General features: G+C 42.0%; 3 protein-coding genes and 1 long non-coding RNA gene across 34 annotated transcripts; 3 read left to right on the plus strand and 1 right to left on the minus strand.

Annotated features, from left to right (window-relative positions):
• Positions 1 to 20,500: 20,500 nt before the first annotated feature.
• Positions 20,501 to 304,175, minus strand: SPECC1 (sperm antigen with calponin homology and coiled-coil domains 1). Of its 25 annotated transcripts, none has more exons than XR_011423520.1 (16): positions 303,766 to 304,067; positions 214,726 to 214,892; positions 205,302 to 205,437; positions 120,372 to 121,951; positions 106,906 to 107,113; positions 103,109 to 103,182; positions 102,531 to 102,709; positions 88,929 to 89,074; positions 88,721 to 88,845; positions 87,684 to 87,784; positions 83,432 to 83,513; positions 80,117 to 80,273; positions 75,879 to 75,981; positions 39,811 to 39,927; positions 31,237 to 31,296; positions 23,454 to 23,992 (listed from the first exon to the last, which is right to left on the minus strand). XR_011423520.1 is itself a non-coding variant. In XM_070228265.1 (15 exons), the coding sequence occupies exons 1-15, from the start codon at positions 303,800 to 303,802 to the stop codon at positions 23,903 to 23,905; spliced, it is 3,237 nt and encodes a 1,078-aa protein (XP_070084366.1). In that variant the 5' UTR covers positions 303,803 to 304,067; the 3' UTR covers positions 20,501 to 23,902. The 25 variants fall into 25 exon arrangements, 18 of the variants coding, with proteins under 18 accessions (XP_070084366.1, XP_023509357.1, XP_005597866.1 ...); XR_011423521.1 differs by lacking the exon at positions 303,766 to 304,067 and adding an exon at positions 282,210 to 282,342; XM_070228265.1 differs by lacking the exon at positions 88,721 to 88,845 and having other exon boundaries at positions 20,501 to 23,992.
• Positions 304,176 to 310,472: 6,297 nt separating this feature from the next.
• AKAP10 (A-kinase anchoring protein 10) lies at positions 310,473 to 376,988 on the plus strand. 3 transcript variants are annotated; one of them, XR_011423526.1, is made up of 16 exons: positions 310,473 to 310,769; positions 321,823 to 321,870; positions 326,431 to 326,613; positions 329,992 to 330,549; positions 344,674 to 344,772; positions 348,896 to 348,980; positions 349,811 to 349,934; positions 350,987 to 351,123; positions 353,702 to 353,846; positions 356,548 to 356,721; positions 361,399 to 361,508; positions 363,940 to 364,022; positions 369,325 to 369,377; positions 369,993 to 370,088; positions 375,243 to 375,483; positions 376,726 to 376,988. XR_011423526.1 is itself a non-coding variant. In XM_023653599.2 (15 exons), exons 1-15 carry the CDS (start codon positions 310,682 to 310,684, stop codon positions 375,246 to 375,248), a joined length of 1,989 nt encoding a protein of 662 aa, XP_023509367.2. In that variant the 5' UTR covers positions 310,473 to 310,681; the 3' UTR covers positions 375,249 to 376,695. The 3 variants fall into 3 exon arrangements, 1 of the variants encoding a protein (XP_023509367.2); XR_011423527.1 differs by lacking the exon at positions 376,726 to 376,988 and having other exon boundaries at positions 363,699 to 364,022; positions 375,243 to 376,055; XM_023653599.2 differs by lacking the exon at positions 376,726 to 376,988 and having other exon boundaries at positions 375,243 to 376,695.
• A 20,758-nt stretch (positions 376,989 to 397,746) lies between these two features.
• Positions 397,747 to 482,376, plus strand: ULK2 (unc-51 like autophagy activating kinase 2). 5 transcript variants are annotated; one of them, XR_002811719.2, is made up of 28 exons: positions 397,747 to 398,351; positions 399,451 to 399,543; positions 400,672 to 400,713; positions 410,972 to 411,004; positions 411,307 to 411,343; positions 416,195 to 416,368; positions 417,235 to 417,308; positions 418,917 to 419,018; positions 420,115 to 420,173; positions 421,854 to 421,936; positions 425,315 to 425,362; positions 425,722 to 425,810; positions 431,685 to 431,856; positions 442,861 to 442,921; positions 452,225 to 452,362; positions 455,447 to 455,592; positions 457,475 to 457,555; positions 459,228 to 459,514; positions 460,566 to 460,753; positions 461,161 to 461,264; positions 469,032 to 469,181; positions 470,514 to 470,722; positions 472,965 to 473,143; positions 473,595 to 473,713; positions 474,078 to 474,235; positions 476,696 to 476,831; positions 477,696 to 481,829; positions 481,942 to 482,376. XR_002811719.2 is itself a non-coding variant. In XM_023653604.2 (27 exons), exons 1-27 carry the CDS (start codon positions 398,262 to 398,264, stop codon positions 477,752 to 477,754), a joined length of 3,111 nt encoding a protein of 1,036 aa, XP_023509372.1. In that variant the 5' UTR covers positions 397,747 to 398,261; the 3' UTR covers positions 477,755 to 482,376. The 5 variants fall into 5 exon arrangements, 4 of the variants coding, with proteins under 4 accessions (XP_023509372.1, XP_023509377.1, XP_070084378.1 ...); XM_023653604.2 differs by having other exon boundaries at positions 477,696 to 482,376; XM_023653608.2 differs by lacking the exon at positions 397,747 to 398,351 and adding an exon at positions 398,380 to 398,830 and having other exon boundaries at positions 477,696 to 482,376.
• An 8,549-nt stretch (positions 482,377 to 490,925) lies between these two features.
• Positions 490,926 to 493,486, plus strand: LOC138916359 (uncharacterized). The gene is made up of 2 exons (XR_011423565.1): positions 490,926 to 491,183; positions 492,948 to 493,486. It is a non-coding gene; the product is annotated as an uncharacterized lncRNA (long non-coding RNA).
• Positions 493,487 to 518,955: the final 25,469 nt, after the last annotated feature.

Genomic DNA, 518,955 nt, shown 5'->3' on the forward strand with positions numbered 1-518,955 from the left:
TATGTAATATACCTTATTAATAGAATAAAGGACAAAAATCACATGATAATATCAATAGACACAGAAGAAGCATTTAATAAAAATCTAATATCCTTTCATGATAAAAAACAATCAACAAAATAAGAATGGAAAGAAACTTCTTCAATCTGATAAAAGCCATGTATGAAAAACTCACAGTTAATGGCCTACTTACTGGTAACAGACTGACAGCTTTCCCTCTAAGATGAGGAACAAGACAACGATGTTTGCTCTCACCACTTCTTTTTTTTCTACTTTTTCTCCCCAAAGCCCCCCAGTACATAGTTGTATATTTCAGTTGTAGGTCCTTCTAGTTGTGGCATGTGGGACGCCGCCTCAGCATGGCCTGACGAGCAGTGCCACATCCACACCCAGGATCTGAACCGGCGAAACACTGGGCAGCCGAAGAGGAGCGCACAACTTAACCGCTCGGCCACGGGGCCGGCCCCTGCTCTCACCACTTCTATTCAGCGTTGTACAGGAGGTTCTAGCCAGGACAATGAAGCAAAAAGAAAAATAAGAAAGAAATGAGGCATCCAGATTGGAACGAAAGAAGTAAAACTCTCTCTATTCACAAATGCTGTTATCTTGCATATAGAAAACTCTAAGGGAGCCACAAAAAAACAAAAACTAACCAAACAGAAACCTATTAGCACTAATAAATGATTTCAGCAAAGTTGCAGGATACAAGATCAATATCTTGTACAAAATATAAAGTCAATTTTTTTTTTAAGATTTTATTTTTCCTTTTTTTTCCCAAAACCCCCTGGTACAGAGTTGTGTACTTTTAGTTGTGGGTCGTTCTAGCTGTGGCATGTGGGATGCCGCCTCAGCATGTCCTGATGAGCGGTACCATGTCTGCACCCAGGATTTGAACAGGCGAAACCCTGGGCCACCAAAGCAGAGCGTGCGAACTCAACCACTCGGCCACGGGGCCGGCCCCAGTCAATTGTATTTTTATTCAATAGCAATGAACAATCCCAAAATGAAATTAAGAAAATATTTCCATTTACAACAGTATTGAAAAGAATAAAATGCTTAGGAGTAAATTTAAAGAAGTGTAAGACTTGTACAATGAAAACTGGAAAACTTCACTGAAAGAAATTAAAGAACACCTAAATAAATGAAAAGACATTCCATGTTCATGGATTAGAAAGCTTAATATTGTTAAGATGGCAATACTACCCAAATTGATCTATAGATTCAAAAAATCTCTTTCAAAATCTTTGCTAACTTCTTTGGAAAAATTGGCAATCTAATCCCAACATTTATATGACGATGCAAGAGACCCAGAATAGCCAAAAAAATCTTGGGGGAAAAAAATTGGAGAAGTAATACTTCCCAATTTCAAAACTTACTACAAATCTACAGTAATCAAGACAATGTGGTACTGTCATAAGGATAGACATACTGATCAATGGAATAGAACTGAGAGCCCAGAAACAAACCCTTACATTTATGGTAAATTGATGTTCAACAAAGGTCCTGTGACAATTCGATGGGGGAAGAATAGCCTTTTCAACAAGTGGTGCTGGGACAACTGATATCCACATGCAAAAGAATGAAGTTGGACCCCTACTTCATACTAAATACAAAAATTAACTCAAAATGGGTCAAAAACCGAAATACAAGAGCTAAAACGATGAAACTCTCAGGAAAAAACATAGCATAAATCTTGTGACCTTGGATTAGGCAACAGTTTCTTAGATGTGATACCCAAAGCCCAAGCAACGAAATAAAAAACAGCTAAATTGGACTTCATCAAAATTTAAAACTTTTGTACATCAAAGGGCACTATCAAGAGAGTGAAAAGACAATCCACAAAATGGGAGAAAATATTTGTAAACCATATATCTGAGAAGAGTCTAGTATCCAGAATATATAAAGAACTTGTATAATGCAATGATGAAAAGACAAATAATCCAGTTCTTTTAACGGGCAGAAGATTTGCATGGACATTTCTCCAAAGAAGATAGGCAAAACAAATCACATAGCTTGAAACTTGATGCCGTGTAGAGGGGGAAGCAGCCGAGGTGGAGAAACTGGATGGCTTCCCCAGACTCACCTCACACAGCTCCTACGCGGCAGTGCTGTCTTACACCAGGCCTGTCTGCGCCCCACTTGCCCCTCCTGGCAATGCCCACAGCAGGGACCGATCTGCCTGTGAATCCTCAGTAAGGAAAAGGGCACTGAGTTTTTCTTAGATACGCTGTTTCTATCTACCCAGGGTCGATGGCCTCCAAGGGTACCAGCTCTAAGGTTATGCAGGAAAGGTGCTGGGAGGACTTCTGAGACAGGATGCAGGGTGGCCCTGGGGGTGACTTCGGACTCAGGCCCTTAGGGAAGGTAGGTGGTAGAAGCTCTAGGCTCCAGGGGGAAAGTGCCTGGTGAGATGACGTGAAAATTCAATCTGGACCGCTGACTTCCCTCCTCTTCTCTTTCCTGTCTGTGTGGCCCCAAGACTGTGCAGAATTCTGCTCATTCTGCCCTGGGTTTGGCCCAGGGTATATCTCCAACCTAGCTGCCTTTCCTTCAATGGAGGCAGGAACGGGAATGAGGCTGAGGGTCACCAGCCAGACCCCAGGCAGGCCGACCGCTTCTCTCTCCTGCCTCTGTGAGCCTCTGGTCCCCGTCTCTTCTCTGAGAAGCTTGTTCTATTTTCCACCAGATGTTTAAGCTGCAAGCCCATGTCACTGTGCCCTGGATCTGGGGACTTCTGCAGTTCATGTGAAATGAGGCACTTTCTTCTGCAGCTGATTTCAGAAACCTCAGGTGGAAAACGTCATTTTTCACCAGTGTGGTTTGCAAACACATCATCTGAGGAGACTGAAGGAGCCATCAGGAAATTAGAATCCATTTATTGGCTCTTCCCCACATATTTGAATAATTTGTTCTACACTTATAACCATCACTTTACTGCTCCCATGAGGAGTATGGGACCTTACCTCAGGCTGAGCGCTCACTATGGTCACTACCAAGAATCAGGAGCTTGTGGCAAGGTTGCTCTTCGGTTCCCCAACAGTAATCCCCTTTCTGGGTTGCTAACAGGACCTGAGTGTGGTAGTAATATGCACACCCCAGACATCAGTCATGACTGGTCTAAGCCAATCAAAGAATCCTTTTCCCCTTCGCCAGTGATTGGTCTAAGGGATGGGCATGTGACTAATTCTGGCCAATAGGATGTAAGGGGAGTTATGCAGTGAGGTTTGGACCTCCTCCTCCTTCCTTTCCTTCTTTGGACACTGCTATGTGAAAACACAACATCTAGAGATAAGGCAGCCACCTTGCAACCATGAGATGACAAATCCAATGTGAAAAACAACACATTGGAGTTGATGGGGGAAAGATAGAGGAAAGAGCTTGTGTCCCTGGTCGCATCTTCAAACATCCCAACCAGTGTCAAGAACAGCTCTGCTTAGACTCTTGTTCAGTAACACTATAGATGTCCCTAAGGTGTAAGCCACTGTTGCGATTGTTTTCTGGGACTTGCAGCAAAGTGTCCTACAGAATTCAGAGCTACACAATTATTTAGGTCAAGAAAATCTTAGTTTTTGGCTCATCCATTTGATGGGATCTCATGGAAGAGGACGGCTGGGACCCCATAGCCTAGCGTCCAGGGCAGAGCCAGCTCTCCCTGCAGGGCTGGGACGATCATGTCACCTCTTTGAACCTTCCTTCCTCAATCATGAAGTGAGAAAGTTGAATCCAGTCATCTCTGAGGTCTCTTCCTTCTCCAGTCTCCTGTTTGTTTTTTTTTTAAAGATTTTATTTTTCCTTTTTCTCCTCAAAGCCCCCAGTACATAGTTGTGAATTTTTAGTTGTGGGTCCTTCTAGTTCTGCTATGTGGGACGCCACCTCAGCATGGCCTGATGAGTGGTGCCATGTCCGCACCCAGGATCTGAACCACTGAAACCCTGGGCGGCTGAAGCAGAGCGCATGAACTTAACCACTTGGCCACGGGGCCGGCCCCTCCAGTCTCCTGCTAATTAGAGTCCAGGACAGAAGTCCTAACTGTTGCACTGGCCACAGGAAACATGAGAGAACACAGTGAGCAGCTCCTGCCTCCAGATGTGATCAGGCCGGGAAAAAAACAGCCTCCACTCAGCTCCTGCTCTGTTCTTCCTGGTATCTGGGGCGACAGTTCACATCGTGGGGAAGATGAAAAACGCTGAAAGGAGAATTGCCGCTCCCTTCAGAATAAAGGTTGTCCAGGGTGGGAAAGTAAAACTTGCCCCCCGGCGGCTCAGGATGAGATCTGGCGGTGCTAGTCGTGGCCGAGTTGGGTCTGTCTATTGTTCCTGTTTTATTTTTATGCATTGCAAAAATGACGTGCTCATAGTACAAATTTAAACTTAGGGAAATGTTTAAGACAGTAAAAGTGCCCCTCGTCAACCTCCCTGATCTTACCCTCCCATGGTTCAGTTTGGAGTATCGTTGCAGATATTTTTCTGTGCTTATACAAACATAATACCATACATTACAGAATCAAAGATGCTAATGATGACATAGCGTGTTAAAACATGAGAAGGGTATGCAACCTGGAGTTAGTGAAATGGGGCATATATAGTCATACATGTATAGATTTTTAAAAACAAAAGTAGACTTACCCTACCCACACTGTCAAGAAACCTGTTTTTAACTACTATATCTTACAGACATCTTTCTAAGAACACATTTGCCTGGGTCTTCCTTGTAGATGCCTACTAGTCCATATTATTGGACACATGCAATTTACTTTACCACTCTTCTAGTCACAGAAATTCCTAGTTTATTCCCATTTTCGCTATTCCTCTTATCCATGTCTCTTCCTGAACATCCATGAGTACTTCTGTGGGGTAAATTTCCAGTAGGAATGTCGTATCAAAAGGTTTATGTATTTAACATTTTTATGTTAACCTTTAACATAGTACCATCTCCAAATCACTCTCCAGAAAGATACTACTCATTTATCCTTCACCAGCAGTGTATGAGCGCATCCATTTCTGCATAACTTGCCAAAACTGAACATTATCAACATGTTTTATTTCTTTCAATCTGATAAATAAACAGACATATCAGCATTGCTTTATTTTATATTTCTTTGCTCTTTAGTGAAATCAAGCTTCTCTTCACTTTTACTAATACTTTGCATTTTTTTCTAAGAAATGCCTGTGAATCCATGTTTTGACTGGATTGTCATCCATTTTTAGGAGCTCTTGGTACATCAGTTATTAGGTAGTGAATATTGTGTATTGCTTGTCATATATTGCAAATATTTCCTCGAAGTCTGTTTTCAATCTTTTAATTTTGTTTATGGTGTCTTTTGTCATACAGAAGTTTTTCATCTTATGGGTTAAGTGCACCGGTCTATCTCTTCTGTTTATGGTTTCTGGGTATTGTTGTGTCTTGCTTAGAGAGCATGAACCTAAGCCGCCCTTTCTGTCGGCACCCCGGCACAGGTGTCCACCCACGTGGTGACCGCCCACCTCGCCCTACCTGGGGCGAGGTGGGGAACAACACCCTCCTTGCTCAGATCCTGAGTCCTCGTCCTAAGAACTTATGAATTCCTGGACTCTGTTCTGATTCACGAATCTCTTTTTTCCTCTCTTCCCTTGCTGGTACTACACTTTTGGAAAGCGCTACATCTTTATGGCATGTTTTAAATCTTGCAGGGAGCATCCCCCTTCATTATTCTTTTTTTTTTTTGTGAGGAAGATCAGCTCTGAGCTAACATCTGTTGCCAATCCTCTTCTTTTTCCTTGAGGAAGATTGTCACTGAGCTGACATCTGTGCCAGTCTTCCTCTATTTTGTATGTGGGTCGCCACCATAGCATGACTTGAGCAGTGTATAGGCCCGTACCTGGGATCTGAACCCATGGACCCCAGACCGCTGAAGCGGAGCACACAAACTTAACCACTATGCCACCAGGCCGGCCCCTATTCTTTTTCCTTCTTTTTGTTTTTCCTTCATTATTCTTCTTCAGAGTTTTCTGGGTCTATTATTCTCTGTGAGCTCAGACTCCCTTGTAGGTTGCCAACAAGCGCTACCAGGCCGGCCGTGCTGAACACACACTCAGGGGAATATTATGGTGTTCAGCAGACACTATTTTCTCTAAATGAAGAAATCTGGACATTTTAATGATAGTTTTGAGATTTTGCACTTGAGATTGAGGTTGGGAAGATAACCATAGAGCCGGTCCTGCTGTGTGCGAGCCTTCTGGCTGGCTGCTGAGCCCCCGCTCCAGCCTGTGCAAATCACCACCCTTGAGAATTCGGAGTCTCAGGATGAGGTTGGAGTGCAGCACAGGAGTAAGCAAAAGTCCTTCCCGAGAGGCACTCAAGCACAGGCCCCCACACACAGGGTCACCCCTGCGGGCGCTCATCACCTCAAGTCACCACCCACCCTGGCTCTTTCTCCCAGGCCAGAGCCCCTTGCACAGAGTGGGCTCAGGAGAGAGTTTCTGGTCCAATGTGTGACCTGAGGCCATAGGGTGGCCTTAGTTTCTCCACAATGACTTTTTAAAAAACCATTTTAGGGGCTGACCCGGTGGCGCAGCGGTTAAGTTCGCATGTTCTGCTTCACAGTGGCCCGGGGTTCACCGGTTCGGATCCCAGGTGCAGACATGGCACCGCTTGGCAAAAGCCATGCTGTGGTAGGCGTCCCACATATAAAGCAGAGGAAGATGGGCATGGATGTTAGCTCAGGGCCAGTCTTCCTCAGCAAAAAGAGGAGGACTGGCAGTAGTTAGCTCAGGGCTAATCTTCCTCAAAAAAAAAAAAAAACAACAAACCATTTTACCCATTTCTAAGTGTACAGTTTGGTGTCATTAAGCACATTCACATTGTTGTGCGGCTGTCACCACCATCCATCTCCAGAACTTCTTCATCTTCCCAAACTGAAACTTTGTCTCCATTGAACACTAACTCCCATCCTCCTATCCCCTGCCCCACAACCAGCTTCTACTTTCTGTCTCTCTGAGGTTGACGACTCTGGCTATCTCATATTAGCGGAATCATACAGTATCTGTCCTTTTGTGTCTGGCTTATTTCATCAAGCTTCATCCACGTTGAAGCACATGTCAGAATCTCCCTCCTTTTTCAGGCTGTACAATAGTCCACTGGGGCTGGACCGTGCTTCCGCCTTCCAGCTATAGTGAATCCTGCTGCCGGACCGGGCGGGCACCATGGTGGCTTTTGAAGCAGGGTAGAAGGAGGTTAGCACAATGCTTCTCGGTCACCTCCACAGGGGAGGCCCGCAAGCAGGCCGGCCCCACAAGCAGCCGGGCAGAGAAGTGCACGTCGAGTACCTGCCCTGCTGCTGTGTGCTACAGCCCAGTTCATCTGGGGATCCGCTCCAGGGCTCCTGGGCTCGCCTGGGGCTTCCATTCCTCGGACTCCTCTAGAAAGAGCTCCTGACTCTCTGGGTTTTGGCTGGATTCCACCTCATACTCCACATGTTACAGTGGCCATACGGCTCAAAACATTCCCTCATCTGATCCAAATGTCCACGTCCTCCTGACCTCCAAATTTCTCCTGGGCCACCAGGAACTCATGATGTCACCGGAGAATGCTCCTAATCCTCCTTCTATTCAGCTCTGAGAGAAACTGGTCCCGCCTTCCCGCAGCTGCTTCCCCCACAGCTCTCTCCAGAGGGGGCAGGTCTTGTCTCACACGTCCTGCATCCCAGAGGACCCGGAGCTGACAGTGTTCCCCTCCTCACTCTCCTGGAATGTGTCTCCCCTCTCCTGCCATATGAAGGAAGCATTTTCTCTCCGAAAAGCACGCATTTAAGACCACACCACCGTCTACTCTTTCTTACCGCCGCAGTCCGCTTCCCCTCTGGCCACTTCGCCCACTTCCAGGAAGGTTTTTAGCACCACCCTCCCCTCAAAGTTCTCTTGTCTGTGTTTCCCAACTTCCTGGTCCACGCGCTTTCCCTCTAACCCACCTGGACCACCTTTGCCCTGGGCATCCTGCTTGGGGTCACCACCAGTAACTGCTGGTCTCCAGAACTGCTGCTTCAGGCGTCCCCTCTCCCACCCCTGCCTCCGCGCTTGCAGCCCATTTCCTCTGCGAGACCCCCACCCCACCCACCTGATGTTCAGCCCCTTGGACCCTTGTATAGCTGCACCAGCTGCGAAAATAAAGACATATGTCCATCCAGGTTGACAAACAGCTACTGCCCCAGGGGCCCTGAGCGATCTCACTGCCAGGGCCTCCTGCCTCCCCACATCAGCCTCAGAGATCCTGGTGTGGGATTTCGCAGCCTGCCCTGCTCCCATGTGCAGCCTTGCTGACCCTTAGGGCCCTTTCTGCCCAAGAATCTGCTCCTTCCATTGTTCCCTGTCCCCCAGCATCCACACACTCTCCCTTACTCCAGGATTGTCCCCACAAGCAGTATCCTTCCATCCTTTAAAAAAAAAAAGAAAGAATGAAAATGAAAACCCTCCTTAACACCACATCCCTTCCAGCCATCTCTCTTTTTCTCTGTTCTCCTTTATAGCAAAACTCCTCCAAAGTGAGGTCTTCCCTGGCCTCCACTTCCTCTCCTCCATGGGCCTGCGTCAGCCTTGGGTCCCCGCCTCGTCCCTGAAACCATCTTGTGAAGTCACTGACAGCACCCATCTTGCCACACCGGGTGGGCAATTCTCAGTGCTCATCTTACTCAGCAGCATTTATCACAGTCCGTCACTTCCTTTTTCTTGAATCACTGGCTTCCGAGATGCCACAGCTGGCAGTGCCCTGGCCCTCCTCCAGCCTCCCCGCCAGTCCTCAGCAGCTCCCAGCCGAATTCTCTGGCTCTTCCAGCTGCTACGTGTTGGAGGATCCCAGAACCATCTTCCCACAGTTCTCTTTTTTCTCCTGAACTCCAGGCTCTTTTGTTTTCCTGTCTGCTCACTTCTCCACTTGGACGTCGAAGGTGTCTCAGACCTGCTCCTGACTCCGAGCAGTGCCCTCCAGCTCCGAAGGCTGCCCCAGGCCCATCTGATGCTCAGGTCACACGCCCGAGGGGCAGCTCGGTGCCTCTCCTCTCGCTGCCCGCGTCCAATTCCAGTCCGTCGGCTCTGTGCGACGTCTCTTCTGAACTGCCTGCTTCTCCTGTCTTCCCTGCTATCATCCCATCTAAGCTCCCTCTTCTCTCCTGAACTACCCCAGGGACCTCCTCAACAGGCTTTAGTTAATTAATTAATTAATTAATTATTTTGAGGAAGATCAGCCCTGAGCTACCATCTGCCGCCAATCCTCCTCTTCTGCTGAGGAAGACTGGCCCTGAGCTCACATCCATGCCCATCTTCCTCTACTTTATATGTGGGATGCCTACCACAGCATGGCATGCCAAGCGGTGCCATGTCCACACCCGAGATCCAAACCGGTGAACCCTGGGCTGCCGAAGTGGTACGTGCACACTTAACCGCTGTGCCACCAGGCCGATCCCAACGGGCTTTATTTTATTTTTACACTTTTATCCCTCTACAATCACTTCTCTGCTTGACTTCCAAAGAGAATGTTTAGGAATGCAAATTAGGCCACGTTCAGAACCCTCTAATTACTTCTGATAAGGCCTGGGAGGTTCTTACCTACCTACCTCATCTAGCCAGCTGCCCCACCCATTCTGCTGCTCACGTTGGCCTTCCTGCTACACCCCCAACACACACAGCCTCCTGCACCCCCCCCCCCACTCCAACTAGCACATTCCTGCTGCAGGGCTTTTGCACATGTTGTACCCCAACTCATCAAGTTCTCACCACCTTTCCATATGGCTCCCTCTCACATCATGAGGTATCTGTTCATATTTTGTCACCTACTCAAAGAGGCTTTCTCTGACCATCCTTCCTAGAATAGCACCTGCCCACACTGGCACACTCAATTTTCTGCCCTGCTCTGCTTCCTAGTGCTTAGCACTGCCTGCCATCTCTGTTTCTCATCTGCCTCCCCTCCCTGAATGTGAGCTCCAGAAGGGCCTGGGCCAAGTCTGTCTTATTCACAGTGGTATCCCCGGCACCTGGCGGGCTGCCTGGCCAGAGGAGCCATGGGGAATGTTTGCAGATGAATCTCAGGGTTGCTCAGAAATGCTAGGCTGAAAGCACCGGAAGTAAAGAGAACAAATATCAAGTTATTGCTTATTCAGAGGCAACTGCAACCAGCTAGTCGAATGAGATTATTTGAGTAGTTGGAAAAAAATGCTTTAGGGGCCGGCCCAATGGCGCAGTGCTTAAGTTCGCATGCTCTGCTTTGGTGGCCCAGGGTTTGTGGGTTGGGATCCTGGGTGCAGACCTACACCACTCATGAGCCATGCTGTGACAGTGACCCACATACAAAAAAATAGAGGAAGACGGGCACAGATGTTAGCTCAGGGCCACTCTTTCTCAACCAAAGAAAGGAAGATTGGCAACAGGTGTTAGCTCAGGGACAATCTTCCTCACACACACACACACACACAAAAGCTTTGGAGAAAAAAAATAAGGAGTTTCCACCTCCCATGTCTTGTACCCAAATCTGACTGGTTTTTATACTTTTGAAAAGGGAGTCACAATTACTAAATCAGGTCACTTACTGAAAAATAAAAAGTTAAAGCATTTTTAAAGAGAGAGAAATAGAACATGGTCAAATTCTGGTACCAGCTGCCCAGTGAACTGTCATGTCAATACCAACAGATTCCAGGGGCATTTGTGTACCAGGGATGTGGAGGCAGAGGTGTAGGACTTGAAATCTCATGTGACAACAATAGAGCATGCTTAAAATCGACAAAGTGAATATGGAGCAGTGGAAGTGACTATTTATAAATGTGAAGGTAAATATCAAAAGAAACTTTGGAAAGACTGGAAAATGGCTGGCAAGATCCATGGGGATGGCTGGAACAGGAGACTGCTAATATGATTTGACTTTTTAACTATGAGCTTGTATACTATGGAAAAAAGTAAATATACTTATTAAAAACACATATAAATCCATACCTCACATGTATGCCACGATAAATCCCAAACACATCAAGGACTTAAAATACAACAGTGAAAGTTCTGGAAGAAAACATTGGAGTACTCCTCTACAACCTTGGAACAGGGAAGGGCGTTCAAGCTTGACTTAAAACCTAAAGGCATAAAGGAAAGATAAAAATAAAAACCTACTGCATGGCAAAAACAAATCATCATAAGCAAAGACAAACAACCAGCTGGGGGAAACTATTTGCATCTCAAATCACAGACATCATCTCTCTAACCTACACAAAGCTCCAGGATAAGAGTTCTAAGGACTCAGTAAGAAATATGGGCAAAGGATATGAAAAGACAATTCACAGAAAAAGGAACATAAATAGGATATTAGCGCATAAGAGCATATTCAGCTTCATTCATAACAAAATGCAAATTAAAACTAAATTCTAGGGGCCGGCCCTGTGGCCGAGTGGTTAAGTTTGTGCACTCTGCTTTGAAAGCCCAGGGTTTCGCCAGTTCGAATCCTGGGCGCGGACATGGCACTGCTCATCAAGCCATGCTGAGGCAGCGTCCCACATCCCAACTAATGGGTCCAACTAGAAGGACCCACAACTAAAAATACACAACTATGTACCGGAGGGCTTTGGGAGAAAAAGGAAAAATTTAAAAAAAAAATCTTTAATTAAAAAAAACACCTAAATTCTGATACCACTTTTCACCCATCAGATCTGCAAAATCCAAAAGTCTGATAACATGCTCTGTAGGCCAAGCTGTGGGAAAGAGACACCCTCACACGTTGCTGATGAGAGAACAAGCTAGTCCAATTCCTACAGTGGCAATTTGGCAGTCTCTATCCAAAGAACAAACGCACACACCCTTTCACCCAGCAATTATACGTTTGAAACATATGCAGATGAACTTGTCTATACGTGTGCACATTAATAATTACAGCACTGTTGCAATTCCAAAAGACTGGAAACAACCCTGATAGGCATCCTCCATGGGGTGAATCTATTTCCCGGTTTGCTTGGGACAGTTTCCTCCCTTGCTCTGGTATTATTCATAATAGAGACCTCCACTTTCACTCTTGGAAGGGTCCCAGTTTGGATGACAGATCCCTTCTCCACAGGGGACTAGCTAAGTGATTTACACTGCCCCCACACAGTGGAATGGCAGGCAGCAGAGACAAAGAGTGAGGCTGCTCTCTGTGTATTGCCAGGGAAGTGTCTCCAAGGGACACTGCTGAGGGAAAAGAAAACAGACAAAACAGAACAAAAAGCAAGTTGCAGAACGAAGTACATAGCATGCCACCTTTTGGCTTAAAAAGAGGAGGAGGGTATAAGAATATTCACATTTGCTCGTGTATGCAATAAGACACTCTGGAAGGATATACAAAATAACCAATAACACAGTTAGCGGTGTGCACACGTGTGGGGAGGAGGGGGGAGACTGAGTGCATGGGGGACTTTCCCTGAATATCTTGTCATAATTTTTTATTTTTGAGCCAAGTAAAAATAAGTTTTTGAACCTATTTGAAGAATTAAACTTTAAGATGAAAAGGAATATACATTGTCACAGAGGCTTCTAGGTGCCTACACAGTGTTGATTTTTCCCTTCCTTTTAGTAACGGAACCCCAATTTTTAGCCAGCCTCACTGCTGTTCACCTAAAAGACTACATTTCCCAGCCTCCTTTGCAGCTAGGTATAACCCTAGGACTAAAACCTGCCCGATGAAATACAAGCAAAAGTGTGCTGTGGGTCTTCTAGGAAGACTTAAAAGGGACCAGGCGCTCTTCTTCTATCATGTCATCTGGAACACAGCTGTGACAACTGGGAACTCTGGTAGCCATATTAGGTCATGAGGACAAATGCCACTGCCTCAGGGATATCAGAGCTGAAAGGGGCCTGGGTTGCTGCTGATTTTATGACTCCAACATACTAGCCTTGGACTTTCCACCTCCAGATTTCTTTTTTGGGAAGAAATAAGTAAGTTTCTTATCTTGTCTAAGACAGTATTTTTCAGGTCTCTATTCCTTCCAGCTTAACCTAATCCTAACCGATACGTAAGTGCACCAAAAGGATGTGAATTTTGGAAATTCATTTTTGATGTGATGTCAAGAGATTTTTATTTTCTTTGCACATTTTGGTATTTTCTGTACTGAACACATATTTTAATAACTGTCACTTTAAAATAATGACATTTACACAATTAAAACGAAATGGATCTTCTAGGTTCCATTTTTGTGGTAGGAGAATTTCAGTTTCAAAGGAGATGATGGTGATGAGAGGTAACATCCCTCAAAGCCACTAACAGTGGCCCTTTTCCAGCAGCAGAGACCCCATCGCGTCTCTGCTGTTTTGCAGGACAGGCTGAGAGCCTGCAAATTGAGGAAAAGCCGCCTGTTGCTTTAAATTGTAAATAGGACTAGGAGATGCTTGGGGCCAGGTCTGATCCAATCTGCCAAATCCCCAGGCTCCACTTGTCTGCTCCACGCTGGCCAACAGATTTCCTGTGTCTACAGACTGGCTGAAGCAGGGGAGACATCCTCCGTGGCCTGAGGACATGGACAATGACCTTCATGTGGGTTCCTGGCTGACTCAACCTGGGAAGGCCAGCAAATGTTCTTGGAATCCAACGTTGGTTTCCCATATCGCAGTGTGCAAACAATCCGGAGAGAGGACTTTTCCAGAAACATGTTGACAGGGACTCTGAGGAGGCCACTTACCACCGTGCTGCCTGGCTTTCTAACCCCAGACACCTGCAGGCACACAAGTTGTCACTCACCCTGTGGGCCTGTTGCGGGGCTTCTCCAGCTGGTCTCACATCCCCTGAGGGGCCAGGCCCGCCTGTGGGTTCTCAACAGCACAGGACACATCAAAATGATGTGGTAAACCTTCCTGGCATGTTGATTTTTTTGAGGAAAAGTCACCATTTTTACATTAAACTATCACTGGTATCTTATGAAGGGAATGTGGAATTCTTAACATTTTTAAGACTTCAAGTAAAAATTTTAAGGCTTCAAAATAATAAGAACTGAAACACTCTTGTAGAGCACAGCTGCAGACGATGCTCTGGAACCTCTGAGGGGCCGTTTGGGTGCGCTGGTCTGAAGCCCTGGCTTAAAGGATTTCAGGCTCAGACTCAGTGAAGGTATCCCAGGCACTGTAATAGGTCCGCCCTGTCTAGACAAGTTCACCCAATGCCTTCCTGAAGAAAGAGGTTCACAAAAGGCAGCTGGAGAAAGCGGGTTTTTCCCTTCCTGTACATCCAAGTAGCTGCCGTGTAGCCCCCTCTGGGTCCCTGACCCCGACGCCGCACAGGCCTCCCTTCCCTTCCCAGCCCGCATCTCCACTGCAGTACCTGCTGGCCACGTACTGACCCCCCGACTCTCAGCCCCTCCGATGTGCCTGCCATTGGACTCCCAGACCCCCATTTCACGCTGAAAAGGTGGTGCCAAGACATAGCAGCCGGCCAAAGAGACAGGTCCCTGCCCTGGGACAGCTTGTAGGGGGGAGGGGGAGCAGACATTGACCCAAACTGACACCCATGGCTGGAGAGTTATCCATCTGACAATGGCCCTAGAGGAAAAGGGAAGGCTGCATGGACGGGTTATTTCAGGGGGCCATGGTTTGATTAGAGTGGGGAGAATTGAGGGAAAGCTTCTCGAAGGCAGTCTTATTCAAAGTAACCCTGAAGGTGAGCAGGAGTCAGGCAGGTGGAGGCACGGATGACTCGATGGACTGCGGTGGGATTGGAAGGTGCACCTTTTTAGGCTTTGGCTGGACAATTCAGGTCAAACAACCCAAACTGGCCCTGAATGTGGCCTGGATCTGGCCGCTGGGCATTTAACACAGGACACCTCCAGGGCCCCACTGTGGTTGGGTGATGGGGAAGTCCTCCTCAGGAGGAGGAGGAGGCCGTGGGAAAGCCAGGCTGCAATGAAATGCATGTGTTCCCAGCTGCTCTAGCTCAGCCCTGCGTTAGCCGCCCAGGGAACAGAGAAGAAAATCATCTCCCCCTGAAGACCGACAGGGACACCACCCGGCCGCCAGCTGTGGACTGGGCCCGTCTGGTCTGGCTCACTCAGGGTTTAAGATTCACTTCAGTGGAGCCCTGCAGGCAGTGGGGGCCCTGCCTCCCAAGAGCCCAGCATGGCTGGGGCTCAGGCTGCCCATGCCCACCTGGGCAGAAGCCCGCCCGTTGGAGCAAATAAAAATGGAAGACACCCAGCGAAATTTGAATTTCAGACAAACAACAAATACTTAAAAAACATATGTCTTAAATATTGCAGCAGATGTACTTATGCTAAAAAACTATCCTCTGTTGATCTGAAATTCGAACCTACCAGGGCTTCCTGTATTATCCGGTGACCCTCCCACCCTCATCAGGGCAGGAGAAATTCTTCCGAAAGCCTGGCCCCCAGATGCCCCGCCTCGCAGCCCTCTTGGAGGACGGACAGAATGGGCACTGCGAGGAGGTGGGAGCCCAGAGTTCAGGGCCCGTGTGGCCGCATGTGGCGGCCCACAGAGGCTGAGCAGGGGGACCCGAGGAGGGGGAGGCCGGGCGCGGGGAGCGTCTCGCCAGCGTGGGGGCTGCCGGCCGGAGGCAGAGCTGGGTCAGGGCTGGGGACCGACTCGGCCTGTGCGCTGGGGGCCGGCAGGGGCGGTGGCAGCGCTCCTTTCACATCCGCGAGGACGAGCGGTGAGTGCCGGAGACCTGGAGAGAAAGGATGCGGGGCGGCGCTTGGGGAGGACAGAGGCGGGACAGCAGCCGGGGCCCACAGCCCTGCGGGGAGGAGCGGAGGCATCCCCAGCGGGCCCGCCCCGTCGGCACCGGCCCCGAGCAGACTGCCCCCGGCCCCTCCGGCTGTCACTCAGCCCAGGCATGCCCGGTCGGGGGGCCATTTCCCAAAGGCCCGGCACCCGAGCCCCACTACCCGGGTGTGCCCCTCCCGCCTCTGTGAGCAGCCCGCCCGGGGGGCGCAGGGCCCGAGCGCGCCCACAGGCCTCGGGCAGAGCGGGCGGCAACGCTGCAGCCCGGCCAGGTGCGGTCTGCGGGCAGCAGGTCGCCTGGCCCCTCTGAAAGTGGCCCCCACCTCCTGGGCGGTCGTGGGGAAAGAGGGGACTTCCCTGTGCAGGGTCAGCCCGCGCAGGCAGGGGAGCCCCGGACCCGGCCGCTGCTCCTGTTCCTCGCACTTCCCTCCTCCCAGGCCGGCTGACACGTCCCTTGGGGATCTGAAGATGTTGACAGGTGTCACGGTCCCCAGAGAGAAAGCCTTCTTCTCGGGGGAAAATACGGGCAGTGACTTTGGCACAGTGTGGCAGACACCACTGGTCACCCACTCAGTGCCCCCAATATTCCAGGCTAACAACTCGTTTTGTTCAGGTGTGGGGTGCCCCGTGTCAAGGACGGTGGGCCCCTCCCCCATCCTAGAACAAGTCACAGATCGCGTCATTCCCTTTGCCGGTGATTGGTTGGGCGGGGGCACGTGACACCGCTTTGGCCAATGGGATGGAAACTGAGGGGGTTCGAGGCGGGTTCTGGGAAAGGCTTTTGACCTGTCTTTGAGTACAGATGTTCTGAACTTAAGTGTCTGACCCTTGCTTATTTAGTCTGCCTTTAGAAAAAGAAATATACGCACAAACTCCCTTTTGGCTAAGATGCATCTGACGTCTCAGTGCAGGAACTCACTTCTAACCTTCACCAGACATGTATTTGGTTGTATTTCAAACACAAAATCACAGCAAGTGCATTAAGTAACGTTACCCCGAAGAGAAGCAATGCTCTCCAGTAGCTCTTCCTTCTCCATGACAGGTGGCCCGTGGTGGAGTGTCATGGCTTTGGTGCCAGACTGCTTGGGTTCATTAAATCCTTGCTTTGCCCTTTCCAAACTGAGTTATTTTGGACAAATTTATTTTACCTTTCTGTGCCTCAGAATCCGCATCTGTAAAATAGCCTAGTATCTACCTCATTCAGTGGCGTCCCCAGCCCTAAGAATCAGGGACCTGCTCAGCCGCTCCCTGGCACCGGGTTTCCAGCTACAGCAGCACAAGGCTCTATCACTCACAACTGCGCTTGAGTAGAAGCCTTGTTCCCATCCCCTGGAACGCGCCAGCACAGGGCACGCCCGTCACCACCGCCTTTGGAGGGAGACAGCCCTAGTCTGCAGGAGGCTTGGCTTCTTTTTGCGGGGTGTGGCTGTATTCAGTACCACATGACACCCCACCCTCGGTCCACCCTGGGCCCCACTGGTGCACAGCCAGCTCCCCCTTAACTAAGTGCACTGGATGCTTCTGCTGTTCCTATGTCGCCTGTCACTCAGCTCCCTGAAGACAGAGCCACATATTTATTTGCTTACGATGCCTCAACCTTCTGCATAATCATTGCTGGATAAATCATTTTTGATTAATTGGTGGAAACATCCAGCTACCACGAACTCCTGCTCCCACATGGAGTTCCTCATTGAGCTCTGAGGACCAGACGCCTCAGCATCCAGCCTGGTTCCAGTGCTATGGTCGGTCTCGTGAACAGTCATTTCCAGCATTTTCCAGCTTGAGGACAAAAATACCAGAACTGCACATGGGAAAGACCCTCAGGGAGAACCTCGAAATCTGATGGTCCGAAGATCTTCGTCATTTTTCCTTCTTTGTTTGCTAACATTAATTTTATTATCATGAATAAAATGATACATTTCCAAGCAGAATCTCAGCCTCCCAACTCTTTAAATGAATGCAATCTAATTTAACTCACCTGCCCTACCAAAAACTCAGTGAGATTTTTCTAGATTATAAAAAATGAGCTATAAATAGATTGGGCCTGGACATCTTGCAGGGTTGGCCAAAGAGCCGTCACCCCTCCCACTTGTCCATCTGGGTCACTATTTCTAGCACTCTTTAAACCATATCATTACCCTCCTATCAGAAAAATGAAGCAGAATAGAAAATGGAATGGGGGGAAGTTAGCTGCAGCTTTCTTTTACTGAAAATGCACGTGATCTCAGACAGCTTGGCCACCTTTTGAAAAGTCATGTCCTAGAAGACACATCTGGCTGGAGAAGAAACCTCGCCCTGACAGGACAAAGTTGAGGGCAGGACCGAGGCAAAGTCTCGCACCTTCTCGGGCTGGGAGGACCTCCTGGGGCCCTTCCAGTTGCCGGGAACAGACCCAGGTAGGTCGTCACAGGCATCGGGATGCTCGTGGCAGAGGAAGAGCCATACTCAGTCCTGGAGAGGCGTTTCGAACTCACATTTAACTCCCACAAAGGTGACCTCCTATGTTTGGGGGAAAAATGATTAAAAAGAAAAAGTGAATGCTGCCACCTGCCATGCCAGTTGATGACCACGTGCCCTAGAACAAGCCTGAGGTGTGGGACGTGTCTGGCTCCCTTCAACCATCTTGCTTCCTGTGGGTCCCTCATTGTGTGTGTGTCTCACCACAGAGCACGATTTCAGTGTTTAAAGCTATGTTTGTTTGTTGTTGGGGTACAGTGTGGCCCCTAACCACAAGCCAACTACTTCAGCTGATGCTCAGCCATCACTGGAGGAAAACTCGACCGTGTTGGGTTCGTTTGAGAGAGAATTTGTAGGTGTTTAAGATGGTATCTTCTTAAGGGGTTTGCAAGGATAACTTTGGCAAAAAGATTTCCAGCTTCCATGCTGACTTCAGATCCTAACTCCTTAAAAAGAGGCAGTCCTCAAAGTTCAGATATGTCGGGGTCCCAGGAAGCACTATTTTGTGTGTCCTCGTAAGGCTGGGGTCAAGGGTCCCCACTAGTGCTGCACTCCTGACATGCCTTTGCTAGTGTCGTGTTAGTCTTCTATGGCCACTGGAGCAAACGACCACAAATTTATCATCCTACAGCTCAGGAGGTCAGAAGGCGGACACTCACCTTCTGGAGGCTCTGGGGAGAATCCGTTGCCTTGCCCTTTCCAGCTTCTTAAGGTCACCCACATTCCTTGGCTTGTGGCCCCCTCCTCCATCCTCAAAGCTGGTAACGCTGCATCTCTGACCATCCTTCTCAGTCACACCTCCCTCTGATTCTCTGCAGCTGGGAGAGCTCTCTGATTTAGGGAGCTATGTGATTAGTTTGGGCCTATCTGGGTAGTCAGGCTCTTCTCTTCATCTCAAGGCCCACAACCCTTAGTCCCATCCGTACAGCCCCTTTGGCCATGTAAAGCACATACACACAGGTTCCAGGGATGGGGGTGTGGACATCTTTGGGAGATTATTCTACCCACCTCAGTCATCTTTTGTGTCCTCCCATTAACGATCAGTATAATCTTTCTGTATTTCCTGGTTATAATTACCAAGCTAAAGAATCAAATTGACCTACCACCGGGCCTCCCCACCCTGCCTTTTCGGGCATGTTTTTCCTACCGAATCATTTCACAGGTCACTAACCAGCCAATGGTTAGCTCCCCTTGGGTCAGGTGCCTCTCCCTGACTAGTCAGCAGGCCTGGAGTTCCCAGTCCTCCGTGGCAGCAGGGAGCCACTGATCACAGATGGCATGACAACAGACACCACGGCGAACATTCACTGTGTGTCAGGCACCATCGGGAGACTCCTGCCTGATCCTGATTCAGTACTTACTGGCTATGACAATACCTAGGGCACCAATGTCCAGGGATGTGCTTCATTCATAGAGGGGTTCAGGCACACAGAACAGGAACCTTCCTGATGGGCCCCAAACTATGGAAGGGATCTATTTGCAAGTGATGAGACACTGGCCATCCATCAAGTGCCCGTGTGCATGTGTGTGTGTGTGTGTGTGTGTGTGCAGGCTGAATAGCTGGAGATGGCTGTGGGTGATCAGATGTTGAACCTGGCATCTCCTGGGTACAGCCTCTCCCGTCACCTGACAGCCACAGAGGAAAGTGAGCAGTGGCCGCCGTCCTGGCTCGGGGCATGTTAAGCCCTGATCAGAGACTGTGCTATTCTGAGAAGATGGAGAATCCTTCAGGAGAAAAAGGCCAGTGACAGTGGAGCCTCCCAGGGAGGAGCGGGGCGAAGTGAAGACTCTAGGACGGGCAGCCTCCTTTCCACTCCTGTAGGCAGGGCTGGTGGCCTAGGACACCAGTGAATGGCGGCTTTGGAGTGATGTCTAAAGAACCACGCCTCACCTGATGAATTGGCACACACAGCGTAGCGGTGTCAGAGCATTTGCTCAGCCTCCTTGATCTTGGCATAATCCATCCCCTCCCACTTAGCACCCCCGAGCGTGCGGTTTCCAGGACCTCGGTGAGCACAGCCGACACACGGCGTGGGCCAGCCTGTGGTGCGGGTGCCTGTCGTGCGCACATCTGCACAGCTCTGCAGCAGCCTGCGCCCTGAAGGGGGATTTTCACAGGAGACTGTCTTCACAGCAAGAGGTGTGCGAAGGGGAGGAGGCAGAGGAGCCATGAGGACCCCAGTCCTTTCCGGTAACTTCCGGTAATGCCAGCAAAGCAGCTGCAGTGGAGACAACAGCCCAACAAGGAAGAGGGACATGAAGATGCTGGTTTGAAAACAGACTGAATGCAAGTTTGACATTTTGAGAAAATATTAACAATAAATGGCATGGGGAAAAACAGGTAAATCAGACAGAAACAAAATATATTTATTAGAAATATTACAGAGTCATATACACAGTACACGTTCATGTTAATAGTTAAATACATCTTTGTTGGCACATCATGTCCTGACAACACTGGGACAATCTGGGGTGCTCTTTGTAGATACGAGGCCACAGATGTATCAACTGCTTTCAACTAATGTAGTTAAACAGTGAGCTACTCAGATGTTACAGATTTAGCCAAACTCCAACCTGGGTCAGAGAAGTGAAAGACCCAGTGAACTTGGGCAAAGGAGACATTAAAAAGACTTTTTAAAAAGGTTGCTAGGCTACGTCCTTTCCTGCATATCAGGGGTAGTTCATCGCAAAATGGCACTCAAGCTTTGGAAGGAAGAGCTGCTGCTGGACTGGCACAGGGGGTGGTGCCCGGCCTGCCCTCCCTGGGGAGGCGGGAGGGGGAGACTGGGAGGGCCCGGCCAGTGTTTCTGAGAGGAAGAGAACACTGCAGACACTCGTCCTAGCTGCCTGCGTGTCACCACACGGTTCATCACTTTGGGACACTCTGGATGGTCTCAACAGAACCTATAACATAACAACTGAATGAAGAACAAAAACCAAAGACTAACTTGGCTTCCGAGGAAGTGCAAATTCGCCCACTTCCTCACAGTGCTCACGCCAGGGGGCCCGGCCCCGGCCCGTCAGCCGTCAGCTGGAATTCAAGTCCATGAAACAACTCACAGTGCAGACAGCCACGGTCTTCTCTTTAAAGACTCCTCCACTCTGCTGGGCCTTGCATTTTGCATCTGTCTTTTACATAAAAATTAATACATTTTTTAAAAAAAGGATCTGCAGAACCACCAAATAATTTTAAAGGACTAGGTATTGGCTGAAGAAAGATGGGAAGAAACATGGATACTGCAGCCTCAGGACAGGAAACTGGGGATGACACAATGGCTGGCACCATCCTGTCTTCTCAATTTATCAATTTCCCACATTTGCCTTGTGCTCTGAGCTTTCCAATTCAAAATGGGTCTAAAAACTCCAGTCTGTGGCCCAGCCCCGGCCTGCAGTGCTGGAAGGCCTGACCCCGCAGCCCGTCTGCCTTCAGCCCCTAAACCAAGGTCCCGCAGCGTCACACCTGCCCCCAAACACCACCTGTGTTTCCGTGAGCAGGACACACTTCCTCTGCTGTAATCACGCCCACTGGCCAAGATGATGGTGGTCAAGGAACTTCTGTGACTTATAAAAGTAAATTGCACGTGGCCTTTCTTTCACATGCCATTTCTTTCCTTTTTTTAACCTAAAGGGAGCAGGCTCCAGCGTGGAGGGAGGGGCAACAGCAACACCACCCCTGCAGAGAGAGCTCTGCTGGGGCTCATTCTCAAGCATTTGCGGTAATCACAGAAGAGGCACCTGGAACACCAGATACCTCTCCGGGGATCCCAGGACCTCCACTGCATCTCCCCACGAAGCCCTGTAGGACCCCCAGATTAAACAACAATCCACAGCTCAGCCCAACTACGGGGATATGACTCTTCCCCACTGTGCTGGTGAGCAGCGAAGCATGGGGATGATGAAAATGTACCAGTTACGTCAACAAGACGGATGCATGAAGCAACACAAGGAGGAACCTCCCTGTGGGTGTGTTCACAGGAAGGAGTCAGTTACGTGTGTTCAGACTGCGCCTCCAACTTCCGTCTGAAAACAGAGGGGCCAGTTCCGCGGTTTCAGCACCAAACCCTGCTCTGGAGCGACCTGTGCTCACTGCCCCGCGTGGGGCTGAGATGCACGGGGCACTTTCCTCTCAGGGGCTCTCAGGGAACTTGGCAAACACAGAGAACACATCCTTGGTCCCCTTCCAGAGGTTCTGATTCAACTGACAGGCCAGGCAGGAGTGTGTGTTTTCAACAAGCTCCCCGGAAGGTTCGGATCTAGAGCACAGAGGAGAACCACAGCAGGGCAGCGCGCGGCCTGGGCACGAGGGCAGGTCCCTCCGCCACGCCCGCAGAGGCGGCCTGAGGGGGGCCGAGCTGCCGTCCCAGCACAGGGACCGCAGCCTCCAGGCGTCCACTGTGAACAAGGCTCGAGCAGCCATGCAGACTGGCTTTAAGTATTGACGGCAGTATCGTGACTGGTGACTCGTGGTGAGCAGTCCCACAGAGCGACGGGCACTGACGAAGCCACCTCAACCGCCAGTGTGAACCACACCCTCATCCGCTATGCAACGGGCACCTGTTTTCCCAAGACGAACATCAGAGAGCCACCAGGTGGTTCCTGCGCCGAGCGCTTCCGAGGTGACCATGGCCGCTCCGAGAGCTCTGCCGCCACTCAGGGTGCTGGCAGGTCAGCCGAAACCGCATTTTCTTTTGTTCAATTATAAACGGAGCCATCGCTACCTCCCCCTAAGGGCTTCCTTTCCCACACAGACGTAAAAGGCCTGCCCAAGTACCGAAAACTAAGTCTTGGGTTGAAATGTTTAAATTTGCTGTCTGTCCAAGAAATACACATCTTCAGCCTGTTTGTGCAAATGCACGAAGGCCCCGGCAGGCACACGCAATTTCACACGAGTGACTTTCTGTTAAGTTCTGCACATGGGACAAATGTGTGTGGGTGTGAACGAGAGTGTGGATAAATGGGGGACGAACAGAGCAGGCGCATCAGCACAGAGGCGGTCGGCCGAGAGGGAGGTCTGCGTGTGACCGCGGCCAAGCACACAGCCATGGGGCAGCACCGCTTCCAGCTGTAGGACTCCCCACGGGACACTGCGGCACGCCACCCAGGGGCTCCTCTGCATTCTCAAATGTTTTTTCTTCCATCCAAGGAATCAAATAAGTAAGTGACGGTGAGATCTAAAAAATGTAATCAAGTTCTAGGTGTTAAAAGTGTTACCCAGAACAGGAGTATACTTCCCACAGACACAGGGCTGCTTGTTTCCAGGCTGCTTGAGAGCTAACGTTTCTTTGACTTTTTGCATTTTGTTGTTTTTTTTTTTTTGAGGGGGTGGGGAGTGGCAAGGGCAAGGTTTTTATAAAGGAAAAAGTCAGGATTTTTAGTAAAAAGATGACAGATTTGGAAGTGCCATTTGTCATGAACTCAGTGCAGCTCACGTGTGTAGACACGCAGTGTGACTGGAGATGTCGTCCTGGGGTCGTGGGAATGAGCCGGGAGTAGACTCGGGTCTGGAAGGAGGAAGGCCGTGGCAGAGCGAAGCTTCCTCGACGTACACTCCCAGTGCCTCTGGATGCATGGCGGGTGCACGGCGCAAGCCAGCTCTGCTTCTTCTTTGTGTTGGTCCCCCTGGGTTGAGCCTTCCTCTGAAATCCAGACAGTCGGGTGGCAGATGGAGCAGGGCCTGTGGAAAGTGACCAGGTGCTTCCAGGACAAACTGCAGGTGGTAGCGGCTGCTCTTGGGCCCTCTGGGTTTACGTCTCAAAGTACTTGTAGATTTGGGCCACGTACTGCATCACGCTCTGCCAGTCGGGCCGGTCTGTGTACAGCATCTCACTGAGCTCCTGCAGGAGAAGGGCAGAGGTCACAGGGGACATCACAGACCCCCTTCCCACAAAGGGGCTCATATCCAGGTCAGGGCTTGAGCTGCCTAGAGACCCTCCACCTACATGCACAGAGGGTAGAGGCAACACCAACATGGTGTTAAATGTGACTAGTTAAAAGAAAAGCTTTTTCTTTCCTTTTATTCAGGAGATATCATCCTTTTTAAAAAACATTAGTCATGACCTCCCACCCCTCTCATCTTTTATTAATGTGACAGCATGAAAAAGTTTTGAAAAGAGGAAAGTCACTCATAATTCCATTATTGTAAAACAATTTCCACTTTTCTAAGTTACATTCAAAGATACGCTTGTACCCTGGCTTCCATCACAGTAGACATTCTATCGTGTGCTCTGTGCTTTTTACTTAACGCCTTTTATACACAATTTCCAATGTGGCAGCGCTGCGTCGGCTGCCATTTTAGGGGATGCGCACCGCCCATCGTCGACATGTCATCTCCTAGCACCTGATGCAGTCTGCGTTCACTTCTTCACGTTACAGACTTTGCAATAAGCATCTTTGTGCAGTATTGTTTCCTTCTGTTGAATTAGTGCCTTAAAAATGCAACCACTGTTTTATCAGAATTAACTGTTACCATTTAATGTTCTCTCCCTTAATTTAGCAGGCAACAAGCAAGCAGAAGGTAGAGGCCAGAAAGTGCTAGACAGGAGGGCAAGGTCCTCTGCTGAGCCCCTAGTCAAGCTTTCCTGGAATTTGCGCCACTGAACATATTTAATAATTCACTTTGGGGCTGAATTTGGAGTCTTTTGTGGTCACAAGAGAACGGAGACCCGTTCTGCTGTGGAAAAGGACCCTGAAGAGGAAAGGACCCTGAAGTAAAGCCAGAAGCAGAGATACATGGAAAAATAAGGCTGAATTTAGTACATCTGTTCCTGGGCGGTGACACAACTGGCTGGGCCTGTAACTAGCCACTTATCTTCTGTTTCAACATCTGAACATATTTTATCAGTTCTGCTCCCTGGTTATGCCATAAAACTATCCGCATATCACTGGTCGTGGAAAAGGAGCAAGTGGAACACTCCACACAGATATGCCTAGAACAATTTAAAGAGAAAAACAAAGTTTTCACAGACTATAACAATAAAAACTCTCCTTCTAGCCCAAATACTGTGGTCAGGCCTGTGCACACAGACTCATGCATGAAAAGCTAAAATTCTTACAATAGGAGGGTAGTTACTATGACGATACAGCAGTGATCCAGCATTGAGTATGCTGTTTAGGAGACAGACGAGCTCTAAGAAAGGAAGGAATGCCTACAGATGCAAGAGAGATGGCAAACTTTCCCCTGTATCATAGGAAGGATGTGTCTTCCATCTCCAAGAGGATTCCCAAGTCTGATCAATATTCAGTTTTACTCAGACTATCTTACATGCCTGAACCTAATAATAATTAAATTAAAAAATATTTTGGTACATTGTCAAGATAGTTGAACACATTTGAAGAACTAATTCAGCACATATCAGGAAAGAGTATGCTGCATAAAAATCTGATAATGCATGACATTTACTTGAATTTTTAGCTAAAAACCATCCGAAAAAGAAAACACCAGGCCCAGATGGTTTCACTGGTTAATGCTACCAAATATTTAAGGAAGAAATAATCCCAATTTTACACAATCTCCTCCAGAAAATAGAAGAGGAGGGAACACTTCCTCACTCATTCTATGAAGCCAGTATTACCCTAATACCAAAACCAGACAAAGGTATTAAGGAAAACTACCAATTTCTCACATGAACACAGACACAAAAACCCTTAACAAATATTAGCAAATGGAATCATGATCAAGTGGGGTTCATCTCAGGAATGCAAGGCTAGTTCAACATCCACAAATCAATGTTATTCAGATTAACAGACTAAATAAGAAAAACTGTATGATCATATCAACAGATGCAGAAAAAGTAGTACAAAAAATTCAACCACTATTCATGATAAAAACTCTCAAAAAACTAGAAATAGAATGGATTTTTTTTTTTTTTTTTTTAAAGATTGGCACCGGAGCTAACAACTGTGGCCAATCTTCTTTTTTTTTTTGCTTTATCTCCCCAAATCCCCCCCCGTACACAGTTGTATATCTTAGTTGCAGGTCCTTCTAGTTGTGGCATGTGGGACGCCGCCTCAATGTGGCCTGATGAGCGGTGCCATGTCTGCGCCCAGGATCTGAACCAGGGAACCCAGGGCCGCCGCAGTGGAGCATGTGAACTTAACCACTCGGCCAAGGGGCCGGCCCCAGAATGGAATTTCTTTTACCTAATAAAGAAAACATACAGGGGCCAGCTTGGTGGTGCAGCAGTTAAGTGCACATGTTCCACTTTGGCAGCCCAGAGTTCGCTGGTTCGGATCCCGGGTGTGGACATGGTGCTACATGACAAACCATGCTGTGGCAGGAGTTACACATATAAAGTAGAGGAAGATGGGAATGGGTATTAGCTCAGGGCCAGCCTTCCTCAGCAAAAAAGAAGAGGATTGGTGGCAGATGTTAGCTTAGGGCCAATCATCCTCAGGTGGGGAAAAAAAAATACAAAACCCAAAAGCTGACATCATACTTAAGGGTGACAGAGCGAACACTTTCCCCCTAAGATCAGGAAAAAAGAATAAGGCAAGGATGTTTTCTCTCACCTCTCCTATTCAACACTGTACTGAAAGTTCTAGCTAGTGCAATAAGGCAAGAAAAAGAAACAAACGGCATACAGATTGGAAAGCCAGAACTAAAACTATCTTTATTTACAGATGATATCATTGTCTATGTAGAAAACCCCAAAGAGTCTACCAAAAAATTTCCTGAACTAACATGCAAGTTTAGCAAGGTCTCAGGATACAAGTCAATAGCTTTCCTATATACCAGCAGTGAGCAAGCGGAATTTGAAAAAATAAAAACAAAAATAACCCTTTTAAATGATGCCAAGGAAAAAAAGAGGATCTATATGCAGAAAACTGCAAAACACTATAGACAAAAAACTATGAAACACTGATGAAAGAAATCAAGAAGCTCTAATTAAATGGAGAGATACTCCCTGTTCATGGATTAGAAGACTGCGTATTGCTAAAATGTCAATTCTTCCCAATCTGATCTATAGAATACAAGACAATCACAACCAAAATTCCGGCAAGTTTTTGGTAGATATTGACAAACTGATTCTGAAATTTATAAAGGCAAAGGTACTAGAACAACCAAAACAATTCTAAAAAGAAGAATAAAGTTGGAAGACTTGATTTCATGATTTGTAAAGCAAAATTAATCAAGACAGTGTAATACTGGTCAAGGGACAGAACTGAGATCATGTTATGTGTATTTTACCAGAATAAAAATAATTGAAAAAAAAAAAAAAGGGTAAGGCTTCTCACCCTCGGGAGCTCAGGGTGTTGGGGGGGGATGTAAATAAGCTCTATAAATCAGATAAATCACAACGTAGCACACATACTGTATAGTACTATGAGTAAATTGTGCTTTAAGAGCCCAGAAGGTGGGCACAGCTGTCCTGGTGCGGGGTCACGGGCTGGGTAAGGTGTAGGCTCTGGAGCCAGCCTGCTGGTCTTGACTCTTGTCTACTTCTCACTAGCTGTGTGATTTTGTGTGGAACTACAGGTGCCTCAGTGTCCCACCTGCATGGAGCTTGATCTCGGAGGACTTCTGAGGGGCCCAATGACTCAACACATGTGCTTGGCACGCAGTAAACATGAAAAACACGTTTTTCATGTGATTAAGTTTGAATTAACTCCTTAAGTATCCTTTATAAAGTTTATCTACAGAGCAGGCTCAGTTATGGCTAAGGAACCATTCTGACATCCTCGTAAAATCCTGTGTGGCAATGACCTCCCTCCGTAGGTGACCTGAAGAACTTAATCTGTGTGTGTAGCGACTGTGCGGGTGGACACACTGGCTTACTGAGGAAGCAACACCCTCACAGAGGACATGACCCCGTGTGGGACTGGCCCCTCACGAGGATACAAACACATCACCCCTCAGAGGACACACTTTCTGGATGTTTTTATGGAAATGGTGATGAGGCCCCATGCCCTCTCTCACCTATTCCTGCTGTGAGGAGTTGCTCGCCCCTGTGACATGGTTGCTAAACCTCTGTGTGACGCTGGCTGAGAAGGAACGCTTTCCACAATTGTAGGAATGCTGTAGAGCTTTCACTTATTAAAATCTCATCCTTGCTAATATGCCACACCCAAAAACCTGTATTTACTTGAATATACACATATAAGTGAATTTTTTCCCTAACAATAGAACTTGATCAAAAACTTGGGATTATCACTGCTGCCAATTCTGAGTATTTTAAAAGTGTCGTGTAGTTAAATGTATTATTTTTCAACCCACATCAAGTTACTGAAAAACAAATTTAATAATGTAGGAAGTTTGTATTTTGTTGACAGCATAAACTGGTTAAATTGCTCTCAAACATTCCTAAATGCTTTTGAGATTATTACGTTTGTCAGTAGCTCCTCACAGACATCTGGACAAAGGAAATTGCTGGCTCTGATAATTAGTTCAACAAGATGATCTCATTCACTTCCAAGCTTTCACTGTAGTACATTAGATGAAAAACAGGAAAAAAGGTTAAATTGAAAAAGAAGCAAATATTAACTGTAACACTACAAAGAAAAACGTCTTCTGTGTATAACATCATCTTCAAACAAGCTCTCATTGTCTCTTTGATTCCTTACATAAACTATCTGTTGCTACTTGTTAGCCGTTTAGTGTGCCAGAAGGGAAGATAAATAAGGTTCCTGTTACCCATCTTAGCCAGATGTGCAAGTCCCCTCACTCCTTTTTAAATTCTCTAGATAGAGACATCTGTTTCTTAAAGGTCTGGTAGAATGTGGGTTTACTGGGATTCTTCTGTGTGTGTTTGACTACATTTTCAACAATGAATTCCACTCCTTTAATGGTTAAAGTTCTACTTCTTCTTGAGTGAGTTTTGGAGAAATATTTACATTTAATATTTGAAGAAATATTTTTATTTTTTTAGAAAACTGTCCATTCTGTTTCAAACATATTGGCATAACGTTGTTCACAGTACTAAAATTCCTGTGATAGCTGTACTTTCACTTTTTCATTTCATTCCCTACGTCCTCTGTGGGTTATGGAAGTGTGTCTCACTGTTATTTCAACTTAGATTTTCCTGATTGATAATGAGATTCAACACCTTTTCTAATGTTTATTGGCCATTCGTGAGTTGCCTATTCTAGCCTTTGATAATTTTCTACTAGATTGTTTTTTATTATTGGTTAATAGATACTATTTGTAGATTATCTGTCTTGTCTTTGCTTTTTCTGGAGTTTCATTATGATGTATGTGGAGGGATATTTTTCTATTATTCATCCTGTTCGAGATTCATTAAGAATCTGTGGTCTTTCATCATTCAGGAAAAATTTCAGGCACCATTTCTTCAAATATTTGTCTCTCTCCCATTCTTTCTTTCCTCTTTGTCTGGAATTCCCATTGTACGTGGGATTTAGACATTATCTGATTTTATCTTCCATGTCTCTGAAGCTCTGTGACCGACACTATCATTTGGTTAACCCAACAGTCATTCCCAACCTCTCTCTCCCTTGCAGGCTTCCTGCTAAAGAGGATAAAAAATGTTATATGCTCACTTTCTCAAATTCCCTTGCAGCCGGGGTGGCCATGTAACAGAGTACTGCCAATGAGCTGGAAGGGTTCTAGGAAGCCTTTTGACATCCTTATCAAAGGGGGAAGATGTGAGGCACTTACTCTATCCCTTCTGCCTCCTCCCTGCCCTGCAGATGGGAGTGAATATCTGGAGCCTGGCAGCTGTGTTGAAACATGGAGGAACAAGTAAGGGAATAAAGAGCCAGTGGATTAAAGACGGTAGAGTATAGAGAAGAGACATTCTGGAGCCCTTGATTATAACAGTGAGCAATGAATCAATCTTGAAACTACTTCTAGACCTGTTCAAAAAAAATTAACATCTTTATGGTTTAAGCAACTGTTAGTTGGGTTTTCCACTTCTTGAAGTTGAATACATACTATTAAAAACCCTCTATTATATTTCCCATTTTTTAATGTCTCTGTTTTATGTTCTAATTTCCCAAAATCTGTTTTCCAGTTCAGTAGTTCTCTCTTCTGCTGTATCTCATCAGTTTTTCAACTCAGCTGTTTTTAATTCCACATTTTTATTTCTACAAGTTTTATTTGATTTTTTTCCAAATCTTTTTATAGTACCATGTTCCTTCTCTGTGATTTTTATTCCTTCCTTTATCTCTTTAATACGTTTAAATGTAGTCTTCTGTAGTCTCTTTCTTACTGTTTTATTATCTCAGGTTCTGGTAGATGATCCTCTTGTTTGTTGTGTCTGCTGACTAGCTCAAGTAGATCATTTGCTTGAATGTTTTGTAATTTTGGATTGTGAGCACATCTTCAGCAGCCATTACACTACCAGCCCAGGAGACTCCTGCACCCGAGATAATAAACAACCAGTGGCTTCTTGCAGCACAGATATTATAAATTTGAACTCCAAACATCATCTGGCCCAGTTTTCTTTTCTTACAGGAGATTTCTTTTTGGCCACAAAAAAATCTGAGGTGGAGACCAAGCTTCTTTATCACCTCCCTGAACTAGCAGGTGTTTTTTATTTCCTCCTTCACTAAGAAGAGCAACATTTTGTGAGCCTTGGTTTTGTGCAGGGGTCTCAGAACTAATGCTCTCTTTATGAGTGCTCAGGGCCTTGTCTCTTGTTCCCATGTGGGCATTAAATAAAGCCTATACTCATTAGGTACCCATATATTATGAGCCCTCTACCACCAACTCCAGCCCCACCCCTGCCTCAGCTCATGCCTCATGGCTCTGTTTTTCACTTCTCTTTTAACTGCTGTCATCTGGTTATTTCCCCTTCTTTCTTCGGAGCTCAGCTACGTATTGATGTTTTTTAAATTACATTTTATTCAGATTGCGAGGTGACCTGAACAGGAGGGCTTCAATGATAATTCAGTCCACTGTGCTTCCAGAATGAAAAATTATCCACAATGAAATCTTCACTGAAAAAACTCCAAGTCATATGTGGTCACACCAAGTGAATAATTTTATATTAAGGATCATGAGTAACAAATTTTCAGCAAATGGATTTCAATGTTCTGTAAGAAATTATTTAGTAGATGGCATAAAGTTCTTTCTCACGTAATGAGAATTAAGTATCACAAGGATACAAAATAAGATACTTACCAGGCTGGGTTTGATGCCTACACTTTCAGCTGCTTCAAATGCCAACAAGAGATTCCTTTTCTAGGTTAAAAAGACAAAGAGACTGGAATTATCAACTAAAAATACATAGCTTTTGCTAGGAAAGAACACCAACTGACACTCCCATATAGATGATCTCCATTATAAAACATCTAAATTTTTAAGTCAAATATGCAAACAGTGGTCTCAATTTAAGGGAAAAAAAGATTAACAGGTTACAGTTGTCACTAAAAATGACATTACTGATTTGATCTCCTGACTATCAAAGATAAGTTTTTGTTTGGTTATTTTCTTTGTCAAGATTTATGCCATACACATTCTGGTGTGTATCAACGGTTGTTTAACCATGGTGCCATATTAAAAAATTATCACAGTAATATGTGCACATAGATAAATATAATCATATGAAAAACTGTTCCTTCCCCCAATCCTAGTCCTTCGGAGAACCACTTTTAATTTTTCTAATTATTCTGGTGATTACCTCCCTATCTCTGTAACATGCTGTTATCTCTTGATTCCTCAAACAGAGGCATTACCTGCTAACTTCCTCCCAAGATAAATAAGGACTTAGGTATCACATACCTCTCTCCACCCTTTACTATACATACGGCCAATTTTAGTTCATTAGTTATGTTTGTGATTTTAAATAACACCCTTAAACCTCCATTTCTTATTCCATCAATTGTGTATGGCAATTTCTGACTCCACTTTGTATGACAGAAAAGTTCCCCTTGCCTATCCTACTCTTTGTCAAGTTTTACTTTTAAACTGTGAAAACTTACAACAATTTCTTCCTTATAACCACATTTGCATCTTCTGCACTCTCTTACTAGGATGATTCTGAAAACAACACACAGCATTCACACAGCAGTGTGCTGCGATTACACTTCCTTCTCTGTAGCTCCAGTCATGATGCTGTGCCACTCCAAACATTTTTTTAAAAGGATTTTCCTCTTTGTGACTCAAACAAGTGCTTGAAATCATACCACAATTTAATGTGCTCCAGATCTGGACCTTGCCTTTCTTCAAAAGTTTGTATGCTCTCAACAGTTCTGCGTGTCTTGGATTTTTCTTATTGGGAGAAGATCTGTATGCCTCTTTTCATCTTCTGGCTTCTTACTCATCACTGTTACTTATAATTCATAATATTCTCCTAGCAAACTGACTTTCTGTTCTAACACAGAGAGACTGCCCCATATTTGGGCCATAATTTCCTTGCACAGCTTCTCACTTTTTCCTTTATCATACCCTCGAGCTCTTAAACATATCATTATTCTATGAAAACCTTCAGCTCCAGAGTCCTCCAGAACCTCACGTCAATTTTTGGATAATAATTCTGTTCTAGTACATTCTTAGGTTTTCTTCTTAAGAGAGGACGTGGCAGAGATATATTTTCTAGATGCATTCATATATGAAAATTTCTCTTTTCTATCATCACACTTGGTTAATAATTTGGCTGGATGTAGAATTCTAGGTTGAAAATAACTTTCCGTAGAATTTTAAAGGTGCTGCTCCACAATTATTTAGCCCTAATTTGCAGCTTCTTTTTGAGACTTCTTCTGGCTGTTCTCTAATGCGTCTTCATGTGTATGAACTTAACAATCATTTGCCCAAGGCTCCCCACCTCCATAATTTGTTTGAAAGTCATTATATTAAAATTGTATATATTAAATTTTAATTTAGTATATTAAAGATTATATTAAAATTTAATTAAACTGGTTAAGTAAGTATAATTGAGAGACAAGTGTTTCTGTCCATATTCATGTTTTATGTTCCTCAGTAGAATTTGGTTATTTTATGCATTTAGATTTTACACAGTTTTCCATTTCCCCGTGTCTCCCACCTTCTGTCCTTGCCTGCACATCTGGTGCCTGATGACGAAGGGGTCTGCCCTGACACAGAAGCAAACTCTCTGCTCTGGGTACCAGGTCACGGAAAAACCCTAAGACATGGCTATGCACATTTTCTTCTAGTCTGTGGTTGAGGCCCTGGGAAGCAGTAGATCTGTGGTCACCTTGCCTAAGCCGCCAGCCCTCTTCCTCCAAATTAAGGGAATTAATGGGGATGGGCTGGAAACCTTACACTTATTTCTCTAACACTATGTTGAGAGGGGAGCTGTAAATTGGCTCCTGGCTTCCTTCTACTTAGCCCAAACGATTGGCAGCAATCTCCTCTTTTGGTGCTAATGAGGCCTTTGTTGTCCTTACTTTAAAGTCCTTTTGGTTAGTTTTGGGGAGATGGGGTTTCTAAGCCAATTTTTAGGCTACCATTATACCAGAAGTCAAGATACAAATATTTGTATTGCTTATGATATATAATGCCAAATTGCTCTCTAAAACGCTACACCAATTTTCAATTCCAGGAATGGTATGTAAGTGTCCATTTTCTCGCACCCTTACCTGCATAATTACGATTTTTCAAGAGTCTCTGCCAAATGCGGCAGGCTAAAAATAATATTTTATTGTTTTAATTTGTATCCTTTGATTCCTAGTAAGGTCTAAGGAAAAGGCATTTCTAAACCTAAGGTTTTATACAGAATTCTCCCAAGACCCCCTAGCCTGATTCTAATGAAAAAGCTAATGTTTTCTAAACAGATATTGAACAAAGAAGAAAGAGTCTATGTTGAAAAATTTTCTCAAAATATTCTGAAATAGTGTACAGTAGGACATGGAACATTATATAGAGAGAGGTGGTTTTTGGTTCACAAAAATAACTTTTATTGGGTTTGGCAGCAGCAGGAATCAGTGACCAAGCATCGCTCCTCTAATTCTCTTTCGTCAGAACACTGTCGCGGCCGCTGCAGGACGGCTGCCGGCGGACGCCACTCCTGGGATCAGAGAGTGTGCCCAGGCAGGGCTCAGAAGGGCCTCGCCTGGCCTGTGGTGCAGCTCTGTGCTCACAGTGGTGCAGGGTGAGAAGCCAGCAACAGCTGTGGTCTCGGCCCTGGCTGGGGACAAGGGGACCTTCCAGTTCCAGGAGAGTGAAGGGCCCAGCCCGGCGGAACTCTGCTGCTGGCCGGGCTAGCAGGGATCTCACCCGAAACTGATGGGAAAAAGGGTCCCAAGCTCAGAACTTCTCCTCTCACACCAATATTTTGTTTCAGACGCTGAAATAAACACACTCCATTCTATCACCTGAATTCGTGTAGCCTAAGTGGAAGTGAATACACTTTTTATTGAAAAAATGCTCAGACCTGCCATTGCCTGTGACTCACACGCTGTGCCTGTGTATCCCTTTAATGTCTCAGAAGACATTCCTATTTAGAAGAAATTCCTATTTAATACCAATGTCAAACTATAAACATTACAGACTCTCTCGGTGCCCTTCTCATGTATGTGTACATCAAAGACACCCCCATCCACCGAAGGCCGAGCACTGCCGTAACCAGGCTCTGGGCCAGGGCTGACCTCCCTCAGCCTGCGGACTTTGACGTGTGCATTTTCTTCAAATTGGCCGGCTCTCTCTGAAACCCAACTCCAAACACGCCTCCTTCAGGAAGCTTCCCTGCTCCCTCCCTCTCCTCATGCAGGAGCGCCGAACCAGGTCTCACACGTGCTCAGTCGGCTTCACACCGTTTTGGTTTGATTTGCCTGTGCTGACACATTATTTTGAAAACCCTCCTCAGTAACTTTAATACATTTGAGTTTCTCTCACCAAACTGAACGTAAGCATCCCCCGGGGCAGGCTTGTCACACGCGGCACAGGCGAAAACCGTCACTCCACCCACAGTGCATCCACACGGGGCATTCAGGAAGCGGGAAGCCAGACGTTCCTTGGTAACTGGCAGAGTCCTGGGCCCTGGGACACACATCCAACTCTAGCCGACAGGGAGGCTGTGCAGCCGCAGAGATCTTAAAAGGAACATCCCGGCCTTCTGGAGCTGACTCGTTCGTCCCCTCCCAGACCTGAGGTCCCTCACAACCTGGCCTGCGTGCTCCCAATGGCAGCACTGCAGATTAGGGAGAAGAGAGCCCAGCCTACGGGCAGAACACACGGGCCCCTGCACCAGGACAAGAGACGGGGGTGCAGTGACATCTGCTGTCCTCCTGCACTCTCTCTCTGTGGCGGTCCCTGTCCCCGGGCAGCAAGCCGTGCGCGGCAAGCCGTGCGCAGCGTATGGGCCTCAGCCGTGTGGGCCTCAGCCGGCAGGGGCAGTGGAGCGCGACAACGGCGTCTCAGCCACTGGGAAGTGACGCCCGCCAGTTAAAAGGTGAAAGCTAACACTTTTAGGCTCGTTATTTTCCAACAGATCTACTGATTCAAGGACAAGGAGCCCAGGCGTGCTCGTGTGACTGTGACAAACGGTTCTCCCTCCCAGGAAGATCCCTGTTTGACAGCGTGGCCTGAGGGCTCGCCTCGCCTGTGCTGCTGACAGCCTTACCAGCTCCAGCCAGGTCTCCTGTTATTTTGAATTGCTCTGTGCCCACCACGTACTCGCCTATATTCGTAACCTCACGTGGAGGCGGCAGGCTGAGAACTGAAGCAGGCGGGAAGCGGGGGACAGGGAGGACATGGACGCGGCTCTGCCTGTGAGGGGCACGATGCACAGGCTGCGTGGACCCCGGAAGCCACACCCTCCCAACCTGTCTGCCCCTCTGCTGGGTCCTCCTCCTCCACCTAAACAACAAGCACTGGAGTCCTCAGGTTGCCCGTGGGCTTCTCTTTGTGCCTCTGTGATTTGTGATTTATAATAAGCACATATCTGGTCTTTATCCATTGTTCCTGGCACAGAGCTCCTAAAATCCTTGTCATTTCCTCTTTAAGAACCATAGGGGCATCTTTTGTTATACTATTTGGGTTTTGTCCTTGGTTCCAGAAATGGCTTCAGAGCAATAAAGGTGAAATAGATGTTTTTTGTTATTCATAACAAACTCCTTTCAACCACACCTGAGTTTCTGTTAATAAGGTGATTTTCCCAAAGCCCCTAGCAAACCTAAGGATGGGGGCTGGCTGCCAGGGAACCTTCCAATGATTCGAGGTCCCACTCCCTCAACCCTGGGGAGGGGAGAGGGGCTGCAGGTTGAACCCATCACCAGTGTTCAATGATTTAATCAATCGTGCCCACGTAATGAAGCCTCCACAAAACCCCAAAAGGGTGGGGTTCAGAGTTCTGGGTTGGTGAACACATTCAGGTGCCATGAGGGTGGGGCACCCTAAACACCAAGGGGACAGAAGTTCCTGTGCTCGGGACCCTTCTGGACCTCACCCTATGTATCTTCTGTTCATTGGTACCCTTTAATATCCTTTCTAATAAACTGGTAATCTAGTAAGTAAACTGTTTTCCTGAGTTCTGTGAGCCGCTCTAACAAATTCACAAAACCTGAGGAGGGGTCGTGGGAGCCTCTGATTTATAGCTGGTCAGTCAGACGCACAGGTGACAGTCTGGATTGGACTGGCATCTGAAGTGGGGGCAGCCTCATGGAACTGAGCCCTAAACCTATAGGACCTAATGCTATCGCCAGGGAGACAGTGTCAGAACTGAGTTAAATTATAGGACCCCAGCTGGCGCTGAGGAATTGCCTAGTGTGGGAACCCCCAACTGTTCAGAAAACTGTCAGTGCAATAGTGACAGCGAGGGGACACACTGACTGTGGCTTCCTTAGAGCCTCAGTAGGAGCCAGGGACTGGGTGAGCCCCACTCCCACGGCTTTAAATACCATCTACACCTGCCCTGTTCAACACAGTACCCCTCATGACATGTGGCTATTTAAATTATAAGTAATTAAAATTAAAAATTCCATTTTCCAGTCACACTAGCCACATTCCATCAGTAGCCCATGTGGTAGTGGCCACCATACTGGACAGCACAGATGCAGAGCATTTCCATCCTTTTGGTTCAGCTCAACGGCACTGATCTATTCACCAACGATGCCCACCCTGGCTTTCTAGCTCTCATCTCCCCGCTGAACTCCAGAGCTGCTATCCTACTGCCTGCCTGACACTGCCACCTGCACACTTCACGATGTCTCAGACTTAACATGATTCACAAGTGAACGCTTTTTTGGTCGGTTTTTTTGTCTTCCAAATGTTTAACAATCCTGTTCAGGCCACTTCACAGATTACACAGCACCACACATAAAAGTGCTCAGAAAGGTGAATACACTGTGATTGTTAGTTTATGTGTCAACTTGGCTGGGCTACAGTAACCAGATATTTTGCCAAACATTATTCTAGATGTTTCTGTGAAGGTATTTTTAAGATGAGATTGGCATTTAAGTAAGCTGACCCTGGGTAGAGCAAATGACTCTCTATAATGTGGGTGGGGCTCACCCAGTCAGTTGAAGGCCTTAATACGAAAAGACTGATCACTCCCCAAGAAGAGGGAATTCTGCCAGCAGACTGCCTTCAGACTCAAACTGCAGCACCAACTCTTTCCTCTGTCTTAAGACTTCCAGCCTGCCCTGCAAATTTTGGATTTGTCAGCCTCCACAATTGTGTGAGCTGATTCCTTAATATAAGTCTCTCTGTTCTGTTTCTCTGGAGAATTTTAATACACAGTGTAAAAAATTACATCATTTTGTTCAGTTATTCTCACCATCAGTGCCATGACCATCCTTTGGACTGTATTTAAATCCCAGTGTGGGATCATCAAAACAGAACTTTTAAACATTTCTATTCCTGCCTCATCTCAGAAAATGATCTGGACAAGCTAGACAGCTGGGGTTGTCTCTGACTCTTTCCTTTTCTTCTCCTCTACAACCAACGAGTCACTAAGTCCAGCTGCGTCTAGATCTAAGACTTACTTTGAATTTGTCTATGTCTTTCCATCTGTGATGGTATCAGCCTAGAGCCAGCTAACGGGCGAAGCCAGGCAAATGCTCTCACATCGACGACTGCAATGGCCTCTCAACTGGCAGCCCCTCTTTCACTCTTGTTCCCTCCCATTCCAATTCACTTTTTTCACATATCAGCCAGAGAGATTTTTTAAAAACATGTATCGTGTCTCTCCATGGTGAGAATCCTTCAGTGACTTCCCACTGTGCTTGGAGCAAAATCAAACTTCTTAGGGCTGGCCCAGTGGCGCAGCGGTTAAGTGCGCACGTTCCACTTTGGCGGCCCGGGGTTTGCCGGTTCGGATCACAGGTGCAGACATGGCACCGCTTGGCACGCCATGCTGTGGCAGGCGTCCCACATATAAAGCAGAGGAAGATGGGTACGGATGTTAGCTCAGGGCCAGTCTTCCTCAGCAAAAAGAGGAGGATTGGCAGCAGTTAGCTCAGGGCTAATCTTCCTCAAAAAACAAACAAACAAACAAAACCCCACACACAACAAAACTTCTTAGCAGCATCCTCTGTGGAAGCCATCCAGGGTCTGGACCCTGGGGATCGTCACAGGCCACTCTTCCCTATGCACTGCACTCCAGCCAGCTGGCCTTCGTCACGTCCTCGGCTGCTCCGCTGCCCCCTCTCCCTGGAAAGCTCCCCTTAGCTCTTTGCATCGCTGGCTCCTTCGTGCTGGTTCTTCAGACACCAGCTTCACCCTCATCTCCTCAGAAAGACCTCCTCAGTCTTCCTGATCTAAATGAGATCCCCTTTTCACTCTCACAGTTCTGTGTTTCTCTCATAGCTCCTCTACAGTTCACAATTATTTACTTATAACATTACTTGTTATAGGTTTACTCACTTGTTTACTGTCTATTTCATGAGGGCAAAGAACACGCCTATATCACTCACTGTTGTCTTTATTACCGTGCGTGACGCTTGGCAAGAAATACTTGCTGAGTGAATGAGAGCAAGGCCTGGCACAGCATTTTCCAAAGTACACTCTGCGGAATACGATTTTGTAGAATGGTCTGGGTCATGGTTTGGCAAACGACAGTCTGGAGGCCACATCTGGCCTACAGCCTATTTTTTAAATAAATTTCATTGGAATGCAGCATGCCCATTGGTTTGCATCATATGGCCACTTTAGTGCTGCGATGGAAGAGCTGAGTAGTGAGACAGACACACAAAGTCTACCATTTGGCTCTTAACAGGAGAAGTTGGCCAACTCTTATTATAGGTGATTATATCTGGAAAAAAAAGGTTCTTTGGATCTGATACATGTTGTGTTAAACTGTCACACAGGTTTCTCTAACAAAGGACTTCTTGAGGTCTTACTGTGCTAATGAGCCTTCATTACTGCAAATCTTTAACCATGTGATATGATGTACAGTCTCCAAGCTTATTTGAGAGGGAATTATTTTGGTGATGCTTGCTGGTTCTTTGGAAAAGACTTTGAAAAACACTGACCAAGGTCTCAACACCATGAAGGTGATAACCCCTGAGGCCTTTCTCTGGAAAATGAGCGACAGGAACTTCTCAGCAGCAATCTGGCCTTCGCTGGGCTTTTCTAGGTAACAAGGGGTACACACTGAGGAGGGGAACTGAAACGTGTTCACCCTGAGTGGGATTCCACAGCGCAGTCACACACTCAGTAGTCATCTGTGGCTGGTATCGATGTCCTCATTTCCTCCTCAAGTCTCTAAACCCCATCCCCAGTGGGATGTATCAATATCATTAGGAATTCCCCTCTGTCTTCTAGAGAACAACCAGGGTGACCAGGCAAGTGACTTACTTTCTCCTGACTGTTCAGCTCCTGGTATGGGATGTGGGCAGGCAGGTAGGTATGGAGCAGAGCACAGAACGCCAAGCCATCACTCCAGCTGCTGCTGAAATTGGTGATATCAATGTTCTGTAGGAGGGAAAAGCAGCATTAATCACCAAACTCTGCAAAGTCACAGAATAATGAGACTGTGTTACAATGGGTATCCATCTCAGGGTTTGCAGTAAGGTAAGATAAGAAACTACACAAGTCTGCTGGGAGTACATTTAATTTTGGTGCCAGGAATGGCCTGGTGTTACCCAAATCCATTCACAGAATAGCATGAAAAAAAGGCCTCTGTGCTTCAAACAGCAGGGAATTTCGGCCTGCTCTCTGGTACTGTAAAGGCTCTGAGACGTCTTATTCTCAAATGAACCCACCTGGTTAGCTTTGCATCTCCCAACACTCCCAGCCTGACTGGACCAAGGAAGAATCAGCATCATCATATGACATCCTCACACACAACCCAATTAACACGAGTAGGCCGAGACAAGATGGGGTCGCAGAGACCTACAAGGCTGGTCTCATGGCTTGCTCCTGCTGCTACACTCTTCTCCCCTCAACTTGAGGGGCTTCTGAGGGGAGAAAACCCTTCATGCTCCATAGTGTCCTTGCTAGCACACCCAACACGGGCATTATGAGGCTTCATGGGGAAAAAGGAGCTCCTCCTTCAGGGCAGACAGGGACCCAGGCAGCTGCCTGGTAAATAGTGATAAGGAAACCAAAAGCCAACTTTATACGGCAGCCCATGGAGATGACAGCTTCCGACAGCTCAGGCAGGGCCCTGGGGCCCCAGTAGCTCCAGGATACCTCCACCTCTTAGATCCTTTCACCTGTCACCCACCTGGCCTCTTTCTCCCTGACCCTGCTCATCCTAACAGGGTTTTCTTCCCTGGTTCACAAAGCTCATCCCACATGAAATGTCAGGTTCCAAAGCTCACTAATTCCTGAACGCTTAGGTCGTTTTACAGACAGGCTGCCTAAACATACTGAAATAGTCTGTGAGCGGGACCGTGTGAGGGACACACCAGTGTACACCTCCAGGGTTTGCTGAGTTTTCCATCTGTGTTCTGAGCACTTCTGGTGCGATGAGAGGACTCGGGCAAGTCTGGGGCTCCTTCCTGCAATCTCTCCACAGCCACTGAGGGAGGGGGAAGCAGGGAGGTCCTCCTTCTCCTCAGAGCACCCCATCCTGGGAAGCAGGACGCCGGCGAAGGTGAGGAGGCGCGGTGGAGAACCAGCCCTGTCTGAAGGAGCGGATGCTGACTACCTTGCCCTCCCTCCGCCGGGCCGAATGCAAGACTACCGCCGGTTACTCTGAGGCCCCGGAAAGCGGACTCAGGGCACTTCCATCAGAAGCAATGGCAGTTTGAAAGGAGAGGAAGGGTGAAGAGGAACACGGCATGGAGTTAAACTGGAGTGGAGGAGGGAGACTTTACAGACTTCTCAAAGTGTACGTAAAGAAGTTGGAATAGGTGGAAACGTGTAGTAAAATATGGTTTCCTGTGAGGTTTCCTGAGGGTTTGGGAAGCCAATTACCTGTAATCTCTTGAGCTTTTTATCTACTTTCCTCAGTGTTAGTTCGAGCTAGCTTGGCCCTTAGTGATGAGGTAGGTCAAATGCCTCATTTTATAGCAAAGAAACTGAGGCCGGAGGAAGTGTTGTCACACATCACACATGTGGTTCACCTGAACAATGGACACACCAGGAACCCAGGTCCCCACCTTGCGGCTGTTTCTACCGAATCTCTTCCTGCTTTCAGCAGGAGGCCAGGACGAGCCTATAACTCCCCCTGTAAGGCCCCAGCTTTCAGGAATACGTCGTGGTCTCCAGACTGCTTTGCAATTACATTCCCCAGGGAAGGATACCAGCTGAGAGCAACAGGCAGCCGTAACAAGGCCTCTTCATTCTGGTTTTCATGACTCAGCACAACCACCTGTTAAGAGTTGCTCAGCATCAGTGTTACACGTAAGTCTGGGAACGCCCTTGCTGGAAGGCGCCCCATCTGAGTTTTCAGGTTGAATGTGCAACAGCTGGGACTCCTGGTAAGCTGATGGTTTGGAGTTTTGGTTTCAAACAGTCTCTCAGGGGCTACTGATGAGGCCGGGACGCTGTTTTAGAAATGGGAAGCACTTTTATTTTTTGAGGAAGATTAGCCGTGAGCTAACACCTGCCACCAATCCTCCTCTTTCTGCTGAGGAAGACTGGCCCTGAGTTCACATCCATGCCCATCTTCCTCTACTTTATGTGGGACGCCTGCCACAGCATGGCTTGATAAGCGGTGTACAGGTCCGCACCTGGGATCCGAACCGCTGAACCCCGGGCCGCTGAAGCAAAACGTGCACACTTAACCGCTGCGCCACTGGGCCGGCCCCAGAAACACTCTGATTTTATATTTTCTAAAGAGGTTTGTATGTTAGAGAAGCAGAAGAAAGAAACAAGCGGGGCCATGACCTATCCAGTTCACGCAAAGTCTCAAGCATTCAAACCAGATGTTGTAGACATCAGGCCCTGGGAAGGCAAGGCAAGGAGCAGGCCGCGCCAGCCTCAGGGAAAACCAGAAACTGCAGCTCTTATCAAGATGGAGTGCCCGCCCTTTCTTTGCCATGCAGAGGTCATCTGAGACCCCATCTCCAAACCCAACTCTCACAGTGCCGGTGACCCGGCTGAAGGAAAGCCAGACTTTATTTCCAGAGATGCTTTACGGTTACTGTTCATGGTGAGCACTACGGCATCCGGTAAACATCTAGGGTGTTCTTCCCGAAAGGCAACACTGACATGTGCCTCATTTCTTGGTAAAGACACTGAAGCCGCAGGAGGTGGCATTTCCACTAGAAAGGCCATGTTTGAAACAAAGCAAAATGCTCAATGATGGAGATGCAAGCCCTTTAAATATGAGTCCCCTTGAATATAGAGCTCCCAGAAGCGGGGTGATAAGGGAGAAACATCGGCTGAGTATCTACAATGTGCCTGTCACTGTGTATTTTCTCACTCAATTCTCAGAACAACCACACCCAGTAAGTAGCTTTGTACCCATTTTACAGAAAGCTGAAGCACAAGAAATATTGCTGGTACAGAGTCAGGGTCGACTCCAGTTCTGTGTGACTGCAGAGCACAGGTCCCAGTTGCCGTGCTTTCCCTCCTTTTTTCTCCCTCCCTCCCTGCCATCCTTCACAAATTTACTTTACACCTAAAGTTTTACTACTTGATAAATCTTTCTCTTCCTAAAACAGGAGAACATTTTACACACTTACCTCTTGCACCATTCGATACAAAATATCATTTTTCTCCCTCTCCACAATCTTCAGAAGCATTTTGAGAGGCCAGATGGACCCAAATGAGTGATGATGCTATTCATCTCACAAAACCAAGGCAGTGCCAGGTATTTTGGTTAACTGAATGACATTTAAGAACAAGCATAAATAACAGGTTGAGACGAAAATCTGGCGAGATCAGAGCCAGGGTTGAAAATCAATCAAAATGACTTGCAAGCTCAGGAGGGCTGGGAGATCCCGGACGCTCCAGGACAGACTGCAGCCCACAGGCCACCTCAGGGCCCGAGACGCACTGTAACGCAGACCCTTGCACTTCAGCAGCACGACCACACAAAAACCACACAAGAAAAAGGAGGCAGTGTCCTGTCTCTAAAAAAAGGAATTATGGAGGGGCTGGTCCAGTGGCAGCGTGGTTAAGTTCGCACGCTCTGCTTCGGTGGCCTGGGCCTCGTGGATTCGGATCCTGGGCACGGACCTACACACCGGTGACTCATCAGCCATGCTGTGGTGGGCGCCCCAAAAACAAAATAGAGGAAGACTGCTACAGATGTTAGCTCGGGGCAACTGTCCTCACAAACACAACAAAAAAAGGAATTAAGGAAATTTCAAATCTAGTCAGGTCATCAAATCCACTCTAGGTCAGGAAACGCTTCTCTCTCATGTAACCTATATTTGCAAGGCCAAGACTTTGAATTGTTCTGAAATGGGCAGAGATGGAGGGCAACCAGCTGTAATTTCTAATATTACATTCATTCCAAGAACATTACACCATGAAATAAAAACTTTACCCTTCTTATCTCTGAGTGGAACAGCCTTAGTTCTAGTGCCCTGAATGTCATTTGAAATTGTCTGTAATTTGTCTGTTTGTCTGACAGTTATTGTCAAATAATTCTATTTGTCTGTAATTCTATTCTACAAGAGTACCAAAAATTTCCAACTTAAGACAGCAGGCTGAAAAATTACAAATTTGTGTATACATCTATGATACGTCAAAGAAGATGATGAAGATCAATCTGTAAAGAACTATACAAATCTCCATGGTTGCTTTTGTTACTGTCATTACTACAGAAGTGGCTCATCTCTGCTCACCGACGCGTATCTGTGAGCCAGAAGGTATGTTTTAGTGAATGAGGAGTTAGCTGATGGGGTGTGGTACAGTTTGATAATGCTCGTGTTTTTCGCATGACTCATGGAGAGAGATGAGTTGATTTATGCTTTCCCGGATCTCCCCCTCCCTTCATTTTGGAAAAGCCACGTCACTTGAATTACTGTTCACCTGCGGACCCGTCTACAGACTGCTGCAGCCTGAGTGGCAGGCTGGACTCTCAGAGCAGACCCGAGGGGGCGCAGGGGAAGCTAAGAATGGTAGTAGGGTGGCCTCGCTGAGCAGGGAGAAGGGGCAATATTAAGGGGTCCCTGGGCTTCATGGGGGCCAGCACAGCCTTCCCAGGAGGTCCCGTGGACTGGGCTGTGCAGACAGCTCAGGAATGTGGGCAGCATGTTGTCCACCTGGTCTCTGGGTAGCTGGTTTCCCTGGACTAGAAAAGCATCCAGGGGTCAGTGAGGCAGTATATGTGGGTCCCAGTGAAGTGGGCTAAGATCTAGTCCCACTGTAGTGACCAGAGAGGTCCAGGAAACCACGGCGGGAAGGCACTTATATGGACTGAACCAATGTACTGGGAAACAGGCAGAAAGACAGCAATTTCTGGGGTATGGGTGGCTGGGCCAATTGTGAGCAGCCCAGGAATCGAGGTGAGTACTCGCTCCAGATGGTGCCCCTGGATGTGGATGCTCAGCCTTATTTTTGGTTAGGGATGATCAGGATTGGCTTGGCCCTAGAGCAGCGGTGGGGAGGGGCGAATCTTGCTGAGCTTGTGGGCAACAGATCTCAACGTCACAGATGCAACCTCTGACTTAGGACACAGAGTGAGGATAAAAACACAAATACCCCAAGGGGTGTTAATATGATAGCCTCCTTTTCCCAATTATCGTTCAGCTGAATCTTAGAGGTTCATCAAAAGAATAACCTAGAGGAAAATGGAAAATGATCAACAAGGCTTTCTATAGGATGTATCTTCAATTATTTTCCTTGTTATTTATTTCTGAATAAAACTGACGAGGATAATTGTTATCCTTGACTGAAAGTTAGTAACCTGAAAGGGGCACGAAGAGGATTCTGGGATGCTGGCAATGCTGTGTTTCTAGACCTGGATGCAAAATACATGGGTATACTCACTTGGTGAAAAGTCATCGAGCTGTACATTTACATGTTACACATCAATAAAATAGAAAGAAAGGGAGGAGAGGATGGATGGAGGGAGGGCAAGGGGGAGAGAGGAAGGAAAAAAGGGAGGAAGAAAAGCAGAAAAGACAGACAGACCCTGATCATCTTAAGAGATTCAACTGTGGTTGTTAAAAAGAATGCTAACATTTTGGAATTTATGTGCGATAAGATTTAGTCGGGGGAAAAGCAGAGCGACAACCAAAAAACACTTGCTGATTATTTTCCAAAGGAAATAAATGGTAATTACTCATTGCAAATTATCTTTTAACTTCCTCTAGGATGTAAATATCTTAGAGATATTTCTGAGGGAGAGAAAATTCTGGGGAAAGGAAGTCTCAGAAATAAAAAAGGGAACAGTCCAAGCATCTCCGAAATGGGTTAAGTTTCTAGGAGCACTTAGAAGAACATTTTTTTTTTCAATTTATTATTTGTTTTATCGAGGTAACACTGGTTTATAACATTACCTAAGTTTCAAGTATATGTCATTATATTTTGATTTCTGTGTAGATTACGTCATATTCGCCACCCAAAAACTAATTACCATCCATCACCACACGCATGTGCCTATTCACCCCTTCTGCCCTCCTCCCTCCCTCCCGGTAACCACCAGTTCAACCTCCGTCTCTATGTGTTCATTGTTGTTTTTTATTAGGAGAACCTTTTTTAAGATATAGAATCTTGTCCTCAGTGCAGCAACAGTGAATACACCAAAGAGTACATGGGAAGCTAAACCAACTTTAGCAACTATCCAAGAATATTCTCTCAGAATGGTTGAGATTGTAGACAAAGTTCTAGAAGAGTGAATGTGGAGGCAGCACTCTTAAATAAACACAGCGGGACAGAGCAAAGCAAACCCTACCATCCACAGCATTTGCTGCTTTCCATTTGCCTTTTGTTGCCTGGAAACGCCAACATTTGGTGAAAACATTAACCACTGGGGAGAGAAGCTGCAGAGCACGTACTGAAACGGGAGCTGTGCGAAGTTCCACTGAGCACACAGCTGGATCCCGCAGCTGTTTGACCTCATTCCCACCACTTCACCTTCTCTGAAGATCTCTAGGTTCCTCCATTAGATTTCTATGAATGGGTTGACTCCATGTGCGCTACATGCAAAGTTTTCTTAAAAAGTTAAAAACAAAAAAAAATCATAGCTTGGGAAGAAGACAGGAGACTGTTTAGAAAATGCAATGTCTTCCCTGCTGCGGGAACTGGCTGTCCTGGGCCCACCGTGACTTAAACATCCCCTCTCCTGGGACTTCTCTGGGCTTTTTTTGATAGGTCTTTATTGTCCCAGCTGTAGAATCAGACTAAGTTGTTTTTTTGGTGGGGGAGGAGGGAATATAACAATTTATAGATCGTACAAGATAAAGGACGCTTATTCCACTAAGGTTCAGTATGTACAGGAAGAGCCCTGGGGGACCAAGCATACTTTGAAGATTTGGTGAGAAAAAATACAGAGCATATGCATATATATAAGTGGGTTCCCGTGAACTCTCAATGAATGCAGCCTACACTCCCTTCCCGGCACACAGATTCTGGGTTCATCCCTTGCCTTGGGCAGATGTTGACAGACATCCAATTCTAGTACCTCTGTTCCAATCTCAGCTTATCTGGTAAACCTCAAGTAGTCCAGCCCTCAGCCATGGACTCAGGGAGACCCGCACATGGACCGCTGGGGCCCCTCCTCTGCACTGCTTTTTCCTTTCTGATGCTGCATCCCATAGAATGTGGCTGCTTCGGCTGCCCATTCTGATCACTGCCTCCTCAGCTCAGAGGACCGCTGTGCTTCGATCACGCCCCAGCTCTCTGACTGTGATATGGAAACTGTTCCCAAGCAGGGAGCTCGTGATCATGGGGATCGCCTCCTGGGTTTCCCTTCTCTCGGAGATTAGCTGTCTGGAGATAAGTTCCAGACGGCTAAATTTAAAAACCAAAATTAAACATTATTAGAATACCGATGAATAGGTTTACAATCTTGGGGAAAGAAAGCTATCTAGGGCACAAAATGAAAAAAAGCATAAAAGAAAGGACTTAGAAAATGGACTATATAAAATTAAGTTTCTGTATGACAAAAATTAAAAACAATATATATACATATATAGCAAATTACTCATATCCAAAATATATTCCCTTTTTTGTTTAAAGATTTTATTTTTCCTTTTTCTCCCAAAGCCCCCCGGTACATAGCTATATCTTTTTAGTTGTGAGTCCTTCCGATTGTGGCATGTGGGAGGCCGCCTCAGCACAGCCTGATGAGTGGTGCCATGTCTCTGCCCAGGATTTGAACTGGCAAAACCCTGGGCCGCCAAAGTGGTGGAGTGCACAAACTTAACCACTCCGCCACGGGACTGGCCCCCAAAATATATTCCTATAATTAATAAGAAAGAGATAAATAACTCAAGTTAACACTGGCAGAGGAATGAACCAGTAATGCACTGAAGAGGAAATACAAATAATCGGACACATATAAAAACGTGTTTAGTCTCACTAGAAAATAAAAATAGTGAAATATTTTCACTCATCAAATTGGCAAAAATTAAAAAGATTGTTAATTCAGGGGGGCCAGCTTAGGGCACAGTGGTTAAGTGTGGTGTGCTCTGCTTTGGTGGCTTGGGGTCATAGGTTCGGATCCCAGGTGCAGACCGACACCATTTGTCAAGCCGTGCTGTGGCAGTGACCCACATATAGAATAGAGGAAGATTGGCACAGATGTTAGCTCAGGGCTAATCCTTCTCAAGCAGGAAAAAAAAAAAAAAGATTGTTAATCGACAAAGTTAATGAAGATGTAGGGAAACGGGTATTTTTATATTGCCTGACAAGAATATAAATTGGTCAAGGCTTTTAGGAAGGCAATTAGAAGCATTGTTTCAGAAAATGAGAATATGATTTTACAAAGTAATTTCATATCTAGTATCTATTTTAGAGGAAACAGTACAGCATGTGCCCAAAGACACACCTACAAGAATATTTACTGCAGCATTACTGTTCAGAATGAGGAACTGGAAATTTCCTAGTTGTCTATCTTAAGCTGAGTAAACTTTAAAAATTTTTTTATTAAAAAAGTCTTTATTCTTGGAGTGGTTGAGATTGTACAGAAAGTTCTAGAAGGATGAATGTAGTTTTATGATCGGTAGTCATTCCTGTGAACCTCATGGGAAAACTCTGATGTTCTGGTTTTCGATGCGTTTGCTATATGCAATAAGTTCTAGATAGTTGATGTTTTTCACTAATTATTGGATAAATGTCAACCCAGAGGGCTGGTCCTGTACTTTTCTACACTGTCAGCAACTTAGTTGAGGAAACCTGGGAGGGACAGAAAATAACAAATGGACAGATTCAGAATCCAAAAATTCGATAGGCCAGAAACAGGAACCAAGTGAAGTGAGATGACATTTAACTTAATTCTTTTTCTTCTTTTTTTGTGTGTTTTCTGATGTTTGTACAATGACCATGTATTTACTTTTATAATTAAGAAAAATAACATGTTACTAAAAATATTAAGGACATCACATATGGACAAAATAGGCCAATGCAGACTCCCAGGAAATGAACGAGCAAGAATCCTAATAATTGTATGTTTCTATGTTGAACAGATTCTGGGGTGATGACCTCTTTTTTTTCAAAAATTCTGAGGAAGAAAAGTAAAGACCTGGCTGTAGATGAAAGAAGGAAGAAGCAAGTAAGAACTTGCTAGAAAGGCAGGAAACAGACCACATTTTTTTTCCTTATGTGGTAGATTAAAGGCAGCTACAGATTCTCGGACATCTTGCAACTGAGAAGTGGAGTCCAATTCTCCTCTTGAATCTGAGCTGGCCTTAATAATCTGCTGGAACAAGGAGGAAGTGACATTTAGGGCTCCCAAGCCTAGGTCCTAAGAATCCTTAAGCTTCCACCCAGGGTTCTTGGAACACTCTCCCTGGGAGCCCTGAAGCTCCTAAGGTGTGCAGAAGCCCACGTCAGTCCAGTGCAGAGGCTGTCTTGAGAAAGACTAGCCAGCCCCGAGCTGTGCCGGCCTCCAGCCATTTAAGGCCCCAGACATCAGGGAGCAGAGAGGAGTCAGGCCTAGTTTGCAGACTTGTGAACAAAATAATTGTCATTATTCTAATCCACTAAGTTCTGGGGTAGTTTGTTATACAGCTATAGATAACTCAGAACACTTTCCTTCTTTTACATATGCTGCAAAGGGCAGAATGGAAACCAACCTTTTGTTCCTCAAGCAAGTAATTTTGGGGTTTCCTTGAAATTCCTTTCCTTTTCAGATCCTATTTCTATTATTGCTTTAGTCATTATTTTTCTGCTTAAGATTTTATATGGTTAATTATCTCTCAAATCAAGAACGAAAACTTTTGCTTATTTTTTAACATTTTTAAAACATGTGGCCCTACTCAATCTAATCAATACTCTTAAACATGAGCCAAAGGAACCACATTCAGGTCTGTTTCCACTGTTTGTGTTATCCCTTCTGGAACACCTAAGGGGGGTGAGGAGGGGTGATGAAGGAGGGGCCTTGTCTACGACGGCTCCGTAGTGTATTTCTAACAGGTAGGGCAAACACACCTTCACTATTATTCTTTCTCAAAACTTTCTTGGCTGTCTTATTTGTTCTTCCAGGTGAACTTTTAATTATTTTAAGTTCAAAAATAAGGTAATCCTGTTGGGATTTTAATTGGAATTGAGTTAAATTTAGAGATTAATTTGGAATAATTTACTTTTTAATGATTCTTCCCACTCTTTATCCCTGTGGAAAAAATGGAGGGTTTGAGACCTGGAAAAATAGACTGGAGTACCAAGTCTAGGAAGGAGCGCCCTTTGCTTTACATGGTGAAGACCAAAGGGTTAAGTTACAAGAGACAATAGAGCAGGAATATCCTCCTTCCAAAGACAAAGGGCTGCTGTGTCTCCAGAGACTGTAGGCAGATACTGCACAACCTCTCCCTGGAGACAGACTCAAAGGACACTGACAGCAGAAGAGTGGCTGGAGCTCTATCTTTCTTGCTTCCTCCTTCACTTCCTCCTTTGTAATTTAACGATCGGTCGGGAGTACCCACCCATTATGTTTCCTTCTTGGTGTTCTCTGGCCTCGACATTGTGACACTTGGTCCAGTTTCACTGCAAGTGTCCTGCTGCCTGACGCCTCCTGAACCATCCAGCTGGGTCTACCCCCGCCAACACTGCCCTCCCATCCCCTTCCAGCAGCTCAACTAGCAAGGCTGGCCTCACACAGCCAATGCTGTTGAAAGAAGCTGCAAGGCCGTGGCTCAGGGCAGAAACTCCGACTCTCTTGCAGCTACCTGTGAAAGGTGTCCCCTCTCCCCTCAGCCTGCCTCTCAGATGGTTCTCCGCCATGTTCTATCCCCAGGCCCAGACCATGTGCAAGTCTCCAGAGAAACACTTTTCTGGAATTTTCCTCCCCTCCTTTCCTCTATTGCTATTGTGTTGAGTTGATTACCTCTTTTTCACTAATTGTACTCATCCTCTTGGCTTACTTTTTCTAAAAAAAAAACAAACCCATAGTTATTTGCAGCTCTGCTGGTTCCATTCATTCTAGAATCACTCAATCACCTACATTCCAGGCTCAGTAATCTGTTAGCACCACTGAACGCCAGCCTTCTCCTAGCTGAGAGCTTATCTATATCCATCAGTCACCCAAGGAAATGTTAAAGAAACCTTCTTATGAACCATCTGAACTAATGGGTCAACTCTCTAGGCTGGAAGGAGAGCCCAATCCGTGGCTCTTAAATTTCTAATTATGGCCAGGAAATGTTCACTGAGCCCCTCTAAGTGTGCAGGGCTGAGGGACAGACAAACACAATGAAGAGTGGCCCCTGGCCTGAATGGTCCACCACATAGAGTAGAGCAGGGAGGGAGAGACAAGTGTGAGCCTGGCATGTGGAGGAGGCGTGATGCAGTCTGGGCTGCAGAGAACGAGCAAGTCACAGAGAGGATTCCCCATGTGGTTCTGGGAACACTGGAGACAAAAATCTGGTTTTTGTTTTCTATTTCTGAGCTGATAATCAGACTGAATGAGCCTTGGCAAACCAAAATATAAATGACTCTAAGGAGGAAAAAACAAACCCAAATTGTGACCAGCTCCTGGTTCTGGATCTTCCTCTGTCACTAAAGCAGCTGTGTGACTGACTTTGGGCAAATGACTCAACTTTTCTGTCTTTCAGTTTCCCCACCTCTCAGATGAAGCAGTTGGATGACATTAGTGATTCTGACGCCATCAGCTATGGAACCTGTCCTTCCAACTAAAGTTTCTGCAGAAGCTTTTTCTAAACCAGAGTTTGAAAACCACAAGATTAAATGATCTCTTGCCGGCTTCTTTACATCCTTCCATGTATATTCTATCCTGCATTGTCCAATACAATAGCCACATGTAGCTATTTAAATTAGTTAAAATTAAGCAAAATTTAAAATAGTTTCTCCATCACATTAGCCACCTTTTACGTGCTCAAGAGCCACAAGTGGCTAGTGGCCACCATACTGGACAGTGCTGCTCTGCACTTACACAAACATGTATATTATATTTCCCCTCTTTTTATGCAAATGGTATAGCACGTATGTACACTGTTCTGCATCCTGATTTTTTCCCACTTACTAAGATCTATAGAGATAGGTCCTTTCACTATCTATGGAGAAACAGTTATAGCAGACACGAAGAGATTGGATTCTGAAGCCAGAAGCCCTGTCACTTACTGGTTGCATGACTGTGAGCAATTACTTAACTTCTTTGTGCCCTAGTTTCCATATCCTTAAAATGGATATGGAATAGATATAGGATTGAAGTCAAGATTAAAAGCACAAATAACATGTAAAGCACTTGGAACAACGTCTGCCATATGGTAAATATTCAATAAATACTAGCTCCCTCCTCACCACCATCAGCTACTCCATTCTCTTCTAACGGCTACGTACGGGTCCATCCTATGCACGAATACAACAGTCTGTTGGGTTGTTTCCAGTCTTTTGTTACGACTCGGCACACACGTGGAATAAATTACTATGGATTCTGCCACCTTATACTGCCCCCGCGCCTCAACATATGACTACTGCCCTACACATTCATAAGAGAATCCACGACGTTTCAGAAAGCAACAGGATTTTGTCCACACTATGATGCTCTAGCACTCCAAATAGGATATTTTTAGTAAAGGAAAACATTTTTTTAAGGGAAACAGCCCTTCTATATTTTTGGACGTGCCTACTAAAAAAATAATACGTAATAACTAAACAATGTGTTCTAAGGAATTCTGTTTCAAGACCAAGTTTAATTTATACTACACAATCTTCAACCCAATCTTAACCTCCCACCCCCAGAAAGGCTGAATTCAGCCTCTGAAATCATAAGCTTCTTGTGGCTAGACTACTTATTTTTCCCAGATGAGCATTTCATGAATAAGGAAATGGAAAAAATACTCAGTGCGGATTCACCTGGGACTGCTATTATCTAAAGAGACTTACACGGTGTCCTGGGGGACGGAGAGGGAACAGTGGCAAGTATCGAGGCCTCATCTCCCTTAATGATGGCAGGATAATGGGTTTGGTGTTGGGTGGTGCTGCGCTGCAGGACCAGCTGCCAGCATATTTGATCTGCAGAGGCCCTTGCGCAGGACACGTGATCCACGGGGAGGAGGGGGGATGAAGGCGCTTTCAATCCACTTCGGTCCACAGCATGAGAAAACATTCTCACAGCCTTTTATTTTGAAAACCCTGTTTTTACTTCTTGAGGCTGGCAGGACATCTAACGTTTCTATATATACAAAAGAATGTGTGCACTGGCACGGTCTGGATGCAGCTGGTTCCTCCACATGATCCTGTAAAGCCAGAAGACTCAGCCAACTCCCGCCCAGAGCCCTCACCTGGAGTCTAGCGCAGCCTCTCAGAGCCCACCTCACTTCGCCCCTCATTTCTCCTGCAGTCCGTAGGAGTCTGGCAGGTTGGAACAGGCAGGGTGTGGGCCCCTCAGCCTCCAGTGTTGCCCAGCTGAGTCCTGTCTTGGGTTTCTGGTCTTCCCAGGTGCACTTTGCAGCTGGGCCTCAAAGCAGCGGCTAGCCCTCCAGGGCACGCGGGTCCCTGCTCTCCCTCCAACCCTCTCCTTGTCTGTTACCCTCTCATCTCTAAGTTCTCAACAAAGACCTTCATGACTGACAGAACTCTAGAACCAAAATCTTTGGTGACCAAAACAGTCTTTCCTTTTCCTTAAGGACATGGAGAATTGAATCTCCCAGTCTTTCTAGTAGGTGGTGGTGATTGTGGGGGGACCTGGGGGGGCAGACTACTTCCACACCTCTGAGAAAAGGGAGGAAAAACCAAACAGCCAAATATCCATGTTAGAAAAGGCTGATCCTCCCCACAGTCCACAGATATGGGTCTAATCTGGTCGGCTACAGAGTCATTAAGGGTTTTAAAGCCACAGTGGCAAGGGGTCTCCCAGAGCTGTGGTTCTGGGAGACTGAAGTGTCCCAGCTGGAGTTCACCCTCGAGGGAGACAATGGCTGCAAAAGCAGAAGGTATGACACGCTGCAACACGGACGAACGTCCAGGGTATCACACGGAATGAAATGAGCCGGTCACAGAAGGACAGTACTGCGTACTCCATGGACACGAGGTGCCTGGAATAAGCAAACTCACAGAGACAGAAAGGAAGACAGAAGTTCCCGGGGCTGAGGGCGGAGGGACCGCTGTTCAATGGTAGACACTCGGTTCGGGAAGACGAACAAGTTCTGCAGACGGACGGTGCGGATGGTTGCACAGCAGTGTGGATGTACTTAATGCCACAGAACTGTACACTTAAGAATGGCTAAAATGGTAAATTTTATGTTATGGACATTTCATCAGAAAAAAAAAGGTCAAGAATGACAACAGAGCAGGAGGGGTAGGATCGCCACACCATCTTCCCACGAACCCCACACAAGCAGCTAAGGGGATTTCACTTGACAACAATGAGTCCTCCCTGTGTAATTCAAAGGAGTACTTTCAAGAATATCCTGCCCTCCTTAGCAGGCTGCTAAGTAATCTTGTCCAGTCTGAAAGGAAAGTCCCCGATTATCCCTTTAAATGGCTGCCACTGGTCCCGCTTGGCTGTGGTGTTCTGTCCAGGGGACCCCGTGCTGAGAGCTCCGCCCAGTCCTGCAGAAGCGACGCAGCGCCCGCGCACCCCCACAGGATGGGACTCTGACACCACGAGACAGGCTCCCAGTCTGGCTACGCCTGCTCCTTCTCTCCTGGCCCCAGCTTTCTCAACACCTGAACCGTTCCAGGTTGCTGTCTGACCCCATCTCCACCGGCTCACGATGCTCCAGATTTGTTCTCAGGTCTCCTGAGTGCCTCTTACTCCGGAGCCTAACTCTGGCTGTGGACTGCTCCCCTGGAAGTGCCCTGTCTGCTTGGGGGGCGCATGGAGCCCGCCCACGTGATCCGCCCCAGACACTGCACCTGCCGAGGGCAGCTGAGGCCCTGCCGTGATGCCAGCTCTGACTTCTGACCCCAGGGGGCTTCGCTGAACCACTTTTCATTCACTCAACTGGCTTTTTTAGCTCTACATTTTAAAACTTTGATTTTGATGGGAAAAGTTCTATCTATTCTACTCAAATTTGATAAGAACTGACGAGCTCTAAACTTCACATGATTACCCATTATGCTACTCAGAGTCTCAGGCAGGGATGCCTGTGTTTTTCCACCTCTTCAACCCCCAGGCCTTACCATGAGCATGCTTAGGTGACTAGAAATCAGGGGAAAGAAAATCAGATAAAATAGCGTACTAAAAGCCTAAAATAAGATACCAGGAATGAGACTAAATCTACACTAAAAAGATATGAGAAATGTGAATGGGCTAAATTTCCCCATTAGACAAATTTTCAGATTAGATATGAGGCTAAACTACTTATAAGAAATCCACCTAAGGCAAGTAACTAAGAAAGACTGAAAACAAAGGCATACAAAGATACATCCTACAAATAAAAGCCAAACAGAAACGGGAACAGAAACAGTAGTATCATAACATGTAAACTTTTAGATCAAAAAGTTTAACGGAAATAAAAGGTAAACCTATTGAGAAGATGTAAGAGCTACATACCCTGAAGTCTGGTTGCAAAATATCTAAAGAAAAACTCTTAGAAATCAATGATCTTGACAAAAACCACAGTCAGAGTAAGAGACTTGAACACACGTCACTCAGAATCCAGCAGGTCAGCAGCACCCAGTGAGGCCGCCCTCCAGCGCCCGCAGCAGGCACGCAGGTCGCCGGGGTAGCTCTGGGCCACGCACGCTGTTCCCTTCAGAACAAGCAGGGACCTGCTTCAGGTTTGTGCAACTACAAGGTCCTTGCAGAGGGCTTTCATGAAAAGAAAAGAACATCCAGTCCCAAGAAAAATTTAAGCCTTAACTGCTACAGAACAGGAAAATTGAAATTTTTAAATGTGAGATCTCCCAACTTCTACCCAACAAAAATCAGAAAACTTCATGGGGCCAAGCCCAGCAGTGCAGCGGTTAAGTTCACACGTTCTGCTTCGGTGGCCCAGGGTTCGCAGGTCAGGATCCCGGGTGTGGACTTGGCACCGCTGCTCAAGCCATGCTGCAGCAGGCGCTCCACATAAAATGTAGGAAGATGGGCACGGATGTTAGCTAAGGACCAGTCTTCCTCAGCAAAAAGAGGAGGATTGGCGGCAGATGTTAACTCAGGGCTAATCTTCCTCAAAACAAAACAAAACAAAAATCAGAAAACGTTGGGTTTTCATTTGTCAGACGGAGTGTCACAGTCTTGTGCGGATCTGTCTTGAATCCCAGAGTATAAAATGTTCCTTCTGGCTAAGAATTAATTGTCACCAACCCTCCTGGAAAAGGTAGTAAAATACCTACTGCATTTTTTGAGCATGTACACATGATAAGAGTGTTTTCATGCCCACTGACATCATAACAAAAAACCAGGTCTTACTAACACAAAACTTCATTTATACCTGAACCAAGCAACAATAAGCCAAATGTCCCTTTATTACTAATAGAGTATAAAAACTAATATACTTTGTATTAAAGAATAACATACAATCAAGCAGGGATTTCCCCCCAGGAATAATATGCCATATTATATATCATATACCATGACCAAGTTGGAATTTTGCCCCCAGGTATATAAGAATATGTCCCCTACTAGGAAATTAACATATAATGTAATACGTTAATTACATAAATGGGTTAAAAGAGAAAACACTTTATGGATTGCTCAACAAATGTCAAAAAAGGATGCTATAAAAAATGTTGAATTCAGGGTCCAAAAAAGAACTCCTAGAACTTAAAAATATGATAGCAGATATATACAATAGAATATTATTCACTGTTAAAAAGGAAGGGAATTCTGACACGTGCTATGACATGGATGAACCTTGAGGACATTATGCTGAGTGAAATAATCCAGTCACAAAAGGATAAATATGCATGATTCCACTTACATGAGGTTCCTAGAATAGTCAACTTCATAAAGACAGAAAGTAGAACGGTGGTTGCCAGCGGCCGGGGGATGGGAGCTGTTGTGTAATGAGCAGACTTTCAGTTTTGCAACATAAAAACATTATGGAGATTGGTTGCACAATACTGTGAATATACTTAACACTAGTGAACTCACACTTAAAAACGGTTAAGACGGTACATTTAATGTTGTATATTTTATCACAGTTAAAGACTTAAGAGATTGGGGCCGGCTCCGTGGCCGAGTGGTTAAGTTCGCGCGTTCCGCTGTGGCGGCCCAGGGTTTGGATCCTGAGCGCGGACATGGCACCACTCCTCAGGCCACGTTGAGGTGGTGTCCCACATCCCACAACTAGAAGGATGTGCAACTAAGATATACAACTGTGTACGGGGGGGTTTGGGGAGATAAAGCAGAAAAAAACAAAAAGAAGATTGGCAACAGTTGTTAGCCCAGGTGCCAATCTAGGAAAAAAGAAAGACTTAAAAGATTGAAATGATGCAAAAAATATATAGCAGAAATGAAACATTTAATAGATTTTGGAGGAGTAAGTTAAGGAAGTCTCTTAGAAAACAAAATTGTAAAACAAAGAGATGGAAGAATATGAAAAAAGATATAATTAGGGGATCAGGCCAAGAGGAGGTCCAGAAAAACAGAGAAGAAATTACCAAAGAAATAACTTAAGAAGTATGTCATGAGTTACTTAAAGAAAAGGTGCAGTGAGTGCCCAGCACGATAGAAAAAAAAAATTAAAAGATACACACTAAGGCACATGATCCTGAGATTTTAAAATGCTAGGACAACCAGAAGCTCCTACAAGCTTCTGGAGTGAAAAAACATGACATACAAAGGGAAATATTTCATGGCCTCAAATTCTACACCCAATGAAATCATCAAGTGTCAGGGGAAAACAATGACGCAAGGTCATAAAGTTCTACCTTCCATGAACCCTTCCCCAGGAAGATACCGGAGGAACCAAAACGAAAACAGGACAAAAAAAGAAAAAGGACACAGCACAGAGATCACAAACAGCGAGAGGCAAAGATGGCAGTCAAGGGCGACTCCAGCTTGACAGCAGCACAGCAGGTGCAGAGGACGAGCCGTGCGCGAAGGGGTCAGAGGCTCCAGGAGAGATCTCCTCAGGGGAAAACGTGGGGTTCCTGACATGTACGATGGACAGAGACATTTCATAAGAGTTCGGACTGAATTAGTGATAACTGCATAGAAAACTAACGTAAACAAAGAAATAGAAAGATAATTATAAACAAGGAAAACAAAATGTGCAGAAAAGTAACAATGTTATACATACTACTACATGGCTTACCTAAGAATAACATTTACATCATCTTAATGTAAACTCCAAATACATACAACTATATTGGGAGAACGGGAAGACAGGAAGTACGGGCAGCGTGAAAACACAAACCCTCATCTGTCACAGTAAGAGATCAGATATAACACGTAAAATAAAAAACAAGAAAGGGAAGTATAAGTACGCTACTTAGAAATGTGGAGATCAATTCCAAAAGAACCAGCTACGTGAGGCAGAAGTGCTTGACTTGGGAGAGGAAAATAGAGCTCTAATGGTCTCATAAAGATCTTTCTAGACTGCTACGGGTTGAATTGTGTGTTTCGTGTGTCATGCACCCTCCCCCCACCCCCAAAAGGTCGTATGTTGAAGCCCCAACCTCCAATGTGATGGTATGTGGAGGCAGTGGAGACAGGGCCTTTGGGAAGTGATTCGATTTAGAGAGGACGTGAGAGTGGGGTCCTCCTGATGAGTGTCTGTCTGTCTGTCTGTCTCTCGCCATGCGAGGAGACAGCAAAAAGGCAGCTGTCTGAAGCCAGGAAGAGAGACCTCATCAGGAACCAAATCGGCTGGCACTTTGATTTTGGACTTCCAGTGAAACAGATTTCCACTGTGTAAGCCCCCAGTCTGCGGCATTCTGTTACAGCAGCCAGGCTGACGAAGACGCAGAGATTTTATTATGGGCATGTATAACTTTGATAAAAATAAAAAAAACAAAAACAAAGAGAGCTCTCATATATTTTCAGGAAAAAAGAGGAACACACGACTAGAAGAGGCAAAGCAACTCTACTAGTATTTCAAAGAAGAAAGATAAATGACTAGCAAACTGACGAAAGGTGTCAGCTTGCTCCAGTAGTGAAAAATGAAAAGGAATGCCATTTTTTCCTCTGAGACTGGAAAAGACGAACAGAGTACCTATCTCCAGTCCTGGAGAAGGCGGGAGGAAACAGGCACGCTCGTGCACTCTGTACAGGAGGGCAAACTGGAATAAGCCCACAGGAGAGCAGTCTGATAACGTCTATCAAAAGTGAGAGTGTAACATACCCTTTCACAAGCAATTTTACTTCTAGGAATTTATTTTACAAAAATTTAGCACAAGTATAAACGCACATGGTAAATCATGTTCGTCATCATGGCACTATTTTTTGGGGGGAGTAAAATTCACATAACACAAAACTCACCACTTAAACCATTTTAAAGTGTACAATTCAGTGGCTTTTAGTACATTCACAACGTTGTTCAACCATCACCACTGTCGAGTTCCAGAACGTTTTCACCACCCCAGTAGGAAGCCCTGTACCCGTTAAGCAGTCACTTCCTAGTGCCCCTGGCAACAATTTTTCTGTTTCTGTGGACTTTCCTATTCTGGGTATTTCATATAAATAGAATCATACAATATGTGGCATTTTGCCTCTGGCTTCTTTCACATAGCGTAATGCTTTTAAGGCACATGCAGGTTGCAGCATGTGTCAGTATTTCATCCCATTTTTTGGCTGAATAATAGTCAACTGTAAGGATATACCACATTTCCTTTATCCATTCATCAGCGGGTGGGCATTCCAGTTGTTTCCACCTTCTGGCTATTGTGATGATGATGCTCTGAACATTTGTGTACAATATCTGTTTGAACTCCTGTTTTCAATCCTTTGGGGTATATATCTAAGAGTGGAATTGCTGGATCATAGGGTAAATCTATGTTTAACTTATTGAGGAGTGGTGAAACTTTTCCATAGTGGCTGCATCATTTTACATGCACACCAGCAACGTATGAGGGCTGCGATTTCTTCACATTTGTTAATAATTGTCAAAATTTTAATTCCAGTTATAGTACTTTTGAGCTCCAGAATTTGGTCTCTTTTTATACTTTTATCTCTTTGTTGATAATCTTTTTTTTTTTTGAGGAAGATTAACCCTGAGTCAACATTTGCCAGCCACCAATCCTCCTCTTTTTGCTGAGGAAGATTGGCCCTGAGCTAACATCTGTGCCCTTCTTCTATTTTATATGTGGGATGCCTGCTACAGCATGGCTTGATAAGCAGTGTGTAGGTCTGTGCCTGAGATCTGAACCAGAGAACCCTGGGCCGCCAAAGTGGAGCACATGAACTTAACCACTATGCCACCAGGCTGGCCCCGTTGGTAATCCTCATTTTGTTCATAAATCCTTTTTCTGATTTCCTTTAGTTCTTTGTCTGTGGTTTCCTTGAGCTCTCTGAGCATATTTAAGACAGTTGGTTTAAAGTCTTTGTCTTGTAAGTCCAGTGTCTGGGCCTATTGTGAATGGGCCAAACTTTCTTGCTTCTCTACATACCTGTAATTTTTTGTTTAAAACTGGACGTTCTGATTATTATAACGTGACAGCTCTGGACAGCAGCTCTCCCCCCTCCCCAGGGCTTGTTGTTACTGTTTGTGGTGCTTGCTTGTTTGTTCAGAGACTTATCTGAACTAACTGTAAAGTCTGTATTCTTTGTCGAGAGTGGCCACTGAAGCCTCTGTTCAGGTAGTTTCGCGGTTAGCTAGTGACTTGACAGATTTCCTTAAAGGCCTGGAAAAGAACCTGTGCCAGTCTTTGCAGGTTGGCTCTCTGATGAGGTGCTCCTTCAGAGCTTACACCGCGGCCTCAGCCTTCACTTCCTGCTCTGAGGGGCCTGAAGGTCAGCAGAGGTCGGAGCTTAGGGTCTTGTCCGGTCTTCTGAGCATGTGTAATTCTACACTCTATGGACTACATGGGAACTTTTCACAGCCCGTAATCCCCTACATACCTCCTTCCTCAGACTCTGCTCAGGCTTTTCAGTCCCTCTTTGCTTGCCCCAATTGTTACTCGACTCAGGAGGCAGCGGTTTATACCTCTGCCTTTCAGCGCTTTTGACAAATGCTGCCTGGGAAGCCACCTCTGCCCTGGGGAAGTTCCTATGCAGGCAAAACAAAGGCAAGCTCTTGAACCAATCCTTTAGGTAACCACCAGAGAGGTCAAAATGCACCACCACAACTCTTGGAGAACAAGGTCTGTATGGTTCCCTCTGGCGCTAGCAAGCTGCAGCCGGAATGCTGGCCGCCATCTTGAAGGCTATGGCTGAGCTGGGGCGTGGAGGATGGTAACAATCACCTATACCTTTCTAGGAGCCGGAAAGTTGAAAAGTACGTTTCCGAGACACTCTTGCAGCTGGGGTTCAGGATGTGTCAATCACAGGCATTTGCATGAGATGGATTGAGAACTGGCACGTGGGGAAAGAGGTAAGTTTGGTGCGTCCACTAGTCCATATACAGCAGAGGCTTCTGATTCTGGAGCCAATAACTCCAGTGGCAGGTTCCCGATTTTGCATCTTCCTGATCATGGATATAGCTCCCCTGGCAGGTCTCTTCTAATATGTAGAATTTGGGAGTTATGCCTAGAATTTCAGCCTAGAGTATGTTTCTTTAATACTTCCAACAATTCTGTGAGGTATGTATACCCTTACTTAATAAATTCCTTTCTGCTTAAAACAGCTGGAGTGGATTCAAGGGTCTACAGCAAAGAACTCTGTGAAATTCAGGTTGCAAGCAACTTTAAGGTCCACCAATAGGAGACTGAAGTATGGCTTATGCATACAATGAAAATCTATGCAGGGGCTAAAAACAATAAAGTAGCCCCACAGGTACTACCTGAAAGATGGCCAGAGTATATCAACTGAAAACATTCATCACAGATCGATATATGATTCCCTTTTTGTGAGGCGAATGTGATGACCACTACACTATGGAAATCTCACTCTATTTTTGTAAAATAAGTGTACATATTTAAAGTAGTGGTTCTCAACCAGGGGCAATCTTGTCCCCACTCTCTCCTGTTTGGAGACATTTGTCAATGTCTGGAGACATTTTTAGTTGTCACAACTGGGAGAGTGCTGTGACATCTAGTGGGTAGAGGTCAGGGATGCTGTTAAAATCCTACAATGGGGGCCGGCCTGGTAGCATAGTGGTTGAGTTCACGTGCTCCGCTTTGGCAGCCCACGGGTTCAGATCCCAGGCATGGACCTATACATCGGTCATTAAGCCATGCTGTGGCAGAGTCCCACATATGAAATAGATGAAGACTGGTACAGATGTTAGCTCAGGGACAATCTTTCTCAAGCAAAGAGAAGAAGACTGGCAATAGATGTTGGCTCAGGGCCAATCTTCCTCACCCCCTGCTCCCCCCAAAAAAATCCTACAATGCACAGGACAGCCCCCACAACAAAGAATTTTTTGTTCCAAAATATCAATAGTGCCAAGACTGAGAAACCTTGATTTAAAGAAAAAATATCAAATTGTTATCAAAAAATACTTTTAGAGGGTAGAACTAAGCAATGGGGTAGGAGTTATGTCACTGTTTAGACACAAACATAATATTTTTGCTTTTTTTTTTTTTTACAAGAATTATGATTCATTTTTTAAATTGGAAAAATACAAATAAGGAATAAATCAAATACCATTTATTTCTAATAACAAAAGGAACAAATGCTTAGTGCCAAATATTTAGAAAATGCGGAAGCAAAGAGATCAATTACGATCCTTCTATATGAGCCAGAACTCTTAAGCAACAAAACCCAAATGGAGCTAATTTAAGAAAAGGTGAAGTCTGTTTAAGGATTTTAATGTTTCACAGAAACTAAGGATTTCCACAGGGATGCTGCCGAGCCTGGAGAGGCATCTGGAACGGGGAGACTGGAAGGAGTCACATCGCTCTGTTTTATTATCTGGTCTTCCACCCGTGTATTCATTTAATTTTCTGTCTCTAGAAAGGTTTCTTCCACTTCTTCCCTGGTCACTGCGGACATGTCGGGGGTCTCAAAGACCACCTCCACCTCAAGCTCAGTGATCGCCAGGAGGACTCACGGCACCCAGCACACAGTCCCATTCACAGCTGTGCCCAGATCTATCACAATGAAGGGACACAAAGCAACACCAGCAAAGGGGAAAGCCACGAGGCAAAGTCTGGAGAGACCAGACACAAGCTTCAAGAGTCCTCTCCCCGTGGAGTCACGTGTTTACTTCCTCCAGCAATGAGCTGTGACAACAGACGTGAAATGGCGTCTACAGGGAAGCTCGCTGGAGACTCGGCACCCAGGGTTTTTATACCAGGGGCTGGTCACGTGGGTGCGCTCTGCCTAGCACGTACCAAAACTCCAGACTCCCAGAAGGAAAGCTGGTGTTCAGCATAAACCAGTGTTTGTACCAACTGTGTAGGCACAGTGAGCCTCTCTTATCTCTTATTGGGTTCCTCTGGGAACTGTGGGAACCCTTCTGGAACCCAAGTTACCAGACCCCAGTCAAGGCCACCCTTGCAAGCAGCCTTTGTAACCACAGCCATCTCAGGCCTGTTACCTTCACTCTTCTGCACAGTGGCAAAAACATAGCTGCCAACAGCATCTGAGTCCTGTATTATAACGTTTCTCTCAATTCCAGTCCCAAAACTCCTGGGAAGAGGCTGACTGGCCTGGCTTGGATTGGGTGCCCTCTCTTGGACCCAGCAGCAGGGATGAGGGTGGTCACGGCTGCTTCTGTACTCTCGTAGAGGAAGGTGGGAGAAGTCCCCCAACCTGCCATGCAATCCCACAGGTTTCTTTACACTCTTTCATTTGATTTGATATTTTTGTTCAGAAATCATTTTTATTACTCAAAATCTCAAACACCTGGCATGCACACACAACTGAGAGGAAGAAAGGGAGTTCCTAAGCATGCTGGCTCATGAGATAAAACCAACTGGAAATAGGGTTGCCAAGAGCTGGACTGAGTGTCTACCACAACTTGGGAAATAAAGCCTTTCCTCTATCTCCCAAACAAATTCTACTGTTGCCTCAGGTTGTAGGACAACGCCTCGTGCCATTTAAAATGTCTTCACAATCACCATGTTCCACACACAGCTGCAGAAGCAGAGACACTGGGTGAAAAGGGGCCTCAACAGAGGAGAAGCCAATCATGACATTCACTTTCTGAGACTCTATCTTTATAATGAAGTCAGGAAAAGAACCACTCTAATGACAATAAATAAATCAAAGCATTTTACGTTCTTTGAGTTGTGCACGAGGCCCTCAAGAGACCTGTCTCAAAAAAGAAAACAACAAATAGAGCCCCAAATGGCCTGATACAGCACAGGCTGCTTGCCATTGGATAAGCATACGTCAGTGCTTATCTGTGGGAACTCAGAGACAGAAAAACAGAAGTTGCCGATAAATGCGGGTGGTTCTCTCCAGATGCAAAATAAGATTTGTTTTGGACAGCACGAAGGTTGCTTTTTTCTCTAACAGAGAAGATTATGTACCTACTAGCTAATAGGTTAAAAACAGGTTCAAAGATGTCTATTTGTGCCTTCATGAGAGCACAGCTATGAGCTACTTCCTTGCTAGCTGAACTCTTGCAAAACAAATTTGGAAACTGAACAGATTCAGATAAATTTTCAAGTCAGTCTCTTGCCATCTGACTACTTGCTTCCTGCTATCTGAACTGCAAGAACCAAATATGAATCGAACAACAGGAGACACTTGTGTGCATCTTTATCCCAAGGAGGGGTCGGCTAACTTCTTCTGTAAAGGGCCAGATAGGAAATAATTTCAATTTGTACATCATACAGCCAAAAGGGCTCTGTTGCAACTACTCAACTCTGCCACTGTAGCACCAAAGCCACTATGGGCGATATGTAAATGAAGGGTATGCTGCGTTCCCATAAAACTTGATAAAAAACGTGGTGGGCTGGATTTGACCCCTGGGCTGAAGCTGGCTGATCACAGATCTGAGTAGAAACTTAAATTTAGCGTAACAAGATCAGACCTACATTATTACTACTTCAAATGGCAAAAGCTTTGATGATATAAAATGTCCAGTTTTACTATCTTTAAAAAAATAAGACGGGGTCAGGCCAAAATGAGAAAACTCAGAGTTATACTACATGCAATTCAGGGTAAGGAAATTTTAGGTACACCATTTGGAAAAGCACCATTTTTATGAAAAACGTTTTATCAGTTTTTTATGTTTATATTTTAATTTAAAAAGACAATTTTTAAAAAAAGATTTTATTTTTTCCTTTTTCTCCCCAAAGCCCCCCAGTAAACAGTTGTATATATTTTAGTTGTGGGTACTTCTAGATATGCTATGTGGGACGCCGCCCCAGCGTGGCCTCATGAGCAGTGCCATGTCTGCGCCCAGGATCTGAACCGGTGGAACCCTGGGCCACCGAAGCTTGAGCGCTGGAACTTAACCTCTCAGCCACGCGGCCGGCCCTGACAATTTTTTTTAAAAGATTTTATTTTTCCTTTTTCTCCCAAAGTCCTCCAGTACGTAGTTGTATATTTTTAGTTGTGGGTCCTTGTAGTTGTGGCATGTGGGACGCTGCCTCAGTGTGGCCTGATGAGAGGTGCCATGTCCGCACCCAGGATTCAAACCAGCGAAACCCTTGGCTGCTGAAGTGGAGCGGGGGACCCAATCACTTGGTCATGGGGCCCGGCCCCAAAAGACAATTTTTTTAAATTGACTTGTTAACTGTCACACGGCTTTGGAGTGGCACAGGGAGGGCATGGAACCTTACTCTGCAGGCTCCTTGAGCCCCTTCCTTAGACAGTCATTCCTTAGGTGTTCTCTTCTTTCGCTTTAAAATTTTTCTCAGGAAGGATCTGGTTTAATTATTGACTGTAATACATCTTTATGGTCTTTCCCCTCAGACTTTCACCCTGAAATTATATGTCATAACGTAACGTTCAATACAAAGAATATAGTTGGGTTATGAATCGTAATCATAAAGTAAATACCTGTGAACCTTACCTCCCAAATACAAACTAGAATACCAACATCTTGCATGTTTTACTTTATTGTTTTATTTCAATTACTTTTTAGTATATGATGTAATACATGAATATGTTTTTTAAAGTTATAGTTTGATAAGATTTATAACTTAAACACCAGTTTTCTAGCCCATTCCTACCCACCCCTTATTCACCATCTCCTTCATCCCCCTACTTCAGCTCTTCTAACTGCCCTTTTTAAAAATAAATGATAGCTTTATTGACATATAATTCACATACCATAAAGTTGACCCTTTTAAAATGTATAATTCAGTAGCTTTTAGTATACTGACAAGGTTGTGCAACCACCACCACTATCTAATTCCAGAACACTTTTTTTCTTTTTTTTTCCTTTCTGCTTTTTCTCCCCAATCCCCCCAGTATATAGTTGTATATTTTAGTTGTGGGTCCTTCTAGTTGTGGCATGTGGGACGCCGCCTCAACATGGCCCGATGAGCGGTGCCATATCTGCGCCCAGGATCGGAACCAGAGAAACCCTGGGCCGCCGTAGCAGAGTGCATGAACTTAACCACTCGGCCACGGGGCCGCCCCTCTCCAGAACATTTTCATCACCCCGAGAGAAAGCCTGTGCCCAGTCACGGCCTAGCCTCCCTCCCCCCAACCACTGGCAACCACTCATCTACTCTCTGGCTGTGAAACTGCCTACACCAGATATGTCATATAAATGGAATCAGATAATAGGTGGTCTCTTGCATCTGGCTTTTTTTCCTTTAAAAGGACGAAATTTTTTAAATGAATTTTTTCTGTTAAAAATTTACATGTTAATTGTAGAAAATGAAAATACTACAGCAAAGTAGGAATAAATTTTAAATATTTACCCAGAGATAACCATTGTTACTATTTGTATAAATTTCTTTTTACAGAATTGGAATCATACTTAACAGACTGTTTTGGAATCTGATTTTTATTTTTAAGGAAGATTAGCGTTGAGCTAACATCTGCTGCCAATCCTTCTCTTTTTGCTGAGGAAGACTGGCCCTGAGCTAACATTCGTGCCCACCTTCCTCTACTTTATATGTGGGACGCCTACCACAGCATGGTGTGCCAAGCGGTACCATGTCCGCACCCAGGATCTGAACCAGTGAACCCCAGGCTGCCGAAGAGGAAGGTGTGAGCTTAACTGCTGTACCACCCCGCCGGCCCCTGAAATCTGATTTCTGACTTAATGTACAATGCACATTTTTTCCAGTGCTTTTAAATATCTTTGCCCAAAGCATGACTTTTAAGGGCTTTATAATATTCCATTGTACACATCTACCATAATTTGGTTTCCTATTGTTAGAAACTTGTATCACTTCCAGTTCTTTTAAAATAATTTTACATAAATAAAACTATAATAAAGTTGCTTGAAATTATATCTTCATAGGCATCCATGTTATTTCCTTGAAATAAATACCTAGAAACACAATTTCTACGTTAAAGGGATACTCACTTGCCCTTTAATTTAGCAATGTATTGCTAAATTTCCCTTCCAAAAGGCAGTATTCATCTATACTCCCACCAAGGGAGTATAGAACAGAATTCTCATTTTGACCATTTCATCATTTAAAAAAATCTTCCAGTAGGGTAAGCAAAGAAATGGTATCTCATTTGTATTTCTTTGCATACAAGTGAGATGGAACAATTTTAACACTTAGTTTCAAAAACAATTTTAATATTTTTGGCTATTTATAACTATTTACAATGCTTGTTAGAGATTAAAAGAACATTTTAATTACATGGAGTTTAGTATATTGAGCTCAAGGATCTAAAGCCACAGATGGTCGCCAGAGCCTGTGGTACAGAGATTTTCATGACTCTGGGAAAGCAGGATGATCACTTTAATTCCCTCAGAGACAAGCGAGGAATCCAGGGGCCGCCGTGCAACGGTGTGAGGGCTTCAAGCGTAACCACTCTCCAGCTGGGACTCAGCAAGGACGTTACCATCGCTCTTTCTGCGCCTCAACTCCCACCCACAAGCCTGGAGCCCCATTCCCACTCAAATGAACCACGATCCGGATGTTCCACTCTCCAGGCTCAGCCCCAGACACCCAGCACCTCGCCCTCCGCCACCAGCCATGCAGGCCTGCGCTCTGTTCCTCCAGCACAGCAGGCTCCTTCTTGCCCAACCCCATGCGCTCACTGTTCCCTCCAGCTGGGATTCCTTCCACCCCGCCTCCACAGGGCTGCTCTTCCCGTCATTCTGGTCAGAGCACACACATCACTTCCTCAGACAGGCCTTCCGGATCCAGAGCGCCCCCAGTCACCCTGCACCGGGAGTCCTGCTTCATTCTCTGCCCAGCCCTTGGGCCTATTCCTCTGCTCCTTCTCCTCTCTTTCTTTGTTGCCTGTGCCACTTTGTCGACTGTCTAGAACTGGTTGCTGAGCACAGTATCCAGCAGGTGTTCAGCATATATTTGTTGAGTGTATGTATGAATAAAATTAGTTCAGTGACCCCACCCAACCTTGGACTAAAACTAGTCTGGTCATTCCGTGATCAGCACTCACCCGCCTGTGTGTCTCAGCTCAGGGCTGGAAGTATGCCTACGATGTCCCCCAGAAACTGCCCTAAACCGAAGCTGCGGGGGCCCGCCCTGACGCTGCTGGCCTCAGCCTGAGGCAACACTGCTCCTAAGACACAGCAGCGTCAGTTCTTCACCACCGCTGTCTCTACAGCCTCAACCAGGGGCCCGTGAGGGCTCGGCACCTCTCTCCTCTGGCCAGGGCTTGCGAAGTAAAATGATAAGCCCCTCACACTTTGACGCAGCCGTCAAAATTAAAAGATAACGTGAATCATACTGCAATGCGACGGGATGATTCGGGAAGAAACAATCTTGTTGACAATTAAATTTTCTCACTAAATTACCTTACTGAAATTATCTTAGTAAAGGTAAGATGAAAAAGAGACAGTTAGACGATACTCATGCGCCAGTGACCACAGAGCGCCAGGAAGAGGAGCACTGGTCAGGAAGGGCAGAGGTCTCACTTGAGTTCAGACCCATGGAGGTTCCAGTCTTCGTCCGAACTCAGTTACTCTGTTCAGCTTCCCCAGAAGGAGGAAGACGCTCCCTGGGCTATTCAACTATTCACCACAATTTTCTGGTTTAATTTCTCTGGAATTAAGCCTTAACCATGAAGTATACTATGACAACAAAGCTTGTTAAAGGAAATAGCATTTACATCTAATATGTAGAATATGTGATAAGAAAATGAATATCTGGGGCCGGCCCTGTGGCCAAGTGGTTAAGTTCGCCCTCTCCGCTTCCGCGGCCCAGGGCTTTGCTGGTTTGGATCCTGGGCACGGACATGGCACCGCTCATCAAGCCCTGCTGAGGTGACGTCCCACATGCCACAACTAGAAGGACTCACAACTAAAATATACAACTATGTACTAGGGGGCTTTGGGGAGAAAAAGGAAATAAATTTAAAAAAAAAAAAGAAAATGAATGTCCACTTAAGCAGTTAACGTACACTCAAGGCAAGAGCCTTGAGATAAATAACCCACCGCTCGCTCCCCATGTGTGCGGGGTAGGTTTTTGTTGTTTGTCAGAAGGCTCTAAAATCATCAGGCCCAGCCTTGTAGAAGGTTTGAAAGAAGCAGTACTTCCACCAAATCCAAATCCAACTATGGAACCTCATTCCCCACGGTGTCTGTGAACCAAATGGGAATTTCTAGCATTAAAGCTTTAGCGTGCTGAGGCCTGCGGACACCCAGGAAACGCCACGGGGGGCGCCCTGCAGTTTTGGAGTCCACGGTGATGAGTTTGGTGCTGCAGGGTCCTTTGCTGTTTCTCTCCCTGTCCAGATGATGCCCTCAGACCTCAGCTAGGCCCAGGACGGTCAGTTTGCTGCACCTTCTGCTTTCCCTTGGCTGAGGGACCATGGCCTGTACCACACTCTGATGAACGTGTGGAATTCGGCCCCAAATCTCTGCAAAGTCCTCATACTTCCCAAGAAGCATGACTAGGCGCAGCCACCCCACACTCTCACAGGCGGCACCTTGGCTGGGTTCCTATGGCCCTGCTGTGCCCTGGACTATGTGGCTGACACTGGTGATGCGGTCAAGGTCATAGTGCAAATTTATAAGGGTGATTTCTGCCAATACCCTGGGTGACCCTGGAAACGGATTCTGTCCCAGGGAAGAGCCAGCCCAGCTGACACCCTAAAATCTGAAACAGAGAATCCAGCCGAGCTCGCCAGGACTCTGACCTACCAAACAGTGAGCTGATCATAAGTGGATGTTGTTTAAGCTGCTAAATTTGTAGTTAATTTGCAGCAACAGAACTAATAGAGTGGAGTTCCTGGGGTCATAAGTTAACAGAGAGAATCCCATAGTTTCTTCCTTAGGGTCAGGTTATTTACTTTTCCTGGATGATAAACCAGTGCTGGTCTTTTCTTCTTCAGGCCATTAGTGTTTCCATTGTTCATGTCCATTGTGTTTCTAATTTTTTATAGCACGCAGGCTCTTGGCAACTTGAGATACAGAACCATAAAGGTTCTCTCAGGCACAGGTGTGACTGTTAGATCCAAGGCTCTCAATGCTGCCTGCACAGTAGAATCCCCTGGTGCCTGGGCCCCTGGGTGGGCGGTTTTGAGTCCCTGAGATCTAGAGTGGGGCCCAGGCACAGGTATTTTACAAAAGCTCCCTAGGTGATTGAACGTGCAGTCAGCACTGAGAACCGTGGCTGGGCGGAGAATTCTAAGACACCCCCATGATGTGGCCCCTGGTGTTTCTCCCATGATCGTGCTATGTTACATGGCAAAAGGGATTTGGCAGACGTAATTAAGCTTGCTAATGAATTGGTGCTAAGACAAGAAGAGTATCTGGGCGGGCCTAACCTCATCACCTGAGGTGTTTAAAGCAGAATTTTTACAGGCTGGAGGCAGAGGAGAAAGTCAGATTCAAAGTGCGAATTGGAGGGGGATGCGTCGCCGGGTTTGAAGTTGAAGGGGGCCAAGCTGAAAGGACCTGAGAGCTGCCTTCAGGTGCTGAGTGGGACCCCTGGCTCACACCCAGCAAGAAAATGGGAGCCTCAGTCTTACAAACACAAGGAACCCACCTCCAACCGGAATGACCCTGGAGGCGGACTCTTCCTCGGAGCCTCGGGCAAGAACGCTGCCCAGCTGAGACCTGGATTTCAGCGTGTGGGACCCTGAGCTGGGAACCCAGCATGTGCTGCTGGACTTCTGACCTACAGGAACTCCATGCTCATAAACAGGTGGTGTTTCAAGTCACTGAGTCTGCGGTTACTTGTTACACAGCATAGAAAACTAATACAGTGACTTTGAAAGCAATAAAAATACTTGGTCATTTCTAGCCAAACTATTTTCAAATCCTGTTTCCCGTAAGGTGAACCTTGGGTATCACTTTACCTACTTCTTTCTTCCTACTACAATACTGCTCTAATGTTTTAATTTGACACTTGAAATCTGAGGCCTTTAAAACTTGCTAAAAGTTATGGATTCTAGCTTTTGAGAGGTAGATGAGATGCCGGTAATCCCCACCTATGCCCTCAACCAAATAAACCACTAGTGTCAGGTGATTCCTGTCCCAGGCACAGCAGGGCCCTAGGAACACAGCCAAGGTGCCACCTGCGGAGGCGTGGTATGGCCGCACTTAGTCATACTTCTTGGGAAGTACAAGGTCTTTGCAGAGATTTAGGGCCGAATGCCACACGTTTGAGGCTAGGGTCCCTCAGCCAAGGAAAGGAAGAAGGCGAAGCAAACGGACCTTCCTTGGCCTAGCTGAGGTCTGAGGGCGTCAGGACAGGGAGAGAAATGACAGAGGATCCTGTAGCACCAACCTTGTCACTGTCCACCCCAAAACTGCAGGGCGCCCCCCATGGCGTTTTCTGGGTAGGACCTCAGCACACTAAAGCTAGAAAGTCCTGGTTTCCTCGCTGGCTATCAGCTCCTTCTCATGTGCCCCCTCCACCTTCAAAACCACCAACAAACAGTGCATCAAGTCCTTCTTAGGCTTCACAGAAAACCTGCGCCTTTTAAATGGCTCAGGCTTTTAAAATTGCCTGTGTTCAGTCTACCTGAATAATCCCCCTTTTGCCATACATAGGAAGGAAACTATACAAGGACGAGGGTCACTGGAGGTCATTTTCAGAATTCAGCCCATCATGTCCACCACCTTGGCTTTCTGCCCCTTTAGAACCCGTACTGGTAACCACATTAGAGATGCAAACCTCTGTCATAACCCCAAAGAAGGAACTAAAAGCAGATTAAGAAAGGGAGTTGTGTTGGTTCCATGGGTCAGGTCCACCCCTGGCTTGGGATATAGCTAGCAGGCGTAACAAGCACCAAGCCTGGGGACTGAGAGTAATTTGCAGGGCCTTCCTGAAAGTCTGACTTTTTCCAAAAAAGATCCAAGGAAATCTGAGTTGAGCAGAACGTCTGGAAGAGTCTCCTCTGATGAGAGCCGTTTCAAGCTCCACAACGAGTGCTTGCTCACGTTCTTCCACTCGATCTCAATTCCACAGCTTCCTCAAGACACCAAAAAGCTGGACCTGGGCTCAGGAGTGGGCCCGGCCTGCTAGGTTAACTTTTCAGTGCTGCAACACTGGAGTGGCCACCTCATATTACTTACACTGCTACTGATGTAGTCACTAAAGTGATCAGCTCCTCTCTCTCACCTTCCCAAGCCTAGTACTTGGTATGAGATAAACCCTGGTGAAAACACAAACGTTCTCACCTTCTTCAGGTGAGGTGAGCCATGGCTCAAATGTCACCTCCCCAACCTTTGCATTGAAATCCACATATCCAACAGCCTCAGTCCTCCCTCCCTGCTTTATTTCTCCCATAGTACAGACCACCTTCTAATATAGTACACATTCTACTTTTTCATTGCAATTATTGCCACTCCCTTGAGAATATAAGTTCCATGAGAGCAGATATTTTGCCTGTTTCATTCACTGCTGATTTCCCAGCACCTGAAACATTACCTGGCACTAAATAGGCCCCTTGATAAAAATTCATTGAATTATCACGTGAAGAGTTTTGACTATCACACTATACTTTGATGGGGTAAAAAGAAAGTTATTTTAAGTCAAAATACACAAAGCTATTGCTTTTCAAAAGACCATGAGCCATCTGAGTTTTCTACAATTTACTTTTGGCTTCCTAGGTTGGAGAGAACAAGCTTTAGAGGCTTAAGAGGCGTCTCAGACAAGCAGGTCTAGACAGAGGGTATTTGTGGAAAGTCAATACATCAGACATATGATTTATATTTATCTCTCTCTAAATTTACAGGGATTTAACAATGAATGAAAAGTACTCTTTAGGCAAAATGAGTTTTTGGTTTCATCAATTGTAAGATGCTTTGAAAACTAGTTCAAGATCGTCACAAAACAAAACAAAATCACTACAGCAGGAAATATTCTTGCTCTTCGGACTGGAAATATCTTACTGTATAATTCTTCCTGCAATCTAATCACAACAACATTAATCTAAAAGGGCCAACTTCTTCAATTACAATTTTAATTGTCTTTTCACATCCATTCTAGCACTTCCCTCTCTCCATTTCCATCAGGTGGGGAAATGACAGTGCGGTCAACCATCAGTGACCACATGTGGCTCAGCCATTGTCAAGACTTCATTCCTGGCCGACTCCTCCTTTTAATCTTCAATTTTCTGTTACCATTCCTATTTCCTTTACCCTAAAACCTCCTGTAATCAGCCTTCTCTCCTTGACTTCTTGTTCTTTTCCATTTCCTCAGCAGTATGGCTGACATGCTGAGTATGTAGTTACTGAGATGGCCTTCCCTTTACGGGATGGTTTCAACTTTTAGAGTGGGATGAAGCAGAGGGTGGACAGAACAGCTAAAAGAAAACCCAATGGGTCAGAAGCAAGTCTGTACTGTGGGATCCTCTATTATTGGTCATTAACCTGACTAATTTTTCTTTTTCCTTTTTTAACAGAATATAAAAAGAAGGTAATATCAAAGATACAAGACACTAATATCCTTGGGTCATTCTGATTTTAGAACACCTGACTGCGTTATTACAAAGAGAACCCCAGCTCTGCTTCTTAACTATCTGGGCTGGCTCTTGGCTGCGGCCCTGTTCCCCTACTTGTTTCTTTCTTTCTCTGTCTCCGCCACCCTCAAAAGTTTGAGGTTGGGAAAGGAGCATTGTGGTGCCAGCAGCTTCAGAACTTTCAGCAAAATGGGGTAAAGGTATGGGAAAGCTGGGCCTGAGTAAGGAGACTGGAGCGGGAGTTGGCAATTTTAGAGAGGGTGTCTATTTCATGGGAAAGGTAAAAAAAATCAAACTTCTAGAAGGAAACAGGAAAACATTGTCATGACCTTGGAATAGACAAAGATTCTTAAACAAGAACAAAATGCACTAACCATTAGAGAAAAGACTGATAGATTAGACTTAATTGAGTTTGTTCCACAAAAGCATAAAAACTGAAGCCACACTGGGAGAAGGTGTTTTTAATACATCTCTTTGACAGAGGACCTGTATCCAGAATATATAAGAACTCCTGAAAGCAGCAAGGAAAAGAAAGACAATCTGATTTTAAAAACAGTTGAAAAACCTGAGCAGGCGCCTCCCCAGAGAGACCATCCAGATGTTCCATTAGCACGTGAAGAGGCGTCAACCTCGTGAGCCAGCAGGGAAATGCAAATCACGCCTCAGTGAGCTACCGACACACTAAAACACACTTATCCACACGACCAGGAGTAAAAAGTCTGACAATACCGAGTGCCGATGAGAACACAGAGAACCAGGTCTCTGGTAAAGTGCTGGTGGGAGTAAACTGCAGGACTGCTTCAGGAACCTGGTGCTATCTGCTACACTGAACACAGGCTTACCCTACGCCCAGTAACTCCATTTCTAGGTGTAGATCCAGCAGGAACGTGTACATCCGTGTTCCAAGAGACATGTGCAAGAACATTCCAGCACTATGTATAAGAGCCCCAAACTGGAAATAACTCAAGTGTCCATCAACAATAGAATGGATACATAAATAATGGTGTGGTCATACAACAGATTACTAAATGGTAAAGAAAATGAACAAACTATAGCTACATGCAACATGGACAAATCTTACAAATACTGTGTGACAAAAGCCAGATGCAAATATTACAGGTTTTTATTCCATTGCTATAAAGCTCAAATGCAAGCAAAACTACCACGGCACATGGGGATGCACACTTTTATAGATACTGTAAGGAAAAGAAGTGAGGACGAGAGTTCTCTCTGGGAGTAGTGCGGGGCTATGATTCAAAGTCATATGAAAGGTCTGGGGGGACTGGTGACACTCTACAGAAGTGAGTAGTGACTGCATAGGTTTTCACTTCACGATACTTCATGAAACTATCATTTTTATATGTGGTGCACTTTTATCTTTGTGCATGATATTTCATAACAAAAAAGCTTAAACTTATATCAGGTATTACTTCCTCATCTAATCTTTACAGAAAACAAATACTGTCCAGGTAAACCGAAACTCTTAAACTAAACGCAAACAACTCTTAAAGTAACAGAAAGAAAAATTCTGAAGGCCCATCTACGTGGGGGCTTTATGCAAATTAGAAGAAGGCCCCTCTTTAGGAGGATGATTTAGCAAAAGCTGACTCCTTGGGTTGAAGCAGCCTGTTGGGCACACTGCTTAGGGGGTTTATGTCTCTTCTGAGCAGAGAAAAGGCACCCCTTCCAGGAGGAGATGCAGGCCTGCATTCAGGTACACGCTTTGCTGGATGAGTGCAAACTGGCTTCCCACTGGCCTCTTTGTCTGGGTGCCTTTGTGCTGTGCACAGATTGCAAACCCTACCTGGCAGCCCTGCCTAGGAGAACGGAAAGATGACAATTATACGCACGGGCCCACCTAAGCACTTGCACACACGCACACGTACAGGCACAGGACTACCACACACAGCTGGGTGGAAGGTGGCTGTCTGTCACTTACCGCATAACCTTCTGTCTTCTTCTGGCACCACTTCAGCAGAGCATTGCGCTTGGAGCCTCCATATTCCCGGGCCAAGGCAGCCAGAGGATCTCTTCTTTCCACACTAGTCAGAAAGAAGAGCACAGAGTAAAGAGCAGATGCTAAGTTTCAGAGCCCTCGAATAAACAAGAAATAAATAACTAGACTAGAAAAGCAAAAGTCTAGGTTTATTCAGTGAGATTCTGCAGAAACAACCAAATTAGTCACATTAACAATATATTTTTATTATGTCTTGTGGTATGAAAGAAATATTAAATTGTGCTACTTGGCTATCAGAAGTCCGGGGAGAGGTTTATTTATTTGTTTTTTTAATATCTGTTGCTCCATCCATCTAGCCTTTTATTTATTTACTTAAGTACAGTGTCATTTGAAATAAGAAATCTACAGAAAAAACACTCTACACGGTTCAATGCTACACCTGTATCTAAAAAACATATAAAAGGTAGATTGGAAGAGTGTATTATACCAGGCTGGCTGCTTACAGGGGTGATGGGAGCAGTGATGAGGGCAAAAATCAGTAAAAATAACTCAAAAGAGGGGCTTTGCACATTCCAAAAGTGATACCTATACTCTTCAGTTTGCGGTACATTAACCCAATTCTGAACACCTGATTAGCCAAAGTTGAAGTGATTTTACCAATTAATACCTTGGCATTCCAAGAGCAAGAGTTTACGTGCTCCATCCTCAATTTTCCATAGACGTCTCTGTGAATTTTTATGCTAGCTAAAATCAGCCAAACACTAAAACAGGAGTGAAGATCACACAGGTCCTTCCATGGTGAATTGTACCCCTGCGGCATATGGAGCAGCCCTCGGCTTCCCGACACCTCCCACAGGAGCGCAGGCACAGAGCGAGCGAAGGGCGGTGCAGCTTTGAGGCATCAGCTGCAGCAGGCGGCAGCCGAAGAGTAATAGGGTTCACTCCTACACGTGTGTCATCAGGGCACAGACATGAGGCTGTTCATGCAGCACTTTTTACAAGAGCAAAAATTAGAAACAACCAAATGTACATCATCAGGAAAACGGATAAACTGTGGCATATCCATACAATGGAATGCTATTATATAGCAAGAAAAACTAACAAATTATAGATGGATGCGATAATTTGAAAGAAGAGCAGGAACAATTTTGCACTTTAAAAAAAGAAAACAAAAGAACAAATATATAATATAATATGTTTCCATGAACAGGCACGCACAGCCTAACGACAAGTCAGTCAACAACGGACTGCACACATGGCTGTGGTCCCATAATCTCAGTGCCATCTAGCCCAGGTGCGTAGAAGGCTGTAGCACCTGGGTTTGAGTAAGTGCACTCTGTGATGTTCGCACAACAAAACTGCAGAACGACATTTCATAGAACGTATCCTCGTTGTTAAGCAACGTACGACTGTATACAAAATTTTAAATATGATGATTATATTTTTGGGGCTGCAAATGTATGTGATGAAACTGTAAAGAAAAGCAAAGAAAGGCATACATAAAATTCAGCACAGTGGTGACCCTGGAGGAGGACGGGGGTAATGCAAACGGAGGGGCTGGTAGGAAACTTCAAAGGTAATGATTTTCTTTTCCTTAAACTGGAAGGTGGGTATCCAGGCGAATCTTCATCGTGTTGTTACTCTTTATACCCTATACATATTTTATGATGATGATTATTTTGTCTCTATATAATATTTAATAAAAATATTTTTAAATGATTTTTAAAAGAGGAATAGGATGATTTAGACTTAAGCAATATGAATTAAGGTAGAGAGATTTTAAGAAAGAGTTCATACTTGAATTAACATTTTTCTTCCATAATTTGAAGATTGTGTTTCCTGTGTCTGGCAGACTTGTAAACTCAAGTCCATGATTCTCTGTGGTCAGAGCTGCTGTTAACTATGAAGCCACATTGACTTTGCCTGTGTTTACTATGTCTGCTCTTATTTCATCCCTCAGAGCCAAATTTCTAAGCCGGACGAATTATAGAATACTGAAATGAAGGCTTGGAAAAGAATTTCTATACAAATGGATGACTAAAACATTTACCAAATAGTTTTATTTAAGAAATAAAGTTGGGGGTCGGCCCAGTGGTGCAGTGGTTAAGTGCGCACGTTCATTTCTCTGCAGCCTGGGGTTTGCCAGTTCGGATCCCCGGCGCGGACATGGCACCACTTGGCACACCATGCTGTGGTAGGCGTCCCACATATAAAGTAGAGGAACATGGGCACGGATGTGAGCTCAGGGCCAGCCAGTCTTCCTCAGCAAAAAGAGGAGGACTGGCAGTAGTTAGCTCAGGGCTAATCTTCCTCAAAAAAAAAAAAAAAGAAAAAAGAAATAAAGTTAACTAGATATGATGACCAAAAAGAAAAAAATTAAGAAGAGGATGAGAACTTCCAAAGTAGGTAATTTCTATCCTGTCTTGGTTTATCTCAATTACATGAATATAAAAATCAAATAAATTAATTACATGAATTTAAGCTTTCACTATGAAAGGCACACTATAAATAGCATATAAACATACACATGGCCTTTTTGTATGCATTTCTGGCAAAAAGAAATGAGCAATTTCATAATAGCACTAACCCTGGTCCTTAAAACTTGTTTTGATTATTTAAATCTCTGGCATATAAACAAGACTGATACGTATTATCTGGGGCCTTAAATTAAACCTCTGAAAAGATATGACTTCATCTATTTGGGTCCAAATATAGGCTACACCCAAAGATATTACAAGAGCTAACTTATTCAGACTTTTATAAAATACTTTTATAATAATACTCATAATGTAGTTATAATATTTCTTAAAAAGTCATTATTCCTAAAGCAGCTAATTCAGTACATTCATCCATCTACCTATACCTAAGTACTGAGTGAAATGCTATGTGTGTAGCACAACATAAGGGCTGAGAAAGACACCAAAGTGTAAGGTGAAGTATTTACTCTCCACTAAATTACACCCTGACCAGGGACAAAGGCATGCAAACCGTGCAACAGTGACTTAAATACCCAAACGAGTGTCAGAAACCAAAGGCAGAGAAAGGGGGTGTCGCTGTTACCAGGGTGGTTAGCTACAACCTCACAGAAGGTTTGACCCTGAAGGAGAAGTAGTATTTAGGAGTGTGAAAGGACAAAAGGAAGACAATTCAGGCCAGAACCTTGTAAGCAGTTAGAAATGCTTGCCTTATTTTGCAAAGGCAGGGAGTAAAATGGGCTTGGATGGAGTGAAGGGCTGGGACATCCTAGCAGGTGAGCTGTGGAAGGGCGAGGCTGTGGAGAAGCTAGAAGACCAGGATAGGGAGTACGGACCGAAGTGGGGACACAAGAGTCATGAGAGGTTTCTGAGAGGGTCTGCACAGGATGCACTCAGTGTTTTAGAAGACCGACCCAACATGGAGAAGCAGGGAAGTGAATGGACAGTGAGGAAGGAGTTGAAACAGGTTTGCTGTGGCTGGGTGACCAGGAGCACTGAAAAGGGAGGAGGTGGCAGAGGTATGAGAACGAAGGCAGGCCCTTACTGACCACCCCTGACAGTCTCTGTCCTCTCCCTCCCCTCTCCCACTCCATCAGTCCTCTTTAACCACTAATTTAGAAATGTCCCTCCAATCCTTTTTATACGCCACTGTTTACTGTACCACTACTCAAAATCAAAAACAAAAATCCCACAAATTTAGTGGTTCCCACTGCTTTACCAAAGTAAGTACAAACCTCTTACCACGTTGTGAATGAAGACCCCTCGCAATGTGGCTCAACCTGCCTTTCCAGCGGTGATATCCTAACCATCTCCCCACATCCCCAGCCAGTATGGATTGAGCGCTTGGTGAACGTAGGCCAGATCCCTGTCCTCATAAAGCCCACGGCCTCGTCTATCCACACGAAACCTCCCACTGGTCCCTGAACACTCTGCCACAGCTCCTCACCATGGCACCCTCAGGCTCCCCGCAGAAACACTTCCCCCCTCCCTCGACTTCCGGATCCAACTCAAGACCCAAGTAAGTACTCTGCTTCTACTTCTTTCCTCACAGCCCTTTTTCTCATTTGCTCAGTACTACTGTCCAGTGCCCTCTTCTCTGACTGGTGGAGGCAGGTCCTGTGTCTTTATCATTTTCATGCAGGAAATATCTGTAGGAGTAAATCGACCAGAGGGGATAACACAAAAGGAAGAGTACGACGCTCCAGCCAGTGCCGCTCTGCTTTCTCACCGCCGAAAATGCGATACCTGAGTTTGCTTTGTGGTTTCAAGCCCCCAGTGGAAGCGCTCAGCAGTCTGGTGCTCGCGAAGCCCAGAGAAGGGGGTCTGCTCAGTGACTCGAGCGAGGGACTCTTACGGAGATAAGGGTCCGGTTTCAGGTCCTCAGCCCTTCCCTTTAGAAGATCTGTGTGAACAACAACATAATCACCTATTCCTGAAGAAGAGAATCTGGTCATCACACTTTGTTCTCAAGTACAATACAATTCTCGTTTTATTCTCAAGTACAAATATATAATAGATACAGATATATAGATATAGTTTCTGGATCAAGTAATAAAAAGGCAAAGAACGACATGGTATTTTCAAGAAAGGATTCTGCAGGCAGGACCGACTATATAATTCACAGGGACTAATGTCAAATTAGCCCCTTGTCCAAAAATTATTATGAATTTCAAGATGGCACCAGTACAGCATTGAACCATGGCCTGTCTGAGAGCCTTGTGCAGTTGCACAGGTCGCATGCCCACAAGCCAGCCCTGTTCCCAAGTAAAGCACTTCGTTTTAATGGATAAGCATCTGACAGAGAGAGCTGGGAAGAAGATGCCTAATGTGATGATCAGGTCACAAGTGGCAGCAGACAAAAAGCTGGGAACCAAGAATGATAACTATTTTACAAGAAAAAAAGCCACTCCAATCACAGGGCCTGGCTCACTAACAATAAGTAAAAATAATTCTTTTAAGGCTCCTCTCTGCTGTCATAGTAGTCTGAGCCGAAACAGGCTAAATCCTCCAGATGATATTTCTTAAAGGATTACCAAAATAAATAATGGGAGAAAATTTCCGAGATTGTCCAGTTTGTATTTACAGGAAATGGGAGCTCAGAGAATTAAGCGACTTGCTCAGTGCCACACAACAGGCCAGTCTCCAGGCCGAGGCCAGGGTCCCTTCCTATGACACCATAAACAGTCATGGAAGAAAACAATATTTGTACAGCTAATAGCCACCAATTATGGGTAGCAAAGCTGGGAGTGAGGCCAATTAGCTCGGAAGAGCGGAGAAAAACAGTGTTTACATCACTACAGAGAACAACAAAAACAGTGCATAAATCCCGTTTCTGCAGCTTCTGATGACCTCAATGTTGGCAAAGCTTGCCTGAAAGCAAGCCATTTTCACAGGGCAATCCTTTTTTGAGTAGTAAGTAGAATCATCTTGGTAGACACGTGCCAGGTGGGAGCACAGAGCGGGCGCTCACAACAAACTAGTTCCTTCAGGGGAACAGCTGCTGTGGGCTCAGCATCGGTATCTATCTTGTCAATTATAGGAATGGTTTCTCTACACGAAAGGAGATTTTAAAGCTGGAGGAACAGACACGAATACTATGACCAAAAGCCCACTTAGTACACTCAAAAACGGTTAAGATGGTAAATTTTATGTTACAGGTATTTTACCATAGTTTTGAAAAAAAAGCCTCGCCCAGGCACACAGCACTATGCATATCAAGCTATTCCCTATTTTACATGACAGAGCAAGTGTGGAGAAGTCAAATCAGGCAGGTTCTCAATACTCTGCTGTGACCTCCCCTCCGTTTCCTGTAAAGGGGCATGTGGTGTGCACAGGGCTAACGACCTGCTCTGCTGGACTCACTCACCCCGTTTCTTATTCTCCTGGCCTTAGACTATCCTCTGGTCTTTGGTCACCATTTCCTTCCTCCCGGAAGTCATTATTATGACTGGAAGCCCTATATAAACCTTTATCGCTTCTTTATGAAGCTGCTAATCAGAGCAATCACCAGCCTCATTACCAAAAGGCAACAAGGTGGAAAGAATCAGGAAAAATCCTATGCTGATCCCAGAGCTACTCAAAATCAGCGTGGCCACTGTAAGTCACTTCACAATTCTGGGGCCCGAATCTCTCACATGTAATCTTTAAATCCTTAATGTCCATGTTTACCTAAGTCTAAAACCCTTATTAACTCCATGAAAAAGAAAACTAAATTCAGAATGGAAAAAAATAAGGTGGTAAAGTGAAAGAATTTACAATCCAAGGGTGAAACTTATCTCACAGAAACAACTATTTTAGGAATAAACCTGACCATGTTTGACCATGATCTAAAAGAAGCACAGTGGGAATTCTTTTTATTCACACTGTTAGAGAAATGTTGTTTCATACAGTCAGGCATCGCTTAACAATGGGCGCACGTTCTGAGAAGTGTGTCGTCTGGCAATTTTGTTGTTGTGTGAAATCACAGAGTGGACTTACACTAAACCCGATGGAATAGCCTACCACGCACCTAGGCTACTTGGTACTAATCTTAGGGGACCACCATTGTATGTGCCGTCCATCGTTCACCAAAACATCACTGACTGAAATGTCATCATGCAGCCACGACTGAACTTAAAAACAAAGGATTTCTATCTATGTGATCCGGACTTTTGGCTTTCTCTCTTCCTACAGATATCAGTAAATCATTCATTTAGTGTTCTCTTTATCTTTTTTGTCTCCTCATGACAGTGGACACATATATATAAATTTCTACGGTATATATCCTGGACAACTTTAACATTCTGCTCACGGCTCTCTGTTCTGGCACGTGAACTGATCTGGAAGAAGACAGCAGGTAAGGTGACAACAGTCGACACTCCTACAGCGCTCACCCCACACGGGGCCGTGTCCACTCAGCCCCTGATGCAATCCTATGAGGTAGACAGCATTATTTCCGTTTTACAGACGAGGGCAACAGGGCAGAGAGGTGCAATAACTGGGCCAAAGCGGGACTGCAGGTGGCAGCGCCAAGACTCAGACTCGAGCAGTCCCGCTCCTCAGACTCCCCCCTAACTGCCACTTCACATCGGCCATCAGCGTGGGAGCGCAGCAGGAGTGAAAACGTGACCCTGTGAGGACTGCGGACTACAACCACCGCTTCGCCATCAGGATGTGAATTTAAAAAAATATACAGTGTAATAACAGGAAGATGATCACACTCAAAGACCAAGACATCTCAAAGGAGGCATGTTTTGAGAATTCTGGAAGCAAGAGATTTTCAGAATCAGATAAGATTTTTTCTTAAAATAGTTACTTTGAAAGATTATACAATATTCTCTTGAGATTCAGTAAAAAACAAAGAAAAAAGCCCCAAAGTTCAACATTTCTCTGGAACGTGAGCACACTGAGAAGTGCAGCTTGCAGGAAGTTAGGGTCTGATATCCACAACACATACACTTAGAGCCTGAAATTGTTTGGAATAAACGCCAATGATTGTTTTTCTAACCTCAGTTTCATGCAAAGAAAAGTTAACCCCACAAAGAAATAAGTCAAAAGTACTTCATGTTGAAGGTAATTTACCTGAGAGGGGAAGGTCTGGAAGATCCAGGCGTTGCGTCCCTCCTTTGCTGGCTGGCCGGACACTGCTGTACGCTGAATGCCTCTAAGAAACCAAAGGGCAAAGTGGTGCAGGTGAACTTGTGACACCAGGAGGAGCATGAGGAAGGTGCGTGCCTGCCTGTCTGTACAACGCTTCTCAAGCTCATGAGAATCACCAGGGGGACTTTTTTTTCTTTTTTTAAGATTTTCTTTTTTCCTTTTTATCCCCAAAGCCCCCCCGGGACATAGTTGTATATTCTTAGTTGTGGGTCCTTCCAGTTGTGGCATGTGGGACACTGCCTCAGCGTGGCTTGATGAGCGGTACCATGTCTGTGGCCAGGATTTGAACCAATGAAACACTGGGCCGCCTGCAGTGGAGCGCGCAAACTTAACCACTTGGCCACAGGGCCGGCCCCCAGGGGGACTTTTTAAAACAACTTTTTTTTCCTGCTTTTTCTCCTCAAATCCCCCCAGTACACAGTTGCATATTTTAGTTGCGGGTCCTTCGAGTTGTGGCATGTGGGACACTGCCTCAGCGTGACCTGACGATCAGTGCCATGTCCACGCCCAGGATCAGAACTGGTGAAACCCTGGGCTGCTGAAGCAGAGCGTGTGAATTTAACCACTCAACCATGGGGCTGGCCCCTAAAACAATTTATTTATTTGAATAGGTAATAAATGCAATTGACATGATCTTCAAAAGGAATAGAGAGGATACATAGTGAAAAGAAAGTCTCCCTTTCACTTCCATCACCCAGTACTTTTCCCTGGGGGTAATCATCATTAATCAGCTTTGTGAATATCTTCCTGGAATATTCTATGTATGTTCAAGGATGTGTGTAAAAACTACTGCTTTTTAATGGCCAAGAGGCATGTGAAAAGATGCTCAACATCACTAATTATCATGGAAATGCAAATCAAAACTACAAAACGAGCTATCACCTCGCATCTGTTAGGATGATCACTATTAAAAAAAAACAACAGACAATAACAAGTGTTGACAAGGATGTGGAAAAACTGGAACCCTTGTGCACTGTGGGCGGGAATGTAAAATGATACAGCTGCTATGAAAAATAATAGGGAGGCTCCTCAAAAAATTAAAAATAGATCTACCATACGATCCAGCAGTCCTACTTCTGGGTATTTATTCAAAAGAACTGAAATCAGGATCTTAAGGAGATATTTGCACACCCACATTCATTGTAGCATTATTCACAACAGCCAAGAGGTGGAAACAAACTAAATGTCCCCCAACAGATGCCTGGATAAAGAAAATGTATATTTACACACAAAGCAATATTATTCAGCCCTAAAAGAGAAGGCAGTCCTGTCACATGCTACAACACGGGTGAACCTGGAGGACAGTACTGTCGTGCGGGCAGTGATCGCACCTGTGGCGGGCTGGTTCTAAAGCTCATCCTAGGTCCTGACAGAAGTGCTCGTCCTAGGCAAGCACTTAGAGAAAGACTTCCTGATTCTGGCAGAAATAGAAGTTCCTTTAACAGGCCAACTTTGAGGTGTTCTGGGAACCTTTCTTGGAAGCTCAGTACAGACTAGAACCTTCGCCTCGAGCCTTCCCTGTGTTAAATTTCTTTCTGCTTAACTAGCTAGAATGATTTCTGACATCTGCAAATTAATCATGACACACTCTCATACAGAAACAGTCCCTTAAGTGGACAAAAATTTGTAGAAGGAATTTGACTGCATTGTTTTTATAATAAGTTTAATCCAAAACCACCTAAATTCCCATCAATAAAGGACTGATTCAGTAAGTCACGGCATCCTACGCAGCCTTTCAAATGAATGAACTACTTCTCCAAATACTGACATTTAAAGATGCCTCTGATATACTCCTCCACTCATTCAACAAATATGCACTGAGCTTCTACTATGATATGACTATGTGCTGGCCACTGTTCTGGACGAGATAAAACAGCAAGCAAAATAGATAAAAACCCCACCCTCAGGGGCTGGCCCCGTGGCCGAGTGGTTAAGTTCGTGCGCTCTGCTGCAGGCGGCCCAGTGTTTCGTTGGTTCGAATCCTGGGCGCGGACATGGCACTGCTCATCAGACCACGCTGAGGCAGCGTCCCACATACCACAACTAGAAGGACCCACAACAAAGAATATACAACTATGTACCCGGGGGGCATTGGGGAGAAAAAGGAAAAAAATAAAATCTTTAAAAAAAAAAAAAACCCCACCCTCAGGGATTACATTCCAAAGACAAAGCAAAACGAGCCAGTGTCTGAATAATGTGTAGTACAATCCAATTTATAAAACTTTCTCACCCTCCCTAAACACACATTATGCTAAAGAGAAACTTCTAGAAGGATACACAACAAGCCATAGAGAGACGTTACTTCTGGGACTAGGAAGCAAGGGAGATTTTCAACTTTTTTCCCTTTACACTGAAATTTTTGGGAAAACATAGTTTTTATTTTTTATTTATTTTTTTTTGAGGAAGATTAGCCCTGAGCTAACATCTGCTGCCAATCCTCCTCTTTTTGCTGAGGAAGACTGGCCCTGAGCTAACATCCGTGCCCATTTTCCTCTACTTTCTATGTGGGACGCGTGCCACAGCATGGCTTGACAGGCAGTGTGTAGGTCCGCACCCAGGATCTGAACTGGTAAACCCCAGGCCACCAAAGTGGAACGTGTGAACTTAACTGCTGCACCATTGGGCCGGCCCCCAGATACTTTTAAAATAAGCACAAGAGTAAAAAATTGGAAATAATCTAAAAGTCAACCATCAGTAGAATAGATAACCTGTGGTATATTTACACAAAGGAACACTGTACAGCAATGAAAAAGAACAAACTCCTGCAACAACATGAGTGACTCTCACAGATCTAATGTTGAGAAAAACAATCTAGTCACAAAAGAAAAGATATTATATGATTCTACTTACATGAAGTCCAAGACTACACAAAACTAATCTCTGCTGACAGGTCAGAATCCTGGTTACTTCTAAGGGGCTACTGACTGGTGGTGGCATGAGGGGGCCTTCTGAGGTGATGGAGATGCTTATTTTGGGGTTTGTTACATGGGTGCATCCATATGGAAACATTTAAGCTGCATTATATATTAAAGAGTTGTGCACTTTACACGAATGACAGCCAGCGGTGTGCTGTAGCTGGTGCCTACCTGCTCATAAGGGCCAGCTGGTAAATGATCAGGAATTTTACAAGCTAGCTGTTAAACACAGCTGTTAGTAAAATTAAACTCAATTAAAAGCAAAAGCAACAAATACTCAAAACTCATTGCTTCTTACTCATTTTACTATTGAGGTTATCTACGCCTCCTGTGTCTGTATTGTAGAAATACTACACAGTGCACAGCTCTTCTCCACTCCACGTCCACTGACGTCACACAGACGGCTGGATACTGGCAATGATGGGAATATTTACAGCACAGAAATTGGCAAACACCACCAAATGGGGTTACCAGAGCCAGTTGTTAAACATTTACCAGCAAACTAGTGTTTATAGCTCAACAAAGATAAGTAAAAATGAAGCATGACCTATTTCAGTTTTATTAAACTTGATGATTATCATAAAATAAATAGTAGTTTTATTTGCTTTTTCATATAAGGTGGTGGAAGACCCCTTCAAGGACAAAAAAGCGAAAAAAAACCTTAAAAGATCCCAAACAATATACATAGCTACTAAGGATACCAAAAAACGGTACTTGTTAATAACAACATCAATCTCAGCTTGGCAAGCAGCATGCTGAATGCTATCAATCACATCAAAAGCCCTGGTCTTAGAAAATGCCAAGAAGCTTTGGTCTAAAATCTTCAGAAGATATCACAGGTGACATAGGTTGCATTCAGTGAACTCTAAGAACTTATAAATTGTTAACATTCTCTCTCTCCGGGGCATTTTTCAAAAACAATTCTTTGAGAAAAAGATCTAGTTTAATGTCCATTTCTAGTAAAGATTACAGCCTTTAACTGAAAATTTCAAGTGTCATCTTGTAGAAAACAAAGAGCGAGCTATTAACCAATTTTATGAAGTTTACAGTGTCTCTCTCAGACCTTTATCAGGCACCCAAAGTGTAATTTTAATGAAAATTTCATTATTATTATTTTAGGCTTATTAAAAACGATGTTCAATGTGCCTCAAAAGATAAATCAATTGGTTTCCACTCCTCTTTTGTTGCTTAGGTATAAGACACCATCATGATAGCACGCGGCACTGACCACCCCCACACATGCAAGGCTCTTCCCATACCTGCATTGGAGAGACGGCAGCGGCTGGCGCAGTCCTCACCGGTATTCCACTTAGGGGACTTCTAGGGGTCTTATGGACAGAAATATTCTGCCCAGCTCCACCTGCCGAGAAAAGAGATGGGAACATCTATATGTTGTTCCTGTTCAAAATAGCAAATCATAGTTCCTGATTTGTTACTATTTTGGTCACTAAAGAGACATCTCATGACACTTGTAAGGTAGCACATTTCCTCTTTTAGCCTGTACTCCTCTGGACTAGTGCTGAACTGGGGAATGAGAGGGAAGGAGCTAACTAAATGGGGGTTGGTCTTAAACGTAAGACACACGAGGAAAAAGAAAATGTATATGTAATGAGGCACCGAAGGCAAGAAGGAACAGGAAAATTCTTGCACAAACCATTATTGTTAACTGACGTCCCATCTTTATAGCCTAAATGTAGTCACTGGGCTTTCATATCTTTCCGTATTTGTAGTCTAATCTTAAGCTAATTTAGTTGCAAACTATTTTAGCAGGCAACCAGCTACATTTTAGCTAGGACTCCAGTCTTCCAAAACAACAGGCATATTTGTTGCAGTCAAGGGAAGAAATATATTGTTATTTTGGACAGGCGTAAATTTGGTTTCTTCTGTTTATTTATATATGTAGAGTACAGATATGCATTTTTCTCATATATATAAGTAACAGTGAATAGAGGCGACTTGTGAGTCAGCCAGACATTTCCAGAAAAAGACAGGAATGTACCAAGATCAAGAATGGCAGATTAGCACAGTTGGTCACACACAAGACCAGGCGGAGAAAGTCTAAGAGCATGCTGCGAGATGTGGAAGGCCAGAGGTACCAACCAGAGAGCTGGATGCAGAGTCATTGCCTCGTTTCCTAGGAGATGAAGCCTCTGGTTGACCCTACTACTTCTCATGAGAACGTAAGAAGGCAGACAGCAGTGACTTGAATTTAATGGACATAGAGGCAGAAAAGGAAGATGGCAAAGCGGGAATTGAAAGTGAGGAACAGGTGGAGAGACAGAGGAGACTGACTCACACACGAGCCAGACTCCCCAGCGTCGTCTCGTTGGAGCTTGAACCAGGCTGCAGCAAGTCTTCTCTATGCGGTGGCTGCATGTGGAACGATCTACAAAGAGCCCTCCTGGTTGCTGCAACTTGGGGCTAGTGTGGAGTAGAGACAGGTTTGATATATGGGGACACGGTTTAAAATTGAGTTTTGCTTATGAAACAAAATGATTCAATACCTGGGCGTCCCAAGTCAAACGACTTGATAAGGGACTTCACAGTGGTAGCAGACTCCGAAGGTGTTGGAGGTGTTCTGTCCACGCAGACACCACGCCAGCGGCCAGGAGCATCGACCTCGCAGGGCTCTGACTCTTCATTCACAGGTCTGCACGGTAAAGAGCACACCACGTTGAAAAGGTGGAGGATGCTTCCATGGGGAAAAGACATAGATGGAAACAACCGCCGTGCAGAAAATAAACAAATCTGGAAGGAGAATCCCAAATTTAAAATCCTGTTTTCTGCATCAGCTTCGCATCTTTAGGAAATAAGGTAGTAACTGTTCTTGATTTTTATCAGAGATGTTTTCTTGGAAATGGCCAGAAATAGTATTTTTATATGTAGAGTGATTTGACGTTAGCGCTAAATAAAATGGACATGAGTCTACTCTGCAAACTGTAAAAAAACAATACAAATGTCACTTATGAATATTTGGCTTACTGTCAATGGTGGATACAGTGCACTGGCTTGTCAATGTGTATTCCACCCCTACATGGCACACAGAGGGTGGAAGGATGACATCTCAGGACTTCCTTGCACCTAAGATTTCAGATGTGATTTGGGTTCCATCAATCAGGACGTGGGCAAGACTTGGCGTGAGACCAACTAGGGGAGAGAGGCAGGGCACAGGGTGTCCACTGTGTTGAGACAGACTGTAGCAGAGGCAGGATGCTTCCGCTGTTGGTAACTGTGGTGGTAGCTTTCCAACTGGGCAGGCAGCCTCCTGACTTTAGGGCTCCCGTTCACGGCAGAGGCAGCAGCTCCCCTGGTAGCCCAGCTCTGTGTTGGGACTTTGGGAGTTGTTCCTGGAAGCTCAGCCTGGAGTCTGTTTCTTCACCCTCTCAACAATCCTGCAAGCCATTTAATACCTTTCTGCTAAACCAGCTAGACTGCAATCCATTATGTACAACAGAATCCTGCTTCATTCACTGCTTACCCTCCAAGAGTGAGAATAGTTGAGAGTACTCTAGAATAACACTGCAATTCTGCATGAGGCGAAGCTCCTACTCTCACCCAAACTTCCCTGGTTAAGTTCTTACTGTGGTTTCTAAATTCCAGCACAGACTCATAGAAGCGTCTTTTAAAGACAGATCATCTGATTCAATTCTCTCAAGCATGGCTTCCTCATCTGGGGGACTTTAGCATGTCATTTAATCTCCCTGTGAATGAGCCAAGACAAGATCTCTCAATCTTCTGATTTCTAAATTACTGCTCTTTTTATTATATCAAATTGCCACAGCTGTTTTGCAAGAAGATGACTAACTTATGAGAATGGCTTAAACAGAATAGTTCTGGCATATGTTTTAATAAGGTCAGCGGAAGTTTAAAATATTTATTTACTGATCTTTTTGAAATCAATCTAGCTACTTATAAGCTTCTGCAGTTGAATTTACTTGTCCTTAATTCTCAAAGCTTTCTTCTGTTGCTCTGTAATCAACGTGAATAGAACAAATTTAAGTGAACCAGAACTTAAAACACTGAAATCACATTGCACTACACTATTGTCTCCACAGGCCCTTCTTTCGAGTGAAAAAAAAAAAAAATCAGTAAACTGATGACTTCTTTGGAAGACAGTATCAGGCATTTCAGAAACTGGTAGGGGGATGGGTTTAAAAATTGTTTTTTAATTGAATGGGGTTGATTTTTGTATTTTCCCCATTGTGTTACACAGTCTAAAATCAGGTGGTAAATAAGCAGAAAAAGAATAAAGTCAGGGTAGGTACAAGCAGAGAAAGAAAATCTACTTCTGTCCCAGCCATTCTCAGGAGGTCAGAAACAAAGTGAAGCACCTTCTTACCAGTCCATTTAAATGACTTGCTACCAAAGGGCCTTGTAGAGACTCAGGGCACCCCTGAAAGGAAGATCATTTTTAAAAATTCATTTCCATTTCATTCCTTGATGATTTAATAAGAATAAAACGGAGAATCCTACATTCCGCTAAGGTATTCCCTTCAGTTGTCTAAGTTTCTCTGTGATTCAACATGTCAAATGATAATTAGGAAGACTCATTTAGACTCCACAAGGAAAGAGCAGGGGTTCAAGGACCCATTCCCGGCACTCCTGCCTTCAGATGTCCACAGACCGTATTTCAAACGATCAGTCTGGCTGGCTAGAACAATAAGAGTCAGTACGAGAAAACCCTGCAAGTTGTTTGAGTGGGGAAGCTGTTGCACTAAACACTCACCGTGTTATACAACTCTGTGTGTGTGTGTGTGTGTGTGTGTGTGTGCGTGCGCACGCGCGCACACACGCACGTGCAGGGATTCACAAAATAAAGTCTGAACTGAAGAACCAAAGAAAACAGTTACTAAGAACAGTACTGGTTTTATTAGTACTTTAATCGTAAATAGGCTTGAAATTCCTTATACTAGCCTGTCTTAGAATTCTTTGGGATTAACCAGGAACAACCCTAGCAAAAAAGGAAGTATTACATTTCCCCTGTTCCAAGGAAGAATAAGAACTCTGTATTCTATAAAGCATATTAAGACTATTAAAGCATATAGCCAGGTGTACTGCAGCAAATTCACTAAATGAAGGGAAAACTGCATGGTACCACTCTTGGGTTAAACATCTGTTCAAGGCCAGCTACTGTCTCCCAAGACAGATATTAGATTCTAAGGTCAATTTGTAAAATAAAAATCATACATATAGTCAAATGAGCCTTGAAAATCCCTCAAATAACCCAAAAACACAGCATGGTTTGTAAATACAACTCTATACAAACATACCACCTTCCAATAAGCCTAATGCATTCGGTTTCTCTACAGCATTTACCAGTTTGCTCTCTCTCGAGGGGCATCTCAGATGAAATAGCTGCCTCATGTTTAGGGGCCATGTTTAAAACAACCACAAAAACAAGGCATGTTTTCCATCCACTCCCAGCCATGTAAAACTATGATACTAATAAGTATGTGGATGATGTAACTCCACTGTCTACGCCTGCCACTGTATCGTGTTTCTCATAAACATCATCTAACTGAATTTTCCAGAAAAACTCTGTAAGTTATTATCCTTTATTTTAGATGAAAAGTTTGACAATGACATGGCTTGTGAACGGTGAATTTGGGATGCAAATCCAGCTCTGTATGGCCATGCCTTTCTCAAATTTTCCATAATACATGGTTGTCCTGTGACAGGTATACAAGGGTCCTAAAAAAATAATGCTGATGGTATTTCTTCTTAAAATTTATTCAACATACATTTAAGGAAAAATAATACCAATATTTATTGCATTGCTCCTATTTTTATGCAATCATCTGCTCCTAGCAAGTGGGAACCCATACCTGAGAATGACAGTTGTAGGTGAGGTCACTTGACGCATGAACACAGGGCAGGAGATGTATTTCCTAAGGACCACGTCATCTACTGACTGCCTGCTAGTCTACCTTATATAGCTTTCGTTATAATTTAAACACACATATACATATATATCTATAATTAGCTTTTATTTTTAAAATGTTACCTCCACCTCTCTAATTCACGGATTTCCTTCTTTGGTTACAGAACAGTCTTCAAATGTTGTTGGTTTTCTATAGCACTTACCTCATCATATGGGACACGACTTTGTGTTGCTGTCTATTTTGATCCAGGCATGTGCGAGCTCTTGTACATGAGGATTTTTAAGGTACTCAAAGGTTAACTACATTTGGGAAATGTCACCTTACACCACTGCTACCTTCACAATTGGCAGACTAATATTTGTAAAGAACACCAGTCATGTCAATCACGTACTTACAACTGCCAGGGGCTCTTTCCTGAACAAGTGAGTGAAGGCCAGCTCCAGGCCTTTCCTGGTCCTATACAGACTTATTTCCTATGACTCCCCTCCACCCACCTAGCTTTCAGACTATTAGCCTGGCCACCTGAAGTTCTGTTCCTTTTATGTCCTGCCTCTGTGCCTTTGCTCATTCTATGTCCTTACCTGGAATGTAATTTTCTCAAAATACTTCTTATTATTATGCATGAAACAAATCTAAAAGAAGTTTGTTGCTCTAGAGTGAGATAAATTAGTAAGTATCCTGTCTCTGAGGTGTCAAACAGTGTCTTCTGCATTTTACCTTTGACTTTCAATATAAGTATATCGACAACAATAAAAACAAACAGGGTAAGATGGCAATTTTGAACACAAGCATCTTTATCTCCAAATCCCAACAGTAAAAAGCAAAGAAATATATCATGAAAATCCTGCATCAGCAGTGAAAACTACAGAAAGGTATCATCTACATGCCTCAGACTCTGAAGAATTTCTGCTACATAGAGAATAAGGGGGTGGGAAAAATGGAAAGAGAATACTAAGAGTTTATCCTCAATTCCCTTTCAAAGAAAATGAAGACATGGGAAAATTCCACTAATGTTCTTGATCCTAGAGGGCTAGGGCTGGGAGGAGCAAGCAGAGCACTCTTCTTGAGAAGCAGCAGTGACATGAAGATCTGATGGTTAGAGGGGAGGGATGGTTTATCCCAGGCACAAAGGAAGCAGCAGAATGGGGCAGATTAGGAAGAGCCACAGTATAGACCTAAAATGGACAATGGGCCACACAAAATTAGACCCAGAAAGCTGGCTCTGAATTCTGGTTTCACCAAACAGAGAAGAAACTGGATACTGATAAATTTCCCCCACTAGGCACCGATTCCTCTGTACTTTATCTAAGCTTATGTGACTCCAATATGTGACATAAATTTACCTTAAAAAATCTTCCTTCTAGTTTAAGATATGAGAAGAAGATTTTAAAAGCAGTCAGGCAAGGTGAGTATAGATCTAAGCAGAATCTCTGGACACTGATCTTGGGCCAATGTCAGGCCCTGAGACACTTTTAGGGTCAAGCAAAAATAAGTGACGGGCAAAAACATGCCCTGATCCACGAGTATATCTCATAACGTAAAACGCAGAGAATGACTGCACTGAGAGGAGAACAGACATTTGTAAATTTATGACAAGCAACAGAATTAGACACGTGCTAGCATCTGCCTTGAGAAAACAAGAAAATACATGAAAGATGACAATTTAAAACGAAAAGCCAAGCTTAAAAAATGCTAAGAGTAAGCTAATGTTCCCATTAAAATATTTTAAAGCAAAACCAGCTCAAGATAAAAAGAAATGAGGGTATACTGGGAAAGTCCCTATGCATATAGATGAAACAAGTAACGTAAAGGTAGCATTTCAATTCAGTGGGCAAAGGATGGTTTTGGTAATAAAAGGTGCTGACATGGCTGGTTATCCATCTGGAAGAAAGAGACCCACATCTCACATCAGACTAAGTAAAGAAAAGTGGATCCAATATCTGAGAGTCAGCGTGAGAGTGTGTAAGTGTGAGAGTGTGTGTGTGTATGTAAAATAAGCAAAGAAAATGTAACAGCTTATTTGTATAAGATTAAGGTAGGGGAAATCAAACAAAAACAAAAACCCAGAAGCATTAAAGGAAAACACTAGATTATATTACATAACAATATAAAATTTTCCATGACAAAGACGGTAACATCAAAAGACACATAATACACTGAGATAAACAAACATCCCTAATACAATACTGACTTTTAAACTGATAAGAGAAAAACAATCAGCTCAGTGAAAAAAAAGCAAAAGTGCTAGACTAGCAATTCTCAAAAGAGAAAATGCAAATGGCTAATAAACATACAAAAATACACTCACGGAAATGCAAATTAAAGTACTAAAGGGGGCCAGCCCTGATGGCCTAATGGTTAGGTTCAACACGCTCCTCTTTGGTGGCCCAGGTTTGGTTCCCGGGCGCAGACCTACACCACTCGTCTGTTAGAGGCCACGCTGTGCTGGTGGCCCACATACTAAAAAATAGAGGAAGACTGGCACGGATGTTCACTCAGGGCAAAAACAAATAAATAAACATAATTTTTTTTAAAGGGTACTAAAGAGATAGCATTTTGTGCTTATCATACTGGCAAAAATTAAGATTAACACTAATCACAGCTGCTAAGGCTGTGTATAAATGAGGACTCTCATCCAGAGTAAAATGTCACAAGTCTTAGGTAAGTAATCTGGCATTATCTACTAAAAATTAAAACGTGCATATTTTTTAATGCAAGAATTGTATTTTTAGGAACTCATCCTATAAAAATAAAAACACAAGTATACAAGCCTATATGAATAAGGACTGTTATTATGGCATTATTTGGAAAGAAAAAAATACCCTAGAAAATATAACCTTGATGTTCACCAGTATGACAATACTGGAATAGTCTAGGGCAAATCCATCCTCTGGGATACTTTGTAGCTATGACAATGAGTTAAGTTTATATATATTACCCTGGAAGGATGCCCATGATACACTGTTAAGTGAAACAAAGTACAGAGTACATAATCCCATTTTTATAAAAATGAACACTATATGTATCTACATAAGCAAAGGGGAGGTAAAGAAAAATACACACACTGATTACCTGACAGGGTGGGACTGGAGGGGGAGAAAGACTAATATTTTTCTTCATACATCTCCATTTTGTTATCAGTATACCTAAATATTACTTCACAACTAAGAAACCCAATACATTAAATCACCAAAAAAATCTGTTTTTAAATTTCAGTAAGACAAACCTAGACTTCAAATTCCACGCACTGGGATCTCGTCAAGATGGTGGCAGAGGCGGACTCTGGACTCATCTCCTCCTACAAACACAGCCAGGTTACAACTATCCTTGGAAAAACTACCCTGGAGAGAAAACTGAAAACTGGATAAAAAGAACCCCCACAACAAGGGACAGTCCTGACTGAGGCAGAAGAAGCAGAAATTCCTTCTGGAGAGAAAAAAGCCACCTTCTCGAGTGGTGGAGCTTCACAGCCGGCCAGGCGGGAGCCACCCTAAGCTAAGGTGCGCAGGCGTCCCTGGAGGAGTGAGGTCCTGAGCAGGGGAGATACTGCTATAAGCATCGTCCAGACTCAGCACAACTGAGACGACTGTCCTCCTATCTGGCTTCGCTGGCTATTAACTGCAGCAGGGATAGCCCCAGAAAAGCTGTCAAATTCCATGGACTATATTTCCCAATACTCCAGAGTTTTGCTTTAAAAATTAATTTACGCAAAATTGGTATTTTGCTCCTTGCCCTTCTTGCTTTAATAATAGTCATTAAAAAATTACATTCATATTTAAAATCAACCTCCTATTTACAGCCTGTATTGAAAGTCCAGCTTGCTTCCACCTCAAATTCTAGTTATTTGATGTGGCTTTCAAGTTCTAAAACTATATGCACTAGAAAATTGAAAACAAAACGACATAAAGGCCCTGCAGAAACGTGGCCCATGATTAAAAATCAGGCAAGAGACTCTTCTAAATAATAACATATTTATTTAGCACTTCATAAACGCTTACATATAAAAATGTTCAACAGTACCCAGAGTAAAGACAGATCAAAACATGGGGTACAAACACAGCCATGCATTTTAAGTTGGGGTTGCATTCTTCTTCTTGTTTATATTTGAAAACACCTGGTAAATGAATTTTAAATCATTCTAAGGCTTCTCGATCCCAGGTAAAGGTCTCCCGGTATCAATTTCTATCCTATTAGGACAAATCCAGCGAGTGTCTAAACATCTTACAGAAAAGACGTCAACATCTCTTCTTTTGATCACCAAGTTAAATTTTTCTAGTGACTCTGTGCTCTCAAAACATCCTCCTGGGCTAAACAGCATTCCTGTTCCTAACCTTCCTCGTACTCGGCGGTAACTCTCGTCTCATCCCTTGGATAACGCAGCTGACGGTCCGACGTGCCCGGACTGTACGTCAGCTCCTCATGTGAGAAGTGCAGTAGGTCTTGCCTGGTGGAGGTTGCTGGACTGAATACAGATCTCCACAAACAGACGTACTTCCAAAAGCTTAAAATCACATTTTGGATTTGGATCACTTTGAATTATACGTTTCTGGATTTAAGTCTTTAAGCTTCCAGGGTAAGTTTTATTCATGAGGCTTTTGTTGTAGTTGTTGACTAGTTTTCAGTGAGATTCCAACTAGCACGGTCATTGCGTAAACTTATCTGGTTTAACTACATCCTTTATTATCAACCAAATATCTATTTATGTTGAGCCCAAGAGAGACTTTGGAAATCAAACCAAAACTTAGTTGCAGCTTGTTTCAGATGAGGTAATGAAGTCAGACCCCAGAGTGAACAGGCTCGATCAAGACTTGATGTAAACCAAGCACAACTTCCCGACTTCTTCAGGATGAGATGTCACACAGACGGCTTCCCATCTTGCCTTCAGTAGTGTTAATTCCAAGATTATCAGACACCGTATTCATAGGGAAGCATAAAAATAAACTCCAAAAAGTAAAACACAAGCACAGGTTGCATGCCAGCACTCTGAATTTGCTATGCCACTGCCTTCTCTGAACACTCTAGTTGCATGTAAAAATTTTTTTCACGACAGACTTGTACTTTGTTCTTTTTCAGAACAACTTCATCTTATGCTCCAAATAAATGACTGCTGAATCTTCTGAGAGAAAGAAAGAAAAACAGAGGGAGGACTCATCTTTGATTGTGCAATGAGTTGATTCCAACATGTAGAAAAAAGGTACAGAGACTTGATTGCAACGACTCTGTGCAACAGTGGATGCTACCAGGAGGCAGTGCGGCTCTCTGTAAGAGGCCACTGCTCCTCCACGTTACTCCCCCTTTCATACAGAAATGGCTGCAGTTTCCCATCATGGCAAGGGCTGGGCTGTCTTTCTTCCACCAAACGCTCTGCTAGCTGACAGGGACCATGGAGCTGTGAAAATAGAAATGGGAGGGGAAAGGCTGGTAAAGGAGTTACTTACTGCAATGTGGTCCTAGTCTACAAATAGAAGAATTAACAGCTCACACTGTCCCACAGGGAAAAGCTAATATGCAGAAAAGGGCCAATAAGTTTTAATTCCTACTTTTCCAATTATTATGGAAGTCAAAGATCTTCAGACAGAGAAAAACGCCAGACTTCCAAATCTCATCACCAGGCTCCTTCCACTAGATCTTCACCAACAGACAGCTGTGTTGGTGAAGCAGCCATGTCCAGGGTGAACAGATAGGCCCCTCTGTAGTTGACAGAGGAGCTTGTGCTTCCTTCTACGGTCCTACAGTCAAGGCCAAAAAAAAGGTTTCTTTTATTATTATGGCACAAAAATCCTAAAGGCCTATAGGCAGCTCATGTCCATACTTTTCAAAGCAAATCTGTGAAGATGGGGGTTGGGGAGAGGGGAAGCAGATACAGCTCTTGAGAATTACAGGCTATGTATCTAACGACAAAAATGCAAATTTAAACTCTGAAAAAATAAGTAGTATGAGAGCGAAAGGATTATGTTTGTTGGGATACCAGAGGATCAGTTTGCACATCAAGGGCCAAATAAAACGCCAGAGGTCACGGACAGCCATAGGTGCTACTGTGTGGTCTGCTCAGAAACTGCTTAGGAATCCCAACGAGAACTGGTCCCTCCAGCACGCCAAGGGCACTGTATCAAAGCCTCTGCAGCAAGAGAGCTGGAAAGGATACCTTAGTGCCCCGGGGAGCTACGCCTCCACCTTCCACTGTCCTTTCCACGACAGCTACAGAACATTCGGTGAGCGGCTGTGCAACATTAGAGCTGTAAGAACAACATACAGGGCGGCACAGGCACACGACGGACGTTAGGGCAAGAATACATTTGTGCACACGCAGAGTTAAAAGCCAATTCCAGAAAGTCTGGCAGTGATATGCCGCCATGCTGCTCATTTCAGAGGTGACAACGCAAGATCCAGTGGTACAAGCTAAACACGTTTTCAATCTTAGACATTCTATTTCAGAAACTAATACAGTTAACAAGGCCGAGACATTTAGTGTTTTTAATGACCTCTTTTTTTTTTGGTGAGGAAGATTCGCTCTGAGCTAACATCCGTTGCCAATCTTCCTCTCTTTTTGCTTGAGGAAGATTCGGCCCCAAGCTAACATCTGTGCCAGTCTTCCTCTACTTTGAATGTGGGTCACTGCCACGACATGGCTTGAGGAATGGTGCTGGTCCATGCCCGGGATCGGAACACGTGAACCGGTGAACTTAGCCTGCAGAAGTAGAGCGCGCCAGACTTAACTGCTATGCCATGGGGCTGGCCCCTAATGATCTCTTTTTTTAAAGGTGTTTTCCATGGATGCTTATTGGCATCATATGACCGACACAGTAAAAATCAAGTAAGTCACCCTAAAAACAATGGTCTTTACTGTTTGAGACTAAGAGAAAAACCACATAAGGCCGTCCTAGCTACTGTTTGAGAAGCCTGTGTTGTGGACTGCTCGTCAACAATGTCTTTCAGGTGAAAGGCTATGTGTGGCCCATCAAGTCATTAAATCCAGCTGCATGTATGTTCTCTGTATCTGCCAGACCCCAGGACTCAACTTTTCAGGAAAAAGATGTGCTGTTTTAATTTTGATGAAAGTTTTAATTTCAATGTCTTTCTCGTAATTGTTTCAAACTGGAAGAAGCCAGAGTTGAAAAAGTTACTCATTATCCTTCCATACATTAATTTATACATGTTCAGGAAAACAGATCACTTTCAGGTCCATAAAAACTACACTGGTTCAAAAAAGAAAATTTACCACAAAGTTCCAGCAAAAAAAACCCATCTACATTGGCTTGTTCAAATTTCTAGAAGAGAAAGATGAGGTCCACAGCTCAGTTCAACAGGGAGAGGCCACTGTGTGAAGGAGGTTCAGAGGGTTGCACTGGGAGGGCGCCACGGCTGGCACTTGAGTCCCTGATGGGAGCACCAGGGACAGGCCAGCCGACCTTGTCTCAGAGAACTGCAGAGCTTACAGGGGCCTTAAAACAACCTACTCCTTCTTATCTTCTGACAGAGGTAGGAGCTAGGTCACAGAAGGACACCTTGCCAGTTGGTGGCAAAGATGAGACTAGAGCCTCATTTTCCCATGTTTCTTTTTTCTTTCTTAATTTTTTTTTTGAGGAAGATGAGCCCTGAGCTAACATCTGCTGCCAATCCTCCTCTTTTTGCTGAGGAAGACTGGCCCTGACCTAACATCCGTGCCCATCTTCCTCTACTTTATATGTGGGACGCCTGCCACTGCATGGCCTGCCAAGCGGTGCCATGTCCACACCCAGGATCCGAACCGGTGAATCCTGGGCTGCTGAAGCAGAACGTGCGCACTTAACCGCTGCGCCACAGGGCCGGCCCTCCCATGTTTCTTAACATCAGTTATTCTGACTCCAAAATAAAAATATCTTTGAAAACATAACAGGACTGAAGATCACTAATGAGCTGTTTTAGGATTACCTAAAACACTAAGTTAGATAATACTCCAGTTTGTTTTAGTGATTGAGTTTTTGGTAATAAGTGCTAACTTGTATTCACACCCAGGCACTTCATTTGCCCGCCTGCTCGCCTGACTATATTCCCTCAAATGCACATAGATGCAAAATGAGAACACGACTCAGTTCATCCCACTTCACCATCAAGGTGCTTTTCAGAGGCTCTTACCTTCTCTCAGTTGCATTTGGAGGACCTCATCAGAGAATTTTCTGCAAGTTCTTTGGCTGTGGCTGAACCAAGAAAGGCTTTTGAGTTCTCATTATATGACTGTCAAAGTCAAATTGAGTTTCAGTCAAGAACCCATTTAGCCAAGATGGAAACACTATGTTGCTTCAAGAGCTGTGAGGGTGTGAGCTGGTTTCAAGTCTTGCTTATGTGGTACCTTCAGGAAGTGGTTGAGCCATCAGTGAGTAACTTTCAAACAGTCAACACTGTAGCAGGGGCAGCTTGCCAGAGAAGCACAGAATCAGACAAGAAGCCAGCACCGGCAGTTGTCTGAAGTCCTGCCCCGTGCAATGACAGGCAAGAACCACACTGACGCCTACAGGGTTTCAGTAACGTGCCATGTTCTGGATTGGTGTCAGTTCTAGAATTTTGAAATGTTTTGTGATAAGGGATTAAGCTGGATTTGGGAGGTAGGTTTTCAAATCACTGGAAAAACCAAAAGAGAAACATATTGTGTTAAGAAAAAAAAAGTGACCCTAAGTTTGAAGATGTAGGATACAACATGTGGAGCCCTAAACTGTCAAGACACATGCAGAGATTTCCTGTGCTACCAGGGTTCAAGCTGTATCATCTGGCCTGTATCTTAGAATCTACGTAAGAAACGCAGCGTCTCATACAGTCACTTATTTAGGGCCACCACACAGACTCAACTTGTCTTTTACAATTTATCTTTAACATAATGTATATATGAAGCAATGCAAGTTACGATTTGGTTCCTCTTCCAAAAACACACCATATAAAGGCAAGACAAGTGAACAAATACACAAAAGCAGACACAAAAGCAAATGAGAATGACCTTGCAATCATTTCAACAGGGAACACTATGAAACCTACTTTTCCTATTCTTCTCCTTTAACTTAAAATCCACATACTTAGATGGCCAGAGCGCACAGGTGTGACTGCAGAATAATGATCTTGATTTTCAAGAGTAATCGTGGAACTAGCTACACGTCGTATTTTAATCCTTCCCTGGAGGCTGTTTTATATGAAAGTCATAAACAAGGGAATGAGGGCTTGATTGGAGAAAGTTTGGTAAGAGAATCGAAAGAGTTCTGGGAAGAAATCTACTCTTTCCAACGTCATGAAATTCATGATAACGCAACAGACCCAAAGGCTCAGAAGCTAGCCAATGACACCCCCTGATCCTGGAAAACATGTAATAAGGGCAAACTATACAAATCAGCATTCAGAACCCACTAAGTCCGATTTAAAAATACTACATTTTATATTTGAGAGATATCTGAAAATTAAAAACAGTTTCCTAATATCCAAAAATCTCAAAGTTCAGGACATTTTTTGGGAAAGGCAACACTGCATTAGTTAAAGCCTAAACTACTGTTTATAATCTTTTTTGTAAACCACTTAAATTTTAAATAATAATTAACTTTGAGCTCACCTTAGGAACACCTTCCTCTGAAACGTGTCTGTTAAGAAGAGCTTTCTGGGGCAAAACATCGTGTGATTTTCCTCCCTCGAGAGCAGAAGGGAAAGTCACACATCAGCTAGATGTAGGTTTTCCATGTTCACCCTTTTTAACAAAGTGGGTTATTTCAACGACAGTTTGAAGTAGCCCACAGATGCTGCCAATAAAGAAGCATGTCCCTGAGCCAGGAGGAAGGAATCTGGGAGCGAGCCCAGCTTTCCCACTGCCTGACAGTGACCTATGAAGGTGTGGCTGCTGCCTGCTGAAGTGTGTGCCTCCCTGCACTAATAAGCTCTAAAGGTTAAGGAGCTTCCTAGACATTACTTCTACTCTTTAAGTCTAGGAGGGACTTGGCCAGAACTTTTGTACATATGAAAGTGAAGAGTTTTCCCATCACCATAGGCCAGACAATGGCAGTGACTGGGCACTAGATGGAAGGTTCCTAGTCACGTAGTGGTGGCAGCAGAGATAGAGTAAGCATAGAAAAGACATGAAGAATCTGGCACAGAGAGACACAAAAGCATCGTATCTCTAGACAATAAAGGCCCATGCACGGTAATTAAGTGAGAAGCCAAGCACTGTGCAGGCGCCCATCAGATCACGGACGAGCAGCTCCACTTGTGACCAACCTGCTGTGGCCCTGCATGTCCCCCAGCTCCTTCTGCAGCCTGGCATTCTTCTCCTCTTCCTCCAGCAACTTCCTCTTCACAGTGCGCAGCTCCTGCTGGGCCTCACACTTGATGTCATTGGCCACCACCACTGCAGTCTGCAGGTCCGCCTGGAACCGCCTCCACTCCTCGGTCTCCTCCTGAAAATGCCAGAGTCCACACCCAGGTCAGACGCCAGCCAGGGCTGGCACCTGGGCAGGGTCTCCAGGGTCCCCCGTGTAGGTCATCAAGAAGACCGGCCGGGTGTACTTAGTGAAGCACTGCTCTAATGGTATCTCGCTACCGGCAAAAGGCACAGGTGGGAATTACACCTTCGTGTTATCAGAGTTCTCCATCCTGAAACTGAATGGCTGCTTTAATTTTACTTCCTGCCAACACTAATTTGTGGTTCCAGGGCCCATGCCACGGAAATGTACTATGAGAAAGCAGACTAGAGAGAGAAATCATGGTATTTTTCAAAGGTTTCCAAACCTAAGACGGGTATGCTTCAGTAAAACGATGGAGAAGGTTGCCTGTCCCTTGCTGTAGCCACATCTCACCTTTATCTGCTTAGTCAGAGTCTTGAGCTGCCTTTCCAGGTCTGACTTCTGTTCTTCCAGCTTCATCACATTGCCTAGAAATAAACAAGTCAGATGGGAGTTGGAAAAGTTGCAAGACTCTTGGGAGAAGGTAAGCCAGGGAGCAACGAGTAGCTCCAGATTCTGCAACAGGCTTTTTTTTTTTTTTGAGGAAGATTAGCCCTGAGCTAACATCTGCCGCCAATTCTCCTCTTTTTGCTGAGAAAGGCTGACCCTGAGCTAACATCCGTGCGCATCTTCCTCTACTTCATATGTGGGATGCCTGCCACAGCACAGCTTGTCAAGCGGTCCATGTCTGCACCCAGGATCTGAACCTGCGAACCCCGGGCCACCAAAGCGGAACGTGCAAACTTAACTACTGGGCCGTCCCCTATAACGGGCTTTAAAATCCATCCATTCTACTATAAATTCCATTCTTAGCACCCTAAAAATGGGGAGCTAGAAGCAGAAGGTTCTGCCAAGATAGAAAATGGGATGATTTGGAAAATAAGTGTTATTTAGTTAGATTACACCCTCAGATGACGGGTTGTACAACCATGTAGCACCATGGGAAGAGATCTAAACAGCCACTCACCCTTACTACATTTACTCTTGGCTTCCCTGAAATTCACACACAATCGTCCTGAAGGGCCTCTACCATTGTGAGGTAGAGAGCTTTTGTATAACAGATGATATGACTGGTTACTACTATTGTGCCTTTAGCCCAGTTTCTAGAGTTGTGGTTCTTAATCGCAGTTAAACCTCAGAACCACTTGCGAAGCTTTTTGAAAGAGCAGATGTTCAAGCCCTAGACTCTGACCCATGGAATCTGAATCTCCAAGGGTAGCCAGGATCTGGGGGATGTGAATCTTAACAGCTCCACAGACGACTTGACTACCTCTCCCCAATTAGAAACGTCTTCAGTCTCTCACTCTCTCTGCCTCCAATTCTCTCCAAGCTGCTAACAGTCATTTCCATTTAAATCTGATTACATCCATTACCTAGTTAAAATTCTTCAGTGGTTCTCCATGATCCATTCCAGACCAGTAGTTGTCTATTAAGCATATGAATCAGAATTACCAGAGAAGCTTTAAAAACAACAACACATGGTCAGGTCCTTCCCCAGAGGTTCTAATTCAGCACGTGGGGCCTGAGAATTTGTGTGTGAGGTCAATGCTGCAGAAGAAGAAAACACTCCTTTTCATTTTTCTGTCCCCTTCTCTCAAAGATCTTATGGGGAAGAGTGACTGGTCTCGGGCTGGATTTGTGTGTCCCTGGATCTCCTAGTGAAAAGACATCTTAATAATACCTTAACATCCCTGACAGAAGTTAAAAAGCTTCTCCAAAGACGCACGGTCTGTGTTATTTTCAATCTTGGATATATTATGCTATAACCACAGGGAGTGGGCCTGACATTGGCTCTGGACATTAATTACATGTTGGCTTCCTTGGTGTGTCTGTGCTGACCTTTAAGGATTTGGGGACAACACAGCCAAATTCTCAACAGCAATATATCACAAAAACAAAAACAAAACTCTTCTCTATGGCACTGTGTCTGGAAATATACATGACAATGGCAGCTGGGTTTTTCTGTTGTATTCTAAAGCATGACTATCGAGAACAGTCTGAATGACACTGACACTGAATGCCCACGTTCTACACTTCCACTGCATGTCACGTCTAACGAACAATGGAACTCTGACACTAACCCATCAATCAAAGTGTAGAACACACAGTCAGTTGTCATTATTTGTAGTAGTTACATAAAGTTGACATGCACACCGAATTAGCAAATACTGAACTGTAGCTCCTACAGGAAATAACAGGGTTAGGTTCCCGCGAGCCTCTGGTCACAACATTTTCATCAAACAAAATGCTGTGTGCATTACAAAGGTTCGTTTGCAAAGGTCCTTGTAAAAAAAGCCCGTCCAATTAGTGCCGGAAACCTGCTCGCCCACGTAACTTTTCCTGCGTGACACTCAGAAGAAACTCTTCCCTGGCCTCCTCATCTGCAGAACCTGCCTCACTTGCAAGTTTTAAACTTTTCTCAGCTGTGTGGCCTTTTGAACCATGCCAGCCAGTCAGCACTAGCTGAGAAGGGTTTAACACTTTCCTGACCCTGGGAAATGTGACCGTAAATTTCTCTGGTTTTTGGCTTCACAACAATGCTGTCCACTACATTTTTTTTCAATCGGCCGTCATCTAATGAATCCACAAATTGAGCTGCTTTTCCATGTTTTCTACAGCTTCATCATGCACCCTGGACTTTATGTCAGCACCTTCTGGAGCAGTCTCATATACAGATCGGTGAAGTTCCTCTTCTTTTCTCAGAAGTTTCAACACTGAACGATTCAATGAACACTGCTGATTCACTAACCGTGAACTCACGGCCAACAGCACCGTAACTCGTGCTTGAACAGAGCTTATCTAACACGTGTATTTTCTCCATAAGGCAGATCACAGCTTTCCTGCGGCTAGGGACACAAGACAGCGTTTCAGGACTACACTTGGGGGCCATTTTAAACAATGAAACCATCAACAAAAAGCTCAAAAATGCAAAATATGTGGCACTAAATAAACTGTGGAGAAACTTGTTTACAGCATGAGAGCTGAAACAAGAAGGTGGAAGGGGCCGGCCAGGGGGTGCAGAGGTTAAGTGCGCATGTTCCACTTCAGCGGCCCAGGGTTCGCCAGTTCGGATCCTGGGTGCAGACATGGCACTGCTTGGCAAGCCATGCTGAGGCAGCATCCCACATGCCACAACTAGAAGGACCCACAACTAAGAATATACAACTATGTACCAGGGAGCTTTGGGGAGAAAAAAGGAAAAACAATAAAATCTTTAGAAAACGAAAAAAAGAAAAAAAAAAAAGGTGGCGGAGCATCACCTTGTTTGGCCCGAGCGGGGCATGAGCTCTGGAGACCCGAATTTTTCTTCGCCTGCACATGTCTGTGAATGACTGCGGAAGTGTTGCGAGTACTGATTTGGGGGTTACAAATAAATTTTGGCAAGTGAATTTGCAAATATGGATTCCACGAATAATCAGGAAGGGCTGTACATGTTGTGTAACTTTTCAGGCAACTAACTGACTATGCTGTTTTTAGCAATGGCTAGTGTCACTAAAAGCTCTGTGCATTCATTCTTTTGTGACAAAAGCCAAAAACATTAGCTGTGATAATTTGATAAGGCTTATTTGGACAAAGCAGGCAATGTTTAACCTCTTTTAAAAATGTCTTTCCCTATTCAAAGCAAACAATGAGTTCATAAATTAGCCATATACTGATGCCTCTTCAGTAATGAAGTGGCCAAAATCTCTAAGTTATTTGATATTCTCCCATCAATGGGACACATGCTGGAATCGTTTTCTCCCTGAGACCATGAGCACACACTGTTCGAATCAGTCCGACCATCTGTCAACCGTCTTTCCATCCATCAGATCCAAAAGACAACACATTGTCAATACCTGATGTATGTGGTCAGCAGTGTGGCTCACACACAGTACACCTAACACTCCAAAATGTTTGCTTTTTCACAATCACCCCATACTGTTGATTCTCATTCAACAGTCTTTTCTTCTACCTCACCCAGTTTTCCACTTAGCTTAAGAGATTAATTATTCTGTCGTTCTTAATTGCCATTCTTCCTAGGACATTACAGAACCCTCAGAAGGAAGACTTTTCATAAACATTCTCACATGCCCTCCCAGCCACCCACCGCTGTGGTTTCCTTTGTGTCCCACTCGCTCCTGATCCACGTTTCAGGCTCTGACTGCACTTACTTTCTAGCTCGCTGATGAGCTGATTATTATGTAACTTGACAGCTCGATGCTGTTCCACCTGATCTTCCAATTCAAATATGGTCTCCTTCATGTCTTTAATCTCTGCATCACTCTCGGATGCTTTCTCTTGCAGTTTTAGGCTGGTTCGGCTCAGCTGTTCTGCTTGATGATCACATAGCTCCTTCAAGTAAGAATAATCCTTTTCCACCTAGAATAAAAGGAAGGTTCCCTGGTCAATTTAACAGGAAAAAGTTCCCCACACATCAGCATTGGGCCCATCATCGCAGCAGCAAAGGAAGCTCTCGGAACGTGCCGTACATGGTGTCATTTCTCTATTCTTAGCCTCAGAAATAGCCAAGGCGACAAATATTCAGAGAAATATGATGTATGTAACAGGCCAAATGGATGGATTCTGTGCCCCTTCCTACGTCATAAAGAAAGCTGCGTGTGCTTATATACCTTTCTCTCCTGCACCAGGGTGGAACAGCGCTTGGCTGGAAGGCTCCGACACTGCACCATGAGAGCCGGCCCGGCTGCCTGAGTGAGGATGCCCGCTGCACATCTGCTAGGGAGCAGCGCCCTCTGCTGGACATCCAGGAACAAGGCCCCTGAGACCTGACAGATCCCCTGCAAACCCCAAATCTCTAGCCATAAAGTACTTGTGGTTACAGTGTATCTTTAGAGGAACACAACATTAATGCAACAGAGAACGCAGGCTGAAGGCACAGAACATAGAAATGGGCATGCACCAGACACGGAAAAGTGGCAGAGCAGTCACTCATTCCACCTTTTCAATTTTTAATCATTAAGCATCTTAGATACTATACAGAAAAACACCAGAAGTGACGAGATAACCACGTACCCTAACAGACAGTGGTCAAATTTTTGCCACATTTGCTCAGTCTTTTTACTTTAACAGGATTTGTTAAAGTCTGAAATCTTCGCTCTGACCCCAGAGAGTAACATACATCCTCCCAAAGCTGGCGGGTGGTCGATCCTTGAACTGGTTTTCACTTTTACAATATATGTATGTGCCCATGACAATACACAGTACTGTTCTGGATTTTTAAAAATTTTTACACAAATGATATTATACTGTATATGCTTGTGTAATGTAACATATTATATACTGCACTGTATTATATGGTAATATGCTTTTGTTTCGTATATACTATGCTTACTATACATTTGTAACTTGTTTTTAACTGTTTTTGAGACGTATCCATATTGATACACTTGGTTCCAGGTCATTACTTTAAATGCTGCATAGTGTTCTATTGTCTGAATATCCTAAATATTATTATGAACTATGCCCCTTTTCTATAGTCCTTTAATTCATGTTACTAAACAGCTGTATATTTACCGGTAATGTAAGCTTGATAGTTAACAGATTTCTGCCTAGATTTTGAGGGGAAGGATCTCCATATACAATAGGAATTTTGGGGTCCGGCTCTGTGGCTGAGTGGGTAAGTTCGCGTGCTCCACTGCGGCGGCCCAGGGTTTCACCGGATCGGATCCTGGGCGCGGACACAGCACTGCTCATCAGGTGACACTGAGGTGGCGTCCCACATGCCACAACTTGCCGGACCCACGACTAAAAAGAAATATACAAGTATATACTGGAGGGATTTGGGGAGAAAAAGCAGGAAAAAAAAGGATTGGCAACAGTTGTTAGCTCAGGTGCCAATCTTTAAAAAATAAATTTTTTTTCCAACTGCATTTAATGTGCAAAACCTTCCAGTTGTAAAGCTCTATGGGGACAGGGAGCCTGTCTGCTTTCTTCGCCACTGTATCCCTGGTCCCAACACAGTCAGACACATAAGAGGCACCTAATAAATATCTGATGAATGAATAAGGAAATATTAGAAGGCAGTATTGCACTGTTTTTCAATAAGGAAGGAAGGGAAGGAGGGAGGGAATACAAAGACAGAGAACAGCACGGGAAAGGACCAGAGCACACGGCCTAGGTTAAGGGTGAGCACTGTTCAGTGAAGCTTGTGTTTCAACTATAAAGGTATATGGCTCTATACTGCAATATAAAATACATCATTGTAGGCTGCGCTCAAAGTCTGAAGGCTGCTGTGGTACATCAAAATGGCTAAGGGTGCGGACCTGGAGCCGGACTGCCAGAGTTTAAATAAACATCACTTCTAACAAACCAAGCCCTGTGTTCCTTAATCTCTCTGCCTCGGTTTCGTCATCTGAACAATTAAATGAAATAAGGCATTTTGAGTTTATCACAGTGCTTGGCACATGGTAAAAACTCAATAAAAGTTATTATTTCTCTCCTAATTGCCTTAGGTCTTAGAGCATACAGTATTAGATAATAATACAGGTCCAAGAAAATTACAACATGTGGGAAAGACCAAAAGTCTTATATCTTATAATAGGTCCTTTAATAAACAGAAGATCACTCTTAAGGAGAAAAGAGGCTGCATTTTAGATGCTAGAAAGTTGACGTCTGACAGCCCTTGAAAAGCAGCAACAGAAGGTCGCTTGTGAGTCTTGCATCCAGAATCAGACCGTGGCTTTCTGCAGAGCTGGCTGGAACCCTCAGGCTGAGGGCTGCTCACCTGGACGTTACTTGGCTGGGCCTAGTGTGGGTCAGGAGTAAAACCGGGGACGTAACCAGGTAACAGAAAGGTTGAGCGCCCTGAGGAAGGTCTCTGTGTGCAGCTAAGGCTGCTGGCTTCTTGGAGGCTCTGACCCCCTTTACTTCGTATGTGTTGGCTCATCATGATCACAAGCACCAAATGGTAAGCGCAGGGGTTGGGGGCCACTGCAGCGTGGGCTGCGGGCTGGTGGGGTAGGTAAACCAAATCAACATACTGTTTCAAATTACAGATTTCATTCTTCTTTCTTGATTTTGGAATCATTCTCTCAAGTTTAGCAGTATATTCCAGAAAGCTCTTTTATTTAAAAAAACAAACAAACCCTTAAGTAACTTCACAACTTCTTCCCCTGTGGGCTTGCTAAGTAATAACATGCAGGTATTTTTATATTCATTTTACAGATCAACAAACGGAGAAAGGGAGAAATTAAACCATTTGCAAAGAACAATCCAATTTGTCAAGTGGCTAAGACGAACCCCCTGTACTCTGACGGGTCTTAGTTCTAGGTCGTCTTCCACATCACTGGCCTGCTGCTGGCCTGTTCTTTTGAGTCTAGTGTCTCTCAGTTCAAGAACTGCGCTATCAGACACCCAGCAGTGTGCTTTCCAATGTTTCCCTTTAAGAAATCACTTTCATGCATTCCAAGCACCTCTCATCTTCAAAAACCAACCTTGTCCAGAAATGGGGTGTGTGGGATTGCGCTACAGATAGATTCAAATGAATTTCCCCGGAGCACCAGTCCTCCCTAGAGAGGGAGCAGTGAAGCTGTCCTCGAAGCTCTGACAGCCACCAAAGGCAGATGGCAGCAAAGACCATTCAGGACTCTCCTGCAGGCACTGCTCCTCCAGTGCCTTGTCACGTACCTGCTGGGAGCAGGATGCAGGGAATGGCAGGCAGCTCTGAGACAGACCAGGCTAGAATCTGGGCAAGTGTCACCACCTTTCCTCTGGCCCGCCAGACACTGAAAGTGAGGAAAAGGTATTGTCTCACATCTGGTTCCCAGGGAAACAGACTGTGAGATGGGGATGTGCATGCAGGAAGTGTACTGAGGAGCGTTCTGGGGATCCACACTCGTAGGAGAGTGAAGGGAGCAAGACTAGGCAGGAAAAGAGGAGCTGCAAGGCAGGCACAGCAAAGGCCTCAGCCAATCCCACAGGCACCCCTGCACCTAGGATGCCCATCAGAGTTGTCCCAAACTGAAGCAAGAGCCTGGGCCTGTATCCCTCCCCACCACAATGGACTAGCCACTGGGTGCAGCTACCCTTGGGAAGGTGGACCCTTTGGCAAGGCAGCTCTCCTTGCAGAGGGCAAGTCCTGGAGGGGGACTCAAGCTGGGCAGCCAGCAGCCATCACTCCCCTGCAGCTGGGGGAAGGAGTGTTTCAGTCCTCGGCGGGGCCCTGCAAGTGTACCCCCACCCACTGCAGGTATTAGAGAGCATTCTGTGCTGGGTGAAGTGGTGCCACAGACACACCCAGATTCTCTTCCACGGGAAATGAACAAATGGCCGTGAGGTTTTACCACTAGACAATCTGACTACAATGAATAAAGATCATCTACAAGGGCAGAGAACGGTAAAAAGAAGTTAAGAATCCTACCTACCCATCTTCAATAACATGTTCTCCCCTGACGTTGTTGAGACTCTTTGCAAACCTCGGCAAGTGTAAAATGCATGAGTAGGAGAACATCCTGGTTATCCACATTTTTACTGCTTCTAAAGATACCAGAGGAGCAAAGGGAGACAGAATGTAGGCAAAAGAAGAGAGGTGGCACCCAGCCTTGGAGGCACTTTGACCTGAGGATTTGTGTGTGGCTGGATCAGCAGGTTCTGAGGGCAGCCTGGCTTGCAGGACTGGACGTTTCTGGCTCCACTATTCGCACATCCACTTGGCAACTGTCCTTCCTCAAACCCTCTCCATGTCCTATGGTCCCTCTCAGTAAACAGCGCAACCACACATCCAGCCACACAAGCTAGAGATCTGTGAATGAACGGAACCCCCTCTTTCCTGCACAGCCCCAATGTGAGGTCGCCAAACCCTACTGAGCCTACTTCCTAAGCGTCTTTCCAGCCCATGTCCTCCCTCCTACCCGACCCCGTTCAGTCCTTCATTCTTTCTCGCTTAACTGTGGCCAAAGTAATCTTTCTAAACGGCAAATGTGATCCTGTAAATCCCACTTCAATTTCTTCAGACCAAAAGCACAAGTAACAAAAAAGAAAAGAAGGTAAATTGGATTTCATCAAAATTAAAAACTTTCAGGCCTCACAGGAAACTATCAATACAGTAAAAAGATAATCCAAAGAATGGGAGAAAATATTTGCAAATCATGTATCTGATAAGAATATATAAAGAACTCCTACAACTCAAAACAACAAGACAAATACTGCAATTTAAAAAACGGGTAAAGGATCTAAACAGACGTTTCTCCAGAGACATACAGATGCCCGATAAGCAGATGAAAAAATTCTCAACGTGATTAGTCGCTGGGAAACGCAAAACAGAACCACAATGAGATCCTACATCACACCCACTAGGATGACTATAGTAAAAATTTTTTAAAAATGGAAAACAACAAGTGTTGGCAAGCATGTGGAGATATTCTGGGACCCTCACACATTGCTGGTGGGAACGTAAAATGGAGCAGCCACTTTGGAAAACAGTTTGGCAGTTTTTCGAAAAGTTAAATATAATTACCATAAGACCCAGCAACTCAAATCCTCGGCATATAACCAAGAGACAGGAAAACACATATTTACACAAAAATCTATACACAAATGTTCAGGGCAACAGTACTCACAATAGCCAAAAGGTAGAAACAACTCAAATGTCCATCACCTGCTGAATGGGTAAACAAAACGTGGTCCATCCACTCAATGGAAAATTATTCAGCTACAGGTAGTAATGAAACACTGGTTCATGCTGCAACATGGATGAACCCTGAAAACACTATGAAGTAAAAGAATCCAGACACAAAAGGCCCACACAGCATATGATTCTATTTAGATGACATGTCCAGAATAGGCCAATCCATAGGGAGAGGACGTAGCTTAGTGCTTGCCAGGGGCTGAGGGGGGAGTTTTGGGGAGTGACTGCTAATGGGTATGGGGTTTCTTTATGGGGTGATAAAAATGTTCTAAAATTGATTGTGGTGATGGCAGCACAACTCTGTGAATATAACAAAACCACTGACTTGTACACTTTATGTGAATTGTATCTCAATAAAGCTGTTATTAAAAAAAAATCTTCTCCAGAGACTCCCACTGCCTTGAGGATAAAATTCAAGCCGCTTGACGGGCGGTCTCCTCCCCGCTCCGGGTCACCACCTGTGACTCCAGCCATCATAAACCATCTGCAGCACTTCCTTGATCGGCCCAGCTTTCTGGCCAGAGAACTTGCTGTTCTCTTCCTGCAACATTCCCACTGTCCCCGCCCCTACTAACTCACCTGGTGAACTCCCACTCCCCTCAAGAATCAGGTTGTAAAGCAAACAAAAGGACGTGTCCCGATGACTCAGGTTTTCACTGTGAATTTCTCTATGTGTTATAATCAAGCAAAATTCTCCTAGTTCATCAAGACTTGAAAGATTGCTTTCTTCAAACCAAAAGGCTCTGGCCTTTTGATCAGTGTCCTTAGGTCTGCTTTAAAGGTTTTTCTCTTTCTTCTTTATTTTCACGTAACCAAAAAGCAGTACAAATAAGTAATTAAGAATAAGAGTTCTGGGGTCAGACCCAACTTTCAATCCTGGCATTGGATTACTTAACTAGCCAAGTAACCATTCTCTGCAGCAGTTTCCTCAACTGAAAAAAATTAGATGACAGTATCAACAGCATAAAATTATGATGATTGAATGAGATTAAATGATCTAAAGGCAGTAAGAGTGCCTAAACATAAAAAGCACTAAAATACTAGATGTCATTAAAATACAATGATAAACTGTGTTTTCTAACATATTGATATGATTACAGCAGCTTCTCTTCTAATTCTGTTGCAAGTTTCTTTGACACTCATTCATTCAACAAGTATTTACTGGATACCTAACATGTGGAAGAAGTCACAGTGTTAATATTACATATAGTACGAAAGTAAATACATTTGGAATGACTGCTTGGGTAACTCTACCACCAGTAAAAATTTGTGTTATTTCTGTTCCGTTTGCTTTTACATCCGACTTGGCTGCTCCAAAACTCCTCCTACTTAATGCCCGGCTGTTCTGAAGACACCTGCTGATGGAGAGGCATGTTTCATTCATACTGGCCTAAATCTGAACTGTTTTTTTTTGCGATGCTGCCCTCCCAAGGGAGAGGAGAATATGCTAGTTTAGTTTACACTGTTGCTATGGAAAACTTAAAAGAAGAGGGTGAAAAATCTGTATTTCACTTTGGGGACTCTCTAGGACCCTCCAAAGCCGGGGCGGTGAGTGCTCACAAAGTGCTTCCCAAGATCTCACCCAGAAGCGACCAGCGCTGGGGCGACACTAGGCTTCAGAGGAAGCCCTAAGGTCAAGTTAAAGAAAGAGAATGGTGCTCAGTCCAAACCTCACGAACGGTATTAACACATGTAAAGAGGAAAATGGGTCTCTCAGGAGGGAAAGGGGGTCAGCAGAGAAACCCCCAAAGGCAGAGGTGACACCAGGGTCACAGAAGCAGCGGCCCCCCCTCTTGTGAACTACAGGGAAAGGAGGGAGCTGAGCACAGATTCAGCTGTTCTGGTCCCAGTGGCAAGACCACCCTTACTGAAACATCAGTTCAGCTCTTTGCCAGACCCTCAGGTTCAGGTCTCCCCCCCCGCCCCTTCACACACCTTGAAGCGCAGAGCTCTACCAGGCGGGAGGCGGGGAGTCATGCCAACATGTGACTGCTGGGTGTGTGGGCCACGCGACTGCGATATCTAACCAAATAAAGGAGGACGGGCATTCTGGCTTTATAGTTGAATCTTCCTAAGCTCCAGCTCCTGGCACACAGTAGGCTTCAAGCTCTGCAAAACAGGGCTGGGGTCTGTGGCAAAGCTCCGGAGGCAACTGGCCTGCCTTAAAGGCTTCCAGGTGAAGAGCCCGCAGGCCCTTCCCGAGCTGCCTGACGCCCCCTCCTGACTTCCACGGGAGAGCTGGGAAACAGGCTCTGTGTACACAAGTTTCTCACAGGCCTTCTTCCCAGCCTGAAGTCACAGGACTCTGTTTCACCAAGAGAGCTGATACACTGTCGTCAGCCAAAGGTACTGGAGAGAATGGGGGAAAGTGTCCTACCTGAAGATCACTGAAATTTTCATGTTTTCAGTCTAAAAACTCGGTCTTCACCAACTCTGCCAACAGTATTCAGTCCATGATTCACGCAGGGGAAGTGGTCCCTAAGTCCCTCAACTCTACTGACAGATTCACCAGCACTTCTGAGCCCCTCGAGGGGCCGGGACGGACAAGGAGGTTTCCCACAAGTGATCCTAGCTGATCTGCGACGGTACAGCCTGTTGAGTCCATGAGACAATGACCCCACAGAGCCGAAGGCTTCTCTGAAGGAGTGACACCCTGGTTGAGACCTAAAGCAGAGCTCTCCCCTCCAAGAACAAACAACAAACACCTGGCAAGAACTGGACCTGGCTGGTCTGGGCGGGGAGGGTGACGGGACTAAGGCTGGAGGTGTAGCAGAAGGCAAACTGTGCATCACATGAAGTGTTCGGTGCAATGGGAAACTGCTGAAGGCTTCACACGTTTAGGAGAAAGGATGGGAGTGGGGAGACGCGAATGTGTGCAGTCCTGGGAGAGGCTATGGCAAAGGGTCTTCTTACCTACCCAAAAGCCATTCCCCTTTTTTTTCTTACTAAGAATTCCAACTTTGTTCAAGAATCAGGCTGTGATCTTGTGATTTCGAGGAAGGTGGGCTGGGAGATGGTGTGTGGCCCAGTTCTGACCAGAAATAAAGGGAAAGCTGCTAAGGGTGCTCTGGGGGAAAATGTTTTCCCCAATAGGACTGAGGTATCTGGGGAGAGGCCAAGCCTCCTGCCTGTCAGGACTGTGGGGATAAGATGCTGAAGACACGGTGCTCACCTGCACCTGTGGCAGGAGGGTGGAGGGAATAATAGAGCTGCCAGTGCAGAGCCTTGACATTATGCAGCCCCTGGACCACGGCTGCTAACTGCCTACCTCCCGACTTCTGATTATGGAGCACGGTGAACAGACGTCTGTCAGCTTGGGCCACTGACAGTAGGGGTTTCTGTTTCTTACAGACCAAAGCATCACCTGGGCATCCGCATGGGCCACCAGGTTCCAAGATCTCGCCAGTCCTTCATGGAGTCCTATTCTGCAGTCGTGGCTACAGGATCATGTACCAGCCACGTCTTTCTCTCAAATCCTGGTCTTGCCATTTGTGGCCAGCAGCTACCCTAATTAGTTTGGCCTGGTGACCAAGCTGGTCACACAATGATTCTTTCACCTCGAGTTTTCCCCAACCACTCACAGCAAGTGTTTCTTTACAATCTCCTTACTCCTCTGGAAGAGATGCTCGTGTTTCTGCAGAAAAAACTAAAAATCTAAGGATACCTAAAGCTGAGTTATAGGCTAAGCTTCCCGATAAGCTTTCAACCTCAGGAAGAAAAAAACCAGTATTTTCTTCTAGGTTTCAAGCCTTATAAAAATTCTCTAACTTGAAATCAAGATACCAAATGACAGAAAACTTCAAAGTCAAAAAACGTAAACCTAGATTGCATCATAGTCTGGAAAACAATGACCCCATGAACTACAGTGCTTGCCAGCTGGGGCGGCACACGTGCGGCTGACAGGAGGAGACTGCAGGACGCTGGAGATCAGACCCCTCCTCAGAGCAGTGCAGCGCTGTGTTCTAGAATCACACATTCAGCTGCCAGCAAAATGTACACGGTGGATATCGGAGAAGCTGAAAAGAATGGAGATATCAGCCAACAGCTGAAGACAAAGAAACGAGAGGAAGAAAAAGCCTACAAAACAGTCACACAATTACTGTAAATGTCCTACCAATTTTCCACTTACTGTATGAGGAACAGATCCACCCTGGACCAAAAAAAGTACATTTTAAGGCTTTTCAGGCTCGTCAAACAGCATCTGAGTCACTTAAGCAACTTATCTAAACCGGAAACTTATATAGATTTACTAAACCTATTAGATCATAGGAGAGTTTGGCACTGCCTCTTTGTACTAAATAGGTTATTTTGCTCTTTTCTCATAACATCCGTCTCCTGCTAAGAATCAGAGAGGATGAATGGAGAGCTCAAACGTGCTGTATGAGACCTATACTGTATCTTGTACATCTGCTGTGATCTTACAGTTTTTATGTCATCATAACGGTTTTTCTCCTCTAATTTGTTAATGAGATGAATTACAATAACAGATTTTCTCATGCAGTGCAGAGGTTACAAATGTGTAAGATCTACCGTAGACGTAGAAAAATTGGATCTCCATCCCTTTTTTTAAGATTGGCACCTGAGCTAACTGTTGGCAATCTTTTGTTTGTTTGTTTTCGCTTTTTCTCCCCAAATCCACCCAGTACCTAGCTGTATGTTCTAGTCGTGGGTCCTTCTAGTTGTGGCATGTGGGATGCCACCTCAGCGTGGCCTGATAAGCGGTGCTATGTCCGCACCCAGGATTCAAACCGGAGAAACCGAGGGCCGCCAAAGCAGAGCGCGTGAACTTAACTCGGCCACAGGGCCGGCCCCTCCATCCTTTTTTTAAAAACAAGCAAATAAAGCAAAATGCTTCTTAGCAAAATACTTGCATAACTTAATAAAAGGTACACAGCAAATGCTACAACAGACATCCTTAATGACGAAATGTTGAAAGCACTCCCTTCAAACAAGGATCCGTCCACCACTGCGCTTCTATTCCACACCGTACAATGGAAAGGGGCCGCCCAAGGCCACAAAATTAACCACTAGCCACGTGAGGAGGTCCCAGGCTTTCCAGGTGTCAGCCCTGCCCTCTACATCCTTCATTACAGTTCTGTGCTAAAAGTGCTCCTGTTTCCTGTGGGCATGAGTCCCTACATCTGATCGTTGGAATTCACGGTTGCTGGTGGATTAGCCGACATTCTGCAGTGGGGCTACAATAAGCTAGCAGTCAGCCTACGAGATGTGGGCTTTACTTTTTCTACAGTAATAGAAACGGGCAGGATGATTAGTACAAGTTACAACTTTGCTGCAATGACAGACACATAAGACAGCACAAAATCACAGACCTAGGATCTCGATACATATGAAACTCTAGGTGATGTCCTGCCTCACACATTTTACCTAAGACTCTTACCTCAAAAGACTAGCTAGGACCTTTTTCGACCTACTGTCAAGTATTTGGTAATTCTAATCAGTAAGCAATACACAAAGATATGGAATATATGAATAATATAATTAACAGCTTGATTTAAAACATGTATCGTACCTTGGACTCTACAGAGAATGAAACACTTTTTCTTTTTCTCCAAATTAGACTTAGTTTATCCCAGAAAATTCTAGATTTTACTGTCCTCATTTAGACAAAACTATAATAAAGGGCAAATTCATACCTTTAAATGCTTTCATTGTCAATCAAGAAAGGACAAATGATCAAAAAATTTTACTCAAGAAACTCGGAAGAAACCAAGGAAATGTACAAAAAGCAGGATAAAAGAATAAAGATGAAAGTAGAAACAAATTAGACAGAAATAGATTAACAGTATAAGTGATAAGCTAATCCAACTGGGTCTCTGTATTCATGGAATGTGGAGTGACATACTCTATTCTTCTGAATAGGAAGATTAAATATTGTAATCATGTCAATACAAGTTTGCATGCATGCCCAAACGTGCATAAACTGGGAAAACATCTGAAAAAACATATAGAAAAACGTTAGCAGTGTTTTTCTCCAAGTGGTGAGATTAAAAGTAATATTTATTTTCTTTATACTTATCTGTATTTTCTAAACCTTCTGTAATGAATATATAATTTTACAATCAGAAAAAAATAAGCTATCGTTTTAAGATGCCAAATTATTTCTCAATGACACATATATTTAATGCAAGGCCAACAGAAATACCAAAGAGACAGATGAGGGACTGAGGGAGGACCTCAAGAAGGTTGCCGGGGAGATTAAACATTTCACAAGAGTAACGGAGGGGGACTTATTCCAGACATTAACACTTAATGTAAAGAAATAAGCCAGACAGAGAAAGACGAACTCTGTATGACTCCACTCATAGGTGGAAGTTAACACATAGACAAGGAGAACTGATAGGTGGTTACCAGGGGAAAGGGGGGGTGGGGGGAGGGCACAAAGGGTGAAGTGGTGTACCCACAACACGACTAACAATAATGTACAAGTGAAATTTCACAAGGTTGTAAACTATCAAAATCTTAATTAAAAAAAAAACAAAACTTAATGTAAAGCTACAACTCCCAACCTACAGTTTAAATAGGCGCCTGGCTAGTACCTTATAATGGAATTGTGTCCATACCTTCAATAAAATGCTGTGAATTTAGAACACAATGATAAAAACTCAGACCACTACCCACCATTCAGATCATCAGACAGCCCAATGTCAGATTAGGTTGCAACTGACAACAGTAGAGAAAAATCCCCCTGGGAGCTCATGGCATAATTAGTTTCTTAAAACACTGAAAACTGTGAAATAAGGTAGGAAGATGTTTTCAACCTCTCTTACCAAGGAACCCCTAAATCACAGACCCAGAGCTTAGAGGAAACGGAAAATAGGAAGCCACCTGTCTACACACTTCCAGCACTGCTCTGTGAGTGGGCAGAATGTTATACAATTACTAGCAATCTTCATCATATAACAAAGATCCAGAGATGGACTGAAGGACTCTTTCAAAGATGAAAGAAGTGATCATTTATTTGATCTTGGGTTGGGGAAGATCTTTGCAAGTGAAAAAGGGGAGGAGAAAAGAGGAGATGAAGACCAGATTTGGGTGACCCAACAACTTGACACCGAGTGTTGGCAAGGGCTCAGGGAAGCAAGCCTGATCTGCTGGGGGAACAAACTGGTATAGTATTTCTGGAGAGCGATCTGGCTAAACATACTGAAAGTCTTTAAAATGGTCATACTCTGACACTGTAAGTCAATGTCTCGGAATTCTTCCTAAGGAAATAATCAGAGAAACATAAAAAATGTATTTACAATATCAAAAGACTAGAAAAGAACATAAATGTTCAACAAGAGGCGACCAGCAAAGCATATATGAAATATTTATATAACAGAATACAATCTGGCCTTTAAAATCATGTTTCAAAGAATAATCATGAGAATATGCTCAGAAAATATTAAATTAAAAAAAGTTAATATGTACAGGATGATTCTAAAAATTTTTTTTAACTTGTGAGATACATGTACACACATACACACATAGATCTGGAAGAAAACACCAAAACAGTGGCTATATTATTACTTGGTGGGAAAACTCAAGGTGATTTTAATTTTCTGTTACTAGCAGCCCAAAGCATGCTAACTGATAGGCCTGCATTACTCACTCATTCTTCAGGACTCGGCTTACAGCATCTCTTTCAAGAAGTTCTCCTGCCCTGCCCTCCTTTATCCCATATAATTCTAGGTGATCCTCCTTGGCACTGGTCTCTAGCCTGTCCTCTATGACATTCTTCATCCCTGCATCATACTCACTGATTTGACTCACCATATCCCCACTACACTTTGAACTGCCTGTAGTTGGAAACTGGGGTATTTCATTTTTGTATCCCCAGTCTGTCTGGAATCTAACATCTTCAAGCCAGAATGCTGGATTCATGAAAGAAACTGACGGAACGATTCTCTGTGCTCTGTGAATTTAAAGGTCAAGGAGGGAAATGTTAATTAACAAGGATGAGCAGATACTGGTAAAGAGGTATCACCTTACCTTGGCTAGTAGGCTTGAAACATGTTTAACTTCGCCATGTGCCTTTAGTAACTCTTGTTTGAGCTCGGTGCAAGACCGTTCCAGCTGATCTTTCTCAGCTCGAGCTACTTTCAACATTTCTTGAACTTCACAGCCCTCTGCTGTTTGCCCCACAAGACTGGTCTCTGCAGCTTTTTGCTTCTCATTCTCCAAATGAGCCTTCAAAGACCCATTTTCCATCTTCAGCCCTTCGAAGGTAACTTTATATTCTTCCAGAGTTTTGGCCATCACACTATTATTACGCCGTTCCAGTTCCAGAAGCCCATTCAGTTTTTCATTTTCTTCCTTTAGGTGTTTAATCATTTCTAAAGCTCCTTGGTTTTCTTCCTCAGCCTTCCGTAAGCTACAGGTCAGCTGCTGCTGAATGTTGAGCAGCTTCTCTCTTTCAAAGCGGCCCTGTTCAAGAATTTCTGCACACTTCTGTTCCAGTTCAAGGATCTTTCCTTCCTGAGCACTGGGCTCTTCATTCTTCACTCGCTCTTGTAAGAGATTCATCAGCTTCTCGTTTTCTTGACTTAGCTGCTCTGCCCTCTCTCGATGCTGATGAAAGGAAGTTTCCAAAACAGTCTTCTCGTCCACCAGTTTCTCATTTTCAGCTGTCAATTCCTGCACCATTTGCTGCTGGTCTGACAATTCTTGTAAAGTTGCCTGCAGCTCTTCGGCTGTGCTATGGTGATTTTCTTCCATCTTTTGTATCTTTTCGGTAAGGGAAGCCAGGGACAACTCACTCACGTTGTTAGGGGAACTCCCAGTGGTGGAACACTTGGAGCTCTTAAATGGGTTGCTGGTGGAAGACAGGGGCCTAGAGGGGGTGTCTGCTGTGATGTGCTCAAAATCGGAGGCATCTGGTGACAAAGAAGCTTTGGTAACATCGCTACTGGAAGATCCTGACGTCCGTAATGCATTTTCGTGTATGTTTTTTTTATATTCATCGATTTCACCTGACAACTGATCTCCAGTTGGGCTTCCGAAGCTTGAGTCTTGAGTTACAGATGTTGGGCAGCTGCTATCACCAGTCTGACTTGCCCCCGCTTCTGAATTTGGAGAATGCTCAAAATAAGTCAGTTTTTCCTTCAAGGCCCGGTTTTCTTCCTCTAGGTCAGCAAGTTCTTTCTGAAAATTTTTGTTCTTCTCCTCAAGAGCTCTTATCAAAGGTTCAGAGTCACCTGGTGAAACTGATGTTCCATCTACATTTGGGTCCAAAGCATTAGTTCCTTCAGCGTTCAGAGTCCTTTTCTCTTTGAATTTCTTTAGTTCACTTCGAAGCCTGTTAATTTCACTATCTTTTGCTTTGGCTTCTGCCAAAAGTTCCCGAACCTGGGACTCGAGCACGGCTTTTTCTCCACTTTCATTCTCTTGCTTGGGTCTTGTGGAAGTGGTCCTCAGGTGCTTGGTAGGGGTAGGTGTGCTGGAAGAAGTTGGGCTGGACACTGACTTCTTTGGGTTGGAGGGACCACGTGGCACAGTTCTCTCTCTTGAGACAGTTACCGAAAGTTCTCGAGGAGCTGGAATGCCTGTCCTTTTGGTTGTTGTAACAGCCCCTAAAGACAGAAGTAGAAACCAGTGAAACAAAGTAAGACCTTTTACAAATGAAACCTAATGACTTCAGCTTACATGGCATAGTGAACAGGGTGGCTGTCGCCCTTCATCCATTTCCTCCTCCTCTAGACAACTACCCAGTTCTGATGGGGTTTCTGTACTGCCTCCCACAACTCTATGCTTTGAGGAAAGCTGACTCCAAGCCTGAGCTACTCAGTATAACCCCATCTCCAGCCATAGTTGCTGGTTCAAGGCATGGGCACCATTCAATTAAGGTCAATGAAACACAAGGAAAGGTTTTCTGGGTGAGCCTCTGAAACATTACTGGACATGAGCGAGGGATCACATAAATCTGGGAACAGCTCGTAACCACCATGTCACCACAAGAAGAAAGTGAGAATGCAGAGAGTAGAAAGAAGGAAAGCAAATTCTTAGCAGATTGATTCATTCTCAATCAATCAACCCTGAGGCTGGACCTACTGCTGGCCTTCCAAATACACAAGCCAACTAATACCCTTCATATAAATCACCTTGAATTAGGTTTTCCTTAACTTGCAACTTAATACAGCTTAACTGACAACCCTGGCAACTAAAAAACTGCTTTTTGACAAAATACAAAAATTCATTGTGAATTTCTCAATAAACACTTAAAAAAATTCACCACTAACATATCTTGACTGAGCACAAATTAGATTAAGAAATCAGAAGATACAAATAATACTAAGGAGAGACTGATCTGATCCAATGACCTACTGCTTTCAACATTAAGTGGAAATGGTGTGCTCATACGTATTCAGACAGAAACAAGAACAAATGGCCTCAGGGCTTATTACATCTATCCAGGGTACAGTTTAAATCTAAAACGGATTTATAGAATATGGAAATGATACAGAATTAAGAACACACAATGAGAAATGTAAGGTAAGGAATTATTTTTAATTTTCATCTATACTACTATAATTATTTTTTAACTTTCATCTGTAATATATTTTTTATTTCCATTTATACTATTTACTACAGAAAATGTTAAAAAAAAATTCTAGGGATGAAAACCCAGACATCCATCTCCTACAGGCTCTAGAAATGAAACCTACTGCAGAGCTTGGAGGGTAAATGAAAAATCTGGACCTATTTTACAAACTCAAAGACTGAGGAACCAAGGCTGACTGCTATCACTTACACAACTATGCACCTAGACCGACCTCGAGGCCTCTGCAGTGTGGGGAGGGTTGGGGGAAACAGATGCATGCAGACTGGCAGCAGCCCCATCTGCTGAGGCCGAAGCAGACCAGGAGGGCACAGCGGCTCTAAACCAACTGCAAAGACTGCTTCTGGGACAGGAGTAAGTGCACACCCAAACATCCTGAAATCTGAGGTGACGACAGGAAGGCTGAGAGCATGCGTTGCTAAGTGTCTAACAGCCGAGTGCTCTTAAAACTTTGACATAATAAAGGCTAAACACTGTCATGTTAATATACAGAAAAACTATGGTTTTTAAATTGACTTTTTCAAATTAAGTTACTGGAAAGCTAAGAGGACTATATAAAACACATTTAATGCTTTCAGATGTCCAGATGCCTCACTTACATCATACTAAATACTCGATGAAGAAAGGATTTATTTAATTATTCACGTAAAATGAAGACTAAAATCACTAACACGTGTTAGTGACACGAGTTCTGTAGAGTGAAGTAATGTTGGCAAGGACCATAATGAAAACTGGAAGATAACTAAAGTTTCACTGTAACTATAGTCAGAACACGCAAAACAGGGTCCAGGACTGAATACAGGGAGCCGTTTGCCGTTCCTAATACTGACACTAAAATTAAGGCTCCTTTTCAGTTGTTTGTTGGTTTTGAAGATGGGAAGGACTACGACAGATCAGTAGATCAACTCCGTCATCATTTCCAGCTACAGTTTAACTCATTCCTTGTGCTGCCAAACCTCAAGTTTGTTCTCCGCTTAGGTATTATTTATGCCTTATCTTTATATCAAACCAAAGCACATTTATGTAATATATCCAGTTGTGGGTTATGAAATACACAATCCACTTGTATTTTTTCCTATATTGGTTCTTTTTCCCATTCTCTTCACCTCATCATTACTTGAAGACAGTCACCAGTATAACTGTTTTCTATTTTCTAAAAGGTTCTTCCCATCTCTGTACACATCATTTCAGAAACTGTAATCAGCAGAGGTTAAGTTTACAGAGTTGTTAAAATCCATCATCAGACCAAACTAAGGTTGGCTCTTGGCTGCTCACTCCCCATCTGTGCTTAAGTCCGCTGCAGACCCACCCTGTCATGGGCACTGATGGGCAGGAGTCAAGTGGCGGGACCCTATAGCTTATGATGTAACCAATCAGAAGGGTACCACTCAGAGTCTCCTTCAAGGACTGTCAGAAAAGAAGCCACACTGCTGAACAGTACATCCTGGAACCCTGAAAGTGGGCATGCTACCTAACACAATACAACACGGCAAGGGTGACAGCAGGGCTGGGGGGAGGTCTGGCCGATGGAACCGGGACTGGGCTCAGCTGGCACCCTTACTTCTCTGTCTCTTTCCCATCCTCACACCAGAGCATCACTGATTCCTACTGAGGCTGGTTCTCCAACTGCACGTAGTTAAAATAAAAGCAAGCTATACCTAACAGGATAAATTTTTTAAAAAACATGTTTGATATATTACATTTAAAAATGCCAAATGAAAAATTATATTAAATTGTGGTTGATCACAGGTGCATCAAACTGTGTATTCACAGAGACATGCACTAGAAAGGAGTGTAGAATATTGAGAAGCAGGTGAGTATTAAGCTGGTTGGACCATGAGTAGTTTTCCTGTTTCTTTTTTACAGTTACATTTATGCAATAAATCAAAAGAACAGGAGGGAAAAATCCTATCATGACAATATGCAGAGACATAAGAGGTGGGAAAAATAAGTCATTTCCGAGGAAAAGAAAAGAATATATTTAAAATAACAATAGTGCAAGCGTTTAAATCATGGATCAGGTGACTGTGATTAAATAGTGATTGTCAAGAGCTGAAAATAAAATATTTTCAGTCCCTTTTTAATTTCCTCATGTTACCCAAAGAACATGCTACCGGGGTGGTTCTTTGGTAGGTCTTCTGTCTACCATGCAGGAAATGGTGACATTCTGAAATAAACTATTGATCTTTCATTTATTCAACAAGAAATCAGAGAGTGCCAGCTCTGTGGGAGAGACAGGTGGGAGACACGAATGAAAATCGCCATCTTCACAGACCACACCACTGCTGCCTTCCCTCCTCACACAGGAGAACTCGCCCGTTCTGTATTTAAGACTCTAAACTATCATGTTTTTTACTACCACTCTTCATAAATTTGTCTCAAAAAGTTCTAATAATTTCTTTATTGTCAAATCTAATATTTCCCCTTAATCTTGATCCTTTTCAACTCTTCAGTGGCGGCTAACTTTATTAAGTATCTGTTCCTTCTTTCTTGCATTCTTTTTACTCATGTCAACAGCGGCACCAATCATTTTTCAGGTTCCCCTATTCAAGGAACCTTAAAAACATATTTCAAACTTCTTTCTCCCTTTCTTTTTGCAACCAATCAATCGGTCACTAAAACCTGTTCACTGTTTTTGGAAACGTTTCCATATTTTTCCTTTCCTTTCAGCATGAATCTAGTCCAGGTCCTCAGAACGTTCCATCTAAATTTCTGAACCATTCTCATAGGTCTTCCTGATGCCAGGCCCTCCCACCTTTGAGACATTCTGGATCAATATCCCTTAATTAACTCCTTCATTTTGCTGTTCCAGAATCTTAACTAATTCTTCATCTGCTGCACTGACGCCAAACTTCTTCCCTTGGCTTTCAAGGTCACACAAAATCTCTAATCAACATATCCAATTTTATTCACCTTTTGGGGGTTTTTTGCTCTCCAACACACCCACTGAACTCTAGTCAGTATCCTCAGTGTCCGCAACGTACTTGCGGCTTGTTGAAGTATCATTCCCTTTCCACTGGATCCTTCCAACGGTCATTTAAACATGCTCAGTTTTCTTTAGTTTAAAAAAACCTAGAGGGGCCGGCCTGGTGGCGCAGCGGTTAAGTGTGCATGTTCTGCTTCTCAGCGGCCCGGGCTTCGCCGGTTTGGATCCAGGGTGCGGACACGGCACCGCTTGGCATGCCATGCTGTGGTAGGAGTACCACATATAAAGTAGAGGAAGATGGGCACGGATGTTAGCTCAGGGCCAGGCTTCCTCAGCAAAAAGAGGAGGACTGGCAGTAGTTAGCTCAGGGCTAACCTTCCTCAAAATAAATAAATAAATAAATAAAAATCTGGAATACACATCCTCCTCCAGCTAAAATCTTGATTTCTCTTCCATCTCACAGCAGCACCCTTCAAAGACTTGTTTCCTGGTTGTCTTCATTTCTTTCCCTCTCGTTCACTCCTCTACCTACTCCCATTACTCAACCGGAACCCTGTCTGCTGACGTCGCCAATGACTTCCATGTGGTCCAACGCAATGGATAGTCTCAATCCTCTCAGCAGGGTTGGAACAATGCCTTCCTTTTCAAAACATGTCTCTGATGTCACACTGCCCTAGTTGTTCTCTTACCTCAGAAGCCACCCTCTGTCTGTCTCCTTTGCTGGTTCCCCCTCCTCTCTCCGCTCTCTCTGTGTGAGAATTCTTCATAGCTAGATCCTGGGTCTTTTTTCTTCTCTTATTACAAATATTTTCCTGGTGATTCTACTTAATCCCATGATCTTAAATACCACCTATATACTGACGGCTCCTCAATTAACTCTCTTATGTGGAGCTCTCCTTTGAGCAACAACTGAATATCAAACTACTTACTGGATAAGCAAAAAGGAATTAGCAGAAAGGCCCTGGAGTGCACAGAGCCAGGGCAGGGAGGGGACTAGTGAGGAAAAAGGCTAATTTATATATGACAGAACACCTGACTGAATGAGCACTATGAAAAAAAATGAGAATATAATAAAAATAGTGGGAAAAAACCCAGAAACCTCATAAAGACAATAAAGCTTTAGCATAAAAAAGGTAACAAAACCCTAACACATGACTTTACTCTGCAGGGAAGAATAGCTTTGTAGTCACAATAACAATAACACTATTTAAATTGACCTATACACAAAGTATGCAAGACTATTTTATACAACATTTGACTATTATCATCCCTACTGGTAAAAAAAGTTAAAGTACAGATAAAAAATTGGAAGGTAGAAGACAAGGTGGAGAGAGCTGGTAGAAAAGGTAGTGATGATAATATCCATCCTCACCTTACAAATGGAGAATCAAAAATACTATACACAGTTGACAAAACAAGAAATCAAGATGAAATACATTATTAAAATAAATGAGGGAACCAAGAAAGGAACTAAAAACAGCGATATTATGACCCTGGGAAGGGGTGAAAGGTTCTGAGTTAAATCCTCATCTATTATAGCAGGAGTCAACAAAACATCTAAATTTGAAAAATCAAAAAACAGCGATGTCAAAAGAATGAGAAGACAAGCCACAGACTGAGAGAAAATATTTGCAAAAGACATATCTGATAAAGGACTGTTATCCAAAATATGCAAAGAACTCAACAATAAGAAAATGAACCACCGGATTAAAAATGGACAAAATGTCTGAACAGACACCTAACCAAAGATATACACATGGCAAATAAGCATACGAAAAGATGCTTCACATCATATCATATGTCATTAGGGAACTCAAATTAAAACAATGATGAGGGGCCAGCCCTGTGGCCGAGCGCTCACGAGCTCTGCTGCGGCAGCCCAGGGTTTCACCAGTTCAGATCCTGGGCGCGGACACGGCACCACTTATCAGGCCATGCTGAGGTGGCACCCCACATGCCACAAGTAGAAGGACCCACAACTAAAAATACACAATTATACCCGGGGGGCTTTGGGGAGAAAAAGGAAAAACAAAATAAAACAAAATAATGATGAGCTACCACTGCACACCTATTAAAATGGCTAAACCCACAACACTGACAACATCACACGCTGACGAGGATGTGGAACAGGAACTCTCATACTCTGCCAGTGAGAATGCCAAATGCTACAGCCACTTGGGAAGACAGGTTGGCAGTGTCTTACAAAACTAACCATACTCTTGCCATACAATCCAGCAATTGCACTCCTTGATCCTTACCCAAATGAGCTGAAAACTTATGTCTACACAAAAACCTGCACGTGGATATTTATAGCAGCTTTATTCATGATTGCCAAAATCTGGAAGCAACCAAGATAGCCTCCAGTAGGTGAATGGATAAACTGTGCTACATCCAGACAATGGAGTATCATTCAGCACTAAAAAGAAATGAGCTTTTCAAGCCATGAAAAGATAGAGGGAGCTTCAATGCATATAACTAAGTGAAAGAAGCCAGTTTTTTCCTACATACTGTATGATTCCAACTATATGACATTCAGGAAAAGGCAAAACTACAGAGACAGTAAAAAGATCAGTTATTGCCAAGGCTTTAAGGGGAGGGAGGGATAAATAGGCAAGCATGGAGACTTTTTACGACAGTGAAACTATTCTGTATAATACTTAAATGATGGATACATGTTATTATACATCTGTCCAAACCCACAGACTACACACCAAGAGTGAACCCCAGGTAAACTACGGACTCTAGGTGATCAGGATGCATCAATGCAGGTTCACCAGCTGTAACAAGTACCACTGTGGTGAGGGATGCTGATGGTGGGGGAGGCTGGGCGTGTGTGGGGGCAGGGGGTATACAGGAACTCTCTGTACTTCCTGCTCAATCTTGCCGTACTAAAACTGCTCTGTCTATTTAATAAAATGAGCGGTATGAGCATAATGGTTCCCTGTGAGAAGTGGGATGAGAAACGGGAAGGTGCAGGGCAGCAGTAGTCTTCCCTGTCATAAGAAGGGCCTTGTCCTATTTCATTTTTATAACTTGTGCATATACTACTTTGATAAGAAGAATTAAGAAAAAGAAATGTAAATGTTTGCAAACACAGTGCGGAAGCAGGACATCAGCAATCCGTTGGTTTTATAGGCAGCACTGATCCTTTGGACTTAGAACAAATGAGATTAAAAAAAAAGCCTGAGGCAACTCAGCAGGCAGCAGCACTGCCCTAAGGAACTAAGTCTGTTATCAGATCCCGGCTCCGCCTTGCCTGCAGCAGAAAGGAACTTTTTCCACACTGGACTGCCTTTCGGGGAGTCTCAATGGAGTATTTTCTAGAGATTCACACATACCTCATATTAAAGTTAATGGAAACTCTTTGTAAACCAAACAGAGGGAAAAACACAGAAGAATCCAAATATGCAAGTGAACCAAAATTACTTGCTCACTTTGCTTCCTTTGTTAAAAGCAAACAGTAGAGGCCACGTTCAGAGACGGCTTTTCTAACAGGATAAATGCTTTCTGTCTCATCTTCATTTTACGTCTTTTTTTTTTACTAGAACACAAAACAAATTTTGCTCACACTCCACTTGCTCAGCAACTTGGGTCAGAGTTTAAAACACCTGTAAATCTACATCCTTCTCTTTCCCAAATACTCACACTGGACCACAGCCACTATGAACAGCACTCCAGAATGGCGGGGCTTTTGAACAAAAGACCCCTAACACTCAGAAGGGGCTCTGGCCCATGGAGGGCACGGTGACCGCTCTGTTGCGGGGATAAAGGCAAGATAAGGCAGCAGACAGAGCAGCAGTGTTAGGAGAAGACAGAACGGTATGGTCATCTGACCAGCTTCTTGCAGGCGCCCACACAGCCGGCTGCAGTTAGCTGTCTCCAGAAGCCAAAACGCAAAACAGTGCTGGAGGGGCAGCTTTCAACGTGCCACTTGAAAAGTGCAAAGCAGGCAGGGACACCTGATTTCCACTGAAACTGAAGCGGCCAGAGGAATGGTGGGTCCCAGAATTCACTCTCCACGCTGCATTAGCCTCCTCATCCACAGTGGGTCAAATGAAATCCTTATTCCCTCACTCAAGAGCTTGGCACCTTTGCACAGGAATCCCCCAGAACTCCCATGGTCTCTAGGCAGCCAGCACTAAGAATGAGGGGCAGCTGAGGGCAGTGAGGTGACAGTGAATTAAAAGATCTGCCTCTCCACGTGCAGCCTTCCTTTCAGTAGCGACGGGAAAAGATCAACTTCCCAATTTGTGAGGCCTGATGCAACTTGCAATGACCTGTCCTAGATCACAATTTAGCTCTGGCTCCCTAAAATTACGCACTGGGCTCAGTTAGCTCTCTTAGTGACCACCAACCAACTTCCAGGTTCCATCATTAAAAGACATCAAGTTCATCTGAATTTTCGATTAGAGCAATTAGAGAATCAGGTGCACTGGGCAGGCTGAATCCCATTTATTTGGATTAACATCACTTTTTTCCATGTTTTTTAAACAACCCATAGGTCAAAACATAAAAAGAAGTGTAAGAAATTGTCCACGTTCTTTAAACTGGAGTTCACAACGTAGGAAATTATGACAGCACTTTACGTTTGTGTGGTGCTTTGGTTTTCAAAGCATTTTCATACACATTAATCTGAGGCTCACAAAATCAGTCAGCAAAGCGTTATTATCTTCATTACAGACAAGGAAACTGAGAGTCTAAGAGGCTTCACAATTTGCCCAAGGGTCACGTGATAAGTACTAACTTCTGATACCTAAGGAAGCGAAACATCCTATTATTTCAGAACTAGAGGAAACAGAGAAATCATGCAGCCTAATCTTTTCCACATGTAGTACGACAGCCTCCAACTCCTGTTGCTATTTACTAAACTCTCATGTCGCAGTTACCATTGAATCTTTCCACTGAAAGAGAACCCGGCATTAGTGCCCTCCAGCGCCGAGCAGCTCAAACAGCTGGACAATCCTTCTTTACATCTGGCTGAATTCTCTCTTGGTTAACATGGCACACGCTGGTTCCAGTTCTGAAACAATCTGGAACCACAAAGAACAAACGTACTGCTTTTTCCACAGGATATCTGAATATCTGAAGCAGCTTTGTTTCCCCTTGGTCTTCTATTCTTTAGCAAAACACTCCTAAGCCTTCCCACGAGGCCTCACAGGTCTGACCCGGGGTCATTCACTGGATGAACCCCCTGGAGATCCTTTGATTTAGCAAGGTTCCCGTGAAACATTACCCAGAATCTCGAAAATGCTGCAGATGTGGTCACTGCGAGTTAGGAATCTTTTGGCTCCAACAGAAGACCCAACACAAGCTTGCAAAAATAAAAAGTTTTTGGCTCACATAAGTTAAAGTCTAGGAGTGGGTCCAATTTCAGGTCCAGCTCAATTGAAAGATGTTCTCGGTCCATCTCTCTTCACCTCTTGCTCCTGCCTTCCTCAAGAGGTCACCTTCATCAGCAAGCTGTCTTGCTCACGGCAGTGTGATGGCTCTGGCAGCGCCAGGCCGCACACCTGCTCGCCATCAAATCCAGTGAAGAGAGCTAAGTCTCTCTCTCCCAGGCATCCCAACAAATGTCTCCTCACTTCTCACTGCGCCTGAGTCTGTACCATCCTTGACTCCCTGAGGTCAAGGTGATATGCTGATCCACTGAAAGTGGGAAAATGGTAAATTATCCAAGGAGAATTCTTGAAAGAAGAGGGAAGTTGATTCTGGGAAAAAGACATCAAACAAAAAGCATTCATAATGTGGTCTGACCAACGCCGAGTTAGTTCCCTGGTAGAGTAATACGGCATATAGAAAATGGTATAGCACACCAGCTTAAAACAAAGAAAAAAGGCTTCAGACCCCAGCAGAGGATATTAGGCAACAATTAAAAGAAAATTATGTATACTGTTTAGCATACATCTAGTATATATAATGCACATACATAATACTTAAAACGTTAAATGAAAAAAAGACGAAAATACCAAATTTTAAGATAATTGTGATCCTAACTGGGCAAACATTTCTTATTTATGAGATCGTTTTTCTTCATGCAATAAGCAGCTGGGATTGGCTCTGTAAAGGCTCTTCCAACGTGACTGAGCGAACGTCATCACAGTTAAGTTGCTATTTCCTAAACACTCATGCTCCAGTTACCGTTGTTTCAGGACAAGTTTCACCATCACTTCATGGCTTAAAACAACCAATTTTATTTTGCTCATAATTTTGGGGTCAGGAATTCGGGAAGGGCTGGGACAGGCAGCTCTCACTTAGCTGCTCTCAGGAGGTTGCCGTCCAACGGTGGCTAGGGCTGCAGTCCCCGGAGGACATAGCTGGGCCGGCCATCCCAGCTGGCTCATGTACATGGCTGACAGTCAGCACCGTCAGAGGGGAGCTTATCGGGGCTGTGGATGGGAGCACTATGGGGCCGCCTCCCCAGCAGGGTGGTCTCCTGGTGGCTGGACTTGTCGTGGAACGGCTCAGGGCTCCAAGTGTGAGTGTTTCTGCAGACAGGGGAGTACTCCGCCTCCTATAACCCAGCCTTGGCAGTCACACAGCGCGCTTGTGCCATATCCTGCTGGTTGAAGCAGTCCTAGTGCTGCCCAGATTCAAGGTTCAGACACCTGGATGGAGGAAGTGGCAAAGTCACGGTGTGGAAGAGCACGTGGGGTAGAAGACAGAGTCACAGCTGTCTCTGGAAAACAATTCATCATGCCTCAGTAGGATGACAAGACATTATCTCATAAAGCCATGAACTGTGTGCCTCTACTTCCCAAACTGACGTTTTCATCGTTGAAATGTTGAGACATGAAAGCCAATGTTAATTCTACTGACAATTTGCCAGTTCCAAAGATACAGTGAAGACAGCTGTAAAGTCCACTCTGCAAACACAAGACTCTCGATGTTTTGCACTTTCTTGGGCAAGCTGGTGCCATTTCTTCAGTACCGTGCAAAGGAGTAAAGACATCATTGAGAAATATGTTGTTGTTTCACCCCGTTCTTCAAAATCAAGCTCTAAGACTGATGAAATATGTTCAGGGCTTTACCACAAAAAGAATAAAATGAACTCTTCTTTATCCTTGACTGACTTTATTAATATTTTTAAGTTTAAAAAGAATAAAAACAGCCCTCTCTTATGTACAACTTATTCTACACCCAATAATTTACATATATTACGTCATTTAAACCCCACGTAGCAGGTGTTTTTATACATATTTTAGCTCGCAGGAAATGGAGGCAGAGATGGGACCAGATAACTTGTCTAAGGTTATACAGCTTGACTTGGGATTCAAACTCAGGAAACGTGAGCTCCAAAGTCGTACTCTTAATCACTAAACTCTCCCCTCTGCATATAGAAACAATAATGCTCTAAAACTGAAATAATCAAAATGCCCCACTTCCCTGAGATATCAACAAGATAAGGAAAGAATGTGTTCTTCCATGTTGATACAAACAGGCTTAGTCTTTTGTTTGGGATCCTAACGTACGCATAAATGACACAAAGCTGTAAACATTCCTTTGTGAATTCTATTTTATTACTTTAGAATACATCGTATTTACAGCCTTCCAGGACAGTGGAAACAGAGCCAACTTGTTCTCTTTAATACAGTCATGTGTTGCTAACAATGGGGACATATTCTGAGAAGTGCACCATTAGGCACTCTCGTCACTGTGCGAACATCATAGTGTGTACTTACACAAACCTAGACGGTGTAGGCTACTCCACACCCAGACCGCTGTCATACATGAGTTCCGCCATTGACCAAAACATCGTTATTCAGCCCATGACTGTAATACAATATTTCATAAGAATGATTTACTACAATTTACTCAACCAGTTCCTACTGAGGAACAGTCTGATTGTTCCTAGATTTGGGCCACTATAAAAAAAAGGACTGCAGTTAGCAAACTTTTTTTTTAATTTATTTTTTCGTGTGAGGAAGATTGGCCCTGAGCTATCATCTGTTGCCAATCTCCCTCTTTTTGCTTGAGGAAGCTGTTGCTGAGGTAACATCCGTGCCCATCTTCCTCTATTTCATGTGGGATGCCACCACAGTGTGGCTTGACGAGCAGCGCTAGGTCCACGCCTGGGATCTGAACCTGTGAACCCCAAGCTGCAGAAGCCTAGCGCACGAACTTAACCACTACATCACTGGGCGTCCCCTAACAAACTTTTACATTCAATACATACTTAAGTATTGACGGTTTAATTTCTGGAGGATAGAATCCCCCAAATGGGGTCACTTTGTCAAAAAGAACATATATTTTCAATCTCAATAGTGATTGCCAGATTGCTTCCCAAAAAGACTGCAATCATTCACGCAGCCACAGCAACATATGGGAGTGACTGTTTCTCTACATCCTGACCAGCACTGGAAATTATTCTTCTTTTTGATGGGTGAAAAACGGTTTCTTTTGACTTCCAGTTCTCTGATTACAACTGATGTTCAATATCTTTGTTTTTGTTTTTGTTTTTGCCACTGAATTGCTTATCATACTATTGCCAATTGAGTGTACCACCACCTCTTTGGCACAGTTTTTCCTTATTCGTTTATAGGTGTACCCCATACAATCAGGATAGTTTGCAGTATTTTCCCCAGATTATTCCATATGATTAAGCAGAGATTGGTTGTACCCCAGTGTTTCTTCTTTCCTTTCCTCAGTAATGTGACTTTTCATTGGACCATCGTTTCAGGATAAGGACATTCTCCAGCCTCTTCTGCAGGTGAGTGTGGCTGGGTGACTAGGTTCTGGCCAACTAGATGAAGCCTTATCCGGAAATTCTCCTTATAGGCAGTGCTCACCCCTCTCCTCCAGCCTGCTGTCTGAAATGCAAATGTCACTTTGGACCACGAGGTCAGGGTCTCACATAGTGGAGCTGGAAGTCACCAGGAGCCAAGGCCCAGGCACCACTGAGCCCCACGCCGGCCTGGACCACCCACCCAGACTTCTACACGAGAAATAAACTGGGGTCTTGTTTAAGCCACTATTATTTAGGGGGTTTTGTCATTTGAAGCCAAATTTAACCCTAACACAGAGAGTGACCCTGAATAGATAAGGTGATACCCATTTCCCAAAATGGCAAAAAATAAAAACAAAATACAAGCTTCTTGACCCACCTGAGTAAATTTTTATTGCTGCAAATAGTCAAATCCCTATTTTTAATTTATATTTTATATATGCAAAAAATTTAGTACGTAGTATCATATATTTACATATAAAACATATACTTTAATTACATATTATGTTAGTATATAATTATATATAATGCCTTACTGCATTATGTAATGTATACTAATACATTTATATTTCTATGTACATATTTAAACTCACATTACATAAAATATATTCATTTAGAAATACTGATCCTATACTCATATTTCAAGAAAAGTTTTACCAAATCCGTCACAGGTACACTCTACAGCACTGTCTCCATCATTACTAGAGCTGCTCCTAGTCCATGCATTCCAACGTGACAGAGAACTAGCTAAGCTCTTTGAGACTCGGCACTTTTTTGAATCCAGCAACAGTATCACACTGTCACTGAAAATTTCATACCAAGTCACAAATATATATTTACATGATATTGGGTCAATTAAAAAAATCGTTCCTGGGGCCGGCCCGGTGGCGCAGCAGTTAAGTGCACACGTTTTGTTTCTCAGCAGCCCGGGGTTCGCTGGTTCAGATCCCGGGTGTGGGCATGGCACCGCTTGGCACACCATGCTGCGGTAGGCATCTCACATATAAAGCAGAGGAAGATGGGCGTGGATGTTAGCTCAGGGCTAGTCCTCCTCAGCAAAAAGAGGAGGACTGGCAGTAGTTAGCTCAGGGCTAATCTTCCTCAAAAAAAAAAAAAACCTCCTGTGGGTATACATTTGTGATCTCTACAACCTAATCACTGACTGTACTGTTGTATAATCTTTCAAAGCCTCAATTCAACATGCAACATTTGTAACTATGTAATCATACCCCACAGAACAAATACTACATTTGTTTTAAATTTGTCCCCTTTTTCTAAACCAACTCTACCAGATGGCCTCTATAAAACTTTAAAACAGATAGAGGTTATTTTAGTCTGTCTTCCCCAAATATTACTTTCTTATTCAGAAACAGTAATTAAGCATATGCCCAGTTAAAAATGACATTTTGTGAGGCTTCAATGTAAGGCGCTTCCCTTTTTCCTAAGAAATAATTCTGTGGAGAAATTAGTCTCATATCCAGGTGTATTAATCTGGGAAGGATTAACAACTTTACAATGTTAAATCTGCCATCCTGCAACGCAACGCAGTTTCTCCATTATTTCAAGTCTTGTTTTATGAACAACAATGAGATTTAATACTTTTCACCTTGTGTCTTATAATATTCTAGTTAAAATTATTCCTAGATATTTTATGGCACTTATGAATTGAATTTTTTTTAAATTTCCAATGTTAACCAGTTAGTAGTAGTATAGAAAAAAGCTACTGTTCGTTTTACGTTTAGCTTATATACAATCACTTACCAATTTCCTTATTCTTGGGTTTGTTTTTTCTTTTCAATATTTAAACCAAAAGACATTTCTGCCTTATTGCATTAACACCAAAACAAGGTTAAATAACAGTGATAATACTTCAAGTTTTATTTTTTTCTGGACTAATTTTGTCAATTTACATTTAGAGGGAAATTCTCCCATTTCCTCATTTTTCAAATGTATTGTTATAGACTGAATTCTTCATTTCTTTCATACTTGTAACAATAGAACTTTACTCATTTTTAATATTTCTTCCTCTTTTTTCCCTTTAATCAGAGATAATTTCCATTATTTGCCTTTTCAAAGAACTAGTATTTGGTCTTAATTATCTTCTCTGCCATTTTATGTTTTCTACTTCAATCATTTCAGCTTTTATTATTAATTTATTTCTCTCTTTTATTTTGTTTTTCCTCCCTAGTTTTGTAAGTTGAATATTTCACTCACATATTTTAGTCTTTCTTATACCAATAAAAGCACCTATGTTTATACATTTTCCTTTGAGTATAGCTTTACTTCTATTCCACAGATTTTGCTACAAAACTCTTCTCCCTCCATTTATTTCTAGATGATTTATAATTTCTGTTTTGACTTTCTTTTGGTGCAGAGATTATTTAAAAACAATGTCTCTGAGGGGCTGGCCCTGTGGAGTGGTTAAATTCGCGCGCTCTGCTTCGGCGGCCCAGGGTTTCTCCGTTTCGGATCCTGGGCACGGACATGGCACCGCTCATCAGGCCATGATGAGGTGGCATCCCACATAGCAGAACTAAAAGGACCTACAACCACAGTATACAACTATGTACTGGGGAGCTTTAAAGAGAAGAAGAAAAAAAGAAAAAGACCGGCAACAGATGTTAGCTCAGGTGCCAATCAAAAAATTAAAAAGTAAAAAAAATAGTCTCTGAATTCCAAAGTAGTTTTTTGTCATAATCATCTTTTTTACCACTAATTTCACTGGATTAAGATTTTATTGCATATAAAATCATAATTTTTTATTTTACTTTTTGTTTTCCGTGACAAAGTACATGATCAACTTTTGTTTTTTAAAGATTTTATTTTTCCTTTTTCTCCCCAAAGCCCCCCGGTACATAGCTGTATATTTTTAGTTGTAGGTCCTTCTAGTTGTGGCATGTGGGATGCCACTTCACCATGGACTGATGAGCAGTGCCATGTCCGTGCCCAGGATCTGAACCGGCAAAACCCTGGGCCGCCACAGCAGAGTGTACAAACTTAACCACTCGGCCACGGGGCCGGCCCCCATGATCAACTTTTGTAAACAATTCCTGGATCCAGAGGAAGAATGCGTAGTCCCTGTTCTATAAATTTATTGTTATTTATAACCTCTATATTTTTGCTTTTTTTATCTGTTTCAGAGGTTGAAAAACGGCAGCCTGCAAGCTACAGATACATTTTGTTTGGCTGGCAAAGAGCTTTAAAATGGATGAATCTCAATGCCTCAGGCAAGGCGCGCATTCTCCAGTTCACTGTGCAATTCCCATCATCCCCGCTGTCCGTCACCCAATAATTCACATACTCCTGCTGCCTAACTGGTCCCTGTGGGCATCCAAGTTGACAATCTACTCTGCCTGGCTTGTCAAATTAGAAAAGACACATAATTAACATCTCCTAGTATAATGTGGGTTTTTTAAAAAATCAAATTATTTTATTCCCGGTTTTTGTTCTATGTATTTTGTTGCTTAAAGATTAATGACAGTTACATATTTCTGGTTTTTATCAGGATATAATATCCTTCTTTGTCCTGTTCAATGCTTTTATTCTTGCATTCTGCTTTGTCTGACACTAACACTGCTGATCTTTGTTTTTTAATAGGTGAATTTACTCAAGAACATTTATTGTGGGGCTGTTTATTTGGCTTCATTGTTTCCACTTCATTTTGTTTACTGTTTGTTAACTCTTGTTCCACCTTTTTTCCTCTCCTCACTTTTGCTGATTTGACACGGCTTCTCTTTATTCCTTTCCGGCCTGCTTATCCCTCATTATCATCCTCAATCCTTGTTATTTTGGGAATATGATGCTTTTCTATTCTGTTTGCGGTTACCGGCCATTCCTAACAATCTTAACCAAACTTGCATCAAAATTAAGTAACTATGCCCCCCAATCCCTTGCCAACAAAGAAGAGATTAATTTTAGAATAATTTTACACGTAATGCCTTGAATGCCCCCACCTGCAATCCTGGGTTTCGCTGAGATAGTCTAGAATTTTTAGTTCTGGGCTATTTCCTAGATTTTCCCTGAAAGTATGATCCTTCTTTTCAAGAATCCTACTTTACAGTTACACTATGAAATTTGAGCACATTAGCGTCCTCATTTATGCATACAATGCTTCATGATGCAAGAGTCACTGCTCACACTGTTTCTTATATTCTCCACCTTCTCAGTTTGATATTTCTACTAATTCAATTACCAATGATATCTTGGCAGGAGTATTTCTACCTGGCATTCTTCCTGACTACCTAGCTTTTCAACCTCTCTTTCCTATGCTTGGGGACTTCCTCACTCTATTAGTCTCAGTTGAAAGCAGGGTCCACCTCCCATTAAATAAGCTGAAAACATCAGCTGTTTGCTCTCTCAGCATCCCCTTGCGGTTAGGGCTGCCCCTTGACCCTGCCATTATTTACACTTGCCCCAGACTTTGACTCAGGAACCAATGCTGCAGAGCAAGGACTATGGTAGGAAATGCTTGCCGGCAGCTATGGTGATTGCAGCAAGATCAAGATCCTGGCAAGCAGTGGCCCGGGTGCTCGCTGCAGGCTCCAGTGCCAGTGTGTCTGGTGCAAGATGCCCCGTCTCTGCTCATGCACAGGGAAGCAGTGTCCAGCACGAGCCAATTCTGTGTGAGGTTTTAGGCAGTGTTCCTGGCTGCACAGTCTCCAAGCCTCACTCTCTAGCCTTTATGACAATTCTACAGTAACTCATATCTTTTTTTTTTTTTTTTAAAGAGTTTATTTTTTTTATTTTTTCCGTTTTCTCCCCAAAGCCCCCCGGTACATAGTTGTATATTCTTAGTTGTGGGTTCCTCTAGTTGTGGCATGTGGGACGCTGCCTCAGCGTGGTTTGATGAGCAGTGCCATGTCCGCGCCCAGGATTCGAACCAACGAAACACTGGGCCGCCTGCAGCGGAGCACTCGAACTTAACCACTCGGCCACGGGGCCAGCCCCAGTAACTCATATCTTTTAAAAATTGATTCTTCTTTCTAGATCAACTCAACCAGCTTCTGTGGCCTGAAAGTAAGAACCCGGGCCAATATGGCTGGGTATAGCAGACTTACTTAGTTCTTTAGAGTCAGCAGCCCCTACAGACACTACCCCAGCTGCCAGTACAAGGGCATTTCAACGCCATCCTGATTCTCTTCAAGACTAGAAGTCGGCAGTATTTTTATCTTTACTGCTGCAGTCTAGCAATTATGTCTTTTTCCAGAATTCCAGGAGTCCTTTTAATCTGAAGTCTAAAATTTTCTTCAGCTCAAAAGGTTTTCCCCTTTGATTTGTTTATTAGGTCTTGTCCTCTGTTCCTTTTTCCCTTCTAGGAATCCCAGTGTTCAATTATTAGATCTCCTGCACTGGTCCCTCAAGCATCTTACCTTTCCGCCTCATGATGTCGAGATCCTTGTGTTTTACGAGATGCTCCTTTCAGAAAACAAATTCAGTGCTCAACAGGGGCTGTGAGCCTTTGCATTTCATCTAGTAGAAGTCTGACATCAGGAATAAAAACTCTCTGAGAGCTATTACTTGTTTCTGGTGAATACTTTCTTCTGTGTCTCTGATTTAGTTCCGCTTGTTCTGGATGTTCAGCTTGAGCTCTCTATCTCAAGTTATTAAACCCCCTTAAAGTGGATCTCACTTTTTCTTTGCTAAATATGGGTTTGGCCTTTGACACCCAAACCCATCAGTGCTTCTCGGGCAGTGGCAAATTATGACGCAGAGGAGGACGTGGAAGCCTTCATTCTGGGACCCAGCAGTGAATGGACTGGCACACTGGGACCTCCACCACCTAGCCATGGGGAACATTTCTGTCTGATCTCAGGTCTCTGAGCAGACACAGAGTTTGAGAAGCACTCCTTCCCAACTACCAGCTCCTCCCCACTCCAGGCTCCTTGGATACGCAGGAACTGGGACCCCTTCAAGGACTGAATGGAGGAAGGGAAAGGGAGCTGTTATACCTGACACGCTGTGGCTTTTACTGTGTTGAAAATCAATTCTGTCGTAAGCAGAGGCCTAAAGACGGGAGCAGGCCTGCGCTACACCATCCATATACCCAGACTTCCAACCTAAGGTACACCAGAGGAGGGCAGGGTACGGGGGTACTGACTCCTCTTCTCTTTCAGTATCCTTTTCCATAATACGATTCTAAAGCTTCAAACCGCCACACCATGTGAACAATTCTTAAATATTAATCTCTAGCTATAAAGTTTCCAACCAGCTGCTGAATCTCCCCATCTCTACGTCCTGGTGTGAACATAGTTCAGATTATTTTCATTTGACAAACCTTTCCTAAATATTGTGTATGTGTCAAACACTGCGGTATGAGGCATTGATGTAGGAAAGTATGTAACAGACACACAAGGAGATGGTTTCAATACAGGGCAGTAATCAGAGTGAAAACAGTAAACGTGGCGGCTTGGGAGTACAGAAGAACACCGCGTCCAGCCCAGAGTGTCAGGAAAGGCGGTCAAGGAAGGGATCACAACTAAGCCGGGTCTTAAGGGTAGACCAGTAAGAGCAGTGAGGACAGGTCATTACAACAGAGCTAACGGACCTGTGGACAAAGAAAGTGGAGCAGACAGGTGAAGCCACAAACCCAATAAAATAAACAACATGTAATAAAATAACAAATACACCAGCACGGCTAAAATTAGGGGGGAGACAATCTCACCCCATAACCTTGAAAAGCGTCATCCTGAGAGAGAACAGTTAAGAGGATAAAACTCAGAGAAGACTCCAGAGAGACCTGAGGGCAGGGCAGCAGAGATAACAGCAAATGAGTAGAATTGTAAATATATACATTATAGCTATCCCCTCCTCCTAGACAGGAAGGGAAGCATGGTGGGGGGTCCGGGGGGGAGGAATTGGTATTTAGCCTAAGGAAAATAATACAGACCATCTCCATTGACCAGCCACTCTTCCCCACTACAAACCAACAGCAGCTTAACAGAAGAGAGTAGAACCATTCAGATGTGCCTCTGGGCTAAAACTCAACATTTCTAAAAGTGAATTCATTATGTTGCCTCTCAAATTCTCCTCCTGACTTTCCTGATTTTTGTCTCTCTCTCTCTCAGTGATACTACCATTTTTCCAATCATCCAATCTTAGTATATCAACTTTAATTCATTTCTCCCTTTATAGAAAGTAAGTTAAAAATTTTACTAGAGAGTATAAAAGATTGCGAAGGAAGACATTTATCACATTCCTAGAAGGAAAGGCTCAATACCGAAAAACATGCTGATTCTCTCCTGAAGTAACACAATTTCACCAAAATTCACACTGGAAGTTTTGGAAACCAGATAAAGTGACTCAACTACTCATTTGAAAGAATAAACAACGAAAAAAGAGTAAAAAAAAAATTTACAATGAAGAAAACTTGATTTACCAGATACTAAAATATTACATAGCTACAACAATTAAAATCCCGTAATTAATGGAGAATATGAAGAGCAGCAAATATATCCAAGACTATGTAAGCATCTAACACAGGAGAAAACAGCAAATCCCAATCAGTGAGGAAAAGAAACCTTGTGCAGTAAATGCTGCTGAAATAACTGCCAAAGGTTTTAAATACATTTTATTAGGTTATATACCAAAGTACATTCCAAATGGATTAAAGACATAAATACTAAAAAATGGAATATAAAACCCAAAACCATGACCTTTGGGTGGGAAAAATCTTTCTAATAAGCCTAGAAACAATGTAAGAAATCACAATGGAAAAAAATAAATCTCCATCATAACAGTTTTAGATTTCTTTTTTCCAAAAAAAATATCAATCAATATATTACCAAAAAAAACCCTGCAGAAATTATCTGCAACAATATAACAGAAATGGATTGGTAGTATTAATATACCAAAAAATAAGAAAGAATAACATTTAAACCCCAATGGAACATTGAGAAAAGACAGGAATAGACAAATTACAGGAAAAAATGACCAATATATATACGAAATTCAGCAGACATGCAAATTAAAACAATGAAATACTTTTTTTGCCTATCAAATTAGGGGGAGTTATTTAGGATCATAATAACGCTGGCAAGGCTGCAGTGAGACCAACATTCTCCTACACAGCTACACGTATTTTATAACACTTTTAGAAAAAAATACAGAAATACGTATCAAGAGGTTTATAAACAATTTTATATTTTGGTGAGAAGAAACTGGCCCTGAGCTAACATCTGGGCCAATCTTTTTTTTTCTTCCCAAAACCCCAGTACATAGTTGTGTATCCTAGTTGTAAGTCATTCTAGTTCTTCTATGTAGGATGTCACCTCAGCATGGCTTGACGAGCGGTGTGTTGGCCTGCACTCAGAATCCAAATCGGTGAACCCCGGGCTGCCAAGGCAGCCCACTCTGCCACGGGGCTGGCCCCAAAACAATCTTATATTTTGGCCAAGTAAATATCTATCTAAGAATTTAGCCTAAGGAGACACTCAGAAACTTAAACACAGATTTATGTACTGGAGTTATTTAAAATACAGAAAAATATTGGATCTAACAATAGGAGGATTAAGTAAATTATGGTAATACATACGAGAGAATATTATGGAGCTGTTAAGAATATTGGGGAATATTTAATGACACGAAATCTCATAAGACACTGCTAAATAAATAAGTCAAGATATGAATTTGAGAGGCTAGCCCTGCGGCCTAGTGGTTAAAGTTCCACACAACCCGCTTGGTGGCCCGGGGTTCATGGGTTTGGATCTTGGGTGCAGATCTACTTCACCGTCAGCCACGCTGTGGAGGCGTCCCACAGACAAGGAGAGGAAGACTGGCACAGATGTCAGCTCAGGGACAATCTTCCTCAAGCAAAAAGAGAGGAGGATGGCAACGGATGTTAGCTCAGGGTGAATCTTCCTCAGATATGAATTTGAATACATGACATGGTTTTAACTCTGTGAAAGTACATATGTGCGTGTATGTGTGTGTGCATCTATACCTATATATATACACATATACACACACATATACATACATACACACACACAAAGGCTCAATAACCACACCACATAGAAATGTCAAGAGTTATTATCTGTGAGTGGAAGGATTATGAGTGATTTTTATTTTCTGAATACATTTCTTTAGTTTCTTCATTTTCTATAAAATGAGCATGTATTACTTATATAATCAGACAAAACATTTATATTAAAAAAACAGCCCACTGGTTCCTCTCTCTTGACAGGATACATTCCAAACCCATTATCACCAGCACACTCTAGTTTTAACCCACACATTTCTTTGCCTACCATCACTCCCTAATGTTCTGGCAACATCAAAGATCTATCTAGTCCTCAAAACTGCTGGATCCTTTCACAATTCCATTTCTTGTCAAGTGCTGTTTCCGCCGCTGAAAAGCTCTTCCAACCCTAGCAAAGACCTCTTTATACTTTAAGACTCAGCTCGAATGTCCCCCTCTTTTGTGACTCTCCCAGCGTCCCCAGGAAGAAACACTGCTTCCTCGTCTGAGTTCCACACTGCTTCGCTTAGGGCAGCACGGTGGAGTGAACGCGCTATAACAAGATTTATTACACGTCTCCTGCCTGTGGGAGACAGAATAAGGCCCCTAAAGTCGTCCACATGCCAGTCCCTGGAGCCTGTGAGTATGTTACACGGCAAAGCGACTGTGCAGGTGTGACTAAGTTAAGGATCTTGACTTGAGGAGATTATCTGGGATTATCTGGTAGGCTCAATGTAATCACAAGGGTCTTAAAAGAGGGAGGCAGGAGGGTCAAAGACAAAAAAAGGAGACGCGCTGAAAGAACCAGAGGCTGGAGTGATGAGCTCTGAAGCTGGACGAAGAATGCAGGTGCTCTTTAGAAGGTGGAAAAGACAAGGCAACAGATTCACCCTGAACTCTCCAGAAGGAATGCCAACAGACCTGCCAACACCCTGATTTTAGACTTCTAACCTCTAGAACTATAAGAAAACAAATATCTGTTGTTTTAAGCCAGCAACTGTGGGAATTTGTTACAGCAGCAATGGGAAACTAATACACTCCCTGATTACACCAAAAGCACCCTGGGGGGGGCGGGGCACAGTGGGACGCGGAGGCAGGGGAAGAACTCTGTCAACCTTTGGTGAGAAATGAAATGCTGCCTACCTCAAGGAAAATGACTGGAAAGAAGTAGGAAAATGATCAGCAGGAGGAGGAAAAAAAAGAGGAGGGGTTAACATTTATTGAGACATTAACATTTATTGTTAATTTAATTGTTAACATTTATTAACATTTTTGGGGAACTTACTCCCTCCTTCCAGGCATTGTTCCAAGGACATTACATTGTTCTGACTACTCCTTTAAGGAAACGATATTACCCTCATTTTACAGAGGAGAGAAACAAAGCAAAAAATTAAGAAACTAGCCCACAATCCCACAGCTAGTAAACAGAGAAGCCAGGATAAGAAGGCAGGGATTCTGGCTCCAGAGCCCATCCTGTTAAATATTAAGAAGAAAAAGCTTATACACTGAGGGATTTGCAGGAGTTTGCACATTTACATAAGCCAAGGGCACTGAACACAGTTTAAATCAGACGAAGTTGTTAAAGGAACATTCTCTATTCGATGTTCTGTGTGGTTGTTTCCTGTGTGGTCTACTTCACACCTGGATTCAAATCCCTTGGCATGCCACAAAGGGGGAAGTACAAAGTCTGTGGGAATGCTGCCCTAGAGCCTATCCCTCACCCACCCTCCCACCCCACCCTGCAGAGGCCCAGAGGACGTGCTCTGCACCAGGACCTAGCTAGCCAGGCTGAGAGAAGCCCCAGCACCTGCAGACAGCGTCAGTGGTGTTCTTTTTGGTCAGGTGTGCTGGTGGGAGCGAGGTGGGTGACCAACGGCCAGCAGCAGCACTAAAACCCAGGAGCAAATCAGTGACAGTTCCCAGATTACGCTGCAAGGCCAGTGTGGTAAACAGATCTTTACAAAGTCTCCCATCCATATTTCCAATAAGATTTGAAAGAAAAACACCTTCATTAAAAGGGAAAACTTGGCATCAGGAAAGATTGCTTTCATGTGCAAAATACTCAACACTATAGAAAATCCAGTCAATGAATCAGAAGACCAACTAAGAAAATTCATTCAGAATTCTGAGAAAAAGGATAATGAGATGAATACAATTTTTTTTTAATTAAGAGACATAGAGGAATATCAGAAAGATCCAATATAAGCACTAACAGAAAAGCCAGATGGCAAAAAGAAAGTGATGGGAGAAAATTAATCTGAGGTAAAGAAAAAGGTTAAAAGACTTACAGGGTTCGCCAATTACCAGGTAAAATTAATAAGGAGGGATTTGCACCTAGACGTATTACCAAACGTCTGAATTCCAAGCTGACCCGGAGCAGATGTTCTCCAACCAGAGACTGGAGGTGAGGGGTTCTGACAGTTTGATGACGTTGTTAGAGGCAGGAGCCTAGGAATGACTAGATCCTGTCCGGGGGCTCAACCCTCCTCTCCATGGGGCTCCAGACTGGAGGTGCTGGGCCCACAGTGAACAAGTCACAGCAGAAACCCCACACCTGAAAGAGCACTTCACTGACAGCTGGCCAGGGCTCTCCTGCCAAAGACAAGCTTAAGAATGCAGGGGAGGCTCAAGGCTTCAAGAGGCCTAAAAGAACAAATTCTGTTTCTCTATTGTACTCACACCAGCTTCTGACACCAAATGTGGGGGTTTTCCCCACACTGATCAATTCTCCAACTCTCCAGACACAACTGGGTGTCCTACAACTCAACTCTGACACTAACTACCTGGAGTTAACACAGACCCCACAGGTTAAGGGCTCAGTCCCAGACTGTCACCTGTACTTCTGACCAACCAGCTGTAAATTAGAAGTTCCTACAACCCCTGCCTCAGGTTTGATAATTCGGATAACAGTTTACAGAACTCAGGAAACAGTTTACTTACTAGATTACCAGCTTATTATAAAGGATACAACTGAGGAACAGCCAGATGGAAGAGATGCATAGGGCAAGCTATGGGAGGGCGCATGCAGCTTCCACGCCCTCTCCAGGTGCACCACCCAACCAGCACCTTGATGTGTTCAGCAACCTAGAAGCTCTCCAAATCCCACTGTTTAGGACTTTTCTGGAGCTTCCATTATGCAGGCATGATTGATTAGATCACTGGCCACTGATGGTTAAACTCAATCTCCAAACCATTCTCCCCTCCCCAGAGGTCTGGGGGTGGGGCTGAAGGTTCCAACCCTCTTATCGCAGGGCTGGTTCCTCTGGCAACCAGGCTCCATCCTCCAAGAGTCACCGCATTAGCATAAACTCTAGTAGGGTTGAAGGGGGCTTATTATGAATAACAAAAGATGTTCTTCTTACCCATATCACTCAGAAATTCCAAGGGACTGGGCACCAAATATATATTTCTTATTATATCATTAGTATCACAAGCCCTCTAACCCTCACTCTCTACTCTGCTGAGCAAGCAGTGACCTGCTTCCCCCTGAGGCACAAAGGTGGTTACAGGCCCTGGTCAGACGTCCTGGGGAAGCAGGCCCTGACGAGGGTGGCGGCGAGAAGCAGAGGAGTGTGAGTCAGGCCCGGATGCTGACCTCCTGAGTCAGCCAGTCCGTGTGCAGGCAAAACCTGCGGTCAGTCATGGAGCCAACTCCTTCAGAGAGAACTTTTTAAGGAAGAAAAAACTAAGTGAATGTTTATTTGCTTTTAGGATATCAGAATACCCTCTTCAGGGCAGAATTCATAAAGGAAAAGAAAGACTGCTGGAAAAAGCAAGCCTTCCCAGGGCTGATGGGGGAAGGTACAAAGGTCTGACCACCTGGCCTCAATTTGGGACAGCTGTGGAGACCATCCTAGCCCGAGCTCCCCGTGACACTGACTGAGACAGGTGCTGCGATTACACCCCATTTCAGCTTCTCCCTCTGCTTGGTCCCCTTCCCTGTACCCCCTCACAGGTACTGTTCCCACACACACCCCCCATAAACTGCACACAAGTTTCTGGCCTATTTCCCCTGGATGCAACCAAGACCATCCATTATAATTATAACCTCATTATATATGTGTAGTACATAAATTTAATTATTTTACCACATCTTAAAATAATCTTTATTTTAATTTAGTCTTATTTTTTAATTAGTCTTATCATTATTATTTTTTCACCAGAGGTCAAAGATTCAACTGCCTGTGGAGCCACACAGGTAAATAACTGTCTGTGAAAGGCAAATAAAGAACCAAAGGGAGGTCCGACACGTGTAGAGCTCAGGTCCTGACAAAGTATTCTTACTCCAAAAACTTCACGACGCTCCGTAAGGCAAATGAGGTTGGCCAATTTGTGTCCTCTGGACCATACTTTTACAAAAATCGAACTGGTATATACACAATTTTGCACTCAGCTTTTTCATCCATCTCTCTATCAAACATTTCTCATCCTTGGGAATAATCCTGACAATTACAGTTTGAACGGGTCTGCGTACCATCCGATGAATGAAATCACCAAATTACTGAACCGTTCCTCTATGTTCAGATGGCTAAACTGTTGGGAGGCGACCTAGCAACGTGTGTGCTGGTATTAAATAGGAGTGTTTATTCAATGTCTACCATAATCATTTGGGGGCCTAGATTAATTTTTCTAAATTTAGTTTTCAAGCACTGCTCCTGGTACATATACAATTAAGCATGGTAGTTTTATAGTAAAAGCAACCACAGCGCTCTCAAGGATAATATAATCATCTCAACATTATGCAAATATCTTAAAAGTCTGAAGAGAAACTTCTTTGGGCATAAGGGTCAAAGCTGACCATTTCACCTAAATATGAAATAAAACAGAAACCTTTAGGTCAGTTAACGGTCTGCATTCTTTTCATGCCAGGGCAAAGGCTAGACTTGTGTTTTAGTTATTGTTTCCCTTTGTTTCCCAGAGTAGCTGGTGCATCCTTATTTGGTAGTTTCCCTTTCTGGCCCGCAACTGGAAAGAAAAATAGTACTCTGTAGAAATTCAGAATGCTTTCTAGTCTGGCCTCTCCAAAGCATACAAAGGAATCCTGTTCTTCTAAAAGGTGGAAGGGACGTCACAGATGTGGCTCAAGCCCTCATTTCATCAACATGAGAACCCATCAAGGTCAAAAAAGGAGAAATGAGCCTCGAACATCTGTCTCTGAACCCAAGGTTCTTCTAACATCATAACCTAGAGAAAATGGAGTTTGTTTATTTAATGTAATCCGTTTATAATCAAGCCTCACCAGAAGTCTCCCCCTGCATCCGCCCCCTCAAGGCTAATCACAACCCTGGCTCGTTTCTAAAACACTCAGATCTGCCTCTCACAGCCTCGAGGGGCAGGGCAGATTAAAATTTCTCCTGAGGGATGATGTACACAGTCACATCAGGATGCCTTCCTATAAAGCCAAGTCCTCAGCACTCTCCCACACTTCGTCCTCACTTTGTCCCCCCTTTCTCCTCACTTCATCTCACCTTCCCCTCGCACATCCCTCCCCTGCACACCTCTGCACACAGAGCCTCTCCTCTCACCTCCTCCAGCCTGGCCCTGCACAGGTCCTCTTGAGGAAAGAAGCCTAAATTTCTCTACCTCTCACAAACCCTGGCTCAGCCCAAGCAAGCCGTGGGGGCTATTCAGCAGCCACAACGAACAACCAATGGCTCTTAACCCCTGGGGAGAAGCCTAACTGGGCTGGTGGAGAAAGGTCCACCTGGGGAGGTGACGTCTAAGCTAAGGAGGCCTGAAAGGATGAGAGTAGGATGAAGGGATAATTTATCTTCCAAATGGCGGCACTTCTGAGGGTAAAAATAATAGGTGTAAACTGACCTGCAATGGGAGTTAACTGAGACTATCCTGGACAAAATGGGACTTACGGCCAAGCTACTGAGAAGTCAGCTGTAAAGTTCTGAGAAGGGAGCAGCAGGTAAAGGCGAGGAGTGTGGTGTGGTTCGTGGGACACGGAGGAGGCCTGCGCATCTCAGGAGAGGCTAAGGCAGGAGGATGGTGCGCGTCCGCACAAGCGTGCAGGAACAGTCTATCTAACCAAGAGCAAGGCCACGCAGCTACCTGAGAGAACAGGAAGAGGTCTCCAGAGAAGCTAAAAATGTGTGCCCTAAACTCCATACCTTTTCATTAGAAGCATCTCTGTTTTAGACACAGTTCTGGCAGCTTTAGTTACTGGTTTCTAGGTAAGCAGGAACAGGTTAGAGACAGGAGATGACAAGTGAGGCAAGTCCAAAATGCTGACAAGCATATGATCCTGGGGGGGATTGACCACAGCCATCAAAAAGCCCCAAGGGAACCCCAAGAATCAAGGCTAGTAACAGAGCTGACACTGATAGTTGCGACCTGAGTAATGGGAAAACAGTGAATGAAAAGGGGGTGTTTGTAACACTTTAAGGACTATTTTGTATCAGAAATGGGTAGCATAAGGCTTGGATACCAGAATTTATTATAAAGAAGAGGTCATTTTAACAATCGCAACAAAAAGAATAAAATACTTTGGGATAAATTTAACCTAGAAAGTGAAAGATCTATACGACGAAAACTACAAGACTTTCCTGAAAGACACTGATGACGACATAAAGAGATGGAAAGACATTCCATGCATATGGATTGGAAGAATAAACATGGTTAAAATGTCCATACTATCTAAAGCAATCTACAGATTCAACACTATCCCAATCAGAATCCCAATGACACTCTTAACAGAAATAGAACAAAGAATCCTAAAATTCATATGGGGCAACAAAAGACCCCGAATTGCTAAAGCAATCCTGAGAAAACAGAACACAGCTGGAGGCATCACAATCCCTGACTTCAAAGCATACTATAGAGCTACAGTAATCAAAACAGCATGGTACTAGTACAAAACAGGTGCATGGATCAATGGAACAGAATTGAAAGCCCAGAAATAAAACCACACATCTATGGACAGATAATCTTCGACAAAGGAGCTGAGGGCATACAATGGAGGAAAGAAAGTCTCTTCACCAAATGGTGCTGGGAAAACTGGACAGCCACATGTAAAAGAATGAAAATCAACCATTCTTTTCCACCATTCACCAAAATAAACTCAAAATGGATCAAAGACCTAAAGATTAGGCCTGAAACAATAAGTCTTCTAGAAGAGAATATAGGCAGTACACTCCTTGACATCAGTTTCAAAAGAATCTTTTCGGACACCATAACTCCTCAGACGAGGGAAACAAGAGAAAGAATAAACAAATGGGACTTCATCAGACTAAAGAGCTTCTTCAAGGCAAGGGAAAACAGGATTGAAACAAAAAAACAACCCACTAATTGGGAAAAAATATTTACAAGTTATTTATCTGACAAAGGCTTAATATCCATAATATATAAAGAACTCACACAGCTCAACAATAAAAAATCAAACAACCCGATCAAAAAATGGGCAGGGGACATGAACAGACATTTCTCCAAAGAAGATATACGGATGGCCAATAGACACATGAAAAGATGCTCATCATCACTAATCATCAGGGAAATGCAAATCAAAACCACACTAAGAATCACCTTACACCTGTTAGAATGGCAAAAATATCCAAAACAAAAAGTGACAAATGTTGGAGAGGTTGTGGAGAAAAAGGAACCCTCATATACTGTTGGTGGGAATGCAAACTGGTACAGCCACTATGGAAAACAATATGGAGATTTCTCAAAAAATTAAAAATAGAAATACCTTATGACCCAGCCATCCCACTACTGGTATCTATCCAAAGAACCTGAAATCAGCAATTCCAAAAGTCCCATGCACCCCTATGTTCATCGCAGCATTATTCACAATAGCCAAGATGTGGAAGCAACCTAAATGCCCATCACCTGATGACTGGATAAAGAAGATATGGTATATATATACAACGGAATACTACTCAGCCATAAAAAAGGATAAAATCGTCCCATTCACAATGACATGGATGGACCTTGAGGGTATTATGTTAAGTGAAATAAGCCAGACAGAGAAAGACGAACTCTGTACGACCCCAATCATAGGTGGAAGTTAAACATAGAGACAAGGAGAACTTATGGTGGTTACCAGGGGAAAGGGAGCGTTGGGGGAGGGCACAAAGGGTGAAGTGGTGTACCTACAACATGACTAGCAATAATGTACAATTGAAATTTCACAAGGTTGTAAACTATCATAATCTTAATAAAAAGAAAAACAACAACAAAATGTTAGCGATATATTCTTTAACAATTATTCTGCTATGGGGAAGATTTAAAAGTATTTAGAAACTAATGTACGCATGGAGTTTTAATTAAAAACAACGCAAAACAAAAATTAAAGATACAATTTAAAGCATTGGAAAAAAAGAGGTCATTTTAATGTACAGTTTACATTAAAATGCAATCACAGCTTCAACTACTGTTATCTCTTGATTTTCATTTTTTCTTCTTTCTTAATCACTTACAATTACTGACTGAAAATCCCTACCAAGCATACAGCACAAAAGTAGAATGCCACAGAAGGTCAGGATGTCAGGGAAGTTGTGAGGGACACACACATGGAAACACAAACACACAGGCAAACAACACACACACACACACACACATTGTTAACCTGCAAAAAGAGACCGTTTAGTTTGCAAGCATATAATTCCATGTAACTTTGGCACACTGTAATGAAGTCAGATTGAAGGGAGAGCAGAAGAGACCAAAATATAACTGTAAACAGATAATTTTCATAATAGTTCTACGACCACTATGAATGGGCTCTTTGTTTATCTGTTTATAAATCAGAAGGTTAGACTGCTGATAATTTAACCTTCCAAGGTTTTTTTTTTAATTTGGCTGCTGGTGCTGGAGAAAAATGCAGGACCAATTAGAGCAAGGAGATAAATTCTCTGGCAGATAAAACAAAGGGGATTTTCAAGAGCTTTGGAGGTTGTTGGCACTAGTTCTTTATTGCATATAGTTTCAGGTCAAAATTTATGACTTTATTTTTCCAGGCTTATCATAACCCCTAATCTTAACACTTACTCACAATTAGCTTCAATTTGGAATAAGTAGCTAATGAGAAGAAGATAAAGAGTGAAGAACAAAAGATATTTTTCTGAAGTAACAGAGCAAGGGTTAAAAAAATGAGTAAAGGCAGAGGATACGAGTAAGAGAATACTCACTAATAGATATGAGTTGTGAAAGACCAGAGGGAAGTGGGGATGGTGGCCTGTGTTCCATCTCTCTGACAAGGATGAAAGGAGACAGCACGTGGGCAAGTTCCATGTGCCAGCCCCCCAGGGAGTCGTTGGCCCAGGATATCTGGGTTATCTTTGTAGTGGTGGAATGCAGAAAAACTTCCCATGAAACAAGCTTTTCTGAAGATCATAACGTTAAATGATTTTTTTAAATCTCAATTTAAAATATTTGGCCAACCACATTAATTTTGAAATATCCAATCTATTTTTCCTCCTAGGAATTCAAAAATTTCCTGAAAACACAAGGGACAGCTGCCATCAATTCACTAAAACTCTCCTTTCTGCTAGGGCCTACTGTGGAGTGTTGGGGGCCATGGAGATGAATAAAACAAGTAAGTGTCTCAAGTGGTTCTTATTCAGCTGGAGAAGAACCAGCTATCATACAACATCCACCTGAAGGAGGATGCCAGTGGGCCTTGAAGGCTGAGTGGGAAGGCAGTGGACAAACTGGGGAGACGGTGTCTCATAAAGCAGAGCAGCAAGGGTGAAGACCCACCAATATGGTCGGTCTGTTGAGTAGACAGTCCCAGGGGGAAGTGCTTTGTCATGGGTTGGCAAAGTCTTCAGAAGGATACACTGAAACCTCCAAAATGCTCAATGTTTTCATACTGCCCCTATGAAACTACTACAGAGGCTGGTCTGATCTGATTGGAGCCATCTAACAATTTTAAGAAAGTAAAACAGAATTCAACAGACTAGAAACCTTATACCTAAAGTACATTTCGACAACACACTCAACAGAGGAAATCCCAGTCTCCTCCAAAACACTTCTCTGAGTTAAAAAGTTTAAAAGTCAAAAAACATAAAATTATAGTGAAAGTTAGAAACGTTAGAGTTAACCTTGCACACACCCCCTTTTTTACATATAAAACAAGGAACCAATAAAAACTTTTGCTAAGTTAAAAAAAATCCATATTAAAAAAAATTCTAAAAGAGGGATTTAGAAAAACCTGACAAAATTTCATTATAAGGTGAAAACTTTCAAATCTTTATGTCTAAAAAGAAAAAAAGGCACTTGACAAAATGTAGCAACTATTTCTGATTTTAAAACCCATAAAATAGGAAGGACAATTCCTCCATATGGACAAAGGACATCTACTTTATCATCACTAAGTCTGCTCCCTGAGTAGAGAGTTTAAAATCATAGAGGCCTTTGATTCCTTATTTCTCCCCCAGGTTTTAGACACTTCCCTCACACTGTGAATGTCACCTTTTAATAAACCAGTGTTTCTGATTATTACTAACAAGAAGAAAGCTACATGCTCTCATATATGCACACACATGCATATTCCTACATATACGAATATATATATATTTTCATTTCCAAACTGATTCCCTTTCTGAATTCTCGTTAGTTTTAATAGCTTTCCTGTTGATCTTCTTGGCTATTCTAACAAGAGAATTATGCTATCTACAAATAACACTAATTTTGTCTCATTTCTAACAAACACTTTTTTAAAATCTTACTGCTTTAGCTGGTCTATCTGAAAACAATGTCCTGCATGGGCACCACTGTTTTTTCCTGACCTTTATAGGAATGTTTTAAATTTCCTGTTAAGCATGGTGTGTGTGGCTTTCAGACCATTTTATTTATTATCTTAAGAAAGGATCCATTCATTCCTATTAAATGTTTATGAAGTGGATGTTAAATTTTATCAAATGTATTATTGACATATATATAGTAAGACAAAAATTCTTTAAACTTACTGATGTCTAACACATTTTAAATCAATTATATAATAATATTATTGCATTCTTGGAATGAACCAGTTTTTTTACCAGTGGTATAATATTTTAAAAATACACGGTTGAATTAAATTTGGCTTCCATGTCAGTTAGGACTCACACACCTACACCAGGAAGAAGCAACTCTGGCTTTCTTCGTCAGCTCTATCTCTGACAGGCTTTGGTATCAGGAGCGGCCTTAATAGCACTGGTAGTACTTTTGGTAAAATAAATTGGAATGCTTTCCACCTTTTCTGCACTTCTTTTTTTAAAGATTGGCACCTGAGCTAACATCTGTTGCTGAGCTTTTTTTTTCCCCCTCCTTCTTCTCCCCAAAGCCCCCCAGTACATAGCTGTATATTCTAGATGTAGGTCCTTCTAGTTGTGGCATGTGGGACGCCGCCTCAGCATGGCCTGATGAGCAGTGCCAGGTCCTCGCCCAGGATCCGAGCCAGTGAAACCCTGAGCCGCTGAAGCAGAGCACGTGAACTTAACCACTCCGCCACGGGGCCGGCCCCATTTTTCAAGTTTCTATTGAGTATCACCTTCACAGTTTTGGCTATATTTATATTTACCTGTCCCATCATATATTTAATATTTTTCTGCATAACCTTCATATTGATTGACTTCCTTTTTTTTAATCTAACCTTATCCTAAGCAACAGACATAGATTCAATGTACCACGTAAAATTTTTCTAACACATTTGAAATTAATATAAGAAACAGTCATCTGTACCCTCTTTAAATCATTATCTTTAAATCATTTATCTGTACCCTCTGTAATATAGTACTCTTTGGGAAACAATGCACTAGACAACTTTAAATAGCATAGAAATGATATTTTTCTTCTATCTGAAAAACTTACTTACAAAACCATCTGGGCTCAGAATTATTTTTGGAGCTATTTTCTTAGTCACTTTGTGATGTCTTCCAAGATTACTTTTCTCTCCAAGTGTTTCACTTCTTCATGAATTGATTTTAGTAGTTTCATCTTCCTAGAAAATTTCAATTTCATCAAAAATTTTTTTTTTTTTAATCTCTATATCTCTAACTATACACATTCTTACATCGCTACTCTGGGGTTTTTTTGCTCTTTGTTTTCCTTAAGTAGCCTAACTACAGCTTTATCTACTTCATTGTTTTAACAAAGAACCTACTCTTATTCTTCAATTCCAGTGTCTTTTTCTTTTTCGTTTATTCATATATTCATTTATTCAACAAATATTTGCTAAGTGCCAACCATATGTCAGGCAATGAGCTGGGTGATGAGGGCAAGAGCAGAGAGAAACACAGCTGTAACTTACTTCACTAATCTGCCCTTTTAAACACTTCCTCCTGTTTTCCCAGGTTCCTTTTATTGTTCATTTTCTAATTTTCTGTGTACAGTAATTACATCTTATATTTTCATTCTTTCTTTTTTGATAACAAAAGCTTTCAGTGGAATGAACTTGCTTATTATTTGGAACTTTATTAAGTACGTCATAATTATTTTTCCATAATTGTAGTTTCTAGTTCCTATATGGGTCAAAATTTCTAAATGGATTAAGTTTTTAAAATGTCAACTTTTATTATCTACAGTTTTATTGCATTATCATCACAGAGTCACCAGTAAAATCTCCCCTGAGATTATAATGAGGTTTTCTTTCTGGTCTAGAATAGATCAGTGTTTCAACCATTCCATGAACAATCTAGAAAAACTGTTTGTATAAGACACACTGTTGAATTCTCTCATTTTACTTGTGAGTTTTTCCATGCATTTCTAATAGGTTTTGCTTTAGTCACTTCCAGTGTTTTGCCAGTAGTGTACTGGATTTTGTAACTGCTACTTTTTCTCCTTGAATTGTACTTTTGTCAATATGGAAGGCCCTGTCCGACATAAGGGACTTTGTGGTGTGTGTGTGCATGTGTGTGTGGGGGGGGGTGGGTATCTTTAATTGACAACACTATTTCAGTAAAATTACACTGCAAGTCAAACAAAGCATGAGAGATATCCACAATTAAATCAGGCTTTGTTTTACTATCAAAAAAGATACCACCTCAAGAGACAGAAAACATTAAAACAGCAGGTAGTGTTCTATCAAGCCAAAGGTCTTTGGAGTTAGATGGGAAAATATTTACATACTTTAAGTGCCAAAGAAGTGCAAACTCTAATCAAGCGATAGGTCCTAACAAAGAAGTGAAAGGCTTCTATCATGAGCCATAAGTAAGAGTTACATAAAATATAATTTGAATCTAAGGTGCGTGAGCATTATGACCACCTCCTTCTTCAAGTTTTGAGGTCAGTTTTATAGAGAGGTTACAAAGATTTTGAACCTAGAATTCTATATCCAGGCAAACTATCAATAAGGATGAGGGCAAAATACAGATATCCTCAGATAAAGGCTGAGAAAATTTATCATGCATGATTATCTTTGCATATGCTCCAATCACAGCAAATGGGGTTCAAGCCGATATCTGGAGTCCGGGGTAGGAATCCGGTTCTTCCTGCCAGAGATCTCTGTTGGTTAAAAAAACCTCAGCAAACTGAGAAGGCAATCCCCAAAACTATATGGGACGAAATCCCAATATTATTTATTATTTGGAATAAAACACTCATGTAAAAATCTTCTAATCCCAGAAGGATTTAGAATCAAGTAAAGAAATATTTAAAAGAACTCAACAAGTATTAATAGTATTACATATTAAGAAATACCAGCATTTGGAATTATATGTGCCATGTTTAAGAGAACTGGACCCATTAAGAGTTACAGATCAGCCTTGTAATTCCAATTTAAAATGTGCAATTGAGTAATTAATTTGTAATTTTAATTTGAAAGTGTGCATCTATATATACACACACATATAAAGAGAGATTGTCTGAGTGTTTTGGAATACATAAGAGAATCACTATGTTTATAAGAATAATTACTAAATTTATAAGACTTTAAAAAACCGGACTGTTTGTCAGACTTTAACAGGAATCTAAATATTTTAAACTAATAAACACAATTTAAAATATTTCAAGCTTATTAACCAAGTTTGTAAATAGGATTGAATATTAATCAAAGATCCCCTTAATTAGTGATAATTAAATTTTACTGAACTTATAAATAGAATAAAAAGATACTGAACTTGAAAGCTTAAAGAACTAGTTTATTATTCACAACATCAAATGACAATTTTAAAAATCAAAGTATCATCTGAATATGCTTTTCTGCAGCACATATATTTTGTTTTCTGTCTTAATCTAAAGGAGGAGCCTCTTTTTTTAATGGAGTTTAACTCATTCACATTTATTACCATAACAGATATATTTGATATTACCTATCTTTTGTTTACAATGTATGATCGATGATCTTTTAGATATACACACATATATATACACACACATATATATGACGCACATATACATACATACACATATATATACACACATCTTTTTTAATCCTAAAAGGGTGCATTTTCCAAAATATCTCTCAGAACACTAATTCCACTCTGAAATTCTTCTAAGAAACAAAATACATGAGAGAAAAATGCATACTTTATTCTCCTCTTAGTGGATATTGTAAAAATTCTGTTGAATACCTGAAATCTAAAACTAACGATTAACAAAAGCAACATTAACTCATCTGCTCAAGCCCTCCAACCAACTCCACTTCCCTCCCCCTAAACTCAACCCCAAACCCTAAACAGAGTAAGATAAAACAGAGGACAAAAAATATTTTGGAAACAGAAAATATAGTTGACGAAATTTAAAAAGTCAAAAGGAAAACTGGAAGAAAAAGGTGAGTATAGAGATGATAGAATATATAAAAGTTTGGCAACATAGAGCATCATAGGAAATACTCCAGCCAAGGCAAAGGGAACACCAAAAAGGGGGAAAGGACCCAAGAAGTGGTGGGCTAACCTGAGAGCGAGACAGGACCAGAAGCCAACACGTCCAAACCAGAGCGTTAAGTCAGAAGGCCAGTGACATAACAGCCACAGCTAACCGGGCACTTTCTCTGTGCCAGCCTGTTCTAGCCTATTAATCATCACAACAACCCTATGAGGCAGGTTATGTTACCACCCGCTTTTCTCATTAAAGAAACCGAGGCTCAAAGCGCTTAAACCACCTGCCCAAAGTCTCAGAGCTGCGAAGCGACAAAACTTGAACAAGGTGGTCTGGCTCTGACCACCGTGCTTTCTGTCTGCAAGAAGAAAGGGAATTCTCCACAACAATCAGTAAAACTAAGAAGCTGGACAACAGGACAAAAGTTAAGATAATTTTAAAAGTCAACAATTATAATACTTGTACCAACTCCTTTGCAATCTCCTTACTCCTCCCATTTCCCTCTTAAAGTAAAATGGTCTGTCACTGATCACAAGCTGAGCACCGTAAAGATTACATTTCCTCCTCTCTAAACCTAAACGCACTACCTGGTTCTCCAGGAAATACTACACATGGGTTCCTAATATTTTAAATGCTGATTTGCTTTCAATTTTTACAATCTACATATAAACAATGCACAGAAGATTCAACAGTGCTAACTACAAAACAGAATGCTCTCACCGTGTAAAACACAGAGGCAGGCGGGGAAAACAGGGCACAGAGGATGCTGGGGAAAAGGCAGAAGAAATTTAGGGATATTATATCCTCGTTTACCAAGCCAAGGACACTGTTTAAAGTTTGCTAGTCAAGAAATACAAGTGATAAACAATAGAAGATTTCCTTAGAACTTTTAAATTTTTTAAATGAAATTTTCATATAGCAAAGTTGAAAGAAGTGTACAGTCAAAACTGTATACTCACCACCTGTATTCCACCATTAGCATTTTACTATACTAACGAGATTTAGAAAATTTAAGTATGGGGCCGGCCCAGTGGTGCAGCGGTTAGGTTTGCACGTTCCGCTTCGGGGGCCCTGGGTTCACAGGTTCGGATGCCGGGTGCAGACGTGGCACCATTTGGCAAGCCATGCTGTGGTAGGCATCCCACATATAGAGTGGAGGAAGATGGCCACGGATGTTAGCTCAGGGCCAGTATTCCTCAGCAAAAAAGAGGAGGATTGGCAGCAGATGTTAGCTCAGGGCTAATCTTCCTCAAAAAAGAAAAGAAAAGAAAAGAAAATTTAAGTATGACTTGCAGGAATGGAGGAGGAGAGAAATATAGTAGTAAAAATGCACTTAATTCCTCAGCTTTCAGACTGAGGGTTAGTAGACAGCCTCGAAAGCTAAGAAATCAAGAAATACTATAGTTATAGCATATTATGTAGATTATAGAGATAACCACCATTTCTCTGAAATGTACAAAAAAAAAAGATGGAGAGAGGATGAACAGATGGGCAGATATACAAATAAAGCAAATGGAGCAAAAAGTTGATTGTAGAAACTAGGTAGTGGATATATAAGGGTTTCCTATATATGTCTTTCCATTTTTCTGATTAAAATTTTCTTAATAAAATATTGACACAAATGTGGTTGAGAGTGGAAATCATGCCTGGAAAGAGCCTGCAGTATTCACCACCATCTGTACTGTCCTCTGCTTGGCACTCCGCAGGGACATTCCCCCCCCCAGGCATCCGGGTGGGGCTGTGTGCCTGGGGCCGGCCAGTAGAGGTGGGTGGAGACGACGGGCACCACACATCTCCGCAGGATCCTCCAGGTGGTCTCCCGACCGCTGGTAGATCCTGTGCCACTTGGGAGCCAGACACGGAAGATGAACACTCACCAGCCTGAGTCTCTAACAACCATCTAACTCCCGGGACAGCCCCCAACTCACACCAGACTGTGACGTGAGGGACAAATCAGCTTTTACTGTCTAAAGTGGCTGTTTTGGGATTCATCTTTAACCGGTTAGCATTAACTGTAACTAATAAAGAGTGGGACCTGAAGGAGTATGGGTAGAAGCTTTTAGTTTGGTTTCAAATCATTCGTATTCATTGCTTAAACACACACGTGCAAGTTTAAAGTAAACAGTAAGCAATATCAGCTAGTAGTGAGACTGAGGAAAGCCTTCCAAGCTCCCCTTCTACTAAGGCCTCCCTGAGCATGCTAGGCACCTTTGTGTGATCATAAAAAGGTAAAATTGCAAAATGGCACCCTGTCCTCTGGATTGATACAACCCTACCTGGGCCCACTCATTTCTTTATACCCAGATACCTTTGAACAGTGCACAACTATACCCAGCAGCCCTCTTTGACAATTCAGGCACTGATAACCTTGGTTGGAAATTGAAGGACTATTAACTGGAACCTTCTAGAAAGTAAGAGATGTGGTCATCAACATGTTCAGATTCTAGCTGCCCTCATTCAGGCAAATTTTCCTGTCTTTTACTTGATCCATTTCTCTTGTCCACCCTGCAATGCCACAATAAGTCACAATGACCCAACTCAAGAGGATCAGAGACACCACAAAAGAGGAAACTTGCTGCCATCGTGGCGAATTCAAGAGCTAGAAGAGAAGCAGCAGCTGAGAACCTGCCTTCTGCCTCAGGTGTGCCGCAGAGACGACAAGGCGCTTCCACCTGGAAGAGACAGGGGTAACCCCTGCCCTTTTAAGGCAGGGCTGGGGCGGGAAGCAGGATCTGAGACGGGGATTTTACCTCATTTACCCTTTAAATAGACCCTCCCTGTCCAAACAACTGAGGTCCTGTGGAAGCCAGCCGCAAGGTGTGCCCCCTTGGATCTCTATTTGAGAAAGAACCTGGCATTCAGCTGCAGGGCCTGCAGTCAGCTGACACCTACAGGTGTTAGTGCCACCGGGATCCCAGGACTCAGTCTGGCTTTTGAGCTGAAGGTACACTCTTCCCAGGCAGCCTCCAGCAGTGACTAACCACAGCAAGAGGACAAGGCACTGGCCATTTCTGCCCAACCTGCAGCTCCTCTAACGGGTGGTCTAATGGGGCTCCCCAAGCAGTGGGCCAAGACTTCGCCAGATGTGCACGGCTTTCTGAGGCGCGCTCTGCCCCAACCTGCTGCCTCTCCCTTTTCCTGTCATAAGTGCTGGGTCTGTACCATGGTCTAAAGCCTTCCCAGCCCAATTCTGCTTCCCACCCCTTTTATCTTTCTCGGGTGGTACTCTCTAATAAACTTCTTTCATTCCTAATTCTGTTTAAGGTTCTGTGTCTCAAAGGACAGAACCGACACAATAACAGGAACCGTGTAAAAATGAGACATGGGTGTTGCTCTCGCCTCGTCCAGCCTCCCTGTTTCCTTCCTTACCTCTGCAACTCATCTTTGGGCCCCTTGCTCTGAGGACCCACTGAAGCCTTACTGTTCTGGTTCTAGTCCTACGCACCACACTGCCAGTGGGAGGCCCCCACCTCACCCCAGCCCTCGGGGTAAAGCAGACTGAAGATACATTCATCTTTAACAAAACTCCGATTTCCAGGATCTCACTGATGCGTTCTCTAGCATTTCATCACAGCATTAAGAGACCAGTTAAAATTAAACTCACACTTTCAGGAACAATAGCCCAGCATTTAAAGTCTTTCCTAAGATTTTCTAATCGGGTATCTTTACTTGCAGCAAATCAGACTGTGTTCCCATTCTGAAATTATATGCACTCTTTGAAAAATGCAACAAAATAAGTCACTCCTATAAAAGTGTCCTTCTCATCTCCTATCCATTAGAGGGCTTTAAAAAGCATGGTCACTTGGAAACTGGAACACAAGCACCCAAATAACTCTTAATGGCTCTAATGAGGGGGACAGTCTCCTCACAATTTTGACAAAAAGAGAATAATACACAGGAGTTTTCACAATACCTGGGCAGTTGTATACTAATGAGAGGTGTTTTTAAAATGTTACATATCCTTTATCACAGGGCTGTTCATGACAACAGCATTACTTTGCAAATATTGGTTATCCTGCCCAAAGAGGTCTGGGTAAGTGCCATGTAATTTAGAGAGTTACCCCTATGTAATCGATGCAGTAACCCCATCTCTAAAATTTTTTCTGACAGTGTTCCCGTGTGGCAAAGTTTTCTATCCTGCTTCTTGTACCAGGTCAATGTACCAAAACTGCCAGGGAAGGACCCAGCTCAGCCCAGCCCCAAGGACACGGCCGGTCTGCTGGGCCTCCCTGCCAGGACAGGCAGCTGAGGCACTGGGAGGTGAGCGGCGAACAATGACTGAGGCTAAGACCAAAGTTTTAATTACGCCATTCAAGGGATAAGTCACTTACACAGGTCACTTCACCTCTCAAAGCCTCAATTTCCTCATTCAAATTCAAATTAAAAAATTACTCCCTTGAAAAATTCTTTAGAGTTCTGACTCTGTCACAGAAACACATACTCCATCACCTGCCACTCCAGGATTCCAGCATTAGGTCGACCATCTCTCCTCAGTCAGCCAAGACGCAATTCTCGAGGCTAAATTAAACTCCATTTGCTTCCTGCGACAGTACAGAAATGTTCTGTTTTGCTTTCAAATGCAACCCCGTGGTTCTCAGCATCTAAATCTGCGCTGGAGACCAAGATGACCAACCAGAAGATGAAAACTACAGCCCACTGGACTCTCCACCAAGCTCGCTTAAATTCTGAGGAAATCAAAATCTGATAAACCGGAGACATTTTTGGTATCCTAAAATAAGCAGAGACTATTTTGGGTAAGAAACAGTCACAATCAAGCCTTTGGTCTGAGTATGAGTAACAGATCTGCTGACGGGTTGTCACCTTCCACGGGACTCCAGAAAGTGTGTGACATGCAAACGATGCACTGCAAAATGGACAATGAACCAGAAAATGACTGCCAAGTCACACTTTTTGTCGCAAATGCCTAGAAACTCTGCAAGAAGTGCCTAGACACGGTATATGAGACCCGGTCTAGGCGGCAGACAGGAGGGGCAAGTCAGATTCCACCGTAAAATCTGTACAGACGACCCCCCGCGCCCAGGACCCCTCTCCACGGAGCCAGGCTCCTTCCCGCCCCCCTCGCCGCGTCCGGGCGGACCCAGGGCTTCCAGGTGCGTGTTTACGGTGAGCGGCGTTTCCTTGTCGCGGAGCAGGCACAGGTAATTCCACAACCCCATTAGCGCATTCCAAAGGCAGGAATCACACCCTGGGACTCCACCTTCCCGCTCGCCCCCTCGGCGCCCGCGGGCAGCGCGGCGGCCAGGGCCCGGGAGGCGGGTGGGGGAAGGGCGCCCGGCCGGGGAGGGGGCGCGGCGCGACCCCCGCCAACCGCACAGACCTGCTTCGGGATCCTCGGGCCGCCCCGAGTGGTTGCCCATGCTCGGCCGGCTCGGGCGGCGGCCGGCTGGCCGGCCTCGGACGGGGTGTCCGCCGCGCTGCAGCTCGCGCCGGCTCCGGCTGGCGAGGCAGCTGCGTCCGGCGGGTCCGCTCCAGTCAAAGAAAGGGCCGGGCGCCTTCCAGTTCCCGGCGGCCGCCGGCGGAGCCGCTCTGCGCCCGCGGGGCCGGGCCCGCCCCTTCATCTGCATGCCGCCCGCCCGCTCATTTGCATACCACCCACCCACCTCATCTGCATGCGCCCGCTCGCAGGCCCACCCACCTCAACTCGAGGCTGCCAGGCCGGCGGGGCCCACCCACCTCATCTGCATGCCGCCCGCCCACCTTATCTGCATACCGCCCGCCCAACTTATCTGCATACCGCTCTAGAGCACCAAAAAGGGTGCCTCCCAGGGGTGGGAGGGACGCACCGTCTGACCGACTGAAGGCCTCTAGGGGCCGACGCTGAGAACGGCTGCGGGACTAGGGAGGCTGGAAAACCCCCTGCGGGGAGGCTGCAGCCAAGTGCCGCCGGGAAGGCAAAATCTGCGCGTGAGAAATTAGATCTTTTATCAGGACAAAAAAACCCTAGGGTTGGCATAGGACAGGAGCTTACTAAGTACTTTTGGGGTGAGGGAATGAATGGACGAACAAACAACTCTTGAGACGAAGGCGATGAAGAAAAATAATGCATTAACAAAGACTTGCCCATTACTCAAGATGAATACTACCGCTAATAATAAAAATGCATATCAATCTTAAGTGGAAACTTTTGCTGCTATCAGAAATGACTAACTTATGGAAATTACCCTGAACGACTTTGATTGTTAATCTTACAGTGAAAACACTTGGAACTAACTAAACCTTGCAGTGAAAATATTTAGGACTCATAAAATCATGAGTGGAATGGTAGGCTCTGTCTCCTGCATCTCCTGACCACTATGGTACATTCTCAGTTCTCATCTTACCTTCAACCTCTTAGGATACCACTGATCACTCTCAGGTCTTCAAAAGAGTTTATTCACTTGGCTTCCAAGACACCACACTCTCCTAGTTTTCTGCCCACCTTCCTGGTAGCCTCTTCTCAGTCCCCTTTGTTGGTTTCTCCTCATCTCCTTGACCTCTAGACCCTGGACTGCCCTAAAGCTCAGCCATCTCTATCCAACGTGGTCATCTCTTCTCTAACTTGGCCATCGCGACCAACTTGTGGCGTTTAAATGCCATCTATATATCTTCAGCCCAGTCCTCTCTTCTGAACTCCAGACTCATTTATCCAAGTACTTTCCTGACACCTCTACTTGGACGTCTTAATAGGGATCTCCAATTTAACTGGAACAAAACCAAATTCTTGATTTTCTTCCATAGATGCTTCATATAGTCTTCTCCATTTCTGTAAATGGAATATGTCGGTGTATATGTGTGTGTGTGTATATATATATATATATATATCATAAATGCCACCGCATCTCACTACTTCTCACCACTTCCACTGCTACCACCTCGTCCAAGGAGATAGTCATCTCCTACCAGGACTATTACAACTGCCTCCTAACCCGTCTCCCTTCTTCTGCCCCTGCCTCTTTATAGTTTAACCTTCACATAACGGTCAGAGTGATGCTTCTAAAACCTAGGTCAAATCCTGTCATGCCTCCACTTACAATGCTCCAATTGCTTTCTGTCTCACTCAGAGGAAAAGCCAAAGCCCTTACAATAGCCTCCAAGGCCCTGAAAGATCTTTTTCACCCTCCATCAGTGGACTCACCTTCCCCCCTCACATTGCTCTTGCTACAGTTGCCCCCTTACTGTTCCTCAAATAAGCCAAATATGCCCCCATCCAGGGGCCTTTGTCCTCGCCGTTCCTTCTCCCTGGAATGATCTTCCCCCACATTCCTACATTACATGCACCACATGGATCACTCTCACTTCCTAGGTCTCTGGTCAAATATCATTCTATTAAGAGGAGCTTCTCTCATCACGCCACATTAAATAGTAAAGCTGACTCCACACACACACTTCCCTGCTTTGCTGACCTCCGTGACACTTATCACCATTTAGTATACTATATACTTATTTGTTTAATGGTTTATTGTCTCTCCACTAGAGTGCAAGCTTAATGAGAGTATGGACTGACTGACTGAACAAAGGAAGGAACAAATGAACAAAAGAATGAATTTATTGGCTGTACCATAAACAAGTCAGCTCTTATACATTACTTCCTTTTAGTAGTAGTGCCATGAGTTAGTTTCTCCCACAAAACTGGTTTGTCAAAGGCAGGAGTCATAAGTCTGTTTGTATAATCTACAAAACCTAGCAGAACCCTGACACATAGAAGCAAATATACCAAGGACAATAAATTGCATGGGATGATTTTAGAGCAGAAATTCACATGAGATCAAGTTTACCCCCCTTTTGCAGAAAAGATGGTTGACTTTCCAAAATATTTATGGAATGGTAGAAAAGGGCTGAGTTTGTCAACACTGTAACAGTGCCAGAACTTCAATTTACATAACAGTTACATACTTACCTAGAGAGTTTTGGAAACTAAAGAGTCATCTTATTAATCCCATAAAATGCTGAGCAATTAATGTGTATCTCTTAATGAAAGCTGGGCAAGTAAGACACCAACCCAAGATACGTCCTGGACTCCTGTGGTTCTCTTTTATAGTCTATAATATCGAGTCAAGTCCTGTGTGTATTTTATCTCCTTAACATTTTCAAGTCTTGCCTTTCTCTTGTCTTTGAGGCACTTGTTTAATTCAGGCCTTTAATTCATACAGGGATGAATTAGCATTAGCTTCCAATTCACTCGATGCTTCAAGTTCTACTACTGCTCAACTCACTCTCCACTCTACTTATCAAAACTGCAAATCTGACTATATCACATCTCTGCTTAAAAGCTCCCCATAGCTCCCCTCTACCTTTACGATAAAGTCCCCAGTTCTTCCGTATGGTACACAAAGACCCTTCCCCACGTCCAGCCCTGTCATTCTAGCCTTATCTTTCAAAAGGACACCCAGCAACATGAAGCCAGTTGTGGTGCCCTGAACTTACCCTATTGTTTCAGGCCTCTATGCTTTTATAGCTACTATATTCCCTTTGACTTGATACTCTTCTATAACCTAGCTGCCTGGAAAATGTCTATTCATCTTTTAAATTCTTGGTTGGGCATCACTTCCTCTGATGAGCTTGCCCATCCCCACCAGAATTAAATACTCTCTCCCTCATGGTACTTCTGTACCTTGTAAATACTTGTATTTTCCCAAAGAACCACATTATTCTAACCATTCTTCCTTATAAGATTGTGAATTCTTTGAGTGACAGTGATGCTGTCTTAATCATTTTTGCATCCTTAATATCTAATATATAGCAAGTGAACTAAATAACATATTTATTAACTCTATAATACAATTAAAATGCTAACTTCTCAGACAAACTAGCTCTGGGATGTTTACTTGAACTTCCAGAAGATTCCTTACTATCCAGAGAAATCCTATGTTATTGAATGAGAAGACTAAGTATTATAAAAACATCAAGCCTGCCCAAATTAATCTATAATTTTAACAAAATTCAAATTAATCATGAACTTGATGTGTTTACTCCAAAATTTACTTGGAAGAATAAAGACACTGGAAAATCTAAGAAAATTTGGAAAAGGAAGAATAAAGAGGAGAGAGTCACCTTATTAGAATTAAAAACATGCCATAAAATTACTTAAGCAAAACAGTGTGGTTACAACAAAATGGAAATTTCCAAAAAAAATAGATTTAAACGAATATAATGTATTACTTCAAATTAAGTGAGATCCATATCCTCTTTATGCCAAAATTAAATTCCAATTCAAAATAAATTTAATCATAAAAAATGAAAATATAAGTCCTAGACATAAACATGGATGAATATTTTTATAATATTGAAGGAGAAGAAAGTCTTTCTTTACTGTCTGACTTTTCATTTTGAACATTTTCAAATTCTTCGGCAAGTGTGGCGAGAACACTCCAAGGAACACCGTATCTACCCATCACCTGTCTTTACCTACTGCAAACACTTCACCAGTGTGCTTTCTCTCTCTTGCCCTCTCCATTCTTCTTCCTGTTGAATCGTTTGAAACTATGTTGCAGACATCATCACGTCATCCCGCTGCGCCCCTAAATACATCCCCCATGCTCTCCTAAGGCACTCTCCTACAATACCCTTATCACCTAGGAAGATTTTCAAAATATCATATAGGATACAGTCCACATTAAAATTTCCCCAATTGTCTCCAATTTTGTGTGTGTGTGAGGAAGACTGGCCCTGAGCTAACATGTGTTGCCAATCTTCCTCTATTTTATGTGGGATGCTGCCACAGCACTGTTTGAGGAGCAATGCTAGGTCTGCACCTGGGATCCGAACCTGCAAACTCTGGGCCACTGAAGTGAAGTGCACGAACTTAACCACTCCACCACCAGGCCAGCCCCCCAAATATTTTTTGTAAAAAAACACCAGGATCCGGGGCTGGCCCCGTGGCCGAGTGGCTAAGTTCTCGCGCTCCGCTGCAGGCGGCCCAGTGTTTCGTTGGTTGGAATCCTGGGTGCGGACATGGCACTGCTCATCAAACCACGCTGAGGCAGCATCCCACATGCCACAACTAGAAGGACCCACAACGAAGAATATACAACTACGTACCGGGGGCTTTGGGGAGAAAAAGGAAAAAATAAAAAAATCTTTAAAAAAAAAAACAAAAAAACACCAGGATCCAATCAATGTTAAATACTGTTTAAGGAAGACACATCCTGAAACAACCTTGATCAATGACAGTTTTAGATGCTGATAGAGGTTACCTAATAAAACCATTTTAAAAGGAGGTAGAGAATTTAATACACTCATAATACTTAGTCCTGAGGGCATGACCTCACAATTTTAAGTATTAGACATCACTGTACACAAATCTTTTAAAGATAACTTTAAAAGCAGTGTAGTAAGAAGTCAGGCTGTGGCAATCACACATACAGGGCAAATGAAAACCAGCTGCCTGAATGTTAGGTGAATGGGATAAAATTTCCAGTGGAATCAGAGTGCTTATCTTGAGCAACAGGAGGAAGTGGAGCTGATGTGCTCCAGAACCACTGTGAACTAACCTCAAAATGCCTCTAGTGATGATGGCTGATGGTCACGTCAAAGACGCCTGTGATGCTTGTTTAAAAAAAGCAACAACGTAATTCGAAATTACTACATTTTACATAATGTGTGATTTCAAATGTAAAGGTATATCTAAGTTGATAAATTAGACATTAAAATTATATATTTTCTATTTCATCTGTATTTGAAGTGTTTATTTAAAGAGGACAAAAAAAGGTCTTTAGGAATCCTTATTGTATATAAGGAGTCCTTTATATTCAGGCATATACAATAAAATAATATGTACATGGTCCCATTTTTATTAAAAAATACTATATTGTATTGTACATATTAGTATATGTAGAAATAAATTTGGACATGTATATAGCAAATTACTACAAACACCTGTATCTGAAAAATAGAGTTAGAAAGGACTTTTTCCATAGCAAGTATCTCTAATGCCTTAACAATAAACATATTTCACTTTTATGATCAGAACACACAAAAAGAAAAAAAATGTGCATATCCATAAACCCAGCAATTCTTCTACAAATTCATTCAAAAGAAATAATTACAAATATACATAAACATCTAGTTTCCAAGATAATAATTCTTAACATTTATTGAGAAATAATTACATGCCAGGGACTATTCTAAGAACTTTATCTATTTTAACTTATTTACTTCCTCATAAAAATCCAACAAGATAAAACTACGTTTTAACTCAAAGTTTAGGAAATGACTGAGAGGGTAAGTAACTTGCCCAAGGTTACCCAGCTGTAAAGTGGCAGAGCCAGGACTGGAACGTGTGTCAGGGGTGCCCCAGCCCACCCCCCCGGCTTGGAGAGTCACTAGGAGGACTCTTGGGGCTCAGCAGGTAGTTGTGCTCATGGCTATGATTTACTACAGTGAAAGGATTCAAGAAATGAGAAGGGCCCCTGGGATGAAGGCCAACGGAGACCAGGTGCAGGCTTCCAGGAATCCTCTCCCAGTGCAGTCAAAGAGAGTGTCCTAATTCCTCCAGCAACAACTTGTGACAACACAAGTATAATGTTGTATATGAAGGAAGCTCACTAGAGACTCAGTGCTCAGGTTTTTATTGAGGACTGGTCACAAAGGCACCCTCTGCCTAGCACCTAACAAAATTCCCGACTTCCAGAGGAATGCAGGTGTTCAGCATAAACCTCAGTGTTTGCGCACACAGTTTAGGCACAGTGAGCCTCTCTTATCAGTTGGGGTGGAGGAAACCATCCTGAAATCCAAGTTCCCAGACATGAGCCAAGCGCCAACCTTGCAAGCAGACTTTCTAAGGATAATGTCCCAGGCCTGCTATGTTCACGTTTTTCTGCATAGTATCCATGCCATTTAACTCCAGAGTTTGTACTCTTAACAATGCTGCACTGATTCCCCTGTGTCTATAACAGCAAAAAGCTGGGGGAAAACCTTCAATGTTTAACACAAGGCCTAGTTAAATAAATTATGATGCAGCCATACAATGGGGTCCTATGCAGCCCCTAAAACAGTGTGTCAGATGTACTAACTTATAATGCAGAATGGTACATATATTAAGAATGTAATTCTTACTTTTTGCATATAAACAAACAAAAAATATCTGAATACAAATACCCAGATATGGAGGAAAGGGTTTGGAAATCCTCAAGGCTCTGATTAAGAGTGGCTCTATTTGAGTGGGTAAGATTTTTACGTCCTTTATGTTCTTTTTTTGCCTGTCCATATATATTTTTTATTTTGCTTTGGTGGGCATGTACTGCTTTTTGCGTTTGTAATTTAAAAAATTCATTTTAGGGGCCGGCCCAGTGGTGCAGGGGTTAAGTTTGCACAGTCCGCTTCGGTGGCCTGGGGCTCGCTGGTTTGGATCCTGGGTGTGGACCTATGCACCGCTTGTCAAGCCATGCTGTGGTAGGCGTCCCATATATAAAGTAGGGAAAAATGGGCACGGATGTTAGCTCAGGGCCAGGCTTCCTCAGCAAAAAGAGGAGGATTGGCAGTAGATGTTAGCTCAGGACTAATCTTCCTCAAAAAATAAATAAATACATAAAAAATAACATTAATAATAAAAAAATTCACTTTGAAAAAATCACATATATTCTTAAAATAATTTCAGGTAAAATTGCTTATATTACCAAAAGATTCTTCAGTTTCTAGGAGGATTCTTTAAATAATTATTAATTCAGTACATATACAATTATTTAACAGATAGTCATTTCTTCCCCGTAATACTATTAAGGACTGAGCTTAATCTGAAGGTGGTACTAGAAGATAGAAGACAGTTTATAATTTTACTAAACACTGAAGTGTCCACTATTTTTTAATAACATGACATCAAATTTTACTTTTAAACATTTATTATAAAAAACTTCAAACATATACAAAAGTAGAAAGAGATATTATAATGATCCTCTATGTACCTATCAACCCCGTTTCAGCAATTATCAACTCATGGTCAAACTGGTTTCATCTACCATTATCCACTCTCTCTTCCCTAGCCTCAATTATTTTGAAGGAAATCCCAAACATCCTATTTCACTGGTAAATACTGCAGTATGTATTTCTAAAGATAAAGACTCTTTTAAAAAGACAAAACCACGATTCCATTATTCCAACTGAAAAACTTACCAATAATTTCTCACCAAATTGCTAATCAGAGTTCAAATTTTCTCTTGTCCAAGATTTTTAAAAAATCGTTATCCATGCCACTAATACCTATTAGAAAGGTGAAAATCCAAAACAGTGACAACACTAAATGCTGGTGAGGATGTGGAGCAACAGGAACTCTCATTGCTTGTGGGAATGCAGAATGGTGCAGCCACTTGGAAAAACAGTTTGACAGTTTCTTATAAAACTAAACATGTCCTTACTACACAATCTGTCAGTCATGCCACTTAGTATTTATCCAAATGAGTTGGTAAGTTATGTCCACACAAAAACCTGCATACAAATGTTTACAGCAGCTTTACTCATAATTGCCAAAACTTGGAAGCAACCAAGGTGGTGAATAGATGAATGGATAAACAAACTGTGGTGCATACAGTGGAATATCATTCAGCACTAAAAAAGAAATGAACTCACAAGCCACAAAAAAAACCATGAAGAAACCTTAAATGCATATTGCAAAGTGAAAGAAGCCAGTCTGAAAAGGCTACATGCTGTACCATTCCAACTATATGACATTCTGGAAAAGGCGAAACTATGGAGGCAGTAAAAAGATCAGTGTTCACCAGATGTTTGGAGAGAGAGAGGAAGGGATGACCAGGTGGAGCACAGGGTACTTTTAAGGCAGTGAAACTACTCCATATGATACTCCAGCGGTGGATACATGTCATTATACATTTGTCAAAACCCACAGAATGTATAACACAGAGAGTGAACTCTAATATAAACTGTGGACTCTAGTTAATAATAGTGGATTGATATTAGCCCATCAACTGTAACAAATGTACCACACTAATGCAAGATGTTAATTACTGGGGAATCTAGGGGAATTGGTTAGGGGATATATGGGAACTTTCTATACTTTCCATTCATTTTTCTGTAAACCTAAAACTGTTTTAAAAAATAAAGTCTACTCCTTTGAAAAGAATCATGATCCAAATAACTATCTCAAACTTAAAGTAACACCACAAAACAGGAATAACAGTCACTGGGGATCGCCCGTCTATCACCCATTTCCTACTTCTTTCTTGCTAAAGAACTCCATGGACATGATGCTGATGGAAGGTCACACTGTTCTTAGCTCAGGAGGGAATCTTAATTACATAGTCTAAGTCAGTCACAGCGACTCCATCTTGCTCGCTATGACTGGGTTAGGGATGCTTTGTGACCCAATTCTGGCCAACACCACATGAGGGGAGGTCTGGTGGTGGGAAGATTGGGGAAAGTTCTCTTGCCCATAAAGGAACATACTGGAAGAGATGCCCTCTTCTTCCACTGGACTTTGTCCTCTCTACTCGAGATGGCCAGAACCACAGCAGTCATCTCAAGATGGTGAGGGCAGCTAGCCAGAGCGCCAAGTCAACATGGTCATGATGGTAGACCAGAAAGATGGAAAGAACCTGAACCTCAATGACATTACTGAGCCCACAAATTAAACAGCCTTTGATTCACCTACCTTTTGTTTTGTTATACAACACAGTATACTTCCTCAGTGTTGAAGTCCAGCTAAATCAGATATGATCTGACTGTGTAGCCATTCTTTTTCTCCTCTTACAAGTAAGGGACTCAGGCTCAAAGAGATTAAGTGATCTTGCCCAAAGTTCATATAGACTGAAAGTAAGGAGCTGGAATTTAATTCAGGTCTATTGCCTCCAAAGCACTTGTTCTTTCCTTCTATACCACTTTGCCTCCAGTAGAAGCTGGGCACAGAATCTTGAAAGAGAAGACAACATTTCAAGATTCAGAAAAGCAGGAGCTGGCCCCATGGCTGAGTTGTTGAGTTCACACACTCCGCTTCGGTGGCCCAGGGTTTTGCCGGTTCAGATCCTGGGCGTGGACGTGACACCGCTCATCAGGCCATGTTGAGGCGGCATTCCACATGCCACAACTAGAAGGACCCACAACTAAAAAATATACGACTATGTACTGGGGGGCTTTGGGGAGAAAAAGGAAAAATAAAATCTTTAAAAGAAAAAAAAGAAAAGCAAATTGTTTCTTGCAATAAGTAACTATAAACTGCGGAAAAATCTTGAAAATCCTTGAATTACAGACAGCACATTTTTATCTTTAACAGGGCTTAACTTAAATACAAATAACATCTCTACAATCTAAATGAAAGAAGATTGAGATATGATAATTAGCACTATAAATGCAAAAATTCCCTTGTCTATACTTGTCTCAGCCACTGACTCATTAAGTGACCATGTTCAGGCCACCCCTGAGCCTATAGGAGCTCTATTATCTACCCACCACCCTCCCTTGGAGCTTGGTATAAAATCATCATTGGCCTTCAAGATTCTGGAATTCACATTATATGTGAAAGAAGGGTCTAGACTGAATACCTACCTATATATTTGCATAACCTATGATTCCCTAGGTTGCACAAGCCTAGGAGTAGAAATGGGGTCACGTTAATAGAATTACACGGTATTTTTCTGGTTCTAGTCATTTACTACTGTAACTTGACCTTCATCCCCACTGCAAAGCTCCCTCCAACTATTTCTGGGAGTCCTAGGAGTATGGCGGCCTCCAAGGTCTCAAAGCAAGAGCTCAGTGAACTTGGAGCACGTGCTCTTTATGTTCTCTCTCCTACAGAACTCCCTCAGGAAGTCCAGCTGCAGCAGCCTCCACCTCCAGCCTCCACTCAAGTGCACAAGGAGGCCCCCCATTGCCACTGCTCCCCACTCTTCCTGTCTCAGTCAATGGAACTGCTCCACAGGCCAAGCCTGCCATCCACCCAGTGCTGCTGGTGTCCACAGCTTCCATGCCTCATGTGGTCAGATGTTGCTCCTGCTGCAGGCCTACCCCTCAAGGATGCCTATGTCTGGCGGATTCCCACTGCATCCAAAGCTGCCTACCCCAGCTAGCAACTCTATCAGTATTCTCTTTATGGCTGTGTCACTCCTGAGAGAGATGTTTCGAAAGATAATCACCATAGTTAACGCTGGTTGCTTCTGAGAGTTGGTGTTCTAGAGCATGCTCTAACTTTCTCTGTACTTTTCTACATTACATAAACTTTTTAAGCTATCAAGCATTAATCATTTAATAAAAACAATATCATTTTTCTTACCAAAAAATAATAATTAATGTGGCTTTATGTGCAGTGCACTGCACTGAATATAACAGGAGATAAAATTTTCCATGCCTTAGAGAGGTTTAGATTGCTTTATTCCATAAATAGATATCAGTATCTGTTTTGTACATGACACTAATCAAGTTTTCCATATTCTAAAGGAGAGGGGAAAACCTCAACTTTCTTAATAAGCCAAAGGCCAACTTGCTAAACAGAGTAGGCTCACATAAGAAAGAAAAGAAGGAGAAACTTGAACATGGAGAGACAGTAAAAGAGAGGGTCACAAAGCGTAGTGAAAGAATCAGAGGAAAAGTTCCTCAGGCAGATTGCATGTACACTAGTCTAAAAAACACTCCAATGATGAAAGATGGCAGGAAAAGTCAAGGGAGGATGTGCAGGATAGAAAGCAGTGTTGCTGGGGCTGGGGGTGAAATGGATTGACTGGAAACAGCACAGGGGATCTTTTTGGGGTCACAGAAATTTTCTAAAACAGTTGTGGTGAATGGTTGAAACTCAGTAAATTTACTAAAAATCGTATTGCATATTTTAAATGGGTGAAATTTTATGATATGTAAATTGTACTTCAATAAAGCTGCTTTTTTAAAGTCAAAGGAGATAAATGAGTAACCCTTCAAGATTTTATGCATTACTTCCCATCTAAAAAGGGCCCAGTCCCCACTCTGAATCAGTTGGCATGACTGAAGCCTGGGGGTGCCTCCCTGCCGGGAATAAAAGCTAGAAAGAGAGGCTTTGGAGAAGATGAGATAAAGGGAAACGAGAGGCCTCACCCATACTGGGCATGTGCCTGCTTACTGAATATGCTGCCAGCAGGTCCAACAAACTGGCTTCCACTCAAAGCAACCCAGAATTATTAGGCAGGAAAGAGAAACAGTACAAGGAGGGATATGGTGAGCGTCTTAGCACTGCAAATGCAGTGCTACAGAGGGCCTTTAAAAGGGAAAAGCACATCCTGTTGTGAGAGCAAGAAAGGCTTTATGAAGGAGGTGCTGCTTATGAGCTGGTCCTTTCACTCCATCAACGTCCAGAGCAGCAGGAGCGGGCAGGGGGGCAGTGGGAGGAGGTGTCTGGCATGGACATGCGCATCCCAGACAAGCAGGGCCCAGCAGCCGGGCCGGGCCGTGTCTTTGTTCCTCTGAGTGAACAAAGGCTTGATTGTGGGAAAGTCCTGAGTGTGTTCAGAGAACAAGCCACCCTTGGCCCAGGACTGGAGCTCAAGGCACGAAAGGGGACCGAGATAAGGCAGCAATGGGATCACGCTGAATCAAGGCGAGAGGTTTGCCCTTGGTTCCTTACCTGGTGAGGAGTGCCTGAACTGTCTGAGCAGAGAAGTGGTCTGATGAAAGGTGTGGTTTAGGAAGATTACTCTGGTAATACAAAACTTGCTCTCTTATACACCCTCTACCTAACAGTTTACAGATAACCAATTCACCAAAATAACCAACGTACCCCATTTTTAATAAGATATACTGATTAACGCCCTGGGCCAGATGAATACTGTTGGTTGGTCGGCTGCTCTCCCCAACAACTGTGCACTTCTGCTCCACCATTTGGGTGTCTGTGTGTACTAGGAGTCAGGTGTGTCTGTTCCAAACCTGTTTATGCTAGCTCTACCAGTGCTTTTATTTACATAACTTAATTATTATGTAAACCAGTGAAACATGAGCACAAAGAGAGAGAGAGACACTGTTTCCTCTGAAACAATGCTGAATGCTTTAAAAAGACTCAATGAAGCTGAGTCGTTAAAAAATGGCTGAAGCAACTGTAAAAGATTAGGGGAAGATTTGTAAACATGGAAACCATGGAAAATGTACTACAAGTGTGGACAGATGTTAAAATCCAATCAACAGGGCTGCTCTAAGAAAATGCCTTGACCCTATAATTGGAGATCAGCGAATGAATAGACACTTGTATGTTTTAGGTGAAAAAAACCATTTTAAAGTATCTATGCTTCGTTTTAAGATTCCCTGATTTAACCAACTTTTTCAGTTAATTAACCCAAACCGGTCCCAATGGCATAGGACAAGAGAGTATGGAGCAAGCATTAACAACAGCGCAGCTCCAACTGGGAAGCCTCTGTGCTTTAGATAGAGAGCTATGCTGGGCAAGGTCAGAGGAACCCAGAGGAAATGAAAATAAGTGGACAGATGCAGCAAAGACAATACACGTAGAAGGAAAGGAAGTTAACAATGATAACACAAGAATTTACCTGGGTGACAGGGAAACCGGCACTGCAGTCAGGATGAGTCCAGATGCTAGACTAGGAAGCAGTTAAACAAATCTGCAACGAGGGTGAGTTTCAATGAGAATGCAACGTAAAATCCAGGAGAGCAGAGGCTTCCTTTGTTTTGTTAATTGCTGCATCCCCAGCACCTAGAAAGATGCCTGGAATATAGCAGATACTCTAAATATTTGTTGAAGGAATGAATGGATGGACACACATGCAGAATATCCACGAGATATTTTCAGCAAACAATTGGAGGAGTGTTTCCAGAATGTAGGTCACGAGTTGGAGCAGAGATGCAGGTTTGGGAGTCTTCAAGGACCTCGTCTATCTTATAACCCTAGGGCCTGGAATGGTATCTCCCACGCGGAAGGAAACAAGAGAAGATATCTAAGAAAATGTCTTTGACCTTAATAGCAACCCCTTCAGGGCTGGAAAGGTCTTTCATGAAGCTTCTAATCCTATCACCCAACAACATCTCCACTAGCTGTTCAGTGCAGAATGAACACCTCTCTAGCAATAACAGGGAATTCTTTATTTCTGGGCCAACACACTTCTCTGAACTTCTGTGGCTATTAGAACATTCTTCCATATATTAAGTCAAAACCTGGCCCTAATTTCACTGCTTGGAACCAAAAAGGAAAAGTTTAATTTTGACGAAAAAAGGAATTGGTTGACAAAGCACAAGTGATGGTAACTTTGGAAGAAAACAACATGTCACCTTGGGAAAGCAAAGCGGAAAGAGTCTGGGCAAGATGCCCCAGAGTCTAAGGCAGGTGGATTTGTTTTTCTTGCCATAATTCCTAAGTAGGAGATTCTGTTAAGGAAGATGGTTTGAGAGGAAAATCACATTTTATAAGAATATCTACATTTCAGGTTCTGCTCTTGGGTTCCTCGCATATGCCATTTCATTTCCTCATCGCAGCTTCCTGAGATGGGTGTGATTAACCTCAGCTTACAGATAAGGGCACATGCTCAGAGAGGCAGAGCAGCTTGTCCAAAGTCACACATGATGCTTCTCCAAGGGGGAGATTCTGACCCCCAATGAGTAACAGACACCAACCGAAGAAAGAAAGGGGGGAGGCTCCTAAAGCAACCAGCGTGACTGTACAGGTCGTTGTCAACGTGCTCCGGCAAACATGAGAGCACGTACGAAAACCGAAAAACAGGACACAGAGCCTTGGATGAAGACAAGGCTGGCAGAAACCTTTATGACAATTGTCTGGAAAGCTAATCCAGAAAAGGAGCTGAGGTTTGTTGAAAATGGTAGGGCAAAAGCCCCCCGGCTGCTCTCGCAGTTCTGCCCATACTTCTGTCTTCCCTCTTACATAGACACCCCAAAATGGTCTTTGCCCTGCAAAGGGTAGACCAAACGTTAGTGAGAGGAAACTGAAATCCAAGAAAACCACCTAATCAGCTTAAATGTCCTGGCCCAGGGAAATTACAACCCAACATGCTGAGAGAATGAGGTCCTGAACTGCTATCGACAAACACTGAGAAATGAGGAAACAATGCCACAGAGATGGAAACGAGAACAAGGAGCCTCTCTATGACCTCCAGAATAAACTGTTCAGAGAAAAAGCACACCACGTGCAGATGTTGTGTCCATTTATGCCCTCACCTGTGCACAGAAAGGGACGAGGATATGCATTTGCTTCCACACACACGGGGTATCTCTAGAAGGATACCAGACTGTCAGACAGTGATAAAGGGAGTGGGCAGAGGGATAGGAGCAACAGTTTTCTCCATACCCTCTACATCTGGAACCATGTGAATTGTATCACCTATTCAAAAAATAAAGAAAATGAAAAAATCTTTACCTGAAGAAAGACTAGATAGAACAATTTTTTAAAGGAATGGTTTGTAAGGACCTAAAAGTAGACACAGAGATCACTGGGAGCCAGTCTGATTAATTAAGAAAAACCACTGAGAACGAGCCAAACTGCTCTAGGAGCATTTCCACTTGCTTTCATTTCAAAATCCACAGGCTTGGGCACTCCCAAGAGCAGAAGTGGTAGTGGTGCTGGATTAATTTGCTTACGGCCACACAGCTAGGATGTGGCAGGAAGGGCAGAACAAAGCTGTGTCTGTGCTCCTCTGTCTGGGCTCCCCTCCGTGACTTTTCTTAGCGTCTTCTTGTTGCTCCATGGACTGTGTACAAGTCTTATTTTCCGCTTCTCTGGCATCAACTCCACATACAGTTCCTAATGTCATACCCTGTACATAGATTATTAAATATATGTTGATTTTATTATAAATCTCTTGGCTTAATGTTCCAAAATTAGTTCCCATAGCATAAAACCACCACAATGGGCTGTCTTTTGGGACTGATCAAATAAGGAGAAGTACGCCATCCAAACAGCACTACGAAAATCTGATAATGATTCATTTGCAGGCGAGGGGAGGTAGCAACAGTGCACACTTCTGCTCTGACTATCTGTACTGTAATTTGCTTAGGAAAAAAATACTTTCCACAGTATTAAACTAATTTTGTACGTGGAAACCAGTATGCAAACAAAGACAATTCAATGGCAAGCTCAGTCATCCAAGCAAACTTGCAGGAAGAGAGAATACAACACTGAAAATCTACTGTGTGTCAGCAGCCAGGAAAAGCAGCATAAGAGAGCAGATCTAATCATGTTTTCCATTGAGGGACTTGAACATTTCAGAAGGTCATAGCGAAGTTCAAGGACTGGAACTTTAATATTCCATGAATTCAGTGGAAAGACCTTCAGTTTCCCTTCCATCCAACACGATGATTACACAGAACCAGAAAAGCAGAACTTTCTTCTGGAACATGAAACTTGTTCGATGATGGGACACTATTTCTTTCCCTTTTCTCCTCTTCCATAGTGAAGCCTAGGGTGCTGGTACCAGGTCACATTGTGCTGACCATGAACCAGCTCAAACTAAAGGAGCAACACCCATGATCATTCTCTTAGAAAAACCAGTAAATTAACGCATACATTTAGAAGAAGAAGCTGACTCTATCAAAGGACTTTAGTCCCAGTGTTTTAACAGGAAGGACAGTTGCAGTGGAAAATAGCCTCATCCTCCATCTTCTGTGCTACAGTCATATAGTGCCTGAGTTTTTACAGTGACCCCTGCCATATTTATTCACAGTGCATCTTCCACATGTCTGTTAGTAGACACCAATTAGTTATTAACATAAACATCCATCACTGATAAACGTACTATCTCCATCCCTGGCGTTTATTGATGTCTTATTACTCTAACACATAACCCAGTCCTTACCATAGTATTACTGACACATAACCCAATCCTTACTGTAGTATTACTAACACATATCCCAAGCCTTAACGTAGTATTACTAACACATAACCCAATCCTTAATACAGTATTACTTTAACACGTAATCTAATCCTCTTTCCTGGCACAGGCATCGCTTGGTTTACTACACTAAAATCTAACAGTAATGCTGTGTTCTTAATTAAATAGTGTAGAGAAAAGAGTAAATGTATGAATTATTTTGAGAGTAACAAAGGAGAAAACATTAACCAACTAGGCGCTAGTGGGTGTTCAGCCATGTTATATTTACTTTATATAGTGACTTTGTTGACTTTATAATATCGAATTCCTTGATCCCTTCAGATTCCCAAAGGAGACTTTTTTTAATGTTTCAGTCCCAGGAAGAGTTGTGTGTTTCATTAGTTACTGGCTTATTTTCATCTCATCACCATAAATCAGCTTTCCCTCCTTCCCCTGGCTTCTAAGAAACTCAGCACCAAACTAGTAGCCTACCACAGTGCTCTTTACATCTATATGCACTTTACTTTTTACTTCTATCTTTTGATTTTTTTGTTTTTCCATTTCCTCATTTATTTTTATATTCTTGCATTTATCTCTGTAGGACTTCTCATACAAGAAAGGGTATAAATAAAAAAAAATTTAAATTCACTCTTCATTTTCCTTAGCAAGTATTTCACAAAATGCTCTCTCAGCCATCCATGTTTTTATAAAGTAAAACTAGCTGATAAAAATGTTGGATGTTTGCTGGTCCACTTTCTGCATGATAGCTTGCAACGTAAAATTCACAGGGATAGCTCGCAGGAAGCTAGTAAGGATGGGCACTCACCAGGCAGCATTCCCCACGCTCTCTTCGGTGCTAACCCCTCCCAGCTGATTGGGCGCTGGCCACAAGAGGAGCACCTGCAGCAGAAGCAGTGGGTCCACCCAGTCTTTCCGTGTTACCCCAGAGAGAGCATCTCACACACCTTCCCTTGATTGTTCAATATTTCAGTTTAGGCAACAAGAAGTAACTCTTTCTCACCAAAAAAGGCTAGAGTTCCTGCTTTTCAATAATGAAACAACTAGAAGTAATAAATTCATTTAATTGGCTTTATAATATACTATATTAAGAAAGCTCCTGGGCTCATCTTTCCTTCCCTTCCCAGAGTGGAGGGGTCAGCGTGGTAGCTGAGATATGGGGCAGTGAAAGGAGGTTAGGGAGCCAGACAGTGGTATGAGTTGGTGGGCCTAGGGAGTTGGGTGGAGATGGCAGGTGCGAGAATGAGTTCAGAGACTGGCTACATCGAGCAAATAACTAAACACCTTGAGGATAATGAGAGCCATGTTTTTCACTACCGGAGATGATAGTTACAAACAGAAAGGGAGAAGGCTAGAAAGAACTCTGAGATGTTGGGCTGAAATAGGTGTGTGTTATATATTATTATATATATAAGAAATATATATGTAATATGTGCATTCTATACAAGTATATATAATGTATACATATATGTATGTAATGTGTTGTATATGTATGTGTATACACAGTGAGACTTGTAACTCTAACCATCTACTGGTATGAATGACACCACTTGGGCCCCAAGGAAACACTTCCCACATCTCTTTTCCATGTCCTTGAAGCAAAAGGGACTTTGTCTGAATGCTGTGAAGGTTGGCAGGTTGCACTGCAGCCCACACTGGAAACAGAGCCTGATCTGGAATGCAGAGTACAAAGCTGGGGAAGGGCTTTGATAAGAGATAACACATATGGTTAACTTGTCAAATTGGTTGTTTCACATGGTATGAATTCAATAGATTCTTACACTTGGCCAGAGGTGCCAAGTGGCCATTTTCCATTTTCTTTCTTTTCTTCACATCCCAACAGGTGGTTCTGGAGTACTCATCAATTCCTGCAGTATTTGTAATAGCTGCCATGGTGGCTAAGGAACATTTTGCAATACTAAACAATTCTTATTACTCTTAAATTTGTATATATTGTAAATCTAAACATAACATGGGTCAAGTGTAATTCTGAGAAAAAAACCCATACCTTAAGAAATGAAAGCTTGAAATTCTGGGCAGGTATTCTAGACACTAGCATAGGTATATTCCCCCCTTTTTTTTTTAACTGTCATAATTCCTAAGTAGGAGATTCCATTAAGGAACATAGTTTGAGGGTGGAAAAAAATCACATTTTACAAAAATGTAGACATTTCAGGTTCTGCTTTAAGTTCTTCTATACGCCATTTCATTTAATTCTCACAACTCTATGAGATGAGTAAGATTAACTTCATTTTACAGATAAGGAAATAATAAGAGAAAAAATTGATGAAATTGAAAACAAAAACAATAGAGAAAAATTAATGAAACAAAGAGATGGTTCTTGAAAAGATCAATAAAATTGACCAATCTCTAGGAAGACTGACAAAGAGAAAAAGAGAAGATACAGATTACCAATATGGAACAAAATGAGACATCACTACAGACCCTAGAACTAATAAGTGAGTTCATCAAATTCACAAAATATAAGAGAAATATATGAAAGTCAATAGTATTTCAATATTCTAGCAATGAACACCCAAGATTAAAAACACAATACCATTTACAATTACCCCCCAAAAAAGAGAGAGAAATACTTAGGTGTAAATCTAACAAACTAGGTACAGGATTTGTATGCTGAAAACTAAAAAATGCTGATGAAAAAAATTTAAGATCTAAATGAATGAAGAGACATACCATGTTTGTGTATTGAAAGATTCAACAGTAAAGAAGCCAATTCCCAAAATATTTTAAAAAATACACAGATGAGATTTTTCTAAAACTTACAGAGAAAGTCAAAGGAACTAGACTAGATAAAACAAACTTTGGAAAAGAAGAAATAATGTCAGAAGAATCAGTCTACCCAACTTCAAGACTTATTGTATAGCTACAATAATGAAAACTATGAAGCACTGGCAGAAAGATAGACACATAGATCAATGGTACAAAATAGTGAACCCAGATATAAACCCACACAAATACGCCCACCTAATTGTTGACAAAGGTGCAAAAGTAATTCAATGGAGGAAGTATATCCTTTTCAACAAATGATGCTGGTGTAACTGGACATCCATAGCAAAAGGGTGAACCTTGACTAAGTCTCACAACTTACAGAAAAATTAACTAAAATGGATCACATGCTTAAACATAAAATGTAAAACTATAATAGTTTTAGAAAAAACACAGGAGAAAATCTTCAAGATCGAGGGCTAGGCAAGGAGTTTTTAAACTTGACATGAAAAGCATGATCTATAAAAGGAAAAATTGATAAGTTGTACTTCATCAATATTAAAAATTTTGCTCTGTGAAAGACTCTGATACAAGGATAAAAAGACAAAGTAGAGACTGGGAGAAGATATTTGCAAACTACATATCCAACAAAGAACTAGTATCTAAAATAGACAAAGAACTCTTGGAACTCAACAGTAAAGAAAAAAAAAAAATCAAACAATCCAATTAGAAAATGAGTGAAAAACATGAACAAACATTTCACTGAAGAGGATATACAGATGACAAATAAGCACATGAAAAGATGTTGAACGTCATCAGCCATTGGGGAAAAGCAAATTAAAACTACATACCTATCCCAGTGTGTAAAATTAAAAAGTGACTACACCTCATGCTAGCAAGGATGTGGAGAAACTAGATTACTTGCTCATGTACTGCTGGTGTGACTAGAAAATGATCTACCACTCTGGAAACACAGTTTGGCAGTTTCTTGAAAAATCAAATATGCAATTACCATACAACCCAGCAACTGCACTCCTGGGCATTTTTCCTAGTGAAATGCTCCCACAAAATGTTCATGCAAAAACCTGTAAGCAAATATTTTTAACAGCTTTATTCATAATAGCAAAAAACTGGGAACAACCCAGATTCAGTGGGTGAATAGTTTAACTGTGGTATAGCCATATCATGAAATACTATAAAAAAAGTAAGAAGGAACAAAATTTTCATACACAGAAAAACCTGGATTGATGTCCAGAGAATTAGGCTGAGTGAAAAAAGCCAATCCCCAAAGCTTACATACTATATTATTCCATTTATATAACATTCTTGAAATAACAAAATTATAGAAATGGAAAACACATTAGTGGTTGCCAGAGATTAAGGAGCGGGTGCGGATGGAGGGAAGTGAGCATGGCCACAAAAGGGCCACAGGAGAGTCCTTGTGGTGATGGAAATGTTCTATAACCTGACTGCATCAACGTCAATACCCTGGTTGTGATATTGCACTATAATTTTGCAAGATGTACTACTGAGAGAAAATGGGTAAAGGGTATGAGAGAATCTTTCTGTAGTTTTTTTTAAAACTGCACGTGAATCTACAATTGTTGCAAAATTAAAAGTCTAATTAACAAACATTTGAAATACATTCTCTACCTTATATTGACTTTAATTTACATTTTGATGAAAAATTTTTTGGTGAGGAGATTGGCCCTGAGCTAACATCTGTTGCCAACCTTAATCCTTTGTGTTCCCTCCCCAAACCCCCAGTACATAGTTGTGTATCCCAGTTGTAGGTCATTCTAGTTCCTCTATGTGGGATGCCACCACACCATGGCTTGATGAGCAGTGTGTAGGTCTGAGCCCAGGATCTGAACTGGCAAACCCTAGGCCACCAAAGCAGAGCACGCAAACTTAACCACTCATCCATGGGGCTGGCCCCCTCATGAAAATTTTTTTAAAAATCATACACTTTGAGTACCATTACTTTTTTTTTTAAGATTGGCATCTGAGCTAACATCTGTTGCCAATCTTTTTTCTTCTTCTTCTTCTTCTTCTCCCAAAGTCCCCAGTACATAGCTGTATATCCCAGTTGTAGGCCCCTCTGGCTATGCTATGTGGGACATCGCCTCAGCTTGGCCTGATGAGCGGTGCTATGTCTGTGACCAGGATCTGAACCGGCGAAACCCTGGGCCACCAAAGCGGAGCACACAAACTTAACCACTCAGCCACGGGGCCAGCCCCTCTGCCAGTACATTTTTTAGATCTTTGATACTTATTACGAATCATGAAGTAGTAGAAACTAGAAAATATTAACATAGAACTCATCATAAAAAGCTGAGAAGAAAAAGAATAAAATTTGCCAGGGGATTCTGGGAAGATGTGGTATAGGAGGATTCCAAACTCACTTCCTCCCATGGACACGACAAATCCACAACTACCTGTGGAACAATCACCTCTGAGAGAGATCTGGAAACTGGATAAAAAGAACCCCCCTACAACAAAGGACGACATGGATGGGGCGGAAGAGGCAGAAATAGACCTCTGCTGAGGAAAAGCCACATCCTACTGCAGCGCTTCACAGCCAGGAGCAATCTGAAAGGTGCAAAGCTTTTCCTGGAGGAGCAGGGTGGATCTGAGCTGGGGATCTATGCCACAATAGGCATCCAGCCTTTGGATTCAGCACAACCAAGACAAGATCCCATCATATGTGGCTTTGCTTGCTTTAAAAACCAATGGGGAATACCATTGGGGAACTCCAGAGAAAGAAAAGTCTGATCTTAAAGGGCCCCCCAACAGATTCACCCATTCTGGAAACCAACACAAAAACACAAGAAATAAAGGTGCATAGTCCATTGGTAAAAGAGACTTGCTTGCTAAGCTCTGAGTGCATCTCAGAGAGGCAGGAAGCTGCTGGGCCCACCTCCCCAGGGACTAAGACACTGGCAGCAGCCATCATTGTGACCTAGTACAGTCGCACTGACATGGACGCTGGCAGACACTGTTGGATTTCTTCCTCTGGTGAGTTAGTGCAAAGTTTGTACCACCCACTAGAGCACCTATTTAATCCAGCACAGACAGGGCAGGTAGCCTGCCCCAAGGACTGGCCCTGCCCACCAGCAAGCTCACAGTGAACATGTGTGTCCATGTAGGTAGGGTGTGTGGGAACCTCCATAGCAGGGTGAGTGGGTGGACCTCAGCAGGCTGTGCATGTGAGTGGGCCTGCTTTGGTGGGGTGTGTGGACCCATGAGTGGTGGGGCATGTCAGCCATAGCAGACTTGTGCCCTTGGCTATCTAAAATAGCCACAAAGGGGATCTGCCCCTCATTCCAATGCCTGAAATGACTGTGCACTGTCATGCTTGGGGCTGGCCCCATCCATCTTTGCTCCTGAGAGAACCAACAATAGCTGCATGCTGTAGAGAGCCACACTGGAGGCCTGCAGCAAATGTGAGCCCCTGAGCCTAGCAACCAGCCACACTGGAGGCCTGACTCACTTAACAGCAAAACAGCAATAGTTGTGCAATATCAGACCTTGCAGCCAGCATTGCTGGGGCTTGCCCCACCCAATAAAGCAACCATAGCAGCTGCATACAGCTGAGGCTTACAATCACTCAGCCCAGAGGCCTGCCTAGCCTACTCATGCATCTGGAGCAAGAGAAACCCCATCACAACAGAAGGGCACACAAAGCCCACACAAGGACACTCCTGGAACATCTGGAATGGGTGACAAGAGGGAAGCACATTGCTGGGCCCCATAAGGCACCTCTGACATAAGGCTGCATTTCCAAGATAGGGAGACATAGCTGATCTACCTAATACTAGACATAAACACAGAGAAGTAGACAAAATGAGGAGACAAAGGAATACATTCCAAATAAGGGAACAGGATAAATCCTCAGAGAAAGAACTAAATGAAACATAGATAAATAACCCACCTGATAAAGAGTACAACCTACTAGTCATAAGGAGGCTCACTGATCTTGGGAGAAAAACAGATGAACACAGTGAGAATTTCAACAAAGAATAGGAAAATATTTAAAAAAACCTAATCAGAACTGAAGAATACAATAATGGAAATGAAAAATTCACTAGAGGGAATCTAGAGCAAAGTAGATGACACAGGAGGATGGATCAGTGATCTGGATAAAAGAGTAGAGGAAATCACCCAAGCAAAAGAGAAAAAAGAATTAAAAAGAAGGAGCACAGTTTAAGGGGCCTCTGGGACAACATCAAGCATACTAACATCCGTTTATAGGTGTCCCAGAAGGAGACGAGAGAGACAAAGGGGCAGAGAACCTATTTGAAGAAATAATAGTTGAAAACTTCCCTAACTTGAGGAAGAAAACAGACATCCAGGAACAGGAAGCAAAGAGAACACCAAATAAGATGATCCCAAAGAGGCCCACACCAAGACACATTATAATTAAAATGTCAAGAATGAAAGATAAAGAGAGAATCCTTAAAGTTGCAAGAGAAATGCCACAAGTTACATATAAAGACAACCCCTAAAGGCTATCAGCTGACTTCTCAGCTGAAATCTTACAGGCTAGAAGGGAGTGGCACACATAATATATTCAAAGTGCTGAAAGGAAAAAAACCTACAGGCAAGAATATTCTAGCCAGCAAGGTTATCATTCAGAATGGAAGGAAAGATAAAGAGTTTCCCAGATAAGCAAAAACTACAGGAGTTTATCACCACTAAGCCAGCCTTACAAAAAATGTTAAAGGGATTCATTTAAGTTGAAAAGAAAAGGCCGCAAATAGGAATAAAAAAATTATCAAAGAAAAAAATCACTGGTAAAGGCAAATATACAGTAAAAGTAGCAGTTCAACCACCTATAAAGCTAGTATGAAGGTCAAAAGACAAAAGAACTAAAAATATCTATCTCCATGATAAGAGGATAAGGCATACACACACACACACACACACACACACAAAAGAGGTAAAATATGATATAAAATCCTAAAACGTGGGAGAGGCAGTAAAAGTGTATGGTTTTTAATAAGAGGTCAAACTTAGGAGACCATCAACTTAATACAGATCACTATTTGCATAGGTTATTATATATGAACCTCATGGTAATCACAAACCAGAAACCTATAATAAATACACAAAAATAAAGTGAAAAGAATCCAAACATAAAGAAAGTGATCAAATCACAAGGGAGCGGAGCAAGAGAAGAAAAAAGGAAGAGAGAAGAGCTACTGAAACACCAGAAAAAAACTAATAAAATGGCAATAAGTATATACTCATCAATAGCTAGTTTAAATATCAATGGATTAAATGCTCCAATCAAAAGACATAGGGTGGCTGAATGGATAAATAAAAATAAGACCCATATATATGCTCCATACAAGAAACACACCTCAGACCCAAAGACACCAACAAACTGAAAGTGAAGGGATGGAAAAAGATACTCCGTGCAAATGGAAATGAAAAGAAAGCTGGAGTAGCAATACTCATATCAGAAAAAATAGACTTTAAAACAAAAACTGTAACAAGAGACAAAGAAGAGCACTACATAATGATAAAAGGAACAATCCAACAAAAGGACATAACACTTATAAATATCTATGCACCTAACACAGGGGCACCTAAATATATAAAGCAATTATTAACAGACATAAAAGTAGAAATTGACAGTAACACAATAACACTCCACTTACATCAATGAATAGATCATCCAAACAGAAGATCAATAAGGAAACACTGGCCTTAAATGGTGCATTAGACCAGATGGACTTAGTAGATACATACAGAACATTCTATCCAAAAACTGCAGAATACACATTCTTTTTGAATGCACATGCAACATTCTCCAGGATAGATCACATATTAGGCCAGAAAACAAGTCTCAATAAATTTAAGAAGATTGAAATAATGATCACAATGGTATGAAACTAGAAATCAACTACAAGAAGAAAACTGGAAAAGCCACAAATATATGGAGGTTAAACAAAATGCTACTGAGCAACTATTGAGTCGATGAAGAAATAAAGGGAAAAATCAAAAAACACCTGGAAACAAATGAAAATGAAAATATGACATACCAAAATTTATGAGATACAGCAAAATCAGTACTAAGAGGGAAGTTTAAAGCAATACAGGCCTACCTCAAGAAACAAGAAAATTCTCAAATAAATAATCTCACAATATATCTAAAGGAACTAGAAAAAAAGAAAAAAAAACCCAAAATCAGTAGAAGGAAGGAAATAATAAAAATCAGAGAGAAAATAAATGAAACTGAGGGTTAAAAAAAAGGAGAAAAAGATCAATGAAACTAAGAGCTTTGAAAAGGTAAACAAAATTGACAAACCTTTATTTAGCTAGACTCACCAAGAAAAGAAGAGAGAAGGCTCAAATAAATAAAACCAGAAATGAAAGAGGAGAAATTACAACAGACACCACAGAAATACAAAAGATTATAAGAGAATACTATGAAAAACAATATGCCAACCAATTGGATAATCTAGAAGAAATGGATAAATTCTTGGAATCATATAACCTTTCAAAACTGAATCAATAAGAAATAGAGAATCTGAATAGACCAATCACCAGTAAGGAGACTGAAGCAGTAATCAAAAACCACCCAAAAAACAAAAGTCCAGGATCAGACAGCTTCCTCAGTGAATTCTACCAAACATTCAAAGGAGACTTAATGCCTACCCTTTTCAAACTTCCAAAAATTGAAGAGGAGGGGACCCTTCCTAATTCATTCTATGATGCCAACATTACCTTGATACCAAAACCAGACAAGGATGACACAAAAAAAGGAAATTACAGGCCAAGATTACTGATGAACATAGATGCAAAAATCCTCAACAAAATACCAGCAAATCAAATACAACACCACATTAAAAAGATTGTACACCATGATCAAGTGGGATTTATTCCAGGGATGCAAAGATGGTTCAACATTGGCAAATCAATCAACATGATACATGGGGTCCGGCCCTGTGGTGGAGTGGTTAGGTTCACACGCTCCGCTTCGGGGGCCCAGGGTTTCGCTGGTTTGGATCCTGGGCGTGGACATGGCACTGCTCATCAAGCCATGCTGAGGCAGCATCCCACATGCCACAACTTGAAGGACCCACAACTAAAAATATACAACTATGTACCAGGGGGCTTTGGGGAGAAAAAGGAAAAGCAAAATATTTTTAAAACAAAAAAACATGATACACTACATTAACAAAACAAAGAATAAAAATCACATGATCATCTCAATAGATACAGAGAAAGCATTCAACAAGATACAGCATCCATTTATGATAAAAACTCTGAATAAAATGGGTATGGAAGAACAGCGCCTCAGCATAACAAAGGCCATATATGACAAACCCACAGCTAATATCAAACTCCACAATGAAAAACTGAAAGCTATCCCTTTAAGAATAGGAACAAGACAAGGATGCCCACCTTCACCATTCTTATTTAACATAGTATTAGAAATCCCAGCCAGGGCAATCAGGCAAGAAAAAAAAAAATAAAAGGGATCCAAATTGGAAAGGAAGAAGTAAAACTACCACTATTTTCAGATAATATGATTTTATATAGAAAACCCTAAAGAATATACCAAAAACTAATAAAAATTATAGAACAGTAAAGTTGCAGGGTACAAAATCAACATACAAAAATCAGTTGCATTTCTATACACTAACAAGGAACTAGCAGAAAGAGAAATTGAGAACACAATCCCGTTTACAATCAGAACAAAAAGAATAAAATACCTAGCAATAAATTTAACCAAAGAGATGAAAGATCTGTACACTGAAAACTATAAAACATCGTTGAAAGAAATGGAAGAAGACACAAATAATGGAAAGATAATCTGTGTTCATAGATTGGAAGAATTAACATAGTTAAAATGTCCATACTTCCTAAAGCAATCTACAGATTCAACACAATCCTTATCAAACTGTGAATATTTTTCATGTAAAGAGAAAAAAGAATCCTAAAATTTATGTGGAACAACAAAAGATCCCCGATAGCAAAAGCAATCCTGAGAAAAATGAACAAAGCTGGGGGTATCACACTCCCTGATTTCAAAACATACTATAAAGCTATAGTAATAAAGACAGCACAGTACTGGCACTAACCAGACACCTGGATCAATGTTACAGAATCCAGAGCCCAGAAATAAACCCACACATCTCTGGATAGCCAATTTTTGACAAGAGAGCCAAGAACATACAATGGAGAAAGGAAAGTCTCTTCAATAAACGGTGTTGGGAAAACTGGACAGCCACATGCAAAAGAATGAAAGTAGACCATTTTCTTATACCATACACAAAAGTTAACTCAAAATGGATCAAAGACTTGAATGTAAGACCTGAAACCATGAAACTTCTAGAAGAAAACGTACACATACGCTCTTCGACATTAGCAGCATCTTTTTGAATACCATGTCTCAGCAGGCAAGGGAAACAAAAGAAAAAATAACCAAATGGGACTACATCAAACTAAAAAGCTTCTGCACAGCAAAGGAAACCATCGACAAAATGAAAAGACAACCTAATAACTGGAAGAAGATATTTACAAATTATATATTGGATAAGGGGTTAATATCTAAAATACATAAAGAACTTATACAATTCAACAACAAAAAAAGAATCACTCAATTAAAAAATGGGCAAAGGATCTGAACAGATATTTTTCCAAAGAAGATATACAGATGGCCAACAAGGACATGAAAAGGTGTTCAACATCACTAATTATTAGGGAAATGCAAATCAAAACTACAATGAGATATCACCTCATGCCTGTCAGAAAGGCTATAATTAACAATACAAGAAATAACAAGTGTTGGAGAGGATGTGGAGAAATGGGAGCCATCATACACTGCTGGTGGGAATGTAAATTGGTGCATCCGCTATGGAAAACAGTATGGAGATTCCTTAAAAAATTAAGAAGAGAACTACCATATGATCCAGTAATTCCACTTAGGGGCATTTATCCAAAGGACACAAAAACACTATGTCAAAAAGATATTTGTACCCCTATGTTCACTGCAGCATTATTCACAATAGCCAAGACTTGGAAACAACCTAAGGGCCCATCAATGGATGAATGGATAAAGAAGATGCGGTATATACTTACAATGGAATACTACTCAGCCATAAAAGATGATGATACCTTGCCAGCTGTGACAACATGGATGGACCTTGAGAGTACCATGCTAAGCAAAATAAGTCTGATGGAGAAAGTCAAATATTGTATGATTTCATAAGTGGAAGATCAAACAACAACAATAAATAAACACAGAGACACAAAGATTAGATTGGTAGTTACCAGAGGGGAGCGGAGAGGGAGGAGGGCAAAAGGATTGACAGGGTACATGTGTATGGTGACAGATGGTAATTAGTCTCTGGGTGGTGAACATGATGTAGTCTACACAAATCAAAATATAATGTGCACCTGAAATTTATATAATGTTATAAACCAGTGTTACCTCAGTAAAAAAATAAAAATAAAAAAAGAATAAAATTTTCCACACAAAATTCACCCATTACTGACAAAAACAATGAAAATGAGCAAGAAAATTATTTTCATCAAATCCATAACCTAATAGGTCACCCCAAATCCTGAAACTTCATATTCTTTACTAGCATATTTAATCACTGATCAGAACATTGCAAATAAACAATGGGCCCCATTTGTATTCTTGCCCCAGGCCCTGAAAATATCAGGAGTAGCCTGCTTCCCAAAGCATTTCTTAGCATATCTCATTTCAGGATATGCCAGCTTTCATGAAGCTGATTATCTGTAACTATCTGAATTAACCTAACTCTATTTACACAGAAACACAAAAACAGTTTTTACACAATGTTATCATACACTGAATTTTCTGGGAATGCAAGTAACATATGAATCAAGGGAAGACAGCACTTTGTATCGTTCAGAAGATTACCCTGAGTTGTCACTGGTGCAGAAAATCACTGGTGTCACACTGCCCCGGTATCTGAGCCCTGACACATGCGTCAGCTGGGTCTGCAGTGTTCATCCGGACAGTGATGTCCACTGACACATGAGCATTTGCATAGTGAAACAACGTGCTATCTTATTAGAACTTATTTTCCTTTTATTTCTCCTCTACAATATAATCAGGGCATTATATTGGTTTCTTTTCAGTAACATATACGGGTAGATTATACTGTCAGTTAATTTCACTTCCAGACATTCAAGGGCGCATTGCAAAATATTCATTATAAAAAAGGGTAACTGGCACCCCTAGATTGAGAACTTCCGCAGGGAGCAGCTTCAGAAAGAAGCTGGCGCTCCTTTCTCCCTGGCTGCATTTCACTCTGAAAGCCATGCAAGGGAAAGAACTCTGGCCAGCTAATAGCAAGGGCCTTCAGGCAACCACCAAAACAACAACACAACATAACGAAACAAAGAAAAGAAAGGCAAAACTTATCAGGCTTTAGTGCCCTTCCCACTCTCACCACGGCTAATGCAAACGCTTTTCCTTCTGTCTTCAACAGGCACAACAGACGTGACCTGAAATCCTCACATTCTACAACGGAATCCCCCCGATTTCCAGTTCTGGACAAACACAGACTTCCCTCTGTGGAGATGGACGATGCTAGAAAAATCACTAGATCTATCTGGAAAGGGTCGGCAGTCCACAAAGGGGAAGTATCTGAGGAATCCAGGTGAACGTGCACTAGGGAACAAGGTACCGGAAGAAGCAGGACATTCCAGAACACCTTTCATTTTCATTCTCACTGAAATTTAAGGAGCGTTTATAGCCTCGAAGCTAGTGCAGAAGTCATGAAGAAGAAACAATCTGAGATCAGAGGAATTAGACTAAAGATTAAAAACACAACGGACGAAGTAAAGAAACATACAAAGCAAAGCATATTAGACGATAAACTTTAAAAAATCAGAAGACGAATGAAAGTAATTGCAAGAATCAAAGGAAACATATGACATGGAAAACACACTCAGGAGACCAAACATACACATATTTGAATTTCCTGAAGGGGACTCTAGGGTGAAAGAGAAGTAATAGTCAAGTAACAACAGAATGCCTAGAGGTCAGGTAACAAACCCGTCACCCAGTCCTAATAACGACTCCGAGCAAAACAGGAAGGAAGAAGTCAACATGCAAAGCAGCATCTCAGCTTTCTGCAGCCTGTGTAATGGGGAGACACCAAAAGCACTCACAGTAAAAGGGGAACAAGGACGTCACTAGCATTTAACACAACTCGGGTCACCCACACGACACAGCAGAACTCAGAAATAAAAGGCATGACAACAGCACTGGAATGGAGGACACAAAAAGCATTGTTTCTGCAGCTGATATAATCATCTGCTTGGAAAACACTGAGAATCAGCTGGAAACCATTAGTACCAGGCAAACGATCAGGACCAGTAAGGGAGTAAGTCAGCTACAAATTAAATATTTTAAAAATATCTAATTAAAAAAGACAATGAGCGTTCATTTCAGCAGTACCTTATTCTAAAATTGGAATGACATGGAGATTAGCACGGAGGATGACATGCAAATTCATGAAGAATTCCACATTTTTTTAGAAAAAGAAGAAAAAAATACAACTAAAGAATCCCATCCACGATAGCAATAAAAGTATAGAATCTAGGCATAAACTCAACAGAGAAGGAGGAGGAGGGGAAGCGGGGGGAGAAGGAGGAGTGGGAGGAGAATAGCAAGCTTTAGGGAAAGACAAAAAGGAAGAGACTCAAATAAGTCTTGGTGAGGATGTGGAGAAACGGGGGCCCTCGTGCACCCTTGCTGCAGTCACTGTGGAAAACAGTATGGAGATTCCTCAAAAAATTACAAATAGAACTACCATATGACCCAGCAATTCCACTTCAGGGTATTTATCAAAAGGAATTGAAATCACTATTTTAGGGGGCCAGCCATGTGGCCAAGTGGTTAAGTTCACGCGCTCCGCTTTGGCGGCCGAGGGTTTCGCCAGTTTGGATCCTGGGCTAGGACAAGGCACTGCTCATCAAGCCATGCTGAGGTGGCGTCTCACATAACACAACCAGAGACCCTCACAACTAGAATCTACAACTATGTACTGGGGGACTTTGGGGAGAAGAAGAAGAAGAAAAAAAGATTGGCAACAGATGGTAGCTCAGGTGCCAATCTTTAAAAAAAAAAGAAAGAAATCATTATTTTAAAGAGATACCTGTATCTCATGTTCACTGCAGCATTATTCACAATAGTCAAGACATGGAAACAACCTAAGTGTCCATCAATGAATGAATGGACACAGACACGGACACGGACACGGACACGGACACGGACATGGACACACACACACACACACACAGTGGAATATTATTCACCCTTAAAAAGGAAGGAAATCTTGTCACGTGTTACAATATGGATGAACCTTGAGGACATTATGCTAAGTGAAGTTCGCCAGTCACAGATGGTCAAATACTGCATGATTCCACTTACATGAGGTCTCTAAAATAGTCAAACTCAAAGCAGCAGAGAGCAGAATGGTGGCTGCCAGGGGCTGGGGGGTGGGAGGCGTCGAGGGGGTGGGAAATAGGGAGTTGCTTTCAGTGGGTATAGAGTTTCCAGTTCTGCAAGCTCTAGAGATCTGCATAACATTGTGCCTATAGTTAACAATACTTAAAATTGTATGCTTAAAAATTTGTTGAGAGTAAATCTCATGTTAAGTGTTCTTACCATGATAAAAAAAAAAGAATTAAATGTATAAAAAAATAGAAGAAAAATGAAAACACTGAATCTGAACTGTTATTTTTTTTTTACCACAAAAAATTTTCATCAATAAATGATTCCTGTACAAGCATGAAAAACAAAAGCTCTCATTCCTGGCATTCTGTGATTTTACAAGCTGTCACCTCCAAACAGACTCAGTCCCCTAGCTCTGCCCTCCACAACCTCAGGGCCCTCGAGAGCTCACGACTGAAATCACCACGACTCTATATTCTGAGCCTTGTCTCTGAGTGTCCCCACACTTTCACCTGCCTGCATGACTCCACAGCTGCCTTTTCGAGCCAGTCTGGCCCTCTTGTCATATCTTCAGAGCCTGCAGGCCAGTAGCTGGTATAGCTCCCCTCCGACTGTCACCTCCCACTGTCTCTCCTCCGGCCTGCTAAACGAACCCCTCCCACTCTGAAGTCTGTGCTGCAGAACCTGGCGTGCTCTTCCCTCCCCGTGGTGGTCATCCACTGACCCCACCTCAATACCCCTTCCCTCACCTCCCTGCTCATGAAGCTCCTCCCCCTGCCGGAACCCCGCCACATACCCAGGCAACCCTCTGGCCTCTCCACTCCAAACCTCCAACATTCTTTTCCTCCACAGTCACGCCAGCAAGCCGACCCACACCACCATCTTCTCTCAGCCTTAGTTTCCTAATTGGCAAGTCCTCATCCCAATATTTACTAAGTGTGGATTTGGACAGTCTGCTTAATCTCGATAAGCCTCAGTCTTCTAACCTATGAAATCGGAAGATAATAATGATCCTATGTCATAGGGTTATTGCAAAGGCTAAAGGAGATAATACTCATCAAGTACTTAGAACGATGGTTAGCACACAGCTAGCGTGCAAAGAATGTTAGTTATTGGTAGTAGGAATTCCATTAATAGGCAAAGATGACAGGGAAGAAAAGGAGTCTCCCTACCCCAGCAAACAGTGTGGTGGAGGAAAGAATTCTGGAGTCAGACTGGGATTGACGCTGGGAACACTGCCGAACCCACTTGAGCCTGATTCTTCATATGTAAAATGGCAATAAGAATGTCTACCATCTGAGTTAAAGGAGTGAGCGCCTTCCCGGGTCAAAGACGACAAGCATCTTAGGTTGAAGCCTAAGGTACAGCCAGGTCTACTGCATGTAGCTGGAGAATGGTGGGCACGTGGGCCTGTGAGGACATGGACACCTTCCTGGAGGAAGCCTGCTTCATCCTCTGAGATGTCTGAGGTTCTGCAAGCATTAACCCAGAGTATGGCCAATGTGCATCCGGCATCGAACAGTTGATCTATTTAACTTGTAGAAAACAGTGATAACAGTTTAAAATAGTGACATTCTTTTAAATCCCACATGTGCTATATACAGAAGCATCTAAATGAGGACTTTTCTGTATTGCCAGTTTTTATAACATACATCTGTGACTACAGAAACCTCTTTCTGGCCAAGTGCTGTCTCCAGAAGGCACTGGCGCTCAATCCTCCTCCCTTGGGTACCCATCAGATCTCACTGCTCTGGCCCCACTGCATCTACCTCAAACCCACTGGGAGGATGTGCCATTCTCACTCTGAGGCACATAAGCAAAGGGATCCAGGGCGGGGCCCTCACAGCTGTCTGTACTCTCGTGTTCATAGCAACATTATTCACAGTGGCCAAGAGGTGGAAACAACCCAAATGTGCATTGATGGATGAATGGATAAACAAAATATGATGTACGCGTACAATGGAATATTATTCAGCCTTAAAAAAAGGAAGAGAATTCTGACACATGCTACAACATGGATGAGCCTTGAAGACATTATGCAGAGTGAAATGAGCCAGTCACAAAAGAAACACTGTATGATTCACTTATATGAGGTACCTAGAAGAGGTAAATTCATAGAAACAGAAAGTAGAATGGTGGCTGCCAGGGGCTAGGGGGAGGGAGGAATGGGGAGTTATTGTTTAATGGGTCAGAGTTTTAGGTTGGCAAGATGAAAAAAGTTCTGGAGATGGACAGTGGTGATGGTTGCACAATAATGTGAATGTACTTAATGCAACTGAACTGTTCACTTAGAAACGGTTAAGATGTCTTTTTCAGACACCATGTCTTCTCAGACAAGGGAAACAATAGAAAGAATAAACAAATGGGACTTCATCAGACTAAAGAGCTTCTTCAAGGCAAAGGAAAACAGGATTGAAACAAAAAAACAACCCACTAACTGGGAAAAAATATTTGCAAGTAATACATCCGGACAAAGGCTTAATATCCATAATATATAAAGAACTCACACAACTCAACAACAAAAAAATCAAACAACCCGATCAAAGAATGAGGAGACATGAACAGACATTTCTCCAAAGAAGATATACAGATGGCCAATAGGCACATGAAAAGATGTTCATCACTGCTGTGCATCATGGAAATGCAAATCAAAACTACACTAAGATATCACCTTACACCCATTAGAAGGACAAAAATAACTAAAACAAACAGTAACAAATGTTGGAGAGGTTGTGGAGAAAAAGGAACCCTCATACACTGCTGGTGGGAATGCAAACTGGTGCAGCCACTATGGAAAACAGTATGGAGAATTCCTCAAAAAATTAAAAATAGAACTACCATACGAACCAGCTATTCCACTACTGGGTATCTATCCAAAGAACTTGAAATCAGCAATTCCAAAAGTCCCATGCACCCCAGAGTTCATGGCAGCATTATTTACAATAGCCAAGATGTGGAAGCAACCTAAGTGCCCATCAACAGATGATTGGATAAAAAAGATGTGGTATATGTATACAATGGAATACTACTCAGCCGTAAAACAGAACAAAATCGTCCCATTTGCAACACCATGGATGGACCTTGAGGGAATTATGTTAAGTGAAATAAGCCAGATAGAGAAGGACGATCTCTGCATGACTCCACTCATATGAGGAATTTAAAAATGTGGACAAAGAGAACAGATTAGTGGCTACCAGGAGAAAGGGGGGATGGGGGGTGGGCACAAAGGGTGAAGGGGTGCACCTACAACACGACTGACAGACAATAATGTACAACTGAAATTTCACAAGATTGTAACCTATCATTAACTCAATAAAAAAATCATAATAATAAAAAAAGAAAAAAGAGAAAAAAAAGAAATGATTAAGATGGTAATTTTTGTCAGGTGTATTTTACCACAATTTGAAAAAAGTCCCTCAGGAGAGTTTAGGGCCATTGACTCTACCCTTCAGATTATACCCAGAAGCCGACTACTGCTCCCAGCTCCACCGCTACAGCGCACCCCAGGCCACTTCCTTCCTCCTGCCCAGCAACAGCCTCCCATCTGGTCTCCCTACTCCACACGTCCACTCTCAACAAGTAGCCAAGTACCACTTTCAAAATACAGTCAGATCACATCACTCCTCTGTTCCCTCAGTGCCCCCCTCCCAGCCTTTCTGCCCTGCTCTCCCACTGCCACCTTCCTTCTTGCTCAGTCGGCAGCAGCTTCTTACTGTTGACTGGCTTCTTACTGCCCTTGGACAGGTCACCCATGTCGTCTACCTGGCTGATTTCTTACCTCTTCCACGTTGTATTCATGTAGCTCCATGAACTCAGGGGTCTTTGTCTTGTTCACTGATGATCCCTTTCGCCTGAAACAGTGCCAGGCACATAGTAGGCACTCAAAAATATTTGATGAATTAACGAATGAATAAAAGGAGAATTGTTCCTCAAGTTGTAATTAAACCATTCTTCAGAACCGGGACTCAGAGCACAAGGGCACGTCAGTGCTCTTGACGAGGCTGCCCTCTAGTGGCTGGACTCCTTCGTAGCTTTGTGGGGGCTCCCACAACTATTCCCGTGACCCTGAGATGGGCAACAAACGGGGGAAGCAAGGAGGACAACTGCTTACACACAAGGGACCACCCCGTTCTCTAAAATCTACACCTATCGGATAAGATGAGATGACCACAAAGGGCACCTTAGGGAGAAAAGGAAGAAGAAGAATGTATCTGGGCCACATGGCAGATACGTTAATAACACTGATTCAGAAAATCAGTTAGAAAGAGTGGATGTTGAGCGTGGAAACATGAGGTGGGGAAGGGAGATACAAACTCATTTGAACTTTCTGAAGCCAGGTTTCCTGATGTGTATAAAACACCACGTTCTTCTTAAGGCTATCGTGAGAAGGAAGCAAGGTAACAGACAAGAGGCCAGCAGAGCGGCGGGCATGACAGAAGGCTGAGAAATGGCAGCAGCTACTCCTTTCCAGACCTTGGCTGCTGCTGTGTTCCTGTTATTGCTGACGCAAACTTTGGCTGAGCACCAGGGGACAGCATAAGGCCTGGATACCAGAATCAGGAAATAGTCTAGAAAAGGCTTCCAAAATCTTCACGCACCCCCGCTCAAGCAGTTCCCACACCACTGGTTAGATGGCGAGTTAGCACTGTACGCAAGTGTGAGCAACCATATAATTGTTATTACCAAGAGAGTGAGCATTTTCTCCTGGTACCAGGTTTGCGGGATTCTCTATAAGGACAGATCAGTTTCCAGGAAAGGGTGCAATACAGGCTGATGGTAGGTTTAACTATTGAGAGTTTAAAACCACAATATTATATTATAATTTCATGACAAGATCCTTTTCAAAATTAACACAGTTGAAAGAAAACACAGATAATACCACACTATGCATTACAGAAAATTTGTCCCAAAGCTAAAAGTTCAAAAACTAAGACTTGAGGGCCATAAAATGAATTCGGTCCCCTAAGAATCTATATATAGTTTATAATTACATCTTTCTTTTGAGAGGAGATCAACTACATATTGCTAGCATTTTCCTTCTTCTATTTCTTTTCTTTACAGCTGAGTCTAACTGATGTAAGTCCAGAGCATCGGGGGGTGGGGACGACGACGCGCTTCTAACACACTATATCTATTTCCATCTTTGTCTCAACAGTATTGAGATTTAAAAACCCACACTTACTGGGGCTGGCCCCGTGGCCAAGTGGTTAAGTTCGCGCGCTCCGCTGCAGGCGGCCCAGTGTTTCGTCGGTTCGAATCCTGGGCGCGGACATGGCACTGCTCGTCAGACCACGCTGAGGCAGCGTCCCACATGCCACAACTAGAGGAACCCACAACGGAGAATACACAACTATGTACCGGGGGGCTTTGGGGAGAAAAAGGAAAAAATAAAATCTTTAAAAAAAATTTAAAAAAAACCCACACTTACTACTAGTACCGGCACTTTCATTTCCCTGTTTTACGTGCATGTAAAATAAAGACAAAAAGTGACCCAATCCTCAATGACCATCCAACGCTACTGCACGACATGGAGGAGGCAGCACTTATGACAGAGAAAGAACGGCTGATGCGCAGCATCGCCACGCAGGCCACTGCTTCTAAAAGTGGGTTCCTCAGCGGATGCACGGGTCCACACTCGCAATGAACGAGGCAGTTTGGGGATATATAACAATGTACAAAAGTGCCAGCTGTCCAAAAGCTGAGAGAAAAATGTTGAGAACTACCTGCATTTAAAAATAAAAGTTCCAAAGACAAAGGTAATTTTGTAATTCAACTCTACTAAGTCAAAGGATATAATTCCATTACACTAAAGTAGGCGGCGAGCTGAACTTGAATGATGACTATGGGAATGATCACTGCACCTTACATTCCCACAGTCCGTCACAGGTCACGAATATTCACGGATCTGTCTCATCAACATCACTGTGTGGCAGACACTTAGGGATGTCCTCGATTTGACAAATAAGGACACTAACGGGCAGGGGGTGTGGGAATGTGCCCACTGTGGGAGCCAGCATTAAACCAAAGGGAGCGTATGCTGTGATCAAACAATTAAATAATTCACCAACAAATGGTTAAGAAACAGCACAAAAGGCAAGCAGAAGAGGATGGATTTGGTTAAGGCAGGAAAAAAAAGTTTCTGTTATGACTTGTATTTATCCTGTTTTTAATTTTCAAAGCATTGCACGTATATGTTTAAAAATTTCAAACAGTTAAGAAAGACTTAAAATGAAAAGTCTCCTTTCCCCACCACTTTCAATTCTGGTAACTCCTCAAAGATAATCATTTTTATATCCTTCCAGAAAAAAGTTATGATTTCAAAAATTAAATTAATGTATACTTTTTATAATTAAAACAAATGAGATCATACTATATGCACCATGTTATTTTCCCCACTTGGTAATGTACTTGGATCTTTCCCTATGGGGACACACAAATCTATTGTGTCCATTTTCATGGCTGCATTCTATTCCACTGTACCAAAACCTCATTACGCAACCAGCTCTGTACTGACACACACAGGTGTTTCCAGTATTTCACTATTAAAATAATGCTACAACCAAACATCTTGTCCATATATACAGGGATCCTCTCTCAAGTAAACAGTAATGTTAATCAGTATAGCTAAATGCTAAGCAGTAGAAATCCCTGGTGAAAGAGCATATGTATTTCAAATACATATTTCAAACACAGACAGATATTGTCTTTGTACATCAACTATATGTGGTGTGCTACTCCCTAAACCCTTAATAACACCAGAAATTATGAACAGTTTTACTTTTGGCTAATCCATTAGGGAGACTAGTTCTCTAATTACTGTTTTGATTTACATTGACCTATACATGAGACTTAGCATCTTTCTACTGGCTAGCTTTATTTTTTTATGTGAATTACCCATTTTTCTATTGTACTATTTTTCTTTTTATTATCGATTTATATAAACTCTTTGTAAATAAGCCCTTTGTTTCAAGTACTGCAAATAATTTCCTCTTTTTATAAAGAAGCTTTTTATATTTGTGTGATTTTTCATCTTTTCCTATATGACTTCTGTGTTTGTTCCTATTTAAAAAGGCCCTTCCAGGCCAACCCAGTGGCTGAGCAGTTAAATTTCTGTGCTCTTTACTTCAGCGGCCCGGGGTTCGCAGGTTCGGATCCCCAGCACAGACCTGCTCCACTCATCAGCCATGCTGCGGAGGCATCCCACACACAAAAGATAGAGGAAGATTGGCACAGGTGTTAGTGCAGGGCCAATCTTCCTCATGGAAAAAAAGGCCCTTCCAAGGCCAAGACTACAAATTGTTTTCTCTTTATATTTTCACGGCTTCACTTTTTAATATTTAAATCTTTTTTTTTTTTTTTTTGGAAGATTAGCCCTGAGCTAACTACTGCCAATCCTCCTCTTTTTGCTGAGGAAGACTGGCCCTGAGCTAACATTCGTGCCCATCTTCCTCTGCTTTATACGTGGGACACCTACCACAGCATGGCTTTTGCCAAGTTGTGCCAGGTCTGCGCCCGGGATCTGAACCGGCGAACCCTGGGCCGCCTGAGAAGCGGAACGTGTGAACTTAACCCCTGAGCCACCTGGCCAGCCCCAATATTTAAATCTTTAATCCACTTGGAATTTATTCTGATGAGAGGAATGAGATAGTGATCCAGCTTTATTTTTTCCTACAGATTCAATCAGTCGTTATTTTTGAGTGCATTATCCATCTTCATATAAAATACCACCTTTATTCTATACTAAATCCTCTGGTGTATTCTGGACTTTCTCCATTGTCCCACTGAACTGCATTTCTTCTCGAGTTCTGAGATGCTTAAGGTTACTGCTTTGATTACTACTTTTCAGAAATTTCCTGGTTATTCTCGAATATTTATTCTTCTAGATCAGGGTTTACCAACAGTGGCACTATTGACGATTGGGCTGGATAATTCTTTATTGTGGGGGCTGTCCTATGCATTGCAGGATGTTTAGCAGCATCCCTGACCTCTACCCACTAGATGTCAGTAGCACTCCCCTAGTTATGACAACTAAAAATGTCTGCAGATATGCCAGCTGTTCTCTGGGTTGGGGTGGAAGGCAAAATCACCCCGATTGAGAGGCACTGTCTCAGATAAACCCAGTATCATTTTATCAGTGTCTCCACTCCCAGATTCCCACTGATATTTTAATAGGGATGGAAATGAATTTGTAGAATAATTTAGACATCTTTATTATATTTAATATATTATGCTTATTAATCTTTATTATACTTAATCTTCCTATCCAAGAACCATGTATGTCCTTCTACTTATTTATGTCTTCTTTTATGTCCTTCAGAAGAGTCTTAAGATGTTTTTTGTAAATATAGGCTTTTGTAATATTAAGTTTATTCCTGGGTATTTTACCTTTCTCATTCCTTTATAAATGGGATCATTTCTTATGTTATTATCTTTTCTAACTAGTTACTGATAAGCAAACTACTCACATTTTATATTCTACAACCAGCCACACACTGAACTCTTATTGTATCTAATAGATTTTCAGGACATTCTAAGTTTTTTCTAATGCTACAATTTTCAGGAAATTCTAAGCATTGTTCTAAGCATACAATGTTATTATCTACATAAAATCATCATTCTGCTTCCTCATTTCCAATACTTATACAGCTATAACTCTTCTGTCTCACTGCCTTGGTTACTACTTGCAGAAAAATTTGGATGACAGTGGTGATGGTAGGCAATCTTGATTTTAACGGGAATACTTCAAGGATTTCACCATTGAGTAGGATGCTGGCTTTGGTTTGAGATACATATATTTCATATCACTAAAGAAGTATCTATGCATTTATAGTCTACCAAGTTTGTTTTTAAATCAGAAAGATTGCTACTTCTGTCAAATGCACCCTCCATTTCTATGGAGATGACCAATGGTTTTTCTTTGGTCTATTACTACTGTAAGATAGACTATATTCCTACACTTCCCAACATTAAGCCATTCTTGGATGGCATAAAGCCACTTGGTTGTGATGTGCAGTAGTATTCTTTTAATTTCTTGTTGAATTCTATTTGCTAACATTTTGATCTCACATTTTGCACCAATATTTGAAAGTGAGATCATTCTGCCATTTTTTTAGTGGAGCTTTGTTAACTTTTGGAATTACTGTTAGGCTGGCTTAATAAAAATAAGCTGTACTTTCATTTCTTTTATTTTTTAAACCAAATGTGTGTATTTAGTACGAAACAAGTCTTTAAAATAGTAAAACCTCTGTGTAGAAGTACAAGGCCATTACCCCTACATCCAAAAAAAGCCACTCTTCATAGATTCAGCTTTTTGAAAGCTGAATAAATTAAAATACACCTTTGGAAAGCTAATATGGACTGTGATATTTTATGTAGAGTACAAAAATCTAAGTATACCACCATGCAACCTCTATTATAAATTAATAGTGACATATTCAGCTATTTTCCCATTAGACAATTTAGCAATACACGGAGAGCTGCATTATAAGAGTTAGACATGGAAAGCTTAGCTTTCTCATTTATGTGGCTCCATAAGAAACTTAAATACATTCTTTGATGTTTTATGCTTCTCATGCTCTGAACTCAAATATAATGGTTAAAAAACCCTTTTCTGATTCTCAAAAAACTAGTAACAGTGAGAAAGTTCACAGGTCCCAGCAGCCACTGCCATCTAAGTGACTCAGCGCAGCCTTGATGTGAGGCCCTCCCCGTGTCCCACAGGATCCAGGAAGAAGGCTGTACTCCTGCCTCTGCCAGAGACCTACAGACTTCATCCGCTCATCCAATGTACACTGCAGCAAGACAAGCCCAGAAGACACACCGCCCCGCCTGGATCTCAAAAGGATTTCAGAACACACGGTGACAGATGGACAACTAGAGTGACAGAAGGGGCCACAGCACTTCCCATCACCTTTTTGTTTCTCATCTACCTCCCCACCAGATATAAACTCCCTGAGGGCAGGGACGCTGTCGCCGAAAACACTGCCTGGCGCAAAGTGCTCAGTACATGTCTGATGAGGGAGGGATGCATGACTCACTGAAGTGCTTTCCTATGGCCAAGACGAACGGCCCGCCTGGCTCCCTCCTACCTGAGTTGCTCCTCAGGCGGCCCTCTGCGAGCTCGGAGATGGCTCCAGCTGTTGAAGTCTTTTTCAGGCGAACGACTCCAGAAGCGGCAGTACTTCCCGGTTTGCTGAGCATGTCCTCACTACTGGCCCTCTTGAGCTAAGAGAGAGAGAGAGGGAAAGAAAGAGGATGAAGAGGTACATTTTCAGTAAGGAGTGCTATGAACCAAGAAAACACCTGAGCAGTACCACCTGCCCAGAAGTTAAGATGCAGTAACGGCACTTCGAGGAGCACAACATCTGAAGTGGAAAAATGCAAGGCTAGACAAACTCGCGTCTGTCGTCCATAGGTCAGAGCATGATTTTCCATCACCGTTTCAAAGAATATTATAAGATTATGGGTGAATATTACCCACCATGTCACACTTCAAATAATGAGTTGAGAAAAAAATATGCTTTCCTGGTTAAAAAAAAACACTTTTTTTAAAGAACAAGAGCTGATGAGAAAAGAACTGTGCGATAGATGCACAAAGGCAGGATAGGGCAATGCAAAAAACTTCAAGGACAACAAAAATGGCTTAAAATATATGTCTGGAGGAAGTAGAGGGAAGAGAGACACACAGCCTCAATAGCCACCATGTGCTCTACACGGAGCTCTGTGTTTGATCTCATACAGACAACGTGGTCAAAGGGAAGGAAGGGAGTTTTCTGGAGGCCAGAAGAATGCTGTTAACGGATGACAGAAAGAAAGCACGAGTCCCCCACTGCTTTTCTGCTTTCCTCCCTGTCATGAAAGAGGAGACTAAACATTTGCTGAAAGGTACTGAAGTGTAAGAGGGGGACCCCTGAATGAGCTCACACTCCTGGCCCAGGTAAACTACATTCAAGATTAATGAGAAAAACTGCAAATAAACTCTCTCAACCACTGTCAATCTCTTTAAAATATATTGCTGAAGAGGATAGAGACTGGAAGAAGACTGGAGACAGGCAGGTGCCCAGAGCCATCAAGAATATATCTGGGGCTGGCCCCGTGGCCGAGTGGTTAAGTTCGCGCGCTCCGCTGCAGGCGGCCCAGTGTTTCGTTGGTTTGCATCCTGGGCGCAGACATGGCACTGCTCATCAAACCACGCTGAGGCAGCGTCCCACATGCCACAAGTAGAAGGACCCACAACGAAGAATATACAACTATGTACTGGGGGGCTTTGGGGAGAAAAAGGAAAAAAAATAAAACTTTTAAATAAAAAAAAAAAAGAATATATCTGACATCTGGAGAAAACAGGATGAAAAAGCCCCCAAATCAACAGAGACACGGAGCGGGCAGCCCCTGCCCACCGCACAGCTCCGACCTCCTCCACTGGTTTCAGGGTCATTTACTGAAGGTAAGAGGTTTAAATATTTGCACAATTGCAAAAAACATTTTCCACGTTCGCATTGTTTAAATTTCACAGTATTATTACACACACCCCAGAATGGCCTGAAAGAGAAAAAAATACCAATACAAAGTATCGGTGAGGTTGTGGAGCAAGCAGGACTCTCACGCTCTGCTGGCAGGGGGTAAGGTGGTAAACACTTTGGAACACTGGCAGTATCTGCTAGAGCTAAATATCTGCACCCTATGATTTAGCAATCTCATTCCTAGTTCTATACTCAAGGGAAGTGAGTACACAGGTTCATCAAAAGAACGTTCATAGCAGCTTTATTTATAAAGGCCCAAAACTAGCACAACCCAAATGTTCTTCAGCAGGAAAAGGGGTAAATTGAATAGTGGTGCAGTACACAATGGAAACTACACAGCAATAAAAAAAAAGAATTGTGATATACTAATAAATGGTTGCATCTCACAGATATTATACTAAGTGGAAGAAACCATATATACTGCCTGATTCCATTTATATGAAGTTAAGAATCAGCAAAAACAAATGATAGTGATAGAAGTCAAAATAGTAGTTACCTGTCGGGGAGTTACTGACTGGGAAGGAAACTTCTGGGCTGCCAGACTGTTCTACATCTTGACCAGGTGGTGGTTATACAGATAGAAACGCACGTAAAAATCCAATGAGCTGTACAGCTAAGACTGAGATTTTTACATACTTTGACTTACTTCATTGTTTATAAGCTATATCTCAACAACAACAAAAAAGAAAATAGGAGGAGTTATAATTTGGGCAAAACTCTGGTTCCACCCCTGCAAATGCTAGCCGACATTTTTTTTCTTCATTTTTCCTCATTGTTATTTTAAAAAATTTTTTATTGTCGTAAAATACACAAAACATAAAATGGTAACAATTTACCATTTTAAGTGAAGAGTTCAGTAGCATTAAATACATTCACAATATTGTGCAACCATCATCACCATCCATCTCCAAAACTTTTCCATCGTCCCAAACTGAAATCTTCTTTTTAAACAATAACTCCTCATAGCCTACTTTCTAAAAAACGGAAGACGGGGAAAGTCTTAATATTAGCCAAGCAATCCTGGTCAGGATCTTTAAACAAATTATTAATTTTAAAAACAAATAGCAAATATTGAAAGGATGATTTGTGTGTACTTCCAGTTACTAGATGTGAACAGAACCAAATTTTCTGGCCAACAGCATTGACTCCTAGTTTAACAACAGGACTGAATATGACACATGCGTTGATGCAGAAGTCACCTGACTGCCCTTCTCACAGGGACTCCTGCCTCAGAGTAACAAAGGGTCCTACACCCAAGGTCTCAGCCTCTCAATTACCCACCAGGTCACCAGTGTAACACGTGTTTTAGTACTACATGAGAAGAGTTCACAATGTCAGCAACTTTTTCTCAATAGAAAAAACCATTATTTGCTCCTCCTAAAAGCATGTCCAGGTGTCTCCCTGGGTCCCCAGAGGAAAATCAGTTCTGATTTTAGACTTTGAAAATTCCCCAGACAACACCTCAAAGGAAAAGAGAAATTGTTGTAGTTAAGGGAATTCCTAACACAGTAATGCAAATGATATGTACTCCGTGCTGCTTTCCTCTCTCTGATTCTCTGACATTACTAAAGTCAGTAAGTCTGATGCAAAGAACCGTGGAATAACCAAACTACAGCAAAAGGCTCAGAGAGCAAAGGCTCGGTATGCAAACCAGAATGGGGAATCCAACAAATGAGAGGACCCCTACCTGGGCCAGAAGTGAAACTGCCTCCTGCAACCCCACCACAGCCTCCACCCACCCCCGGGGTGCCCCCATTCCCACTTTCCAAAAGAGCTTGGTTCTTGGTGAGATAACAGCCACAGGCAACAGAGGATGACAGTTGGCAAGCAGTGGGAAGACTTCCTCCTTCGTGGTCCCGCTCTGTACTATAAATAGATCTGATGCTGCCCTTTCCAGGCAACAGGATGAGTAAGACGCGCTCCAGGCCAGAAGCATGCCATTTCCTTACCACGCAGCATGGGGAGTTCGGGCGGCAGCAAAGCCTGTACAGGGAGCACTTCATTTCCCAGCACTTTCCACATGGAATTCCATTTGAGAAAGATTTATTGCTTAGAAGCTTTCCCAGGAGGCAGGACATAAAGGCTAAAAACTGATCCCCCCGTTCTCTGAAGCAAGCAGCTGAAGTTATTCTCCCTCTGTCACTATTTTTTGGATGCAAAATCAGATACGGAAAACTACTAGTCTCAGTTACTAATTCTTGTTCTTTCTCTGTTCACGGCTGCATTTTCGGCTTTGTTTCCTGGGATCAAATGCCGCTTCAGCACTACCTGAGATTTCTGGTTTGTTACAGATCACAATGAAGGTATGCGCTTCAGTGTTGCTTTGATACGTTTAATAAGTATTTTCACTAACGGTTTCACTGATATTTAAGCTGCTGAGCACCTGCACGTGAAAGCTTACAAAGGGAACAAGTTTAAATAGCTCACAGATTAACGTAACTAAGAAATTCCCCTCAATTCCACAAAGATGGGGGGGTACCCAAAGCTCTAAAATCAATACACACAAGAGAACCTCGTCTTTAAAAGTAGAAAACATGTTATGGTTGGAGCAGTGGTTCTCAAACTTGAGTTGCATCAGAATCCTTGGAGGGTTCATTAAAGTGCCAGCTGCTGCCCACACCCCAACCCCCAATCTGCCCACCACCGTCACCAAGTCTGATTCCCTAGGTCTGGGGCGAGGCCTGAGAATCTCCATTTCTAACAAGTTCCCAGGAGATGCTGGTGCTGCTGGTCTGGGGACCACACTTCGAGAAGCAATGGTTTAGAGCAGCCCTGTCAATGGAAATATAATACGAGCCACATATGTAGTTTTATATTGTTTAGTAGCCACATTAAATATGTAAAATAGGTAAAGTTAATTTTAAGAATATATTTTCTTAATCCAATAAATTCAAAATACTATCAATTGATGTAAAACACATTAATGAGGCATTTTACATTTTTTGGTACTAACTCTTCAAAGTCTGGTGTGTATTTTACACTAACAGCACATTTCAGTTTTGACAAGCCACACTTCAAGGGCTCAATTGCCACATGCGGCTCGTGGCTATGGCACTGGGCAGCGCAGGTGTGGAGCACTCGCTAAGAATGATAATCCAAGACTGACTGGGTCTCCAAGACTCATATGGAACACGCCTAAACGATAAGACTCTGTTTTCTGGGGGTAGAGGGCCCTGAGCACACCTCCCCCTCTCCCAGCTACAGGAGACCGGGCAGGGACAATGCACAACTCACACCTAGCCAAGCAGAGACTTTTCCCAATTTTTTGTACTTTTGTTTTTTTTAAACAAATCAGATAGGGCTGGCCCTGTGGTCAAGTAGTTAAGTTCACACCCTCTGCTTTGGCCGCCCAGGGTTTCGCCGCTTCGGATCCTGGGCACGGACATGGCACTGCTCATCAGGCCATGCTGAGGTAGCATGCCACACGGCACAACTAGAAGGACCCAAAACTAAAATATACAACTATGTACTGGGGGGCTTTGGGGAGAAAAAGCAGAGAAAAAAAAAAAACCCCAAAACAAATCAGAGGTAAGCAAAGAAGCAGCCAGGTCTTTCACAGGATGTGGGAGACTTGGGCATGCGGGCAGCCATGCTTCATAACACAAGATGAAGGAGGCTAGACATCAGCAGGCGACAGAGAAGCAGAGGGGCAGAGGCAAGTGGGGATGAGCATTCCACTCCCTGGTCCCGGCCTCTCTGGGCCCCAGTCTTGCACCTCCATCCTGCCTAGTGCGTGGGAACCTTACGATCTGTTTGGCATATTTCTTTTCTGCTGAAGCAATCTCATGCCAATGCTTTGTCATTGGCAACCAAGAGAGTCCTGACTAACAGACCTGGGCCTTATAAACGGCCAGAATGAAGCGGCCTGTCTTCATTGGAGCGCTCCAGGTACTGTCCTTTCCTGGGCTGGGCTCAAAGAGCACAAGGAAGACTTACAGGAGCATCCCCTGTCCCATCTGGGCTCCTGGTCCCTCACCGGGTTCCGTCACTGCTCCTGCAAGCTTGGACCAGTATTTGAAGTAGGGTATTTCATTCTATTTTGGTGGACATGCTTCAGTTTTCCTATTTTTGACCAGTCAAAACATATCTATCCACCCCATATGTATCCATTTACTATAAAGCAAATATAGTAAGATGTTAACTGTAGCATCTTAGCGGCGGAATGCGGGTGCTCACTGTATAATTCAACTTCTCTGGATGCTTGCAATTTTCATAGTAAAATACTGAGGGCAACAAATTTACTTGCCTTTCTGTCCATCACCATTTCCTCTTTCTCTTCTGTTCTCTGGATTTTTAGTCTTCCTCCTCCTCCCACAACCATAGGAGGAAGGGATAGATGGTCAAAGCAGAGACACATGACAAAAGCCAGAAAGGTGTGGGCATGGCACAGCTCTTTCTGCTACCCTTCCCTCAAACCCCATCATTCTCCTCTACAGAATTAGGCCTGGAGATCCCAAGAAAGAGAAATGACAGCAAAGTCGCTAACACGAATATCTGCTTTTCCCCTGTGGAACAAGTTTCCAGAACACACACCTATCATCAGCAAGAGCGGCCAACATTTCATTGTCCTTAGGAAACACTCCTAAGCTTTAGACTTTTTTTATTAACACTGCTTTTAAAAATATTTCAATATATTCTGTAAGCGCTAATGATCTGTGATTGGAGAAATGTATGTATTAATTTAAAATGTAAATTAAAGATGTCTCCCAAATGTACCATAGGTCAAAGATTATAAAAATAAAAATCACAGAAATAATGGTCAAGTCCAGGATAATAGGATAATAAACAAAATTATGTGTAGGATACTTTATCCACACTTACTCCTCATGGCAGGTAAGATATTGCCTTCATCTCAGAGTTCAGGACAGTTACATAGCTTGCCTGAGGTTTCACAGCAGAGCCTGGATCTCAACCCAGCCTAGTCTGACCCACTCCAAGACTGTGCTCTCCAGTACCAACATTCCATCACACTACCACTCCCAGAAGAACCGGTGTCCTTGGGCATTCAATAAATACTGAGTGCCAGCCAAGCGGCAAGTGCTCTTCTAAGCGTGAGGCACAGAGCTGTGCAACAACCAAGAAAGCAGACAGCCCCTGCCCTCACGGGGCCTACATTCCAGCTGCTGGGAGTCAGACACTAACCAAGCAGGTGTGTGCCATGGTCCTAAGAGCCAAGAGGGAAAATAAGGCAGGGCAAGGAGGCCACCGGGCACTTTACCTAGAGCCATCAGGAACGATCTCTGATAAGGTGACATTCGAGCACAGACTTAAAGGAGGAGAAGGGGCAGACACGCAGGGATGGGGGGAGGAATGTTTCAGGCAGGAGAGCAGCAAACACGCTGCTGCAGAGAGACACGCTGCTCGCCTGAGTGACAGCACCACTCAGCTAAAGAACACAGTGTGACCAGAGCTCAGGGAGCCAGGGCAGAGGGGAAGGCGATGACATCCAAGGGGGCATGGGGCCCATCTCCAGGGCATCACTGGCCATTTCAAGGACTTCACTTTTCACTCTGAGTGAATGGAGAGAGCCCCTAGAGGGTTTTAAGCAGAGAAATGATGTGATTTATGTGTTAAAAGGACCATCCTGGCTTCTGCTGAAAATGAAATATAGGGTGCAAAGACAAAAGAAGGGCAATCATTTGGGAAGCCCATATAAGGAAGGTGATGGCATGACCCAAGTGGTCCCAAAGGAGGCAGTGGGAGGTGGTTGAGTTGACATCTATTTTTAAGGTAGAAGCAATGGCATTTTGCTGATGCACTGTGGGACGTGAGAAAAGGAGGGTCCACGGGCTCTGGCCTGAGCGACTGAAAGGACAGAGATGCTATCTACTCAAATGGGGAGAGTCACTAGAAGCAGGTTTAGGGGGCAGGAAAGATGGAGAGGAAGGGATCAAGATTCATTTTGGGGGCTGGCCCCGTGGCCGAGTGGTTAAGTTCGCGCGCTCCGCTGCAGGCGGCCCAGTGTTTCGTCGGTTCGAATCCTGGGTGCGGACATGGCACTGCTCGTCAGACCACGCTGAGGCAGCGTCCCACATGCCACAACTAGAGGAACCCACAACGAAGAATACACAACTATGTACCGGGGGGCTTTGGGGAGAAAAAGGAAAAAATAAAATCTTTAAAAAAAAAAAAAAAAAAAAGATTCATTTTGGATGTTATACTCAAGGTGCCTTTTAGACATCCAAGAGGTGATGTCACAAAGGCAACTGGAGGGGTCCTGGCTAGAGACAGAAATTTGTATGTCATTCATATCTTGTATTAAAATTCATGAGAATGGACACTATCACCTAGAACAACTGTTCTCAATAGGGACAGTGCTGTCCCTCAGGGAGTGTGTTGGAAATTTTTGGGGGCATTTTTAGTTGTCACCATGACTGGAGGTGCTACTTATATTTAATGGGTGAGAGGATGGGGAATCCAGATGTCCTACAATGAATGCGACAATGTTGCACAAAGCACTGTCCCGCAGGGGCCAGCCTGGTGGCGTAGTGGTTAAGTTCGCGGGCTCTGCTTCAGCGGCCCAGGGTTTGCAGGTTTAGATCCTGGGCACAGACCTAATACCATTCACCAGGCCACACTGTGGGGGCGTCCCACATAAAACAGAGGAAGATTGGCACAGGTGTTAGCTCAGTGACAGTATTCCTCAAGCAAAAAGAGGAGGATGGGCACAGATGTGAGCTCAGGGCCAATCTTCCTCACACACAAAAAAAGAACTGTCCCACACTCCTCACAATTTTCACATATTGCACAGACATTCACAAAGGTGGTGCACCTTTTTATCATTATCTGGGGCTAGAGCATCCCTTTGTTTTACATATAAAAACAATGTACTTCTTGCACAACTTTAAGATACACTGAAGTTTCTAAGCACAAGTCAAGACTGCCCTTGGGTTCAGAGGTTTACCAAGAGTGTTCACCATTTCAAAACAATCAAGTCACTCCCTCAGTATCCTTCATGGTATCTGAGTCATGGACACGACAACCCTGAATCGGTCTGCATCACAGCTGTCACATCCACGGTGCTGTAAGGAGCACCTTAGGTCCTTCAGCACAGTCATGCTCAGGCATATGCAGATGGAAATAGGGATTATTTGATTATGAACTACTTTCCTTTTATAGTTAGGATATTATATTGACTTCTCAAACGTATGTGTGTAGGTAGGTTATGCTATCTCTGAATCTCATCTCAGGGTAGTAAAAGAGGCATTGGGTGTGACATAGTAGTTAGACAAGAGATGAAGCCCAAGGACTGTGCCTCAGTCCCACCTGACGTCAGAGACCCAGGTGATGAGGAGGAGCCAACAACAGAGACTCTCAGGTGCTGCCCGGGAGGGAGGGAAAACCGAGAGAAGCAGCACTCCTAGATGGGGCACAATCAACTGTGTTAATGCTGCGACCACCAAGCAAGATGAGCATGGAGAACTGACAACTGGATTATTGGGATTGTGGAGATCGTTGGTGATCTTTTTTTTTTTTTTAAAGATTTTATTTTTTCCTTTTCTTCCCCAAAGCCCCCAGGTACATAGTTGTACATTCTTCGTTGTGGGTCCTTCTAGTTGTGGCATGTGGGACGCTGCCTCAGCGTGGTTTGATGAGCAGTGCCATGTCCGCGCCCAGGATTCGAACCAACGAAACACTGGGCCGCCTGCAGCGGAGCGTGCGAACTTAACCACTCGGCCACGGGGCCAGCCCCTCGTTGGTGATCTTGACCCCCATCTGTGGGGTGCTGGGGGCAAAACTCTGGCTGGAAAGTCCACGTAATCCAGGGTAGGGGATCTTAGTCTCTCTGATAAATGTTCTGCAGATTTCCTTTCTCGACCCCAGGGCACCCAGCTACCCGCTCTTTGCTCTGTTCCTTTAGGTCAAGATATGCTGGTTCTCCCGGGACCCTGCTCAGAGCCTCTTTTCCTGCCTTGCTTAACGCCCTCTTCAGTCTCCCAACCCAGGGCTACTGGGGCGCGAGCAGCCCTGCCCTGTGGGTTTCAGTCGGTACCTTGCTGAGTCGGGACTCAAAAGCCAAAGAAGTTGAAGATTTAGAACTCTTCATGCCGGAAGAGGCTGCGGGGAGGGGCCGTGCACGCTCCGTCCCATGGCTCCCAGCTTTGATGACTGGACTCCAGGGCTTGGCTGCACTCCTCATCTTTGTGCTACTGGGTCTTTCTGTAGAAGAGCAGAAAAGAAAAACGTGTGTCCACAACTGAACCTGGTGAGAGACATCCTGGAGCTTCACCCCCATATTCCATGTTCACCATCGTTCTCGAAGAGAACAGGCACTTATGATTGGGCTGCACATCGAGCATTCTCTCCCTAAGATGGTACCTGTGCACTAGGCTAATTTTACAACTTTGCAACAGCTTTTACCAAACTATTAAAAACATGTGTGCAATATTACTGATGTTCTACAGAAGGCAGAATCTTTCAGCAGAATGATGGCTTCTTCTTGGTCAGGGACGCCTAACACAGTATAATACACCCATACACTATTTCTGTATATCCCCACACAAAATAGGTCAGCTTGAGTCAAGACCTACTATGTCCATAAGCCTTGTAGCTTAAGGGTTGACAATGGCGCAATCTACCTAATTTTTAAATAGACGGAAATGAATTACTTGAAAATTAGACTTCACAGAAGCACAGATTTTTTTCTTCTTTTGGACAAAAATGGATATCATTTAAAAATTAATAGGGCACATTTTAATTGGTCAGACCTGACATTATAGGGTAGACTTACTCCCCTTAATTAAAATATTTTATGAGAGAAAAATTGTGCAAAGTAGCAGGATGCAGTTAAAGACCTAAGGGGAGAATCCGCATACAAAGATATGAAAGGCAGCCTGAGTTTTTTGATCATTCCTGAGCAAGGTGCAGCACCATATCTTAACCTGAACCTGCTTCTTCCATCAGTAGCGCAATGGGACAGGTTCTCACCCAGCTCCAACCCTGACGCAGCCTGTCCCCATGGACTCTAATGACCAAGGGAGTGAGATGGAATACCAAATTCACAGGTAATGCTCCATCCTTTCAAAAAACAAACCAGAGGGGAATGGGGGAGGGGGGAAGGCATAAAGGGGTGATTAGGCACATGCGTGTAGTGATGGATTGAAATTAGTCTTTGGGTGGTAAACAGGATATAATATACTAATAATATACTAATAATATAAGAAATCGAAATAAACTGATGTACATCTGAAATTTATGTTATAAATCAATGTTGTCGCAATAAGAAATAATTAATTTAACTAATAAATAAATGAAATAGAAAAATTAAAAAATAAAAAACCAAAAATGCACTTTAAAAAAACACTAATAGGTGAGAGCTAATTCCAGTGGCCACACTCAAGGACCTAGGGGTCTGAAACTGACTGCCCCCCCTGAGGGGCTGCAGCTGGCGCTAAGCAGCCCTGGGCCTCCTCTCCCCTCACCCACATCCCAGTCCACCCCATTAGACACCTAGGAGAAAAACAACAGGTCACCTCCTCAGCCTTGCTCATAGAGGAGGCTGTGACCTTCTCCTATTCTGGTCTCCTTTTCCCGGCTGGAGGAGACCATTTCAAGCGACAGTGCCTCTCAGCCAGACCAACCAGTTTCTGCTCCTGCTGAAAATTGTTAGTAGTGTGTCTGAGAGCCTACCAGGAGCTCACTCGCAGCACTACTGAGCTGGCAGCTATGTGAGTGTGGCAACAGGTGAAAATAGATATTCAAAGACTTTGCAATTTGTTTTCTATAGTGTTTTTCAGAAAAGTTATCCATGATTTCAGTTATATGATTAGTTCAGAAACTTACTAGTCTCAGCTTGCTTCCAGGTATCATGATTATTTCTTTTATTCTGTATTAAAAAAAAAAAAACTTACCCTTCACGTATTTTACTGACATTTAGCACCAATTATTTTTCTCTCTTGACCCACAATTTTTAATAAGCTGGTTTCCACAGCAACAATGATAGAATTCCTAGGTTAAGAACTACACAGTAACTAATTTTATTAGGACTCCCAGCATAAAATGAACCAACATAGCCTGAGTGATTCTTGGAGGGAATTACTGATGAATTTTACCAATTACTACAGAATCAAGCAGTAACACATCAGTCTGACTCATGGAGACAACCTGAATAAAATATCTGTCTAATCAAGGCACCCCTTTACGTGATGGCGACAAGTACTTAGAAATGACTATTCCAGGGCTTACTTTATGAAAACATTCGGTGATTCTGCAGTGCATCTACATTTTCCAGAATCTTCCCAGGTTACCCCTGAAATTAAATGCCTGTTGTTTACTCCAAAAAAAAAAAAAAGATAAGAATATGAAGATGAAAAGCAAGCAGGAAGAGGGTGGAAATTTTTCTTGCCGTCTTTTCCCTAATGTTTCTGGAGTCAAACTCCTTGGAGAAAAAAAAAAAAGCCACCTGAGTCAAAACTCAAGATCTTAACTCCTCTCTCCATCTCTGGCAACAAATCGGACAACCTTCTGGACAGTGCACCCGAAAAGTGTTCAACCATTTTCCAAAGACTGACGAGTTACTTGCTTTGAGGCAAAATTCTCAGGGTTACTTCCTTTGTACCATCACTTTTCTTTATTCTTCTAGAACCTTCTGAACCCAATCAAATTATTCCCAAATGAACATATCTAGAGAACTTTTCTCATCTGGAGCCCTCTTGTTTGCCATGCTACCTTTTCTTGGCTCCCTTCACTCTTTTTTCTCGTTATTTTTCCCAGAGTTAGCCTTTTATTTTCTACCCATCCACCAGCCAGATTCTTCCCTTCAAATTCTACCTTCTTTCAGAATTCAATGTATGTGGAAATGAAATAATTGATGTCCCACTCATGTGAACCAGGAAGAGAACCCTGTAGGTAGGGCAAGTGCCCAGGATGGGATGCCCAGAACAGAAATGGGCTCCGCGGGATCAACGCAGCTTTCCAGGACGGATGAGAGGATGAGAGCCAGCGCGTGAGGCAAGCACTCCGCCACAGCGAACACTGGCTTTGTGCCCTGCTCCCCAGTCCCCAAGGTTTAGGACATTATTAAACATGGGCCCCTCACGCCCCAGCTTGGACCAGCGTCTTCGTAGTGTTCTCCAAATCTTCCAGAGGCTGCCTCTTTCCCCTCGCTCTGCTCCCACCCAGCCTACACTCTTCTGGAACAGACCTCGACAGGTTTGTCCTCAGAGCTGTCCACCCACTGTACTTGGTGGGCTTTGGCCCTGCTCTCTGCCCGCTTCCAGGAAGGCCTCCTGCCAGAAGGAGAGCAGGTGCCCCCTAGGCCCGCTCCTGGCTTTTGGCAGAGTTTCACCCAATCTGCTTCCTCCACAACCCTCCTCTCAGCCCTCACCCCTGGCCTGGCTGTCTGACAGGGAACCAGTTAATTACGTGAATACTGCAGTGACATGAGAGCGACTATTCCACTCGGAGCCTGGCAAGGCACTGCTGAGTACTCTCCGTGGGTGTCTCTAAACCCTTACTGTAACCTGATGAGTTAAGTGTCACCCCCATTTTACAAATGGGGAAACTTTGGCTCAGGGAGGTTAAGCAATTTGCCCAAATCACAGAGTTTATGATAGAGCTGGGATTCAAATACAGTTTTAACTGGCTCTTAAACACCAGGGACGGATAAGGCCTTTCTGAACAACCTTTGCTCCCATGGGGAAGCAGGAAGGCTTTCGGATCCAATGCTCCTGGTCCAAACGCAGCTCCACTGTTTACTGCATGAGCTCAGGCACGCTTTTTGAATACACTGTGATTCTCAACATCTTCACCGAATAAAATGGAGTTACTAGTGCCTATTTCACAAAACGGGGAAGATGGAAGAAGAACATGCATGTTGAGGGCTGGGCACTCAGAAGGCACTCAACAAATATTAGCTGCTTTCCCAACAAACACTGTTAACTGTGTTCAGTGGAGGGCTGCTCTGTTTTATTAACTCAATAATACACAGTGATGGACCAAGTAAACCAAGGTTCAGTGGCAGGAACTACACAGACACACCAGATTTAAGGAAAGCGCTCTTCTTGTACACGGAGTGGCCTGTTTTCATTTGGAAACGTGAAGAGAGAAAATAAACTCAAGGGTTGCTTAACAACAGGATACATTCTGAGAAACGTGTCGCTAGGCGATTTCCTCGTTGTGTGAACATCACAGAGTGCACTTACACAAACCTAGATAGTATAGCCTACCACACACCTGGGCTGTGTGGTACTAATCTATGGGACCACCATCGTATACACAGCGTGTCACTGATGGAAACGTCGTTATACGGTACACGACTACAGAGAGGAAAATAAACACAGACAGCAGGCACCCTACCGTCATTAGAATCGATCCCAGCCTTAATACATCCTAGCTGCTGAAAGCTAAACACAGGTGTGAATGCTAGTAAATAATACTTTCCTCATGGACGTAGATTAGTAACAGAAGACTAATAGATGGGCTCCGGCCAAGTACAAGGAATGAAAAAAAAAAAGCTCTCTCTTATTAATTTCCGGATTTCTGAAAATCCTCCTAAACCATCTCAAAGGATCAAACTGATCAAGGAATTACAGTTAAATCCAGGAACCCACTCCCAGGGGCGTTAGGGAGAGGGTCTTCTCAAGGGTGTTTTCTTCAAATTTTTCAAACATTTTCTTACCAAGCTTTTTCCATCTCCAGGATAGTGTAAGACATGTGTTTACCCGGTAACTCATAAATTGCACGGCATAAAGTGAAGAGGAAGAAGGGAGGAAGGGAGGAAGGGAAGAAGGGAAGAACCATTTGAGGAAGACAGGTGTTGGGCACCAGGGAGTCAGAACCCATGCCTATGTCTCCTGCTCCCCCAAAACGTGTTCCTCTGCTACTTAATCGCTGCCTTCAGAATCTGCGTCGGAGGGGTTATCTCGGGCCTCAGATTTATTACCCTTTCAAGGTAAGAAAACAGGCGACTAGGAAACCATTCTGGACTATCACAAAATAATGAGTCTCTGGGAGTGGGAGAGGGCATTGAGGTCTCAACTACAAGTTACAATAAGCCCCAGGAAGCGGGAAGCTAAAGCATTCAAGTCTGAGAACTAACAAAATAAGAATGTTCACATAGCTCAATCACCAGGGGACTCGGCAGGAAACAGAATGTAAGTGAACAACATGTTGCAAACAGCTAGCTAGAGCTCTTTAGAACACGGCTGAGTTTGCTCTTGACCTCCTCAACAGGAGTGGCTATAAACTGGGGTGGGTGTGGGTGGGTGGATCACTCTGCCCCTGGGAGATATTTGGCAATGTGTGGAGCCATTTTCGATTGTCACAACTTTGGGGGTGCTACTGGGTGGAGCCAGAGATTGCTGCTAGACATTCTACAATTCAAAGGGCAGCCCCTACAACAAAGGAGCATCTGGCCTAAAATGTCAGTAGTTGAGGTTGAGAAACTCAGCTCCAGAGCAAGAACGAGAGTCGTTAAACACTAGTTCTTGGACCGGCACCTGGTCTGTTTCCCATCTACTGCTGAAATGTTAACGCTGAAAATCTGGTTTGGGAGCAGCCGAGGGAATCCCAGACTTCAGCTAGAGGCCACAGGAAACTCTTCAAAGCTTATTATTTCCTGTGGTCCTGAGATGAAAAATCATCCCATTAGTCTTAGATTCCTTCCCAGTAAATAAAGAAAAGAACAGATCTCCACACAGCATGAGAAGAAAAACAGCAAACTAAAATTCATTTATCCCATCAGCAGAAGCGACAAAGAAAATCTAAATGGAAAAGAACATTCGTACATCACTAACCACACCATCTCAATCCTGAAAACATACTTTGAAAATGGAATAAGAACTTGCAGAAACTATGAAACACTGCCACAAGGCAGAGATCGATAAGAGAGTGTAATCTGGAATAAGAAACAGAAGAGGAGTTAAGAAACTAAATATGAAACACGGACCCTAGAGAGAGGCTGTAACCTGGGAGCTATATTGCGACCACAGGCTCAGAATCACAATGGGGCCATCCTTCTGTCACCAAAGCTGAAGCAAGAAGCCAGCATCCCAAAGAGCTGGATGGCCACTAATCAGCAGTTATCTCCTTACCTATAATGTGGCCTCACATCAAAGAACTAAAAGTGAATGAGCCAAGGCAGGAGAAGAGGAGACAGAAATAAAATACTTCAAGAGCTCTTTCTACAGAAATAGTTTTAAAAGATCTATTGAAGAGTAACTAAGAATAAAAACTACAGTGCAGTGCCAAGACTATTCAATGGGGAAGGACAGTCTTTTCAACAAATGGTGCTGGGAAAACTGGACATCCACATTCAAAAGATTGAAGTTGGACCCTTACCTTACACCATCAACAAAATTTAACTCAAAATGGATCAAAGACCTAAATTAAGAGCTAAAACTGTTAAACTCTTAGAAGAAAACACAGGGAAAAGCTTCCTGGCATTGGATTTGGCAATGAATTCTTAGATATGACACCAAAAGCACAGGCAACAAAAGAAAAAATAGATAATTTGGACATCAAAATTAAAAACTTTTGCACATCGAAAGTCACAACGAACAAAGTGAAAAGGCAACTCATGAAATGGGAGAAAATATTTGCAAATCATTTATCTGATACGCAGTTTTCTATGGACCGAATTGTGTCCCCTCCCAAATTCCTCTGCTGAAGCCCCAGTCCCCAGTGCGACTGCATTTGGAGACAGGGCTTTTAGGAGGTAAATGAAGATGAAATGAGGTCACAAGGGTGGGGTCCCAATTCAATAGGATTGGTGGTCTTACTAGAAGAGGAAAAGAGGGAAACCTCACCCATGTGCACGCACCAAAGAAAGCCCACTTGAGACACAGGAGGAAGGCAGCCCTCTGCAGGCCAGGCCAGAGCCCTCACAGGGAAGCAAATCAGCCCAGCACCCCGACCTGGGACCCCAGCCTCCAGAACAGTGAGAAATAAGTTTCTGTTGTTTAAGCCACTCAGTCTGCGATATTTTGTTGTGGCAGCTCGAGCACACTAAGATAGGGTTAATGTCCAGAATATTGAAAGAACTCCCACAATTCAACAACAAAAGCAACCCTGATTTAAAAACAAAGGACTTGAACAGACATTTCTCCAAAGAGGATATATAAATGGCCAGTAAGTACATGAAAAGATGTTCGACATCACTAATCATTAGGGAAATGCAAATCAAAACCACAATGAGATACCACATCATACCCATTAGGATGGTTACTATTTAAAAAAGACAGGAAATAACAAATGTTGGTGAGGATGTGGAGAAACTGGGACCCTTGTGTACTGTTACAGGGAATGTAAAATGGTGTAGCTGCTATGGAAAACGACATGGCCATTTCTCAAAAAATCAAAAATAGAGGCCCAGTCCTGGCGGCCTACTGGTTAAGTTCAGCATGCTCTGCGTCAGCAGCCCAGGTTCAGTTCCTGGGCGTAGACCTACCCCACTTGTCTGTCAGTGGCCATGCTGTGGGCAGCAGCTCACATACAAAAAGAGGAAGAGTAGCAACAGATATTAGCTTAGGGTAAATCTGCCTCAGCAAAAAAACCAAAATCAAAACTAGAATTATCATATGATCCAGCAAGTCTTCTTCTACATATATGCCCAAATAATTGAAAACAGGGTCTCAAAGAGATACTTGTATACCCATGCTCATAGCAGCATTATTTACAATAGCCAAAAGGTAGAAGTAACCCAAGCATCCATTGATAGATGAATGGATAAACAAAACACATGGAATGCATGGATGTGGTATATATATCCAGCGGAATATTATTAAGCCTTAAAAAGGAAGGAAATTTGATACATGCTACAACCTTGAGGACATTATACTAAGTGAAATAAAGTAGTCAGAAAAAGACAAATCCTGTATGATTCCACTTACATGACGTACCTAAAGTAGTCAAGTTCAGAGAGACAGAAAGTAGAATGGTGGGTGCCAGGGGCCGGGGAGAGAGGGGATGGGAGTTATTGTTCATGGGGAGAGTTTAAGGTTTGTAAGATGAAAACAGTTCTGTGAACGCATGGTGGTGACGGTTGCACAACAAAGTGAATGTACTCAATGTCACTGAACTGAACACTCAAAAACAGTTAAGACGACAAACTTCATAGTATGTATATTTTACCACAATTTTTAAAAATGTGATAAGAAAAACAAAACAAAAACTGTAGTGTAGGAGGGAGCTGGAGACTTGCATATCTACTGAGGCGGAAGTATCTTGAGGCATATTATTTATTCAGCCCCAGGTCTGGGCCCTTGCACACGCCCTGCCTCTGCCTGGGACATCAGCTGGGCAACAGGGCAGCTCAGAAAGGAACCCTTTACAAGGGTGTGGGCAGGGTTTGGAGGAGCAACAAGGGAAGGTGCAGAACCCTCAGGCCAGGACCATTATCACCCCTCAGCCTGCAGGAGTCAGGGGAGGAAGCAGCTGGATCCCAGAGAGAGCTGGACTGAGAGACAGAAGCCGTGGCCTTCAGTAGTGAAATGCAACCAACCCATGGAGAGTCAGTTGGGAGGGAGCTGGGGCAAGAAATGCCTCGAACTCATTCTCCCCCTCCCTCCAATCTGCTGCTCACTGGCTCACTGGGGAGGCAGGGAGCCCACTGACAGTGTCCAGGAGCCGGTGGAGAGAGATGAGAGGAGACGTGGAGAAGCAAACAGAGGAGGCTCGGGACAGCCGCCCTGCCCTCTTGGCCTGGCTAAGTTCAATGCCACCTCTGAAGTGAGCTCAAGTGTCTCCCCCTAGACACTTCCCCGAGTCGAGGGGCCCACAGGACTCTGAGACTTGTCTGCTGACTTCCCTGCTCGCAGCTGGCCTTTGAGCCTTTCGCAGGGGGCGGCCTCCCGGCATATGCCCACCTCCGCCAGCCCTAGCACAGCGCACGGCACAGACCCTGCAGGAGCACCGCCTCCCCCGACTTCCCCATTTCTATTATCAGCACCACCTTTCTTGCGCTCTCCCAGACTCGAAACCGCAGAAGCACCGAGGACTCCTCCCTGGGGCCCCCATGTCTCAAAGCCACAGGGCCCAGACTGGGGGATCAGACTCCGGCCGTTTCCTGGAGAGCCCTCCCAAAAGGGCCCACGCAGACCTGGGCGGAAGCTCTCCCCAATTCCTGATGACTCCCGAAGGCTCATCTGGGATTGTCACTCTGTGCTCAAACCCCTTCATTTTAACTTATTGTTAAGCTAACATTTGTGAACACCAACTAAGTGCCAGCAGGACATCCAGCGATTTCCAGAGGTTACTTTCTCTAGTGCTCCCGACTGCCCACGAGGTGGCTGTTGTCACCCACACTTTACAGTCAATGTCAACTGAGACCAAGGAGTTTGCTAACTTCCCTGATGAGGACCAAGCAGCACCATTTCAGGCCGTGCACCCCAGCCTGGGCCCACTGCTCCTCCTTGCTCCAAAATAAAGGACTGCCCAGCTGAGCTCAGCCAAGCCACACTCGCCACTTACGCTGCTGTGTAGTCAAACCTGATTCTTCCCCACGTGGCCAGCGAGCTCATGGTTCTCATCTTGGGGCATTCACTCCAAGACCTTCCTCCGGGCCCTCCCTCTGTGAGTGCTCTATCCCCTTTCTGATGCTCCCACCTCTTAGGCTCCAGAAAATTCTGTGGCTCTCTTCCCTCCTCCGGAACTTCTCTGTCCAGATCTGCAGCCTGCTCCCATCCGAGCCACTCCCATCTCCCACCTGGATACTGCAGGCTGGGACAGTCTCTTTGAGTCTAGCCCCACCCACCTCACTGGCAGGAGCTCCCCCGCTCACTGTGCTTTGTCACTGGAGCTGCTTCCAGCTCCCTGAACACGCCGGTTCCCAACCAAGGGCTTTGCACTCACTGCTCCCTCTGCCTGGAATTTGCTCCGGCTCTTCACACAGTGGGCTCCTTTCCCCTCAGCTGGTCTCTGCTCAAGAGCACTTCTTCCGAGAGGTCTTCTCCTTCCACTGTGTAGAGCAGCTCTCCCAGCCCACCCCGCAGCCCCGTTCATTTCTTCAGAACCTTTATTACCAAACTAAGACTATCTGTCATTGATTATCCATCATTGACTATCTGCCTCCCTCACCACCATGGAAGCTCCGTGCTGGGCATGCAGTCGGTGTTCATAAATGTTAGCTTAAAAATAAGTTAAAATGAAGGGATTTGAGCACGGAGTGACAACCCCAGATGAGCTTTCGAAAGTCTGTTCACCATGATGTACCCAGTATTTACACTGGGCCTGGCACATAGCAGGTGCTCAAGAAATTTTAGCTAGTAAATATTTAGATTCTGCCTTCCACTGAAGAAATGCCTGCAGGTATCTGCCTGCCCCTCCCTCATCAGGCAAGCACACAGGCCCCAGCACAGGGCCCTGCAAACGGGCATCATTCACTAAGTAGATGCTGAACTAATGGGCAAATATAACACAGAACTATAAAACAATGACAATCCTTTTCCTGTAGGACTTATAAATGTCTCCAAACAATCGGGAAAAAAATCCAACCCCAAAATTGCTTTCAGGATGAGAACCCCATTGATATCATAGAGCCTTCCAGCCTTATTACCTTGAAAATAATACACATGTTATGTATAAACGTGAGTACAACAAAAATTAATCTCATTAACTTATAACTTGAGAAACAGTTCCTAGAATTATTCAACACCAAATCTCTAAAATCATCTACTGCTTCACCTCATTTCCTGAATTTATTCCTGAAGGATGTCGTTTTAAATTTTTGGTATACATCCTAGTTTCACAGTAATAGTAAATAATACTTTACATTTTTATGGTTTAACATTTCAGATGTCTTAACTGAAACAATAATAAATGGATTTATGTTAGACGCTTTGTTATAAGTGGTAGCTGATGGTAACCACAGACTTAGGGACCCAATAATTTAAAGTATCAAGTCTAAGTACCTTGTCTTTTATCTAACCTTTTCTGTTTCTTTGTTCCTAACTGAGGCCCCTAAGTCAGGTGGCACCAAGGGCAAAACTCTATGATGTCAGTGGCTCTGATTCCAAGCCAACAGGCAGACCAGTTCTGACTCATTCTGTTCTATTTCCTCTAGAAACAATGCAAGAACTGCCCCACCCACCCAGCAGAACCCCTGTGCCCTCCACCGACACCCTGCAGTGCACTTGCATTACGGAGACCCAGGAGGGAGGGCACAAATTCTCTTCCCCAGCACTGCTGAGCATGGGTGCAAAAAGAGACCCTCCATGACGAGAGCCACTGACCACGGGGGGAGAGGTAGATCCCTTCACCACATCCACTGCCCCCCTTTGCTCAACGTACTTCACTACGCTGGCCTTCTGCCCAAGGAAAACACAAGCAAGGAAGAAGCCAGCACCAGCTCTGCACCCTCGGGAGAGGCAGCCTCCATGTGCCACACTATCTATACTGCAAATGCGACTCAAGAGAAACCACAGAGGGTCATCTCAAGGCCCCTTGCTGAGAAAGTGGCTTTAACAACTCAAGAACGGTGGTGGAAGAACCCCCCACACCCCCTCTTCTGATTCAGAGAGCGGTGGTGTTAACGCTTCCACGCCATCACAGTCCTTTATCACAGTAACGAGCTCTCCAGCCAGCAACGTCCACGAGTTACGTGACGGGACTTCCTCAATGGCTCCTTTCCCCTTTAATACTTTATCCCGATTTCTGACTTTCTCTTCCCTCTGAAAGATATGTACTCCTCTCTACTGGTTCCTCATCACTTACCTGCATCTCACGTCAGAGACAGGCGCCTTCAGGATGCCAAGGGAGGGGTTCACCTGACAAATGCCCAAGTTGTCTCGACTAGTTTCTGTCAGCGTGTATGGATGTCGGGGTGGGGAGTCAGGGAACAACCAATTTAAAAAGCAAAGTAAATTTTGAGCTTGGCAAAATAAAGAATATATATAGGGAAAAAAACAAGACTGGACTCCGGTTTCTCTCTTGCTTCTTGCTCAAAGATGGCGGTCTTCTCCTCTGATATGGTACCATCAGAGTCCTGTGGTTTCTGACAGACTAACGAAGGACAGCCATCAGGTAGAAGAGAATTTTCTATAATGATGACATTATTCTGAAAAGGCAGCCCTAAGTCATGAGAGCTTGAAGAGTTCAGAATAGCAGGGTCTCAACTGGATCCCAACCACATTGAGTGTGCGGCCCAGACATGTCAGGAGGCCAGCTGGGGAGGGCCCCTGGCAGTCCATCTGTCTGAGGAACTAAAGAGCCTCCTGGGAGAACTCTCATCCCCTAAGGGACCAGGGAGGCAGGCAGGAATAGGGCCATCAAAACAACACTGAAATTCTGAGCAAATTCAAGAAATTCTGAGGTCTCCCCACATATCCACCACGTCTCTGGGGATGTACTGAATACTTGGCTCTCTGGCAGTTCCCAGCTACAAAGAAACCCTGGCGGTTTCGGGGCCCAGTGGGGTGGAGAAGGTAGCAGTGTGCAAGGGCCAGGCTCCCATCTGTGGCCCCAGGAGCTGTGGAGAGGTGTCTGCAGGAGAGTGAGCGGTGAGGCCTTGGGTGCACAAGGCACGACAACAGAAGCCATCCCAGAAAGGGCCCAGGGGATGGAGAGAGGGGAGCAGGGGAGCGAGAAGGGAGAGGTTGCATAGGAGCTGAGCCGTCAGCAGTCTGCGTTCACTCCTGGGACCACCAGAAAGAAAAGAGGGGAAGAGAGAACTTTCCTGGAGCTTCTACAGATGCAGAGGGTGCAGGGACCTAACTCCTGCCTGCACTGTCACCCTGGTTGCCCCAGAGTCATGGTGGACACCCCCTCTGAGTAACGAGCAAAGTCTGTCCCCTCGCACAGGCTGAGTCTGCCATTGCTCTGGATTTCCTTATTGTTACCGGATTAAGTAAATCACTGAATACAGCTGATTTCTTTTTTCACATTCCTGAAATACTCCTTTCTAATTCACAGGCTTCAGCTATTTTCCTGTGGTGCCAGCTGGCCCATGAAAGCAGTTGCTGTGCTTTGCAGGGTTAATTTATTCAGTGCCTGGAATATGCCCTACCTCTCCGCAGCATAAAATGGGTCTAGCATTATTGTTTTAAATATATACAATAGCCGCAGATATGAGGGATAATATTGCAGGCCCCTCCTGGGATTACCTTGTCATTACATGTGCCTTGCATGGTCCTCAGGAGTAAATCCACAAGGAACAGCACTACAGCAACGGCTCTGTGACCTGTCCCTAGGGTGGGAGCTGGAGACAACTATGGAACAGCACCTTGCTGCCCCCTAAGGATGGGCTCTTTGTGATACAGACGCCTCTGACTTTCAGTGACGAAAGACGGTCCCCAGTTCCTCAAAGAACACGGCATAAACCATGGCCTAAAGCCACCCCTACCGTCTCTGCTCTGGGGTAAGGCACACTGCGTGCTCTGCCCACTTGTGCCCAGCGCCTTGCACTCAGATGCCAGTGCAGCAAATGAGGGGCAGCTGCTCTACCAGTTAGCTTCCAGGCCTCCCCAAAGCCGCTCCACGCCCAGAACAAAGGGCCTCCCACCCCCATTCCCACTTTCAACCTCACTTCTACAGTCCTGTGATACTCTTTCCTGCCCCTTTCCAGGGAACAGTCCTGCTTCCTCACCACGATGAGCGCCCACAGCACCTCTTACACCAGCCTAACATTCTGTTGACTGGTTTGTCTCCCGCCCCCCAACTCCTTGAGCAAAGGACTCTTTCTCATTCTTCTGTGGTTCCACAGCTCTGGGCCCAGTGTCTGATCCATAATAAACATTAGGTAAAGATGGGTCATCGACCTAAATGTAAACTGAAACAAAACTAGAAAACTGCTAGGAGAAAGTCTTTGTGACCTTGAGTTAGGCAAAGCCTTCTTAGATACAATACTAAAAGTAGGATCCATAAAACAAAAAAAAATTTTAACTGATAAGTTGGACTTTTTCAAAATTTAAAACTTCTGCTCTTCAAAAGACATTGTCAAAACAGTGAAAAGACAAGCCACAGATTGGAAATTGAAGCATCTATAAAATGCAAAACTGAAAAAGGACTTGATTCTTGAATTTATAAAGAACTTCCATACTTCAATAATAACAAAACACACAACTCAATAAAAAATGGTCAAAGATTTAAATGAAGACTGTACCCAAGAAGGTATTCTCAGATGGCAAATAAGCACGTGAAAAGATGCTCAACATCATTAGTCATCAAGCAAATGAGAATGAAACCAAAAGGAGATATTACTACATACCTACTGGAATGGACCTGGACCAACTGGAACTCTCATTCTTTGCTGGTGGAAATGCAAAATAATACATCTGCTTTGCAAAACAGTGTAGCCCTTCCTCACAAAATTAAACATGCACTTCTACAACCCAGTAATCCTATTCCTCAGTATTTACCCAAGAGAAACGAAAACTCGTGTTCACACCAACGTTTGTAATGTGAATGTTCATAACAGCTTGATTTGCAGGCTTGGTTCATAACAGCAAAAACTGGAAACAGCCTGACTGCCCTTCAGCGGTGAGCGGATAAACTGTGGAGTGTCCACATAATGAAAGACTACGCATCAGTAAAAAAAGAATGAACTAATGATAGACGCAAAACGGTGGATGAATTTTAAATGCATTATGCTAAGTGAAAGAAGCCAAACTCAAAAGCTACCTACTAGATGATTCCATTTATTCTGGAAAAGGCAACACTATAGGGACAGAAGAGAGCTCAGTGGTTACCAGGGCTTGGAAGCTCACCCTAAGTACCTCTTCACCTGGCTGCTCATCTGTATCCTTTGTAATATCTTTTATAATAAATGGGGGAAAGCATGTAAATGCTTTTCTGAGTTCTGTGAGCCACTCTAGAGAATTAATCCAACCTGAGGAGGGGGTCATGGGAACCTCCGATTTACAGCAAGTTGGTCAGAATCACAGCTGGAACCTGGACTTGAGATTAGCGTTTGAAGCGGGGGGGGGGGGGGGGGCGGGGTGTAGGGAGGGGGCAGGCTTGAAGGACTGAGCCCTTAACCTGTGGGGTCTCTGGGAACTCCAGGTAGACAGTGTCAGAACTGACTTAACTTCTTGGTGTGTTGGCAAGCACACATCAGAGGGGCTGTCTATTAAGAGGCAGGAGGGAATTCTGGGGGTGACAGAACTGTTGTAAATCTTGACTATGTTGGTGGTTACACACATGACACATTAGTCAAAGCTCAAGTGGACTGAACGAATGCAATCTAAGGCTCCCGGCATCGGCCAGGCCCACCTGGCCAACCTCATTTCCCTTCCCCCTACACTTTCCACGCTCCAGTCAAGCTGGCCTTCCATGCCCCCAGCAGCAAGGGACTTGCCCAGCTCCATGCCTTTATTCTCATTTTCCTCATGTTCCCTCTGCCTGGTCTGCCCTTTCCCACCCTCACTTCCCTTATGCACAAATCTGATCTGCCCTTCAAGCCCCAGATCAAATGTTACTTCTTCTGTAACCTCATCTGACTACCACTTCCCCACACCCACAAAAAGTTGGAAATTATTTGATGTACCTCTAAATTCCAAGCATTTTATCTATGTGTCTCTTACATTTATCACCTTCTTCTGTCTGACTGTGTATGTCGATATCATCACATCTCTCCAACTAACTAACGTACCAACTCTGATTCACTTTCTCGTTTATGCACAGCATCTAGATCAAGGCCTTACATGTGGTAGATGCTCAGAAATTTTCTGTTTGGTGAATTAATGAAACAATAAATGGCCAGGGTGACCTGTAGCTGGTAAAGTTGGTCCGGTCAGTACTCAGAAAGGAGAATACCACCCAGGAGTTCAGACTGGATAGTCTCTTAGTGAAAAGCAAACAGGGCAGGCAGGTTGTAACCCCACAGCCACTGTTCCCGGGGTAGTCACCTGGAGCAGCAGTTCCCCGACCTGGCTGACCAAAGTCACCTGCAAGGCTGATGAAAAACACACATGCCTGGCGTTCACTCCCTAGGATCCTGATTCAGTCCATCAAGGCTGAGTCCTGCTTCTAAATTTTTAATAAGCTCCCAGGATGACTCTGATCAGCTAAGCTTAGGACTTATCTTCTTAAATGGCCAGAGGATTTGTATAGAAGCACCACATACACACACGCACATGCACACACACACACATGGACAGGTGTGAATGGACCATCTAATTGTAATACATCCTTATCTGTCAATAAAAAAGAATGAACTATCAATATATAGAACAAGACGGACGAATCTCAAAAGCAGAGAAAGCTGAGTGAAAGAAACCAGACACAAAATCCTACATAATATACGGTTCCATTGATATGAAATTCTAGAAGAGACAACAATAATGTAGAGTGTCAGAAAGCTGATCAGTGTTTGCTAGCGGCAAGCAGGCAGGGTGGGTGGGCTGGGACCCGGACTTTCTGTAAAGGGACACAAAGGGAACTTTTTGAGGTGATGCAAATGTGCAATATCCTGATCATAGTGGTGGTTCTGTGAGTATATACATTTAGCAAAAGTCATCGAATTGCACATTCAAAATGGGGGCATTCCCCAACACTCAGAATCTAGGAACCTAATGATGATCTTGTTGCTGTCCCTCACCCCCTATATATCTAGCCCGTCAACAAGTCTTGTCACTCTGATTCCAAAAATCTCTCCCGGATCTTCCTTTGCTTTTTATTTCCAGTGCTTCACGTCATCATTGGGATCAGAATTACCATTAGTTTCCCTACCTAGAGTCAGGGCCACAGCCACGGTCTGCCACCACGCTGCTAGCAGGCTTTCTAAAGCACATAACCCACTCATGTCCCTACCCTGCTTAGTACCTTTCACCACCCCTCTCTGGATAAAGACCAAACTCCCTATGCTTCTCTTGACCTCGCACCCACCCCCCAGCCCCATTCTCCAGCTGCAGCTCTTACCATTCTCTTTACACACCCACTGCAGAGACCTGCTCCACAGTGGACAGTCAGTGGACCATCGCAGCTCCTTGAAAGCACAATGATCCCTTGCAACTCCAGGCCTCACACACGCCATCCCTTCTGGCTGCAACACTCCCCCCACTCTCTCAGCCCGTTAACTCCTATTCACCATTCAAGGCTAAGCTGAAGCATCCCCTGACGCAGGAAGCTTTCTACTCACTCTGACCAGCACTGGTTGACGCCCCTCCTCTGAAGATGGGCATCTGTCACACTGCATTGCAGTTGCTATAATTATTTTGTCTGTTTCTTACCTAAGAATCCAGGGTGGGCACCATATTTTTCGCCTCTGGATGCCCAGCATCAAGAGGACCCCTGGCACACAAAAGGTGCTCAGTAAGTGTTTCTGGGTATTTCAAACAAATGAATGAATATCAAAGAACATAGTGTTAGAAAGAAGTCCACTAAAGGGCTATGACACATGAGAACAGGGAGACGCTGGAGGAAAAAGTGGTATTTGAGCTGGACTCTCATTATGAACTGAACTGTGTCCCTTCAGAATTCATATGTTGAAGTCCTAACCCCCCGGACCTCAGAATGTGACTGTGCAGTATTTGGAGACAGAGCCTTTAAAGAGGTAATTAAGGTAAAATGAGGTCATCGGGGTGAGCCCTAATCCAATGACTGGTGTCCTTATGAGAAGAGGACATTAGGACATGACACGCACAGAGAAAAGACCATGTGAGGACACAGGGAGATGACGGCCATCTTCAAGCCAAGGAGGGAGGCCTCAGAAGGCTCCAACCCTGCCAGCACCTTGATCTTGGACTTCGAGCTCCAGAACTGTGAGAAAACTAATTTCTGTGTTTAAGCCCCTCAGTCTGTGGTACTTCATTATGGCGGCCCCAGAAAACTAACACAGCTCCGAAGGATGGGAGGAGTCGATACGCCGACACTGGAAGAGAGGGCATTCCAGGTGAGAAGCACACCCCAGGGCAGGGAAGGCGCAATTACAGGGCGTGTGCACTGGAGCGGTTTGGTTTGGCAGCAGTGCACGAGCGTTGTGGGAAGCAGAGCAAAAACAGCCCTGGAGAAAGGGTCGGCAGCAGACTATAAAGGTCCTGAAAGCCAGGATAAGGAGCCTAGACTTTACTCCGCAGGCCACAAGCTTCTTCCTTCTGTGACTGGTGGTAACTCAGTATTGTCTGGGACTGAAGGCAGCAGGGGGCTGGCAGGGCCAGGCGATCCTCGGGCAGGCCCGGCGGGGAAGGGCTGGAAGCCGCGGCCACTGCTTGTCCCAAGCCGGGCACACAAGCCACGGGGCGCCTGCAGTGGCTTTCAGGGACAGCAAACATCTGTTAATTTAGAAGTTCTGTACGAATTTTAATGTGAGAAACTCAGGACGACACCGTGGCTCTTTTAGCAAAAGTCAGAGCATTCATCAGGGCAACAAATAATGGGATCCTGATGACCAGAATGGCCATATGCCATTGGCTCTGTGGTCAGGATATACCCCAAGTCTACCTGGATCCTCTTCTGACCTTCGCTTGCCCCTGTCCACAGTGCTCCTTTTAAAACACAGGTCAGATCTTGTCACTCCTTTGCTCAAAATCTTCCAGTGGGCCCCATACACCTTGGAATAAAATCCAAGCCCCTACCACAGTTCACATGCACGTCCCCATGACCCAGCCTCCTCTCCAGCTGCTCCCCTTCATTCTCTGCCCTTCGCCTCACTGGGAATAGGAAAGTCAGGCCCCAAAGGAATCGTGGGAATTCACTCGTTCATACAATCAAACACCGGGGGACTGTTCCATTCATTTGTTCCCCAACAAACCCTCTGGAGCACCAGCTGTGTCTCAGGCGCTGCGGGAGGCACCACAAACAGGGGTGAGCAAACACGAATACCATCCCCGCTCACCTGGGGTTCAGGGTCTAGAGCAGGGGCCTATCACATGGTCCTGAAAATACAAGGTTCCAACTGCACAGAACTACTAACGAGAGGAACACGGTGTGTAGGAGTTTATCCTCCAGGGAATGTGTGACCAAGTCAGGGAGGAAAGCCCAAGAAGGTTCCCTGAGGAAAAGACATTCCCAGGATAACAGGCATTAACTAGGTGAACAGGGGGAGAGAACATCACCAGGCAGTGGGAAGGCAAGGTAAGGGAGGGATACCACGGCGGAGCGGGAAAGCAAGTATGGGGAACTCGAGGACACTGCAGCTGAAGGGTGAGGCAATGGGGAGCCTCATGACACAGGCTGGAGAGCAGGAGCACAAGGAGGGCTCCTGCCAGCCACTCCTCTCTGCCCTGATCCCGTCAGCTGGGCCCCGCCCTCCGTGGTGATGTCCAAGGAAATGCCCAATGCTCAGCAGCCCAAGCCGATCCACAGAAGCTGCTGTCGGGCTCCTCCCGTGTAGCAAAGGTTCCCAGGTAGCACAGGTGAAGCCAGGACTCTGGAAACCCTTATGCTCAGATCTCGTCAATGAGAACAACAGGTCCCCAGAGGCAGAGGGTGCCAGAGAGGTTCTCAAGGCCCCAGGCTCAGTAAAGACTTTTATTTAAGACCCAGATCGTCCCCTAGGATCTGTTCTTTATCTATTGCAGAAACTCTCTCCAACTCCTCTGCTGGCTTTCCCCAAGGGGCTACTAGTTAAATCACTTCCTTCAAGCACTCGCAGCTTTCCTCATTATCAGAAGGGCCAGTACTGTGGCACCAGGTGTGTCTCCCGTAGTCTGTCTCAGAGGGACCCCCTGTTCCCCTAGGTTGTCATGTGTTCCCAGCTTACCTCACTCTTACGATTGCACCGAATAAATAAATGCTCTCCAGTCTCCTTTGTCTCATCTCTTTCCTGCAGCGTCCTCCCTGAATTCACTGACAATAGAGTCACTTTCTGTTGGCTAAACATCCAAACCTAATACATTTCCTTCTATAAATAGCATCCTTCTGTGAGCAAAGCAACCCCATAGGCCTTTAGAGACCATGTTGAAGAGTTCTGTCTTCATTACTGATAGCTTTTTATTTTAATTTGAAAATTCAGCATTATTTTCGTTGTTTCTCATTTAAAGTAAGTCACAAAATTTCCTTTTTAAAATATGTTAATAATGTAGGTCAGTTTTAGGATATTCAATGAGTAAGTGATGGTGGTTGACTATGGCAAAAACTGTGAAAAGAGAATTAAATGACTAAAATCTTGGAAACAGTGGTCCCAGTGAAAGGAATGAAGAAATGGCAGTAGATGTGGAGAGAAAGGGATGGAATGCAAGAGACCGGAGTGATGGAATTAGCAAGAGGTTCCACCTGGTTGGATGTGGCCAAGGGGGAGGGGGCCTCAAAGAGGATGCCACGTCCCACCCATCCTCTTCTTAGAATAGCTGCAGTCCGGTTGCCCCCTCCTGAACACCCATCTAAAGGAGCTCTCTTCTGTCACTCTCCATCAAGCAATGCTCACAGTCAGTGAGGACTAATTCATTAACACGTTTGCTGCTCCCACAGGCCGGCACATTTTCTCTCCTGCTCACCCTTGTCTCTGCAGGGCCTAGCATACTGCCTGGCTGACTCCAGGTGCTAGATATCTGCTGGACGAATAACTGGACAAATGGCTATTTTGAATATTGGATGACGGCTTTTTAAAATGGAGATAAGGAGCACCAGATGAGAAGGAAGGTGAGGGGCACAGTGAGTAGGGGTGGGGTTTAAGAGCCACGCCGGGGGCGGGGGCAGCCTGCACACCACGTGAGAACAGGGGCAGGAGCTAGGAAGAGGTCAGTGTTCGTCAATGAAGCAACCTCTTCTCTGTGCCTCTTGGGTTGATTTTTCTCAACAAGTTCCTTGCTTTTTTCCCTAAAACATAAGTTAAAATCTGTACGGAATGTTCAAACACTGCCCCCCAAAAGTTCTCTCATCCTAACGTTTGTCGTGTACTTCCCCAACGCCAAGCCTCTACACCCCAGGGTCCTGCTCCCTAGAAGTTTATTGCCTGTGGGGCTGGAAACACATCTATTTATTTATTTATTTTACATAAATTTTTTTGTGACTGTAGACTCAGAAAAAATTCAAGCACAGAAGAACATCTGGCAAAAGATGAGAAACCCTACTCTAATTCTGGTTCCCTCCCCAGAGAACACAGTAAACAGCTTGATACTACATATCCAGTACTTCTTTAAAATGAATTTTTATGTACATACAGATAAAAACATATAGTTTAGGTTTCTTAACATAATGAAATTTTAACGTAAATATGATTATGCTTACTTGAAAATATGTACAGTATTTTTCTAAGACACATTACAGGTACAGATATTTTACATTTTGGTAGATTTTGTAAAATCGCCATACAGACAAGCTTTACTAATTGCTGCTCCTATCGGTGGTGACTGCCAGTGCCATCGCCGTATGTTCTCTTTGATGCTGGATGTTATTTATGTTTTCAATTTTTTTTTTTTAAAGATTTTATTTTTTTCCTTTTTCTCCCCAAAGCCCCCCGGTACATAGCTGTATATTCTTCGTTGTGGGTCCTTCTAGTTGTGGCATGTGGGACGCTGCCTCAGCGTGGTTTGATGAGCAGTGCCATGTCCGCACCCAGGATTCGAACCAACGAAACACTGGGCCACCTGCAGCGGAGCGAGCGAACTTAACCACTCAGCCACGGGGCCAGCCCCTATGTTTTCAATTTTTGCCAATCTGTTTCAGGGGAAAGGATATTTCCTTATCTGCACCTGCATTTCCATGACTCTTACTGAGCTTGAACCCTACATGTTTACTGGCCATCTGTATTTCTTCTTCTGTGAACTGCCTGTTTATAAAAATAAATATAAGTTGCTGTTTGTAAATTGCTTTTGCCCAGTTTTCCTTTGTGTGTCTGTCTTTTTCTAATTGATTTCTGGGGATTCTTCATCTATAATGGATAGTAATCCTCTGAGGTATGTGTGCTGCACATATCTCTCTCTGTCACTTGCCTGTCTTTCAAGGTACCAAGTTTCCTAACGTATACAGAGTCAAATATGTCATTCTTTCTGTCTCCCAAGAATGAAACCCAACATGAAAAGTTGTCTTAAGCCATAAAAAGAAAAATGACACACTTGACTCTATATAAGAAATATATATAATGCACATTTATGTATATAAAATACACATATGTGTACATCAAATATTCTCTATACATATCTATATCCATCAAATACTTTTTCAGTGTTTTTTTTTAATTTAGGGTTTTTTTTTCTGCTTTATCTCCCCAAAACCCCCCGTACACAGTTGTATATCTTAGTTGCAGGTCCTTCTAGTTGTGGGATGTGGGACGCCGCCTCAACATGGCCTGACAAGCGGTGCCATGTCCACACCCAGGATCCGAACCCTGGGCCGCCGCAGCAGAGCACGCAAACTTGACCACTCGGCCACGGAGCCGGCCCCTAAATTTAGGTTTTATTTCCTCACCCCAACAACCCATGGAGTGGACACTATTACCATCCCCGTTTTACAAATTAGAGGAAGGGACAGAGAAGTTAAGACTGAGCAATCTGCCTCCAAGGCCCATGCTCCTTTTTTTTTTTTAAAAAAAGATTGGCCTTGAGCTAACATCTGTTGCCAATCTTCTTCTTCTTTTTTTTTTCTTCTTCTCCCCAGCACATAGTCATATATTCCAGTTGTAGGTCCTTCTGGTAGTGGCATGTGGGATGCCACCTCAGCATGGCCTGATGAACCATGCCATGTCGGTGCCCAGGATCTGAACTGGCGAAAGAAACCCTGAGCTGCCGAAGCGGAGTGTGAGAACTTAACCACTCAGCCACAGGGCCGGCCCCCATGCTCTTAACAATACTTTATTTTGACTCAGTATTACTCCACACAACTCATTCTCTCTATATAGTATACAACAACAAAAATTAACACACTGTGATAATGGCACAGAAATAGTTAGCTCCTATAAATAGAACAGATATCCAGAAAAATCTTTTAACAAAGAAAAGCTGAAGGTGTAAAAAGATAAAATTATAAAATATTAGAGAACATAAAGATTGCTCATAAATGATATTGGGAAAACTGTTTATCTGTTTTTTGTTTGTTTGTTTGTTTTGACGAAGATTAGCCCTGAGCTAACATCTGCTGCCAATGCTCCTCTTTTTTGCTGAGGAAGACTGGCCCTGAGCTAACATCCGTGCCCATCTTCCTCTACTTTATATGTGGGATGCCTGCCACAGCATGGCTTGATAAGTAGTGTGTAGGTCCGCACCCAGGATCTGCACCGGTGAACCCTGGGCCACTGAATTGGAACACACAAACTTAACTGCTGTGCCACCAGGCCAGCCCACAGTGTTTTTTCTTTAAGTTACTTTAAATCCACTTTTCATATCAACCACCAAAGTGAAAACTAGAAGGAAAAAATCTTTTAAAGAGGATAATTTAGAACTCCAAGAAGAATTAGAAAAAAATTGACAGATTTTATCACGTGAAAATGTTAAATGGCTGCATATTTTTAAAAAATTCACTTAAAAAGGGTAAACAATAGGCTGGGAAAAATAACTGACAAAAATATGGTGAATAAATCTTATTAAAAACCCATTCAAATTAGCAAAAAAAAAGCATTAAGATCCTATCAGATAAATGAGCAAAAGAGAAAGTACAACTTATAAACAAACATGAAAAAAGTTCAGCTTAACTATATTAAAAGAAAAGGAAAATTGCAAAAAAGGGGTTCTGTTTGGCCTATTCTTTCTTTTATGATACTGTCAATGGTGGAATGGATGAAATTTAACTGGTGCTCTCATACAGAGTGTTGATAGAAAGTAATTTAGCAACATACACCAAGCACCATTAAAATGTTCACACCCCCTTTCACCCAGTAAATCCAGTCTGAGAATCTATTCTACAGATATAATCCAAAAACATCTGAAAAATTATATGGACAAGATAGTTACTGAGGTATTATTTATAATAGCAAAAACCAAACAAAAGAAAAGCAACCCAGTTTTCAGGAACAGGGAGTAGTTAAGTAATTTATGGTAACATCCCTTACTAGAACATTATACACCATTAAAATAATTGTGAAATGAATAATATAAAAAAAAACCTTATGCCATAATATCTAGCCATACAGGTAGAAAGAAATATAGAAATTTTAAGTTGTTTTAGGGCACAGGATTGAGTCAGTATTTTTTCTAATTTCTAACCTTACTCTGGATTTAGAAAGACCCCAGTTCCAATCCCGGCTGGACCACTCCACCCACTGGTCAGTCTGACCTTGGCCAAGTCACATAACCTTTCTATGCCTCAGCTTCCGCACCTATAAAGCGAAGACCATAAATATAGCCCCCTCATGGGAGAGATCCTCACTGTACTGTGAGAATCAAAGGAGATAACACCTGTGAAGAACTCGACTGCTGTACAGGTCACACAGCCAGCACTCACAAATGTTGTTTTCATCCTTTAAAAATACGTTGAAGTGTTTGAAAAATAAAATTGAAATGAGGAAGATACTTCACACGTAGTGGTCTTTTTCAGATGAAAGTGTGGTGGTGTTAATTTTGTACTCCCTCTACTTTTGTGAGTTTCTCCCGCTGAGACAACACTTACACGTAAACTCACTTGGCAAGGGGAAGATTAAAGGAAGTGAAACGGCTATGCTAAACCAGAACCGTGTAAAAATACAGAGTCTTTGGAAGTGAGCTGTAAAGGAACAAAATGGAGCCGTATTAGTGGGCACTACAGTAGAAACAATAAATGCATGTCTTTACCTCTGCATTCTAATCAAAGGGGGAAAAATTTTATTTCTGGACTAAACTTAAAGTATGGACTTCTGGCATCGCTGAGCTAAATATTTTATTCTAATAAGAAATTAGACTCTGTAGAAAAAGGAAATAAAAACCAAAACCTTAATGTCTAGAAAAGAGAGCAGTGAAGAGATATTTCAGTAGCTTGAGCCCTTTGCCAGGGGGGTTGGGCCAAACACTGTCTAAACAGAAACCATATAATAAGTAACTTCCTAGAAAAGCCTTTATCTTTGTCACATCTTTGAAGTTCTGCCACCCAGGCCTCATGAGCACAATGTTTGGCCCAGATATTAAGCACTGAGACATTATCAGGCTCTCTGCAAGATGGGAGGGCACACTCCACAGTGCTGATCTTCAAGGGGAGAAGGCTCTAGAATCTTCGGGGGGCTAAGAACCAGTCGAGTGGGCAGTTCTCTCGACAGGCTTTTAGACTTCCCACACTTGGTGAAAAGAATGCACAGAAGCAGCCCTATTCATCTTGGTTGTGAAAATAGATCTCCACACTACTAGTAATTAGTACCCGCAGAGAGGGTTTCTTTTCCAAAGAACTTCATACATTTAACTTGAAGTTGGCATTAATTATCCTTACTTTTCAAGTTGAAAAAAATGACAGGCAGTGAGAAAAGACTATTTTTTCAGGATGTCAGAAGATGAGTTTCAAATCTATTTTTAACCCAAAAAAGAATGCATGTAGCACTAACTTATCTAGTCCACAAACCACAGAAGAATGTATTAATAATGCCTTAGTCGCATCAGGAGCCCCTGGGTACGCAGGACATTACACCTAAAGCAGAAAAACTCTTGCCCAGATAGAGCTGCTCTTCTAAGATTTTCCATCCCCATCTTAAAGAACAACCAATATGTACTTACTGCAAAACTTTCTGCTCCTTCTGCTTCTCGGGAGCTGCTGGCCTCAATCAGCCAGGCAGCCGCGCTATTCTGGGGTTTGGTGCTGGCCAGGCAGGAAAACCACACTCCAGCGGCCGGGGCAGCGAGCACTTGAGCAACACTTCCCTCACGAAGCAGGCGGGCTCTCTCTCCAGGGCTCCTGACCGCCTCTCACTCTCACTCCGTGTCTCCCCCTCACAAACACACACACACAAAGTGTAAAATCATTTCTACCCTACTCGTTCCTGAATACTTAATTTGTACCTCTCTAAAACATAAGGATTTAAAGATATGGGCTGACTAGTTTCTTGCTTATTGCTCCCTGAGATATCAAACAGAAGGAAAAAAAGCCAGTCTGCTCGTTAGAGGTGAGTCCTCCCTGAAACCTCAGGGCTCCTTGCTCGGCATGGCCTGTGAGTTGTAGAAAGTTCTGGGTGGGATGGGCAAGTCAGGTTACAATCAGGAAGCATTTCAAAGCAGGAGGTTCTGATAAGCTGACTCAAGTGATCTTGGAGGGGAGGCATCTGGATCGGCAAGGCTCCAGTAATTTGTTGCAATTTCTTTTGCATTCTGAATAAATATTTTCATACCTGATTTTGAATTCAGAGAGCTCCAAAACCACATGAGCACTCTCATAAAACCTGGGGTCCACGTCCCCTGCTACAACAGGTGGCCTACAAGCCCCAATAACAATGAGATCTGCTGCAACACGGAACAAATACATCGGCCAGCAAAGAAATATGGAAGAAATCTGTGAAGGTAAACAAGCTACATGTGTTATAGCCACATTCGCCAAGAACTGGAGTCATCAGGGCTAGGCTGAGCTTAGTCATGGACACGAGCTGGATTGTAATTACTATTTTACTTGCTAATAGGTGTGAAAAGCAGCCAAGCAGCTCTTACACGGCAGAGAGCTCTTACTGAGCAGGTGGGACGAGCCTGCGGAGCTGCAGTGACACTGACTCCCCCGGGGTCACTATAATTCCATCCCCCACATACGCAGACTCTGCCTTTCTAATGACAGACCACAGCAACAAGCTGTGGTCAGGCAGCTTAGAGCTGGCTTCCCCTGCCAGGGGTGTTATTACACTGTGGCCCCATGTCCCCCTGGCAAACGCTGCCACCTTTGGTGGCCCTTCCTCTTTGCCTTGAAGAAAGCCAGAGGCACAATGCATGAGATCTGTTCTCATTGAGGAACAGCCACCCTCCCGGGGGGTCGGGAGCACGCAGGACCTAACTCATCTGGGTTCCTCCAGCACATGGCACGGCGGCACAGGCACAGGAGGCGGTAGTGGTCGGGACTCTGCAAGTGACAGAACTCCAACCCAACCCGCTTAAGCAGATTAGCAGATTTATGGGCTTGACTAACTGGAAATTCAAGGGATGAATTCAAGCTGGCTTTAAGCCAGCGAGACCTAGAGGTTCAAATGTCATCAGGAATCTGTTTTGCATCACCTCCAGGCTCTGCTTCCCTAAATTCTCTTCATTCAAACACAAGCGCTCTTGGGATGGGAAAGCCTTTCCCAGGAGCATTCCAGGTTAGCACACAAGATCTCAGAAGAAGAGAGGCACTCCTCAGAAAAGAACCCCAGAGTGACACACTGTCCAACGCAGTGGCTGGGGAGAGGGGCCTGGGTGACTGGCAGCCCCACTAGCTGTCAGAAGAGCAGTTCCCAAAAGCAAAGCAACGCCAGGCAGACAAGGAAGCACAAGCCGGCCACCCACTAATGCCTTGTATTACTAAGGCTTCCCAATTAGACTGTAAATTTATTAATAGAGGATATACACAAAATGTTAACAGTGGTTGATCTCTGGGATTGTGGGTAATTTATCTTTTAAATTCACATTGTATCATCAAAATTTTCTAAAACAAGTAAGTATTAAATTGTGTAATAAAATAATACAATTAAATAAGTTATTGCTTGCTAAACAAATGCTACTCACAAAGCAAAAACATGTATAAAATATCTATGAATGAACCTGCTAAGAAAATTGTAGTCACCTCCCCAAAAATCGATAACATTTTACCGAAGGACAAAAAAGAGGACTAGAGGCTGGCCCCGTGGACAAGCAGTTAAGTTCATGCACTCTGCTTGGGCGGCCCAGGGTTTTGGCAGTTCGGATCCTGGGCGCAGATATGGCACCACTCATGAAGGCACACTGAGGCAGTGTCCCACATGCCACAACTAGAAGGACCTACAACTAAAAACATACAACTATGTACCAGGGGGCTTTCGGGAGAAGAAGGAAAAATAAAATCTGTAAAAATATATATATTAAAAAAAAAAAAGAGGACTGGATGAAAAACATACCATCATCTTCCAATTAGATATTCCTTCTCCACAAAATAATTTTATAAATGTATTGTAATTCCAATAAAAATTCTAATAGGATTAGAAGTGTGAAGAAAATCTTTGTAAAATTATTCTGAAATTCATCTGGCAAAATAATTCATTCTTCTCTATAGAAGAAAAAAATTTTTTTTTTTTTTTTTTTTGGTGAGGAAGATTGTCACTGAACTAACATCTGTGCCAGACTTCCCCTGTTTTGTATGTGGGTCATCGCCACAGCATGACTTGATGAGTTGCATGTATGTCTGTGCCTGGGATCCGAACCTGTGAACCCCAGGCCACTGAAGCAAAGAGCATGTGAACTTAACCACTACACCACCAGGCCAGCCCCGAGAAGAAAATTCTTGAAAAAAATAATGAAAGGGGATTTGTACCGCAAGATATTAAAATAGGCCAGAAAAGTAAAATAATTACAATGGTATGGTTCAGGAATAGAAAGATTATCAATGAATCATAATAAAGCCCAAACATAAGAATTTGGATAATGATAAAAATGGCATTACTAATCTGAGGACAAATAGATTATTTTTTTTAAATGGCATTGGGAAAACTGGCTATTTGGAAAAGAAAAAGAAGACATAGACTCCCACCTCACAACATGTTCCAAAATGAATTTTGATGGAATAAAGCTTTAAGTGGAGGGAAAAAAAGAAGCATTATAAAACTAGAAGACAACAGAGGAGATTATATCTCCAAACAAGACGAGAAAGGCCCCTTGAGCCCAGACGCACACGCAGAATGCATCAAGGAAAACAGATTTGACTACTTGAAAGATCAAAGAACTCTGCAAATAAAAAAACCACTATAACCAAAATGTAAACGCCAGTGATAAGATCAGACAAGCATCTGTGCATAACCATTGGTTCAGTTATTCCATTTGTAGGAACATATCCTATGAAAATAATCATGAATGAATATGAAGCAGTAAGTGCAAGAGTTATGAGTTTATCCTTGATAATAACGATGATGACTACAAAGGAAATAATTAAAAGTCTAATTGGCTAGGTTATGGTACATCCACATAATTAAACATTATGCAGCCATTATAAGTGATACTAGGGGCCAGCCTAGTGGCGTAGTGGTTAAGTTCGTGCACTCCACTTTGGCAGCCCCAGGTTCATGAGTTCGGTTCCCGGGCATACACCTAGACACCACTCATCAAGTCATGTTGTGGCAGCATCCTACATATAAAATAGAGGAAGATTGCCACAGATGTTAGCTCAGGGCCAATCTTCCTCACCAAAAAAAAGTGATACTATACCACTATTCCCTATGATATAGATGCAAAAATCCTCAACAAAATACTACAAACCAAATCTAGCTACATATGGAAAGGATTGTACACCATGACCAAGTGGGATTTATCCCAGGAATTCAAGGTTGGTCCAACATATGACAATCAGTCAATTTAATACACCATATTCACCAACAAAGGACAAACTCAAATGATTGAATAGATGCAGAAAAGCATTTGACAAAATCCAATGCACTTTCATGACAAAAACACTCAACAAACTAGGACTAAAACAGAAATTCCTCAACCTGACAAAGGACCACACAAAACACCCAACCAGCAACTTCATACCTAATGGTGAAAAGCTGAAAGCTCTCCCCTGCGATCAGAAACAAGATAAGGGTGTCTCTGCTCCCACCACTTCTAGTCAACATTGTGCTGAAGTCTTTAGCCAGGGAAATCAGGCAAGAAAAAGAAAAGAAAAGGCATCCAGATTGGTAAGAAAGCAAAACTACCTCTATTAGCAGAGGACATGATCTTGAATGTAGAAAATCCTAAGGAATGCATAACAACAAAACAGAGCTAATAAACTTGTTCAGCAAGGTTGTTGGGTACAAGATCAATATAGAAAAATCAATTTTATTTCTATACACTTGCAATGAACAATCCAAATACTGTACTGTAAGACATTATTATTTTTTTTTTTGAGGAAGATTCGCCCTGAGTTAACTGCTGCCAATCCTCTTTTTGCTGAGGAAGACTGGCCCTGAGCTCACATCCATGCCCATCTTCCTCTACTTTAATACGTGGGACGCCTACCACAGCATGGCTTTTGCCAAGCAGTGCCATGTCCGCACCCGGGATCCGAACCAGTGAACCCCGGGCCGCCGAGAAGCAGACTGTGCAAACCTAACCGCTGCACCACGGGGCCGGCCCCTATAAGACATTTTTAAGAGTGAGTAGTTAGGGGCCCACCCGGTGGCACAGTGGTTAGTTAGGTTCACACATTCCGTAGAATTTCTCCTCTTCCTCAGATTTCCCCTTAGAACTCAGACTTGAAAGCTACCCCTCAAGACACTACATTACATCATTCAAGGCTGTCCCTGTGTCTCTGGCATATAACCCACCTGATGTTAAACATATTACCAATAAATTCAATAATTACAATTTTTAGTAATCAAACAATTCTCATGTAAATGTATTGTATGAATTCAAGTATTACTTACTACTTACTACCAAGATAAAATCTGCCCTGGGCTAATCTTCCTCAAGAAAAAAAAAAAAAAAAAGGTAAGTGTTGGTGAGGATGTGAAGATACTGGAACCCTTGTACACCGTTGGTGAAAATGCAAAATGGTGCAGCCACTACATAAAAGAGTAGGGAAGTTCCTCAAAACATTAAAAATAGAACTATCATACGATCTAGCAATCCTACTTCTGGGTATTTATCCAAAAGAATTGAAATCAGGATCTCTAAGAGATATTAGCATTCCTATGTTCATTGCAGCACTATTCACAATATCCAAGATGTGGAATCAACCTAAATGTCAATTGACAGATGAATGGATAAATAAGATGTGGTATATAGGGGTCGGCCCAGTGGCACAGTGGTTAAGTGCACACATTTCGCTTTGCCTGCCCGGGTTCGCTGGTTCAGATCCTGGGTGCAGACACGGCACCACCTGGCAAGCCACGCTGTGGTAGGCATCCCATGTATAAAGTAGAGGAAGATGGGCACAGGTGTTAGCTCAGGGCCAGTTGTCCTCAGAAAAGAGAGGCGGATTGGCAGTGGATGTTAGGTCAGGGTTAATCTTCCTTAAAAAAAAGAAAAAAAGATGTGGTATATACATACAATGAAATACTATTCAGCCTTAAAAAAAATGAAGGAAATTCTGAAATATGGATGAACCCTGAGGACATTATGCTGAGTGAAATAAGGCAGTCACAGAAAAACAAACACTGCATGATTCCACTTATATGAAGTATCTAAAATAGTCAAGTTCATAGAATCAAAGAATGGAATGATGGTTGCCAGGGGCTAAGGGAGAGAGAAATCAGGAGTTACTAATCAATAGGCATAAAGTTTGAGTCAAGCAACACCAACAGGCTCCAGGGATCTGCTGTGCAACATTGTAGCTATAATCAACAATAACGTATCCCATGCTTAAAAATTTGAGAAAGTAGATATCATGTTAAGTGCTTACCACAATAAAACAAAATTTTAAAAAATAAAATAAATCACAAAAAAAGGGATGGTTATCTCTGGGTGGTGGGATAATGGGAAGTTCTAATTTTCTTTATGCTTTTAAGATTTTCTACACCAGTTGCAATGCACATGTAACAATTTTATAACTTTTTTTAAAGATTTTATTTTTTCCTTTTTCTCCCCAAAGCTCCTCCAGTACATAGTTGTATATTCTTCGTTGTGGGTCCTTCTAGTTGTGGCATGTGGGATGCTGCCTCAGCGTGGTTTGATGAGCAGTGCCATGTCCGTGCCCAGGACTCGAACCAACAAAACACTGGGCTGCCTGCAGTGGAACGTGAGAACTTAACCATTCGGCAACGGGGCCAGCTCCTGCACAATTTTATAATTTTAAAAACACTATTTAAGCATAACAAAATTATGTATTCTGATAGCATCAGACACTATGACTTGATGGCTTGTACTGCAGACCCAAGAAAGGCTTTCTTAATCATAGAAATAATTAAACCCTGGAAGAAACTTCCTTTGCAGGGACTATGAAATCTTTTACTCATGAATTCTCTCAGAACAGAGTAAGGTGCTGGACTACAATGGCACGTTGAGGGGTTCATTTGCATGGAGGCTGCACAGGATCGGGTGGTCTGGCTCCAGGAGCTGAATCGACGACTCCAGACCAGCGCTGAAGGCAACCACTGTGCTGGCTAAGCTCACAAGGGCCTCAGTGGGAAACCTGCCAGTTCTCCACTGAACAGAATTTCCTAAATCTTAGCCAAAAATCAAAGCCTAAAAATGCTCTGTTTTGTTCTTGGAAAATAAATTTATCAACCCTAAAAATAACTAGGACAAAGCCAAAAGATGAAAGTGATTCTGAATAGGTTTCAAACAGATGTTTGACTAATTTTTGCAAAGACTGTCAGAGTGAGAGTCCTTAGGACTCCTATATTACAGCAGAGAGATACCCAAGAGAATGTTGCCATGCAGATGAAAGGGCACATGCCCAGAGGCAAAAAAGGTGAAAAATCTTCATGGGTTTCTAAGTTTCATCTAGCCAGCAAGATTCAGTGTTTATTACCAGAAAACAAATATAAACAGAAATTGTTTTATCTGCTGGGTTAGCAGGTCATAACGAATATGCGAATATACTAAATAAAATTTGACATAAGCATGTAGTATAGAAATATATTGTTCTTCTTTGTAAATATCTGTAAAGCCTCACAATAAACACTCATTCCTACTAAGAGGAACTTGACTTTTCTATGTTAACCAAACCATCTCTTTAGATGACTTTTTAATTTAGTTCTAAAGCATAAAATTTCACTGTAGGAGATTACACAGAGAGAAGTAATTACAGAGGGAGGCACACCACACTGGAGAGGGGTGGTTAGTGAAGTTGCCCTTCCTACCAGCTGTGAGACACGGTTCATCACATCCTCCCTAAGAAAAGGTAAAGCCAGGCTCTCCCTGTAAATGCATGGCTAGGAACAAGACGTTTGGTCAGCTTACCAGTTACAACACACTGATATCTTTTCATTTTAAAAAGCATTACTATAGTGCCAGCTGAATACACACACCTAAAGGAACCCTGAGAAGTCACATAGCCACGAGGTGTGTCTAGCTCAAGGGATGGACCCTCCCTGCTGTCCTCCCACCCCAACACTGGCCACCCTCTGCTTCTAATGCCATCCATCCAGCTGTCACTCACATTGGCTTCCCTCTTGGCTGTGTGAGGATGCTGAGTGAGGCTATGCATATGTTTGAATCTGGCTAATTAGCCAGGAATAGGAAGCAGTGACTCTTTTGGTTTCAAAGCAGATGTTAAACTAATTTTGGGAAAGAACAAGAGCCCCAGAGAGTCTGAGGAATGACTCAGCCTCAGTCCCCCACAAGTTCCATCATACTTGGGGACGTGCCCATCGGTCCAACTCTCCTGCTATCAAGATTCGAATGTGAAAGAGCCCGTCTGGCCTCCAGCTGCCCCTCTTTCAGCTGCCCCACTGCCACGCTCGCTCCCAGCCTGCCTTGCTCCTTCACCTTAAGTGGAAGCCCCTCAAGCTTCCCCAGTGTCAGATTCCTTCCTCCCCTGTTGGTCTCACACGCCTCCCTGCCCAGTCTGAACCCCAAGATCACCTCCTTCCACCATGCTCCCCACCAGCTCCCTGGATGCCCTTACTCTGGCCCTGCTCAGTCAGCTGCCAATCAGGGACTGCCACATCACACATTATTCTTTGTTCCCGATCTGAGTCTCCAAATGGAACTATGCAGACTTAACTTCGCTGAGGCCATGTGGCCATCAGTTTCTGAGCAATTGATTTATTTAACCCTAACTGGCTTCTTGTTGAATCTTCCAAAAAGCATTTATTCTAAGAATTTCTTGGTCAAGTTTAACTCAGAGAGGGAGAGTCATTAGGCCGACTGTGACCACAGGTTAAGCATTATTCTCCAATTCAGCCTGACTATTAGCAAAGCTGACATCCCATCTCCATCATTCTCATTCCTGACTCTTGTTCTTCACCGATTCTGAATTGTCTGTATCTGCGATGGTGGGTGGGGGCAGAATGATGTTAACAAATATTTTCCCAAGCCCCAACAACAACCTTTGAACCTCTGCTCCCACCTTCCTCGTATGCAGGAAGAGTCTTCCCTAAATCCACAGAACAGAGAAGGAAGAAGTGAATAAAGACTAAAGCAGCAATTAATGAAACAGAAAACATTTAAAAAATGGTCCTGAAGATTAATAAAACTAAAACTTGGTATTTTTGTTTTTATTTTTATAAAGATTTTATTTTTCCTTTTTCTCCCCAAAGCCTCCCAGTACATAGCTCTATATTTTAGTTGTGGGTCCTTCTAGTTCTGCTATGTGGGACGCTGCCTCAACATGGCCTAATGAGTGGTGCCATGTCCGCAACCAGGATCCAAACCAGTGAAACCCTCGGCCGCTGCAGCAGAATGCGCAAACTTAACCACTTGGCCACGGGGCCAGCCCCTAAAAGTTGGTGTTTTGAAAGGACTAACAAGACAGAACCTCTGGAAAATCTAATCAAGGAAGAAAAAAAAGAAGCTATCCAATTTAGAATCAAGAAAGAGGACCTAATTACATATATGGATTTGTAAACTAGGCAAAACACGTAATTTTCTAGGAAAACACAGATTACCAAAATTAACTCAAGAAGAAACAAACAGTCCCAGAGAAAAAAAGGCAAAGGACAGGAAAAGGCAATTTGAAGAAGGAAAAATACTAAAGACTAATAAACATACGAAAAGATGCTTAGCCAACCCAGTATCCAACCAACATGAACTAAAGCAGGAAGATCTTTTGAAACCCATCATATAGACTAATATTTTGTAAAGGGATAATAGCACTGGCAAAAATGTAGGAAACAGCCTTTCCTACACTTGTGTGTATGGCTCTTGGGAGGCAGCTGGAGTGGGGATTGTAAAGGGGGACTTTTCCTATTTTACTGTCTATATTTCTAAATTTGAATTTTTATAGGAATGTGCTTTTCTTATTATATTTGAAATTTTTAAAATGGAACTTCTAAGTCTGTATGCACAAGGATTAATAGCACAATTGTTACTGTATGTTTAGATTGGAGAACAAAGTATTTTGAAATGAGGACACAGACTTAAAATAGTTTATGGATCTGAAACATAATAGGTAAGAAAAAGGAGAAATAGAACAAATAAGCAGCAAAGTACAGACTGGATATGATACAGAAGAAAAGCACACACGCAAAAACCTTAGCTCCATGAGGGCAATAATCCTGTCCTATTCACTGCACACCCAAGGCTCCCGGTGGGGAGGAGCCCAGGGACATGCGCTGATGGAGGACCAGCTCTGCGGGCGCCGGGGGGAGGGGAGCTGCTGCACGGGGTAGAGGACACTGCCCTTCGTGCCAATCTGCACCACTGCTGTTCTCAGAGAAGAGCTGACAATTGAAATAAATAAGCTGATCTTCACTCAGTACTGATAAAGGGATAAACATTTCTAATCAAACTAGAGTCATGGACAATCTGTCTTTTCAATGTGCAGAATGGACAGTGAGTGCCACGGTTTGCTTTTCACACTGAAATACACTGGCTGTTAAGGCAAAAGGCATTCACACAGATGTTTAAAATGAGGAACGATATAAAACTATTTCTTCATGACACTGACAATGCCAATAAAGACCGTTTCTATGATCTCAGGTGACTTGCTTACGTAGTATATCTCAGCAGTCAATATCTGGAGCAGCCTGAACCTTAGGCAAAGTATCATGATTTTTAATACTAAGAGGTTAGGATACCTTGATATGACCAAACTGCAAGGGAGGCTGCTTAGTCTCCACAAGTTTGACTTCTCCAGTAGTTGAAAGTTTTCTTTACAAATTCAGATATATTTTTCATATATGATTGTCATTTTTAAAAACCACACTGAAATGCTGCAAAACAATATAAAGAAGCATTTTTGTGATGGCAGACCTCTCTCCTGCATGAGAGGCAGGAGATGAAGCTGTCAGATAGGAGGAAGGCAAGTCAGGGATCAAACCTCAAACAGCTTTACCTGCACTGCTGAGGTGTTTGGACGTGATAACCTCTAGTCAATGAGGACAAAACAAGCAAAGAAGCAAGAGGGTCAAATCCACGTTTTAGAACAACGGCTCTGATGGCAGTGCGGAGGACAGATTATAAGGGAGTAAAGCTGGAAGAAAGAAACATGTTAAGAGGCAATTTAAACAGTTTAGATGAGAAATATTAAACTAAGAGTGACAACAAAATTCAGAAGAGGCCAAATCAACAGACACCTAAATGGAAATAACAGGACTTGATCACCAGTTGGATTTTGGGGAGGAAGGAAGAGTTGCCTGGTTTGGGTATAATTCGCCAAGAATGGGAAAACAGGTGTGCTGTGTATATTGGCTACCTATTGCTGTGTAACAAATTACCCACAACATTTAGCAGCTTAAAACAAGGAACATTTATTAAATCATAGGTTCTGTGGGTCAGGAATCATGGAGAGGGTTAGCTGGATTGTTCTGGTTCAGGGCCTCTCCTGAGGGTGTAGTCAAGGCGTCAGCTGGGGCTGCATCATCTGAAGGGTCATCTGGGGCCAGAGTTCCAAGGAGTTCACTCACACGCCTGGCAAGTAAGCGCTGGCTGTTGGCAGGAGATATCAATTCCTTGCCAAGTGAACCTCTCTATAGGCTGCTTGAATATCCTTCTATTATGGCCCTTGGCTTCCCCCAGACCAAGTGATTCAAGAAAGAGAAAGCAAAGAGAGGGCCACAAGTCTTTAACGACCCTGAAGGCTTGCACCATCACTTCTGCCTTATTTCATGTGTTAGAAGGGAGTCACTAAGCACAGCCCACATTCAAGGAGAGGGGAATTCAGCTCTACCTCTTGAAAGGAAAAGTATAAAGAATTTGTGGATATATATGAAAATCATCACACCACAGAAGTAGATAAAGAGCTCAATGCATGCTGAATTTGAAATGCTTGAGACATTCAGCTGGAAGTGTCCAGTGGGCAGGTGAACATAGCCCTGGATAGTCATTGCTGAATTTAGCAAGAACAAAGTGTACAGAATGACAGAGTCAGAAACAAGGTCACAGAATTAAGGATGAAATGAAAGATAAAGGAAGTGGAGTCAGGCTACTCCTGAAAACTTAGCCATGAAAGAAAGTTGAGAGTTAGAGGTCAGAGTACAGGATTTGGGTGGAGTTTTTAAGACAGGAGGCATATGAGCATGTTTATAGGCAGAGGGAGAAGAAATCAGGTGACAGGGAAGTCAAAAATACAAACGAGTAACGGATACTGACAAAAGTCTTGGTAGAATCCCTTCCCCATTGACTTGGGAGAGAGGAAGGACCCCCTTACTTGAGAGAGAAGGAAAAGAAAAAAGAATGGGTGCTATTTAGTGCGGCCCTGTCTCTAGCGCAAATAAACATGCAACAGATTGTGTGTGTTAGGAATACACATGTGACCCTACATTAAGAAACACACCTCACATCCATTTAGTTGTTACCCGAGCCTTCCTACCTTCTCTCATTGTTGTATGAAGACTCCTGCTACATCTCTCTGGCCTGTTGTAGCTTCACCATTCTGACTTACCTGCTTCCCTGTTCCCTAACCTCATATAAGCCCCACTCCTCCCTGGGATAGTATTTGATTGGGCTGCCTTTCGAAGAAGTGGTAACTTCAGCTTGGCCTCAGAATCTCCTCTATGCAAAGTCCCCATCAGCAGCCTGACAGACTTGGTATCTTGGGGCTCTACCCTGCTCGCAGTCTGCAGCCTATTAGGATCTCAGCCCACTAGGATCCATCCTAGTAGTATGGATGAGGTATTAAAATACCTTTGAAGCACAGTCTGTCATATTCTTCAGGGTGCAAGAGATAAAACTGTGCTGGTGCTGATGTTTCTGTTCTAGAATTCCATTTTGGTATCGAGATTTTTTGGATGTATTACATTTTAGCTCTACTAAAATTTGTTTTAATACAATGTTAAATGCAAATGTTTCTGTTACTTATGATTGCAAGAAAATATGACCAACAGTAGATGAGCATTAAAATATGACAATTCATCGAAATGAATAAGCTGGTGCCAGCAGTCCCCATTTCAGGAGTTACCATGGTGAAAATGGGCAGGAGTGACTATTTAAAGGTGCTTTCTTTGAAACATCTTATTAGGCACAAGATATTAAAACTAACGAAATCATGGGGAAATTTCTTACTTTAAAAATTTTAATGAAGAGGGGCTGGCCCCGTGGCCGAGTGGTTAAGTTCGCGCGCTCCGCTGCAAGCGGCCCAGAGTTTCGTTGGTTCGAATCCTGGGCGCGGACATGTCACTGCTCATCGAACCACGTTGAGGCAGCGTCCCACATGCCACAACTAGAAGGACCCACAACGAAGAATATACAACTATGTACCAGGAGGCTTTGGGGAGAAAAAGGAAAAAAATAAAAATAAAATAAAATCTTAAAAAATATATATATATAAAAAAAAAATTTAATGAAGAATGCAATTAAGCTAGTAATACTTTATCTACTATTTATAAAGCAACTATTACAGATCAAACACTTTCCTAGAGTTTTTTGCTTAAAGTTGTCACATTTAATCCTCAAAAAGCCCCTATTAGCTAGGTATTATTTTTCACCCTCAGGGCAGGTAAGGAAACTGGGGATCAGAGAGGTTATGTAATTTGCTGAAGTTCACACAACTTGTGTGTAGACCTGAGATTTGCACAGGATTTTATCTAACTCTAAAGCCCACGCTTTCTCCACTTTCCCACATTGCCTCTCTAACGAATTGTGACTAATGTTGTTTAACTACACCAACCTCTCACCAGATGTTCTCTCCAAGGTCACTCACTATCACATCACCGGCTTTATTTTCTCCATAATAACTGATCATAGTCTGAAATTTTCTTATTTATTGCCTATCTGCCCACTAGGTTATAAACTCAATGAGAGCAGGGTTCTCGTCTGTTTCATTCCCCACTGATGGTCAGTACCTAGAACAGTATCTAACATAGAGCAGGTAATCAACAAATATTTGTTGAGTTAACGAATGAAAAAATGCCAAGGAAGAAACAGCATTAAAACAAATGCTTATATAAACATACATTTTCAAAGAAAGCATTTTACAAGTTCATAACAGAATTTAAATTACAACTTTTTAAAAGAAATACCCAAGTGCTTATTTGGGACATACTATGCTATACATTTTCATGTATTATTTTCAGTAAAGCAGTTAGCAAACTTGCAAGAGCATAATTAGAAAGATGTGCTTCTATAACTCTGAAACTGTGCCTAAAGAACTTCCTCTACATCGGCTCGTCATGCACGCGTCTAAAGACTGGAGAATATCCACGGCCAGTTTAACCAAAGGAGAATGCTTACTAAGGCGAAGCTATCAAGTATGAGCCTAAGTTGAGCCTAAAATAGTGTCAATATATTCCAGAGCCAAAAAAACCCCTAATTTCCTTTGCCAACCCCGCAAATTCATTTCCTATATCACTGGGGAGCCAGGGTAAGAGAAGGTAGAATGGCCAACCAAAAGTCCTTATTTCTATCAGCAAAATCAACCCAAAGCACATACGTATGTAAATGTACGTCCTAACAATGAACAGCAGCTTATGCCTAGAAGGATCACCTAAAAATATCTTATTGTGAAGGTACTACTAAAATCTTCCAACATGACTTCTCTCCAAAATAATTTTATTGTACCAGTATTTTTAAAAAATATTATGTCTAAATTTTAAAAAGTTTGATACTGGTAAATGTATAGACAAACAGATCAACAGAATTGACAAACCATGAATTAGGTCCAAACACATACAGGAATTTAATAGGTGATAAAGCTGGTATTCCAATGGAAAGGACGGATGTAGTCAATAAATGATGTGAGACAGCTGGTCAGGCATCTGGAAAAAATATAGTTGGGTGCCCTACTTTACTCTTTACACCAAAAATTACTCCAGCAGTACTAGATATTTAATAGAAAAAACTAAAATAATATAATTAGCAGAAGAAAACTTAGAAGAATCTTGAGAGTGAGAATGGGGAAGGTCTTTCTATTAATTTTTTTATTGAAATATATTTGACATGCATTGTATAAATTTAAGGTGTACAACACATTAATTTGATACACATATATTGTTAATATGACTGCTATTGTAGCAATAATTGGCAACTCTATCACATTACATAATTATTTCTTTTTAGTGGTTGGAATAATTAAGTCTGTTAGTAAGTTTGATGATTATAATACAATATTGTCGTCTAGGGTCTCTCTATTTATAAAGCTATTAAAGAAAAAAAATCAACTATATGCAAAAAAATCAAGTCCATGCAAACCAAATCTTTCTTCATATATAAAACTCAGCCCAAACACAGTTAAAAAACATTACTGAATAAAGTAAGAAAAAAAATTCATATCCAGACAAAAAGTTAATTTTCCTATACATAAAGGGTACCTACAAACCCAAGGAAAATAACCACCATTAACCCAAAATAAAAATGTGCAAAAGCAAAGGACAGTTCACAAAAATTACAAATAGCTCTTCAACATGTAAGATGCTTAACCTCACTTTTAATAAAGAAAATGCAAAGTAAACTAAATCTATTGTACCTATCAGCACTGCAAAAATTTGAAAAGAGTGGTACATCACATTAGTGACAATGTGAGGAAATCGGCTAGCAGGCTCTCATTTTTTGCTAGTACAATATATACTGATAACATCTATGGAGGGCAATTTGGCAATATCTATTAAATTTACAAATGCACATATTCTTGGACAAAGCAATTCCACACTGGGAATGTATTCTATAGATTTATTCTTTCCAGGGTTGGGAACTAGCACTAGGGAAGAAAGGTGGAAAGGAAATTTCTTTTTCCCCTATATCTCCTTTTGAACATGTTGAATTATGTACATTGTTATTTATTATTTTTTCACAAAATGCAATTTTTAAGCTATATGTCTTGGAATTCTTATAAAAGAAGACACATTTATTTACTCTCCTCCTCTATTTTAAAGTCAAAGTAGAGAAAGAAATTCAGCTTACAAAGAAAGTAGAGAATGGTCTCAAACCTGGGCAAGAGAGACATTCTTCCAGAGGCAGGAATTCACTGAACAAGACTGAGGGAGGATTACAAGAATTGATACACACTTCTCTAGATCTTGAGCAAGTTCTAGACTTCTCTAAAGTAAGCAAGAGGCAGAAGCAAAGAATATCCTACCAAGGGCCCTGTTCTCCACCAAAGAAAGATATGGGAGAAATATGAGTCATCATGGAAGAGCTAATAAGACAGCAAGTAGAAGACGGAAAGGACACAAATGGAGGAAATAGTAACACCATTACATGATAAACGTTACATGAGGAATAGCCAGAAGTCAAACTGAAATGCTAAAAAAGTCGTGATTAGAAGACTTGTTTGAGAAAATAGAAGAGAGGAAAACAAGGATGCAAGTGATTAGAAAGATGTCAACATATAGAAAATAAAGATGTGATATACACATAACTGCTAATTCCGAAGACCTGAGCAAAACTAACGGTAGAGGAAAACTCTCCTGAAATTAAATAACTCAATCCATAGACTGAAAAGTTTCACCGTATACTAAGAAAAATCAGTGGAGTGCAATCAAGACAGGATAAATCCTGGCAGTTACCTGGTGTTCAAGGACAAAGAAATAACCTGCCCAAAACGAAGCAGAAGCAGATTACCCATAACATGGAAGCAAGTTAGACTCTCCACAATCTTCTTGAGTTTTCTCCACAAGATCAGATGTCAGAAGACAAAAGGGCAATGCCAATGGAGTGCGGAGGGAAAGAAGGGACCCAAGAATTCTTTACCAAGCTAGAATGTCACTCGTACTTAAAGGAAATAAAACATGAAAGAACTCGAAGATTATAGCACTCGAGAATCCTTCAGAAAAATGCAGTCATAATCCAGCTGATTAAAAGTTAAATGTAAGTGACGCGCTCATTAACGGAAAGCTCACAGCATGAAACCACCCTGATCCCTTCTGCCAACATGGCCTGCACGGTTTCCTGCAATGAGCCAACTCATCTCTCCTTCCACTCAACACCCTACAGTCCACTCTCCACAGTGACCATGTGAACATCTACGGCAGAGCCCTCCAGCGGCTTCCCCACCTCACTCAGGGTGAAAGAGCAGTCTGTGCACTGGTCTACTAGGCATCCCCATAGGCTCTCCTCACCCCTGCAAGCGTGTCTCCCACCCTGCCCTGGAGCCCCCCGACCTCTGCGCTGCCCTTCCACTCACCGGGCCTTCTCCTCCTCTGGGTCTTCACTCCTGCTGCTTCCTCCACCTGGAATGATTTAACTCCCTTCCCTATTCTAGGGCTTTGCTCAAATGTCCCCTTCTCAGTGAGCCTCTCCCTCACCACCATAAACTCTAACCCATCCCTCCCAGCCCCCTGGATCTCACTTCCTCTATTCTATTTTTATCTTTATGGTTCAGCCTTGTTCCATTCTAACATAGGATTTGATTTACTCATTTACTAGGTTCATTGTTTGCTGCCTCCAATCGCACATACTCTCCAGGGGACAGAGACTTCTGTCTGTTTTCCTCACTTGCACGTCCAGAGCACCTGGTCAGGACACTCAGTACAAACAATGATTGAGCTATCAGTAGCACTGAAGCCAGGCAAGCACAGAATTAAACATAAATAGAGTTAAGTCTAAATAACCTATGTTAACTCTGGCTACAAAACTGAGTGCAATTTTAAGAAGTTTAGAAAAATAAGATAACAATGTAAAAATACTACTAATTCAACAATAATAACAAAAAAATCCCAAAGGGTCACAAAAATTGGAGATTAAGGGGTATAGGGAGTGCCAATTATTTTATTTTTTTCAGAAAGGTATATCAAAGATTTCTTCCTCGTGTTGAAAAATTGAGAAACATGTTTGAAGTATATTGTTTAAGGGGATAAAGATAACAAACAAGGGAATTAAAAACATAACAAGCACATCTTCCAGCTAAGAGAGGGGAGGAAAAGAAAAACCAGACCATGAAGCATAAGATGTAAGTCAGTTTCTAATCGAATACAAGTGAGTCGGAGTTACTTTGCTTCACCCTCACCTGCGACCTCCAACCTGAACGATAATACTAACAACAAGGAAGAAAAGCATCTCAGATAAAGTAGGAAAATTGCCACAGGGCTAAACCACAGACTGTGAGCACACCCGCCCAATTCTGCCAAACCTGGATGGGGCTGGAGTAACAGCCTAAGAGTTGGGATGTGCCAACTTAGTCACCCTGCAGGATACAGCTGTCCCCAGAAGGCAGGGTCACCATCTTGAAGGGCACCTCTAGTGCCCACTGTAATACCCATCATATCTGAGGAGTGGACCACAGTTGGAGGCGGGCAGGAGGCAGCCCGAAGGAGACCTGGGCCACCCAGCACAACCATGGGGAAGGAGAAGAGGACTAAGGGAGAAACCATGGCAACCAGACATTATTTTGTCTGCGACCCTATGAGCTCTCAAATCTAACCATTTCTCTTCCAGGACAAAGGCCCAGAATGAGGAAAACTGCTGGGGGTGCACTTCAAATTGAGCAGGAGAGGGACATTAGGGACAAAGGAAAGAGAAGACCCAGATAAAAACAGGGGAGGAAAACGGAGCCTGTACATCTCACTAGGCCCAAGGCTGCAGATATGAACACCTTGTGAAAACAACAGGAGAGAGAACTCAGAAGGCTCAGAGGTTATTCCGGCTCACCATTTCCACCCGGCTTAAATGAGAGCAACAGAAAGGAAGTACAGTCAAATCTCACACAAAGGTATGAGAAGAAAAAAGAGAATATTGGACAGACTAATCTCCCCACGATAAAACCACATCAGAGAGTGAGGCTCACAAAACAGATGACAACTAGAACCTAGTATTCCTAAGCAGGTTAAAAGACATGACACCACATGTTGAAAAGGTTCACTGCACCCAGAAAAGTCAATTCAGAAACACTGCTAGTAAAACGACTAGATTTTGAAGATAAAGAAAAAAAAAATCCTTTGAGCACCTAGGCAAAATAACCCAGTTGCTTAGAAGGGGAAAAAAATCAAATTGTCATCAGACTTTGACAGCCGGCAGTAGAGTAACATATTGAAGATATTCAAAGAAGAAAACATAAACCAAGGATTTTGTAACCAACCAACCAGACCATCAAGTATAAAGGTCATAGGTTGACTGTTATGAACATGGAATAACTCGGGAAAAACTATTCCTCTGGATCCTTCCTGAGGAATCTCCCAGAGAACAAGCACCGGCCAAGCAAAATGTCCACAGAGACTTCACCATGAGGACTAGCAGAAAGCAAATATATACTCACCCAGAAAACTAAGGCAAATGATTATTATAAGGGAAACTGTGGAGGAAGAAACGGTTATGTATTTTGACAATGTAGATTCAGCATAACTATCAAAAAGTACTAGATGAAATTCTAAAGACACAGAGTAGGAAACACCCTTCAATACATGGCATGAAATCCAGAGCCATAAATAAGAGATTCATAATTTTACTATATAAAACTTTAAAACTTTTACACGGCCCAAAACACCATAAACAAATTCAAAAGACAAGTGACAAACTAGATAAAAATACGTGCAACTCTGCCAGCATCACGTTAAAATATAAAGAGCTCTTTGAGTCAATTATAAGACAACCCAGTTGGAAAAAGAGAAAAAAACACACAAGAAATATAAATGGTTAAAAAATATATGTGAAAGGTTACTCACATGGATTAATAACTTTCAAATACATAGTAAAATAACGATCTATGATAAATTTGTCAGACTGGCAAACACTGATAATATAAAGGGTTGGCGAGAGTGTGGGGAAATATTTATTATTTACTGAGTACACATTATGTGTAAGGAATCATGCTGGATGCTAGAGATACAAATATGAATAATGTAGAAACAATGTTTCCGTCCACACAGAACTTATACATTTAAGTGGTGAATAAAGGGGGGTAGAGGAATTTTTTAAATGAGTACATAATTATTTAACTGCAATTCTGACTTGTGCTACAGAGGAGAAATACAGGGTACTTTCAGAGTGTAGAAAAGGGAGCACCTGACGTAATTTTCAGAGGGAAGCATTCTCAGCCACTGCAAACTGATCAACGCTTTAGCAGAACAATTGGCAAAATCTTAAACATCCACAACTTTTGTCTCAGTAATCCTACTCCTAGATATCAATTCTATCAAAATACACATAAGTGGGCAAATAGGATATAACACACGATGAGGTTTACTGAAGCATTGCTTTTAACAGGAAAAAATGAGAAATAATCCAAATGCCCATCAACAGGATATTGGCTAAATGAGGGTGCATCCACAGAATTCGACCATGAAAAAGAATGATACAGATGTCCACACACTGACATACAGAGATGTGTGTTATGTGAAAACAAAACCATGCAGCAGCACAGTGTGATTATGGAAGTATGAGCAGATTTCTGAGAACAAATATGTACTATATATTCCTGTGTATGCACAGAAAACTTCTGGAAGAATAGAAACAAAACACTTGGGAAAATATTGGGAATTTTCACTAAGTCATACATCTATATTGTTTGCAATTTTTACATCAAGCAAGAACTACTTTTTGAAAAGAGAAATTAAATTCAGGAAACAAAAAATTTCTTTAAACTTATGGGTCTAAAAGATCCACAACTTTTCTCGTATTTTGATATCTAAGACACACAGAGAATACCTCTAACTCTGCCAAGATGATGGAATAAAATTTTTCTTCCTAATCACAAAAAAAATCCACATACACACACCCTTTACTCGATAAATATAGTGTTTAATATTTCAGTCTTCCCTTTTAGGTTCTGTTCCTCCACTCAAAATGCAGGTTATAAATAAATCCACTTTATGTGTGCCCTTCTGCCAAAACCCACTTAAACTGAAAAAACTATAACCTTACAGTCCCCTTATCATTATAGTCTCAAAGCTAGACTCAGCCCGCAAGTACCCTTTCATTTGGAACTCTTGTTAAAATGCCATACTACAACTCCTTTAAATAAAAACAAACCCAAGGATATGACGTCAGGCTTCCTTTGTTGCCACTTGTAATGACTAAGTTCTGTGCTTATAATACAGCTTTTATTTAATTACTACGTATTAAAAGGTTTTAGTGTTTTTCTCATTACATCTTAATTCAATTTGTTTAGGATACTGTCACATTCTTCTCCAGATGAAAATGAGGAAAAGAAATTGAGCAATTGACTTAAAAGTCATAAAACAATACAGTAGCAGTGTCAGTCAGCAAAAGAAAAACTGTAGGTCTCCTATGTAGAGGCTGAATTATCAGTTGTACACTATTCACTTCCAGTGTGAGCTTAAAGCTTTGAAAGTCACCTTCAGCAATCACTCAAAGTGAGTCATGTCCACTGCCTTACTATATTACCTGGTAAGAACAGCCTCAGAGCTTATTACAGCATTTTAGTACGCTGAAGCCAATAAAATGCTTGCCATCCAGCAAGAGAAACAAGTTCCGAAACATTTAATGATTTGCCCGCAGTCGATGAACATTTCCACTGCACCTTCTTTCCAGATCCCTTACTATTCTCTACAGAGTCAGAAAATTGGAAAAATACTTGAATTATAAAATGAATAGTTTATAAGTTTAGTTAGCACAATTTAAGTCCAAATATTTATTAAATGCCTCTTCTGTTCCAGAAACCGTGCTAAACACTGCGAATATAAAAATGGAAAAGGTACTGGACTGACCCCCAAGAAATCCATTCTTTTGGGGGAGACAGAGCTCACAAATACTATCACACTGAAACTCTACCTCCCTAATTTTGAACAAGAACCTAAGTCACCAAGAAAACAGGAGCAGTTATGACTATGAATTACTACTTTAATTCAGTACATTATCTTCCCACTATTCCCCCTTAGAAACGTATCTACATTTCTAAATACCATTCCCTACTAAAAGGAATCAGAGATCCTTGGAAAAATAGCCAATTCCCAGGTGTGGAGTATGAAACAAACAAGATGAGTCTAGGACATCATGTGGTGCCCAGAAATCAAGGAAATGCCCAAAGATTAATGGGGCCATGTCAAATGGACAATAGGAGTGAACCTGAAGGAACTCAATTTGGCCTATTTGGGACAATTTCAACAAAAAAATATAACAACAGTAGCAAATTATAAAAAACTAATTAACACACATTGATACTAAAAGAAGAATAAAAGGATAAGGAAGATAAAGTTCTTCTTTATAGAATAATACACATATAATAAATGTACAGAATTATAAATGTAAAGGATATGACAGAATTAGAAAAAAACCAACATTTTGTAAACCTTAATATATTCACCAAAACAAGCTAAAACCATTGACTAAAAGTGCTGGGGAAGAAGATGTTCACATGATCTCAAAGTTTCACCCCACAGACAATTTACCAGTTACAAAAAGGAAGACAAAAGTGACCAAGCTTACCACGACCACAGCTGACACTGCATGCTTCCTCAGGTGATGCGATAAGGGACACACAGCATCACCTGTGTAGCCCTCTCACTGAAATTGTTTGAAACTAATCATGAGAAAGAATTAGACAAATTCAGAATATGGGATACTCTATTGGACAGCTTGCTTCTTAAAAGAAAATTCACTTTCATAAAAAGCAAACATAATTCAAAAAAACACAAAGCAAGGACTTGGGCTTCTGAGAAGATGGAACAGACGTTGTCCCTATTCTTCCCACTAAGTACAACTAAAATCCCTGGACATTAGACATAAAATAAACACAAGAAGGTTCTAAAAGATGGAGAGAAGAAGGTAGACTGTTTAGGAAACTCAGGGCCAGAGTAATAACACAGTGGCAAGTTCCCTGGGTTTTCTTTTGCCTCACATATACCAGACTTGGAGCTGAAGAAACAGGCAAGCTGGAAATACCACAGGGCACAGACACAAGAGCCCCAAGAAAAGTCTGCTCTCTTGTCAAAGGATCAGGAAAGGGGTAGTCTAATAAAACAAACTATTTAGACAACAAATGTTCTATTCTAGCCAGAAAAAATAACCAAAGAACATAAAACAATAGAAATTAAAAGAACAGAGCCTCAAAGACCTGTGGGACTATAATAAAAGACTATGTCATCAGGGTCCAGGGAAGAGACAAAGAGAGTGGAAGTTGAAAAAGTAAAAAATAAAAGCTGAAAACTTTCCAAACTTGGAGAAAGATATAAACCTACAGATTCGAAAAGTGGAACCTCAAAGAAATCCACATCAAGACACATCATAGTCAAACTTCTGAAAGACTAAAAGACAGAGGAAAAATCTTGAAAGCAGCGAGAGAAATGACAGTTACCTTCAGAGGAAAAACAATTCAAATAACAGCAGATTCTTCATCAGAAACCATGGCGGCCAGAAGGAAGTAACACACTTCTCAAGTCATGAACAAAAAGAACTCTCAACCCAGAACCCTATATCCAAAGAAAGTATCCCTTAGGAATCAAGGGAAATCCAGACATTCTCAGATAAAGGAAAATAAAAGAATTTGTTCCTAGCCCACTCATCCCAAAAGAATGGCTAAAGGAAGTTCTCTCAACAGAACGGAAATGATAAAAGAAGGAATCTAGGAACATCAGGAAGAAATAACAAACGTGTAATTACAGTAAAATTTCTGTCTCCTCTTAAGACTTCTAAATTATGTTTGATAGTTGAAGCAAAAATTATAACCCTGTCTGATGAAGTCCTAAATGTAGGTAGAAAATTATAAGTGGGAGAGTAAAAAGAGGTAAGGTTTCTACACTTCACTCAAAGTGGTAAAATGATCATGCCAGTAGACTGCGATAAGTTATGTATACATAATGTAATACTTAGAGCAACCACTAATAACAATATGCAAAAAGCCACAATCAAAACACTTCATATAAATCAAAATGGAATTCTAAAAAATGTTCAAATATTCCACAGGAACACAGGAAAATAAAACAGAAAAATGGAACAAAATTTAATTAATTAATTAAATGGCAGACTGAAGCTGTAACATATTAATAATCACATGAATGTAAATAATCTAATTATACCAATTAAAACAGAAATCAGTAGAATGAATCTACAAGAAATTCACTTCAAATATAACAATATAGGTTAGTTGAAATTAAAAGAATTGTAAAATATATATCATGCAAATATTAATCAAAAGGAAGCAGGGATGGCTATATTAATAATAGATAAAGTAGACTTCAGAGCAAAGAAACTTTCTAGAGACAGAGAGGAATAAAAGGATTAATCTGCCATAAGACACAGGAGCCCTCCTGAGATCAGAACAAATATCAAATATTAATGTCAGAAACTATTCAAAGGAGCCAGAATTTTATTAGATTAGTTTTTAGAGCAATTTATGCCCCAGGACATTGTTGAAAACAAGAGAGCAATCAGCCAACAATTAATGGTGTTCAACAGCCAGGTGTGGACAGGGAAAGAGAGGAGGAGAGCCCTACCAACACCACTGTCATCCAAGGGTGACAGTGGTCATACCCAAAGCTGTGCCTTCCTGAGGAGCAACACCAGAGATTTACCATTGTTGGGGGAAACAGGCTTCACTAAAACAATCCACACAGTCACTAAAGTAACAAGTAAGTAAAAATAAGAAGTTCCAGAGGGAGAGGTCAGTACCCAGAGTTGCTACAATATAGTATACATGATCTTGTATTTAGAAAATCCTAAAGAACCTACTAAAAACCTATTAGAACTAATAAACAAGTTCAGTAAGGTTGCAGGATATAAGATAAATACGCAAAAATCTATTGTATTGCTATACACTTGCAATGAACAATCCAAAAATGAAATTAAGTAAACAATTCCACTTACAATAACATCAAAAAGAATAAAATACTTAGGAATAAATTTAACCAAAGAATTGCAAAACTTATACTCTGAAAATTACAAAACATTGTTGAAAGAAATTAAAGAAAAGAAAGAAATTAAATAAATGGAAAGACATCCTATGTTCATAGAGTGGAGGACCAACATTGTTAAGATGGCAATAGTCTCCAAATTGATCTACAGAGTCAACACAATCCCTATCAAAAATCTCAGCTGACTTCCTTGTAGAAACTGACAAGCTGATTCTAAAATTCATATGGAATTGTAAGGGCCCAGAATTGCCAAAACAATCTTGAAAAATAAGAACAAAGATTCACACTTACCGATTTCAAAACTTACCACACAACAATATTAATCAAGACAGTGTGGTACCGGCACAAAGATAAACATATAGACCAAAGGAATAGAATTGAGAGTCCAGAAATAAATCCAAACATCAATAGTGAGTTTATTTTCAAAATGGGTGCCAAGATCATTCAACAGGAAAAGAATAGTCTTTTCAACAAATGGTGCTGGGACAACCAGATAGACACATGCAAAAGATAAAGTTGGACACTTACCTCACACTATACACAAAAATATAATTCAGGGGCCAGCCCCATAGCCAAGTGGTTAACTTCATGTGCTCTGCTTCAGCGGCCCGGGGTTCGCTGGTTCAGATCCTGGGAGCTGACCTACGCACTGCTCATCAAGCCACACTATGGCAGCATCCCATGTAGCAGAGCTGGAATGACCTATAACTAGGATATACAACTACGTACGGGGGCCTTGGGGAGAAGAAAAAAAAAGAGGAAGATTGGCAACAGATGTTAGCTCAGAGCCAATCTTCCTCAACAAAAAAAAAAAGAACTTCTTAAAAAAAATCAATTCAAAGTAGATGAAAGATTAAAATGTAAGAGCTAAAATTATAAAACTCTTCTAAGAAAATATATGGATAAATTCTAAAGACTTAGATTTGGTTAAAAATTCTAACCAAAAGCACAACAAAAATAAAAATAGATAAATTGGACTACATCAAAATTAAAAACTCTTCTGCTTAAAAGAACACCATCAAGAGAGTGAAAAGACAACCTTCAGAATGAGAGAAGCAACTTGCAAATCATGTATCTGATAAGGGTTTAATATCCAGATTATATAAACAACTCCTACAACAAAAAAATAAACAATTCAATATAAAAATGGGTAAAAGACTTAATATATCTTTCTCTAAATATATATATATATATTTATATCTATACATATAAATGGCCAAGAAGGATATGAATGCTCAACAACACTTGTCATCAGGAAAACGTAAATCAAAACCAAAGTGAGACTCCACTTCACACCCACAAGAATGAGTAGAATAAACAAGTCAGATAATAACAAGTGTTAGCAAGGATGTGAGAAAATCAGAACCCTCATTCACTGCTCGTGGGAATGTAAAATGGTACAGCCCTTTAGAAAACAGTCTGGCAGTTCTTCAAATGATTAAACATGAAGTTACCATATGACTCAGCAATTCCACTCCCAGGCATATACCCAAGAGAGATGAAAACATGTCCACATAAAAACTTGCACATAGGTATGTACAGCAGCATTATTCATAACAGCAAAGGCGGTAACAACCCAAATGCACATAAACTGATGAATGGATAAATAATATGTGATATATCCATAAACTAGAATATTATTTGTCCATAAAAAGGCATGATGTACTATTACATCCTACAACATGGAAGAACCTTGACAACATTATGCAAAGTGAGAGAAGTCAGTCACAAAAGACCATATGTTGTATGATTCCATTCCTATGACATGTCCAGAATAGGGAAATCTAGGGGGAGAGAAAGTAGATTAGCAGTTGCCGAGGGCTGGGCAGTGAAAGGACTGAGAGTATATATAAGGCTGCCATAACAAAGTTTCACAAACTAGGTGGCTTAGACAATCGAAATTTATTTCCTCATAGTTCTGAGGACCAGAAGTCCGAGATCAAGGTGCGTGCAGGGCTGGTTCCTTCTGAGGGCCGTGAGGGACGGATCTATTCCAGGCCCCTCTCCCTGGCTTCTGGATGGCAATATTCTCTGTGTCTTCACACCTGTGCGTGTGTCCAGGTTTCCTCCTCTTATAAGGACACTAGTCAAATTGGATTAGGGCTCTCTCTAATGACCTCATTTTAACTTAACCACCTCTGTAAGGACCCTATCGCCAAATATGGTCATATTCTGAGGTTAAGATTTCAACATGAATTTCGGGGGGTAGGACTTCAACATGAATTTGGGGGGGAACACAATTCAGTCCATAATAAGAAGATACGGAGGTGACTGCTAAAGGATACAAGGTTTCCTTTAGAGGTGATTAAAAACTGTTTTTAAGTTAACTGTGGTGATGGTTTTACATATCTGTGAATACACTAAAAACCACTGAACTGCACTCTTTCCATACATGAAGGGGATCGGATGTGAATTATATCTCAATAAAGCTGGGTGGCGTTGTCTTTGCGGGGACACGCAAGTACAGCGAGGGATCCTTGTTCATCACAGGGCGGAAACCAGAGAGAATGGGAGACAGTCCACACAGGCGTTGATGGGAGCCTGGGTTTGGCCTCCCCTGTGGGACACAGAACACCACAGTTGCTAGTCTTCAGGCAGGGAATGTTGCTTCTTATGAAAGTTGGGGTCGGGAGGGGAGCCCCCAAAGAGAAAAGAATTTGAGGGTTACCAAACAGAAACTGCTCTCATCACAAATTGTGCCTGTAGTTACTCCTGAGAGTAGCTAAGGATGCACCCACCACTAAGGGAAAGCAAAACAAAATAACCTTCGTTTCCCATCCTTGCTCCTTGCCCTCTACTCTGAGAGGACAGAGCTTCTGGTTCAAGGCCAACCCTGCTCCTACCTTCCCTGCTCCACTTTCTTTCCTCTCCTTTCTACTGGTTTCTTTCCATTTCGGCTAACCCATTCCAGTCCTTCAGACTCTTCTTCTTGTTCCTACCTTAATGGTCAGGGTTCCCCAAGAGTCCAGCCTCAGTTCTCCTCTCCATCCTACCTCTTCCCAGTCAATCTCACCCACTCTCATGGTTGTAACTTCTAAGAACAGATTTGTATTCCCAAGTCCATATCTCCCTTAATCCAGAGACCTAGATTTCCAACTGCGTAACAAACACGTCCACATTGATGTCACACCTAAAATGGATCATTTTCTCCAGATCCTGTCTTAGTTTGGGTTTCCCAAAACCTATCCCTTTAAGGTAAAGATCTGAGAGCAAACTGTTTATTTCGGAGGTGTGAAAAACAGGCAGGGGGGGCCGGCCCCATGGCCAAGTGGTTAAGTTCGTGCACTCCCCTTCGGCGGCCCAGGGTTTCACTGATTCAGATCCCGTGCGGGGACTTAGCACCGCTCGTCAGGCATGCTGAGGCAGCGTCCCACATAGCAGAACCAGAGGGACCTACAACTGGAATATACAACTACGTACTGGGGGGCTTTGGGCAGAAGAAAAAAAAAGGACTGGCAACAGATGTTAGCTCAGGTGCCAATCTAAAAAAAAAAAAAAACGGGCAGGGGAGTGAGAAGGTGAGACAGGGAGTGAAGGGCAGCCAATAAAGTGTGCTTCAGCAAGCAAGTGACCACTGTGGGAACCTGAAGCTAATAATCCCAGTGGGCAACTCTGGGAACCAACATTTAATTACGAGCCTCAGCGTCATCCCACTGGAGGAGCAAGGAGCTGGGGGAGTTACACACGACTCCATTATCCTTGGTTGAGAGCTTCTGGGGAGCAGGGAGGGTGTTAATTTCCTGGCACTTCCACTCTGCTGTTCTGAGTTGCAAAGTGGGCACCTGTGGGCACCAGAAAGTCCTCAGGCAATGAAATGCAGGTGCTAACAGCTGGAAGTCAGGCCAGCTACTTACTACTTACACAGAAGCAGTAAGTGGAAGGGCACATGGGGCAGAGTACCCACACTTCTGCTACCCATCCAAACCTGGAGCTCTTCTTGGATTCCCTATCACGCTGGGTATTAGCCAAGTCAGAGAAAAATAGCATCAAAACTGGCTCTTCCCTCTCTTTCATGCTACATCCAGGACCCTGAGGATTCTATACTCTGAGTGGTATATCCTTTCCTTTCTTGTCATCCCCGCTGCCAAAGTGGCCCTCATGCATCATCTAGGTTCCTAACTGGCTTTCCTAAACTCAGCCTCCTTCTCCTCTTATCCATCCTCTAAAAAGTTGCAAATATGAATATTCCAAAATGCAGATCCGTTTACACCCCATGTTAAAAATACTTCAGTGGTTCATATGAGGTACCTGAAATAGTCAAATTTACAGACAGAAAGTAGAAGGGTGGTTGCAGGGCTGCGAGGAAGAGAACAGGGAGTTCTTGTTGAACGGACAGAGTTCAGACTGGGAAGCTGAAATAGTTCTAGAGATGGATGGTGGCAATGGTTGGACAACAATGTGAACGTACTTAATGTCACTGAACTGTGCACTGAAAATGATTAGATGGTAAATTTTATGTTATGTATATTTTACCACAATAAAATTGAACACTTCAGTGGTTCCCACCGCCTACAGAATAAGGTCCAAGCATCCTAACATGACACATTAGCCCCAGTGCTCTAGCCCTTGCCCATCCCTCCAGCCTCATCTCCTACCATCTCAGCTTTGAACTTCACCTCCCAGCATTTCCAGCTACACGTAGTTTCCAGAACACATCTTGCTTTTCCATGCCTGCCTGCCTTTGCAATTCCTGGTTTCTCTTCCTGGAGTGCCATTCTCATCCCTGTTGATGAGTAATTTATCTTCCTTCCTCAAAACCCATTCATTCATTTGTTCAACAATTATTTATTGGGTCTGTGATTCCTGCCTTAGGAAACAGAGAATGGTGAGAAAGACAGAGTGGGGACAAACAACCTGAAGCATGAGTGTGCACAGAGTCCTTGGAAGCATCTAAGAGGAGGGTCTCGCCTTGCCTGGGAAAGCCAAGGGAGCCGAAGCTTAAACACTTCCTCCTGCGGGGAACCCTCTGAAAGAGTCAGTCTCTCTCTCCTTGATGCTACTTCTGAGCCTTGTATATACTTTAATTTCTGCACATACCACATAGTTTATAATCATTTTATAAGCTTCTGTATTACTCATGATTCCCTAGGTTGCAAGTGCCATTAGACTAATCTGAACTAGTTTTACAAAAAAAGAAGGGAAGGATCACCAGCTTTCATAAATAAACCATGGAAAGCACAGGGGTCGATGTGGCCTAAGGAGTAACTGGATCTGGGAATACCCACTCTCTATGTCTTTCTGTGTATTGCCTTCATTCTCTCAGCGGGAGTTATGGGTTCAGGCAGCATCAAGTTCACTAGATTAATTAACAGCACAAATACCACAGTTCACCAATTCTAAGACACACATTTCAATATCCCTGAAATCAGCATACCTCTTACAGTTGCTGCTGGCAGGTCAATGTCTGCACGTGTGCAAACTCAGTCAGTTAAAGAATAAGCTCGCCAAAAAGCATAGTGACTTGGTTTTCATTCCAGGTAGCCTCACAAGTAGCTGCAACCCTGTAATATTTCAGCCTACAAACCAAGTAAGGACAATCAAAGAAGGAATGTGAGTCCTGGCTGTTTTATCCACTCCTTCTGTTAGAACCTTCCATTAAGATCAAGGAAGTGCCAGCATCAAATTTGCAAAATAGATGTCATAACTTCAAAAGGAAATCCTGGAGACAACTGAGGAATGCTTTTACAACCAGCACATTACCAATGCTTTTTTACAGCAGAGAGCATGTCATCTGTGAAAAATCACAGACATAAATGACTTGGAGCCAAAAAGTGATTCAAAAGGGAAACTTCAAATGTGAGGAAGTTTTAGAAATACCTTAACCAATTTACCTCACTTATATTTTCCTTTTTATATAGGTACAAGAATGGAATATGATATAAATTGATGTCTAAATAAGCTTAAAAGATCTTTTAATAAGTCTAAAATAACAAGTATGCATAATAAAATGCATTGTGTCATAGTTTAATTGACAGCATTTTTTTCTCTTTTAGTGGAAAACCAAATTAATTGTTTTAAAATTAATGGCATCTTAGATTTTATGAAGTTTTATTTACTGGGCACTCACTATGCACTGGAGACATACACTGTACAAAACAAAGACCCAGCTCCCGTGGAGCCTGAACATCCTTAGCACTCCAGGGAACAGGGGGGCCTCTCGTTCTACTGGTTCCATTTTGAAAAAATCTGAAGGAAAGTGATTAGCCTGGTTCTGATGACATGATTACTCTTGGACAAACCTTTGTGAACAGGGAGAGTGAAGTTCTGTGATGGTCTCACTCTAGGTCATGGCCAATCCCTGAGTCCAAAGTGACGTCTACTTCCAGAAGAAGAGAGGAAGGAGTGTTGAACAGACAGAAATTACAGTCGTTTTAACGTCTGTTTGTCCTATAAGGTGGTGAGCACACAGAAGTAGGGTTCTTATCTACATCCAGCAGGGGCCAGTGAAGAAAACAGAATTCAAGACAGGTGGCTCAATAGAAGGAATTTAATATGGGAACTAGTTACAAGGTTTTGTGAAGGGCTAAAAAGCCAAATAGGATGGTGAGACAACCCAGAGATTAGCAACCATGGGACACCTCCTGCACACTTAAGGCTGGAGGAAAGAGGAAGGAGGTGATATCACCAGTGACCAGAGGCCAGTGTCACTCAGCTGGAGCTGGAAACACCCCAGAGACACTGACCTCAACAGAAAACGGGGGAGAAGTCCTCTGGCTTCTCCATTCCATTCACCTTCCAATCTCCCACTAGTGACTCCCACTAGCCACTGTAGACCAGAGGGAGCCTGCAAAATCAAGTTGGCAGGAATTGGATCCCTCCAATACAGAGACAAGCAAAAGAAGGGTAGGGAATGAGTCCGAGGGTGAGGAGGAAATAACCCGCACATTGTCTAATTCATCTTTGTATCTCCAGTGCCTAACACACTACCTGGCTCCTATAGGAGGAAAACAACTAAGTACTGAAAGAAACTGAAAATTACACTTGAAATGCAAGATTAGAGATATGAATAGAGCATCACTGGACTAGAGAGAAGAGACTAACTTATTCCACATAGAGTACACAAGAAAGGATTCACAAAGGACATGACAAATGAAAAGTTTAAGAAATAATGAGCAAGGATTTTCCAGAGAAATAAAAAGGTAAGAAAATTAGCCAGGCAGGGGAGACTGCCCCAGTTGAAGGCGAGGCACAGGAAAGCTTTTCAAGGAGTGACAAGATTCAAAGTTAAATTCTGTTAAGTGCTTTTTCAGTATCTCTCAAGGTGATTCTATGGCTTTCCCCTTTTTATTATTTACATAATGTATTAAACTATCATATGTCCTAATATCAAAGTATTCTTGAATTCCAGAATAAAACCTACTTGGTCAAAGTTTACTACTCTTTGAATTCTGCTGAATTCATTTTCCTATTTTATTTAGGATGTTTGCATATTTACCATATGTCAGCTTGGTCTATAGTTTACTTTTGTGGGCTTCTACTGTCCTCTATCAGGGTTATTTTAACTTCATGAAATTACTTGGGAAGCTTTCTGTTTTCTTATTTTCTGACATATTTTAACGGCATGGGAGTTGTCACCATCCACCTTTGATTATTTAAGCATTCGTGATTCTGTGTGTGGATTTTTTATTCCATCTCATTCTTGTCACTCCTGCTGCCCACTTTTGGGCTGCTTACCACCCCTCCTACCTCTGCCCCAACTCCCCTGTTCCTCGACCGAACTCTGATCATTCCTTTCTAGCTTGCTCACCTCTTGGATTTTGCAGATGAAGTACAAAAAGACCCTCGGCCCTTGTCCCGCCTAAGTCCTCCTCCTCCTTCATTTTAGATACCTCCTTCTTATAGGGAGTCTTACCTGATACACTCCACTCTAAACCCCGATGTCCAATTCTGTGCTCACTTCGTCCTGGCCGATTACCCGCACTCACCTGTCTCCCCACCCAGACATTCAGCTTAAAGACTGTGTCTCACCCGTCACTATAATCTCAGCCCTGGCACACGGTAGGTACTTGCTACCTAGTAATTATGTGAATGTTATAACCTCGCACCTTAGAAACCAGAGAAGGAAGAAGAAATTAAGTTGGCAAACTACGGTCTGTGGGCCAAATAAAGATCAAATAAACAGACCACATTCATTAACATAGTGTCTACAGCTGCTTTCGAGCTAGAAGGGCAGAGTTGAGTTGTTGTGAGGGAGACCGTATGACCCTGAGAAGCCTAAAATACTTACTATCTGGCTCTTTACAGAAAAAGCTTTTAGACCCCTGGTTTAGAGCTCCCATTCATATGCAGACTCCACTAAGCCATGCACTTTTTGTGCATCAAAACAAGAAACAATCCAAAAAAGGTTGAAAAGAATGAGTTATTACTGCTGAAAGAGGGTAAGCACATTCAGTCTTTCTATTACTCTCAGTTGACATCATGACATACAGCAACCAGGGCTGCGCTCTCAACTCCAAGTACACTTTGCCCCATAATCAAGTTTAACATCTTCGTGAACACTGTCACCAAGCCTGTTTATTTTCAAGGTGTTGCTTCACATACAACAGGGGCTGGTCTGAAATCCTGTGCACTACTGGGAGAATTCAGGATGGTGCAGCCACTCTGAAGAGCAATCTGGTGATTACTTGGTTCTATTAAGCAAAGGCACATTCTATGACCAGGCAATCCTGCTCCTGGGCCTAAATCCCAAAGAGATTCTTGAAGAAGTCCATATGGGACATGAACAGGAGTTTTAATCAGCATTGTTTGCAGTGTCTGGGCATAGGAATCGATGTGGGTGTCCATCACCAGGAAAGAGAGAGGCAAGATATGGTGGATATAGAGACAAGATAGTCACATAGCAACAGGGATGAGTCATAAAAACATGGTAGTGAGTGACTAAGAAACAGAATAAGAACTATAACATGACACATTTATGTAAATTAAAAACACATGCACACAAAGCAATACACATTTCTAAGTACTCATAAAACAAAAGCATAGGTATTAAACACACTAGAATAGTTGGCTATGGGGTGAAGAGAATGAGAGTGGGGTACACAGAAGAATAAAGCAATGAATGAATGGGTCAATAAACCAAGGAACGCATGAACAAGTAAACCAAACACGAGAGGGGCTTGCAGAGACCAATGATGATAAGGTGCTAGGAATGAGAAGATGATTAATTCAGTTCCTCACACCTGAGGTCTAAAAACATGGGGACAGGAAGGAAATAGGTCTACAACTAGATACACCCATAGAGTTAGACAGAAAAGATGGTTTGACAATCTAAGCCCACATGCAGATTCAATGACCTCACAAAGCCTTTCAAACTAAACCACTTAATTCTACCATCTGCTGCTTGGGAAGACAGAACACAGACAGACAACCCAAGCAGTTAACGTCAGCTTGACGCTTCACGTCACCATCCTCAGCACACAACAAAAATCAGCTACATGTCAAGCAGGGGACAGAATGAAGAAGAGACTGCCTCCCACTTCCTGTAGCTGATCTTTCAACAAGCATTAATAGGCACCAACTATAAGCATGTCACCCTACTAGGGAGGCACAGAGTATATACGTAAGTATGATTTGCTATTCAGTCCTCAGGGAATTCTCAATCTTGTGAGAGATAAAACTCTGACAGACACAAAGAGAAGCGACAAAAACCATCTAATACAGCCACGGAAGAGCAGTGATGAAATGCTCCATGAGCAGCCCCAAGGCCAGAGTCTGGGGAATAGCAACTGCCATGGAATAGGGTGATGGACTGGTTCTGTGGAAAAGGTGTATGTTAAGCTGCAGATTGCTGTGTTTGATGACGAGCCACCTATCATCTTGAAGTGACCAAAGGCGAATTCGAGAAAGAGTAATGTAAAACGGTTGAGTGGTTCCCCACGCCCTGCCACTGACATCCCTTCAAGGCTACTTGGCATGCGCCATACTTTGGCTTCTTCGAAAGTCAGGAAACATCTTTTGAGTGTGTGTGTGTGTCTGTGTGTGTGAGGAAGATTGCCCCTGAGCTAACATCTGTGACAATCTCCCTCTATTTTGTATGTGGGAGAAGTCATTTCCAGGTATAGTATCCATCTTTATCTGTGGAAAATAGGAGGGAAACATTGCAGAAAAAAGTTAACATAGCAGGCTTGAGACTGCTCTTCTTAAAAAGGCTTGCTTGCCAGGTTGGCCCTTGGCTGGCATCTGGGGAACTTAGATTCCGGGAGGGTTCCTAACATTTGCAGAACTGATAAGAGAGGCTCACTGTGCCTATTGTGTGTTTGTACAAATTGCTGTACAAACACTGTGGTTTATGCTGAACACCTGCTTTCCTTCAGGGAGTCTGGAGTTTCGGTACGTGCCAGGCAGAGGGCAGCTGGGTAAAAACCCTGGGTGCTGAGTTTCAAGTGAGCTTCCTTGGGGACATTTCACATGTGTTGTCATGACTCCTTGTCAGGGGAATTAGCACATCCTGTGTGACTCCGTTGGGAGAGGACTCTTGGAAACTTGCACCTTATTTTCTCCAGACGTTGCCCCATGCTCCTCTTCCTTGTCCTGATTTTGCTTTGTATCCTTTTACTGTACTAAAGCTCAGCCATGAGTATGGTGGGATGCTGAGTCCTATAAGACCTCCCAGTGAATCACCCAATCTGGGGGTGGTCTTGGGGACCCCTGATACAGAAATAAATTCAAGATAAAAGATAATATTGGAGATTGGACCAAGATAATGGACTAAACACATACTTGTACCTTCTGGGTGTCCTAAAATTCTATGGAGTGGCAGAAATATTACTTTCAAAACACTGAATCGATAAGAGACCTAGAAGACAAGAAACAGTGCTACCAGCCAATTAAGACATCTAAGAAATTTCTGAACGGTAGAGAATACTCAGAATCAGATTGCCTGAGCAAACCACAGCCAATACAGGCTTGAGAGGAGGCTGTCAGGCAGTGGAAAATGGTAAAAGGTTTCAGGTTCCAAATCAGCAGAGACAAAGAGGGGCAGGGATGGAATGTGACCAAGTGATGAACTGGAACGCAGTGAGATGGCCAGGGCCATGGGACCCTTGCCCACATACAGTGAGAAGCCCACAACAAATGCCCCTCACCTGGAATATCCACTCTACTCAGCAGCATGTCACAATTCTTCAACAATTACCAGAGGCAGCCTATGGCAAATAGGACAGGCAGGAAAACAGGAATTCTCAAACTCAAAGATGAGCAGACAAAGGAAGGATCACTGAGCTTTTATTCAACGTCATGAAATGGGGACACCCAATCAACAGGAGAACACATATCTAACGAAAGAGAGTTAATAGAGCACATAGAAAAAATCATTACATATCCTAGGAAATATCTGAGGGAAACTCTACCTATGAAAAGCAAGCAGCTAACTAATAGCTAAACATCTCTCTAACACATTGTGAAATTTAAAAGCAGGGTGAAGGGCAGGATATGGAATAATGCTACTATTTGGGGGAAAAAAGGAGGAATTAAGAACCTAATTCATATTTGCATAAAGAGACTCTGGAGGGATACATAAGAAATCAATAACAATGGTTACATACTTGTAGGCTGAGGGAGATGTGGGTAGATGGGGGAAGGGGTGGTGGCGAGACCTTTCACTTATGTCTTTTTAATACAGTATGATTTTTGAACACTGAACATCTTAGCTATACCAAAAATTAAATTTAAAAAGGTATAGACCTTGAAAACTAAATATATGATAAACATTTAAGAACACTCAACAGATGGGATAAGAGATGACTGGAAAAAGCTAAACACTAGACTGGCGAACTGGAAAGTCAAGCCACGGGATCTCCCAGAATGCAGCCCATAAAGATAGAAAGAACATTTGGAAGTCAAGAAATATGAAAGATAAATTGAGAAATTTTAATCCTCATTTAACAGTAATTCCAGAAGCAGAAAATAAAGAGAATTGAGGCAAGGAAATACTCAAAGAGAAACTTCTCCAGTGCCAGAGAAATATATTAATCTTTAGAATGAAAGAGACTACCAAGCACTGAGAAGGAAGAACAAAAACGATTCATCCTGAGACAAATAATGGTGAAATTTTAGAACACTAAGGGAAGAAAATTGTAAAGCTTCAGAGAAATAAACAGGTTAACGACAAAGAAATGGAAATCAGACTGCACAGACTTCTCATCAACCACACTAGACGCCAGCAGATAACGGAGAATTACCTTCAAAATTCACAAGTTTTTAACCTAGAATCCTATACTCAGTCAAGAGAATTCACGTGGAAAAGCAAAATAAAAATATATTTTTAAACATGCAAGGGCTCAGAAAGATTACCACCCACAAAATCCCTGGAGGAAAAAACACAATTTCTTAAAGATTTGTTTGAGCAAGACAAATAATGAATCCAAAAAGGAGAAAAGAGATGAAACAACCAATGATGAGCAAATAATTGGTAAAACTTATAACTGACCAGCAAATAATCGGTAAAACATCATTATTTGTGCATAATGTACAAAAACTCAAAGATCAGCAGATCTTAATATGAGGTAGAATTAAAACATGTTAAGGTTCTTTCTTGCTTTACTCATGAAGAGTTCATATATACAGATTATCTTTAAACATCAAGAGAAAAAAATGTTTAAATATGTGTAAAACTTACGGGTACCAAAGGAGCTTAATTTCACTTATCATACAGGAAAACCAAATTAAAACTACAACGTGATATCCACCAGAATGACTAAAATGGAAAAGACAGAAATTACCAAGAGTTGGCAAGGATGTGCAGCAACCACAAATTCTCCCATAGGACTTAAGTTGGTACAACGACTGCTGAAAACTGGCAGGATCTACCAAAACTGAGCATAAGCACATCCTATGAGCAAGCAATTCCACTCCTAGGTGTATCATCAACAGAAATGCACACACTCCTTCAAAGAAAGACATATGCCAGAATGTTCACAGCAGCACTGTTCATGATAGCCTAAAACTGCAAACAACCCAAATGCCAATCAAGGTAGAATGGATATCTACATTGCAGTTATAGAAACAATGGAATATATACACGAATGAGAATGGATGAACCACAACTAAACTCAAGAATATGTACAAATCTCACAAATGTAATGTTGATGGAAAGAAGCTCTATATAAAAGAGTACATACTGTATGATTCTATTGCTATAAAGTACCCAAACAGGCAAAACTAATCTATTGTCTTAGAAATGATAGTGGTTATCTTTGGTAGTGAGCTGCAGAAGGACAAATTCTGGAGTGTTGGAGAGGTGGTTTCTTGTTCTGAGTGCTGGTTATATGTGTATTCAGTTGGTCAAAATTCATCAAGCTATACACTTAAGATGTGTGTACCTCTACACATTTACGTTACACCTAAATAAAAGGTTGCCCCCAAATTTACAGGTACCTACCACAGGCAGAGTAGGAATAATATCTGTAACTTCCATGTCTTGAGAGAGATAAAAGGAACAAGAAAAACTCAGTCAATCCAAGAAAAGGTAGGAAAGGAGCAGAGGCTGGAAGGTAATAAGCATAAAAGATAGCAAACACAAAATAAGATGACGAGAGGGGCTGGCCCTGTGGCCAAGTGGTTAAGTTCGCATGCTCCGCTTCGGCAGCCCAGGGTTTCGCCAGTTTGGATCCTGGGCAGGGACGTGGCACCGTTCATCAAGCCATGCTGAGGTGGCGTCCCACATGCCACAACTAGAAGGACACACAACTAAAAATACACAACTATGTAACTATGTACTGGGGGGGGGGGGGGGAGGTTGGAGAGAAAAAGGAAAAATAAAATCTTTAAAAAAAACAAATAAATACGATGACAAAAACAGCCCCAAAAATATCAGTAATCAAAATCAACATAAATGGGTTAAAGCCTCCTATTGAAAGACTAAGATTTCATACACATTATGATTGCTACTATCAGAAAAAATCCAGAAAATATCAAGTGTTGGAGAGGATAAGGAGAAACTGGAACCTTGTACACCATTTTGGGAATGTAAAATGTTACAGTTGTGGGAAACAATATGGCAGTTCCTCAAAAAATTAAAAATAGAATTACCATATCATCTAGAAATTCCACTTCTGGGTATATACCCAAAAACATTGAAAGCAAGGTCTCAAAGAGATATTTGTATACCCATATTCAAAAAAGCATTATTCACAATAGCTAAAATATGGAAGCAACCAAGAGATGAAAGGATTAGCAAAATGTGGTAAACACATACAATGGAATACCATTCAGCCTCAAATAAACAAGAAAATTCTGACACATGCTACAAATGGAATGACCTTGAGGACATTATTCTAAGTGAAATAAGCCAGTCACAAAAAGACAAATACTATATGAGATACCTAGAAGAGGCAATTTCATAGAGACATAGAGTGGTAGTTACCAGATACGCGGGGGGGGGGGGGGGGGGGGGGGGGGGGGGGGTGGAGGATGGGTAGTTGTTGTTTAATGGGTATAGAGTTTCCGTTTTGCAAGATGAAAAAGTTCTGGAGATTGGTGGCACAACAATGTGAATACACTTAATACTAGTGAATTATTAATATAGTAAATTTTATGTTATGTGTATTTTACCACAATTGTTTAAGACAAACACTAAGTAGTAAAACAAAATCTAGCTATAAGCTAATCACAAGAGCAGAAACTAAAACAAAACACCAAAAATGGAAAATAAATGAATGGAAAAAGATATGCCAGATAAATGCTAACAAAAATAAAGCAGATGTAGCAATATTAATATCAGGCAAAATAGAATTAAAAGCAAAAATAATTAAATAAGATAGGATGACTATTTTATTCCAAAGGTACAATTTACCAAGAAAATAAAAATAATTGTGAAGCTTTAAGCATCTAAAAACATAGTTTTAAAAATACAACACAAATATATACACGTTGCTTTGGGTGGCCCTATAAGCAATATATACGTTGCAAAAACTAATAGAAATAGAACAAAAGAAACCGACTAGGAATCATAGTGGAAGTCTTGAACACAACTCTCAGAATCAATAAGTCATATTAGAATAGAAAAAATAAGTTAAGGATACAGAGAATATAAATTATAATTGACAAATGTGAGATAAATATATAACTTTGTACAGGGAAAAGTCACTAAAACTGCCAGTTCATTAGACTACAAATTAATTTTCATTTTTAATCTTCATCTTTCTTTCAGCAATATGGCAGAATAGAGATCTCAACAAAATATCTTCAAAAAATGCTAGAAAAAAATATTAAAATAACTTTGAAATCAATGGAATAGAGAAAGCTGGTGAAGCCAAAATTCAAGAATGGGCAAAATAAAGACATTTTCAGATGGTATAAAAACAGAATATGTATCATCATTGAAGAAACTTCTAAGAATGTACTTCAGGGAGAAGGGAAATGATCCAAAGAAGAGTATCTGTGATCAAGAAGGAATGAAGAGTGAAGAAAATGGTAAACACGTAGATAAATATAACAAACATTGATCTACAAAATAATAATAACACGACAATAATGTCTAATTCGAAGGACTAAAGTAAAAATAGAGCTAAGGCCAAATGGGAGAGACTGGAATGGAAGAATGAGAAGTCCTTGCCTTGTTCAGGAGGAAGGCTGACTGATTATATAAATGATCTAAGCTCTCAATTCAAGAGGCTAGAACCTGAATAAAATAAACTCAAGTTATGCGAAAAGAAACATAAAAACCAGAAATTAATGACATAGAAAAATAAAAATCAATAGGATTAATCAATAAATCCAAAAGCTGGTTCTTTGAAAAGTCTAATAAAATAAGCAAGTCTGACCAATTAAAAAAGAGAAAAGGCACAAGCCAAAGTATGAACAAGAAAGAGAACAAGCCACACATACGGAAGAGTTTATTTTCTTACAACAGAATACTATATACATTATGCTAACATATATTAAATTTCAACAATCTTAATGATTTTCCAGGAAGATATAAAGTATTAGATTGACTTTGAAGAAACAGAAAATCTGAGAAAAACCAATGATCACGGAAAAAACTGAAAAGGTAGTCAAATACTGATAGCAACTTCTTAAAAAACACACCACCAGCAGCCAGGCGCTCTCTAGTCAGTCTGCCAAACTTCAAGGCACAGACAATTCTTCTGCTCCAGAGCACAGAAAACGATGGAAAGTTTCCCAACTTAATCAGTGAGGACAACATAACCTTAATTACAAGCTCAGTCAAAAACGGGGAGGGGGGGAGGAAATACTTATAAGTATAGATACCACACTTATAAATATGGATACCAAACACTTATAAATATAGATACCAAAACCCTAAATAAAATGTTAGCTAATTGAATCTATCAAACAACCCAAAAGTGCATTTCAAATTATCCCAGGATTTTAGAGACAGAAAATTTAGCAGCCTAATCACTTATGTTAACAATTTGAAGAAGAAAACTACATGGTCATATCAATACAAGCTGTATTTTCCCCCCAAAGCATTTTGGGGAAAAAAATCAACAAGATGGAAACTAACAATATGATAGAGAATGAACTTAGTGAAAGATACACTGGGAGCATTCCCCTAAAACCTAGACAAAAATGTCCTATTTAACCTTAATAGTCAACGCTGTAGAGAGGGTGATCATTGGAAGACAAAGAAATAATTAGTACAAACATTAGAAAGAGACCTCTGTTGTTTCTTAACAGTAGATAAGACTGTCTACCTAGAACAGCCAAACAAATCAACTGAAAAACTATTAAAACTAACAGAGTTTAGTATGGAGGCTGTGCTTTAGATCTTGTTTTGGCGACCAAATTAAATCTGCTTGCCTTGCGAGTTAATTATGCAAAGCTATTTTCTGTAGAGTAAGGTATTAGGATTGACAAGCTTTTGCTCCCTCCCTCCTCCCCCATCTTAAACGTTGCAACATCTTGTTTGAAACTGAATAACAAAAATCTTCTAAAACCAAATTTGTTCCGAAGGGTTGAGTTGTGACTCCACTCCAAAACACTTTATCTCCTGCCTCCAGCTCCCGCAGTTACTGATGGATAAGCACGTCAACCAGGCCAACATAATTCTTCCGATAGAGGGCAAAGAAGAGCACCTTCACTGTGATATTTTTTTCAAACCGTATACTGCTTATTACATAAACTTACGTGAGGGCAAATGGAGCTCCCACAAAATAAAAATAAGCTATTCAGGGTCAAACTTCCTTTAAGAAAAGATAAGCACATCAAACTAATTTTATTTCGAAGGTATTTGGAAAGGAGGCTGTTCCCGTTGCACTCCTGACGGGCTCCGCATCCCCGGGCCACCCCTAAGCGTCCAAACGGTCCCCAGGGCTCACCAGGTGCACTGCGCTGTGGCACCGCCAGCCGACCCGGGAGACGCACAGCCCGCGCCCTTCCCCGGTCACCCCAGGGCAAGAGGGGAACGAGGGCTCTGTGGACGCCGAGGACGGCCAAGGGCTACGCGGTCTCCGACACCACACAGCACCCCCAGGACAGCACCAGGGAGGGCGCGGGAGGCACACAGGGGCCAGAGAGTCTCGGCCCGGCGCGCCCATGCACCTGCCCCACCACGGCGAGGGCTGGGGGCGCCTCCCAGGGCCGCAGTCGTCGGGAGTCACCCGGCCCTCCCTCCCGGAGCCCGGCGGGGAGGGGGCGGCCACCTGCCGCTGCCACCTGCGGCACCCGTCCCGCCGCTCCTGGCTGGGTGGGCAGGACAGGACAGGACCTCGGTCCGGGCCAGGGGCGGGACCCTCTGGGCGGAGGGGGACCCGGGCCACCAAGGCGACGACGGCAGCGCGTCCTCCCTCTCAGAGGGGCAGTCCTGCGCCCCTGCGCTCGGACCCCTGAACCCCCATGCTGGCTCGCCGGACCCGAGAAGACGACGCAACGGAGACGGAGAGGACCAGGCGGCCAGCGCGGCGCCTACTCACCCGCTCCACTCAGGTCCCGCGGCGCCGCCGCAGCCGCAGCAGCCGCGCTCCCGGCGCTCCCAGATGCTGAGCGAAAGGTCCCCGGGAACCGACCGGCGCCTCCCCGAACCGCCTGCAGGGGGCGGGCGCGAGCCGGCGCAGGGCTCCCTGGGAGATGTAGTCCAGAGGCCTCTGCATCTTCACCCTCGGCCGCTCTCCATCCGCCGGCCGCTGATGGTCTTTCCTCTCCCCGAGCTTCTCTTGCTTCTGTCAACAGCTTACCTCCGCCTCCGACTAATAAATGTTAGAGCGCCCCACCCGAGCCGTGCGCCCCCTCTCCTCCCTCTAGATCAGTGGTTCTCAAGATGTGGTACCCAGACCAGCAGCTTCAGCATCATCTGGGAACCTGGTAGAAATTCTCCATCCTAGCAATACTATTCAGTTTTTACTGTATTAAAAACTCTGGGTGTGGGGCCCAGAAATCTGCATTTTGCAAGCCCCTCCGGTGATTCTGAAGTACTGTACCTTCAAGTTTGAGAACAGCTGTATTACAACCCCTCTCTCCCTTGCCAAGAGACCTCATCTCGCCTATGGCATTAGCTAGACACATACCCGTGGGACTCTAGGCATACTGCTAGAGACCTAGATATATTCTGTCCCAGCCCTGACCTCCCCTCTTACTCCAACCCACATTGTCTCAATGTCCTCCAACTTCTCCTCTAGAATGCCTCTGAGACACCTGAAATTCAACAGGATCAGGATCAAACTCAGCATCTTTCCTTCCCTCAGTCTGGTTCTCCTCCATTGTGCCTTATGTCCACGGGCTGAAAAATGTCAACTGCATTTATGGACATGGAAGTCACTTAAGACCTTACTGAAAGCTGCAGGGGCAGAATGACAGGGCCTTGAGTCATCTTTGAGGGAGTGAGGATCAAATGAGAAGGAATGGAGGTGGGGAAAATACCAACTCTTGCAAGATGTGATGGGAGAGGGAAGGAGAGGTACTGGTGACCGGAGGTAGAAGTGTTGTTGAAGGGGGATTTTTTTAAAGATGTTCAAATATTTATGAAAAGAATCCAGTTGAGAGGGAGCTGCTGACTATACAGGAGAGAAAAAGCTATTTCATACTGTATGATGCCTGAAAAGACTGCATATGTGTGAAGGAGGAGGCAGAGGCCCCAGCACAAACGGAGGGCTGAGCTCAGACTAGCGGTTCTCAATCAAGCATGACTTGCTCCTTTCCCCCACCCAGGAGAGTTTGGCAAAGTCTGGAGACATTTTTGGCTGTCACAACTGGGGATGTTACTGGCATGCAGTGGGTAGAGGCCAGGTACACTGCTAAACATCCTGCAACACACACAACAGCCCCCACAGCAAAGAATCGTCCAGCCCAAAATGTCAATAGTGCTGAAGTTGAGAAACCTCGGCCTAAACAGCAACAACCTCTCTTTTTCTTCTGAAGAAAGAAAGAAAGAAGAGGGGCAAAGGTTTGGTTTGGTAGAGAAAAGTTGGAATTTTCTCTAGAAAGGAAGAGAGGAAGTTGCCTGTGAAGATGGGCAGGTGGGGGGTGTGTGTAGGTATATCAAACGCTGAACGGCGGACGGTGGGATCTAAGCTGAGTAAAAAGAGAAGTAAAGGAGGGAGAGAGCTGAACGGTTGGGAGAAAGTAGTGGGTTCAACAGACTGGGAGTCTTGATGAGGATCAGAGATTTATTGATCTTACTGGAGTAATTGAAAAACTAAGCTGGAGAGGAGCTTCTGGTAAGAGAACAGAGATGGTCACTGAGGACCAGGTCGGGATGTGAGGATGGATGGCTAATGTGGAGTAGGCCACCTAGTACCCTTATGTTGATTGTGCAGTGCCCAGGGCAGCCCTGGTGGAGAAGTGGAGTGAATGGAGAGGCCAAAGTCACACACACGGATGTGGAGACCACCCATACACGTGGCAGGACACTTTTTGCGTCACTGTGAGTGATGTCTTCAGTGAATAAGAAAGTAGAGAGACATCAGGAAGGGGAGAGGGTGGTAAAGTTAAATGATTGAAACCTTAAAGAAGCAGGACTTTGGACAAGAGTGGAGGGGAGGTGTGGTCTGGCCCTTTAGAGAACAGGACGCTCAGGTCTCCTCAGGGAGGTCTGTGTTTCAGTCAAGGCAGAAGTAGAGAAGTGGAACCACTCCGAGTGCTTGAGGATGGAGGGGACTTTGCAGGTTGTGGGGCAGAAGTTACAGAGGATTCTAGGTCAGGACAGGAAGGGTTGGGAGGTGGGCTGCGGAGGGGTGAGGGAGGAGGGGGAGGGGTGCAGAGAGGGGAGCTGTGGAGAGCTAGATCAGGAGCAAGAAACACAGAGCACAGGGGCCGTGGGGGTGGGGGAGTGTTCTATGTTTCAGAAGTTGACTGATGAAAACTGCAGTGAAAATGAGGACTGAGCCTCAAGATCAGAGAATTTGCCTCACTGCACAGGGAGGGGGCCGAGGAGACATCCATCCTGGGCCCTGCAGCCTCAGCAGCCCTGAGAGAGCAGATTTCCTAACACTGGAATAGTGAGTCTTAGTTGTAATAAATGCCTAATAAAAAAATCTAATTGATTCCTGGAATAAACTTACATGTCATGTTTTCTTTTTTTTAACACGCAGCTTGATTCTGTTTGTTAATACATTATTTCTTTAGGATTTTTATGTTGATATTCAAAAGTGAGAATGGGCCATAGTTTTCTTTTTGAATGTCTACCATTGTTTCGTTTTCAGAATCAATGTTATGCTCAGATCATAAAAAATTTGGAAGCTTTTGAGCCAGCCCTGATGGCCTAGTGGTTAAAGTTTTGCTCATTCCCCTTCAGCAACCCAGCCCTGGTTGCTGGGTGCAGAACCACACCACCTGTCTGTCAGTAGCTGTGCTGTGGTGGTGGCTCCTATAAAAGAACTAGAAGGACTTACAACTAGAATATACAACTAGGTACTAGAACTTTAGGGAAGAAAAAAAACCCAGCTTCCTTGTTTAAAGGAATGTGTCTTTGTTGGGCTCTTGGAGGGGGGAAATTTGGAAGCCTTTATTCTTTCCTTTTACTCTGGAACATGTAGCATGAAAATTTTCTGTTCTTTGAGGTCTGATCGTTATCCAGTTGAAAATGTCTGGGCCTGATGCTTTCTGTGGGGAGAGTAACTCTTTGACAACCTTCTTTATTTCTTCTGTGGTAATTTCACCACTTAGATTTTTTTAACTTTTAGAATTAATTTTGATAAATTATATTTTCCTTAAAATAAATTATCTAGTTCATCCAGGTTTTCAAGTGTATTTGCATAAAGTTGAGAAAAGCAGTCTTTTGTGAACTTTTTAATTTCCCCCTAATTTCTTATTTTGTCTATTTTTTGCTTTATTGATTGTTACTGTTTTAAATTGTATTTTTCTTTTCAAAGAACCAGCTGTCAGATTTATTTTTCAGTTCTACCATGTTTGTTGTTGTTTCCTAATTAATTAATTTCTGCTTTTATCTTTTTTTCTTTTTTTAGATTTTATTTTTTTCCTTTTTCTCCCCAAAGCCCCCCGGTACATAGCTGTATATTCTTCGTTGTGGGTCCTTCTAGTTGTGGCATGTGGGACACTGCCTCAGCGTGGTTTGATGAGCAGTGCCATGTCCGCACCCAGGATTCGAACCAACAAAACACTGGGCTGCCTGCAGCGGAGCGCGTGAACTTAACCACTCGGCCACGGGGCCAGCCCCAATTTCTGCTTTTATCTTTATTAATTCCTTTTTCCTGCATTCTTTTGGGTTATTTTTGTACTTTTTTTCTAACTTCTTGAGTTGGATGCTTAGCTTTTCAATTCTTTTTGTAAATGTGAGTATTTAAGGTTAAGACTCGGCCTTTAGATATAGATATGTACTACTTTAGCTATAGCCCATAATTTCTGATAGATAGTATCTCCATTACTGTTATTTTGTAGCTATTCTAAAATTTTGGTTCTGACTTGTCTCTGATGTCGTGTTTCTAGATTTGAAGAGAGAGTGTGAGAGTTTTAAAACTTCCAAGCGTTAGGGTCTTTTGTTTCTGATTTTCTTATAAATGTTTAGTTTTATCTCATTGTGATCAGAGATCAATGTTGTCTGAACTACTTTGTATTTTTGAAATATTTGAGTTTGTCTTTTTCTTTGTGGCCCAAAATAGGGTCAATTTTTGTGACTTTTGTAGGCTCTCGAGGGGAATGCATATTCTGTGTTTAGCCTACAGATTCGGAAATGTGTCAATGAGCTATAGCTTATTTATTACGCCATGTAGGTCTTCTGTGTCCTTACATGTATTTTGACCTGATGTGGTCCAAGAGAAGTAAATTGAATTTATTACTGTTGTGTTTTTATTTCTCTGGAGTCCTGCATTATAAATGATGATGCTATATTATTTGTTCCCAAATATCCCTCTTATATTCCTGTACATTGTCCCTCTTCATTATAAAATGACCTTTCTTGTCTCATTTAATGTTTCTGCCCTTTGCCTGAATTCACAGCTGTCTGACACTGTGACAAGCCTGCTGAGCTGTTTGCGTTGGTCCAATATGCCTTTGCCCGTCTATTGTCATCTTTTCTGAGCCTTTGTTTTAGGTAAATCCCTTGAATGGAGCACCAGCTTTTGCTTTGTGATTCAGTCTGCAGGTCTTTTTTTCTTGGAGTAGAGGAGTTTAGCCCTATTCGTGTGACAGTTATGTTATTTCATGCTATGTTTTCATAGCCTTTTTAGTTCTTTTTTTACTCTTGCCTTACGTGCTTTGTGTTTGCTTTGCTGTGTTTTAGGCGTGTTTCTCCTGGCCATTTGGAAGGTTTGTATTTTCCTTCAAGCAGTTGCCTTTATATTCATAATCTGTACAATACTCTCAGTCCTCTATTTCTTCAGACTCTTTTGCTGACTCCCTGTTCTGAACGATGATAATATAGTGCTTTTCCTCTTTTTTCTTGACATCTTCTCCTTCTCTGTACCCAATGTCAAACAATTTTATCTTTCTTTAGTTTCCTTCTTTTCTATTAAATATTTTTATACATACTTCTATACTTGATTTTTTAGCAGCTTTCCATGTGGTATTTCGACCCCTGGCTGTAAAACGAAATCAGTGTTCCTAAACATCCCTTTTTTTCTCTCCCTTCTCACCCCAGTTTTTGTTAATCAGACCACTTCCACGTAACTGGGTTTGTAAAATCAGACATTCTGCTCTGTAACCGTAATCCCCACATTCGTTTTTGTCCTAGTCCTACAGTTAAACAGATTCAGAATTCCTACTAGCTGTTTCACCCAGTGTTTCCCCCAGCCCTTTTGTGGTAGATCACATCTTGTGATCTTATCCTGTGAAGATCTTGAATCAGTAGTTTCTTCAAGAAGAATTTATGGAAGTGATATTCTCCGAGTTTTTCGTGTTCAAAAATACTTGTTGCCTTTATCCTGAAAAACAGAGTGTAAAATTCTAGGGTAGTACTTTATCTCTGGAGGAATGTGTGGCGATCGCTTCATTGTCTTCTAGGCTTGAATGTTGCTGGAGTGAAGTCTGAAACCAGCCTGATTTCTTCTTCCTTATAAGTGACTTAACTATTTTGTCGCCCCAAGAATTATTTCTTTGTCTATGAAATTTGTAAACTTCCCTGTTGCACATTTTTGAATGATCACTCTGGACTGATGTTTCCTGGGACACGATGGATTGGCTCTATGGATTCAAATCTTCTTTTTATCTGATCATTTTCTTAAGTTAAATCTTCAAAGATTTGTTCTAATATGTAATTTCAGTCTACTTCTGGGGTGCATAAGCACCCTATTCCCACTGTTCCTAGAGAGGGCTTTGCACATTAAGGTCTGCCCTCACGTTGGGAGTAAATTTGGCTGGCTCTTCCTGAGACATCCAGCTTCTCCTGTTTGATTGCGAGTGCTTCTGTCAACCCTCCACCTGTCTTATGGTTTGGCATTTCACCTGTCTCCCAGCTTTAATAAAAATAGTGCTTATGTTTGTGTCTCACCCTCCTTGTTACTCTTGGGTAATTTCTGAGAGAAGAGTGGGAAATTCCAACTTTATTTCACCATATCTAAGCCAGACCCATTTTCAATCCTTTGTCCAGGCTGTTCTATTATTTTCATTTCTCCTATGTTAGGTGACCATATCATCAACATCTAAACAGGATACTATGAGAGTGAAAGAGGGTGATACTAACATGATGCTGGGACTAGCATTGTAAAGTGGGATTATCTCTGGGGAAGCAGGTGGTATGGTCATCCTACCTGTGCCGTGCTTATCTTTTTTTTGTCTTGGCGAGGAGGATTGTGGCTGAGCTAACATCTGTGCCAATCTTCCTCTATTTTGTGGGATGCCACCACAGTACCGCTCAGTGAGTGGTATGCAGGTCCACGCCCAGGGTTCAGAACCACGAACCCGGGGCCGTGTGGAAGCAGAACATCAAATTTAACCACTACCCCACAGGGCCAGCCCCCAAAGGTGCTTATCTTTTGATTGTTGAGTTTGGAGTTCCTAATTGTTTACTAAACGAGAGTTGTCTTAGCTCAGTTCCCGTGTCCTCTCACCTCCCTGAATGGGCCGCTTCAGGGAAACTGTAAGTGACCCTTAGCCAGGGATCGGCGGCAGCTTTTCTTAGCATCCTTTCAGGAGCCAGGAATCCCACCTCAGGCTCTACTGCTGCATTTCTTTTGAGGCAGTTTTTTTTCCTAGTACCCACAGAGACACCCCCCCACCCCCGCCTTCTCTGCCTGATTCCAGACATGGTGTCCAGCCGTCCAAAGGCTTCAGGCTTACGCCTCACTCTGTGTTTCTGCCCCTCCTCTAGTCTGTGGAGATACATTCCATGTCTTTGAGTCTGGTTGTATCTTTAACATTTGTTCTTTTTACATTTCTCTGCTATATTTAGGGGATGAGTTTACAGTACTATATTAAATAGAAACATCTGTATGATTTCTACTTTGGGAGATATTCCATTCATAAATATTAAGCCACAAAAACAAAATCTCAAAAAGATTCCAAAAAACAACAATCACACAGACCATACTCACTTAATCTCAATACAATAAAATTAGAAATTAACCACAACACGCTGTTATAAATTACTCAAGTCAGGGAGGAAAGAGGAAATCAACACCAAAAGTACAAACTCTCTAGAAATAAATTTCAACATGAGAATTATAAAGCAGACCCTGTGGGAGGTTGACAAAAGACGATTCAGAAGAAAATGCGTCAGCTTATGTGGATTTATTTGAAAATAAGTTTGAAAACACCCTAAAAATAAAGGAATCAAGTTTTCAACTCTAGAAACTAGAAGAATGTAAGTGGAAGGAAATGATTAATGAAAGTAAAGGCAGAAGGTAAAGGGGGGGCCCCACAATGTTTGACCTGGTCAATTAGAATTTTGGTTCTGTGAAAAGACCAATTAAGAGAGCAAATGTTGGCAAGCTCAGGCATGCACCCAGTCAGAGGAGCATTCCTGAGAAAGACACCTCACCCAGCTGACCCTCTCACTTCCAAATCCATGGCCAGGCAGCCCTCAGCACTTCCTAGGAATCCTTCTGTATTTCTGTTCACCTCTCTCTCTCCAGAAAAGCTGTTTCTTACTTTGTCCTCTTTCCTCAAACCTCCAACACTTCCTTCCCCATCCTCATCCTCAGCTGTGACCTTGACAAGAAACCAGAAGCATTTTAGGGTGAACCTCCACTATCCTGCACAACCACACTGCCCATCTCCATACACCTGTGACCACACACAGCATCCCCTCCTGGCAGGATGGATGAACGGTCCTGTCTTCTAGCCAAAGCCTGTCCTCTGAGCGCTCCAGACCCCACCACCTGTTGATGTCTCGAAGACAGCTCCCTAGCACTTCTTCCTCGCTCTGCTGTCTGCACTGAATGATTCCCAGCAACGTATAAACTTAATGATATATCTCCCATCTGATAGTCTCTTAATCTCATTCCTGCCCTTGGCTACCGATCTATTTGTTTCTTTCTATTCCCAGAAAAATTCCTGAAGAGAGTTGTCTACGTGTGCTGACACTGTGTCTCTCCTCCCACTCTCTTGTGAACGCTCTCCACTCAGACTTTTGTCCCAGTCACTCCATGAAACCACTCCTGTCAAGGTCACCAAAGACCTCTCCACGACTACCTCCAGTACTCAGTTTTCAGTTCGGAATTCTGCTGGAACTTTCAGCGGCATCTGACCCAGCCGATCACTCCCTCCTCTTAGAAAAACTTTTCTCAGCACGTACTTTTGATTTTCCTGCTACTTCTGGCTGCACTTTCTCAATCTCTTTTGCTGGTTCTTCCTCATCTTCCTGACTGCTTTGACCTTGGAGTGCCCCAGAGAGAAGTCCTTAGACGGTCTCCCTATCTACACTCACTCCCTGCGTGAGCTCATTTCATCTCAGGGCTTAAGTGCCATCGATATACTGAGGACTCCCACATTTTTATCTCTTGCTGGGAGTTCTTTGAACTCCATACTCATATATCCAAGTGCAATGATTAGCATCTCAAATGCAATATGCTCCAAAGTAAACTCCTATTTTTCTCATCAAACTTGCTTCCCCTGAAGTCTTTCACATCTTAGTTAATGTCAAATCTATCCTTCAGGCAAAAATCTTTGAGGTCATTCTTGACTCTTCTTTTGCATACCTTATCCTCTTAGATACATGCCATTACATGCCAAACCCTGTGAGCCGAGTTTTTAAATCTATTCCAAATCCGATGAACTCTTAGCATCTGCCCTGTCACCACCTGGTCCAAGCCATCTTCCTCTCTCACCTGGATCATGGCAGCCACCCCTTCACTGGTCTTCTTGATTCAGTTCTTGCTCCACTCCAGAATGGTCTTTACAGAGTAGTCAGAGGGATCCTGTTACAGCATAACTCAGAGAAAGTTACTGCTCTGCTCAGAGCCCTGCAGTGATTCTGCATTTCAATCTCCTTCAGATGAAAAGCCCGAGTCTTTCCAGTGGCTTCTGTGAGCTAACCGCCTATTGTCACCTCCAAGTTCATTGCCTTTGCTCCCTCCACTCCAGTCCTACAGCTGTCCTTTCTGTCCCTTAACACCACAGACTTTGCTTCCATTTTGGAGCCTTTGCACATGCTGTCCGCTCTGCCTGGAATGCTCTTCCAGTCACATGGCACTCTACTTCCTTCAGGCCTTTTCTAAAATGTCACTCCCTGCCCACCATGTTTAAAATCACATACACACACACCCCTCTTCCTGTGCCTTTCCAAGTTTTATTTTCCTCCACAGCACTTATCACTCTGTGACATACTTTACATTTCACATTAAAAAAAAAACCTCTGTCTCCCTCCAGCTAGAGTGTATGCCCCCTGCAGGTAGGCAGTTGTTTCTGCTTTGTTTATTCTCTTCATCCCCAGGACTGAGAACACTGGTTTTCCATAGTAGGCATTCAATAACTATTTGTCAAATGAATGTGTTAATCTCACAAATGCAAGACTGGTTCAACATTAGTAGATATGTTAAGGTCGTTGTCTGTAGAAACACATTAAAGGAGGAAAACTTTGTGCCCATAAATCATTTGATAAAATACAATAGTGATTTCTGTTTTCAAAAACACTTAGTAAGCTGGGAATACAAGAAAAGTCAAGCCAAGAATGTCCGCAGTCTTCATAATGATGCCAAAAAGTTAAGAAGAAGAAATGAGCAGTGATAAAAATATTGTGATGGGGCAGAGTCTGGCAAAGGCTCCTGATGGACTCTGGTGAGGCCTGCCCAGCAGGCGGGGGCCACTGCTGCATCCTGCATGGTGCGGTAGGAAGCAGGCCCTACCACCCCCACCCCCAGGGAAGCCGCATCAGGGCAATCCTCCCTCTCTTCACCCTTTGGGAGCCGGGGCTCTGGAATGTGGCTTGGGCTCTGTGGAAGGATCCATCCACCCAGAAGTCTGGGAGGCATGGTGCAAAGTGAGGGAACAGTCCAAATTTTCAACCCTTCCTCATGATTCTTCAACCTACTCTCATATCATCCCAATAAATTCCTTTTCTGCTCAAGACAGCCAGAGTGGATTTCTGTTGCTTGAAGTTAGGAAGCTAGGACACTGGGGTTTCCATGTTTTTGTTCTTTGTTTTTTTGAGGAAGATTAGCCCTGAGCTGACATCTGCTGCCAATTCTCCTCTTTTTGCTGAGGAAGACTGGCCCTGAGCTCACATCTGTGCTCATCTTTCTCTACTTTATATGTGGGATGCCTACCACAGCATGGCTTGCCAAACAGTGCCATGTCCGCACCCGGGATCTGAACCAGCGAACCCCAGGTCCCCAAAGTGGAATGTGGGAACTTAACTGCTGAGCCATCGGCCGGCCCCTGGGCTTTCCATATATATGGCAATTTAAAGCCTTTCTCCAAGCCAGGCAACGTGCAGCATTGCATATTTCTTGTGGTAATCCACACATTCATTGTTCACCCAACTCTGCTCCAGGGACTGAGAATACAAAATGCTAGAGGTAAAGTCAGTGTGCTTCTAGTTTAGTTGGGGGAAATCTGTGCTTCCAATTTTCAAATCTGTGCTCTCTGAGCCCTTACTGAAATCAATCCAGCGGTCAAAACCTGGGACCAAGAATCACAGCATTAGCACTTGAGTATATTTGGCTCATGCTGCTATAAATCATGAAAAGAGCTGAAAGAAGTCTGGGCTCTGGGGTCCACCTTTGGCACAAAAAAAAGGGGACAGGAAAATTCAAAAACCAGAGGAAATGCTTATTTGAGGGTTTGCTGCCACCTAGAGGACTGATCTAGTACTGAACTATGCGTGCTGAAATTCACAGCCACAAACTGATGGTTGCTTTTAACCGAACAAGGCTAAAATAAAGATATAAAAAAAATTTTTTTCAAAGAATTATTTGTAGATTTGACCAAGAACTTTTCGATGTTTCACGGAAGGAAGTAAGAACACTTTGGGTCATGGACCTGTTTTAAGATGTGGTGAAACAATGGACACTGGAAAAATGCACACACCACCCAACCGATTTCTAGGGATCCTGAGACCACAGAAGACTATACCCAGGTTGAGTCCTCAGCTAAGAACCCGTTTTATATGGAAATTAACTAAAATATCAGCATTCAAATCAATTTCAAATACAAATACAATTCAAAGACAGACTCAAAATTCAACTGTTTACAAATACTCCTGAACGACTTGTTTCACTTCCCAGTGAGGTGTTGGCCCGCTCAGAGACACACACGGCGTGAGAAAGTGGAGAGGAATCTGGAGCAGAGCATCAGTCAGGCCAAGCCAACTCTCCTTGATCTCCAGTACAACTCTGGACCCTCTGCTTATTCCAGAGCAGTGGGCAGTGGCCAGGAGTGGGCAGGCCCTGTGGGAACACTGGCTGGATCATTTACCGTGTGTCTAGCTTTAGATCTCAGCCTCAGTTTCCCCAGCTACAAAACGGGTATAATAATGGTATTGACCTCATGGGATTGGGGGGAGGGTTAGGTAGGATAATGAATGTAGGGCCGGCCCAGTGGCACAGTGGTTAAGTTCACGTGTTCTGCTTCTCTGCAGCCCAGGGTTCACCGGTTCAGATGGCAGGTGCAGACATGGCACCGCTTGGCAAAAGCCATGCTGTGGTAGGCGTCCCACATATAAAGTAGAGGAAGATGAGCACAGATGTTAGCTCAGGGCCAGTCTTCCTCAGCAAAAAGAGGAGGATTGGCAGTAGTTAGCTCAGGGCTAATGTTCCTCAAAAAAAAAAAAAAAAGATAATGAATGTAAAAGATATGTCCAGTGCCTAATATGAAATAAACATTTAATGAGCATTAACTGTTCATTACCTATAAACGGTTTTCCTGGTCAGGGCTTGATAAGACATGACACAAAGCTCTTGCCTTTGCCATGTGTCTTTAAAATTTGTGTAAGAGAATTAAGATAATGATGGCCCGCTGAAGCTCCAGAATCTCCCTCATCTGAAATGTAATAAAATTAACACTATATTAGGGAAAACAGTCAACAATTCACAGTGGAAACTAAAGAAAGGGGATATAATCTTACACAATAAACTTCAAAGAGAGGCAGCCAGGGAAGAAACCACAGATTTTGGTGATTAACTTGGTTCTGCCTGGGGCCAGGTTCCCAATTCCAACCCAGATGAGGCTGGAGAAAGAGTGGCCTGAGGGAGTATGTGGGCAGAGGTGGTGGTCATCAGAGCTGTTCACAAATGTACCATTTCCTCTTTTTCCTGGCTCATGGTAGTGTAACAGTTCCCTGCTTCATTTAAAGCTCACGTTTGGAGTTAGGAAAAACCGTGTGACTTGTTCTGGTAAATGGAATGTGAGCAGAAGCTCTGAGACCTAGCACATGCTTTAACATGTCCCCTTCACACGGATGTGGTAACAGTGGAATCATGTATGGCAATGAAGTCACTGTCAACTTGTGTCCCTGACCACCACAGGTCACTGTAGACCTGTGTTGGACATGTAAGATGAGTGAGACGTAAACTTTGTTGTTTTCAGTGACTGGGATTTTAGGGTTGGTTGTTACTGCAGCATAACCCAGACTATACTGACGGATACAGCTGGCCTGGAGAAAGTATAGAATCAGCCCTTACGACTAACAGCCTCTGGGAAGGACTTAAACAGAAATTTCTCCAAAGAAGATATACAAATAGCCAATTAGCATGTGAAAAGATGCTCAGCATTACTAGCCAGGAGAAAAAGGCACATCAAAACCACAATGAGATACCACTTTCAATAGGCACTAGGATGGCTATTGTTCATAAAAACAACAAAAACAGAAGATAGCAAGCATTGGTGACAAATTGGAACCCTTACACATTGCTGGTGCAAAGGTAAATTGGTGCAGCCACTTTGGAAAACAGTTTGGCAGTTCCTCAAAAAGTTAAACATAGAATTACCATACGATCCAGCAACTCCACTCCTAGGTATATATCCAAAAGAATTGAAAGTAGGGACTTAAACAGTACTTGTACACCAATGTTCATAGCAGCATTATTCACAATAGCCAACAGGTAGAAACAACCCAAATATCTATCAACAGATGAATGGATGAACAAAATATGGTATATGCTTACAGTGCAATATTATTCAGCTTTAAAAAGGAATGAAACTGACATGCTACAACATGGATGAACCTTGAAAGCACTATTCTAAGTGAAATAAGCCAGACACAAAAGGACAAATTGTATAATTCCACTTACATCAGATACCTAGAGTAGTCAAATTCACAGAAACAGAAAGAAGAAAGGTGCTTGCCAGGGGCTGGGGGAGGGAAGCGGAGATTAAATAACAGGGGAGTTGTTATTTAATGGTATCAACGCAAAATAACCAATAACTATTCTATAGATAAGAGAGACAAGGTGACCTTTACTTGAACCAAGCTGAGGATTATGACCCAGGAAGGCAGTCTCCACAAAGGAAGAAACCGTTCCCCAGAAGCATGGTTTTCAGTGTAGTTTTATACCTTTTTAAAACAAAGAATATCCATTAAACACACACCCAGGACACACATTCATCAAAGTTTCAAAGAGGTATTCAGTTGCAAATTAGCAGGTCAACATGACCCTGATGTCCAGGAAAGGAGACTTATCTTCAAGAGTAGTGATGTGGGTGTTACCAACACTGGAATCGCAGGAGGGGAAGTATGCTTTCCTATCTTTAAAAAGTGCACTCTTTTACTTTGAGATAATGTGTAATGTGTTCATTACTTTAACGGTTAAAGCAGATGTACAATGTATGTTTGATAGGCCGTTAAGTCAGGCTTCTTTAGTTCAAGCTGAATTAGATTCAAACCAGAATAGCTACCCCATATACCACAATATGTGAAAATTTCTTGCCATCGGGTATAGTTTCAGTTTGGGAAGATGAAAAAGTTCTGGAGATGGATGGTGGTGATGGTTGTACAATAATGTGAATGTATTTAATGCCACTGAATTGTACACTTTAAAATGGTTAAAATGGGGGCCAGCCCCATGGCCGAGTGGTTAAGTTTGCACGCTCTGCTTCGGTGGCCCAGGGTTCACCAGTTCGGATCTTGGGCACTGGCATGGCACCGCTCCTCAGGCCATGTTGAGGCGGCGTCCCACATGCCACAACTAGAAGGATCCACAACTAAAGATACACGACTATGTACTGGGGGAATAAAAAAAGAAGAAGAAAAAGAAGATTGACAATAGTTGTTAGCTCAGGTGCCAATCTTAAAAAAAAAAAAGGGGGGTTAAAATGGTAAATTTTGTTATGTCTATTTTATCACAATTTGAAAAAAAGAATAACAGCCTGTGTCTCCACATATTATGATATGTCCACAGATTGGCAACGGCCAGCAGAGTTTTTCAACACTGGGACTCTATGTTGAGTTGGAAGAAGCAACCTACGCCCACAGGAGTGAGATCTGCATTTTGATGAACTAAACAGAGATTCTTAACCATGAGAGAAACAAACTTTAGAAGGGGTGAGGTAGGTGGTAGGAACGCACTCTCAGACTTGAGATTTCAAAGGAAATCTACAGACCAAAAGGGATGGGAGGGCCCTCAGAAGTCAGTTAACTCAGCCTTCTTGGGTTATAGAAGCAAAAATGAGATGTAGAGAGGGGAAAGGACCTTGGTCGGAGTCCTGTGGCGATTTAGTAACTGAGCTGGAACTGGCTTCCAGGCCACCAGACACACAAATATATCTATTTTTACTTCTTGGCTTTTGAACACTGACTATAAACAAGAAAAGAAGTGAGGTTTTCCTATTTAAAATTTTTCTCCCAAGTTTTCCCTTAAACTTATGTAATTGTTAGCTCCTGACAAAACTGAGGAACAAATGGGAAGAACATGTTAATAGAAACCTGACAAGCAGCCCCCAGGTCCAAGTGGACCACTTTGTTTTTCGGTTTTGTCATGTGGAGGCATATTTGTGTATGTGACTCTAGATGCATAAATGCCATAGAGCCATTGCAGGAATGAAAACATTTCTGGGTCTATGGATGGAATTAAATGAATGGCCCAAACTGAGAGCACTGGTTTTGGGGTCAGACAGATGCATTCCAAGTCTGGGCTCTGCTACTGCGGCAGAAACAGCTGATTCTCCCTCATATCCATCCTTATCTTCTAATATGGAACAGAAACCCCAATTGCATTAAATTTATTGTTTCCAAAGAAAGAAGACTCTGGGTCCACGGTGCGGTCCAGACCTGGTGTTGACGCTCAACACATTGCTTTGTTCTGAACCTGTCAAAACTGGCTTGATCTAAATGTCACCACAACTCCACCCTCCCCTCAAACCTAGAATAACTCTGTTCTAGCCTTTGTTTGCTTCGTCATCCTGTGGGTGCTGATGGCAGTGGCCTGACTTTGTGAGACTGTAGGTTTGACCGTGGCAACTTAGGCTGCCTGGGCCATGACAGTGTGCTCGGACACTCTGCCTGTAGGCTTTGCCCTCAGGAAACTCTATGCAATATGCATATTATGTGGCGCTAGGAGTGTGGTGGTTTGTGCTCCCTTCTCATGACAGTCCCCTCAAACTCTTGCCCAGGGATTTCTTCCTCTATTCCCTCAAATGTCACTGTTCTGCTGGGACTGAAAGCTGCAGGGTCCCAGCTTCCTCCCTCACACCCCATGACCACAGGCTCCTCTCTCAGAACCCTGAGAAGAGTCTCCTACTGCAGACCCCAAGAGAAGCCATGCCCCTCTCTCCCACGCTCTCCAGATTCAGACCGAGGTGATCATACCACCCAGGGGTAACATGTGTAAATGAACGCCCTGGAGCACGCCAATGGCACCCTCTGGACTTGTGCAATAGCACCACTGCTGGCCCCTGCGGAGAACAGGGTGACATTCCAGGAGCCAGAGTGCGAACCTCAGGGAGGAAGGGATGATGGTCAAACAGGCCGCCAAGGGTTGATAGAGTGAAGCCACTGGTGTGCTGATGGTCCCTGGGCTGACTGACCCCTCCCTTCCTGGCGGCTATAGTCTCTGCCTCCAATTGCCCTGAATTCCTGCGGGTTTCCTGCTGAGGTCCTTCACTTCTGCATGCAGACCCATGCGTCACCTTTGCTTTCTGACTCTCCTAAATCAGGGCAAAGAGAAGGAGTTTAAGTCAAAAAACTGGGAACTGAAAACCTCTCAGTCACTTACAGACTCAAAAAGACACCCAGGTGAAACTCAGTTATTATTTTCAAATAAAATGAACAGTTAGATTTGCTGAACCAAATCTTTTTGCAGCACAGTACAGAGAAAGGGGCTTTAGAGGCAGACAGAACTACGTTCCAATCCTTGTCTCTGACTTTTACTAGCTGGAAGATCTTAGGCAGTTCAACCTCCCTGAAGACTCGTTTTCTCATTTGCAAAATGAGGCAAATAATAACACCTAACATTCCAGGCTGTTGTAAGAATTAAATGAACATTACTTTAATCAATTGAAAAGGCCCTTGGACAATATCCGGTATCCAGTATGCACTCAACAAACGTCAGTCTCTTGCCTCTATCCTCTTTTCTAGATACTGAGCATCTAAGAATAGATCCTCATAATAACAGAATATGGGAGAAACGCCATCCAGATTCATTTAAAAGGATTGAAGGTAGATAGGCAATTAAAGGAGAGGGACAAGAGGGTTGATTTAAAGGTTCAGGCTCACCAGTCTTTTGGGGGAGAGGGAGACAAAACAATTTTAAGTTAAACGTCAGTGCCTACATTCTAGTCATTAGAATCACCCAGACTGATTAAATCAGAGCCTATCTGAGACCCTTTTTCACCTGCAAAATGAGAGCTCTTATGGGCTTTAAGTTTTTTAAAAAGTATGTCTAGTAGGTACTCAAAAATGATAGCTGAAATGATCACTGTGGTGGTAATTATTGCTGTTATTATTACACCATGAGCTTCAGTTTTTCTGATCCGTGGAATGTGGGACTCGGGTGAGGCCATTGCTAAGATCTGTTCTAGCTTTGACAATCACTGGTCATAGGGTTCTCTGTGACATATATTTGAGACACCCTGGCTGAAGGACCATGCAAGGAGGATAAACGTGGTGGCATAATTGACCCCAGAGGCTCAGCCACTCCTGAAGGGTTAGACCTGCTTCAAATGCTCCTGTTGTGAACAAAATAACAACCAAAACAGGTTCTTCTCAAATTCCATTTATTCAGTTTCTTTACAGCCCTCACTCCCAGCAGCACATTAAAGGTATGGGCAGTCAAACCTTTGGGCCCCTCAGGTAGAACCCACGCGACTCTACATTCCCTTGGCTTCATTCCTGGTCCCTCTGAACCTGGTGGTCTGGAGTCAGGGTGGAGCACGTGGTGTTCACTCACTGCTTCCGCTCCCTCTCTTGGGCCACTCCAGACCCTCTTGGTCTCATCTGGCTCTGGTTTCAGCTCTGCAGGGGCTTTGGACAGCTCCATGCAGGGGTAACCTGACAGTATGTCACTTCCTGCCCATACCGTGCTTCTCTGCCCTGCTCTGTTGACAATGCCTTGGGGTCTGTATGCACAGCCCTGAAGTGCAGGAGAGTTAATGCCCTCTGGGGTGAATCTTTGCTCAGTGGGAGGTGGGGGATGGTAGGTGCAGTTTAAAGAATGTCCTTGGGGCACAATCCACAGATCCAGCAATTCTTCCCATTTAGTGGCAGCCCACTCAATAACACCTTCCGGCACTGGCTCTCCCTCCTTCCCTGCTTCACTCTCCTTGTCCCTAGGAATATGCTCCTTAACACATCTCTGCCATGAGCCCTCAGCTGCAGGCTTTGTTTCTGGGGAACCCAGGCTAAGCCTAACAGGGTGGTTGAGATTTGGCAGTTAGATTATTCACCAGTATGACAGCAATAAAAACACTACTGCTGGTGCTAAGTGGAGACGCAAATAACTCCACGCAAGCAGGAGAGGATCCCCACGCATCAAAACTACTCAGGCTTTCACCTATGATTGATTGAGACGAAGTTTGGCGATAGGTGGTAGCTGTGGCACTTAAATTGTTTGGAAGCAATGACGCTTTTAATAACTGTGGAGTAGTCTGGCTTCTGGTTGAAAAACAGAGACGGTAGGCTCAGGGTAGCCAATTGCCAATTCCAGTCACACTGTGAAATGAAAGCCACAGGGCCCCTTTGGCAGCTTTTAAGAAGCAGTTGCTAAAGAGCAGGCCCAGGATCTGCTTGTAAGAGTGGCAGAGTCGAAAAAGAGCATACGCAGTCTTAACAGGTCTCCAGTCAAGGAGACCTGTCATCTTAGCCTTATGGATAAGAGTGGAACCTGAGCCCTGAAACTGGGACATTTGAGTGGATAAGCCCGAGAAGCTTGAACCTGCTTCTCCTTGAGCCTCCCTGAGCCCCCTTCTTTTCAGCAGAGGAGACTAGACCATGACCCCAGCTGAGGCAGGTACCCTGCAAGATGCCACTCCTTTTACTGGAGAGCCACCCCTCCACTCTTGATTGTTTCAAAGCAAATAACCAAAATCAGGTCTCCACATAGCCTGAGCAAGGAAGTCAGTCCCTGCTCTAAGAGAAAATAGCACACAAGCCAAAGCACTTGTGGGTCCTGGCTACTGTGTAAAGGAAGAACCGGGGGTTGTGTGGGAGAGTGGATTTGGAAGCTGTTGGACTGAGGAAGGAGTGGAATATAAGCCTGGGAAAGGGGAGATTTTCCTACTCGGGGGCCTTCATCCACAAGTCAGGATCCAGTGCCATGGCAAGAGGACCCAGAGTTGGTCCTAACAGACTGCTGGGATGGAGCTTAGCCTAGAGAAATGAGGAGGATATTACCAGAACTTCCTTGACACAGTATTGAAAAAAGCTCAGAAGGGTTAAGGAGGTAGGAATGTTGGGATTGATTTACTATGTAAGACCTGAGAATCCAACAGAGGACACTCGTTTTTTTAAGGCAGCCAGCATCTCTGAGACACCTGATAGTGGCAGTCCTCTGTCGGCTGGTGTCAACAGTGAAAGGTGCTACTATCAATGGAGATGATGAGATTCTGGAGTGACTGCATTTAAATGTCAAAGGAAAGTGAATGTAATTATTGTGTTGGAGAGCAAGTTTGGACCAGCCATCAGGGTTCCTTGAACCACAAGGATCTGGAGAGATGGCTAACGGATCATAGTGCTTCTAGTGGGGAGAAAGATGGACAACTGACTAGGGCATGCTTATTTACATAATTTAAAAAAAAATCAAGAGCTCATGAGCAGAAGGCTGCTGTCAGCTGTCATAATGGAAAACCACATTCCCTCTTAAGCTCCCAGGTGTAAGTCAGTTCTCAGGCCCAGAGCTCATCGTTTGAAAGAGACGTCAGGTCCCCTTAAGGGAGGAACTTGCAACACATCACATGTATACAGAGTAAATATTTTCCCAATCATTCTCCCAGAGAGACTTGAGATCCCTTTCCAGGGTAACTGTGCACCAGGGAAAGGACAATACCCAGAATTCCCAAGGACAATGTGATATGGGATCTGAGATAAGATTGATTGAAACCAGAAGACTCAAAACATCACAAGCTCCTGTACTTAGAATGAAGGCCTGTGGAGGCCAGATGATAATTGAGTCCCGACTCAAGTCTAGCTGACAGCGGGCCCAGTGAATCTTCAGACCCACCCTGTGGTTATTTCCTCAGCCCTAAAGGAAGGAGGAACTGGGATAATGCAGCATACACTGTCGGTACCTGTTCCACACCTCCTGGGCACTTACTATTTTTGTGCACTATAACCTGACAGCTTCCTACCGCAAACACCAGTGACTCTTTGTCTATGGTCTTTGTTTAGCAGCTGGCCTGTGCATGGAGCAGGCTGGACTTGCCAGAGAGCTAACAATCTCAGGTAAGAGAGGTAGGAATTTCAGAATGTCTTATGTCATGCCAGAGGATCCGTCAGCTGCTATGTTTCCTGGGAGGTCCCAGAAGTCACTCTCTTCTCTAAAATAATAAGGAATGAATTGGTGAGAAGGCTATTGAATCACTGCAAACCTGAATGGCACCCAGGCTTCTAGTAGGACATGCTGTTATGGAACCAGACTCCCTAGTGTCAATGGTCATAGCAGGATTCCAGAATAGCACAAACTATGTGACAGCTCTAAACTGTCAGAAACATGGTAGATATCACAACCACATAGGTGGGAAAGGTACCAAGATCAGCATGACCCACAGGGATATGTGGGAATGGCTAATGATGATTACGTTCCTAGGATGAGGTACATGGGCAGTTACAGACTGATTGTTTGTGTCTGCCCAAAATTCATATGTTCAAATCCTAACCCCTAGTGTGATGCTATTAGGAGGTGGGGTCTTTGGGAGGTGATTAAGTCATCAGGAAGCCCTCAGGAGTAGTGCCCTTATAAAAGAGACCCCAGAGAGCTCTCTTGCCCCTTCTGTCTTGTGAGGACATAGAGAGAAGACAGCCATCTATGAACCAGCAATCAGGCCCTCACCAGACACTCAATCTGGCAGCACCTTGATTTTGGACTCCCCAGCCTCCAGAACCGTGAGAAGTGAATGTTTGTTCTTTAGGTTCCCCAGTCTATGGTATTTTTGTTATACTAGCCCAAACAGACTAAGACAGGCAGCAAACAAGGGTATTGTTGGACTTACATAATCAAAAGAAGATCAAGATCAGACACCATAAGACTGACGTCACTACCAGGATAGAAAAGTCATGATCTTTTGTCAGTTTCCAAACTTGAGATAGTTCTAAGATCTAAGCATAACAATTGAAAGGCAGGCGGAGTCTCCTTAAGGAAAAACCCTGAAATGCCATAATGAATAGATATAGTAGCTATTCTCCCAATCCTTTTTCCCAAGAGGCCTTCAGTCATCAACCAGAGTAACTGTCAACTGGGAAAAAGAGAATACTCAGATTCTTTGAGGGGTATTGGATTTAGGATCTGAGCTGACACCAGGGGCCGAAAACACTATCATGGCTTCTTGTTAAAGTGCGGGGCATTTGAAGGTCCGGTGATTAAATGGAGTCCTGGCCCCAAATCCATTTCACCATGGTCCAAAAGGTTTGCAGACCCACCTGTGGTCATTTCCCCATGACTCCATGACCATAATCCATGCCCAGTTAGGAGTCATAATCAGGATGGATTTTCCTAGCATTTAGCAGAATCCTCACATTGGCTCCCTGATCTGTTGAGTAAGAGTCATTTAACTTAAAAAAAGGAAAATGAAAAAGAAAGGCCAACTGGAAGCCCCTGAAACTACTCCCAACTCCTGGCCACATAATAAATCAAGAGATATTGCATCCTGGGTCGAATGACAGATTAGTGCCTCCCTCAAAGACCTAAAGAATGGGTGGTGGTTTCCATTCTATTTTCCGTTTCATTCACTGGCATATGACCCCTGCAAAACCCAGATGGATCATGCTGGATAATGATGGACTACTATAAATTTAACAAAGATGCAGCCCTAATTTTAGTTGCCATTCCAGATTAACACAGCCTGACAACTGGTACGTGGCTATTGATTTGGCAAATGCATTATTTCAAACTCCATTAAGGAGGGGGATCAAAAGCAGTTTGCTTTCACCCGGGATGGAGAACAGCACAAATTCAGTCTTGTCCAGTCCATGTTAACTCTACTGCTCTCAGTGAATTAGTCATAGTTCTCCATAGAAACAGAACAGAGAGGTGGATTTATTGTAAGGGAGTGGCTCACGTGATTTTGGAGGTTGAGAAGTCCTACAGTCTTCCATCTGCAAGCTGAAGATCCAGGAAAACCAATGGCAAATTCAGTCCGCGTCTGAAAGCCTAAGAACCAGGAGAGCTGATGGTGTAGATCTCAGTGCAAGGGCAGGAGATGATGACATCAGATATCCAAGCTCAAACAGCGGGGCAGAAAAAAGGGGTAAATTCCTCCTTCCTCCCCCTTTTGTTCTACTAAGGCCCTCAATGATTGTACGATACCCACTGACACAGGGAAGGGCAACCTACTTTGCTGAGTCCACCAGTTCAAATACTAATCTCATGCGGAAAAACTCTCGCAGACACACCCAGAAATAATGTTTAACCTGGGCATCTCGTGGCCAGTCAAGCTGACACATAAAATTAACCATTATACTCAGTACCAAAATAGTCTAAGCAGTGCTGTCCAGTAGAAATATAATATGAGTCACACGTGTAATTTTAGTAACCACGCTAAAAAAAAGTCAAAAAGCAACAAGCGAAATTAATAATATATATATTTAGTTAGCCCAACTTGTCTAAAATATTATCATTTCAGTAATATATATATTTACTTAGCCCAAGTTGTATAAAAATATTAATGAGATATTTTACATAATTTTTTCATACCAAGTCTTCAAAATCTCATGTATATTTTACACTTACAGCACCTCTTAATTCAATTAGCCACATTTCAAGTGCTGAATAGCTACACATTGCTAGTGGCTACCATATTGAACAATGCAGGTCTGAAGAATCTTTCACTGTCTAGACATTCTGCAGAACATCACATTGGAGCACTATACTGATGACATCATGCCAGCTAGACCCAGTGAGCAACAAATGGCAGGTATTCCAGATGCCCTGGTAAGACAGATACATGCCAGAAGATGGGATATAAGCCCTATAAAGATCCAGGGGACTGCCACATTGGTGAAAATTTTAAACTTATTAGATGCTTGTGTAGAAAAATAATTTAACTTGCCCAAAAAGAGGTCTGACCTCAGCCCTTCACCAGTGGACAGTCATCTCTAGGTCCTTGAAATGTCATGCCTCATAGGAGTGTTTTTGTTTTAACTGGGGACCTTGGGCCAGCCATATAGTAACAATGTGATTTGGGGTGGGGGCTTTGGGTCACTCAGTAACAGTGTGACCTCTTGAGAGACTGGACACTGAGATCAGCCACAAGGGTGGTCAACCACGCTTACATCATGGAAACTCAAGAAAAACTTTGGATATTGAGGGGGCTGGCCCGGTGGCACAGCGGTTAAGTTTGCACGTTCTGCTTCTTGGCGTACCAGGGTATACCGGTTCGGATCCTGGGTGCAGACATGACATTGCTTGGCAAAAGCCATGCTGTGGTAGGCATCCCACATATAAAGTAGAGGAAGATGGGCATGGATGTTAGCTCAGGGCCAGTCTTCCTCAGCAAAAAGAGGAGGATTGGCAGTAGAGAGCTCAGGGCTAATCTTCCTCAAAAAAAAAAAAACTTTGGATATCAAGGCTTGGGTAAGCTTCCCTGGTTGGCAATACACAATGCATATTGTCATATATCAATGCCAGGAAAGTAAAGGTATACTGACTCCATGGAGAGAGGACAACTGGAAGCTCTGCTTTTGGTACTTCCCTGGTTCTGCCCTATGCATTTCTTCCCTTGGCTGATTCTAATCTCTATCCTTTGCAGTAATAAACTATAACTGTGGGTATAACAGCTTTCTGTGAGTTTTACAAGTCCCTCCAGCAAATTATCAAACGTAAGGGTGGTCTGGGGGATCTCCAAACTTACAATTGGTGTCAGAAGTGAGGGTGCTCTTATGTGGACTGTGCCCCCTAACTTCATAGTTGGTTGCTTTCATACCATTATTAAATTTTTATTTACATTTGTCCACATATTTACCACTGTCTTTGCTCTTTATAATATCTTGCATCTCAGACATCCCATTTGACATCACTTACCTTCTGCCTGAAGTAAATTCTTTAGAGTATCCTTTTGTGAGGTCTGCTGGTGACATTTTTTTTGTTGTGTTTTTCCTGAAAATATCTTATTTTGTGCTATCTTTGAAATATATTTTTGGTGGGTATAGGATTCCAGATTGGTAGTTACTTTTTCTAGCACATTGGAGACTGAATTCCACAGTCTTCTAGCTTCCACTGTAGCTGTTGAAAAAATCAGCTGCCTGAGTGTCATTTCTTTGAAGACAATGTTTTCCCCACCCCCATATATTTTTAGTAAGTTTTCTCTCTTTTTTATTTTCTGAAGTTTTATTACTAATAATCTAGGTGTGGATTTCTTTTTATTTATTTTGTTTGTAGCTCATAATGATTCTTGAATTGGTAGGTTGTTTTCTGTCATCACTTCAGGAAAATTGTCAAATACTTCCTCTGCTACATTCTTTCTCTTCTCTCCTTCTGGGACTTTGATGAAACATATGGTAAACCTCACTGTATTCTCTATGTCTCTTACCCTCACTACATGCTTCATTCTGGATATTATCTTCTGACCTGTTTTCCATTTCACAAATTCTCTTTAGTTGTAATTCTGTTTACAGATCCATCTATTTAGTTCTTAGTTTCAGTTATTTTGTTTTTCAGTTCTAGAATTTCTAGTTGCTTTTTTTATATATACTGTCACTTTTTATAGTTTCCAGTTCTTTGCCCAAATTTCCAATCTTGTTTTTTATATTCTTGATCATAGTAAGCATAGTTATATTAAAATTGATGCCCAATAATTCCACTATCTGGGGTTCCCATGTGACTATTTCTATTGCTTGTCATTTCTCTTGGCACTTATTCCTAACATCTTGTCTCCTCGTGTGCCTGATGTCTGTGATTGTGTGCCAGACATTATATTTGAAAAATTGTCTGTGGAAGCAATTTGAGATCTTGGGTGATGCTATCTTTTTCTAAGAGGAATTCATTTGCTTCTATCAATTTACTGTTAAGGAGTAAGATTTCCTGGACCACACAGATGACTTGAAGCTGGGTTGCAACCCCAGCGAGGGCTGGTTTACTTCAGGTGTAGCTTTTTCAGAATCTCAATCCAAAGCAGGGCCTGGGCTCCAACTTTTGTCCTCTAGTGTGTGACGCCAGCAAAAGCATTACTCTCTTTTCCGTGAACAGTGAATGCTTCCAGAGCAAGAGGTCCCAAACGCAGGACTTAACTCACTGGATTTTGTTTTTCTTCTCTAACTTCACCTGGTAATTCTTCATACCTTCTTATTGCCTCAATATTTTTAAATATTTTCTTCACCCTTTTTAGTTTTCCTCAGCAGGTGGCTAGTCCAAATTACCCGCTCCACTGTTATTAGAAGTGGAAGTCTCTGCTGTGCAAACTTAAGAGATTATTATTGCTATAGTCTCTTGACTACTTGTTTTGGGTTCCTTTGATGGGAAAAATGTGCACTAAATTCCCATTTATCTGCAATGATTAGAGACTATAGAAGAAATAAATTATGTTAAGTCCAAATTGTTTTGATTCAGCTTTGATTAAAACTAAAATCAGAGGCTGCAATATTTTTAGAGATAATTTTACAAAGCTATTGATGACTTCCACTTCTGATAACAGTAGAGCGGGTAATTTGGACTAGCCACCTGCTGAGGAAAACTAAAAGAGGTGAAGAAAATATTTAAAAATATTGAGGCAATAAGAAGGTAATGAAGAATTACCAGGTGAAGTTAGAGAAGAATGCTTCTGAGAATGTAAAATGCTGGGTTAAGAATTAGCTTTTGTTTAGACAGTTGAGGAGAATTTTAAGTTATATAAATACATATTCTGAATCATATATCTGAGTTTGTCTTTATCTGTTTACTAAAAAGGTACAAGAAGCTTTTTTTTCCTATAATATAAAAAGATTTGTTTGAATAGTTTCCCTGAGGTTACGAATGTTTGATATAGAAAGCTGCATTTGTTAGAAACTTTGTCGTAGAACACTGTTCATTAGATTCGTAAACTGCGTTTGTCAGAGGAAATTAATTTTATTCACTGGCTTTGTGATAATTAATTTGCTGATTTTACCTCACTGATTTGTTGTAATTGATACAACTGATATAAAAAGACCGTGAAGATTCCCTTCAAATTAGGAACACAAAGGAATACCTTCTGGTAAAAATTTGTTTTGTTTTACGTGTAAATTAAAGTGGCGCCAACAAATTAACTTAGACATGCAATGCCAGCTTGCCACAACTGGTTATTCAGACTAATGGAATATTCTTGTTTATTTTTATATTCTTGTTTTATTTTAACTTTGTTCATATGTGGATCATCAAATTCCAAAAGATTAAATGATAATACTCTTAAAGCTCCCCTAAGCATATAAACACTTTAATGGGTGATGATTCGGAAGGCATCTGCACTGCTAGATATCACTCATCCCCTTACATTTGCCCAATAAATAGACATCCCAAGCTGGGACACTGGATAAATGGATATTAGCTGTAAGTGGAGGAAAAGACTGGAGGAAGTGATATAAGCAAATGGCTGAGGACTGTGACAGTGGTTGAAATCTAGTCTCTACCCCTTACTAGCCTTGTGATCCTGGGTAAATTACTCTGAGCCTCAGGGTCATCATCTGTAAATTGGGGGTAATGATGGTTGTCATCTCACAGAATCTTTTTGGGGGAAGAAGGTAAAGGATTGAGATTGTGATTATAAAGCACTTAGTACATTGAGAGCACATAATAAGTACTTAATAAATAAGGACGGCTATTATTACCTGACTGGGATGTATTCAGCTGCCTGGGGGAATAAAGGCAGCTCCAGAATTTCTGCCAGGAGGGACTCAAGGGCAGTAATCACATTGGAAGGCAGGGGAGGACACCGTTTTTACACTGATTCTATGCTAAATTGGAGAGAATGAGGAAGGATTTGAGATTTAGAGAGACTAGAGCATTCCCCCCATACTCCTCAGCATTGCTCCTATTCTGGTGATATTCAGGGGATTTCTTGCATTCCCTCCTCTGGCCCCAACCAACTAACCAGTCAACAAATACAACAGGCCGCTGCCAAGGGATTGGGCTCCCAAAGAGAAGGAGCGAGAAAGACACTGCGCTTTCCCACTGAGTGTAGACTCCCTATTCTTGCACCTCTGCTAGATATCACTTACCCTCTTACACTGATCCAGCAGAGAAATCTCACTCAGATTGCACCCCAGCCCCGCTCCTCCTTGACTATAGCCAACCACCCCTTCCTGGGAGAGGCTGGCGTGATCTGTAGTTTTATTGGCCATAGGCAGTTGACAGTCTCCCCACCCACCCCTCCTCCCCACTCCCGCCAGTGCACGCTGGTTTCCAAGGCACCTCTGATCCCCGGGGGACACCGCTCAGACTCCCCTGCAGCCTCTGCTGAGGCCGGGAGGACACAGTCAGACAGACGTCCATTCTCAGCTCCAGCTCAAGTGGAGGGTACACTGGGACATCCAGAGCCTCGGCCAGTCTCTCCTGCTCTTGCCGCTGTACGCTCTCCTTACTCAGGGAGAGGCGTGACCTTGGGCTCTGGAGGCCGACTCTCTAGGTTGGAAACCCAGGCTTCAACTCTAGTTAACTTGTGACCTTGGGCAAGCTATTTCTCTATGCCTAGTTTTCCCCACACCAAGACCGACTCCAAGGACTATTATTAATCTGGAGGCTTTAGCACAGTACCCGTGCATAGTAAACTTTCAATAAGTATCAGCTGTGATCCTTACATGCCCGAAACAAAACAGACAAACCTATTAAGTTGCTCTAACTATATGTTGAAAAGACCCCGGCTTCCAGATATAGTCTCAACACTGACACACTGAATAATCTTGGACAAGCTGCCTCTTCTTTCTGGACCTGTTTCCCCATCCGTCACATGATGGACTTAATTGATTAAAAAAACCCAGTGATCATTTATTGAGAGCTACTGTCTTCCAGGCTCCTTTCCCGCGCGAGCGCACGGCTGCCACAATTATCACCCGGCCGCTGAGCGCACTCACGGAGTCGTGGGGACACTGAAGGTGGGGAGGCTTGTTTCACTGTGCTTTAGGGGCAGATGGAGCGCCAGAGATTCACTGGAAAACCGCATTTGAACAAGGCTTAAAGGATGAATCACTGGAGTTTGCTTGGTAAATACTGGCGAGGCTTTTATGTTGCTGTCCCCTCCAAATTTGAGCACTCGCAGGGATCCGGTTCTGAAAATAAGTCCACTTCTCCTGGCTCAGGTCACTGTGACCGACGGAGCCAATGGAGCCACATAAAGCAGGTTATGCCTCGTATTCCCCATTCGGGAACCCTGATCGCCTGGAACCAGCGCGACCAGGGGTCGGACACGCCGGGAGAGCAGGGGCTGGCGGCGCTGGGAGAGGCTGTCTCGTGGGCTGGGGCCCTTCAGCCTAACTCCAGCCGAGAAGTGGAGGGGGACTAAGCTGGAGCGCCGCAGTGTTGGCCCTGCCCTTTACAAGGGCACGCTCTGAACGGAGTCCACCGCCGGGCGCCCGACCCCGAGGAGGGGCCGCGCCATCCCAGCTCCAGGGGGCGCTCCAGCTCCAGGGTGGTTAGTTTTGCAGGAAGTGGGTCTCCGCCGCTCCCCCGAGGGCCCGCGCCAGTCACCAGAAAGCGGCGGCGAGGAACCGCCACGAAAACCAGGAAGCCGGCTCGAGGGAACAGGGCGCAGACCCCGCGTGCGCACGGTCACGTGGGCGGCGCGGGCGCGGGGCCCCACACCCACGAGAGGGGAGGGGGGGCGGGGCGGGGGCGGGGCCGGCGGCGCGGCCTCCCGTGAAGCCTCGCGCGGGGAAGGACCGGAACTCCGGGCGGGCGGCTTGTTGATAATATGGCGGCAGGAGCTGCCAGGGCATCTCGAGGAGGCGGTGGGGCCCAAACCCGGAAGAAGGGTCTCTTTTCGTGCTAGCGCGGCGGCCGCTGCGGACCCGGAAGTCCGGGCCGGTTACTGAATGAGGGGAGCCGGGCCCTCCCCGCGACAGTCCCCCCGCGCCCTCCGCCCGGACCCGGGCCCCGCCATGTCCTTCTTCCGGCGGAAAGGTAGCAGAGGGGGCGGCGGCGGGGAGCCAGGCCGGGCCTCAGGGGCGGCGGTGGGGCAGATGGGCCTGCCAGGGCTTCCTCCCGGGCGGCGGCGAGACCCCGGCCGCCGCACAGACGCCCCCCGTCTCCGCGCAGACGCGCCCCGCGTGCGTCGCTCTGCGCCGGGACTCTGCAAGGAGGGGGACGGCGGCCTCCTCGCGCGAAGTCGGAGGGGGACCGTCTCGCTGGTCCAAAAGCGTGTGCCGAACCCACGCGAGTTAATGCCTCTTCGCATGCAAACAGCTTTCCAGGGTTTGTGTGTGTGAACTGTGGATCAGGAAAAAGGAAATTCCTTTAGTAGCTTGTTACGGAAGTCTGACTTTTCAGAATATTGAGGGGTTTATGTCTAAAAGCAACACGTGAAAAAATTTTCTGCAACTAGTACTATATTCCAGTTTCCCTCTTTTGGGGGCGGGAGGAGGAGGGTTCTTCTGTTTGTGAAGTAACATAACTTATTGCGAAAAGTTCTCTAATGAAGAATAGTTCTTTTGATGACTTGGGAAGTTTACTAACTACTGGAACTCCATAAACTGCTGATATTTCTGATTTTCACTTGTAGTAGGTGCCCAGTTTTTAGGTAGAGGCATAATTTTGATCCTGCATAAGGTTGTTGCATTTCATTAAAAATATATATCCAAAGTGAACAAGTGTGGGTCTTTTTGGATGATAGTGGTTCTTCTTTCAGTTCTTGTTGCTTCAGAGAAAATGTACCAGACAAAAACGGGTTTTGGAAAAAGCCCTCCACTAAATCAGGGTCTTGGGTTCTCATGACAGCTTTGCTGCTAACTAACTGGGGACAGAAAATTGTTAACCTGCTTTTCTCTCCTCCTCCAACTGAGAATTAGAGGATTCCTAAAGGCCCCATTCCACTCTGAGTTAAAGGATTCCTTTTAAGAACCTACAGAGTTTTAGTAACTGATGTCAGGTGATCAGTGAATGAAACCAGTGCTGAATGAATGAAACCAGTGAAGTGATACAAGCAAGCTTTATTGGTGAAGTACTTTGGTAGAGTTAATAGCTGGCTAATTTGTTTAACAGTGTGCGAGTTGTTAGTTGTTTTTTAGTTTTTTTTTTAAGGAGAAAAAAGCATTCTATATGTAAGGCAAATTGCATGTTGCTTAGTACACTGTTGTCTCTATTTAGCAAATACTTTTGAATGTCTACTGTTTGCCAGCCACTGTGCTAGGCCCTCAGTATTGAGCACTGAACAAGACAGAGTCCCTGCACACATGGAGCTTATTGTCTGCTGGGGTAGACAGACAATTAGGCAGTCTTTTTTCCCTTTCTCTGTATGTATGTGTATACTTACAAATTGAGTAGAGTGTTATGAAAGCGATAACTTCAGTGAAGAAGCATATTTCAGTTGGATGTTGGAGAAAGATCTCAGCAGGTGACCTTGAAACTTAGAGCCAAAGGATCAGTAGCAGCTAACATTTAGAGGCCAGGGAAGGGCATTCTAGGCACAGGGAATAGCATGCTCAAAGGACGTGAGGCAAGAAAGAGTTTGGTGCCCTTCAAGAAAGGAATGAAGGTCGCGTGACTTGGGCTTAGGTAGACAAGGATCAGATGATTCAGAGCTTTATAGGCCATAATTAGGTTTTATTCCAAGTGCAGAGACAATATTATTCAAACATTTTTAAAGAGGAGTAACTTGATCTTGTTTTAGTTTTAAAAAGATCATTCTAGATGCTTTTTGGAGACTAGATGTGGCAAGAATAGAAGCTAGAGATGGTCCCGTTTAGGGATCCCGTACAGTCTTTAAATACCACCTTTATGCTGATTACTCTGAAATTTACATCTCCGGCTTGGATTCTCTCCCCTGAATCCAGACTGGTATATCCAACTGTCGGTCCACTTCATACCTCTACCTAGTAGATTCCAATAGATAGTAATATCTTTTTTTTTTTTTGAGGAAGATTAGCCCTGAACTAACATCTGCTGCCAATCCTCCTCTTTTTGCTGCGGAAGACTGGCCCTGAGCTCACATCTGTGCTCATCTTCCTCTACTTTGTATGTGGGACGCCTACCACAGCATGGCTTGCCAAGTCGTGCCATGTCCACACCCGGGATCTGAACCCGAGAACCCTGGGCTGCTGAAGTGGAATGTTTGCACTTAACCACTGCACCACTGGGCCCACCCCAGTAATATCTATTAATAGATATAATAGACTATCTAATAGATAAATTTTAACTTACTACTATATCTAAAATTTAACTCCAGATTTAGGCCTCCTAAACCTGTTTGTCCGCTTTTCTCATCTCAATAAATTGCATTTCTGGCCTTTTAATTGGTCAGGCTAAAACTTTAGTACATTCTTAAACCTCTCTTTCTCTCCTTCTCTATATTTGGTCCATCAGCAAATCTGTTAGGTCTACCCTAGAACATAGCCAACCACTTCTCACCGTCTCTGACGATTAAGGGATCTAGATCCCTGGTCTAGGAAGTAGTCTCTATGTAGATTTAAGGAAGTCCTGTGAGAGGATGTCATTCAAATCTCAGCTTAAATATCAAGAGGAAGCCAGTTTTATGAAAATTGAGGAAGCAGCATTATTTTGTTATAGCCTTCAGTTTGGTCTCCTTTCTTTCATCCTTGTTGCCTGTGGTATATTTTCAAAACCCATTATACCAAACCTCTTTTCAGACCTCCTCAAGTGGCTTCCTATACATGGCCCTCCGTAATCTCCTGCTCTCCTTCGTCACTCTTCCATTTATATTGGCCCCCTTGTCAAGTACCTTCCCACCTTAGGGCCTTTGCATATGTTCTCTCTGTCTGGAAACATCTTCGCACAGATACCCACCTATTTTGCTCCCTCATCTCCTTCAGGTTTCTGATCAATTGGCATTTAGTGACGCTTTCTTTGTCTATCCTACTTAAGATTGCAGTCCCTGGCCCCTGCATTCCACCCCTCGCCCTGCTCTCTCTACAGCATTTATCACCATCTGCTTTGGGTTCATTAGGATGGAAGCTGATTTTTGTTCATGGCTGTATCCCCGTGTCTAGTTTAGCACCTGGCATATAGCTAGGAATTTAGTAAATATTTGTTGAATAAGTGAATAAAAATAAGAAAAATATCAGCTAATAAGTGCTGTGTAGGAAATTTAAACAGTGATGTGGGAACAGATCCCTGGATGACAATTTATGTTCAGATAATAAGGGAAGGCTTGTTTGAGAAAATGGCATTTAACCTGAGACATGAATGAGGACAGAGTCAGCCTTGCAAAGATAAAAGGAACTGCATTCTATCCTGAGAGAACTGGTGATAGAAATATCCTGAGACAAGAATGAGCTAAGAGTGTTCAAAGAACAGAAAGAAGGCTAGAACTTCCTGGGAGAGGAGGGGAATGGGATATGTTTTAGAGATAGCATGACTTGAATAAGTGATTGGAGTCAAGAAAAACTGGGAAAGCTTTGGGCTTAGAGCTTGGGGTAGGAGGAATCAAGAATTCTCGTTTGGCAGGGGTGGCCTGGTGGCACAGCGGTTAAGTTCGCACGTTCCGCTTCAGCGGCCTGGGCTTCGCAGGTTTGGATCCCAGGTGCGGACATGGCACCATTTGGCAAGCCGTGGCAGGCGTCCCACATATAAAGTAGAGGAAGATGGGCACGGATGTTAGCTCAGGGCCAGTTGTCCTCAGAAAAGAGAGGAGGATTGGCAGCGGATGTTAGCTCAGGGCTAATCTTCCTCAAAAAAGAAAAAAAAAAACCAACAAAACCCCACCTCATTTGGCAATTGTGAGTTTGTGATAACTCTTGGACATCCACGTGGACATGTTGAAGAGGCATTTGGATGTACAAGTTCTGGAAAGAGCTGTAGTTCTGGATAATTCTGTAGTTCTGCAAAGAGGTCAGAACTTGATCTGAATTAGGAGTATTTTGCGTAAATGATGATTAAAGACATGGGAACGGATGAGATCACCTAGGGGGTACATATAGTACATGAATTAGTTATGTTGAAAGGCTAAGCTACCATAACAAAGAGACGCTAAAGTGTAAATGACTCAAACAAGATAGACCTTTATTTCTCTCTCATGTAACAGTTCAAGTTCCTGGTCATCAGGTGGCTTTGCTTCATGATCATTATCCCCCCTCCCCCATCTTGTTATTGCTCTTTTGCTTAGGGTATGGCCTCTTTTATCAAAGCCAGGTCATAGCCCCTTCTGTTGTGCTCAGTCTTCTGACCCGTGGTAAGGGGAAGGAGTATGCAGGAAAGAGAAACTGGCCAGAAAGTGGTACATACCATTTCTATTCACATTCTGTTGGTGGGAACCTAGTCATGTGGTCATAGCTAACTGCAGGGTCTCCTGGGGAATATGGAGTAGCTAGCCAGTTATATGTTAGGCCACAGCCCTCTTGCTAGGGGAGAGAAGGAGTTTAGTGGCCAGATCCTGCCATACTGTAGACAACAAGGGAGCCTAGGAGAGAGCTATTAGGTTAATCCAGCTTTTAGAAGTTAAATTAAGGAATATGAGCGATTGGCAAAGGAGAATCGAAAATAAAATGCCAGTGATACAGGAGTGCAGTGTCCTTAAAGCTAAGAGAAGATACTGTGTCAAAAAGGTGGGAGTATTGTGTTGAATATCACCTGCAAGGTCAAGATAAATAGAAATAGCTACTCAATTTGATCATGTGGAAGTAGTTGATGACTTTTATAGGAATAGTGTCAGTGGAATGTGTCGAGGGGAGACTGTGAAGTGAGGAAAGTAGAGTAACTAAAAGCACCTTTTTCAAGAAACTTTGCAGTGAAAAGGCACTAAGTGGCAGTAGCTGGAAGAGGCCATTGGGTTAGGGGAATTTTTTTTTTTTAAGATAAAAGATGCTAGAGCATGTTTCTATGCTGATAGGAATGATCCAGTAGGGAGGGAGAAAATGATACAGAAGAAAGAGGTGTTACAAGAATGAAGTTCTTGAGAAGACCTGAGGGATTAAGATTAAAGCCTAACTATACCAGGATTTGTTAGGATATACCGCTGCTGGAAATGGTAATTGGTACAACCACTTTACTTGTATAAAGTTTAAAAGCCTTCAAACAATGCTCTATATTGTTGATGGATACATAAATATATTAAAGAGTAAAAATATGGATGGAAAGAGTAAATATTCAATTTATGAAATTGTTTCCCTAGGGAGAGGGGGAATTAGATCAGGGAGAGACTTCAGTTGCACCTGCAATGTTTCATTTCTTTTAAAAATTTTTCTGAAGCAAATACGGCATAATGTTAAGATTTGATAAACCTGAGTATTCTTCATATTAAGGTCTAGTCTTTATGTTTTAAATGTTTTGTAATAAAAAGAAATATACAAGCAAGAAAAAGCATAGTAGTGCAAAATAAGATGGCAGAAATAAACCTAGATAGATCAGTAAGCACAATAAATGTAAATAGACTGAAATCTATATGGCTAAAAATCTAGCAAAAGTCCATATAGCTGAAAGATTAAAGGCTCAGGTTAGAGATTAACTAAAATCCAGCCATAAGCTATTTACCAGGGACACAACCAAAACATCAGGACATAGAGAAATTAGAAAAAAATGGATGTAAAGATATACCAGACAAATGTTAGCCAGAAGAAAGCTTGCGTAGCAGATGAAATAGTTTAGAGTATAAAACATTATTAGGCCTAAAAAGGTCACTACGTTATGATAAAATGAACAAGGTACTGGGAAGATAAACTTCTAAACTGATTTGCACCTAACATTAGTCACAACATATATAAAACAAATATACAGAACTACCAGGAGATATCAGCAAATTCATAATCAGACTTTTTAAGAATGTTCTTTTTTAGGAATAAAGTGCAGTAATCACAATAAACAAAAATGGGCTAATCTAGACAGTAAAAAGATGGTGATCTTGAGATTGGATTCCTGCTATGTACTGTTTAAATATAAAAAGGATCATAAGAAGGTTAAAAGTAAAAGAATTGGAAAATATATCAGGGTTGTACAAACAAAAAGAAAGCCAATGTATTCTTCACAATAACACATACACTAAAAAAAGAAGGAAAAGTTAAGTTTTGGGAGGGAAAGGGAACAAAAGAGTCATCATTCCCGTATAACATGATTGTGTACATAGAAAATTCAAGAAAATATATCTACACATATAGATAGCATTAGAACTCATAAAAGAATTTGGCTTTTAAAAATATATGCTTTTATATGCAAGTACTTAAAACTCATCCCTGTATGCCAGTTCAAACAAAAGACTTTGAAATCTTTGTGGAGTTTACAAAATATAATTGGACATAAAAGAAGACCCAAATAAATGGAGAGGTATACTATGTTCATGGATAGAGTCAATAAGAAAGATATGAACTCTCTCCCAAATTAATCATTAAGTCAATGCTCTTTAAAAAGAAATTCCCATGGGGGGTTTTAGGATCAGGACACATTGATCCTATAATTAATATGGAAAATAGTTTTGAAAAATAATAAGGTAGAGAATGTGGCCTTGCTGGAGGCTTATTATATAGTTAAGTAATTAAGGCAGTAGAAGTGAATGCCCAGAAACAGACTCAGGTATGTATGGGAACTTGGTAGATAAAGAGTTTCTATTCAGTTGGGGAAAGTTGGACTAATCAGTAAGTGATGCTTGTTATCCCTCTGGCAAAAAAAAATAGTAAGTAAAAAAAGAGTAAGTGATTTCTTATCTCCTGTCATATACATTAGGGGTCAGTGAACTTTCTGTAAAAGGCCAGATAGTAAATATTTTGGGCTTTGCTGGCCATATGGGCTCTGTCTTACTCTTTATCTCTTATAGCCATAGATAGTACATAAACAAATGGAAATGGCTGTGCTAAAATAAAACTTTAGGGGCCGGCCCAGTGGTGCAATGGTTAAGTGCGCATGTTCCACTTCAGCGGCCTGGGTTCGCCAGTTCAGATCCCAGGTGCGGACATGGGACTGCTTGGCAAGCCATGCTGAGGTAGGCGTCCCACATATAAAGTAGAGGAAGATGGGCATGGACATTAGCTCAGGGCCAGTCTTCCTCAGCAAAAAGAGGAGGATTGCTAGCAGATGTTAGCTCAGGGCTAATCTTCCTCAAAAAACAACAACAACAAAAAACAATAAAATAAAACTTTATTTACAGGAAACTGATGGTGGGCTGGATTTGGCGCATGGGCTGTGGTTTGCCAATCCCTGATATACAGAAATAAATTCCAGGTAGATAACAGCCCCAAATTTGAAAAAGCAAAACTTGAAATCATAGATGAAAATATAGGGGGAAAAAATGTGATCTTGGGATAGGAAAGGATATTTTTAAAAATAAGACTTAGGGGCTGGTCCGGTGGCGCAGGGGTTAAGTGTGCATGTTTTGCTTTGGCGACCCGGGGTTTCCCAGTTTGGATCCCTCATGTGGGCATGGCACCACTTGGCAGGCCATGCTGCGGTGGGCTACCCACATACGGGGTGGAGGAGGATGGGCATGGATGTTAGCTCAGGGCCGGTCTTCCTCAGTAAAAAGAGGAGGATTGCTAGCAGATGTTGGCTCAGGGCTAATCTTCCTCAAAAAAAAAAAAAAAAGTAAAATAAGACTTAGGCAAATACAATCCACATAGTATAAATTTGACTAAATTAAAATTTAAAACTTCCGTACAATAAAATATATCTAAGGTATTTGCAATACAAACAAGAAAGGATTAGTATTCAGAATATGTTTGAAGTTTCTACAAATAATAAGTAAAAAATAAAGGACACAAATAGGCAGTCCATAAAAGAAGAAACCTAAATAGCCTCTAAACATGAAAGGATGTCACCTCAAAAGAAATGAAGGAAATGAATTAAAAACACCATCAAATGCCATTTGAAAACTGTTAGTTTGGCAAAAATTAAAAATACCAAGAATGAGAATATGAAGCATGATGATAGGAGTGTAATCTTGTATAGCCACTTTCATTAAAAATGCACGTAATTTGTTACCTAGCAGTTCCATTTCTAGGGATTTATCCTAGAGAAATTTTTGCATATATACATAAGAAGATATGTACTAGAATGTTCTTCACACCAATGTTTGTGATAGTGAAAACTAGAAAATAAAACCTAAATGTTCATTAACAGGAAAATGGATAAATAAAGGTATATTTATTTAAAAGAATTCAGCAGCTACAATGAATGAACTAGAGCTACATGAATGTAGAACTGCGTCAATATAGACAAATGTCTAGTTATTGAATATATACAAGTGTCTGATATGTGTAGAAGAATACCATTTATGTAATTTTTAAAGATGTGCCGAATTATGCCATGTTTCTTTTTTTATATATATTCATATGTGGATAGTCTAAAAACTTGGAAGGCAGTGAAGACATTTAATTTAGAATAGTGCTTGTCTCTGGTAAGGGAAGAAGAGCAGCAACATCAAGTAGTGATTCATAGGAACCTTTAAGTATATGGTAATATTTAGGGGAAAGAAAGAAATAAGGCAGAACCAAATAATATTTGGTAAAGTTAGGTGTGTTTGTACTTTTCATTTTGAAATATTGATGAGGAGACCTGATTGTTAAAATGAGAATCATTGCAGGTGGCAAAAGTGGAACTGTGGAGATGTATTTTGGTGGTAGAATCAGTTGGTCTTAGAAGTAGTTTGGGTGTGTGAGATAAGGGAACGATTATGTTAAGGATGACTTCCAGATTTTTGGCCTGAGAAACTGGTGGGTGATAGTGTCATTCACGAGAGAAGATGAAGACTGAGGTAGGAACAGGTTTGGGAAAAGATGGTACGTTCCACTTTGATCAAATGTAACTATGGAAGATGGCAAGTAAGTGGTTAACATGAATTTAGGATCAAAAAGGATTTAGACTAGAAATAGAAACTTAGGAGTCATAGCATATCTGTGGTATTTAAAGCCTTAAGAATGGATAAGTTCAGCCAGGAAATACGTAAGTATATGTAGTGAAAAGAAAAGAGAACCAAACTCTTTCCCTGAGAAACTCCCAGTGGGACAAAGGAAGAAGAATTGGCAAGCAGATAAACTGAGGAGTAGCTAGAAAACCAGGAGAGTAGAGCATCACGGAAGCCAAGACAGTTCATGTTTCAAATGGGAGCTGTAGTTGGTTGGCAACTGCTGCTGGGAGTGTTACTGAACTAGGTCCATTTTGCCCCTGCACACTGTGCCAGTCATCGAGATGACAAGTTTTGCAGCAGAGAAAGGGTTTATTCACAAGGCAGCCAAGTGAAGAGACAGGAGAACGAGTCTCACATCCGCCTCCCCGAAAATGGGGATTAGGGATATTTATGGAATAAAGGGGCAGGGTGGTCTGAAGTGTGGGGATAGATGGTTGGAGGTAAGGAAAAGTGAAATAATCGAGGATCTGTGCAAGTGTGGTCAAGCTTCATGGCTCTTCATAGGACACGTTCACAAAATGGTGGTGTTAGCATCATCTGAGGGTAGAGTTTTTGGCCCCCCTGATGTCACAGGGTCACCTATTGGACATTTGTGCAGGCCCAGTTGATGGGTTGGTAGTCTCAACTGGCCTGAACTGGACAAGGAGTGACTCTCACTTCCTGAAGAACAACTTAAGCAACTGTTACCATGGCGACCCCAGCGTCAGAGACGTTATCTGTAAGGAACCTAGTGGGAATCTGATAGTACATTGTTTATCTACATGACTTTTAAGAATGCTCATTAATGGTTATCTGGTCCCTGGTTTCAGGAGGGCTGCAAAAATCAGTCACCCTACCGTATTTCCTTACTTTATCTTCCTAACAGCAGTGTTCAGTACCTGGAATCATCTTACTTATTTTTGTCCTTGTTTGTCTCCATGTACTTGCATGTAGATGTCTTGAAGGCAGGACTGCTATCTTGAGCCAGGAGAGTGTCTGGCACATACAAGCCACTCAAATATTTGTAGATGATTGACTTACGAGATACTCTGAGAGCTAGTTATTTCCTGCTACTAACCTTTCGACATTTAATGTTTAAGAGCACAAGTAGAGAGATGGTCACATTTTGGGATTTCTTGCTTTGATAGGCTTTTTATGGTGAGGTTAAAGAAAATTTAGTGTTGAAAATACGCAAGAGGGCTTGGCCCCGTGGCCGAGTGGTTAAGTTTGCCCGCTCCGCTGCAGGCGGCCCAGTGTTTCGTTGGTTGGAATCCTGGGCGCGGACATGGCACTGCTCATCAAGCCACGCTGAGGCAGTGTCCCACATACCACAACTAGAAGGACCCACAACGAAGAATATACAACTATGTACCGGAGGGGCTTTGGGGAGAAAAAGGAAAAAATAAAATCTTTAAAAAAAAAAAAAAAGAAAATACACGAGAAAAGAAAGGAGGGTTAAAAATAGTCTTATATCAGATCCTATGAGAGTTCACGCCTTGCGTAAGCTGCCGTACGCATTCCTTTCTTGGATATTGTGTTATTAGTGTATCTGCAATAGAATTTCCACTGTTTTGTGTAATAGGGTAGAGATTGTATAATTTTTTAAGAGGGTTAGAATGTTGGTAAATTTAGAATGTTTGTGTTTGATGCTTTGGGGGAAATATACAAGAAGTAAGACATGATACGTAACCAAAGAATTCTGTCTTTTTCTTTACGGTGTGTCTGGTAGTGGGTGGTACATGGTGATGATATTAACATCCTAAATTTATTACATGCTAGTTACTTTTCTAAGCCCTTTACAAGTATTTATTTTTTTCATTCAAAACCCGTTTAGGTAGGTGTTAGTTTTATTGACCTAGTTTTATAAACCAAGAAAATTGAGACCTGGAGAAGTAAAGTAACCTGTCCAGGATCACGTGGCTAATAAGTGGCAGAACCAGAATTTGAACCCAGGTATTCTGATATTGTCTCTCCATAAGCACTGTCACTGTTCTCCACTGAATGCTGTTCACATCACTTCCTTGGAGAAAGATTCCTTGACAACTGCCCTGCCCTGCCCCCCTCCAAGGCAGTTAGTCCATAGTTGTAGAACTTTGAGTACTCATCTAATAGAATAAAGCTTGTCTGATTTTTACAGTGTGTAAAATGGATCCTTTTGACTGTAAAAGCTGATCATGATGCTTTTTTATCTTCTAGTGAAAGGCAAAGAACAAGAGAAGACCTCAGATGTCAAGTCAGTTAAAGGTGAGTTCAGTGGCATTTCATTGTATTAAAAAGCAATATGCTTTGCATTTATTAGCTCTTTAATCCTGTTATCTTCTCACTTCTTTTGCCATTAATCATTTCTACCATCTTTTATGATTATTTATGATTGTGACTTATTTCCCTGTTTAACCTATATACGCTTCCACACCTAGCAACTAAGCATTTGTTGGCTATCCTAGTGATTGCAGTAAACCAGTATCCTCCTTGTTAATCATACATTTGATTGTTTCCTAAAAGCGATTAGTTGACTTTAAAAAAAACAGAAACAATACTCTGAACCGAGCAGTCTGATAACTGAGTGAACGCCCTGCCACTTGTAAGGCTTGGTTTTCTGTTGTTTATCCACAAGTGTGGATGATTACAGTTTTCATTTCTCTCTTACTTTGGATGAATGGCCTTAGCTTAACATTTATTTAGAGTACTTTAGTGGAATCAATATATTGTCCTTATTTATAGATTAGAGCATAGAGTGTGCTTTTTAGATTGTATTCTCTGCTGTAGTTTTAATTGACTTCATTATGTCAGTGTACAAAGATTGGAGTGGGAAAATTATAATGGAAATTATTTCCATAGTACTTTGAGATATTCATTTACATATGTTGTCTTATCTACACAATAATTTTAGTCTGAGTTTTTAACCAAAGGTAAAAGAGAGATCTTCTAGAGTCTAGCAGACCGTTGTTGAAATCCTGCTCATTGAAATGACTCTTTACTAACTCAGTGACTTAGGGCAAAGTATTTAACTTTTTTCTGTTTGTGTCCTCATTGCTAAAATGAGGAAAATATTAGTTTTGCAAGATTGTTGTGAGAGAGAAATGAAATAATGTACCCCAAAAATGTACATTGAGAAACCAGTACAGTACATAGTAGGTAGTACTTTGGTAGCTATTATTTAATTTTAACGAGTGGGACCTCAATGTAGTTGACTTTGTTAAATCAAGTGAAAGTATTGCAGGGAGCTCAGAGGAATTTGGAGCCAGCAAATGATTTCTGAAGTGTACGGAAGACTTCATAGAAAAAAGTTGAATAATAATAAGGATTTGAATGAAAAAGGTGATTCTTTTTCTTTTTCCCCTACCAGCCCAGCCTCTTACTTTGAGTGCATATTGGGGAAAGTGGCCTTCAGACAGGTAAAGGGGAACTTTTACAGATGGATTGAGATCAGATTGTAGAGGGCCTTAAAGACCAGAAAAGACAATTGAAACAGAGAAAACAGGGAGCCACTGTAGGCTTTTGAACAAGATATTGGTGCTTTACAAATGGTATTTACGAAAGGTTAGTCTGGAAGAGTTATACAGGATGGAGACACTAGAAGTTCTTTTGCTATTAAACAGAAAGACCTGTACTAAGCATGTGGTGTTGAAAATAAACAGATAAGTAGATGTTTAAACATTTTAATGGTGAAGTCAACTGATCTTGGCGAGTAAACAGATATAGTAAAAAAGAATGGATGCAAGATTTTGAGCTTTGGAGACTGATAGATTGAACAGAGACTGGGAAATTGAGAAGGAGAATTAGTTTGGAAGAAGATGTTGTAAGTTTGATATTTGGCCAAATTGGTCTTGAGATGATAAAGTCAAAGTGAGAATGGCTAGTAGTGAATAATTAGGGATATAGTACTGAGGCTCAGATGAAAGGATAGTTCTGAGCTATCAGCGGTTTTCCACCTGGGTTCCAGTTCCACAGAGGTGTATGCTAGGAACTGGTGCAGAGAGGGTCCACCTCAAGGGCATCCGTGAGACTTTCCCCTTGCATCAACTAGAGTTACTGTTAACTTTGTTTTATCTATTTTAGATTCCGATTATAGATTTTAGATAGCTATTTTATAGACATATGAGGCTCCCACTTAAGCTCATGTTTTGGGGAAAAGAGGGAGCTTATAGCTAAAAAAAAAAACTTTGAAAAGATTGCTCTAGTATTAATTGAAGGTTTGAGAATAAATGTGCTTTCTAGCAGAAAGAATAAAAGAACAGAAAACCTTAGGAGGAAGAGGAGTCATGTCCGAAAACCATATCTCATTTATTATTTATTTATTTAATAAATGTGTACTAAGAATGAGAGGGAGGAACAGATGAAGAGGAAATTGAGCAGAGTGTACTACCATGGACCAAAGGAAGATAGAACATCAGGAAGGAGCATGTAAAATCAGTTACTGGTTCTAAGAAAGAAATTAGGGGGCCGGCCTGCTGGCGCAATGGTTAAGTGCTCGCATTCTGCTTCGGCGGCCCGGGGTTCGCCGGTTCGGATCCTTGGTGCAGACATGGCACCGCCTGGCAAGCCATGCTGTGGCAGGTGTCCCACATATAAAGTAGAGGAAGATGGGCACGGATGTTAGCTCAGGGCCAGTCTTCCTCAGCAAAAAGAGGAGGATTGGCAGCAGCTGTTAGCTCAGGGTTCATCTTCCTCAAAAAAAAAAAGTTAAAGAGAAAAGCCTTGCACAAATAAATTAATAGCATTTTACATCATCATACATGTCTAATTAGGAAAGAATTAGAAAGTCTCATTGTTCTTAGACAGTGTTCGTTGTAGTTTGTTGTCCATACAACAAAACTAGCTATTATTGTTTATAAACTTGCTAAAATGATTTTGCTCCCTTCAATTTATCATGAAAATAAAAACAAAAACAAAACAAGACTTCCTTCTAAAATTGAAAAAATTGTTTGAAGACAACTCCAATTGCATAATTCTCCCAACTCTTGTTTAATGACTAATAAGTATAGATGCCTGGAAAACAGGTATGGACATTCATGTTCTTATCTGCTTTATCCTATAACTACATCTTGAAGAGTAATAGATTGAATTACACTACTGTGTTTTCTTCATAAGCAATATTACCTAGTGTTACTCAGATTCCGTGTCTGGGAACTGTGGCTAAGATTGAGAGTTTGTATCTGTTGACCTCTCAATAAAGTAAATGGTACTAGTAGGTACAAGGTTAGTTATCTGAGGGTATTTACATGGAGTGTGGAATGCTGAGTGCCGTGCCTCTTGCTATAGCAGTGTACTAACCAAAACTTCTTAAAAATCTTTAATAAGAGTCTTTGTTTTGTTTTGTTTTTTTGAGGAAGATTAGCCCTGAGCTAACTGCTGCCAATCCTCCTCTTTTTGCTGAGAAAGACTGGCCCTGAGCTAACATCCATGCCCATCTTCCTCTACTTTATACATGGGACGCCTACCACAGCATGGTATGCAAAGTGGTGCTCTGTCCGCACTTGGGATCCGAATGGGCAAACCCCAGGCCACCAAAACAGAACGTTCGCACTTCACTGCTGCGCCACCGGGCCAGCCCCAAGAGTCTTTGATATTTGTGTGGCATAAATATGATAGATGGAATTTTTTTTTTGAGGTCACATTGGTTTATAACATTATATAAATTTCAGGTGTACAGCCCTATGTTTTGACTTCTGTATAGACTGCATTGTATTCACCATCAGAAGTCTACTTGCCATCTACCATTGTACACGCATGTTATTTACTCCTTTCGCCCTCCCCCCCGCCCCCTTCCCCTCTGGTAACCACCAGTCTGTTCTCCATGTCTCTGTGTTTATCTTCCATATATGAGTGAAGTCATACTGTATTTGTCTTTCTCCATCTGGCTTATTTCGCTTAGCATAATACCCTCAAGGATGGGTGGAATTTTAATTCAGTTGTAGCAACAAGTTCATGGGGTTACTTTGACAGTATTGTAATATCGAGGTGATTATTTCCTATTAACACATTGATAACTAACCTTTTTATTCTGAAGTCAAAGGGATGATATTAATATTTCTTCAGAGTACTAAGGAAAATGTATTTTGTGAATTTTAAGTGTGCTTTATCTTTAAGTAGCTTGAACTTTGGTCGTAAATGTTTATTAGATAGTGAAATTTTGTTACTCAATTAAAAAGTAAAATAAGAATTCTGAAGAATATTTTTCTAATTTTTTCCCCTCAAGCTTTTCTTCTGTAATTTTAGTTTTGTTTCTTAGGCAAGCAAGGATTAAGGAATTGAAAAGAGTCCACATTTCAGAATGTTTCCTGGCTTTGGTACTTTCTCCTCAGTAGAAGCTCTCAAAGAAAAATCTCTCTCTCTGTTTTATTTTTGCTGAGGAAGATTTGCCCTGAGCTAACATCAGTTGCCAGTCTTCCTCTTTTTGCTTGAGGAAGATTTGCCCGGAGCTAACATCTGTGCCGATCTTCCTCTATTTCATATGTGGGTTGCTACCACAGCATGGCCACTGACGAGTGGTGTAGGTCTGCTCCTGGGTGCCAAACCCAGGCCGCCGAAGCAGAGTACACCAAACTTACCCACGTGGCTCTGAAAGATCTCTTTTTTAAGTTCCATTTTTGGCACAGTATTTTGAGAGTTGTAAATAATAATAGAGCGTGTCTTTCTAGTTTTCTACTGCTTAGTTAATTTACCTTTCCCCTAAGTATTTTTCGTTTAGTGTACTTACTTAAGAGAGGTATGACAAAATATAATTTTTAAGGTTCTCTTAAAGCCCTCTTATGGGACAGTTTTAGACTATCAAATTGTGTTTAATTTTTTGAAAAATTACAGCTTCAATATCTGTACATTCCCCGCAAAAAAGCACTAAAAACCATGCCTTGCTGGAGGCTGCAGGACCAAGTCATGTTGCAATCAATGCCATTTCTGCCAACATGGACTCCTTTTCAAGTAGCAGGACAGCAACACTTAAGAAGCAGCCAAGTCACATGGAGGCCGCTCATTTTGGTGACCTGGGTAAGTGACTGTCACTTTTTGTTAACTTCCAGTAGGAGGAAGGATATGAGTATTATGTGTGAAGTTCCTGCCAGAGGATACTGAGCTGTATAATTGGAAGGGGTTTTGGAAACAATGTATTTAAACTAAAATAATAGCTGTAAGTATAATGGGTGGCACCATGTTGTGTTCCTATAAATATAAAATAGAAAGCACACCCAATAGAAAATGGGCCATTTCCGGAAGAAGAAATGCATTTGGCCAATAAATATATGAAAGAGTTGCTTTTTTCACTAATACTCAGTGAAAAGCAAATTAAAATAATGAGTTAATGTTCTAACACATTAGCAAATATTTAAAGTTTGATAATTTGAATCTTAATGGAGATGTAGAGAAGTAGCCACTCCTATTTAGGGGAAGTGTGAATTTGTGAAGATGTTTTTTGGAAGGCAATTTGGAAGTATTTATCAAAAAATAAAATATAAGGAGGCTGGCCCCGTGGTGTAGGGGTTAAGTTGTGCACTCCACTTTGGTGGCCTGAGTTTTGCTGGTTTGGATCCTGGGCTCAGACCTATGCACTGCTTATCATGCCATGCTATGGCAGGCATCCCACATATAAAATGGAGGAAGATGGGCACAGATGTTAGCTCAGGGCCAATCTTCCTCAGCAAAAAGAGAACTGGCAGTGGATGTTAGCTCAGGGCTAATCTTCCTCAAAAAAAAAAAAAATAAGATCTAGCCCTCAGATGTGTTCATATATATGCACAAAGATGTATATACAAATATGTATAAGACTATTCACTGCAGTATTGGTTGTGATAGCAAGAAATTAGGAAGAACATATAAATATCCATTAATAGAGCAGTAGTCAAATTGTGGTATGCCCATACGCATACTCTGGAATACTGTGTAGCCATTTAAAAGTCTGAAGAAGATGTGTGGAAATGTCTACGTTATGTCTATGTTAAAGTGAAAATAGCAGGTCACATAGCGATATATGTAGTAGGATCCCTGTTATGTTAAAATACTCCTCCTTCTCCCTCCAAAAAGAAAAGATATGCAAAAAAAAGAAAAGATATGCAAGAGATCCTTGTTTTCTGAATATTTCTTACCCGAATTTCTGCTCTTATAAAAATTGCATGTCATGTTATAAATTGAAAAAAATCTATGAATGAATTGACATCTAATAAAATTGCTCCCTCTTTTGACATCTCTCTGCTTAACATTTGTGTATATTCAAAGCCAGAGTGTCAGTCTTTGTGTGGCACACTCAGCAATACACTGCCAGCAACATTCATATTGGTCACAGAGTAAAATTGTAAGTTTTACTGGAATACTCATACATTGCTGGTAGGAATATAAAATAGTACAACCACTCTGGAAAATAGTTTGGCAGTTTCTTGTAAAGCTAAACATGCAATTACCGTGTGACCCAGCAATTGCACTATTAGGCATTTATACCTGCGAAATGGAAACTTATGTTCACACAAACTCCTACACACTAATGTTCATAGCAGCTTAAAAGCCAAACACTGGATTTCTTTCACTAGGTTAATGGTTAAACAAACTGGTACATCCATACCACAAAATACTGCTCAGCAATTAGGAAGAGCAAACTATTGATACACATAACAACTTGCATGAATCTAAAGTGAATTATGCTGATAGACAAAAGCCAGTCCCAGAAGGTTGCATACAGTATGGTTCCATTTGTATAACATTCTTGAAATGATAAAATTATAGAAATAAAGAATAGATTAGTGTTTGCCAGAGGTTAGAGACAGGGAGGTGGTTATATAAGGCCACATGAGGGAGCCTTGTGGCATTGGAACTGTTTTGTATCTTGGTGGTAGTTACACAAATCTGCATGTGTAATAAAATTGCGTAGAGCTAAATGCACACACAAATGAGTACAAGTAAAGCTGGAGAAATCTGAATAAGATTGGTGGATTTTATCAGTGTCACTGTCTTGGTATGACATTGTACTATAGTTTTGCAAGATGCTACCATAGGGGGACACTAAGTAAAGAGATCTCTCTGTATTATTTCTTACAACTCATGTGAATCTACCGTTATCTCAAAATTAAAGTTGAATTAAAAAAATTCTAAGACTTGCAAGTGATCAGGATTTCCTTTCTGAAGTTCGTGAAAGTGATATGTTGACAAAGATAGACTAGTTAACATTGACAGTAAGACTGTCAGCAAAGATGGTGACACATGAAGTGCTTCAAAAGAAAATGATTCGAACATCAGTTAATTTTATGAAAATAAACCTCTGTATGTCGTGCTGTGAAAGTAAAAAAATTGATTTTTTGTTTATTTTAATTATTAGCTTGTGGTTATAATCATAACCTAAATTTAATTAAATGTAAAATAACTTCTTTTTATTAAGTTTTACTAAATTTAGTTTTATTTTTCAAAATAAAATCCCGGAGCTACTCCTTATTCCTGTTGTAAATAATGCTGAGAATTCATAACATCTTTGTAGCTATATCCACACATCCACAATTTTTCCTCAGGATAAATTGCTAGAAGTGGAGTTACTGGATTGAAAATCATGCAGCTTACTAAGGCTTTACTGTCTGTTAGTCAGTGCTCCTCCAGAACGGCTTTACCAGTTTACATTCTCATCAGCGGGTGAGAGTGGTGCCTGTTTCACTGTGCACTTGATAGTGCTTGTTATTGTTTTTTGAAAAAAATCTTCCAATTCAACAGGCAAAAATGTTATCTTGTATTAATTTGCTTTTCTGGGGTTTTTAATGAAGTTGAATGCTTTTTCATATTTTTATTGGCCTTTTTTCTTTCTTTAGGACCAGTATCCTAAGATTTTTTTTTTTTTCCTTAAGAATTTGCGTAGTCTGAATTGCCATTAAAAGAGATATGAGGAATGAGGCTGGCCCCGTAGTGCAGCAGTTAAGTTCACACGTTCTGCTTTGGCGGCCTGGGGTTTGCCAGTTTGGGTCCCGGGTGCGGACATGGCACTGCTTGGCACGCCATGCTGTGTTAGGCGTCTCGCACATAAAGCAGAGGAAGATGGGCATGGATGTTAGCTCAGGGCCAATCTTCCTCAGCAAAAAAGAGGAGGATTGGCAGATGTTAGCTCAGGGCTAATCTTCCTCAAAATAATAATAATAATATAATAAATTCATACAAACAAAAAAGAGATATGAGGATTAATTGAGTAACAAACAGCTGTTTAATAATTTGAGTAAGTTTTGGACAGTTGTTTCTTTGCTTGTTTAGAAACCAAAACTATAGTATTTCTAGTTCTTTATTCATTTAAATTGCTGGGGAATTATACTTGATTCAAGAACTCTGGTACCACTCATGCTAAAGGTAACTAATCTGTCAATCTTAAATTATTTATTACTGAACTGCTAATTCTTTTGGTTCTTTTAGGCAGATCTTGTCTGGACTACCAGACTCAAGAGACCAAATCAAGTCTTTCAAAGACACTTGAACAAGTCTTGCATGACACTGTTGTCCTCCCTTATTTCATTCAATTCATGGAACTTCGGAGAATGGAGCATTTGGTTAAATTTTGGTTAGAGGCTGAAAGTTTTCACTCTACAACTTGGTCCCGAATAAGAGCACACAGTCTGAACACAGTGAAGCAGAGCTCATTGGCTGAGCCTGTCTCTCCATCTAAAAAGCACGAAACTACAGCATCTTTTGTAACCGACTCTCTTGAAAACAGATTGGAGGATTCTAGCTCAGTCCAGTTGCTTATGATGCAATCAGAAGGAATTGACCTGAATAACAGAACTAGCAACATTCAGAATCACTTGCTGCTTTCCCAGGAATGTGACAGCGCCCATTCTCTCCATCTTGAAGTGGCCAGAACAGGAACTCATCAAGTTTCCATGGAAACCCAGGAGTCCTCCTCCAGACTTACAGCAGCCGGTAGAAATAGTCCCTCTTCTCCCCTAAAGGAATTATCTGGAAAGTTAATGAAAAGTAAGTATGTGATTTTCTTCTCTATCCTGTTTTTTTTTTTTTTAATCAATTTACGAAGTGGAACTTGAGATAGGGAATAAAAGGATTGGAATAGTTTTCTTTTCCACTTGCACTTGCAAATTTGAGAGGATTTGAAGAGTGCCCTGGAATAGGATTGATATATGAAAAAGGAACAGAAGGGATATCTACAGTGATCGGATCCTCTAAGAAGGATGTTAGCAGAGTTAACAAATGAAGGGCCGAGGATCATCCTACTTTTCCCTTCTATAGATTTTGAAACCAAGGCATAATCCAGATAGGCTTATTTCATCCATATCTCCGTCTTCAGTTTATTACTATTTTACTGTACTTTGCAGATAAAATGATTTTGTAATTGCCAACAGGTGATGTTTATTGAGTTCTGTGCTAAGTGCTATGCTTAGATTTTATTTAACAGTCACAACACCTCTGTGAGGTAGGCATTATCCCAGTTACACAGGAGAAAATCATGGCTCAGAAAGATTAAGTAACTTGCTGTAGGTTATACAGTAAGTAGGGAACTAGAATTAAAGCCCAGCCATTTCCAAAACTTAGCCCCTCTTTTTTTCTTCTCTATTAATTTGGAAATTACACACTCTTTTAATTTTTCAGTTATCACCTTCTGGAATTCTAATTAGACAGTCTCCATATTTTTCCTCTTCTCTTTCATCTTATCTATGTTTCTGAAAGGGCTAGGTAATTTATTTTTTTGGTTTTTCCTTGTTTACTTTTTTCTTTTGTTTTCCTATCAAGACTTTAATTTTTTAGCGCAGTTTAAGGTTCACGGCAAAATTGAGGGGAAAGTACAGAGATTTCCTGTATACCATTTGCCCTCACACATGCACAGCCTCCCTCGTTTATCAACATCCCCCACCAGAGTGGGACGTTTCTTTTTTTTTTAATTTTTTATTGAGTTAATGATAGGTTACAATCTTGTGAAATTTCGGTTGTATATTATTGTCTGTCAGTCATGTTGTAGGTGCACCCCTTCACCCTTTGTGCCCAACCCCCAACCCCCCTTTCTCCTGGTAGCCACTAATCTGTTCTCTTTGCACAGGTTTAAATTCCTCATATGAGTGGAGTCATACAGAGATTGTCCTTTTCTATCTGGCTTATTTCACTTAACATAATTCCCTCAAGGTCCATCCATGTTGTTTCAAATGGGACGATTTTGTTCTTTCTTACGGCTGAGTAGTAGTCCATTGTATATATATACCACATCTTCTTTATCCAGTCATCTGTTGATGGGCACTTAGGTTGCTTCCACATCTTGGCGATTGTAAATAATGCTGCAGTGAACATTGGGGTGCATAGGACTTTTGGGATTGCTGACTTCAAGCTCTTTGGATGAATACCCAGTAGTGGAATAGCTGGTTCGTATGGTAGTTCTATTTTTAATTTTTTGAGGAATCTCCATACTGTTTTCCATAGTGGCTGCACCAGTTTGCATTCCCGCCAGCAGTGTATGAGGGTTCCTTTTTCTCCACAACCTCTCCAACATTTGTTACTATTAGTTTTAGCTATTTTTGTCATTCTAATGGGTGTAAGATGATATCTTAGTGTAGTTTTGATTTGCATTTCCCTGATGATCAGCAATGATGAACATCTTTTCATGTGCCTATTGGCCATCCGTGTATCTTCTTTGGAGAAATGTCTGTTCATGTCTCCTGCCCATTTTTTGATCAGGTTGTTTGATTTTTTTGTTGTTGAGTTGTGTGAGCTCTTTATATATTATGGATATTAAGCCTTTCTCAGATGTATTACTTGCAAATATTTTTTCCCAGTTAGTGGGTTGTTTTTTTGTTTCAATCCTGTTTTCCCTTGCCTTGAAGAAGCTCTTTAGTCTGATGAAGTCCCATTTGTTTATTCTTTCTATCGTTTCCCTTGTCTGAGAAGAAATGGTGTCCGAAAAGATCCTTTTAATACTGATGTCAAAGAGTGTACTGCCTACATTTTCTTCTAGAAGCCTTATAGTTTCAGGGCTCAGCTTTAGGTCTTTGATCCATTTTGAGTTTATTTTGGTGAATGGTGAAAAAGAATGGTCAATTTTCATTCTTTTACATGTGGCTGTCCAGTTTTCCCTGCACCATTTGTTGAAAAGACTTTCTTTTCTCCATTGTAGGCCCTCAACTCCTTGGTCGAAGATTAGCTGTCCATAGATGTGTGGTTTTATTCCTGTGCTTTCAATTCTGTTCCATTGATCTGTGCACTGGTTTTTGTGTCAGTACCATGCTGTTTTGATTACTGTAGCTTTGTAGTGTGTTTTGAAGTCAGGGATTGTGATGCCTCCAGCTGTGTTCTGTTTTCTCAGGATTGCTTTAGCAATTCGGGGTCTTTTGTTGCCCCATATGAATTTTAGGATTCTTTGTTCTATTTCTGTAAAGAATGTCATTGGGATTCTGATTGGGATGGCGTTGAATCTGCAGATTGCATTAGGTAGAATGGACATTTTAACTATGTTTATTCTTCCAATCTGTGTGCATGGAATGTCTTCAGAGTGGGACATTTCTTACAGTTGATGAACCTACCTGCACATGTCATCATTGCCCAAAGTCCACAGTTGACATTAGGGTTCACTCTTGGTATGTACGTTCTGTGGGTTTGGACAAATGTGTAATGACATGTGTCTGTCATTATGGTATCATACTAAGTATTTTCACTGCCCTAAAAATCCTCTGTGCTCTGCCTATTCCTCTCTTCCCTACTCGCTAATCCCTGGCAGCCACTAATCTTTGACTGTTTCCCTAGTTCCCCTTTCTCCAGAATGTCATATAGTTGAAATCATACAGTATGTAGCCTTTTCAGATTGATTTCTTCAGATCTATCTTTTAGTTCATTGATCCTCTCTTAAAATGGATCTAATCTGCTATCAAATCAATTTTTTACATTTTTTTAATCTAACAGTTATTGGAAAAAATAAAAGCTATTGAATTTTTCATTTCTAGAAATTCTTTTATTTTTTATTCACATTTGCCTGGTCACTTTTTAGTTTCTTGTTCCTTTATCCCTTCATCCCACTTCTGAGCTCATTTTTTTATTTCTTTAAATTTATTGAACGTATGTTCATTATCTGATAATTCCAGTATCTACAGGTTTTGTCAATCTGGTTCAGCATTTGTTTCTTCAGATTCCCAGTCTTGGTAGCTTGTAATTTAGTGGTTTTTTTTTGCTTTGAACATGTTTTTGGATTTTTATCTGTGGGAATCCTTTGAGGATTCTGTTTAAATTGGGTTATTCCAGAGCGTACTTGCATTTGCTTTTGCCATGCATCTGGGGCCAGCTTCACTACTGTTCTGGTACCACTTAAAACTAAACTTTTGTCTTGGGTTTTTCAGGCCCTAAACTCTTAGGGCCTTCGGCGTGGTTTTGAGCTAATCTTTTACCCTGTTTGGACCCAGGGAACTGCCCTTGAAAGTGCAAGCTTCAAGTCTCTTGGGGTTGGTGGCTTTTCTCAGGTGAATGTCCTCCTTGTCTTGTACTTTTGCCCACCTTGATTTGCACTGGCTCTTACAGGTCCACAATTCCTTATCTGCAATTCAGAAATCCAGACAACTTTGACTATCACAATTTATTTTTAAAATAAACAAAACTTGACCTAAGCTGGTACGAACTTACTGCAGAAATATGAATGTGTTTGATTATGGGGTATTGTCCCACATGCTGCTGGGGTATTAATATGGTATGTATAAACACGGTACGTTACCTCTGTAAAAACTCCCAAAATTCTGAGGTCTAAAATAGTGTCCCAAAGGTTTCAGATAAGGGAACTGCCTGTACTTATTTCTGCCTCTCACTGTTTCCCTTACTTTACCACAAGCTCTGATATTTTAAAAAGCACTTTGGGAGAATTCAGTATTGGGAGTTCATCCATGTTGTTTCTATCAGTAGTTCATTACCTTTTATTGCTAAGTAGTATTCCATTGTACGGATGTATTATCCATTCACTTGTTGAAGGACATTTGGATTGTTTCCAGCTGTTGATGATTTTGAATAAAGCTGCTGTAAACATTTGTGTACGGATTTTTGCATGGAAAAAGTTTTTATTTCTCTAGGACAGATACCTAGTAGTGGGTTTGCTGGATTGTGTGGTGTGTGTTTAATTATATAAAAAACTGCCATGGGGCCAGCCCTGTGGCTGAGTGGTTAAGTTCACACTCTCCACTTGGGTGGCCCAGGGTTTCACTGGTTTGGATCCTGGGCATGGTCATGGCACTGCTCGTCAGGCCATTTTGAGATGGCATCCCACATGCCACAGCTAGGACCAATGACTGAAAATACACAACTATGTGCTGGGGGGATTTGGGGAGAAAAAAGCAGGAAAAAAAAAAAAAACCTGCTAGACTGTTTTGTAGAGTGATTGTACCATTTTGTGTCCCCACCAGCAATATGTGAGAGTTCTGCTTGCTTCATTTCCTTGCCAGCATTTTGATTATTTGAGGTTTTTTAAGCCCTTTTTTTTAGCTGAGGAAGTTTTGCCCTGTGCAAACATCTGTTGCCAATCTTCCTCTTTTTGTATGTGAGCCACCACCACAGCATGGCCACTGCCAGACGAATGGCATAGGTCTGCACCCAGGAACTGAACCTGGGCCATCAAAGCAGTGAGTCCCACACTTAACTGTTAGGCCACTGGGGCTGGCCCTAAGCCATTCTAATAGATGTGTAGTAGTATCTCATTGTGGTTTTACTTTGCATTTCCCTAATGACTAATGATATTGAATGGTTTTTCATGTGCATATTTGCCGTCTGTATATCTTCTTTAGTGAATTGTTTGGATCTTGCTCCACATTTTATTGGATTGTCTGTTTTATTGTTGAATTTTGAGAGTTCTTCATATGTTCTGGATATAAGACTTTTGTAGGCTATGTGATTTGCAAATGTTTTCTCTTGATTTATAGCTTGATTTTTTATCCCCTTAACAGAGCAAAAGGACTTTTTTAAATTAAATTAAATTTATCACTTTTTTTCTTTTATAGATTGTCCTTTTGGAGTCATATCTAAGAGGTCATGAAGATTTTCTCCTGTGTTTTTTTCTAAAAGTATTATGGTTCTGTATTTTACATTTAGATATATGGTCTATTTTAAGTGAATATTGTATAAGCTTTAAGGGTTAGGTCAAGTTTTTTGTTTTATTTTGTCTTTTGTTTTGCATATGGATACCCAATTGTTCCAACACCATTAATTGAAAAGACTACTTTTACTCCAATGAATTGCCTTTGTACCTTGGCCATATTTGTGTAGGTCTTTTTCTGGACTCTCTTCTTTTCCATTGATGTATACGTCTGTTCCTTCACTATTATCACACTGTCTTGATTACTGTAGCTTTATAGTAAGTCTTAAAATTGGATATTATCAGTCCTTTAAGTTTGTTCTTTCTTTTTCAAAATTTTGTCTATTCTAGTTTTTTTTCATATAAATTTTAGAATAATCTTGTCTATATCTACGAGAAACCCTGCTGGAATTATTGGAATTGCATTCAATCTATAGGTCAATTTGGGGAGAGTTTGTATTTTAATATGTCAAGTCTTAGAATCCACGGACATGGTGTGTTTCTTCATTTACTTAGGTCTTTGATTTCTTTCATCAGCATTGTATGGTTTTCAGTATACAGATCCTTCACATGTTTTGTTAGACTTTTATCTAGGTATTTCTTTCTTGGTGCTATTGTGAATGGTATTTAAAAAAATTTTTGTTTCTAACTTTTTGTTGCTCATATATAGAAATATGATTGACTTTTATATGTTGACCTTCTATTCTGTGACCTTACTAAACTCACTTATTACTTCTAGGAGCTTTTTTGTAGATTGCTTGGGATTTTCTATATAGATATTCATCTGTGAATGGGAACAGTGTTATTTCTTCCTTTCCAATTTATATTCTTTTTTTTTTTTTCTTGCTTTATTCCACTAGCTAGGACTTTCTGTACTATGTCAATTAGGAGTGATGAGAATGGATATTCTTATCTTGTTCCTGATCTCCAGAGGCAAAGTATTCAGTCTTTCACCATAAAGTATGAAATTAGCTATGGGTTTTTTTGTAAATGCCCTTTATCAGGTTAATGAAGTTTCCTTCTCTTAATAGTTTACTGAGAGTTGTTGTTTGGATCACGAATGTTGTTGAATTTTGTCAAATGTTTTTTCTTTGTCATTTGATATGACTATGTGGTTTTCCTTCTTTTGTCTGTTAATATAATGGATTACATTGATTGATTTTTTTTAATATTGAATAAGCTTGCATTCCCAGGATAAGCCCTATTTGGTTGTGGTGTACAGTCATATGTCGCTTAACAATGAGATGGTTTCTGAGAAATGTGTCATCAGGCGATTTCATCGTTGTGTGCATATCATAGAGTGTACTTACACAAACCTAGAGGGCATAGCCTAGTACACACCTATGCTATATAGTACTTGTCTTATGGAACCGCTGTTGTATATATGGTCTGTCATTGAAATGTCATTATGCAGTGTATGACTATTTTCTTTTTTATATATTGCTGTATTTGATTTCCTAATATTTTCTTGAGCATTTTTGCACCTGTGTTTATGATATTGGTTTGTAGCTTTCTCGTACTGCCTTTGTCTCGTTTTGGTAATACTAGGTAATACAAGGTACAAAATACAAAATACAAGGTAATACCCCATAAAATGAGTTGGTGTTATTTCTTCTTTAAATGTTTGGCAGAATTTGCAAGGGCCTGGAGTTTTGTCTTTTAGAATGTTTTAAACTATGAATTCAATTTCTTTAATAGGTAAGGACTATTCAGGTTATCTGTCTCTTCTTGAGTGAATTTTAATAGTTTGTGGCTTTCAAGGAATTGTTGATGTCATCAAATTGTTGAATTTATGCAATTATTTGGTATCCCTTGCTATATTTTTAATCTTGGGTTTATAGTGATATTCCCCTTTCATTCCTGATGTTGGTAATTGGGTCGTCTTTTTCCTTTGTCTGTATGTATAGGGGTTTATCTTTTCTTTTTCAGAGAACCAGCTTTTGATTTACTTGGTTCTTTTTTTTTTTTTAAAGATTTTATTTTTTTCCTTTTTCTCCCCGAAGCCCCCCGGTACATAGTTGTATATTCTTCGTTGTGGGTCCTTCTAGTTGTGGCATGTGGGACGCTGCCTCAGCGTGGTTTGATGAGCAGTGCCATGTCCGCGCCCAGGATTCAAACCAACGAAACACTGGGCCGCCTGCAGCGGAGCACGCAAACTTAACCACTCGGCCATGGGGCCAGCCCCTAATTGGTTCTTAGCTGTTGTTTTTCTGTTTTCAATTTCATGGATTTACTGCTGTGTGTTATTTCTTTCCTCCTGCCTGCCTTGGATTTATTTTACTCTCTTTCTGGTTTCTTAAGGTGGAAACTTAGAATGCTAATTTGATACCTTTCTTTCTTAAGATAAACATATAATGCTATAAATTTCCTTTTAACCACTGCTTCAGCTACATTGCTTAAATTCTGATATTTTGAACTGAGCAAAAATAAAATGTCTAATTTTCCTTGAGTCTTACTCTTTACCCATGGATTATTTAGAAATATGTTGTTAGTTTCCAAGTGTTTGGAGAATTTTTTCCCTGTTACCTTTCTGTTACTGATTTCTCATTTAATTATATTATGGTCAGAGAACGTATTTTGAGTAACTTCATTTTTTTTAAATTGGCTTAAGTTTTTAAATGTCCTAGGATATGGTTTGTCTTGGTGAATGTCTCATGTACAGTGAAAAGAATGTATATTCTGCTTTTGTTGCATAGTTTTCTGTAAATGTCAGTTCCATAGAGTTGGCTGATGATGGTGTTCATTTTTTCTGTATCATTGCTGATATTTTGTATGCTTGTTCTATCTGTTGCTGAGAGAGGAGTGTTGAAGTCTTCAACCCTAATTGTGGATTTTTCCAATTCTACTTTGTCTATCTATTTTTGCTTTGTGTATTTTGAAGCTCCATTGTTAGGTGTGTACATATTTAGGATCGTTATATCTTCTTGGAGAATTGACTCTTTTATCGCTATGTAATGTTCCTCAGCATGGCTTGATGAGTGGTGCCATATCGGTGTCCAGGATCCAAACCAGCGAAACCCTGGGTCATCAAAGTGGAGCACGTGAACTTAACCACTCAGCCATGGGGCCGGCCCCTATTGAGTTCTTGATTACATCCCTGTGTAGATTTTTTAGTGGTCTCTAGAGATTATAATATACATAATTTTCATAGTCTACTTAATATTTTATTGCTTCAAGTGGTATGTAGAAACCTTACTACCACATAGGTCCCTTTATGGAGGGTAAACAACTTACATGTTGTAGTTGTCATCTACATACGTTGATGGAGTCATCAGACAGTGTTATAAATTTTGCTTTCAACTGTCATACATATTTTTAAAAACTTGAGAGAAGAAAAATGATCTGTTATAGTTAAACCAGACAATTGCTATATCTGTTGCTTTTCCTTCATTCCTGAATTTCAGCTACTGTCACCAGACATGGACCCTAGCCCACTTCTCTTGCCCAGCTTAAAAATCTAACTTTTATGTTAGACCTAATTCTCTTGTCTTCTTGCAAGGTGTAGGTGTTCCTTTATCTAACATCTTGGGGCCTTGAGCTTATGTGGTTTTTAGCGGTGTTCCAGGAAGAAGCTCTAAGCAACAACTGCTGTGGACCCAGTTGCACTGAACTGGACCAGTCAGGCCAGACTACAGCCACAAGACTGGCAACTGCACAGATAGGCTGAAAATTGTACTAAAGTAACTTGCCCTCATTAACATTGTATATTCCCCTCCTCTGGGAAGGGCAAAGCAGCCATTTTTAGGTCATGTGATATATGCAGAAGCATGATTTTAGACCATGCATGTGCAAGCTTATGCCCACCTCTACATACGAGGATGAAACTTCCCCTTTGAATACTCATCTCCTACCCCAAATCAAATTGCCTACCTCCTCATGCTCAGGGGACCGTAGTTTTGTGAAACTATTCCTTATGGTCTCCATTTTTCTTTGCTTCATGCTGCAAATAAAAATCGTACTTTGTGAAACAACTACTCCTGGGCAGTTTGATTTAACTCTCAAGAAGGGACCCATGTTTGGTCTGGTAACATTATTATTTCTGTTATCATTTCATGAGTGTCTCAAGAATTTCCTTTAGCATTTCTGTTAGAGCAGGTTTGCTCTTAAAGAATTCTCTCAATTCCTCCCCAAAGCCCCAGTACATAGTTGTATATTACAGTTGTTAAGTCCATCTAGTTCTTCTGTGTGAGCTGCCGCCACTGCATGGCTACTGACAGACAAGTAGGGTGGTTCTGCACCTGAGAACCAAACCTGGGCCACTGCAGCAGGGTGCACCGAACTTTAACCACTAGGCCATCGAGACTGGCTCTGAGATCTTTTTTCTTAATGTAAGCACTTGTAGCTATACGAGTCCCTATTAGTACTACTTTTGCTGTGTCCAGAAGTTTTGGTAGGTTCCATTTTCATTTGTCTCAAGATATTTTTGATTTTTCTTTTGATTTCTTTGACCCATTGGTTGTTCAAGAGTATATTGTTTAATTTCCACATATTTGTGAGTATTCCAATTTTCTTTCTGCTGTTGATTTCTAGTTTCATTCCACTGTGGTTAGAATGTGGTTGGTATGATTTCTGTCTTCTTAAAGTTATCAAGACTTGTTTTGTGACATAACATGTGATCTGTCATAGAGAATGATCCATATGTATTGAAAAGAATGTGTATTCTGCTGCTATTGTGTGGAATGTTCTATATATGTCTATTAGGTCCATTTGGTCTGTGCTGCTGTTTGAGTCCTCTGTTTCCTTTTTGATTTTCTATCTGGATGTTCTATCCATTATTGAAAGTGGGATATTGAAGTCTCCTACTATTATTGTATTGCTGTTTCTTTCTTTTTCTTTTTTGAGGAAGATTAGCCCTGAGCTAACATCTGCCACCGATCATCCTCTTTTTGCTAAGGAAGACTGTCCCTAAGCTAACATCTGTGCCCATCTTCCTCTATTTTTCATATATGGGACACCTGCCACAGCATGGCTTGACAAGCAGTGCATAAGTCCACACCCAGAATCTGAACCGGTGAACCCTGGGCCACCGAAGTGGAATGTGCAAACTTAACCGCTGCACCACTGGGCCTGCCCTGCTATTTCTTTCTTTTTTCATTTCTATCATTGTTTGCTTTATATATTTAGGTGCTCTGATGTTGGGTGCATATATTGTTATATCTTCTTGGTCGATTGACCTTTTTATCATTATGTAATGTCCTTCTTTGTGTCTTGTAACAGTTTTTGACTTAAAATCTATTTTGTCTGATAGAAGTATGGGCCTCTCTACTCTCTTTTGTTACTGTTTGCATGGAATATCTTTTTCCATCCCTTTACTTTCAGCCTATGTGTGTCCTTAAATCTAAAGTGAGTCTCTTATAGACAGCATATAGTGGGATCTTGATTATGTTTTTAGAAATCCATTCAACTGGGACCGGCCCCGTGGTCAAGTGGTTAAGTTCACGTGCTCCGCTTTGGCTGCTTGGGATTTCACTGGTTTGGATCCTGGGTGCAGACATGACACTTCTCATCAGGCCATGCTGGGGCAGCGTCCCACATAGCACAACCAGATGGACCTGCAATTACAATAAATAACTATGTACTGGGGGGCTTTGGGGAGAAGAAGAAGAAGAAAACTCAGGTGCCAATCTTTTTTTTAAAAAAAAATCCATTCAACCACTCTTTTGGGAAGTTTAAAGCATTTACATTTAAAGTAATTATTGATAGCGTAGGATTTACTATTGCATCTGTTAATTGTTTTCTGAGAGTCTTTTGGTTCTTTTTCCCTCTTTTTCTCTCTCTTCCATTGTGTTTCCTTGTTTTTATGCAGTAACATTCTTTGATTCCTTTCTCATTTTCTTTTGCATATCTTCTATAGGTATTTTCATTGTGGGGCTTATTATAGACCATCTTACAGCTTAACAATATTTTTAAACTCATAACTTAAGGCCACTTGCATACAAAAACTCAATACTTTAGCTTCTCCCTGGCCCGATCCCCCACCCCAGCACTTTCTTGATTCAAATAAGTCATTTTAGTTTTTTGTACGTAAGTTTTCTATAAAAATAGCCATAATGATGTATTCTGCTAACCCAGGGATTCTCAAAGTGTGGTTTGTGCACCCATAGAGGGCCCCTGAAAACTTTTTCAAGGGAGTCCATGTGGTCAAAACTTTTTCCACAGTAATTCTAAGATGTTGTCTTTTTTGCTGTGTTGACATTTGTCATGATGATGCAAAGGCAGTTGTGGGAAAACCTGCTGGCACTGGACCAAATTATACTAGTAGTCATTGTATGCTGCCGTATACTCCCAGTAACACCAAGTGCCAGTTTTACTTAAGGATGTCTTTGGAGAAGTAGATAATTAGCTTTATTCAATCCAAACCCTTGAGTACATGTCTTTTAAAATGTGTGATGAAACGGAAAGTATGCAGAAGCACTTCTGCATGCTGAAGTGTACGACTTTTCTAAGGAAAAGTACTGTGTAGTTGATTGTTTTTGTGAGCTCAATTAGCTGCTTTTTTAATGGAATACCATTTTTATTCAAAAAATGACTATAGACAAACCATGGTTATTCACACGTGGGTATTTGGCAGACATTTTCTTAGAAATGAATGAAGTGACCTTGTCATTTCAAGGAAAACAGCTGACAGTATTTGTTTGTTGCCCAGTGGTAAAACAGAAGCTTTCAGGTGAAAATTAGAATTTTGGAAAACTTGCGTTCACCACCTTCTGCTTTGACAACTTTAAAGAGTGTTCTGATAAGATCGTGGGTGATAGTAATGATGTGATTTCTTTTTTACACTCTGTGACGCAGTGTGTCAACATTTGGAAGATCTGCATAAGTCAGTGAACCAATATTTTCAAAAATATACGATGCTGTAAAATCATTTATGAGTAAAATATGGCCACCATTTCCCATATTTATGGGAGATAGATCAGTGGATTTTAATGTAACAGCATACAGCAAATTCATTCATATGGTTTCAGATTCTACATTCTAACTAACCTTTAAGAAACTACCACTTGTCAAATTTTGGTGTAGTATCAAAGAAGAATATATCCACAGTTATCTCAAAAAGTATTAAAATACTGCTTTTCCCAACTACACATTTCTGAGGCTGGATTTTCTTAATGTATATAAAAACCATTTCTCTGTTCACAACACTCCTGGCACCAAGTGTGTGGATTTCCCACACCAAGCAATTCTCCAATTCTCTTTGGACAGTAACTGGGTATTCTATAGTTTCATTCATTCTGACACTAACTACCTGGAGTTAATGCAGATCCCACAGGTTAAAGACTCAGTCTCATAAGACTGCCTTCCACTTAAGACGTCAGTTCCAAGTCCCAACTTGTCACCTGTACTTCTGGCCAACCAGCTATAAAGCAGGGGTTCCCACAACCCCTTTCTCCTGTTCAGTAATTTACTAAAATGGCTCACAGAACTCAGGGAGACATTTTACTTACAGTTACTGTTTTATTTTAAAGGATATTGTAAAGGATACAAATGAATAGCCAGATGAAAAGGAGGTACATAGGGCAAGGTCCAGAAGAGTCCCAAGTGCAGGAGCTTCTCTTTCTGTGGAGTTGGGGTCTGCCACCTTTCCAGCACATGGATGCCTTCACCAATCCAGAACCTCTCTGAGCCACTTCATTGAGGGTTTTTATGTTTCCATTACGTGGACATGGTTGATTAAGTCATTGGTCGTTGGTGATTAACTTGATGATCCCTAGCCCCTCTACCCTACGTAGAGGTTGGGGAGTGGGGATCAAAGTTCCAACTCTGTAATCGCATTCTTGGTTCCTTTGGCAACCACTTCCATTCTGCAAGAGTTGCCTCATTCCTATAAACTTTCTTATGGTTGAAAGGGGCTTGTTATGAATAACAAAAGATGCTCCTCTCGCCCCTACCACTCAGGAAATTCCAAGGGCTTTAGAAGCTCTGTGCCTGGAGCCAGGATGAAGACCGTATATGTATTTCTTGTTATATCACGATATCACAATATACTTCAACCAAAACAAAATAGCACAACACATTGAATGCCAAAGCTGATAAGAGAATCCAACAGTTTGCTATCAAGACAGAGAGCTGGAAAAATGTAAAACAATGCCTGCTCACTGATTTTCTCAGTTTGGAAATAGTTATTGTTCATGTTTATGTTAACGTCTAACAAATTTAGTATTGTTAATTTTAACTGAGTCAATAATTTTTTCTCATTTTAATTTTTTCTTTTAAAGATTGGCAGCTGCGCTAACATCTGTTGCCAATCTTTTTTTTTCCTTCTCCTCAAAGTACCCCCCGCCCCCACCCCATACATGGTTGTATATTCTAGTTGTGAATGCCTCTGGTTGTGCTATATGGGACACTGCCTCAACATGACCTGACGAGCGGAGCCACATCCGCACCCAGGATCTGAACCAGGGTGAAACCCTGGGCCACCGAAGCGGAGTGCGCGAACTTAACCACTTGGCCTGGGGGCCGGCCCCGTCATTTTAATTGCTAATACTTTAATATCCATAGATAGACCTTAAATAAACAAAAGCTTTTTAGGGTCCTCAATAATTTTTGAGAGTAAAAATTTGAGATTCATTGTTTTAACCTTCCAGGGTTGTTGAAGGTCAAATGAATGTGTTCATGAATGTAAAATCATTTTGTAAAATATTTCAAATGTACATTTATAAATAATTTTTGAGTTCCTACTGTTATATTGCTGTGTAAGTCCTTCAAGTTGGGACTTTGAAGAAGTGACATGGAAAGAGGACGTGCGTAAATAATTGCTAATGAGGAGCTCGTTAGCTTAGATGAGGAGTGGAGGAGGGCATTCACATGTAAGTCCTCTGTTCCACGAACCAAACAGTGAAAACAACATTATGATGGAGGCTTACTTTGTCCTAAATATACTTCTATGTATATTTACATTTGTGTTAAATATTTTTATTTGTAAAATATATCTATTTCTCTGTGCCCGTGTGTGTGCTTGGGCGCACAGCAAACAGAAACTGTGCTGTTCATGGATGCAGTCCGCTACTGGGACAAATTTCTTTTTTGATTTCTGAAGTTGTCCTCTTCTTCCCTTGCAGGTATAGAACAAGATGCAGTGAATACTTTTACCAAATATATATCTCCAGATGCTGCTAAACCAATACCAATTACAGAAGCAATGAGAAATGATATCATAGGTAAGCAGTGTTTGAAGCTATGGCAAAAATGAAATGCCTATTTTTGGTTATTGATTAAGAGAACTTTTTATGAACATGGAATCCAACACATCCCTTTCTAGTCTCTTTTTCAGAGTACTTTATTATGTCTGATGTAGCTCACTTGAAAACTTTCTCTGTTATATGTTGGACCCAAATTCTTAGACTCTGACTTGAATAACAATATAAGCAAGAACAACAGCACACATTTATTGGCTGCTATTATTGACTACAATGTTCTAAGCATTTCCCTGGATAAGCTCATTTAATCTTCTAGAAAACCTTGCAGCATAAATACAGTTATTATTTTGTAAATGAAGAAACTGAAGCAAAGAGAGGGTAAATAGTTTGCCTGAGGTAATAAATCAACAGCACTAACAACAAATACTGAGTCACAAAGATATATTTCTCTGTAGGTAATAGTAAAAAAAAGAAAGTTTGAAAGCTTTTCCTGTGTTGCATCAGAAAGACCTTAGGTGCACCTATAATCACAGATGAAAATGGTTCATTTATTCATTGAACAAATATTTATTATGTTTCCATCGAGTCTTAGTACTCAGTTTTGTATTTTTGTTACACAAATTTAATATTTTTGATTTATGAAATAAAGCATGTTATTCTCCTCCTAGCAGATTCTTCCCAGCATGGGGCTCTTGTAGTCTTTCCTGAAGGGATTTGTACTCCCTCATTATTGGAGACGGCAAAACCCCTCTAGTCTCAGCTGTGGTTCCTGAATTGGCCCACCATACTTCCCAGTGGAGCTGTTGGCCCTTTAGGGGTCTATCAGATTGTTTTCCTTTTCTTTCTCCCACATAGACACCTATAACACATAGGTCCTCTGGCTGTTTTTGCTTTGTCCCCATCTGCTTGTATTTTGGGGTTTTCACCCAGTTTTCTTGCACATGTTGTCATGGGATGTTGGTCTTTCTATATAGTTTCTCTGTCTGTTTTTGTGTTGGACTCTGTTGCTGCCATCTTCCAGACTTCCCTAGACCAACTTTTCCTAATAATTCCACTAGGGTGTCGTAACTGATTAGAATTCGGCTATTTGAGGAATTGATTGGCTAGTGATTCCTTTGGGGATTTATTTGTACCAATTGATAACCAAACTCTCCAGGGTAGGGAGAAAAGGAAGGAGTTTTGAGCCAAAGAAAACATTTAAAAATGAAATGTCATTTCAATTCTCATTTTCCTTTTCTTAAACTTTATCAAATTATTGCTTTAATCTCATGAGGGGAAAAGTGTTCTGAAAGATCGGGTTGGGAATGTTTAATGATCAAGGGATCTGAGAAAGTTTCCATCTCAGTGTCTCTTATTATGCGTTTTAAAATGTAAATTACTCGTATGTCTGTAGACCAGTCACTTTTCCTCTGTGAGCCTGCCCTAATTATTTGTCTCCTTTCGGTTGGAATATTTTAATATAGCTGTACTTCAAGTAAGTTATAGTTTGAAGAAACCTCCACATTAGCTATTATTATGTATCCCACCTGCCTGGTTTTGTTGTAAGTGTTGTTGTTAGGTTTTTGTTTTTGCTATCTAATTACTCTGTTTTTATGCGGGGATTCAGAATGACCCAAAAACTATGCTTCCACTGCCTCCTCCATCTTCCACAAATCCCTGAACTGGCAGAATTTTTTAAATATTTTAGAAGTACAGCTAACAGAACTTGCTGATGATTTGAAAGTGAGTGGTGTGAGAGGGAAGAAAGGAATCAAGCATGACTTCATGTTTTTAAAGATCTGAATACCTGGGAGATTTATAAGATGGGGAAGATTGTAGGGATAATAGCTTATGGGGGAAATTAGGAGTTTGAGTTTTAGACATCCAAATGGTGAATGTCAGGAAGACAGTTGGACATCTGCCTTAGACGTTCCTAACAGAAGTCCAGGTTGGCAATGTAAGTTTGTAGGTCATCAGCATATAGATGGGTTTAGAGCCATGAAACTGGATAACATTACCGTGGGAGTGAGTGTCATGAGTGAAGACCTTTAGGTCTAAGGACTGAGTTAGGACAGGCCTTACATTTAGAAGTCTGGCAGATGAGGAAGAACTAGCAAAGGAGACTTAGAAGGAACAGCCAGTAATGTAGGCCCTCCTACATCAACTGTGTATCAAGAAGGTAGTTTTCCCAGAAGCCAAGTGAAAAATTGTTTCTGGGAGAAAGGGAGTAATCAGAGGTGTTAAGTCATGCTGATGTGTTAAGTAAGATGAATACTAGGAATGGAATGGACTTGGGAACCTGACTGGCAACTGGTCCACTGGTCATCTTAATTGTAGTGGCCATTAGGGACAAAAACTTAATTGGAGGAATCTTAGAGAATAGGAAGAGGAGTGGAGATGGTAAGTACTGGCAACTCTTAGGAGACATTTTGCTCTAAAGATGAGCTGGGAGGGGATGTTAAGTCAAGGGACAGTGGTTTGTGTTTTTGTTTTTAAGGTGACGTGTTATAAGCATATAAGGTGAATGATAGCATGCAAACAAGTATATATGTATAACATGCAAACAGTTTGTAAAGCTGGTGAGAATGAGACGATAGTGAAGGAAAAGTCGATGCAGGAGAGAGGGGACAGTTGCTATAGGAGAAAAGTCTTGAGGAGGTGAAAGAGGATGGGATCCAGTGCTCAAACAGAGGTTTGCTCAGAGAGGAGCAGGAACAGTTCATCTGCAGTAACAGGAGAGAATGCAGAGTACATGGGTAGATGGGTGAGTGACTTGGTAGATGTCATGGAGGTGATGGAAATAATTTTCTGATTGCTTCTATTTTCTTAGTGAAGTAGGAAGCAAAGTCATCAGCAAAGAGAATAGAAGAGGTGTTAAGACGTTTAAGGAGAGAGAAGATGATGTGCTGTGTATTGCCTAGGAGACTAAGAGAGTAAATGGACCAGGAAGCTGTAGTACAATCCTTAGGTTTCATTAACGTCCCACTAAGGTCATGAACTTAAAGTGAAACCAGCCATCGTGGTTGTGTGTTTTTTCCCCCAGACGTGTTAATAGCTAGCTAAACAGCTTATGGATTTGCTGCATTTTATTTGGGCAATTCCTAATTTTAGCACATTTTATGTTTTAAAATTTCTACCAAAAAACATGTGATAAACTTTACAGATAAATCTTTTCATATATCCATAATTCTTTAGGTTATAATTCTAGCAATAGAATTGCTGATTGATAGGGTATGTTCATTTTTAAAGCTTGTGCTAGAAACTGCCAAATGGCACTCCAGAAAAAGAGATACCAATTTATATTCTTACCAACACTAGTGTCAGTTCTCCCATGCCCCTGCTCAAGCATACATATTGTTAAACAAGCATATGGATTGTTAAAGCAATTTTCTGCCAATTTACTAGACAAAAGGTGGGATGCCTCCTTTTTCTAATGTAAAATTATATTTATTTGATTACTATTGAGCTTGCATATCTTTTCATATTGGCCATTTAATGTTCTTTTGTGAATTGTGTTTTCATGTCCCTCGTTCATTTTTCTTTTGGGATATTTCTTATTAGTAAGACCTCTTGATGTATTAATGACAATCTGTCATACATAGAGTAAACTGTCATACATGCTGCAAATTTCTTTCCATTACTTTGCCTTTTTATTTTGTTTTTGAGGTATTTTAACGTATAGAAGTTAATTTTATGTTGTTAAATCTTTTGATTTCTGCCTTTGTACGTGTGCTAGAAAGAAAGACCTTCCCTACCTGAAGATCAGCTGTTCACCTGTATTTTCTCTTAGTTTCATTTAAAACCTTCTAATTTGGGGCCAGCCTGGTGGCACAGTGGTTAAGTTCACATGTTCTCCTTCTTGGCAGCCTGGAGTTCACCGGTTCGGATCCCGGATACAGACATGGCATTGCTTGGCAAAAGCCATGCTGTGGTAGGCGTCCCACATATAAAGTAGAGGAAGATGGGCACGGATGTTAGCTCAGGGCCAGTCTTCCTCAGCAAAAAGAGGAGGATTGGCAGTAGTTAGCTCAGGGCTAATCTTCCTCAAAAATAAATAAATAAAACCTTCTAATTTATATGCCTTTACAGTTATTTCCTACTTTATTCACAAATGTGTATACTTTCGATTTAGTTGAAATTTAATTATTTACCGTTTCTTTTACAGCAAAGATTTGTGGAGAAGATGGGCAGGTGGATCCCAACTGTTTTGTTTTGGCACAGTCCATAGTCTTTAGTGCAATGGAGCAAGAGTGAGTTAATTTCATACTTTCACGTTTTGCATTCTTGGGAATTTGGGTTCAGTGTTAGGAATGGGCTTCACTCAACTAAAAACAAACTATCTTTGAGGATTTAAGCATTTTGAATGTTCACAGGATCTTACAAGCATACTCTGACTGTCTTGGTTAATGGTTTCTTTTAAATATCAATTATGTGACTTTATGAAATGAAAATAAAGCAAGTTTTAATTTTTCATGTTAATATTTCCTAAGTTAAAAGAATTTTTAATTCTGAAGTCATTTGGGAGTGATTGTGAGCGTAGTGTGACTTTTAGAATTGTTTTATTTATTTAAACAATGCATGTCTTCAGATGGATATCCTAATTTGTAAGTGCATGCTTTTAAGCTTAATGGATGCTGTATTACTAAACCCATGTAGGATTATTGAAACTACCTCCAGAGTTTTTTCTAGATTAATTTCTGCTGCATGCCCTTAAAAAAAAAAAAGATCTATGTATTCATTTAACATTAATGAGAAGGGTGCTCGGTGCAAGGCACAGTTCGATATAATACCTGCCTTGAAGGAGGGAGATTACAGCCTAATAGGAAAAGTAGGGCATGTTCTTTGGTTACTGTAATATGAAGTAGCATGTGTTAATTATCAGAGGAGAATTACAAAGTCATTGAGAGGTAGGAGAGATTACTTACCTGTAGAGGAGTAAGGAACGACACCTTGGGAGGAGAGGTAGCATTTAGCTAAGCTTTTAAGATAAAATAGGCACAGTATGGAAAGAGTATCTTTTTCCCAATGAAGCTCTTTCCTTGGTCGTTCCCTCAAATTTTCCCTTTTTGTCCATGTGCAGGCACTTTAGTGAGTTTCTGCGAAGTCACCATTTCTGTAAATACCAGATTGAAGTGCTGACCAGCGGAACTGTTTACCTGGCTGACATTCTCTTCTGTGAGTCAGCCCTCTTTTATTTCTCTGAGGTAAAGTCTGAGTTTCCTTTCACACTCTATTAGAGCATTCCAGCCTCTAAACTATAAATGCTGGGGCCCTGTCTATAGAAAATAACGTAGAAGAGACAAATCTTCAAAAAGATCAGTTGGATTTAAATAATTTTATTATTGTTTTAAGTTAGATATAATGGCAAGAGTACTTTAATGGCATATTAGTCAGATTAAAGAAAACATGAAAATCAGTGTAAAATAACTCTAATTTGGAAAAACCTAATTAAACTTTTGCTTATAAGAAAATGCATAATTTTGATTATTTGGACCTGTTTTCAAACCACAGAATCTGATACTTGATATTTGCAGACCAGACTTTAGAAGAGAGAGGGAAAAGCAGTAAATTTTTTCCATTCTCGCTTTTACTTTAGCCACTTAATAGGATTGCCTAGTGAAGCATTTGCAACAAGTAAGAGTATATTAATCTCTTTGAGGCATACAGTTTAGTATAATGGTATTTGTTAGGATTCAGCAGATGAAATTCTTTTGTTGCAAAGCAAATGACTATTATGTAGAGATAAGAGGATTCTCAGTCTCACAAAGTGGTGACTTAGATACGTACTTGCATTCTGCCTCTTCAAAGAATACAGTTGTTTGGTTGATTTGTTTCTTCACTCCCTCTCTTTGCCATAAGTTGAAGTCAGCATTTGTTCAAGTTAATATGGTCACATGGAATGATGGAGATGATCAGGTATAAAAAGTTTGATCTGATTAGTTTACTCTCTCTGTTTGCCAGCGAGGAACTTCTTAATCCATCTTTACTATACTTTTTACTGCAGTTCACTAAAGTTCGCATCCAACTGTTTGGTGCTGGTTTTTTGTTAGTTTGTTCCCCGAAAAGAGTATTTTTAAACTTTTCAATCTTGAATGACTATAAGTTGCTGACTGGCATTAACTGAACAAGTGGATCTGTTTTTTTGTTTGTTTGTTTTTGCTAATGTCCTGTATTTTAATAATTGGGGCTTATAGATTAGAGATGGTGAAGAAATCTTTTTATAGTCTTATTTTCCTCTTGTATTTTTCCTTCCTAGTACATGGAAAAAGAGGATGCAGTGAATATCTTACAGTTCTGGTTGGCAGCAGATAACTTCCAGTCTCAGCTTGCTGCCAAAAAGGGCCAGTATGACGGACAGGAAGCACAGAACGACGCCATGATTTTATATGACAAGTGAGTGTTATTGATAGAAATATTCAGCATTCAGCAAATCTATTATTTGATAGGTACTTTGGAAATAAAGATGAATAAACTCAGTCTCTGCTCTCAAGGAGCTCAGAGGGAGCAGCATAAAAGCTGCTTTTCATATGGTGTGTATAGTTTTGGGGGTTTTTAGAACAGAAGCTTCTCTTGGGGAAAAGGGAGGTTTGTGTGTGGCAAGCAGATTGATGATCCTGCAGTTCAGAGAGGGTTTCACAGAAGAAAGAAAATACTATCTAAGAAACATCTGAATTAGATCCTGAAGAATGAATTGAATTTTGCCAGCTGGAGAAGGTGGGAAAGGACATTCTAGGCAGAGGCATTGGCACAAGCAAAGTGAGGGAAACTTGGGGGAATGTGGCACTTTCAAGAAACTTGAATTTGGGTAATTGAAACTTGGGTAGGGAATATAAGAGAAAGATGAAACTAATTGGAATATATTGTAAAGATATATTCTTGAATATCTATGTATGGGTGTATCGTATTTTCTGGTGCAAATCTGCTCAGCCAATTTACTCAGTGAATAATAGTTTTTTATTAATCTTCACTTGAACATGAGAGGGTGGCAAAATCTTACAGTGAACAGAATTGAAAACATCTGATGAGGCAAGTGATAAGGCTGTGGCCAGCTCTGTAACACATGGTGTTCCTTCTTTTCACTTAACTTTTCTTATTCTATAAAGAAAAGTAATGTATTATTTGTATCCACAAGCAAATGCTGAGAGGATAACTTGAGGGTAGAGAAAAATGCACGGCATATTAGGGTTGGAAGAAGGCTAAGAGCATCTAGGTCAGTGGTTCCTGAGCATTGATTGCTCTGCAGCTCATGCTGGGCTGTCTGCATAAGAATTACCTGGGAGCTTGTTAAAAATAGATTTCCAGTTCTCCTCTCTAACAGATTCTGAGTCAGCGGGTTTGAGGTGTGACCCAGGAATCTTTATTTTTAGAAGACTCCTCAGATAATTCTGATGAATAGCCAGATTAGGGATCTAGTCTGATTTTCCCATTTTGCAGGTAGGAAAGCTAAAGCCCAGAGAGGTAGTGACTTCCACAGGGCAAGTTAGGGCAGAACTTGGACTGGAATGCAATTCTTAATGTTTGTCAAGTGTTTATTTTGGTATATTTGTGGAAAATATTATCTAAGAAACATTGTTATAGGGACGTTGGAATAGCAAGCATTTACAGTTAGAAATTTGGTCTGTGGTGCCCCAAAATTCAAATCATGGAGGAATATTTGCCAACTTACTTGTTATAAGATGGGAAACTCACTTTTTGTTAAGGAAACATAACAAAAAAGAGATTTTTTTTTATGCTGGAAGAGAAGAGTGGCATTAGTGAGGTCCTGGTGGGGCTCAGTAACCACACAGAGCAGAGATCCTGGTTTTCCCACTGGATCCCATTTTCACACTGGGAGCCATTTTTTTAAAAAAAATTAATATTATTATTATTATTTTGAGGAAGATTAGCCCTGAGCTAACTACTCCCAATCCTCCTCTTTTTGCTGAGGAAGACTGGCCCTGAGCTAATATCCATGCCCATCTTCCTCTACTTTATACGTGGGACACCTACCACAGCATGGCTTTTGCCAAGCGATGCCTTGTCTGTACCCGGGATCCGAACTGGCGAACCCCGGCCTGCCGAGAAGCAGAACGTGTGCACTACCGCTGTGCCATCGAGCCGGCCCTGGGAGCCATTTTTAAATGAAGATTACTGTATGGCATCCGACTGGCACTGTCATTTTGCCAAGTTCATTGTGCCAAATTTGACTTTACCAGTGCCTACTTGTTTGTTTTTATGTCTTACGTATGCATCACTACAATCTAACCTCATCAGCCTTTCTGTATTGTATCATAGACAGGAGTTAGAAGCCGCTAGAATGCTTGAAAGAGAACATATATACGTTTTTCTGCTTTTAATGCTTTTTCTTAATATGAACTTTATAATCAGATTACCAAAACACTAATTGCATGTTATATCATATGAAGTAAGAAATCTTTGAGTTACTATTGATTACTCCTTTTCCTTTCTATACCAAATCATCAGCAAGTCCCATTATTCTATCCAAATACGTCAAATCTATCCACCTCACCCTCAGTACTATCTTGTTCTGAATTCCTACGTGTATATTATGAATGCCTCATAGTTATGATGGTGTGTCCATCGTACCCTGTGCAGGGATCTTTTCTGCTCTCTTTTCAGGGGAAATACCATATCTTACCCTTTTTTAAATCCATTTCTGTCTGTCAAGTGCTGAACAGAGAATAGATGCCCCTTAAATGTGTGTGATTGATTTCTTTGCCTGACCCTTGAAAATCCTAAACAAGAACTAATGATGATGGAAGGCAGATAGGGAGGTAGCAGGTTGATTCAGATGTCTGGGCAGTGGGAATAAAGTTGCAGCAGGACCGTCAGGATGGCTGTCAGCACCCAGCTCTATAGTCTAGGTCTGCAGGCTGAATCAAGTAGCCTCACAGAAGATTCGCTGGTGTAGGTGCCAAAAGTTGCTTATACTTACTGTAGAATTTTTTATTTGGCTATCTTTCTACCATAGGTACTTCTCCCTTCAAGCCACACATCCTCTCGGTTTTGATGATATTGTACGATTAGAAATTGAATCAAATATCTGCAGAGAAGGTGGGCCACTCCCTAACTGTTTCACAACTCCATTACGTCAGGCCTGGACGACCATGGAGAAGGTAATCAAGAACTTCAAAAGTGTTAGGGGGCCGGCCCCTGGCGCAGCGGTTAAGTGCGCACGTTCCGCTTTGGTGGCCTGGGGTTTGCCGGTTCGGATCCTGGGTGCGGACATGGCGCCGCTTGGTATGCCATGCTTGGTAGGTGTCCCACATATAAAGTAGAGGAAGATGGGCATGGATGATAGCTCAGGGGCCAGTCTTCCTCAGCAAAAAGGGGAAGATTGGCAGTAGTTAGCTCAGGGCTAATGTTCCTCAAAAAAAAAAAGTATTAAACTACAAGAAGTTTTTGCTGGTGGAACTTAGAAAATATAACATGGGAAAAATCAAGTATAGCAGAACAGTAGAAAATTGAAGCAGTGCAGCATAGTGATTGAGAGCAGAGGCTTTGAGTCTGACTTGGTATGTATTAATCTTAATCTTTATAGGCTGAGGGACCTCAGGCAGTATTTTCCTCATCTGTAGAATGGGGATAATATTGATACTTATCTCAAAGCTATTTTTAGGATAAAAATGAGGTAAGATAATATGAAGTGCTATTATTAGCATAGCACCTGACACGTAGTAGGCATTAGAAAATGTTAACTGCTATTATTTTTACATCTTTTTGGATAATTAGAAAGCAGTATTGGGTAAAGTTAGCTTAGGAGCGATCCATATATTTCACCGATATTTGTCATCAGGGTTGGAACACTGGTTTTGTGTATCATGATCACTTATAGGGAATCACTAATGGTTTATTAGTAATATTAATAAGAAAGTGTTGGAATTTGTGAGTGATTTATTCTTCTAGTGAAGTAGGACAGATTTTACCAGGAATTGCACAGAGCCCAGGATAAGCCCATGAGGTTGTATTACTTACATATGTAATGTATATCTAAGTGGAAAAGGGTTAAGTAAGCATGGTTACATAATGCTACACACAAGAGCTGAATTCCAGGAATATGGAAGAGTTACATTTAAAAATCCCATCATTATGGGGCTGGCTCTGTGGCCGAGTGGTTAAGTTCACGCACTCCGCTGTGGCGGCCCAGGGTTCAGATCCTGGGTGCGGACATGGCACCGCTCATCAGGCCACATTGAGACGGCGTCCCACATCCCACAACTAGAAGGGCATGCAACTAAGATATACAACTGTGTGCAGGAGGGGTTTGGGGAGATAAAGCAGGAAAAAAAAAAATCACATCATTAAAAAGCTGGTGTTGTGGGGCTGGTCACATGGCGTAGTGATTAAGTTTGCACGTTCCACTTTTGCAGGCTGGGGTTCACAGGTTTGGATCCTGGGTGTGGACCTACACGCTGCTCGTCAAGCCACACCGCAGCAGCATCCCACATACGAAATAGAGGAAGATTGGCACAGATGTTAGCTCAGGGATACTCTTCCTCAGGCAAAAAGAAGAAGATTGGCATTGGCAATGGATGGTAGCTCAGGGCCAATCTTCATCACCAAAAAAAAAAGAAAAAGCCAGTGGTTGGCCAGCCCTGGTGGGCTAGTGGTTGAGTTAGGCTTCTTTGGTTGCCCAGGTTTGGTTCCCGGGTGCAGACCTACACCACTCATCAGTGACCATTGCTGTGGCAGTGGCTCACATACAAAAAGAAGAAGATTGGCAACAGATCTTAGCTCAGGGTGAATCTTTCTCAGAAGAAAAACTAGTGGTAAACTGAATAGAGTATCAGCTTTTGCCCAGGGGTAATAATTTTTTCATGATTAAAATTAAAATCTTTCTTTAAAGGAAAAGTTCTATATCATATAAAGAATGTAAACTTTCTGAGTAAGAAGGAAGATAAACATACAGAGAAAAACAAAATGTTACTAGATGTGTGTATGTAAAGATCTTATACTAATTTTAAGAATACTATCAAGTAGAGAAATGGGATCAAGCCATAGATGATTCGTTCCCCAGTATTTTGAGTATTTCTGTGCTGGGTATTGGTGTTACAGCGGTAAACAAAAGACACGTGGTTTCTGCCCTCCTGGAGCTCTGTCTTTAAAGAAGGCACATTTTAAACAGGCCTTGATGTTTACACGTGTGCTAAGTGCTGTGAAGGAAAAGTTGGGAATAGGAAATGCCAGTAATAAACTTGAGAACTTATTCAGCATCATTAATAATTTTTAAATGCAAATTAAAACATCCATGTACCATTAGGCATTTAACAATGATTTGAAAAAACACAACTCAGTGTTAGAAAGCCTGTGTCAAAACAGATACCTTGATATATTGCCAGCAATACAAATTGACAGTATCCTTCTAAAGGGTAAATTGGCCATATACATCAAAACTAAAATGTTGATACTATTTAACTCAGTAATCCACTCCTGGTAATTTATCTTAAGGAAATCAGTTCAAAAAGTAAAAGTCAATATATACACAAAGACTTTAATATTCATAACAAACCAGAAAAATCTAATTTCAAATTATATCCACTCCCTGGATTGTTTTCTGGTCACTAAGACGTCTAAATATCAAGTCTCTCTAATAGTTTCCTGGCAAGTGTTTTGAGGGAAAAAAACCTATAAATTGTACACGTAATTTTAGTTACAATGTAAACTCTGTACAAAGGGATAATAATACTTCGAGTGTAATAAGGAGAAGTAAAATCATTTGTGCCAGCTGGGAGAATTGTAGGTAAAATTTTGTTTTAAAATAAAGTTTTGATTTGTATTTGGCTTCAACTTTAAAATAATGCTTGTCCTCTCTTTCAGGTCTTTTTGCCTGGCTTTTTGTCCAGCAATCTTTATTACAAATACTTGAATGATCTCATCCATTCGGTTAGAGGAGATGACTTTCTGGGAGCGAATGCTTCACTGACCGCTCACAGCTCTGTCGGCTCTGCTGACGACTCTCACCCAGGTGGCGCCGACAGCTCAGCGGCTCAGGTAGTCACCAGTTTGCCTCTACCATTAGGAAGAAACGAGTGCAGGTCCTTTCCTTCAGATACCAGTAGTGCTTCCGTTTGTAAGTTTTAAGTTGTAGAAGAAACAAAGGAGAAATAAAATTAGCCTACATATTATATATTCTAATCAAAGTATTGGTGGTACTTAAAAATATATTATATTGTAAGGTACCTTACCATTATTCTGCTTGATACTGTACCTGTTGCTTTTAATAAATAATATGACATACATTTATAGCTTCTGAAGAGCTCTTTGTGTAATTATTTGGGAAATTTTAGTAACTAAATTTGGGATGCTTTTTTATAGAATAGTTGACTGAACTCCTAGATTTCTCAATGCTGTGTTTCACTGAAGAGCTTTTGGTGCCATTGTGCATTTGCTTAACCTCTCTTGGTTTTTTGGAGTGCTTTCATATATCAAACCCTGTCTGATTCTCCCCAAAATCACATGAAGTGGGTTATCTCAAGAGAAGAGACCTAAGGAGGTATTAAGAAGTTCACTGATTTTATTAAGGTCACACAGTAAGTGGGAGAGCCAGAGCTCCATTCCCTGTCTGGTGTTCTTCACCTTAAGTTTAATAATATAACATAATTATTTTCTCGTCACCATTGACAAATAAATAAATGGCATTTTGGATTTTTTGACACTTGGCCTTGGATAAATTTTCTTAACTTAGAAGACAGTACTATTACACTGCCTCAGTACCGTTTCCTCCTATTAAGGTTACATAGGAGATGACCTCTGAATGTGGTTGCCGTTTTATTTTGTGATATAGGCTAGAATGTTTTGTTTTTATTTAGGCGCTTAAAAAGTATAGGTTCTAACCGTAAAATATATTTCTACATTTTTGGTTGAAGTATAATATACATGCAGAAAACTCTGTGTATTATAACTATATATAACTTGAAGAATTTTCATAACTAGACCCAACCCATGTAACCCACGTCCAGACCAAGAAACAGAGTATCACCAGTGTGTCAGAAAGTCCCTCAGGCCCTCCTCTAGGCACTCTCCTCCGTCCTGCCACGGGAGCTCCTATCCTGACCCTTGGTGGCATAGATTAGTGTTACCTGTTTTTGTCCTTTTATAACTGATATCATACTCTATGCTTTTCTCTCTTTTTCTTTTGTACAGCTTTGTTGAGATATAATTCACATACTGTACAATTCACTCATTTACATTGTATAATTCAGTGGTTTTTTAGTATATTCATAGAGTTGCTTAACTGTCACCACAATCAATTTTAGAACGTTTTTTCACCCAAGAAGGAAACCCTGTTTTCTTTGACTGTCACCTTCTGAATTCTTCACTTCTCCATCCCTATGCTACTGCTAATGTACTTTCTGTCTATAGATTTGCCTATACTGAACATTTCGTAGAGATGGCACCATATGATATGTAGTCTTTTGTCAATAGCTTCTTTTGCTTAGCATAATGTTTTTAAGGTTTATCCATGTTTAGCATGTATCAGAACTTTATTCCTTTTTGTGGCCAATAATATTGCATTGTACAGACATATCACATTGTGTTTATCCATTAATTGGTGGACAGTTGGGTTGTTACCATCTTTTGGCTGTTATGCATAATGGTATTGTACAAGTTTTTGTATGGATATATGTTTTCATTTCTCACGTGTGTATGCCTAGGAGTAGAATTGCTGGGTCAAATGATAACTCTGTTTAACTCTGTCTTGGTGACTGTTGCTTTCCAGTAGGTTTTGAAATCAGGAAGTGAGAGTCCTCCAGCGTAGTTCTTCTTTTTCAGGATTGCCTTGACTGTTTGAGGTCCTTGAGTTTCCATATGAATTTTAAGATCAGCTTGTCAATTTCTACGAAGAAGCCAGTCAGGATTCTGATGGGGAGTGCATTGACTCCATGCATCAGTTTGGGGAGTATTGCCATCTTAACAGTATTAAATCTTCTGATCTGCGAACATGGAGGTCTTTCCGTTTATTCACATCTTTAATTTCTTTCAGCAATATTTTGTAGTTTTCAAGTACAGTCATGCATCACTTAATGACAGGGATGCCTTCTGAGAAATGTGTCATTAGGCGATTTTGTCAGTGTGCAAACATCCTAGAGTGTACTTACACAAACCTAGATGGTGTAGCCTACTACACACCTAGGCTATATGGTGCTAATCTTATGGGACCATTGTCGTATATGCGGTCCATTGTTGACCAAAACATCGTTATGTGATGTGACTGTATAAGTTTTATATTTTTTTAAAAATTTATTTCTAAGTATTTTATTTCTTTTTGATGCTGTTATAAATGGAATTGTTTGCTTAATTTCATAAGTGTATAGAAAAACCATTAATTTTTTAAATTGAAGTAAAATTCACTTAACATAAATTTAACCATTATAAAGTATACAATTTAGTGGCATTTAGTATATTCACAATGTCATGCAACCATCACCGCATCTGGTTCCAGACTTTTTCATCACCTCAAATGAAGCCTCATGTCCATTAAGCAATCACTCTCCATGTCCATCTACATTTTCTTCTAAGAGTGGCTTTGGATCTATTTTAAGTTAGTTTTGCACATTATATGAGGTGGGGTCCAACTTTATTCTTTTGCACGTGCATGTCTAGTTGTCCTAGCACCACTTGTTGAAAAAGCTATTCTCCCACCGTTGAATGGTCTTGGCATCCTTGTCGAAAATCATTTGACTATAGATAGAAGGCTTTATTTCCGTGCTCTGAATTCTACCCTGCTGATCTGCGTGTCTATCCTTGTGCCAATACTACATCATTTTGATTACTGTGGCTTTGTAAGTTTTGAAATCGAGAAGTGTGTGTCCTCTGACTTTGTTTCTTTCATTTGCAGGATTGTTTTGACTATTCTGGGTCCCTTGCAAGTCCATATGAATTTTAGGATCAGCTTTTTCATTTTGTTCAGGATTATAGTGCATCTGTACATAGCTTTGACGAGTATGGCCAGCTTAACAATATTGTCTTCCAGTCTATGAACATGGGATGTCATTCCATTTATTTAGACCATCTTTAGTTTCTGTCAGCAACATTTTTTAGTTTTCCATGTACAAGTCTTACACCTCCTTGGGTCAGTTTATTACTAAGTATTTTATTCTTTTTGATGCTATTATAAATAGAATTGTTTTTAATTTTGTTTTCTGATTCTTCATTGATAGTACATAGAAATATCACTGCTTTTTGTGTATTGATCTTGTACCTTCAGCTTTCCTAAATTCATTTGTTACCTCTAATAGTTATCTTGTGGATGCTTTAGGATTTTCTATATATAAGATCTTGTCATCTGCAAATAGAAATAGTTTTCTTTCTTCCTATGCACTTTGGATGCCTTTTGTTTCCTTGAGTAATTGCGCTGACTAGGACTTCCGGTACAGTGTTGAATAGAAGTGGTGAAAGTGGGCGTCTTTGTCTTCTTCCTGATTTCACAGGGATGGCTTTCAGTTTTTCATCATTTAGTATGCTATTAGGTCTGGGTTTTTCATACATGCTCTTTATCAAGTTGAAGAATTTCCCTACTATTCCTAATTTGTTGAATTTTTTTTTATCGTGAAAGGGAGTTGGAATTTATCAAATCCTCTTTCTATCAAGTGAGGTGAATATGTGGATTTTTGGTTTTTACTCTATTGATATGGTGTAGTACATTAATTGATTATCAGATGTCAAACCAGTCTTGCATTCCTGGGATAAATTCCACTTGGTCATGGTATATAATTATTTTTCGATATCGGTAGATTTAGTTTGCTAGTATTTTGTTGAGGATTTTGCATCTATGCTCATAATAGATATTGGTCTGTAGTTTTCTTTCCTTGTGATGTCTGGTTTTGATATCTGAGTAGCAATGGCCTTCATAGAAGTATTCTCCCTTTTTTTATTCTGGTGCTTCTTTCTTTTTAATTACGTGCCCTTCTCAGCACATAAAGAAAGTTCCTTTTCCCCCCACTATAGAGTGTTCTGTGTCTGTTCAATTATGTATTTTATTAATTTAACCTATACCTTAGTCATGGATACTAAGTGTTCCTATCTTTTGTTATTTTAAATAATGCTGCAGTGAATAATTTTATATGTAAGTCACTTTGTATAAATCTGAGGCTATCTGTAATTGAATTTTTAGAAGTGAAATTTCTGGGTCAACCTTGGGTCTGTGTTTCATAGAAATACCAATTCTAACTTGCTTTTTCTGTGGAGATGAGAAGTGGGAGGTAGAACACTCATCAAGCTGGTCGTTTTAGAAAGTTTTCTTCAGCTTCTCTTTTGTCACTGTGGCTCCCTGAGAACCAAAGCATTCATGATTATCCCGTAAAAGTTGGGCTTCACATCTGTTAGCCAAGATCAATGTGCTTGGATGAATGGGAGTTTTGCACACTTGGGAACGTAATGGCTGTGAAGACAGCACATTTGTTGGAACTTAGGTCATTAAGAAAACAAATAGATTTGGACTACAGATGCATATGTTGTACATTTTAATATCGTGCTTTCCTTCTGTAGTTATATTTTGAGGTTACGTTTCAGAGTTGTTGCTGTTAAGCATCTCAGTAGTGATGGGGTTGAGTGAAAATTATGTGTGTTTCCAACACTGAAGATTTCGTACAAATCTGTCATATTCCAAACCCAGGACTGATTTGATTCCTGAATAATACGCTACTAATTTTACAATTTCTCTTGTAGTCCGGTGTGAAAAAAGCCAGTGTTAAAATTCTGAAAAATTTTGATGAAGCGATAATTGTGGATGCTGCAAGTCTGGATCCAGAATCTTTATATCAACGGACATACGCAGGGTAAACTTGGCTCATGTCTAGACTTTTTACAAGTGTAGTGAATTTTGCATCTTTTTTATTTTTTAATTTAAAAATTTTAAATTGTTTCTAATCTGTTATTATATGCCCAACGCTTTTACATGTAGTGTGCAGGAGAACGTGGTTAAGAGTGAGGGCTCAGGTGTAACTTTCTGAGGATTTCAGCATGGTTAATTGCTTTTATCGGAAAGTAACAGTGATATTTGGGAGACCAAGAAATCTGGAAAGTACTTTGAAGTTAATAAAAGGTTGTATGACCACATTGTCTTTGGAAAGCACACTTCAGCTGTGTCAGCATTACAGTAATCTTTATTTCTTCTTTTAGGAAGTGATGGACAATAGGTCTAAATGACTTAATTCCCAAAGACAATATTTATTCTTTTTTATTATTTTTTAAAATTTTATTTGTTTGTTTATTTATTTATTGAGGAAGATTAGCCCTGAGCTAACATCTGCCACCAATCCTCCTCTTTTTGCTGAGGAAGACTGGCCCTGAGCTAACATCCATGCCATCTTCTTCTACTTTATACATGGGACGCCTACCATGGTGTGCCAAGCGGTGCCATGTCCACACCCGGGATCCGAACAGGCGAACCCCGGGCCGCCACAGTGGAACGTGCACACTTGACTGCTGCGCCACCGGGCTGGCCCCAGCAATATTTATTCTTAAGGAATGGTTGATTCATTTATTTAAAACTGTATTTAAGAAAGTCTATCAATTGCAAGATCAATTGCAATTGCAAGACTACTTCTGTAGTTTTTTTGTGCATAAAATAAATATTTTTAAAAATAATTTGTAAAATGGGTCAGAAAAAGTGAAATAATGACTTTTCTCCATCTTTAAAGATAATTTCCATTGTTGGTTTTGGTTTTATAGTTTAGCATCTTCCTGAAATTTTTCTCAAGGCAAAAAATTTGTATCTGTTTATTAGCAGCCATATATGAAATGGAATTTATTAGGAAGGATATCTCTAAAATAAGATCCACTTTGCCTGAAATGAAATAATATATAGGTATCACAAAATTTATTTTTGTCCTTTTAACTAACTTTTAATTGTAGATACATTAAATATAAAAAAATTAAATTCACAATTATGGTGTGTATTTTTGTTTGCTTATTTTTATGTAATTGATATTACACTCTATTCTGTATCTTGCGCTTGCATTTATGGTGAGTTTTGGAGATTTTTCCATGTTAGTCCCTACAGGTATATTCCTCATTTTAACTATATTGTAGTATTCCATATATAATATTAATTATAGCTCATCACTGTGACCAAATATCCCATAGTGTGTTGTGCCTCTTTGTGGCCATTTTCTTATTGATGAGTGTTTAAGTTGTTTGCAATTTTTCTCTGTTATACACAGTATAGTGAAAAACTTCCTTTTATATACTTCCGTGTACCAGGAAGCAGATTTTAAATTTTAATAGGTCTTACCAATTTACCTTTAAAAGTATCTGTACATTTTACATTCTTACCAGCCAGTAATAAAGATACTAACTTTCCCCACATCTTTGTCAACACTAACTAATATCAAACTTTTAATTTTTTAAAACCAATCTTGGATTATTGCTTATGAGATTGAGTTTCTTTTGGTGTGTTTGTTAGTTGTTCAGGTTTTTCTATGAATAGACTATTCATCTCCTTTTCACATTTTTCTGTTGGGTGTTTTCTTAGTGACTTGTTAGAATTCTGTGTGTTTCTGGATATTAATTATGGGTTAGTAATATCTGATAAAAATACAACTTTTCACTGTGTTCTTTGCCTTTAAACTTTGCTTTATTTAGCTTTATAATATATGTAATTGTTATATATGGTTAACTCCAGCTTTATAATGCATTTTGATCTTGTTAGGGCAAGTCTTACCTCCTTGGCTGTTCTTGTGCCTTTTCTCTTCTGTATGAATTTTAGAATTGTGAGTTACCTAGTAGCTTGGCACATATCATAAACCTTTTTGGGATTTTGAATGGAACTGCATTTAATTGAAGATTATTTTGATTTCTGTGGGGGATGGTTCTATTTAAAATAAGCCCCACTTTGAATAACATGGGATAGCTATTAATTATGTATGTAGCTTTGTAGATTTAGATGAGATACTTATAAATTGATTTTTTTCTTCTTAATTTAAAGTTGACTGTTAGAAATTACAGTCTTCTCTTTGCGCTTACAGGAAGATGACATTTGGAAGAGTCAGTGCCTTGATTTAAAGTTGACTGTTAGAAATCACAGTCTTCTCTTTGCGCTTACAGGAAGATGACATTTGGAAGAGTCAGTGCCTTAATTTAAAGTTGACTGACTGTTAGAAATCACAGTCTTCTCTTTGCGCTCACAGGAAGATGACATTTGGAAGAGTCAGTGCCTTGATTTAAAGTTGACTGTTAGAAATCACAGTCTTCTCTTTGCGCTCACAGGAAGATGACATTTGGAAGAGTCAGTGCCTTGGGACAGTTCATCCGAGAGTCTGAGCCTGAGCCTGATGTAAAGAAATCAAAAGGTTTGTGATGTTTTATACTCCACATTAAAGCTTTTGCTCCTATTAGTCATTGACTATAAATGAGGGATCATTTAAGATTTAAACTGTTTTATGAAATAAGTGCCATATCTTTCGCCTTGTGTTTGTAGTCGCAAGTGAGTACAAGGGCTGTGTGTAATTGCATCTCTGTACAGTCTCTCTGAATCAAAAGTTATTGAACTTGCTGTACCATTACAGAAGGCACATCTCTATGAAAAAATACTCGTCACCTTTTTATTTAATTGTGAAATACCCAGTCCAGGTTGGACTGGAGGTTTATCTTGAGACCCTTTATTTTATTAAATTTCATTTAAATAGCTGAGAGTTGTTATGAAATATATATGTGGAAAATATCAATAGACTGAAATTTATATCCTGTGTTTAATCAACAGAAGAGTGCTTGGTCAATTCCAAGAATTAAACATAGAAATACTTTTTGACAGGTGGCTGATTTCAGCTTCCAAACAATTGATCTATACAGGAAGATTTTGGAAACCAATGTAGTTCCATTTAGATGGTATCTAAAAATTTTTCAGTGTGATTAGATTGACAGTATTGTCTTGAGTAAAAGATACTTTTCTAAGCAGAAAATGTTCCATTTTGATAAGTGTATTTAAAACTGAGAGCTATTGTTAATCTTCCTATTGAGTTTGAAGGGACTCTATTCCTATTATGTTTAGCTTACTTTTTAATGCCACTATTGTTTGGATAGTGAATTACACCACTTTAAAAATGTTGATGAACGATCTACTTTTGGGTCAGGTATACATTGACAAAGTAAGCAAAAAATGCAACAGTTGTTGAAATAATTTAGACCAAAAACAATCTGTTACCTTTTTGAACTTATTTATCCAAATAGTTGATTTAAAACTGTTTAGCCAGAGGAGTGTGAGGTACACAGTTAGAGAAATATAAAGACTGAAGGAAGTCTACATAGTTCATTCAGTAAATAATTTTTGAGTGCCTCTGTGCACTTACATTTGCTGGGCAGGTTAGAAGATACAGATCCTGGGCCAACCCGGTGGCACAGCGGCCCGGGTTTGCCGGTTCGGATCCCGGGTGCGGACATGACACCACTTGGCATGCCATGCTGTGGTAGGCGTCCCACATATAAAGTAGGGGAAGATGGGCATGGATGTGAGCTCAGGGCCAGTCTTCCTCAGCAAAAAGAGGAGGATTGGAAGTAGTTATCTCAGGGCTAATTGTCCTCAAAAAACAAAAGAAGATATGGATCCTGCCATTAAGAAACTTACAGTCTAGTAGTCTTTTATTGGGTAAAAGATGAATACTCAGAAGATGTCACTGGTGGCCTTGGAGCAGAGGAAGTGCTAGACAACCTCTGTGGATTTGACTCTACGTTGTCATCAGGTAGCTTCTAACAGGACAATGGGGTCTCCAGTATTAATAGAATCTCTGAGCTGTTCGTTCTTTAGTCTTATTTCTCTGATGGTTCGTGAAGAAGTGCTGCTGCTCAGGAGTATAGGTGTTGAATGTTTGCAGTTTCTTTTTGTCTCTTTTATATGAATTAAGATACATTATGAGTAGTTAAAGATACACAAGAGGGTCCGGCCCCGTGGCCGAGTGGTTGAGTTTGGCCGCTCTGCTTCAGTGGCCCAGGGTTTCACCAGTTCGAATCCTGGGTGCGGACATGGCACCACTCATCAAGCCATGCTGAGGTGGCATCCCACATGCCACAACTAGAAGGACCCGCAACTAAAAATACACAGTTATGTACCAGGGAGCTTTGGGGAGGAAAAGGAAAAATAAAATCTTTAAAATATGAGTGCCTATTTTATGCATCTACTGTTCTAGATACTGGGAGGAGAATAAAATTCCTGCCCTCATGGAGCTTACATTATAGTGGAGGAGACAGTAAACAGATAGACAAATACATGTGTGTGTTCATATTTATATATAAACATAAATTAGCAGAGTAAGGGTCTGGAAGAGTACTGGGGAGTGCCATTTTATTATTATTATTTTTTTTTTTGAGGAATATTAGCCCTGAGCTAACATCTGCCGCCAATCCTCCTCTTTTTTACTGAGGAAGACTGACCCTGAGCTCACATCCATGCCCATCTTCCTCTACTTTATATGTGGGACGCCTGCCACAGCATGAATTGCGAAGCAGTGCCATGTCCGCACCTGGGATCTGAACCGGCGAACCCCAGGCTGCCAAAGCAGAACATGCGCACTTAGCCACTGCACCACCAGGCCACCCCCGAGAATGCCATTTTAGAAGTGGTTGTCAGGAAAGGTCTCACTGAAGAAGCTGCATTTTGAGTAGAGACCTGAGCAAAATGGGGGAGTAAGCCCTCGCAGCATCTGGAGGAAGGGCATTTTTGGCAGAGGGAACAAGAATAGAGGTCCTGAAGCTTAAGAACTCAGCATGATCAAGGGACAGCAAGACAAGTCTGGCTGAAGAGGAGCGAGCAAAGGGATGACTGATAGAAGGCGAGTGAGGTTGAGAGGGTTACCACAGACCATGTTAGGAACTTGAAAGTGTTGGGGACACATTGGAAGCTGGAACAGGGAAGTAGCATGATGTGATTACAGGCACACCTCATTTTATTGCACTTTGCCTTATTGTGCTTTGTGGCTATTGGGTTTTTTATAAGATTCTCCCCCACAAAGGGATTACAACTCCCTGAAGGCTTAGATGATAGTTAGCATTTTTTAGCAATGAAGTGGTTTTTTCCTTTCTTTTGAAGATTGGCCCTGATCTATCATCTGTTGTCAATCCTCTTCTTTTTTTTTTTCCTTCTTCTCCCCCAAGCTCCCCAGTACATAGTTATATAAACTAGTTGTAGGTCCTTCTAGTTCTGCTGTGTGGGACACCACCACAGCATGGCTGGATGAGCAGTGTTAGGTCTGCGCCCAGGATCCGAACCGCTGAAACCCTGGGCCGCCGAAGTGGAGCAAATGAACTTAACCACTTGGCCACGGGGCTGGCCCTCTAAAGTTTTGGGTTTTTTTAAGATTTTATTTTTCCTTTTTCTCCCCAAAGCCTCCCAGTACACAATTGTATATTTAGTTGTGGGTCCTTCCAGTTGTGGCATGTGGGATGCTGCCTCATCATGGCTTGATGAGCGGTGCCATGTCTGCGCCCAGGATCCGAATTGGGGAAACCCTGGGCCGCCAAAGCGGAGCGCATGAACTTAACGACTCGCCCACAGGGCCGGCCCCTAAAGTATTTTTTAATTAAGGTTATATACATTGTTTTTTAGATGTAATGCTATTGCATACTTAATAGACTACAGTATAGTGTAAAAATAACTTTTGTATGCACTGGGAAACCAAAAAAACTCATGTAGTTCACTTTATTGTGGTGGTCTGGAACTGAACCCACACTGTCTCCAAGGTGTGCCTGTAATGTTTTAAAGAGATGGCTCTGGCAACTGTCGGGAAAATAGAATGTAGGGGTTTAAGAGGAGAAGCAAGAAATAACCTTTGTGCCAGGTCTAAGTAAGGGATGATGGTGGTGGTTATGGATTAGGTAGTGGAAGAATGGTCAGATTTGGGTTACATTTGAAGGTAGAGGCAACAGGATTATATCTCTAGAAGCCAGCCCGTCCGTCAAGTTACTCGCATTATTAATTTAATTGAGACGTGCCTGCGTAAAGAAATGAATAGTAATTTTTGCAGTTTGAGTAAATAACATCCGTATATCCTGGTGCTTTTTTCAGTTGTCCAGATGGGTCTTTAAGTCAAGTTTTGGGGGTTTTGGTAAGTAAATGATGTGATGTAGGGGCCCGCGGATTCAGTTGACTCGCTCAGAAGGCATTTGAGTGACTTCTGTGAGCTGGACGCCGTGCTAGGCGCCAAGGATGCAAACAAGGGGTGTAGGCTCAGTTTCTTTTAATCTAGCTTAGTCCCTTTTTTATGCCTTGACTTGGTAAGCTGGTTATCCTATAAAATGCCCAGCCTTCTGGATTTTCCTGGTTGTATTATTTAGCTTACTATTGTACCTAAAGTCTTGATGATTCAAGTTACACCTTTTGGTTAGAATACATCATAGGTGGTGTTGTATATGGTGTTTTTAAAAGGATATGTATACATTTCCTGAAAGGATACACAAAAAATGTAACATGGATTACTGTAGGGATGAGAAGAGGGAAGTACCTTTTGCTTTTCATTATAACCTTTTCCTCTATTTTTGAATTTTTTTATGCTACATGCTTTACTGCTTGATCATCACTCATTTCTTCCCCTGTGGCTTCTTGTCACCTCTTTGCTGTGCCCTATGCATGTCTCCTGCCTGTCTCTACGACTTTGCCTTGAACTGCTCTTTCCTTCATGGACTAAGCTTTAATTGGACTCTCCTTTATTGTTTTACTAAGGTCCCTTCTCTTTTAGGGCCCCTATAGTTGCTATTTCCCCTTCCATGAAAATCCTCCATGGCTTTCACTCAAAGACTGGCTCCTTCTCATCGCAGATGTTCTCTTCGGAGACGACTTCTCAGCCCACACGATCTAAGAAATTATTAAGGGAAAAGGATCCAGGCTTTATATTTTTCATGAATGCTCTGTATAGTTCTGTCCCAGTCATTGAATCAAGCAGGACCTTGCCAAAGAAATAACCTACCAACCACTTGGTTTAAGACAAAGTTAGGGTGTGAACCTATTTGTATTAATGAAAGGATAAGCTGTGTGTTTCATTCATGGAAATAGAGGCTAACCTCTGTCCTTGGTGGTTCCTCAGCATCTGAGTACAGATGTAGATAGACTTGTGTGCCTCCTAGGAAGTTGAGGTATACTATGGCTTGGACAGAGCGTGGCTACTTAAAACTCTGCTCTTACCCAGATAATTGATAGAAACCAGAGACCCAGCATGTAACAGCATGTCTGTACTGGAAGCCCTTTTGTGTGGAAGCTGCTCCGGAAGGTTTGCATATGTAACAAGCAGATTGATATCTCCTAATGTATTGCTAGATTCTTACTCAAGATCAAATCCTGGTCATGGTTTTGTTTTGCTCTCTTAATGTTTGCTGCAGACCTAATACTAGATGATAGTTTCTCTCATCAACTGAGGAGAGTAGAAGAAAAATCCAGAACTCTGAAACAGCTTTTCAAAAGTTTTTTGAACCATGATATTTGCAAGTTAAATCCTGTGTTTTGGAGATAATATCATCAGTTTCTGTTAATGGTAATATTCCTTAATGTTTTGAGTGAGATTGTACAAAAAAAAGAATATCCGTGTGTGGAAGTAGCTTCTAAATAAGAACATTTTTAATATAAAATTATGGATTGAATCTACATTCAATTTTGGCTTTGTTTGTCACTAGGATCCATGTTCTCACAAGCTATGAAGAAATGGGTGCAAGGAAATACTGATGAGGTGAGTTCTGCTTTTAGTAAAGAGATCCCTGTTTAGAATGGCATCTTGTCTAAGTAAGGTTTCAAGTTTTCTCTTTCTTTACTTCCCGCCTTTAAGCAGCATGGCACATCGTTGCTCCTTTATCCAGGGTATAACAAGAAAGGGTGGGCTGTTTTTAGCATCTAACAGTTGCCTGGTGAAGGCAGTGGAGGTATCTTCAGTCCAAAGACTCTGGCCACTGAAAAATAGCCATGCATTCAAGTTTCCATCAACCAGCAGCCATCGGTACTCATTTTAGAAACAAAAGCTCAAATGTTTCTTTCCTCACTGTCAGTTTTCCTTTCAGAAGTAGAGCCTTGCTTTTTGAATAGTTAAGAGATGGGAACGGACAAAGAAAAATGTTTTATTTTGACCATCTAACGTGCAGATACTCATGATGTTGGGTACCCAGTAGCTGACTCTGGAAGACAGTGAATAGCATGTTAATAGACCATAGCCAGAGGGTAGCCCAAGTCCTTTCTTACCCAAATAAGTAGAACTGATATGCATATACAGTTGTGTTTAGAGCACTGATAATATATGTCTTGATTCTTCTAGTGAATAACTGTCATCAACAGTTTGAATTACTTCTTTTAGGCCCAAGAAGAGCTAGCTTGGAAGATTGCTAAGATGATAGTCAGTGATGTTATGCAGCAGGCACAATATGATCAACCATTAGAGAAGTCTACAAAGGTAAGGGTGACTTTTGTTCTGATCTAGCTTGTGTAAAATGGAAAAGAATTCTATGCCAGATATTCAAAAATAAAAAAGAACATAAGGGAGCTTCTGCTTCTGTCTTTGAGGCATTAACTGCTATAGGAGTTGCCTTCTCATCATAAACAACTAGAAAACTGACAAACTAAATGAAACAACTATTTCTAGATATCAAACAACAGGCAATAGAGGATTGTACTCTGAATGAAGGGTAGCGTTGAGGTGATCCCTAGCTCACTGTCCACAAGCAGTTTCCAAAGTGCAAAGAGGGGAAAACCTAACAGAATCCATTAACAGGATTAAATAAGGGAACATCATTACAGATCCTACAGTTATTAAAATGATAATAGAGGAATATTATGAACAACTTTTTGCTAATTAATTCAGTAGCTTGGATGAAATGGAGAAATTCCTTGAAAGACATAAATTACCAGAGTTCACTCAAGAAGAAGTAGATGACCTGAATAATACTGTATCGGTTAAAGGAATTGAATTTGAGGAGTTAATATCCAAAATATGTAAGGAACTCCTACAACTCAATAGCAATAAAACAAATATTCCTATTAAAAAATGGACAAAGGACCTGAATAGACATTTTTCCGAAGAAGACATACAGATGGCCAACAGGTACATGAAAAGGTGCTCAATATCACTGATCATATCCTATGATCCTATTATATCCTATCCCTGGTCATCAGCGAAGTGCATATCATAACCACAGTGAGATATCTCCTCACACCTGTTAGGATGGCTGTTATCCTAAGGACATGAGATAGCAAGTGTTGGCGAGGATGTAGAAAATGGGAACTCTTGTTTACTGTTAGTGGGAATATACATTGGTACATTTACTATGGAAAATAGTATAGAGATTCCTCAAAGAATGAAAAATATAACTACCATGTAATCCACCAATCCCACTTCTGGGTATATATTCAAAGGAAATGAAATCACTACCTCAAAGAGATATCTGCACCCACATGTTCATTGTAGTATTATTAGTATTATTCACTATAGCCAAGACATGGAAATAATCAACAGATGAATGGATCAAAAAAATGTGTATGTATATACAATGGTATATTATTCAGCCATAAAAGAAATGAAATCCTATCATTTGTGACAACCGTGGATGGACCTTGAGGGCATTATGCTAAGCAAAGTAAGTCAGACAGAGAAAGACAAATACTGTACGATTTCACTTACATGTGCATCCTAAAAAAGTTGAACTCAGGGGCTGGCCCAGTAGTGTGGTGGTTTAGTTTGTGTGCTTTGCTTTGGTGGCCCAGGGTTCACAGGTTCGGATCCCAGGTGCAGACCTTCACCGCTCATCAAGCCATGCTGTGGTGGTGACCCACATACAAAGTAGAGGAAGATTGGCAAGGATATTAGCCCAGGGCCAATCTTCCTCACCAAAAAAAAAAATTGAACTCATAGAAACAGAATAGCGCTGGGGGTTGGGGAAAGTGGAGAGATGCTGGCCAAAGAATACAGACTTCCAGTTATTAAGATGAATTAGTTCTGGGGATCTAATGTACAGCATGGTGACTATAGTTAACAATACTGTATTATATACTTGAAAGTTGCTAACAGAGTAGATCTTAAATATTCTCATTATAGTCATGTGCCACATAACAGCATTTTAGTCAACAATGGCTGTACCATCTAGGTTTGTATAAGTCTGCTTTATGATGTTTGCACAATGACAAAATCGCCTAATGACACATTTCTCAGAATGTATCCCCATCATTAAGTGATGCATCACTATATTAAACAAAAGATAATTATGTGAGGTGGTAGCTGTATTAACTAACCTTATTGTACTAATCATTTCACAATATATGTGTGTATCACGTTGTGCATCTTAAACTTACACAGTGTTGTGTCAATTATATCAATAAAATTGAGGGGAGAGGGATTGAATTTGTAGTTAAAAACCTTGGGGCTGTCTCCATGGCCGAGTGGTTAAGTTTGCACACTCTGCTGCAGGTGGCCCAGTGTTTTGATGGTTCGAATCCTGGGTGCGGACGTGGCACTGCTCATCAAACCACACTGAGGCAGTGTCCCACATGCCACAACTAGAAGGACCCACAATGAAGAATATACAACTTTGTACCGGGGGGCTTTGGGGAGAAAAAGGAAAAAAATAAATAGATAAAATCTTTGGAAAAAAAAAAAAAAACCTTTGCACAAAGAGAACTCCAGGCCCAGATGGAATTTAAAGAAGAAATAATACCAATTCTAGACACAGTTCCAGAAAATTGAAGAGGAGATAATATTTCCCAGCACATTCTGTGAGGCTGACATTACCTTAACACCGAACACCAGACAAAGGCATTGCAAGAAAAGAAAACTGCAGACTAGTATCCATCATGAACATACATGCAAAATCCTTAACAAAATATAAGGAAACTGATCAGCAATATATAAAAAAAGATAATACATCATGACAAGTGGGGGTTATCCCAGAAAGGCAGAGTTGCTTGAATATTTGAAAATCAATTACTGTAATTCATGATAAAACAAAAACAAAAGCATATGATTCAGGAAAAGAATTTGACAAAACTCAACAATCATTAATGGCAAAACTCTCAGGAAACTAGAAACAGAAGGGAACTCCGTAAATCTGCTAAAACTGACAGCTAGAATTATGTTTAATGGGGAAAGACTGAATGTTTCCTCCTAAGTAGGAAGAAGGCAAGGATATCTGCTCTAAAGCACTTACCCTGGAGGTCCTAGCCAGCGCAAAAAGGCAAGGGGAAAAAGGCATATAGATTGTAGAGGAGGGAGTAGGACCAGTTTTCTTTGCAGAAGACATAATCATTTATGTAGACATTCATGAGGCTACTTTATCCAATATGATAGTGATTAGCCATGTATGAATGTTACAGAGCATTTCCACCATCACTGAAAGTTCTGTTGGACAGCAGTATCCCAAAAAAAACTATTAGAACTACTAAGTTTAGCAATGTTGCAGGATATAAGATTAGTATACAAAAATGAATTGTATTTCTATATACTAGCAATTAACAATTGGAGGTTGAAATTTAAAAAACTACAATCTACAATAGCATCCAAAAACATAAAATTCTTGGGAATATATTTAACAAAATATGTGCAAGATTTGTATAATATAAACTGCAAAACAACTAAGCGCAATTAAAGATTTAAATCAAAACAGAAATATGTTTGTGAATCAAAAGATTCACTGTTGTTAAGGTGTCATTTCTCTCCAAGATGATGATTGGGGTGTGATTGACATATAACGTTATATTAGTTTCAGATGTACAACATAATGATTCAAGATTTGTATACATTGTGAAATGATCACCACAATAAGTCTAGTCAGTGTCATCACCATGCATGTTACAAAGTGTTTTTTTCCTTGTGATGAAACTTTTAAGGTCTTATCAACTTTTAAGTATGCAATACAGTATTGTTAACTATAGTCACCATGCTGTACATTACCAGAGCTTGGTTTAATTTTGAACTTTTTGCAGGGCTGAGTCATACCAAAGCTCTGTTCACTTCTGCAGACTCTATCTTTTCTATGTAAGGGTGATAATTTTTGTCTATATTTATCTTCACTGGTTCATTCAAACCTAAAATAGTAAAGAGCGAGATAAAGGTGTGTAAAGAAGTACGAGGTAGTTATTTTTGTGATTCCCCATTATCATGTCGATGATCAAATGTTTGATAATATGAAAGTGTTCTTTGGAAAGCAGATGTTTAAAATTAAGGCTTTTCATTTGAGTTCTGTGTTCAGATTTTATTACCATGTGATTTTCATTTTTAGGATATACAGGTATATTTTTACATATTTTGTTTTCTAAGCTTGCTAGGCCTTCTCTTTGGCTGGCCAGGACGTCTGTCCTGCCTGCCTGTTAGCCATCAGCGGTGTATTGGTATGGAAAAAGCCTAGGCTAGCAGAACCAGTTCAGTCCATTTTTAGTCAATACGTGTGACCTTTGGCAAGTCAATTTCCTTCTCTGGTCTCTTATTTCCTCATCAGTAGCTCAGAGAAATTGGACAAGAAAATCTCATAAGCTCTCCTTCTAATCCTCATTCCGTGATTGTATGAATGTGAGAAGTCTTACATCCATGAAGGACTACCCAGCCTCCTTAGCTCATGTTGATAGCTCTCTGCTTTGAATCTCCTGCTCTCCATTTGTCTGTAATGTACTTGGGCATTTAATGTAAACTGCCTCACAGCAGTACTGAATTGTTTCATGTGTGTGCCTCCCATCTCACAAATAGCAAGGGCCATGTCTTCTGTGATGTTTCTTTCCTCCCCAGGGCTATAAGTAAAGGGAGACTCAGCCTCAAGAGCTTGGTCTTAGGAGGCAAGAAGATCAAAGGTTTTTCTTTCTAAAAGCATTGGAGTATTCCATATTATGGCTCTGACTTCATTTAATGAATCCCCTATGGATGGTCATTTAGCTTGTTTTGGGTTTTTCTCTGTTGCAAACAATTCTTTAAGGAATGTCTGTGTATCTAAGTCTTTGCCCTCTCTTGTGAGTATGCTGTTGGGTTAGTAATTCTGTAGAAGCAGAATTACTCTGTCAAAAAGTAGATATTTTGTTCTAATATCTATTGCCAAAACAGAAAGATAAAAGCAAATCTGGAGGGCCAGTCCCGTGGCTGAGTGGTTAAATTCATCGACTCCACTTCGGTGGCCCAGGGTTTCACTGGTTCAGATCCTGGGCTCAGACATAGCACCACTCATCAGACCATGCTGAGGCAGCAGCACACATAACACAACCAGAGACCCTCACAACTAGAATATACAACTATGTACTGGGGGGCTTTGGGGAGAAGAAGAGGAAGAAGAAAAAAGAAGATTGGCATCAGATGTTAGCTCAGGTGCCAATCTTTAAAAAAAAAAAAAAAAATCTGGGTGCCAGTCCTTGTTATGTAACCTTAGGGCGAGTTCCTCGGCCTCTTTAATAAGCTTTTGTTCACTCATGTGTAAATAAATTACAGTATTTTCTCTCACATGATTGTAGTCAGATCCTGGCTGTCATAAGTGCTGGTATACAGTAAACACTAAGTGTTGGTTCCCTTCTTCCTTAATCTGTAATGATAGGTCACTGATTTTAGAAATGTACCTTACCTTTTTCTTTTTCTTTTTTTCAGCTCTGACTCGAGACCTGAGATAAAGGAAATCTGCTTTTGAAAAATAAGAGAACTTATTTCCTTTGGTTGGATTCTTCAACACAGCCAATGAAAACAAAGCACTGTATTTCTTTTCACTGATATATCACTGTTGTTCCCAGGAAAGAACGTCAGACAATCCTAGACTTCCACCATAGGCAGAGTGACATGTAGACATTTGCTGCACATGATGTTCACACAGTGAAAGTCACAAAGAGACAAGGTGGTATTGTTTACATTACTAGAAAATTAATAGTTTTCCAATGGCAATAACCCATTTATGAAAGAGTTTTAGTCCACTGGAATAGACAGGGACCACATACTGTGGGAGGCAGATAAGCATAGAGCTGATATTTGATGCATGTTCTGTAACGGTAACCCATTTCTAACAGCATCGTAAAGCAGGTGCCAGAGGTGCTTTGCTTTGGCCTCCTAAAACAAACAGGTGTGTCAGCCCCTCGAGAGCCAGGCAGCTCAGAGCGGCCGTTCGGTGCTGGAACGGGTGAAGGCTCCTCGTGCAGTCTTCCTTCACAGGGGCATTAATTTAGAAGGAAGCTGACAGGTCACAGGTCAAGTCTTGGTGACATTGTCCTTCCCTTTGATGACAGTATATAATTTTCACATTTTAATTGCTCCTGAGATGCAGTATACTTAAAACAGTCTCTCCCCTGCTAAGAAAAGGGTGAATCTCCTTTACTTTGAGCATTAGGACTTGCTTCTCTGGAATTCTGTGCTCCAAATTAGCTTTCCCTTCAGAACACATGTAGAAAGGAATAAATAATAACGATCACTCCAGTTTTCTCCCTGTGAACTTGAACAAAGTGTTTATTCTCAGATTGTACGATTTTTTTTTAAGAAGGTGGGCGGGCAGGAGTTGGGGAGAAGAAAAGCACTCGACTTTGACTGCTTCCCCTTTCTTTGCTGTGAGCTGGGAAGTGTGCAGTTGGCCCTTTTTTTTTTTTCTGTCTTTAGGATAGTAAGAGACTCCCTCACTGCACACACTCAATTGGCTTCTGGGTCTGGACTGCGCTGCCCAGCAGGGCTGCCCGTTGGTGAGCACACTCCACTGGCCAGGTGGTGCCAATGCTTCCTCACCACACGTGACTATTTGAGGGGAAAGCACACACTTTAAGGTGTTACTGCTTTTGCTCAGACTTTGCAAAAAAAAAAAAATATATATATATATATAAATATATAATTATTAATCACTTCTGTCCTTGAGAAAGTCTTGAATGAATAGAGAATTTATTCCATTGCAATATTTGATTGTGTAGAGGCGCGCTGTTTCATCAACAGAAGAAGCAAAAAGGCTGTGTATAAGTTTTTGGTACTATGTACCACCTCTGTTATTCTTCTAAAGCGAAGTATTCATGTACTTAAACCATATTCTATTTAATTGTGTTTGATTTTAAAATATATATATATATGAATTATATTTAAAATTGTGTCAACTTTCTGCTTTCAGGGCATTTATGGCTCTTCTACTGAAATGTGTTGATTCTTCCAAAATTTCCATTTGCTTTACAAAGACCCAGAACATGAGCCACTTCTGGACTTAGCCTTGTGTTTGGAGTGTATGGCACAGACCTGAGGTTTTATTAGGTGTTTATGCTGTGATTAACATTTTGTTCTTTTAACAAAATATTTCCATCCATTTCACGTTGCTTCAATCTTTAAATAACAGAAAAGCAATATAAAGGTTGTAGAATAAAATGTGGATTTTGGTGACTCTTGCTGCCTCTGCATGTTTTGGAGTAACAATTTCTGTAAGACTCTTAAGCATTTAAATTAGTGCTTTCAGTTAAGATAATATCTAGTCATTTCTTTGTATAGATTTTGTGCTTCTGAGTTAGAGATATCAGTAGTTGTAAGGATCTTTTAAAAAGAAGAATAGCAAGTTTGAGGCTTGGTTACTTTTTTCTGCCCCACCTGCTATGGGACACAGAAGCAGAGTATGGCCTGAAATTATTAGCTAGATTTAATATTTGGTCTGAAGTAGATCCTTATACTTATTTTAAAATTGGAATCGGATTCATCTGACATTGAGCACCCACTGTGTTCCACGCACTGTGCCAGTGTTGCCCACAGAACGTGATTCCCTGGCAGGGTTTTTGTAGGTTCAAGGAATCAATTGAACATCCATCTTTATCTTGTTGTTGGCATCAGTGTAGATTGTTAAAAAAGAAAAGATGTTAGTGAGAAAGTGGTGCCTTTTGTGATTTGGTGTGTCTTCATCACTCTTGTAAGATTCAATGAAAGTAAAAAGGAAAGAGTCAGTTAAGTCCAGTGAGGAGCAATAAAACAGAGAGCAACTCTGTAACTTTTTCTACTTGAGTTTCATTATTCAGTAGAACTTTATGAAATGTAAATAATTTCTATTTCTGGAGCTTTGACTAGCTCAATAGGAATTTGGAGGGGAAGGTCACTCTGAATTTTAGAAATTGACAAACTTCTTTGTTGGTTTATTTAGGTACTGATAGTTAAGCACCTGCTGAAGCAGTTGACCTCTCTCTAATGACACTGTTTGGGGTACCCATCTGACTCACACTGACCCCCTCCCTCAGTCCTTCATGAGTGGGGACCATGTTTGTACACAATCACCTTTGCCCTCTCCCACTCCCCTCCCCTGCATGCTACTTGATTGGACCAGGATTGAACTCCTGATCCAAACAGGCCCAGGAATATTCTTTATCCTAAGAGTTTTGCAGGGGAAAGGAGAGAGATCAGTCGCCATCTGAGAAGATAACTTGTGTGGGGCACTTAGAAAGTCAAGACCTGTGAGCCAGCACTGCATGGTCAAGCAGAGAGGTTTAGAAGCAGAAATACAGACATGAGAGCAAGTGGATGCGGGAGAGCAGCTGCCTTGGTAGCCTTGAGGACTTGGCTGGTTTCTGGATCTAGTCTTATTTCCTTGTCATGGACTCCATTAATTCCTCAGGTATCCTTAGAATACATTTTTGCTTTTTAAAAAATCAGTCTGAAGTGAGTTTTTATTATATACAACCAAAAGGACCTTAACTAAAATACTACCAGACTGCTCTAATTACTAAAGATCATGTGTACTCAGCATGTTTGCAAAGTACCACTGAATTCTGGAGAATTTTTCTTTAATAAACCTTCCTTGGTCATTTTATGTATTCTCTCAAAATGGAATCCTAAACTAATGAAACTAAAAGACACTCCTTCATTTTTACAAGGAGGAGTTAACTCAGGCCAGGGAAAAAGGTAGGTCCTTGGCCTGTTGTGGGATGGTCACCATTAGAACTCTGGCCTTCTGGACAAGGGCCTTTTCATGCTTCCCAGCCTCATTCCAAAGGATAAATACCATCCCCACCTTCAGCAACTATAATAAAACCCAGAAATAGGCATAGAGGGCATTTCTATTAGTGAGTAACTGATACAGGCTTCAAATGATGGAGGGCAATAATAATTAGAAAATTTGTAAATGCTGACCACGTCTATGGACTAGGCAAGGTGTCTGGCCTTTGGGTGGAGCCGTAAGTGGTTGTAAGTCTCAGCAAAACCTTTCAAGATTACAACTTAGGAGCCCCGCACTTACAGCTACTCTATGAGGCCCTTTACAGATGAGCACTGTGGGCCCTTAGGAGGCCTCTCTGCTTGGGCAGGATAGGGAATGGCTCAGAGTTGGAAGTATGGTCCTATATGGATTTTGGACAGGTGGAAATGGCTATGAAGGGTGTTGGAGGGACCAGTGTAAGCAAAGGCCAGGAGGGCATTCATGTTCCAGGAGGGAAAAGCCCATCTGCCTGCCTGTCACACAGGGTGGCGAATATTTCCGCCTCAGCAATATATGCAAACAAATATTTCCTCAGTCTGTTCCTTTCAGATACCTGCTCTGGCACAGCCAGGGTGTCACGACTCACCTGGAAAAATTAAGCCCCTTGCCTAAGGGTGGTAATGCCTCCCTGCCCCACCAGGCACCAGCAGGGCCCCCTGGGGCCGGTCTGTGGTGGGTGGTCAAGGTGCCTAGGACGAGTGGGCTCAAGTTCAGCTCAAAGGGGGCTGCGATTTGCCAAGGAGCAAATGAGAGAAGAGGGTTGCGGCGGCTGTGGCGTTTCCCCCAACTTGAGATGTCCGAGTCCCCTAATCTTGACTGTGCCTTCAGGCTCACCCCTAAATGATCTCAAACTGGCCTCTGCCTACATCACAGTAAGAACCCCACAGCCATACCCCTCATGAAAAAGGCTCTAGCTGAAAAGCGCCTTGGGCCTCCAAACTAAAAGTAGCTCTAAGTGGTGGGCCCCCGCCTTACCTGCTGACCACAATCAAGCGGGCTCCACGCGGACCTTAGGTTTCCTCATCTTGGCAAAGAGCAACCTTTGTTCCTTCTAGTGTCAGAACTACTGGTTTAGCAAACGTTCACCCATTCAGCAGTATTTTAATGCCGACTAAGTGCCAAGGCACTGTTTACAGTGCAGCGATGCAGGAAGGAGCAGAACAAGCTTTGGGGCCCCCTGGAGCTTCCATTCCACTGAGGAGGAGATGTAACTCGGAAGTCCCACTGAGAAGGTGTGCTGGTATTTTTGATTCAAGGTAGCCTGTCGAGCCTGTGCTTTCACACCTTTTCCTTCCAGGATCCTCCTGGCAGTCGCTAGGCTTTGCTGACCCAGGGGGACCCACAGGAAGAGAGGGGCCTGAGGAGGGGTTGCCCTTCCGGGACCTCACCCTCACCCTTCCTTTCCACAGCCCCTTGAGGACTGGTTGCTGTGCCGTCCCATTTACTCACTGTGAGACTAGACACTTATTCAGGTGCTGAGCACCTGGTTGACAGCAAGGGATGGGCACCTTGATGTTGGAGGCCATCAAGGCAAGTCTCTGAATAGGATGGGCTTAGAAGAGGCCACAAGGTCAGTCTCAGCCCCATGGAGCTCTCTGCAGAGCTTTGGGAAATGTGAATGCTTAGAAACTAGAAACAAGAAGACTAGCGTAGGGTTATTATACGCGTGTGGTATAAAATCCCAACCTTGGGGGCTGGCCTGGTCGCGTAGTGGTTAAGTTGCTGCACTCCGCTTCGGCAGCCCAGGGTTCACTGGGCAGATTCAGATCCTGGGCACAGACCTAGACACAGCTCATCAAGCCATGCTGTTGCGCTATCCCACATGCAATTTAGGGGAAGATTGGCACAGATGTTAGCTTGGCGACAATCTTCCTCAAGCAAAGAGAGGAGGATTGGCAACAGATGTTAGCTTAGGGCTAATCTTCCTCACCAAAAAGTAATCCCAACCTTGGAAAAAGCTAGCTAGTTATTGAGCCGATTCCATGAGGCGATTAGCTCTTTCTAAGTTCTACTTTAATGATGATAATAATAATCAGCATAATTGAGTACTTATGGTGTACCAGGCACTATCTCATTTCATCTGTATGACAATCTTAGAAGGTAAGTACTTACTTTTCCCTCATTATAAATGAGGAGACTAAGGCTTCAGAGGTAAAGGAATTTCTCTAGGGTCTCACAGCCAGGAGCTGTGTCCAGGCAGCGAGACTGCCCTCTTCCCTACTACTCTGCGGTATTGCAAATCGTCCCTGGCTCTTTTCTCATTTTGCTGTTTATTGGTACTCACTAAAGACTAGTATAGCTGATGTCGAAGGTGTAAGAAAAATTTAGGGGATTGTGGCTTTAAAATTGAAAACATTCCATCCATTACCTTAAAGCAGTAGTTCTGAAACTTTCACATGCATCGAGATCCCCCAGAGAACCTGTTAAAACGATTGCTGGGTCTAACCCCAGAGTTTCTGATTTAGTAGGTCTGGGATGGGGCCTGAATTTGTATTTTTGACAAATTCCCAGAGGCTGCGGCTCTGGCTGCTCCAGAGACCACGCTTTTGAGAATCACTGCTGTAAAATCTTTCCTGTAAATTGGGAAATGAGTATTTTCATTCCCTTTTATTGGAAATGCCCATGTTACACAGAAATGTAATTTGAGACCTATTACTCATGGTTCAGTCAAACAAGCCATAAATCCTATCGTCTTAGTATTCAGATGTTTATCAAAGCCAAGAACGCCCAAACACCACCCCACTGTCTCAGCCACTGGGCAGGGCTGAGAGCGTCGGGGCAAGTCTTTCCCCTGGGGCAGGGCTTAGAAGAGGCCAAGACCAGTCTCGGCCCCACAGTCTTCAGCTCCCTGGCCCCCAGTGCCTTTGCTGGGGACAGTGCCCCTGACATATTCCTCCACGGCTGAGACTTTGAGCTGCTGGTATCACACCCAAGGTCTCGGTGGAACCTCTTACCCAAATCCTGTCCAGTGTATTTCCTTCCAGTTTGGCCCCCAGGTTCTTGATGCCAATTGCCCTCTGAGGTGCTGACCATGCCTTTCCTGACCTGTCTCTCCCTTGCCTGACCTGTCTCTCCCTTGCTGTCCTTTTTCAGGTCCCTCCCATAGGACACCAGTACCTCATTCTTCCTTTCTTCTCCTCTTCATCTTCTCTCTCCTCTCCATTTCTTCCTTCAGCACATATTTCCTGAGGACCTGTTACATGCCTGTTCTAGTTCTCGGGGATACCGCAGTACCCAGGACAAACATACTGCCTGCCCTCCTTGCAGCCTAGAAAACAAATAATGACAATTCATGTGATGAATGTTATGGGAGAGAGCAAGGAACCTGTTGGGGGCAGTCTAGGTGGACGCTTCTTTTGTTATTCGCAGACTTCCTCATCATCTCAGTCTTTCCCCAGAACATGTCCATTCTGTGTCTATCTTTTCCCTCAAGGTATCATTTCTTCACAGTGCCAACATGTGCAGGCCACTCCCTCTCCCTCTCCCCACCTGGACCAGGACTTCCTATCAGCATTGTCCATGACCGCCCACTCCTGGCAAGTGCTATTACCATATCCTTGTTCTCCATCCTCCGTTGCTACCTGGGGAGGCTGTCCTCTCATCTCTCCCACTTGCTGGGCTCCAGGACACTCCTGGCCGTCTTTCTCCAAGTCTTTGATGCATCACTCCGAACTTTTGTCACTCTGTCATTCCCACCCCAGGAAACTTCAGTGTCCATAATGATGATCCACCCAACAACCTGGCCTAAAGCTCTTTGATCTTTTCTCTTCCTAAGGACATATTTTACTCTTCAGTCACCCGGACTATGTCATCTCCTGCAACTGCTCTACCTCTGATTTCTCCTCGCAGTTAGCCCACAACAACCTCAAACAAAGCAAGTTTTGTATGGTTATAGATTGCTCCTATTGGGATGGGTTACAAGAGGAGTGGGAAGAAACTCAGTAATTATTCCAGGGGGTATTCCCTCACTATTACAAGAGTTAGGTTTTGTAAACCAGCCTTTCAAAGAGCAATTTCAAAAGCAATAAGTGAGTAGTTTTGTTGTAAGGATTACAAAGTGCACCTATGCGCTAAGGTGGAGGTGGGAGAGGACTGTCCTGACGTGGTGACTTGGATCCAACTTCCCAATGACACTGTCACTCAAGTATGTTAGAATGCTGCATCTCAAACAACTTAGACCAAGTGATGGAGATTCTCTTCAAGAAACCATGGTTCTAAGATGTGATGAAGACATTGATGTCCAAGATGCACGTAGAGAACTTGAATAAAATTGTTACTTGAAATGTGAAAATGGGGAAAAAGCAATATTTTGTATTAATGTATTATTGTATATAATTTTAAATATGCCTGTATAACTAAATTAATAAATTAGGTATTATAACTTGACATCTGACTATTTTGTCAACATTCCTAAAAGTTTAAATAATCAGATTGATACCTTAATTTTTTTTATGTTTTCAGTAGGAAAATAGGGATTTGCCTTAAATATAGGATCACTTATACCATTAGTGGACTCCCTGTTGTCTTCTGAATAAAGTCCAAATTCCTGATTTAACACCCTGACTGAGCTAGCCTCCTAGATCTTGGGACATTAGACTTTAAACCACACCTCTCTCCACTCTTTCCTCAATGGGCTTTTACATCTGAGAGCCTGTGCCTTTGCTCAAGCAATGCCCACAATTTAAAAATGTCCTTTCCACACTCTGCCTAAAGAAGTCCTTCTCCTAGTCTTTGAAAGCTGGCTCACTTCCTGTTCCACCCAATGCCTTGGTTTGACCTCAGGAAGCATGGCCCAAGAGACACTGAAAAAAAAAAGTTTGCTTTAAATGAACCAGGTCCAGCTAATGGCCTTCCTAGGTCCATCTGCCCAGAATCAGAACTTAGCCTTCTTATGCCTTAAGGGCTGAGGAGTCCCTACCCGCTCCTAGCAATAGGCTGACGTTAAGATGCACTCTCTTGTACCAGTCCGGCAGTTTGCAAAGCATGATTCGTGGGTGTCTGAGAGTCCTGAGACCCTTCCAGGAGGTCTGTAAGGTCAAAACTATTTTCATGGTAGCAGTAAGACATTAGTTGCCTTTTTCACTATGTGAATATTTGCACTGATAATGCAAAAGCAATGGTGAGTGAAATTTCTGGCACCTTAACAGGAATCTGGACAGTGACACCAAACTGCATTGTATTCTTCACCACCATGCACTTGCCATTTAAACAAAAGCCAGTTTCCCATAAGAATGTCCTTGATGAAGCAGTAACTATCATTAATTTTGTTAAATCTCAACCTTGAAGTACATGTTTTTTAATATGATGTGGAACGGGATGGGCAGTACACATAGAGAACTCCTGCACAGTGAAGGACGGTGGTTTTCTCCAGGAAAATAGCTGATGCGCTTGAGTTGTGAGCAGAGCGGGCCCTGTTGTCCTGGAATAGCATGAAAGAACAACCGACCACTGCTTACTCAGACTTGGGTCTTTAAGACATTTTCTTGAAAATGAAGTGAGCCTATCACTTTGAGAACAAAATACTGACGTATTGATTGCTAAGGATGAAATCTGACTTTTCAAGCAAAAATTAGAATTTTGGAAAACTGATCTTCACCACTGTAAGCTTGGTAGTTCCCCATACTTAAAGGCATTTCTGATGAGATAGGATTAACAAATGTAATTTTTTTATATTGTGTGATGAAATGTGTCAATTTTGGGAATATCTGCATAACCCGATGAGCCAATATTTTCCAAATGACCAATGCATGATGCACAAAACCATGCATAGGTAAAAGATTCATTCAAACTGCAAGATCCACCGATCGAGTGTGAAGGGTTTCTGAGGTGCAAGAGTCTGAGAACTGCCCTGTTCGTCCAACCTCAGACTAATGGTAGAAGCCACACAAAGGAGGCCAGACCTTATCTGCACTGTGCTGTTTGCATGAAAGTAGGTTCGATTCCATATTGTGCTACATCCTTGCTGTGGGATCTTTGGCTTTTCCCTTACCTCTCTGGGCCTCTGTGTCATCTGTGGAAATGGAGACAATGATTCTTCAGCAACTGGTGGTGGCAGAGAGAGAAGTTTGCTGATTTGAGAAACATTTGGCAGTGCGATCAAAAGGTCTTGATGACATATTATGAAGAAGAGGGTGAAGAGTTGATTTTCTTTGTTTTCTTATAGAGAAAGACCTTCTGTAATCCTATTTGCAAGGCTGCTCTCACAGTGCAGATCCAGCACTTTGTGCAGACCCTTGGTTCCTCATTGGAGGCATCTCTAATCACGAGGATTTATTTACAGTTGTTGTGTAATTGCCAACCCTGGGAAATGAACATTTCCTTCTTCTCTCCCCACTGTGGGGAGAATTGCTGATCTGATGTCTTCACCCAACTCAAGAGGAAGTGACAGTTCTGTCCTGACTGCTGGGCCCAAAGCTGTCTCCTCTGCTTCCGGAGAACCTGGCCTGGGTCCCCGCCTGAGGTCAGTCACATAGCTGACATGCTGGGCCTCAGCAAAGAAGCTCATGGAGGCTGTGGGCCTCCAAAGGAAGGAAGAAGCAGAACCCATGGGCAACAAGAACTAAAACTGTGCACGTGGTCTTGGTGCAGAAAAAACAGAGATCAGCGGAACCAGATGGAAAGCCCTGAGACACACTCTAGGCTAGCCCGCAGCCCTGCACTGACGGTGAGCTGCAGCATCCGGAGAAGCTGGCAGCCCCATGTCCTCCCTAAGGCTTCACGAGGGTGTGCCTCCTCTAGAACGTTCACACAAACCTGATTTGGTAAGCACCCAGCGCTCAGGGTGAGAGATTCCCTCAATAACAGTTCACATTAATCAAGTTCCCAGAGGCTGTGACACACAAGTATATGCCAGAGGGCCAAGTCGTTGATTTACGAGGAGAAATTCAACCGTCAAAAAGTAAACCAGGGGGCCGGCCTGGTGGCGTAGTGGTTGAGTTCATGCTCTGCTTCTGTGGCCTGGGGTTTGCAGCTTCGGATCCCGGGTGCAGGCCTAGCACCACTTGTCAGGCCACGTTGTGGCGGCATTCCACATACGAAATGTAGGAAGATTGGAACAGACGTTAGCTCAGGGCTAATCTTCGTCAAAAAAATAAAAAAACAAAAAACAAAACAGAAAAAGAAAAGAAAAAAGAAAAAGGTAAACCAGAAAGAGCATTTGACAAAATCCAACACCCATTCATGATAAAAACTCTCAGCAACTAGGAACAGAGGGGAAACTCCTCTCAACTTTGAAGTGTCAAAACATTCTAGTGCAGCACTGAGTGAACCCTGAGGTAAACTATGTACTCTGAGTGATAATGATGGGTCAGTGTAGGCTCATCAGCTGGCGCTGGATGTTGATAGCGGGGAAGGCTGTGCTTGTGGGTGGGGCATAGGGTATGTGGGGAATCTCTGTACTTCCTGCTCAATTTTTAAAAAATTGAGATATAGTTGACATATAGCGTTGTGTAAGTTTAAGGGGTACAACACATTGATTTGACACATTTCTACTGCAATATGATTGCCATTGTAGTGTTAGCTAACACCTCTGTTGCATCACACGATTATCATTTCTTCTAGTGGTGAGAACAACTTCCTAGTCAGTTTTGCTGCGATGATGTTGTTCTTTTGTTAAAAACCTTATAAAGCTTTCTCATCTGACCCAGGGGAATAGTCGAAGTCCTTAAAATGGCCTATGAGACCCTACAGCATCTGGCCTGTTTTCTCTGTGCTGTCGTCTTCGTCTCCAGTCACCCTCCCCCTCGTTCACTCAGCTCCAGCCACACTGGGCTACAGACGTGCTGCTGCCTCAGGGCTTTTGCACTTGGGATTCCTTCCACTTGGAATGCTCTCCCTCTAACTAATTGCACGGATCGCACCCTTCACTTCTTTCAGGTTTTTGCTCGGCCTGCCATCACTGGTCATGTTTCCTTAAATTGTATCCCTCCCTCCATACTTCCTGTTTCCCATCCTGGATTTAGTTTTCTCCTTAGTACCTATCACTAGCTAACATCCTATTTTATTTATCCTATTTACGGTCTGTTTCCCCTACTAGAGAATAAGCTCCTTGAAGGCAGGCACCTCGTCAGTTTCGTTCACTGGTAAAGACTCGTTGAGTGAGCAGTCTGGTGCTAGAATGTTTGTCTCAGCATTGCAAAGCCACAGGAGAAACCAAACCTTCAGGGGTACTGAGTGAGCTGGAATCGGAGTTAAGGTTATCTGTGATCCTGGGTAATGGTGTTGCAGGCACTAACCCACATCAAGGAGCTAAAATCTCACCAATACTCCCTCTCCTGCATTGTCTTCTTGACTCCATCTTTTTATTCTTCCAAGATTCCCAGCCCCTTTCTGATTGGCACAGGATTTTTAAAGATATGCTCAACTTTAAGATCTTGTCAACTTGGGAGTCATATTTTTTTCTCTAAGACATTTTGCATAAACTCTGCTGCGAGCCATTCTGCTGATTTTGAACTTTGACTCTCAGAGCCAATCGTCTATGAACGTAGCCCTCCTGTAAAATGTCTACTATGCACGCCTCGGCCATGGTGGGGCCCACTGCAGGGGGCTCTAGGAGACATCACCAAACAGAGGTGCCTCACTGAATACAGTGTCCTGGGAACGCAAAAGAGCAATTTTTAAAAGTAGAGCTTCATTTATACATTAGGAAAGGCTAAATTTCGATGGATTAAAAATTAAATGTTGGGGCCGGCCCGGTGGCACTGCGATTAAGTTTGCCTGTTCCACTTTGGCGGCCCAGAGTTTGCCCGTTCGGATCCCGGGTGCAGACATGGCACCACTTGGCATGCCATGCTGTGGTAGACGTCCCACATATAAAGTAGAGAAAGATGGGCACGGATGTTAGCTCAGGGCCAGTCTTCCTCAGCAAAAAGGGGAGAATTGGCAGCAGATGTTAGCTCAGGGCTAATCTTCCTAAAAAAATAAATAAATAAAATAAAATATGAAAAAAAGAACTTCTCAACTAACACAGGAAACCCAGAAGAAAGGGGGGAAAAAAACCCAGAAATACACATTTGAAAATTAAAAATGTATCATGAAGGATACCGCAAATTAAGCCAAAAGGTAAATTATAGATTTGTAAAAACAGTATTTTCAAGGCAAGTGACAGTGTGTATTATGCAGATCTATAAAGAGCTCTGACGTACTGCCAAATATTAAAATAGGCAAATCACAGAAGAACAAATCCAAATGGCTACAAATACATGAAAAGATGTGCATACTCCTTAGTTTCTAGGGAAAAGTACATTAAAGAAAAATGAAACATCATTTTATTGCCTTGAGATTGACAAAAGTTAAAGAGGTAGAAATGAGAAATGTGGCAGCATTTTAGGAAAGCAATCTGGACAAATCCATTACATTTAAAAATCCCTACACTCTTAGACCTAGCAATCTCACTCCTGGGAATCTATTCCAGGAAATAAAAGCACCAATACATAAAGGATAAATGCAAGGTAGCGTAGTTCATAGTGGCAAACATACAACAAATGCCCCCCTTGTTTTCTGAAATTGTGAACAGATCAGGCAAGAAACTATGAGTATCTATGCCAAGACTGGGAGTCCCTTGTATTTTCAAAATTTTCTGCAATGACTTGATATCGCTTTTATTATAGTGAAGACATTAGAAACAAGAAAATCAGGGAGAATTTCTTAATAAACTCCCACCAGATGTCCCAGTGGCTCCCGCTTCCTTTCATGACCTACTTTGCTGCTCCTGAGGCCCATCCTCCTCTCTCTTCTTGTCTCTATTGTCTCAACCCTTCTCATTGTGGTATCTCCTACACATTCACTGATGACTCCCAAACCTCTCTCTTGTCCGGATATAAAACAAATATTCGTTGAAAGAAGAAATGCTGTGTCCCTTCGTCACCTCCCTAGCTCTGTCTCCTTCAGCCCCTATTCAATTCTTACACTCCAGCCCTACTAGGTTATCGACAGTTGCTGGACCTGGACTCGAGCTGCTAACTTGGCCTGAGTTAGGAACCCTTTCTTCCTCAAGTACACCTGACTCAGTGTCCAGATTCACCCGAAACACCATTGTAGCCTCACCTGACTCCATCCAGATCTGATTGGCTGCTTCTGGTTCTAGTTCTGCTTTCGGCAGATTGCCCTCACTTGCGGGAAGCCCCAGCCACTGCATGACAGGTAAGTCAAGAGACAAGATTTATTCGTTCAACAAATTGAGCTTTTACTGTGTGCCAGGCACCTTTCTAGGCATGGGGGCTGGAGCAACGAACAAAGCAGAGACAAATCCTTGCTCTCACAGAGCTTACTTTCCAGTGGGAGGAGACAGATACTAGAGACAGATGGGTAAAACAGACAAAAAGGTGGTGAGGGGCCACGGGGAGGGAAGTGAGTTCCAGGCCGAGGGGGCAGCAGATGCAAAGACCCTGATGCAAGACATGGGTGGCTTACAGTGAGGAGATCCAGGAAGGAGTGGGGAATCCTGGAGAACTTTACAGAGAAGGTGACGTTGGAGTTGGGATGTTAAAGACCAGAAGGGTTTTGATAAGAGAATAGAGTCATGCCAGGCAGAAGGTTTACAACAGCAGCCGAATCACAGAGGTGTGAAGGGGCTGGTGCATTTGGACAATGACTGGTACAAGGAGCGTCTGGAGCTGAATTTGAGGTGTGTGATAATGAGGGTGGGGAGAAGTGAAGGAGAAAAGAATCAGGATGTGGATCCAGGTCTCTTGATTCATGGTCTGGTGATGATACAAGACTCTGAGGAAACCGAGAGAACAAAACTACCACCCACATCCGCAAATTAACTTCCACTGATTTTCAAATCACTGTCCAAACCAATTGCCAGAAAGTTGCAGTTCCTGAGGGCTGTTTCTCATGGCTCCAGAGGTGAGGCGGCTGCTCCTCGTCCCCGACACAGAGCCCAGGATTTCCCTGGACCATATAACGCAGCTTACAACATTCCAGGAGGAGGTTAAGACCATCCTGTCACAGCCACCAAATGGATAAAAAGACTAACGATACAAGTGTTGTTAAGAATGCAGAGCAGCTGGAATGCTCATAGTTGGCTGGTGGGGGGATAAATTGGTACGGCCACTTTGGAATGCACTTTGTTAGTATCCGCCGATGTTGAGTATGTGCACTATGACCCAGCAATTCCATTGCTAGGCATATACCAAACAGAAATGCTCACCAAACTTCATGTCCTAGAGTGTTCATAGCAGCACTATTTGTAATAGACATAAACTGGACACTATCTATCGTGCTGATCAACAGCAGAATAGCAACGAGAACGAATGGATGACAATTGCAGGCAACAGCTCAGGTGAGTCTCATATACATAATACTGAGCAAAAGAAGCCAGACACAGACCAGACAAAACTAAATCTACAAGTTGGGATTGTAATACCCTTTTGTGGGTAGTGACTGGAAGAGGGCACGAGGCTGTCTCTGGGTGAATCCAGCCTACCTCACAAGAAGAGGTCCAGTGCTCCCGGCCAGCCCCAGCTGGTCAGGTCATGACCCAGGAGAGGCACCAGCCACTTCAGTGAGGCTGTGCTGGATTGTCCAGCCCCAGGTGAACCACCGCGGCCAAGACTGTGTGGGGCAGAGAAGAGCCTTTTCTGACGGGCCTGGGGTGGAATTCCCAACCCACGGAACCCTAAATAATTTTTTTTAATGTTCTTATTTTAAGTGACTGTGTTTTGTGATACAGTAATAGATTACTAAACAATTTTCATCTTCAAGGGGCTACTAAGGACAGGGACCAAATCTTTCTCGTAGTCTTGTGTCTTGGTGTGATGGTAAAGATATTTAGCAATATTTAATATAGACAATATTGTATAGTAATGTACAAGTAAATAATGTCAAACATTCTATTTTATTCTCTGAGTACACTACACATCTACCATAAAGCTTCTTACCAACACATATAAAATATAGCACAAACTATTTATTAAATTATTTTGATAATTCCTAAATAATTTGTTAATATTGCAAAATTGTAGGGTGATCCTTGATGTGGCTATCATTAGCTAAGAGAACTGTGGTTTAACAACAGGCAATGATAGCAAACTCACAATTTCTGCGTTAAATTTAAAGCCACGAGGTCACTTTCAGTATTCTTAATAAGTAGAGACTGTCTCCCAATAATAATATGTTGTTTATGGCTCTAAATCCTCTCTTAATTCCTGTAATAGTGTCAGAGATTTTTTAACATATTCAACATTTTTATCATCAAGTACATATGAAATATTTTATTGTATGCCTTGTTTAATTAGTTGGCGTAATTTTATTAATTTTTGCTCATCTTCCATCCACGTGGCTAAAACATCATTTAAACAAGTTTTATAATTTAATAAATGGAAAGATTGAAAAGTTTGCTGTAATTTTCACTTTTGTCATTAAATAATAAATTCATTTTCATATAATTAAACAACCTAAAATTTTCTCTTGGAATTGATACTTTGTTTTATTTTTAATAGCATATCATATCTCTTCATTTCTCTTTCTTCCAGTCCCTTTTCACAGTCCCCCTCACTATGTGTTCAATCACGTTTACCATTTGCTTAATTAAATCAACAGTTCTCGAACTTTTACATAGCAAGGCCCCTGACATATTTACTGTATTAAAAATTAAAACTGAGAAATTCAAAATATATTTATTCTGAATTTATTTAAAAATAGCAATAAGGCCATTACAAATTAAGACAAATAACATATTATTATGAAAAATAACCATATTTTCCCAAACAAATTTAGTGAGGAAAGTAGCTTTTGCACCATTAGTGCCAATACTGACAGAGTGAAAAAGGCAATTCAAGTCTTTGTGTTCTTATGAAAATAGTGTTGAGCTCCCGGAACCCCTGAAAGCGTCTCAGAGAACTTCAGGAGCCCTCAGATCTTTGAGGACCATTGAACTGATCTATGAGCTTCAACAATATTCTTGCAAAGGGAAAGTATTGACTTTTCTATTATAATAGGTAATATATAATATCACTTATTACATCTAAACTCTTAAAATTTTTTCTTTTTTTTTTTACTTAGATACTCCTATTTTGCAATTTTAATTAAACTCTACAGAACAGGATTGATAGAATTTTTTAAGGGCTTTGCCATTTTAGGATAACAGGCTGCCTATCAAAGTCCAAGTCTTCATCTAATTGTCATTTCAATCCCGGCTTTCTCATATTTTATTTCACTCTCTCTGCTGTTTATTTGACATATGGTAGTAAACATAGTATCTATCAAGGAAAGATTTAAAGTGATTTATTTGATTTGAAAATTTGTTGCATCATCCAGAGATCACTGAATACAGTGACTAGGTGCCAATTGAAAACATCTGAAAGTTTTCCAAAAATTTGGCTGAAATGCTAGACTTTCTCCCCAGCATTACACTGGCACCATCTGTGCAAAATCCAATAAAGTTTTTCCATACATATTTCTCACTGAAACCATTCTTCTCGAGCTCCGACAATCAAACCTAATATATAATTTTAGATGTTTTCCTGCTAACTCTGTAATCCACAAGACCCACTAAATGATCTTCCAAGTCTTAAATTTTGCATTTTAAGTACAGTATTAAAATATTTGTATATGAAACAATAGACATGTCATTCATCGATAACGATAGAAATTTTACAACTTGACTCATAAATTTCCCAAAAAGTTGTTGTAGTTGTCTCGAAGACACGCTGCCCAGACACCCCTGGGAGGAAGGACATGCTGTCCAGGTGGAGAAGTCCAGTCAGCCTCCAGCCCTCTGCTCCTTCAGGGTCTCAGCCCGAAGAGCGGCCTAGCCCTCCCGGGGTCACGCCCTCCTGAGCAGCCCCATCAGGTGATTGAGTAAGCTGGGGCATTTATGCTCAATGCAGGACAACTCCAGATGTTTTACTCCAGAGATTTCTGCAGGGGTTGCTAAGGCTTGGTCAAGCCTGCGTCACAGTCCTCCCTCTGCCAATCTTGCTTCCACCCCCTCCTGTCACCGGTGTTAATCCCCAACAATCATTTTGCACCCCAACCCCAGGTCAGCATCTGTTTCTGGAGAAAGCAACCTGGGACAGTGTTTTCTCATTTCAGTAGGTATGTGTTTTACAAGAGGGAGCGAAAATCTAGATTGCAATAACACATTTACATTGATCTTACTCTTTTATGAAATGCTAGTAAATCCATCATGGCTAAAAATGTTCTATTATTTTTAAACCGTGTAGTAGATTCTGCAAATCTTATACTGATTCTTGCACAATATGGAAAGATGCTTCTTGCTCTTCTTATGTTATCATGGGATCAGAAAATTCCTAGGCTGAAGTTTATTACTAATATCATTTCAGAAGCTTATTTATGATTCAGAAGATTTGTAGTGGGGCCGGCCCCATGGCCGAGCAGTTAAGTTCACGGGCTCCACTTCGGCGGCCCAGGGTTTCGCTGGTTCGGATCCTGGGCACAGACATGGCACCCACTCATCAAGCCGTGCTGAGGCGGTGTCCCACATGCCACAACTAGAAGCACCCACCACTAGGATATACAACTAAGTACTGAGGGGGCTTTGGGGAGAAGGAGACGGGGGAAAAAAATTGGCAACAGACGTTAGCTCAGGTGCCAACCTTAAAAAAAAGAAAAAGAAAAAGATTTGTAGTTATGATATTTCTTAAAAACTGTAAGAAATATATGCAAACCTTGTTGTCTCTTCATTTCATGAGCTTATTTGCATGTCTTATTATAAATTCATGCATGTATAAATATCAAAGCTCTGGGCACTGACTGTTCACAACAGTGTCAAAGCATCGGCTATATAATCAAAGAAGGAACAATAGGACCAAAATAGGAGCAAGAGCGATGATGTGATTTGAAGATACTAATAAACTGGTGATTCTCCTAAATCTCAGAATGCCTTCCCGCCCAGGAGATGGGGCTGGGAGCGCTTCTCAAATTTGCTTTCACAGCAGGCCCTCTTATCGTCACAACAGCCTACAGCTTTTGGCTGGTAAACTAAGTTTATATTAGTAGTTAATTTTATCTCTCATTACGGTTACTAAGATACAATTCACTAACTAGTACTGAAACATTTCGAGAGTCTATCCACAGGCGTGTTTACACACACGCACACAGAGTAATAGGACAAATTAAGAACAAAGAAAGTGAATCAGATTGGCAAATTTGAATGATTTCAGAAGCAAACTGAAAATCCTCCTTGCCTCCATTCCTGAAAAAAGCCTAAATGTGACCCACGGTAAACACCTTCCAGGTTGCCTCTCTGGCCCCTTGTCTCTGGGAACATCCTCCTCCCTCCCTCTGGCACCCACAGGCTTGCGAAGGGAGTAGCCCTGGTCATATGATATGCCTCCCTCAACTCCTGTCCCCAGCTTTAATTCTTTTTTTTTTTTTTGAGGAAGATTAGCCCTGAGCTAACATCTGCTGTCAATCCTCCTCTTTTTGCTGAGGAAGACTGGCCCTGAGCTAACATCCATGCCCATCTTCCTCTACTTTATACGTGGGACACCTACCACAGCATGGTGTGCCAAGTGGTGCCATGTCCGCACCCGGGATCCGAACTGGCGAACCCCAGGCCGCCGAAGTGGAACTTGCAAACTTAACCGCTGTGTCACCCGCCCGCCCTGTCCCCAGGTTTAGATGCTTGTTCAGTGCACCTTGCCTAAACTGGACCAATCAGAATCCCTTCCTTAAGAATCTAGGTTTGAGACTGGTGGCCACTGGTGCTTAGGCCCTTTTGCCATGTCCTTCTGCCACGTGCAAGGAGAGCTGAAGTGAAAGAATGAAGCGGGTGCACCGAGGGAAAGCAGTCTTCTTTGAGTCCCTGGTTTTACTGTATGAAAACTAATAAACAGAAACCTCATTTAAAACGGAGTTGGGAGGCCAGAAAGGGGAGCTCTCAGGCCTTAGATGATGTCAGAGCCCGACAGTTAGAAGAAAGACTTCCTCTTCCTGCCCAAGGTCAGCCAGTGAGAGACTGTCACAACTCAGCCAGGGAAAAGCCCCTGTGCTTGGAACTCTTAATTCTTCCCATGGACTCTTTGTTTACGACAGCCCTCCCTACTTCCTCTTCCCCTCTGTGAAACAGTTTCTCCCCTTCTTGTTGCTCAGAACTTGCATGTGGCTTGCCATGGTTGCGGGTCCCAAATTGCAATTTTTTTTGTGAGGAAGATTGGCCCTGAACTGACATCTTTTGCCAATATTTCTCCTTTCTTCTTTTTTCTCCCCAAAGCCCCAGTACATAGTTGTATCTCCTAGTTGTAGGTCTTCTGGTTCTTCTATGTGGGACGCCACCACGGCTTGGCTTCATGTGGTGTGTAGGTCCGCGCCCAAGATTTGAAGTGGCAAACCCTGGCTGCCGAAGTGGACAGCGCAAAGTGGCTGGCTCCCCAAATTGCAATCCTTTGTTGATGAATGAATCCATTTTTATTGGAGAAATAACTGGCTATTTGTTTAAGGTGAACAACCGGTAGGTAATTTGCTTTTGAGGCCCTATCTGGGAACACTGAGAGGCACACCTGTATCTTTAACTACATTCCTCTTTTATTTTTTACTTTACCACATTTGGCATTTGTTATTTGCTGTGGACATACTCCTAACTGAACATTATTCCCTTAGCAAAGCTCTCACCTCTTTTTTTTTTTGTTTTTTGCTTGAGGAAGATTGGCCTTGCTAACATCTGTACCAATCTTCCGCCATTTTGTATGTGGGTCACCACCACAGCACAGCTTGAAGAGTAGTGTAGGTCTGTGCCCGGGATCTGAACCCGTGAACCTGGGCTGCCAAAGTGGAGTGTGCTGAGCTACCACTACACCACCAGACTGGCCCCAGCCCACCACTTCTTTTCAATAATGAGCCTCAAGGTCAGAAATCCTTACGTGTGGAAGCTGCATAGTTTATTTTTAGAGCAATAATGTGTTCATGGGGCCCATGCTTGGCCTGTGCACACAGGATGTGATGTAGGTCTGAGTTAAGGGCCTCCGGTGGCTTCCTAAAAACATCTCCATAATCTCTTAGTGTGTGGATGTAATTTTTTTGTCAACATCTCATAATTTTATTTGTCAATTATACCTCAACAAAGTTGAAATTTGAAAAAAACCATAGGGAGAATGTCCACCTTTGCTTTTTTTAAAAAATTAATTTGAATGACATTAAATATAAACAGCTCAAAATTATATATTAATTATTAGCTTCAGTGCTTAGAGGATGTGACCTTGTGAACAGGGCCAAGTTATGAATTATGTCTCATGACAAAAGCTCTGAGACACAGATATGCGTACAATGTGCGTTGGCTCAGCCAACAAAGGGGTACACTCACCCCGTCTGGATGGTGACAACATCAAGCAGGAAGGTCCGAGTGCTGCTTCCAGGGGGCACTGAGGCCCAAGGAGGCACCCCAAGTGGACACACCCGAAGCCAGCAGCTTTGCTGCCTCTGGGCAGCCTGGGAGGGCTCCCCCTCTGCTCCCTGGGGTGTTGGCTGCTGCCAGGTACTGTGTAGGAAAGGTTGCCCACCCAGTCCTGGCGTGTGAGCCCCTCTTCCTCACTTCCCTGCTCTCCAAAAGTTTTATACTCTGTTTCTGCAGAGAAAGTTTATAGGAAATGAATTCTCCAGATGTCTGTTAGATAAACCTCCCTTACGCTGGCGTAGATGGTCCATCCCTAGAACTGAAAGCTTGGATTCTGCTTGCAGAAGAACCGCCTGGGCAGTGGACAGAGGAGGCTAGGGGGAAAGATCGGCGGCACCGGTCTCGGGTCGGGAAGCGTTGCCTGAGGCCAGCTGTGATCTCACTTTGTTACCTAACAGACATTTAAATAGCGCCTTGTACACAAGCCAGGCGCTGTTCTAAGCTCTTTCCACATTTAACTCATTTAATCCTAACAACCTGATGAGGTAGTTACTGTTACTATCTTCATTTTACAGATGAGGGAACTGAGGCCCAGGAGGTGAGTTAACTTGTTCAGGGTCCTATAGCCGGTAATATACATGTCCCCGAAAAGCTATTTTTTAGTGAATTTTGGGACATTGAACCCTATATCTTATTTAAATACTCATATTTACAGATAGACTATAGAGAACCTTTCAAAGGGGTAGGGAATCATCTACAAATAAACTTCGGTGTGTACGTGCAAACTTGCTTCATTTGCTCTGAACTTTTGAACGCTCTAGATTTTCAGCGTCTAACACCAACCTGGGCCAGATTTTGAAGCAGGGAGAGAATTATGTAGGTGCGCACAGAAGTGGGAGCAGAGATCCAAGGCCTTACGCTTTGAAGGTTTGAGGAAGGGGAAGAGCTCCCCTCAGAATTGCGGGGCTGATTGCCTCAAGATGGGAGATTCTTTGGGCAGAGGCCGGTTTGAAGGGATGGGCCTGGGTGGGAAACGCAATTCCGGAGGGGAGAGAGAACCTCAGGGCACATATGCTAAACAATTGAGCACCCGGAACAGTCTGGGGCCCGAGTCTTCTATGACATTTTCAAGCTTATTGTTTATAAAATGGTTTCGTGGGACATTTCCTTGAGGGAAAGTTGACAGATGAGCTCCTGTTAGTTGGACTGTAATAATCAGGTAGGAAAGAAAGCTCCCTTAAGCCATTCAAGGTAAGCTTGCGGGCAAACCAGCAGGACACCAGGAGGCTGGGAAGCAGGGGTTCTCATCAAAGTCTGGAAACGTATGCAATACTGAGACTGCAGGCATAAGAATTTCTCTGGGAAGAGGGTTCTGCGCTGTCACAGAAGCTGAGGGACACGAAGCGGTGCAGGATCCCTGCCCTACACCATCTCATCAGAGACCCTGAGCAGTCCACGCAGAAGGGTCGGGGAAGAGCGGCAGTTTGGCAGCATGACTTCTGGTTTTAGAGGACGCGAGAAAGGCCGGGCTCTAGGAGATGCTCCTTTGCCCTCACCGGATCCCTGGGATCTACACAGCACAAGGGACGTCCCCGTCCGCCCTGCAGCAAGAGTTCAAGACCCGCTTCTTCAAAGCCCACCTCCCAGCAGGCCCACCCCGGGGCGTGGCAGGCTCGAATCTGCTCCCAGGCCCGGCGCGGAGGCCGCAGCGGCTAACTAGCTGGGGCCACCGCGCCTTGCACCCTCCTTCTCTGCCTCGGGGAGTGACGGGACTCGCCCCGGCGGCGGCCGCCTTGCCCCGAGGGGCGCGTGCACTCGTTTTTCCGGCGGAGGGAGCGCGGCTCGCTGCGCGCTGCGTCCTACAAGAAGCACTGACGTAGGGGAGGGCCGGCAGTCGGCGCGGGAGCGGCCGGCGCTGGTTGCGCTGTGTCTCGCTGTGGTGTCGCGGTAGCGCGGGGCGGACGGCCGTGCTGGCCCCAGGGCGGTGGTCGCCGTCGCAGCGGCGCCCTCGGCGGAGAGGGCCGAAGCGGCCGGCCGAGCTGGGGATGGGGAGGGCCGGGTCCCGCATCTCTGCCGGGCGCGCGTGCGGCTCCGAGCGCGCACAGTGACGGCGACGGCGCCCCTGGCCCGGCAGCGCCGAGGCCGCTTCGCCAGGGAGCCCGCGGCCGGCGGCGGCCGGGCCATGAAGAGCGGGCGAGGCCCGGTCAGGCCTCGCTGACCCCGGCCCCGCGCGGCGGCCTCCCCCGTTTCCGCTCCGGCCTCTCGGCATGAGCGTCCGCCCGGGCCCGGGGCCGCGGCTGCCCCAGTCTGGCGGCCCGCGGGGGCGCTGCGGGCCGGCGGGCCCGCGGTGCTGATCCCGGCCCGCTGCGCTGCCCCCTCGCCCGCTGTGTGCCCCGGGGGCGCGGTCATGGAGGTGGTGGGCGACTTCGAGTACAGCAAGAGGGACCTCGTGGGACACGGGGCCTTCGCCGTGGTCTTCCGGGGGCGGCACCGCCAGGTGAGCCGCCGGCCGGGGCGCGGCCCCCGGGCTGGGCCTGAGGCGCGGCGCCGAGGCCCGCCATTGTGCGCGCCGGCCGGGGCGCGGGCTCTTTCGGTCGGGCGGGGTGGTTGTGCGGCCGGAGCCGCCCCTCCTGCCGGCGCCTGGGACCCGGAGCGCCCTGAGGGCTTCGTCCCCTGGCCTGCCCGGGGAGCCCGGCCTCCCGAACGTGCCCCGCGTGCGAGAGGGCTGCCCGGCGCCCTGCACGGCCCGGGGCTCGGGCGTGGACGGACCTGGGGTGTCGCCTTCGAGGTCGATAACTGCAGACCCAGCGGAAAACGGGCTGGTTTCCCGTGAGCCCGCGGCGTTCTCGAACCCGGGGGTGTCGCGTTTCCCAGCGCTGGTCCTCCACCTGCCCCCCCGGGGCTGAGGCGGGCGGCCTCCGAGGGGAGGAGATGGTTGGACGCTCCCTTTTTCAGTTCAGATAAACGCGAAAGCAGGTTCGGCATTTTTGTTTTTTCTTTTTTAAGCTTTTGCTCTTTCGCAAGTAGGGTCACACGAGGTTTTAGAATCTGAAGAATTTGGAGAGGCACCTCGGGAGTGGAACTGATCCTAACGGGGGTGGCAGGTCTGGTGGCTGCCAAGGGGCATGTTAAAAGTGGGCTGGCTTTGTTGCTTCTCAGAGTAATAAATGCTACTTAGTTTTCATCTATTATGAAAATAGGTTAAAACTCAAGAAAACGGTAGTTAAAACTCGGTTTAATCCTGCCAAGCTGTCAGATGTGTTTTCGGTTAACCGTACCATCTTCCAGCTTCTCCGCATTTCTCCGCAACTGTTAAATGGTTGGAAACTGTTCTTTTTTCTCTCAACGCTGGTTGCTATGTGGTCTTCATATTTATCATGTTTGGTGGCTGTCTTGTAGGACATTAGCTTGTTAATCGTCGTAATTTATGAAGTCATTTTCCTGTTGTTGGAGATTCAGGTTCTTTAACGTTTTTTTTTTTTCCTCAGTGCTGTACATGAATTTGCTGAAAACATCGTTATGTTTATAGGTTTTTTTCCCTGTTGAGTTATTTCTGTGGAGTAATTTTCAGAAGTAACACTGTTTTTTCTTTTCAGAAAACTGATTGGGAGGTAGCTATTAAAAGTATTAATAAAAAGAACTTGTCAAAATCACAACTACTACTTGGGAAGGAAATTAAAATCTTAAAGGTATGTTTACTTAGGTGATATTTCGTACCAGGTTAAAACTTACTGTAAGTTAAATGAATGCATGATGACATCCTTTACAATTTTGGTATTTGGAGCCAAGTTTGAGAGTTTTCACCTGTTGCTCATTTTTGCACGCTCTGTTTTTTGAAACATTGAGTACTCAGAAGATATTTTTAAAAAACAGAAGTTTGTGGCTCTTGGTCAGTGGTTGGACAGAGTCTGTGGAAACTGATTTTAGCTTTTCATAATTTCTTTTCTTCTTTCCCGGAGTTGTGTTATTGTTTGAGAAGAGGCAGGCCCCTGTTGTATGTTACTTACCTCTTCTGTTGATGCCTTTCGTGTTAGGTGTGCTCTGGGACGGAGAGCACTTGGGGCCTTTTTTCCTTATAAACTGAAGAAAGTTATTTTCCTTGGAAGTGGTCTTTTGAGATCACGCACTAGCACTGTTATCAAGTAAGATGTTTTGAGGAAAAAAAGCGTCCTGTGGTCAAATAAGTGTGGAAAATCCTGTTTTCTAAGGACCTAGAGAGTCACAAAGTGTTTAGCCCATTAAAGAAAGTCTGAAAAATTACTCAATGAAGAAACTAGTTTAGGTTTATTTAACCCAGTGTTTCCCAAACTAATATGAACATGGAACCCTCATCTAACACCAGCTTTCATCAAAACTACTATCTGTGGGCAGCGCTTTGGTAAGAATTAGCTCTTTGAGCTAAGAATTATACTTTGTTTTCTTTCAGGCAAATAATGTGCTTTTTAAACCACTTTGGAGTTTAATGCCTCTGTTGTTGTTAGAAATTGTGTATTATATTGAAAAGACCAGCAGAAAGCCTATGGTTATACTAACTATGACATTTATTTTGTAAACAAGAGTACTCGCCTTGTTAAGAGTCTGAAAAATGGTGGCGAAAAAATATTTAGGTCCCAAGTAAAGTTTAATCAGGCACATTTCTTCATATTCTTTAGTAGATTGAATTGTCCTAATCTTGTATCAAGGTGTACTAAACTAGAAATAGAATATGTGTATATATATGTGTATGTATGCTTAAATTAATTTTTATTTGCATATTGAAATATATTAAAGTTATCAGAATATATACAAATGTTTTGAATTCTCAATTTTCTTAACAGGAACTGCAGCACGAAAATATTGTAGCTCTCTATGATGTTCAGGTACCTTATTTTGCATTTAAAAAAATTGTATGTCTGTTAATAAAAAAAGTTTTTTTTCTGTTTCATTCGAATTAAATGAATCTTACTGGAAATAGAAAATTGCCTTATTGTTGAAAGATACGTCACTTGAGTTACATGTTTATTAAGAAATTGTTTAAAATAGCATAGAACAATAGGATAAAATAAATAATGTGCTGCCTGAGTAAACTTATTTACAAGTCTTAATATACTGTAGGAGTAGTGTTGTTTTAGGTCAAGTAGAGGAATATTGATACCAGATCTAGCATTTCTGTGATAAATATAGAAAGGACTATTCTGGGCTATTAAAAAATTAGATAGAGCTTTGTTATTATTGCAAAAGCAACATTTGCTAATTGTAGAGATGTTAGAAAATAAACTAAGAACAAGGAAACTCTGCATGTTCATCACCCAGGTATGTCTGTGATTTTGCCCTTGGATACAGTAGAGTTGCGTTTTATCTGGAGGTGGGAACGCTGAGTTCTGAAGTTATCTTCTAAGGCAGCATTTCTATATAGTCAAAATTACCTTTGAAAATTCTTTTAAAAAGCCCAACTTTGGAGAAAGTTGCCATTTTTGGGTGGAGCACCAGAGCAAGTAGTTGGCTTATATTTAGGGGCCATACTGTGCTTAGAAAAACTTCCTTTAAGCCCTAGACTCACACTTGGCCAGTGTGGTACTCGCCCTGTGAGAGCCCCGGGCTCCGAGATCTACCGAGAGACAGCAGGTGCCGCGTTTCCCTCCACTCACACCAAGGCACGCCAGGGTGCATGGTCTACACGACTTCCTTCTTTTGTTTGGCTTAATCTGGACAGTTGAATGCCAGTAAAGTCAATGGATGTGTTATGTGATTCTGCTGATGTATTTCTAGCTAGAATCTTTTCTGTTTACACTTGGCATTACTCAGATTCATTCGTTTTGTAAGGTTTTGAGTGGCTGGTATGTGCCAGGCATTGTTCTGAGTGCTAGGAATAAAGCAGTGAGTAAAACAAAGTTCTTGCTCTCGGTGTGCTTAATTTTAGTGGGGTGAGACAAAATGAACTGTTCCATATGTACTTTTTAATATAGTCATTTTTCATGTAGTCATATCACACCAAAGTGTTTAACTACACCCATGTTATAAGACGTTTAGATTTTTACCATTATAGAAAAATCCCTTGACGATAATATATACTTTCTGAATATGTCTGATTATTTCTTTTAAGTTCAATTTCTAGAATTGGAATTACCAGGGCAAATAGCATGCACAATTTTAAAGTTTTTGATTGTAGCATGTGATTATTCTCTAAAAAAATTGCAATTTAAAGTCCATGCACAGAATATGTGAGAGCTGCAGGTGTGTTTTATACCTGTTTAAATAGGTGTAACTTGTTCCTTCATTTGAGAAATTCAAAGCAGCATAGAAAGAAAGGGGAAAAAAAGTTTAAAGTAAAAACTAAACACATCTCACAATCTCTAGTTGAAATGTGTGAATTCTCCACAGAGTTATTTGTGGAGTTTGTCTTAGTCTCTATAGATAGAGGGCACCAAGTGGTACCAGTCAGTGCCTGGTACAAAAATTGTTAAATAATATTAACACTTAATTTCCCATTTTTTGAGAGGTACAGAAAACCCTGTCAATTGCAGAGTAGGTTTTGCTTTCTGAGTAGAGAGTATACTTAGATTTTGTCTATCACAATGAAAAATATTAAGTACTAGCTTTGGTTGTAGAATGAGATATTGTTAGGGAGAACATGTACTCTTGAGCATTTGGCTATCAAGTAAATGGTCTTGATCTAATATTTTAGATTTGCTTCCTTGAAGGGGTACAGTGTGTTTGTAGAGGCCAGTACAGTAGTTTTATCAACTTGAAATGAACATAGTTTTTACTGGCCATCAACTTTGGAGATCCATCTAAAGTTTATGGACACACTTTTATAAATTGAGGCCTTTTGACATTGTTTATAAGCATCAAGTTTCAGTTTAGATGACACTTAAAAAGAAAAACACGTTTTCCCTAATTACAAAAGTAATATATGTCCGTAGTTAAAGTAATCAAACATTGTCAAAATGAAGTAATTCAAAAAGAAATGGCAATTCCTAGAGATAACCACTCTTGTATTTTTTTTAGAGTTTTCTAAATACATATATGAATTTATAGTCATTTATACTTGGGTTTTTAAGTTTTTCATTGTGAGAGACTTATTAATAGTGTTTTTACAGAAACAACTTGTTTTACTAAACTTAATGTATCTTGGATAACTTTTCATATTAAGTATAATACTGTAGGGCTAAATGATAATTTATTTACTTGAAACCTGGTTGTGGCCATTTGAGTTGTTTATTTTTCCCTATTAGAAACAGTGCACAGAGAAAGTTTTGTACATACATCTTTGCTTATTTGTATGAGTGTGCCTGTAGAATAAATTCCTTGACTTGGAATTACTTGGTCAAAGAATTTACCATGTTGCCTTCCAAAAGATTGTACCAATTTATTTTGACCAATAATGACCTGTCGGTTTTTCTTTTCTTTTTTTTTTTACCATCTCATGTGAGGAAAATATCGTAATTAAATTAATTAATTAATTTTTGGTGAAGAAGATTGGTCGTGAGCTAACGTCTATGCCAATCTTCCTCTTTTTGCTTGAGGAAGATTTTTGCTGAGCTAACATCTGTGCCAGTCTTCCTCTATTTTTTTATGTGGGATGCCACCACAGCATGGCTTGATGAGTGTGGTTTGATGAGCGGTGCTAGGTGTGCGCCAGGGATCCGAACCCACGAACCCTGGGCCTCTGAAGTGGAGCATGTGAACTTAAGCACTATGCCACCTGGCCGGCCCCCTAACCCGGAAGCTTTTGGAAGCCTGTCTGTTTGGATTTTTAGGGAGGCTTCTTTATACAGTTATGCAGTATGTAATGATGGTGGTCCCATAATATCAGTACCTTATAGCCTAGGTGTGTGGTAGGCTATACCATCTAGGTTTGTGTTAGTACATTCTATATGATGTTCCCACAATGACAGAATTGCCTAAAGACGCGTTTCTCAGAACGTATCCCTCTAGTTAAGTGATGCATGACTGTGTAGGTACAGTTGATTAAATCATTGGCCATTGGTGGTTGAAACTGAACCTCTAGATCGTTTCCCCTCTCCAGAGGTCAGCGGGTAGGACTGAAAGTTGCAACCCCCTAATCGTATGGTTGTTACCCTGGGAACCAGCACCTGTCCTTAGGTGACCTGGGGACTTTCAGAAAGTGACTTCATTAACATAGCAAAAGACCTTTATCACTCTCATTGCTTAGGAAATTCCAAAATTTTAGCTTTGTGCCAGGAACAGGGGCATAGACCAAATATATATTTCTTATTATAAATCACAACCTCACGTATGTATTCTGAATATTTTTGAAATCTTTAGTGTGATTAGCATTATTGAGATAGAGATTAAGGAAAAAGTTTTTCTGCAAACTTATGTTGGTTTGTGTCAGGTCAGTAAACTAGGACTGGCTTTCGTAGATTGTTTTTGCATCTCTGAGTTTTTTCGAGCATGATCTAAGAGGAAGCGTCCTGGATGGGAATAAGGAAAGCTGGGTATAGAGTACTATTTCTATATCAAGCTCAATTTAGGAAGTCGAGCAAGCCACTTCTTGTCCTTTTTACCACCACCCCCTCAGTAAAGTGCGGGTGATAATCCGACCCTGTTTACTCTTGGGATAATATGAGGTTATTTAGTACGAGGTAACCCCCTGGGGGGGGGGGGGCTTAGTCTTAGGACTGCAGGAGAGTGGTGTTTCTTTCTTCTTTTTCTGTGAGATAACCTGTAGCAGTTGCCAGAGGGGTAGAGAAAGAATTAGGGAAAGTAGCAGAGAAATGTGAAGTATGGATGTAGGAGACAGGAATTTTTCCTTCAATCTTTCTCTTGCTATTTACTTAATTCTTTTGTTAATTTGTATTTCTCGAGTTCTGCTTCTTTGAATTCTGCTGGAGAGAACCATCTACTCATGCTGACTTTTTAAATTCACTTTATCTTTATTATTTTTTAAATTACAAAAGTAATAGGCCCTCAGTAGAAAAACAGTTCAAGTGGTCTAACAGTATAAAAAGTGAAAAAGAGAGACCCTCTTTTGAGAACTCTGTTTCCTTTTTCCAGAAGAAACCACTGTTGTGTGCTTCAAGACTTTTTTTTTTAAAAATTTTTATTGAGTTGATGATGGTTTACAACCTTGTGAAATTTCACTTATACATTATTGTCTGTCAGTCGTGTTGTAGGTGCACCACTTCACCCTTTGTGCCCACCTCCCCCGCCCTTCCCTTGGTAGCCACTAATCTGTTCTCTTTGTCCACATGTTTAACTTCACTTGTGAGTGGAGTCATACAGAGATTGTCTTTCTCTATCTGGCTTATTTCACTTAACATAATATCCTCAAGGTCCATCCATGTTGTTGTGAATGGGGTAATTTTATCCTTTTTGAATGGCTGAGTAGTATGCCATTGTATATATACACCATATCTTCTTTCTCCAATCATCAGTTGATGGGTACTTCGGTTGCTTCCATGTCTTGGCTATTGTGAATAATGCTGCAAGGAACATAGGGGTGCATGGGACTTTTGGAATTGCTGACTTCAAGTTATTTGGATAGATACCCAGCAGTGGGATGGCTGGGTCATATGGTATCTCTATTTTTAATTTTTTGAGAAATCTCCATACTGTTTTCCATAGTGGCTGCACCAGTTTGCATTCCCACCAGCAGTGTATGATAGTTCCTTTTTCTCCACAACCTCTCCACCATTTGTTACTTTTTGTTTTGGTTAATTTTGACATTCTAATGGGTGTAAGGTGATATCTTAGTGTAGTTTTGACTTGCATTTCCCTGATGATCAGTGATGATGAGCATCTTTTCATGTGCCTATTGGCCATCCGTGTATCTTCTTTGGAGAATGTCTGTTCATGTCTCCTGCCCATTTTTTTATCGGATTGTTTGATTTTTTGTTGTTGAGTTGTGTGAGTTCTTTACATATTACGGAGATTAACCCTTTGTCGGATATATGACTTGCAAATATTCTTTCCCAATTAGTGGGTTGTTTTTTTGTTTCAATCCTATTTTCCCTTGTCTTGAAGAAGCTCTTTAGTCTGATGAAGTCCCATTTGTTTATTCTTTCTATTGTTTCCCTTGTCTGGGAAGACATGGTATCTGAAAAGATCCTTTTAATACTGATGTCAAAGAGTGTACTGCCTATATTAAGACTTGCTTATTTTTTTAATGCATATGTTCACATATGCATGCACTCAACCTATTTGGAAAACAAAAGCACTTTTTTGTTTTAATTGGCCCTATATTGAGGACATCTTTTCAACTCAGGACATCCTCATTGCCTTTTTTTTTTCTGAGGAAGATTAGCCCTGAGCTAACATCTTGCCAATCTTTGTCCTTTTTTGCTTGAGGAAGATTAGCCCTGAGCTAACATCTGTGCCAGTCTTCCTCTATTTTATATGTGGGTTGCGGCCACAGCATGGCTGATGAGTGGTGTAGGTCTGTGCCTGGGATCTGAACCTGTGAACCAGGGCCACTGAAGCGGAATGTGCCAAACTGAACCACTAGGTCATGGGGCCAGCTCCCTCCTCATTACTTTCATAGTAATGCCTTCTTGATTTAAGAGGCTAGTAGAAGCAATAAAAATGGCTTGTTGTGGTTTCTCCTTTGGATCCTCTTTTACCGTTTCTCCTTGTTGAAATGGATCTTGCAAGGGGCAATTCCTAGGAGAGGAATTTCTGGATCATAGGGGATAGTAGACCCAGTTTTAGTAGATACTGCCAGTGTAATTGATACCAAACCTCTTAATCTCAAGTTTGCATGCCCAATGCACAGTAAACCAGTCACTGAGACATTGGTGCTTGGATATGGAGAAAGGTTTATTTGACTTGGCCAAAACAAGGTGGGAGCATAGGTTCTCTCAAATCTGCCTTAAGGAGAAGAAGGCAAGAGGGTTTTATACTGCTAAGGGGCTTGGCAGGAAGAGCTTTGGAGAAACAAAAGGGTTACTCCCAATAAGCCTCTGGGCAATCTGACTTCAGGGAATATGGCAGCTAGGGCTGGTCATCCAGGTGGTTGCAACCTCCCTGAAGACGTTCTCTTCCTTCTGCAAAACAAGCTCACAAATCCTCGGGACTCCTGAGTCACCCCCAAGGTTAAACAAGAAAACGCTAAATCGACAAGGTTCATCTATGTCTGTGTTGGGAACAAGGCTGAAAGGCAATCACATTCTTTTTTTTTTTGTGGGGGGGGAAGATTAGCCCTGAGCTAACATCTGCTGCCAATCTTCCTCTTTTTGCTGAGGAAGACTGGCCTTGAGCTAACATCTGTGCCCATCTTCCTCTACTTTTTTATATGTGGGATGCTTGCCACAGCATGGCTTGACAAGTGATGTGTAGGTCTGCACCCGGGATCTGAACTGGTGAAGCCCGGGCCGCCAGAGCAGAACATGTGAACTTAACTGCTGCGCCACTGGGCCGGCTCCGCCATCATGTTCTTATTGAACATCTACAGTAATCCTCAGGTACATGGCTTTGTATTTATTTCTGCTCCCAGTAAGTGTTTGACAGTTCCAGTTGCTCCACATCCTTGCCAACACTTGGGGAATTTTAGCCATTCTGATGTGGTATCTTACAATATTAATTAGCATTTTCCTGATGACTACTGATTTGGGCACCTTTTGTAAGTTTATTAGTCATTTAAATATCTTCTTTTTGAAATACCTGTGGAAGTCTCTTGCCTGTTTTTCCACTGGGTCGTCTTTTTGTTATTAGTTTGTTGGAATTCTTTATATATTGTGGATATGAGTCCTTTGCCAGATATATGTGTTGTAAATGACTTACCCATACTGTGACTCACCTTTTTACTGTCTTAATGGTTTATTTTGTTGAACAGAAATTCTTAATTTTAATATAGTCCAGTTTATTCTTTCTTCCTTCTATATTTAGTGCTTTTATAGCATATTTAGGAAAACTTTGCTTACCCTAGGGTTATGAAGATATTTGCCTAGGTTTTTTCCCAGAGTCTTTATCGTTTTGTCTTTACATTTAGCTTCATAATCTACCTGGAATTGATTTGTATATGTGGTGTGAAGTAGATCCATTACTTTCCCAGGTGGGCAGCTGCTGGGCCCGTTTACTGAGCAGGCACACCTTTCCCTTCGGTACCGGGGTGTCTGCTTTGTCCTAACTTAACGACTACGTGTGTGTAGGACTGTTTCTACATACTCTCTTCTGTCCTCTTAGCCTTTACCCCACTGTCTCTCTTACTGTGGTTTTGTAGTAAGTTCTGATATTTAGGAGTATGTCTTCCAACTTTTTTTTTCCTTTTTTCAGATTATATTTAGTTATTGGCCTTTTGCATTTCCACATAAATTTTAGAATCAACTTGTCAATTTCCGTACACACACACACACACACACACACAGACACAGACACACATAGACACAGCAGACACACACAGACACAGACACAACCTCCTTGGATTTTGATTGGGATTACACTGAAACTTAAGGAGAATTTCTTTGTGGAAAGGTTTTAAATTATAATTCAATTTCTTTAATACGTAAGAGCCTTTTCAAATTTTCTATTTCTTGTCAGTTTTAGTAAGTTATAGTTTCCCTCAAATTTTTTTTAATTTGTTTATTTCATCTAAATTTCCATGTACTGGCATAGAGTTCATAATAATAATATCCTCTTTTTTTTTTCCTTTGAGATTTGATTTTTATCTTAGTTATTAAGGAATTTGAGTAGGGAAATGGTAAAATGAGATTCATTATGTTTAACTTTGTTGATGGAAGTGCTGGGGAATAGTTGAGAATGAGAGTTTCTTTATATTAGGAAAGGAGGATAAATATGTGTTATGCTTTGGAAACCCTGTGGTGGTCTGGCTTACAGGTTATATTGGCCTCACTTCTCAGCCTTTCTGACCCTACGGTTATCTTTTCAAGTTCCTCCCTGGTACTCCAGTACCATTTGAGTTTCAGTGTGTCTATAGATGACTTGACAGATTTTGCTAAAAAAATGAACTGTTTTTCTCTTTCCTTCTGCCGACTCTCTTCTGACTCTTGCAGCTACTCATGCTCCAGATTAGTTAAGCGCTTCTTTTAAAAGATGTGCACTGTTTTGTAAAGGGATCTTTAAGAAACGGGGTGTTCACGAGAGAGAATGATTGAACCTGTGGAGATTTTCATTGTTTTAAATGTGGGCAGAAGAAGGTTTGCATGAGAAGTTAAGGATGTTAAACTATTTCTGTCTTATTTATTATTTATTGAATGGGTGAATGAATGAATGAATGGGGAAAACTCAGTGGTTATGTATACCCCCCAAATTGTGAATACCAAAATGGGACTTGGACTTCTTCATTCTGAGTAAACAAGAGTTCTTTGTGGCTGTTTAGCCTCCCCTCAGGAATTCCTGGTGCTCTTTTCTCTTCAGTGGTTAGGGTGTGGTGCCATTAAATGATTAAACAATACTGATTGGGGATAATATTTTTGTACTTTACACTAGAGAAGAAGATTTTATCGAAAGTTATCATGTTTAAGGATTTCTCAGTACTTTTAGAGATGGTAGGATGGTTTGGTCTGGATTTGATCAGGTTTTGTGATTAAGACTAGTTCACAATGGAGATGCTTGAACTCTTAGAAATATATTTTTCTTTTTATTTATGATAAAAGGAAATAAATATTTATTTCTTACAGACTTGAGCCTCTAGCCTGCTGGGAGCTGACTGTTCTCTGCCTCCTTCCTAACGTATTAGGGGAGTGCTCTTAGGGACGCCAGGCGTCCGCTTCAGGCTTGCAGCCTGCCTCTCCGTGTGTGTGATCCTGCTTGGGCGGGACTGTGGCTCCTTGTTCCTTGGCAGAGAGCACCAGGCATTGCCGTTCTCCTGAACCTCCATATACCTCTGGGAAGGGGGTCAAAGAATTGGTCCTGATGTATTTTAATTTTTTTATCTAGTCCTCTGGAGAAATAAGTGACGTAAGTCATCCTAAGTCACTGAATTCTTGCAGGACATAATTTAATTCAGGTCTTGACTTGTGGCATCCTGAACCTTGGTGAATGTGGTGAAACCACTTGTGTGGCAGCCCCTTGTAATGCTCCGCATTGCACTCAAGTGCTTTAAACTACCTGTGGTGAGGCACAGGTTTTTATTGCTAAGCTGTGTGAAGTGACACTTTTAGAAAATCCTATAAAGATGAATTATTATAAAAGTGAAATAAAAAAGGCCCTACAAAGAGATGTCCGAGGTTCAGCAGATATAAAATTACTTTGTTAACTTACTTTAACCTTTTAAAATTCTTACTCTGAATTTCTGTAATTCTCTCATTGTGAGCTAGTACCAAATAATTGGCTGACTAGCACTGGTCCTTGAATCACCCTCTGAGGATTGCTGCCCCGGACCGGCCCCGTTTCTGCCCTACCCCTCCTTTTGTTTTCCCATGAGCACTCTATTCTTGAATTTAGGATCTTGGTGAAGCGAAGTACTACTTGGAAGGGCTATCTCTTGAATCACATTTGGGCGCTGGCTCCAGTTAAACTGAAGGGAAGTCCAATTTAAAATTTAATTAACATTATGAAAATTATTATTGAAGAATCAGCTAATCAGTCTTTGAATTACTTACCCAAGCAACAGACCTGGAGCTATATGAATTTTGGAAGACTTGGTAAAAATTTCTCAAATCATTCCCTTAAAATCAGTCTCTTACCAAAACATATGATGAAATGTCTTCCCTTTGCCAACAATTGCCAGATAATGTGATTGCCTCCAAACAAACATAAAAACCAGAAAGAAAAAAAGCATTCTAGACCGTATGTTCCAGAAATCAGGTTGTGCATTCAGCATTCTGGGGAGGAGTCTCAGGGTGCTCTAAATCATGAACTTTTTAAAGTGGAAGTGCTTCTCTGAGGACCAGAGAATTCTTCCCTTTTTTCACAAGTGGTAAATTTACCGTAACCATAACCAAAAGGTGACTCTTTCTTTAGTTCTGTTAATGAACAGAATTTAACTTCTTGATCACTACGTTAATGTCATGAAAACTTTATTTGGCTTTGAAGCTGAGATGCTTAAATCATTGTGTTGGGGATTTTAAATTTCACTTACTAATGGATTTTGTGATTTCATTTTACTTGTTTAATAATGAACAAGTGTAGTATTTTTATTAGCTATCATTATTTTAAAATTTGTGCTTAATTTTTTCTCTAATCTAAATGATATTTAGTATGTTTACTTTTCAGGAATTACCCAACTCTGTCTTCCTGGTGATGGAGGTAGGTAGTATACAAGCTTCTGTTTAATGTATTTCAAATTCCTTTGGATTAATATGTATGTACTTTAAAATTGACAGTAGATTTATTATTTGAAATTTTGAATTAATAAAATTGATTCTGTGATTTAGAGTTTACTTCATAAAGAACATAAAATTAAAAAATTTTTATTGTGTAATTTTTATAAATGTTTTTCAGACCAGATTTACATATATACAAATTTTTAATTAAAATTAACTGATAGTATATTGAATTAATCTTGAATTGGTGTCCTTATTTTCATTACTTTTTCTTTTATATGTCAGTATTGCAATGGTGGAGACTTGGCAGATTATTTGCAAGGTAATTTTTTGTATGTGTCAATGTTCAATAAAGATCGTACTATAGTCTGTTTAATCCTGAGAGTTACTTGTGAAATATGCTACCCCTGTTTTCTGCACTTGTATAGGAACATTCAATAAATATTTGTGTATTTGTTTAATTGTGGTCACTTTGCTGACTAACTATTGTTTGTTGTGATTTTGTTCCTAAACTTTAAGTACTTACTTTAGATATGCGTCTCTTTCAGTGTGTTTGAGAAAAAACCAAATAGAATTTCTGTTCTTCAGAAGACTCGACTGGGTTCCCTTCAGTGAAACGTTAATCCCTTTCATGTCTTTCAAAAAAAAAAAATCATAATGGAAGAATATATCCAAGAATGTATTTATTAATGTGAATGTTTCTTGTAAATTAAAAAAAAAGGTGTTATTAAGGATTAAAGGTAACATTGAAATTATTTTGTGGCACAGAGATAAGATTTTAGTACTAAAATCTAGTACTTAGATCTTAGATCGTGCTTGAAATTCTGAATCCAAAATGTGTACTTTTGGGATAATAAGCATTTGGATCAAATTGTGTCCCTCAAAAATGTTTTTTTTTTTTTTAATGATGTTAGGTGAGACCAGCATCTACTTATTCAGCCCTTAAAGGTGCAAGGGAAATATGTAAAAAGATATAAAAGGTTCATAATTCATCTATAAATAGATTCTGCCAATTGATGGTAATAACATGAAGGCATCAATAAATATACCCACAAAGGGTATGGACAGTTTACAAGAGAGAAACATATTACAAATGTTCAATTTCACCTAGTAATCAGAGAGTGCAATTAAAAATTAGATTTAAAAAATCTTTAAAATATAAAATATTGCTGACATCAAAAGCTGTGTGGAGAATGATGCTGCTATAACTCCTCCCCCCAATTAAAAAACAAATGGTAAGTACGCTTGAAGCTCCCTGTAAGCCATTCTGTAGTCCCACTCCTGTCCTTCCTGCTTAGAGACAATTGTTATCCTGAATTTGGTTGTTTGTTCCATGTGTGTTTTGTATTTTTCCCAACTGAGATTCTTTTTTAAAAAAATGTCAATTTGGTAAAAAAAAAATGTTCAAAATGTCATTTATTAGTAGATAGAAAGCAGTGAGACAGGTACTTTTGCTCACTACTGGTGGAAAGGAGTTGAAGCCAGAAGATACCTTGCTTCTGCCAGTCTCTGAACCCTTGAGTTCCTCAGAATCTAGACGTTTGTTCTTAGTGATCCAGATAAAGGCATCTTTCCACTGGGGTCAGATTGAGTGGCACCTTAGCCCTTTAGAGCCCTGGGTAAGAGTATCAGTTACTTTCACTGACAGAAGTCCTCTATTTGCTGATATAGGCAGTATTACTGGTATGGCAAATTGAAGTTGGCTTTGACAGCAGGTTTTTTTTTTTTTTAAAGATTGGCACCTGAGCTAACATCTGTTGCCCATCTTTTTTTTCTTCTTCTTCTCCCAAAAGCCCCCCAGTGCATAGTTGTATATTGTAGTTGTAGGTCCTTCTGGTTGTGCTATGTGGGCCGTCACCGTCACCTCAGCATGGCCTGATGAGTGGTACCACGTCTGTGCCCAGGATCTGAATAAGCAAAACCCTGGGCTGCCAAAGTGAAGCACACAAACTTAATCACTTGGCCACGGGGCTGGCCCTGACAGTGTTTTGTCTATGATGTTGAATTCTGTATTTGATCTTCCAGGGCATAGTGTTAGATTTGGAGACCAAAGGGTGAAGAGCTTAGCTGAACGCTAGAGTCAGACAGGCAAGCTGGTTTGCAGCAGTTTGACTGTTTGCATTGCTTAATTGCTGTGTGATTTTGGTCCACTTATTTAACCTCTCCCTTGTCCCTGTCTGCCACAGTCCTTAAGGGAATCCCTTGTATTTTGAAAATACTTGAAAAGATATATAAAATAAATTTGGTTCTCAAGGAATAGTCTAGAGCTGTACCATCCAGTATGGTAGCCACTGACCACATGGGGCTGTTGAGCTCTTGAAATGTGGCTAGTCTGAAGTGAGATGTGCTGTTATGTAAAATACACATTGGATTTTGAACATTTAATAAGAAGAAAAGAATGATTATATCTCATTAAGTTTTTTATATTGATTGCAAGTTGAAATGATAATATTTTGGATGTATTAGGTAAATATATATTTTTAATTTCACCTGTTTCTTTTCACTTTTTAAAATGTGGCTGCTAGAAAATTTAATATGTGGCACATGTTATATTTCTATGGGAGAGAAAATCTGGAATGTCTAAAAAGTCTAGAAGGTCAAATGCCATTATATCACAACACTGATTTAGTCCTTTTATTTGCTTTAACAAATAAGGTGCCTTACACATTTTCAAAAGATAGAAAACAAATTCTATCAATTGCAAGTTTAAAATAAAGCAAATTCTAAATTAATTGGTAAGTTGTGCTTAAACATTTATTCTAGCAGAATACGTTAAGTGTGGCAGCTATGGCTGAATCTACTCTCTCAGGGCTAACTTGCTTAATTCGTTCATTTGAAAGACTTTTGATGTTGACAATGCCTTTAAAATATTAAGTTTTTAATGGGAATTTCAGTTTATGGGATTGTGTCGAGAAATGCACATCCATGTTCATAGAAATATGTGAATTTTTACTACAGTTTGTGCCCAGAAACAGCCTAAACTAGATCATTAATTTTTTCCCCATGGGAACAGTGTTAGAATTTGGACTCTGAATCAAATAAATTTTAAGTATATTCAGTAGTGTGTCATGGGGCAAAGATACAAGTTCTAAGCAGCTGTCATTTAAAGTAGCAAAATTTTTCTAAGCCCTAGAATGAAAACGTAAATGAATGAAATGGGAAAAAACCATACTATTTATTTTAGCTGTTGCAATGTAATTTAAGTAAAACACGTTACAAAAATAAAGCTCTAGTTGTTGATTTGACCCACCCAGTAGTATGCAGTAATTTATGTGTTGCCATCTGTGAGAAAGTAGATCTGGAAGAATACACTCCAAATTTAAACTGTTCATCTCCAAGGGCTGAGACTATGAAAGATTTCACTTTTTATGTGTTTTAGAGTTTGTTTGTTTGTTTTTTAACAGTCAGCATCGGGAAAACAATCCCAAAGAATTAAAAAAAGGGAATAGATTAAGAACAGCCCTCACAGAAGACAGTATTTGATGATTTTTAAACTATGGGGATTTGTTTTTTTCCCCTAAAGACTGGCACCTGAGCTAACAACTGTTGCCAATCTTCTTCTTTTTTCTTTTCCTGCTTTTTGTCCCCAAATTCCCCCAGTACATAGTTGTATATTTTAGTTGTGGGTCCTTCTAGTTGTGGTATGTGAGATGCCACCTCAACATGGCCTAATGAGTGGTGCCATGTCCACGCCCAGGATCCGTACTGGCGAAACCCTGGGCCTCCGAAGCAGAGCGCGCAAACTTAACCACTCCGCCAGGGGCCAGCCCCCCTGGGGATTTGTTTTATTTGAAAATGTTAAGGACATAAAATGTCACTTAGATGTCGTTAAAATGATTTTAAAATCCTGATATTTCACTTGTTCCCAGTTTTTTTTTTTTTTTTAAGATTTTATTTTTCCTTTTTCTCCCAAAGCCCCCCAGTACATAGTTGTGTATTTTTAGTTGTGGGTCCTTCTAGTTGTGGCATGTGGGACGCCACCTCAGCATGGCTTGATGATCTGTGCTATGTCCGCACACAGGATTCGAACTGGCGAAACCCTGGGCCGCTGGAGCGGAGCTCGAACTTAACCACTCGGCCACAGGGCTGGTCTCTATCTTTCTTAATCTTAATTGCATATGGAAAGATTGTATAGAACATATTCTAGAGTTGTATGTGCACGAGTATATTCACAAAGGATTTAGATAGGGTCATGGATATTAAATCCTTGATGTAGATTCTGGGAATTACACTTGTGACTTTTAGATCCCTTGCAATGAAAAGTTGATGTTTGTGTGCTGACTACAGTTTGAGTACTTACTATGTGCGAGGACTTTTTCTAAAGTCTTCATTATTAAATGTGCTATCTTGTTTGATGGTCACAACCACCCCCTGTGGTTAGTCTGTTTTCAGCTTTTTATAGACGAGAACTGGGCACAGAGAGATTATCTTCCAGGGTCCCACAGTAAGTAGGTGGAGGTGCTGGGATTTGAACAAAGGCAGCCTGTTAACCATTACACACTCCAGCATACATATAGAAACACTGCAGTATTTACTGAATAATGACTACCTTCAAATAATATTCACACTACTTTATAGTAGTAAAAACAGGTTAAAACATTTTTTAAAGGTGTCTTTAGTTATGAAAGATGCTATGGTGGGAAAGGGGTGTTGGGCAGCAGGGGAGATTAAAAGAGACAGATGTGGGAACACAGATCTCTGGAAGGTCCAAGTGGCAGTCATGTCCCAAGTCTCCATTCAAGAATTTCACCTTTTTAAAATTTGTGCTCAGGCAATGCTTCGAATTAAACATGGACAGTGATCCTAGATATCGACCCATGTGAAGGGGAGCTTGCTTGTTGGCTTGTAGAGGAGACTCATGTTTGTTGAGCACCTGCTGTGTCCACAGTAATGTGGCACCTTCAGCAGTAAAAATGGGACAGGAAAAACAAAAACGGATACCAGTGGAAAGAAAAGGTCAAATGTAAATCAGTTCTCTTCACAACAGACTGATTAAAATTTTTGAAATATCTGATATCTCTTAGACTTAAATTGTTAAGGTAAAAAAATGAAAAATGTGAATCCCAGTCTCTTATTCCCTTTATATTCTTTACAACTCAATTCTGATGGTGGAATATGCAGACGAGGTTTGATTTTGTGTGCTTAAATCTTTATGTGACTCCTTTTCTACCAGCTAAAGGAACTCTGAGTGAAGATACTATCAGAGTGTTTCTGCATCAGATTGCAGCTGCCATGCGAATTCTGCACAGCAAAGGAATAATCCATAGGGATCTGAAACCACAGAACATCTTGCTGTCTTATGCCAATCGCAGAAAGTCAAGTGTCAGTGGTATTCGCATCAAAATAGGTAAATGTCCTGTATTTCATGCAAAGAACATTTTTGAGACACACTGTTTTCAGATAGTTTTGCTTCAGCTCTAATAAATGATAGATTTTGTTGATGCACTTTTGAAATTTTTATTGCATTCAGTGAGGTGCATTCAGATATGTGAACTCATTACATTATTGGCAGCATATGCTAAATTTCAGAGAGGGCCAAGGGGCCCATGTTAGGAACTCTAGTATGAGCCACAGCAGTAAATCTTGCTTCTTCTCATCAGAGGGAGGCTGATGTGTTATGGTTGCTGGCAGCAAATTAATAACCCTGATTCTTTACAGCTCATGGGATTTTAACATAAGGGATCTAAGAGGCTATTTAGTTCAGTTTATTTATTTGGCAGGTTTTTTAGCACTTGTGTATCTCAAAATTATTCGAAGCAGTTTGTAATGCTAGATTTTTTTTAAAGTTTTTCTCTTGGTGGTTAGAAAAATAAATTTTTAACAGTATTTTAAGAAATTTCTGATATATAGATTACATCTGTTATGTGGAGGAAGACAAAAACAGTTCAAATTCTATACCTGTAGTGATATTTAATGAGAGCTGTATTAATGAATCATTTATTATAATTAGCATTTTCTCTTGCAGAGCTTGATGCTCCCTCCTTGGTTAAAAAACTGGCAGAGCAGTGACTTGTACAATTGGTGATTACTACTGTTTCTTAGCTCGTCAAATCGAAGTAGCTACTTTTTTCTTGGGTGGAGAGTCTTATTCAATAAGCTGTTAATTTCTTGACAATTCATTTGTGCCCTCTTGTGTCTTGAAGAATTATATGATCTATGTTAAGTGTGAGCAAAGGTATCATTTGTTTTTCTCCTTTTTATTTTGTGAAATAGCGGATTTTGGTTTTGCTCGTTACCTACATAGTAACATGATGGCTGCAACTCTGTGTGGGTCCCCAATGTACATGGTGAGTGAGTGTTTGCATCCTTGTGTGTTTACAGCACAGCACCATAAGCATTGGAATTTAAGTAGAATCTTGTTTCCAAGTAAGATGTGGTTTATATATAGTCCGAATTGTTATAATATTACTAATGTTAATTATATTACCAATATTGCTATAATACAGGCCTGTCTTTTGCTTTAGCATAGTGGACTGTAAAAGTCAGTCATCTTTGCCTGTTGGTTTTTATTTTTTTAAAAAATTGGTTACTATGGTAGACATCCCCTATTAGATTAAACTGAAAATGAAGATTGGTGAAGTGTGGTCATGCTATACTTGTTGTTTAATCTTAGGAATACTTAAAAAAAAAAAACTTTTTGGGGGCACCTCGTCAGCTATAGGATATCTCATCTTTTGCATGTCGTCTCACTTGACAAGATCCCTATTTTGTAGAAGTTTTTTTAATCAGCGTCACACTTAAAGTTGAAAAAAATCTTAGTTTTCCTCTTTATCCTTTCATATGGATATTGTCATGTCTGATAGAGTGAGGCAATGAAACTTCTGAACTAATGTGAAGTACTAAGCCAGGAAATGCTGTAATTCTGGAACTTCAGAATCCAGCAAAGTAAATAAATGTGCCTATTTCACTTCTAAGTTTAAAATGGATTTATGTTCAATTAGGATTTCCTGTAATCTAAAATCAACTTTGAGATTAAGGGAACTGGTAATCAAAGTTCAAGAAAAAAATTTTGCATTATATTTACTTTCTGGATTGTACTTTTACTGCTTATATAATAAACTTTATAATTTAAGAATTATTTTGCACTTCTTGAGTATGAAATTAGTTAAGCCTTGAACTACTAGCCTTGAGGATAGAGAGTGTGCTTCGGCTGATTATTAAAGGAAATTGAGTCAATAAGAATTTACTAGGGACAATAAATAAAAGTGGAAAATAAAATTTCATTATCTCAAAGTATATTTGACATTTCTATGTAGTGTTTCTCCTGATTGACGGTATTTTTAAAAAGCAACGTCTAATGAGAGGTGGGAAAATAGCTGTAACAAAGCAGTGGAGAAATGCCTTTGCTTTTAAGACCATTTTTATTGTGTTTTTATCACTTAAATGACAGGAAAAAAGGGGAATAATAATGCAAACACTTGTGTACCTACCATCCAAATTCAACAAAGTCAGCATTTTGCCATCTTTGCCTTAATCATTTTTTTAGAAACAAAATATTTCAGAGACAGTCCCAGTCCCTTTTGTACTTCTCTCTCTTCTCATTTCCCCCTCTCCTACTGCAGAAGTAACCTCTATCCTGTAATTGGTGTGTATTTTTCTTTATTACTATTTTAATACTCATGTGTATTTTATGTGTCCATAATAATATATAGAAATGTTTGTTTCTGCAAGTTGCTTCTTTTTGTGTAACATTGTTTTTGAGATTTATCAGTAAATCTCAATGTAAAAGTGTGGTCCTGTATTCATTGCAGTATCATTTGATTAGGGAAATATCATAATGCATTGCTTTTATTTAAGTAGTTTTGTTAGGAGTGTGACCTTTTCCAGCTAACTAATATATGCATGTTAATTATGTAAATAACACGATGCATGTCTTGAATTTTTTTTATCCCCAGGCTCCTGAGGTTATTATGTCTCAACATTATGATGCTAAGGCAGACTTGTGGAGCATAGGAACAGTGATATATCAGTGCCTAGTTGGAAAACCACCTTTTCAGGTAGCCTGATTTTTTCTTATGTGCTCAGTTTTGGGATCTTCTCCTTTTGCACTTGCCTTTGACTTATAAAATGGGGAATGCTTTGGAAGCAGCATTTTTGGTTCCTTTGTGACTTACTTTGATTTTGTTACAGGCAAACACTGCTGTAGTACTAGTGAGCCAGAACATCTTTTGCTTTTTTATCTGCTTTCCCTTGGTAGCTGGACTGGGCATGAAGCCTGTGATATGTTTTCCAGACTAGTGAAAACTAGCAAGGGTTGGGGCTAGCAGCCTGCTGGGAAATGGGTATGAAAAGGTGTTAGGGCTTCCTGCTTAACCTGGTTTTGGGGTCCTGAAATCCAAGTGAGGAGTAGAGCTGGTCTGAAAGGTCACTGGAAGCTGTATCTCCAGCTCTCTATGCCTGTCACTGCTGAGTGAGAGGGAGTTAATGGTTTAGGCTTTACGGAAATTACTTGGGGTGGGTCTCCCTCTCTTCCTCTCCCGTAACGTCTTGTCAAAAAGAAGCCATCCAGAATATAACCATGACGATTCCTCTTGAGTTCATATTTCCCGGTAACAAAGAGGTTTTTTGAATCTGAAAACTGGAACAAAGTGAAATTATTTGCACAAGATGATATTAAAAATCAGTGCCACCACCAGGTTAAACACTTAATTTCCCAGTCTAGTTTGTATGTAGAGGCAGCTGCCCTGATTCAGCAGCTCTTATTGTGAGGGTACTAACTGTTGCTATGGAGTGACTGAAAAGTAGCAGTGTTCTTAATTCTCTTCTTGAATCCCTTGACAGTCCTAAGGTAAGATATACCCTGACTTTACACAATAAAAATGTACCTGTTGGGTAGGCCACATAACCTCCAGAATAGTGGTGCCTAAGTTTCAGGCCTAAGTTTCAGAGAGTCTGACCTCAGAAAAGATACGTTATGCCCAGATATGGAGAATTTGCATGCGATTTCAGAGGTTATATAAGTTCCTGGTGCCCATCTGTGTCCTTCAGCAAGGCATGACTTTCAAGTTCAGAATCTGTGAGCATTGATCATATGATTTGGAATTTTTACCCCCGTTGTTTAGGAAATTAAACCTTTTTTTTTTTTTTTAACAGGCCAATAGCCCTCAAGACCTAAGGATGTTTTATGAAAAAAACAGGAGCTTAATGCCTAGGTATGTGTTTTGATTGCACTGGGTTTTTGCTATTGATGAATACAGTGTTGTTTATTTGAACTCTGTGTTTTATGTATTTGCATTATTGAATCTTTTTTCAATTGATAGTAATGAGAGCATTTATTAGGATAAAAATCCACAGGGGCCGGCCCCGTGGCGGAGTGGTTAAGTTCATGCGCTCTGCTGCAGGCGGCCCAGGGTTTCGTCGGTTTGAATCCTGGGTGTGGACATGGCACCGCTCATCGAGCCACACTGAGGCGGCGTCCCACATGCCACAACTAAGAATATACAACTATGTACCGGTGGGCTTTGGGGAGACAAAGGAAAAAAAATACAAATCTAAAAAAATAAATAAATAAATAAAAACCCAGGAAATTAAAAAATTATTAGCTCAGCATAGGTGCCTGTGTAGTGTTGCACCATTTTCTTTCTTTTTTAAAATGTTAAGTGTATTAAAAGAAAAAACTACAGAAGTTATATGTGTTCTTTGAGGGGAGGGAGATGAAAACAAAACATGTGTGTAAAGTACAAAGTAAATTCTCCCTAGGCCCTCCCCAACCCTAAAGGAAAACAAGAGTTTGCAGTGTATCTTTGGAAATCTTTTTTTTTTTTCAAGTTCTTTTTACACGTTTGAGTACTTGTTTGTGTTTGTATTTACACACACATATAGTTCAATAGAAATTACATCATGCTTTGCAAATTGTTCTGCAACTGTGTTTTTACTCTGCAGTATAGCATAGAGGTTGTTCTGCAATAGTATGTAGAGAACTACTGCATTCTTTTAAATGGCTACATAGAGTCCCATGGTTAGAGGTATAGTATTTTGTTTAATCGGATCCCTGTTTTCATTTTTTGGTTACTACAAACAGGCTTTAGTGAAGAGAGAGTAAGAGAGAGAGAGAGAGAGAGTGTGTGTGTATGTACACATTTGTGCATTTCTTTAGGATGGACTCCTAGAAATGGAATTGTTGAACCAAAAAGTATGCTCTCCAGGTTGGCCATCCTATTGATACAGCAGCATGAGAGAGTGCTCCTTTCCTCATATTTCACCAATGTGGGATGTTATCAGACTTGATGTCTCACAAATAGGGGAGGATCAATTAGTTATTAATTTAATTTGCATTATTCTCTTTATTATTGAGGTTGGTTCTTTTTTATTTGTTTAATGTCCTTTTGTAGTTTTTTTTCTGTGAATTGTACATTCTGATTACTTACTCATTTTTCTAATGCCTTGTTTGTCTTATTCTTACTGCATCTCAGGAAGCTGTGTTATTTCTCACTTGCATTTATTTAAGCTCTGCCCCTTTCCAGACAGGATTAGAGGTGGCTCTTTTTCCAATAGAGAGCTCCGCAGCAACTGTTAGTGCAAGGTTGAAGTTGTCTTAAGCCTTCAGATTGTCTGTGCTTGTGAAGTGCTTTATTCTTGCAGATAGTCCAGCAAACAGTAATAAGCACATATAGGAATCTTCCCAAATTGATGCTATTTCTCAAAGGCAATTGCTTAATGTTTTTTTTTTTTTTTTTTCCTTTAAAGAATGAGGCTTTACCATGGTCATCTTGGTATAAAATGTAGTATTTGTGAAACTGCATATACTGTTCATTTGCCATAGTGAAGGCAAAAGTCATGTGGTTAACATACATAAACTCACCACTTAGTTTGTTTTTTTCCCTTTCCCCCAGCATTCCCAGGGAAACATCACCTTATTTGGCTAATCTCCTTTTGGGTTTGCTTCAGAGAAACCAAAAAGATAGAATGGACTTTGGTAAGTAATATTTCCAAATTTTGTATGCTTTCTAATATCGTTTTTGTGTATTCTGAAAATATTTTTTTAAAAAGATACTATAGAGGTTTCAGAAGAAAAAGTCAATTTCACTTTTCTTTCTATCTCTTTTTCTTTTTTCTTTCACGTATTTTGTAAATATTTATTGAGTGCCTGCTATGTTCTAGGTACAGTGGGTAGAGTAATAAACAAAATCCCTGTCCTCATGATGCTATTGTAGTGGAGGAGAGAAACAATTATGAAATATGATTATATGCTATAAGGCATTATATAATTATATCATCATATGATTATATGATTATAAGGCAATAAATACTATGGAAAAAACATAAGAGAAATGGGGGTGGGATGGGGATTGAAATTTTAAATAAGGTAGTCAGTGAAGATCTTTCTGAGAAAGTGACATCTGAACAAAGACTTGATTGACAGGTGTGAGGTAGTGAGCCATGTGGATTTCTATGGAAAGAGCTTTCCAGGCAGTGTGAAGAACCAGTACAAATGTGCAAAGGTGGGCATGCCATGTAAGCTGGAGGAACAGCTGGACAGGCTGTTAAAGAATTCGGTTTTTGCTTAAAGTGTGATGGGGAGCCAGTGGAGGGTTTTGAGCAGAGGAATGATATGATCTGACTAGTGTTTTAAAAAGGATCAGCCTTGTTGCTTGTTGAGAACAGACTGTGGTGAGGTAGAGGAGAGCAGAGGCAGGGAGACTGATAAGGAGACTAGCAGTTACCCAGGTGAGAAATGAAGTAGCTTAGACTAGGGTAACAGCAGTGGAGGTGGTGAGAAGTTGTTGAATTCCGGATCTTTTTGGAGGTAGAGGCAACAGCATTTACAGATGAATTGGATATAGAGTGTGAGAGAAAGAGAAGACTCCAAGATGACTCCCAAGATTTTTGGCCTGAGCAACTGAACGAATGGAGTTGACGGTTACAGAGATAGGAAAGACTGTGCAGATAGAGCACGCTGTGGGGGCAAGATGAGGAGTTTAGGTTGGCCATGTTAAATTTAAGATGTCTATTTGACATCTAAGTGCAGATACCAGAAGGCAGTTGGATTTCAGAAGAGAGGTCTAGGCTGGGCATATATTTGGGAAAAGATCTGGGAGGAGAAATTTTAGAATCCTGGTAGAAAAGTCCGGAATCTTGAAGATGGGGTTTAGGGAGACAGGGAGGGGCAGCTCCCTGTGTGGTGACCCTCGTGAACATGTGCTTTGTGGCAGCTTGGCCCTAACTGTGGCTTTAGGAGAGTGGGTGATGGTTGCCTCTTGTAGGCCATGGCCTCTGTTTAAGAATTTTAGATTCTTAAGGTGGAAGCTGATGTCATTGATGTTGAGCCTTTCTTCTTTTATAAGATAAGCATTTCATTTTTCTTTAAGTTATCACAGTGTATCTTCAGATAATATGTTACCACTTCATGTGTAATGAAAGGACTTGGAATGCTTAATATTGTAGAGATTATCCAGTTGTTGAGGTCTTGAAAGAACATTTATCCCTGAAACTGTTAGGGTCTCGGCAACCCCACCTGTTTGGGGGATAGTTTGTTAGCTTGTCCTTATCAATCTTCTGTAAAAGATTGTTCTTATCAATCTTATGTAAAAACAGTGAGACTTGAAGATGTCAGACCAGAAAAACCATAAGACATGTTTTATAAAAACGCTTATCAAATTAACCCTGGTCTTCAAATTTTTAGAAAAAAGTTAAAACACTTTTTTTCTGTAGTAATAGTTGTAATAATAATAGAGATTTGCAAAAATTTAGTGCAGAATTTTGGACTGTTAATGTATATTTTGCAAATCCACAAGGCTTCTGGATCAGGCAAACTGGGGTTTGAATTCTGGTCCCTCAGCTTACAGCTCTTTCACCTTGGAGAAGATGCATGGCCTTTATGTGCTTCAATTTCCTTATCCATAAGAGGAAGACAATAATATCTTGAGTGGAAGTTTGTGAGGATTAAATGAGGAAGTGGTATGTGAAGCACTGAGTTCATTGTTCTAGGAAATGTTCTCAGTAGACGATAGCTCTGAAAGCTTCTGTAGGGGGGAAAGATGAATAGTCTGAATATATATTTTCTTAAAGTTTTGTAAAATTGGAATTAAATTTCAGTTCATGTAGCTGGTAAATATTTTTTATGTTTCAGAAGGAGAAATTAAACTGAGTTGCTCTATGACCATGAGGAAGATGGGTCAATAGTGACACAACACACTTGTGGATAATAGTTTTAAAATTATAGATTGTGTTAAATGTTTATATACTTCCCATACCATAGCAATTGGTTTGGAAGGTGGTTTTAGAGTATTTGTGTTCAATCAATCTAGTTTATTTATATCTTTTCTATTTCATCCCTATAATGTGCTTTGTAAAAGCATAAAAAAATCTTACATGTTAAACTAGAGTTTATGTATATATGTATATTGATTTTTGTTCTAAAAAAGATCTAAGGTAGAAAACTCGTGATTTTTTCCAAAACCTTCCACATTTCCATTCCTTAGCAAGTCTTGTGGTTGATATTTACTCTGAGGGGCTTTGGCTGTTTATTTCAGTGAAACTGATGACGTTCTTCAGAGTGGAAGATAATTTAGACTAAACCTGAGTTAAGCTGATTCCTGATCTTGTATTACCTCGTAAACCTCATGTGGGTACTGTGCTCTTCTCCGTGCCGGCTCTGTGATATTTAATATCATTCAAGTCTGAGATTTAATGATAAATGAGATCATTTTTGTAGGTTTTTCTATTTATTTTGTAGAAATAATGAAATAATTTATACATTCAGGAAAATAAAAAGAGCAAAATAATGAACTGTCATGTACTCACTTATTTATCTAATTAGCAGGCTTATTGTATAGGTTTTATCCTTGGTGGGTAGCTGAATAAATTAAATCAAATTAATAGTTTTTAAAAAAAATGTGAAACCAGCTGCAGGAATACTTATTGTAGGATAGAAGGATAGAATTTATCCTACAAATCAGCTGCCTAGATTTCCTTTTAGGACGATTAACAGCCATGGTTCAGAAATGTGCTTAGCAAGGGCCTGGTGGCTGCACTCCGTGCACTGTCTGCTGAGGACAGCACATGTGGAGAGCATGCCTCCTTGCGTTGCCTCGGGTGTGCTATGTTGGTAATGTAGGTTTTGAAAATTCACAGTTGTTATTTTAAATTTTTCATTGATTAAGAAATACTTATAATTTGATAATTTTTATGTATTTATAAAAATAGTGTGTTCCAACATTGAAAGGAAATGGAGGCTACGTAAAGGAGTTAGTAATTATTTATGATCTCAAAGACACGTTGACTACATTGACAAGATTAACCTATCTGCTAGTCAATGCCAACTTAAAGGTTGCATTGTCATTTTTCATTACAGAAGCATTTTTTAGCCATCCTTTTCTTGAGCAAGTTCCAGTAAAAAAATGTGAGTATCCACTTTTTGAATTTTTACTTAAAGAGTGAATGTAAGCTTAAGGAAAAACTGCTATTTTGTATTACAAAATTAATTTTTTATGGTGCTTCTCAAGATTTCATTGAGGTTTTCTTAAATACTTGTAGTTGTGTTTATTTAATAACAGTTCTGTTTTTCCTTCCAAATCCAAGTCAAAATAGTTTTAGTAATTGCCGCGTTTTTAGTTTCATCAGTGGGAGCTGTAATAAGTAGGTGAACGTGAATTTTCGCTCAACACAAAGATGTAGTAGTCTTGACAGACTTTTCTATAGACAGGTGATGTACTTGTACTACTAAGTGGTGTTTCTCTTCATCGGTGTTTCTTACCCCAGCCTGCCCAGTCCCAGTGCCTGTGTATGCTGGCTCTGTCTCTGGAGGCTCCTGTGGCAGCTCTCCATCGTGTCGTTTTGCCTCTCCACCGGTAAGTTCTGGTTTTATTAAAAATAATTTCAGAGTTAGTGCTATTGGCATCTGTTCACAAATGGAGCCTGCAAATATGTTGTGGATGTTCTTTTTATGTATAATATTTACTGGTGCAACTGAGGCTTAGGGAAGAGCGTTATTGTTGGGTCAAATGGACCTAGATTTGGACCTCTGCTCTTACTTAGCTGTGTAAGCTTCAGCAAGAAATGTCACCCCTTGGGGCTGTTTCTTCTGAATAGTGAGTGCAGTGCTCTCACCTTTTTATGCCCTACGGGGTTGGGAAGGATGATACTTGCCAACAGAGTACCTTTTACATGTGGATAGGTAGCACATAGTGATTTTATCTGAATGTCATAAGCATCAGCTTGGATATTTATTGTACTCGGAATTTCCACTGGGGAGGAGTGACGTCTGAGCCAGATTTCACTGGTTTAGATTCCCGTCATCGTGATTGCTGGCCCTGTAAGGTTGTTCCACTCCCACCTCTTCCTTCCCCTGAGGGTCCCAAGCCATTTCCTCCCTGGCTGTCTTCCCTCCATTCAGAGTACTTCTTCCTGATCCCGAGAACTTCTGATCACTTCTGGTCACTACTTCTTCCTACTAGAACTCTCCTAGGGTCTTACCTTACCTTCTGTACTTTTCTAGACTAACCCTTCCCCTAGATCTCAGATGTAGCTTGAGAGGGTTGTGACCTTAAGGCTTTTCCACATGCTGAAGGTCAAAGGGATTTTGTGTCAGCTATTGTGAGTATTTTCCGGATTAGCCTGGCAGACGTGAATTTTCTGAATTCTGCTGGCAGAAGGGAGGGGGAGCCATAAAAGGAGGTGATTGTATGCTTAGTGGGTTGAGGCAACTCAGAGGTTTAAGAGTTGGGCTTGGGAGCTTTCACATCCCTTACTTGCCATATTAACTAGGACAAGTGACTTAATCTCTCTGAGCCTGTTTTTCATATGTAGAGGGAGTATAATTTACCTACTTCATAAGATTTTTTAAGGATAAATGAACAAAAGCATCTACTACAGTGCCTGGCACACAATAAATACTCAGGAAGTGGCAACTGCTATTATTTTCCAGGGAAACCTGATAGCCCATAGCTAAAGCAGGTGCTGAAGCAGCCTCTTGCGAATGGATGAGACCTAAAATGGACAAAAGACCTTTTGCACAATCCTGCAGATTCAAACCAAATAGAATAAGCAGATGGGCTAATAAGACCTACATTGTATTCCCATGAATTTAAGAAACTAAGAGGAAAAAAAAATGTGTCGTATATGCCCTGTTTCAGTCTGGAATATAAAAAAATATCACTGAGGGGCCAGCCCAGTGGCACAGCGGTTAAGTTTGCACATTCCACTTTGGCGGCCTGTGGTTTGCCGGTTTGGATCCCAAGTGTGGACATGGCACTGCTTGGCAAGCCATGCTGTGGTAGGTGTCCCACGTATAAAGTAGAGGAAGATGGGCATGGATGTTAGCTCAGGGCCAGTCTTCCTCAGCAAAAAGAGGAGGTTTGGTGGCAGATGTTACCTTGGGGATAATCTTCCTCAAAAAATTAAGTAAGTAAATAAATAAATAAATAAAATACATCACTGAGTTTGGAGTGCTTGGGGAGAAATGTAGAGGACGTGTATTGACACGGAAAAATTATAGGCTTTATTTGGAGCCAAGCAGAACTGGTTTCAGTGCTGGCCCTGCAGCTTGCTCACTGTAACTTTGGGTAGGTTAGTTCCAGAGCTGTGCCATGGCTTCCTCATCTGTAAGGTAGGTCTCATTAATTCTTGGTTGAAGGGTGGTATCTGGTAACATGGAAGCTGCCTAGCCATAGTTAGTACCTGATAAATTGTAGCTTTATTCTGAAGGATACAGTGTAACACATAACATGAAAAGCAAAACTTATGCTAGAGAAAGAAGCAACAGGGAAGAATCTGATTATGGGAAAAGTGTGGGAGAGCAAGAATAAAGGAGCCTGTGGGATGGTAGAATGACCCAGGGATGAGAAGGAGAGGAGCTAGTAGGAGGCACATTGAGCTGGAAATTGCTTTGACTGGAGAGAGCATGTTGGGGTTTTTTGTTAGATGGGGAAGCGTTGAAAGGGAGAGCAAAACAGGAGCTGGGCCTGCACTGCTAGGACAGAGCAGAATGGAGCCAGCAGGAGGAGTGAGGAGGTGCCGGAGAGAGGGGAGGCATATTTAGATGCTGAAATGTTGGTGGGGAAGACCATTTTTAGAAGGTCTTTATTTAAAGTAATGCTTGAAGTGAACATAGAAAGGAAAGCTTGAGAATAAAAGGAAAGCAGGAACGTTTCTGTATAATTTCCCATTAGTAAGAATAGAAAGATGGGATGGTTTGATAGGCTTTGTTTTTAACGTAATCTCCCAAAATTAAGATGATTTCCTACATGCCTCCGCTTCCTTCCTAGGGCTGGAGTAGACTGTAACTGAAGGTTGATGCAGGCACACACCTATAACCTTCTCTTTTTTACTTTTTCACACAAATATCCAGCTGCTACTTTGTTCCAGAGAAATCTTTGAAAGGAAAGAGAAAACAAAAACAAAAGAACCATAACAAAAAAATCACTCTTTTAGTTATGATACTGGCTATCAGTTAAATGTTATGTAGATAATATCTCTTGAATATCTATTTATTGGTTTCATAATGTTTACTAAACGTCTACCTTGTGTGAGGTTCTGGTTGATATTAATGAACAAGATGACCAGGGACAAATTAAAAAAAAAAAAATTTCATAATGTTTACTAAACGTCTACCTTGTGTGAGGTTCTGGTTGATATTAATGAACAAGATGACCAGGTCCCTGGTCAAATTAAAAAGCCTACTAAGGGCTTTTAATTTAATTGTGTAGAGAAGAGGCAGTAAATCAGTCACTATTAGAAGTATATGTATATATATATCTTTATTGCCTGTGGGAATGTGGATGAGGGGCATGAATCAGAGCAGAGCTCAGGAAGGCTGCTCAGAGAGGGCATTGAGCTCAGTTTTCAAAAGAGTAAGGTGAATTAGTAAAAGAATGGTCTTGTAGGCAGAGGAAACCCCTTCATGAAGTCATGGAAGCATGACCCACTGAAGGAATTCTGTAGCCCTCCTTGACCACTTAAATTAAAATTTGTTAGAATTAAGTGAAATTGAAAATTCAGTTCCTTACACTAGCTACATTTCAGGTACTCAGTAGCCATATACAGTTAGTGGCTCCCATACTGGACGGCTCGGATAGAGAACTTTTCCGTTACTGCAGGAAGTTCTGTTGGACAAGGCGTCTCTCAGCAGTTCAGTCTGGTGGATGTAGAGAGCATTGGTAGAGTAGTGAGGGGAAAATAAAGCTGTAAGGCAGGGAGAGGCTATATCTTGACAGAATTTGGGCACTGTGCAAAGAAGTTCAAACTTTAGCCTTAAAGCTGAGGTCAGCCATTTGAGTGATTTTAAGTCGAGGCATCATATGATCCACTGTGTGTTTCAGCTAGATTCTTCTAAAAGCAAGTGGAGGACAAGACTGGAGACAAGTAGAGACTGGAGAGGTCTCTGTTCTAGAGGAAAGAGAGCAACCTGAGACTAGCTTTTTTGTTCTGTTTCGTTTTTTTGAGGATAAGAGCCTGAACTAAGGCAGCAGTAGGAAAGGAGAAGAGAGGGGCCAGGGAAGAGAAAGGTGAAGAGTGTGCAGAGCATGGAGCTTGCTTGAAGCTGGGACTTAAGGAAGAGGGAGACCTTGATGGGGACTGAATGGATGGATGATGATGAAGTCACTCAGTAACGGAGCCTGGGAGGTATGCTTGGAGTATAAAGGTGATGAGTTAGTGTTGTACAGGCATGGATGTATTATACAGGCAAGTGAACAGAGGGGCCTAGAGCTCACTGGAGAGATTCTAGGCTGCGGAGTCATCAGTATGTGTGTGGTAGTTGAAGGTAGGAGAGGGAGAGTGGTCACTAGGATGAGTATAAAAAGTGTGAGGAGTAGAGGGCCCAGGGTGGCACCTTGGGGAATTCCGTACCCTACTCCTCCTTTAAAGAGAAATGAGGAGCCAGTACCCACAAAAGAGACTAAGAGGTAGGGTGAAAAGCAAGAGAGAGCAGGGTCATTCAGTGAGGGGTAGAGAGTCAAGAAAAAATGGTGCACAGTGCAGGCATAGCAAAGAATTTGAGTAACTTAGAGAATAGGGGAAATGTCAGCAGGACTTGACAATAGGAGTTGTTGGTAGCTTTAGTAAAGGCAATTTTATTGGAGGGTTGAAGGGAGAAAGTGGATTATAGTGGGTTAAGGGATACATGGGAGGTGAGGAATTTGTGTCAGTGAAGATTGATCACTTCAAGAAATATTAAGAAGTGAAAGAGCGAGAGAAGATGGTAACTGAAGGGTTGCAGGGATTTGAAATGTGACAAAATTAAACATGTTTCTGTACACAGATGGAAAAAAACCGGAGTAAAGGAAGAGGTGAAAGTGTCAGGAGCAGAGGGGAGTTGATCTCGGTCCTTGAGGAGGTGGGGGAGGAGGGAATTAGAGCACAGGTGGAGAGATGAGTTTTGAATGCAAGGAGAAGCCTCTCTTCCACCAAGATGACAACCAGATAATTTTGTAAATAGCAGAGGAAGAAATTGAGAAAGTTCCTGCCTAAACCACTGGAAGAAATTGTGGAGTTAGACGCTTGGAATCACATGTTAACTCGACTGCTTTTTAGTTGTGTGACGTCAGGCAAATTTCCTAATGTTCTGAATTTTGTTTTATTTATATTTGAAATGGATTTCAGAATAGGCTGAAGTTAGATAATACATGGAAAGCTCTTAACAGTGCCTAGCCCTTGGTTGGTGCTCAGTAATGTTAGTCCTTCCATCTTCTATTCCCTTTATAATCTTGAGACGTAAGTTCTCTTCAAAAAGTGATCAGGAGATTTTATGGGATGTGTATGTCACACACACACATGAAGCCATAAGAAGATTTGAGACTGATTTCATTGCACAGTGACATTCAAAGGAACATTAGCAGTGAATTGGGTGTTTAAGACTTGGGTTTAAAGAGTATTATGTAGTATTTTTCCTTTTCTTAACTAGAAACAAATGTTAAACAGGGTAATGGGGATTTAACACAATACGTTATGAAGTTCATTGTTTTAGAAAACCATTGTATACAAAGACATTCAATTAGAGTTGTCACTAGAGTTTTTGAACCAGGCAAATGCCAAAAGATACATAGTTACTTACGCCTCAGTATTCGGTATTCGTTTAAATATATTTATACGCTCTTCTTCCCTTCCTGTCCTGTCTCCCACAAACTGACTCCTCTCCTTAACAAAAGAAAGACAAAAGGAACACACCGACACCTGTAAGGTTTTCCACATCTTTCTGTGAGTGTAAATAAGTTTCTAGGCTTAAATGCAGTTATCCTTCTTGATTTGTTTACTTTTTTACATAACATACTCTCTTGCTTTCCTGTCTAATGTTTTCTTCATTGGAGATTTAAAACTTTTCCTGTGTGCAGGGTGTCATTAATTTAAAGTCCCTGGACATTTTGTTTCACCCAGTAAGTGACCAATTATTGAGTATTTGCTTTGCTAGGCCATGAGCTGAAACTGGGGATGTTGAGATGATAACAACTCACCTCAAAAATTTCAGGAGAGGTGGACATGCACCTGTGATAGGTGGTATGATGTATTTTTTTAAGTATCATTTTTGGAAAACATTTTAGAAGACTTTATACAAAGACACTTTAAACTGTACATTTGTAAGGAGAAGGATTTCCAAAGAGATTTTTTGAAATCTTAGATGGAATTGAACTTTATGCCCACTTTTATGAAAAAATATTCCTTAGTCTAATGGCTGTTCTGACTTGCACTTTATTATTAGGCCAGTTTTAATTTTATGTTGTTAATTTTAGTCCCTTCCAGATATGCAGCACATTCAGGAAGAAAACTTATCCTCCCCACCGTTGGGTCCTCCCAACTATCTACAAGTGTCCAAAGATTCTGCCAGTACTAGTAGCAAGAACTCTTCTTGTGACACGGATGACTTTGTTTTGGTTCCACACAACATCTCGTCAGACCACTCATGTGAGAATCTTTTCTACTTATACACATTATATATCTTAATTTACTAGACTAGCATTTTTTTTTTAACCTTTATATCATGCTCTCTTGTGTAGGGTACCTTTTCAAATGGACATTTTATTTAGTTGTTTGAATTCCCAGAATTATATACTTACCTTTCTAAAATCTCAGTCATCTTCCGTAAAACAGTATCTTTGGATTCTGAAGGTAGATGGAAATTTTATAGGAAATGATCTCAAATTCTGTTTGTATCCAAAAAGAAAGGAATAGAGAAGCTAGCAGAATGAGTAAAAATTAAATTTAAGGAAAGGAATTAAAGGAAGACCTCTTTTGGAAAAAACCTAAGAGTAAAAGGAGTCTTAAAAACAATTCACAAGATATTGGCTTACATTCAGGAATGAGCTTCATAAATATGTAGAAAGAATTTTTATGAAGGAAGCAGAATCCAAGATGACTAAATACAGTTAGTGTTCTGTGGAATAGTGAAGGGTACCAAAAAAAGTGCAAAAAATAGAAGTTAGATAAAACCATTAAAAAAGAAGGAACCATGTTTTGATTGTGAAGGAATAGAATCAGAAAAGCTGGATATTTGATATACCTTAATAATTGAATAATGTTAAGTTGACCATGTGCAGGTACAGATGGTTGGAGATATTTGTATCCAGAGGTCTATTTAGTTTTTTGTCAAATACTCAGTAGTTGCTTGTGTTCGGCACTGTGCTGGTTGTTGTGAAGGCCGTAATGCCCAGACCAGACACCCTTCAGGATTATTTGGCCAGGGAAGGGAAGACACAGCAGTAGGTGGCAGTCGATGATCAGTGCTATGAGAACTGGGGGTTACCTTGAAACATCATCCAGTACAGTGGTTTTATTTCATTTTAAAAGGGAATCAAAACTTAAAATTATGAAATATTTCAAACAAAATAAACATCAGATATTCGGATCACCCACCATGCTAATTTTATTTATGGCAGTGTGTTGCTGTATTTCTTTTAGATGTCTCTTTAAAAGCTATAGAGTGCTGACAGCACAGCTAAACTCCCTTTTCTCATTCTTCTCTTGCCAAGATACATTCTTCCCCTAGATCACTTTATACTTCTTACGTATGCTTGTATCCATAAATATTGTACAGTACCTTTGTGTTTTTACGGTTTTAAGTAAATGGTATATAGAATGTTTGTTTCTATAGTTTGTTTTTTATTTATATTTTTGCTGTGTATCTAGATATGTATCTAGATGTGTGTCTTGTTCATTTTAATATCTGAATTTTGAGGTACAATAAACTACCGTTTATCCATTTCCCTACTGATGGTTTATTGGATCATTTCTATCTTTTCACTATTCACAATGTATTGTAACAGCTGTTCTTGTGCCAAAATTTCTTCCAAGTGGGAATTCTAGATATGTACAACTTCAACTCTGTAAAATATTGGTACAAACAAGTTGTAGGCAACAGTCTCTACCATGCTGCCCCAATGTTATAATGGTACCTTCTGAAGATTTTTATTATTTTTTTCATATTTAACTTCACCTGGAATTTGTTTTTATAGATGGAATAAGGTAGGGATCTATCAATTTTCCCAGCATTTTTTATTGAATATTGTCCTTTGTCCACTGATATGCAGTTCCAGATTTGTCATATTAGGTTTATATGAAGGATTGGGTTTTAAGGTTTTCTATTCAGTTCCATTGGTCTGTTTTTGTCTATATTATAATAATTTTTAAATTCTTGTCTATCTATGTGAGATGGGGGTGGGGGTGATGGTAGAGAGCATCCTAGTAGTCTTTGGAATCACTCTGGCTATTCTTGGCTCCGTTTCCCACCAAATAGTTTTAATTTCAACTTGACAAATCCTAAAAAAAACCATTTAGGGATTTTGGTGGGAATTATGTTGATTCTATAAGACCTTTTCAGGGACACTTAGGATCTTTACAATATTAAATTGTCTACCCAAGAATGTTTGTGTGTTTCTCCACTTATTTAGGTTTCTTTAATGTGTTTTGATACATATTTATACTTTTCTACATAAAGGACATTCATATCTTTTGTTTTATTCTAGTTACCTTTGTTTTTTTGCACTTGTGTAAATATTGTCTTAAAAAAATTTTTTTTCAAAACTCTTCCTGTCGAGGTCTTTTTGTTGCCAAATCCCAGGGATCATTTCTCAGTCATCTTCTTTTTGATGTGTGCACAGCATTTGTTATGGTTGACCACACCCTTCTTTTTAATTATCGAAAGTTTCTTGTTATAAAATATAACATACATATATTTTTTAAAAGATTTTTTTTAGAGCAGTTTTAGGTTTACAGTAAAATTGAGAGGAAGGTACAGAGATTTCCCATATACTCTTCCCCCTGAGTTCATGGCCTTTCCCATTATCAACATCACTCCGCAGTGTGGTACATTTGTTACCAAGGACGAAGCTCCATTGACACATTATAATCACCCAAAGTCCACAGTTTGCTTTAGAGTTCACTCTTAGTTTTGTATATTCTTTGTGTTTAGACAAATGTATAATAACACACCCATCATTATAATGTCATACAGAATATTTTGACTGCTGTAGAAATCCTTTGTGCTCTCCCCACCCAACCCTTGGAAAACATTGATTTTTTTTTATTGTCTCTATAGTTTTCCCTTTTACAGAATGTCATATAGTTGGAATTATACAGTATGTAGCCTTTTAAGATTGGCTTCTTTCACTGAGTAATATGCATTTAAGGTTCCTCCATGTCTTTTTTTTTTTTTTAAGACTTTATTTTTCCTTTTTCTCCCCAAAGCCCCCTGGTACATAGTTGTGTATTTTTAGTTGTGGGCCTTCTAGTTGTGGCATGCAGGACACTGCCTCAGCATGGCCTGATGAGCAGTGCCATGTCCACGCCCAGGATCAGAACCGGAGAAACCCTGGGCCACCGAAGCAGAGAGCACGGACTTAATGAGCACGGACTTAATGACTTGGCCACAGGGCTGGCCCCTCCTCCATGTCTTTTCATGGATTGATAGCTCATTTCTTTTTAACGCTGAATGATAATCCGTTGTCTGGATGTACCACAGTTTATCCCTTTACCTACTGAAGGATGTCTTGGTTGCTTCCAAGTTTTGGCTGTTATGAATAAAGCTGCTGTAAAAATCTGTGTGCAGGTTTTTGTGTGGACATAAGTGTTCAGCTCCTTTGGGTAAATACCAAGGAGCATGATTGCTGGACGGTATGGTAAGATTATGTTTAGTTTTGCAAGAAACCACCAAACTATCTTCCACAGTGGCTGTATCATTTTGCATTCCTCCTGATAGTGAATGGGAGTTCCTGTTGCTGTACATCCTCACTGTCATTTAGTGTTAATATTCTAGATTTTGGCCATTCTAATAGATATGTAGTGGTATTGCATTGTTTTAATTTTCATTTCTGCAATGACATATGATGTTCAGCATCTTTTCATAAGCTTGTACACCATCCATATATCTTCTTTAGTGAAGTGTCTCTTAAGATCTTTGGCCTATTTTTTAATTGGGTTGTTCATTATTTTGTTGAGTTTTAAGAGTTCTTTGTATATTTTGGATAACAGTCCTTTATCAGCTGTATCTTTTGCAAATATTTTGCTTAGTCTCTGGCTTGTTTTCCAATTCTCTTGATATTGTCAATATAGAGCAGTTGTTTTTAATTTTAATGAAGTTCAGCTTAATAATCAGTTTCTTTCTTTCATGGATCATGTCTTTGATGTTAGAATCATGATATACCTAAAGTCATGATGTAGGTTTTCTCCTGTGTTATCTTCTAGGAGTTTTATAGTTTTTTGTCTTACATTTAGGTCTGTGGTTCATTTTGAGTTAATTTTTTTGAAGGTATTAGGTCTGTGCCTAGATTCTTTTTTTTGCATGTGGGTGTCCAGTTGTTCCAGCACTATTTGTTGAAAAGACTGTCTTTGCTCTATTGTTTTGTCTTTGCTCCTTTGTCAAAGATCAGTTGACTATATTTATGGAGCTCTATTTCTGGGCTCTCTTTTCTGTTCCATTGATCTATTTGTTCTTTTGCCAATACCATGCTGTCTTGATTACTGTATCTTTAGAGTAAGTCTTGAAGTTGCATAGTGTCAGTCTTCCAACTTTGTTCTTCTCCTTCAATATTATATTAGCTATTATGGGTCTTTTGTCTCACCATGTAAACTTTAGAATCAGTTTGTCAATAGCCACAAAATAACTTAGTTGGATTTTGGTCGAGATTGCCTTGAATCTACCAGATCAAGATGAGAGGAACTGACATCTTGACAATATTGAATCTTCCTGTCCGTGAACATGGAATATTTCTCCCTTTATTTAGTTCTTCTTTGATTTCATTCGAGTTTTCTAATTTTTTTAAAAAGAAAATATTTATATGTATTATAAATATATATTTATATTACACGCACGCAATCTGAATTATCTTTTTAAAAAAATTTTTTTCTCTTAAATATTGGCACCTGAGCTAACATCTGTTGCCACTCTTTTTTTTTTCACTTCTTCTTCCTGAAGCCCTCCAGTACATAGTTGTATATTCTAATTGTGAGTGCCTCTGGTTGTGCTATGTGGGACGCCACCTCAGCATGGCTTGATGAATGGTGCCATGTCCGTGCCCAGAATCTGAACTGAGGAAACCCTGGGCCGCTAAAGTGGAGTGCATGAACTTAATCACTCGGCCATGGGGCCGGCCCCTCCTCTTTCATTTCTGATACTAGTAATTTGTGTTCTCTCTTTTTTTCTTAGTTATCCCGGCTAAAAGCTTATCAATTTTATTGATCTTTTCAAAGAACCAACTTTTGGTTTTGTTGATTTCTTCTATTAATTTCCTGTTTTCAATTTTATTGACTTCTCTTCTAATTCTTATTATTTCTTTTTATTCTACTTACTTTGGATTTAATTTGCTTTTCTTTTTCTGGATTCCTAGGGTGGAAACTTAGGTTATTGAGTTTAGATCTTTCTTCTTTTCTAATATGCATTCAAAACTCTAAATTTCCTTTTAAGTGTTGCTTTTTCTGCTTCCCACAAATTTCAATAAATTGTTTTCATTTTCATTTAGTTCAAAACATTTTAAAATTTCTCTTAAGATTTCTTCTTTGACCTATGTATTACTTAGAAGTGTGTTTAATCTCCATATATTTTGGGATTTTTCCAGTTATCTTTCTGTTACTGATTTCTAGTTTAATTCCACCATGGTCTGAGAGCAGACATTGTATGATTTCTTTTCTTTTAAATTCTTTAAGGTGTATTTTATGGTCTAGAATGTAGTCTGTCTTGGTGAATGTTTCATGTGAGTTGGAGAAAAATGTATATTCTGCTGTTGTTGGATGAAGTAGCCTATAAATGTCAATTATATCTAGATGATTGATAATGTACTTGAGTTCAGGTAAGTCCTTATTTTCTGTCTGCTGGATCTGTCAAGTTCTGAGGGGGGTGGTGTTGAAGTCTCCAACTATGATAGCAGGTTCATCTGTTTGTCCTTGCAGTTCTGTCAGTTTTGCCTTACATAGTTTGATGCCCTGTTGTTAGGGGCATACACGTTAAGAATTGTGCTGTCTTGGGGCTAGCCCCGTGGCCGAGTGGTTAAGTTTGCACGCTCCGCTGCAGGCGGCCCAGTGTTTCGTTGATTCGAATCCTGAGCACGGACATGGCGCTGCTCATCAAACCATGCTGAGGGAGCATCCCACATGCCACAACTAGAAGGACCCACAACGAAGAACATACAACTATGTACCGGGGGGCTTTGGGGAGAAAAAGGAAAAAATAAAATCTTTAAAAAGAAAAATAAATAAAAAGAATTATGTCTTCTTGGAGAATTTATATTTATTTAAATATAAATTTATCATTATATGATGCCCTTCTTTATCCCTGATAACTTTTCCTACTTGAAGTCTGCTGTCTGAAATTAATATACTACTCCTGCTTTCTTTGATTAGTGTTAGCATGGTCTATTTTTTCTCCATCCATTTGCTTTTAACCTTTATGTCTTTATATTTAAAGTGAGGTTTTTTTAAGAGAACATATAGTTAGGTTATGTGTTTTAATCCACTCTGAAATGTCTGTCTTTTAATTAGTGCATTTAGACCATTGGCATTAAAAGTGATTATAGATGTAAAGATCTACCATATTTGTACTGTTTTCTGTTCATTGTCTTTGTTCTTTGTTCCTCTTTTTGTCTTCCACTCTTTTTCTGCCTTTTGTGGTTTTAACTGAGCATTTAATATGATTCCATTTTCTTTCCTTTCTTAGCATATCAATTAGACTTCTTTTTTGCTTTTTTTTAGTGGTTGCCCTAGAGTGTGCAATATACGTTTATAACTAATACAAGTCCTCTTTCAAGTAACACTATACCACTTCCTGGGTAATGTGAGTACCTTATAGTAACAAAATAATCCTAATTCCTTCCTCCTGTCCTTGTATCATTCCTGTCTTTCATTTCACTTATATTTAAGCATATATATACACACACACACACACACAAGATATATACATAAGTGTACATGACCAAATACATTGTTGCTATTATTATTTTGAACAGACTGTTACTCATTTAAGAATAAGAAAAAGAAAAGTTTTTATTTTACCTTAACTCTGTCCTTCCTTGATGCTCTTCCTTTCTTTCTGTAGATCCAGTTTTCTGACCTATATTATTTTCCTTCTCTCTAAAGAACTTATTTTAAAATTTTTTGTAAGGCAGATCTAGTGAGAACAAATCCCTTCCGTTTTTATTTGTCTGAGAAAGTCTTTATTTTTCCTTCACTTTTGAAGGATAGTTTTTCAGGGTGCAGAATTCTAAGTTGGTGGTTTATTTCTCTCAACACTTTAAGTGTTTCACTCCACTTTCTTCTTCCCTGCATGGTTTCTGAGAAGGTGATGTAATTCTTATTTTTGTTCATCTGTAGGTATGGTCTTCTTTTCTTCTGACCTCTTTCAGGAATTTTTATTTTTTGATTTTCTGTAGTTTGAGAATGATATGCCTAGTTATAGTTGTTTTGGGCATTTATCCTGCTTGGTGTTCTCTGAGCTTCCTGGATCTGTGAATTGGTGTCTCACGTTAATTTGGGGATATCCTCAGTTATTATTATTTCAGATAATTCCTTCTGTCCCTTTCTCTCTTTCTTCTCCTTCTATTATTCCTATTACACATGTTACACCTTTTGTAGTTGTCTCACAGATCTTGGATATTCTGTTCTGTTTTTTAAAGTCTTTGTTCTCTTTGTTTTTCAGTTTCTGTGGATTCAGTTGATATCTTTTCTCGCTCAGTTGTTCTTTCCTCAGCTGTGTGCAGTCTACTAATAAGCCTATCAAAGGCTTCTTCATTTCTTGTTACAGTGATTTTTTATCTCTAGCCTTTCTTTTTGATTCTTAGTATTTCCGTCTCTCTGCTTATATTGCTTATCTGATGTTGCATCCTGTCTACTTTTTCCATTCGAGCCCTTACTATATTAATCATCGTTGTAAATTCCCAGTCTGATCATTCTAACATCCTTGCCATCCTTGCCATGTCTGGTTCTGATGCTTGCTCTGTCTCTTTAAAGGGGTTTTTTGCCTTTGGAATGCCTTGTAATTTTTTCTTGATAGCGGTACATCATGTACTGGGTAAAACAAACTGCTGTAAACAGGCCTTTAGTAGTGTGGTAGTTGAGGGGCAAGGGCTGAGGAGCATTCTTGTGTCCCAGGATTAGGTCTCAGTCTTTTAGGGAGCATATGCTTCTGGTCTGTGAATTTCACAAGTGTTTCCGAGTTTCTTCCTCCTGCCTTAGGTCAGACAGGATGGCCAGAGGGGGCTGGAGTTGGGTATTTCCCTTCCCCCAGGTCAGTTAGGCTCTGAGTTTAACCCCAGGAGATTAAGCTCGGATTAACTAGTTTCTCCTGAGGACAGGCCTTGTTAAGAACAGAATGCTCTGACATATTTAAAAATGGCTCCTTTTCCCATCCCCCTGCCAGAAGAAGGAAGAGATTTTTTCTCTTCTATTTACTGTGGGAATCAGATTGAGCTCCTGGAGGTAGGTCTGGCGATATTGTGAGCCCCCCATGACTGGGTCCTCCTGGAGTTTTTAACTCTCAGAGTTGACTGCAATGAGCCTCCGACAAGTTGTCAATTGCAGTTCAGATTTTTCTACCCTGGTTTCTGTGGTGGTTTCTGCTGGTGAGTCTCTTCTCGGGTAAGCCACAGCTCCCTGTATTTGCCTGTCTCTCCAGGCTTGGGGGCATTGGTTTGCCCTGTGTCTTCCCCACTCTTTTGGATCCAAGAAGAATTGTTGATTTTTCAGTCTGTTCAGCTTTTTACTTGTTATTAGAATGAAACATTGACTTCCAAGCTCTCCATTTAAGATGTTTAGAATATCTGTACAATTTAAAAGTAATAATATAACAACTACTTGAGTATGCTTCTCTGATTTTCTTATCTTTCTGTCTGATTTTCCATCTTTTTGTCTTATTGCTCTTTTAGGGGAAATTTCCTTTGTTTTCTTCTAACTCTTCTATTGAGTTTTTCATTTATGCTCTCATATTTTTAATTTTCAGAAGCTATTTTTTTCCCCATCTGAGTATTGTTCTTACTTCAGGGTGCAATATTTTGTTTTATATCTGAGGACATTAATTACATACTTTTTAACGTTCCCCTGAAAAATATTTGTTTAGTTCTTTTTTTGTTCCCCAGTTTGTTTTGGAGTCTGTTTTTCATATTAGAGTCTTTCCTTGAGTGTTTGGTGATTGTTGTGTGCTCATAATTAAGAGTGGAAAATTAAAACATTGTTGGAAAGCTTTGTGTGTGGTGGGTCTTATGGACAGTGAGCCTCCACACTGGGTGATGTGGCTGAGTCATTGCCTTGGATTGCTTCCTTTTTAAAGGGCTGCTCAGATCCCCTGGAGTAGACTTAACCAGTCTTCTGCCTAAAGAGTACATACCTGATACCATGTGAGGGAGCCAAATAGAAGAAGAAGGCTGGGAACCTCAGTAGTCAGTGTGTAAAATTTTGCTTACTAAGCCCCCTTCCTCCGAGCTGTTCTCACCATATACCACCGCCTTCATCTCCGCCTGGTATTCTGTAGTCCAGAGACCTTCTGTTTTATTCTTTCCCAAGTATAAACATCCAGTCTTCTCCTGTAGTGGGAGGGATGGGTGATGCCTGTCTGCATAGAGCTGGGGAAAGGATATAAAATTCTGACAGCTTCCACATTGACTTTAAAAGAATCCTTTCAGTCCTGCCCTTAATGCCATTTTGATAGTTATGTGGTACTGGTAATTACTCAGCCTTTTGGGAATCTGTGATGTAAATTGGTATACTTCTGGGCTTTCCTTCTACTAGGTCAAATACCACTTGTATCAACTTTCTAGCTTCCAAATTTTTGTGGCTGTTGAATTTTTTGTTCTTGTGAGTTTAGGCTCTTCTCTTTTCTCTCCTTCCTTCTTTCCCTATAGTGTCAAAATAACAATATGGTATCAAAATAACAATATAATTACTAAAAACCATTAAAAATTTTTTTGTGGATCTTTTTGTCCTTAGTTAAATTCCATTAGGGATGTCCAATCAAATTACTGAGTTTTAAAGTCACTTGAAAGAATTCTCTGGCGATTATGCTACCAAGTGGATGTGTGATTAGGTTCCTTTGATTCATTCTACTTTTGGTTTCTAGAGATTGTTCTTTTCTTTTGATTTAGTTTTGTTTCATCATTATTTATGGTTCCAAACTCAAAGCTACAAAATGAAGTATACTTAGTGAAACCTAGCTTCTGTCCTTCTAAGGAGTCTATTTTAAAGACTCCTTCCTTGCCCCACTTCTCTTTATCTTCTTACCCTGATTTATTTTCCTTTATACCTCTTATCACTCCCTGACATTATTACTTTATTCACTACTAGAATGTAAGCTTCCTGAGAGCAGGGACCTGAGATATACCAAAATATAGTCATGAGCCTCATAAGGGCATTTCAGTCAGTGACAATCAGCAACTATGATGGTGGTCCCGTAAGATTAGTACCATATAGCCTAGGTGTGTAGTAGGCCATACCATCTAGGTTAGTGTAAGTACACTCTATGGTGTGGGCACAATGATGAAATCACCTAACGACGTATTTCTCAGGACACATCCTGTTGTTAAGCAATGCATGAGTGTAAATGCGTTCCTTATTCCTGTTTAGAGCCAGTCAGAGGGATATTTCTGATTGTTTTTTCCCTTTTTGAGTATAGGTTAACAGCATAGTTTCTTGTTTTAAATTTATATTATTTAGTCAGCACTGCTATTTCACATCAACACGTCTTAATTATACCTTTATAGCCATTTAAAATCACACAGAGCAATGTGATAGTGGATATAACAGCGACAAGGAATGAGGGACCCCTGCATTCCTGAGCTGTGCTCTATTCCCATATACAGATGATGTAGGAGTAGATGAAGATGGCCTGTGGCATGTGCTGCTGTGTCTGAGAGGCCCCAGCTTCCATGACATCTTGTTCAATGGCCCATTCAACACATAAGAGAGTGTTATGCAGGAGCATGGGGGTTTTCCAACCTTAGAGTGAACTAGACTTTGTTTATAGTCAGTTGTGCTGGAATGTGACATGTGTTCCTAAAAATCACCACACTCTGCAAAATTGTTCAATAAAAACCACAGAGTTTATGGGCAAATTGGGATTAGGGGCACAACACTCAAAACCTTTGTCACTGATATATTAAAAGGAGCATGATAAAGACAGTAGCAAAGTTTTTGCACATGTTAAATGGTAGAGAAATACATGAACACTGCAATAAATATGCCACTTAAATATGCCACCTTGAAAAAACCTGACATTTGCTTATAGAAGCGGGCATGGTGAAAGGGTTGCAGCCTGTGAATTCAGCTAGGTGAAATGTTCTGTGTTCACCTATTGTTGCTCATGTACAACATTGCATCATAAGCAAATGGTAAATTTGTGTTGTGCTCAAATTGTTTTCTAGTAATCATATTGGAAGAATTTGTTTTTTAAGCAGGTGGTATAGCAGAACTGACTGTATTTTTCTCTTTCTCCTTTAGATGATATGCCAGTGGGAACTGTTGGCAGACGTGCTTCAAATGAGTTCTTGGTGTGTGGCGGGTATGTTTTGTTTGTTTCACAATTTATCATTTCTTTTTAAAATTTTTAATTGTGGTGAAAAACATAGAATTTGCTGTCTTAACCATTTTTTAAGTTTGCAGTTCAGTAGCGTTAAGTATATTTACAGTAGTGTGCAACAGATCTTCAGAACTTTTTCATCTGGCAAAACCAAAACTTGGTACTCATTATGTAACAGCACTCCCTGCTTCCCCCACCCCCAGGAACTGATAATCACCATTCTACTTTCTGTTTCTATGAATTTCTCTATTTTGGATACCTCATATAAGTAGGATCATACAATATATGTCGTTTTGTGACTAGCTTAGTTCACTCGGCATAGTGTCTTCAAGGTTCATCCATGTTGTAGCATGTCAGAATTTTCTTTTCAAGCCTAAATAATTGCCATTTTGTGTATATACCACATTTGGTTTATCTGTTCATCTGTTGATGGACACTTGGGTTGCTTCTACCTCTTGGCTGTTATGAATAATGCTGCTATGAATGTGAATGTACAAATATTTATTCGAGACCGTACTTTCACTTCTTTTGGATATAAACCCAAAAGTGGGGTTGCTGGATGATATGATAATTAATTCTATTTTAATTTTTTGAGGAGCTGCCATACTGTTTTCCATAGCGATTGCACCATTTTACATTCCTACCAACAGTGCACATGGGATCCAGTTTCTCCGCGTCTTTGTCAACACTTGTTATCTTCTGTTTTTTTTGATAAAAGCTATCTTAATGGGCGTGAGGTGATACAAGCATACCTTGGAGATATTGTTGGTTCGGTTCTAGATGACAGAAATGAAGTGAGTCACAAGCATTTTTTGGTTTCCCAGTGCATGTATCTATAGTTTACACTGTAGTCTATTAAGAGTGCAAGAGCATTATGTCTAAAAAACAAGGTACGTAACTTAATTAGAAATACTTTGTTGGTAAAAAATGCTACCCATCATCTGATCCTTCAGATCTTTGATCCTTGTTAACAATGGTAACATCAAAGATCACTGATCACAGATCATCATAACAAATATAATAATGAAAAAGTTTTAAATATGGAGAGAATTACCAAAATGCGACACAGAGACACGAAGTAAGCAAATGCTGTTGGAAAAATGACATTGATAATGCTTGCCACAAACCTTCAATTTGTAAAAAACAGAGTATCTGTGGAGCACAATATAGTGAAATACAATGAAAATGAGGCATGGCTGTATCTCATTGTGGTTTTGATTTGCATTTCTCTAATGATTAGTGGTTTTGAGCATCTTTTCATATACTTATTTGACATGTGTATATCATCTTTGAAGAAATTGTCTATTCAAGTCCTTTGCCCACTTTTTAATCAGATTTTTTTGTTCTTGGGTTGTAGGATTTCTTTATATATTTTGGATATTAACTCTTTATCAGATACATGATTTACAAATATTTTCTCCCATTCCACAGGTTGTCTTTTCACTCTGTGATGTGTCCTATGAACACAGCAGTTTTAAAATTTGATAATCCCATTTTTATGGTTTTCTGTTTGTTCCCTGTGTTTTTGGTGTCATATCGAAGAAATCATCACCTAATTCAATGTCATGAAGTGTTTCTCCTATGTTTTCTTCTAGGAGTCACATAGTTTTGGGTCTTATTTTTAGATCTTTAATCCTTTTTGAGTTAATTTTTGAATATGGTGTAAGGTAGGGGTCCAGTTTCCTTCTTTTGCATGTAGATGTCTGTTTTTCCCAGTCCCTTTTGCTGGAGAGACTGGCCTTTCCCCAGTGAGTGGTGTTGGCTCCTTGTTGAAGATCGTTTGTCCAATATGCAGGGATTTGTTTCTGGGTTCTCTTCTGTTCTGTTGCTCTGTACGTCTGTCTTTATGCCAGTACCATGCTGTTTTGATTATGATAGCTTTGTAATATGTTTTGAAATCAGAAGTATGAGACATCCAGTTTTGTTCTTCTTTTCCAAATTTGTTTTGACTGTTGAGGGTTCCTGCAGATTCCATATGAATTTTAGGATAGATTTTTCTATTTCTCTAAAAAATGCCATTGGGATTTTGATAGGGATTGCATTGATCTGTGTAGATCACTTTGGGTAATATTGCCATCTCAGTATTAAGTGTTCTAATCCACGAATGCAGGATGTCTTCTCTAATTTCTTTCAGCAAAGTTTTGTAGTTTTCAGCATACAAGTCTTTCACCTTCTTGGTTAGATTTATTCCTAAGTATTTTATTCTTTTTGATACTATTGTAAATGGGATTGTTTTCTTAATTTCCATTTTGGATTGTTCGTTGTTAGTGTATGGAAATGCAACTTGTTTTTTTGTGTTGATTTTGTATCCTGCAACTTCGGTGAATTTATTAGTTCTAATGGGTTGTTTTGTGTGTGAAATCTTTAGGGTTTTCTGCATTTAAGATCATGTTAACTATGAATAGAGATAATTTCACTTCTTTTCCTATTTGAATGCCTTTTATTTCTTTTCCTTTCCTAATTGCTCTGGCTAGGAATTCCATGCTGAATGGAAGTGGTGAGAATGGGCATTCTTGTCTTGTCCCTGATCATAGAGGAAAAGCTTTCAATCTTTCACCATTAAGTATGATGTTAACTGTGGGCTTGTCATATATGGCCTTTATTATGTTGTGGTAATTTCCTTCTATTCCTAGTTTTTGAGTGTTTTTATCATGAAAGAGTGTTGGATTGTGTCAAATGCTTTGCATCAATTGAGATGATGATGTGGTTTTTGCCCTTCTTTTTGTTAATATGGTGTATTATAATTCCTATTTGGTGGTGGTATATCATCCCTTTAGTGTGCTTTTGAATTTGGTTTGCTAGTATTTTGTTGAGGATTTTTGCATCAAACTTCACCTAGGGATATTGTTCTGTAAGTTTTCTTATAGTCTCTATGTCTTGCTTTATCTTGGTATCAGGGTAATGCTGAACTCATGAAATGAGTTTGGGAGTGTTATCTTTAATGTTTTGGAAGAGTTTGACAAATGTTGGTGTTAATTTTTTTAAAGTTTGGTAAAATTCACCAGTTGAAGCCATCTGGTCCTGGGCTTTTCTTTGTTGGGTTGTTTTAGATCACCAATTCAATCTTTTTACTAGTTATGGGTCTGTTCAGATTTTCTTTTCCTTCATGAATTTATCCGTTTCTTCCATTTCTGATTTTGAGTCTTCTTTCTTTCTTTTTTTTTTTTGGTGAGGAAGATTGGCCCTGAGCTAACATCTGTTGCCAATCTTCTGCTTTTTGCTTGAGGAAGATTGTTGCTGAGCTAAAATCTGTGCCAGTCTTCCTTCACTTTGTGTGTGGGATGCCACCACAGTGTGGCTTGACGAGTGATGTATAGGTTCAGGCCTAGAATCTGACCCTGTGAGCCCCAGGCCGCCAAAGCAGAGCCCTTGAACTTAACCACCATGCCACCGGGCTGGGCCCAAGCCCACTTTTTTTTTTTTATTGATCTTTCATCTGGTTGTTCTATCCATTATTAGAAGTGGGATATTGAAGTCTCTAACTATTGTAGAATTGTCTGTTTCTCCCTTGAATTCTGTCAATATTTCCTTCATGTATTTGGGAGTGCTGATGTTTGGTGCATAAATATTTATAATTGTTATATCTTCCTTGTTAATTGGCCCTCTTACCATTGTTTAATGTCCTTTTTTGTCTCATAACAGTATTTGACTGAAAGTCTATTTTGTCTGACACTAATGTAGCAACCCCTGCTCTCTTATGGTTGCCATCTGCATGGAATATCTTTTCTATCCTCTCCCTTTCAGCCTAATAGAGAAAGGTTTATTATTGCTGTTTTGTTGCTTTTCTGTTATGTCTTGTGGGGTTTTTTGTTGCTCATTTCCTCTCTTACCACCCTCCTTTGTGTTTTGTTGATTTTTTTGTAGTGACGTGCTTTAATTTTTTTCTCATTTCCTATTGTGTCTATTCTATAGCTACATTCTTTGTGGTTACCATTGAGATTCCATAAAATATCTGAAAGTTATAACAATCTATTTGAAACTGATAACAACTTCAATTGTATACAAGACTCTACTCCTGTAGAGAGTATAGGAGTATACTGCCCCCTCCACTTTATGTTATTGGTGTCACAATTTGCATCTTTATTGTGTACCCATTAAGATAGATTTATAGGATTTTCTTGAGTCCTTTTGTCTCCTAGATTCTATAGAAGAATTTGAGACATGCTCATCTCAAAGGAGGGAAAAAGAGTGGTGGCAGAACTACATAATGGCTCTGAAAGCTTCTGTTCTGTCATCAGACTATTTCCTTCTGCTTTGACAACAGCATGTCCCAAATGGGAGCTGCTCTTTCAACCTGCTTCCCAGGCGTTGTGGCTGGGAGTACACTAGGGAGTGTAAAAATGAGTCCAGGGAGAGGTCATGAATATTTGGAAAAAAATAATACACTCTATCACAAGATACTAAGTGCAGTGAAAACAGAAATATAAAAAGAATACTAAAAATTATGCTGTTGACCTTAAACAAGTAGACAGCTAGTTGTTTGTCCAGCAAAAATGGGTTTATATGGGATCAGCAAAGAATTGCAGTTCGAGGTCTGCAACCATGGTGAGCCACATACGAGTTTCCCAGCAGCAAGGGAGCAGAAACTCTATAGAGGGGAAGAGGAAGTTGGCAGAGCTGTTGGAAACAGAGAGTTGTAGTGTACTGGCTTTTCACTGGCTGCGTTGTGACAGTCTCTCACTGGCTGAGCTTCTTTCCAGTCAAGAAGAGGAAGTCTTTCTTTTTCCTGTTGATCTTTTCCGTCGACGTAGGGCCTGAGAGCTCCCACTTTTGGCTTCCCAACTCCAATTTAATGAGGTTTCTGTTTATTAATTTCCACAGCTGAATGCAAAATTAAAATGGTTTGATGCAGGTGGAAAGCTTATTCTTTGTGGAGCCATTAAGATTTCATATCTCCATATCCCAGTGCTATCATTTCATATGATATACCCTGTAATTTTAGTAGTATATTTACCTCACTTTTATTGAAATTACTTTGAAATGTTTTATTATATTGAAATGAGTAATTTTTTTCTAAAGATCAGAAATCTTCTTGGAAAACTAAATCTAGTCTTATAAGAATATACTAGAAAAATAAGACTCAGGATATAGAATTTTACTTTCTAGCATCCGTTAGGGAACATATATTGAGGGAACTATATGTACATGTTGTTTGATGTTAACAAAAACCTCTTAAAGTCTTAGGATCTCAAGTTTTTGGCCTGTGCTCCTTTGGCATTTCTGGGCACAAATTTAGTCTGCCTTTTCAGGAAAGCATTGCTTAGGTTAAGAGTTTGAGTGAATTTACAGTGTGGTGTCAAAGATAATTAGACACTATTGTGAGCCACACTTAAATGAATCTTTTATTTTTCTTAGATATATTAATAGTGAAATGCCCGAGTTAGTACCAACTCTCTTGAGGTTTTCATTTTGTCTGTCTCTAAAACAGGTTTAGAAAGTTATACTTCTTGACATTATTGCCTAGTTTCCTGATCTTTCATTGAATGTCAGCTGGATAGTACGTGCCTACCAGGTTACTTGTGAAAGCTTGCCAAAGACTTGTCAGATCTTGCTGGACTGCTCCTTAACAGTGTCGATGCATTTTAGCACTTTGAAGGAATTTTTTTTATAGGAAAAACAATAAAATGCTATGGAAAAAAATCCAATTTTGGACCAGGAATTTTGGAACTATGTGGTCGTTTATCAGTAAAATGTCTAAAGCCGGAAGTTCTCTTAGTGTCTCAGTAATGTTTGGTGATGCCTCTATGCTAATGGAAATACCTAACAGTTCCATTGGTTACGTAGTTCAGCCTGAACAACTTAACAGCAGTTTTAGTTTCAGTTGGTGGTGGTAGTTTTCAAAGTGTCAGTGTGTTTACTTAGACAGTTTAATGTCCTCCAGGCACCGTTTGAGCAGCAGGGGCCCCCTGGAGTCCCTCGTGCATGGTTGAGGAACCATGGGGATAAGCACATCTGTACAGACTTGTTTGCTACCTTTCTTTGCAGATGTGTTTTAAATATAGGAATTGTATGTTTCCATGTTTTCACTTCTTTTGATTTGCTGCTGTGTTTTCTTCTTGAGTAGTCTTTGGCTCCTTTCTCAGCTTCTCTTCCTATGGTATAATTCTTTAACTTTTCTTTCCTTCACCGATAAGTGCATTTTCACCTAAAGAAACTCTTCTTAGTGCTAGTTCTTTCAGTACCCATATGACAGTCTCCAGTACATGCAGGGAGTGTAATATCCATTCCTTGTCCACCCAGACGGAAAGTAGGCACAGCCATAGGAGTTAGGATATTGCATTTTTTTAATGTTTAAAGAATTTTTTTCTTTTTCTATATATGTATTTTTTCTTTTTCTTCGTTGTTTGCTTTTTTTTTTTAGTTTTAGGTTATCAGAATTTAGAAGACTAATTGTTACCAGCCATTGATGTAGGCCAACTGTGTGCACAGTCTGTGGTGCATTGGGGTGTGTCTTCTCTGAGTGGATTCCTACTTCTGTGATGGCTTCTCACAGACGCTGACCCCTTTCTTGCTGGACCTGTCACCTTTCCATCTGCAGCCATGGGCCTGTATACTAGGCTAGGCCCTTCAGTCTTTGTTGCTCCCTCTCACTTGGTGCTGCCCTGTGAGCTTGAGCTCACAGCTGTGGCTCAGCACGTGGTGCAGGGATTGGGCTTCCTGGGAACTCGTGTGTGCATAGATCCTTCCCTCTTCTCACTCTCCGTCTTGGTATTACATTCCAGCTGTGTCCTGCCATCCAGTCACTTGTTAACCTCTTGGGGTTGTCTCATGGAGTCTTCCTAAATCAGAGGGAATGATTGGGACTCTCCTGTTGTAAAGATTGTGAATTTGAAGAAGCTGTCGTGCAATCTAGTCTTTTAGTTGTCCTTTTGTATTTGTGGGAGAAGATAGATAGAACGACGTATGATTGTGTTACGACGTGGGCAAATGCTTAGTCTTACATGCAGGGCAAAGATGACTTTCCACAGAGAATCCTCTGAACTGCAGGACCTAGTGGAGGTGAGGAGGACATGCTGGAGACTCAGGGCATACATAGACCTTCCTTTTCCTCACCTTGGGCTTAGGGAGTTGGGTAATGGTTAAATATCGCTGTTAATATAAAGCTAGACAGAGAATTGGCTGCAGTGGTCTTAGCAAGCTGGAGCTCTTGGAATTTGTCCAGGGAAGACTTTCTGGACTGAGCAAGCCTGCTTGAAGGTCCTGTCCAGAGATTCTGAGACAACATTTACAGGACGCCTGCCGTGGCTATTCATCTGATACGCTGGGTGTATGGGGAAGCCAGAGTCATTAGAGAAGCCAGCTGGTTGCTTAGGATTCCTTGAGAGAGGTGCTTTGAATTATGAGGTTGCTAAGTTTACTTCTTAGAGTACCTTTGTCCAACTTCTTAACTTCCCTGTGTTGATTAACAAGTACAGGAAAAATATTAGAACTTGACAATGTATAAGTTAAAAAAATTTCCAAGATGTACTTGCTTCATCAACTCTTTATTTACTCATTAAGTTGAGACAGTGAAAGATGGCATTTGTTCATCCATATTCTGATATTTGATGGCTGTGCTGGTTGTTCTGTTACTGAGGAACTTAGGTTGTTGGGCCTGTGTGTGCACTGGGTTGCAGGTACCTCAGTTGGTTAGCGAAGTCTTGTAAAGCTGTTTAGTTTTGAGTAGTAGAAGTTGTTTTGTTTTGATTTGTTTTCAGGTTGTAGATTAACTTCATAATCAGATCTATAGATATTAAAAACATAAATCATTGTATTTAAAGGATACTTAATGGAATTACCTAAAGGAAAAATAGAGAGCTTATAGAAGCACACTAAATGGTGTATGAGTGACGAATTCCACTTGGCTATAAACAACAGGGTGGCTAACCATAGTGTAGTTGAACACTAAAGGTTTAGTTTTCTTGCATGAAGAGAAGTCAAGATAAATAGTTGTTGCTTTTGTTTCTGTGGCTCAAGGAAATTGTGTCTCCAGTTCTTTTGGCCTTTTCTTTGTGGTTCCAAGGTAGCTGTTGAAACTCCAGCAGGCATACCCACGTTCCAGGTGGGAGGAAGGAGGAAGAATGAATAGAAGACTTCCACTTAGATCTCATTGACAAAGAAAGACATATGACTACTCATGGCTGCAAGGGTGTCTGGGATATATCATAATTTAACTGGATGAATCACTAACCTTCCATAAAATTTGAGTTCTGTTAGTAAGAAACAGTGGGTGAATAAATATTGGGAAAGCAGCTAACATCTCTGCTACAGCTAAGATTTTCTTTTCATTTAAATATGAAACGGGCTGGCCCGGGCTGCTTCGGTGGCCCGGGGTTTTGTTGGTTCGGATCCTGGGTGGGACATGGCACTGCTCATCAGGGCATGCTGAGGCGGCGTCCCACATAGCACAACTAGAAGGACCTACAACTAGAATACGCAACTATGCACTGGGGGGCTATGGAGAGGAGGAGAAGAAGAAAAAAAAGAAATACTCTGGTAGTTCTAATAGTTCAAAAAGTTCTAAAGTGGTGCTTTAGAAGATAATCATATTGTTTGTTTGGATAAGTAAATATATAATTTGTTTATATCTGTAATATTGTAATTGGGAAAGAGTGGGAGATTTGTGTGGCTGTTTTAGAATTATAGAAGGGCAGAAGAATGAAATGAGTCATCTTTCTTAAGGGCAGTAATGTCCCTGATCTTTCAAGATATGTTGTAAATTGAATTGAAGTCATCTAAGGATATACTATTTCTGAAATTATGAAAAGCAAGGAAAGAGGCTATTAAACCAAATACTAACACTTCAAAATGTGGACCTCAGATCAGTAATATGCTACGAGAGTTGCGCAATGTATCTTTCAATCTTCATAAAAGTCAGAGTTCCTTGGGAACGTTTACTGCATTCATAACTTTTGTAAACATTCCAGTCATCTTTGCTCTTGAACTTCCTGTTCTTTTACCCAGCGTATTTTCCTAGAAATATTTTTTTCTCTCACACAGTAACGAATAGCAGATTGTGGGCGGAAACTGAGTTTTGCTGACCTATTGTTGTAGAGAAATATTTTTCTAGTTTCTTGTTACAATTCTTAGTCCTTGATATGCATATGAATGCCAGAAGAGTTCTTTAAATGAGAGGTATGATTTTTTGGCTTTATAGATATATTTTAAGATGATCATTTCTTTTCAAATACAAGAGTGATCATTTGGCTTTTTCTGTCTTTTTCTTTAAATATCACCAACGAGTCAAATGAAAGAAAAAGGGTCTTACTTGGATTTCTTTCCTTTTTCAATAAATTATGGTTGCAGGCAGTGTCAGCCTACTGTGTCACCTCACAGTGAAGCAGCACCAATTCCAGTTCCTACTCAGATAAGGAATTATCAGCGCATCGAGCAGAATCTTACATCTGCTGCCAGCTCTGGCACAAATCTGCATGGTTCTCCAAGGTAAGCTAGTATTTTTTCCTTTCTTAATTGTTTTTCTTTTCTTTTAACAATGTTGTTGTTGTTACTTTCCATGGTCGGCTTAGTCTCTTACATATGTGTATAGTAGAGGTGTACAAAATTGAATAATAAAAAAAACTTGTAATGCATTTATTTAAATGATATTTGAGCTTGGCTGGATAACATAGCATGATATGTATATATTTGTCCACACATGTAATTATTTTTAAGAAGAGAGGAAGAAATTGTTAAAAAATGAAATCTCTCCAATTGTAGCAGATTATTTCCATATTATTTATTTCTTCCACATCCTGAAACCACACTAAGGTAGTAAAGGAATGACAAAGGTATAAGTCCACAAAGACAAGTAAAATAAGAATAAGTGTTCAGTGGATGAGAGATTTCAGTAAATTTCTGGAAGAGGGATGCCTGGTGTATCAGGGCAGGTATAAGTGTGCATGCAGTCAGAGATTCTGACAAGATGAGAGTGACTGTACCCTCAGAGACTTAAATCTCAGAGAACTCAGGTAGAGTGGAAGGATGGAGGCATAAGGCTAAAAAACAGGAAAACTGAATCTGGAGGAAATAGCAAAAATCCAAAGAAAATAAAACTTATTTAAAAAATTAGTACCCTTGGAGATAGGTTAGAGACTGCGTCCATAAATGAGAACAGAATGCTGAGGCTGGCCTGGTGGCCGAGTGGTTAAGTTCACGTGCTTTACTTTGGTGGCCCGGGGTTTGCTGGTTCAGATCCTGGGCACGAACTTAGCCACTGCTTATCAAGCTGTGCTGTGGCGGCATCCTATATAGAAGAACTAGAAGGACTTACAACTATGGAGCAGGGCTTTGAGGAGGAAAAAAAAAAAAACAGGGAGAATGGCAACAGATGTTAGCTCAGGGCCAATATTCCTCACCAAAAAACCTCCCCCAGAAAACAGAATGCTATTGAAAACCATTAAAATAAAAAACACCTCTTGGACATTACAAAATATAGTAACTGAAATAAATAAAAATAAATGTTGGGGGGGCTGGCCCCATGGTTGAGTCCCTGCGCTCTGCTTCGGTGGCCTAGGGTTTCGCTGGTTCGAATCCTGGGCATGGACATGGCACTGCTCGTCAGGCCATGCTGAGGTGACATCCCACATGCCACAACTAGAAGGACCCACAACTAAAAATACACAACTATGTACTGGGGGTCTTTGGGGGAAAAAAGGGAAAAATAAAATCTTTTAAAAAAAATAAAAATAAAATAAATGTTGGAAGACAAAGTTGGGGAAGTATCTGAAATAGGTGAATCAAATAAAGAAGATGGAAAATATGAATGAAAAAAATTCTTCAAGGATTAATTAATATAGGCATTCCAGAGAGAACAAGTAAAATGTTGAGGAAGAAAATTTCTAGGAAATAATCAAGAAAAAATTTTCCAGAATTGGAGGATATAAGATTTTAGATTATAGGGCCCACCAAATGAATAGCTCAATGAATAGAAAAAGATCCTCATGATCTTGTAGGATATAATTGAGAAAACTTCTACAAAGGGCATTTTGGCAATATCTATGAAAATTATTAATGTATATATCTTTTGACCCAGCATTTCAACTTCTGGTAACTTATTCTACAGATATACCATCCTTGCCTGTGTATGAAATTGCATGCATATAAAGTTAATTGTTCTAATAGGAAAGGATGAGAAATAAGCCCAGTTCCCACTAGTAAGGGACTGATTTATTATGGTCTGTCTGTGACAATGGAACACCTTCCAAAAGAGTAAAGAAGCTCTCCATGTCCTGAGGTAGAAGAATTTCCAGGGTATATTATAAAATGAAAAAAGCGAAGTGCTTAACAGTGTATTAGCAGTGGTTCTCAAAGCGTGGTCTATGGCTCCCTTTCAGAGGGTCCATGAGGTCAAAACTGTTTTCATAATAATACTAGGTACTGTTTGCTTTTTTCACTGTCTTGACATTTGCGCTGAGAGTGCAAAAGCAATGATGGCAAAACTGCTCATGCCTTAAAATGCGTCAGGGGAGTGGCACCCAATTGTACTGTTAGTCTTTGTATTCTTTACCACCACACACTTGCAGGACCAAGGACTGTCTTTAATGAAGCAATAAAAATTATTATTTTTCTTTGAAAATCTTGACCTTGAGTGGAGTGTAGGCATAAAGCACTTTTGCTGCACGTTGAAGGAGTTCTCTTAAGGAAAAGCACTTGTATGATTGTTTTATTGCAAGCTAAACTAGCCACTTTTTTCATGGAATACCATTTTTACTTAACAACTGACAAACTATGGTTATGGGTATTTAGCAGCCATTTTGCTGAAGATGAACTAAATCAGTCTGTCACTTCATAGAAAACTATAGTGACATAAAATTTGAGCTCTTGTCTTGAGCAAAATTTAGAATTTTGGAAAACTTATATTCACTACTGTGATCTTGATAGCTTCGGTTACCTCTTGACAGCCATTTCTGTTAAGATTGGTGGTGATATATATGTATATATTTTAAGATTGGTCCTCAGCTAACATCTGTTGCCAATCTTCCTCTTTATTTTTTCCTTTTCTCCCCAAAGCCCCAGCACATGTTGTATGTCTGTTGTAAGTCCTTCTAGTTCTTGTGTGTGGGATACTGCTACCACATGGCATACGCAAAAACCCTCAGGAATCTTCAGTAATTTTAAGACTATAAAGAGGACCCAAGACCAACAAAATGGAAAGTAGTTGGTATGGTATATATTACCTTTGTTAAAACAAGATGAAAATAAGATTATGTATTCAGTTTGTTTGGTCTATCTGAATTAAGGAGCTCTCGAAGGATACATTAGAAACTAAAAATGGTAAAATGGTGGTAACCCTTTGAGTAGGATTGAAGAAGTGTTGGGAATTAGGCAGGTAGGATACAAGGATGGGAAGGGAGACTTCACTCTATATATTTTCATTCATTTTGTTGTTGTTGTTCCACATGACTATGTTACATATTTTTTAAAAATCTACTCCATGGCATGTTATTTGGAAATTTTTTTTTAAAGACAGAAATAAATAGAGAGTTCTAGAACCTGTCAAAGAGGGAATAATTTTCTTTTTCTTTTCAGATCTACGGTGGTACGAAGGTCTAACACCAGCCCGATGGGCTTCCTCCGGCTGGGATCCTGCTCCCCGGCACCGGCAGACACAGTACAGACAGTTGGACGAAGACTCTCTACTGGGTCTTCCAGGCCTTACTCACCATCCCCTTTGGGTAAGGAGAGTTTAAAGCGGTTGTTTTCAACCTTTTTTCACTATGACAAATCTGATATGGCGTTCTCTTTAGGAACTTTGGCTCAGGATGGCAGTGAGTCTCAGCTGCTTGGGAGCCATTTCCACCCCTCCAACTCTACCTTGCTAACTCCCTCTTAAGAATCGCTATAGAAATTTGTTAGGACCTCTAATGGAAATAAAATAATGTAAATAGATTTTATGGCTAAAAAGCGTCTCCGTTGGGTTTGGACTTCAAACACAAAATCAGAAATGCTAGGTTAAAGAACATAAAATGCCTACCCTGCATGGCACTCAGATTTATGAGGATCAGAAGACAATAGTGTACATAACACCACTGGGTACATTCACCAGAGGCCTTTCAGGTCCAGGAGGCATGTGGTGGCAGCTTCATTACAGATGCTCCCACCTCTCCCCATACCATATACAGCAACAAGGAGAATGCTAAAACAAACGCAAACCATAAAACCACAGCAACAACAAAAACCCAGCCAAATGGAAAAACAAACCTCAAACCACATGTTTAGTGAAACAAAAAGACAAAGAAAATGCTCCAGTGTCAGAATACATGTAAGAAAGGCCAAAGCAACTGGATTGCAGCACCTGTGAGGAACAGCATTGGTGTGCTGGGGAAGAACAGGGGGCACAGAGAAGGCCCAGTGGTGGCAGATCTCAAAATTGGGGGAAAAAAAAAATTATATACATATATTTACTTCCGAAGGAGCGGACCCCTATCCTCAGTCAAAACTGCTGGCGTAGGACTAAAAGGGAATGGGAAGAAATCTCAGGAGGGAGGCAGAGGAGGAAGGATTGAAGTAGTGGCCAGGAGCCTTGATTGAAAAAAAAAAGAAAAATCACAATGATAGTGTTTTAAAAAAAGTTTATATTACCACCTCACCTGTTGCAATGATTTTGAAGCTATTTTTAGCTGAACAAACTACTTCCAATAAAATCTTGACCCTCCCTCAACCCCCAGCAGCCCCTGAGGCTCTCCAAGGTCTCCAGAGACAAGGTCCTTATCCTTGCACTCAAGGAGAAGGCCCTTCCTCAGGATCTCATTGTTGCCTGCCTGCCCAACCACTTGGTCAGTGCCTCTTCTTTTTTGTAGACATGTGTCTCCTGTCTGCTTAAACTCCTTGAAGCCTTCCCAACTCTCTCCCTCTTGTTAGTTTGGGTTCTCAGAGGTAGATGCAAAGAAGATGTGCAAGAGGGTGATTGGGGAGACACCTGTGATGAATAAAAAGGAGGAAACGGGAGTCGGCAGCGAGTCACTTCAGACCTCCATGCAAGTCTGACCCTATAAGAGACAGGGGAAGGAAGGAGGAGTGGGCCAGAGGAGTCTTGACTATAGTGAGTTCCAGAAGGTTTTAGCAAGGCTGAAGGAGTGTTCCCAAGCGCTAAGTTGTCCTGCTCGAAGCAGCCTGAGTTAGTGCATCGTCCACACACAGTCATCAGCTAGGAGCAGCCCTTGGGAGCACACCTCAGCAGGAGCGTGTGGATCCAGAGGGACAGCAGCAGGGCTGTCAGTCAGCTGTGCCCCTGCGGCTCCACAAGCCCCAAACACTTTGTGCAAACTCTTTGTACTTCTCTGTCTTAAAGACATACCTGTTACAGGCATCGATTTGTTTACATGGCTTTCTTTCCAGTTACTCTTGTTTGAAGGCAGATTGTGCGATACTTTTGATCTTAGTGTGCCCAGCACCCAGCACATTGGTTGCTCGGTAAGTGTTAGCTGAACTAGATCTTTGCTAATTAGATTTTTTAAACTATAATGTACTATGCAATTTTGTGTATGTGTTGCCTGTTTCCATCTTTTATTGGATTTGAATCTTTTCTCCTTCCTTTCCCCATTTCCCTCTTCATAGTTGGTACCATTCCTGAGCAGTTGAGTCAGTGTTGCTGTGGGCATCCTCAGGGCCATGAATCCAGGAGTAGAAACTCGTCAGGTAGGAGATGCATTTGGTATGTTAATATTTTTAATCCTGTTATAAGTGGATTTGAGTTAAGTTTTTCTAGACTCATCAAAAGAACAGAATGATATGAAATATTTTCTCTATTGTTTTTTAGAATCTTGGTCTAATATATTTTAGCATTTCATATAGCCAATCAGATATCTCCTTTTGGATATATGATTCTTTTATGAAAGTAGGTCTTAAGAATTAAGTAACTTAGCTAAAGTTTGGTCATTGACACAGATAATAAAAATCAATCTAGAAAATGAGATTTCATTACTTTGATTAATACTATTCTTGATAAGAACTGCCAGTTAGCATCAGATAAAAAAGAAATATATTTACTTTATTATATAATGTGTATAAATCTGAAAAGATATGTGTAATTCATACTTTTATAAGTCAAATCTTAGTGTATGTGCATTTGAGGAGTTGGCTAGTTAAAGGAATCCTGTGTTACTTTATAAAAGCACTCTTTCCTAAGTTTAGTTTTTCATATTTTGTGTTTCCTTAAAAATGAAGCTTAGATAACTTTCTCCAGATCATAGCATTTTGCCACTAATTTCATTTGTGTGTGTATGCCACTAATTTCATTTGTGTGTGTATATATACACACACGCACACATATACGTATACATATATATATACACACACACAGACACACACAAATATATACATATACATATATATATAAGTGTGGCAGAACCCAGTTCTGAAAACTTAAATACCAGATTTAGGATGAGATTAAGCCAGGAGTGATTGGTAGCAAAAGCTCTCATTGGTGCTGCTTTTGGAAGGCTGATGGTTATAGGTCACTAAGAAGATTTGTATGTCCTTAACATTATTGGTGGTAGTCTGGCTTGCAAGAAGCTCCAAAGAATTTGTCACTGGAGCTCAGGGCTTCGTGGACCTTAAGTTGGCAACAAGGTTTGTGTGGGAGAATTCCCTTAGTTGCCAACTGTTCACCGTATCAAGACCCTGTCTCCCAGGCTCTTGATATAGTGTCCCCTTAAGAGGCAAGAATATCTGTGGTTGGACAAGTGTTTCCTTTGTAGAGAATATGGATACTTCAGGTTTTAAATGAATTTCGTTAATGAAGTTGACATAAATTTATTAAAATGCTTGTTATTTTTAGATATATAAATAAAATCCAGGAAAGGTGTATTATCTTTCTAATTTTCTTTCTTACATTATATATATATTTTGAAGAGGGGTCATTCTGGGTTAGTTTGGAAAGTTCTTTTAGTTGTTGTGAGAATGATTACATTGATATACCCAAGTATGTTTTCATATAAAGAGTAGAAATCATCTTGTTCAGCACAGATTTTTATTGTTTTCATTAACTTTAGCCATTTACTGTATAGTTGTCTTTGGTGGCAAATAGACCTTGCATTAATCTGAGTTATTTGATAGCTGCTGATAAAAACAGATAGTATACCGTATATCATCAACTTCTGTCTCTTGAGAATGCCAACAACAGTGACTTGTCACTGTTTTGTAAAGGATGCCAACAAATAGTCTATTGCCAAGTAAACAACTTGTAGAATATCTCATGAAAAACAAGATGTTCATTAGAATTCTCATTTTAAGAATTGTCTTCCTAATTCTTAAATTTTCGCCCGGTACTTCTTCACTCTGGGATGACATGGCATCCATTTTCTTGTAGGTTCTCCAGTGCCACAGGCTCAGTCCCCACAGCCTCTCCTGTTGGGTGCTAGACTACAGAGCGCCCCCACCCTCACTGACATCTACCAGAACAAGCAGAAGCTTAGAAAGCAGCACTCTGACCCCGTGTGCCCATCCCATGCCGGGGCTGGGTACAGCTACTCACCTCAGCCCAGTCGGCCTGGCAGCCTTGGGACCTCTCCCACCAAGCACATGGGGTCCTCTCCGCGGAGTTCTGACTGGTTCTTTAAAACTCCATTACCAACAATTATTGGCTCTCCTACTAAGGTGTGTTTATTAAACTCTTTTGTAGGTGTAATAACTTTGTTAAATTAATATTTGTTAAGTGGAACGCAGGGTGCTGGATGGTGAGCAGAGGTTCAACAACAGACCACAGGACAAGTTGAAACAGAGAAGTCTATTACTCACATGTCCTGGAGGAAGTACCCGCATGCTTCAAGGCGCCACACAGGGATGTCAAGGCAGAGCTCAGACAGAGAGACAGGACCTGGGGCACATGCTGTTTTTAGGGTCCGTGGGTGGAGTGCTTTGGGGTTCCTGAGCTAAGGCCAGATTGTTCAATTCAAACTGAAAGAGTGGAGTTCTGGTAAGCTCCACAGGGATCATATCTAAAGGCACAGGGGGAAGGCCCTGAGAGCTGGAGGAGTCTGTCAGTCACCAGGGCTGTTGGGGAAGTCATATCCGGAACTTAGTTTTGCTGTGGGGGCTGCTATCTAGGGCATGTGCTTTCATGAGGGCTAGTGTCAGCTTAAGGTCCCTGCAGGCTGCTTGGCCACAAAAAATGGATGCAGAGGCAGTAATACCCTGGAGTAGTGCAGCTGAACGCTTGACAGTAGCTCATGAACTGGTATAGTAAGTACCTTATGGAAAGGATCCATGATGAGAATAGCTACAATTTAGTTATGAAGACATCTTTAGGCGGACATCAGGGTAGCACAGACAGTTTAAATTCAGATTGACTTATGGATATAGGTATGGAAAATCTGGTTTCTTTTTAGCAGGCAATTTGTTAGCATGTGCATTAGTTTCCTGTTGCTGCTGTAACAAATGACCACTTGGTATGCTCCAGGCACAGTGTAAGTCCTTTACTTGCCGAATGCTTTATATTCGTTATCCCATTTAATCCTGAAAAAAGGAAATTGAGGCTCAGAGAGTATAAATGCACTGTCCAAGGTTACAGAGGTTGCAAGTAGAAGAGCCGGTATTTGAATCCAGGTCTGATGGACTCTGAAGTCTATGCTTCTGACTACTGTGCCACGTGGCCTGACAATTCTGAGTGCTGCTTACATCATAATAACTAGCTTACATGTTTCTTTAGACCACGGCTCCTTTCAAAATCCCTAAAACGCAAGCATCTTCCAACCTGCTAGCCTTGGTTACTCGTCATGGGCCTTCTGAAGAGCAATCTAAAGATGAGAATGACCCGCGGGAATGCTCTCATTGTCTCTTAGTGCAAGGAAGTGAGAGGCAGAAGCCTGAGCAGCAGAACAAGGCAGTGTTTGGCAGGTAAAAGATGCCAGTTCCTTCCAGCCTTAAACACGAAAACTGTGACAGTACATATGTTTTTATTACAAAAACAGCCAGACCAAATTAGCCTAGTAGCTGGTTTATGCCACATGGTTAACGATATGAACTGTATACATTTAGAATCTCTGAAAACCATAGATGCTTCCTGTAACTCTGTAAATAAAGAGCTCTTCCTGAATTTCCTGAACATTCTATTTCTGCCTTTTGTTTATTTTGGTTATTGAAGTTTATCTCTACTTTGAATTGTTTGGTATCTATTTTTGTCTCCTTATTCTCTGACTTCCCATTAACCCTTTTATGACTTGGCTTAAATCACCCTTATTATTTAAATGTCTGGATTTTTTTAAAGTATACTTTTCTATTATTAACATCACTCTTCTTTTTAGATCTGTCAGTACTGGGAAATTATCAGATCAACAAGTAAAGACGCCTTTAGGTGGACATCAAGGGAGCACGGATAGTTTAAATACAGAACGACCAATGGATATAGGTAAGAAAAATCTGGTTTCTTTTTAGGCAGGTAGTTCGTTAGCATGTGTGTTAGTTTCCTATTGCTGCTGTAACAAATGACCACGAACGTGGTGCTTTAAAACAAGACAAATGTGTTATCTTGCAGTTCTGCAGATCAGAAGTCTCAAATGGGTCTCACTGGGCTAAAACCAAGGTGTGACAGCATTGCATTCTTTCTGGAGGCTTTAGAGGAGAATGTATTTCCTTGCCTTTTCCACCTTCTAGAGTCTGCCTCATTCCTTGACTCATGGTCCCCTTCCATCTTGAAAACCAGGAATGAAGCAGTCTAGACTCTGACCTTCCTCCTCTCTATTGTACATTTAAAGGACGCTTGTGATTACATTGGACCTGCTGGGTAATCCAGGATAATTTCTTTATTTTAAAATCAGGTGATTAGCAGCCCTAGTTCCGTCTGCAACTTTAATTCCCTTTTGTCATGCAGAATAGCCTATTCTCAGGTTCCAGGGGTTAGGACATGGACGTCCTTGGCCGAGGGGAAGGGGGCAGAGCGTAATGATTCTACCTATCTGCTCTTTTGACTGTTCATGAACCAGCTGACCCAGATTTCTTCACCTAGTCCCTGTATTTTCATCTTCTTTCTCAGTAGCCCATCAAGACGAGGGTTGGTTCAGTATGTTGATAATCAAGGGCTGGTTCAGCTTGTGAGTTAGAAGGAATTCTGATCGAGATTGTTTTTTATCAGTAGGATAATACTGGTTAGCTTAAATACACATGCTCTTGAGCATTTCTTATATAGCAAGTAGATCCCATAAGGAACCATAGGTCACTGTGATCTGTGGCCCTTTCATAGTTGTTCCAGGGACTGTTAGGTGCCCATAGAAGACTAACATCTAGATTACTTGGACTGCTTGTCAGAAAATAAAAACAAAGAGCAGATTCCAGACACTAGCTCAGACTTAATAAAATTTTTTGGGAATGGATTCTAGGAATCTATATTTTTAACAAAGTTCCCACATGACTATTATGTACACTTAAATTTGAGAGTCATTATCGTAATCTCTCGGTTCTTGTTTTCTCTATAATTTTTTAATTGACTCTCCTGTGAACGTCCAAAGAAGGAAATATCTGGAACAGCAAATATCTTATTGAACATGGTTTCTAATCCAAAGGGAATACTGTAGGACTTACTGTTTTACTCCACTGTCTTCTTACTTGCATGGTTTCTGAAGAGGTCTGATGTAATTCTTACTCTTATTTCTCTAGAGGTGGGATGTTTTTTTCTTTGGCTTCTTTCAAGATTTTTTTTGTCTTTGATTCTCTGCAGTTTGAATATAGCTAGGTGTAGAATTTTTGGTATTCTTCCTGCTTGGTGTTTTCTGAGCTTCCTGGATCTGTGGTTTGGTTCTGTCATTAATTTTGGAAAATTCTCGGTTATTACTACTTCAATTATTTCTTCTGTTCCTCTCTTTCTTCTCCTTCTGATATTCCCATTATGCATATGTTATACCTTTGTATAAGGTAAGTGTTCCACAGTTCTTGGATATTCTGTTTTTGTTGTTTTTTAATTCTTCTTTCTCTTTGCTTTTCAGTTTTGGAAGTTCCTATTGACATATCTTCAAACTAAGTAATTCTCTTCTCAACCCATATCCGGTCTACCAATGAGCTCATTAAATGCATTGTTCATTTCTGTTTCAGTGGTTTTGATTTATAGTATTCCCTTTTGATTCTTTCTTAGAGTTTCCATCTCTCTGCTTGTGTTACCCGTCTGCTCTTACACATTGTTTGCTTTTTCCATTAGAGCCCTTAGCTTATTAATCATAGTTATTTTAAATTTATGGTTGGATAATTTCAATATCTGTGTTATATTTTAGTCTGGTTGTGATGCCTGCTCTGTCTCTTCAAATTATTTTTAGCTTGGTTTTTAATTTTTTGTTGAAAGCTAGACAGGATGCACTGGATAAAAGAAATTGAGTTAAATACTGTGAGTTTTTTTATCTGGCTAAGAGGCTGTTTTTAGTGTTTACTGTAGCTGTAGGTGTCAGAGGCTAACCTTTTCTCTGGTGTCCTTGTTTTTGTCTCCCCTTGTTCTCTTTGAGTTTCCCTAGATAGCCTTGTTTAAATAACATCTGAACCTAACTATATTTTCTTCTAAGTGTGTTATAGCTTAGCTCTTACATTTAGTTCTGTGATCTGCTTTGATGAATTCTTGTGGATGATGCAATGTAGGGGTCCAACTTCATTCTTTTGTGTGTGGATGTTCAGTTGTCCCAATACCATTTATTGAAAAGACTATTCTTTCCCCTATTGAATTTTTTTGCCAGTCTTGTAAAAAAATCAGTTGACCATAATATGTTTATTTCTGGACTCTTAATTCTATTTCATTGATCTATATGTCTGTTTTTATGCTGGTACCATACTGCCTTGATTATTGTAGCTTTTTAGTAAGATTTGAAACCAAGAAATGGGAGTCCTCCACTTTTGTTCTTTTACAAGATTGTTTTGGTTATTCTGGGTTCTTAAATTTCCATTATGAATTTTAGCATTCATCTTGTCAGTCTCAGCAGATCAGTTATGATTTTGGTATTTCATTAAATCCATAGATCAATTTGGGGAGTGTTGCCATCTTATTAAATCTCCTGATCTATAAACATGAGATTTCTTTCCATTTATTTAGATTTTCACTCTTTCCTAGTTTTTCCGAATACAAGTTTTCCACTTCTTTTATTAAATTTATTTCTAAGTATTTCATTATTTTTGATGCTATTTTAAAGGGAATTGTTTTCTTAATGTCATTTTCAGATTGTTTATTGCCGGGGTATAAGAAATACAATTGATTTTTATATATTGATCTTGTACCATGCAACCTTGCTGATTTTGTTTATTAGTTCAAATAGTTTTTTAGTGGATTACTTAGGATTTTCTATATACAAGATCATGCCATCTGTGAATAGAGGTGGTTTTAGTTCTTTCTTTCCAATCTGATGCTTTTTATTTCTTTTTTTCCACTCAGTTACCCTGGCTAGAACCTTTGATACAATGTTGAATAGAAGAGGTGAGAGCAGGCATCCTTTTCTTGTTCCTGATCTTAGGGGGAAGCATTCAATCTTTGACTGTTAAGTATGATGTTAGTTGTAGGTTTTTCATAGATGCTCTTTATTAGGTCAGGAAATTCACTTCTATTCCTAGTGTATTGAGTGTTACTTGTTACATTGATTGATTTTTGCGTGTTTAACTTTGCAGTCAAGGGATGAATCTCATTTGCTTATTTTGTATAATCCTTTTTATATGTTGCCAGAATCAGATTGCTAATATTTCTGGGAGATGTTTGCATCTATAGTCATGAGAGTTATTAGTCTATAGTTTTCTTGTGATGTCTTTGTCTGGTTTTGATATCTTGGTAAGACTGGCCTCATAGAGTGAACTGAGAAGTGTTCACGCTTCTTCAGATTTTTGGAAGAGTTTGTGAAGAATTGGTATTGTCTAAATGTTTGGTAGAATTGACCTTTCAAGCTGTCTGAGCCTGAGCTTTTTTTTGTGAGAAGGTTTTGATTACTAGTTTACTCTCTTGTTACAGATCTATTCAGATTTTTAAATTCTTCTTGAGTCAATTTCATCAAAGTTATCTCATTTGTTGGCATTTAGCTGTTCATAGCATTCCCTTAAACTCCTTTTTCTTTCTCTAAATTCAGTGGTGATATCCACTCTTTCATTTCTTTTTTCTTTTCTTTTTTTTTTAAAGATTGGCACCTGAGCTAACATGCGTTGCCAGTCTTTCTTTTTCTTCTTGTTCTTCTCCCCAAAGCCCCCCAGTACATAGTTGTATATTCTAGTTGTAGATCCTTCTGGTTGTGCTATGTGGGACACTGCCTCAGCATGGCTTGATGAGTGGTGCCATGTCCACACCCAGGATATGAACCAGCAAAATCCTGGGCTGCCGAAGCGGAGTGCACGAACTTAACCAAAGCTCAGCCATGGGGCCAGCCCTCCCATTTCTGATTTTAATATTTGAGTCTTTTCTTTTTCCTTAGTCAGTCTAGCTAAAGGCTTGTGAATTTTGTTCTTTTCAGGGAACCAACTTTTGATTTTGTTGATTTTTCTCTACTTTTCCTATTCTCTATTTCATTCATTATTCCCTTCCTGCTGCTTGCTCTTCTTTTTCCAGTTTGTTAAGGTAGGTTAGTTTCCTGATTTGACATATTTCTTCTTTTTTAATAGATGCATTTAAAGCTATAGATTTCCCTCTAAGCACTGCTTATCTACATGCCATAAGTTTTGGTACATTGTGTTGTCATTTTCATTTATCTTTATTTTCTAATTTCCTTTGTGATTTTGTCTTTGACCACTGGTTATTTGGGAGTGTGTTGTTTGATTTCCACATAATTGTGAGTCCACTGAATGTCCTTCTGTTATTGATTTTAATTTTATTCTCTTTTGGTTAGAGAACATACTTTGCTGAATTTCAGTAATTTAAAATGTATTAAGGATTGTTTTGTGGCCTAAAATATGGTCTTACTGTGCTTGAGAAGAATGTATTCTGGTGCAGTTTGATATAGTGTTCTATAGATGTCTCTTAGGTCTAGTTGGTTTATATTTCCTTGATAGTATTCTGCTTACTTGTTCTATCATTATTGAAAGTAGGGAATTGAATTCTTCAGCTATTATTGTTGAATTGTCTATTACTGCTTTCAGTCTGTCCTTTTGCTTCATGCATTTTGGGATTTTGTTGTTAGGTACTTATATAGTTATAATTATTATATCTTTCTGATGAAATGATACTTTTAAAATTATAAAATGTTCCTTATTTATAGTAACAAATTTTTGTTTTAAAGTCTATTTTGTCTGATATTAATATAACCTCTATAGCTTTCTTATGGTAGCTATTTGCATCATCTATCATTTCCCATCCTTTTTTTTCAATCTCCTTTCTTTTTTTGGTGAGGAAGATTCACCCTGAGCTAACATCTGTGCCAGTCTTCCTCTATTTTTTAGTATGTGGTCCACCAGCACACCATGGCTCCTAACAGGGGAGTGTAGGTCCAAACCTGGAAACTGAACCCAGGCTGCTGAAGCAGAGTGCTCTGAACTTGACCACTAGGCCTCTGGGGCTGGCCCAACCTATTTGTATTTTTTAATCTAAAGTATGTCTTCTGTACAAGGCATATGGTTGGGTCTTGTTTATTTAATCTAGTCTAACAATCTCTACCTTTTGATTGAATTGTTTAATCTGTTCACATTTAATGTTATTATTGATATAGTTGGATTTATATGTGCATTTTACTTTTTGTTTTCTATATATGTTGTCTTTTTTGTTTCTCCATTCTTCCTTTACTACTTTTGCATTGAGTGAATATTTTCTAGTGTAACTCTTTGTTCCTTTAATGATGTTTTTAATTTTTTAAAGTTATTTGCTTGCTGCTTGCTTACAATATACATATTAAGTTATCATAATGTACTTCAGATTTACAGTGAAATGTAAATGCAGTACTCCTGTAAAGCTCTATTCCAGAAGCCTTATGGTTTCAGGTCTCACCTTTAGGTCTTTGATCCATTTTGAGTTTATTTTGGTGAATAGTGAAAAAGAATGGTCAATCTTCATTCTTTTACATGTGGCTTTCCGGTTTTCCCAGCACCATTTTTGAAAAGACTTTCTTTTCTCCATTGTATGCCCTCAGCTCCTTTGTCAAAGATAAGCTGTCCATAGATGTGTGGTTTTATTTCTGGGCTTTCAATTTTCCATTGATCTGTGCACATAGTAGGGCTCTTCTTAGCTGTCTCTTTCCCTGGTTCTCTCTTTTAAACTTCTAGATGGTCTCTTTGTAGCTTGTTGCTCTCTTGGAACTAACAGCCTCCTCTTACTTGCTTACCACCAAAATCTTCATTGTTTTTGACAATGTCCTTAGGCGTGAACTTCCCCATGATCTGCTTCAAATAAGGTCAGTTGCCTTGGAGGGAGTTTTAGAATTCTCTGTTCTCTGCCTCCTCCACCCCCTGGGGAAATCCTGTGCACTGTTAAGCTAGAGCTGGGCATGAGAATAGTGGCCCATTTTTCTTAGAGTGACACCCCTGCTTTGTGAGCTAGGTGCTGGATAGGTTGGAAGCCTCTGGTCTTCATGGCTTGTCTCTACTGGCATGGAACCTCTGCCAGACAAGTGAACTGGTATGAGAGCAACAAGAGCCCTAGTATTTGATCTGCTGGCTTAGGTTAGAACTTCCACCTACAGTTCTTAGTGAGATGTAGTAGATATTCTTGAATAAATGTTTCATTTCCTGTATGGCCTCAGGACAATTTCCAGAGACTTTAAATGTTTTTTTAAAAAATAATTGTCACCAGTTATGGTTGTTTCACTGGGGAGCAGGTCTGCAGTGCTCCCCATACCTCACACTGCTATTCTGGAAGTCATTCTTCTTCCATGTACCTTTTACCAAAAGTCACTAAGTTACTAGGAATTGGGATAATTTTTCAAAACAGCTTGCCTAAATGACCGTATTACGTCTCATTCTCCTTTAGAAGTAAATTTAAATTTTTTAGAGCTTATAAATTCTATGTGAATATGTGTTATAATTTAAAGCCAAGTTCATGGATGTGAAACCAGGTGTTTTTCTTAAAGAATGTTAAGGCATAAAGTACATCTTTGATTACTTTTATTGTCTTTTTCCTTTCTGTTTTCCTCATGAACTTTATCATCATCATTTGAAATTACAAATTTCTCTTTCTAATCTTGAAGTTTCAGTTTCTGAAAATAAAAACTGTTGATAGTAAGAAAAACATTTAAGACCGTAGGGAAAAAATAGAGTCATTGTCTCTTAAAATATACCCATGAACATTTTTAAATACTTTTATGCTAATAATTTTACTAGTACTTTACTAATACTTTTACTACTTTTACTAATGCTATACTTTTATGCTAATACTAAAGTAAAATCATAAAGATATTACATTAAATAAAGAGAATATCTGTGTCACTTTATACATCTTGTGTAACAATGGGTACTATTTAATTAATTCCCACTTACTGTTCCCTTGCTCCCTAGAAGATTTTTTTATGAACTCTCTCTTCTGCTGTTAATTAGATGCTTTGAGTTTGTTATACTCTGTTGCAGATAACATGGACACTGAGAGGCAATTTTTTCTATATCTGATTCAGTGGCTCTTCTTTTAAATTTATGGTTTGTGTTATTAACTCCTACCTCCATTCTGTAGTCTCAGAAATGGAATGTTTTTCAGATGCTTGATGTGAAAAAGCTTTGGACAGCTTTTATTGATTCAACCTGGAGGGGTAGATGGGGGTTTTCACATTCTCTTCATCCTGCCCAGCCTCAGCCTGTTGGGCCCCTGTGACGTTTTTCCCACCTCCTTTTCTTCCTGATAGATATAGAGTGCAATTCGAAGGAGTGTGTGTACTGGACTCTTTCTAAAGCTCTATTGCCGTGGTAACTGCTCATCTCCCTTCAGCTTTACCTCACATTTTTATTCCCAGTTCTTGGTTTCCACTTTTTCAAATTATCCTCAACAGATGTGACTGCAGTTTGTGTATTTTAGGAGTATACAGAAATAACTCTAAGTACTAGGCTTTGGTGTCAAGAAGGTTCACAACTATGAAGAGAGTACTATAAAATATTTTTTATGGAGATCTGTGTTGAATTTTCTGATTTTTAAGAGTAATAAATGCTTATTGTAAAAAAAAGAAACCAACCCTAATATAAAAGTGAAGGTCTCCATATAATCCCACCCTCACATATAAGCACTATCAAAGTAATGAAGCATTTTGTGAACTTTTTGTTGCAGCCCCTGCAGGAGCCTGTGGTGTTGTACTGTCACCTCCTGTAGGAACAGCAGCAAGTTCCAGGGCTGTCCTCTTCACTGTAGGATCTCCTCCACACAGTGCCACTGCCCCAACTTGTACCCACATGGTCCTTCGAACTAGAACAACGTCAGGTAAGAAATTGTCTTATGACAGCCTTTGGCTAGTGTTTGGAGTGTAGCGTTCTGATAATGGCTTGATGTAACTTAGACGAGTTACTTAACCTCTCTGGATTTCAGTTTCTTTACCAATGATGTGGAAGTGACTATTTTCTTTACCTTAATGGGTTATAAGGAGTAAATGAGGCAATATTTGTGGGTGAAAAAAACTTTATAAAAGTACTACATTATATATTTATAATAATGTATAATATTATAGCATTATAATGTCAATGTGACTTCTCCATGATGAAGTAGCTATGCATATATGGTGTGCACAGCCAGTAAATTTTTTGAAAATGGTAGGTGGTTATTTATCTTTGTTTTGTTTTATAAGAAACCTAAGTTTTAACTTTTTTTGTACTTTGGGTTTCAGTCTTTGCACTTAATCCTGTATATATTTAGACAGGCTAATAGATTGATTTTATCATCCATACTCTATAAGTAGGTTTCTAACACCAAAAATTAAGAAAGTATTTAGATTAGACTTGAAATAAGTCTAATTCGACATCATCTTATATATTGTAGCTTGTGTCCTTTAAATTCTCTTATGCTAAATAAGTCATTAATCAAGGTATGTGTAGATTAATAAGTAAAGAGTATAAATAGATAATAAGACAGGAAGTAGAGCTAATAATCTTGTTTTTAAGATTATTAAAAGTATTAATAAGAAAATACCGTTTTAAGCAAGTAACATTTTATACCTGTTAACTAAGCTATCATTAAATATATATAATGCCCAGTGTTGTGGAGGTTCGTGAGACCTGTGTGCTTACTCATGGCTACTTTAGAAAGTGGCGTAGCGGCTCTCACAAAGACCTATGACAATGTGTATAATGTTTAATCTACGGTAATCCCATTCCCGTTTATGATACCACTTGGAGTATTTATCACAGATCATTCAAACAAAGGAAAACTTTGGATTTCATTACAGTATTATTTCTGATATAAAAAATCAGAAATAGTATACATGCCTCCAGATAAACATTACATGTATAAATTTAGTGAACTACTAGGCATCCGTTGAATTTTATAATTATGAATACTGTGAAGCAATGGGGAGAAACATATGCTATAAATTCGTTTAAAACAGAATATTTAAAACTAGCTATGATGTCTATAAAATAAACATATAGAAAGAAATAAAAGTGAACATGGAAAAATAAAACCTGTCCATATGCTCAAATGGGGGTCAGTGACTGTTCTTTGAACATTTCCTTTGTTTCTTTGATAGTAGGAGTGGGCACCAAAGTCCTTAACTCTGTGCACTCACCCGGGCATGGTGCTGCCTGTCCTGTTTCCTTGCAGTGGGCTCCAGCAGCTCCGGAGGTTCCCTGTGCTCTGCAAGTGGCCGTGTGTGTGTGGGTTCCCCGCCTGGGCCATGCCCAGGGTCTTCCCCTCCAGGAGCAGAGATAGCTCCCAGCCTGAGATACATGCCTTATGGTGCTTCACCCCCTAGCCTAGAGGGGCTCATCACCTTTGAAGCCCCGGAACTGCCAGAGGAGACACTGATGGAGGTAGCGAATGACCACTGTGACATGTCATTGTAATACTGATACCCTAAGAGAAAGTTCTAGTGATGGTGAGAGAGCAAAATACTATTGAAAGTTCTGAGGTTTTTTCCTTGCTTTTCTTACCTTTTCTTTTCTATTTGAAAAACTTCGCTGATATATTTTCAGAATAATGTTGACATTGCCTTTCTTATCTTTCCTTCTATTTGAAAAACTTTGCTGATATATTTTCAGAATAATGTTGACATTGACACTCATCCATAACAAGCTTTGGTTGATAGGAAGTGACATACAGAGATTTTGGGTTCTTAATTTTTTTGTCTGAAGTTTATGTACTACTTATTGGACTTGTAATGCATAATCTTTGTCTTAAAACCCTAACTTTTTATTCTCAAAGCTTGCTTTTCTTCATAAGATAAAAACAATACACTTAAACTTAGGTTTAAAAAAATAGTAAGCCGTATTGCCAGATTAGTCACTAACATTGAGAAAGAAACCTGCCAAGCAGACTAGATGCTCTCATTTGTAGACCAGTACCTTCCCTCCATGGAGCTGGTTCTACAAGGAAAAACACATTATAATCTGAAGCATACTGAGCGCAAATCCAGAACAGGAGAAGTTAATTTTATGATTCCAAAGGCTCTGCCAGCTCAGTTGCTCTATCTTGACTCTAGGACAGCATTCAGTGGATTACATTGTATCCTCAGTCCCTGAATACAATGCTAACTTAGCCTACATTTTAAATTAAAATGATCAATTCTCCAGACCAACTAAAGAACAAATTCTCTCTCCATGCTGGACCTCTAACATTCTATTTTGTGTGAATGAGGAATATTTCACATAAAATTTATAAAATATTGCATGCAAAATTTTAATAGTCATTTTGTAGTAAGTTTAGTAGCAATTTTGAAAATATATGTAATCCAATTTAAGATTGGAAAAACAATCTTGAGAGTTTTTTCAATCTGCATCAAATTAGGCGTAAATTATATTCCAGTATGTGTTCCGGTGCATTGGAACATACAGGCCAATATTGTGTCATTGAACAGAGAGCTTTCAAAAGTCTCTAGGAATATGATTCTCATACTTTTTTTCTTTTTTTTTTAAATTTAAACATGTTTTATTTATTTATTTATTATTTTTATTTTTTTGAGGAAGATTAGCCCTGAGCTAACATCTGCTGCCAATCCTCGTCTTTTTGCTGAGGAAGACTGACCCTGAGCTAACATCCATGCCCATCTTCCTCCACTTTATATGTGGGACGCCTGCCACAGTATGGCGTGCCAAATGGTGCCGTGTCTGCACTGGGATCCAAACTGGCAAACCCCGGGCTGCCGAAGCGGAGCATGCACACTTAACTGCTGCACTACCGGGCCGGCCCTCTCATCCTTTTTTAACCATGAAAGGGGAATGAGAAACTTAGTCTTATTTAAGATTTCAAAATACGTTTATAGGGGCCGGCCCCATGGCCAAGTGGTTAAGTTCGCACACTCCGCTTCAGCTGCCCAGTGTTTTGCTGGTTCGGATCCTGGGCGCGGACATGGCACCGCTCATCAAGCCATGCTGAGGAGGCATCCCACATGCCACAACTAGAAGGACCCACAACTAAAAATATACAACGAAGTACCAGGGCACTTTGGGGAGAAGAAAGAAAAATAAAATCTTAAAAAAAAGTTTGTAGCTAAAAACAAATCTCAGTATTAATTTTAGAATACCTGTTTTTAATGCATACTATTTTTTCTGTCTGTACTCCCTCTTTAACTGAAAAGATCACAGAAGTTTTGGTGTTAGGAATCATTGTTAACTGAAAAACTAGCAGAAACTAAAATAAAGCATCTCTGAAATTGTAATTCAGTAGAATTCACTAAACTAACAAGAAGTATGGTTTAGTGTGCAGAATATCCTTATAATCTTGGTATCTATTCTGTCATGTTTTTGTTTCATGTATGTTGGTTTACTTATTCCGTACTTGATTTGTTTCTGGTAAAAGCACAGTGACTTCATATCTTTGAAGCTTAATTTTGTGGGTGCTCTCATACACACAGACACATGCGCATGCCTACGTTTGGTTTCATTTGTGTTTATTTTCTCACTAGTTTTCTGGAATTAAAAAATCTCAATCTCCTTTGATCATTCTGATATTCATAAGTATCGAAAAACATTAGCAGTGGCCATGGTTTATATGCAGAAATGAGTATGCATCTCTTCTTAACCTGGAAGTTTCTAAGACAAATTGGCTTTGCCACAGCGAGAACACACAGACACCTTACGCCACCTGAATGTGATGTTGATGTTCACTGAGTGTGTGCTGGACCTGACAGCTGTGCGGGGAGGGAACCCAGAGCTGTGCACATCCGCTGTCTCCTTGTACCAGATTCAGGAGAGTGTGGTTGTGGACCAGATCAGCCAACTGAGCAAAGACTGGGGGTAGGTGCCCCTTTGTCATTCATTTCCAGATTCTTCCTGCCTTCTGTAAATTCATGTCTGAGATAGAGGCCTTGTCATCCACTGGAGATCATATCTCGTTATTAAAAGCTTCAAGGGAGTCCATGGTGTTCCATTGTGCTAGATTTCACTGTATGAGCCAAGACTTAGAGATTCTTCAACCTTAGCATTGCATTTTCCCTGTAATTTATACTGTTGGAGATACTTGACAATAGAGAGATTGTATTGATTTTTATCTCAGTGTATCTGTTGTATTCAAAATATACATGTCTTTTTCCATGCCAAACCTTCTCCCTTCAGGAGTTATTTGTGCATTAAAAATATCAAGGATAATGATATTCCCTTAGATAAGGCTATTTTAATGGTGACCTGATGTGTAGAGAGCCATAATGGTTCACAGGATAACACTCAGCTTGCTGTCTTCTGGGTGCAGGCGAGTGGAGCAGCTGGTGTTATACATGAAAGCAGCACAGCTGCTGGCATCATCTCTGCATCTCGCCAAAGCCCAGATCAAGTCCGGGAAACTGAGCCCATCCACAGCTGTGAAACAAGGTGAGGGTGGAGCGTGACAACACGCAACTCCTGGGGTGCTGGAGCTGCCCCTTTCCCCATTACACTAAGAAAGAAAATTTTTGATGAGGAATCACTGTGTTATTAAATATTCTTAAATGAGAAAAGATGCTGGCTTTTCTGGTTTTTGTTTTTGCCATTTACTTGATATAGCGAGCAGTCCAGAAGTGCTTTTATTCTCAATCTTTTCATAACTGAAAGAGAGGACATATGAAACAATCTGATTTCCTGTCATAGTTTTCAGTGATCATTTAGGGTCACATTCTTTAAATCACTAGGAAAGGTGCGTGTCACTGTGACTTTATTTCTGGAGGAAAATTAAAATTCTCATCTCAACTTTTTTCAGTTGTCAAAAATCTGAATGAACGATATAAATTCTGCATCACCATGTGCAAGAAGCTTACAGAAAAGCTGAATCGTTTCTTCTCTGACAAACAGAGATTTATTGATGAAATCAACAGCGTGACTGCAGAGAAACTCATCTATAATTGTGCTGTAGAAATGGTAACCCTTTTTAAGGTTTTGATAGCACTACTTTAAGGTTCTATAGTACTACTTATCTTTAAGAATATCCTTTGAATTGAATCCCTACTTGACATTATCTATCCTTTTAAAAAGAGTTCATGCCCTACCGCTCCCAAGTCCCAAGTATTGTGATTACCTCTTACTAAAGGAGTAATTGGACTTAGTTAACATTTAAGTGCACAGTAAGTAACATTGGTTACATTTGGTAAAATATTATATCTCTTAAAAATTGCTAAATTAGGTGTGATTAATCTTTTCATAGTTTGCATCTAAAAGCTTTAGCTAAATCTCTTTCTGCATTTTCTACAATTTGAGAAATTTTGGCTTGATAAAACATTAGAAAAAATACTGCCCTGTTAACCACAAAAATTCATGTGCTCAGATTCTGCTTACTGATTTTATTTAAATATAGACACAAAGTAAAATCTACTCTTCCAATTATCTAGTTGTGTGATTGGAAATAATTTTTCTGTCTCATGGGGAAAAAATTCCTCTGAAGTATAGATGAAATTAGGGACTGTTAAAGAAGTATTAAGTGGGGGAAAAATTTATTATTGGCCAACTTTATTTTTACCACATTAGCATCATAAACTTCCTTCCTCCCCTCAAAATTTGTCTGCTTTGAATTGTACTGTTATATTACACCCTTAGTCTTATTTTGAAAGCCGTTATAATAAAAAGTTAAGTGAAAACAACTTTGGAATATAAACTATTGATAAGAATAGTACACAGTATTTTACTACAAACTATTGATGTGAATAATATGCATTGTATCACTGTGTACCGAATTAAGGCTTCATATGATAAATTTTTTTTTTAGAAATTTGTGCCAGGAAAAATGCCCTCTCATAAGGAATTAGGATGCGTCTTTCTTTTCTGACGATGGAACCATGTAACTTCAATAAGTTCCCCCTTTTGCTCTGGCTGCTTAGGGTGAGGAGGAAAAATTTTTCTTCTACCCTTCTAGATTCTTCTGGCTGGTCTAAGAATTAAACAACATGAGACAGATTAACAGGAGAAAATCAAATTTAATTCTTACGTACAAGGGCTCCATAAGAATATGAGACCCAAAGAAGTGACCAAAGCAGGCAGCTTTTATACCTTTTCGACAAGCAATAAATATGTGAAGATGTGACAAGACAGGGAGACTTAGGCTTGGGCACTAATTAGGAAGAGACTAAGCAGTTTGTTACACAGCCTGGTCGGCCTTGCATTCCCTGTCTCTGATGATACGGATGTCTCTCTACCTCCTGGTGCAGAGAGGGTACCTTTCACATGGAGAGATCTATTTCCTGCTTCCAGGGGGATAAAGGAGGGTCACAGTGGCCTTGCACTGGCTGTTTTTTAAGTAACTTTAATTCAAAATAATCAATGTGCTGAAGTGGCATATTTCAGGGCAGCCTGCCCTGAACCCCATTGTAAGCATGCTTAGAGATATTAACACTTATGTTATTTATTTCTCCTTCCTTTTCTCCTTCTCTTCCTCCTGGCTCTGATGTTCTGTGTCCAATTTATTTATCTTATTGTAAGTGGCTTCAAATTATTTTTTCCAAGAGACAGAGCATATTGACAAGTAAATTAGGATACTGGATTATTGACAGTCCCTAGCATTTAATGATTAAAGAGAAAATTAGAAAGCTATTGGGAAAACTCCTGAAATACTGATAACCCTGTGAATAATACTGCTGTCCCCTCTTTCTGGAAAGCCCCTATCCACCTTTTCCATCACCTAGATAGCTCCTATTTTTTCTTTATGACTTGGCTTAGACATCACTTTTGGAGGCTTTCCCTAATCTTCTTTTCCTTCCATAGTGGGGTTAGTTGCACCTCTTGTGTATTCTGTACCATCTCGGGTTTCCTCCTATAATGCCATGTATCCCTTGGAATTTGAATGGCATGTTTTGCAGGCCTGTATCTCCCTCCAGACTGTGAGCGTTCCTTCATTGTATGCTCAGCACCTGGAACTCAGTAGGTGCTCAGTCAGTATCTCTGAATGAATGAATGACTACAGCAGAAAATCCTTTGACTAAAAGAAGAGGCTGATAAGTGGCTTTTAACATTACTTAATTATTTTACTGTAACAAAATCTACTTTAATGAAATGCTCTAGTGTGCTCTAGTTACTCCAGTGTAAAAGTATATGTTTAAGACGAGCTTTTTAGTGAAGTCGTAGAAGAGCCAATTCAGAAGTAAGTTTTATGAGTCATGAATCTCTGAGTATGAAAAGGCTGTTTAAACACAGAATAACTGTTGTCAGGAAGCTCCTTCTTTATATCACTCATCTGATGAATCTTCAATTTTTATATAGTTCAGTGGATTATATCATTTTGTCAAAGTGTGTTAATTTTGGATCGATTCCATTTAAAGCTGTATTGACCAAATGGATTTGTTTTTTCTTGGAAAAATTGAGAATCTTCTCATTTTTGTTGACTGGCTCCAGGTTCAGTCTGCAGCCCTGGATGAGATGTTTCAGCAGACTGAAGATATTGTTTATCGCTACCATAAAGCAGCCCTTCTTTTGGAAGGCCTAACTAAGATTCTCCAGGACCCTGCAGATATTGAAAATGTACATAAATGTAAGTTGACGTACCAATAAACCAAGTGTGTTTATTGATGGCAGTCTAGTTGTCTCCTACAGGTAGAGTAGGAAGAGCCTGGAGTTGGGAATCATACTGCCTGGGTTTGAATCTTGGATTTCCAACCTTGGGCAAATCACTTACCCTTTCTTTGGTCTCAGTTTCTTCTTCTAAAAGATGAGGGAACAATGCCTGACTTGCACAGTTGTAGTGAGAATTAGAGAGAATGCTGGTAAAGTGCTGATGGCTTTTGTCATCAGTCTTTAGATTTCTACACTGTGTTACTGTGGTGGTGGGTGTGTGTTCGTGTATGTAGAGAACTTTGTTTTTGTTATTAAATAACAATAAATGCAACTATTTTAAGCTTCATGGGCTTAGTGACTGAAGAATCCTATGAAGAGCCTAGGTACTTCAGATTTGAGGTAGACTGCAGAGTGGAGATTGATAGCGTACCAGGATAATATTATTACTTATCACATAGAAGCCCAGTGATAGGATTTTTGAGGAGGAGGTGGTGGACTCCTTGGAGTATATGTGGTCATACCACATTTTGAAGAGCCACATGGGGATGGTAGGTCTCAAATTATTTGCAATTGTGAGCAAGCTAGCTGTTGAAATCTAAATGTTCTTTATTTGACTTGCTAATCTAAATTTTACTACTGTGCAGCACTAAGTTAGAAATCATATCTAAAGAATTACCAGGCAGAAAGAAGAGGAATATTCAGACCTGTTAACTCTGGGGCAAAGATAGAACAGAGATGAGGATGTAGGTAGAGAAATAGTGATGTTTTAAAATTAGTTCTTCTTTCCTTGGTTTAAAAAATATAATGATTTTTATTATGAATTTAATTTTTTTATTTCCAGATAAATCTAGTATTGAAAGAAGATTGTCGGCACTCTGCTATAGCGCCTCGGCCATGTGAGCGGCAGCAGGCTTGTCCGCGGACCAGTGGTGGGATGTGAAGGGATGCGTCTGCGAGTATAGCTTGGATTCGGTTGCCCCATCCCCAGGAAACTGTAGTTTCTTACCTGGTGATTACCAAAGAGCAAGCAGTCATTGCAAAAAGGAAAACAATCCAAAAACTACATATTTGTAGGAAATCTGCCTTATCAGAGATGCTACCCCTTCCCTTTCTTTGTAGGGCAGAAGCAAGAGTATTCCACTTGGCTCTCACTTTGAACTTGGTAAATAAATGTACGTTAGAACTAGAATTATCAGTACAGTTATTCTTAAGGATAATTAAGAATGAAACAAAGTGAGTGGCTCTTCACTCAGTTCACCAGAGCAATGTGTGAAATTCCACATGTTTACTGAGGGATAAAAGTGAAAAAACCTACATCTCATCCAGGCAGTTTGATACATGGGTAAGTTTGTCTAAATCTGAGCACGCGTCCTTAACCAGCTCAGAAAGCGATAGCTTAAGAAGCAGCGAAAGATGGCTCTTGGAAGAAATTGTGAAATCTTCAATTTGATCTAATATGGACACACGTTAATCTTCCAGAATCTTTCATATTGCACTAATTTATTAAAACAACTGTGTATTGGATTTTACAGTTTGAAACTAACTGAGGCACAATAGACTTGTTTAAAATATTTTACTTGGTTATATACACATCCCCTTTCCAGAATTCACATGTAATCTGTATGGACTTTTCTCTGGTAAAAGCTTGTGTTCATGTGAACCTTCGAATTTTTTTGACCTATCCATCTACACCTGCAAATCTGCTAAGTGATGTTTTTGAGTTGCTGGTGGTTTGCTTTTGGTTGCATTTTTTGTGCATGTAGAATGTGCATTGATGCCTGTGACCTCTAGGTTTATTAAAGGCTAGGTTTATTTGGGCAGTAGTAGAAAAAATACCAATCAAGAGATTCTCTCAAGAGTTTTATAGGGCCAAAACAAAGCTGATGATCTAAAAGGCTTGTTGGTGATGTGAAGTTTCTACATGAGGTTAGTGAAAAATCAAGTTTGTTTTCTCTTAGGAAAGCGGGCAGCTCTCTTCAGCCTACTGTGTATTTTTTAGGTTGATCCTGACAGTTCACCCAATAGCTAGTCATGGAGAATGCAGGCAGTTAACACCCCTCCAGGAATGGTTCCTACATTGTATATTATTTGATTTTTTTTTTTTTTTTTACTTATCTGCTTGAATACTTGAATAAACCATTCTCCAGTTTTAATCTCTTTATTTTAATCCTTTTAGGTAATATAATCTGAACTCTGACAAATTGCACAGAAGCTCTTTGGCATTAATCTAATTTTAGTGTACTGATTAAAACAAACAAAAACATGGTTTTCCTTTACTTTGACGAAGTAATGTAATTTTTACCTTATTTATCTCTATGAAATTCCAGCAATTAATTTGAACATTTATTTATATGATGTTTGTATTTTTAGGTCTTTAATACAGTGTTTCTACCTCTCATTTGTAACTGCATGCATTATTCTTGAAACTAGGTAAAACTCACTGAATTGTTGTGTAATAACCTTTTTATTATTGCCTGTACAGATATATATTAAGGTAAAATAAAACTGACAAAGTGTTTCTAGGGTAAAACTGGGTCCGTATTACGTGGCTTATTAGGCCAGGTCCTTCCTCAGTGAGTTTGGAGGCTTGGTCATTAATATTCTTTGTCCTGCTCCAGATTTCAGGTTCTCGGTGACTGTCACACAGGCTGCCAGGAATGTAGACTAGTGAGGGTTCCTGCCCCTCCCTCAGAGTTCGAAGCACTGTTGTTAGTGATACTCTATTTTGTATAGTTTTTTTTTTGAGTCTACAGGGCAATTTTCTTTATTTTCTCTCAGATATCACCCATGTTATCTCAATGGATCCTTTAAGTGGGTGGGTTGATTCTGACCCTTTCTCCCCTTCCATTTTTTTTTTAAACACAGGATGAAACAGGTTCATAGAGAGTAAGTGATTGGTCTGAAGTCAGGTAACTGGGGAAGTGGTTAAGCCATGCTTTGTGACTTCCAAGTTCATTCTTCCTCTTGTGTAATAAAGGTCTGTGGTAGATAGTGTGTGTGAAACCGAGAAGTCTGAACAGCAGAGGAGAACAAACTGTAAATTCATGAATAATGATTCTGATTATACTTCCGTTATCAAGGCCAATTGTTTTAAGAGATTTTGCCTTGATTATAGCAATAATAAACAAACGCTTTATGTTTCCATGAGTATTTTTTAATTTCGTATCATGTATTTCATAAAATAGAAGTGAGCCAGTCCACACAGGCGTGAGTTGACACTTACATTTAAGCCATAACTTGGAACGTTATTGACCATATGCATCTCAGTAGAGGAGTAATCAGTGGATTTGCTCAGTGGCTGTTCCTGCTGTAAGGATTTGCTGTGCCGTGCTCTGTGCTGAATCTGATGCCTCCCACAGTCCCATGCTCCCTTCTCCCGGCCATGAGGAATACTAGAGAGCGATTATTCTGCCCCTCCTGGAGTCGTGAGAGGAGCTAGGAGAGTTTATTGCCTCAATCTCCACAGTGTAATAAGGAGGAAGTTGAGTTGGACACAGTGGACCTGAGGCCATTGACTCAGTACCTGAAAAAATCCTTGAGGTGAGAGAAGTCATTTGAACACAGGCCTTGGGGCAAGACTTCCACTTTTAATGGAAGCTCCCTCCTTGTAGTTTCCATCATCAGTCTTAAATTCTTTCTGGAACAAAGCCAAATCGTATTGCTCTAGGAAGATTGCCTGCTGACATACTTGACTGGGAGTAGCTGCTGCTCAGAGCTCCTGATGTCCTCAGAAGCATGTGTGCCCGCCTCTCCACAGCCTTGAGACAGTTTACTTCTGGGTCCTAGACCCTTGAATCTTCAGCCAGGGAAGCTCTTGAGGCCTACCCAAGTCTCTTTCTTCTTTGTCAAAGCCTTTGTGAGAAGACTTTCTTTGGGAGAGGGGTCAAGATGGTATTTTCCTCACCTGAATCAGAGGAAACCTCATCAGAAGCAATCCACCTGGAAAAGCCCTGCACTACAGGACACTGACCAACAGCCCTAAAATCTCAGATTTTGTGAAAGAGGCGAAGTCAAACAGGTGCAGGGTCGATGTGAATTCAGTGACCAGACTATAGCAAAGAAAAGATCAGAGGCTGAGGGCCTGCTGTCAGCGTGGCCCCACACACAGCCACCTGCAGAGGCTGTGCAGGGCAAGGACACGGGCACACGTGGTCCTGAGTGAGGCCGGTCTGCACTCTGTGCAGGTGAAACTAATCTGTAGGTTTTCCCCTTTTCACAGAGGGCCTCTTAGCCCAGTTTTTAACGTGCCATAAGGATCTTTGTTGTTTAGTGTGTCCTCTTTCGACAGCCTCCAAGGAGCTTCCTGGGAGTGGATCTGAGCTGTGGAGGCTGTGGAGGTGACTGAGCACTGGGCCTTGCCCTTGCCCTTGGCCTAGAGGCTTTCCTGAAGTCCGTACACAAGGGAGACACAGGGCTGGCCTGTCCTGGGCAAGAACGCTTGGGTGCACCATATGAGCGCTGCCCAGCGCTGAGACCATCCTGCTCTGAGACTGCCCTGCTCTTTGAGAGTTTACTTACATCACAAGACAAACCAGCTGAGCACTCGTTTGTGGAAAACTGTTCTCTACCTCCTTGGCGTAAGGGTCCACTTAGTCTGGGGCTCCAGCTCCCCTGTGCCTAGCTGTGTGTCCGTGGACAGGTTCCCTGACCTCTCCATATCTGTCAGACAGTGGGAACGGCACGGAGCTCATAGAGTAGGGGTAAAAATGAAGCAAGTGTGAAGTTGGAACAGCACTGGGCACATCGTCCTTGGTGACGTTAGCTGTTGTAGGGTCATTGGTCTGCAGCTCCTTGCTGTTCTGTTTTGTTTGGGGGAAAGGAGGAGAACAATTTGTGTTGCGTTTCTTTGGGGCAAGGCCTGGATTTAGGACTCACTGGAACCACATTTGCTCTTGTTATCTCGTTCAGATAACTTCTGAAAGGACAGAGCTCCTTCTCCAGCTGACCCACCAGGCACGCTGCTTTCAGACATCCTGTAATTACCCTTTTAAGTTAATGAAATGCAGTTTAATGAAATGTTTGTATCAATCTAATGTTTGTTACTTCATTTGATCCTCATGTCAACCCTTATTTGCCTCATTTTACAGATGGAAAAAACAGTCTTGGAGAGTAATTTCCCCAAGAGAAAGGCCACAGGGCCGATGGTGCTGGAAGCAGCCTGCTACCAGGCTTTGGACAGCCACGCTGCTGGGCTGGGAGCGCTGTCCTCTCTGCACGTGTGCCTGGAGTCCCACATGTGCTCACTCCCGCGTCCTTCTGTCCCGGCTTTCTCGTGGTGTACAGGAAGAAGGGACAGAAGGCAGTCTTACGCCATGTGGTGTGCAGATGTCTGATGCCGGACCCATCTTCTCGCTAGTGGAAGGCAGCACATTTCAAGAGCAGGTGAGGTCAGCAGCTCTGTGCAGCCGCTCGCTTGTCGGACTGGAGTTGAAGCTCAGGAGCAGTCGGTTTCAGAAACCACCGTTGAAACCCCCAGTGAGAGGGCTTCCTCGACAGATCAATAAACTTGTGCGTTTGACCGACCCGCTTTGCAGCGTCCCTGTTTGTTTTTACATGCGCCAGGGGGACTGAACAGGGAACTGGGCAAGTCCCAGATGGGAGGAGCCTCAACCCCTCTTTTGCCAAGGGGACCTCCACAGGCCCTGGCCACGTCCTGGGAGCAGTTCTTTCCCGGATGGCGGCAGATACAGACCTTTCCACAGGGAACTCCTTAGTCTGCCCCCACGGTGACCATGCAGCCTCACGCTCTCAACTCAGACCTGCCAGCACACAGCACCAGCACCCTGCGTGCACCAGGAGGAGGATGGCACTAGAGCCTTCTTTGTCTCAAACCACCAGTTGCTGCTCCTTCCACCGTCCTGTCCTGCCCTCCCCACCTCAGCCTACTTAGCTCTGAGTGTCCTGTGCCCACAGGGTCTGTTGCAGGAGTACCCATTAGCATTTGGGCCCCGCCCCTACTGCAAGGAGAGGTTGGGGAGGAAGGTAGTGGGCTGGGCAGGGGCAGACCTCCAGAAGGCCTTTCCTGAATCATCCATCTGGACAACAAAATGACTTCCTACCTGGCACATTTGCACCTGTTAGGAAGCGCCATAGGAAACCTGCAGACGGGGTTCTGATGGGCCCTGACGGAGGCTATGCTCTGTGCCAGCTGGAGGGTCTCTGGAGAGGCGATGGGTGAATGGATTGTACACTGGAAATAAACCAGATGATGGCTAATTTAGGAATTCCCATAGGGGCAGAAAGCGTAGGCAGCTGAATTGGGATAGAATGCCTTGAATTGAAGGTAGAAAGTAGATTTACAGTTTCTAGTGGAAACCCAGAATATTTTGGGCATGAGTTTTTTCTTTTTAATCCCTTTTACTGTGAAGAGAAAACAGCAGTCCCACACACCTGTACCCTAGGTAGGACTTTTCTAAACCTAAATATGATGAAAAAACTTAGAAAAGAGAAGATCTGAATACATTTGAAGTGTCTATGAGATGATAAAGATGCATATCTGTGGCTGTCCCACGGGATAACATTCTCCTTCCCTGAAAAGTAGAGATTGTTGTAGGGGATGGAGGAACCTCATGTTTAACTTTATAGTCCATGATGTTGGTAGTTTTAAACGTGAGCTTAGATAATTATGTAATTTTTTAAACAAGATTTTTTAGGTATAGGAAAAAAGCTCTAAAAGGCAAATAAGCAACTAGGAAAGGTATTTGCAATAAATAGAACATATGAAGGGAAGTTAAGGTGGGGGGAGATGTGAGGAGAAAATAAGGAAATTCCCTTTGCTTCTGACCCCCTCCCCCCCCATGACCGGTCAAAGCCTAGTGGTGAGCAGCAGAATAAATAAGCCCCCAGCATGGACGGGCCAACGGGCCCGAGAATAACCCTCTGAGTCACCCAGCTCAGGATAGAGAAGTGGATTCAAGAGGCCTTGGTGTCCCTGTCTTCCCTGGCCACATGTCCCAGTGTCACCATCCCATGTGTACTGACTTTGTGACATGGGTAAGATGCTGAGCTTCTCCGGGCTTCACTTTCCTTGTCTGTAAAATGGAGATCGTGATTGAACTTGCCTCTCAGGTTTCTTGTGAGGATTAAATGGAACAGTCCATGGAAAATGCTTACACAAGTTCCTGACACGTGCTGAGCCCTGAATAGACACTGGTGGTGTGACTGGTGGTCGTCATGGCGGCCGTGGGGTGAGGCTGAGGTCTGAGGGACCTGGGTGCATCCTTTCTTCTCCACTGACGACAAAGACTGGTCAGAAGCGACTTCTGTTTCTTCCTTTCATCAGTCACGTGCTGCGTTCTCTTTGTCGCATTTGGTTTTTGGAGATGTGAACCCGCCTTTCTGCTGAGAATGTGCAAAAATAACATTTCTTAGACAAGTTGCTCTCAAGCACATACCAACATTTATTAACTTGCTAACAAAGGAGCTAGCAGTGTGACGAAAGCATGTCAGTTCAGAAAGGATATGAAAACAAGTATATTTGGGAAACGGTGCTTATTACGTAAGCAGTTTTTTGGTAAAAATCAGTTTCCTTTCACGTGGTCACAAAAACATCATATGTTCCTCATAACATTATGTTGCAGAGAAAATCTGGGACAGGACAGTCCAAGATAGCAGGTGTTTGCAAACTTTTTCTGTTCAGGACCAAATAGTATTTTCGGTCTTGAGGACTGTCTGGTCTCTGTTGCAGCTAGTCAGCTCTGCTGTTGGACAGTGAAAAGCAGCCCTGACAGCACGCAAAGGAACATGGCTGTGTTCCAATAAAACTTCATTTACAGACATTGGAATTGAGTTTCATATGATTTTCAGGTGTCACAAAATACTTTTTTACTTTTTCTATCCATTTAGAAATATAAAAACTATTGCTAATTTGTACGGCGGTTTCCCGGCCCCCGGCACAAGATTACTAGCAGAAGAGACAGGCCTCCAGAGGCAAGTGAGAATGACAGGGATGCGTCCACGGTACCCTCTGGGTGGCGGTTTTCCCTGCCTATCCATGGTGTCCAGTGGGTCCCGTCAACATGCATGTGAAGTGTCAGTGGGTCAGAAGCAGAGTACTGGGTGACAGTTCTGCTTTTAAACAATTCATTAAACTGTTAGCAAATATACAGGGTGCAAAATTTGCACAATCCTTAGTTTTGGAACAATTTTGTTTTTCTGGTTCTTTGACAAGTGAGGTACTCTACTTTTTACTCTTGCTGTGTGGCCTTAGGCAAGTCACCTCACCTTCCTGAGCCTCTTTTTTTTTTTCATTCATTAAGGGAAAGCAAAGTAGTACCTTCTAATTCAATTTTTTGGGGGAAAATACCCTCGGCATAATCATTGGCACTTACCAAATGTTCAATCAGTGGTGATAGTTTTGCTTTTAATACTGAAAATCTGCACTGCTCTCCTCTCTCGGGCTGGACTGGGTGCCCTGTTCTTGGAGACAGCTGCCTGGAGTTGCCCTGACTGCTATGGTGAGCATCTGTTCCAGACGCGGCCGGGAGCCTGTCCTCGGGCCCTGCCTCGTCTCAGCAGGGCCGCGTGGGTGCACTGACTTTGCAGAACGCAGCTCCAGTGCCTTGCTGTGGGGCGCGTCCTCCATAAACATCTTAGCTCTATTTTCTTGATGCATTTAAAACATGAAGTAAATGTATATTTTAGCCCTGGTGTGTATGTAAATTGAAACAACAATTTCCTTTGACAGCATATGTCTCTGGATCCCCACAGCCACACACTGTCAGCAGCAGGCCGCACCTCGGCAGCTTCTCAGGTCTTGGAGAAGGAGCTTGTGCCAGACCCAGACGACCTTCGCCCACTGGTCCCTACAGCAGCCCTCTGCGGGTGCCCACCTCCCCTGTCCCGGGGCTGAGAGCAGGATCAGATCCCACTGGGGGAGTCTAGTCCTCGGCTGACAGAGGACGCCCACCCTCAGGAATGAGGCTTCCTTGGCACCCGTGGGGTCCTGGGGTGGGTCTGGCTTCCTGCACTGCCCCCCAAGAGGGGAACAAAGTCTTGGTGAGGGTGAGGGGAGCCCGGCAGGTGAAGTGGACAGTAAGGCGACGGCTTTGGTCACTGTCAGGGCCCCTTGATAGCCCAGGGAAACCTCAGAGACTGCGTGAGCCGGAGGCGCCGTGCGGGAACTGCCTTGGTGCCCGCGTCACCTGGCTCCCCAGAAGCCCAGCTCCCTTCCTAAGGGAAGTGGTGAGGTGAGGCCCCAGCGCCCCCTTCCCTCAAGGAAACTCACCCCACAGGTTCCCCCAATCTCCTCCTGGGCTGATTCCATTGAGAAGCGGGTAACGAGTCGGGCTGGTCCCGAAGGAGGGACGGAGGGTCCCCCAGGGAGAGGGCTGCCCTGACATCTCCCTCTGCCTTCTGCCTCCAAGGACCTTCATCTCTTCAGTCAGGCAGGGGATGCTCTTGCGTTGAGGACAAAACAAAGCCCTGGGGGGACTTTCCTAGGGGAGAAAGGCAAGGCCTCCAGCCAACTAGGGTGTAGAAGGAGAAACCCCAAGTTGCTCTATGACTGAATTTAGAAGTGAAGGCCTAGAATTTAGGGAAGAGGGGTCTGGTGGGAGGCAGGGTCTAGGGAAGGAGTTCCTCCCCTGTGAGATGTTTCCTATGCCAGAGGCTGATGGATAAATTTCAAGGAACTGTAATGTTTGGCTTCAAATCTGGACTTTTCTCCTGCTTCATTCATGCATTTGAAACTGTTAAGCCCCTACTGGGCCGTTGATACTGTGCTAACCACTGGAGATATAGCAGTGAACAAAAGAGGATTGGCTCTCCCCTCACAGGGTGCGTACTTTAGATAAGACTGATAACATGACAATTGTGATTTATGCCACAAAAGAGAGATGGATGATGTTATTGTTATGGAAGCTTGTGTTGGGGGCTCGAGAAAGTCGGGAAAAGATAAGTAGGGGTTAACCAGGTTAAGAAAGGAGGGGAGAGTGTTTTAAGAGAGGGACTAGCATGTGCAAAGGCCCTGTGGCAGGGGAAACATACAACAATGAAGATTATAAAGCTATAATAGAGTCATTCTCTATCCCAGCACTCTGGTGCTTTTTAAAGCACAGTAATCTGTTTTTGAAATTATCTTGTTTATATTTTTACTTGTTTATTATTCTACTCACCTCACTAAAATGTAAGCTCTCTAAAGCCAGGAATCTTATTAATTAGGACTAAGTCTTGTTAACTGTGTCACCAGCTCCTAGGATTGTGCCTGGTAAATACTAGGTGCTCAGTGAATATTCCAGGCCCTCACACCCAGCCCAGCACAAATAAAGCTGATGACTGCTTACATGCGTACACTGTTTCAGGCATATCTGTGCACACGTCTGTGCATGTGTGAGCAAGGAGGGGGTTCTATCCATGAGGGAATGTTGCTCTCAGGCACCACCACTGTGTGACTGAGGGTCAGAGTGGGTGGAAAGTGAGAGGGAGAGGTATGTTGAGGCAGGTCATCTTGCAGCCATTAAAAGGCTTTGAGCAGAAGGTGGAGCTGGATTAAATTGGCGGGTGGAGCCGACAGTAAGGTTGGAGTAAAGATTGGAGGGGACACACGTGGAGGCAGGGGCAGCAGCTGAAATTTACTCAAATGAGGAAAATGAATGGTTTCAAGAGAGAATGAAGAGTTAAAATCAATGTGACCTGGAGAGGAATAGGATGTGGGAGTGTATCAGATTGGGTTCTCCATTGCTAGAGGTGGTGTATGAGTTAGTTTTTGCTGTGTAACAAACCACTCCAAAATTTAATGGCTCATAATTCTGTGGTGGGGTTTGGTAGTTCTTCTGGTCTGGCTCAGTGTGGCTGGTGCTCAGTGGTCTGGGATGGCCTCATTTGTGTTTGTAGGTTTGCTGATGTTTAGCTGGGGCGTCAAGGATGACTTGGTCACCTGTCTGTCATCATCTGGCAGGCTAGCCCAGCCTCGTTTACGTGGTGATGTTCCAGGGGATAAGAGAGGAAGCCACAGCATGCCAGCACTCTTCAAGCCCCTGCTGAGTCATATTTGCTGATGACCCATTGGCCAAATCCAGATTCAAGGAGTGGAAGAATAGATTCCATCTCTTGGTGGGAAGTGTGGCAATGATACATTGCAAAACTGTGTGCACACAGCGATGGGAGCAAGTCCTGCAGCCATTTTTGCAGTTGACCACAAATAGAAACTACTGGCTGATTTAAGCAGAAAGGAATTGGTAAAAAAGTATTTGGGGGAGGCCTGGGGAACTGGGAACAAAAGCAGAGATTGGGCCACAGAACTGCCATCGGAAGGACATCATTGTGTTGCTGTACCCTGCATCCACAGCGGCTCTGGGAGTTTGATCTGTGGCAACCACTGCTGGTGCCAGTGAGGAAGACCCCTGAGGTCCCCACTTCTTTGCTTCTCCTTTAAGGTCCAGTGTGGTTCTGTGACAGGGTCACAGCTAAGACCCTGTTTGCAAGGTGGGCAGAGCTTCGAGCAGCATGCCTGGTCATTGTCTCTGTATATAGAGAGAAGAGGTCTGAGGTAAGGGCCCGCACAGACACACGGACAGTGGTGAATGGCTTTACTGAGTGGTCAGAGGCCTTAGAAGAAGCAGGACTGGAAAACTGGAGTCAAGGAGATCTGGCGAAGGGGGATATGGATGACCCAGGAAGTGGGCACGAAGAATTGTATTTCACGTCAGTGGCCACCAGAGGGGGCAGTAACCAAACCCGTAGAGAGTCCAGTGCAGGTCAACCAGCCTCTGTCCTTGGCCTGCCTGGTGCTTGCACCATCAGCCCATAACAAGCTGGTGGTGGTATCCATGGGCCAGCAGGCCGATTTTGCTACTGCTCAGCCTGCTAGCAGCAGGGACCACCGCTGACCTCAGTGTGCCACCACCCCTTGAGGAGGCCAGCCAGGCTGGTCCTGATGCATTTCAAGAAGAGTGGTCTTCAGATGGTCCCACAGAGACCAGCAGCCAGGATCAAGTGGTCACCAACTCAGCAACTCGTCCTTCGGTCGGCTCTCCTCCTTCCCTGACTCACTGGCCCGCCCTCCCCCTGGCATCATGGTCCGCAGTGAAGTCGCTGCCCATGAACCTTTATCTCAGGTTCCTTTGGAGGGAGCTTCGGCCAAGACTGCTTTGAGCACCTGTCACAGATGGAGGCCCGAGGGCTGCTCGCACCCCTGTCCAGCAGGACCTGTGGGGGACCTGTGTATCTTCTGAAGCTTGGGGGACATGCTAGTGTCTGACACCTGAGCAATCAAATGGCCAGGAGTTCATAACGTGGCCAGCTGCTCTGAAATACTTCGTATGGCCAAAGGCTGCATGGGCGTGTCACGCGGAGATATGTGGGCTGTGGGCCTGATGGGAAGAGCTGGGATCCTGTCTGGGTTGGTGTAAGGGGTCCTTGGCAGATAAAATGGAGGCATTCCGTCGGAGGCTAAGGGCAGGGGGAGGAGTAGAGCCATCTGCCAGAGAGATGGAGTCTCCTCCGTCAAGGGAAAGGGGAGCAGTGGTCCCTGGGAGAGGGGGTCAGGGAGCACTCCAAATCTGCCACTTGAGAGAAAGCAAGCTTTTGACATCTGCCAGAGGAAAGCCCCTCAGACCGTGCAGACAAGAAAGCTTCTCCCTGACTCCTTGCTTGTCTTCACTTTGCAATCCTGGTGGGGCCGGAGGTCAGCAGGGTGTGGAGGAGGAGGGGAAGGATCGAGCTGGGGTGCCTGAGAAGCCCACCCGGCCCCCTTCCGCACACCAGTATCTGCGGCTGAGGTGGGCCCACGCTGTGCAAGGGAATGGCTGTCACAACCACCAACGACGGAGGGCCAACGGATTACCTGACCTGGCATTTTCCCACCCAACTGAAATGGGGTAGTCATTCATGGTCAGAGTAACCGCGAACGTCACGGGACTTGCCCCAGGAAGAACCAGCTCCCCAGGGTGGTGGGGAAAGGAGAGGAGAGTCGGTTTTCAATAGCTTGAGCCCCACCGGTCCACTGTAATGAGTGAATCATCTGCTTGAAAACAAGTGTTTGTGAGAATGTGAGAAGTTGGAACCCCGAGGCGCTGCTGGTGGGGATGTGAAACAGGGCAGCCCCTGTGGGAAACAGTATGGAGGTTCCTCAAAAAGTTTAACTCAGAGCTACCATATGATCCGGCAAGTCTGGCTCTGGGGGTGTACCCCAAACAATTGAAAGTGGGGACTCAAACAGGTATTTGTACGCCCATGTTCATGGCAGCCTTATTCACAGTAGCTAAAACATGGAAGCAACCCAAGTGTCCATCAACAGATGAACAAGTAAAATGTGGTGTATGTATACACTGGAATATTATTCAGCCTTAAAAAAGGAAGGAATCCTGACACATGGATGAACCTCAAGGACATTATGCTGAGTGAGTAAAGCCAGACCCAAAAGGACAAACAATGTATGATTCACTTATAGGAGGTGTTTAGAGTCGTCAATTCATAGAGACAGAAGGTAGAGGGCTGGGGGCCAGGGGCTGGCGGGGTGCGAGGGGAGTTCTCTAATGGGGACAGAGATTCAGTCAGGGAAGGAGGAAAGAGTTCTGGAGACGGATTGGCGGTGATGGTTGGACAATGATGTGAACGTACTTAACAGCACTGAACAGTACCCTTCAAATGGTTGCGATGGTAAATTTTATGTTGTGTGCTTTACCCACACAGGCACACACAGTGGGTATACATGGAAAAACAGGGTGCTTGTTTCCCAGTGTTGGTCCCTTGGCTCCAGCCTGGTCCCAGATAGGCATCATCAGTTATGAGAGAACAAAACGTATCTTTTCTTTTTATCCTAGTTTTCACAGTAAAAAGAGAAACGTTCTAAAGTAGGACTGTGATAGTGAGAGGCGAAGATGGAATGGAGGAACAGGTCAGTGCATGCAATGAAAGAACTGAGAAGCCCTAGGGTAGAGATGGAAGCCGCCACAGCGCCCACGGGCTGGCTGGAGCCCCCGCGGTGCGCAGCCCCGGAGCCCAGACGGCCGACCCTGGGAGGAAGAGGGAGGGAAGGCTGCTGCCCAGGAGCTGGGATTGTGAGGGAGAAGAGCACTAACCCAGGTCTGGAGCACGGGAGGAGCCAGGAGGAGGAGCCCCATCCTCCCCCGCGGCAAGGGTGCGAGGGCTGCAGGGGATGTGTTCTTTGCCTTGGGGGCAAACTGGATTTCTCGTTCAGACATGGAGCAGGGCAACCATGCTCTTCAGAGGGCCCGGGAGAGAGGTTTGGGCGGCTGGGCTGGGCAGGGGGCTGGCAGCGCTGAGCAGGTGGGTGCGGGTGCAGGGCAGTGGATGAGCTGGGGCTCCGAGGATACTTGGCCATGAGGAGGTGAACAGCTCAAGTGGTGTCTGAGTCCTCATTTGGACGGTAAGAGGGCCTCAGGGCAAGTGGCCCTGTGTGTGTGCTGTGTGTCTATGTGTTGTGTTGTGTGTGTGTATATTGTGGGTGTTGGTGTATGGGTATTGGGTGTGGGTATCTGGTGTGTGTCTATGTGTGTTTGTGTGTGTCTCTGTTGTGTGTGGGCATCTGTGTGAGTGTGGGTCTGTGTGTGTGGTGTGCGAGTGAGTTTGTGCACGGGTCTGCGTGTGTGTGTGTGTTGTGTGTGTCTCTGTGTGTGGTATGTGTGTGTCTATGGTGTGTGTCTATGTGTGTATAGTGTGTATGTCTGTGTGTGGTGTGTCTGTGTTGTGCATGTCTGTGTATGGTGTGTGTGGGTGTGTGTGTGGGTGGTGTATGAGTGTGATATGTGTGATGTGTGCATGAGTGGTCTGAGTGTGGGTGTGCATGTGTATGCATCTGTGTGTGTGTGGTGTGTGCGTGCGTGGTGTGGGTGTGTGTGTGTGGTGTGTGCACGTCTTTGTGTGTCTACGTGTGTGGTATGTGTGTCTTTGGGTCTGTGTGAGTGTGTGTCTGTGTGTGTGGCGTGTGTCTGGGGCGTGCTGTCTTGAGCACAGGTAGGGGAGGTCAGTGGCTGGTGTCCCCCTCGAGCCGCGGAGGAGAGAGGAGGGAAGTGCGGCGCGCGGGGCGCGGACAGGCCGAGCCGCCGGCTGGAGAGGGAGGGAGGGCAGCGCGCTCGCGGCGTCAGGCCGCCCGGGTCCCCGCGCCCCCCGACGGCGCCCCAGCAGGTGTGGCCAGCGGCCTCGCCCCCAGTTCTTCCCCGGAGGTGCCCTCGTTGCCCAGGCCCCTTTCCCGCCGCCCCCAGCCCCAAGCCTCCCGGCCCCTGCGCCTCTGCGCTCGGCGTCTCCACCCCAGGCTGCCCGCGGGCCCCGCCTCGCCCGCGCCGCCCGGCCCCTCCTCCGCAGATCGCCGCTTCTTGACCGGCCTGCCCGCCTCCGTGGAGCTTGTGCAGAGCTGACCGGTCCGCTCTGCCAGGACCCGGCGCGTCGTGAGGGCCCGGGAGCCGGGCGCTGGCTGGCGGGGTGCACAGCGCCGCTCCACCCCGGGCCCCCTTTCTCTCAGCGTCCCGGGAATTGACAGCGGGAACCCTCGGAGGCCTGCTTCCACCTGGAAGGCTCTCCTCCTCCCCTTACTCCTCCTCCTCCGTTTTCCATTTCTAAGCACTATGTGTTCCTTGCAGAAACCTTTGCAAGTACAAATAAGCAAAAAGAGAAGAAACTTCCCATAATCTCAGAGATTGTATTAACATTTTAGTTCATCTTGCCCACATTATTTTTCCCCTGTGGGAAACATTTTTACAAAAATGGCATCATAGAAAATATGCTACTTTAAAGCCTGCTTCTCTTACGAATGAACATACTGTGAACAACACCTGCCCTTTCTAAGGGTCTGAAGGCTTCGTCAGTGGCTGTATCTCATTTATTTAACGACCGGTCCTCTCCCGCCCGAGGGCTTCTCCAGTTTTGTGTTTAGCATAAGTGACGCCCCAGCGAGGCTGCTGGTGCCTAAATGGGTCTTCTCTCACTTCCTGGGTTCCATCCGATAAATCACCGCAGGCTTGGTATGCTGAAGCCGCTCTCCCCATGGCCTCCGTGCACCTGCCTCTGTGCACCCTCTCTGGGCTTGGTTGACCTGGCCCACCAGTAGATTTCCAGCCCATTGACACCCTGGCCCTGGGAATTTTTCTCTCCCGGGCTTTTGTAATTCTATTCTGTTTTCTCTTCTGGCTCTCAGGCTGCCCCACCTTGGCTTCACTCCGCAGTGCAGACCATGTCTCTGCTCTCATGCTGGGGCTCTGACTCAGCTCACGCTTCAACGACCGCGTCCGGACATTTAGACTTGGACATCCTGCACACACCTTAAAACCTCCCTTTTTCTTCTTTCGGGTGTGAAAATACTCTGTGTGATGTTTATAACGGCGGATACATGTCATTATACATTTGTCAAAACCCACAAAATGTGCACACCAAGAGCTAATGTCAGCTACGGACTCCGGGTGATGATGGCGTGTCCAGGTGGGTTCATCAGCTGTAACAAATGCCCCGCTCTGGGGGGGATGTTGATAACGGGGGAGGCTGTGCATGCGTGGGGGCAGGAGGTACATGGGAAATCTCTGTACCTTCCCCTCAATTTTGCTGTGCCTAAAACTGCTCTAAAATTAATCTTAATTATAAAACATGAAATGTTTCGGGCGTACGACTATGTATAAAAAATATTTGACAAACACCTGTGTTCCCTCCACCCAGCTTTAGAAATTAAATACATTGAAAGCCGTCTGTGCGTCCGCCTGGTCTGTTCGCTCCCTGCCCCTGAGGTTCCCACTGTCCTGGCTGTATCATTCTCCACGCGTGTCTTTGGCAAGTCCAGCCTTGTACCCTTAACGCTGGAGTTGGGTTGCACCTGGATATGTGCTGGGCCGCTTCCTTGACTCTGGCGCATCTCTCCAGTCTTGGGTTTCTGTATTAGGCATGCTGGCGGTGTGGTGCTGGTCCTCCGGCCCTTCCCTGGGCGACTCTGCACTTCTTGGCACACCCACCTCTGCCTTCCCTGCTGGGTGGCACGTCCGTGAGGGCAGGGGCCACCTCTGCCCTGTTTTCCACTGTAGCTTGAGCAGCAGGCACCCAGCGGGAGCTCAGTGAATGGTGTTGACGGATTCACTGCGTTACTGGGTCCATGTGGATGGGATTAAAAAAAATTTTTTTTTAAATTTTTATTTCACAACATAAAATTTACCATCTTAACCATTTTAACATGTACAGTTTAGTGGCATTAAGCACAGTCACGCTGTTGTCCTACCATCGGCTCCACCTGTTCACAGAGCTCTTTTCATCTTCTCAAACCGAAATTCTGTCCTCATTAAACGCTAACTCCCCATTGCCTCCCCCCTGGCCCTGGCACCCACCCTTCTACTTTCTGTCTCTGTGAATCTGACGACTCTAGGTGCCTCAAATAAGCGAATCATACAGTATTTGTCCCTTTGTGACTGGCTTATTTCATTAGCAGAGTGTTCTCAAGGTTCAAATGTTGCAGCATGTGTCAGAATTTCCTTCCTTTTTAAGGCTGAGTAATATTCCGTTGTGTGTATATTGTGCGCATGGTTTGGAATGGGCCACGTGCTCTGGAGGTGTCTCAGTGGTCCCGCAAGCAGCTGCCGGCTCCTCAGACACAGGAGAAAATGGCATATGCTCCAGGCTGGGGGTCACCTGCGGGACTCACCAGCTCTCCAGCCCCAGCCAAGGGTCCCAGGGCCTGCAATGCCCCATCCTCTTGGGCTCCGTCCTTCCTTTGTGAGCTCTGGGCCCTCTTCCCTGTGGAGACCTTTCCCAAGGGTGAGAGAGCAGGTCTGGCTCCCTCCATCTCCAGCATCTCTCTGCCGTGCAAACAGAAAACTAGACATTGGAGCGTTTGTAAGAGTTGAGGGAATCATGAGGCTAAGGGGAGGGTGCTGTGGCCTTTTTCCTTCCTCCCCAGCCCTCCCTCAACAGATGGATTTGCCACCCCTCCCGGCCAACTGAGGGGGCTCCAAGAGAGTCCCTGATAGAGATCGGGGTGCCTACAAGAAGGGGAGTGGCGTTGCATTGCCTGCTGGGATGTCTCCTCATGCAGGAGACTTGCTGAGCTCCCCTCTGTGTGGTTTAGCTAGGAAAAAAGTACCGAAGAGACATGGCTGGGCAAGGAGAGGTGCCGGCCCTTGCTGGGGCTGACTGTCCTCCTGATCCTGGGGAGCTGCTGGCCAGACGAGGGGACCCCAGTGGATGGGACTGTGAAGCGTGGGGCAGGAGCTGAGGGACTGCGGAAAGCTCTCTCCCTTTCATGGGAACTGTGCAGTGGGCAAGAGCTGCAGGGGCTCCTGCGAGCCCGGGGACGTCCACCTGCACAGGCCGTCAGGAGCACCGGTGAAGTGAGAAGACTTGGCCCCTGTCCACTTTCCTCCTGCCAGCCCCAGTGGCCTGGGGGAGAGGGAGACTGGGGAGGCATGGTGTGAGGAGGGGACGTGAGACCCTGACCCCGTCCCTGGGGCCACAGGCCAGACCTAAGCTAGGTGGACGAGCATTCGCTGGGATTAGTGTTAAATTAGTCTGGACTGAGCTTTTTGATACCGGAAATTGACCAGGAAGTGATGGGAGCTGCTTGGAATATTTGAAGGGATGGAAAATAAAGATTTGATGAGGCACAGTTGGAGGCAGTAATTGAAAACAAATTTTAGAAACTCATTTTGTATTCATACTTCACTTGGTCCAAATACTCATCTAGAATTAAAAATACGAAACTCTCCAAGGGGAGATGAGAAACCAAAGGTACAGATGTGGGGTTGGGGAGCAGTAATGTCATGACCCTGGCCTGGGGTGGGGAGAGGAGGAGGCAGGGAGGGGATCCTAGAGCCCTCTCTTGGGTCGGGGGAGGCACAGAGCCGAGCGGGGAAACAGTTGGTATTTTGCTTTCACTTAATTGTAGAAAAATGAGCATCTGATTTTGAGAGCAGGACAGGGGAGGGAACCGTCTGTGCCATAGGAAAGTGGAGAAGAGCTTCCAAATTAACAAGGGGAACGGAAATGAGTGGTTACCCATCTGAGAGAAGAGAACAATGTAAGTAGCAAAGATGAAGAAAACAGAAAGAATCGTATCAAGTATGTCAGTCATTCCACTGAAAGGGAGAGCCTGTCAGAATGGCGGATGAAACAAACCTGAGCTCTAAGCTGTTTACAAGAAATGCATGCAAAGCAGCAGGATGAAGAAAGGCTGGAAGTAATTAGGTGTGCAGACAGACGCAAACAGAAATCAGGTGGGGCCAGTAGCGTTAACATCAGATAAGGCGGACATGTGAACATGAAAAGCAAAAGTTGTAAAGATCAGTCTAAACCTGTATGAACTAAGCAAAATGTGGTTAAACACACAAAACAAAAGTACTAGAAGTGTACAGAGAGTTGGACAAAAATATGTTTACAGTGAGAGATTTCAATACACATTTCTCAGCATTAGACCAAGTCAATAAAAAGGAACGATATGCAGGAATGGTCACTAAATTAGATTTAATAGGTGGGGATTCTTTCCTCTATGAAGAGAAAACAGACATCCTATGCATAGGTCCCTGGACCTGCTACAAACGTTATCTGTTTGACCACAAAGAAAACCCGAACCAATACAGAAAAGTAAAGAAAAAGACCATATTTTTATCATAATCTTATAAAATTGGTAATAGATAATAAAGATGTGAATATAATATTAACTGCTTTGACATTAGGAAACATACCTCTAGAAAACACGTAGAGAGGACAGTAAGAGGAAAATTAAATTGAAAACTATTGGAAAGCAATGAAAATAAGAACGCTTCATTCCCAAACCTCTGGGATACAGCAAAACCACATTCAGTGGAAAATTAAAGACTTAAATGCCTTTGGTATTAAAACAGGACAAAAATAAAAAGACCTACTTACTCAGTTTAAGTACGAAAAGAAAGTAAGGAGATGGAATTGATAAAGATAAAAACAGAAATTAATGAATTAGAAAACCAAATTCAAGTTTACATTCATCTTTCTGTTAGAAAGGCTGAGCGTGGACTGGGCTTTGCAAATGTGATAAACAGGAAAACCCGAGCTCATCGTGACTTGCACTTTTCTTGGTAAAGGGAAAACGAGATAGCGGGAGCATACAAGGTTAGCAATGAGAAGCAGACATAATTGCAGATTCAGGAGAGATTAAAAGAATTTTGAGGAAACTATTCAACGCTATGGCAACAAGTTAGAAAAGCCGGAGGAAATGGAGGAGGCAGAAGCGTATGAGCCTCCCAAAGGGGCACGCTGAAGTCAGATGCCTTGGGTCAAACCTGGCTCTATCACCGACTAGCTGTGTGGCCTTAGGCCAATTACTTAGCCTCTCTGTGCTTCAGTTTCCTCCTCCATACCATGGAGATAATAACAGTTCCCACCTCTTGGGTGGTTGTGAGGATTAGAAGAACGAATGCCTGGAAGGTGCACGGCATGAAGGCTCAGTGAGCACTGTCCTTACTGTTGGTGGCAGTGTTTTTATTAAACAGTGTTGGCACAACAGGTTATCCATCTAAAAGAAGATAAACGTGGATTTCCATCTTGCTTTGCATGTAAAACAATTTCTTGATGAGCTCGGAGTGAATAATAAAATGATGCAAGTCTTACCAGGCCATCTAGAGATGGGAGGAACAGCCTAGGACTGCAGGGGGCCCTCCTCGCCCAAACTAGGGTCGGAGAGTTCTGTGTGACTCTCTAGAGCGCGCGGAGCCACAGACACAGTCAGGGGACAAATGACAGAGTAAGGAAAATACCAGTAACTCAGAGGGCTATCGTCCGAAGAGCTCTTAAACACTGGCGAGGACAGCACAGAGCACCCAGAGGATAGCACAGAGCACCCAGAGGATGCGGGCCAGCCGGGCGTCTCGGCACGAAGGCATGTGTGGGACGGCTCGGCTCGCCCAGGGCGGGGAAACCCCGGCCAGGGAACAGGGAGCACGTGGCACCCGGCGGGCTGACCGGGCCTCGGTGGGCCCTGACGGCCTTGCGGGCCCCGAAGAGGGGTGCTCTCCTGGGAGGCCATCTGGCAGCACCTGTGAAATTAAAAAGCCAATTTCCCTGTGAATCTATTACAAAGAAATAAAAACCGGTAAGCTCAAGGAAGCTGATGGAGCATTGGTGAAAAACCCGAAGCAAAGTGTTTTCCCATCAGCAGAGACTGTTACGGCCATGTGCTTATTAAACACTATTAGTACTAATATTAAACAGCCGCCAGAATGGGTGGAGTGGATTCCCGCTGTCCAGCGGCCTTGGAGAGATTGTGCCCACACCACTGAACGGGAAGAGAAGGCGCAGAAGCGTGAGTTTGATCAGACTCTATTTTTGAAAAGAATGACAACCCCAATGGGTCGTATATTTTAATTTTATCATCGTACATTATAGGAGCATTGAGAAAAACTCAGGGAAAACATACTAGAATTTTACCGGGCACTGACATTGAGGAGGAGGCAGCTGAGCGTGGAAAAGAAAGGCTGCTCTAAAAAACATTCATCACATTTATGCACGTTTGTAGAATTATATTTGTGCGATTATTGTGCAGAAATAAAATGGGAAGATTCTTGCCATTTTTAGAGTGAATATACTTCAAGTGTGATGGGGTCGTACTTGATAGGTTTGCTGTGAGTTGGTGTGGTTCCCAAACTCGGGGAGGGCAGGAGAGCAGTGGCCGGCGGGCCTTGGAGTGCCCTCCGCGTGCCCAGCTGTCTCCCTTCTTGGCGGTGGGGTGGTCGGCGGGGGGCTCCGCGGCTGGGTCTGGACCAGGCGGTGACTCGGGTGGGTTGCTGCCAGGTTGCCAGTGCCCAGCTCACCGTGACTTGCACTTTGCTGGTGTCCTGCCCAGCCCAGCCTCCGCCAGGAAGCCCTGGCACTGCCTCCCCAGCTGGTGCGCCAGCACCCGCGGCCCTTTGTCCTGACTCCGCCCTGGCTTCCTGGGCGCTGCCTGGGAGTGGGCATGGCAGGAAGGCCAGGGGGTCAGAGGGAGAGCTGGGACCTTTGCCGCATCCTTGGGGGAGGTTCCCTCTCACTCCCGCTGATGCCCTGGGCGGTAAACCTGCAGCTTCTCCGACCCAAGGCGCAGTGATGAGCGAGGAGCAGCAGAAGAGAGATGAAGAGACCCTGGGCATCCTTCCCCGCGTCTACCCTGGAGGGGCAGCTGCAGCTGGGGCAGGTGCTGGGGCAGGGCCAGCTCTGCTCACTCCATTCCTCTCCAAGGAGAGGCTCTGTAGACAGTTGACTGACTGGGGAAAACTAGTGTCCTCTTGTGGCTCACAGTTGGGCAGTTAAGAGTTGCAGGCCAGGACCCTGCCTGCCAACTGCAGGGATTGGAGGGGACCCAGGACGGGGGTGCTCCTAGGTCAGAAATGACGTGCAGCGGGGTGAAGCCAAGTTCAGCCCGCCCCAGTCCATACCTCACCATCCTCACTCCAGCAAGCCCTGGCCATCAGCCTGGGGCAGCAAGCCCACCACTGGTGCCTCGTCCAGAAGTTGATATGCGAAGGCCCCCCGACCAGCTGGAGGGTGCAACAGCTGGCTTCCAGTGAGGATGTGGGGAGAGCAGACTGCAGGGGAAGCCACCGCAGGTCCTGAGAGGGAAGACTGTGTGTATGGACGGCAAGGAGGAAAGAGAAACGCAGCCTGCCTGGAGGTGGCTGGAGGCATAGGCCCGCTAAAATGTACTAACTTAGGGAAACAAGCGTGTTTTTGTAGCTCACCGAAGCTAAGCCTCTTTCAGTGGATTATTTTGGAAGGAATTTCACTTCCCAAAGTTCTTTCCTGCAGTTTGCTTCATTAGGATCCTGCAACAACTGCTTGAGATTTTGACATAACTGTTTTAACTGATGATGGGGAAATCAGGTCCAGAGGGGGTGAATATCTTTCCCAGTTCACACAGCTAGAGAGCCGTGAAGCTAGATGCTACATGCTGCCTCCAAATGAGTTTTTTAACTAAACTTTCTGCTTTAGAATTGTTTCAGATTTACAGAAAATTGCAAAGACCGTTACAGTGAGTTCCTGTGTAGCCTGCACGCGGATCCCCCTATTGTTAATATCTTTCATCAGTGTGATTCATTTGTCACCATTACTGAACTGGTCATTATTATTAACTACAGTCCATGCTTTATTTGGATTTCTTTAGTTTTCACCTAACGTCCTGTTTCTGGCCCAGGACCCCATCCAGGAGACCACCTTATGTTTCTTGCCACGTCTCCTTAGGCTCCCCTTGGCTCAGACTTTCCTCATTTGTGATGACTGTGACAGTGTAGAGGAGTACTGGGCAGGTGTCTTGTGGACTGTCCCACGATTCGGGTTTGTCTGATTTTTTCCTCCTGGTTAGACTGAGGTTGTAAGTTTGGGGAGGACCACAGAACAACGCCATCCTCCTCACGTCCCTTCCAGGGAACATGCTGCCGCCATGACTTTCACTGATAGTGTCGACCTCGATCGCCCGGCTGAGGTCGTGTTCGTCAGGTTTCTCCTGCGTAGACTTACTCCTCTGACCTGTCCACACCATCCTCTTTGGAATGAAGTCACTACACGCATCCCACCCTTAAGGAGACGGGCTGTGCTCTGCTTCCCTCAGGGGGCGTTATCTACGTAAACTATTTTGTAGTTTACGGAGATAGTATGTAATTTTTTATAGCAAAGTACGTAAACTATCTATGTAAACTATTCTTCTATAAGGGAGATTCTAAAAGTATTTTCAATTTATTTTCCTACTTTCTTAGAGTGAAGAGACTGAATGTAATATAAATAGTTTAATGGCTTTATTGAGATATAATTCAACACCATATTATTCACCCATTTAAGTGCACAATTTAATGTTTTTAGTTATTTGTGCAACCATCACCACATTCTAGTCTTGAACGTTTTTGGCCCCCCTGAAAAAAACCCCATTCCCATTAGCAGTCAGTTCCCACTTCCCGCTCCAGTCCCCTGCCTCAGCCCTAGGCAGCCCCTAGTCTACTTTCTGTCTATAAATTTGCCTTTCCTGGACATTTCATATGAACGGAATCACGTACAGTGTACTCGCGTGTGACTGGCTCCTTTCACCTGGCATACTGTTTACCGGATGCATCCACATTGCAGTGTGTATCGGAACTTCATTCCTTTTTACGGCTGAATACCATTCCATTGTAAGGATGGACCGCATTTTGTTTATCTGTTCATCAGTTGATGGACATTTGGCTTGTTTCCGCTTTTTGGCTATTATGGATAATGCTGCTGTAAACACCCACACGTAAATTTTTATGTGGACATATGTTTTCACTTCTCTTGGGTACACACCTAGGAGTAGGATTGCTGGGTCATACGTAACTCTATGTTTAACTCTTTTGGGAACTGCCAGGCTGTTTTCCAAACCAGCTGCAGCATTTCCCATTCCCATCAGCAATGTAGGATTCCAATTTCTCCACGTCCTCAATAACATTTTTTGTCTGTCTTTTAAAAAAATATATATCTGTCCTAGTGGATGTGAAGTGGGATTTCATTGTAGTTTTATTTGGTATTTCCCTAACGACTGATGATGGCAAGCATCTTTTCATGTGTTTATAGGTTATTTGTTTATCTTCTTTGGAGAAATGTCTGTTCAAATCCTTTGCCCATTTTTAAATTGGGTTATTTGTCTTTGTGTTATTGAGTTGTAATAGTCCTTTATATATTGTGATACAAGTCCCTTATCAGGTATGTGATTTTCAAATACATTCTCCCATTCTGTGGCTTTTCTTTTCATTTTCTTTTTTTTCCAAGTAATTTTATCAGGATTATAATGGCTTATAACATTGTGTAGTTTCGGGTGTACATTATTGTTTATCAGTTCCTGGATACACTTCATCATGCTCACCCCCAGTAGTCTATAATTTTTATCCATCACCATATATATGTGCCCCTTTATCCCTTTCACCCATCTGCAACCCTCTTCCCCTCTGGTAACCGCTAATCTGTTCTCTTTATCCATGTGTTTATCTTCCACATAGGAGTGAAATCATGCAGTATCTGTCTTTCTCTGTCTGGCTTATTTCGCTCAACATCACACCCTCTGGTTCTATCCCAGTTGAGGATATGAGACAAATGGGACAGTTTTCTTTTGTTACGGCTGAGTAGTATTCCATTGTGTGTACACACCACGTCTTCTTTATCCATTCATCTATAGATGGGCACTTGGGTTGTTTTCACATCCTGGCTATTGTGAATAATGCTGTAATGAACATAGGGCTGCATAAATCTCTTTGGATCATTGATTTCAAGTTGTTCGGATAAATACTGAGTAGTGGGATGGCTGGGTCGTATGGTATTTCTATTTTTAATGTTTTGAGAAATCTCCATACAGTTTTCCATAGTGGCTGCACCAGTTTGCATTCCCACCAGCAGAGTATGAGGGTTCCCTTTTCTCCACATCCTCTCCAACATTTGTTGGTTTTTGTCTTGGTAATTATAGCCATTCTGACTGGTATAAGGTGATATCTCGTTGTAGTTTTCATTTGCATTTCCCTGATAATTAGTGATGTTGAGCATCTTTTCATGTGTCTGTTGCCCATCTGTATATCTTCCTTGTAAAAATGTCTGTTCACATCCTCTGCCCACTTTTTGATTTGGTTGTTTGGTTTTTCTTAGTTGAGTTGTATGAGTTCTTTATATAGTTTGGAGATCAACCCCTTGTCTGACAAATGATTTGCAAATATTTTCTCCCAGTTGGTGGGTTGTCTTTCCATTTTCTTCATGGTTTCCTTTGCTTTGCAGAAACTTTTTAGTCTGGTGTAGTCCCATTCGTTAACTTTCTCTTTTGTTTTCCTTGCCTGAGTAGACATGGTATTCAAAAAGATGTGGCTAAGACCAAAGTCAAAGAGTGTACAGCCTATATTTTCTTCTAGGAGTTTTATGGTTTCAGATCTTACATTCAAATCTTTAATCCGTTTAGAGTTAATTTTTGTGTATGGTGCAAAATAATGGTCTATTTTCATTCTTTTGCCTGTAGCTGTCCAGTTTTCCCAGCACCATTTATTGAAGAGACTTTTCTCTCTCCATTGTATGTTCTTGGCTCCTTCATCAAAGGTTAACTGTCCATAGATATGTGGCTTTATTTCTGGGCTTTCAATTCTGATCCATTGACCTGTGTCTCTGTTTTTGTACCAGTACCATTCTGTTTTGATTACTGTAGCTTTGTAGTATATTTTGAAGTTGGGGATTGTGATGCCTCCAGCTTTGTTCCTATTTCTCAGGATCGCTTTGGCTATTTGGGGTCTTTTGTTGTTCCATATACCCTTTTGGATTCTTTGTTCTATTTCTGTGAAGATTGTCATTGGGATTCTGATTGGGATTGCATTGAATCTGTAGACTACTTTAGGAAGTATGGACGTTTTAACTATGTTTATTCTTCCAACCTACGAACGTGGAATATCTTTCCATTTCTTTGTGTCTTCTTCAATTTCTTTCAGTAATGTCTTATAGTTTTCAGTGTACTGGTCTTTCACCTCTTTGGCTAAGTTTATTCTAGGTATTTTATTCTTTTTGTTGCAATTGTAAATGGGATTGTATTCTTGATATCTCTGCTAGGTTATTGTTAGTGTATAGGAATGCAATTGATTTTTTAAAATTAATTTGGACCCTGAAACTTTGCCATAGTTGTTAATTATTTCTAATGGTTTTCTAATAGTTTTCTGGTGGATTCTTTAGGGTTTTCTATATATAGAATCGTATCATCTGCAAATAGCCAAAGTTTCACTTCTTCCTTTCCAATTTGGATTCCTTTTCTTTCTTTTTCTTGCCTAATCGCTCTGGCCAATACCTCCAGTACTTTGTTGAATAGGAGTGGCAAGAGCGGGCACCCTTGAGACTTGTTCCTATTCTCAGAGGGATGCCTTTCAGTTTTTCCCCGTTAAGGATGATGTTGGCTGTGGGTTTGTCATATACGGCCTTTATTATCTTGAGGCACTTTCCTTCTATACCCATCTTCTTAAGAGTTTTTATCAAGAATGGATGTTGGATCTTGTCAAATGCTTTCTCTGCAACTATGGAGATTATCATGTGGTTTTTGTTTCTCATTTTGTTAATGTGGTGTGTCACATTGATTGATTTGTAGATGTTGAACCATCCCTGTGTCCCTGGTATGAATCACCCTTGATTATGGTATATGACCCTTTTAATGTATTGCTGTGTTTGGTTTGCCAATATTTTGTTGAGGATTTTTGCATTTATGTTCATCAGCGATATTGGCCTGTAATTTTCCTTCTTTGTGTCATCCTTATCTGTCTTTGGTATCAGGGTGATGTTGGCCTCGTAGAATGTGTGAGGAATATTTCCATTTTCCTCAATTTTTCAGAATAGTTTGAAAAGAATAGGCACTACATCTTTGAATGTTTGGTAGAATTCTCAAGAGAAGCCATCTGGTCCTGGACTTTTGTTTTTTGGGAGGTTTTTGATTACTGTTTCAACCACTGTACTTGTGATTGGTCTGTTCAGATTCTCTGTTTCTTCTTGATTCAGTTTTGGGAGGTTGTATGAGTGTAGGAATTCATCTATTTCTTCCAGGTTATCAAATTTGTGGGCATATAGTTTTTCATAGTATTCTCTTATAATCCTTTGTATTTCTGTAGTACAGTATTTCTGTAGTATTACTTTTGATGCTTTCTTAATCCTTTCTCTATTAAGTTGTAATTGAGTCTTTGCCTCCATATTCTGGTAGAGAGCTGCAGGTTTTGGATCATGTCTTTGTATTTATCTCTGCTCAGAACTTTGTAGACCTTTGCCTTTTTGCTGCTGGTGTGATGGCATCTTTGATTATTTCTTGTAGGGGAGGTCTAGTGGCAATGAGCTCTCTCAGCTTTTGTTTATTTGGGAAGGCTTTTTTTAAAAAAATTGAGTTCATAATAGTTGACATCATTGTGAAATTTCAGTTGTACATTATTTCTTGTCTGTCACCACATAGGTGCTCCCCCTCACCCCCTGTGCCCACCCCACCCCCCTTCCCCTGGTAACCACTGAACTGTTTTCTTCATCCATGTGCTTGTTTATATTCCACATATGAATGAAATCATCTGGTGTCTGTCTTTCTCAGTCTGGCTTCTTTCTTTTTTTTTTTTTAAAAAAAAGATTTGATTTTTTCCCAAACCACCCCGGTACCTAGTTGTATATTTTTTAGTTGTGGGTCCTTCTAGTTGTGGCATGTGGGATGCCACCTCAGCATGGCTTGATAAGTGGTGCCATGTCCGCACCCAGGATCCGAACCGGCGAAGCCCTGGGCCACTGAAGCAGAGCACTTGAACTTAACCACTCAGCCACGGGCCTGGCCCCAACAGTCTGGCTTATTTTGCCAAGCATAATTCCCTCCGGGTCATTCTAAGTTGTTGCAAATGGGATGAATTTGTCTTTTTTTCTGACTGAGTAGTATTCCATTGTGTATATATATATATGCCACATCTACTTTATCCAACCATCAGTCGATGGGCACTTGGACAGTTTCCATGTCTTGGCTATTGTGAATAGTGCCGCGATGGACATAGGGGTACATATGTTACTTTGGATTGTTCATTTCAATTGTTTGGGTAGATACCCAGTACTGGAATAGCTGGGTCATATGGTAGTTCTATTTTTAGTTTTTTGAGGAATCTCCATACTGTTTTCCATAGTGGCTGCACCAGTTTGCATTCCCACCAGCAGTGTATGAGGGTTCCCTTTTCTTCACACCCTCTCCAACATTTATTATTTTTAGTCTTAGTGATTATAGCCATTTTAACAGGTGTAAGGTGGTATCTTAGTGTAGTTTTGATTTGCATTTCCCTGATGATTAGTGATGTTGAACCTCTTTTCATGTGTCTGTTGGCCATCTGTATATCTTCTTTGGAAAAATATCTCTTCATATCCTCTGCCCATTTTTTGATTGGGCTGTTTGTTTTTTTGTTGTTCAGTTGTGTGAGTTCCTTATATATTATGGAGATTAACCCCTTATCAGATATATGATTTGCAAAAATTTTCTCCCAATTGGTTGATTGTCTTTTGGTTTTGATCCTAGTTTCTTTTGCCTTGCAGAAGCTCTTTAGTCTGATGAAGTCCCACTTGTTTATTTTTTCTTTTGTTTCCCTTGTCTGAGAAGACATGGTATTCAAAAAGATCCTTTTAAAATCAATGTCAGAGTGTACTACCTATATCATCTTCCAGGAGTTTTATGGTTTCAGGACTTATCTTTAAGCCTTTGATCCATTTTGAGTTTATTTTTATTTACGGCATGAGATAATGGTCTACTTTCACTCTTTTTTGCATGTAGCAGTCCAGTTTTCCCAACACCATTTATTGAAGAGACTGTCTTTTCTCCATTGTATGTTCTTGGCACCTTTGTTGAAGATTAGCTGTCCGTATATGTGTGGTTTTATTTCTGGGCTTTCAGTTATGATCCATTGACCTGTGTGTCTGTTTTTGTACCAGTACCATGCTGTTTTGATCACTATGGCTTTGTAGTACATTTTGAAGTCAGGGATTGTGATGCCTCCAGCTTTGTTCTTTTTTCTCAGGATTGCTTTAGCAATTCGGGGTCTTTGGTTGCCCCATGTGAATTTTAGGATTCTTTGTTCTATTTCTGTGAAGAATGTCATTGGGATTCTGATTGGGATTGCATTGAATCTGTAAATTGCCTTGGGTAGTATGGACATTTTAACTATATTTATTCTTCCAATCCATGTGCATGGGATCTCTTTCTATCTCTTTATGTCACTATCTATTCCTTTCAATAATGTCTTATGGTTTTCATTGTATGAATCTTTTGCCTCCTTAGTTAAATTTATTCCTAGGTGCTTTATTCTTTTTTTTTTTTGGCAATTATAAATGGAATTGTATTCTTGAATTCTCTTTCTGTAAGTTCATTAGAGTACAGAAATGCAATTGATTTTTGTAAGTTGATTTTGTACCCTGCAACTTTACTGTAGCTGTTAATTATTTCTAATAGTTTTCCGATGGACCCTTTAGGATTTTCTATGTATAAGATCATGTTGTCTGCGAACAGCGAGAGTTTCACTTCTTTACTCCATATTTGGATTCCTTTTATTCCTTTCTCTTGCCGAATTGCTCTGGCCAAAACCTGCAGTACTGTGTTGAATAAGAGTGGTGATGGTGGGCATCCTTGTCTTGTTCCTGTTCTCAGAGGGATGACGTTCAGTTTTTCCCCATTGAGTATGATGTTGGCTGTGGGTTCATCATATATGGCCTCTGTTATGTTGAGGTAATATCCTTGTATACCCATTTTGTTCAGAGTTTTTATCATAAATGGATGTTGAGTCTTGTCAAATGGTTTCTCTACATCTATTGAGATGATCATATGGTTTTTATTCCTCATTTTGTTTATGTGGTGTATCACATTGATTGATTTGTGGATGTCGAACCATCCCTGTGTCCCTGGAATAAATCACACTTGATCACAATCTATGATCCTTTTGATGTATTGCTGTGTTCGGGTTGCCAATATCTTGTTGAGGATTTTTGCATCTATGTTCATGAGTGATATTGGCATGTAGTTTTCCTTTTTTGTGTTGTCCTTGTCAGGCTTTGGTATCAGAGTGATGTTGTCCTGTAGAAGGTGTTAGGAAGCATTCCATCTTCCCTAATTTTTTGGAATAGCTTGAGAAGGATAGGTATTAAATCCTCTCTGAAAGTTTGGTAGAATTCTCCAGGGAAGCCGTCTGGTCCTGGGCTTTTATTCCTTGGGAGGCTTTTGATTACTGTTTCAATCTCTTTACCTGGATTGATCTATTTAGATTCTCTATTTCTTCTTGATTCAGCTTTGGGAGGTTGTAAGAGTCTAAGAATTTATCCATTTCTTCTGGATTGTCCATTTTGTTGGCATATAGTTTTTTGTAGTATTCGCTTATAATCTGTTGTATTTCTATGGCATCCATTGTTATTTCTCCTCTTTCATTTCTAATTTTACTTATCTGAGCTTTCTCTCTTTTTTTCTTTGTAAATCTGGCTAGGGGTTTGTCAATTTTATTTATCTTCTCAAAGAACCAGGTCTTTGTTTCATTGATCCTTTCTACTACCTTTTTTGTTTCAATAGCATTAATTTCTGCTCTGATTTTTATTATTTCTCTCCTTCTGCTGATTTTGGGCTTTGTTTGTTGTTCTTTTTCTAATTCAATTAAGTGTAGTTTGAGATTATTTATTTGGGGTTTTTCTTGTTTGTTAAGGTGAGCCTGTATTGTGGTGAATTTCCCTCTTAATACAGCTCTTGCGGCATCCCATATGAGTTGGCATGGTATGTTTTCATTTTCATTTGTCTCCAGGTATTTTTTGATTTCTCCTTTAATTTCTTCAACAATCCATTGCCTGTTCAATAGCATGTTGTTTAGTCTCCACATCTTTGTCCTTTTCTCAGCTCTTTTCTTGTGATTAATTTCCAGCTTCAATAGCATTGTGATTGGAAAAGATGCTTGTTATTATTTCAGTCTTCTTAAATTTATTGAGGCTTGCTTTGTTTGCCAACATATGGTCCATTCTTGAGAATGTTCCGTGCGCACTTGAGAAGAATGTGTGTTCTGCTGTTTTTGGATGGAGTGTTCTGTATATGTCTATTAAGTCCATCTGGTCTAGCTTTTCATTTAATTCCACTGTTTCCTTGTTGATTTTCTGTCTGGATGATCTGTCCATTGATGTGAGTGGGGTGTTGAGGTCCCCTACTATTATTGTGTTATTATTAATGTCTTCTTCTAGGTTTGTTAATAGCTGCTTTATGAACTTTGGTGCTCCCGTGTTGAGTGCATAGATATTTATAAGTGTTATTTCCTCTTGATGGAATGTCCCTTTGATCATTAAATACTGCCCCTCTTTGTCTCTCTTTACTTGTCTTATCTTGAGGTCTACTTTGTCTGATATAAGTATTGCAACACTTGTTTTCGTTTGCCATTAGCTTGGAGTATCACCTTCCATCCCTTCGCTCTGAGCCTGTGTTTGTCATTGGAGCTGAAATGTGTTTCCTGGAGGCAGCATATTGTTGGATCTTGTTCTTTGATCCATCTTGCCACTCTGTGTCTTTTTATTGGAGAATTCAATCCATTTATGCTTAGGGTGATTATCGATATATGAGGGCTTAATGCTGCCATTTTATCACTCGTTTTCTGGTTCTCCTGCATTTCCTTTGTTTCTCGTCCTGTGTATTTTGGTCTACCAAGCAAGTTATGTACTTTTCTATGTTGTGTTTCTTTATTTTCTCCTTATTTATTATTTGTGTCTCTGTTCTGCTTTTTTGCTTAGTGGTTACCCTGAGGTTTGTATTCACAATCTCGTGGATAAGATAGTCCCCTATCTGATGACCTCTAATTTCCTTAGACTAAACCAATTCAGTCCCTTTCCTCTTCCCCTCCTAAGTTGTTTTCTCACATCTTATTCAATCTTGTGTTATGAGTCTGTGGTTAAAATGACAAGATTGTCTTTGTTTTTGGTGTTTTCCTTCCCTTTGTCTTTAATGCTGTAGTTGAGTATTTGCTATCCTGCTCTGAGTCTGTCTACCTATTTAACTCCTTACTCCGTGTTTTGTAACCCTTTTCTCCCCCTTTTTTTTTTCAGGTATGAGGGCCTTCTTGAGGGTTTCTTGTAGTTGGGGTCTCATGGCTATTAACTCCCTTAGTTTATGCTTGTCTGGGAAAATTTTTATTTCTCCATCATATCTGAAGGACATTTTTGCTGGATAGAGAATTCTTGCCTGAATGTTTTTGTCCTTCAATGATTTGAATATGTCATTCCATTCTCTCCTAGCCTGTAAGGTTTCTGCAGAGAAATCTGCTGAAAGCCTGATGGGAGTTCCTTTGTAGGTTATTTTCTTCTGCCTTGCTGCCCTTAGTATTTTTTCATTATCATTCAGTTTTGCCACTTCACTACTATATGCCTTGCAGTAGGTCTTTTTACATTGACATATTTAGGAGATCTGGCAGCTTCTTCCACATGGATTTCCTTCCCTAGGTTTGGGAAGTTCTCAGCTATTATTTCTTTGAACACACTTCCTGCTCCATTCTCCTTCTCTTCTCCTTCTTGAATACCTATAATTTTTATGTTGCATTTCCTAATTGAGTTGGATATTTCTTGGAGACTTTCCTCATTTTTTTCTAGTCTTAGTTCTCTCACCTCCTCTATCTGGAGCATTTTAATACGTGTATCTTCAGTTATGCTGATATGCTCCTCTTCATCTCCTGCAAAAGCTTTTGCCTCAGTAGAGGGCTTCCCTCTAGGCTGCAAGGGTCCTAGGGAGTCCTTGATGTTCCCACAAATGAACGTCCCCTCCCCTATTCCTTCCCTCTAGGAGGCCTCCTGTGGTTGTGGATCGCAGTCTTTAGGGGAGGGAGTGAAGATTTCTCTTACCCTATTCCACCTCTGAGGGGGGCTCCAGCCTCTCCGCCTTCCGTCACATGGCTGCATGGATCTCTCCGATGATTTTTGTGTTGGGTTTGGATGTCCTCTGTTGGAGTATGGGTTTTTTCATTGTATATTGGAGGGGGAAGATTTATGCAAGATCTCACTCCACCATGATGCTGATGTCACCTGGGAAAGCTTTTATTTCTCCATTGTATCTGAAGGAAAGTTGTGCTGGATAGAGTATTCTTGGCTGAAAGTTTTTGTCTTTCAGTATTTTGAATATATCATTCCATTCTCTCCTAGCCTGTAGGGTTTCTGCCAAGAAATCTGCTGAAAGCCTGATAGGGGTTTCCTTTGTAGGTTATTTTCTTCTGCCTTGCTGCTCCTACTACTTTTTCGTTATCATTAACTTTGCCATCTTTACTATTATATGCCTTGGAGAAGGCCTTTTAGCATTGGTGAAATTAGACATTCTATTAGCTTCATTTATTTGTAAATCTGGAACCATCCCTAGGTTTTGGAAGTTCTCAGCAATTGTTTCTTTGAACAAGCTCTCTGCTCCTTTCTCCCTCCCTTCTCCCTCTGGAATACCTATAATCCGATGTTGCTTTTCCTAATTGAGTCAGATATTTCTTGAAGAATTCCTTCATTTAAAAAAAACTTAGTTCTGTCTCCTCCTTCACGTGTAGAATTTCTACATTTTTATCCTCTAGAAAACTAATTCTTTCCTCCGTAAGATCAATTATATTTCTTAATGATTCTAGATTACATTTTATTTAATTAATTGTGTTTTTCATATCCAGAATTTCTGCTTGATTTTTTTTTTTCAGTTTCAATCTCTTTGAAGAGATCCGTTTTCTTCCTGAGCTCCTTGAATTGTCCTTCCATGTTTTCTTGTAAGTTGTCGAATTTTCTTATGACGGCTATTTTGAATTCTCTGTCTTTTAGGTTGTAAACTTCTGTGTCTTAAGGGTTGGTTCCTGAAGAATTGTCATTTTCCTTCCGGTCTGAATTGTTGCATGATGTTTGATGAGCTAATCTTTTGTGAGGGCATTTGTGGTATTCTTAGGATGCAGATTCCACCTGTCAACGCTAGGGGGAAGCAGGAGCAGAGTTTCTGGCCCCACTCCATCTGCTGGAAGTTGTGGGGGTATTACGGGTGCTTGCCCCAGCCTGGGGTGCGTTCAGGCAATTGTGTGGACCATCCTTGGCAAGCAGGGCTTTCTTTCTGATCTGAGCCAGGGACACTCTTTGGCACATCAGGGGCACTCCCCCTCCCTGCCAGGAAGGTGATCACTGGAGGCCTAAAAGCTGCCTCTGCCTCTTCCCACAGCTGCCCAGACATGTTCCCTCTTTGGGGGCTCAGCAGCACTATGAGTGCCTGTGCACGGGCCTGTGCTGTGTTTGCTCCAGTGTGTAGATCTGCTGCAGTTTCTGCTTGAGGCCCACAGGGCTGCTGTGCTTGGTGGGAGGGGCTTCCTCACTGGGACCCGAGCTAAGGCTACTCCTTGGCTGCACAGGGGCATGGTGGTCTCCCCCTCCCCACCAGGAAAGTGAACATGAGCCGGCTCAACGCTGATGCCACCTTTCCCCACAGCTGCCCAGGACATGTTCCCTCTTTCGGGGCTCAGCAGCACTCTGAGTGCTCACGCCGGCCTGGCGTGTGCTTGCCCCAGCGCATAGATCAGCTGCGTTCTCTGTTTACAGTTTGTGGGGCCACTATGCTTGGTGGGCATACCTCATTGGACCAAGCTAGGGTAGCACCTTGGAGGCACAGGGACATGGTGGGCTCCTCATCCCCCCTGGGAGAGCGATTGTGAGTGAAGGCTAAGGGTTACCACTGCCTCCTCCTACGGTCACCCTGGTGCATGTTCCCACTTTCCAGGCACCTGCACCAGGCTGGAAAGAGTTCGTGTGCATGCACAGGGCTGCGGGCAGACAGCAGGGCTGCTCACCTAGCTCTGCACCTTCCTGCGGTGCCAATCCATCCACCCTCAGGTGTATAGCTGCATGTGTCTCTCAGGCGTCCTGTGGTGCTATTGTGGCTTCCTCCACTGTTCAGTGAATGTCCATTTAGTTGTAGTTTAAAAGGGGGACAGACAAAGGGAACAGCTCACTCTGCCATGTTGCTGACGTCACTCTCCTTTTCATTTTCTTGGTGGTATAATTTGCAGCACCAAAGTTTTTAATTTTGATGTGTCCAATTATTTATTTTCTTTTGTCATTTGTGCTTTTAGTGTTGCATCTAAGAAATCATTGCCTAATCCAAGAATGTGAAGATTTACTCCTATGTTTTCTTGTAGTCGTTTTATAGTTTTACTCTTACATTTAGGTCTATGATCCATTTTGAGTTAATTTTTGCTTACAGTGGTAAGGGTCCAACTTCATTCTTTTGCATGTGGATATCCAGTCATCTCAGCAACAATTGCTGGAAAGACTATTCTTTCCTCAGTGGATTGTCTTGGCATCCTTGTCCAAAAGGGGTTTATTTCTGGACTCTCAGTTCTAGTCTATTGATCTTCATGTCTGCCTTTTTGCCAGCATCACAATCTTGATTATATGGCTTTGTTGTAAGTATTGGAATTGAGCACTCCGGGTTTGTTCCTCTTTTTCAAGATTGTTTGGCCATTCTGGGTCCCTTACATTTACATACAAATTTTAAGATCAGCTTTTGCAATCCTGCAAAAAAAGCCAGCTGGGATTTTAACAGGAATTGCACTGAATCTGTAAATCAATTTGGGGAGTATTGTCATTTTAACAATATCGCGTCTTGCAATCCATGGCTGTGAGGTCTCTTTCCATTTATTTAGATCTTCCTTAGTTTTTAACAATCTGTTGCAGTTTTCAGTGTACAGTCTTGCACTTCTTTTGTTAAATTTTGTTAAATTTATTTTTAAATTCATTTCTTCTTTTGGGTGCTATTGTGAGTTGGGTTGTTTCTTCTAATCAGCATCTGTCCTTGCTGCTGTCCACCACAGTTCTCTCCCTCATCCTACCTCTTTCCGTCTACATGTCTAAACAGCCCTGGCCTGAGAACCCAGATCCCCAGGTTGGTTAGAACACTCTGTGTAATGAGATTCAGGACGTTTGGGAGGGGGCTCTGCTGTGAGGAACGGCCATGGACTATGTTGCTTCCTGTTGGGTAGCTTTGGCGTGCCTTTCACTTCTCAGGGAGATGGCATCAACTGGGTGACTGAGCCTGCACTTTGGTGCCTGCCAAGCATGGGTTCAAGTCCTGGTTCTGCCACCTATGAACTGCGAGAGCCCGGACAAAAGTTCTTACAAGCCTCCATTCTCTCTTCGGTGAAATAGGTGTGATATCTTCTTTCTTGCTTAGGATTATGATGAAAGGTTCCATGCCTCCAGTTTACTCTGAGTGCTCAATAAATGGTGGCCATGATGATTAAAAGCAGCCCCAGGCATGACACGACACTTGCCATTATCTGATAACTTCATGTTTGTCCCTAAAAACATTTTATTAGCCCCTTGGAACAATTTCGTATAAGGTTTTATGCTATCAGCCTAGCTTTTTGGCTACTTGAAAAACGTGAGCTGAATTCTGTGCCACATACCAAGATAAAATCTCTTCCATTCACATCATTACCACGAATCTTCCCAGCTTTATTTAATTACAAAATATAATTTTGTAAATATATATATTTATAATAAATATATATATTTATAATAAATATATTTATGACATGTAGCAGATGTTAAAAAGTAAATAACATGATTTTCTTACAGCAGTTTCTTAAAGGAATGAACACGGATCAAATGGAGCTCATCCTTCTAGTGAACTGCTGTCAGTAACCGCTTAAATCAGTGGCTCTCCAGCTTCTCCTGGAGGACTTTTTACACCACCAATTGCTGGGCCTCCTCCGAGAGTTTCTGACTTAGTTGAGTGGCTAGGGCCTGGGAATCTGCATCTCTAACGGGTTCCCAGGTGATGCTGCTGCTGCTGGTCCAGGGGCCACACTTTGAGGAACACCGACTTAGTCTTCTTGTACTTTTTAAGTAGATGATGTTGTTACTGAAATTTCTGTCTCTGAACCCGATGCCAAGCCAAATAATGGGAACAGAGTCTTGAGTGGAAGAATAAAGGCCTTATTTTCTTTGCTGGGCAAAGGGCTCATGCCTCAAAAGTTGCTCGCTCCCCATTGAGAAATGGGTAGGGGTTTTTATCTGGGGTTTTAGGTAGGAGAAGGGGCCATGGCCTTCTTGGTCAGCATTTTCCCATCGGCCTGTGTCTGGGGCTGCTTCCAGCGGAGGAGACAAAGGATTTCTCAGATGAGTGTCGTTGGCTGTTTATCTCCACGGTGGAAGGTAGACTCTGACCGAGGAGCTGGGCCTGGGAAGCTTAGGTTTCTTGATATTCTCTGGACATTCGTTTCTCTGTAAAAGAACTTCAAGGTCCTGTGATCAGGCACAACTTTAGTGGGAGCCCAGTTTGAGGTCATCTGGACTTTAACCATTGGTAGCTTCTATTTGGCTATAAGGCTCAGGGGGTCAGAGGTTAAAGAAACAAACACTTACATGTGAGTGTAACTAAAGACCCAGGGAACTGGGCACGTGTGCCTTTAGTTTCAACCCATATATGGGGGGTTCATTGTAGGGAAACTGACATCAGGGCTGGTATTAAGAGCCGAGCCTGTAACAATGCTAAGGCCTGGGGTTATCAGATAGGTTCCTATGAGGGGGCGTTTGTCTTAATCACTTCACTGTGGACTGGGGTCTGGTCCTCACAGCCGTGCGGGCCCAGTAATCTGCCTGAGTCAGCAGGAAGAGAGCTGAATCCACCTTGTGGGGCAAGGTAGACGTTCCCTGAGCTCATAGAGATAAACGAAGAGGTCAATGCGTGTATTCACAAGTGAGATCTCGTCTACTAGATGAGTCAGTCTGACGGCCGTTCTGCCTATGTGGACAACCCACGGGGCAGCCAAATGATGATCAGAAATGACAGCTTGTCAGTTTACAATAACAAGAATAACTGCCTAGTCAACCATACCAGAACACCCTCTTCCTGTTTGCAAATGGCCGGGAGCCAGGGTTTTGGAAGCTAGATTGGTGGACACGGGATGGGAACCGAGGCCCGCTGTCAGTCTGCAGAAGCCTGGGCACCTCTCCGCCAGTGGGGGTGCCTTGCCAGGCAGCTGTCTGCTTAGCCAGTGCTCCACTCTCCTGACCCGGGCTGTGAGGGGCTCTGCCAAAGCTGGCCTCGTGTGGGCTCACAGCCCCCTCTGGTCACGTGGTCTTCCTCCAAACTAGTGCTTGATTAAGTTTCCACTTATTAGGCTCATCTGCCAGGCCTGCACTCAGAGTTCCATTTTGGCTGGAGTTCTGGGTGTTCCCGAATGTTCCATCTCTCACTCACAGACAGTCTCTGTCTCCTGACAACAGGAGTTTCCTGACAACTTGCCGTTTCAAGTTTCTGGAGGGCGCCTCAGCATCTTCTCACAGAATCTTTATTTCAAGATTCTAATTCAAGGGGCTTTTCCAATTCTCCTCAAAGTTCACTTCTGACACTTGGATGTATCGCCTCGGTGCAGCTAGGTGTCAGAACCCCCTTCTGAGAGTTTGTTCTCCTCGGTGACCTCAGCTGCATGTGGACCCTCTTGCGGCTAGCTGGCTGTCTGGCCCTGGCCCCTCAGCTCAGGAGCAAGGCCAGGGCCGTCCCCTCCACAGTCTGTGCACAAGCACTCCGGCACCCTCCGGTGTCCGAGTCTTTCCCGCCTCCCTCTGTCTAGTGAAAAGGAGAGAGAACAATCATGCAGATTCACTGCCTAATGCTTTCCCTTCTGCTGTTAAAAAGATAGTAATTTTCCCCCAATAGCTATTTCTAACCTAAGTATTCCTTGAAATTTAAGCAAAGTAACTTTTAAGCCAATTTTTTCATTCATTCAAAAATTGTTTGCTAGCTTTAGGTGTATTTGCTGAGAAACATATTGCTAAACGATTGATCATTTCGGTCTCAGCTTAGCCCGTGCCCAGCCCTGTCTGTGGGATGATCTGGTGCATCGGCCTGTTTCCACCACCTTCTGAGGTCAGGCGCCGTGCTACATGCTGCGGATCTGGCATTGGACAAACTTGAGATCACTGCCTTCACGGAGATTCCAGCCTGTGAGGGGACAAGGAGTGAAGAAAAACAATCAACAAATAGTCACACAAACAAATACACGTGTGCAAGTGGTGAGAGGCTCCTGGAAGTAAGGAAGGTATTATTTTGGGGGCAGAGGTCAGAGAAGCTGAGATCTGAACAGGAGTAAGAGTGACCCTGGAGCAGAGTGGAGGGGAAGTGTTCCGGGGAGAGAGTAGCATATGCAAAGCCCTAGGGTAGGAAACCACCTGGCCCATTCAAGGAATGCCAGCAGACTGGGATGCAGGGAAAATGTGGGAAAATGGTAGCAAATGCGGCTGGCGAGGCAGCCGTGAGTCAGACCATGCAGGGCCTCAAAGGCCACGGGCAGTTTTTCCACGAGCAGCAGGAAGCCACTGAAGGATGTTAACGTGGGAGAGACATGCTCAGGTCTTCATTGCCCAAAGGCCCCTCTGGCAGCTGTTTGGAGGAGGTATTGTGGAGAAGTGAGCATGGACTCAGGGAGAGCAGGCAGGCGGCCATGACGGTGACCTCGGAGAAAGAGCGTGGCAGCTGTGGCAGCATGGGCCCCCACAAGGCGTGGGGCATGGAACATTAGGGCTGGCAAACATTAAAATCTAAAAAGCATGTACCACTTTCTATGACAACCCAAGCTTATGCTAGAACTGAAACTCTCAACCAAAAAAAAAAAAAGAAAATCTAAAGATTTTATCCTCCGTAGATTTAAACGAGTTTCAAGGCTCCTTGCTCTGATAGGACCAGGACTAGAGCTGTTCCTTCGAACAACGGCAGCAGCACCTAACATTCCCACAAAGCCTGCTGTATACCAGGCACTGTCCTGATCACTTTAATCGTTGTTGCCTTTGCTTGTTTTCGCCGGGTGTCTCCATGGTTCTCCTTCGGGAGGTCGACTTCATGCTGAAAGATGAGGGAGATGAGACGGAGGAAGGTGCCTTAGAAGCAATGAAACCTGCAGAGGAGCCTCCTGGAAGCGGGGGTGGGGGTGAGGCTGGGGCTGCGGTGGGGCCCAAGACCAGGGAAGCCTGGGGCTCTGGGGGCTCCTCTCCCAGCTTCCTTCCTCCGTACCCTTTTTCACATGAGGAAGCTGAAGCCTAGAGAAATTGAATAACTTGTCTAAGGACACACAGCTGGTAGTGTTCAGCGGTTGGGTGAACACTTCTGCTGAATTGAAGAGGGAGCTGAAGAGTCAGACCTGGGCAGGGTGGGGTTCAGGGCCGTCCAGGAAGCCAGCAAGAGGACGAGCAGGCTGTCTCCTCAGGAGCTGCTGCCGCGAGTCAGCTCCAGTGGCCTTGGGCCTAGCATCCTGCTTTCCACTCAAGACCCAAGTCCCTGGGTGAGTCTGGGCGGCCTTGTGGGGTCCACGCCACCCTGGCCAGGCTGCAGCAGGGCCCCTGGCTGGAGCCTCGCTGAGTTTACAAGCAGAGGGGAAGGGCCATCCCCAAAGAGGATTAGGTGCCACCACCAGAAAAGGGGGAGGGTTCCAGGTTGGCACGAGAGGCCTGGTCCTCCCCAGCTCCAAGGATGCCCTACCTTCTGCCCACACCTGGCCCAGGCATGACAGGCACCAGGTCCCACCAAGGTTCCCTTCTGCTATTTCTGGGATGTTTCCCATTCTGTCTAGTTTGGGGTCTTGTCACTGCTTGTCTGCATTCCTGGCAGCTGCCGCTTTCAGACTGGACCTCTTTAAGGCTATGCCCTATCCAGAGGGAATCTCTAAAAATGAAATTATCAGACACAGGTCTCTATGATAAGCTCCTTCATACCCCCCCCTCCCCCCCCCAGTCTGGCCCAGTCCACAGGCCTCCATGAGTCCCCTGCCTCGGGAGCCTCATCCACACCACTTTGTCTCCTGCCTCTGTGCTTTTGCTTTTGCTGTTCCAAGCCCCTGTGCTGTTCCTTGCCTGAACACCTCTCACTCAGTTCAGATGCCATTTCCCTTTATGGGACCCTCATCTGAGTCCCTGTAGCCTCCTGTACATATTCAGGTCACCACAGGTTTCACAGTATTTTGAAGTGTTCTGTTTATCCATCACTCAACAGGTATATATTGAGCACCTATCATGTGCCAGGCAGTGTTCTAGGTGCTGAAGGTACAGCAGTGAGCAAACCAAATCCTGGCTGGCATTGTGTGTATGCTGTGACAGCCAGCAAATAAAATGAGCAAACAGTGTGTCAGAGAGTGATAAATGCTCTGGAGAAACGGAAAGTGGAGGAAGAGGACATTCAGTGACTATGAGGGGCTGGGGCTGCGTACAGCTCATTGCACAGAGCCATGAGGGGGAAATGTGGGGGAGGGCAAGCTGGAGGGCGGGGAGGGCAAGAACACATCCTCAGGGGCTCGTGGGCACCACGGGACCTCGTGTTTTCCTCCTGCAGCCTGCAGGTGGGTAAGGGTGGTGGGAGGCACCTGGCAGGAGGAGGCCAGAGTCCATGGTAGCAGGGTGGGTGTGAGGAGTGACCGGATGTGTCTTTCCTTCCCAAGAACCCCTGGTTTCCGGGGTGACCACAGGGAGGGAGGCTCCTGGTATTCTTATCGGTTCTTGCCCCTCTTCTCTGACATTCAACAGAAGGCCCCACCTGTGTCAGTGGGGCCGCGTGTGGAAAGCCCCCGGCCTGGGGCTCCCCAGGGTTGGAGATCTCTGCCTCGATGGGGCCCTGGCACCTGTGCACTTGGGGCAGCAGATGAGGGGGACAAGAATGTGCCTGTGCAGTGGCGTGTTTAAGGGGAGCTGAGTGCACACTCACTGTGACTCACCCTCCGCCC

The sequence above is a fragment of the Equus caballus genome, chromosome 11, assembly GCF_041296265.1.
Source record: "Equus caballus isolate H_3958 breed thoroughbred chromosome 11, TB-T2T, whole genome shotgun sequence".
NCBI classification, from domain to species: domain Eukaryota; kingdom Metazoa; phylum Chordata; class Mammalia; order Perissodactyla; family Equidae; genus Equus; species Equus caballus.

What these genes read in the sequence shown, in the direction of transcription:
- SPECC1 (XM_070228265.1), bottom strand. Translation starts at nt 303,802, where the DNA reads ATGGAAGACTGTAGGACTTCTCAACCTCCAAAATCAC. An exon ending in GCTCATCAGCGAGCTAGAAA is followed by an intron (nt 103,183 to 106,905) that starts GTAAGTGCAGTC and finishes GTTTATTTCTAG; the next exon opens with GCAATGTGATGAAGCTGGAA. An exon ending in GTTTGACTTGGGACGCCCAG is followed by an intron (nt 87,785 to 88,928) that starts GTATTGAATCAT and finishes TTTTCTCGGCAG; the next exon opens with GTGGAGCTGGGCAGAATATT.
- AKAP10 (XM_023653599.2), top strand. Translation starts at nt 310,682, where the DNA reads ATGAGGGGAGCCGGGCCCTCCCCGCGACAGTCCCCCCGCGCCCTCCGC. An exon ending in CCTGGACGACCATGGAGAAG is followed by an intron (nt 353,847 to 356,547) that starts GTAATCAAGAAC and finishes CCTCTCTTTCAG; the next exon opens with GTCTTTTTGCCTGGCTTTTT. An exon ending in TGCAAGGAAATACTGATGAG is followed by an intron (nt 369,378 to 369,992) that starts GTGAGTTCTGCT and finishes TACTTCTTTTAG; the next exon opens with GCCCAAGAAGAGCTAGCTTG.
- ULK2 (XM_023653604.2), top strand. Translation starts at nt 398,262, where the DNA reads ATGGAGGTGGTGGGCGACTTCGAGTACAGCAAGAGGGACCTCGTGGGA. An exon ending in TCCGGGGGCGGCACCGCCAG is followed by an intron (nt 398,352 to 399,450) that starts GTGAGCCGCCGG and finishes TTTTCTTTTCAG; the next exon opens with AAAACTGATTGGGAGGTAGC. An exon ending in GTCGTTTTGCCTCTCCACCG is followed by an intron (nt 425,811 to 431,684) that starts GTAAGTTCTGGT and finishes TGTTAATTTTAG; the next exon opens with TCCCTTCCAGATATGCAGCA.